Here is a 472,536-nt window from a genome sequence, read left to right on the forward strand (position 1 = left end):
GCGTTTGCATCATAAAGAGCCAGGTACTCAGACGTATTATTGAAGTGAGGGTGAAGTTACCTCAGCTGTCCACATGATGGTGTCATATCAATTATATATGAATTGCCAAGAGAGGAAACATGAGGACGGTCATTTGGTAATGATAAAATAAAGAACAAATAACACATTTGCAGCATTGTTGACAGAAAATAATGTCTCATTATACTTTTAGTTTAGCAAAAGTTAATTAAAAGCTAGTTTTACTTCCCTTTTTAGCGTTCATTTTAAAGTTTTAAATATATTTTCCTGCTTTGGAGCACATTAAGTTTAATGTAATATACGGTGCATATATTGTAGTATCGCGCAGTATGGTGAGCTGCCAGAAATGTGAATAATGAAATAGGACAGCAATTCACAACACTATAATACACTTCATCATATACAGTGTATTTACTTCAGTGTGCTAAATACACGATCCCAACAAACAAACATCACAGAGAAGGTCGAGAGGAAGAATTGCACACGTCACTTGTACACAAGCACTGGCTATATAAAGGTAAATAGGATTTTGACATATTCATTGTGGCAGTGCAAAAATGTGGCCTTTTAAACACTCGCCACGAACCATATCCTACATTATATCGTTAGTGGTTGTGATCTTAAGTGCATTTTCTGCACAGTAAGTTAAAAAACATATACTCAGTGGACCAGTAATGGAATCAATAAGTATTGATTGGATTGACTGCACTGAATATGGATCTTGGTCTTGTCTCAACTGACTCTGCACTATTTTGTAGATAAATATCTAAACTATCTATATTATGCATTTGTGTTATGCTCACATGCAGCCACTTTAGTATGTTTTTTTCTCTGTTCTTTCACATCTCTCAAGCTTCCTCTGTGGATGAGTTTCATCAGAATAGGAGTGTCTTCTTGCGGCGGGTGGACAAAGGACTGGACTGTAAGCTGTAAATAATGAACATAATGACTGTTCTCCCAGCCCCAGACCGACCACAGACAGGCAGAGAGCCATTAAAAGCATGAAATAATCATAACAACACACGTAGTCATCAAGATGATCAACCACCTAAAGGAAAATGACTACTTATGGAAAATGCTTAAGAAAGGCTCTAGGAAAAGCAAACCTTTGGGCAGTATCTATACACTATATCAGTGAACATATTGATTGTACAGTTGATATTCTATAAAATACCAGACAGGTTTGGGAACGCCTTATTTGAATCTGAACCCAATTGTTTTCGCTCCTGTGTTTATGATTTAAGAAATATCAGGAAAGAATGTTTTGCTAGAATTACATTTGAATATTTCTTAAATGTCTTTTCACTTGCCTGTCAGGGCTTCGGTAGATTCCCAAGCCCCATGAATTTGTGTCATCCTGCCCACTTGTTATTAGGGATCCCAAATATTTCAAGGATGTTATTACCTAAGAAAAAGTAAAACAACATTAACAGCTACTCATATCATAATTTTATTTTTATTATTTTTTTCACTAGAAACATCTGGTGGGTCAAATCTAACATTATGGCGGGTCAACTTTGGCCTGAGTGCCCCACTTTGGACAGCTGGCCAAAAACATAAAGATACTTAATACAAAGATGTAAGAAAGAGAGAAAAAAAAACAGAAACAAAATCCTCTTGTTTGAGAAACTGGGACTAGAGAATATTTAGTCTTTTTGCTGGAAAATTGACTCACACTGTAGATTGTCTAAATTGCTGGTGATTCATTCTCTATCTATTGACTCATCACTTAATCGACATATAAACATAACAAAGGCACTCTTTACTTCCCTCTCTTGAAGAGAGATGCTATGTTTGATACTAAAGTATTCAATTAGTTGATGGGCTAATAGACTAGTATTCTAATACTGGCTATAACTAATGCCTTAGGGCTGCATCTGACACATTTTGGGATTATTGATTAATCTATTAGTTTCTTGATTACTTGTTTGGTCTATAAAATGTCAACAAATAATTTTTAAAAAGTCCATGAGAAGTTCACAGGATCTAAACACAGAAGCTCTGAGGGGCAAGTGAGACATTTATTATTTTCTGGTGATCAATTTTTATAAGTTAAAAAAAAATAAAGTTTCATGTGTGGATTCAGAGCAGAGTGAAAAAATGTGTTTTTCGCGAGAAACTTGCCCCTCAGGGCTTCCGTAGCTCAGGTCATGGTCTTCAAATGCTTTATTTTGTCTGACCACCAGTCACAATTACAGATATCCAGTCAAAAGTAAAGTAGTAGAGGAACCAGAGATTTTTAGCTACTTTAGTCACCATTTTTTCTTGATTCCATGATTATTCAATCATCCAAACTGTTGCTGATTGATTTTTTTGTTCAATCATCTAATCGTTGCAGATCTAGCCTGATATAGACTTTAACATGTGTCACACTCTTTATTCTTAAACATAACCCAATACATTTACATTCAGAAAAACTCAAGAGCAAAAACAAATATATTCTGCTCCTAGCACTAGTTGTATCATTGCCATTGTTGTTATTATTGTGGTGTTACTTCGCAGCAGCCCCCTCACGTTATGCTGAAACAAAACGAGTTTTCCCATCTCCCGGCGGAAGTGGTTAGTGGAAGCGCTAGTGGACTGAACAGCTAGCTGGCTAGGGCGTTGCTAGCGGCAGAAAGTGGGATTTTGGGAACCTCTCCGCAAGTTATACTCCCGTACAAATGACGCCTCGCGTTGGGAAAAAATAGCGTTTGATGTTCGCTAAAAGTTTTCAGCGCCTCGGTGTGTTTTCGTCGTTGTTTACAGAGGACTGCTGAGACTTTGTGTCCCGTTAGCTGGCCACATAAGCTAGCCCGCTTCCATCCACGGGAATTCTGCCGAGAAACGACTGAATTCTGGAAACATGGAGTCAAGGAACGTCGCGCTGTGCTAACCGACTTCACTGGATTTTCTTGCCCCAAGGAGACTTTTTGAAGGACACGACACGGAGACATATCGGAAGCCAGACAACATTCATTGCCGTGTTGTGTATATATATTTTTCAGTCGTTGGCCGGCTCATTGTTGTGAACGGGAGTTTGCTTAGTTTGCACTCGAAACAAGAGCATACGAAGCAAAGTTTTCTGCTGAAAGAGCTCGTCTGTTTTTGTTAGCTGGTAGCTGGCGAGACTCAACAGCCAGCCTGCCGTGAGAAAGGACTTCCTAAAAGAAAAAGAAAAAAAAAACACCCCAATGTGCTTTTTTTTAATCGACCATCTGACCGTTTTTCTCGTTTTGACTCTATAACGTCTTACGCCGGTGTAACATTAGCTGCGGTTGTTTTGCTAGTGTGTAACACGGGTCGTTTAAACTCGCTATCGAGCGATTCTCATGGTCACGGGAGAGTCGTCCTCCCCACAGCCACAGACAGGCATTTCTGGGAGCAGGGAATACCAAATGGGACTGGAGGAATTTCCAGCATCTTCAACGATCATTTAGGAACCGAGGCCATTCAGCCGAGCAGGGGTGGTGGCAGACGGACTGCATCGCTGGGCCAAGGTGTCTATTACATTGGAATACAGACTGTTTACACATTTCATATCGGCGGAAAACTGGGATGTGAATGCGAAAGGATTCACACGCGGAGTTCATACATGCACGACAACTTGTGCCAGCTGGCGCAGTTTATTTATTGTTGTTGCCAAAATATTGTTTATTGCCGGGGTGGGATATCATCTGACTGTACAGCTAATACGACAGAGGGCCCGATTCATTTTTAAGGTCTGCACTGTATATTCCTCCCTGCTGCTGCATTTTGACAAGGAGTATTTGCTAAAAGACAGCACACAGGTAGTATTTTTTTTTTGCCCTCTACAGTGTTTGGACGTGCCTCGAAGAAACCCCTCAGTTAATTTATGCTCAACACCATTCTCAAAATCCTTGCCCACTTCAGACGAATGCCAGAGAAGGACGCCCCAGGAAATCGTGTCATCACACTCTGGAAAATGTTAATCGGATATAATTTGCTGCAAATCTAGAACCGGAAGCCCAATGAGTGACACACAGTCCAGCTTCACTGACAGGTACAGTGCACAACCATCTTTCTCTACCATGACAGCACTCCACTTTCATAAATTGAGTTTTCAGAGCAGTAAAATACAACATCTTGTTAAGGTTCCTTGATTGGGTTAGGATGATCTGGATGTGAAACACAAGCCACAGTCAGATGAAAATATGTTTTACATGGTCCAAGTAAAGCACTTCTTTGTGGTGATGTGCTCGGTAATAACTGTGTTATACAATCTAATTACTAAGGGAGGACATCAGAGATCTTGATGGAAACTCTGCTGATCTCAGCATGGGTAATGGAGTTCAGTGCAGACAGTAAAGTACTAGTTGTCCAAGGAGTGAGAGAAGGCCTGCCACTGTTTGTGTGCCAGGGAACAGTCGTCTGTGATCCCTGTACACCTTTCAACATCACTATTACGGCTAAGCCTTTAAAGCTAACCTTCTTCAACACCTATTAAAACAATCTCTGGATTTAGACAAAACCCTAGCTCCGTCGAGTAATCACCTTATCCGAGGCATCTGTCAACTCAAAGATTGGACACTGAGACCAGAGGGCTAAATAATGTGTCATGGCCTTAAGAGCACACTAAATGACAGAGACGGATCATCCGTTGAGATATGAGTTGTCATGAATTCCTCTATGTTTTTGTACCTGGAGGATAAAGAGGTTTCTATTCTCAATTTGATTTGCCCTGGCAGTGAGAAGTGAAGCTGCTGCATTACATCACATCCCACCTGAATCCCACATACCTGCGAGGACAGCAGGCCAATAGACTGGAATGTGCTCGGTAGATACAGAGCAGAGGGAAGCTTTACTGCACAGGTTGGGATCTGAAATATCCTCATGGCTAGGGCACCAGCTAGAGGCTAAAGCCCAACCCCATTTTGCATGACCCCCCTCCCCCACTGCAATGATGGCAACAGTGGCTGGCACCAACTGCTATTATGGTGCTGTTTGTTTTGTGTGTGTGTGTGTGTGTTTTTTTTTTTGAACTAGTATTACCACATCACTGCACATGGCACTATTACTGACTAAACCGGTGCAGATACCATATCTTGTCTGGTTGCTTGGACAAATCGGTACATTTCTATCACCTGCATTGAATTTAAACTGCAACTGATTAGCAAATAAATCACAGAGATACTCCTGATGCCATGAAGCACCAAATCTGAGGTTGCTATTGCTCTCAGACAGTGCAGTGTGTCTTATGTAATATCATACAGTCTATTTGGTCAACACAGATTTGCTGCTGCATGAGAAGTCTTGAGTCGGTGCAACACAAATCTGCTTTCTATTTATCTTTCCTTTAGTCAAAGCGTGTTGATACCTCCAGAGTAAATTTGTTAATCTGTTTGTTTTGGTCCTAAAGGTCACATTTGTAACTCTACCAGTAGAGCATGATGCAGATCAGCCATTATGATAATGCAAAACAAAAAATGCAAAACAGTGTGTGTGACAGGCCATGCAAGCAACCTGCTCTGTCCTTCTGTTGCAGAAAAATTAAAGCGGGCCTGTGATCTGAGTTGTTGTTTATACCTCTGCAGTTCTCGAGGTTGTTTTTCCACAGTGGGTGCTGATAATGGCTTTATTGATTAGTGCTGTTGTCTTTCTCCCTCCCTCCTTAAGTCCATCTGTATATCCCTGTCTTTACGTTCCCTCCCTCTATGCATGTGGTGTTGTGCATTTTGTTTTCGCTCTGTTGGCCACGGTGGGAGCATGCATCCAGCATCTATTGGGGTTGGGCCGCCAGCCGATGGGTCAGTTTAGTGTGCTGTTAGCTCTTTGTCATAGAGTTCTGCTGATCTCCACGTTTTTCCCACCCCCCCTGAGGCCCTCCCGGGAAGTGGTGCTGGTGACATCACTAATAGTAAACAATAGCTTTCAGTGGGAGCAAACTGGCTGTCCGCTGTATGTTCCTCTCCAGGTCTGTCAGTGTAGGTCAGGTACATTCAGGGAGGCTGGTTGGAGTATGTCTTCACTGTTACCCTACTGGAGGCAAAGTGTAAGGTTATGTCTGCGGCTAGTCAATGATGATAGGGTTGCAACTAACAAGTTTGGCATTAATTGATTGATTATTATTGATTCTAACGTAACTATTGAGCATATTTAATGGAAACTGTCATGCCAGAATGGCCATCAAAACAAAACGGAGCCCACTGTGATGTCTTCAGATTGTTTGTTTGGTCCTGCCAATCAGTTTACAATAAAATTAAATGGAGAAAAGCAACAAATGTCAGATTCTGCATCCAGCATATGCTTGGATGAATAACTCAAAGGGTTAATCGATAAATCTGAATTGTTATCAATGAAATTATACCAATTATTGACTAATAAAGTAATTATGTGCACACCAAGTGATAATAACTGGTGATGCTGGCCTTCCTGCAGTCCTCATGATCAATGTTTTCATGAGTACCTCTGACAGCTGCTTGTATGCGTCTCTTGTATTTGGCATCCCTCCCTTATAATGCAGTATGCCCTTTCTCCATCTAGTCAGCACTGATGCTGGGGAAGCTGTGTCAGCTGCTCTGAACTGTGCATTAAAATGAGTATCCAGACGTCATTTGAAACTCTGATCAGAACTGCAGCTCAGCATGCAGTGGAGAATGGTGGTATTCCTGCAACTGAAAGGATGAGATAAAACTTTTGCAGTTGGGAAAAACTTAACATCAGGTCAAAAAGGATTAGCAGCTATAAGATACTGTGTCACATCCAGGTAGGGCGGGTTAGGTAGGGTACACACCTTCATAATTGTATGTATCTTATGGAAAGTGGGCAAAGCCAGTTGCTGACTAACAAAGTACTCCTGGATAATGCCATGGTGTTATTTTGGGGCTATATAATGCACTTTGTTGAGCTGTCACCCGATTAATAGATTAAACATCAGTCAATCCACACAATATTAGCCTATTTAGCAAAAGTGCCAAATATGTCATCGTTCCAGCTTCTCCAATATGAAAATTTGGAAAGAGTTTGATATTCCCTGAAGGTAGGGGCAGACAAAGCATTGACTAATTTCTAACCATTCCTTAACCCTGGTTATGGTAGCCTGAAGGCCTTTCTTTTACCGTAAAATCTCAGTCACAGCATTTTTTAGGTTGTCAGCATGCCACCCAATTTAGATCTTTTTAACAGTATGCCCCTGTTGCAGTACAGTGGTTGTGTATACGAAAATGCCAAAGAAACAGTAGTCAAACAACAGCTCTGCCACAAATCTTATCTTTATAAAGAGTATCATGTTAAGAATTGGTTCAGATTGTGTCAGAGAGGTCTGGATTCAATTTCATTGTGACGTTGGAGGTTGTGGTTTTTGGTGATGCTGTGTCATACGGAAAGGTGTTTCTTTGACTTTGCCCTCCATGGGCAAGTATGAAAGCTTGAAGAAGCCCAGATTGATCCGTTGCAAATGCATAGTTGTTAGTTGTCATAAGGTGACCTTGTTCATTATGGTATTTATAGATTATGAGTGGCTTGATGGCTTTCATACGCACAGCGGAAAAGGAGAAGCAGCTTCTTGGCTAACTGGATTACAGTATTGATTTGTTATCATTTTGTACCACGGCCGGGTCTCTAATCTTGTTATGAATCTGGGTTTTTGTCACATTCAAGATTAAAGTTATAAGTTATTGTAGGTTGCATTGTGTGTCGAAGACTTAGAAGAGAATATTATTTTTACATTTAAAGAAAGATAGAAAAAAATATGGCATTTATAAGTACAGCTACTCTAGATGTTATATCTATCTGCCATCACTACAGCCATCCACAGAAAATCAGGCATAAATCACTGGTTAAAAGGGAAGCTAGTTGATCCATAACACTGGTGCTCTGACTTCTTTCCATAATCAGTCGCTTCCTCCTGCAGCGGCGGAGCTGTGTCCTGTCTTATGTCTCACCTGACACATTTATTCCATCTTCTCACTAATGTGAATTATAGTTTTAAACACCAGTACTAATTAAGTGCTGCGTCGTCCTACTATGTTGTGATCTCACCTTATGCCACTCTGGAGTTATTCTCCTGTTGCAATTACAGTTGTCAGTGATGCATTGAACACGATGCTCTGGAAATAGGTTTTTGTATTGATGACATGGTCACATTGTAGTCAAGGTGGGCAGTTTTATATTCAAGCAATATCAAGTTATCCCTTTGGTTGAAACCTATTGACAGTCTGCCCCAGATGACTGGCCCGGTTTTTAGATTTCTTTATTTATTGGATGTAAATGAGGACCTTATGAAGACTCTGCTCACACCTGGACGTCACTTTGGCAGGCACACACCAACTCTCACCATACTCTGGTCCCATTTCACTCTGTTTCACACTCTCTCTCAGTCACATCCATCTTTTATTCCAGTCTTTACTTCAATCATTCCCTTTCTACCATCATCTCCACATTTTTATTATGCCTCCAAGGTAGGGAGAATTTACAGCTACAACAAATTTGCCTTCATCAATTTCAAATTGGACAGGTGGAAATGGTTTGACCTGGGTCTCTTTTGTGTGTTTTTTTGGGGGTCTTAATAATTCTTCTTTTCTTATCTGAGTTACATCCAGCCTGGCGAAAAGGAAAGAAATGGACCCTAGGATAGAAGAAGAGAAAGAGATGGCAGAGAGGAAAAGAAATAGGCGATGCCCCAGGGGTGGTGATGTTGGAGAGTCGGTGAAGTCTGGGCATTAGCTGGGGCTCTGAGTGCTGGGGGAGTTGGGGGTCTATCACCCAGCCCTGTGATGCTGATGCTTGTGGACACCCTCTACAATCCTGCCCTGTTTAGCCAAGAGAGCTTCAGGGCCTAAACATTACTTTCACTTCACAAAAGACAGGATGACTACAATTGAGAAAAAGGGGACAAAGGCAGAGAGCTGTCCTACCCGAGTGTCACGTCCTCACATGTCCATGTAAGGGGTTTGTAGCACTGAACTGGGCTAGTGCCTTCAAGCTAACTGTGGCACTTGTGAAGCCATGATATTCTGCAGACTGCTCAGTGGCCCAAAACATGGGAGGCTGGAGATATATCTGATATTTCTTGCCGTTAAACTCCTTATTTCACTCCACATTGATTCTCTAAATATACATATTTTATAAGTGCACATGTACAGCATGCTCAGTCTTTGTCTGATATACCAGGCAGTAAATAGTTGATGTTAAAAAGCAGCATCTCTGCTGTAGATGATTGGATGTGATTTATGTGACATGTTGCGACTCCCCTTCCCTGGGTCTCAGAATGGGGATGCTCTAATTGAATGTTGTCTCTGCATGCTCGGAGAGGCTGTATCGTCGAGAGAGAGACGGGCAACCTGCTGCTGCACTGTGATTAATCTTACTGCCTGTTTCTGCTGATTCAGGGGTGACTAGACAGACTAACACACCCCTACACTTTCTCTACAAGAACACACGTCCGATCACTTTCTGTCACCAAACTGCAGTCATGCTAAGTGGAAGACGCAGCTCTCTGAATGACTTCAATCCGCTTTGATAGCATAAAGACGAGGAAGAAAAAGTGAATGTACTATAAATCGTTGCACCTTTCACAATCTCAGAATATTCTTGCGAATGTCCAATGTTTTCCTTCAGTGATGAATCACTCAGTATCATCTTGCAGATTTTTTTTAATGAGAGTAGTGTAGTAGATGGAACATTTTGTAGCTTTGGAGAGAATGAGGCATCAGTAATGTGCTTTTACCACAGGTTGCATCAGCTTGGATATCATCTTAGGTCTGCATTTGACAGACATTAAAACATTTTGAGATCACTGCAGGATACCAAATCATACCCACAAAGTCTGTCATTCCAGGGGTCCATGTGCAGCTGGCAGAGGTACCCTACCCACATATCCTATAGTGTTTCTCTGAAGTTAACAGCTAAATTGATCAACAGGTTTATATTTTGATAATAGATTGTTGTTGTGGTCTAAACATCTTTAAACGTATTTTTACACAGATTTTAATGAGTCATAGTCGTGTCCTTTCAATATTTTAACTCCATAACTGTTCTGCTTTCTGGCAGTCGGCCTTTTGCCAGTTTATGGCTATTTTACATTGGAATGATGTTCTCAGTTCATGTCGTATTCTCTGAAACTGTTAGCACAATGCAGTGATTCAGGGCTTCAGGGAGTTTTTATTCTTCTCGCACTGTTGTGTTTTTAGGTGGACCAGCACATAATTTAGATGCACCCAATAAGACATTTGAATGTAAAAGAAATGCAAAAGAAACAGGAATAAAGTTACAAATGCATGTATTTTTTCATTTAAATCAATGCACAAGAAATGGTGATAACTTCAATTGTATAAAAAATAAACTATTGAATATCAGGCGCACCAGTGCGACCAATGACAACGTTTAGTTGCACTCGACAGATTTTTGGGTGCATGTGTGACCAAAGTGGCTGCACCCTGGAGCCCTGAGTGAGTAAATACATAATTCCTGCCTTTGTCTTTTTAATCTGTTAAGCCAGAGCGGATATTTACTCAGACTCGGTGACGTATATACTTATACTTACACATCTGAACAAATATTTCAAGTGTTCCCTTTATAATGATACCTTGATTATTCAAATACACCTTGTAGTTGCAGAGATATACTCTGTTAATTATGGCCATGTAATTTTCGCGGAGAGACCCAAAATGGAGGCTTCTTAACAGGTTAAGGGTATTTTGTATTCTTCAGTTAGACAGATATGATGATGTATCGTTGGATGAGTTTCTTGCAATGTATCGATTATTGCAGAATCATTGTATCGTGATACTATTATCATGCATCATAGCATTAGTTGCTCTGTTATTCCCACTTCTGTTAAAGTGATGTAATTTTCTGAACTTATCAGACAGTTCTACTTGTTTTATTACTGCCTTTATCGACTTAGCCAACTGATGATTATTTATCAAAATCTCATTGTGTCATATTGTCACAATATTGATATAGAGATTTTTTTTTCAAAAATATTTTGATATTTGATTGTCACCCAGTCTTAGCATTTATGAATAGCTTTTAAGAAGGTTTCAAAATATTGAGATGTATACTGTGAATCGCTATATACCCTAAAGACCTCGCAATAGTATTTTAAAGCCATACCGCCCAGTTCTCAACAGGACAACCCTTTTGAAGATCAACCTGAACTAAAAAGGATTATTAAAGTTCGCAGGTTTAGTTGCAGGGCTCATGACCGGCAGCAGTGTGGACAGTGTAGCATGTTGAACCACCTCTTTTCCTTTCCCAGTGCTGGAGGACAGCAGACAGCATAGCGTGAAGAAATGTCTATCCCCCGGACCTCATGTCAGGAATCCTGATGAGGTTTATTGGGGCAGAAAGGGCACTGTTTTCCCCCTGAGGCTGTAGCTTGAGCTCCAGAGCTATTGCTCTTGTCTCTCAACACGCCACACCTCTCTCTCTCTCTCTGTCTCTGTCTCTGTCTCTCTCTCTCATACACTCACTTAATGCTACCTTTCTTTAAAATCAATATCACAACATAAACAATGGTACATGGATACACTGCTAAGGTCACACGTTGAGAGTGACACAAGTGTTTTGATATTAGAGTGTAATACGGAAGGGTGTTTAAAGGAGTATCACTGTGTGGGTGTAGACTACTTCTTTCTCAGTTGAAGGGAGTGGAAAGCGATGACGTCATGCTGGCTGTGTGTTTGTGTGTGCACCCACATTGTGTGACTCAGGTATATAGATTAGATAACAAGCACAATGTCTGTGTGTGTGCTCTCTCCCATTGGCAGGCTGCGGGCATGAATCAGGCTGCTCAAGAGACTGTATCATTACACCATTGAGATAGACTCAGAGCGGTTTTAAGGAGGTGGCATGAATGGCTGGCTGGCTGAAAAGAAAATATTACTAGTTCCATAGGGTGCTCAGCAGACCAGTGGCATGAATCAGCACAAAACCCAGCTGAAGGATGCCGTCACTACAGAGTTACACTCCAGCTCTATCTCCATTTTCCAGTGTAATCTAACATCTGATGATGTTTTGCAGCGTGATGGGTTATCTTGGAATTGAACACACCTCAGCTCAGTCAGATTTGTGCAGCCTGCAGGCAACTCCCAAAACAGTCCTCTCCCAGTTTCAGACGGGCCCCACCTCTCCCAGTCCCAACAACACCTGTGCTATGAGCTGACACTACTTTAGTATAGTATAACTTGGTTATGTCGGTTGTGTCCAGACAATTTTTATCCTCATGATTAGTTTGAGGTTCTTGTTTTTGTCTGGGCTCTTTTATATATTGAATAGTAGTTCCACATAATTCAACACAGATTTGAACTTTAGTCATTGTTCTATATTTGCTTTTACTGATTCGCAGAGGAACTGAGAATAACTTCAAGTGCTTCCCCTGAATCTTCCATGAGTTGGTCTAGTTCCTTATTGTTCGCTGTTTTCCTTCCTCTTCAGTTTGGGGAGATCCTTTCACAGAAATGGCTGTGTGTCAGAGAGAGTCCCGCTCCCTCAGGGCTGTTCGTCCCTCCCTCCTTCGCTGCTTTTTCTCGCTCTCTCTCTCTCTCTCTCTCTCTCCATGGTCTGGTCTGGTCCCGGGCCTCTCTCCCTGCCACTGTTGCTGCAGTTGGCCCCGCTCTGCCACAGTTTTCCATCAAAACACCAAACCTCAATGGAGCATTCAAGCCCAGGCCCGCTCCAGTACTGCCCCTCCCTCCCATCCCACCCTTTTCTGACTCTGCCTTCTTTCGCCCTTTTCTCACTCGCTGCAAGTTTAATGGCCCCGTCCAGGAAGAGGTCCCAGCTCAGACTTTTATAGCTGGATCTGAAGAATTGAATGAGCTGAGGAAAATTGATTCCTAAACGCTGTCTGTAGGTTTTCAGAACATAGTTTCCACTAGATCAACATATCATCTCTTGTCTAAAAAAGTGTAAACTTAAATTCACGCAAGTAGACCAGCAGCAAGTGTTTGTAATACTCGATGTCCAAGTTTGTTTGTTTTCTTATGCATTACCAAGAAAACATTTTTAAAGTGCTGCCTGCAGCAGAGCAAAGCTTCTACAGGCTGCGTATTGATCTAGCTTGACTTAGTTATTTAAGCCTACAAATACTATTTTACAGTTCACGTTCATGATTTAATCACATGCTTTGCAGGGGTTGCATCCTATTATCAGGATGTAACCCCTTCTTTATAAATCACTTTTTTTATTAAGCCCAAGCTGACCTGTTAAAACTGCTAGTTTGCAGATCAACAGTCAAAATCTTCAGAGTATACTGTCAAAGAAGACTGAGTAGCACTCTCTTCCATTTGAGAATGTAGGATTTTTTTTTCTTCAGCGATTAATAGATAAACAAAATTGCTGCCTGTTAATTTTCTGTCTCTCGCCTACCAATGAATCGACCCACCATTTTGTCAATTATTTAGTTAAGTTGTTTATTGTTCTGTATACGGTAATAGAGTGTTAGTATGTAAGTATTAGCATCAGGGCATAGAACAATAAACTAGTGTTGTCTACTGGACAGGGAATTCACTGCCAATGTGGAGACATTGTGATAGTTCACTAGAGATACACTGTGAAGTTATGTGAGCCATGACTGAGTGTCAGTGATAACTCAAGGAAACATTGCCCTGGTTGACCAGTCAGCTTTGCAGTGACTGTTCTGTTTCCATCCAGATACAAGGCCACTGTAGCAAACTTCTCCTCTACTGTCACAAGTATACTGTTTTGTTTCCCATGGAAACTACAACTGGGTACGTACAGTACAGTTGACTGCTGTGGTGGAACGTATGACTTATCAACCTCAGCTATTAGCCTGAGCTAAGGTAAAGTCCTCCCAATGAACAGTTATGAAAGTTATTCAGCCACCCTCATAGCTCTGACACCTAACCTATTTTGGACAGCAATGCGTGCGGTCATAAACATGCATTGCTCAAGTAATTGAAGATTAAATGTATCAGAATGACAACTGATACATCAGGGTGAAGCCAACAGTGCGTTTGCTTGCTCCTATTATATGTTTACTGGGCTATAACAAAAAAGTTAATAACAAAATATCATGATTTTTAGATGATTTTAAGATAAATCCTGTTTAATCTAAAGAAATGTGTGTCTCACTTCCAGTCTCTGTGGTTGCCAGGAAATTCAAAAGGGCAGGACAGTGCATAGCAGTGTAAACAGAGAAATGCAACGTGATAATTTTACTGTAAGGCATGACTTAACATGTCGACTTTGACAAGACAAGAGAACTGTAAATGTGTATCTATGAACCCTTTCTGTATCTGAAGAGAAAGTGAAACCAAATGTGAATTCATGAGGCTTGTAAGGCTTTCCGTTTATTTGTGTTGCCACTACATAAATCAGGCGTGATGACTTGAGTTGTCATTAGCTACTTGTTACATACAGGCGAAGAGTTGCTGCAGAGTGCTGTAGTAGACACCGAGTTTGTGGTGTTACTGCCTTAAAATACAGTATGGTATTTGTGAATTTCTCATTTTCAACCAAAGAACACTTTTACTTCCTCACTGAAAGTACCTGCCTTTTTCTGATTTCCCTTTGCCATTTCAAAAAAGCTGTTATTATCTCTGTCTAAGTGAACTCTCACAGTAGCTCTGAGGAGGAGTTTGTCCTTGGAGACTTATTGTTAAATAACCACTGTAAGTAGGCTAATATTGTGCAAGTGTTAGTTATGAGGACCCTATTCTCTACTGTGTACAGTAGAGCCCAACCAACACTCGATTTTGTGGGCTGATACTGATAGTAGGGAGTAAAAACATTTTATGTCAGTATATTGGCCAATATACACTTATCTTTGCAATGATCCCCCAGATGTTGTTATCAAACACTTACGACAAAGATAAATGCAACCGATGTATTGGTCAGGCTTTTGTCTATAGGCACAAACAGGAATACATGATAAATGAGTTTAACTAAATTCATTTTTCATTGCTGCAAAGATGGATTATATAAGGTGGCAGCACTTGTCAACTTCCTGGATACTCGTGTTTGTCCATTACTTTTGTTTTGCTTGATTGGTTCCCACCATCTTTGTCAATCCTTTTTGTCCTCGCAGTTTTTAACACAATGTTGCCCTTTAAAAACAATTGTATACTCTGAAGTACAGTTTCTTTTGTCCTGATGACGTTTCTTCATCGTTTTCAGACATGTTTGACTCTCACTATCAGTAAAGCTTTGTTGTGTAGCTGTGATGCCAGTTTTTTTATTTTTCCCCCACACTCAGTTTAGCTGGTTTAGTGTGGAAATCAGTGTGACAGCAGCACTCTCGTCCACCAAGGCGGAAAATTGTTCTTAGTCAGAAGCTATATTTTTTATTTTTTATATTTATTTTAGCCCACCTTTGTCTTTATATTATTAGTGGAGAAGTGGTTGTCAACAAGGGCATCCAGACCTTTTAAAAGCGGTTAAGAGTGATCCAGATCTGGTTGCCAGGGGAAACAAGGGAACTTTTACTGTCAAGCCCTGGAGTGGTGTGTTTGTGTGTTTTCAACAACTTCTACCAGAGGCCTGGCAGTTTCAGGCTTCTCTGCAGCAGGATATTTTTGGTTTGCCATTTAGAAATGCTACCTAGTATGTGAAGAAATGTTACAGTAAATGTATTATTATGGTTTTGATATCCTTGAAATACACCCAACAGAAAGTCCTATCACTTCACAATGCAAAAAGTACATCCTTCAGTATCATTAATGTTGTTTCTAAACATGCTTTTTCTTTCCTATTCTGTGCTCTTGTTTCTGTTCACTGCTGCTATCTTTCTTCATAACCTCTCTTTAGCCCTGACGTGTCTTAGGCAGGTCATTTCATGGTCCCATGGTTATTTGGGATATATGCCGCATGATATAAATGGAATCAAAATGCCTTCTCAGTTCTCTTTGAACTGTTCTGCTCTGTTTTAACAGTGACAAAACACTACTGCATTATTTTTGAGAGCATGATTCATAAGTAGGGTTCGGCATAGACATTATAGACAGCTGATGCATCATCCACGTCTTAAAACTCAGTTTGCCTGTCATGTTTTCAGTTGTTCCTGTATGATCAACCAAGAACAACATCAGCCTACTCAGTTTTGCCATCCCCGGGCTTGTGCGTACACATGTCCCAGTTCAGTGTGTGTGTTTATGTGCTGACTTTTCCATCTCTCCAAGTCAGAGGTTTCTTAGGGAGTGGGCTCCTTAAAGCTAGTCTTTTTTTTCTGCTGTAGGCTCTGGAACTTATTACAGTCTGAGGCACTTTCATAAACGGGCCATTCAGCTGCCCCTGCATGGCTCTGAATGGGACACACTGTCGCCAGGAGAAAGAGAGTTAATGTGGGCTAGTTAGCCGTGAGACCTCCCTATTACGGACGACTGGTGTTTTAAAATGTAGAGTTAATTTACTAGTGTTTTGTAGTATAAAACTATGTGTTTCGATTTTAAAGAAGAGCAGTTCAGAGTTACATCCTGTTCCTTATTGCCTTTGTCTATTATACATTTTCAAGTATTTTCGAGGCTTATTCAGAAAGTTTTATGGTGTCAAACCTTACTTGAAATGAACCGTTGTCCCGACTAGCAAATAAGATGTGGGCTTTACAATAAAGTATGAAAAGGTACTTGTTTTGTAGGGTTTCCTGGCTGAGACGTCAATCTTTTCCATGCTTTCTACTTCATCACAATAAAAAAATAATAAAACTGAATCTAAATTTAGGCTTTATGGTATCTATGCAGCTGTATAACTTTTAGCCCAGTTGAAGTGGTTTTTCATACTACATGAAGAAGAATGGCAAAACATGGCTCACTCTGTCTGTAGCTGAGGGGCCACAGAGATAGTTGGCACTAATTTCATGAGTGCTCAGTAGATTTTCCTTTCAGTGGAAAGTGCATTACTGATAAAATATATGACTAATATTACATTGGAATAGATTTCGCATAGGTTCCCTCAGTTACTTATGGTTAACCTAGAACATAGAGGGGCTTATTACAGATTTTAAAGTGTGGCATAAGTCCCATTTATTGTTCATGGATTACTGGAGTCAAAATTGGTTCTTAAGTAAGAACTGCCCGGTCCAGCAGGGTCAGGTTTTGTGACATGCTCACTCCTACTGATGCTTATTTGCACTCTTTTTTCAGTCCACTGCACTTCTATGTTAGGTCTTAAATGTAGAATTTATAAGAACTTTCTGTGTATAAAAAATTCACTCTGAGCTAACTTGGACTCCATAAGGCTCTAGCCTTAAAGATGAGATCAAACACGTACTGCGAGAATTAAATCTACAGTGCAGTATCTGTCGTCTGCCAAACAGCAAGTCAATATACAATAATACACAAATCTTTAACACTTCCTGGAAAACATCACCTTTTTCTAACCCTTTCTTTCTGCTGACGGTAGCCCAAAGTTATTTCATCACTACCTCTCGCTGCGGCAGTAACCAGTCTTGGGGCACGCTGCCTCGAAGGAAACAGGCCATGGATGTGATTCGGATATGATTATTACAGTCAAGTCCTGATGTCTGTCAGGAACTAAATCGCGGCGCACAACTACACACACACACACTCACACAAATGTGCACACAGCTGAGATCTGAGAGGCGGAGGACATTTGACCTGGAAAAGGCTTTAATCTGCAGCTGAAGAACTCTGATGCTTGATCAGGATTATAATGTTTACCAGTATATGGGCCTCAGGAGAAGCTGTCAGCTTGGCATCTTGTTTTACATAAACAGCTCTGCTTTTCTTGACTTTATTAGTTATAGTTTGTCAGGTCACTTCTGTCAGATATTGATAGTTGTTCTGTTTTATGTTGCAGGTTTCCCAAGAAAGCAAACAGGTAAGAATCTTTATTTCCTTATATTCTGCTTATGTGTAGGTAATCTTGTGGCCACACACACATACACTCCAGTGCTCCAGATGAGGCAGGTTTTACTCGGCCTGGTGTGCTGCAACACAGAAGTCTTCAGAGTTTGGACCAAACATACCCTCTCCACTCCCCCATCTCACTCATGTACACACACACATACACACACAGTGTTAGGGACAAAGGGGTCCCTCTTCTGAGGGCGGCCCATCACTGCCTTTCACTGTGAACAGAACAGTGGCCTTTCACAGTTGGGGCCGGTATATGCAGAGGCAGCCATACATAGCCTCCCGAGGTTCAAGCCGGAGTCTGGCCTCGTAGCACCTCCTCTGAGGAGCGTCCTTTCTCTGGCCTTGCTCCCTGGGTGCTCAGCAGAGCGGCTCCACATCCTCTCTGGCTGTCACATTATACAGTAGACACACTCAGCATGATTCATACACTAGGAGGTCCTCTAGCCACATTATTCTCAATGCTGAAGTGAACAATTGTTGGGTCTGTGTGTTGGTGTAATTCCTCCTGAACCTTCACTCGCCTGCAGCTTGTGCATATGCAGGCAGGCAGAACAGAATGATGCAGTGATACTGCCTTTAAAAAAAAAAAATCCTTCTCATAAAGACGTCAGGTTTATGTAGGGCTGCAGTTAACGATGATTTCCTTAATCGATAAATCTGCTAGTTATTTTTAAGGTTAATCATTAAGTCTATAAAATGTTTAAAAAAAAAAAACGAAGTTGAAGATTCTCATCCCATTTGGGTTGGGATTGCTTCTTTTATTCGACCAACTGTCCAAAACTACCCCAAACGTTAGTTTTATATGACCGCATATCCTGGACACAGGATTGTTTGTGGTGGGTTTACCTGTCTCTCATGGGTGCTTCTCTTCCTCTAGAACCAGCAGCATTCTCAGTAAAGACCACCCCCCGGACAAGAAACCCAAAAGTGACAAAACCTCACTTCCCTCCAATGAGTTTGACCCTACAGGTAACTTCCCACTTTTCCTCTTCAGCCTTTTACTCCTATTCTGTTCTTCTTATTCACTCTTTTTCTTTTATTCTCTGTCACATACTCTTTCCTCTTTTTCATCCTGTCCATGTATCTCTGTATGCATTACTTTATCTTACTGCCTCATACATTTTCTGTCTCTCTCACCCATTCTCTTTGTCTTTCTCTCCCTTTTTCTCTCTCTAACACACACACACAAACAGTCTCATAAAACAATTGTGCTGATGATGGTTTGCTCAATGCACAAGGCATGCTGGGATGGTGAAAGGTGGTGTGTGTATCTCGCTCATGTTTTGTTCTCTCTTTGGCAACTTTACATTCATATTACTTGTGTGGTCTGACTAAGACAATTGTGGAGCCTAACAACTTATTTTGAACAGGAGTTGGAATTGTCTTTCTTTTTGAGTTATTCAACTAAAAGACAGCATAATGTGTCTTTATCGGCTAAGTCCCCATTACACTGCATTATAACGACTGGCAGAAGCTTATGTTGTGTTACGTGCTGCAGATTTTAAGCCGATAAGCCCAGAAAGGTTTGGTTATAGCACCTTAAAATCTGCAGCTGCATGTTTAACGTCCACATGGTTCCTGTAGTTTTGCATAAATCAGCGCACTGTGGGTTTTGTATGCTCAAAGTGGTTGGGTGGTCTCGATGCATACTTGAAGGGCACAAAAGCCACTAAGCCTGTTATGCACTCCAGTTTCCAGTTTATTGCAGTGTGAGATTGTTAGGGTTCAGAAACAGACTGGTTTGATATGGTGACACTCCCTGCGGTGTTTGTCAGCAATCAGGCCAGTGTGATTTGAGATATGACAGAAGCCTCTGTATTCAAAACAAAACAGAAAATCCTCTGCACCGCATGGTGGCTTATCTCTGTATGATGCAACAGAACATAGACACGGTATGTTCTCTCGCTGGTTACACAAGACATACATACTGTTGCGTGTTTGTGTAGCACCAGGCTAAAATCTTTCTCCATGTATTTCTCTGATGCTTTGGTCCATGTTTTGAATGAGGCAGTGATTGAAGTAGTCACAGAGAAGCAATGATGTCCTTAGATTATTATTTCTAGACATGATTCAGATTTGAATTTATGTCCTGAACTTTTGCATGCCTGCATGTTGTTAGTCTGCTTGTTTTTCGTTTATTTTTTTTTGTTTTTAGTTTTCTGCAAGTTGCATGAACTCTTTAACAATCTTTTCTCAGATTTCTTCCTACTTGCACCTTTTCTGTCATGATTTCAAAGTGGTTTGGGTTTATTAGGGATGGGCAGGAGGAGTCAGATACTCACTGGCTCATGAGAGTCACATGTTTTCATAATAATAATATGTGCAGTAATTAGGTTATTAATGATCTCTGAAGGCTAAAATTATATTGGACATTAAAAAGGGTTGTTATTTGTATTTATTGGAACACAACTAGTTCCTCCTGTGTTGCTGGCATTGTCAACTCCTTTGCCACAGCTTGTATAACCACCTTCTGGTGTTGATGGACAGGCTTGAAAATGCATAAAATTTAAACTGCAATTTAACCAGCTGTCTTTTCATTGTGCTATAATGATTGCAATTTCAGTTCACTATTATGAAGGTTCTGTTCTAGTTAGGAAAGCCCATTGAGGTATTATCACAGTATTTCTGGATTGGAAACCCACATATTGTATTGTAAAGTGTTTATTTTATGATAGTTCTGGTGATGATTCAAACCTGAACTGCACTTAAATCACTTATGCGTGTGATTTTATTGCAGAACACAAAGTTCGGAAAAGTGGGGCCCCTGTCAATGAAGGCACCGTGGCTTGGTAGAGTGACCCCTATAGGTGTGGAGTACAAAGCTAGTTTAATTTTAGTCACAACGCTCCTGCCTATCCAAACCATTATGTTTTATTAAACTACCTATTTGTTAATTTAATTTTTCTTCTCCCATGATTGTTTCTCCCTCATGATTTTCTCTTTCCTGTTTTGTGTTTCCTTTCCTTTTGTCGGTTCTTGTTTTGTTTGTTTGTCTGTGTGCGTGCGTTTGTATGTATGTGTGTTTGCGACTGTGCTGTCTGCGCTGTGGTCTGCGTGGTGGGGGCTGTGGGCAGAAGCTCTGGTGGTGCAGAAGAGTGGCAGCAGCAGTGTGCTAGCAGAGGGGAAGCCTGAGTCCTGTGGTAAGATGCTCCTGCTGGAATGGCTGGTGTGACAGCTGCATCTATACATGCTGCAGATCCTGGTGTGAAATTGCCACTAAATGTTTGTTTAAAGCAGAGTGATGAGAGTAGAGTTTTGTTTATTTTCAATCATGAAACTATTTGACTGCATGGTCAGAAGTCTGAGTTTTAAGCCCCTCTGAGAGTCAGTGCCAAGAGATCAACTCAACTGGTGTGTATCAACATAGGATTTACCTGACATGTTCTCCATGTTTACACTCCACTCCAACATGACTGGATGTGCTTTGACTTAAAGCTGCAACTAACGATTATTTCATTACGGATGAATCTTCTAATTAGTTGGCCCATAGATTGTTTGAAAACAATTAATGAGCCCCATATGTAAAGACCAAGGTTTTCTTCACTTGAAAATACCAAAACTGATCATTATTTAATTCACTCTCATTTAAGACAAAGAAAAGCAGAACATGGCTGTTACTCGGGAATGACTGAGAAGTCACCTAATCTCTACTTTGAGATGTCAGTGGTGAATGGGATTGTTGTTCAAATAATAATATCTTTTAGCTTAGCTGCAGAGTTTAAAATCTGAGCAGTACATAGTGCTCAGTGTAGCCATCATAATTTAGATAATCATCTAGATAGGATGACAGAGGCTGAAGCCAGCGCTTCCCCTGATTATCCCATCCCATCAGCCCTTCTGTTTCCCATCAGCAAATCAACTTTTTGGTCTGTGTACTTGTTGATCAGTACAACTGGCTCAGGGATTACTTGACCAGGTTGTGAGATATTTGGCTTTTAATACTTTAAAAATAAACCATACAAATTTTTCAAACCACATATTTTCCATTGTCCATCTTTATGCTCAGTAAGAGTCATATTTTCTGCCAAAATACAGCTAAACACACCGCTTCCATCTCAATCCATGGATGTTTTAGTAACTTTTTCCAGTAGTGAAAAATGATCAGTATTGGAATCTATTGCAGAAGACCTTAGCAGCTGTGCTCAGTACTACTTAAAAGATAGATTTTGGATTAACAGGATGCAGTTGCACAGTTTGCTTGAAACCATAATCCCAAACTTGAGTCAGATTCTAATATTAATGTGAATTTACACTTCATCTAAATGTGATTTTAAAAATTAAGCTTGGACAGAAAATAATGTTTAGACGCATACAAGGACTTCCTTTCGCTGAGAGTAAAGCCAAGTGCCCACTGAACAAAGAATTAAGTGACATGTTATTTAAGATTTCACATGTTAACAGGATCATTATGGAGCCTTTTCAGTGGGAGAGTGTCATCATGACCCTGTTCAGCTGCTCTCATTACATTGTCTGGGACATTTCTTCAGAATTTCTGTTATTGACTGAGACAGAAATTGTCAAGTAATTTGAGAATTCCAATAAAATGACCTCTAGTGGGTGCCTGAACTCACATGCAGTGAATTATCAAAAGGCTGCCGTCAGAAATGTTTCTGCTGGTGTCTAGTTTCTGACTAGGACAGAGTTTATCAAGATAATCTACTATCATATTCAACAGAGCATAGTTGTGTTATTCCTGTTTAAATCAGTTATCTCCTCTTTGTCTCGTCTTGCGCCAGTGTAGAACTAGAGACATTTACTGACGTGTATCTTTTATCACTGAACAGCATCAGAAGCTCTGAGACGTTTAGATTTAAGAAAAGTAGACAGACCTTTTGTTGTCTTGGCTTCCTTGCTTTTGTGATTGTGGGGCTAAAGGTACACTGTCAGTATTAAAGGTCAGTTTGCTGTCTTGAGTACATTCCCTCGTGTTTCAACAAAGGATGCTGATTGCGGATCAGCTAAACATCTGAATAATACATTAGCGTAGATGGATTAACCTGATCAGTGATCATGTCAGCACTCCGTCTCCTGATGGTCTATAAATACCAACCAAAGATCTCTGATACACTGTGAAGCCTAGAACAAGATCAACATCTAGAGGCAAATTCACACCGGCTCTTTAACCCATATGGCCTCATCTGTTTCCTTGACACCCCTGCCCTCTCCCAATTTCCCTTCCCCCTGCTCCCTCAGCTCCACCTCTCTCTCTCTCTACACCCCTCCCCCCTGCCTGGGGCTTTTGCCTCCCATAACCTCTCTCCATGTATTAGCTCCTGTTCCTTCCACTCTCCAACCCCCACCCCACCACTGCCCTTATCGATTGACTCACCTCTTTGGTGGATGCTGCACTGACCGAGAAATCTGGGACACAACAAGAAATCAGTTCAAGGGTCATCTCATTCAGTCTGGGTTACTTACTGTATAAAATCAGCGTTGTAGAGATGTTTCAGGATGTCCTGCAATTGCGGGAAATTAACTTTTTTTCAAAGGTTAAGTTCACCCAGAAATGACAATCCTGTCATTATCTCCTCACCGTCATGCCAATGCAAAATTGAGTGAAGTTTTGTAGTCCACAAGACATTTCTGGAACTTCACAGCAAAACAGCGCTGCAGCATTCTCCTAAACAACTGAAGTAGATCGTGACTTGGAAAAAAAAGGCTGAAAGACCAAAACAGACAATGGCTCCGTACATCGTCCGGTGTAATCCGAGTATCTAGAAGCCCGAGATCCCAAATCGATTCGAAAAGTTAATATTTACACCCTTGACGCAGGCGCTAATGCTTTAAGCTTAGCAGCTACAGAGAAGATTTCGGCTCTAGAAAGCGTTGAAATATTGTCTTTCCAAATTGATTTGGGATCTTCGGACTTCTGCAGACTTGGGTTGCACCAGATGTATTTATATTTTATGTTTGTTTTTCCAGTTGTTGTTTTTTTTTTGCGTTTTTAAAGTCTCAATCTTCTTCAGCTGTTTAGGAGAATGCTGCAACAGTGTTTTGCTGTGAAGCTCCAAAAATGTTTTTTGGACTATGAAACTTCACCCGACTTTCTATCGGCATGACAGTGGTGATTATTACCAAATTTTAATTTTTGGCTGAACTTACCCTTTAATGATAACTTAAGGTGACATATTTTCTTTTTAAGCATTTTTGCATTCTTTGCATTGTTTTCTTGTGTACTGTCCTGTCAGTTTGGCCATTGTCACCCAGACATTAGATAAGCTCTTATCTCCTCTCTCCACACTAATGAAACGCTGCATAAAACAACCTGAAAAGTAACATTCCTCCTTCTGGCCTGTGCAACTATAATCAAAAATGTCTGGGTTGCCAGATCTGTTACAGACATCACCTCAAATCAGAAGTATTTACATTATTAAGAGGATCCTTTGTACTTTTTTGTTGTCTGGTCACCAAAGGAGTATTTGTCAATGTAAAAATGTCTTAATTTAAATATATATATATATTATGCACAAATACATAAACTCTTCCTAAAAAATTTAAGGCTGTTTAAATGTTAAACAGGTCAACCTTAGAACAAGCTCTCTTTACTGTACACATTCAAATTATAAGATCTTATCATGCTATTATGACAACAGAGTCCTAGACTCCTGGGGTGGGATTATGTGTTGTCGATTTGTTAAACGATAGTTCACATTTTTTAAGTTGGGCCCATAATTACATGCCCATACCTACTGTACATGTAATTGTTTTCTCCTTAAAAGTCAGTCAGTTTTATTATATACATACACATGACATGTTAATATTATTTTAAGGGACTTTAAAAACTGCTAACCTGTCCTTTAAATGAAAGGTATTTTCAGTATTTTGAAATCAACAGCACTTCATTAATGCCAGGACTGGGCGACAAAATCAAATATCACTATATTTCTGACCAAAATAACTTGAGAAGACTGCAAAAAAATATCGTTGGGGGTGACTATACTTTCACAATATATTAACATGAGGAGATTTTTGCTAAATAATTGTGAGTAGTGTGGATAAAGGTAAGTATTAGAACAAGCAGAATAGTCTGATAAGTTCAGAAAATTACATCACTTCACTGTAATGCAGCCTTTAAAACAAGAAACAGACAACACTTCACGTTAACAATATGATAATGATATTGCCCAGCCCTAGGTGAAACCCAATTTTTGCACAGCATATGTCAGGCCTCTCTCAAAAAAATTAAGTTTAAAAAGTAATGTTCATAGACTGTATCAACTGCCACGTCCCTTCACAATTTGTTACTTATTTAAAATGTCTCCTTAGCATGAGTGAACTTTAGTTTCATTTTTCAGAAAGTTTGTAGTTAATGCACTGGCTTCAGTGAGTGAAGCACATTTCTTTAAGCGAATTCCTGGTCCTTTTGAAGACACTGTTATGTCTTTCTTTCCTGTCTGTCTCACTTGCAGGTCTGGTCCAGCGATGTGTAATCATCCAGAAAGATGAAAATGGCTTTGGGCTCACTGTCAGCGGTGACAACCCAGTGTTTGTGCAGCTTGTCAAAGAAGGTAAGGAGGCGCTTCAAACTTAAAAGGAAGAAGAAAAAGATGTTAGAACAATGACAACTTCTGGTCGAGGACTGTAATAGAGACGTGGGCTCCTTTTTCATGCTCTGACATCAAAGTGTCATGGTAGTTTGCTCTGAACTCGCAGATATGAAGGGTAATTGGGTCTCAGCACCCACCACTACCACCACCACTCAGGCACTTACTTAGAGAAGTGAAGCCACTGACTATATGTTTCCTCCTCACTAGTTTCACAGTAGCTTCTGCTTCTGCTTTATCTTGTTTTCTCTTAAAGAGGGGACTTTGACAGGATACTTATGTGGTATCCAGCAGTATTTTACTGTCTGTAGAGGATGATGTGAGCTGTTATCAGGTCACAGAGAACATTACACGGTCTGTATGATAGAAGAGGAAGGAACCGATCAAGGACTTTTGTTGCACTGTCATCAGTGCTTGGCAGCCTTCAACTATCCCTGTGTGGCTCCCCATTTGTGCTTTTGTTAATGACTCAACACGGAGAGCAATCTACTTAGTAGATCATTCATGTGAATAATTTATACAACTTATTTGATTTCATTGTGAACTGAGAAGCAATAAAATATCTTTCTAGTGTGTATCTGTAATATAGATTTTAAACCTAAAACAAGCTAAATGAAGTCTGACAAGGCTTTTGTTCGTCGTGGAACAGATCAAATCCAAATATCTATTTACATATTGACATATTACATATTGTTATATTATTTCGTCACAAGTTATCAGTAATGCCTGTCTCTCTACTTGTATGTCAACTGATCACACAAGATTATGTCCTTAAATACCCCATACTGATACAGAAATGAAGACCCAAAATGCACATCATAAGTAGTGTATTAGTAGAACTGTATTTGTTTTACAAAATACTTGAGCTGTGTGCTGCTGACTAAAGAGCCAGACGTGAATCTCATAATAACCTGTCTCATGCCTAAATCCCTTTGTTTGGGGTGGAGCTGTGAAACAGGTCCTTCTCGTAATATAACCACTGTTATGGTCTTTCAAAATAGCACTCAAATAGTCACTTCGCAACATCTGCTCTGTCAAGGCTATACAGTGTATTCATTGTGCTGAAATATCAACAACTGTGCCATGAAACAGACGTGTGTCTTTTGTGTTTTCCCGCCTGGTTCTTCTCCGTCCACACCTCTTCTGTTGCTCTAATGCTCTTTTTCCTCTCTGTTTGCCAGATGGGGCTGCTATGCGGGCAGGTGTTCAGACAGGAGACAGGATCATCAAGGTATTGTATTTATCTGCCTCTATGTCTTTAAACTGCTAACGTCACTGTTTTCCTGTCCAAGGCTGAAACAGAGGCTATATGCTGCCATCTGCTGGTCAGTCAGTGTACCTGCTCTTTTCTTGCTGGACCATACAAATGTGATGTCGAGTTGTGAAAGGATTGTATTTATTATCTGTTTATTCTCATCATAGTATCATTTCTGTTTTCCAGGTTAACGGGACCCTTGTTACACATTCTAATCACATAGAGGTGGTGAAGCTCATCAAATGTACGTTCCTCTGTCTCTGTTCCAGCAATTTTTCTCATTTTTAAAAACAAAACCTTAAAGTGAAACTGACACTTTGCTTTGGTTTGTCCACTTTAGCGGGCTCCTATGTGGCCCTCACAGTGTTGGGGCGGCCTCCAGGGCTCGCCCAGATCCCTTTGTCTGAAGCAGAGTCTGAAATGTTGGGTGTTAGCATTTCCTCTCCAAACTCCCCAGCAGCAGAGCGCCCCTACAGTCCTCAGGACCGCTTCTCCTCCACTCTCCCATCATGGGTACAATAGTTACTTGAATTGCCTTCTTTCAAAGTCTTGCCTTCACAAATTCCTTCTACATTATCTTTTCTCATCACCTGTGGGTTATCTTAAATGTGCTCTGCTCTCATTTTTGTGTTGGCTTCCCTATATCTTATCCTTTCTTACTAATTTTCTGTATGCTTAAATATTAAATGTAACGTATATCTAATGCTTGAATGCATCTCACCGGCAGTCTAATGCACACTTCCCCTATATGATTTTCAACTTCCTTTTTCATTTTTTCCCTACAGGATGAGAATAGCAGTGTCTACAACCAAAAGGTTGACATGTTGCAAAGGATGCTCTCCAGAGAGCAGCAGGAGCTGCAGGTTAGCATAACAATCACTGTCACTTCCTGTCTTCTTTCCACTGTAACATTGTTTTACTTGCCAGGTGTTGGCAGTATTTGGGTGATTTGCACCCTTTATTGCATAGTTGTATATATATAAACCCTGTTAAAGGAACATTCTGTTATCAACCTTGTTGAAAATAAAATAAACCGCTTTCATCAATCTTTAAATAGAACATCACTTAAGGTTGTAGACAGGTAGTGTGTAGGGGAGGAGGCAACAGCTGCCTTTCATTGTGCAATCTTGTAGTGTATAATGACTATACAGCCGAACTTTGAACCCTGATTCTACTGTACAGACAACACAATACAACTTGTACTGATTTTTTGTTTTGATTTTGCTGTACAGGCCATGAAGGAGGAATACAGCAGGAACCCCTCCCCCAAACTACTGAAAGACATCCAGGAAGCTAAGAAACACATTCCTCAGCTGCAGGGTCAGCTCTTCAGGGCCACTGGGGCAACACAGGTGAAGCAAATGACCCCCGCAACTGACAAACTGCCTCCATGTACTGACATACACAATAGGGTATCCAGGGACACTGATGCACCAGCGGCATCCAGGCTGTCTTTGCATTATTTTGTGTAGTGCGTTTAGGGATCGCTCCAGACGAACATTAATCCTAATCTTATCAGAGGATTAGGCTTTCTCTGTGGGAAGCCACTCTATTGTGTCTGTGTGACAGCTTATTTTACATACACCACTCACTGAATCAGTTGTTATGTATGTCAACATAACAGTCTGCTCTCTTAATTTTACAAGTTGTATTTTATGAGATTATGCTCTTAACACACAAATTTTCATGCGTTAATTATTTATCATCTATTTAGCCTGTTAGTTTGCTCTTCGCCTAAAACATGTTCAATTTTGAAGTTGTTGTTCATAATTAGTAACAAGTCTTGCGTTCACTTGAATCAATAGGAGGCTGTTCCAGGCGGTGATGCAGATGATGGTAGCATGTTTGAGACAGACCACACTCCTGCCTTGAAAGGAGACAACAGTACGGACCTGTCCTGGACCAGCCCTCCTGTAAGTTGTCGACTATCAGCACTACTAACCAAGATAATTAAAATGTCCCTCTGATCTTCATATTAACGATGGTTTCAGACCAAATTTAGTGGTGCGTTGAAAATGCAGGTTTTCCCAAGAGTGCAGTCCGTTTGGCTGCGGGCAAAAAGTTGAGACAAACTAAACTGTTGGAGATACGCAGCCCGACGTCAACATCGCAGTGGCCAATCACATACGCTGGTGATCAGAATGGCAGCATGAATGACTGAAACCACACTGGATTGTAATGTAATGTGTCATGCGTATTCACTCAATTTGGCATTGTGCACCAATTTAAAACAAATCTGTGGATGCCGACGATCCCTATAGCACTGGCATGCTTAACCTACCGTGGCAGAGGCTTGACCGGAGATCAGAGGCAGAGTAGAACGGGTCAGTAGCTGGGCTTGTTACATAGCATAGCTAAATGCTACAGAGGGAACACAATGGACATTTTTTTGTGTAGCGGTATGTTATACCTGTGATCACTCGGATTGGTCTTGTGCCTTCGTCTAAAGCACGTAGTGATGATCTGCCTCGCATCCTGGTTGTTTACCAATCATTTTAACCCGTTAATGTGGACAAACGCTAGTAAAGCCAGAATTCTAGTAGCATAACATGATAGCAGCCTCGCCTTTCAGCAAACTGATCAGTGGGTGTTCCCAACATGTCATACACATGGACCATGGTGTCACACTGCCGCAAAATCCTGCGGCATTTCGCCGCACAGATTTGATCTGAATGTACCCTCAGCCTTGATTCAAAGACTAGATAAGCTTTAGGGAAGAACATTCATGGCTAAATCATGCTAAATTAGATTAATCTGAATAAGACTTGCTTAGCTTTGACTAACTTCAGATCTAGACAACACCAGTGCAAGAACAATAAGTGTAGGTATCGATTCTGTATCCCATTTTCTGTTGGTCACGTATGAAAACTAATTGAATGAATTACTTGGCATCTCTAGTTTTGGGGAATTATTTTGTGAAATTGAGCGTGAAAATGTTCTGCTTCATGTCAGCTCCAGGTATCTCGTGGATTTGGGCCTGGATCACCAGAGAGTCTCTGCCAGAGAGAGTCATCCTGCCCCAGCCCAAAGAGCACACCCAGGAACAGCTTCAACTCCTGCCACTCTCCCGAGGCAGAGGACACCACTGACCTGGTAGTTATACCCTTTGGCCATGTGCAAATTTTTATCAAGACATGTACTGATTCGCTCCCTCTCCTGGAGTAAACTTTTGGATATAGAAGTGTGTTTTATAGATAAATATTGCGTGTTTTTAGATATTACATGAATAATCTCTGTCAATGCAAGTATACGTACAGTATGTATTAAAATGTCCAAATGGAGAATTTCTTTATGAGGCACATTTACCACCGTCTTTTCTCCAGGACTCTCTGTCCCCTACCACAATCAGCAGTCCCTCCTCCTCCCGCCTCGTCTCGCAAATCATCGGTGCTGAGGACGACTATTTTGATTCAGACCAGGAGCAGGTATTTAAACACAGGCAATCTTCTTGACCAAAATAATTTAAAAAGGTGTTATCATACTCATCTCACTGTAAGCATGGTCTAAATTTTGTCACATGTGAAGTCAGCAAACACGGCAGTAAAGTTGTTCTGATTTTGTTTCAGACTAACGGCCAGTGTAACAGCTTTAACAGCATCGAGCAGCTCAAGTCTCGCCCCGCCCACCTCGCAGCCTTCCTTCACCATGTCATCTCTCAGTTTGACCCTGCTCCTGTGGTAAGACCCTCATCCTTCGCACCTTGTTCAAATCTTTTGAGCTACAAGTTCCTATTTTCATGCAGCCTGCCAGACACTATCGCTAACTAGTTTTTCATTTTATGTCCCCAGCTGTGCTACCTCTATGCTGACTTCTACAAGCAGACCAACTCCAAAGAGACCAGACGGGTGTTCATGGACCTCCATACCTTTTTCATAGACCGGGGAGCAGTAAGTACAGTTTTTGTTCCCTACAGTGAAATATGGGCAACACTACAGGTCAGGCTGATCTAATGTTCTTCTGTCTTCTGTCACAGAATTCGTACAGCACATCACTAATTAGATTTTGACCAATAATCGGTAAACACTAATTAGACCAAGGAAAGCCCCAACATCTGTTGTTTGTTGTCTTTAAACGTCTATAAATCTGAAACATTTTTGACTTAACATGGAATGATCTACATGACCAAAACATTTTCTCAGTCAACACCAAATTGCCTAAGACAGCCACATTTACAGGTTATAATAAGGTGATGTATGTGTTCCAAGTTGGCTATTGCGTCATCTGGCATGTGATTATGGGTGCCTCGATTTTATAGAATCCAGTTATTCACTAATTATTTTATTTCTCCTCATTTGTTGTCAAAGTATGACACTCATTCTTTTATTTTTAGAATCTGAAAGTTCCTGTTCCTGAATCCATCTCTGCTGATCTCGGTAAGTATTTAATACTGTGCTGTCATTTTGGAAACGTAAACATTTTTTTTTTGTTAGTGTCAACTTTTGTGCTTCTGTTTGCTCCTATTGCCATCCTCATTAAACAGTCCATGTAACATTTACCCAGCCATTCATGCTACCAATTAAGGTATTAAGAAATCAAACGCTCTGGTGGTTTGGAAAGTATTGCTTAACCACAACAGTGCATATTTAGTGTTCACTTGCCATAACGCTTTAGAGTCGTGCCATACAGTATATGTGAGTATTTGCGTGTGTGTGCATGTGTTTGCAGACCGGCGGCGGACAGAACTGATCCCAGAGGAGATAAACAGACAGCATGTTCAAACACTGCAGGACTCTCTGCTCCCTGACATTCAGAAGAATCTCGAGGATTTCAGGTAAACTTGTCAATTCAGATTTTTTATTGGAGATTCTGATTTTTTGCAGATCTTATCATTTTGTATACCCAAAGTATCTCACTTAGTACACTGCCGGTATATGTTTGTACCTTTAGGCAGAAGCGCAGTATGGGCCTGACGGTGGCTGAAGTTGAGTTAGCCAGACTGGACCAAGAGAGAACCAGAGACCGTGTCACTCTGGAGCGAGAGCGCTCATATGCCGAAAACATCATTACCAAGATAGAGGATATCCTGTAAGTAGCACATCCCACACAGACATATGCTGCTTGGATGCACAGATACTCACAATCTTGCGTCTCTAATCATTATTAGCCACTCAGACGGTTTTTCTTCTTTTTATTGTTTATAGGTTAAGTACTCAGACCACAGAGGAAGAGAAATGGTGAGTGAACTAAAATTGTGGATCATTTGGTTAATTGATATGAGTATTTCTCAAATCACACAAGGGGAGATCATTTAGGGCTTCAAGGGCTCTCATGGCCTCTCAAACCATCTGCGTCTTCATAGCATTTACAGTCTGTAATGTGTCTCATAGTAATCTAAAACAATTACTGTGACACAGTGTATTTTATTAGACTTTAAAATAACTATTACAGATATCTTGTGCTAAATTAATAACATCTGCTCGTGGTAGTCATTTTTTAATCTTTAAAGGATAGTTTTTGACGTTTTGACTAAGAACAACATATTGGTGTCATCCAAACCCCATTCTACATCCTCCACAGTTAAGAAATGAAGCGCTCGGGCAGTCTCTTAAAGATAACATCTAATTTATGCAGTATGTTTATATTCAATAATTCAAACGTGTGACTGATTGAAACAGCCTTGTTTGAAATGCCATATGGTCGCAGCGCACTGCAGATGGTTTGTGGAGAAACTGTACGAGAAAGACTGGTGCGACATATGGTACAAGACACAATATGGACACTTGTTCTCTTTAGTTTTTTAGCGTTCTGTTTCTTTGTTGGTGACAAATCAGAAAGGAGCAACCAAAGTCTTACTGTTGTTTTCATTTAGCACTACAATGCAGTATGTCATATATACATACATGAAGCACCTTGGTGTGAGGGTCAAGGAACCTCGCAGTCTGGAGTCCAAACGGGTCAGGATCAACTTTCTCCCCAAGATCAAGGTACATAACGCTACTCTTTGAACCTTGACCCTTCTCTCTCCCTCTCTCTTTATCATAAGCCTCACACTTGTCTTGTTTTTTTTTTAAAAATCAGAAAAGCATCAAGACAGAAAAGGAAGGAGAAGAGAAGGTGAAGAAACCCAGATTTCCCAGCATCCTTGGACCTCAGCGTCGGCCCAGCCGCATCGAAGCAGCATCAGGTGAGACGGGACTTTAGAATAAACCATAATTATGACATTACTGCTAAGTAAGGCTTCAACTAACAATTATTTATATCGTCATCGTCATTGTAATTTTTCGATAAGTCTATTAGTTGTTTTGCCTCCAAAATGTCAGAAAATGGTGAAAAATGTCGATCAGTGTTACCCAAAGCTAATCCTAAAAAGTTGGAATCAAAAAATGTCTACTTTTTTTTTTACTTTCTGAAACCATTGAATTGAGCGACAAAAGTTAACAAGTAATAGTTTAATCATTGCAGCTCTACTGCTGAAGCTTTTTAAAATGTGTACTTTTCTCTCTGTGTATTCAGTGGGTAAAGCCTTGGATGGCCGCCCCCGGCCTCAAAAACAGTTGTCTCAGCCCACGCTGGGAGCAAGCGAGCACATGGAAGCTGGTCGTCTAAGAGGCAGCCAATCGAGCGAGGGCTCTGAACTTGTACACTCCACGTCTGTCAACACCTCGTCTCCAAACAGTGCCACCTTTGGCTCCGACACTAGCCGAGACACTGATATGGGTGAGTTACTGAACAACTGAATCAAACATATCGGTAGAAGAAGACGACGGCCGGCAAGTGTTGGTCTCTAACTTGTTACTTGTCTCTCAGGTGGGACTCCGACCTCAGGCCCCTCCAGGCTGAGCGACGGCCTTCAGTCCGACCCTCTGGATGGGTTGCCGTACCCTGCTACGCACTTTGACCTTTACAGCCTGGACCAACTGCAGGAGGATGACAGAGAAAGCGACAGGTGTGTCAACAGTCACATTTGCAGTTTTGCCTCTTTACACGGAGATGATTAATTTGTATTTAACGTGGCTCATTCTGTCAATACTTCATGTAGAGCCCATGAGGGAACACCAAAGGCCATAAGAAGGTGAGAATACCTGTTTATGTTGACTTCTCTAACATAAATGCACCTAAAAAATAGTAGTAGTTATAGTAGTGTTGATTATTTTATCAGCCAGATGAAAAGCTAACTTTCTGTCTCGCCCCAGGCTTGAGGGACTGTGTCCTGCTGATGTCCAGAGCGAGGACGACCAGGGAACAGACTCTGAGCATGACCCCCCGTACTGGCAGCAGCTGGTGGGGCGAGAGGTCCTAGCAGGTCTCAGGCCTCAGGAAATCAAGAGACAGGAAGTTATCAATGGTGAGGACATGGCTTCCCACTTTACATGATATGTTAAAGCCAGATCTATTTTCAAATAATTCCCTGTCAGCGTGCCTAAAAATATTGTTGTGTTAGATAATGATATGATATGCAGCAGCTGAGCATTTGCTGGGATCCAACCCAAGCTGCTGTCAAATGTAAATCACACTGAGCCGTGAGTTGTCTGCCATCTTGACTTAACATCTTGCGTTTGTGTCTGCAGAGCTGTTTTACACAGAGCGTGCACACGTCCGGATGCTTAGAGTTTTGGACCACGTTTTCTACCAGAAGCTCTCCAAAGAGTCCATCCTGCCTCCTGCTGACATCAAGAACATTTTCACCAATCTGGAGGAGATTCTTCAGCTGCATGGTACACACATACATCCATCAAAACTTGCATGTCTGCTCTTGATCCTTTAAGACGCAGTTAAAAAAACTCAAAAGTAAGGTAGTGAGAATTAAGTTTCAAGTAAAACTAAACTACAACACAATGATAAAACATAGAGAGCACCCTCAGTTTCATGTTGTGTTCTTTTTCTTTTTTATCTTTCACACACACACACACACACACACATGCTGACGGTCCATTGGTGCATCTCCTTTGAATTTCAGCTTCAATACTGGAGCAAATGGCAGCCGTTCGGAAGAGAAATGAGTCTTCAGTAATTGATCAGATAGGAGACGACTTGCTCTCCTGGGTGAGTACAATTCTCAGGCTGAAATTGTATTTCCTCTTTCAAACATTTTCTTATAGTGAATACATTTCAAGATGACTGATGGCAGGGAAAAAAAGCAAAGAAATTGAACTGTTGCCCAAAATTGCTTTAAAGCGGGGGGGGAGGGGAATGTTGCCGTTGGTGTGGGATTGTGTTTTCAGGCCCAATTCTGTTCATTTCGACTTTGCATTTGAATGCGATGATGGTTTTGTATGGAGAGAAGGGTTTCTTTCACACTTAACATTAAATCTTTACATCCGACACCAAAATCCCAAGGTCATAGAAAGTGTTAAAGGTTAGAAAAAAATGCTTAATTTTAACCATTTTTTTTCTTCTATTAGAAATAAGCTCAAATTTGACTAATCCTTGAAAATCATCTTTCATCTACACAATCACTCACGCAAACCAAAAATCTTTAATATTTGAAATTAAACAATCCTGTTGTCTCTTTGTCTTCTGGCGCATAAATTATGTAATAATGATTAAAACATAGAATCAAAGGTAACAAGAACAGCTAGTAAAATATACATTAACTGCTGTGGGTGCAAAGGAAGTCTGAACGTTATTTTTGCAATCACAACAATTTAGATGTGATGATAAATGTTTCAAGAGTTTGGAAATGTTTGGTGAAGTTCTTCAGAAGTGCTTGAATTCGTCTCTTACAAAGCTTAAACATGACAAAGGAACAACTCTGCCCTCCTCAGTAACAAGAATTGTAATCACAGTGGAAGCATGCGAGTGAAACGGAGCATGTTTCTGTAAACGGTAATGTCAGACAGTGCCCCAGATTTGGCTGACATCTCTGCATCTCGATATCATGTGTGATACATTAGATGTGAGGTCACCACATATCAGCTGGCAGCCTTGTCTAAGGGGGATAATTGGGGTAAACGGTCCCCTGAGGGTCGGATTGATCGATCTAGTCAACCAACTTAAGCTCTTTGCTGCTGCGAGGACTTAAGCCTGGCCCCCTTCTGGGAGTTGCTGCTCATTGTAGTGGTTAAATACTAGACATTTCCATGGCAACTACCCCCGACCCAGATCGACTGAGCGACTGATCACCGTCACTGTCCTGTCTTGGGTTGGGTGGTTACAGTTCAGCGGTGGAGAGGAGGAGAAGATCAAGCAGGCGGTGGGGACGTTCTGCAGTAACCAGCCATTTGCTCTGGAGATCATCAAGACCAAGCAGAAGAAAGACTCGCGGTTCACTTCGTTCATCCAGGTACTGACATCATGCTCACATATTGCAGGAAAATTGTTAAACAGAGATAACATTTGAGTGAAAATTATTGAATGAATGCATCAAAGAGAAGAGTTTAACCCAAGTTACATTTAGTCCTGCTTAGTCGACACATACTTCTTGAAATATGTACTTAAGCTGTTTGATGACCATCCAACCTGATCTTTTTATTGCTTTGCAGGAGGCCGAGAGTAACAGACTGTGTCGCCGACTACAGCTTAAAGACATCATTCCTGTAGAGATGCAGCGGCTCACCAAGTACCCCCTGCTACTAGAGAACATCTCCAAGTACACAGGTGCTGTAGTGTTTCCTTACCAATCAGAGTTCCTTCACAACAGTTTGCAGTGATTTGTTCTTGTTGTAATCAGCACAACATTGTTATAGTGCAAAAATTACTCCACACACTAACCATGTGCATGGCCTTATGATTCAAATCAAGATGTTTGAATAAACCAAAAATGTGGCTCGTAATTGATCCATTAATCCTTTGTCCTATTAAAGGTCAGAAAGTACAAACAATTTCCATTACGAGTTCCCAGAGTTTCAAAGCAGTGAATTATGGGGATTTTTGCTTTCAAAAATAACTTAATTTATGATCAATTTTGTTGAAGATACATTTTCTGCCAATGGACTAATTGCAGCCTTGTAAAAGAATATAATAGACACAAGCTCGGCGTCTGCAGGTCCCAAAATAGTCTTTAAATGTCTTAAATTCAGTTGTATAAATATTAGGCCTTAAAAGATATTAAATAGTCTTAGATGCCACAAACATTTTGTCTGATTTCATTTATCCATCACTTAATTTGTTGTGGTATAAATGAGTCGAGCTCAACTGCTTGATGATGTTACAAATCTTTAAACCTACCACTCAACATAATACTGTACTTTTGCTTTATACTTGCACTCACCTGACCTTAATCAATCTATAACCATGTTCTCATAGAAAACCCACCTCTCCATAGGACCACATACTATGTACTACATACCTTTATACTTACCTGTAGTGTTTGAATAATAACAAGATGATTTGTCCAAAAATCAGTCATTAGTCTTAAATTTGGTTAAAAATCATCTTGAAAAGATCTTTAAAAGCATTACATGTACATGTCTGGTACCTGTAGACACCCTGGGCATGACACTTGATGTGAACAAAGCATTAAATTAAGCACCAGCCTCTATGTTCTGGACTTGGAAGCGCACGATTCCCTAAGATTCATCTTTTAGTCCTATAGTCTTCAACTGTAGGACTTGTATGATCTTTTTGTTGTCACCACTCCATAACACAAAATACAAGCTTGTATTGCCCTGTTTACATGCAAAAATGTAAACAATATGGCTTTAAAGTTAATCTAAAACTCATGTTGGCTCCCGTCAACTGCTATTCCTTTTATCAAGAGCTCTTTCTGTTTATGGGCCTGTAAAAAAGTTACATAGTGCACCTTTTAATGCTGTCAACAGGCCTGCAGGAGCAGCCACCGAGCAGTTTTGTGCATTCATAAAAACCACTTCCAGTTAATGCAGGTACATAAACTGATTCCTCTGCGGAAGCCTTATAGAGACATCAAAGTCTGTTCCACTTCGTCACAAATATTAAGTCAATCACGGACTCCATCACAGAGAGCCATTGATCTGCTTTTAAAAATGACAGCTTCAAACGGCTATTATATTCATTCTCTTCACTGACAGTTTTAGACTCTCTTGACGAGTGCTACTTTTTTCTCTGTCTGCAGTCTAGTTTATCACACTGATTGGATAACTGTAGAGCTTTGCTGCACCAGTGAGAGTGTATATCTGGTCAGATGGTTGTCGCTGTCAACTAGAAAAGAAATTAATTCTTGTTCTAAGTTTGGCCCGCTCTGGCGCAACTCCTCCGCGTGCGACCTTCATTAGTAGAATTCAGTTATTGTATTCACTCTGTATTGCCTCTCACTCCTCAGATCCTCAAATCAATAGGATCCTATGAGGCAATTAATTCAGTATGGGCCTTAATTTACTGATGTCGCTGTTAACCATGGAAACACGCATTGCAGGAATAATACCTAGTTTGCATTTTATAATCTGCATGTAAAAAAAACACAATTGATAAAAATGCAAATCAACTGTTGAGGTAAAAGGGAGTGGATAAGAATGAAGCAAATGAAGTCTTTAGCAAGGATCTTCATGGCAACATGCCAACCATTAGTGAATTACAGAGACAAATGGAGAGATTATCATTTTAATGGTCCTCGAGCGGTCGTGCACATTTTGGGAAATGTCTCACCCATTATTTGGTCCATCATTTTAGTCTTGGCTGGGGTTTGGGCCTCACACAGAGACAACGCACTAACGATAAAGTATAACCAGCTATTATGGGCTCATAATGCTCCCCTGATTTATCATAATTTTTGAGAACGATGGTGTGTTAATGGACAGTGGAAATATCAATTTCCCAGACAGCCCCCCTCTGAAGAAATGAGGAGGCCTCACTTTTTATTTGATGTCATAATATCTTTCAGAGAACGCAGCGGAGAAGGACAAAGTGAAGCAGGCGGCTGACTGCTGTAGAAAGATCCTCAATCACGTCAACCAGGCTGTGAAGGAATCTGAGGACAAGCAGGTGCAATGTTTTTTAAAATCTTCTTTCCATTTCATGCCATCCCAGAGACTTTTCTCTCATTCTCATCCTAAGTCCTCCACAATTTATTTTTTCTCTACCTCCTTTGCTCCCCAGGCAGTAGCTTCTTTTAAAAGACCGCTTACTTATACCTTCTCCACTGTTTCTGCTTCTCTCCATCTTTCCTCTAGAGGTTGGAGGACTATCAGAGAAGATTGGACCTCTCCTCACTAAAGCAGACAGACAACCCCATGATCCTGGAGCTAAAGGTGAGATTTCTTCACAACCCTTTTAGCTTCAGTTAAAGCATGCGTACTTGTTGTACACCCACATACGCTGTTTGAAATAACTGCTCGGTAGACAGGTAGTGCTGTGTGGAAAGTACTTGAGAAATGTATTTCCTTGTTCTACCTCCAGAACTTGGATCTAACCAAAAGAACGATGGTGCACGAGGGACCACTGTCATGGAAAGTGAACAAGGACAAAACTATTGGTTTGTATTTAGCATATTATAAAAGAAAATATTGTTATCAAGCGTTGATATTGCTTCCAAAACAGTAGAAATAAATATCCTCCGTCTCCTTTCAGAGCTGTACACACTCCTCCTGGAGGACATCCTCGTTCTGCTACAGAAACAAGATGAGCGTCTGATACTCAAGTGTCACAGTAAAAACCTGGCAGGCACCGCAGATACCAAACATATCTTCAGCCCCATCATCAAACTCAACACTGTGCTGGTGCGCTCCGTGGCCACAGGTCAGTTAACACCTAATTGCCAAATCTGTTTTTCTGTTCTGCCTTTCACAAACAAGGCAGAACAATTAGTTGACAAAGCAGGGTCGGATAAAATCGCCCAAACAAAAGTGTCAGGCTACAGAATTGTCGTTAATCTCACCCTGAACTGTCTCTCCTGCCAGACAACAAGTCGTTCTTCGTCCTATCCATGTCAGACAACGGGGCCCAGATCTACGAGCTGATGGCACCCACAGTCTCAGATCAGAGAACGTGAGTTAACTTCTGATTGATGACTAACATTTTTATTGCTCCAGTTGCTAAATGTGTAAAGGTGATAACTCTTCCTTTTTTTTTCTCGCACAAGGTGGCAGCGTCTAATCACCCAGAGAGCCGATGCCATGAAAGTCAAACCTCACAGCGTCATACCATTACCTCAGACTGAGTATGTTACTCCATCGTCTTTGTAATATAATCAAATCAGTTGTTTCTTCGGGTTTATTAACATAACATGCTGCTTGTGTTTCAGTGGGGAGAGGGATGGTGTGGAGATCATTACCGCAGGTGTTTCAAGGCTGAGTAGAGACCCAGATCGCACATCCACTGGCAGTACCCAGTCCACAGGTACCTGGAGCCACTTATTTCTTCAGTTTTCCTCCTTATTAGTTCAGATATTCTCTTGTATTTAACTGTGTGGATAATCCTCCTCTGATTACACCTCCTTAGATAAAGAGAGCAGTCCAGCCACTAGAAGTGTGATGCAGAGCTCTCTACCAGGTAATAATCCGTTCGAGGGGGTAAAGGCAGAGGAAGAGGAGGAGGAGGAAGGTTTCGTGGACCCAGAGCTTGCTTACCAAGCGGCTGAAGACAGCAAAGAAGGAGACTCGTTTAACATGTTTCCCTCCAGAGCAGACGAAGCACTGAAAACATGTAAGCACACAGAGCTGATGAGTCAAAAATCAAGCGTGACACATGCAGCATATTAATCAGCTGTACACAGATGACTGTTAACCTCTCACCTGTCCCTCAGTGGCAGCATTAAAGCAGGTGTTGGTGACCCAGCTGATGTCCCAGGAGGCTGCAGAGCAAACCAAACGCTCCACAGGGGCCCGCCTCCTCAGGACCACCTCTCTGCGCACCCCCGTAGACAGCCGCGCACGGGTGATGGTCCACAATGGCTCAGAGAAGAACAGCTCCCAGACAGAGGACCCGACTCAGGACCTGGGCTCTGGGGACACGGGCTTCTTTGATTCTCCTGAAGATTATGGTGAGCCGGGTCGGATTTAAACAATTGATTTGTCATTATACATTACATTGTAGGTTTAAAGAGATTGTACTTTGTACTCAGTGATCCTTATCTCCTTCTCTGATCCCCATGTTATGAGAACTAAACGGCTCCTTTTGATTCTTTCAGCAGGATATTTAGTCCTGGAGGGTTACGGTGGCCCAGGGGAGAGCAGCACAGATGACGACATCTTGGCGTCGACCACGGGGAAGCAGCTGCGCGCCTCACAAGGCTGCGCCGCCGACTCTGGCATCAACTTGAGGTTTTCTTCAGCGTCACAGGCCGGCAGCCTCTCCTCTTTTAGCAGACAGGTCTTGTCCCACCTTCGGAACCTTCAGGCCAACCTCAACTATCTGAAGGTGATTAACAGTGAAGAGCTCACCAACACGTACCTATAAAAGTTCCATATTTATACACATTGTGTCATTTTTATTGCCCGATCTGACAGTGAGTCGTTTCTTTCTCTTGCAGGAGGTTGAGGCCAAGTACAATAATCTAATACGCCAAAGGCCAGAGAGGCCACCAGCGGCAGACGCGGATGGAAACAAAGGTATTTCAATTCATGCTCGGCGTCAACATATGAATCACTACATCTTAATATATGAATCACTTCCTGTGTCTGGCTTTTTCTGATCCTTCACCTCCAATTTTTCCCCACAGATAAGAGATAGTGGAAGTCCGTGCCTCAGCTTTTTGGCTCTGGTCCCAAAGAGGAAGTACCGACTTAGTAGTCTGTTCCTACTTCTTGTGTCCTGGACTTTCTGGACATCCTATAAGCTTGTCCTCTCACTGCTGAGCCCCCTCTTCTTATTTTCCATCGCCGTCGCCCGCGGTTGCCACAGAGAATAAAAGACTTGAGTGTGAGCGGAAGCGTTTGAAGGGTGGAGTCATCTTTGTTGATGCCGCGCCCCCCCTCTCCATCAGCACAAGGCAATCAGCGAGGTGGGATTGCCCCCGAAACCTCACCCCTCTACCATCTAACACCCATTCCCCCCGGAGCTCCCTGCAAGAAAGAGAACTTATACCAAAATGTACAAAGATGTGTGTTTAGAATATATATATATGAAACACAAAACAAGAAAAGGAAAATTTTAAGATAATGTATTAAGATTTTTTTTATCCCAAGATGTATTTATTTTCTTTCTTTTCATTTTTTTTTTTTTTTTTTTAAGTGTTTCCCACATTGCTTGCATGCTTAATGGCCATGGTGTTACCTTTTTGGCTGCTTCTCCTGCTTCAGTCACACAGGGTTAGTGTGAGTGTTGAGTGCACGCTAGCATACGAGCACGCTAGCCTAGCGTACCCTGATGAAATGGCAGGAATATATTCAGACTGATAGAGGCCAGAGTTGCACTGGTGATGGATAGATCCCATTGTGTTAAAAACTCATACATTGTGTTAAAGTCTAGAATTTCAGATAAATTCTAGGTGTGGTGTTAACTAGAATGAAGAGTCCGAAGGCTCTGATCTGGTCCTGTTGCATTTCTGTGATGCCGCCTTCCTCCTCCTTCTCCTCACTGTGAGGGGTTCTTTGCCCTTCGTCTGCTCCTCTTCTCCTTGGCGTATGACTCTCCCCCCTTCTTTTCCCTGTGAACACTTATGGGTGTCATCCTTCTCCTTTTCCTCACAGCCCAGTGGCTTTCATGCTTATTTATCCCCTCCCACACTCTATATGTCATGCTTCCTCATCTACCCTGTAGGGTATCTTGCCCCATTCTTCCCCCCTCCCCTACACGGAGCGGTCATGCTCTTTCTGTATCAGCTCCTGACAGAACTTGCTGCTTCTTCCTGCTACTGTTGGCGATGCTGATCTGACTGCCTGATATCCTAATAATGTCATGAAGTTCAACATACTGTACAATGATCAAGTTGGAAGGTTATGCATAACTTTAATAAATAAATGGTGCCATGCCACATTCAAAAAGGAAAAAAAAAAAACTCGCCTGTGTGTTTTCTTTTATGAACTGGTATTTTTATGTGACATTGACCGCATTGTCATGCTGCTACAGTGATGGTCAGTAAAACATTTCACTTGTACAGCACTTATTGAATGACAGTTTCAGTAATGGAGAAATGATGGAAGACCATTTTTTCACTTAAAGCTTGATGAGAAAAATCAAGGACGCCTGAGCATTAGTCATGATGGAGTGTCTTTATTAAAAAAAAAGTAGCTTATCCTTGAATTCTTGCACACCCCGTTGGTAGAAAGACTGACAAGTAAATGTTCAGTTATGCTATTAATCCATAAACTTCATAGAACCAAGACATCATGGTATAACTGTAGGTTACTCACCTCTTTTTTTCTCTTCGCTGAACTATAGTTCCTGCTGAAGGGAATCGATGATCTGTAGATTTAAAGCCATAGGTCCCATGATATATCTGTACCTTATAACCTGACCCCTTTGTATCAGATATAAGCCATTTTTCAGATGTTGGATGGTGATTAGATGTCACCTCCATTCATCATCTTGTAAGACTGTATGTTGCTATGATTCCCCATGTTCCAGGGACTCTAATGGGCTATCTCCTCACATCATCACGTTTCACGACTCATTGATCTTTTAATTATTTGACCCTTTTGACTAAAAATAGCTAAATTACCAAACTTCACTAAATGTTTTATTACCTCTGCCAAGGAGGTTGTTTCTTTCAGGTGTCAGTTTGTTGGTTGGTTTGTCAGGAGGATTACACAGAAATTACTCAATGGATTTCCATGAAACTTGGATGGAGGATGGGTCTTGGCCCAGTAGACCCCAATAACTTTTGGTGCAGAGCCAGGATTTTTTCCCCCCCACTTTCCTTAACCATGCCAGATAGGGTTTTTTTTCTACATTTTTGTTAATTTCTCAGGGAACAATGCATGGATCTTGATTTGTTTCAGGCACATTTAGGTGGCGGGTATCTATGAGTGAGCACCATTTGATGGAAATCTAGATTTGCTGATCTTAAATTATGGTTAAGCAGTTGAGGTGATATTGGATTAGCCTTGATTGAGTTTAAGGGCAGAGGTATGCGCTCTACTGAGTTACATTCTGTTACTCAAACCTGCAATAAGTGATTTGGGAACAGCTGGAAACAAGCTGAGAACTCAACAAAACCAATGTGACATCCATGTTGGCCATCAGTTGCCTATTTCCACATCCAACAGACACGGAACAACATTATCATTCACCTGGAGTTATGTCTCTATAGACACCTGGCCAATATAAGTCCAATAATCACCCTGCTTTAGCTTTGTAATGCTCTCCACCAATGTGATCTAGGAGAGAAACATCTGGCTGTTCAGCTGCTAAGCGCTCCACTTTGTTTACCCACTCACTAGCCAGCCAGCTAGCTTTAAGGTGCTTGCATGCTCTGCTGAAGGCAGCTGGCCACTGCAGTTGAAAACATTTCTGGAGCTTGACAGCAGATCAGCGTTGCAGCACTTTCCCAAACAACTGAAGTAGATGGGGACTTGTTTTATAATAGGAAATAAAGAAACAATTGAAATGGCCCTTGTCTGGGGTAATCCAATTTCGTAGAAGCCCTGAGATCCAAAACTGATTGTAAAAAGGCGTTATCGACACCCTTGTTTCAGCTGAAATCTTCACTGTAGCCACGGAGATAAAAACTTTCTATCTGTATTGGGTGGTTAGATAATGACTGAACTTCCATTTTTGCCTGAACGTGTGCTGTAAAAGTGAAATAATAAAGTTCGATTCGGCCAAAATTGCTATGTGAGCATATATCGAAGGAGGGTGGTCTTTAGAGTGCAGGCCCACTGTGTGAGTGAACAAACTACAGTAGCTATTCAATAATGTGCAGGAGCGTTTTGAGAGAAAGTAATGTAATCCTCCTGTAACACAGCTGGCAGGAGTTCACTATATTGTTCATGAATACAAAAGGGCTTGAACTTTGGACTTTAGAAGGATGACCTCCTGCCTGTGAGGAGGCTAACCAGCGAAGTGAATGGCACATGAAATGTTGAGCGTGTTATCGCCCGAAGCCATTTGAAATTTAAACACGGGGTTGAAAACACGGACCAGTCAGACATTTCGGAGCCTTTTAATTTGATCCCCTTAACCGACGTCAAGAACTTCCTTTTGACCTTAACAGAATGAAATGCTTCATGTGGACATTTGGCAGCACTAAATGTCAGGAGGGCGAGTGTTTTTAAAGGAGCCACGAGAGAGGTTTGATTCATGGGCACCAGAGAATGTGATGGTGATTACCAGCAGGTGGCAAACTTCCACCATTAAACACCAAGTCGAGAAGACCCACCCTGAAACCTGCAGTGACATCAGAGTTTTAAATAACCCAGGGTGCCTATTGATTTTCCAGATACATTTGACTCTAGCGTCTGACGAATAAATGACTAAGACTTGTAATGATCAAGAACTGCATCTGATTTGCCTCTTTAATGAGACAAAGCTGTGGTCAGAAGGAATCCAACAGAGGACCGGGAAGCCTTTGCTGTGACTTTGTGTGGGTTTAATGCTACCAGTAGTAGTGGAGTCACATCGGGGTTATGCCTGGCAGCGATTTTGCTTGGTGTGTGTCTCAGTGGAAAGCAGGAAGATGCCTCACAGTCTGAATGACATGTTCCCTCTTTTCTCTCTCCATCACCCTGACTGTAGGCATGCTGCAGTGAAACAGAGAGAGGAGAGGGATAAGGAGGGAGGGAGAGGATACGTTATGAGGAGACAATGAGATGCCAGACAAGGTATGAATGGGGGAAAGTGGTTAAAAAAAGAAAGGGGAAGGAAAGACGATGAATTAAGAGTGAGAGAGGAAGCAGGCGAGGGACGAGGTGTGATAAAGACACAGGGAGGATGAAGCGAGGACAGAGGGAGAAGAGAGGGGACGGTAATTGATTGTCTCGTTTCTCCACATGCACCTGTCACCGAGCTAATTGGAGTGGCGAAGACAAAGAGGAGAGAGGTGTCAGTCACATCAGAGCCTTTCAGGAGGGCAGTTCATGTCAAGCTCCGATGAGACGAGCCTTTCTCTCCTCCTCCCCCTCAGCTATGCAACGGCGCTGCTGTGAGTCAGACAGGAAAGTAAAGCTTCATCCTTTCGCTGGAATTGCGAAAAATTGGTCCCGTGTACAACCAAAAGGCAAAAAGACTTGCGCTGTTGTTTTTTCTTTGTTTCATCTTCACCCACCAGCCCTTTTCAAGTCGTGTCATCCTTTAAATATAGTGTAAAAACAGAGCAGAAAACATTCACCCACATGTTTTCAGATACTGATTTGCATGAATTTTGGAAACAGTTTCCAGGCTGAAAATCAGGTTGACGATTTGATGTGTTTACCTGATGCCGCGCAGCCATAGAAGAACTGTGGCGGATGATTATGGAGCATCATCTCTGGTTGTTGCCATGGGGCTTAATTCAGAGATAAGGATGCTTGACTAAATAACTCACCTGTGACAGGAAGCAAGCAGATAATCTGCTGGAGAATGTGGCCTTTTTCATTCATTCATCTCCCCAAACAGCGCATATAACTGAGGTTCACACACATTTACACACATATATAAGCATGTTCTCTGTCCATAAAAAAAGAGTTTTCTCATCAATATGCTAATGCCTGTACAAGTGCATCTATTACCATTCTGATGTTTCAGGTCTTATATATTTACGCACCAGCTTGTCTGTCTGCAGCCACCCGCTCATCCTGCATCACTGTATAGAATTGAATCCAACTCCATTGTTGCTGCATGACTGGTGTTGTCACATAGAGAAGTATTCAGCGCCACCACCCATGCTAAAACTCAAATCATGCTCGGAATGGGCCTCATTCTCCATCCTGCGCTCTTCATTTTATGGGCTCGGTGGAGTGCGCTGTTCATCAATATTCATCGGTGTTTGCAGTGGGATGCACCCACGCAGCATCCTGAGCTACTGGGTTTTTTTTTTTTTTTTTGAAACCAGTACACGGTCAATCACCAGTGTGATCAGCAAGACTGCGCGAGGTCAAACTTAAGATCAGTCAACGAAATAATTAGTTGTATCCTTCAGTACCTCTGCGTAGCTCTTCTAGCAGAGGCACGGCAGGGATGTTTTCCTTCGCAATAAATCACTGTCTCGTTGCGTGGTGCTCATCACAGACTATTATATTTCAAACTGTGGAGGAAAAATAAATAAAGAAGAAATAAAGTGGACTGCTCCCCAAAAAAGTTGGATTAAAGTGAATCAGCTGTTCAGATGGTGATTTATGGCTGTGGTTATTTCCTTTTTTGGGGGGAAGGAAGGTGAGTGTGACTGCTTGTCAAACTAGAAAAAATGGTTTGTTTTTCTCTCCCTTCTGTTCGCTTTCAAATATTATTATTTTACTTTGAAATCAACACTATGTAGAAATTGCCCCCCCCCCACAATTTCTAAGCGCTGCACCACTGTGCTAAATACAAATCCCAGGTCTGTAACAGTTTGTCAGACGTAATGTAGGTGCTAACTACAAATAAAACTCATTACATCATAACATTGTTATGTGTTGAAAACTTGTATGTTGAAGTAAAAGTATGTAACAGTGATCCTACCCTCTCACTGAAGTCACATAGTGCAGAAACAAGTGATGGGGAGGCGGGGTGGCTGAGACAGAGACACCATTCACTCTATTACAAGACACTGAACCATCAACATGACTTTGAAGCTGTTAGTTTAAGGCAAAAAAGTTACATAATGTTGCTTTAAAGAAGAATGGGCTGGGCAATAAGGCCATGAAATAATATTCTAATATTTTTAGGCTATATTGCAATACACTATATGTATAAAATGCTTAAAAGCACATTGTGAATGCTAGGACTAAGTCACTCAGAGCAAAACCCGTAGCACATATGCGGATTGAGAGGTGCATAGGAGAAGATGAAGGGTAGCGACAACGTTGAGCGATATTATTATTGATATTGCGACAATATCACAAAGATATATTTGATAAATAATCGTCAGTAATGTGGATATAATGAATCAGTGGGTAAAGGCAAGTATTAGAACAAGTAGAAACAGTCCGGCAAGTTCAGATAAATACATCTCTTCATTGTAATGCAGCCTTTAAAACCAATAGAAAACAACACTCATGTCATATCATGACATATGACGATTTCTAAAATCTAAGACCATGTATATTCTCATTTCATGATAACGATTCATCTATATATTGCACAGCTCTGCCTGTCAAGTATATAAGTCAATACTTTTTTTTTGAAAATCACTCAGTCTGAAGCCTGTTTTCAATCAGGCTGTATGTCAAATGCATGTCATAATCGATGAAGGACATTTGATGGACGCTTGTAATATGGTCACCTCAATTGTAACCTGTTTCCCAAATGGGAACCCCTGACCTTACGGGATTGATTTCGATGCTGCACTTCTCCCCTGCCATCGAGTGGCAGCCAATATCAGATGGATTGGACTGAAGATCAATGCGCTCTCCACACTCTGATTAATCCATAGCCTCTCTGGAGTAATCACTGTCCCAAGCACAACAATGAGCCGCGCGAGACGTGGAGAGGACGTGCTAAGCCGATGCCGAGAGATGAATGAACTGACTCCTTCAAATGGGAGGAATATGCTAAAATATGTGCAGCCGAAAGAGCACAGTCATGTCTGCCAGCCAACAAAAAGGACACCTGAACCCATTCAGAGGCTGCTGCTGTGGGACACTTGATAATCAACCTGTCCAATAGTAAGTAGGCACCTGTGGCGTGGCGTTGCGTGGCTTGGCTTGGCGTTAACCCTGTCTAATTACCACACCTCACTTTGATGGAGTATCTGGGTAAAAAGGCTCCAGGCAGGCCAGCTGGCATTGGGCTCCCTGGTTCAGTCTGCTGTGAAAGAGAAACCGGAGAGAGTGCAGCACAGGCGTGGAGCTGCTGATCTGTGACTTGGGACCGGGCTTAACGTAGCTCAGGGCCGCAGCAGAAATCAATGGCGCTTTTGGCAGGCGAGCTTCTGCTGATTTTGGTGACCACCACTGGCAAGGTACGCAGCCACTGCTCCTGTTCTGCCAGGTTGGTCGGGCAGAGAGTGGGAGTCTGGTTCTGTGTCCAGGGCCATGCGAACAGAGAGGGAAAAGGAAGAGGAAAGTGGAAATAATAAAAATGAAAACACAGTGAGATGTTTAAGGCTTAAGTGGGTTGATAGACATATGGCTGGAGTCAGCTGCTCTGCGTTGTCCTGCGGGCACGCGACGGCGCCTCAGTTACAGTATGTGACAGCGATGAATGGAGGCTGACTGGCTCCTCCTGTTGCTGGATTTGGTTGAGAGGAGAAATCGATTAGTTATTTATCATCCTTAATATATGGCTGCCACGATCCAGACACAAAGGAGTAATTCAAACAGGAACACAACACGGAAGCATATGTCTGTTTTTAATTATTAAAGGAATACCTTTATTCGCTTTCTTGCGAAGATCAGAATATCGATGCCACCTTCGTGTTTGTATGGGAAGCATATATAGTTGGAGCAAGCAGCCGGTTAGCTTAGCTTAGCATAAAGACCGCGAGCATAGGTAACAATATGCTTGCAACAAAATCCACGAGCCAGAACATCTACAGCTCATGAATTCACTTGTTATATTTTGTTAATTTAATTAGTAAAAAAAAAAACGTAAGTGCAAAAGTGTAGAAGTCACTACTCCTGACCAAAAAATAGTCCCCTCTACATTTTTGGGGACTTTTGAGAGAGACAGAAAACATGGGAAGGAATAAGAAATTAAACCAAGTTCCGTCCCACAGCTGCGAGTTTATTTGTGAGCTTTAGAGATGATAGAAGGTGGATTTAACTTTGGGCCGGGCCATGGCAGCTGTCTGCCCTGTTTCCAGCATAGATTTTAAATAGAACTAGATAGTTAAACCAAAGATGGTGCCAATTCAGAGGCCTAATGAGAATTGCTCCAAAAAAGTTTCCCAGCTTCCTGGTTATGGGGCCCACTGGATATGCACAGTTGAGATTCTCCCGCTGGCCCTGCCTGCGAGGTCCCGCTCAGCCCATTGACTTTATATTCTGATGTCACAGATTTTTAATTCTCTTCTCAGTTAAAGGAAGTTTTACAAATAAAACACCTCCATGGATCAAACATTTCATAATAGAAAGAGTCATAATTGACCTTGTTTGCAGTTAAGGAGTCGTGTAAAGATATCTCTTTTATAATGGTGCTTTCTGGAGAAAATTATTTTTTTGTGCAATACTGCGAGTGGCCACCAGGAAAAAATTGGAAGCAAGGCTGAGTGGTGCCCTTGTATCCAGGCCTATTATGGGCTGAATCCCAAATGTCCACCCTATGCACTTGCAGACTGAGCCGTCTTGCACTCAATTCGTACTTTCTTCGATGTCATGTCAAGTCTGCGGGGGCGTAAGTCGGCAAAGTTTTAATAAAATATTTGTTTTGCACATTCTTACTTAAGTTTGACAACGTCCCGTCCTTATTGCAGGGAATTGTTGGTAATAAAATCAGTGAAGCCCCCTTGTGTACCAGGTGAATTGTGGGTTTGAACAGCGCTCAGCGCTCACTGACTGCCCAGACCTTTGGATGCAGCCATACATTCACTGTTTCCAGTCTTTAATGCTAAGCTAAGCTAACGAGCTGCTGACTCCGGCTACATGTTTACTGTACACATGTGAGTGGTGTCAGTCTTCTCATCATTCTCTCCGCACGAAGACTGACCGAAAAAACGTCAAACTATTCCTTTAAAATATGAGTCGGACACTGATTCTGTGACTGGATCTGTGAGAGGAAGAATAACAACATACATGAAGAGCTGTGTGTGATTTGAGAGAGCCTGATCTCACTTAGTTCCTAATGCCACATCCCATACAGTTTTGATTAGCTGCTGGTGTGTAGCAGCTCACATTGTATTAAGAATATACCTGATGGAGACTGAAGGATTACATAATTGTTGCATAAGTCTGACAGTTTAAAACTGTGTGTGGCATGATCCCTTTTTTAATTCCTGATAATACAACCATAGTCCTGAGTCACTACGCATGAGTCATCCTTTCTTGCATGGACTGAACATAGCTCTCTTAATTGTGTGATTATTCTTGGCGAGCATGTACGATTCGAACAGGCTTTGGCGGCGTTCTTTAAAGCCCACGTCCATAATTACAACACGCCGTCCCCTTATGAGTCGCTGATGCCCCACCGCTGGCTCCGCTTTATGTTTTAAGCATGAGCATGAATTTTACATGAGCGTTGAAGCTGAACAGGTTTGTTTTACATTGACAGTGTTTGTAAACAGAGAATTAAAAAACAGACTTCAATCTTGAGACATAAGGGAGCAAAATGCATGTTGTCCAGGTGTGGGAGAAGCTCCCCGAGCAACCAGAATCAAATTTCTGAGGCTAAATTAATTCAGCAAGAGGGTTTTTAAAAATGTTGTGTGTCCAGAGGGCTTTATCTGACCAGGATTTAATTTAGCGTTTTTTTTCTTCTTCTCTCTGCTCACTCTCCCTCTCTCAAAAATAAAACCAGTGTTACAAAAATGTTAGAAACATTCAGGAGTCACGAGAGATTCATTAATCACAGTGCCTTTCAAGACGAGATTCGAGTGCCTGGTGCATCGGAGCTGTTGCAGCAGTGTGTCTTCTGTCCGGCGAGGCGTTGGGAGGGAGGGCTAGCGTCACATCGCTCAGCTTTCACAGCTCCGGCAGCATCTCAATATTAGATAAGGAGCGGTAATGCACGCCTGTCTGAGAGTCCTGAATGGATGCTGAGGGACCAAGCTCGGGTCAGGTGATTTAATCTACCTGGCTTGCCTCTTCAGAGTGCTGATCAATAATGCCCCAATGCTAATGTCAACGTTAGGAAGGAGTGAATCCACTTGAAGGCAAAAAAAAAAAAAAAAAAATCTGAAGCGGGAGTAACAACAAAACCTGACCAGAATTCAAAATGACTATTTTGTTTGGTCGTCTGTTGCCGAGGCCCCACACTAGTCATTTGGAACGAGAGCGTCTCCTGCCGTCCGCCTTAACTCATCTGACAGCATCCTGCTGGCTTTTGAAAAGGGCATGAATTCGGTGGAGGCTAATAATCCCCGGTAAGGCCTGAAGGTGAGCTGTCTCTCAAGACCTACTGGAGCAGAAGTTCACACAGGGGTTCTGCGGTGAGAGTGACTCGAGTCTGGAGCCCCGCTAATCCTGCTAAACTGGTTCACGAGGGCACTAGTTGGCAGAGAGGGGGGAAGAAAGGGGAGGGCAACTATTAAATGGTGGCCCGCAGAGAGGCTTTCACTCTCCTGCATTAACACCTTCACCTTGAAAATTGGATAAATGGTGCTTCTGCCTCTCAAAACAGCTTTTATAGCATATGGGCTTTTGTCAAGTGTTACGCCATTTTGACCTCTGGAAATCATACCCTTCACTTTATTCTTCCCTTTCCGAGCGGGAGCACCTGTTCTTGAGAGACAGCTTATTTAGGTAATAGCTGATCCGCAATGGTATTTTCATTTCCCTCTGTTTGTAGAGGTCAGGCGCTGACAGTCCCAGCGTGCCGGTGGCTATGATGCAGTGGGCTGATTGCAAAAATACACTCAGTCAGTTCTGGAGGAGGGAGAAATTGTGATCTTTGCTATTTAACCCCTAATAAAGCCAGGACTGGTGATTGACACCCGGACCAGATTACTCCTGAGCTGAGAGGAAATGAAGATAAGAGCGAGTGTAGCGTGAGTGTGTGTTAGCCTGCAGGTGAATCTTCTTAAATTCAAACCGACTTTCTTCATTTGGGGTCAAAGATGCACAGGCTTGAGTTTTACTCTGATGGATTTCTTCCTGAAAGGGCAGCTGAGGTAAAGCACGCTGCGACTCAGCGATAGCAGGTGAATGTGGACGTTTCGATGGCTGCCCTGTTGTCTTATAGATCGGTATTCAATCTTGCTTACGCACAAGAACACCGCAGAGAGTTTTCGTGTTTGTGTTCCAACTCGAGTACAGCCTCCCTACTTGTCCGCGAGCAGTGATTTGAGTCCTTCCTCAAACTATTACTGTCACTTAAACGCTCCCACCTGTCCTCATTGCTCATTTCTGCTGCCTTGGAATGAGTAAGAGAAACACTTAACTGCCCATTCTCCTTAGCCGAGTGCAATAAAGCTCTTCTGTGTGCCTGGGTAATGGGTCGCTACGAGTGACGAAATTGTCCAAACAAAGCACGTAAGTCTGGGTATCCCCATCAGGCACTCATCACGCTCAACAGCAGCTCTCCTACAAAAAGCCATATCCACTGTAGCACATGCAATTCCGATCCGGGCGACGTCTAATTGTATGATTGTTTTGGAAACTGTCACATACAGTTAGCGTCTGGGTTGGCCTCGCTGTGACACCAGCGTGGAATAGGACTTCTTGGTTTGCTACTCCACATTCATGTCACTCCATTCTCCTTCACTGCTTCATTCCTGATTACCCCCCCCCCCTCTTTTTCTCTCATCCCTCATGTTATGTCTTCCCATCTCTCTCTGGCCACTGGAAGAAAGCCAGAGCCATTAGCCTGCTGTCGGTCTGAGGGAGGACGGGGATCTATCCTGTTAGCTGATGTGAAATGAACAGCACCACTTGGGCACACAATGCACAATACTGGAGCACCTTTGGGGACGGAAGGTGACACGGTGGAAGCAGAGAAAGAGAGTGTGTTTCAGTGTGCACACACAGGACAGCATGCCACACAAGCTGACACAACGACATACTGTAGCAGCGCTGCACCAGTGCAGCAGTGGTCTGATTCATAGCTAATGAATATTTACCATCAGCCATGCCGTGTCTGCTCACGGGGGAAGCTGAGGTGTTGAACCACTCCGAGCTGAAAGTTGTAAATCAATCTCTAACACAAGCAGCTGTCAAGGTGAAGGGTTTGCTGTCCGTGTACGTGTAGACAGGCATCGACTTTACATATATGTACATATATTTATGTGTGTGTCCGTGTGTGTGTGTGTGGCATCAGATACATGCTCTGGCTTTTATCCCCAGTGGGCTCTGACAAGGCGCATTGTGACTGGAATCTGATCTGCCAGTGATGCCGTATATTGCTGCTTGGATTTAATATATATTATCAGGTCTCAAGCAAGTCCCACATAATTCTTTTCTTGGGCAAGTCGAGTCAAGCCAAGCCACAAGTTGTCAAGTCGAGTCAAGTTGAGTCTTTAGTCGAGGCATGTCAAGTCCCAAGTGAAGTCGGCCCTCCCTCTCAAGATACAAAGAGAAAAGAAAAGGTATTAGTACACGTGTAACAATTAAATTACTGGCCAATTTATTACACTTGTTCGCAAGAATGACAGTGAATAGAACTTGTGTTATAATTATTGATATTAAGTGAAATAAATGTATTCACACAAAAAATCTGTTTTTCTATTAAAATGCTGCCTGCCACAGAGTACGTGATTGTTAGAATAAAAGGTGAACTCATTAAACGAGTAATAGAGGTGAAGTACCCGCCGACAGATTTAGACTCTCGGTTGAATTTTAACAATCGTGTTAAAAGTGCAATATGAAAGAATTTGCGACCCGTGCAATTAATGCAAAAAACAAATAGCAGGCAGCATATCACCACAGAAACCGGTAATTCTAGGAAGAAGGGTTACAGCCTTATAAAACTTCAAAAGTAACAAATTCAGTACATTTAAAGCTGCATAAAACTTTCACTGTGCATTAAAGCCTCTGAAAACCTGCTGTCAGATGTTTCTATGAGAACATTTTTTATATTATTATAGAACATTAAATATCCAACGATAAGTGTAAGAGAGTGTGTGATCATGGAAGAATGTTTGATCCTGTGTCTCATAAGAATGTTTAATTGGTGCGTTGAAAATGGTTACTCAATCAATCAATCAATCAATCAATCAATCAATCAATCAATCAATCAATCAATCAATCTTTATTTGCACAGTGCCAATTCAAAACAAAAGTCATCTCATGACACTTTCCAAACTGAGCAGTTCCAACTCAATGATGGACGTCAGCTCTGGACTCAATGGTTGGCGGCCATCTGCTTCGACCGAGGCTTGTGAGCAGACTTTGCTTTTTAGTTGCTACTTTGTTTTTGGTCCTACTGACTCATTTTTGAGGTTTCGTCTAGATTTAAATAAAGCTCACTTTTGGTTCCCCTATTTCCTGCCTCCTATGCGTTTGGGTCCTCTTCCCATGTGACGCGTAACACAATCATTTGTGCTTTTTTGGTTACTCAGGCAGTGTTTACGTGGTACGCTCAACATGTGTAGTTTTGTAATATTCAACATTACAGTACGTAAACACCTGTCAATAAGGTGGAGGTCACCTCTGAAGATCACTGCTGCAGTCAGGGACGAGCTATATGGAGCCATTTATGGGTTTTTTCTGCTGTGTATGTGCTGTGCCAAGATCTTCTCTGTCAACAGATCTGTATTTATTCAGATAAGAACAACTGAGACTCATCAAGTTTATTCTTTTCTACATCAAAATTAAGATTGACACCGAGTTCAAGTTATCTGCATCAGTTCTCCTCGTCTCGGTATTTCTAAAAATGCTGATCGGTGCAGAGAAATGTGTGATATCACTTTTTTTCCCCCACTCACTTTCCACCAGACGTGAAGAGGGCACAGACAAAATAATGACCTGTTCAAACTTTGTCAGAAAATTGTGTGTTCATGTATGACCTCGCCACTCTATAAAAAACTAACTGGGTGAAAAACGCTTTTCAGGACCTTTTAACTCTCGCAATCAGACGGACAGGGTAATTGGACACCAGATTCATGGGGATGAGTGAGTCTGGTTTGCAGGGTTCAGTGCAGAGTTCACAGCGGTCCACTTATAGAAAAGGAACCTCTCCGTCGGACAAGGGAATAAGGGAGTCGGTGCCAGAACAGCTGTCAATAGAAAAAAGCTTTGAATGCTAATGAGGGAAATCGCTGACAATCCATGTTCTGATTTGTCAGTGAATTTTATTCCCTGTTAGCGCACCTTGCCAGCTTCCTTCAATCAATAATCCAGTAGGGATGCACCCGCTCTCTGACTTCAGCATAAATGTGTCATCCATTGTGAGCTGCACCAAGCACCCTTGTTCGCATCGTAGTGAGGTGACTGTACCCTTGTCCTGCCATTTCAGCATCAGCAGCCTCATTCACATCCATCCCGCCCACGCATCGCTGTAGCTCACTGGGGATTTAAGACTTTGTCAATAATGCCTATTGCAGTGTCAGTGCGCTGCTTAATTACAAATTGGCTCTCGCTCAAGTATGCCGTGTTTCAAGTCAGACGTGGTCATGCAAACATAAATTAAGGCTTATAGAGTTCACGCATACTAATGGCAGATGGCTGGGAGACAGTAGCAGGCTCTTGGATGACACGGCAACATTCAATTTAAGAGCGCTATCTATTTTTGTGTGGCTTTAATTTCCATCTTGTTCCACATTTCTAGATGGCACTCAGTAAAGCATATACTCTGCATCTGCACTGTGACCCAGCGAGCGCTGTGCAGCTGTCAATGTGCCAGTTCCACAAGTCAGATATCCAGCCTCAGTTAAGAAATTCCTCCACGCTCCATTAACAACCTATTTCACATCAGGAGATGCACACGTCTATGACCGTGCCTGAAATGGTACATCAGATATGCCCGTTCATATTTTAGGCACTCTTAAACTGTAAAACTGCACAGCAAATCAGTCCTGTTCAGTGGCTCTTTGGACAGCACATCACCCACTGCACTGAGCCTTGGAAAAACTGACAGTGCAGTTATATCTGCAGTGTCTGACTGTGTCAATAATGTTGAAATTCTTCTCTTATTTCCTGATAGGCTGTGTGTGATGGTGTGATGGTGTGATTATGTTCACAGGGGGGACACACCAAATATAAGAAGTCGAGCAGTAATTCATTGTCCCGTTACCAATATTTGCGAGACAAAAGATCATTCGAGATATCCTTATCAGACAGAGAACAAGAGCAAAATATTTAAATAAAACGTCCTTTCAGCTTTTGAATACAGTGTTCAGGAATATCCTTTTCCCCTCTGAGTCAACGTTTGAGTGCAGAGACATGAAGCTGTCGCAAAAAAATAAGCAAACACACCATATTCAGACAAACTGGTAGAAACTAAACTCTCTGTCATAGAGCCTGTAGAGCTATTATTGTGTAAAATGTACTCTCTTTAGTTTCGAACAGACTTTAAATTTGTACATAGAGGAATAGACCATATTCACATGGCGGCCATTTTCCTCTGACATTACGCTCATGGTAGGAAGCTCAGTGTTGTACCGCTGTGTTTCCAAGTCGCATAAATCTGACAAATTGTTGTCATTTCACTACTTCCTGATTGATCAGCAACTGAAAAGATAATGGAAAGTGAAAATCTGGTAAACATTAGCCCATTAGCTTCCGTTTGACAACAGCTGAAGTTAGCATTCAAACACTTCGTAACTAACTTTACCGTTTGATCGTGGCCTACACGATGTCATAGGAAATTAATTATAAAATATCAACAAACATCTTGGACACATCCTTCATATCCAGGAGGTGAGATGCACTGGATGTAACGAAACGATAATGTTAGCTAGGAAGTGGTTGAATGCTAATGTTAGCGTTATCAAATATGTTGCTTTACCTTGAACTTTGGCCCGATGTCCCTCCAGATTTCCTCTGTTCATCATCTTTTCTGTTGCTGATGAATCAGGAAATAGTAAAATCATTTGTCAGATTCCCTACATTTACATGACTTGTATTCCAGCATTCGAGCTTTCCACCCTGAGAGCGAACTCAGAGGAAAATGGCCGCTTTGTGAATACGGTTTACAGGTGTTGTGATCAAACTCCAGTGTGGTAACTTCTGTACATAAAGTATCTGTGTAGACATTCTGCACTCAAGGGTAGAAAAGTAGCTGAAAAACTCTTTTTTTGTGTATTTGTACTTTTGACATCTTAATAACACATTTTTGAGGTGTTTGTCAGATTGTTAAACAAGTAAAGTTGTACCTAAACTGATCCTGACTTCAGTGTTGGTTACTATTTAGATCTATTTCTGTCTTAGCAACAATTTCAAAGACACTTCACTTGAAGCCAGCCAACCGTTATTAACAAAATACTAATTAATTTGCTTTACTTTTTTTTCCCCAGACTTACTTTGTACTGTAGCTATTATTAGACAGCACGAAAGACAAAAGTAATTCAAAAGTAAAAGGCAAAGATAGAAGCTGCCTCACAGGAAGTCCAAAGGTCTGAAACGTAGCAGGACCAGACCTTATGAGAGATAGGCGAAATAATAAAATCAGTTCTGACAGCGTGGAGTTGTTCTGTTTGACATTTGCTCGAAAGTGTTACGGTTCAAAATATACATCTGCTTATTTTTAGCTGTTTGTTTTTATTTATGTTTTTTATTTCAAAAGCCTTTGATTAAATGGGCAGCGTTGGAGCTGGCCTCCAGTTATTTAAGATCACAGGATCTGAGTGATGTTTTCTCCGGAGGGGTCGACGAGTGAGTGTAAAAAAAAAAAAAAAAAGCAAGTAGTCAGTCATGTTGTGTATTACTGACTGTCAGAATATGAAATCCAACAATGTCAGTGTGTTTCTATGATGCACAACATCGTCATATTAATCCACGCTCTGTGTTTTTGTTATATGATTAGTTTGATCTTAATCTTCTAATCGTATTGTCTTTGCATGGCAACCATCGTGTGAAGCGTTTGTGCTGTAAACCATACTATAACTCTTACAGACTCATAACTTAATTTATTTCTACTTAGGGACTGTATGAAAAATAGTAGGGTGTTGGGGGTCAGTAAAGAGGACGGTCTATGTTTTTTTGTTGTTGTAGTGTTTGTTGACTGGAGGGTAGTTATAGGAGAACAGAGGAGGGTCTTTTAACTGTTTCTCATCCCAGATTTCAGTTATATTTCATTCTTATCTTGTGAGGTTTGTTATAATTCATCAGTTACATCAGAAACTTGATTTCTATGCAGCAGAGGTCATAAAGGTGTGTCTGGCCATATGATGAGGAGATCATTGCTTGTAGGGTTTACCCTCCCTCCTCAACCAAGTAATATTCACACAGTCACTTACGCAACAAGTCAACTTAAATCGGGGCTTCACTGATTTTGCACATCAACAGCTGTTTACAAGTCTTGGGGAGAACCAATACAAATGTGAAAAAGGTGTATCAAGCCTTTTATCGCTTCAGAGGGAGCTGCGCACAGTCTCATATAGTGTAATAAATAAATTGCCTCGACTGATGTAATAGATGCAAGTTTGAAAACAAAACATTTCTGCAGGTGTGGAGTTAGAAAGAAGTGAGCGTACCAGACCTCTGTAGCCAGAATGTTACTAAGTACAGTACAAATTGTACAAAGTACAATTGTACAACCACGCTAGTTGATGTTATCCCATCGCAAGTCTGTCTCTAATTTACTTTTACTTTTCATACTTAATTTAATATCAGATACTTTTACTCAAGTACTGTTCATTTTTACCAAAGTCATATTTTGACACAATCTTAACTTTTCCTCACGCATGACTTCAAAGTAGGCCTACTCTTTTACAACGCTGTCTTCAGCCCGCTCCTGTCCTCTGCTTGAGGCTAGCATCTCAAGGCTACATTAGCCGCTACTAGCACACCACAGCATCATCTGCAACCAAAGAAGATATCTGTTTCTGCTGTATCTTTATATCTCTGAGACACATAGTGACTCTTCCTCCTTGTTATTGACTGACAGCTGTTATGATTGCATTATGTGTCATCAGGGACAAAATCCCGATCTGCGAGGTAATAATAATGATTTAGCCAATAAGTTTGGAACACCGCAAATAACCTAATACATATTCGGAGTAGCTTTGTGTTTGGCCCGGAGGGTTTATGAAAAATTAATATCAGCTCTCGGCCTGCATTACAAGACACAAATATCTCAATACGCTTCCACTCTGGCCATATATAATGGAATGTCGATGATGGTACCGCTCCATTGAGTCCCACTTGAAACATGCTGATTTCATTTTTTACCAATAATGGATCATAAATTACTGAACACATAGCTGACTGCATGCTATGCAAATTGCATTAGTGATAATGCACTTCAGGATATGGCAATTTTGCTGCCGTGTTTGTGCATATTACGGAATAATTCATTCATTCACTGCTGTTCCTGAGGCTATTTCTACACACACCTGTGGACGCTGTGGTGTTGTTTCTTTGAAGAATAAAGCTCCTTGTGTAGTTGTGATCCAAGAGCAGCGCAACAACAAAACAACCCCACTGACTCCGTTATCATGGGAAAAAATGTCCCTCAACTTATTTTTCCAGCCATCCGTTTGTACGTGACGCGATTCTTCGATTCTCAAAGCAATTCTCTTTTGAGCATGTGGATGGGCTGCTCTTCAGTGTCTCTGCAGCCCCTCCACTGTAATGACACATGTATGGTGTGATTGGTGGGTACGTTGAGGGTGGGGTGGTGGGCCGAGGTGAGGATGTCAAGATGTTATTCTCAGATGTCCATCTCCACTGCCACTGAGCTCGTGATCCATCTGTACAGTGGTGGACTGAGGATGTTTGAGGGGCAGGGGTGAAAAAATAAAGGCACCAGTGCACGGAAAGTCGAGATATATTCATACTGAAGAGAGGGCACTTTTGGTAGGGCACCCTAGAGGACACTTTATTGTGTTTTCTCTGCCGGAAGGGCACCCTAGAGGTTACTTTGTCATGTTTTCTCCACTGGAAGGGCACCCTAGAGGTTACTTTATCATGTTTTCTCCACTGGAAGGACACCCTAGACTCTAGGGTGTCCTTCCAGTGGAGAAAACATGATAAAGTACCCTCGCCTAGAGGGTACTTTATCTTGTTTTCTCCACTGGATAGGCACCCTGGAGGTTACTTGATTGCCCCCTGCTAGTGCCCCCACACAGTCCACCAGTGCGTCTGCATGTGTTACAGAATGGACAACCCACCATTCCTCCCACTGCACAATGCACTGGTGTCCGCTCCGGCTTCTTGATGCGTGCAGGAAATGTGTATGGAAAAATAATCTTCACCAACATCCAGTCAAAGGGCAAGACGGAGCAGCAGTATGACCTTATTGTTCACCCATTAAATCCCTGCAGATCTTGACAGATGTAAAAGTGCAAAGCCCGGGCCGTAGGCTGTTAGTTGATTGGCGATAAGGTCAGTAGGGAACTCATCTGTAGGGGGTTGTATCATACTTTTCACCTGTGCCGCTGTAGCTCAGGAGGTAGAGCAGGACGTCCAGTAGTCAGAAGGTCACTGGTTTGGATCCCTGGCTCCCCCATGTCGAAGTATCCTCGAGCAAGATACTGAAAGATATCCCAAATTGCTTCTGATGGGCAGTTGGCACCTTGCATGGCAGCCTCTGCCATCAGTGAACGTGTGTGAATGTGTTGTAAATAGTGGTCAGTAGAAAAAGCGCTATAGAAGTGCAAGTCCATTTACCTGTTCAGGAGGGAGAACACCTTGTTGATGTTCTGTCTGCGCCCTCTAAATGTTGCTGCATTCCCAGTAGACTTGGTTAAAGACATAAAAAGACGTGTTTACACTTCACCTGCCCTGGGGTGCAGTAAACAGGTAGGAATGCATTTATTTATAGCAAGTTGCATCAAAGTGATGCGCTTTGAAGACATCAGTCCTCTGTGCACACATTCTCATATACATGACAAATGTCTCACACAGCCACATTTAAAAGATGGACTTAATCTCGTTCATTTATTTCACGTCAGATGAGCTCTTTCATGTCGCTGATTGCTTTGACATGTTGAAGAAACGCTCATATAAATGCACCAAAAAGTCAGGAGCGTCTTCTTCTTTTTTTTCTTCCTTCCACGCATGGTCAGGCGCGGTGTGAGGAGAGGAAGGCACCAAAAAAAAAAAAGAAAAAAAAAAAAAAAGAAGAGAGAAAAATCCCCTCTGACCGTGAGTGTGTGCGCGCAAGAGAAAGGGACGAGACTCCGGCTGCACCTCAATCTGGTCTGCATCTTTGCACCGGACCGCAGTGGATCCAGCCGACGGACGGACTGACTGAATGCACAGGACTACATCCACTACAACACAAGATGTGAAGGAGGTGTGCGTGTTTATTCACAGGTCTGCTTTTGTTTGAAAGGGGCTCAGCACAACGCGGAATCACTGCCTGGCTCTTTTTTTCTCTCTCTCTCTTCTTTTTTTTTTGCGCTCCTTCCTCACTGGTAAGTGGGATGCAGGATACGCAGCATCACCGGTAGAATAATCCTAACAGATAAGACCTTCCAGCTTCAGTTCAGCGGGCCTATCAGAAGATAAAACTCTCCGCCCGGTGCGGAACAGGACTGCTGCTCTTCGGGGGATAAAGTGAGGAGGGGTATATTTTCTTCCAACTATTTGGGATGTGGATGCTTTTTATTCGCCGGGTGCGCTAATAATGCCCCGTAAAACAGGAACCGATTTGGACATCTGAAGATCAGATCTAACTGGACTGCTGTTGATCTTATCGGTAACGCATTTTTCCTCTCAGCTCAGTGAGTGTCGGTGGTGGAAGGAGAGGAGAGGAGCGGAGAGGAGCGAGATCCAGAGAACTACACAGGAGGGGGAGAATTGAGTTACAGTGCAATTACGCTTTTCCTCGCAAAGCGACGGTTTTTCTGCGAGCAGCGGACGCGTAAAACCAGGAGGCAAACTCACTGAGAATTTATTTCAGACCCGGAGAAGAGGGAGCACACGGATAAAAGGTGAGAAAATTAAGTTTTTAAAGTCCAATTATGCGCTAAAGAGGACGCGTAAAGGGGCTAAACGCCAGTTCGGTGGCGATGCGCGCTGCGTGTCGCTCCACCGGGGTGCTTCATCGTGCAGCAGAAGTTGACATATCGATCATCCATCATGTGGTCTCGGGTTGAAAATGTTGTTTTCTGACTCCCAAATACTCCACCCGCTCTCCGTGCGCATTCCCCTGTGGGTTTTGCGTGCCAGTTGCGTTGCTGTAGCCTAATTGTTGCACGTCGCCGAGCCCGAATGGAAAAGTGCGCCCGGAGAGCACGAACCAGAGTCTGAAAGAAAGCGCGCAGATAGTTAATTGTCAGGAGGGCAGGGGACGTTTTCAGTCGTGATGGATGTGCAGGACGACTCACACTGATAAAGTATTCACTCCAAGTGGAATGATTCCGATCAGGCGTCCATTCATCATGGGGAGGATCGCTCATGTGCGTGGTTTGGTGTTGATTTAACGCTTCGTACAGACTCTGAGCTCTCCCTCGTGAAACTGTGTTTTTTTTAATTCATAGGAAACAAATTATAGACCATAATGTGTTCAGATGTGGTGACAAACATTAGCGCGTTTTTGGCACCACCTTGCGGCCCAGTCCGGCACCTCATGCATCCACAGGTTTTGCTGGGATTATTTATAGCATTGTAGTCGAAACCCCCCCCCTATGTTTTTTGTTGTTGTTGTTGTTGTTTATCGCCTCCCGTGCTGTAAAGTGACGCGGTGATAAATTTAAAACGTGGGGAAACGTTTGACTCCCCCCTCCCCAAGGCAGTAAATGTTCATAACCACAAATAAAACCAGCAGATGTATTTTCACCAAACGCTCTTGAGCATGAAAGAGTTAATCCGCCTGCAAGTCAACGCTTTGATTGTCCTCCTTAAAGTGACTTACAGCTTGCTGTAAATTAACAACATATAATACTCAAATATGTATTTTGCTCCGAGTATAAATGTCATGTGTGTTTATGTGTTTGACTTCCCTCTACACCCCCTGTTCGCACAGTTCAATATCTGATAATCATTTGTCTTTTCTTGTCTCTGCTCTGCTTTATTCCCCATTTTTCAGCAAAAATAGTGGCTCAAAAGTTTATTGGCAGCTGCAGGGTAACCACCTGTTAGTGCTCCACCGGTGCCAGCTGATGCTAGCATTTCTGCAAGCTCAAGTACTTTGTGTTGATCCCAAAATGAATAAATGCTGCATCCATAAACACAAAACTGCTTTGCTGGCTGTCCGGTTATAAGACAGATATACAGAATCAATTTCATGTTCATAAGTTTATCTGCAGCTCGGCAATTCAAGTTCACACAGTGTTTGATGGCTTCAGGAGGAGCCTGAAAGGAACACTCAGAGTTTGACAGCTCCGTAATTGAGAGTGGTGATAATCTCGGATTGCTTGTAATGCAATTAAGAACTGGGTGCATATCAACTGTTTGGTTTAGAAGCAGAGGTTTTGTTTTGAAGGCACCAGAAGGCGGGGATTAGTCATTCAGATGATCGAATTAAGAGTAATTCAGTGTTATTGGACAAACATTTACACGTATTTCAGACTTCTCTTCCCACATACTGTATATTAAACCAGGTTTTGTGAGATCACAACCCTTCAACTCTAAATTACCAAACGCCATCCAGTGGGATGCGGTTGAAAGCTGAATAAAAAGCTTATAAATTCACCTTGTATTAAAATAGTTTTGTCAGAGTACAATTTACAAGGTCAGAAATAAACTTCAGCACTCTGTGCAAGAGTCCATTTTGTCTATGGAGCAAATAAAAGCAGTTCAAAACCAAACTGAAATTGATCAAGACCACTTCAGTGATTCATATTGAATAACTGAGGCTGATAGTGAATATAAAATGTACAATCAAAGGCTCGAGATATATTTCTCTCTACAACTGTCTTCGCTGTTTGAACTGGCGGAGTGAATCGAAGCATGTCAGATTCAGGGCCCTTCGTAATGACGACATCCAGAAGGATAAAGAGATCCTTAGATCCAGAAGGACAAGTAGGCTTTGACAACAACTCAAGCTATGTAAAGGTCGTCAAGGTTAATTCTGTTAGCTTCAATTTAGTTTCATACTGGTGTTGAAGAAAATAAGCTAATTTCATGTAGATTTATTTGGTTGAATAAATTGGATCAAATAAACTTGATTGTAATGGCTTATGATTGATACATTATTCTTATTGCTGTTCTTCATATTCTTATCATTTGAATGCACTGTTTGCACTGTGTTGGAGCTACTGTGTTATTTTGCTAATACCAAATAGTATTTTTTCTTTGGTTATTCTAGATGTTTGCTTTATTTAGAGTTTGTTGGTATTTTCTTTTGCTTGTTATTTTTTTAGTCTAATTATTTCCTTGTTCAGCATGTTCAGTTTTGTCTAGTGAGTATTTTGTTTTGTTTTTGTCTTATTTAGGAATTTGGGTGACACTGTGGGCACTCAAGGTTATATAGGCAGAAGGATAGGTGTAGGACCATGATGCACCTGGGTCAGCCTATGTTTTTTTATTGTTTTACCAGAGCAGGAGAGGCATGCAGATTTCCTTTGCTCTTTGTTTTGCTTTCTTGCTTTTGGAAAATAAATCATGAAAACCAAAGGAACGTTGAATGGACAGTATTGACAAATGGCCTCTACCCGCTGTGTTTCAGTGGTATGCATTACAGTATGAGTTCGCTACAATTTGCTTGGAATCATTTTGAACAACAGAAAATTCAAGAATGATCTTATTATTAATGGCACTATTATGATATAGTGCAACTGAAAGTTATTAAACAATGATGTAGAGTTATTTCTCAGCCCCAAACAAACAACACCATGTATTCACATTGCTTTCTTTGTAAAAGCCCTTTGAGGCCAAATTATGATTTGTTATGTAAGCTGTATAGATACAATTGACTTGACTTGCTGCAGACAGAAAGTGCCTACAATTATCTTCCTAATCGTTCTGTTGATGTTACTCGAAACAAATCACCCACCTATGACAGATGTTTGAAAATGTTTCATTTGCCTTGTTAGAGTATATTAAAAGAATGAGGAAGCATCAGCTCAGCACAGTTTGACACAACCGACTCCGGCATCAGGACAGTACAGACAGGGTTAGTCAAGTCCAGGTCCAAGACCAGCAGCAGACCTGTTCCCGACCATGAGGGGGGTTCAGTTGACAGGTGTTGCTTGCAGGTAAAGTCTTAGTCACAGATGTTCAGGCCATGGGGATCCCAGCTCTGCATTTTCACACAAAATACCAGATTACTGTTTTTAGTGGCACCTGTAACGCTTTATGGATTTGTTGTGCTGCACTTGGCGGAGGTGCAAATGCTGGTAGATTTCCAGATGTCATTTCTCTGTAAATGTCATTTTTTTCTGTCCTCCTGTGCCTGTTTGTGAAAATCATGGCTCTGTTTCATGGCTGTATTTTCCGAGATGGGAGTAGTGGTGCTGCTCACTTCACTCACTGGCTGCTATTTATTTGTTTGCACGCTCCAGAGTTCACTGGTTTGCAATGCGGTGTGTTATGAAACAGTTCCACTGTTTCAACATAGCACAATGTGGCATTGTTGACAGCTGGTGCACCTGGAGCAGTAGTTGGCAATTGGGTTCAACCAAAGGCCAGTTTTTTCAGCACACACAAGACCAAGGCTGGTTTATTGTTGCAGCGGAGACGCAGATCTTTATATATTATTATACTTTATGTATAATCATTTTGTTTGCTTCAATATTATTATTCTTAATTAATGTGTTTGCTCCCACACATTATCCAGCTTAGATGTTTATACCCAGTAATGTTCAAACATTTACAATAGTCAGGGGCCAGATTTGGCCCACAGGCTGCTAAATCTTGCCGACCTCTATAGTACCATAAATAAATAACAGAGATGGCTCAGGTTTAAATACTGTATACTTTGATATATTATAATAAACCAAATACATGTACCAGTTATTAAAAAAATGCTTCGCATAATTTTATATGGATGAATATGTATGATTATGGTAATTCAAATAGCATCTACCACTACCATTTGTTAAAGGTTTCATGATTCTATCTAAACAAATAATGGTGATTAATGTAGTGGCACTTTAAAAGGAGACATGAACACCTCATTTGCAGAAACAGGAGCAGGCTATTTATTCAAGTGTTCATTATTATCTTGCTGATAAGCGCATCCGCATACGCGAGCCGCAGTTCTGTGAGAAATTACAATGATCAGCTGGGGAAAAAAAAAAAATCAGAAAGATTGAGCAGCAAAGCAGGAAAGGATTTGTAATTACCACCGAAATTCAATTAATGGTGTATGATGTCTCACGGTGTACTCTGCACTCTGGTCAGTCAGTGTGGTAATATAATGCTTTACTGTCCCGAAATTCAGTGATCACATCACAGTTACAAATCAGATAATGTTGTTACTTGTGTTACATAAGTTCTCCAATTATCTGCAAAATGGGCGGACAGAAAAAAACATCAAATGTGCCTTTTCATGCTCGCTTACGCAACAGTCGCCTGACCTCTTCTTGATATGAGATTCAACACAGCAGCGCCGTTTAGTGCGTCCGTGGAGAGGCTCTTCAGCCTGGGCAGTCTTGTGCTGTCTGAGGAAGAACAGATTGCCTGACAAACGATTCGAGAGACTCCTCATGAGCTTTAGTAATAAACATGTCAGATAAGCTGGACTAGTCTACTTTATAGAGCCATTGTTTGGTGAGAGAGTGACCTTGAGTGTGTTTGCTTGAGTGTGTCTGGCCTGTTACATTAGGGATGGGACAAAATATTGATAATGTAATGTGTTGTTTATCAGGAGGAAGAAATATATATCATCAAATATCAAGGTTGCAAAGTAGATTTTTTTTTTTTTCGCATTTTACAACACCAGTGTTGCAAAAAGTCCCTTTTCCCTACTATTTTTAAGAATTTATAGAGTGAATAGAGTTATTTATTGTGCTATCATTATAGTTCTCTGGATGTCTGCCCTGGGGGGCTCCAGTGTTGAGCACTAAACAAGAGGAGGTGTGACTGTGACTTCAATTTACACATATTGAAAAGATTTTATTTAGTTAGCATAGTTGTATCACCAGCATTTTCCTGTTAAGTGCGTCTTTGGCTGGTTTTCACCAACTTTTCTGTCAGCTTTGTGCTATTACTAGGCTTGGGCGATATCCCAAATTTTGTCCTGCCCAAATATCGTGATTTACAAAGTTATTGTCTTCAACAAAGAAGACTTGTAGTCTTATTCAAATCCCTTGTCTTGCCATTTTCTCCTTCTTTTGTCCCACAAAATTGGCAAACTTGCAAGCTGGAGTTCTACTTTGCAGACAAAGTCCTCCATGGCTGTATTTTAAAGCACTGCATGCTGCTACATCAGGCAAATTAACCTATTATAACCTCCACCAGCCCTGTGTTTTTCAAATGTTAATGCACCACCACGACAGCTCAGCGTGCATTTTCTTTTCAAAATAAAAGCCCAAACTTACAGTAATAGCTGTTTGATATTTTGAAAAATATTGCATATGATGGCAAAGTATCGTGATGTTCGATGGTATCGAACATCGGCTAAAGCTTAGCTATTACGCTATTAAAGACCATAAAACATAATCTTGTGTCCTTCTTATAAGGTAGGACTGATATATGGGCGTATGGTTTAGGTTGAATGCTATATTCTTAACTGGCAATTACATGACAATACGTCTCAAGTGATGTTTCGAAGTAATGTAAAAGTAATGTAATGGCTGGTTTAACAAATAACTTTCTACAGGAGGTAAGTAAGTAAAGTAATGCTTAACTTAAAACCCCAAACACTGGTCGGAGACAATATGTACTGTACAGTGTTTGGATCCATTCGATTGCTGGACTTAACTGGCCTTGACTGGAGTAAATATACAGTATTTCTCAATTTTTTGTCTTCATTGTAGCTTTGCGCTGTATCCTTGGCATGAATACCAGAGAAATGTTAGGATTACAATTTTTTTTTATTTACAGGTGTGTTATAGAAGTGAACACATGATTCTCAGGGTCTGTGTGACATTGCTTGCCGAGGTCCTAGCTGCTTGTGTTGAAGGTTAATTACGATCAGCTGCTCTCTGCCTCACAGTGAGGGACAGAGTGACAATCACTAGTCCTTAACAAAGTCTCTTCTCCTGTGAGTGGGAAGCGTCGCTGTCGTGCTCTGCATCTGTCCTGCTTCATTTAGCCAGCCGTCACTGCAGCATGCTCACACTCATGACTGAATGCTCTCACACACACACACACACACACACACACACACGCTCAGCATACATTAGATAGGGAATTTTTTCAAATTGAGGCTATTTTGTCAGCCTGCTGAGCTGGCGTTCTGTTTTCATCCTTGCTTCCACAGGTCACGTTTAACATATTCATTGTGTTAATTCGGCTGGTGGAGCCATTTGCTCAAGGTTACGCTAACAATGTCCTTCACATGATAAACACAGCATCCTAATGGCACTCAGGTACACTTCGCCACCTTCCTGATTTCCACTTGTACTACACATTACCGGACAGTCTTCAAGGTTGAGTGTTTAGGGCACATCCTTGGAGGGCTGCAGTTAACTGCTGGCTGGTGTAGATCCACGGATGTTTCCTGAAGTGGGAGAACGGTCACTTGTGCCTCAACATGTACAGTATATGTACCTTATCTTCTACCTATGGGTACTTCTTGCCAGTCTGCTTTGCTGTAGCTTTATCCTAGCCTGAGAATTTGTTTCAATTATTTCCCACTCAATCAGTCTGTTAAAGTTAGACGAGTGTACTACGGATATTAAGACTACACAGGAGAAAGAATTAAATATCCAAAATACAACAGAAGACGAACCGACAAAGCCAGAGAGGCCCTAAAGGAAGGACATAAACTAGCAGAACACAGGTGAGGAGCAAAAAGGGCGGGAAAATGGACAAAGGGAGGAAATGAAAAGCAAAGCATGACACATGAGGGCAGAACTTCTAAATAAAACAGGAAATGACAAAACCAAAAACTCAAACCGTAACACATTCAGTCTGACATCACGTTCATGTGGTATTTTGTTTTGACCTAATGTTTGTTGACAGTAGCTGCATTAACATAGAGCCTACTAATCTGATTATAATCATTTAAAAACCCAAACAGAATAAAAATGCTCCTTATAAACACCTTAATCACAATAAACAGGCCCGAACTGAACCAATTTTCAATCAGTTGCAGCTCGCTAGTTTAAAACGTTTGATAAACTGATCCAAATAGAAACTTGTCCCTCGCGAACGATGTAACCTGATTCACACGAATGTGTCGTTGTCAGGCTTCAGCAGAGCTTGATCATTTGAATGAGGTGTGTCGGAGCAGGGAAACATCTAAAACATGCAGTCGGTTGACTCAAAAAATTCCTGTATAACTTTGTCAATCTCATCCGAGCTTATTGCCATCTTCATAACAAGATGACGGCATTATTAATATCGCCTGCAAAGATCTGATTCACCGGTTTGCAAACCAAACTAATGAGCACAACACTAGAGTTGTTTTGAATGGCTGAAATAGTCAGACATGTGGGCCGAGATTCAGAAGTCTGGAGCTGGCTTTATCCTGCAATAAACTTTACGTCTAAGTTACATATATTTTCGCCTCCAATTACCTTTTGAAATACACTTTAATTTATAGATACTTATTTTGCTCTGCTGCATGATAGTGACTGTTCAATCACACAGTAGACTAGGGGGTCTAGTTATTTCTTGATCTAACTAGCTGAATCCTTTTGAACTTGAGAGGCTACCGTTACTTGTTATCTTGTTATTACTTGTGACACCTAAGTTGTACCTCTTAATACTTGTAATTAATTTAGCGCAGCTGTGGAATGATATCGCCACAAGCAGTGGCATTGCCCGCACAAGCTTTCTCTCTTAACTTTTTTTAACTGAGCTTCAGACCTTGGGATTCACTTCTCACTGTGCAGCGTATTGTTAGAGAGGTTATTTCTCACCACCTCCGGCATTTTGCGCGGAAAGCATTTTGACTGGGATGAATGAAAATATATTACTTTGTTATCCAAGCTCCCATAGGTCAACATTCATTTAGAGTAAAACAAAATCCGGAAAGCCAAATTTGATTCACTTCCAGGCAAACTGATTTACATTCAGTCGAAGAGATTAATGTTTGCAGTCAAAACTGAATCGAGTTCACTGTTGCGATAGCAGTGTGAGCTGTGTTTTTGCAAAAAATAAACCACAGTCGGAGAAAACTCTCGCTGCTAAGAAGCTGTAGGAAGGCCCAATTTGTAGATACCTTTGCAGGGATCAAAGTCGGTTCATACTGGGTCACATTCTGCAACCATGTATTGTAGTATTCCTCTGTATTTCATTTTTAACTTAAGAAGCAGGGAAGAGCGATGACATTTTTAATTATGTGTCTCACGACATGCAGGAATGGTCCTGTAGGGGGATGACCATGACCATGAAGAAACAAGATATGACCGTGATAAATGACAAAAACAAAAAGAGGAAACAGTTTGTGCGTGTGAGTAAGCCAGTGAGTGTAATATCCTGGAGTTTTAGATTTCTCATCCAAGACTGTCAATCCATATTATTCCTCTGTGTTACTCCATACAACTGTTTGGACTTGTGAAGAGTCCCGAGCTTATTTTCTTCTGTGCAGCCAGTAGTTATCTAGTACTCCCCCATATACTTTGAAAATGTATGTAGAGAAACATTTACTAAGAATGTACAATATGCACTCACTGGCCACCTTTTAGGTTCACCTGTAACATTTAATGCTATCCACTATAAGAGCTGAGCCTTAAATTCTACTGTCAGTGAGGTTTAAATTTACCTGTTTATTATTGAGGTTATAGGGAATAGCGGAGTTGAATTGGACTATATTATATTAAGAGTTGTTTCTAATGTTTTGCCCACCCCAACATGAGAGGGAAGAATATTTGGAATACATTTTAACACCTCTCGGAAAGTTTTAACCAAAATTGGCCATTATAAGAGTCGAGCTGAGCTTAAAAATGTATTTTTAACCATTTTAGATCACATCCACGGTCATACTGTGCACGAATTTAATAACACATGCCAAAGAAAATTCGAAAAATCTATGTCTTTTTTTTATCTTTTTAAATCTAAACCCAGTCACGTCTCCTTCCTATAAAAACAAAATGTCACATGTGCTTACATGAGCTGTACCAACTACTTTCAACCAACAAGCGGTCACACTATTGGCTAATATGCAGAAACAAATAACACTCTGCCTTCACGTGGACCTTAAGAGTTAGAATATGCGTCACAACTGTTGTACTGGATTGCATCAGATGAAGTGTAAGTTTTCTGAACCAAGTATAAAGCACACATAGATGCAAAACTTTGAAGTTAATAGTTGAGGCAGTCTCTGTTGCTCTGTTTGTCTGCATCCATCCAATGGAACGATCTCTGGAAAGTCACAGAATTGGAAAGCCAAAGAGAGTTTTCTGCCTCTATTTTGAATAAGTGCCAGGCTGAGCAAACATGATATTACGCCTGCAAGGGCCATTTGCAATGTGCTGACAAGAAAAGTGAAGTAAGATTCATGGTCTCATTGCGCTGTTGATCAATTGATGGATTGGACATGGGAGCCCAACTCCCCAAAGTTGTGAAGGTTAACCAGCTACCGCATATCCATCCTTTAGCCTTTGAAGCATGCACGAGGCAACCCGTGACAGTGCAAGGAAAGACGTGTCATCTACCTGGATGCTGCTGTACTTCAGGGGGCATTTGCACTCGCTGTGACAACCTAAGACTGCACACGAGAGAAATCCTCTTTCAGGTACACTTAAGCTGTTTTCAAAATGTAACAGAAGGAAAGCGAGGGACTACAGGGACTCCATTCGAAAACCATATGAGATCCTTGGAGATAAGAGCAGAACAGCCTGCGCACAGTTGTTGTTTTTGCTTTCACCAAATAACCTCTCTGCTGCCCAGTTCCAAGCACAGCACACACCAGGAGCAGGTCATGGCCTGGTCGCTGACAGCCGCTGACCTACAGCATGTGTGTGATTCCTCTTGGGCTTATTTCTTTCCTCATTATTCTGATGACAGTACGCCTGTGTATGTGTGCATAGTGTGCCGTTGGGAGTGGTTCATCTGACTGTCGAAGATGATTCATATCCACTGCACAACTTGTCAACTGTTTAGACAGTGATAAACGAGAGAGAGAATCTGTGCAAGGCAGACTGCCATAGATAAAGCACCTGCAGGGATTCTGACCTACCTGTGGTCAAGAGAAGAGAGAAAATAGATGGACACACCGCAGATAAATGCAGTGCCACAGACTCAGTCTCTGTTATAAAGACATTTAATGGCACATAGCAGGCTATCTTTCCCTAATTGTAGGGATGATATTGATACTTTTTAATTAAAATGTACGTTTAAAGAGCCAGGATGTTTAATTAGGCTATAACTCTCGATGTCTTAACAAGTTAAATGAGCTGAGAGAACTATTCAGCGACCATTCATTATATAGTCTGTAGTTAACGACAACTGTTGGCAACAAAGTCAGTCAGAAGTAACTATCTCATAAATGTGTCTGTGAGTTTTGCCAAACTACAGAATGAAAACCTGGGCTGTCTGGTTGTAGGTGTCCGCAGCGCTACATTCGGCCAAAGGTCAAGAGAAAAACACCACTGTGTCATTTTGACATTTTAAGGATTGCTCTTTTTTTCTATATTTCCTGGTTACTTGATTGCATGGTGCTATTTTCAGGTTGCTATCAGCTAGGTTGGTAGTTATTAATCTTCAGATCAATAGGTCAAAAGATCAAGATCAAAAGGGTCTGCCACAGTCAACAAAAAATGAAATTTCCTGGTAGCAGATTTAAATATAACTCTATTAAGAAGTGAAATAAGCATCCAATTAATACACATGAAACACATACAGTAAATACTGTAAGTGGACATGAACACAAGTTTAGATTAAAAGAAAAGTTAGTTTTATGCACTCTCCTCTCAGCTTTCTCCTCATGTGCCACCCTGCGCGTGCAGTGTACAAATGAGAAGAAATATTGATCGTTTTCTTCGAAGGTAAACTGAAGCAGGTTCCTTGAGTCAGGCAGTTGGCAGCCATTCATTCACGCAGACTCACAAAGCCCTTTAGGTCAGTGTACATCAGGGTGGATTTCAAAGACGGCCTATATAATGGACTCTGAAATGGCCGGAGTCCCTGGCATAAGGTAGGGAGAGATGTGTAATTTCCATTGGCGCTATGTTGACACAGATAAATGGTCTCCTTGCTGTAGCCTCGCCCTCATTATTATGCTACAAGGGGGGTTACATTTTGAATGCTGCAGACCAATAACACATTAAAGTTGTAAACTAATAAGGGACATCCAATTGGACTGGACAGATCATGCCCACTTTTTTCAAGGTAATCATCCGTGATTATCCCCTCATTTCACAGATGACTTGAACTGCGAGGGATTTGTTTTTGAGATCAATACAGTGTGGTATTATTTGCATGATGGAGCTCTGCCTTTTGATACTCTGTCTCCCAAGAAATCTGTGTTTGGACCACACTTTGTAATGTCTGAGGGGAGGGTAATTTAGTGTGCACAGAGAACTTTCCATAGCTTTTATCTGGCTCTATCCGGGCTGCACAGCACTTGTTGCCATAGCAGCCAGTCCCCACATACCATTTTTCTGTCTTTACAGTGATGAGCCATTAAATGTAAGTTAATGTACGAGAGCATCAATACAGGAACACAGTGCAATTAAGCCCTGTCGTGTTGTCAGACTAGTTTTTTTGGTTAGTTAAATCAGGATGAAATATACTGACATGATGTCCCCAAAACAAATTACAACTTCTGCGACATGATTTTTTTCTCCACTGGAAGAGTTAATTCAAACATTATCTTCCTCTCAGCAGTAATGTACAGCACAGGATTTTCTTTAGCATCCAGAGCCATGACTTTAGTTGGTTGGAGATAGACAGGAGGACTTTTTATAATGACACTCTTTCTCCGCTGGAGGAAGATAATATAAGCTAACTCAGAAGCAGCAGAAGTCAGACAGGCTGTGTATGGTCATACACTGTGAAATTAGTCACAGCGTACAGATGTTTCCTTTAAGGAAATAAGTTAAACATAACTGAAAAGATAACTGAAGCTGTTCTGGTGGCTTGTTGTGGCCCACACCTTACTGATATACTTTATGTTGGCTTTTCCTTTAATTTAAAAACCCATACATTTGTCAGTATATGTTAACCTGGCGCCATGTAGGGTTGCCGGGTGTTACCTGGCACACCAGGCTTTTTATAGAAAATATCTAATAATCTGTCACAGGAAATGCAATAACTTCAGTTAGGTTAGCACTTACCGCTATCGTTTAGCAAAAATGCCTCTACAGAGCAAAACGATGATCATTTTCAGCATTTTCTTCACATCTCCAACTTCTCAGTGAGGTAACCAACTCCTTCAGGTTTTCTAATGGCACTGGGTTTAAATGCATGGAGCAGATGAGTTCTTAACCGCAGTGTCTGTCGTTAGACTAAGTATTGATTACAAAAGCAACAAAGTAATGTAATCGCGTGTTCCTGAATACCATGTAACACCGGTAACACAGACTACCGCAGCAAGCATAGCGCAGTGCCATTGTTTTGACAGGCCATTATTCTGAAACCCCAATAGTCCCAAAAAAATGTCCGGTTGGACCTAGAGCCCATTTGTCAGACAGCCCATCATCCCGAACACAAAACGCCCATTGCTCTGAAAGTACACACTCTCCCTGGAGTTAGTTCAGGGACTGCTGGCCCTATCCATGGTGCTGAGTCGGCATGTCTTTCTGGCCTTACACCAAACGACATACCCTGACCCTAAGCCTAACTGGACACTAAGATATTAAGAGCAAAAATCCAGGGATACTGTATATCAAGCCTTCAGAGCAGTGGGCTTTTGTTTTCGGGATAACAGGCTGTCGGACAGATGGGCTTTGGTCCAGTAGAACATATTTGGGACTGTTGGGGTTTTGGAATGATGCTCAGTTGAAACAAAAGGCAGTCTCTTTGTAACTATCACAGATTATGAAAATACATATATTTCTTACTCTGTCATCCTTGTGATAACTTCATTTGGGCTAATAACAAAGTCACTAAACAGATATGATGTGAGATGCACACGGTTGTTGTCGTCTTTAAAATTCTGTATGACATGAATAATTATTCAGCTAAAATTCCCCGTATCGGCCATGAAGTATATCATTTGAATCTATCTCTGTTTGGCTACTTCAGACAACTGACTTCTATCATTGGTGTGTGCAAACAAATAACATTGTTAGAATTGGTACATGTTGTACATCCTGGTACATCACGCCTAAAGCCCCCCATCTTGTGAACCAGCCCTGTGTGCCTTCCCAATTCCCCCTTGTTGGCCTGTATGCCAGCCAGCTGGGCTGGCAGTCTTGCACTTCACTTTGATTTGTGAATGTGAATTTTATCAAACATCAATATTCTCTTTTGAATCATATCCAAATGGGCATTTTAAAGTGCTTCAGGCAAGGAATAAGCTCCCTGCTCAGTATTGGGCCTTTCCTAGTATTGCCAGACCACCTCTTATTCCCCCTCTGGTTCTTTAAGATGAAAAGAGTTCTGCACGCCCTCACTTGGCCATGACAAGACAATCTGGGAGTATTGGGCTTTATTTTTCTATAAATTGTGGCTCTTAAGTGCAACCTTGATGCCGAAGACCAGAGCCTTGTCTCATTCATGTCTTGCGAGCAGTTCACAATAGAGTAAGATTCTTCATGCTGACTGAAGAATTGTGTTGCACAATTAGTTCGTCAGACCTCAGACTGTAATCCATAGCCGAAAAAATTGCACTCATTTCTCATTTATGTTTTAACAACTGCTGTGATATGTCTTATTGTGACACCAGACATGAGTTAAGTCATGTCCCAAGGTACTGGAGCTAAGTGGTCCTAAGTGCATCATCTTCCTTCGCTTCTTTGAAATCCCCTATTCTTATTCTTGCTCTTTCCATTCCAGTCATCTTCTTCAAGCTCACATTCCCTTTTTTCCATTTTCCTTTCTGCTCTTCTTCATACTCATTTCTTGCCAGGCTCCCACTTTCTGTCTCATTTTGCGTCGTCAATCTGCTTAGCCATGGGAACCAACCAGTACCCATCCATTTTCACTCTGGGGTAGTTTCAGTGTCTGTGGTCCACTTATCTCTGTGTGGAAACACTCAGTGACTATGTTTTCCAGGTCCCAAGACCTAGATTGCTTGCTTAAGAGGGTCCACGGCACCTTTATCTTTCTGTAACCTGCTTCCAGGCCCTTATTCCTTCTAATTATTGGTTTTCTTCTTCGTCTGCCTTCTTTCCACTCTCCTCTGCCTAATCTATCTCGCTTTATGGAAGATTTGGCTTCCAGTGGTTTGCCCCAGAGATCGGTTGCCACTGACTCTTCCTTTCTCGTTGTCATCAGTCTTGTTGAGCTGCAGAGCTGTCTCCCTCCCCTTGTCCTCATCAACATACACTTGTAGCTCTATGAGACCCCACCCTTTCTGCCGGGACCCCTTAATGTACAGCATATGCTATGTGGCTTTCCAGTCATTCTAATTGGCGAGTGGGGGTCGTGAGTCAGTGCACATCTGCACCTCTCAGCTTGATTGACATGCGGCAGAGGGGGCTAGTCATATCCCAGGTGCCTAGGCAGTATGTCCTGGCCACTTTTTAATCATGTTCTGCAGGCTGGGGCTGATAAGAGATGTAAGGGTGATTATGGTTCAAGGAGGACGTCCTTGTGCAGGGGCCTTGGGATTATGGCTCTTTGCTGTGTTCTGACTGGGAGGATGAATACATCAGTATTCAGATGGTAGCTTCCTCAGGGGTTACAGAGTCACGGGAGGGATTTGGAACGGAGAAGGGAGACTCGAACTGGAATCGAACGCCCTAGGATTGTGTGTAATCTGTGAACTCATTCCATTCTGATGAGCACAGCAGATGACGGTAAGGGTGTTAATAGCATTTTAGATATTATGAGCTTGGGTGACCTCAAAAGTCTGTACTCCACTTCATTTTCAATATGTGAATGACACAGATATGATCCCAGGCGAAGCTCCTGTGTGAAAGGTGTGAAGAGAAGTCACTGTACGCCCTTCTCTGATAGTTGCGAGGCCATCAGATTTGCAGAAAAAATTTATTAAATAGAGGGAGATCAAAAAGGCCCAAAAATAGCACAGCCATTTCTGCATGTCGAGCCATGCAAAACTTGCCATGGCTGGAAAGTCAGAGCTTGGGGTTGGAAGAATTAATTCTAGAAGACCTTGCACTCCTAAAATCTCAAATGTCACGTCGTGTATCTGAAAACATACATTTGCACTGGTTATGCCACAGCTTAAAATCATTTCTCCAAAGTAGATAACATTATTGGTTATATGTCAAAAAATGTTAATGTTGCTGATAAACGTCTAAGCATCAAAGTGTTTATTTTTTAGAGCTCTGACAAGCTGGACTGATGCGTCAGTGCAGGTCACCTCATGTCTCCTGCTAACAGTTGTAGATAAACACACACTGTGCAAACACTCCAGCTGGCAGCCCGCTAACCACAGACCTGCACAAATGTTCTGTCCGTTTGTGAAAGGTGCAAAAAAATTGATGATAATCTGTATTAGCACTCATCGTGAAGAGATAAACACAACGAACTAGCCAACCATTCTCGGGCCACTGTGAATCTGATTAAACAGTCTGATCATATGCTTGGAATACAAATGGAAGTAGGCATTGTCTAGAGAGAAAAACTTGCACTGGTACTGCAAAGTTATGCTCTGCTGTGCTCTGCTTTGCAATGGCTTTGTCAGCCTGTGGGTGTTCTGCTTGTGGAAGAAAAATAGAAGGGGCAGGGGTGAAAATTAAGGAGAAAGCGCTAAATGGGTGAAATTTACTAAGCTGAAGAGCCAGTAAATCAAGGGCACACTTGGCTTAATAGTGGCCAATGTCTGACTGACCTATTTATTTATGAGCATAAAGTCCTTTGCATCTATATTTATATAATAATGCTACCAGGGCGGTTATATTGCTACTGTAGATTGCGCTAGATTTGATTACTTTGCATACATTTCTGAGTTGATGTATGTTTTATATAGTGTGTAGTGACATAAAACTATGCATTAATTGTAAATGTATTTGTGTTTTATAGCAGCAGCGAGGTCTGCGATTGTATTTCTTATATACTGTATATGCACTCCAGGATTGGATGCTGCATGCTTGTGACAATGCAACAATGCAACGTTTTCTATTGTTGCTATGGTGGTTGCTATGGACTCATGTTACTTGTGTTATGTATCTGTTTATGATGATATTTTGATAAAAAACAACAACAACAAAAAAAACAGGGATTTTAGAGCTTAAATTGGCTTCAAAGTCCAGCAGACTTCCTGGACTCTCCCAGGGATGACATATTTCCTCTTCTTTGGTTTTCCAACAGGCTGGCGCAACGCTGCCAAGTAAAGGTATTCTTTATATGACATCGTCAACATTTATCGACAAAAAAATCACCAGTGCCGTTGCTAATACAACTAACCGATATGTTAATGTTATGGTTGTCAGTTTTAATTATTTCTGCTTCGATCCTGATGAATACAGAGTTTTTTTTTGTGTTAGTTTTGGATAGCAAAAGGCTAAAGTTACCAGTGAACCTCAGCCACTAACTAACTAAGACTCGTTCCACTCCTGTTTCGGGTTGTCGTCTGTGGGTGGGCTTCATTCCGTTTCAACTATTTGCGCAGTGGACAAACCATTACACATTTTGATGTGAGACTGGGTTGGTCAGTCAGTTCAGAAAACTAAGAAATCAAAGGGAATGGAGGTGGGTGATTATCTCCTGCTGCACACTTGACCCTCTGCACAAGGACAGGAGGGATGTGCCTTCAGGCGATGCAAATCTGCCATAATGTATCAACACATTCAGAGAGAGACACTTGGAAATGCTGCATATCCATACAGCTGAAAGAACCTATGTACATCTATCAATGCACTTCCATTTGAAGGATTTTTCTGAAGTGCTCTGTCTGTCTGGATTGGCACAGCTCTGGCTTTCATGCTCGTCTGTCATAAGAGATGCGTGGAGAGATAAAAAGGTGCAGAACAGATTGCCTATAATTACCTGTACGCTCAAGCTGATCACAGTATGTGACCTAGAAAGGGAGGAGACTGGAAAATTGGAGTCTTGCTGCCTAAAGCTTCTCATTGAGCCCACAGTATGCATGCCCAGACCACACCTCAGAAAACTCACACTCACACATGCACGTTCGCTTTCCTCCTCTGCCGCACAAGATCCTTCATTATTAAAGAACTATCTTTTATGACCTTTTCGAGCGTGATATTCATGAATGCATGGATAATTTTTCTCTCTAGCCGACATTAAGTCGTCACTGTTACAAAACAACAATGGGGAAGTGTTTCGAAAAGGGATTCAACACTGTGTATTTGTCAGCTCAATAGCTAATTGGGCTCTTGTTCATTTCATAAGTCATTTTCAAAATTACCTAAAGGACAGCATTATATGTTATGTGATTTACACAGTTAATGGCCTAATTGTTATGGTTTATTAAGCTCTACAATGACAACTTGATTTGGACACGTAGATGAGGGTTTTATTTTTATGATAGTAGTCTCATTTACAGACAAGACTGCTAAATAAGCTACACTTCAGTCACGTGGTCATGTAAGAATGAATAATTCCTTGTTATGTAGAATAGATGTATATTTACAGTATCTGCAGTGCTTCATTAATGGTGCAATATGTATGAACTGGCCACCTGTCAAATCCATACTCAAAACAAATGGGAGGCAGCAGATCACCAGAGTAACCGCTAATTGCTGCTAATTGTACCTGCCCTTAGCTAGTTGGCTTAGTTAGCCATGCAGCTACCCGTTGGACTGCGAGGAAAGTGTTAGTGTTTACACTGCTTGCACGGCGCTAGCTGGTTAGCATGCTAATTTCAGTAGATATCTCTGCAACACAGTACAAATACAACATATAACGTCAAAACTGCCATTCTGTTGATAGTTTTAGTTGATAACAGTTAGTTAGTTAATGATTTTTTTTTTATTGAGTTTTTAACTAAAATTCTTTCATGTTGTCCTTTTAAAGAACTTTAATTATGTCCAACTAGTCAAAATGTAGAGTAGATAAAGATTTTGTCCTTTTATTTTATGGGTGTAGGTGTTTGCTGTTGGATTGGTAGAGGGGCAAACATAGCGGTGAACAGGCAGAGGTGATTGAATGCATGCAAGAAGCACACACAGAGGACTAAAGTTTTCACCTCTCCCTGTTGGTTACAAGTTTTGTTTTGAGTTTCGTGCATGACTTCGACGGTTGCATGATCAATCACAATTTGAAATTGAACTAGATTCCAATTTTTGTGACAGAATCTGACATCTTTGTATGAGTTCAGAGATTTGTTGCATGGAAACAAATGCGCCTGTTTTCTTTCTGAAAGAAAAAACTTTACAGAAACAACAAGAGTGTATCAGAGTTGCAGAAACCCTGCAATGAACGGAAGAACACACGAATGTTTCCACCCCCAGTTGTGACAAAAACACTTAATTTGCACTGCAAAAAAGTTGCTCAGTTTTCTGTGTGGAACTGGATTCCAAGACGGTGACGGCAATCAAAAGCAGCTACATTACTTTGCAAGCAACAGTTACGCCACCAATTAGTACAACCACCGGAAACATCACAAAAAAAAACAGGAAAAAACTTCAGTTGAAAAGCCCCACCTGCTGACATTATAAAAAGACTGTGGAAGCTATGACTCATAGGCTCGGGCTACCACTGCAAAACAAGTGATTTATTATTTGCTAAACAGATGCTACTGAATGCTACCTGCTCTAATGCTATAAGCTACTGTTAAGTGTTGAGGCAGAAATGTAAAAAGTGCGTCATTGTGAGGCTGAACTATTGAACCATACATGAGCATTACAGTTTGTTTACAGTAATGTCTTTATACCGTTTCATGAACTGCCTGAGTCTGCAGACTGAGGATCCCACAGGACTGAAGCAGGCGTTTAATCATTGATGGAGTCCAGAGGTGGAATGAATGGCTTGTTAACAGCGGTTCAAACATTATTTTTTATTATTTGTATATTTTTTAAAAATACAGGCTGGAGACATTTTTCAAAAAGGATATAAAAGTAGACATCAGAATTTATTGCTTTATGTAGGTGCAAAACAAACACTCCCTCGTTATTTGTGCTGTCTGCTTGAAGACAATATGGAAAACTTTTTTTTCTTAAAAAAATGTTATCCCAAGAATGTGGGAGAAAATTGAGATGATAAAGGAGACCTATTATGCTTTTTCTGCTTTTGCTTTCCCTCCAGTGTGTTTAAGGTTCTTGTGCATGTAAAAGGTCAAGTTATAAAAGTTATAAAAGCCTGAAGTCTGCGCCAATGAGAGCTCCTCTCTCCCACAGAAAACACTGCTCCTGAAGTGCCTGAAACGCCTCGTCAGTAGTCCAGCCATTAATTCCGTGACTTCTTGACATCACACTGTCACAGAGTCAGAAATTTGCATAATATATGTATGCCTGTATTCATGATAGATGTGAAGCTGACTGGTAGATAAAAACAAGACAGAGCTGACGGGAGACACAATGAGTGGTGTAGACTCAGGCGCGTGTGAGCTGACCAATCAGAGCAGACTAGGTATTCAGGAGGTCGAGCCTTTAAGAGACAGGAGCTAAAACAGAGGGTTTTAGGCAGAGGGGGGATTAAAGTGCTTCAGTGGATAGTATGAGAAAACTGATGTGTTCTTTGAGTGTTAAAGCATGTAAATCTATTATAATAGTAACCAAAAAAAAAAGAAATGATGAACCTGACCCTTACCAGAATCACTCAGCCCTAGTGTCTTCTATGTTTAAAGATGAACTGTTGACAGAGGACAGCTAGTCCCGGCCCACGTGAGATGGCAGGCTTGGTTGGCAGCCAGGCGAATGAGAGAGACTCATCATGCTGAGCTAGACTGCTGAGATAACCCAGTTGCCTTTACCAATCCAGCAGCCAATCCCAACAGCTTGTGTCCTTGCATTGATGTCAACTAGTCCTGACAGTTTAGACCAAATTTTATCTTCAGTAAAAACTTGAGGTATCTCCAGTGATAACAACTCTGTGTTTGCTGCTTTACAGTCAGAGGTGTGATCAATTGTCTGGTAGGTTTTTACTGGTTTCTCCTGACTCCTGTCACACTCAGTGACAACAGTGCGTTGGTTCTCTTGTCTTGTACAAATCCCAGCGACACCAGGCAGTAGTTCTCTCATGTCGCTGGAGACCCAGAGGATCCATTCCCTCTTCCAGGTAGGTCTTAATAACTTCTAACTAGCGTAAGCGTTCAGTGATAGTAGGCTTGCACTCCTGGGTGGAAGCAAATTACAGAAGCTAATAATGATTTGGTAAAGAAAAAAAAAATCCTCTCATTATGATGTCCCCCACATCCATGATATCTGCCACACATTGTTGATTAATGAATTTCAATTTAATTTTAATGAAAACATCACTCGACACTAAAGTTTACGACACATCTGGGGTTTGTGTAATATTTTAAGCCAGTTTAATCGAAAATGCGAGATCCCACATGGCCCATAAAATCTGGTCTCAGCTCCCAAACACAATTATTTAGCTGAGCTCATAATATTAAGGGTTCAGCTCATAATATGTAAGTTAAAAAATTACTTTGTTAATATCACCTTGTCATGTTTCTCCTTCAGGGGTTATGTTGTGATAAATTCGTGAAAAACATCACCAGTTTGACAAAAGCTTCACATATGCTCCTGTGCCAAATGCCTCTGGAAATTTCAAAGCTACCAACTTCTGACAAAGCTCCTGATGACTAATTTTTAGGTTAGTCTAAGCTATGTGCATGACTTGAAAGGAAGCGCGGAGGAGAGAAAGAAAGCCTTATGAAAAATTCAGACAAATTATCATACCAAGACACAACATCCTTATCTGAGTACACAGTTGGCAGGAGTTCTAGTAAAAGGTGTCTCTTCTTATTCCCAAGTCGAACAAAATAGAAGATGTGTGGATGGAGAGAGTCGACAGATACAGTTCCAGGCTTAATCATTTTCTCCAACCACTAATTTCACCAAAGAGCTTTCACAACTCTTCTCAGAGGTCTTTGGGCTTCACAGTTGCATTGTGGGTAATGTAGCCACCATGTTTTGAAGAGCAGTCCACTGGTCAGGCATTGCACTCATATTATATTTATTTAAAGACATCCAAGATCCAAGATTTAAAGATCCAGAGATATTGCCTTTTTCATAACACGCATTCTTCTTCCTTTTCAATCCTGGCGCCTACATTACCCACAATGCAACTTAGTGACATCAGTGGAAGAAATGTATCAGATAACATGCAGCTAGTAGTACTCACAAAGTCCTGTAAACACACTTTAATGTGTACAATTGGTGGAGTTACCAAAAGTGAAAGTGGTGTCTTCGGTTTCTGTTCTTTCCCACTGTCAAGTTAGCATCACAGCCACACACGACCACTGGTAATGGTAACTGAATTTGACATTTTCACATTCGATTTCTCTGTTCCTCCCCTTGACATGTTTACGTAATGTTTAATGACACTTTACTACGACGTTGGCAACACATGTTGACTTATCCTGGGAAAACAGAAAGTAAGTAACCTTCTCTCAAAGGTCAGCTATCACCACTGAGGCATTTTTATCGCTTCAGTTTGTCTCGCCAACAATGCAAAAATGCCAGTGATTATGTTATCACACCGTTCAGCTGATACCGATATTTACCTAGATAACACAGCTGACCATCGCGCACTATCTTTAGATAAAGCCTTTCCAAATTTGTTCTAAGCTGCCAAACATGAATCACCTCAGTCTTAGTTCTGCTTTATCTTCTTTTAAAATTAGATTGATCTTTGTATTATCTCCTCCTCCCACCCTTCCACTACCTTTTCCCTCTCTTCATTTTCCATCTTCAGTGAGTCATTTTTAAAAAGTGGGCAGATGCAGGGTGGCAAGAGCAGGATTACATCTCGTTTTAGCTTGATCATACGGGTGCCTGGAGAGATGCAACTCCGTACTCTTGCTGAAATTTTACAACTCCTTCTGATCACAGTTCGGCCATGCTACTTTCTTGTGTGCTTTGTCAGGTTTGATACCTGCCTTGTGCGCAAATTACAAGGCTACGGCTGCTGCTGTGCTGTGTATTGTGTATCTTTATCACCCACAGAAAACACCTGCTTCTCCTCCTCCAGAAATGCAAGTTGCTGCTACTTTTTGTAATTTCATCCTTTCATGAGAGGAGCCGAGCTACTCCACTGAGCACCAGCGTTTGGTTAACCGTCTGCAACACCTGTGGTAAATAAGCAGGGCCTGGAGGAGGACTGGGTAACTGAGGAGAAACCTAGCAAGCTGAGAGGAAAGGACTCCTGTAGGAAAGAGTGGCAGATTGGAGGCTGAAGACAGAGAAAGACACTCGTTAACAAAAGATGTCCAGAGGCGTTTTATCCTTTCTTTCTGCTGCTAGGTCTAGTTTCACTAGACTTAGCAGGTTTTCTCAGATCTTCTCCCTATTAGTTGTACCATCTTAATTAGCCCTAATGAGTTGAGCTCGGAGAAAAAAAAAAAAAAAGCGTTGAAAGCTGACAAGTTTGTTGCAGGCAATTATTGTACTGTCCTTCCTGTACCGGCCTTATCTGCTGAAGGGCGGAGATTGGGATCAGTGGACTGGCAGCCTCTTCGAAAACCTGGTGTGTGCTGTGGACTCTGGTATCGATTAGAGGAGCAGAGGAAGAGGAGGAGGAGGAGGAGGAGGAGGAGGCTGCAGACAGAGATTAGTGAACCTAGATGGTTTTTTTTTCGCTTGTGGGATGCTTGCAGCCACTGCTATTGTGGTTGCTGTACCAGGTGATTGCTTCTATACACACAGTGGACTGGATATATTAAAGGCCACATCAATGTTAGCCTGTCTGATGGAGTAGCAACTCATGCATCCTCCTGTCTTTCTGCTGTTTTCGACAGAACTTTGACTGAATGTTTTTCCTTTGTAAACTCATGCATTACATGGCCTAAGTCTGATAGTATTCATGTCGTTTTATTGTTGTAAATTTCCATGGTTACATCAAAGGCAAAGGCTTTACCACTTTAATGTTAATGCATTTACATCACCAAAGCTTCAGCTTGTTATTCTGGTATTTTTTTTTTTTTATATATTAATTGATGTGTAGCAGATGATTTAATGCCAGCCTTGGCACATGCATCGCGCTTACATTTCTTTCTCACACCCACGACTAACCCCCAGGCTCCTCCAACCTAACTCCGTCGGCAATTTCTTAATTCTAATAGAAATACAATTTATAAATAGACAATCCCATTCACAACAACAGCTCGACGTCAGAGGTAAAAGAAGCAGAAATGTCACCACTGAATGTACACAGCAGCATACTGGCAGATGAGTACATTTTAGCTAATTGAAGCTAACATCACCTATATAAATGTGATCCCACTGCAGCTGCCTGCATATATTTTTCACAGTTCAGCTAATGAGACAGATGAAGTGCTAACACTGTCACACTTGACAGTAGCATGTGCAATCCTGATATCGAAAACTTGAACTTTGTATCCCACTTGTCTGATGTTGGAATATGAAATTAAAAGAAAACTTTTGACACTTTGCTGCCGCTAAAATGAGAGTGCACTTAATGCTCTTTTCCAACGAACTATCCGTGCAAGAAAAAACAGATTTGTTCAGTGGTAAACATGGTAAAGACTGCTGTGAGTTTTGCTGTGTGGCAACCTTGTGTGCTGATGTGAGGTTCTGTGAGGCCTCAGAATTGATCACTAACCAGCATTGCCTTCAGGAGTTACAGCAAGCTGTAAAAAAAACCCAAAAAACTAACATGGATAACAAATGATAAACTAATATGGATGCTGTGTATGCTGCCTGTTTATAATACTTTTCCACTATCCACTATCAGCCATTGCGGACCACATGGCTCAACTTTAAAGTGCCAGAACACAGACCACTGCAGGCAACACAGCGGACGACATTAACGACTACTGTATCACATTTACTCTTTTTATTTGCCATTATTAAAGTTAAAATGCTGCCTTAGGTAAACGTCATAAGATAATGCACATGGCTCCCGGCTCTTTTCACTCTCAGTTGCCTCAGCTCTGCAGAGTGTTGTTCTGCTTCTCGTTAAAGTATAGCGACAGTAGCTGCTCTGTCCATCCTTTTTCTGAGGATCCTGAGGGTGAAATAGGTTTACATACTTTAATTTTCAAAAAACCTTATTTTCCTCATATGGTGCATTGCTGCAGCATCCCTTTTCACACTGTGTCTTGAACGCTCCGTTCTTTGGTGAGAGCTAAAGAGAGGTCATGCTGTGCGGGGTCGAGGTGAAGTCTGAACAAGTGAGTCGTGAGTCTTGAGTCTTTTGTGGAAGATGGTGAGTGACTCTGCTGTCCTGACATTGGTCGGGAGTTCGTTCCATCACTGGCGCGCCAGAGCAGAGAAGAGTCACGACTTCGCTGAGTTGCCTTTGTTTGCTCTTAGTGATGGCGGTACCAGCCGGCCAGCCGATGTAGTAGAGCTAAGTGCTTGTGCTGGGGCGTGTGGTCTGACCAGTGTTTGGAGGTAGATGGGTGCAACCACCAATAACAGCCTCTGATGTGTCTCTTTCTCTTTTTTCCTGTAGTTGTCTTAAAATTGTACCGGGAAATATTACATTGAGTGGCGGACATAATGTAGATTGACATTTGTGATAAACAGTTTTCATTCAACAGTAGCTGGCACATGGATGTATGGAGGAGATGGTAATGTTGTCATTTATACAGTCGAGTGATGAGGAGAAGATGTAACGCCTGAGTGTACTTGAGTACGTTCGCTTAGTAGGCAGTATGCCGTGAATACATAATGAATATGTAGTAGGCAGTATGTTAGTAAGGGATTTCAAACACAGCCTCAGTTTCATTAAGTGTCGCGGTTGGCGATGCCAGTGAGTTTTAAATTTTAATGGAAGGAGGTTGTTTTAAATCTTATCAATTACACCTGTGCTTCTCCTGCTGCGACAAGTCAAAGTGTCTGCCGTGAAATGAATCTATTCATGTACATGCTGTGCATGATGCAAACGTAATTTGGCTAATTTATTGTTTAGTCTAGGTTGAGAGTGCTCTAAATAATTTTTTTTTTTTAATTTCTCAGCACTATTGACCACTGTGTTGTCAAACAAACTGTGAGTTCGCTTTGTGAAACAATATTTGTCTAATTATTGATGAGTCAATAAACTTATCAGCCAGGAGAAGAGAGTTAGAAGACAGTGAAGCAGTTGACCAGAGACAGTAATATTTTATAAGTCTTCAGTTGAGGGTCTTGTGAGCTTTGCAGGCAGGAAAAGAAATAAATGCACAGATTAATAGTTGGGTTTAATAAACACTAAGGCAACACAACCATAATAGCATTAGAGCACGGTGAAGCAGTTAATACATGAGAAAACAAACACTTTTTAAAGGACAGAACAGGTCATATTTAAAGGTCAGAAAACAGTCACTTGTCATGTGGCAAGTAAATCTGACCTAGAACATGTCAGACACGAAGTAAACAATAATACACTTGTCAGCAGTCAGTCTCAGTCCCACTTTCTCTGGAGTTACATGAAACATAATAGAAACAGTGTTGAAGCTATTTAGCTTGTTTAAAAAAAATGTCAAGACCACCTTTGGGTTTTTATCACTGCGCTTTGAGCATTGCCGAGCGAATATGTCCCAGTGTTTTCATCTCTCCTCGCAACAGTTTAACGTTCAAACTAATTTATGATATCGAAGGTATCCATAGCAACAAGCATAATTAGTTTCCTTAGCAAAATTGATAGATTGGGAATGTCGGACCATCGATACAAATCTGGTTCTTTCTCTGTCATTTTCAGGTTTTTTAATCTGTGACTGATGTTTGCTCATCTGTCCCTGAACATGTGACCCAGTGAAGTTTGAATATAATCTATCAAATGTTTTTCTTTCAGCAGATGTCAGAGATATATTGATGATCATCTGTTGCCTGGAGACTCTTAACACTCTGCTACTAATGCTCTTGAAGGAGCAAGGCCACTACATTTCATTGCTGGCTTTTCATCACAGTACAGAGGTTTATTAGTGATGCCATAATGAATCACTTTTGAGTGTGATTGCCTCTGGGCCTTCTGGGAAAGGTAGTGTGTTGTTAAGAGGGCATCAGGCCAAATTGTGCAAGAACAGAAAGCAGACTTAATGAAGCCAGAGTGCATTATGGGTCAGGTGCGTAGGACAATTGCTCTCCAGAGACACTGACCCTTCACCCACAGACATTTAGGATTGCCCTTTGAGTTTGACATATACACGCACAAACACACATACATTCACACAAACACGCATGTGTTTCACACACTTACACAAACACACAGACATGTAACCTTTTCTGCTCACATTTACAGTATTAAAGATTCAGATGTACGCTGAACATCTTGACATAATAATTAAAAGGGGTGATGATGAGGTTGTCTGTGTGAAGTGTGGCTCTTTATCAGGGTAGCACTTCATTTGGTACAGGTATTGAAGGAAGCGTACACCCAACATCTTTCTCTGCCTGCTTCTGCAGACAACTCATTAGAGGCATGTCAAGTCCCTCTGCACAATGTTGCGATGATTATACTGCAGGGATGGTATGGTGTACCATGATTGAAGGAAGAGGGTGAGAAGCTCCTTCGCTGCTTTCTGCTCTCATCATGAGCAGTGATATGACTATGGGGTTAATTGTGGTGCAAGTGCAAGAAGGATCAAAAGGTTTATAGAGCTCGGAAGATAGCAGCTGTCGAATGTAGTTCTCTATCAGGAGAGCCTTTTCAGCTGTAATAAAGAGCCCAATTTTGGTTCAGTTAGAGATGAATACCTGTGCGATGGGACGGCACATTAAAACACTTTGCGAAATTACAATTCTACTTCTACTTCTTCATTTTTCAGCCACAGTGGATCGTCTGTTTCCAGGCCCTGCCCAAACCAGCATGGTAGAAACACAATTTGTCATTTTACACCAGATGCCTTTCCAGATGTAACAGCCCCATCCCGCCCACTGCAGATACAAGAAAGGGTTACAAATATGACAACATAGAGATCTCTACATCAAATGCTCATAACTTCAAACACGATTTATTCTGTCATACTAGTACCAGGCTCAGGGACATCAGGTACAAAGCACCATGTACAGGTGAACTATTAGCAGTCGAGTCACAGTGTAATCTAGTATGGTGTCTTTTGTGCAGTTGGAGAAAAATACATCCCAAGTGTATTAGTGTAGAAAAACAGCATCCATATAAATAAAACAAGTGGTCGTCAAAGCAAGACAAGCGGGGAGAGCTGCTCCACAGATGGCAAATTTGATTTTTTTTGTAGTTTAAGGGACAGCATCATGTCCATGATGACGAACAGGATGCAGAGGACTTCCAGAGAAGTAATGTCTGTCTGCGAGCAAGAAGGGAACTAAAAGCCGCAATAATATTGAGCTTTGATGTGAGATTTTGAATAAAAGACTTTATCGTGGATTGCGATAAAAACACTTGAGGTAAGTGGATTGTAGGGAATTTTCATTATCGGGATAATTGTGAACATCCTCACATCAGTGACTAGAAAAAGCTGTCGGACTGCTTACTGTAAAGTCCTATATTAATTACATGATTTATTTTAAATTGACACAGAGGAGCCCTCTTCATCTTTATGGTCATTCCAAAAAAAAAGTTCAACTGGTTGTACAGAAATACTATGGATACTATCCTTGATTTATGCAGCAGGAGGACCTTATAATTTACTGTTCAAAAAAGATGTTAGTTTCTTAATAAATGTAAGGTGAAGTTATTATTCTCTGGTCCTTCAACATGTGGACAGGAGGAGGTGGCGATTGAACCTCATCGAATGCCAGGTGCCTCCCTTTGCAGCCATGTAGGAGTATGCTCTGTTTATGTAACAATAGCTGAATGCTGACACACCTCCACGGGATCAGTGCTACTTTCAAAGGCCCCCAGTGGTGCTGGCCTTCAACATACCTGTGAGTGTGAAAGCAGCACATTTCACAGCCAGACCTTATCTCGGAAATACTCTGTAAAGGAGATAAAAAGTCCCTTGCATCTCCTGGCCAGTGGACGACCGTGATGAGCGGAGAGCGAGGTTTGATCTACCAGCCCCCTGCAGTGAACTGCCAGCGCCTCAAACAATCCAATTCACTCTGTTTATTGTGAGCTGTTCAGCCGACCGTTACCTGATAGGCATCTGTTTACCATTTGGGGCCACAGTTCCTGTAATGACAAGTCGAGTGCCATGGTCAGCTGGCAGAACACCATTATGTAATCGCTCACCAGCCTCTCAGGCAAGGACATGACCAATTTTGTTCATTGAAATGTCATTATATATATATATTTATAGCCCAATAATAATAAATCAATAATCAATAATAGATAAATAATCGGATAATTATACATCTGCTGATATTAATGTTTTTGCATGTGATTAGGCTGATTTATCAATCAAGCGCTACATATACGTCATACTTGCACTGTATATGATAAAGCTTTGACAAGAGTGTTATGATGCTGTCTCTGTCGCGTTGCTGTACCGTAATACCCCAGACAACACTTCAGATGTAGCAGGCTTAGCTACATTTATCTGCTGATGAATGTGCTGGTTCCAAGAGCTCGGGCTTTAAGTCTTAGTGTTTATGTTTCATAGCTTTCTTCCCACTGGTGTTCCTTAAAGCTGCTCTTTACTCTTTTACACTTCTGGAGGCTCCCAGCCAAACATAACAGGATGCTTTTAATTAGCTAGAGTCTCTGCATACAAAGATAATTGTGAATAATGCAGTTCCATGACCGAAGGGTGAATGAACACAGCGTTCGGCTCATGCCTTGGCTCCCACACGAGGCATTTCAGACCATTTTTTCCCGATGTGAAGGTTAAGTGTTATAAGGACGCCGCACAGAGGTGAGAGAAGGCCGTCCAATCATATTGACCCAATGATTCATCTTCCCTTCCCCCTGATGTCCTGTGAATTGGGTTTGGGTGTGCTGTAGCTTTGTTGTAAGTGGGTGGACAAGGTGACCCGTGCTGTAGATCAAACTGCTGAACAACTGCTTGGGGACAGGGTCCTGCCCGCCTGACCGGACATCATTTTTCTCCATTTAGCCCCATCTCACACCTGTAATAGGGTGGTCGTCCACATGAATGCTCACGGCTCCGCTGGGATAGAGCCATGTTTTCGCTCACATTGCTCTGTCATTAACAACAGGAGTCAACAGATTTACACGACTTCTGCCGGCTTGAAAGGATATCAGCTATCAGGAATTGTTGGTCTTTTGGGTGTTTTTCGTTTGAGCGGAAAAATTTTGCTTGATGTTTGAACACTTTTAGTTGCAAGAAGAGCAACAGTCTTATATCGTCTATCAGATCTTGAATACATGTTCTGTTTTGATGGCAGTGCTCCAGCTGCCATTTTAGAGAGATATTCTCTTGGTATTTTTTGTTTCTCAGACACATTGATATTCTGTGAAGACTAGTACTCACACAGACACACAGACAAGATAACAGACACACCTGTGCTTGCTGCAGGAAGGGGTGAAATGTGTAGATAGTGCTGAGTTATGTTTACAGTGACTTTAAACATTCATGAGTCTATCATCTTTTTTATAGTGTACAACAAAAGGTGCAGAGAGAGTGAGTAGGAAAACCATCAAAGCACAGTGATTGGCTGAATATAAATGTGAAGGTAAAAAATAGGTTTGTTTGTGTTGACAATAGACGTGTACATTTCTTAATACGAGATAAAATGCTCTGACAGTGATAAATCCGAAAATGTGATGCTCCATTTAAAAGGACGCTTCCTTCTCCTTCCTCTGACTTCGAGAAGTTTAGACTAATCACTGTGTTTAAATTTGAAACTGTGAGACTGCAGATAAGAAACGTTTGACAAACTACAGCAATCGCTGCACGGTTTTAAGGTCAGACTATACGAGTGCGGCGTACAAGTGCAGTTTCTCAAAAAAAATATTTGCTGCTCTTAAAAGTTCTAGATAAAACATGATTCACTGGCCTCTACCATTAACAAATATGCAAGAAAAATGTGATGGAAGTGCCCTCAAGGACGCCCATCCAGTGGAGAAAATGTGTTGCACAACACAATCCAACGTCATACAGGCAGCCCTACATGCTAGAAAAGAGTTTGCAACTGCCCTTTGTCGTGCACCAGTCTCAGCACTGTTGCATCTCACAGTAAAGTCATCTCGGGTACACTCGAACAAACATGACTTCTCCCCCATTTTGCAGCTACAAACCTCTAAGTGTGATACAATCCAGAAGGGAGCGTTCTCTCACTTCTAAGGATGTACAGCTTTTGACATTTCAAACTGACTTACAATAGGGGCATGGTGGGACAATTGACACCTCCACAGGATGGAGATGAAGTCTGTTCTACAGTTGAATGAATCAGGCCTCATCTTGAATTGGTATTAACTGTTTGTTTAACGGCTATAGACGCTTAAACTGTATGTTCATGTAAAAGTTGAAAATGTAAGTGTGCTTTAACCTTTTCAGAGACGTGCTAATTAATTAAACATTTCTGTATGTCGCTTACGCTATAAGTAATTCTGGTTCCCACACATTACATGCATTATCCCTTATGTGTCACAGCGTGATTGGTCCTGACTGGTTTCAGTTTTAGTCAATTAGCTGGCCATGGCAGGCAGAAATCAACATAAATACACACACACACATACACAAACACAGAGTTAATGACTACTATGAGGAGTGAATCATACCAGTTAATGTGTGGGTGAGCAACATTAGGTCGTCCAAGTTCAAGAGCTGCAGGGCTCTTTAACATGCCATTGCAAGCATTCTCACAGTCGTCTGAGGAACCACTAATTAAAAAGATAAAAGCGGGGCCCTGACCAGGAACGCCTTAATGACATGTCACTGTGGACCATGTAACCTGTGTTGACTCACATCCAACTTGTATTTTCTTCATGCTAATTGTTAGAGTGATCAGCATCATTAAGTCACAGAAGCACTTCTGATCTATTCTACTGTACTTTGATGTAGAGAAAATGAGCTGACAAATACTGCAGATGGCAAGATTATGTGATTTTTGTTTTTCAAACTTGAGTCATTTTCCTCCACTAGAGGGGAAAATTGACTTGAAGGGGCTTCGGACAAAAGCACAAGTGCATTTCGTCCAGTAGCCTCTTTGACTGTCTTTCTTCTATCATTAATTCTCAGAGTTACAATGAAAAATGACCTCGTTCCCCTCTCGTTTACTTTAACTCACCAGAGTAACAAACAGAATAAATGTCTTTGTTTCAAACTTCATACAAACATGCAGTTTACAGTTTCCAAATAAGAAAATATAGCAGAAATCAAGTGATAACGTGGATTTGGTTAAGGTTTTTGTGCTTTAACTAATATTACTGCCTGACCGTGTCTATAGCCAGGGTAGCAAGCAATTAGCATTGTCGCTAGTTAATTTCTCCTATAAAATCCATTTTCCGTGAGATTGCTAGCTACTTCATTGGTCTTATTTTTAGTACTCACTTGTCTGTTGAAATATTGTGTGCATAAATTCAGCTGTTATTACAGGTAGAGTTACCTTTCAGCTGTGTGAATAACCTTGGTTAGCTTCTTTAATGGTATGGCATTCAATAGACTATTTGGCTAAAGTGGACCACGGTAGAACACATGTATCACATATGTATACTAATCTTTCTTGCAGTTTAGGAAAGAAAAAATAGTGGTTGTGCTTGTTGCTTTGTGACCCTGATGTGAAACCCAATGCTTTTTTCCCCTTATGTCCACACAATAGTACAAGCCACAGTGAACCAGCACATCTACCGTAGGTGTGTGTGTGTGTATCAGACACAAAGGGCCCCGTTGTTAGGCCTTGATGCTCGGCATGTGCCCGGCCTTGTGGGAGTATTGATTGAATTGGGATTGAGAGCCAGAGTTCCACTGAGACACACTGTGCATGCTCTCCTGAAAAAAAAACATATAGAGAAATGACTTACGTGTGCAGCGTCTGTGCGTGTGTTGGAGCGCTCACTGGTTTGTTTGTGTACCATCTGCATCTTAAAAGGACACGCATAACAACAGAGACAGCTAAGTGTGGTGGAAAATGCCACTGTCCTCCACTTGAGTGACGTCTCTGAGTGATTGTGATACGTGCCCTATCAAAGGATCAAAGAGAGCTGGAGTTGTTCTGCCACTCAAGTCAAACAGAGTGACTTTGGTACATACTCGGTGTGATGTGCAAGCTGATGATAATTGAAATTGCTCCTCTTAACTTCAAGCTAGTGCCTTTTCTCTTCCCCCCCCCATCTATTACCCCGTCTGTGCTCCCTGCAGCTACTGTCCCCTCCCTCTGTCACTCCCTCCTCCCTCTCCCCGCCCTTCTCCTCGCCCTCCCCCGCCCTTTCTCCTCGACTGAGTTGCTCTTCATTCACCACTTCCCCTATCATTTCCCCTATCGTTTCCCACCCCCCCCCCCCTTTTTTCCCCCGCTCCCGTCTCGGAGCAGAATGTCAATGGCGCTCGGAAAACTGTTTAGGATTCGCACGGCGCGCCTCGAATAAGCTCATAAGAGTAATTAGATGCTTCTCTCACTGTTGTTCTTCCCTTAAAATGGAGGCTATCGTTTTTGTCTCCTCTCCTCCCCTATCATTTGACATTCTGACGTCTGCATGGGCACAAAGAGAAACAAAAGGAGGGAGAGAGAGAGAGAGAGAGAGAGGATTACAGAAATAGAGAAATGTAGAGAGAGGGCAAGAGACCTCTGAGGGGAGCAGAACAGAGAAGTTGGCTCAAGGAAAGAAAAAAACGTAAGCTTGATAGCTTTTGATATACAGTACACGTAATGATTTATTTAAGGACTTAGATGACAAACAGGCCCAGTGGTGTGTACAAGGACAGCTGAGGAAATAGATATGTAGGAGCAGAGCATGTCAGTTATATACGTGTCTGTGTGTCCCTCGATTTAACTAATATCCTTCTCAGACATAGAGACAGACATATGCATGTACATACAAAAATGACACAATCCTTTAGTCAATGATCAAATATAGTCTGATGTGTGTGTCATGTCCTTGTCAGTGTCTTTTCTCGTCAACAAGACTTTACGCCAACTTCAAGCTTTTCTACACTAGAAGAATTCTAATCCTTAAGTGTTGCTGGATCACGTCTGGCAAACAGACAACCAAAGCACAGCTTATGGCTCGAGGGGCTCAGAGTAAATTTGAAATCTGTCTGCCTTTTTTTGGCTTTGATAATATAAGCCTTGATAGAACAACTGCATTTAACTAAGCAAACTGAAGTGATTGAAATAGCACTTGTTCACCGCTCTAATAGTTCTCAACTAAGTTATAAAATAATCTTTAAAGTTCAAAGGTATACACCAGGGAGGCATGGTATGGATGTTATTGATACAGTAATAATTACCTGCTTCTTATGGCCGATACCAGTAAGATAATCAATATTAAGCAATATTAATATTAATCAAGTTTGCATGAAATTACCTGGATCTACCGCGTGGCACACTGGAGACAGATAACTTCTGGTTTAGTGCCTGACTAACTCGAATAGGGATGCAATTATTTAATTGTGCGTTTTATGGACGCTTCGTTCACGACGTGAAAGCTTGTGGGAAAAGGTGATTTTGGTCCACAGTGCACCACGTGATGTTGTAAGTACACGGTTTGGCCACTAGGAGAATCGGCTTCAAAGCCTGGCGCTCTTCATGAGGGCTTGCTTGCACGTAGCAAGCAAAGATGAATACTTTAATAGTTCATATCCTCCTTCTTCCTCTTCTCTGTGTTATTTGGAGGACCGCAAATCACCTTTCATGTTGGCCACCAACTGTACCAAAGTTTTAAACGCTGCTCTTGTTAAGTCAATGAAAGCAACTTGGCTTCATATTATTGGCTCTATTCATTGGCTATGATTTCACAGATACGCTAAATAGCTGATAATATAAATTGCACATCCCTAAATATAAATATATATTATGTTTATATATGAATATATATTATGCTTTTTTATGTATTTTTTATGTAATTTATGTATTTATTTATTCATTTACTTAGAATTAGCTTTATTTAACTTAACACTTTCCACCACAGGCTCTGGCTTACAATCTCTAACCAGCATACATATATAATAACATAATGTATAATGTGGTTTGCACTATCCAAGAATGGAATCAGCATCACATAATACATTTATACACTCACAATCCCAAGACATAATACACAAGATAAGAGACATTTGCATTCATATCACAACACAAACCACGTATCCTTCTCATCCCACCCCCCACCCTCTACAAACATGAACAATAATCAACATGATGCTCTTATCATATGTACAGAAAAAGCTGTTCTCTTCAGATCTGTCAGTTTTAAATCAATTTCATTTTTTTTAACCAGATGCACACAAATCCTGAAGCAAAATCCAAACAGCAGCCATAATTAATTGTGTTTATTGTAAGGCTTTAATAGTCAAACAACAAAAGGAAGTTTAGAGTTTGCATTCGCAGCATACTAATATTGAAACTAGTATTATTACTTTGTCCCTAAGTGAAGTGAGTCCGATTGGTGCATCGACCCCTTTTTAGTTAACATTCTGTTCTAATGTGAACCCTGAAGAAAGAGAATAAAAGAAAAGGTACTCATTGGTGTTAATCATCATCAAATCTCGGCCTTTACCTTTTTTTTTTTTTCCTTTTTTGACTTCAAAGATGACAGGGAGGGTATGTGCTGTATGTTTGTGTCGACAACTACTGACGCCAAAATCTGGGCTCTGCAAAGTTTATTTTCCTTTTACAACCACATTGCTAGAGGGCCACGCAGAGTTCACCACAGTGGGTTTAGTGAAGTCACACAGACTCTGTGTCCAGTATAAAAGCTACAGGAAGTTGTATTTTATGAATTTGGTCTTGCGACGATGACTACGTGGCCTCTGAAGGGACTCACCTTCACACCTGTCAGTCATTTACTCCTGCTTAGAGGTGCGCCGGACCTGTCGGTGAGCATAACCTTGCAGTCACCACCAGCCCTGTAACAACTGTGGACAGAGGAGCGCACAATTTTATCCAAAAACATAAGCCTTGAACCAGATCTTTCAACAAAGATAAAAATAAAACCTTCCTGTGCTTTATGTAGATGGACTGTTGAATTCTTGGCCCAAACATTCACAATCTGAGGTCTTCTGTTCAAAACACACCGTCACCACAGCACAGCTCGAATCATTTGACATCTCCAGTACACAGTAGGGCAGGATCGCATGGGATATAAAGTTATATATTTAGCATATTAATTAGATTTGACGCACTGCCCTGGATGCAGGAGCTGTTTGTGTGTTATTTCATGTGATTTCTTACCAGAAGAGACAATCTTTTCAGCTACAGTTCACCAGGAAATGTCTTTTTTAATATCATCTTTGAAATACCAGGACGGTGGGTCACAGGGGCCTGGATATTTTTATACCTCAAAAATAAGTTTCTCCCGTTCCATTGTAACGGATACAAGACCACAGATGAAGACTCGCTGTCTCTTGACAAGAGAAGAAAAGAGCACACGCTGGATTGTGCCAAGGAAGGGAGAAAGTATGAAAACAGCAATGCTTTTCTGAACTGGCACAGGACATTGATGTATTCTGTCGTGGGATATTTTACACGTCTGGTTTGGACTTTTCAAGAATTCTGAATACAAGAACGTCTCCAGCGTGATGTGCACAGAATTCATGTCACGCCATACATTTTTAATAACGCTGCTTGCTTTCTGCCAAATTTGGGTACAATGCCTTCACTTTACAGAAGTTTAACAGGAAGTTTGCCCATCTTCAACTAACTTTGTGCCACTACAATGTTGGTGGTATGATGAACAACGTTAAACTTCTCTCTATCATGTCTGCACCCAGAGCTCCCAACTTTTTTACCGGAAAAAATCTGCCAGATTTCGGATGATAGCTACCCCTCTTTCTCTTGGGCATCTCACCGAACTCTGATCTGTCAAAACTAGGCAGTGCTGATAAATTGTAAACCAAGATTCTGTTACTACACTGACTCTTTCTCACCTAAAATATTTTTAGAAACATATCTTAGTACGCCGTTTATCTGTGATACATTATTGTTTGTTTCCAGCTGGCTGCCATTCTGTTTCCTATTTAAAAATGGACGACGACCCAAAAACCAAGCACCGCTCTACATGCAGTATGTCACCCATCAGCAGGATGGTTTACTGGTTTGCTACGGCACAGTGCATTCTGGTTGTTGTAGGTTTTCTACCTGTTGAGCAAAGGGAATACTGCAGCTCCTTTTCTCTGTTTTCTTAGCTCATGAAACACTGATAAAAAAAAAAATTCTACATTGTAAAATCTGACAAAGTGACTTTACTTTAAAAAAATAGAGGAAACCAATTACCTGCTGTTTGACTATTAAAGCCTTACAATGAACACAATTAATTATGGCTGCTGTTGGGATTTTGCTTCAGGATTTGTGTGCATCTGGTTCAAAATTTTTAAACTGATTTAAAACTGACAGATCTGAAGAGAACAGCTTTTTCTGTACATATGATAAGAGCATCATATTGAATATTGTTCATGTTTGTAGAGGGTGGGGGGTGGGATAAGAAGGATACGTGGTTTGTGTTGTGCTATGAATGCAAATGTCTCTTATCTTGTGTATTATGTCTTGGGATTGTCCTATTTGTAAGAAAAGTTGATTTTTGACTCTCATTCTCAACTTGTCAAATACTGACGCGTTGGGTCCCTGACGAGTTGGGAATGACACTCAGAAGCGCCATGACTCACTTTTATTGTGTGTTGACATTTCTATGAGTGCTGCATTAAAAGCACTATTAGAAAGTATTTATTGGAAATAACCGATTGCTGCAAACGTTCTAAACAAAATGTCAAGTTGCTGCTTCACCAAGAATGACTCATATTCTTGAAGGGATAATGGTGAGGTTGACAAAGCAATTTCTTGGTTGGACGCGGTGTTCTACTGAAAAAATGATAGATGAGGAAATATTTGGCTGAACTACTCCTGCTCTGCAGTCCTGCAATCCTGGATAGAAGCCTGCTGGCTCATGTCATGCTGGCCTTACCCCTCTCCTCAGAGAGACTAATATGGGTCCATGATAGAAATGAGTGCAATATGGCACACGTGGACAGAAACAGAAATTTAGACTGGACTATTATGTACAACATAACCTCTGGCTCCGATCCAATCTAGCATAGTTTGTCCACCATAGAGTGCTGACAAGTTGGTTTTTCAACTGTAAAACGTCCTGCTTTGTTTGTATCTTGGTCACACACACACAAAGAAAATAAAAAATAGAAAATAAAATAAAAAACAAACAAACTGAAAACCATACTGGGCTGCTGTGAAATTCTCATTTGGATCTATCCTGAGATCCACTGAAATAACTCGACATGCTCCATATTCACAGTGGTTACTGTGACATAGATCTGCAGTATAACACCCTTTGGTCTGATGTCTGGATTGCAGTATTTCCAACACCTTTGCCTTGCTGTGAATTGTGTGTAGCATGTTGCAACACTTTCTGCATTTGCATCTATTGACGGACTTAATTAAAATTATCAACAGAAAGTGAATAAATATCAGTTCTGACATTATAATGTACAATGTATAATGTATTGTGTTGCAGAGATATCTACTGAAGTTAGCCTGCTAACCAGCTGGCCCTGGGCAACCAACACTTGCCTGGTAGCCCGGCTAGCTGCATCACTATCCGAGCTAACAAGCTAACAGCAGCTACAGTCATGGACGTATGAACAGAATACATTCAACAGCAGCTGACAGTTACTCTGTTGATATGCTGCCTAGTATGAATTCAGCGGGTGACCAACTCTTACATGTTGCACCTTTAAAAGTCTAATTTTTAACAATCCCCAATTCATCAAATAATGGCGCCCTAGGATGGCGGCAGATCCGACCTACAATCTCAAAGCTCCAGCGTTTGATGAGTTGGGAATGAGACGCAAAAAGCAACTTTCTTACAAATTGGACCATTAATATCTTGCAGTTGTTTTTAAAAAGAAGATACAGTCTGTTATACTTTCTTCCCCCCTTTGTTATTCTAAACCCTGTTATAAATGACTTCATGTCTTTTCACTGTGTTTATTTTTGTCTTCACTGTCTTTGTTTGATTTAAATTGTTTTATGCTGGTTCCCGTAAATTGAGTTTCATGGAAAGCTGGATTTGATAAGTGCTACAGAAATCAACTTCATCATAATGTCATTACTCACCCTGTGCAGATGCAATAAATCCATGGCACATCAAAGGACTATGTGATTTTGAGAAAACAATCCATTAGCTGTTTCAGTGGCCTGAGTGCTCTGTGAGCGATTAGTTGGGCCTGTTTCTCTCCACTTCGATCCAGCAGAGCACTTATTCTTCCCCAGCCTTCTCTAACCTGTCGTCCCTCTTCCTATCTCTACTCTCTCTGTCACTGCATCAGTCCGTCCTCACCCCACCATCCCCCTATCCACAGCGACTCAATTACACAGAGCTCTTAAAAATGGCTATCAATATGTTTCCCTTCAAAGTTTGATCATCCACAAATCCCAGATTTTCATTATAGATAAACAGCACATATGAAAAAAATTGTAAATACAGGGTTCTGCCACTTGTTCCCTAACAAAGCCAGAATTATTACGAGGAAGGCATACTGATCACAAAGGGAAAGAACCGAGATTGAGGAGAGAGAGCAGAAATGAGCATTACACGGAGGTTCCAGACTAATCCCCCACAGTCAGCGCTGCCAATCGACGTAGCCCAGCTAGTTGCTGCTGATGGGGCTTGATGTGAATGTGGTAGGAGTGACGGTACACTCCCACGGAGAGTCAGAGGCAGGAGCAGCAGCCACTGATTAATCCTCACGCTGGAGCGGCTAATGATTTATTTATTTGGAAATTACAGAGCCCTGGGAGAGCTGGGCGCGATTGATAACGAAACTGGAGAGGACGGGTGGGGAGGAAAGGGGAGGTAGGCTCGCAGATTTAACATTTCCTCCCACCTCAGTGACTGTCTATGCATGCATGCATGCATGTGTATACATGTGTGTGTGTGTGCCTAAGGATCTAGTATACCCAAGGGGTGCATCAAAGGCTAATGCTCATATTGACATCAGTGAAAAATTTCCAATAGAATATTTTTCTGAAGCGACGTGTTGCATAGGTTTTTCTTAAAAGCCGCAGGCGGGAGTTTAGAAGCCGCACAAGACTCCTACTGTGAAAATATTGATGTTTGATCACAGGGTGTCATGCTCTAAACATGGGGATAGTTTGGTATTTTTTCAATGAAAGCCAATTAATTCCTTTTTTTATGTTTTGCTCACACTGAAATTGAAGTGTGTGCGTTGAAGTGAGGCAGCAGTGTGTTTAAGCGTCTGTCTGAAGCAACAGGGGTGACAGATTCTGATGAGACTCATTATTACACAGATTCTTTACATCCATGAAAGTGCAGACAAAAAAAAAAAAACCATACAGCTGGAATCCATCGCCAAATGAAATTAGTCATGATCAGCATGCCGTGACACGATGCTCTCCGAGGTGATGCTTGTTCTATGGTAAGCCATTATAGCATAGTATGTGTCAATATGAACGGGGCGGGGGAAAGGTTGATGATGAGTTTTCTCGCTCAGTCAGTGTTAATGGCTCCACCACCAGTGACTAACATGATTCATTTTACCTCATTAATGTTAATTGAAGTCGCTCTCTTCTTCTCACTGAACCTTACCACAGTTGGGATCGTGGGGGCTGTGGGAAGAGCATGAAGATCTCACAATAGTCTTGATGATGTTGGACTTGCTAAGTTATGAAGGTGTTTCTCCTTCCAGCAAAGGTATTCCAATACACCTGTTCACCAGTAAAGTTTTCTAACCGGACGTGATTTGACTAGTCCCTTCAGGAGTCCAATTCTTTCTTTTATGGCCTGTCGGCAGAAAGTATCGGGCTGCAGAAGAAGTTGTCCGTTTTTGTTTAATTGGCTACTAGTAATAAAACGTTTTACTTGTCCTTTGGGTCCTTATCCTGCAGGTGAAACTATAATCTTGGAGTGATTTTTATGGACATTTTGTTCTAAAATGCTCCGGTACTACACTGACTTTATGGCAGTGTTAAATTGTGCAAACTTCCAGAAGCAATTTAAGCAACTCTCATCAACCCTACTCGTCTGTAGGTATCGGCTCCTTTTTTGAAGCTTAGTTTAGTTGTTTGTGAAGTGTCACTGCACTTCGCTGAAGAGCTTTAGTTTAGTCGTAACATCCTCTCCAGGTTTGGATTTGTCCAAGTGGATCTTCAAAGATCAGTCAGGCTTTGTTGTGGTTCTCAGTGCAGTCACATCCTGGAAGATTGCTCACAGCTCCAGAGGCAGCAGCCTTTTCATGATTTCGAAACAGTGGGAGAAGGCAGAAGCTTTTGGGGATCTTACACCCTTGTAAAGTTTAACATTTGGTCATAATCTGTCTTCTGATGCCCTAAGACACAACAGTTAGATGGAGCAGAGAAGCAGGATAACCTCTCTTTCTCACTTTTTACATGATAATAACTGCAACAATATTATCTTAAAGTAAGGAAGATGATTTTATTAAGTATTAAATGTGCAAATGATTGTGCGAGTGAAGGTTATAAAAATGTTTTTTATATTGTTGTATTATGTTTTGTAAAGGATTTTCAGTCAAGAGGTGAATGTATGAAAAAATGAAAATAATTACATTTTCAGTTTTCCAGAGATTGTTACCAGTCAACCCAATTGAATAAATGTTGGCTTAGTACGCTGCAAAACCACTGATAAGTTTGAAATGAAAGTTTCTTTATGTTGCAACTACGTTTGTTAAGGTTCATTTTTCTATATACTTTTTGTCATTATGCTGTGCTTAGGCTCTGCTTAGGTTAAGGCACAAATGCACTTGGTTAGGGTTAGGAAAACACCACGGTTTGACTTAAAATACCTGTTGTGGTCGAGACTAAAGCGGCTGGAGATGAACTTCCCGTGAAAACACCCGGTTTTGGTTGCCAATGAAATGGTGGGAAATGTCCCCACAGACTTGAATTGCGGTCGCCTGTTTGGCTGCCTTGTATCTTGTAATACCGCCTTCTGTCTCCTCCAAGGAATTAGCGCGCATGGGCACATAGTGTATATCACAGGCTTAGGAAATAGGTGTTTCTGATGGTGGGCCGATGAATAAACTATAAAATGTAGATTAGGCTATCACCAGTTAATCACCCCCGAAATCAGTGTACAAAATGCACTCAATTGCATGGAAATCATTAATAGCAGAGCAGCAGAGGCTAAGAATTATACTCCCCGTGTCCCATGTTAATGACTATATGCACAGACTGTACGTGCCAAAAAGTGTGTGAGCATGTCTGTTCATATAGGAACCCAGTGTCCATTTTGAGGTGTATCCATCTTACAAGCTGTAACCTTACTTGTGATGGTGTCACAATTTCTGGATCAAAAATTGAATAAACACGGTATTATTGTTGCAATTCCTCTAAACCTTTGTCTTCTGTGAATAATAAATTATACACCTGCTGCAAAAGATAATTATCCCATAGTTCTGCCACGAAGTCTACTGTGGAGCTAATAGAAAGTAATTTGCAGTGAATCAGCATCAAGCCGGCAGAAATGAGTCAATGTCTTTTCACCACAGTGGCCTCACAGGTGCATTCACCAAGTTTTTCCGTCAGTTAATTGAATAAATAAATACAATATTGCAGTATTTCCTTAACTAGGAAGCGTTACACATTAAAGCTTTGAGAGCCAGCAGCAGCTTTGATGACCATCACAAGGAGAGAACACGGTTCAAGGTTTGTGGTATAAATCCATGACAGTGTTACTGGACAGTTTTAGGTATACTTTACTGTCAAAGAGGCGTTCTGTAGCCTGAAGGAGGTCGTTTACTGCGTGATTAAGAACCTGCGAAATAAAAGAGAGAAGGGCACTTAATTAGGCTGCTTGCTTCATAAAAACACCTTTAACTGCACGTAGAAGCTGATTTTTTTTTATTTACATTTATGGCAACATGAATTAAAGCAGACCATAAAACTAAGTGTTTTGTCATTAATTAGAATATGATGAAACTAATGGAAAGTCGCCCTCAGTGCTAACAATCCAAACACCCACTTGTGTATGTACACTCATGTGAGTTATACTAACACCTTGCATGTTTGTGTTAAAGTTTGATGGACTTCTTCAAAGCTGCCAGAAGAAGAAGCTAATTAATTAACACGAGATGACAAATTAGGTGCAAATGAGGGAACTCACATCCAAGTCCTCATGGAGTAATTGGAAGTTGATGCACTTGATTTACTAGTATAGCAACACGGCATTGCACGGTGCTGTCTTTCGAAAAAAAATTGCGTCGATTTTGAAATGAAAAAAGCAGAATGTGCTTTAATGAGGAGCACATTCTGGTGAGGACATTTTGCAGATTGCAATTAGGCTTTGGGTTGAATGTGAGCGGATCTTTTAGCCCGCTGGCGAGTGCAACAGCCTGAACAGGGCTAAACAGAACAGATGCCCCCTGTGGCACCATGACTCAGCCTGATTAATCCAGGGGCTTTGCTCATATTCAAAAACACAGAGAGCAGAACGTCTCTCCCTTCTTCCTCTGCCATCTCTCTTCACTGCCGCACCTCCACTCCCCTCTATTTTTGCACTCTCGCTTCGTCTCTTCCTTTCCTCTCTCTGAGAATCTGCATTCCTCCCCAGCCTTGCTCTCTCATATCCTCTTCCCACTCATCTCTCTCTCCACGTAACTCTTTCTCCCAACCTTGCTCCGTCTCTCCTTTGCTTTCCCAACACTCTGCGCAGGAGATAAGTATATGTGTCTCGGGATTAAGGTGAATCTTCTCATATGTACTGTTTCTTGGTCCTTGGGAGGCTGACTGGAGGGTTGCAATCTGCTCAATGGGTCGTGACAGCTCCTTTAATTAGAAGCAGCATGCCGAGCTGTAGGAGTATATAAGTGTTTGGTTAGGGCTCTCTGTCTGAGCCCTAGTCAGTGTCTCCGTCCTAAGCTGCCGATTTGACGCTTGTGCCCTATTTCGTCTCTAGGGATGGGTATTGAGGACCGGTCTCAATTGGTACCAGTTCCTGATGGGTCAGTACTGAAATATTGATAAGCTCCTGGACAAACTGTGTTGTGACAGTATTTGTGCAACATTAATTAATTTTAACATACTGCTGCTGGCACCTTCAAATTCCCAACTGTCTCCTTATAATGATGCAGGTGCCAGCGTCAGGTGTTTGACGTTGTGTAACTGCATGTTTACCTTTTGCCCTCTGTAGTCAAGGCTGACAGCAAAGCACTCAGAAGTGTAGGTTTAGATGCAAAATATGTAAAATTATAACAGCGATGACCTCACAAATACGACATTCAATAAATCTGAAACAGCGCAGAGTGCATCTGTTTTAAGCATTTCCTAATGTTCCTGATAAGGCCTAGTCCAAAGGGGTTTTCGCACCATTTCAGAAATAACCTCCATCCATACAACACACCTGAAAATACATATCCCATGTCCATTAACATACACATGGCAGGTGTTAACAGGTGTAAACAGGAAGCAGATTGTGTACTCTGGACGGTTGCTTAGTTACAAGAAATCCTATGACCAACACAGGGAAACGTGAGTACTCTTCACAGAATCTTCTTGGGTAATTAATCAGCAAAACATTGTAAGCAGCCGTTGTCATTGTATTATCAATGTTTGTCTTTTTAAATGTAACGTCAAACAACACGACATCTTACTCCGTTACATAAACCGTACTCCGTGTTCACATTCGATGTGCCAATGATGCTATGTATCTGTGTCATTGTTTACAAAAATATAAATATGAATATATGAGTCTGAACATCTTCACTCTGAAAGGAGATTTCCCAAAGCTCAGTTTTCAGTGACCCGAAACACTGTTTATGTGTGTACGAAAGGCCAAAACGCATTAAAAAAAGTAAGTAAGAAAGAAATAAGAAATAACAAATGTTTTTCTTCTACATTTTTTCATGCCATGCCTTTATTTCTAACACCAAATCATAATGGAGAGTAGTATCAGTAAGAGTATTGATAAGCACCATCAATATTGATAATGGTATTGACCCAGTCCGAACGATACCCATCCCTTTTCGTCTCTTATCTTGTGAGTTTCCGTGGCAGACAGCAAATCTGAAACCAACTTCAATAGGTGATTTTAGCAGGTTGCATTGATGAGCATTGGGCCTTTTCCCCAGGTTCCTTTCTGAACGGGTATTATTATTACATGTAAATTGCTCTGTAGCAGTTTACGATGTCAACTGAGCAATAATTTGACATGCCTTCCCCAAGGTGTCTTTGAATATTTTCCTCTATCTCACACAGGAAATCGTCCTAGTATAGTCATTGTGCTTGTGCCCGTTCAACCATTGTAGTAAATGTGATTTGAACTGTGATTGAATCATTTTCCTCAATCGCTTGCCCCGTAATTGTGAATAGCTAGCAAGCAACATTGCAGGCAGAGCTTATTGGCACTGAAGGCTGAAACTGAACCTATGAGACTTAGTTTTTTTCAGAGAGTTGAACAAAGAGAGTTTTGGTGTTGTAATTGTTAAACGATGAAGGATTGAGTCAGGGTCAGTGGTAGAACTAAAGTGAGATCATTAGTCACAACTGTGATCTTTTCATTATCTTCTCTCAGATAAATTCTTGGCCATGATAATTACTGTGGAGTTCGTTATGTGGGTGTGTTGTCATCAGACACACACTTATTAAAAAAGCAGAGTGGAGGTTGATTGGGTTCAAGACTGTCAGTGGCACATTTAATTGAGTACGGAAGGGAATGAACAGCTGGGAAAATAAATTGTCTTCATTTATGGACGCACGCACACCCACACAAACGCATGTGATCGTGCACCCTTGGTCTAAACCATGACCTGCAAAATACAAGATTGCACCAACATTGGCCATCAACTTACAATAAGTAGCTTGTAAGCGTTATATAATAGCATACACTGTATTGTGAATTGACCATGACTCTGATTAATGCTCCTCTCTGTGGTGCAATGATACATTACTGTTCATGTAAAGTCAGGGATTCATTGCAAGAGTAAATGACAGAAAACTGATGAAAGCACATTTCAAATTACACAAGATATTTAGTGGTAAAGGTCCTGAAGGTAGGGCTGGGTATCATGACCACAATTTCAATACTGGTACTTTGATTTTCGATTTGGGTTCCTAAATGCAACTTTTTTCGATGCCAATTTTATAAAAAACGTTTGAACAAAAGGTTGCATTACACATAAATTCTCTGGGCGTAACCTAGTGATTTTCCTGCATGCCTCGAGATGGCAAATTACCAGCACTATTAGACCTTGGCACAACAAGCATGCTGTATGCTTATTGGCTCACTGAGGCTGATGAGATTAATGCCTTAGGTATTGAATTTTTGTATCAAATGACAAGATGTTTTTTGTTACTCATTAGTATCGAGGCAATTCAGTCAGTGCCAAAAAAGTATCGACAGATGATAAACAACATTTGTAGTTTACTGAGGATAGTACGTTTTGAAGGTGGTCAACATTGTGCTTTTTTGAAAGGAGTCTGACACACGTCTTTAATGAATAATGCAAAAATACCAGTCTGAAGAGAACGTTTACTATGATGAGCACAGAAAGAGGCAGGGATAGGCAAGGGCCACTGTGGAGGAGTATTTTGTAATCACACGGACACGTAAATCGTTTCTTTGTGATACTAAATATAATAAATTGCTGCACCATGTGAGCAAATCCAGGAAGACTTCCAAGGTGAAGTTCAGTTTGGATCTCATCGTACTGTCGGCCACTATTTCATCCTAAAAACAGAGTTATCCCTTTTTCATCACTTTGTTGAGTCTGGCAGCAAATTGCATTAGCACTCCTGATCCAGAACACGTTAGAAAGTCACACAGTGTGGACCATCATGGATATTTGGTAGATATGGACTAGTCCCTCCCATCGCATGACCTCAACCTTAACAGGATGAATGCATTCAAGGGTGTGCATCATTCAGAGTGAGTTTTCAAACCTGTCTGATGATCAGATCCATCACCTGTCTGGCCTGTTACCAGACTGCCATGACCAGACACGCTGCTGTGAATCAGACAAGAATCTATACACTGACTTTTAAGTCGTGCAGGAAGAGTTGGGGGACTGAAAGGGTCATTGGGCGCCAGACATGTGATCCTTATCTAATCATGCATTGATGTGAGTAATGATCCTTAAATGTGACTCAAGGTTGGTTTGAAACAGTGTGCACCAGTAAGCAGGTAACATGATTGGCCTGTTTTCTGCAGGCCACTGGTTACCATGCCTTGACTGGCACCATGATATGAAAACCAAAGACAGCCGAAGTCTCCTTTAGCTTTTGTGAGAGATTCCTTCCGGTAATGTCCTTTTTGTCTTGTTTTGTACCTCTACACCTCATGTGTCCTCATCTGTCTGACTCATCTGTGTGATGTTCTCTGCTGTCTCAGTCTATGACATGACCCTCCAACTCTCCCTCACCTTAATTACTCAAGTCCCATATTTCTCACTCACTCCTGTGTCACTTCAACCTCACTACCTCCTTTGGCTTGTATTAACTTGGTCTCTCTGAACGACACCCCGCTACACATGTGTCGCCGCCCTGCAGAGAGACAAATCTCTCCAGCCTCAGCCTATTTGGTGTCTCACCACATCCTCTCCCTCCAACCTCATTATCAAAAGCTGCCTGGGTGTCACAGAGGGGTGCAGAGATCAGCGCAGGGCGCAGGCAATGAAGCAAACTCATTAGGGCAGAATAATCGTTACATTGCAAAAAATAGAAGAGTAGAAGACGGCACTTAATTTGATTACACCATTGTTATTAATTACAAAGTCTGGAGAGGCGTGTTCTTTTCTGTGATGATGCACGTGTGTTTGTGAGAGAGAGAGAGAGAGAAAAACAGGGCGAGAAAGATGGAAACAGAGGCCACACAAAGATTTGTACCATTTGACAAGGAAGGCTGTGAATAAAGATGACTGCCTCATCTATCAGCCTCCAAATAAAGAGCCCTGTTTTACTGTTTAATGGCCACTCCACTGTGCTTCTATCACCCAAATGAGTCCAGCTGACATTTCCTCCTAAATCCCATTTAACGCAGAGGCTCGCCTTATCTCCATATGGGGATAAAAGCCAGTAATTCTTGTTTGCATGTTGTAACTGCTCCGCAGAGAGAGGTGTCTAAGGCAGGTTGATCTCAATGAAACACCTGGGATTTACATGTGGAAATGTAATACAATTCACCAATTTTACACACTGTTAATATTCGTTCTTGGTGACCCCTCTTATTCCTTTTTTATGTCTGTGCTAATGTATCTACATTTTATGCCCAGTGGCATTAAATTTCAAATCAAAAGCTAGTTTTTTTTAAGAGTGACTTTGTAGAATCTCTTTAGTTTTATAGTTTTAAAGCTATTTGTCAAGAACAGGGCTCCTGAGTACTGCAATACATATTTAAGTTTACAAGTCTAGTTGAATGAACAGGATGTCATAATCACGAATAACAAGCCATGTAGGAGTAAACCATTATTTTTAATTCTTCGGCCTTGACTTGTTTTCGATGTACTACATACTACAAATATACTGTATGTAGGAGCCACTAGTACAGATTGTGGTTTGCAGACAAGACTCATTTTTCAAGGACCTTGTTACAATTAATTTTGCATGACTCCAGTTTTATAGCGCCTGCATTTTGGATCTCGGCCCAGGAATAGCAGATAATTTTATGATGCTTAAACCAACTGAGCAACACAGCAATTCTTGTGCATTTTAATGAACGCATCTTCTTGGCTGCTGTCTGACGCCAATCTACATGACCCAAATGTAAACATGGTTTTAATTTCCTCTTTGAATGGATGTATTTCCACCATCAGCTTTTATAAACAATTTCCAAACAGCCCTGTTTTATACATTACTAATTTTATCCCCAGCTCACCTCTTCGAACTTTTCCAACTTTACAAAACAATTCAAAAAGGGGGACAATGAACAAATGGAAAATGTATTATATAAATATAAATGAAGCTTGATATACATTTGATCAATTAAGAATATACCACCTGACAATGTTCGATTTGAACTATTTAGCATTTCTGTTTTTTTCTGTGCTTCAACGCAAGTAACCATGACTACGCATATGATTCTTGACCATGTGTGTTTGCCATACTGTCCTACCCCCAAAAGATTTGAGATTCAAGGACTGTATTTCCTGCATTTATAGAAGGAAAATAACAAAATGATAAATAAAATACAACAGGTGCCACTGCCCTGTGTTTGTCAGCCTCTCGACGGGGACTGACAGCTATTAAGACATAAAGACAACCCATTTTATGTTTCTACCTGATATAGGCAGCTATATATTATGTAACTTGTTTCCAATAAAGCTTTTAAGTTGGGCAGAATTATTAAGTTAAACCTTTTAATGTATTTTTTTGTTGATGACAAGTACAACAAAAACAGTGATAACATGATATTGTTTTACTTGCGTCAATGGATCGTGGCAGTTTCATGTATTTTGTATTTTATAAGCTTCTTGTGTTTGATTGATTAATGATCATTTAATGGTTATGGTCAGATGGAGAAAACAAATAACCAATTAGATGTAATGAAGCTTGAACAACTGTGTTTTTTAAAGGACCAAACCGGTGAGATAAATGATGTGTCTCATTTACCAAACTCCTCAAACAGCTGGACATTTTCCATTACAATGATGGTGATGAAGAGTACATAAAGCTCATAGCAGTATAATGAGACACCGTTAATGTAGCATTCATCTGGAGATGAAGGGACGAGGTAGCACAGGGTTCACACACACAAATGCATTCCTACGACTTGGTCTCATTCTCATCTGCACCAATGGCACTACGCCAGCTCTTTATTATTAATTACTGTTGGAGGGAAGGAACATGCATTTCATTTGTAGTTCAATGAAATCTGGGCCTTTGTGTACAATTAATGTGGGTTTCAGATGCTCAGAGGAGTGTTGACCCAAGAAATGTACTGTAATCAGCTGAATGCTCTCGCTCAAAGGTCAGACAGATTTGCCCTGGATAAACAACAACTCGGCATGTTGCAGATGTTTTGTGACATGTTAATTGAAATGTTGATCTTTTAAAAGTCGAGATTACAGAAATGTCACGCTCATTCCTTGTATTTGTCCTTTAAATGGATGATTGTTTTACTCAAGTACGCAGAACAGAACTTATTCACTCGAGTCTTTTGTCTTCACTGCAGACATGCACAGACATGCACAGACACAAACACACTTATGCACCCAATTATAGTTTTGTGTTAATTGTAGCTGTGGAGCTTGTTGACACTCGCACAGTCACGTTAATCCAATTGAGATGTGACTATTCAACCAGGCGGATGTAGCAGGTAGCTTCAGGATATGAGATGTAGATATGTAAAATCACAGAGTGGGGAAGATTGTGTGTGTGTGTGAGTGTGTGTGACCATGTGTTAAATGGGCACCAGTACATTATCTCTCTCCTTGTTGTTGGCCCGCATTAATGGGCTAATTGCTTTTAGCATGTAATTGCAATGTTAAGTACAGCCGGACAGCGGTTGCACTACATATCGATCGATTAAATGTAATTCAGGTCACCTGTCCTTATTAATGGCTGCAGCGACATATCACTTCACGCATCTCATCCCATGAACACAGGGATAACTGCAGTGGACGTGTGAAGAATGGATTACAGGAGTTGGTATTAGTTGCTCTCACCTTGCAACCCTGTCCTCTGTCTCAAGGGTCTGATTGGATGAAACACTTTCTCATACTCAATCACAGCGGTAAGATCTGTGATTTCACCTGCCATATTGGCTCTGCTGCTGATAAGTACTGTCTATGTGGGTAACACGGACTGCCTCACTTTAAAGGTGCACTATGCAACGGAGCACTTTTGAGTGAATAACCCTAACCCCAAAAGGCAAGCAAAAGAGAATCCTAGAAAAAACTAGGAATACAAAACAAAGAACTGACTAGAAAGTGATGGGGAACAAAAACTCAAGCAGGAACTAACGCAGATGAACCGACATCAGAAAGAAAAACAGGAAACGCAAAGGGCAATACCAGGATGAAAACAGACAAACAGAGAGGAAAAAGGAAAAGGAAAAACTCAGGCTTAAATACACAGGGACTTATTAACAAATGCAGCACAGGTGAACAGGAAGAAAGTTGGGAAAAGGACAAAGAGAGGAAGTCAAGAGCAAAATGTGACACATTTAGAAAACTTACAAGTTAAAACAAGAAAATAACTAAACCAAAAACCCAAACCATGACAAATACATACATACAACAAAACAAACCAATCAAGGATAAAGGTATTGTCATAATAATTTTTAATTCTGCAAATTAATATTACATTAATATTTCATATACCAATAATGATATGATAAACAGATAGAAAAACATTATTCCTATTTTTCCTGATTCATTCTATATGCAGTGTTATTATGAATACTACCATGCAATAACCATCCAAATAAAAGGTATTGAAAGACAGCAGTTAATAATATATGGGTGGTAATAATAAGGGAACAAAGAAAAGTAAATGAAGGAATTAATAAATAAGTTATGCAGTTGAAGTGAGTGCTGTTTTGTGAGCATGTCAGCCAGTCCAGGCAAAGAGAGATGTCTAGAAATGTCACTTATTGGAGTTTAGGGGTCCCGGCCTTTGAAGGATGTGGGGGTGGGTGACTGATGACTAAATCTTGAACTCGGAGGCGTAAACACAAATTTATCCGAACAAATGTAATTTGGGGCGACCAGCTAACCCCTGCCTGTAATCATATGAAACCGCTGTTGACCATTAGCTTGTGGGTTGGAGCAGCTAGTGGAGCAATATTGTGGTTTTGGTGTGTTTTCTACAATCTATCACTTTCTGTTTGATTGTGTTGCGGAACATTAGCTCCATTCATCAATTTGTTCATTATACTGTTATGTGTAATCTTTATTTATCACTTTCCTGTGTTGCAGGAATTCAGATCCCACAGATCATATCGTGGGCATCGACTTGTTTATGACAAAAAATATGATCTCTGTAGTCTTATAGGAGTAGGAGTCTTAAGAGTTATTGGGACTCCAACGGGTGGGTCTTTGTGGATGAAGGGTTGAGTAATGGTGGGATTAACAAGCTCAGAGTGTCAGGAAATGTGAGATGCTAGACATACTCATGGTTAAAGCTTGACATTTGTTCTGACTGGATTTTATTAAGAGCTCACAGACACAGAGAATACAAGTATTTTGTGAGATGATTGTCTTTCTGTCACTGGGCAGACATCTAGATGAATGGTATATTTGATCAAGATTACCCAGCGTTGCTGTCCAATGCATCACAGCAGCAACCAAAAACAGAATTGTTCACGCATTATTTGCAGTAGCAGCATCCCTCCCCCCCCATCACTTACAAGCTGGTAGCAGCAGGTCTGTACATGTCCCAACGGTCTCCAACAGTAGTGTAGCTCATTCATAACTCTTCTGCTGTGGTGACACTCTGATTAATGTGCCCAGACATCAGCAAGCAGCCTATGCAAGGCAGAAGCAAAGATACAGAGTCTATTTAACAAACAGCAAGAACTGTCATATCACTGTCCATGTCTCCCTGTGTCAGCCCTCATCATAGTTCGCCCGGGATGAGTCGTCCAAAAAGAAGTGGGCGATGGTATCCAAACATTTCTGGGTATTTCTGGGATTGTGATATTCTTGACAATTTGACAAAATACTGAAAATATTTTCGGTGTAGAAGTCAGGCTGTTGAGCTCTCCTTGTGGGATTTTTGGCTCCCCTTGTATTTAACTGCATACTTCTGCTTGAGGTGATAAAATAACTTTGTTGTATTCCCCCTTTTTGTTGTCACAGTCTACTTCTTGCACTTCTTAAATATTACCGTAGTTTGTTCTTTTGCTCCTTTGTATCCAAAGCATTCCCACACTACCGAAGTAAGTCGCTCCCTCTTGCTCGTAGCAATGTAGATCATACTCACACGGTGGCCAGTTTCCTCTGACTTCATGCTCAGGGAGGGAAGGTCAAATGCTAGGATAACGTTATTGCTGCTCCAGAAAATATGACAAATCATTGTCATTTCACTGCTTCCAGATTGATCAGCTACTGAAAAGACAATGGATAGTGAAAATCCACATCCATTTTTCACGGTAAAAAAGCATATTTGCATTAGCTTCCGTAAGACAACAGCTAACCTTAGCGTTCAGCCACTTCCTAGCTAACATTGCTGTTTTTTAGTGTTATATGATATGATAACAAAGGCATACATTTAACTCTTAAATATCAACCTATATCTTGAACACATCTCTTTAACCCTGGAAGTAAAAAAACGCTGGATGTAATCAAACGGTGACATTAGAAAGGAAGTGGTTGAATGCTGACAGGAGCTAATGGCTAATATGGCCACATTTCTCTTCAGATTTTCATGGTCCAACAACTTGTCAGTTGCTACTCACCCAGTAAGGGACGAAATAATAACACTTTGTCAGATTTTCTAACTTTACACGACCTGCAACCTGCAACACAGCAGCATTACATTCAAGCTCTCCACCCTGATCTTGACACCAGAGCACTGTGTGAGTAGGGTCAATTATCCTTTCAGTTGTTGGTCGATCAGGAATGATTATATAACTTGTAACCTTGAACACAGCACTACAATGTTTGAGCTTTCCACCCTGAGCAAAAAATATGTTCGTGCTTTTAGCCACGCTTGTTGTTGCTGTGTGTCACAGTATGATGCCATTATGTCAACAAGTTAAAAAGCTGCCATTATGACGAGTTAAACTGGCATTATTGTGGACGATGTGATATGGCACACCCCTACCCAGCAGCATTGTTATTTTTAGGGAAACAGCTCTGTTTGGAGTCATTATGACTAGTTTGTACTCAATCGTAAGAAGAGTACTCCCTCGCACTCGTAAGCCTCCTTCAGGCTCTCATACTTACACAAACTTAATGAGAACACACATCGAAACTGTGGAGCACATTTTCACTCCGCCTTGATCTCGGAGTCTTTTCTGACTGCTAATCATCACCCCAAACTCTCACAAAGCCACATTAAAATTGAGTTTGTAAGGGCCAGTGAAATGTGGTCCCTCTCTAGAATCTCTGAACACCATAAATGTAGAGCTAATGAGAATCTTTAGTCCCTAATGATATAATTGAATCCAGCTCAAAGGTTTGAATGGCGTATTTGCATGCTTTGAATGACTCTGGATGATCACTTTACATTTTAGCTCAGTGAAATGATCACCACTTGTTTTCTTTCTTTCTTTTTTTTTTTTTTTTTTGCAGCACATTGCAGAGCCTCATTGAGCAACTGGCACACATGCACACTGCTCTCTTTACCGCCATTAACCACATACCTGGGGTGCTTGGCCACAGTAATGATGCTTGACTCCAGCACCCACAGACTACCTTGCAGTGTCAACCATCAATCTAGCCAACGAGAGCTCAGCTGCAGCCCTTCTAGACACACCGTTGAGTCGGCTACTCATCACCCTGAATCAGATAGCTATTTTGTTAAATTATACTTTATTTGCAGCCTTTTTTTTTTTTTGGTTTTTCCAGTGTGTGTGTTTGTTGCGTTTCTCTGCGTGTGTGAAATGGTTGTTGATTCGACTGCGGGTTAGCTTACTCACCTCGCTGTTGGTAAACAGAGCGAGAGTGGGTGAGATTTATCACCGAAATGAGTTTGGTAACAAATGCTGATAATGGAAGCCCTTGGCAGTAAATAAGTGGAAAATGAAGAGACCAGTGGGGCTCACAAAGATCATTTATTCATCCCCTTGAATTTCGGCTCTGATTCTGCTTAGTCATGTCCTCACCTCATTTCCTTGGTGTTGATTGGATCACAGCGGTTGCGGGTGGCTGTCAGCAGCAGAAATGATTGAGAAGTAAAGTGATCCTGCCGCTCACACTGAACAAAGTAAATTGTGTTTAATAACTTCATTCCTTTGACTGTCAAACTTCACACGACCTATTTGCACGGCTCTGTTGGTACCATTACGTCGCTTGATTTGTTTTTGGCAGCATTGATCAATTTTATTTAATATTTTGAAAAGAAGGGAGTTCTGTGTAAGGTAAGAGACCCTTTTTTTTACATCCATCAATTGCTTTCTCTCTGCCTTCACCACACATATATATTCTGTAGGTGTGATTGCAGACCCGCTGTGAGATATTGTAAATAATCATAAAGCCAGTGGCAGGTAATACATAAAACTCATAGTGAAAGAATGAAGATCACCTGAATTGATGGTGTTTCTTGTGTGAGATTTCACAGGCCCTGACACTGTCTGTCCCTGTCAGAGGGTGAGAATGTATTCATCTCCCCAGCAATACAGTTCCACCACGAATTCTTTTTATAGTGAAGGAGGCAAATGATGTGAATGTCGAGAGCAATGCCTTAGCATGAGATATTACATGTGGCAGGGCAATTTCCATCCCGAGCGGGAGTAGCCCTTCCAGTCCAGCGTTTAATTTTCACATGTGATTGCAAAAGATTTTTTCTAAGAGGCGGCTGGTGCTCAGACTCTGTCAGATTAGCTTCAGTAGAATTGACACCTTTCCCCATAAGTAATCTGCTAAATATGGACCAGTCACCGCAATCACACTTATGTTACATTTTATGCCTTCCCGCATAATTTGAAACCATCTCCACACCTATCGGGTCTGACATGTCCTATGTGGATGGGAGACGAGTAGGCAGCGGCGTCGTAAGACATAAACCCTATTTGTTGTTGATTGCTTTAAGCGGTCGTGTCATGAGTGCTTGATTTTCAAGTGATGAGTGGCGTTCACGGAGCAGGTGAATGTTGGCGCGTAAATACCCTAACCATCTGTACGCCGACACTGGCAGCAGCAGCAGCACGGCTCTATTGCATCCTTTCTCTCTCCCATCCTTCTTCTCCTTGCTCTGACGGAGGCAGGAAACAAGTCTCTGGGAAGTGAAGCTGCACAAAACCCACGACAGCATCTCATTATCCACTAAATAGCACCAGATTAATTACAATGACAATGACAGATGGCTTGTTACTGGATCATTGAGATGGGACCCAGGGGAGGGGCAGAAACATGCAGGTACAGAACATTGACTCTGCAGCAGCCACACACGTGTGGTATTTGCTGCTATAACCCACCTGACGGACACTTTGTTTTTTACCGCATGATGACACACTGTACACAGTCTCTTACCCTACAAGCAAGATCCAGTTTAAGGGGAGATACGACGTTAATACAGATGATCCTGACAGCTTTTTCAACACAGCATTTGTTATTAAACAGTATCTCAGTCATTTAGTCAATTTAGAGAATAGTTACAGCTCATTATTTTTCATTCTATTCTTTACTTTCTCATTGTTTCTTGTAATTACTTGGATGGACTGATCTGACAGCATAACCAGCAGCTATTTTGTGTTTTTCTACTCTGCTGTTTATTATTTGGAAGCATATTCCTGGCTGTCCTTGCCACAAGAGGATCCTGTGTGCTGTAAACCAGCTGTGTCCTCTTGATGCAGGAAAGCAAAACAACTCTGAGATACAAGGGGACTCAAAATCCTGTCAAGATTTTCAAAATATGTCAGTGATTGCTGGACTGCTGCACTGTTTTATTACAGTGGCACGCAAAGGGCCCATCACTTGCCATGTTATTTTATTTACATTTCATTTGACTTGTCACGCTGTTCATCTGAAAACTCTTCAATTCTCCACTCTTGACATGCCAACTCGGTCCTACTGAGCAGCTCACTTTGGCGGAGTGAATTACACGCTCGTGTTAGTGTGCTCGACCACTTGCCCCGCACTTATTCACCTGCTGCACAGCACTTGGCAGAAACAGGAGTGGCTGATGAACCAGAGAGAGAGAGGAGTTATTTTGTTTCACTTTAAAATGATGAGTGCAGAATGATTCACTGAGAAGCAGCAAATTCAACCAAAAATTTGAAATTTTACATTAAAACACAGCAATATCTTATTCTTGATACGTTGCTTTACTTGTAAACACTTTTCAAAGGACCGATTACATTGTTTGTATACAACAACTTTGAGGTAGAAAATCCCTGAGTCACAAACAGTATAATTTTTATTGTTATGTTGTGTTTTTGCCTGTGTCTGTTTGTTAGTTGGTTTGTCAACAGGATTACACAAAAAGTACTAAACAGATTTCGATGAAACTTGGATGGAGGATGGGTCTTGGTCCAGAATAGACCCCATTAACTTTTGGTGTGGATCCAGATTAAGTTTACCGATATCAACTACCTCCCAGAAACAACTATTTTGAGCTGTTCTATGGTAAAATGTGTTGCTATTGAATTTTTGGACCCAGAATGAAACAATTTTATCACAAATAATAAATAATGCCCTCCAAATGAATCGCCAACAACTGACTTGTGATGAGATTAGAGTCATTGCTAAGCAAAGCATTCACATCATACTTAAAGGAAACTGTTTTGCAGTGTTGACCACGTGATGGGAATTACAAAGGAGTATTGTTCAGGGATCTGTGATGCGTCCAACCACAGAAGTGTAGTTACCAGATCCCAAGAGGTGATGGCACAGAGGTGCTTACAGGCAGTATTGGCGCCGTCGGTGATGAAGTGCCCACTTTGTATACAGCAGTAAAACAGGCAAAGCATCGGAAATGCATGATATTACTGCTCCCCCGTGATCTGTTCTCAATATCCAGTCATAACGCACCAATTTCCAGTTCAAGAACACATAGCAACTATCGTTTGGCACAAAGCAACTCCCTTGCACATGGAGGGAAAATGGACTCTCCACAAAATTATTTGTTGAAATTGTTTGGCATGGATAAAGTAGTGGATTTTTATCACTCATTTTTCAGTGTTGTGTAAACAAACTCAGATACATACAGACAGTAAGGGAGGAGAAAACAATGCATTGTAAGAACCCTGTAGCACAGTTGCAGGCAGCCACTGACCAGGCATTGTGTGAATGTGGCTTTGGACCAAAGATTGTCACAATGCAGACAAACGACACAGAGCAGCAGGCAGCAGTGTGTACAGGCTTAGTGATGAGACCTCGTCTTTGAGCTGCATCATTGTACAGTACCAGCACTTATCCTGCTGCTGGGCATAGTCACATGACAACATTCGTGTGTGGCTGAAATTCAACGAGAAGAGACTTTGCCACACGTGAGCTGGACTTCATTCATTGTGATGTGATTTTACTGCTGACTCAGACTAACGACGATGTGACCGAGGCTTGATTAGATCCCGGCTCAGCACTCAGAGGGCGGCCCCGGCAATGAATCCTGGGATTGGGGCGGGCACCGTCAGGAGCGACACAGTGAATGAGTAAAGGGGCCTTTTTATGAATGAGAGGAAGAACACGTGGTGTTAAAGTAGAAGCTAGGAGGAGAAAGGACCTGGTCTCGACTCACTGATGAACTTCAGTAAACATCCACTGGTTTTGCCACCTGAGCTCAGTCACCTCTTGTGTGTTTAGTTCATTGATGTCAAGATTCAAGATTCAATACTTTATTGCCATTAGAGGTGTGGAAATAATTTTGATTACTAGATGCATCGCGATCCTTTCTTGGAAGATTCTGCTTCGACACACCCAGTTTTCTGAAGGCAGATATCTGGCCACATGTCCGATTTTATGAACTTGCTGGGAAGAATGAAATCGAGGAGACGCACGCTGTTTGTAGATTCTGCATCACAACAATTTAACCATGTGTTACCGTCTGTAGCCATAAAAACACAGCTCAGCCCAGCTGATCAGCCAAGAATTGAGGTCCAACTCAGAGAGGGGTGTGTGCTGCAGAGTCATGTTTGGGATGTGGGTTGATATTTTTGTTGATTACAGCACACGTGTGATTAGTGTTTGTAATGTTTATGGGTTTAGGTAGATCACACAGATACTGGTATAGAAAGGATGCAGTTTTTTCTTTCTAAATAAAAAGAGAATTTTGATGATGAAAAAGTAGCCCTGTGCAGTAATATAGAAAATGGAGGATGCCATACATTGAGAATTGTTGTGCATTCGAATGGTTGACAGGTGCATTGTATTGAATCGAATTGTGAGGCCAGTGAAGATTGGCACCTCTACTTGCCGTATAAACATCGCTGATTGGAATTTGTCTTGGTGAGCTCACTCACACACAGACTAGAAAAACCACACACATGAAATAAATTAAAAGGGTATGATCAAACTCCGATTGCAAATAATCAACACATTAAGTACATTGATGAACACTTGAGTGTCCTCTTTTTGTTTGGTTGTGACAGCAGTTGCATGCACGCAGAAAGCAAAGCTTTGGGAAAGTACACAAAAGGATTATTGGTTTCTCTAGTTTTGTTTTAGTTGAGAAACACGCAGAGCTACAGCAGCCTCATATCACATAATGTGCGTTAATCAAAGCGATGTGGCTAAGGATAATATATATACTGTATGTATGTATATTACTCATGTTAATGTTGCACTCGCAGCTTTGCCTTATTGCCTTTTCTTGCACGAACACAACAAGTACACATAACTGCTTTACTCATTACCAGCCATTATCTGTTCCCTGGGCAGCCACTGTTCTGAGAGCTGTAAACACAAAGATTAACACTTAAAATCAGCCTAACACTCGGTTTGCTGTGAGCAGTTATTGTGCTGTGTCTGTCATAAAGTTTCGTCTGAGTATGAAAACAAATAAAAGAAGTCACCGTCGAGATGAACTTCTCTTTATTTTCTATTCTTCAAGTATCACAATGACAACTTCAATTTTTTTGGTTTGTTTTTCTCGAACTCCGTATTGTGCTGTAAAGCTATAATGCTACGTCAACATGGATAAGAGATTACTTTTTTTGCATTGCGTGAGGGGAACAGTGGGACACGGCACGATTCAGTCCTTCACACTTCATTGGTGCTTGCGTTTGCTAAATGGAAAATAAACACTGCATGGTAAACACACAGTGATCAAGATGATAGCACTTGTTAGATCACACAGGGGGAGTTTATGGCTCTTTATGCTATGTTTTCATCTCCGCAGCCCCCGGCTCGCTTCCCTTTGTCTTTCTCTGTGTTACCTGCTGCTTTAAGGTGAAATGCAGAGTTTAGTAGATGAAAGAGTTTATTGACTCTGACCAGTTCTAGCAGCAGGAGCGTAAGCCTGTCCATTTAAATACTGCCTTCCTCATGGGATCCAGAGTATTTTCCACACCATAGACATTGTAAATCTCCATATCCTGTAGATCTGGGGCTCACACTAAATCCACTTGGATATGGATTCAGATTAGGCTACTGCAGACCCACTTAGCTGTGAAAACAAGTCCTCAACTGACCGACAACATTTAGGAAAGCAGGTAATCGTCTAGTCTGCAGGTAGTATATAGTTCATTATAATATATTCTAAACGGTGTTGAGGCCAGACAGGCTTGTCAGCACAAAGCTGCTGTGCCAAAAGCTCTCCACTTAAGGCTTAAATATGAAACTTTCTGTGTGATATTACCATATTCGTCAAGAAGAGGTGGTTAAAATTATGTTTTGGCCAGAGTAGAGATTGTTTTGAAGGGTTGTATGAAAGCAAATGAACAGCAGCTGTTTGAAAAGGCTACTGTGATCCACTACTGAGCTCCTGCTGTCAATTTAAGTGTCTTAAAATACAGACTTGGAGTGAAACACTGTAACAAAACAAAACAAAACAAAAACAAACTGTAATTTTGCTTACCTTGCCTTTCTACTTTTCTTATATCTTCCTTTATTTAACATATTTTCCTCGTATTTTTGAAATACACAAACATATCAATAACATTAGATTGTAGAATACAATAGAAATCTGTAACTGTGAATAACAGCCGGAAAAAAGTAAAAGTTTTATTTATTTATTTATTTATTGTCACATTAAAAATAACGTTTTTCTTTCATTGAAAATGTTACATTTAAGTTTAATACTGTAATTACATTCATTAAATTGTATACAATTTATGAAAATTAACAGTAAAAGCAAGATTATTTTGTCGTAACAGTGTTCCACCATATTTAGGTAATTTGATTGTTTTTATAACTGTTAATATCCTTAATTAAACATTAAAATAGCCCCCAAATAAACAAGATCTCACTTAAAATCCAAGCTGAAAATTACAATTAACTAAAATTTTAATAACGGAAAAATTACTTTTTTGAATTTAAGCTTTTCTGTTAATTTACAGTTTTTCTGTTTTTTTGTGCTGCTGCTCCCAGAACATAGCTGTGTTTTATTTTGTTTTCCCTCTTTTGTTATTTTACAGTGCAGTGTGCTCACTCTGTCTTGAAGAGTTATTTGGCAGTGTCAAGAAGCACTTCAACCTTTAGGGGGGTTCGCTGGTGCTGGCTTTGTGGTGTACAATAAATCAGATGGATTTATTAAAGACATGACAATTAAATAACATAAATACCAGCTTTTACATAGCTTGAGGACTATTCTGCATTTTCTGTTATTGCCATTTATCATGGGTGAATGAGGCAAACCTTAATTAACACTATCAATGACTCCACTGACTGACAGCATAATGCAATATTATGCACGGTGCAATACTTGGAGATTGCTTTGTAGCTATATATATTAAAGGTTGGTGCATTGCTTTCTAGAATTGGCTGTCTGGTTTGGTCTCTTGCCTCCTGAATATAATAAAATATCTGTCTCATTTCAGCTTTCTAAACACTCAGCTTTATTCCTGAGTGTTTACTTCAGTCATGCCACATTACACTGAGCAGGTAGAATACATTTAGCTTGAATTACTTCTACTGAGTTCATTGATCCTGGTGAAACAACTGAAGCAATCAGCTGGAAGCAGATGAGATAAATTCATTTAAAGCAGATTTGCAAAGATATTACTTTATGCTTCTAAAACATATTTTTCATGTTTGATTGTGCTCAAGTTGCAGCTGAGCTTCAGTTGACATTTATAGATTTTTATGTTGTGTAAGAGCTTCTTTGAAAGATCCGTCTGTATGTGCTGTTTGAAAGAGGGTGTGATTTGTTTATTAACCATCACTGTTGCTCACTGGCAAACATATGCATGCCTTAGAAGTTTCGCAAAAAAAACCCCTTTAATGTTATAGCTCTATGCATTATTATAGAAAAGCCTCTATATGTTGCATGCAGGTACTGTATGTAGACATAAGTATGCCTCTTGAGGCTGGAGAGTATAAATCAGTCTCCAATGTATGATGCAGAATGAATCACTGCAGCTCTGACAGGAGCTTACAAGTAGATATCTCTTCAGCTCAGTGCAAAGCATCTGCATTATAACACTCAATTTGGCTCCAAGGTCGGCTTTTATGTTTTGCGGTGGTGACTTTTGTGATTTCGACTGTACCATCATCCTTAAGACATTTTCTTCTTTTCTGTCGAAGCCTGCATAATAGCACTCTTTTCAAATAGTCGTAGAAAAACATGCAGGATTGGCAAGGACATATGTAACTGGAATGGAGGACTTTGGAGTGGAGAACTTCTCATGGAGCAGAACAATACGAGAGTTGAGAGCTGATAGTTTCAGGTGTATAAGAAGGTCATTCTGGTCTGAAGAGAGATGATGGTTATAATTATAATGTTGTTCATTCGGTTGGATTGCAGTCAATGGTCAAGGTTTGCAGTCAATTATTGTGTTACCATTATAAATGTTGTCATGTCATTATTCATTCATAATGTCTTGTTAAGCGTGTTGTTCGTTGTTCATCATACATTGTCTTTCTCGTTCAAATCTGTGTTTCCTTTTTCAGTATCTTTTGTAGTTACACACACACACACACAGACAAACACACACACACAATTGTATATCCACTTTAACATTTCAGTGTGTAAGAGAATTACTGCTGTTGCTGTTTCACCTGCATTATGAGCTATCTTAGTTTTATTCTCTGACAGGCTTGACAGCTGTTGTTCTCCTCTGTTGTTCCCGCCACGGTGACGTCAGGTAATGGCTCCACAAAGTGCAAGCGGCACTCTGGGTAAACAAAACAGGACCTGAAATATGTCAAGACGAAATCCTGGAGGCATGTGGTGTTTGCTTTAGCTGCAGTCAACGATTGGATGTTTTTTTTGTCGTTGTTGGTGTTGTATTTCATCAGGTGCGCTTTGTGGCGAGGCCATTGTTGTGATGGAGTATTTAGTTTGGAGGTGCATAGGGGTAAAGGGCTTGAGGTTGTGACCATGTGTTTGGGTACTTTTATTTATGTGCTCATATGTATTTACTGCTTTTTCTGCTGTGATGTGCGATCTGCGACTGTCTCTCAGTCAACATTAACTTCCTGCACAATGTCTATTATAGCTGGCATACAGCCTGGAGGCAATTTCATCTACTTTCCTCTTAATCAACTTGTCACTCTGCTTTGTCATTAACCTCCATTTATTCAGGAACAGGTACAGATCTTGTATGTTATCAGAGCTGGTCATCTCCTCATTAACACTGCACAGTGTTTAATGTTTGTCTGGAGATGGATAGACACAGTGAAACTACCACTGCATCCAGCGAAGGATAAAGGAAGGGCTATCTCTCTATGTTCTCTGTAGTTACACAAGTAAAAACAAGACTTCTGCCCCCAAAAATCGAATGGGTTAATTAATTGTGACTAATTGAAAAGTAAGTAAAAAAAGAAGAGAACATTTCTTACTATTTGTATACATGAAATGCAACAGCCCTTTTTAAACAGATGAATGCGTGTTCTCCCCACAGTCCAAAGACATGCAGGTGAGGTTTATCGGTTACTCTAAATTGCCCGTAGGTGTGAATGTGAGCGTGAATGGCTGTTTGTCTCTTTATGTCAGGCTTGTGATGAACTGCAGACTTGCCCGGGGTGCACGCCGCAACTCGCCCCAATATCAGCTGGGACCGGCTGCAGCTCCCTCGCAACCCTGTAAAAAATAAGCAGTTACGCAGTGAATTAATCTCACAATACTGCCAAAAAGAAGACCATCATTACGCCGGTCCTGCTCTTTTACTTTGATCCAGTCAATGCTGGTACAATGCCGCCCTAGCGTGTGATTTTGGACAGCATGCCATCATCAAAAGCGTGTCAGGCAAAACAGTGTAGCGCGCCTTCGGAGCTGAGCTGCAGGCGCAACCGGGCGATCAAATGTAATTAGTTGGAAAAAGTGGTGCGACAATGCTGCTTGTGCTGAAGACTTGACAGGATTTCAGCCTCTGAAAAATACTTGAAAGACACTACCCGTGGCACAAGAGTGACGCGCACGCCAGCAAAACAATGACTTTGCTGGCGATGCGTTTCTAGCATTGTGTCTCGGTGTGATTGGCTGCTAACACAACGGGGTGTGTAGCAGCGTGTGTCCCATCCTGCCATACCCTTTTCGACCAGTTTTGAAGGCAGAACAACTACGTCTCCCCCTTTTCGTGTTTGTATGTTTTCTCCAGAACAGCAAGGCGGCGCAGCTTTCCCACTTTGAACCGGCTGTGTAAAAGGGGCTAGTGTCGTGTGTATTGAAACACAATTTTGTATCGCCCGAACCATCTGTCAGGGATATGGTTTCATACAAGATTATAATCAAGAAATCATTAGTTGGAGTGAATAACACTAAGATCATAGCCAAAATATTGCACCGGCCTTGTTTATGATGCCATAACTTTTAATCTCAAGATGGCAGCCAGCTCCTCTCTACTAATGGAACATATTACTACACGCTCTTTGAATGAGTGCAGTGCTGCTGCAGTGTACAGCTCAATCCTGCTCCAGTGGCAGCACATTGGACAGTGTCCAGTATTATAGATATTAATGGGCACTTTAAGCAGAGAGAGAGTATGAATGACAACGATGAAAGTGAGGACAGTGTAGGAGAGAGCCAAGAGTGTGTGTGAGACAGAAGGTTGTGATGACCGCTTTGAATGCAATATCTGACCTGCCGCTGAACATTAAAGCGCTTAATGTTCAGACGCCATGTAAATAAGGAAGAGGAAGATGTTTAACGGCCGTCTTCTACATGTGATTAGGGGAGCACTCCTTGCCTTGCTACTCAGAGTTCTGTATTTTAAGCTTCACTTATGGATGTTAACCTTCAAACAGGAAGTACAATATTAATCAGAGGTCAGCTAATGCAGGTTTGTGCTGGTGGGGTACAAGGACAAACACAAGGGTTAATTTGGTCGACATGCTGTAAGTACTGCCGCTAAGCAATCTTTTATGCACATCTGAAATGAGAGAAAAAAGACTTAAATTGATGTGTGAACACCATTGAAGCACAGATAATGTAAAACACGTTCAATAATGTTTTTCTCACAGAATTAAAACCATAAAAAGATTGTGAATACAGTAGCGTATCCTATTTAAGATTGTTTTGGCACACAGTGGGTCATCTGTGTAAATTAAGACATAGCTACTAGTCAAACACATTATCCTGACCTTGTGTTGCATGGAGCTTATGGGTAGCAGTTGTGGCCGATCGCAGCAAACTCTGTGAACGTATGCCAAAGTAACCATAAAAAGTTACCATGCAATCTCCTCCTGTGTTTTGATAGCGGACAGCTGTGATGGACCCATTTCAATAATGGCATCCCTGTACTTGAGCTTATGCAAATGCCGGAAAATGAAACATTTCAGGCAAAAGAATTATTTGTTCTGGAGAGCGGGACCATTTATCACGTATAACGTGATGGAGTGGCTGTGAAAGACTTGGAGAGGTGGAGATTCCAATGAATTTCATTTGTGGGGCAGTCAGCAGAACGCCTCCGCATCCGAGGTTGAAATTTTTCAGAGATTCTACAGAGACTGTTGTTAAATTTCAGACGTGATGGGAAAAGGCGGAGCGCCATTATCTCGTTCGGTGCAATTACTGTGGTGGATTTGCTCAGGGAAGATTTGCTTTTATCGTGTTTATTCAAATGTTTATGTTAATACTTTGGGTTAAACGTGCAGGTTTGTTCTGTTTTTTCAGCGTGTGTTTGTTTAGACGTTTTTCTGTGTGGGTGGATGGTTGTAGTCTGCAGACAAGATGAGAGGAAAAATACTTTCATATCTAATGAACACGGCCTTGGAAGTTGTAAATTGTGATTGATCTTGAAGCTTTCACGTGAATTCTCATGCTTTTAATCTTCAAAAAGATAGCACAACATAAAGCATAACATAGTTGACGCTGACAGAGTGAAGTGAAATGTACTGTACGCTTGAAAATGTGATGTTGATTTCAAAAAGTTATGTACCATTAATGTATCAGTGGCTATTGTGGTGCTTTCCTGGAGAGGCTGAAGAGTTAAAATGAGACAGAAGGACTCTCCAGTGCTCCAAGCACTCCACAGTAATGAATATGATGAAGACTGTTGCATTGATTTGCTTGTGTATGCTGGCCGGTATGTTGTGTTTCAGCGCGAGATAACAGTCTGTTAAATGAGAGAGATGATAACGGTTCCAGTCACTCGTTTTGATTTCTTCCTTCATCAGCTCTTTGAAGTTACGATGGACTGGCCTTGGCCTCAGCCTGCTTGGCAGTTTTTTGCTTTCTCTCTCTCTCTCTCTCTCTCTCTCTCTCTCACACACACACACACACACACACACACACACACACACACACACACACCGTGGGCGAGGTTGACCATTACAACAATGTTAGCACTGTCTATCTGGCCTTGCTTTGATAATTAGAAATCGGACCATGCTCCTCGTTCACAAATTCCCCACTCAACCACTGTTGCTTGGGGCCACTTCTCCGTTTGGATGAAGGCTGATTAAATTCAAGTCACTGACTAGTTGCAGCAGCTGTAACAGAGGGAAGGATGGAGGAGCAGAGGAGAGTGGCGAGGGGGGTGTTGCCGGGAGAGCAGGCTCGGAGTGTGATGGCTGCCTCTCTCTCTTGGTGTCACCGCCCTTTAATCACTAAAGTAGGGCTCTGAAGAAGCAAACACTGCTGTTCCAGTGAGCAGAGGAAGGGCCCCGATTCATGTTTTGTGGATTTGATTTTACGCTGTTTACAAAGCGTGCAGGGAAATCATACCTGTTTGAAGACGTGGCAAGTGATGCCCTCAGGCTCTGTGCTGGGCATGTGTCCCAGGCTATGTGCTGGAGTAATAGCAGGTGTTTTCAGATGTCCTGTTGCATAGAGGGCGCGCAGTAGACGTCACAGCCTGTAACAGCTGACATTCAGGTGAGAGGGGAAGATGCCAGTGGCACATGTAGCTCGTGTCTTGTGTTCACAAATACTCACAGGCACGTGAGTTATAAACTGGACATTCAGGAGAAGGACCAAAGTACTGAGAGTAAAATATACATTTCCTGACCCTGCTGATGAACCTCACCATGATTTATGTATGTAAGCAATTAGAAGAATAGTCTGCAAATCTGCCTCAAACTGACACATTTAGAGGGTTGCTTTGTTTTGGTCGAACCTGATAAATGAGCGCCATCATTTTCAAGAGAACTCAGTTAGTGAGGTAAATACCGATGTTGGCAGGGATCTTTAAAGGGAATATTGTAGCATGGCTGAATACAAGCAATATGAGGACCGAAGTCTCTCATTTCTGGATCACCCTTCGCAAGGTTGAGCACATAATAGCCACACTAGTGGGCTTTGCTTTGAGCTAAATGCTAACGTCAGGTTGTTAATATGCTCATAAAAATTGTGCCAATATGCTGGTTGGCAGGTATGGTTGCCATGTTCACCATCTTAGTTGAGCTTGTTAACATGCTAAAAGAATCGACTAATAGATTGCTGCAGGGATGATGTATCTTTGTAGGGTAACAGGTAAGTTAGCATCACCCTTGGTTTCCTCGTCACAAAGCCTAGGGGGTTTTTAAATTGGATTTAGATTGTTGCCAAAAATAAGCTCTGTGGCAAACACAGGTTTATGATACTTACAGTTTTTTTTCAGCAAGATAATCTTCACAGATGAACACCACTTTTGTGAAGCTTAAATTAAATCGCTGCAAGTAAAATGCTAATTTTAGGCTATAAACAGACTACATTGCGGTTGCATGACTTAAATGTCACCACCACTAAGCATTTTACTTCACAATTACTGTAAATGTTTTCGATAAATCAATCAATCTACAAGAGTTTGCAACTAAAGTCCACCTGTTGAGAAGGACAAGTGAGTAGATGAGTTTTAATGAGGTTTGATGTCCGTGACAACTTCTGTAGTCTCATTTAGCAACTTCTGTTTTTAAGACACGTAGGCGCTTTATAATTCAATTGTGTTGCATTTCACAATGCATTTTACGTCGTAGAACAAATGACATAAAATATATAAACATCTTAAGCCGTGGTAACCACAGACCTTATTTCAGGCATTTAACCGAAAACACATTCTGAAAAAAAATTATTGACTTCGAGACGAGGGAACCAGAAGTGCTAAAATTTAAACTGATTTCTGGGTTTTAGGACTCATGACCACAGAACTCTGTATGCAAAACACAGGGAAATTTGATGTGTTGATGGTGCCAGGTGCAAGGTGTATTTATCTTACATGGTACATGAATATGTTTACCAAATTTAATGGTGATTTGCCCAAAAGTTGTGAAGACATTTCCCTCAAAACAACAAAACTCAGGGGAACAAGAGAGATTATGATTGATCCTTTGGGAACTATTACTGTTTGGCCCAATTCAACCAATAGAAGAAGTCAGATTATCAACAGAGTCATTAAGATTCATCTTATTGACACCTGATGGATATCTGTACTAAATTTCATAGCAATCCACCCAATAGTTGTTGAGATATTTCAGTCTGGACCAAAGTGGTGGATCGACCGACTGACCCACGTTCCCATTCATGGAGCCATCTGATTTCATGGCTAAAAAGTGACCTGGTGGTGGAGTTATGGGCCAAGAAAACAGCTGAACCCAAGAATCCAGTGCATACTACTGTAGGAGGGGAAGATGAGCAGGAAGAGAGGAAAGCAGCTCAGGAACCCGTGATGGTGAAATCACTGCTTGGCCCAGCGTGTGGCTGCTCTGATTCAGACCTCAGATCAGCCCTGCCCTGGAGCAGAGCGCAGAGCCAGCGATGTCTGGTTATCTCTGGGAGAAGTTGATGTGCGGAGACAGCCACACATTGTAACGTGGAAAGCAAATGAAAGGCATTTTTCTCTCCCCCTGAATCCTGTTTTTGAAAAATTAAATTAAAATTTAGAGCTGGCACAAGCTGCTATGTGGACATTCTCTAGGCCACAAGCCAAATTTTTTCGGCAGAAATTTTGCAGGTCAGTTTTTATTAATCTCTTCTGTTTGAGTCTACTACCTTTGTAACCAGTTGACTGTAATGAGGTGTAAGACACCAAATCAGTGGAAAATACACAGAATGATATGCCTCCTACACACATTATGAAATTGAACCCTGCTGCAGCTATGAATGTGTGTCTACTTTCTGTTTTTGCCTCTAACTTTATTATTTAAAACTTGTACAAAGCCACCAGCTCTAAAATTCACGGCACATCTGTTATCATTTGTTGATCAGATTTCTCATTCATTCATTCCATGTTATCAATCTTTCTTCCGTCACTAGTCTGTTTGACGTGGATATTAAACACAGCTCCTACATTCTCGATTTAATCAGCCTTTTAAGAGATGTTAAGAAGTGGTTGTAGTGTAAAATGAAGCATTCATTAATTTTGTGTGTTTGTGTTTTATCCGTTACTCCGAGACTAATTTCCTGGTACATGGTTCGCCCATACAAATTTCCTGGCCCAGAGCCCTCATTTGTATTTCTGTTGCATCAGTAGTTAGTCACAAGTTGACAAAACAGGAAATGAGCTCAGAAAAAAGGGTCTTTGCACATTAATTTTTTGTTTGTCCGTGTCATGGGCACCAACATGTATTATGCCAACTTTGAGCGGCAGATCAAAGGCTTCTCTTGCGAATTCAGACTTCATTTTGCAGGACGTAAATCAATTACGGCCAGACAATACACAATTGAGATGATCAAATTAGCGGGCTGGCTAAGGGAGGATGGGAGTCACGAGGGGGTGGGGGAGATAGACAGAGATACATGAGGAGATGAAACGGGAAGCCTGGTTAGAGAAACAGGGGATGCTTGAAAGTAGGAAGGGATCCAGGTAGAGAGGAGGAAAGAGAAGAGCAACAAGATCAGGAGGTCAATCAGTGATCAGTCCTTCTCCCATTGAGCCGCAGTTATTGTCCACAAGACAATGTTGCTGATTATCAGCCTGGACTGCCAGTTCTATTCACCTCATTCACTCAGCCTGGTATTGTGTTCATGTTAGCTGATTTCTTGTTGGGTCATCGGCTAATGATTATCATGAATGTAGCTAGTTAGCAAGCTAGCTGCGTAAGAACATGAACCAGCCAGAATGAGCACAGGTGCAGACTCTTTAAATCACTAAATGACAATGTTAGAGGTCTGGAACGAAGATAAAGTTATAATCACCTTCTTCTGCATGGACTTTATTATTGTAGGCCTACTTTAGGCTCAGTCAGTGCACCTGAGTTGGTCCCCAGGTGCGTACGTGGCACACACACCCTTTGGCCATGTGCCCTTTCATAGCTCATGAACCGATTGCCATGGGCACTTGTGGGAGGCATCATTGGATTAAACAAAGTTCCTTATTCAATGATGCCAGTCTGTCCTTACCCTACATTTCAGTGATTAACAGAAAAGATAAATATTCTGTAGCAGTCAGAAAAGCGCTGTGCAATTTCAGTTGGACTTCTGGACCACCTACATATGCACGTAATTATACAGTGTGTTGAGAGGCAATCAAGATGAAGTCAAAAATAACTGGAAATGATAAGGGAAATTGCACGAAGAGCAAGTGGAGATACCTTACCCCCAATTACCACATTACAAGTTAGAACGGATGCTGTATTTCCGTTGAGCATATGCAGGAATAATTGGTCCACCTCATTTAACAGCAACAGCCCGTCAGTCGGACCTGTCTTTTGAAAGACATGTTTGATGTTTATTTGAAAAGAAAGCCTTGATCATCATAAAAATAGCATGTACTGACCTGATTATGCATGACTGAAGGATTCATTCGCAAAATCATGTATCTTAGTTTTTGATTTGGTTTCCCTAAATCATGTTTTTTGTCGCTCAAGGTAATATCACTTAAACTGTTGCTGGTTTATTCATTGTAAGGATGGTGTTTATCTGTTTTTGCAGATGAACTCTTCACTTTTTATCTGTAGTAATTGATTATTCCACACAGAGAGAGTGACACCACCTGCATGTCAGGGATCAACGAGTTTGTACGTTCCTGTGTGTCTACTTGTTAAGAACATATCTCAAGGTCACATGGAGATCAAAACTGCTAACAGCCTGCAGTGTGAATCTAACAGAGTCTCTGTCTCTCGTGAGTGCACCATAATGGATCAAAGGCATGGATATAGGATCATCAGTGGAACAAAACAACAGATGCATAATTGCACTTAAAAACACATTTTCATTAACACACTTCATCAACGCTATTGATTTTTAGCTAAGATTAGGCCATAAAGTTTAAGCCTGCAGGTTCAAATCATAATTAAGATGATGGTTTTTGGTGGTAAGAAGACAATTTTACCAAAAAGATAAGGTTCATGAAAATTTAATGACATGAAATGAATAGATGAAATATTGCGCCCTAAAGCCTTGATGATATTGCCTTTCTTCATAGGCATCATTGATTTCTCTGCAAAGTTTGAAGAAAATTGAGGAAACATTTGATTTAACACTTTAAATGCCAGCATGTTTTTAACTTTGGTTCAATATACAAATGAAGTAGGCTGTATCTATTTTTGGCACAATTCGAGTGATTGATTAATACAATCAATCCCTGTAAATCACAAGCTAGGTATAAGGTTGAAATGTTTTCAGTATGAAACTTACTGCATCTGGTCTGAGAACATTTGGACACTGGTCCCGTCCTTGAGCTGCCAAGTGACATACGTGCCTTTATGGTTGTGTTGATTTGATTTACAACCGTACGCCCAAGCAAATGCAAGGGCCTTCTGACATTAAAACGTTTTATGCAGTCACATATTAAACTGAAACAAAATTCACTGCAGGCACCGGCCCGCAGTAGGCCCTTCTTCAATGTCAGCTCGTCTTCATGGTCAAGCATCTCGTCAAAGAGCCATTAGTGTGCATTGTTGTCTGTGTGCGTCAAGCTGGCCGCGGTAGAGAATAAACAGACTGCAACACAAAACTGGGAGCACCTGCAGCCTTGAATACGAGACAGACTTGGATCAATAGAGGGGATGGATACTTTATGAAGCGCTGCGTGCACACGGCTCATAATCGTCACAGGGGTGTGTAAATTAGCTTACGGCACACGAAGACTCTAATGAATCACTGCTTATGAGGGGAGAGAGATGAGGCTGGGAGGTAGAGAGGAGGAAGATAATGAAATACATTCACCATAACAATTGAAATGAACTCCAGTCACAATTGAAATAGTTTTTTATCATCGGTGCATAAATAAATAGTCTCTCAATATTAGAAACATAAAATAATGAATTGAATATTTATCACATTTCCAAAGTGTCACTGATAAAGACCATAATTCACTTTTTGCTGGGACCTCTGATATACTGAGTCACACTTATCCTTTTAATCTTTTGTACCACGTATTAAGTCTTAAATGGCAAATAAATCATACCACCAACACCATAGCTTCTCAGAGTGCAGTCGTTGGGCCAATGGCTGCCCTCAGAAGCAGTCTGAGCGACATTTTCTGACATGAAATCCATGCATTGTATTTTAATTATTCTGTTTCAAAACTTTCACAAGTCTATTCTATTTCAAAGGTCTGGCCTTAAAGAGACAGGAGCTAAAACCGAGCATTTCAGACAGAGGGGGAATACAGCACTGCAGAACTGGACAGTATGAGAAAACTGATGCGTTTCTTGAGCATTAGAGCATGTAAACCTATTCTAGTGGTAACCCAAAATACAATTATGAACCTGAAAATGAGCATGATATGTCTCCCATAACTGTTTAATGTGGATGTGAGATGGAAAAGCCACCATGGAAAAAAACTCTGTATGCCTGAGGAAAACAGGTTTCTAGGAAAAATGGATCAATTTTTACTTCATCGAACCTTGGGGGACAGATGAAATGATCTGCCTTATCTGCAAAAAGGAAAATTCGGTGTAAGGGAGTAATGTTAAATGTTATTATGAGACCATCACAAATCCTACGACAGGTCCTTTGGTTTTCCTGTGCAGCCTTTAATTATACAGCTCCCTAAATGGGCACTCAGTCATCAAACACTTTGAGAACCCCTGTAAAACACTGTTGACATTGGGAAAATGTGAAATGAAACATACTTAAATAGAGTTAATGGAGAATACATTATATATAATGGATGTTGAACAGTAGATGTGTGAATGGTAGGCTGAGTTCTCTGAATATAACAACAGCGAGTGTCTGAGGAAGATTTAATCTGATGCAATCGAAGAAGTTGAGGATGTCTCTTACTGGCAGGGTGAAGCTTGTGTTTCTGCAGACGTTTTGGAGGGATGCCAAAAATACAGTCCATACACCTAGGTCAGAGACATTTTGGATATGAAGGACAGTTAAATCTCCGTCAAGCTAAATCCTTAAGCTGACGTGACATATCGATAGGAGAAAGGCTGTCATCCCACTTCTGAAGACGGGACCTTTATGTGTCAGAACAGAATATACAGTAGGTCACTTTAGTTTGTGAAAGCAAGATTGGTTTTGTATGACAGTCATAACTCGGCTGTCTATGTTCTCGTCTCATAAGAAAGAGAATTTGAATCACTCATTTCAGTCAATGAGTGAAATCATTTGTTTGTTTGTTTTTACAAATCACTGAAATGCTTGTTGCAAGCAGAATTGTCACCAGCAGAATTTCCTTACAAAAGACAATCTTCCGGAAGTCGAGCTGTGTGACGTCTGCGCTCACAGAATCTGCGGTAAATTATGCATATGCCTGTGTATCCTCAGGGAAGAATATTGTACTCTATGTCATGCATTATAAATGAACATGAACAACTGTAGGATACACGAACACCTGGCGTCCTCAGGTAAGGTTAAAACCCAACAGGATTCAAAGTCATGTTGCTTTTCCTAAATCTGGCCACCCGGGGAATAGAGGCAAGGACACACCAGCAGTGTGGAAATCTGCCTTCGTTATTCAGAACCGCCCACAGGCTGCCTGGGTTGAACAAGTCTCTGAAATCCTTTCCTTCTGGCAGGACAGTCCACCTCAGGCTTACCTCCTCAGTTTCTTGAAAGTCCATAGCATTGCATCAGTTAGAGCTTTGTAAGAACCTCATCCTCAACGCTGTCATATCTGGATGTCTTTTTCGGGAGCTGCCCATTGGCTGCTACCCCTCCACGCTGCTCCATTACCAAATCTGTTTTTCGTATTTTTTTTTCCTCTTGTGAATGTTGTCAAGTTCAAGGTCAATATTGTCCTCTTAAGTCCTGCCCCAGGGTCACAGTGAGCAAATGGGGCATCTCTGTTGGCCATGAGAAAGAGAGCGAGAGAGAGAGAAACAGTGGGAGAGAGTGTGTGTGTGCAGCTGCTCGTTGGTGTGTCTAGTGCAGAACTGATTTAAGGCCCCAGGCCACAGGAAGAAGGCTACTCTACACTCCAGGCACGTCCCTGAAACCAGCAGCAGAGGAAGCACTATTGCCATTCAGCAGTGGCGACTGCAGACGCCTAAATGAGTCTGTTCTGTCCTGCAATGCCCAACATGGCAGTCCGCCACTTACTCAACTTCTCTAGCTCCTAATGTGCCCTCCCCCCCTCCTGCTGCTATTTCTCTATTCTCTCTTCCAGTTCATTCTTTTCTTTCTCTGCCTCTTTCAGTCCATCAATCTCCCATCTCCACCTTCAACCTTACTGTATTTCTCTCCCTGGCACTCTGCATGAGTGCCGTCTTGTCTGCCCATGCATTTCATGTCCCTGTCACCTTTTCTCTACATTCACGGTCCATCATGTCCAGCTACTACTGTACATTCTGATTGGTTTCCGACCCGTTAATTACCTTTTATGTCCAAGACAACGTTTATTTTGCTACTTTACGTTTAAAAGTTGAGCTGAGCTTATGCTGTGGTTAGGTTTACGCACAAAACACTTGGTTTGTGTTAGGAAAAAATCATGGTTTGGCTTCAGATACCTGTTTTGGTCGCCACTATCACAGATGGAGATGGTGCAACCCCACACGAGGGAAAGCCAGTTTTGGTCTCCTCAAAAACGTCTGGAAATATCCCCAGGTCTCCTTTAAAAAACACCAGTTTTTGTCGCCATAAATTTGGCTGGAAATGTCCCCAGGTGTCCTCATCCAGTGGTGTGACTCAAACTGCGGTTGGCTGTTTAGCAGCATTGGCTTGTAATAATGCCACCGCCAGCCCCTCGACCTCCTGATGTGAAAGGTGGCTAATAGGGTATATAATTGGAACGTGACATTCCATGTTTGCTAAAAATATCAACCTTGGATGTAGCTGTGGTTTGAAGAGACATTAACTGCTAACATTACACCCTGGCGACTGGGCTGGATGTGCAGCTTGTCATCAAAATGTGTAGCTTTCACATATAGCAAAGACAAAATGACAACAAAAGTAGCTCATCAGGTTGATCTATTCGCTCGCCAACCCAGTTCAAAAGACTGGATTGTTTGTGAAAAGGTTTATTCAGAGTTGTGTAGTTAATTCTGCTTGTAGCCCATTAAGAGTCTTAACACCATTGCTTGGCACCGCAGTAAGGTCACACTTTTCAATCAAAATATCTTCCACTGACTTACAGAAAGACATAGCCCATAAAATGAGGCATAACGAAGTGTATCTTGCTGAATGAAACTGTCGTACACACAGTTTATATAGTTGCATGAAAACTACACAAACTAGTCCAACCCAGTTTCTTCAAGACCATCTGAAAATGTTTCCATTTTTTGTTTTACTCGCTGTCTGTCACCCACTTTCCATTTGTACTCTGTTTCTGTCTTCCTTTTTGTGGCTTTCTTCTTTTCTTACCTTGCCGTGATCTGTCTTTGTTTTAGTTTCTGTCAACTTTTTCTCTCCCTGGCAGACAATTTTTAGCTGAAAGAGTTTGCTTTTTTTTCTGTGTTGGTTTTCGAAAAATTCACTCAAACTTAAAGTCTTCCCTACCTCATATTTTATTTCCATTAACCTCTGTGTGGGTTGTTGGAGTAAAAGGTGAAGAAATGTTTGTGGTGTGACTGTACACAACTTTCCACCTGATGTCCCTTTTACCACCTGGGGGATGATGGGAGGAGGAGCGAGGTGGGTTAGTATCAGGGACGGTGTGATGACAGCTCGTGAATCCTAAAAGCTTTATCGGTCCCCTGCAGCCTGCCTGGGCAGCTCACTGCTGCCTCTCATCTCTCCTGTGTGTTGCATTGAATATGGCTCTCCAATTGGGGTCACGGCACAGACTGATAGGAAGCTATATTCCTTCATAACTAGAGGCGCAGAGTTCAGCATTAAAAACAGCAGCGGGGAGATGGCAGGTGTGAACACTAGCTGACTGACAGACCGAGACGCCCTCACATATAAACATTAGAAAACAAGAATAAATGCACTCTCCAAAGTCTCTTCTGTAAATGAAATCTATGATGTGTCAGTTTCAGAGCAATGCCCTCTTGTGGACTGTGGTCACGGCCGAATGATCTGACGCTTTTACTTTGAAAGTTATCAAAAAGGAGATTATTAATCCAGTTTTCTCTTTGAGCATTTACAGCCTCAATTTTAGCTCAACACAGCATTTTGAACCCAATTGTGAGAGACTTTTTGTTTCTACAGTGACTAAACAATCTGACATTGAGCTGTCGATCATATCACATCTTTAACAACTGTCAGCTGACCGCCTCGGTGCTGCTGAGCCAGCAACTCACCTCCTGTTTCTCTTCCCGAGTATGATAAGATTGTTTTGTCAACTTCAGTGCACTAATTTTGAGGATGTCATCACCTCCGACAATAGCCACGCACTGTGGTATTAGCTAGCTAACTAGCTGCTGCATCTTCTTCTTGTTTTTTCTGTGGTGAAAACCGGTGTTAAGGGGCATTACAAGGTTACAAGGTAAATTTATTATATCTTTTTAAAACACAGGGGTTTAAAAAATGTAACCATGAGTCCTTTGTGCTACAACCACAGAAAAAAACAAAACAATGTGGAGTGTTGATGATGAGTTCTCACAGACTGGGGAATGAAGCTGCTCTGTAGTCTGGTGGTACAGCATCAGATATATCTGTATCTTTTGCCAGATGGCAGCAGGGTGAACAGACTTTGGCTGGGCTGGATGTTGTCTTTTAGTATCCTTTGGGCTCTGTGCAGACATCTCACTTCACTGATGTCACTAATGCTCTGTAGATGGTACCAGTGATGGTCTGGGCGGTTTTAATCACCCGCTGTCGAGCCTTCCTGTCCAGGACATGCACGAACCATGCCAGTTTGCGATGTTTCCAGTCAGGATGCTTTTGCATCGACTATAAGAATGCCAGAACGGAAAGAAACAGGAATGATTTAAAAGGCGCTGCGCTATTTACATGATATTATGTGTATCATTAACACTATGGTTAATTTTTAAATATCATGGTCATCGTCAATATCGGAATACCTAGATGCCGCTACTTGATATATACAATTTCAGAAAACAGTTAAACATCTCCATCACAATTTTCTTCAAACTGTGCGAGGCCAAAACCCAAATATTAGACAGAGAAAAGCCGCGACTGAGCTGAAACTAGGTGATGTTTGATATTTCTGCTTGTAAAAATACTTAAAAATCATAATAAGAGCTAAAAAATGTGTTGTTGTTTCTTTGAAATGATAAAAAGTAATTGAATTTCAAATCTTATTAAATCTTGTTCCTGAATCTTTTACTTCCAGAGACTTACCAACTAATCATTTCAGCATTAAAACCAATATACGGTGGTGTCTGAGGGAAAGCCAACATTTATGCCCATAAAAAAAAAACAAGCATAGAAAGAATATGTCATTGTTTATCCTCATAGATTCTCTTCCTCATTAACACTGGATTAGTCTGCATTAATTGTCTGGTCTTGATCGGCTTTAAATCAGTTAAGTGTTGTGTAGTAAAGACGAGACAAACTAGTAAATAGCAACGTGTGTGTGCTCTGTCATTAGCTTATCATTCTAAATCAGCATTTACTGCAACACTGGGCAGTTCAGTGGCTGACATGGGAGACACATGGTGATCTGTAGCTTCAAGGCTTGAATCAGTGGTAATATGTGCCTGTCAGATGCAATTTATTTAGATCCCCTCAGAGGATGAGCGAGTCCTAAAATCACCCTGTTGGATGTTTCACTTGTGGCTGCAAATATATTTCCTTCTGAAAATGTGTTGGAGTGGTGGGTTGCTATACTGCGCTATAAAGGGCAAATAAATCAAAGCCCTCCTAACCCGCCACCTCAGCTGCAGCGGCTCTTAGCATCCGTCTGGCTGCTTCTCCCCGGTTTGTCCCTTTTCCCAGATTACCTATCGGGATTGATGGCCATGCCAAAGTAAAAACAGAAAAATCCATACCGCTCTCCTGCCCTTTCCATATCACATCGATTTCATGGTGAAATATCAATCTGCATATGTCATGTCCTGTTCTAGTGCTCACAATAGTACAACATGTGTTTAGAAGTAAATCAACATAAAGCAGCTTTAGGACAGCGTTTTATCAGGTTGCTGTAGGAGACTGTTGCTCTCACTTTTGCAAATTGAGGAGGAAAGTCAAATGAAAAATCCATCCATTCTGAGAGCTGAAGGATTTTATTTATGGGGTAAAAGCTAAATTTATGAGCACACTTCAATTTGCATGCACATATACGCACATGTGTGTAATCACATTCATGCAGTACAAGCACACATGCATACACACAAAAGCTTATTAATTTAGTCGCTGCTGTGTTGACAGCTATGAAAAACAGCACTCACAATTATAAGTTATCTCTCCATGTTTCTCAGGGATAATTAGGGAATGGTTTCCATTTTCAGTTGAGAAATATTGATAATATACTGCATATAGTATGCCATATAGTGTTTTTTTTCCCCCTCACCAGCTTCCTGAGTGGATAGCAGCCTGAGGTGGTATCAGTAGCCTGTGGACATCATGTCAGATCAGCTAGATCTTGTGTTGACCGAAAGAAGCTGCTATACAACATCACATACTGTATACAGATGAGTTCTTCTTTTTCTTCCAAAGGAGGTTAAAAACTGAGAAGCAAAAAAGAAATAGTACAACTTAAAATGTTCAAAGCACTGAGAGTGTGCACAGCTCGGCCAAGGCTGCTACAGTAAGTCCTCTATTGTGCTAGTCTAAAAGTGAATTATAGTGTTTTTAAACCTTCATGAGCCCTATATTTATCTGTTTTGGTCTGTAAAAGATTCATACTTACCAAAGTGCTGGAATCAGTCCAGTAGATCTCCTCAGCTGGCAGCTGCAATGGAAAGTTTTGGGGCAACTCTGACTGTCAAAGTTACATCCGCTGAGAGTTTTAGTTTTTGCCACTGACGGGCTGAGGTTGTTATTTATGTGTGCCCCAATGCAATTTGTAACATTCAGTGCCTTAGTGAACACTTTTTCATCAAAAATCACTTTTGTAAAGATAAAAGGGGCTACATGCTGATGAATGTTCTCAGTCATCCAGGTCATGGTAATTTGAAGTGCTGTATCGTAAGCAACTGGACGTTTCACCTCTCATCCAAGAGGCTTCTTCAGTTCTCACTAACTGGAGGAGAGGTTGCAGGCTTTTAGACTCTGTGTGGGAGTGTCCTCACAGAGTTGTTAAAAGGGGTTATTTTTATTAAACAACATATGGGGGGAATAATCATGCTTGATTGGTGGCGAGAAGGAATCTGTACTAACAATTCACACCATTCACTCAAGTACTATGTCATTAAATCATGCGCTTGTCCTGATCTCCATTTCAATCTGTGTTTTCAAAATACGCTCCGTGAAGGAAAGCAGTCTGTCAGTCAACTCGAGTGCCATCTGTAAAACTGCAGCGATGAAATTTGTGTGTTCCTCATTACCATGCTTTGCAACAGCAGTAGCGGTGTGACAAAAATAAAGGCTTCATTTTACAGCAGACATTTTGAACTTTATTTCCGGTGGAATGAAATTCAGCAACCACTGATTTTTTAATTACAAACGCTGAGTTTGATTGCTGTATTTATGCCGTCCATAAAGAGTTTGACATTTTTAAAGTTTGTCTGAAGCTGACACCGACTGTGTAGATTGATCACCTGCTGTCTGTGCCACAACTTGCTTATTCTTCCAATGACTAACATCACATATTTAAAAAAAAATTACTGTCTATTTTTATATGAAGCTAGACTGAACCAGAACTGTACTGTCTTTTTTCACCCCTCATCTCGAAAAACAGTGGCATGAGAAGGGCTGCGTTAAATAGGAGAGGCTGCACCACAATCAGTGTGTTTACAGGAGGAATGTAATGTCAGAGAACATCTCCAGCTATCTGTCTTTCTCTGCAGAGCAGGTGTGAATGTCAGTAGCGAGGGCAGATTATCCACTAGTTGATCAATGGCAGATGGCATCATTATATCAAAAGGATAAAAACTAAAAGTAAAGAAAGCAAAAAATGCTGAAAAAGGTCACGAAATATACATTACCTAGGTGACTTGACCAAGTAAAGTTTATGTGTGGGAAACACTGCCTTGTCGTACAAGATTTGTGTTTTTGACGCTTAGTAAAGCGTTAACACTCGCTCATGAAACATACATATTATCTGGGCACAAGGCTTTTTCTCTTCCCAGTGTTTTTACAGTTACTACAAACCAAATTCCTGTTGAGAATGTGAATGTTTGCAGAAAAAAATTGAGGCCTGAGGGAAATAATTTCTCAGTGCAGATGGTCCAAAATACATGAGAATAATTTCACGAGGTCTTTTCATAATGTAGCTTTTTTCAGTGCGGCGGTTGTGTATATTTTAAAACGTGCCTTGTAGCTAGTCAGGACTGTGTTTTCACGACATCACAGGCATGGCAATAGCAGATATATTTCAGCCAAAACATTGCTTTTTTTTTGCTTATGATACATAATTATATGCACATGTTGTGGGGTAACTATGTGCAAACACGTTCTAGGATTTAGTCGGTCGATTAATAGCCAATGGGAATTTGCCAACCATCTAGAATACATTCAATTTAACTTGTTTTAAAAACAGATTCACCGCTCATGTATTCAGTATTCAAAATGTGAATCTTTTATGCATTTCTAAATCTTAAAATCCCAACCAGAGTCTACATGATGTGAAATGGCTTCACATGATGACGGCACTGCTTGAAAGATGTAAAAGGTAGATTTTTTTCTTTACTTTAAAGGCAGGCAGTACAGTAGATATTTTAGTCCTGTGGGCAGTGTTTGATGGGAAATGGAAACTGTATACCTTTGGCTTGTATATATCAGCCTGAAGCTCTACGGCAGGGAGGGATGGAAAGAGAGAGGGGAGGAAGGAGGAAGAGGGAAGAAGGGTAAATGAGTCGGTAGAGTAGAGCAGGCTGCAGGAACGTTCAGCAACAATACCCTTTCTGCTGAAACTTTTCATATGTCAGCACTTCAAAAGTTTCCCCATTATTATTTAGCCCACATCCCCTCCAAGAGCTTCAAATATTCATTTGATCTAACCTTTTATTCTGTGGCTACTGTAAATTGTCTCAAGCTGGAAACATACATTTTTAAAAACGTATTGCAAGCAATTAAAGACAAGTGGGGTTGCCGGCTGAATAAAATGCCACTTTGAATGCAACAAATGATTCATCCCTGTAATAGTACTTGAGGCACTGGAGGACTTTTAAGACAAATTGAAGTTTGGTGGAGTAGCAAGTAGCAGTATTAACCTGTTTACAGTGTGTAGACAGAAGAGTCAGCCAAATATAAAACTGCAAAGACAAACCACCAGAACAAAACTGTTGTTTACTCACAGGGTACTATGTGCATAGTGATGAAACTGTGTTTTATCTGCTGCAATGATGTTTTGCTTATGAATAATTCAAATTATGCAATCAGCTGCATAGAGGACATTAAGCCTCTGTGTGATTATTAAATCATTCAAAACTGATAGCATGTTTTTTTGTTTGTAAAAGAAACAATCGATCCAAGTGAAAAGTGGTGCCAATCTACTTGTTGTTTTTGTTCATTTTTATGCCCCTTTAATACCAGAGAGATGTTTGTTTGTCTGTCACAGGTTAATCAGTGGTTGTCACCATCAGCAAACACTGAAGTCTGTAATCTAGGACAATATACATATAAAAAAGAGTTTCACCTCTTATCCTTGATTTGTCCATACGTGTGACCTCTCCATTATTCCCTCTCCCTCATTTCTCACTCTCTCTCTCTGTTTGTGGGGAGTAAAAAGATGTGTCAACATCAGCATCATTATGTTAATTTCCTTCCCTGATAGAAATGTCATTTCACAAATGCGGTCTACAACCCACACATCACCCTGGTTGACAGTAGAAAGTTTGCTCGAAAAGAGCAAATAGTGTCAGAAGTAGTTGTGTAAAGAATGAAAAAGAGAGCGTGAGAGAGGAGAACGCTGCGCTACACCTGCACAATTACACTGTGTGGTGGGCGTGCATGTCAGAATGTTGCTGTCGGGAAGTTAAAGAAAAAGTTCGATCCCTGTGTCTGAAAGGTGTGGGAGGAGGAGGTTTATGAGGTTGTTCATCTGAGAAGCATTTCTGTTGGAGCGTATCTACGCCGTAAGTGCCCCCAGGTGGGATCATGGGAAGAACGGGGGTAGTGGCATGCATTGCTGTCTATCAGATTGCCTTTTTGATATGAGCATCAGGTGGTGCGAAAGTCAGAGGGTATTAAATTCTACACATTGCGCTTTATTATTTATAAAAGTCCCAACAATGCTACAAGTAAGGTTGCGAAGGTTTGATCCACTACTGCTGTTTGCCCGGGTAATGTTACTGCAGTATGCTGCTAATACAAACTGAACATTTCCTGTATTCATTTCAAATTAAAAGACCTCTAATGTTTCAGTGGAAATAAATTGTACATTTCACATATGTGGGCTACATGAACTGTCACTTCTGCCATCTTTTCTCCAGTTTTCACTCACCTCAAGTCTTTATGTTATTTATCATTTTATGTTCAACTTTAGATCAAGAAAAATTAAGTTGTTGTTGTTAAATTGTTGTTGTGAGAAATAAAAACACCATGTGTCACAGTTAACATGATGGACTGTAGTGCTGCTTTCTGTATTTATTTACACAATGTCCTGTACCTGCTTGTGACTGAAAAAAAAAATCACTTTATCTGTGCATACCTGTGTGTCCATGGAAACAGAATGTATAATATTTAGCACAACATGGCCGTTTATGCATCTGCTGTGACGTAGGAGTGTGACCTCATCCTGGCGCTAAGTGATTAGGTTGATCTCTGGGGAGAAGTTTAATTCTCCTCTGAGTAAGGGTGCCATTAAAATGCAATGACATGAGATTAATGCTCATCCTGTAAGTGACATTTAGTTTCTCATTTACCGTGGAAATTGTCTTGCAATATTGTGCGCAAGGCCTCGTTTTGAATGCAGATGAGTTCAAGAAGCTGTTCAAAGTATTTTGCAGTGACAGTATGAAAAATGTTGGATGTGCTATATAAAGAGGAAGGGTATCTCGCTGAGTAAGGGACAAACAGGAAAACAAGACCATCAGCAAAACGGGACGGTGAACTTTGAAACTGCGGTTTACAGTGCAATCTCAAACTTACTGTATGTCGGATAAATGGCTATCCTCAGCATAAGTAATAGGAGTGCAGAAGCTGATACCTGACCGGAAATATGATTTATTATGCAGCACTATTGTCCTGAAATTGCTTTTGAAAATGTGTAGGTCACAGCAGGATAAACTTGCCTTTATGCGTCTTTTGATTCCCTGTAAGCTCCCATAAGGGGACCTATGTCTTTATATCTCAGGATAACTAAAACCCTGAACAGTTTGAAATTAATTACCATCCCTGATAATATGTCTATGGCTGTGCCTCATAAAATCATGTTCTTCCTGTTTTCTGCTTCATATTTCTTGTATCTTTTTTTTTTTCTTTTACAGACTGTCTGTACACTGCCGAGCCCAATCTGTGCAGAGCCACGTACTATAAGTGTATGTGAGATGAGGAGAAGCTAAGTGGCTACCACAACCAGCCAGATCAGACAGCCTTCTGTGCTGCAAGATGGATTAGAGCCCCACACCTCAGGAGATCAAAGGTAGGGGAAGATGTTTGGTAATCAGCCGCCACTCACCTGCTCTATTCAATGACTGCATGGAGAGAGTGAAGGAGAGGGGAAATAATGAATCACAATAAGTTGAAGCTGAGGTCTCTCTGCCAGCTGTGTGATGTAGGTAGGACACTGAGGCCTATCATGTACATTAACCTCATCACCTAGAGATATAAGGAAGTAATGCACAGATTATGATGCTGTTAATATTCACTAGATTTGTCTGAATCCCCCTTTTAAAAATGGTGGTGATCACCAACGTTACAAACATGTGAAACCGCTTTTCAATAAAATGATTCTGTTTTCGAAAAGATCTAACAGCTTTGAAATATTTAACATGCTTAATCCAGAGTACATTTGTATAAAACAATACACAGGTATGTCAGCCCAGACCTGAGGATAAAATGCTGGCACTTGCTAGAGAGATGACAATGGCTGCAAAGCCAGCAGTTGGAGAAAGCGTTTCAACATTTGTAAGCGTGATATTTGTGGCGACAAATAAACAATATTTTTCTATGGGAAATCAGGACTGCCTCCAAGCAGAGCATGTGGGCGGAGCGTGAGTTAGCAGGAGGATTTTGGGTGGAGCGCCACCTTATCTCCCACTCCATCCTGCTCCATTTTCACTCTAGTACCACTGGAAATTGCAAGATGCAGCAATGTAAAGTGTCAACTTATCTGTGATTTTGCAGAAACACACATGACCAACATTTGTTCTGGCGATTTGGTCGAGTGTGTTTTCATTGATGTGATGCTGCATACATGGCGTATCAGATTTGAATATTTCACTCAGAATGAGGCTCATATACAGTACAGTGGCATCACTGAAACAAGGCAGTGACACAAGCAGACAAAAAAATCATTTTATTTACCATTTACACAGTAGATTTGCCGGGGAAAAAAGTTAAGTAGGGATATCTGGTTCAGGAGGACAGATTGAGTAAATATCACCAATCTAAAACACCACTTGTACACATCAGGATAGTCCTCTGAAAGGCCGCCCACCAATTTGTCAGCTATTCCATTAAGTCTGGTGCTGCTCTCTGTGAGTTAGAGAAACAACCGTGCCAGGGAAAACAGGCACTTCTGCTCTTACTATTGTGATCAGCATGCTGTATTGCTTGCTTCATCTATGAATAAAAAACTGCCAAATGCAACAAGTCCAGGCAAGTGTTGACAGGAATTCAGGAAAATGCAGGAATACGCTAAATGAAAACAGATGAAGCAGGTTTAGGAAACATATGGACGTAACAAGAAGGTGGCAGGAGATAACCTCTCGAACACACTGAACATTACACATACTTAACTGTTACACTAAAACAGCTTCCATGGTCAAGTTTTCTGTTAAGCTGCTTGAGAGGTACTTGCTGCTACAGAAATGATTGTGGTCGCTGTAATTAAGCGGATAAAAAGATCTCCTCTGCAAGGCCAAATTGAATCTCTGTCTCCAAATAAAAGAAACACACATAGCTCACCGCAACCACACAGCGGCACGCTGTCCGTTCTCTTATGAGGGCTATTATGCGTAAAAACAAAATGTGAGACATTCTTCATCACAACAAAATATTTACAACACATACTTCTGACAACAAGAGCTGCTTATTGGACCATTATTCAGCAGTGTTTGCGTGAAAGGGGATTATTTTATTGAGATTTATTCAGCCAAGAGAGTTTTGTCCATCCATGTAAAAAGGGTCCATAAAAAATTAATCTTCTCCATTTTTTTAATAGTTTCAGTCCTGAATGGTCTCAGCAAGCAAATCACATGAACTTTTGCCTTCAGGTACATTCTCTTATTTTCTAACCAATAATTTCATGATGAAACTTTTAGCTGCAATTTTCAATCCTAAGTACCTTTTTTAAAGGGCACTTTTCTTGTATTTAACTTATTTTTTCATTGTCAATCATTTGATATTTTGCTGAACTTTTGTGCCAAAAGTATCCTCCTTGGCCCCTCTTGAGCATTATAGTTCTTCTGAACAGACTCATTTATAGTCATAACTTTTCATACACTTAACATTTTATCATAATGTGATTATAAAAACATACAGTAGGGCTCAAGTTGCAAAGAAAGGACAGCTGTGTCTCAGGAGGTAGAGCCGACCTCCACCGATTGTAAGGGTCAGTGGTTTGCTCCATGGCCCCTGCAGTCTATATGTCGAAGTTTCCTTCGGACACCGAACATTGAAGACACTGAACCCTAAAACTGCTCCAGGTGGCTCTTTCATTGGTGTGTCAGAGTGTGTTATTACTTCTGACAAGCAGTTGGTGACTTACATGGCAGCGACAAAAGTGCCGTATAAATGCAGTCCGTCTAATAATAAACAACTGCAGTAATAAGGCAACACACATTGAGTGCTGTCACTGCATGGATTGGTTAGAAAGTATACAGTACTTCAAAGCTTTTAGTATAAAAATGTCAGTTTTTATATATCTAGCAAAGCTCGCAGCAGCATCCGAGCAGAACTTCTGAACCTGGGGTTAATCTCCTGCTTCAAACAATCAATAGAGGTTTCAGCTATTTCAGTATTTCTTTTAGGATGAGATGATTGTGTGTGTGCTTCTGTGCTGTAGGCGTGTGGTTGTCTGTTTGCGGCTGCAAGTCTAGCTTGTGCTTCTGACCACAAAGCTATTATTTTTAAGGCTATCCTTTCACCTCCCGCTGCCGCAGTGTCTACTTTTGTTTCTTCTTGTGTACTCAGTACTAACTCTGCTGTCAGCTTTCATAAGGCTTTCATCACTGGACCCACACATAGCAATAACCAAAAACCAAATACGCCCACAGATGATAACTTTATAACTTCAACAGTACATGTAAAGTTGTACCTGCAAAAATCTGATGAGTCAATCCAACTTGCAGCCCATCTGGCTAAATAACAACACAAGAAAATAGGAGAAAATACAGACAAGGAAATGGAAAAAGTTCTGAAGTTCTGAAGTTCTGAAATGCCCATTTATCAAAAAATAAAGAAGCCAGGTCTTCCAATATCAGTGCAACAAACTATTGTTACCCTAGAGTCATTTTCAGAACTATACAATCTGTAATTAACCCTCTTCCTAGCCAAGAAATTGAAAAAAATCCCATCATCTGTGAGCAATTTCTATCCTTCTTCACAAGCGCCGTAAATGAAATGAACTCCAGATCAGTCACGTTGCCTTGACCCCTCTGCCTCGTTCAATCATTTTTCATTTTGCACCGTCATGGACACAGTTGCCAAACTACAGCTTTCATTAAGTCCTTTAGATGTTATGTATGGCAGATTGAATGAGGTTTTTAACAGTTTTGTTCCCCCATACAGCAAATAGCTCTGTCCACTGGCCGTGTTCCCTCCCGCCTTTAGCATGCGGTAGTGCCAACACCTTCTCACTCCAAACTCGTCAAACTATGGAGCGTTACCTTTCGCTCTAGTGTCAGTTTGGCACGTGAAAGGCTCTACGGTCAATTTGGCGCTAATATGTTATATGCAAATTTTGGTTAGACTATCAAAATAAATGCTCTTAACAATACGTAATATACAATGTACACTTTCAAAAATAAACAGTTGCAAAACTAGGTAGGGGTTTACAAAGGGTACAAAAATACCTATTTGGTTTGGGTTAGGCAAAACAAAGTGTAATTTAAAAAAAAATTGACCCATTAAGTTTAATTCTTATATGAGTAATCCTAATATCTTTGATACATTTCATACAGGATTCTGTTCATTATTATTATTATTATTATTATTATTATTATTGCAAACAAGCTTTGTGCTGACATGAATGTATCCTTTCACCCTTTATTTTGACAGCATAAAAACATAAAAAGGCACAACATCAACATGCAATGCAATGTCCTCTTTTTCTCTCTTTACTTTCTCTGTGACCTCCATTACATGTATTTGTTTCTGACGAAACCAGCTCACGAAAGATGCAGAAACAGTGTATTTTTAGACAAAGGTGCCAGACTGGAGCCGATAGCAAAGACTGAGTCTGTGAGAGTTCTTTGCCAGTGCCGTTAATTTGGAGGATGGGATATGCTTGTCATCTGGAGGCTTCCCTCCAACTCCTACCTGCTGTGCTCTGCTAAGACAAAAATCAAAAAGCATCGCAGGAGGCTTATAGGTGAATACTGAGAGGATCTGGATTTACCCGAACCACTGACAATCAACTCACCATGTTTTTGTAGAATCAAACAGCGTGTTAGAAGCACACGGCAGCACACCTATCCCAGCTTCTCAAAGCACAGATTTCCAGCGAATTTTGCTCTTTTCTGTGCCACTGCGAAATTCACCTTTAAATCCATATTAAATCGATTGGAAAGCGTACAGCTTGCACGTGTCTGTGCTGGTCTTACACCGGGTTCAGGAAGGAATGATGGGTAAAACGTCTCCACCAGAAACTTTTCAATTACTTCAACAAAAAAGACACACACATGCACACACTCCTCAGAAAGTAATACTACTTATTTAGCCTATGTCATATTACAAACCCTTGAGTGTGCTGGTGACAGAAAAACCCAATTCATATTCATATGCAGGATAACACGCTTTTCATATTTTTTAAGCCACCACATCCCCCCACAGGCAGCTCCAGTATGATGTGAATACAAATGCCAGAACACACAGTTTGCTGTAAAGACACTGAGTTTCTCTGAGGCACCAGTGCCCTGTGAAATCTAATACTGACAGAATGTGACTTTTTACTGACTTTGGCTCAAGGAAAGTGGTTTGTGGAGAATTTCATTGCCCACATGTGCAATCTTGCATGAGATGCAAGTATTGAATATCGCTTTGGTGCAGATGGTGTATTATGGCCTCTCAGCATGTGTCAACCGTGTCAATATTGCCACTGGTTAAATCCGTCTGCTCAGCCTTAGTGGGACTGTTGAGCTGGTTCTGGTATGTCATGTTCATAACAATATCTCTGCTGCACTTTGTGTACCGCTTCGTGGACGCTCTCGCCACTGCCCGGAGCTAATTCGTCTTTACCTGCTCAACAGAGACACAGCGCATGCCTGATGAACTCGGCCCCTCCTTTCCAGAATAAGTTTTATGTGATTTGCTGTGTGGGTAGCTTGAGATTCGTGTGCATGCGTGTGTTTAATGAGCTGTTTGTGTTTGTGTGTTGACTGATTTTATGAGTCTGCCTCAGTCTGCTTCTGTCTGTGCTGCCGCCGGGCCACCTGCCTTTTTCCTGCCTCCTTTCCTGGCTGCTCCTGAGAAGGAGAGATAAGGCCCACTGATGTTTGTCTGCTCACTGGCAGATTACTGAGGCAGACAGGTACAAGGACTCTGGCAGACAGCTACTGTATACAGGAGGCCAAAGAAGAACTTGTTTGGGATGCCTAAGCTGACCACAGCACCAATCCAGCTTGAATGCCATCTGGCTTCTTTATACGTGCTGTAGCGGCTGAGCTAATTACAGTTCAGAAAACACAGTGAGTCAATATGGGAAATATGAGGAAACTTCTTTGAAGTAGGAAAGAGAGTGAATAATCACACATACTGTAATGTCACTGATTCTTCTTTGATTACCAATGATTGAACAGCCTTTCTCAGTTATTCTGTCTTTTCTCCACATATGTAGTTAGAGGAATTTTATGATAACCAGTTAAAATAATCTCAGCAGTTTTTGATAATAGACAAAAAGGAGTAGATAAAGGACAAAATTACTTCTAAAAATGAGCTGCCATTACTTGCAGTGATGTGCTGTGTTGCACTGTCAAATCAGTACAAATAGGGCTAACAGTTGTCATGTATCTGTGTTGTGAAAGACTCGGTCGAAGCTATAATTTTGTTGCTAAAAACCACACTGGGTGCTCATTTTTCTTGAAAAGTTGATAATGGAATATCTACGGGGTTTCTCACAGAGACATATTTCATTGATGGTTATGAGTAGATTTAGATTTAGAAAAGTAAAAGAGGTGTTTTATTCACATGTGGGTGGATGATCAATTAGGACAAGCTTTTATATGTAAGGAAAAACTGAAAGAAGAGAAGTGAAAAGCGAGATTTGTGTGTGTGAATGTGTCTTTGTGTGTGCTTGCGATGGCTGTGTGCATGTGTGTCTCTGGCATGTTTATCCCTCGAACACCAGGCTTGTGATCATTAAAGCACACAGTCACTGTGGAACTGGCTAATTAGGTCTTTTCTGCCTCTGTAAAGAACATTCCACAAAGAATAAATGACTTTACTTCATCCATGAGATCAGGGCGCAGAGGGTAAGGAAGAGAAAAGAGCTGAAATGGTTTAACTGGGAGGTGTCAGGGGTATCATTGGTATCGTGCCTTTGTGCCTCTGCAATGTAGAATTGTAAATTCTTAAGTACAAGTACAGAGCTCTCTTGTGTAAAGGTTAGTTTGGATTTTTTGAAGTGGTGAAGTGTTTGAGGTATTTTGACTCCACAGTCAGTGTGTTACCTACAGTAGATGGCAGATCCCCATGCCCCCCAGTTTGGAGAAGTACCAAAAGTTCTGGTGCAGAAGCTACGCAATGTACTGCTACAGATGGAGGCAGCAGCAGAGCATATTTCAGCTACCTTAAAAAACAATCTGCCTCAGAGTATGCTATATTTAGAAGATTTTCAGTGCTTTACCTTACCGTCAGACAGCCTTTTATTTTTGAACTTCTGTGAGATGCATAGGAATATGAAACCGAACTAATCATTTAAAGGCACTGTACAGAAAAGAGTGGTTAAAGCCCCCTTGAAGTCAAAATTGCAGCTTAAGTGTTTTTATTGCATACGTCTTGCTCCATATCTCCAGTTTCAGACCCAACAGTGGCAATAAAGCCGTTTTGCAGGTATTTTTTAATAGTATTTTCGAATTTGTAGCTTCCTGGAAAATCATAAAAGATGTTGATTGCGCATCCTGCACTTGGGGGCGTATTCATTTTTCATCCAATAATATTTTTTTTATTTACAAAAACACAACTTTGTAACTTTATTCAGTGATTTGGGTGAAACTGGGTCATGTTTTATGGAGAAAAGACTTACTGGTTTTCCCTGTGCTGCCCTTGGGCTGCTCCGCCTGGAGCAGCTCTGGACAGATAGCTTTACTTGTTACTAAAGCAGCTGCCAACAAATATACTGATATCCAGCAGCTTCTCAATGACAAGCCATTACTTTATTTCGTTCCTTTTATCAAACATTATGAGCTCAGGTCATAACAAAGCATCCAACTGCAGTGCCCTGTTTGGGTCATTTAAAAACTCCAGAGTTTTTAGATCACTGCTGTCCTGCCCAGCCATCCCCTTCTCTCTCATGTGGACACATTTTCCCTCTTTGTGTCCATTGTTTCTGTTTGATTGACTCGTGTTTGATCAGAGCTGTTTAAATAGTTGTCTCAATATTTATGCGGCCAATTGTGAAGATGCGGTGTGATTGCGGCGCAATTGGCAGAATATAAATTGTTCAATGCTCTCCACACCATGTGGAAGACAGGTCCATCCACATGCCTGACAGCCCCACTGGAAAATGAAATTAGAGGAAGGGAGAGCTGTACGAGCCGGAGCAGAGGACAAGGGATAATACATGATTCACGCGCAGTAAGCCTTGGCTGTGTAGCACATCGAATATACATGGGGGAGAAAGCGTAGAGGGGATCTAGGGGTTTAGAAAGAGTTAAGAAGCAGAGTTTTACAAGGTGAAGTACAGCTTATGAAGGGAGTTTGACTGAATTAGACAGTGTAACTGCTACTGAGAGTCCCTGACTGGCAGATCAGTTGAATGACATGGTTTTATTTAAGAATGCATCTCAAATAGCAGCACGACTCTATATCTGCATTCAGAAGTTGTAAAACATACTGTACATAAAAAGCATGACCGCATACTGTATTGCATGGTTGAAATATATACCTAACTGGTTTATTGTATGATAAACGTACTGTAATTAACAGTGAACCAGCTTTAAATACAAGTGAACATATGGGTGAAGGCTGCGGTGGCTTGTGGCGCGTTTCAGCTTGCAATCAGTGGCAGCATCTGGCCAGTGAATAGCCAGAAGGAACAATACCATAGTTGCATAGAGCTGCAGAAGTTTCAGTTGACAGCTCTGGTTTTTTTTTCAGGTTTAAGTGGAAATAGACATCTTTTCCACCTGTGGTATTACAATTTGCCCTGCTGTTGCAAAGACAGGTGTAGCAAAATGGCTTCAGCTAGCAGCCTGGCTGCTGTCCAAAGCACTATTTCTAAATTCTAAAGTGCTGTGTTGTAGGCAACTGGACTTGTTTGAGTTTCTTGAAGACGTTTAACCTCTCATCTAAAAGTCTTCTTCAGTTCTAACTAACTGGAAGGGAGTTTCAGGCTTTTAAACCCTGTGTGGGAGTGTCCTTACAGAGTCGTTAAGGTCAGTGTGAACTCTGAGCTTCAGAGTTGCTAGGGCAACATGTGAGTCGTTAACCCTGCCGGCCTTCATGTGGGATGTTCCCACATGAAGGCCAAGTAAGAATCCTGGAAAAGAATCCTGAAACCTGTAATCCTCAATTTCAGTGCTACAGTATGAAAAAGCAGACTAAAGCATCGTGTTAATAAGTCAGCATGTTTTGTTACATAATGATATAGTAGAAAGAATGCTGTTCTTTAACTGTCTCATGTCCCAGTGGAAAGGGCAAACAAATAAACCGAGTAACCTGGTCATTGCTAGTGTCAGGCCAACGCAGTTGTCATTTTCACGCCCACGTTGTACAAATAGCATGTGTTCACATCCACCTGTGCAACCCTGGGCGTGAAAGCAACTGCGCTAGACCAACAAAAAGCTGGTCCAAAGTCAATGGCGCAGTGTTTTTTCTGCTATTTAAAGGGCACATTATTCATATAGTAAGATGTGCCTACATAATCGAGTTCACAACGCTTGCACACTCTGATTTTATGATTAAAGAGGCTGCTTTCAGTCATTTTAAATGTTTCCATGCTCGCAGTAATGTAACTGCAGCAAGTACCGTGGCAGATTTATGCAGCCAAACTAAAGATGGTAGTTATAAACTATACAGGACAGACGAGACTCTCCAGTGGAAGCAGAATTAAACTTTTATCCTCTAAAATAAATATTTTTAGACAGGATCTCAGGACTTATCAGGCAGATGGCTGCCTCACACAACCAGGGAGCACAATGCCTCTTCCTGTTTCGGTTGAGCAATGGCGGTGTCTTCGTTTGCCGTAACTCAACCTTTATTTTTTGGCGAAAATGGGAATGCTGTCATTGTTTTTGGAGCCATTACACTGTGCAATTAGTAATTACTTCAGAATGATAAGTTGAGGCAAAAACGTTGCCCAGTTTAAGAAAGCTTGTGCCAAAAAATGTGAGTCTTGTTTTGTAATTATTTCTATGTCACTGCAAGAGAGAGGGTGGAAAACACCAAACGCAGCAGGTTACTCCGTGCTGATGGAGCGGTTGCATGGCATTCATTTGCACCTACCTTTTGCTAAAAAAGACCAAGCAGCATTTCTTCAACATTTCACCTTTGGCTATTAGTCTGTATATCCTGTTGTGCAACCTGTGAACATGGAGCAATGATTTTTGTCAGCATTATTAACTGCTGGTGGGCTTTATCGGGGCAAAGCAGTGCATAATTGGAAAACCCAAACCCTTGAAACATAACCATAAGGTGTTCTCTGCCACTTGCTTCACTGTTATTTATGAACACACGCTGTAATTTCTGCTATCTAGTCTCTGAAGTACATAAAAGATTTGCAGTTTAACTCCTCGGCACAAATCTACTGTCATAATTCACTGGTTTTGTTGGTTCTCTTGAGTCAGTGGCCATGTTTTGCTTTACTGTGAGCTACCAAGCTGCCTGTTGCGTGGCAATGAATGTCCTCCACAGGTACTCTGTCTGAGATCAGACACAGAGAGAAGGACAGGGAGAGATGGAGGGGTTTAGGGATACGTGAAATAAAAGATAAAGAAGAAAGGAGGGAACAGGTGGGAGAAGAATTAAAACCGTAGGTGTGAGGCGCAGCAATGAAGAGTGAGATAATAAGGAGTGGAGAGAGGGAGGGAAACAAGACAAGACTGTCAGAGGATTTAGCAGGAGGAACTGAGGCAGGCACTGAGACATGATACCTCAGATATTAGAAACAGTATGAGAGGTAGAGACAGAGTTTGATGAGTGGGTGCAGCGAGAAAAGTCACCGCAGCATCTCCAGATACGATCAGCGTGAGAATGGAGGTCGGCGGCGGGTAGAAAGGCTGCACACGACAGCTGGCTCCAGCGGTGTGCGGTGAGGGGTGGTATTGTTTCAGCCTTTGTAGACGCTCTCCAATCCCATTTACGAATTGGAAGGACCACCAGTCACAGTTGCACAGAAACCGGCTGCTGTCACTGTGTAAGCTGGCTGATGGATGGGACCACTTTGCCTGGCGGATCTAATGATAGTGGGGCAGAAGAGGTCAGAGTTGGATTATGACTGTCTGGTGGCACGAAGACAGTGGTGCTGACAGTGCTCCACTGCTCTCCATTTGATTCTGCTGATAACTGACTGGTTATGGCTGGTTAGAAGTATTAATGGGTCCCAAAATTGGATACACACCCTAAATCCAGATCTATTCTGAAATGTCCAAAGGTTGCACTGAGTATACTTTGTGTGAGGCAATAATACCTATTTGACACTGGGTTTAACTTATTCAATTTCTAGCCAGAAAATTGCTGGCTTGGTAGAGAATACCATCTGTACTTGTCAGCAGCAAAACACATTACAACAGAGGTGTGGGATTAGGAAGATAGTTTAATAATCATTTGCCTAAATAACACATTCTGGGAAAAATACTCTTTGAAACAGTCTGTTTTATACAATGAGACAACTGTGAACAGGGGATTTTGGTCGGCAGTGCTCCTCGCCATAGGGGAGTGGAGCACACACACAGAGTAGCCAGGCACAGCTTAGTGCACACAGAGCAGCGAGAGGATTTGTCTTGCGACTTTGGTTCTGTCACAGTCTGTGTATGCCTGAGATGCATGCTGTTAAAACTAGAGCTGATCTAGAGCTACGCAGCTGATTCCTCTGGTACTCCAAAGACCCTTAGTCTGATGTGGTGTTTCACAAGAAGTGTCTGAAATCTGCTTTTTCATGATGCTACAGATGCAGGACAAAAATGTAAGGGTGCACACACTAATAAACAGCTAATAGATATACAGTGACATTATGCAACTATTTTAAAAGGTGCCATATGTAAGAATTGGCCGACTTCATCAAATTCATACTCCAAAAAGGTAGGGGGCAGCATAGAAAGAGTAACTGCTAAATGCTGCTAGGTAGTTAGCTCAGTTAGCCTAGCAGCTAGCTGCTCGGACTGGGAGCCGGGACCAGGGGTGTGTTTTCATTGCTAGCACACCAGCGGCAGCTGGCTTGCTGGTTAGCATGCTAACTTCAGTCGATATTTCTGCAACATAATACAGAGACATCATATTTTCAAAACTGCTATTTGTTCACATTCTGTTGATAAATTTACTTCATTTTTGAGTGTTTTACATCTAAAATGTTTACATATTGCCCCCTTCAAAATCATTTTGATGGTGTACTAACTTGTAATAGGGATAATGGTGCGTCTTTCATTCCCACTCTGCTCCCTGAATGCCTTTTCTTAGACTACAGTATGTAACTTGGGTTGAGTAGAATCATCTCCCACGAGATGTGCGAAAGGCTTTAAGTTACTATGTCACACACCACCATCTATGAGGAGAGGATGTGTCTGTTGATTTTCAAAACCTTGGATCCCGCGAAATATTAAATATGTTACAACTACAGCTGAGCCATGCAGATGATTCTTCTGCTATTTTATGATGCTGAAGATGCTCAAGTGCACAATATCCAGAATCCACAGTTTGGTGCATACTATACCTTGGTACAGGACAAAATGAAAGAAACATCTTCATTTTTTTTTATTTTTTTTAATAATGTGAGCATCTAACAATGGACATGAATCTCACTTTAAAAATGAAACGAAATATGTGCAAAAAAGTAAATTATAAACCCACAATTACAGTCAGCAGTGAAACAGTTTGTAAAGTATTTATTTAATCAAGCAATACTTAACAAGGAAAGCCATGTTTATATCCGAACACTATGTATTCAACAGTTTGGAACAAAAACACGTACCACATTAGACCCATTTTCAGAAAGCTTTATTTCTGCACTTGTGCACTCTGCACATTCTTGCGTTTTCTTTTGCTTCTCTTATGAAGCCATTTTCTCAAAGGCTCTTGTCATTTCAATACCAAATTAAAAGCAATTCTTGCCTTTGGAACTGCAAGCTAATGCTATTACACATTAATTTTGCCCCCAGAAGACTCACGACTCTTAATAATCAAGCTGTGCATTTGTATTCAAGCCTGTCACAGTCCGTGCTGTAGCGAATGGAGAGTTGGGATGAATGAGCACATATTTCCGCTCTCGCTGGGCTTTTAGCTTTCACTGAGCCGTGAACAGCTCTCCCATGACACCGCAGGTAGAGAGCATCTGCGAATGACGGAGAGACAATTTGCTGTTGGATAACCCCGGTGTTTGCATGTGAGTGACAGGTCCTTATCAGAGCTCCCGCTGGCTGATCAAAGTTGAAAGAGGGTCAGGCTGAATTAAAGACTAGCTAATTAAAATGTCCAGGGAACATGCCAGCCCTCATTTCATTTATCTCCTCAAGCTCAGTTGGGGAGAGAAAGAGAGAGGTGAGATGTGGGAAAAGCGAGGAAAAAGAATAAAGGTGAGTAATCCCACAAGTTGAACTCCATCTGATACCTGAGCATAGCTTATTGAACGGTCTCTGTGTGTGTGTGGAAACAATCAGAGATGTATTGTTGTATGATATCCTGGTTCCAAAGTCTCACCTGTGGGTGCGTTGATAGGTAGATCTGGCTGTGAGCAGCAGATTTTGGTAGGAGTTTGTTCACCTGAAAGCAGAGTTCAGTAGATAGATGATCCAGGCTTCAGGCAAAGAAGCAAAGCATGTAATGGGTCATCCATAAACAGCCTATTCTGTTTTTACCGGCTCACACTTTGTCTCTGCGGCACGGCCTTTTTCAAATCTCCCATTTTCACAGCTAGTTTGAGACAGAGACTCTGGGCTTGGTGGTGTGAGTTTGCATGTGTGTGTGAGAGTGTATGTTTCTGTGGGGCATTACGGCAGTTTCCTGGGTGAAAAGGTCAGTCTAAGATCTGCTGTATGGTTACCACCCGGAGGCGGGGGTTTTCTCTCAGGAAGCAGTTGGGGTTCTGGCCTTTTTAGAACCAAATGATGCATTCACACACGAATGAAAAAAAAAGGGTACAACTGACTCTGTTAGGATGAGATATGAAATGTTTGTGTGCTCTGTGGCATGAAACTTAGTTTTTCTTAGAAGAAGTCACAAATTTCACATTTTAAAAGAAGAAGAAAAACTCTGACTGTGATTGTATTTGTGCCACAAAGAGCTGAAGATTAGTTGACTTGTTGGCTGAAATGATTTACTTTTTATTACTATTTCATAGAATTTGTTGAATAATAAAATAATAAAATGATGAAATCAGAGCAAATTGAATCATAAGTTGCAACCGATGTCAAACTTCAATGAAATAAAAAAAATAAAATAACAGTTGATCAATAATGTATTGAAGCTGTTAGAGCCTGTGCTATCAGGTTGTCTAATAATCTAAGTGTGTGTGTGTTCTTTCACACCACAGCTTTTGTTGTGAAGGTGTCTGAGGCTGACTGACACTGAGAGCGAATCAGCCTAATGAGATGCCATGTTGCTCTGTGGAAATGATTACCTCAGGAGGAGAGGCATTAGATTGATGAGGGCAATCTTTGCCTCTGTCCCTGAGATGCACCAGCGCCTCCACCACCACCACCACAGTGTTTAGACAGAGACAAGTCACTCCCTATCAGCCCAAATGACCCGTAGCACTTCCTTGGAGAGTTTAAAAGAAAAGGGGAAAATCTGTGCCCTACCATCTCAGCTTTTAGTAACAAAATCAATTTAAGTATTGTGCTGCTTACCTTGAAGTCCATTTCCTTAATGCTATCAGTCACTGCTTGCCTCTGCGCATGCTGATCACCATGGTAACCAGATGTTTCCCCAGACGACTTGGTAACATCTGTATTGATCTTTAGTCTCGGAGCCCAGTCGTCTAAAATGGATTAAAAGGTCCCTTCTCTCTGAAAATGCAAGCAGGACAAAGTCCAAAACGTGTCACACACCAACGCGCCGTGTTTCTCCTCTAAAATTTTAATGCTGATTAATCGATAACTGAGGTTATTGATGCAATAAAGGATGATTGCTGAGTGTCCCATTTGTTACCGTTTGGCCCAACCGTCTGGGTGTGATTGCCTCTGAGGAGGCTTAGAGACCCATTAATCAGGACGTGGTTGATCGCGTCTCAGGTCAGCAGTGATGTGAGGGGGAAGCTCCTGGAGCTGAATGCAGCAGCAGTTTAATAGCTCACGGTGGACAAGCCACGAAGCCAGCAGATAACAACAGTAGTAATAGTAGGAGCTGTGTGCTACTCTGAAGTGTGAATGCAGCCAGTGCACGCAGACTGTGAGACTTCTGATCTCACTTTTCAGCCCAGTCGCCAGCACATAATGTTAGCAGTTAACATTTCTGCAAACCACAGATACGTCCAAGGTTGACAGGTGTAGCAAATGTGGCATATCACGTTCACATGCTATGCTTATTAGCCACCTCTCCTATCAGGAGGTGGAGGGGATGGGGGTGGCGTTATTTAAAGCCAACACAGCTGCCAGATGGGCACACCATGAGTCACACCTGGGGACATTTCCAGCAATTTTTCACAGGAAGTAGGTACATCTTCATCCTTGATTGCGGAGAACAAAACAGGCATTTTAAGCCAATCTAGGATGTTTTCCTAACTCTAACCAAGTGGTTTATATCCCTAAACTTTACCAGAGCACAAGCACAGGATTGTGGCAGGAGAGAAAAAGAAAATGTCACCTCAACAAATGAAAAGTTGCACCAAAAAGAAACATTCAGTTTTAACTTGTCTGTGGTTTTTTGCAGCACTGATATTTATTCTGTCGATTGGGTTGCACTTTTATATTTGACCATTCATGTTTAAACTGGACACCCCGTTTATATGGATACTAAACAATGATAACAGATTGTACTAAACTTCAGTTTGTTTGTGCAGACGTCAATTAGATCGATTAGGGGGAAGGGTCTAATAATTGTCAGGGACATTACCCCCAAGACTAATCACCGCTCTGATTCTCGATGGAGTCTGACAATGTGGAGTGGGTGGTGGTTAGACACTGGCATCACCTTCAGGAGGTGTAAGCAGGCCACAACAGAGCCTTAACTGTGAGTGATTAAGAGGAGTTGTAGCTTCAGGGTACGGCTATACCAAGCGTGGCGAGAAAGGTGGAGCCACAGCCTCCCTGTCATTTTGAATTTCAAGTTGTGAATCCCTTGCGTGGGGCTCAACAAGATCAAATGAGGCGTAGAAGGTAACGTTCCTCTGTGCAGTGAGTATTTAATTAAATGCCTGTAGATTCAGTCTTAACTGTGATATAAAGCTCAGTTTATATACAATACATCTTCTTTATTTGCGATGTTAATCTGCAACAACCACAGGCGAGGCAGATTGTTGTAGGTGCTTGTGATGCCTTTCGGACCGGCTCCACTGTTACGCTTACTCAGTGGTGTGTGGTGAAGCTGCAAAGAGTTTGGCTATTAGATTTTAACATGATAGGATAATAGAGGGAAGGAGGGACGATTATGAATGGGTAAGAGCCAAGAGGTGTGGCTGAGGGGAAGTAATGGATGAAGGCACAGAGGAGAGTGAATGAAGTCGTCTTCCTGATTGAACTTTTGCCAAGCTCCATTTTCCAACTGCTATACCTCCACCTACCTGGTGGAGCATCAACAAACCGTACACATCTGTTGCTGATGAGCACCATGACCCTTTTACTAGAGATTAGTAAGTGGAATGACTTTTAGGGTAATAAATTACCATCCTGTTGCACAACTTCACAAACAGTTTGTACAATGAATGTATTGATGGAAAAAACAGTAGTCATCAAAGGTCCTATTTAGGACGTGGAGTAGTCTTGCACTCCAGCCTCTTGTGGGCGAAATGGGTGTAACAAAAACAAACACTTACAAAGCCTTACAAAGAAATAAATGTTTTCTTCTCTTGAAATTTTTTTTTTCCCACTTGGTTCCACGCACACTTTGAAAATTGTCATGGAAAAAGAAAATCAAGTCAGTTTCACACAACTTTTTTATTTTTTATTTTACACAGTTTTCACAGATGTAAAAAAAAATAAAAAATAACAATCAAGGAATGTCGAAAGATTGTCCTGGCAAAACCTTTTTTTCCCCACCAGTAAGTTAGAAAACAAATTAGATCCAACTTAGAAAATGGATCACCAGGAAAAAAATTCTTCACTCGCCCCTCAGGGCTTCCACAGGTAGATATTTTCATCAGTAATGGTAGTTGTTTAACAATGAAGACAACAACTCCCATGTTTTTACTCTACTTGAAGACCTCATTAAACTACATCTGTGTTTTCATTGTGTTTTGATTGAGAGCTTCAGCAATTTGTAAGAATCAATAATGTTTGTACACACAGGTGAAATGTTCAGTTAAACGGAATCACTAAATACTGATTTTACATCTAAAGCTCAAACTCCTTAATTATGTATAACAGTATTTGGTCAGAAAATCATTTTAATAATGTATTGCATTCACAAATTGTCTACTGCGTGAGCAATTAGTGGCTGAGTGCTAAGTTAAACCCTGTTGTTATTAAACCCTGTTATTCACAGTGAAGTAGACGCTTAAGCCGCCTGTGTTCTAGTGGTTTCTATTCTGACTGTGCAGGATCTTACTTAGCATGCTGATCCAGCTCTGCAATGGATCCTCGGGGAGACAGGAGGCAGCGCTCTGAGGCCAAGGCTTAACTCTGGGATTTGATGCTTCACCTTCTCTCAAGTGCGCCTGTTCTCTATTGATACTTCATACAGTGGATGTTTTGAAACATTCCGCTTGAGGCGCTTATTAGCATCAACATCTTTATCAAAGGAATGTGCTTATGTATCAGCCACAATCTTTTTTCTTCAAACCCAAATTAGGTCAGTGGTGTCGCGATCCTTTAAAAGTGCCTTATCTTTCCAGTTCCTACTATATCTCATGTCTGATGAAATATTTGATTTTTAATATATTTGATATTTAAGATCTGTGACTTATTAAAAAGTAACTAAACTGCTCAAGCACTGTCAGGTTGCACGGGGATCGGGTGTGAACAGCCCATTTTAAGTCCAGCCACAAATTCTCTCTTGGATTCAGGTCTGGGCTTTGACTCAGCCACTCCAGAACTTTCAGGTTGTTGTGCTGGAAAATAAATCTTCTCCCAAGTCGTAGCTCTCTTGCAGACTGAATCAGGTTGTCCTCCAGGATTTCCCTATATTTTGCTGCATTCATTTTACCCTCCACCTTTACAAGCCTTCCAGGCCCTGCTGCCGAGAAGCATCCCCACAGCGTGACGCTGCCACCACCATGCTTCACGGCGGGGATGGTGTGTTTGTGGTGATGTGCAGTGTTTGGCTCAATTTTGGTCTCATTAGACCAAAGAACCTTAATCATGTTGGCCTTGGAGTCTTGCACATGCCTTTGGGTGAACTCTTCAACAGTGGCTTTCTCTTTGCCACTCTCCCATAAAGCTTTGACTGGTGAAGAACCTGGGCAACAGTTTCTCACATCTCAGCTGCTGAAGCTTTTAACACCTTCAGAGTAGTCATAGGTCAGCCACCATCCAAAAGCGTCAGTATTTGAGAAACAACCACCATCTCTGGCATCGTGTTTCTGTTCATAATGCTTTTAAGCAATTTGTCTCTCCTCTGATAACATCTCTGCTAGGATTACATGTAGCCTAGATGCATGAATGGTGAAGTTACTGAAACAAGGTTTATTTTGTTTCACCATCATCATATTACATTTACAAATCTGCATAGCCGCACAAAAATAATTCATCACCATGCATCCTGCAATCAACAGTTTAAAAAAGAAAAATACGAAAATACTGCTTTTGTCCACAGAGGTCACCAGAATCAACAAAAAAGCTCTCTGTAGCTGCTTTAAAGCAAATGTTCTTGTTTCAGCAGATTAGATTCATGCAATTAATCTGGCAAATCTGTTTGGCAGGAAACATGATGCGGTCAGCACTAACCCACTTTGCTATACAAAGTATGTCATCCGTGTTTCGATCTACCTGTTCTTATCAATTAAGCCTCAGGTCTGATGGTCGGTTGGTCTCTTTGTGTCTGACTGAAACAAGATTTCCATAAAACTTTGCACAGACATTAATGCCCGCCAGAGAAATAATCCCTAAAGACTTTGGTGATCTCCTTACTTTTTCACAAGCATCACCATAAGGTTAATATTTGTGGGTTTTAGGTGAAATATCTCAATAAATATCTGATGGATTACCACAGCATTTCGTACACAGTCACAGCCCCCCCCCCCCCCCCGACTTTTCATCTAGCAGTCATCTGTTAAAAATTTCAACTTGTCAATTTTTTGTTGCTTTTTGTTTCTTTGGTATTTTTAAAGGTCCAGAGAGAGACAACCAATGAGTCATCATTTCCCAAGTTTACGTGGCTTCCATCAGCTGCATATTTCGTGCGCAGCAGATGACAGGAGACTTTTCACTCCAGTTCTAAAATTTAATGAGTCAATCTAAGATGCTGTATGGTGACAGTCAGATTAGTGTTGGGCCCATTTCGTATTATTCTTTTCATATTTGAGTCTTTTCAGAAGCGAGACAAGCTATCTCTTAAAAGTAGTTTTTCATTCCCCTCAGAATGTTTCCTGCCAAACAACACAGACACAATGTCCTTGAGCTCCAAAGTTTCTCAGGTGAACAAAGGCAAGAGAGATCTCTCTGATTGTTTAGCCTTTGTATCCCCTCCTCACTCTCTTTCTGACTCTTGTTGCCTTCCTCTGTGTCTCTCTGACTCTCTTTGTTTCTCCCACACAAACACATACACACAGCATTCTTGTTTTCTAATCCCAGTGCTATTTATAGAGAACATGTGATCCCAAAAAGTTCCTCCAGTATGTTAAGCATTGTTTAAATGATTCACTCTGAGCATAATACAGATCTGGTTTATAATCAGCAGCACATTGAGCTCCCAATAGTTGATTGCTTTATACAACTTCTAGCTGAACAAGAGCTCCCAAGGTTATCTACACTAAATCTATTCATCGGTAAAATAATTGTATAACATTAATTTTGGTTGACAACATTTTATGAAGGGCCTTTTTGCACTGTCTGCAGCATGCTGTGTGTGCAGTATTAAGCTGACAGAATGGATTAAGACCAATACATTTGTCACACCGCTTCTTTCGCATTGAGTATCTAAATATAAGGGAATTGGCAGTCTGACCACCACAGAGTACATTGGCACAAATACCTGCCATCAATTCAGATCACTGAGAGGATTTCTGATCCTTTATTGAGCATCTCTATTCATTTCACCCTTGTCTTTGTTTTCTTAATAAAATAATAAACAAACTAATACAGATCACACACAAAGCTGCCAAGATCATCGGTCTCCCTACCCCCAACCTCTTAGACCTCAATAGCACAGCCACCGCACGCAGAGCACACTCCATAGCACTTAATCCCAGTCATCCCCTTAACACATATTTCACACTCCTTCCATCTGGCCAACGATACAGGTCACTGGCTTGGAAGAAAATAAAATTCAACAAAAGCTTCATACCATATGCCACAACTGAACTAAACAAAAGAATGAAGAGATTGTAACTGTGGTGGAATGTATACAGTATGTGTTTGGTGGTGGGTATACGTCTGTGGTATTGATGTTGTTCTTCAAGTTGTTTGTGTAATTCTTGTGGCTGTAGGGAATGTGAAAATAATTATCCTGGAATGGACAATATCATCTATCTATCTATCTATAAAGATGTCAAAACAGTTGGCAATGCTTTGTTTAAGTGATCATTTTTGTTGACATAGCTTCATGAAAATACATAATATCTTGACATGCATGCATTAAACACTAAACACACTTGATGTATGTTTGTGCTGGCACCTGATGTCATCTGCACTGCAAATTGTTTTTTTTCTCAGTTTTAGAGAGATCAGAGAAGAGAAATCTTTTCTGTCTTAAAATAGTAACTTTTTCATATTTCAAAAGAAAGGAAGGCCATGAGCTTTGCCTATGATGCACCTCTACCTTAAGACGTCAAGAGCAAAATTTGTTTGTACAGTGTTGGTCTGATTTTTAAAGTTTCGTCCATCATTTCTATTGGTTATGATAGCTTGTCACCCATCCAGTATTATTGCAAAAATCTAAGGATGTGCTGACATGGCTAGACACAGCTTTAATTTTGGATTCCCCCATGAGAGCAACATGAGCTGTCAGACAACCAGGCAGGCTTCAAACAAATTCCCTGTTCTATCGCATTTTCACAATCACTTATTTGTAAGTGGAAAAAGTCAACACAATAAACAAAAGTACATACATTCATTACCACAGAAAGGGCATAAACTTTGAGAAAGAAGGTAGGTGTGCTAAATGTAATGCATAATCATTATGGAAAGTTAAAGCCATAACCTCTGACTGATATTATATAACTAAATACAGACTTGTTTAAACCTTTCTGATTGTGTGCAGTTTCTCTGAAAGCTGTGTGTATGTCTACAAATAATCTTGCATACAGAATGTTATCACAACAAAGAGGACTCATAGCCAAACCTATGAAAAGGAGAGCCTATGTTTTTTCAATAATTTAATTATTTTATTTTTTTTATACATGTTCTTCTGCATGTAAAGGATTCATGACAACAGAAGCTCCTCTCTCCTACAGAAAAGACTGCTCCTTAAACGCCTCATCAGTAGTCCCGCCTTTAATTCCATTACTTTGTGACATCTCACTATGTCATGGAGTCACACATTTGCATTATTAACGCCTAGTGGCTAGTTTGGCAAGTAACAATTGATTCAGTGCAGCTGCTCTGTTGTTGCTGGCTCAGGCGTGTGTGAGCTGACTAATCAGAGAAGACTGGGTATTCAGAAGGAGGGCCTTAAAGAGATAGGAGCTAGTGTTTCAGACAGAGGGGGAAAACAGTGCTGCAGCGCAGGACAGTATGAGAAAACTGGTGTGTTTTTTGAGCACTAAAGCATGCAAACCTGTACTGAACCTGAAAATGAGCATAGTATATCTCCTTTATAGTAAAATCTGTGTTGTAAAACCAAGATACAACCATTGCACTCTCCTCTTAAACTCACAACAGACAAGATCTTCGAGAACATGCAATATAGTAAGAGATGCTGCATGATGAATTTTGCAGCGTGGGATAAATCAGAGTACCTAAATGATGGCATCCATGGGAGTTAACATGTTTCATCCGCATTGCCCATGGTCATTACCTTCAGATCAGTTGAAATTGATTCGGCATGTTCAATCTATACCCAATTTAAAAATTGATTGACTTTCTCCCCCTCCGTATGTGAATCTACATTTGTCATCTGTTTCAGCCAGGTTATCTCTCCTCTGAGTGCATGTCAGGTTGCCACTGACCTTCAGATATGAATAACTGTATGAAAGATTGGACCGAAGGGTTGCCATTAATAGGAGGAAAAAGGTGTCCTGAAAGAAATGAGGCCATAACAGCAGAGCGTGGGAGCATGTGGGGTGGCACACCAAAGGGACATGTTGAGAGACAAGGTACAAAAAGGAGAGTGGTCTCTTTTCTCTGTGGTGAATAGATTCCATTCTCACCCTTGCTGAGCAATAGTGTCCATGCTGTTGCAAACAAACTGCCATCTCTTTGTTCCTCCGTGTCTGGGCAATTGCACCCCTGCCTCCTTTCACACAGGCCAGATTTATCCTGGCTCTAAGTCTCACCAATGCAGCACTATCCCTGAATCTCTCCTGACAAGGCTCGTTCCCCCATCATTGTGACAGTGGCAGTCCACTGTGGAGGAACTATCTCAGTTCCTGCACACAGATAGAAATAAATGTTATCACACACTTGTTCGCATACGCACATGTACCAGTACTTCCAATGCTACCTTAAGTGACAGATACATTCATTTTAATAGAAGCTTGATGGCGGCATATTTGGTGCATGTGTGTGTAAGTCAGAGATCTGGGACATCAGCAGGATGGTGCTGGTTGGGTGTTTAGGACTGGATATTACCTTAATGACTTGAGTGGCTCTCCTCTGGAGGGTAATAAGACTGCAGTTTGGACTGCTGATTGACTATATGATGTGGCTCGTTTGCAGAGAGGGGTTGAATCAATGGCTCTGGTTAAAGATGGCCACCCTGGGTATGAGGGGCATGCTGGTGGCTGAGGCTGTAGTGATGATGCTGTTTTCTGGAGTAGTTGTGGGAAATGATGGAGGAGGGCTGTTTGACAGAGCACTGTCATGCCTCACTTAGCTCTCTGGGAACCTTGCAGCCACTGCACTGCAGCAGAACCACTGACGGGTGGTGCACATTTAATTTGAATTCTCTTATTTGAACATTTTGCTTCGACACTGCTTAAATTGACTGAGCCTTAAGTTTTTAGCCAAGCTTGCAACATGGTTATGGAGAGGGTAATGTTGGTCTGTGGGCTGACTCACTACTTTGATCCACACCGAAACATCTCAACAACTATTAGATGGATGCTGTGGGTGAAGTCTCTCTTGTAATTTAAAGCCTAAATTCTGGGCTTGATTCATTGTATAGATCCATACTCCACTTCTACAGGATGATACAGTAGCCTGTCTCTTGGCCTCAGTATGTTATTTGCCAGACCAACGACTGAAGTCTAGCTATGACTTTACAAAATTTATATCATCAGTCAGTATGTCTCTTGAGGTGAAACCGGCCTGCATTATGCCATTACTGTAGTCCGTTCCCACATTTTTTTACCTGTTGGTTCAATGCTTTATCTTTCTTTCTGACAGAACTACTTTACAGCTCCAATGCACCTAATTTATATAGTCAGTGGCACGGCATTCATACATTTTCCATCCCGAGTCAGTACCAATAATCCAAACTGATTTCCATGCTGCCCGGCAGAAACCTGTGCTACAGAGAAAGCAGCTCTAGACCAAGGCGGTTCAAGAAAATGAGTGTTCCATTATTTATGCTCCCCTCACTAACTTTATGATGCCGTTAGGTGGTCATGCTGTTGTCCTCTGTCTCCTTTTATTAGCTTTGGTTCACCGCTGCATTTTAATGGATACGTCAAACAATGAAGTTTCCTTTTGGCAATGTAGCAAAGAGCCCCTTTCTCAGGCTCAGTGAAACAAAAGGATAGATGGTGCACATCATAAGATGAGAGCACAGCTTTAATGGGTTGGTTTGTCTGCCTGCCAGAGTCCAACACTGTGTCGCATTTTACCAGCTAAGCACTTTTTACTAGTACTGGCCTGAAAGCTGTATTGGTCTGAAATTTAGTGGCATTGACTGAGTGTGTATATTTATTTTACCATACTGGCTTCTTTTATTTTATTTCAATATCCAATTTCCTCAAAAACTTATTTTTATGATTATTTATTTTATGAGTTCTCCGTTTACTTTGTGAAGTTTGATAGTTTGCTTCTCCTCCATTCTTGTGCAGCTTTTAAACAAGTACATTTTATAGCTGTAGTCTTAATGAAAACTGTTTACGAACTGGCCAGAGGGTGTAGTGCACAGGTAGTGTGGTTCAAGTGTGATTGCTGTTCTTCTGATGGACCGTCTGCTTAGCTGGCCCTCTGATTTCCCGTCTGCAGGAAAAAAAGACAGCACAATCAGCAACATGAGACACACTCGGGTTGGGTGTGCCCCATTGATATACAGATATGTGAGGCCACAGTAGCATTTGATCCAGTGAAACCTTCTTTCCCTACACACAACCGTGTTGCAGCTTTTCATTGACATTGACTAACAACCTGTGTAACCATAGGAACAAACTGCAGTAAAAAAGCCAAGCATATAAATCTAGACATAGTAAATAAAATGACCACTTGACATTAAGCATCAAGTTTCTACAGAGCTTTTGCTATTATTTTCTAAATGTAATCATCTATGTCAGTGTTTGAGGCCTGGTGTGCTTTATGTCTGGCACACAGATACACAGTAGTTAATACAAAGTGGAAACATGACAAAATGAGAAATTGCATCATATTTCTGTGACCTTTAACAAGTGGATACATATTTTTTTCATTAAAAGTCTCTCTTGAATGCGGTGCACTTTATATATTGATGCATTGATTAAAGATCATGATAAAATTGTGTAACTTTTACCAACTCCTTTAAAGCCGTTCACCCTGCTGTCACATAACTTTTTTGTGTAACTGGAGCTAGAGGAAGCGTGCATGCTATGGACGTACTACTGTACATTACTGAATAGAGTCATCTTACAGTGAAACAGTGACTGCAGGTATTTAAGTTTGTACAACTATCAGTGGTACAATTTTGGCATAGTCTTGCTTTATATACATTAAAATAATAATAAAATAATAATTAAAATATGTCAAATAAATCATGTGTTTTTACAACGTTGTAGTAGCTGAGCTGGGAGTCTTTAGCAGCAGGAGTTACATACCATGGCACGAACCCTGAAATTAGAGGGTTTCATTACCTAATTAGAGACATTAGTTCAGATGCAGGTCGTTGGCAGATGATCCAACAGCTGCATGGGAATTATTTTTTTTATTTATTTATCCCTTGTTTTAGCAGGGAGGACACAATTAAAGGAATAAAATATACACATATGAACACATTTATACACATTTGCAGATACATGTATGTACATACACATATACATGAATGTAAGCCCATACCACTACCCGTACAGTATGTGCACACTTTAAAACAGTTTTTGTCTTGCAGCACAGCCACTGGCTCTTTAAAACCACCATATGATCCCAGAGAGGACAGTAGCAATACTGAAGGCACCCCCCCCCCCCCCCCCCCGTTCAGTCCTACACCTTAGTATTTTTCCAGTCTTGACATATACTTGAGATATAGCTGTTGGTGGGAGTTTAACAATTAGTGCTCTATATGAAATGAAGACTGACATTCATTATTACTGTTCATTGGAACAGCTCGCTCATTCTTCTATTCTTATTTACATATGTCGGACTGAAATAAACTGCGGACAGAAATTCACTCTCATATCCAATCCATCCATGTCGCATGGCAAATGCGAATACGAAACAACTGGAATGAAAAGACAGCAGTCTGCCCTTATACACTGTTTACAAGACAGCTCTTGATATTTAAGTGGGATTATAGTGATATCATGCCCTGAACCCTTCAGCTTATTTTTGCTAATATGTTCCAGTCAAAGTGTGAAAGAGCACCAACCTTTACAGCAGCCATGACGACTTGTCTCGGCTCCAATTCAAACATCAATATTGAATGTGTTCTAATCCGTGCTGTCTCAAGCGTGCCCATGGGTGGATCTCATATTAATGTGTCAGGATTTGAACAGGTACTGAGCATTTAAAATACATCAACTTCCAAAATGTAGAAAAGGAAATACTTCTGCACAATCGATGTAGCTTCACCTCATGCTAGATATTAATGGCGCTGATGATGAGAAGGCCAGTAGTGGGTGAGAATACTCTCTCCATGTCTAAATGCCACGCTTTAGCAGTGTTGACTCGGGCAAAATGCCACGGCTCTCTATTGACACTGCAAATGGAGTCATTCTCTTTTTTTTCCACAATCCTGTTTTTTTATTGTAACGCCACAAAGGCCATGGATAATATAAAGTGTCATAAGACTACACTGGGTAATGTCTTAAGACTACGCTCCAATTCACTTGTGTAATCTTATTGTTTGCTTGCACATTAAGCAAATAATGGAGCAGCTATTGTATTCCCCTAGTGGTTTTTATTCCCAGAGGCAGCTCTAGATTTGGTGGCACCCTAGGCGAGATCTGAAAATATGCACCCCCCACCCCCGCCTGTCACAACCCTGCCAAAAAAGGGGCATATGGTGATGGATTTACAGTTCAGGAGAGACTGAAATGTTCTTAATTACTGCATTTCTTTGTTAAGGTTGCATTAGTCAGATGAGGGTATATATAAGGACTGTTCCGAATACCATTTTTGGGGCTTTGAAGCTTCGGCAAGTGCCTGGTTCTTATGTCTGTGGGTTTTAGGACTAATTGTACACAATGGGGGGGCTCCAGTTTTGTCTCTTTAGTCTTTTTTTATATATCTAAGTGCAGCTGATGGATTCGAGCTATCCAAATACTGATTTGGACATTGATTGCCGTGGTAACGGTTGAAGCTTCGAAGCGTCAAAGCATTCAGGTCAGCAGTATACATTTATACAAGAGTGCCACCACTTAACGTGACCACTTAATGTGAATAGGGCTAAAATGATTTAGTTCTGCAGCTCTTCTAGACTTTCCAAATGTTACTGGACCGAATGGCTCAAGTTAGGATTGTGAAACGCATCATTTCAATGGGATAGTAATGCTCAAAAAAATGTACCCTCCACTTTACAGCCACTTCTTTCGCAATGTAAGCCCAAGGGAAAATGTGGGTAATCAACATTGTTAGGAAATGACTCAAAAGAATATTTAATATTTTAAAAATGCCATAAAAATGCCCCTCTCCAATATATTGGAGAGTTGTTCTTGAGATGCAAAGAGGATCAATTGCACCCAATGCCACTTGCACCCCTCCCAACATTTACACAGCCAATACTGGCTGCATATCCTTAATCTAACATATCACAATCTAAATGCTGTGGCTGTAATTACCATAGACACCATTTGAATATGCAGATGCTGATGTGGTGGGTTAAAAGGTTATTTTCTTTATGCTTGTGACCCTGACTGGAAGATTGCCAGTTCAAATTCCCAGACCGGCAGGATAACTCTGGGTGGGGAAAGGGAAAGGCAGCGCTTGCCCCCCTCATTACCACCACTAAGGTGCCCTTGAGCAAGGCCCTTATCCTTATCGGTTCCAGTGGAGCTGCTCAGTGGCCAGCAGATCAGACTAAAAAAAAAGATGCTTCATAGGAAAATGCATCAGGATGCTAAATTATTACCACATTACTAACACTCGGTTGATTGACAGCTGAGGGACACTGTGTTTTCAAACCATGCCTAAGCAAGTAAATAGTGTACAGAATTGTGGTGACTTCCCAGGCCTAGCAGATACAGCTTAGTGCGCCACATAGTCACTGTTTGCCAGACAAATCGTATAATTCAGCCTTGGTAGCTTATTATTTAAATTACTAGTGTACAAATTTCAGGTGAATATCAGTGTTTTGTTTGTATTTCCTTCTAGGTTTTTCCTAGTGTCTTGTGAACCAGCCTGCACAATGTTCTTGAGGCCACACCACCCCTATCATTCTCTTTTCAGAGGCTTAGAGCTGATTGCAGGCTCTTCTCGTAGATAATGTCAGGTCAAGGATTGTTTACCACTTCGAGCTACCAAATCTCCCTCAACCAAATCCCAACTTTGAAAGCAACCTTTTTTTTTTCTTTTGCCTGCCCTCTTGTATTCCTTCAGCTAAAATGGGCTAGAAAATGTAGCAAACAAATAAATAGCTCTACATACAGAGGAGTACATGTGCAAACACTCCCACATAATGTGGTAACAGGATGTTTGAAGTAGGACTTCAATTGGACACCCCTGAACAGTGTGCAACTCGGTATCCCACACAACACATCCCCGCTCCCTCAGATCAGCATTCAAGTATTCTCCCATGTGGCCAAAGCTTGGAAAAAATGCAGAACATTGATGTATGAATGCAGAGCGGGGCGAAGCTATCTCTTTGGTTGTCACAACAGGATGCTTTGGGAGAGTGAAATACGCTTAATCTGTTGGTATCTTGGATAATTTCTCAGTCCTCTGAAAATTTGTCCAAGCAATAGGATTTTATGATCAACACTCCATTCCTTTCAGTTTTTTCCTGATAATCAACCCTAACTTCAACACCCTTTATACATCACTAATGCTGTTGAGAGAAAGTGAGTAATATCACATATTTTATTATATATTACATAATATTTTTTTTATTTCTTAAAGATATAATATGTAGCAATTCTGCATCAAAATGTCTTAAAATGGCTAGACCTTTGTTATATATTTTGTTGAGTTGTGTACTATCCATCCACAGGTCACAGGGGGAGTTGGGCAGGAGCCAATCCCAGCCAACACTGACTCAACACAACACTCACCAGTTCATCACGGGGCAACCATATAGGGACAAACAGCCATTCACGCTCACATTCACACCTTCAGGCAATTTAGAGTGACCTATTAACCTAACTTGCATGTCTTTGGATAGTGGGAGGAAGCTGGAGTACCCGGAGAGAACCCACACAATCCTTGCTGTGAGGCAGCAGCGCTAACCAATGTGCCGCCGTGCTGCCCGAGTTGTGGACTACATTATCCCAAATGTTTCCATCAATGTTCAAAACCCAGAGAAATCTACAAGTTTCCTCAAGCTAAGGATGTGTTTCATTAGGTTTCCTGTTGCAACTGCTGCAGTCAGGTTGATAAACAGGAGTGAAGATAAATCTACTTTTTAATCCCAGAATGTTAAAAGTAATCCGAAGTGACTCCAGGTGGGCTTGGCTCTAATCCAGACTCTCTAGCTGGCTAGACAAACATCTAAACATCTTGTGTTTTGTTCTGTTTTGATAAAGAGTTACATATAACTGTCTCCATAAGTTGCACACCAAAATAATTTTTACATAACCTACATAGACTCTCTGGTATGTAGTGATATATATGAATATATATTGAAGTAATTGTACTGTACCAATCTGGACTATATGTAAGAGATTTAGATTTAATTAAGGAATATGCAGCAAACAGAAATACTGTCTATAGACTGGCTCATATTTCAATTAGTGTATGTGATGGTTCTACTATTCACATGGAGATTTCTGAGTTATCATTAAAAAAACAACTCACAGCCAAAGCCAGTGTTGCTATTTTCTGAGCTATATTTAATTATTCAAGGTGAAAGGATGGGAACTATAAGTGAATGAATGTTGACAACATCTCACTGAAACTGACTTCAGTTTGATAAGCTGAGAGGATTTATAGGTCTTCATGGGCTCTTTTTCTCTGCTAATGTCAAACATATTTTGAATGGAAAGTGTTTTGGAGGAATGATGGAATGAGGTGAGGTGGTGGGCAACAATTATGTACATGGCTTACATGTTTTGACCAGCTACCATTACTTGTATCACCAAACATTATCAAACCTTGCATGGTGTTTTCTGTCAAAAAGAGAAAGAAAAAGGCATTTTCTCATCCATGTGTGTAGTCAGTAAAGGGTCCTCATAAGGATAGAAGCACAAGAACGTGTGTTTGTGTGACCATATGTAGGCATATGTGTGTTTGTGTGGGTGAGAGAGACAGAGACAGCGATGCAGGGAGTGATGCAGGTCATTGAAATGTAGACAAGCATTCAGCCAGATGCTGCAGAAATCAATCCCAGCGTAACAGATGGTGAGATCACTAGGAGCATGATTCTCTCACCTCTTTGTGCTGCGCTACCCCCATGGGATATCCAAGATGCCTGTCTTCTGTAATGAGTGTAGCCTATAGTACAAACACATGATTTTTGCAGCCACTTTCACACCTTGAAATGAGGTCTTTGTTTTGATACGTGGAGGTTTTGGGGGAATACTCCAGCATTCAGTAAGAAGTTTGGCCTAAAGGGGGTAAACCGCCATAAAAGAGGAATGAAATCAAGGTGCAAAAATCTAACAGCACAGCGGTCTACCACAGCGCATTCATCCCTCTTCAGAGGAATTTTACATTTCCTTGAAAAGATGCTGAAGTTTCCACCTTCACATTTTCAGAATTGAGTTGCACATAGTTTGATTTAATCCAACCTTGGTTGTAGTTATAGTGCTTGAAATGTCAAGTTGTTGACATCCTCTTTGAGAAGAGCACACACTTTATATTCAAGCCTATTTACAAAGTAATTGTTGCTGTTATTAAAAAGTAGCGAATCCTGCAAAATTACCAGTCTCACCGTTGGCTGAAGTGCGTTATGAATGTGCTGAATCCGTGTGAAAAGAAGGCCGGAAATATTCAGAAAATGCTGCGGCTGCATTTTTTTTTTTTTTTTTTTCTCAGTTGGATGGAAAAATATTCAGGGTAGCCTTTTCCCAGCAGCTCACTGATTTTCATATTGACTCAATATGTAATTGAGCCACGATAGGGTCCGGTTTCTGTGCAAAGCTTTGCTTAAATTGGTCATTCCCATTCTGACAAAGACAATTGCACAGATGTATTCTCAGAAACACACAGCTGTTTGTCACTCTATCTCCCTCTCACACACACTTTTACGTCAACCTTTAGTGGTTGTTTTGGGAGATGAGTGACAGTCACGGCCGATGGACTGGCCAGTTGGCCTCGATGTCGAGATCTAATTACCCAAGCTCTCTGTCTTTTACTTGGCACGGCTTTAGATTTTGTCAAAATAACTGATAAATGCAATACACACAGTGGAACACGTTGCCAAAGATATTGTTATGAATGAGCTCGCCCACTCATAATGATGGATTGGATTTTAATTGGTATTAAAGTTGGTATGACAAAACAATATATCACGCAGGGCCTTAGCCCACCCACAAGGATACCAATTTTTAATCCTGAGGATGCCAAAGCAATAGCATTGTACTCTGTTTAAACTCATGTTCTCCTCCCAAACATGTTTTCTTTTTCTGTGTGACATAATATCCAAAGTCCCTGAGACAGTATAATACCATCTATCCACCGATTCTGTAACGCAAATGAAAAAGTGGCTTTGTTCTTCAAACAAAAGAAAGTGTCTTGTAGGGAACTGTTGTGTCAAGTTGCTTCTCATTTTTTTCCTTCAGAGTGATATCTAATAAAGGGGCTGCAGATGCTGTGAATTCCCCTGGTGCCTCCTACGCTACACTGTACAGTTCCTCTGGGGGAAAAGACGCTGGCAGACGAAGCAAGTTCACCCCTGGAGAGTTCGGGAACAGGGGGGAGAAAACAGACAGATATACGTGCGTGCAGACACACTCACATACACACTGACGCACACACACAAATCCTACTTTGGTAAACACTATCTACAAAGAAACAGAGTTATGGTAATGGTGAAGATACAGAAGTTTTACACATGGCTACCTCTTATTGCAGACAGGGGACAGAGATTAAATCAGCAGCTTAACTTGTTCTCAATTAAAATGTAGAGCACAGCGGGCTTCAACCTTCTGTCTCCTTTTCCAGCACTGTCGCGCTTTAGTATGTTCCCTGCCTTTCACCTTACCCGGTCCCCTCTTCTGTGTTATTATAAACAGCTTACTTGGACACACAGAAAGTGGTTACTCAAGAGCACTATAATGGCAAAATTATATCTTGGAAGTATACAAGATGCAATTACTGCAGTAGCGTCCCCATTCAGTATCCTCGGGTTTGAATGCAAGCTGTCCTAAGAAGTGAACAACATGTTTATCTTTACTTTCAATGTCACGTTGCTTTTGACAGTGATGTCTAGGACATTAGGAAGAACCTGTGTATTCCTTAGCTGCTCCATCAGTCGAGGCAAAATTCAGCTTTCGTCAGCAGTACATTTTATAAAGTCGACAAAGAAACATACCTCCCGTTGTAGATTTTAGTCAATGCCCCTGGGCGGCCCGACCAAGTAAATGTGGGAAAACACTGGTTCACCAGAATATTGTGATAATTATTACAGCTATTAACAATTAATTAATATTGTTACTATTGTAGTTGGCTTTTTGTTGCCAGGCAATTCATGAAATAATCCTGAATACCAAAAACATCCTTATCATGTAATCATATTTTTACATTTTTTTAATATATTTAATATTTATAATATTTGTTCTGTAATGATTAAATACAGCTTTTGATTAGTACAGTAATGTTTGTATAATAGATAGTCCTTTATCACAAATGTGACAGATGGTCATTTTTTTCTCTATCCCTCTATGATTCATTCAGGCTATTGTTGTAACCAATGTCTAATACTGTATGTGAAATCTGAATAATGAGGCTCAAAGCCACTGTCCAAAGTCTTTAATCCAACTACCCATGCTGCTGTCACAGCAGACACTGAGTTGCCACAGCAGTAATGGCGGTGACGCTAGATGACGAAACACACATCGTTTGCCGGATTCGTCTATAAGTCATGTTGCAGCAGAGAAATGCTTCTACTTGAAGAATATCCAGTAAAATTACACATTATCTGACTTTTACATTCGCTATCGTAACATGTTAATTCCTGCAGAATGTCAAGCTAAATATCCTGAAACATTGTCAGTTTTCAGTCACAAGAATTGATGTGGTTGAACAGTGTCACAACGACCCACAAATGGACTGATGCAGCTCTTCTCCCACAACTTGTACCAAACTTGTCCAACAGCATGCAGGAGTCATTTCACCAAATGTCTTGACAAACTTCATAAAAGTCCCCTTTTATAACTGTTTCAGTGTGATGAAGTAATTCGATATGATTTATCACGAGATGTAGGATTCTGTATGCATTATGCCGAAGTCCGAAGGTCATCCAGCCCACACTGTGATCGCTCATTACAAAGTGACCGCTCGTGCCTGCCCGCAGCCTCGGAGAAAGAGCACGCGCCCGCATCTGCTTTGTGTCTCGAGGGACTTGCATGCTGACGTGCTTTGGGGAAGACTTTTTTAGCAAGGTCACAACAGAGAAAAATTATCCACTGACTAGTGGTCATTTAAAACAACCCCTTAGTCCAAACCCAGAACAGAATCAGCTCGAGCTGTTGTTTTAAATGGCTGCATAGATATATATGGATATTTAAGAACAGCGGGTGTTCATGCTTCTGCAGCACTGATTCAAATAAAAATAGTCAACGTGAAATCCCTCTTCTTTCCAACACATACACTTAAAATTCAAGCAATGCAAGAAATAGTGACATATCCAGAGATGAGGGTGAGCACTTAGTGTTGGAAGCTGTGAGGAGGTGTGGAAGCGAGGCTGAAAGAAGTAGAGACAGAAAGCTGCAGTGTGTAGGTGGCACCCACATAGCTCAGCTTGGCTTAGCAGGCCTTGCATTAGCTAGAAGGCTAGGGCCTGTTTGTCTGAAATCTCAGAGGAAGGGACAGATCAAAGGCAGGGCAAGGGGCCACAATACAGCTTACACACTTTCTGAGGCAGCAGCGCACATATACATGGAAGCGCGCAAACACAAACAAACACAGAACACAGTCGCTCCCTTGGCTCCTATTGATTGCTTTCCATATCTCTCCTCTTCTCCTCCCGTTTCAGAGTCCCCACAATAAAGGCCTGTCTTCACTGGCAAAGCATTTAGTAGTTGGAAAAGTCAACTCCAGCCCGCAGCCAAATGCTGTGCACAATAAGCAACAGTACAGCAACAAAGACATGTTTGTATGGATTATATTGGTTTTTACTGCAAATTGCAGTTCTTATAGTTTGATGGCCAAACTACAAACTTGTATTCTCGGGGAAAAAAAGATGGCTATTACACAGAGACTATTGTTGTTTTCATGAAAGAAACCTGGATAGAAAACCTTCCACTGGTGGAAGATGTACGACAAAGCAAAGCAAAATAGCTCCACGGTCATTTTTAGCCATTCTAGTGTTGTGGCTCAAGGGATGGCATTGTTGGCCATGGTCTGTCTTTTTGTTGGTGGATGGCAATTATTGGTTGGATTGCCGTGAAATTTTTGCGCAGACATTCATGATCCCAGATGATAATGCCAAACGACTTTCGTGATTTCAGGTCAAAATATGTCCACTACTTTGAGCATTACAGCCTCACAGAGCCTCTGGGAACACCTGTAGCCGCTTAGCCCTGTTTATCAATCAGCCGATTAATTCTCCCAGGGAAGCTGTTGCATGTATCACACATTATCATGTCACAAGTTGACACTTGTTGCACCCTTTAACATGACACCCACTCCTCTGATTGGCGGTTTGATCTTGACACAGATTAAACAAAACAGATGACAACCAGCGAGACATGTGATTTGTATCGTCCTCAGTGAACTCCGCACCGGGACGGTTCTTACTCCTTCATCTGCATGAGCAGCTGTGTCATCCTTTGCTTCCGTGTGTCAGTAAATGTTGATTGCTTCATTTGTTCCTGGTGTTAGGAACATGCACAGTTCTCTGTCAGTGTTTTCATAATTGCTGCATAGTAAATGACATACTTTAATGGCTGGGTTTGAAGGTCAAAGACGATGGGGTATTGATCGTGGACAATGGCTCCAAAGGACTCATTGTGCAATTTGTATAGGCTTCTGTCTGAGGGGGAGTCATTCATACCTCTTGTACGTTATCGTTCTTCCATGTGTGTGTGCACGTCTGCCCGCCTACGCATGTCACATGTAATGAGGCAGCATGCCTCCTCCATGACCCTCCCTGCCTTGTCATCTCCTCCAAACCCTGACAAACATTAGGCTGACAGGTGGTGGCAAAACATGTCAAATCCTGTGATTAATTTTTTTTCCCCTTCTCTTTCTCGCTCCGTCCATCTAGCTTCTTAACAGTCTCTGTCTCGAGTGAGGCCGGCGTGTGTGTGTGTGTGTGTGGGTTTGAGTCCTGTCACTTAACTACACTAGAGGGTTCCTCAATATGTCCATCGGCCTAATGTGATCGGTGGGCCACGGGATGAAAAGTAAATTGACCCAGAGAGGGGACGTCTGTTTTTCCTTTAGTATAAGGGCACATGGACCCATCATTCAAACCAGATTCTGCATCAGGGTCACATTCAGCACAGGAGACACTGACATTTAAATGTGCTTAATGGAAAATGACAGTCAATATTGTATTAAAATTTTCATCATCTGTGTCTCTGCGATTTGTGGAATAGCATTGACAATATTACTCCTGTGGCACTAAAGAACAAAGGTGAATTTAATATGAATGACAGTTTGGTCTGTGTTATGCCTACCCAAGAGTAGATAAAACATGATAGTGCCCCCTAGGGTGCCCCTTTTTGCATGCTGGTGCCCCACTGCACACAGCTGGTGCCCTTTTTTTTGCTCCTGCTTCTCAAACATCCTGACTCTGCCACCGGCTTTATTGTAACATTTTTTCTATTATTTCTCCTATATATTGCCATTTATTTATGACTGACCATCAGTTTTTGTATTTCATCTCCATAAGCAGCTCATGTGTTATGAAAAACAACACTGGTGATATTACCCTCAGCTTTAAAAAAGAAAATTTCACAATTTTTTCCCAGAATATTTCCTTGTAACTTCTTCCTTTGGAAATACTTTACCATCACATTATAGTCTCACAGTATAAGCCAATGAGTTTGGGCATGAGCAGTTGCCTAGCAACTATTTTTGCTTTCCAGTGTTTTGCTTGAGAAAATGGTGTAACCTCCAATTACTTTAATGCTTGAAGACTTTTAGCGCTGTAACAGCATCTTTATCTATATACTGTATGTGGGCTTCTCTGTGATGGAAGATATAGCTAAGATACATGTGCCATTTCACTGTTCCTAAGAAGAAAAATGCAAATCAGGAGGCTTTAAAATGCCACGGCATTATAGGCGCTCTTGCAAATGGAGAAGAGAAATCAATTACTTGTGCTGCAACCCCGCTAAAACCACCCCTGATGCTCAGACGTTTTTTGTATTCTCTCTTTCTTCAGATGAGACATTTCACAGCCTGAAGGCCGGCCTCGAGTCTGAAGGCATGTTAAAGAGCAATGTACAGAGTATCGTCTCTTGGTATGTGTGTGCGCTTTCACTCTCTGATGCAGGTCACTTTCAAATGGCATCAAACGCCCAGGCCAGCAGCCTGGTGTCTTCTAGGCTGAGAAATGTGGGTAGACAGGGAGCTCTGTTTGTTTCTCTCTTGTACATACATAGACTGTAAGCTCAAATACTCACACATACACACACATAATATTCAATGCACATTGTAAATCCACAGTTTGGGCAATACTGTGGTAAGGCCCCAAGTCCTTAGTTAAAATGTATTACGTGTTCTTTTCCCTTTCTCCCTGTTTATTGGTTAATCACTCAAGCTGATAACGAAACTATGCAAACCAAGACCACTGATCAAAAAGGGGGTTTCTGCTTTTATAGTGGCAACGCTTACCCAAGAAATTACATTTATATATGATACATTTACAACAGCAAAACGTTACGCTGACCTGATTAAGTGCTTAACATACTGAGGAAAATATTGTCAATTAAATGTTAAAATGTTCACTGACAACATATTTCATTTGTTTCCTACCAAAATAGCCGGTCTTGGGATACAATACACACTCATAGTGACAACACAATTATTAAAAGGTGCAATGTGTCAGAAAAAGGCACCTGTCAGAGTCATACTCTGCCTAGCAGCTTCTCAGAGTGGATCGTTCAGTAAACGGTAGTATCCTTGAGCAAGATACTGAACCCCAAATTGCTCACGATGAGCAGGTCGGCAACTTGCATGGCAGCCTGTGCCATCAGTGTATGAATTTGTGTGTGTGTGTGAATAGGTGAATGTAAGTGTTGAAAAGGGCTTTGAGTGGTTGGTCGACTGGAAAAGCACTGTAGAATGTCCACTTAAAATTCTTACATATTGCACCTTTAAACTTTTTTATGGTTATATTTGGGCACTCATGGCTCATGCAAAGGTTATTGACTTGGTTTAATACAGAGCGAGTCCTGAATCACCAGACACCAGGCTGTTTATTAACTTTCAGCCAAAACCATGATCTTTCCTCAACCTTAATCAAAGTGCTTTTGATGCCTAAACCTAACCACCGCTGGGAGTCTGTGTGGGAGATGCGAACTCTAGTCTGTGATGTCAAAGCCCTGCGGTGGGAGGGTTAACCTATTGAGGTCAAGTATTCAGTCATTTTTAGTCTTCTTCTCCAGGTCATATCCTTTGACTGAAAGGGAGGTAGAGCACACAAACATTTCTCTGTCGTCTATTATTCACTGCTGTTGAAATCCCCTCGCATGAGGCATTTAACCATGAACTGAAGCACTGGGTAATTGCCCAGTTACGATTGTGTGCTGCTTAAGAAAGCTAGTCATTGCTGAGAAATAAACAGTAGTATTCCTTGGAAAGAAAGAAAACAAGTGCTCGGAAACAGAATGAATGCATTTTGTCGAGGCTTAGACAAGATTGTGAAAAAACTGCAAGAAAAAAACACTGAACCATCAATCCATCTTTTCGACAACTCAGCATGGGTCCATTGTTGCTTTTCCTGTTGTGTGTGTGTGTGTGCGTGTGTGTGTGTGTGTGTGTGTGTGTGTGTATCAGCTTGTGTATGTTCGGCTGCCTCATGTTTACAAGCTGTGGTCAAGATCAGCTTCCAGACTGGCACGTGGCCATTGACCAGTGTTATCCTAACAGCTTGAAAATGTTTTGCGGGCTGTCGATGCGAGCGACTCCACACTGTTTGTAGGTGGGCAACAGCGCTCAGACCAGTCTGTTAATTCTCTTGTACTTGTGGCCACTTAAACAAAGAGGTTGACGACGACACAGATATTTTTTAAATCAAGCAGACACTCTGATTGTAAGGCAACTTCTGACTCATGTGGGTGAAAAGTGAAACCACTGAGTTCAATCAGGAGTTTTATCCGAAAACGAGTCCACTTTTTTATGTTCTGACCACTGGCAGTCATTTATAAGAATCTGAAAAGGAGCTGAATCTATGGCTGAGACTAATGATTCTTTTCATTGTCGTGTCTTGGCACAGATAGTACTGGTAAAACTGATTTGTCGTCAGGTCCTGGGGATTTAAATAAGATTTAATTATTCATGGATATGCCTACTAACAGCTCAGAACACACTCTGAATGTCTGTGGTTGCCAGTAACAAGAAAAGAAAGACATTCCTTACCTAAAACCCGGTTGCATTGATATTTGACAACCTGAGAGTGAAACTTGAAAAACAACTATCAATCTTCAGAAGTTTGCTTTATTTGTCCGACTCAATCCAGGGACCCTGGCTTGCCTCGCCTTTTTGTTCCTTTTTCCTTCCTGTATTTCTCTCACAACAACGTTATATACTTTCCACGCTAACAGTATGTTTTTTAAAGTTTGTCCAAAAAACACACCTTGCATTCAGGATTTTTTCACCTGTGTGGGGAAGCTTATTAATAATGCAGCCGAACAACTCGCACCAACCAGGTGTACTTACTGTACAAGTTTGTACAAAACAACGACACACTGTAAGCAGGCCTACGTAGGTAAATAGGAAAGGTTGCATCACAATCAGTGCTTTTACAGGAGGGATGTAATACCAGAGTGTCTCTCTCTCTCTCTGTCTCTGCAGACCATGTGTGCCTGACAGTAGATGGAAGGGCTAGAGCGAGGGCAGATTGTCACCTAGTTTATCCATCACGATCACAGATATACTTGGCTGGCCATTAATATGCCTGGGCGGCCCGCCCAAGTAAAGCATATGTGTGGGATACACTGATTTTCCACAGCGCCGCTCGCCCTCGCCACGTGGTTGAGTCTAGCCCTCTTTCTGCCAACTGAGTCATGAGTTGGCATCAGGTTAACAGTTAGAGTTGGACAAAGCCAAACCAAAATACTTAAAGTGACTACGAGGAACTTTTTTTTTTTGTTTGTTTATGAAACAGTCTTGTGATTCCTCTAGTAACAGCAAAGGAGACCCTTCAGCAAAAAGACAGCTATTTTTATATAGTTATTTTTAATGTCTGTGCTCAGGTCTGATCACATATAAGATCACATACAAATACATGACCTCCTACATGCGTCCCATCCTGCGTTCTCTCTGTCACTCGCTTACAAAATGAATGAACCCACCGCCGGCACATGCTAGCAAAGATCTTTACAACAGACCGTACCACTTTTGTCCACAGGGGTGCTAGAGTCAACAATAACTAAAAGTTCCTTGTAGTCACTTTAAGGAATGAGGGAATTTGTTTCTCAACAAAAAGTGTAGTCATCTGCAGCATGACAACTTTCTTGCAGTCATGTCTCCTTCCTCCTCCTCTCTCTCTCTCTTCTTGACATCTGACAGGTTTAGATGAGACATGTCCTCTTGAAACCGCGTACCGTGACAATCAATTTATTTATTATTTTATTTGTGAATGGATTAATCAATTAGTCTATGAAACGTCATAAAACTGAAAAATGCATGGTGACATGTGCAGTGTTTGATTTGTCTGACCAAAAGTTCAAAACCCGAGCATAATTAATACACAGTGACAAAACAAAGAGAGAAGCTGAAAACGCGCATATTTCTGAAGCAGAAATCAGAATATTTGACATTTTTGAAACTCTTGATCTGACAAAACAGGCAATATCATGTCACACTGGCCTTAAAGAAAAGTGTGATTTGCATTTTTCACTATTTTCTGGCATTCATAGACCAAATCATTGATTAATTGAGAAGTAGTTGTCACATTAATCTATTATCAAAATAAATTGCAGCTTAAGTCTCTGAGGAATTCAGCTTATTCTCCAGAGAAGTTATGTAATATGCTGCTGCTAAAGAAAGTGTCTATAGAAATAGTGTGAAAATTATACGTGTTGCGGTTCAGTTCTTTGTAGAAACGCACCGAGGCACCATCTGTTACACGCCTTTATATCTCTTACAAAAGTGCTGTTGTTCGGTCACTGTGGTCATTGGGTGCCGAGGGTGTTGGTTTGTCCTCTCAGGGCTGCTGTCGTTCTGCAGGACCAGGCAGTGTGTCTTACATGACACCGCTACGCTGGGTAAGGAATGTGAACAAGAGGAGCAGTGAGGAGAGGAAGAGATTCGGGGGAATAAAAGGTCCGAGTGAAGGGAGAGATGTGGTGAGGTTGCGGGTGAGGACGGAGGTGCGTGAAGGGGACAGGAGGAGAGAGGCAAAAAGTAAGCGATGGAGGGAGAGAAATAAAAGAGGATAGGTGGCATGCTTTGATATTCCCCTGGTGCCTGCTGGAACCAAGCATGCATCAGCGCCTCAGCTCTCCTGCCTGTTATTGGGTGATGAAACCCCAGTTGCAGTAAATGAAATTTAATCAGAAAAAATTTCCACACAGGCGAGCTGTGAAATTTCATAATAAGTCTTGGTGTGTGTGCGCACATGTATGAGCGTGTGTGTTTTTGGGTGTGAACATTTGCATCTGTGTCTGCATGCTCATGAATGCGCACACAGAAAAATGATACCATCTTGGGCTCAAGTCAATAATAATATGCAAAGTAGCTGTGACTCTGCAGCTTCGGGGGTTAAGACATCAGCATTGAAACCACTTATACTCCCTCATTTCCTCTGTGTTTATCCATTTTTCATAACCTTATTGAACAGTTTGAATTCCACTTTATAGCTGCACCTTTGACAGGCTTTAATTTCACACTGAGAAAATTGGCACCTGCAGGATAGGGCATTTTTTTGGCGTGAATAATTTTGGACACTTTACACACAAGCCCTACCTGTTGATGAAATGTTTTCACGCCCTCGTAGTTAAATTGGCATTTGTTATGTTCGGAGAAGGCGTTGATTATGGGATGTAAAAATATCTAATTGGCTGGCCCTTGATATACCTGGGCGGCCCGCCCACGTCAAGCAAGGCAAACACTGATGTTCTACTATATTCAGTGACACAACTTGCTGTTTTGCTCCGATTAGTGTCAAATTATTTGTTGTGTTGAACACAGGACTTCTTTTTATCGATATTAAAGGGGCAATATGTAAGAATTTTTGTTGACACCCTTTAAAAGTAAAGTAAAATTATTAACAGAAAGTGTAGAAATAGCAGTTTTGATGTTTTGGTGACTATGTACTGTGTGGCAGAGATATCTACTCAAATTAGCATGCTAGCCCCACCCTATCCCAGTCCAAAGCTCCTGTGCTAGTGGTGTAAACACCAACAGTCCCCTGGTCCTTGAGCTCTCAGTGTAAACCGCTAGCTGCACGGCTAACTGAGCTAACTAGGTAACAGCAGCTACAGTTAGCAGCAGTAAGTGGTTACTCTGGTGATATGCTGCCCCCTACTTGTTTTGAGTATGCAACTGACAGACAATCAAAACACTGAGTTTGATAACCAGGAAGTAGTGTGGGGCCGTGGTAGTTGTCATGCCTATTGTTAAGCAACCATTGCCGGCGAAAACCTCTGACGTGACTCGGGCAGAAATGTTCACAGACGAGGTAATACATTAAAGTTTTGTTCACGCTATGTGTATTTACGTCTGATAAATTCCTTCCTCACTCTCTCGTGTACCATCTTGTGTTTCCCTGGAAGTTAGAGCAACAGGTGACTAAACGAAGCGCACCATTACCCTAAATGAAATTACATATTTACCTGGGGTTAAACATTGTTGGAAATATTTGGCATGATTAACATTAATGTCACATACTATATTTTTAAGCAGATATCTGTCTATAAGTGATCAAAAGGCCCATTAAGAGAAAGAAATAATGACCTTTTTCCAGAAAACATTAACATAATGGTTATAGACTTGTGTTGAATGTTGGTGGCATATATATGTGGGTTTGATTGATGTTAGGAACAGTTTCAATGGACCAATTTGTACCGCTGCACTTGCCTGGCAGTTGTGCTATTATTTCAGAAATCTCGACTCTCCTTAAACAGGTAAAGCACTGATAAATCTAGGCAGGATTAAAGTCCTTCACCCTGCCTTTCAAGATTAAATTCCCTAATCCTGCCTTGCATTATCAATGCTCCCTAATCAAGATGAAGCGTCTTTAATGAGAGCAAGTTCAAGCTGATTTCTGTGTTTGCCTTACTGGCCAACACCCTGCACTATCTAGTGCAAGACATTGGACATCTACCATGATTTATACATCTAACTACAGCAATATTTTTAAATATATATTATAATTAAATTCAGCCATGAAATGTAGCTGCAGGAACAAACCCAGAAATACTAGAACTACTTTATGGGGCCTATCAACCAAAGTACTTTTTAATCTGCAGAAAGCAAAGATGTAAGCCAGAGGTCACCACGCTGGACGCTCTCCACTCCTCGATTGTTCCGTTCTGTCCGTGAAACTCACAGACATAATTGGCGACAAGGGACGGTTCTGGCAGAGTCAAACACCCACTGAGAACACTCAGTAATGTGGGCGCTGTACTGGACAGTCATGGTGAAGAGGGAGGTAAACATGTATGCGAGGCTCTGGATCGATCAGTGCATTTTCATTTCAACCCACAGCATGATCAGGAGCTTTGTGTGGTGACTCAAAGAATGAGACATCGTGCTTATCCGATGCTTTTCATGGCCGTGTTTCATGTAAACACGAGAGTAACCTGGGCCCATGTCGAGTTCAATGTTATTGTATTTACAAAGGAAGGTTTGGACCTTTATAGAATCTATTCAAAGGATGAAAACACTCGGATTACTTTCTGTTCTCAGAATATTCATGCTCACTTTGTGCTGGCTTGTCAACTTAAGTTAAGTCAAAGAAGTTCCCCCGGGTAGATGCACCTCTCTCCTCTACTGTTTGTCATTTACACTCTCTACCTTCAAGTGGTGCATCTTTCTCAGGGGAGCAATGTTTAAAAGGTGACGTCTACTAATTTCAGGAGCGAATGCTGTTCAACAACTTCAGAATGCTGTTGTCCACAAGGACGCATGCTGTATATCCACTTGGCACACTTGGATTTGATATTCATGGTAAAGAAATCCGGAGCCATACCGCAGAGAGGCACTCAATTATCTTCCTCTCTGAGCGTCACGAGGTTAGACTGGCCTTGATTTACTGCTGCTCTCTGGGCTTGAAGAGGATATGACCTAACATAATAATGAAAAGCAGAGCATGGTTTGCATGAATATGTTGTTACTCTCGAAAAGATAAATGCGCAGGGGGTGAGTTACTGGAGAGCGCAAGTGCCTCATCATCGTTTTTTGACAAAGGGGCCGGGATTAGGTTGTAGAGAGTGATTGTACATTCCATGTTAATGATGCTGTTCGCCTCAAGTGCTTCAGTACTGTAAGATTGTGGTGCGCGCAGATGTTTCTCTTGCATCTATAAACAATTGCTGAAGGCGTAACAGTGCACATTTGTTTGCATCTTTCCATCCCTCCCCCTCTAGCTCTGCAATACAGGATGGACGTGCTGTGTTTGGGGTTTTTTTTATAGAATATCGCTAAAGAGTTTTACAGAACATGGTGTTTTACAAGCACACCCAGGGAACACACAGAGGCTACTCTAACACATACACACCCATAGAGTCACATGAATATCAAGCCCAAAGTCTACATCATGCCAGTTGTGCATATGGACATTTATCATCCAATTTATATTCTAAGATAAACGTCAAGCCTGCTTAAATGGATGACTGATCTCGTACCACACTTTCACATGCCACATTAGCTCCCAGGTGATGTCAGTGTGTCAGCCACACATCTGTCACAGCGACCGTCACAATGAGACACGAGATTACATCAGTATCTTGCATTTAATAGATAACTAGAAAGCAGGTTTTGCTAGATAACATCACAGACTCTGCTAATTGACTCATGCTTGATAATCCAACTCAGAAACTGATGTTGCATCACACTCATTATTGCTCATGAAGAGGTGTTTTAAGATTCAGGGCACTACCTGAAAAATTAGCTCCTCCATTGCTCCCCCATGCGTGGTTCCTGTGGTTGCCATGGCCACACCGAGGGGTTGATTTGCTAAGGATTTGCAGGCAAGGATTAGGTGCTAACAAGTCGGATTAGCATTTGTCCATATTAACTATGGGCCACATTAAAGTAAGTGGCAAGATAACGGACAGGTGGCATTAAAAAGATTGCATATTAATTTAGAATATACTGTGGCATTAGGAACGTAGAGAGAGATGCCAAAAATGAGGGACTAAATAGTTTAAATCAGGTTTTCTAGTCTGAGCAGGCAAAGTGACTCATAGCTCATGCAGGCAAGTCAGGCTCTTTAAAACCATTTGTGTCTGATTGTTGCAAATGCTGTGAAAAACAGCACTCCTTCTCACATCTATGACTCGGTCAAATGCGCACACAGATTGTTACAAGTATTCTTGGAAAGCTCAAGTCGATATATCAAAAATATTCATTGTGAAAAAATGTAAAATCACAGCAAGAAATATGTTCTAACTCCGAAGTGCTCTGTTGCCCATAGGAGGCTGTTGGTCAGATGTATTCTGTCATTGTAGAGCACAGTTGGCCAAACTTTTTTCACTTGGAGGGCCAAAAAATTGAAACATAATGGTGGACCACAGCTCAAAATTAGACGTCTATTGTATTGTATTATATTGTTAAGGTGCAAAATCAAACTATGACCCAAAGTTCCCCTACTTGACTGGCTTCCGTTTATCAGTGCATACTGTTGCTAAACCAAAATCAGTGTGCTGATCTGTATCTGAGGTTATTGTGCGATATATTTCATGGTCATGGCAGTTTGATGTGCATTCTGCCTTTATGAATACGTGTCATGTGTGTAACTGTTTGTCTAACCTGTGTAACTTCTTAGACAGAGCTAAGGATGGAATAAAATGTTGAGTATCGTATCATCTTGTATCGTCTCATTTCATATCGTACCATCTCATATCTTATCGTCTTGTATCGTATCGCATCGTGTCGTATCGTATCGTATCGTATTATATCATTCCTGCACTGTGTCACTCTTACTGCTGTGCTCAAATTTATGAAAATAATTAATAATAAGGCCTCCAACATATTTAAAGAGCATTTTAACCTCACAAAAATAAAACAGCATAAACTGTGATTTATATTACTTCTTTTTCTTGGAAACGTATGGTTATCAGCATTGTTTTAAAGTATTCTTCAGTTTCAAAGTAATCGGGTGATAGTTGTCTGTACATCACAAACAGGAACTGCTAATCTCTGATTCTGCACACTCAAGTTTCTGCCAACCCCACTCTGGTCAGGCAGCTTTCTCTCACTGATGACATCCATGACACTCAACACATTTAATCAGCTGAATAGCTGCTGATAAGGGCCTGGCCTAATAATAGCAGAAAATACATGCTAGGAAAACCCCACGGTGCCTGATGGTACACTGTTCGCTTTTTGTGTAAAGGTCCGTAAATCACCTACTGTAGAGCCAAGTCTTCATCAGGGCAGTGGGATCAAATTAACTAAACTTCAAGGTTTAGAGCAAAATTTTAGGCCTGAAAGCGATTTTCAGGCTGTCCACTCAGGCGGAAGCAGAGGTAGCCATGCCCACAGATGAGACAGGAGCCGCTGTCACTCCCCTTAGTGCTGTGTCACTGCTCACTTTTTGAAAGCACTTTGAGTGATTCAATTATAATGGGTCACCCGTCTGAGCTACACTGTATAGTCAAGCTCACTTAGATGTTGATGGTGATGAAAGAACAGAACAGGAATAGCTGGAAGAGAGCCTAGTAGGTGTCTATCACAGCTTTTGTCTCTTGACAGTATCTGTTCAGGCCTTTTTGTGTATCTGTGAGTGTGTGTAATATGGCAAAAACTTCCTGTGATCACCAAAGCTAGGCAGTCTACACCTCATCTCTCCAGGCTGTGTGAGACTCAGGATAAATCACCTCGCTCCCCTCGTTCTGCCCTTTATCCTCCTCCTCCTCCTCTCCTCCTCCATTTCCCTAAACGCCACATCCGCCTTTATCTTCATGACTCCTCTCCCTCTGTCTTTCCATGATGAATGCCTTCCTCCCTCCTACCTTCCTCTTTTGCCACCCATGCACACAGCTGGACTTCCCCTGATCCCTTTTCCCTTCCTTCCTTTCCACTTCTCAACTTTTCAACTTCCGTGAACCCTGAACAGCCCTGCAGCACTTCCCCACACATATCCCCCGATTCCCTGTTTCATCAAGATACTCTGCCCTGCTGTTACCCACCCGCCAGCAACTACAACATATATATAAGAAACAGACGTGACCTTTCTGTCTTCTTCAAAGAACTGGTATCGTTGTACAGGCATGCAGACATTAACATGAATAAAATCATAAATTCATAATCATGGAGGCAGAAGACATGTTGGGTGCGCTCCCTGTGTAATGCAGAGTAATATTTGTCATCCATTCCAGTGAGCATTTACCCAGTCCAAGTTATAAAAGGGAAATGCAAATTTGGTGGAGTTAAGCCACTTGAGCCGCATAATATCCATTTTCGGGCCAAGTGCAGACAATCAGGCTTTTTTCCATGAAATTTAATCTTCAGAATCACTTTTCAAGGATCCCACCGAAATGACAAATGTGGCTGGAAAGACAATACAATGGTATATGGGGAAATCCAAAGGGGAGTGAATGTTTTTGAATTGATTTGGCTGGATTCAGTTTACATCCAGTACAACAAGTAGCAAACCTACCCACATGTCTGCACTTCTTTATTGAATTTGTGTGTGGGTGTGTATGTATGAGTAAAGCGACCTTTTTTTCCCTTGTAATCAGAGTTCGAGTTTAAATCTGAGCTTTGTGGGTGTCTTAAAATGACGAACATAAGGTGTTGCGATAAATCAATAAATGATAGCTTAATGGGTGCATTTATGTGGGAGAAAGAGTGAGAGAGACCTCACATTCTAGCAGCCCCTGCCACATCCTGTAATGCATTACTTGAGTGAAAGAATGATTGTTGGTGATTATTAGTGACCCCACAAGCACATATGTTTTATACTGCATTCATGGCAGACCAGCTCCCTCTGGCTCCCACATACCTCGAACCGTGCCTGTAATAGGTAGGCCTATTGAAATATAATTGGTGGAGAGGTTGATAAAGGTCACAGTAGTTTCATACAAGTTCCATTAAATGGAAATAATACATTCATGGGGCTGGATCAAGGTTACATGCATTTGCCTTGGCCGTGCGTATAATAAATACTGTGATATGTATATTCGGGAATATTTTTGTTTTTTATTTTTATTTTTTCTTTCAGATACGAGGTAATAAAAAAAAGCAAAAAAACACAGTGGTTATTTTCCAAGGTCAAGGCATAACACATTGAATCGTTGTAAAAGTAGAAATGACGCTAGGTTCTGATTATTGTTATCTGCAGTCCTTCACTACGCCCTCCTTTGTTGGCGACATACTTTCGATGTGTTTTTGTCCCTTGAATAGGACCATATATCTCTTTAAAATGTGGGAAATAGAGGCGACCTTGGATTTCTTCTGTCTGTGCCTTTGGAGCCACACCAACACCACCATTGCCCAGCATCATTGACTACAGCACACACACTCTCACACACAAACACAGCTGTAATTAAGCGGAGTAATCCTGTTTTAGTGACAATAAACTACAGCAACCATAGATCACATATCCTCATGAAATGAATCACTGTGAAAATTATTGTAACATTACCAGAGGAGCAGAACACTGTAGCTACACAAAGATTATCTACACAGCCTCCAGAATCTGTTGCTGCTGTAAACCACATAGACCCTTACAGAGGCATACTTCATTAATCAGAAAATGAATCTTCCTTGTGGTTAAATTGGGTGATAAAAGGGGTAAAACTGAAGTTATATATATATTTGCGTGTGTGTGCATATTTGTGTATGAATGTGCTGGTGTATATTTCTGTGTGTTTCTAAATGTCTGAATGCACAGACTGATGAGGTCAGTTTCCAGAGTAATACGTATGCAGTCTTGACAGCAGGCAGTGGACTCTCTCTGTTCATCAGAGAACCCATTAGTTATCTCTCATCTTCAGGGAAGGTGAAGAAAGAGGGCACTGTTTCTCTGTTCAACTAAGGCCAGTGGAAGATTTGAATTCTTAGGTTGTTTTCACAACATTTTAATTGATGCACAAAGCCACGATGACAGGTGTTTTCAAGTATGTCGCCTACTGAGACCTCTTTTCAGGGCTGTATGTGTACAAGCTGCACTTTGACATTGACATCTCCTTTACTCTTCTTTGAGTTATGTTGCACCTGTCACGACAGGGCAATTTACACCTTATTTACGGTCCATAGAGTTAGGTGACATCATGTCATACTTTTCAGCTCCACTCAACTTCAGCCTGAGCAGAGGTCTGTAAAGGTCCTATTTTGTTGAAAGCATGATTTCCATGTCTTTGTTAATTATAAAGCAGGTTATAGTTGCTGCAGAAACACTGTGTAATTATCAAGTGTTCAATCCAAAGAAATATGCACACAGCCCGTGCCTTTAAATGAGCTGTCAGGACTTTGTGTAAGGTTGCAAAAACACCGGCAGAACTGAGGCAGATAGTAGGTAGATGGTGAATAAAGGTCCTGGTGCAATGGGCAGCATGAGATAATAATGTTTTTTTGAACATAAAAGCATGTGAACATATTCACACCAGAATTATTTTGTGAAACTCAAACATCAAAGTGAAGTAATAAGAAGAAAAACACACTTTTGTGCAGAGAAGGACTTTAATCAGTTCCATATCCAGTTTTTTATAATATCGCAGAAATATCTCACCCAGTGTGTATCCTCAAAACAAAGTGAGAAAGAAAGGTAACTTGGAAGTAAAAGCCCTCCTAAAACCTAAAAGCACTGTTTGCACTGCACTAGAACAATCTCCAGCCTCCCCGACTGCGCTTCTTCAATAAGTATCGAACGCAATTCTGCACACCGTCTGTTTTACTGTGGGATTTGGAATCATATCTAGGTTACACTGGAGATCACAGAAAACAAGAAACCCATGCTGGTGTGCTTTATCTCCGTGCTCTTCTCTCTGTGTAACATACTGCTTAATTAGCTTGTATAGAAGGCAGCTTGAAGACAAGAAGCAAAATACCTCCCAAATTATAATTCATTTCAAAAGCCGTTGATTGTCTTCTGTTTTTCCATCTTGCTGGATGTTTTTATTCTGTCTTTTGTCTGTCAATGTACTCCATACTTCAGATTCTTTTGTCATACCAGCATCGGTTGTTTGTTCAATAACAACCTATATTTACTTTTCCTGACAAATGGCCTCTTGCAGTAGTGCTATTCATCTGATGTTGTTATACTGCCACAAAAACTCTTAACACCCTTGCTTTCTTTTTGTTTGTTTTTTCTTTTTTTTTGCTTGTCAGCAAATTGGAAAACACTGTAAGACACGGAGAGGATATAACCTTGTGATAGAGAGAGTTTTTAATGTTAGTAGTTTGTGGTCTACAGCACTGATGTAAATGGAAAGCAGGGGGCTGATCTAAATCAGTGCTCAGCACTAAAATTGCTCCACCATGGCATTTTGATTAAAGTGAAACAAGTTTAATATCTGACTGTGGACCCTGGAAGTTTGACCATTTTCAGCGTGTAATTCGTCAAAATGCCAACATGTTTCTTTTCTTGTTTTTCTATATTGTAGAGCCCTGTGGACCTTACTACCTGTATTTGGTTAATGAGTTTTGTACCTTCAGGCTACATTTGATTATAACTGTTATTGTACAGAACTATGTTTTAACTGAGCAGCTATTTCCATCCAACATGAGCTGTTTTTATTATTCAGTCATGCCTGACCAACAGCTCAACCGACTTTGGAAGGCAGATAGAGTAAGAGGATTTTCAGATTAATTTAAAGTAGAAACATTCACATCCACCTCTTCTTGTTGATGAAAGCGACTAGCTCACCGTTACTTAGGAACTGCATTCTTCAGGAGAATGTTACTGCTAGTTATAGTATTGCAAGTTGTTAATTTCATGATTGGACATGTATTTAAAAATGCCCCTTTGTTCAGAAATCTTTTTATTTTGTTGTGGCATTTTATCATCATATCATGTTTCATGACAGACCATTTTCCCCAAAAAATGTGCGTGCATATGAAGGTTTTTTAAATGCAGGTAAACCTGATCCTGTGGCAGAATAATCACACATGTACTTGCATGCTCACAAACGTTTAGGACCATGGGTACAGCTTCAGAGATGGACAGAGAGTAGAATACAAAGAGCAAAAAGTGCAGGAAGCCATTTTTATTGCCTACCAGCCACAGTGACTACTGCACTCACAACTCCCTTTCAAACATATCCACTGCCCTACACTCAGAATGTCTGTTTTTTTTCCCAGTGCGTTACATTTGATGTCACAAATGGCCTGAAACAGGGACCAGTAGAAAGCTGCATGTAGGCCAGTGACAATGTTACAGCGGTTACTCTCTATATCTTTTACTTCAATCTCTCTTTCAAACTCAAGACCGACTGAACGATGTGAGAGCACGATTATCACCAGTGACTACTGCAATCATTTGACCCAAGAATGAATGCCAAGTGACCCTGTTGCACTTAGGACGAAAGCTAAATGTTAGTGGGTATTAGTGGGGTTTTTTGTCCAGTGTGAAAGGGGTATTATTGACGTCTTTAGCCATGTATCCATGACTTACCATTCTGCACCTTGCATACAATATTATTTTCCTACTTGTAAAAGCACTGTAGGTGAGCCCTTTTTTGTCATGTGCCACTGGGACTGTCGCATTGTGCCTGGCTGAGAAAGTATTGAATAAGTGTACCATCCAATTAACGCCCACTTCCTCCAAACAGTTATTATATTTTGTGTAAACATAAAAAATAATAAAAATGTGCTTTTAGGACCTCATTGACCTTGTGCTTCCTGCCTGTTGTCACACTACAAAAATAGAGCGTAATGATTTCTGTCTGAATCTATAGAAGCTCCCACAACCACACTAGCCACTTCAGTATCTGAATCAAACACTCAGCTTCCGCATAGGTTTTATTGATCTGTCCAGGCTTCTTGAATAATTTCAGAGTTGGTTGGGTTTAGGACAGATACTGAGCTGCTGCTGCTGCTGAAGCACAGTTTGCTGTCTATGATGCTCACCTCCATTATCCACCACCCTGCAGGTACGAACCATTTCTCTCGCGGGCTGTGCACTGCCACAGAGGCAGGTTAGATCTGTGATTGTTTCCAGCTAGGCTTCCGTGATGGATGACTAGCATGGCTGCTTAATATGATGCCTACACACCATAGATACCTCCAGGAACAGTGCGCAGATACACTGTAGTTAATGCTTGGGCTGGTTTCCATCTTCCATTAAGCTCAGTGATGGGTGGTGTACTGAGTGGGTTCAATTTAATGTTGGGCATAAAATTGACTGATATTGCAGGAGACATAAAACCTATGGTATATAGTCACACAACACGTCTAGATCTGGAATGTGTCAGATAATGGCTGTTCAGGCACGATCAGCAGAACTGGCTGCAGCAGCCTCTGTTGATGTCTCATATTCCTTGTGGGTTCTGCATTACTCTGCCAGCAAACATTGTAGTTAGGGTGCACTTCACTGGCTCCTCAGATCAACTCAGAATTGATTAATTGAGCTAATTAGGGCCCCATCGGAGGCCTCTTAAATAGATGAGTGAGTCATTTTTGCTAACAATCTAAAAACTAAACTTTCACCTTTCCTTCTCCCCCAGCACATTATAAATGGTACCTCTGAAACATGAATTCTCGCTCAGTAGGCATTAAGATGGCAGTATCTTGTAAGACAAATCGGGCATTCTGCCACTGACTCATGTCATTACAGTTGCAGCTACAGAGTAATTAGTTGTGGGTCCAAGTGCCGAGATGAACAGCCTGTAGTTAATTACATAAGATACTTGACCCACATCGACATCATGGTTTAAACCTATTGAATTAATTAACGGACAACAAAATCTACATTCAAAACATTCTCTGATCTCATTTAAGCAAGCTGACTGCAGCAATGACCACCATCCTTCTTTACTTCCATGCAAGAGTTAGCAAATGGATTTCATGCATCTCTGTTCATCGCTTCATAATGAGTCGGCCCTGAGCTCTATTTCAAACATTATAGACCAATATTGAACTAGAGGAACGGTTGCTGACAATTATGTAGCTAGCTAGATTATAGTAGTTTTTTTATTTTATCATCCTGGTGACGTGTTTGGGAAACTGCTTCTCCAGCGCAGCAAAGACAACACACCTGACAGCTTGGACCCTCACCAGTATGCTTTCAGAACCAATAGATCCACAGATAATGTCATATCCACTGCCCTCTACTCAGTCTACACCACTGGAGCTACATCAGGATGATGTTTGTTGATTTCAGCCCAGCATTCAATACAATCTGACCCACGAAGCTGAATGGAAAACTTAATACACTGGGCTGGATTACCACACTGTACAACTGGATATGGGACCTTCTCACAAACAGACCCCAGACAGTATAGACTATTTTGGTCATTTTATAATACATGAGATTTTTTTGTATTATTATTGCAATAGTTAAAGCTGGGGAGAGACAAGAAGGGAAGGGAAGGGGGGAAGAGATGACATCCAGCTAAGGGCCTCGGGCTGGAATCGAACTCAGGTCGCTCTGGCAAGGAGTCAGCCTTGATACATGATACAACCTCTTCTAGGTGAGGTCCTGAGGCAACAATATAAGAATATTTTAAAATCACTCAAGGACAAACAAAGGCACATGCTGAATATGTACTAACAATGAGCAGCGGTTTAGTCGGCCAATGGTAGAGTGTGAGCAAGGTGGCCTGTCAGCTGCCTGACAATAATGGGTGTAATTTTGATGTGTATGTCGCGGGAAAGTGCTGTGGTAAGTGCAGTGTGTGCTTCCTAGCAAAGCAAAGAAAACAACCCAAGCGCCTATAGATATGACTATAATTTTGGCATTAGAAGGAGTTCTGAATCGTAGCTCATTAGGAGAAGAGCACAGAGAGCCTCGAGGCCTCTCATGGTAGGAGGGAAAGATACATGTGACTGATTTTAAATGATTTTCTTATGTTTGTTGATCCTTTTACAGTGGAAATGTAACTAAATTAAGGATAGTATAAAGTCACCATGCTGCAGTTTGCAGTGTTGATGGAAATCGGTCCACAATGCAGTGCACGTAGGAAGCTGGGGACCTACTCACAGAAGATGAGCAAAATTTTTGTCAGTACTAAACAGTCAAGTTTATGACTTTCTTGGGATGTGTTGTATCGACTGCACTGTAGGTTTATAAGGCATTGTTGCGACATCAGTTTCAACAAAAGTAATTTATTTTCAAATGCCATTACCATGTTTAATGGAACTTGGTGTTTGAGGTTCATTAGCACCCCGTATAGTAGCAGAGACCTTATAAGAGCGGAGACAAACCATTTAAAGCATCTTGAAAAGAAAAGTCTGCAACGCCACAGATGGTGGTTGTATAATACATGTCTTGCTCCTTCCCCCCAAAAGTCAAAACATGTTGTGTTAAAACTTTGTAAGCATTTTTGTTGTTGTTGTTGTTGTTTTCATGATTTGACTAAAAATGTATGATTCTATAAAGCAGTTATAAGGTGACCATTCAAGGTGAAGGCTTGTTAGCTCAGAATAACTGCCCAGGGGCTTTGCCAAGTGGCAAGACTTCCCTAAAAGGACTTAGATAGTAAGCTGTAAATCATATCTAAGTGTATGCAAACCTGATTAACACCCTGAAATAGAAAAGTTGGATACGGAACAGTATTATTTTTATCAGTTGAAACGACACAGTTAAGGTGCAATTTATAATGGCTCGTTTAAATTTCATTACATTGAAATATTGGTGAGGAGCCGCAGTATATTTCCTCTTATAATAGATAAGATGCCGTCTTAAAAACAAAAGAGCCTATTAAAAGCTACATTCCGTTACCTTTCATTATACTCCCTCATGGTTGCAGAGACACATTACTCCATTTTCTACTGGGAAAAGGTGAATTCTATTAAAAGAGCTTCATTTTTAAATCTTTGTTTCCCCTGGGGCTGTTAATTAACACCACTTGCCCCTCCCTCATTACCACCACAGGATGTGTCCTTGGGCAAGGCATTTAACTTCCAGCTGTGAGTTTGGAGCAGAGCTTTGTTAACAAAAAATGATCCATCTTCAGCAATAGATATGGTAAATAAAAGCTGTTTTTTATCAAAGCTCCCAAGACATACCTGCAGTGTTCAGCTAAGTTTGTTCTTGTATGAAGCCTGCAGGTACACGATGTAATTCCCTTTAAAAGCTAAAGGCTAAGGTTTCCACTGAAGCACGACTTGTTGAAGAGTAGCGGAGACTTTGCAACATCTCGAAGGCTGCAGGTTCACTTTCCACGGAGGACGATGTTTTCATCAGCAGCCTTGTGTGTGATTTAAATCTCCTCGAGCAATCCAGGACCACCTGCCTGAAAAAGTCCTGTACAACACCATCAATTAAATGCTTGGAAATGTAAAAACAGTTATCGCCAATATTAGAAGGATTGCAAGGAGAAACAGAATAAACAACTCATTATTTCACTCACATTGCCTCTCCACATGTTCCCTCTTCAGCAACAATGAATTCATAAATTATAGGTTTCAGGATGAAAAAGCGTTTGTTCCTGTACGCCCCATTAGTTTTTGTGTACTAAAACTAAGCACACACATTAAACACCTGCAACAAACGTACCTTGAAGTTTGACCCTTACAGCTGTTTAACCAGAGTAACAAGCTGTTACGTTTTGGAGGGACATTGATTTTGAAATCAAGTTTGTTTCCCTCCAATGCGTTTTGCCAACTGGGAGCCGTAGCTACCGGAGACTGCCAACGAACTGACTCTCAGGCTACACTGCCGGTCTACTTATGACTTGTGTTTTCTCCCTCTCTCTGCCTCACTTTCTGCTGCCCTTGGTGTTGCAGTGTTGTACAGTATGATTGAGAGTGTGTATCCCCATGGACCGTTCTGTGGGTCGGAGTCATTTAGTATAGAATGTGTAGGGCATTGTACACACTAACACACAATACACACACACAATACACACACACAGGTTAGGGTCAAACACACACCAGTTTGACCTGTGCACACACACACATACAAACTCAAATGTACGGGAAAGACAGAAGTTGTGGTGTCGCAGTGGAGCACAGTGTTAGTGGGAGACACTTGAGGAGACCAGATGAGCATTTGTTCCACATCCATTCATCTTGGATTCAGTCCTGCCCTTTCCCTCTCATTTTCTTTTCCTTTCATTTTTTCTTCTTACACTTCATGAAGTAACACTGATTTGTAACACTTCGGGGGGGTTACCCCGCCTGCGTAGTAGTTTCACGGGGCTCCAGGGATTCAAAACACTGCACCAATCAGGCACAATTGTAGGTGTGACCGCAGGAATTCATTTCAACTTTCTGTATATTGTGCTCTCTTGGTTTATTGATGTAGTGCCGTAAGTAAGCAAGTCTACTTTACAGCAGTGATCCAATGCAAACACCTTAATTACCAAGTACTTTGTGAGAAATGAATAACTGCACAATTTAATATAACTGCAGTATGGATAGAGTGCTAACCTCTACAACCCAGCTGTATTATGACGTATAATTATACTAGCTAGGTTCCTTACATGCTTACTAATAACTTTGAAGCGTTGGGTTTCAATGATTGGCAGCATTGTGTTTAAGGTGCTATATGTAAGAACTGGCCACTCCACAGGTGGTGCAAATTGGTAGCTATTACGAGACAGGATGGGCTGAGGTTAGCTGGTTAGCATGCTAAGTACATTAGATACAGTATCTCTGCAATACAATACATCGACATCTTTGACATAATGTCAAAACTGTTATTCCTTCACAGTCTGCTGATAATTCTAGTTAATTGTTGAACATTGAACATTCTTACATATAGCATAGGTAGACTAACTTCAGTCAGTTTTGGACAAATTTGTGCAGAGGTGTTCATGATCCTAAACATTCGTTCACTGATTCCATTCAGCAATTTGGCCAGCGACCTTCGCTGCAAGTCAAAGCCAAAAACGGTCCTTATATCCAGTCTGCGTATGATCATTCAGGTTTGACTCAGAGTGTGCACTGAGAGAGGCGGCTATTCACAGACAGGTGTATTGAGTTTGTGAAAGAGGTAGAGAGAGCGTGAGCAGGGCAAGGAGCTGAGAGAAGCTCTACAATCATTTAAGATTTTATCCATTTTAGATATAGATAAAATAGAAATCTGGTATATGTAGATGTTTTTCATTGGATGTGTGTCACCTTGGCATGTGTGATGTGTGCTGTGCCTGACGTCAGTACCTCAAGTGTTTTGTTTTTTGGGTGTTTTACAGAAGCTTAGCAAACCAACTTCATTTAAATACACTTCAGTGTTTCATGAGCGTTGTATAAACATGCCTTCGAACAGGCTCTTCATAGCTTGAGTGTTAGCAAAGAGCATTTGGTGTTGATTGCTAGTGTTTTGAGAAACATGTTCAGTGTTTAAAAATAACCGTACCTCTTTCGGAAGTGTTTTGACGAAGGATATAGATAATCCCTGAAAAGCTTTCTGATTCAATCCACCTCACGCTTCATTAAGGAAAAAGGCTTGACAACTACAGCATACAAACAGACAGAAGGACTTAATATGCTGTATTTCATAAGAAACAAAGGACAATAAGTTCTGTATGATTTTTAAGGCATTACGAACCCAGTGAATAAAATATAGGTGAGCAGTATAGCTTTAAGATAATAAATTATAGATGTTGTTAAAAAGTGATGAATGGTTACATAAAATCTGAATGAAGCTGGTGGTAGATTTAATGGAGATAAAGGTGTTATTTGTCAGAGTGACAACACAATCCATTACAAGCTGTGATGTGGGGAACTTTGGACAGCACAGCTTCTCAGGTCAGGTCAACATCAAAATATTCTGATTTGCATTGTCAATAAAATATTCAATATTTTCTTGTACACCCTTTTATATAGCATACATAGCCATGTAATGCAGAAGTCCAACATCTGTACTATCGATGTTTAACAGAATAATCTGAATTCAGCTGATAGAAGTGGAGTGGGATGAGCAGGGTTACATCTGTACGTTTCCCTCCATTGAGATAGTAATCGATTAGCAATTTGTTACCGGCCCAAGTCACTCCCAACCGCCTGTGGTCTGACTAGCAATAAGCGAGCGAGGGAAAATGGGAGGATGCTCTTGATAGCCTTCTCCTGATGTCCTTGTCTTCTCTCGTCTCGTCTCCTCTTCTCTTGTGAAGCAGAGCTGGAATCATGCGATCACATGGTGCACATGCAGTAATGACAACATGACATATGCTCATTACTTGCTCGATCAGTATGATAATGTTGAGTTTGAAGACAATATTGGCAGGACAGAGGCTGCAGTAATTTGCCTGGTGAGAGTAGCACTGACAGTGTTTAAGTAGCTTGAGGGCAGTGCTCCCTTTGACACTTTATTTATGTGAGGAGATAATTGAAGCTGGGACTTTTCAACTTGCAATTAACAAAAGTATCTGAGATCTTCATTTAATTAGAACTTTAAATGACTGGCCTCTAGGGGTCATTCCACTTTTACGCTCTTGTCATCGTAATGTGGAGCCATTTATCGCTAAATACCCTCCTCCCCTCAGAAACCAAACTTTTCACACCTGCTATCAAAATGTTGTTAAATATTGATGCCGCAGGCTCACCTGAGATTCATCCTCGACTAGGACTTTTCTGACCCACTATCTTTGAGCACGGTTGCGCCCGTTTTGCTCCTCTTTCCAGTTCATCAATTTTTCATTGGGACTTCACTCCTCATCTTACACTATCACTGTCTTCATGCTGCTTTAAGTCTTCCCATTTGCAGGCGGATGTTATGGATACACAATTCTTTTCCATTGCCTTCTTGAGCTGCACACCTGAATGTAACGATGTCTTTGTGTCAATATCTTGTAATAGACATTGTAGTGCAACAGTCCTAATGTGTAAATGGGAGCGTAATGCAATGCAATGCTGCCAATGGGACAGGAGGACAAGGTTCCTCCCACAATTAAAAGCATGCAAATCGGGTGGGCTTGATGCTGTAATGAGTAAATATAAGTGTGTTAGTTAGTTTCCATGCTCTCCACCAGATCCATGCTGAGTAAGACCCCACTTCGCTCATAATCTTCATAAGTTGCTGTGAAACACGAATTCATAATATTTTCGAATTAGTCAATCGATGGCTTTGCTGCAGTATTATCCTCTTTCTGTCTCTTGGTAAGTTGCTGATGTGAATGCAGGACACTCCTGAGCTGCAGGATGGCAGGCAGGGCTGATTCAGCTCCTGTAACAAAGATAGCAAGTGCAGTGACAGGCAGAACAATAGATGCCTGCGCTTCAGATGAAGACACCGCTGACACTTGTACACCCTTCGCTATACAACATGTACAGGCGCAGTAAAGAAACGGAAGGGCAAACCATACAGCAACACTAGTTATTATGTTTTCCCTTCCAGTGTTTCAAATCTGAGTTACATCACTTGCCTGTGTGCTTCTCTTTTTCTAGACCTCCAAACTCTCCTGTCTTTATAAATACTCTACCCAGGATGTATTTCAGTCACTCTCACCCTGTAGCCAGAAATGTTGGAGAAAAGTTCAGGAGAAATAATTTGCATCACTTGATATACGTAATAGAATTAGACAGGAATTGTATGAAAGATTGAAATACATAAAGTAAATGTTTTAGGGAAATTATTTTTTAGTGTATCTTAAAACCCCACAAAGCAAATTTGTAGTCTCAGCTATACAAACATTTTCACTGAAATGCAGCGTAATGGACGACTGCAGAGTCTGCAAATACTCTGGGCTCCCCACCAGTCAGCACATTGACGAAGCCTCTCCGATTAGTTTTACAGTAAACCAGGTTTTCTTAGACGTGCTCCTCCTCCACTTCATGAGCTGCTGCTGCATCAGACCAGTTTCCATCAGCCTTGTATTGCCCCTGACAAGGAGACCGCTGAGAATCGTTGTTAATAAAATGTGTGTTTACTGCTGGGAGATGTTGCCAAGCGTCATGCTGGCTCTTACAGTTCATTCGAGGTCATTTCAGAAAACAGAACAACGAGCTTTAGCAGCTATTTTCCGTATATTAATGCATATTACGTTCTCCTTTGTTGCGTCCATTGTTTCTTCTCATGTCTAGACTTTTCAAACAGACGGACGTTCTCTTTGAACTCGCTGCCGAGGAGTATACATACCACATGCATATTCATTTTCTGCAGCTTGTGACAGTCTCTCAAACCTCCTTGAACATTGGTCACACATCACTTATTTCCATCTACAAGTTGCTTTTGTGCCAGTTCTGAGACTCCCAAAGCAACAGTACATGAATATATGCAAATGTGTGAGTCTCATTATGCATCTGACTTGCCTTTGGTTCAAACTGTCAGTTTTAATGGGCCATTTGCAAATGAATTACACAACGTTTGATGTGTGATTGACAGTTTTGATATTTGGATTGTGTAAACTGTTGCTCTGACGGGCGAGTCAAACTGCTGTCAGACCATCCTGGTCTGTCAATCGCCGATCTTCATCGTCTTGCACTGTTGACACAGCGCCGACAACTTATGATCTCGATTGTCAAACCAAGCTGAGACCTCTCATTTGAGTGTGTGACAGGAGTTGTAATCTGATGCAGAGGCTGATTTTGGGCTAAATAAGAGCATTAATATTGGACTGGTGTCACGGGATGCAGAGCGAATTGTTGCCAGACATTCAAGATGATTAATATCTAAGGTCAGCCTTGATGCCAGTCAGTACGCCATTATCCCCCCATCAGTATGTGTAAGGTGAGGGTCAGAGTATTTATAGCCTTGTGCACCTCTCTGAAGCCAGAGCTGCCCTCCTTTTATATTCCTTTGCTCCTGTGCTGATCTGGATGCCCCACCTGTGATAAAACACGGTCACTGTATTTGTAGGGTATCACAACTCGCTGCCAAAACCATGCGGTTCGTAATAATGTGACTGTAGGGTTTTAATCTTGAGGAGTGTGTGTTTGTTTGTGCAGGCGCATCATTTAACACAGTAGTTAGGATCCTATAAACCTCTCCGCAAATGATTTTCTTCTGAAAGAGAGATATACTGTACACACATTCATATTCTCACACAATATGGGGAGCAGTGGGTTGAGATTTGAGGATGAGATTGAGGAAAAATGGTTATATTGCTTCAGAGTGTCTATTTTCCTCCACACGCTGTATAAATACAAAGGCCTATTTGTCAACTATGACAGTGATACTTAACAGCGTTCTGTGCTGCAAGACTGTCGGTGTCACCCCGTGGCTTTTATAAAAATGGGATTTTACCAAAAATGGATTGGGTGTCTTTGTGTGTGTGTGTGTGCGTGAGTATGCCTCTGCAAATGGCTGTTTTTTTATTGAGCAAGCATGGACCAGCCAGTGGAGAGAGCATGGTAATAATTTGTCACAAGGAAGAATTGCCATGCCATTCTCGAAAATGGTGTAAATGTGTTGTTTTCTTCCAAACCAAACACCTCCTTTATCAGTCTTTCTGGTATTTTCCATTCTCTCAGCTGAAAGAAATCGTGTAAATTCAACCAATTCCTGTATTATTCCCCCATAATTATCACCATCTCTAACACATTTATCCCAGTCTTCTGCATATTGTTCCAGTTGTTTATTTCTGGCACTAGCACGGCTAAAACAATAACAGCAAAGATATATTGCGCATCTTGCTGCAGCTGATTACATGTTTTGAGTATTGTGAGTTCTTTAAAGCTGTATTAATTGAGTTTTGGCTACAGGGGGGAAGAAAAAGTACACAACAACAACATATGCTGTAGCTAATGTGTCAGCATACAGTAGCTTATTTACACATCTAATAACAGAGAGCAACATTTTTATCGCATTTTCCCGTAAACGCTGTCTTCGTAACGCAGCAGATATGAACAACACAGCTTCAAATTCAATCTTTTAATCCCTTTAGTCCACCATACTTTCTCAAAGGGAAATAAAACCTTTAAAGGGAGCAACTTGCTCTGCTTTTGAATAAAGAAATTACAGTACACAGTCTTTATTAGACTGTATTCTATATCTGAAACCTCACCGTTTTTAAAACCTTGTTCGGAGCAGCTCTGATTACATCGCAGTCCCCTTTTCTCTGATTTCATCTCGCCATCTCAGCCTGCGATGGCTTTCCTGTGAGCAAAGAAACAAAAGGAGCGTTACAATACCCGGCATTTTATTTCACGATCCTCAGCCTATTCAGTATTCAAGGGAGGCTTATGCAGAAAACGCAATGGGTATAACTCTATACAGTGTGATTGCCTGTCTGTCTTCTTATTCATGCCAACTCACAGTAAAAGTAATCTGTGCTATTGTTCTCATCATTCCTCCACAATCCAGTCTCTGCAATGGGACTTTCAAGTTGTGACGCTCAGTAAGAATCATCACAGTGTTATATTGCCGTGAGGTTTCTGTCCAATGTGTTAGTGTCATGGCGACCAAAAAAAATCTATAAATACCGCAGCTGTGGCCAGTACAAATCTGGCATTTAATATTTATTCAGATTTGGTGCCATGTGGGAAATGTGTGAAGAACTGCGCCTGCCTCCAAGGGTACATTGGTTAAACAAAATGGTCAAGTGAATCAGTGGCGGCGATGTTTGGGCTTCAGGTGTGAGCAGAGTTTGAAAAGGGGGTCGGCTTAGGATTGAAAATCTGAAGTCTGTGTTTGTTTAAGATTCCTTAACGGTTGTATTGATACTTTCTTTTTTTTTGACAGCATTAAAGTATCTCTTTCCCTAAAAACATTATTGTGATTGTGAATTAATCATTTTAAAAATGTGCAGGGTACAAAATGATTGTTTTGTTTATGTCTGTGTAAGAATGGGGGGCGATGGTATGCCACATTTTCTTGCCTGAATGTTATCAATAACACCTTTAATGTCTCATCTTTAATGTATATCCCCCTGTAAAGCACTTTGAATTGCCTTTAGTCTGATGATGCTGTATAAATAAACTTGGCTTGTCTTGCCTAAAGAGCGAGAGACAAGAGGAGATCTGGAGCCTCGGGTTAAGTTTGTGCCCAAATATCTGAACATATTTTTAACAAGGTTCTGTAAAACCGAAGTTCGAAGAGGAAAGAATTAATAAATAAACCCTCTCCTTTAGTTGGCACTCTGTTTGTTTACAGCCCACATAGTTGGTGCATTAAACCTCAATGCCAGCACGGATTAGAAATGTATATATGTAATATATTCGTCTGAGGATACCAAGGCTATATACTGTACTTCACACTGTTCCTGAAATCCTTGACTTCTCACTCTTTGCATCACTTGTTTACCTGTTTTTTTCCCTTCTTGGAATCACAGATTCTACTGGTTTCTCTCCTAAGCATTAAGTTTTCAAGGGGCAAAACACATCAATCTGCTTTTGCACTTCTCAGATCAGAAGCTAAACTCAAACTGATATCATAGATTCAGGAGATCAGAAAAGGAGGGCAACCATTTCACTCAATTTTCATTTTACCCGTGTTGAGTGTGTTGGAATTCGTGTCGAACTCCAACATCAACGACTGGATCTCACTCAACAGCCATTAGTGCAACAGATTGCATCGACTGCCAGTCTAAAATCTGTCAAGGCTTTTGTCACTGCTCAATGGTGCTTTCGTCTGCGAAGGCTGCTGCAACATATTTGAGCTGCCATTGACATCGATTTGCCATAGTTACTTTCAAGGGTATCGAATCAGCTTTGTATGTGTGTTTGTGTGCGTGTGTGCGTGTGACGGCACCAAAACTTGTACTCTAGGTGATCAGTTGTTAGAAAGCATTTTACATTGTTTAAACCATGCTGCTCTAGAGTCAGACTAATTGAACAATAAAGCGCAGTAATCCCCCTGTGTGCATAACGATATAAGCTGCAAGGAATTTTCAGTACTCAATTAATTTCGGAGCAGGCCTCTCATTTGATGCTGTTTTTCTGTTTTTCTCCTCTTCTTCGAACCTCGGGGGAAGACTTTTGACAGCTGTTATTTGCATAGTTTTCCGAGGAAAGGTCTGTGAAATCACCCTGATGTGTTGACAGTCCGTTCCCGTGGGCTCTCCTGAGCAATAACTCAGTAAGGTAGTCTTAGAACTCACAGGATATGTCTTATTGCCCATCACAGGCAGCGAGCTGCCGACGTTACCAAAATACCAACAAAATAAGCATTAGGCAGATGAGATTGAAGTAAACCTGCTCTAAATTCTTATCACATTGCAGGTTGCAGGTCGGGGATTTGATTTCCTCCTGCCATTAATGCTGAAATAATTTCCAAAGCCAGACGAAAATGTCAAATATTTATCCGTGATAGTATTCAGTTCCTAAAAAGTCATCTGTTTTTTGTTTATTTATTACTTTTAGTTAAAGAAGCAATTTAAAACCAATTGCAGCTTCAGCCTCGGTAGGTCTGTTTTCATGTACTTGTCAATGGAATTCACAGCGAACCTGTGAAATGTCGCAACAAAAGAAGCGAAAAGAAAATCTGAATTAGGTGTGTTTAAACCAGCTGGTCTGGAGTGAATGAACTCGGCTATACAAAGTGTAGTTTCATCAGAAGCTAGCGGCATAGGCAATGTTATGGCTCGATGCTTTGGCTATCTATGAGAGAAAAATGGAGAGAGGTCCAGAGACAAGACTTCAGACACAGCTGATCAGCAAGTTATAATCAACAAACAAACAAGCTAACAAACTAACATGTATGATGTTTTGCCAACTCACCAACAAAGTGTCTGGATGTTTGAGTAGTGCATCGAACTCCAACAGTCCACTAGATCCATTTCAGTAACATATTTAGTCCAAAACAAAGGATTAGATGGATACATGGTGACAAGAGAGCCTTTATCTGTGAAAAGGCTACTCTCGTTTCACCATTTAAGTGACAACTCATTTGAGTAGTTAGGAGTCTCTATGCCCGTCATAGAGCCTACAACAGCCAATGTGTGATAGTGTAGACAAGGGACTTGCTCTCTCATCTTTCCTAACCTGTCTCCTTAGCCACTTACAGCCACAGGATGATTGCTGCAGTATGTAGCCAATGAGATTTTAAATCCAGTGATATATAGTTTATTCAAGTTTTTAAAGCCCTAAACTTTTTATGTAGCAAGTTTATGTAGTTTTATATAGTTTGGTCTTTGAATAGGCTGATTTTCCACCTAAGCACTTGTCATAAACTAACAACTGGCTTCTGGCTGAGCCCCTTTAAGTGATGGCTATGTCAGTACTATTTGGAAAATAGTCTTTTTTTTTTTTTTTTTTTTTAAAAAAGAGAGAGAAATGTTCCTCAAGTGAGCACAGATTGTGAATGTTTTAAGGGTGTAAGGAGTGTTACAGGCATAAACACACACCCACTGAGTAGTATGGCATGAATCATAGACTTGTACTGTTGTCATTAGATGGTTTCACACTTTCCTGGGAGTTACTAAGATGAAGGCGAGTGCACTTGTTCACCTCATCTAGAACTAACGATTTAAATTGGCAGCCGTAACCAAAAGGATGAGTCTTATGTTAACAAAATATACCATCCAAAGAAACTACTCTTATGTACAGCTACAGTACATGGCAGACACTGTCTGGAGCTATCCATCACGTGCTCCTGTAGCTGTAGATCAATTCTCTGGTAAAGCATTGGGTCCATGTATTACATGGATTCTGCCTTAAATAGACTTGACTCACACCGAACATATTTTCCCTTGACAGGCAAGTGATTCAAGACACAGAGAGAGATGCATGGTCATGTTGGTTATACTGCAGTAACTTCAGAACAGAGACTCATTTCAGGTAGAAAGAGACAGATAGTGACCAAAAGCTATTAAAAAAGTGAGTAGAAGTGCACACTAAAACACGTGAGGACATAAAAAACCACAGAGTTACTTACAAAAACTCCTCCACAGCCCAAACGAGGCTGAACTCTTCTGTTCTGCCCACCGTCTTGTGAACAACATTGAGGCAAGCTCTTAACAGTCCCTGCAAGACCTCCACTGGTGTTCAGAATTGATTTTTGTCCTTTTGTAAAGTCCAGGTGGCCAGCTTAGAGGCTCCAAGTAAGTAAAAATCCTGAACCCGCCTTGCACCTCAAGGGACAAGCGTGCCAAAATAAGCCAACAGGTGCAAAAACAAAACAGTGGACTTCCTCCTGATGAAAATGACATTGTGGCTACAGTTGCACCTCTTCTGGCTTAGTGCCTGTACCAAAATAGAAGCCCCAGTTTATTCAGTCTGGCTGCACTAATCTAGCAGTATGCCATCTTCACAGGTGTACCGTCTGACATTTGGATGCTTGTCCTCGGTGCGTCTAACGGATCAAAGTGGCTCGCTATTTTTGGAAGAACGAGTCTAAAGGGACTTGTTGTTTGTCCTGTCCAAAGTAAAGTCCTTTTTTACAGTTCCAGTTTTCTGTCACTGTGTTTGCACTGACCTACAGTCGCTGACCTCTCTCGACTTCTTTAAAAAACTGTCAGTTCCTTTCAACATTAACCCTGTCAAAGATAAAGAAAAGTGTCTTACCAGAACCACCCCGGTTAGATAACAAAGTAGAACCTTGATGAAAATAGAACCAGACTTCTATTTATCGAGCAATAAAGAATCCTTTCAAGGATTCATGATGAGTTTAAATAGGACTAAAAATACCATGAATCCTGTTTGAAATTGATGACGGTGTCTTGTGGTTTTTCACAGTATTTCTAACGTGCATTCACATAATTTCATGCAGTAAAAAAGAAAGAAAATACAGAAAGGTGTTACATCTATGACATTGTGATGTAATTGCACACTGCTAATGACTGATTTTTTGACTGCTTACGCTCGTCAGGCACTCGGTTATTTTGCAAACAGACACACGTCTGCTAATGGCTTCCCTAGAGCAGTGCGAGGTAAAAAGTAAAGCGCGCTAAAAGAAGCTCAATGAGATGATTCCCTCCAGAAAGTCAGCAAAGTCAAATGTAGGTTGAAATGTGATGCTGCTCATTTATTTAGTAGTGCTGCTCGCATTACGCTGTGCCACAGTAAGAGCAAGCGAGAAGAAACGCTGAAGGCGAGGGATTCAAAGAGTCGGTTTGCTAAAGTTACGTCAAGCCCAGTATGTTTTGACATCGAGTGCTACTGTGACCGAACACATGGAAAAGCACTTTGAGAAGAGGAAGGATGAGCTGAAAATCAGGCTAGCCACGGCAGACAGGCTAACGATGGCTCCGACAAGCGACTGCTCGACAGCTCTCACAAACGAAAGTTAACTTCACAACTACCTGTAACGTCATCAGTGCTGATTGGGAGATGCAGCCCAGTGTGCTCCTTTCTCCAGCGCTGGATAAAACAATAAAAACAAAGCGTGGAATTAAGTCCAGTTATACGAAACTAGTGCTCCTCACTTGGAGACGCGACATGTTGTGTTTTCTTTTTTCTTTTCTAATTAACCGGTTAGTTACTGGTAAATTGGTGTAGGCTTATCAAAGTAAAATGCACCAAAACTGACATCCCTGCATCCAGCATACAAGGAGCAACATTATCCTTTGTTTGAATTTTACCTCTTTTTTTTGGTGACTAGCAGCTCCTGTGGTGAATATCTGTCTCTTTAGCTGCTACAGTCAATGCACCACAATGTTCACCAACTAGTGGCTTGCTGTGTCTGTCTGCTGTTTGGTGCTGAGCAGGTAGTGTACACAGTGAAAACATTTTTATTAAAGCTTTTTTCCCTGAAAACAGCTGCCTGCTGGGGCCGAAAAACAATGCTTAAGAGCACCAGAGTTGTAGCAAACTACAACCGTAAATTGCAGGCCAGACAGCTCAATAATGAGCTGAAACTCACTGTAAGGCGTCATAAAGCCAAGTGGAGCTACAGATTCAGGTTCTGCAGATTCATCACTACAAGTGACCCGTTTACATTTTCACATTATCATTTGATAAATTGTCATCATAAAAATAATGTTTATAGCCGCTATACACCAATTGAATGATTTTTGTCTGTAAAACTGTGAATGTGTATTAGCTAAGGTAATAATTTAGATAGGACATTGGCACTGCTAGCAGTCTGCTTTAATGGAGGGATACATATAATACAGTGCAGTATCTCAGGCTATCTTGGACTTTAGCCACAGTATTAATGATAACGTATGCATATATTTCATTTTTTTTTTTTTTTTTTTTTTCATTTTGTGTAATTTGATTTAGTTCATATAATCTACTTTATTTTAGTGGTGGGAAAAAAATAATAATTATGAGCTTTGCAGTGCTATGAGAGCAGCACTTTTGAAATCTATGCCCATGTTTTCAATTAAGAATGAGATGAAATAACTCTGTTGTGTGGGGCCTGGTATATAGATGGAGCAATTATCCAGAACATGGACAAAATCCTTCAAAATAAGTTCCAATGCAAATCTTTGTGTTGGAAGGAGCTTGTTCTTCTAAATTAAATGTCTGTTATATTTCCACAACTGGAATACATGTACATGTTTGTCTTATTTCTGTCAACCCGCTGGGAAGTCCTAATAGCTCTTCAGGCTTTATAAATCCTGGAGGAGAGAGCGTAATTTCTAAGGTTTAGAGCGATGATAAAATGCTTTTACTCCTAAGCCTAAAAGTAGGACCAAATACATGTATCCATCACGGGGTGAATTGTAGGTCAATTAGGATGGATTTGCCCTTCTGAAATCTCCTTCACTTAAACTATTCCCATGACTAAGAACATAATGTACCCCCCTTCGAATGCCCCACTGTGCATCTCATTATCCTCACTGCTGTGGGTCTCCTGAAGGAGAACTACAGCCACCTTCTTCCTGATTTATCATCTCTGCTACTTCAGCTCTTTACTATTTTCCACTCCCACCTTAAATGTTTAAACACGGTTCTTAAAGTCAGCATAGTGTCACTGAAAATAGAAAGTAATGAATTGAAACAAAGCAGGACATTTTAAAGGAGACCTATTACTATATGTTTTTTTTGTTTTTCTTCAATTCAGTGTTTTACATAGGTTGTTGTGCATGTAAAAGTTCTTGGAAGGTAAAAAAAAGTCAAAGTCCACACCAACGGGATCTCCTCTCTCCCACAGAAAACACTGCTCCTCAAATGCCACGTCTGTAGTCCCGCCTTTAATTCTGTGACTTTGTGACATCACTACATCACAGAGTCAGGACTTAGCACAGCTGCTCTGTTGTTGTTAGCGGTGCTGGCTCAGGTGTGTGTGAGCTGACCAATCAGAAGAGACTGTGTATTTGGTATGGGGGGCCTTAAAAAGACAGGAGTTAAAACAGAGCGTTTCAGACAGAGGGGGAATACAGAGCTCAGCACTGGACAGAATGAGAAAACAGGTGTGTTTTTTTAGCTCTAAAGAATGTAAACCCATTCTAGCAGTAACCCAAAATTAAATTATGAATCTGGTAATGAACATCATATGTCTCCTTCAAGCCTCGGATGCCTTTTTGAAAGAAGGGACATGTTTTTGATGCCAACCTGCTGTCTTTGGCAAGCAAATCTGGACAGCTATCAAGCATTTATGCAGTCTGTTTCCCCTCTGTTGGTCAACCACTTTTACTACAAAAAAACCCCCATGAGAATCAATGGAGCAGGTGATCTAAAACAAAAGCTAAACAATGACCTTTCAATATCACAGAATAACCTACAAAAGAAGCACAGATAAACTGAGACAGCCTCTGGAGGAACAGGGGGCACAGAGGACGCCACGCTTCAGAGTACGAACGCAGCAAACAACAGCTTTATTCACACATGACAGACACATATGACAGGTTGTCACAGCTAGCCTGCGCCCTGGCAGTAAGGAAGAAATTACAGCTTAGTGGCTTGTGAGAAGTGCATGCAAGGATTTTGGTTTTTGAGAAAATGGCTCTCGACACTTGAGTTCAATGCAAGGATTTTAAAATAAAGGTTACAAACATCGAAACTTGAGAAGGTAACCCATATTTAAAAAAAAGAAAAAAAACAGCAATGAGGGAAGAAAAGTCTTCAAAACTGCTGTGGGTCTCAGATTCACTTAGCAGCAGTTTCACACTCTCACTAACAGTTTCCCAGCATGCAACAAGAAAGAGTGAGAGAGAGGAAGTACTGTTATCTGCAGGTTCAACAGTTTGCCGCACAGCTTTGTCTTGTTTGCGCACGTCTCGGTGTCGGTTGATGTATAACGCTGTAGTCTCTGTGCTTTTATTTTTCAGGTGGCTGTGACAGGGGCACCCCCGGGGCAGGACCCATGAGGAGTCATAGAAGATGCTCACAGCCTGGGCGCTTCTGCTCTTCTTAGCCATGTGGGTGAGAAGCACCTCTGGTGGCCCGCTCTCCTTCAGAATAGGTAAATTGTTCCACACAATTGCACTATGTACAGTTTAGTAAAAAATACAAACTGCTTCCCACACATGTTGACCTGGAAGTTTCCTTTTTGGAGACTTGGATCAGAGACAACTCACCCTTGCAATATATTCATACACTTCCTACATAAAAGGATTTTTTTATTTCTTAGACTTGAAAAATCTGTGAATACATAAATGATTCAACGTTTTTAATTATCAGGCTTTAAAATCAAACTGCTGTTTAAATGTTGGCTTGAATTGATTGCAGTCTAACATTACAGTCTCTAATGAGAAAATCAGGTGAAGAAATTCAATTGAAAGTTTTAAAAAATACATTTGTTCCCCAGTCACACAGCGCTTCAGTTATCAGCAGAAATTACAAGTTTTGATTAGAAGACTGCTTGACTCCCCGTGTAATGTAATAATTCAGCTAATATGACGATTTCTGTGCAACTTAACACCACAAGCACTTTATTTTCTTTAAGATGCAATATGTAAGGATTTTAGTGGAAAACATTCAAAATAGAAATTATCAACAGGATGTTACAGTATGTGTTCTGTGTTGCAAATACAGCTTACCAGGTAGCCCTGACCCGCCACGGCCTAAAGCTCTTGTGCTAGCTGGGTAAAAGCCAACATTCCCCCCCGGTTCTCTGAGCTCCCAGTCCAGACTGCTAGCTGCAAGGCCAACTGAGCTAACTAGTGAACGGCAGCCACAGTACGCGGTTACTCTGGTGATACGCTTCCTGCTCACCAAAACCTGATCCCTTTTAAACCCTTACACTGTATCTACCATAAAGGCAGCTTTACCTGAAATGTTAAAAATCTATAGACTGCCTTTCACACCATTGGGAATGTAACATGAGACACTGATACATTACAGCATGTAATAGGATTGTAATTCAAGCATCGTCATTGTCTGCACTGTTTTAAATACAGTACAGTTAAGTATAATTTCTTGCTAATTCAGTGGCATTGTTCCGCCGCAGCTTCGACAGTTCAAGACAAAAGCAGGAGGTGAAGCAGAATCTATGATATTATGCTCCTGGCAATAGTGGCAGATCGATGGACCAAGGTTGACACTGACTAGACTTGGAATCTGGCACCGGGGCATGGTTCAAAAGTCTAATAACCTGCCAGAGCCTTTTGGTAACCGATGGGAGTTGTTCCTTCTTGTTATTATTCTCCTACAGTCAGCAGGCCTCTGACACCCTGTCACAAGCCCACTGTCCACCAAGAGTTTGACTGACTGTCTCTTTATTTATGTATAGGCCCCTTGTCTTAGCTGAGTGTGAGTTTGTGTGTGTATACTGTATATAAGAACAGAAGTGAAGTGTAGGTAATGATAAAGATTGAGAATGAGATTGATTCCACAGCTCACATACAGCGCTCCCATCGTGGTCTCTCAGTGGCTGGCGTTAAATTTATAACACGGTTGTCAACTTTCGGGAGCCGCTCAGAGTGAGATTTGTTGTCAGGGGCGATGGGTGGAAGTTAATAACACAAATTCAGTGTAAGAAATCCCCATGAGGTTATTGTAAGGCTTTATGAAACATGAAGTAAAACCAAATGGTGACGTTTAAATGTGAGCGGACGTGCAGGTTAAGAAATAGAAAAGAAACTTGTCTTTGTGAAAACTCCTTCAGGTGTCAGGGATTTTCTTGAAAACTGAGTTTCAGTCATGACAAAAGCATTGTCAAGTTTAATACAAAGAAATCTCAGACCTGCTGTCTCATAAATGCCTATTGGAACTGTAATACTTTCTTTCTTTTTACTCCTTTTACTGCTACTTTGCTCTTGTTTGAGAGAAATAACTCTTGTTAGCTTTCCAGTATTTCTGAACCTTGACAAAATGGACTCGGCTCAACTGTCATCTTTGAACAACATCTCTTATTTTTGAACAAGACGCTCTTTTGTATCACTCAGACGTTTTTCTCTCCTGTCTCAAAGCTCTGCCACGGCTCGGCTAAGGTTTGCAGAATTCCTGTGCTGGTTTGGCATATGATGCCCAAGACAAACAACAACACAGCTTCAAAGTTTACAATTTCAACAGCAGCAAGAACAAATCATTCCTCGTTCGAGAATACTGTCGGACAAATGACTAGCACTCCTCTGCTTTTTCTCTGCACGCATTCTCCTCCACCCTCAACCTGTTTGCAGAGGCGCATCTCTGCAGCGATGTCAGTTTATCTCAGTCATGTTGCATTGGTGATGGATAATTAGGCAGTTGTTTTCCCTTTTCCTCTAATGTCATCTGTGCACAGTTCTGGTCTCGTTGCCTGTATACTGTCAGTTTGTGTTGCACTGACTGTGTGTGTGTAGATATGCACAAGCGCAGACACACACATCCACACACACACACACACACATTTCAAAGCACACCGAGGCACACAAACAAACACATACACCCCAAACACCACCACAAACTCCCTGCCATTTGCGCTCCAGGAGATGGTATTTAACATGGCTGTCCCTCGAGTCCTGCCTGGCTGGCATAATGTCACTGTCTGGCCTTCTGTGAATGTATCAGGGCCAAAAACAACCTCCCGCCCCTGCCACATTCCCCGCCAGGACCAGCCAGCAGCCAGCGGCAAGCTAAGTGTAGATGAACTGAGGAACTTATCTCAGTCTCTGCTGTGTAGTTGGCAAAAAAAATATGATGGACTTTTTCTTTTGCAAATTAGTTATGTCTGGCAGACTTTCTAACAGTGGCGGACTCAGGATGTTTGAGAGGCAGGGGCGGAAAAAAATAAAAAGGGCACCAGCGCACAGAAAGTGGTGATATATATTTATAGTGAAACAGTTACAAACCCTAGATGCCACTTTATCGTGTTTTCTCCACTGAAATGGCATCCTAGATGCCAATTTATCACATTTTCTCCACTAGTAGGGCACCCTAGAGGGCACCTTATCATGTTCTCTCCACTGGAAGGGCACCAGAGAGGGCACACTATCATGTTTTCTCCCCCAAGTCCACCAGTGCCTTCAAATTTGGAAGATAATCACAAATGAAAAGTGTCTTAGGGCATTTCTTCCCACTGTGTTGCAGCAGTGGAACAATGCATATCTGGCAGTGTAATGAAAGATTAATTACAGCGATATTGACCTGAGAAAGTTTAAATAATTGAATTTGCTTCAGGACTGTGTCTAATAAGAAAACACCACACGGACAAGTGAAGCTTAAACAAACCATGAACAGGATCCTTTAATAGACTGTATATTCTGAAAAAAATCAATTCACAAAACATTATCATGTTAAGAGAGTAACTCTTATTAATTCAGACTGGGACTACATTAGTTAAAGACAGGAAAAGATACTGTATAAAAATTACATGAAAACTGAAAAAACCCTGTTCTACCATATGGCACAGCTTGTTTTTTCCGGGTGGTATTCCCCCATTAGTTGCATGAAAGGGCGTCTGCCGTTTAATGTCATCCAGCCAATAAGCCGCTGCTTGTGCTAACACACACACACATAATCACTATAGTTAGCTGATGTCTGTGTTTTTTTGTTAAAGTAAAAATCTAGCAAAATCATCGGGAGAAGCACATGATCATTCATTAGAGCTCTATTCATCAACACTGCAGAGCCCTCGCTCTCCATACACACACACACACACACGCACACACACACACACACACACACACACACACACACACACACACACACGCACACACACACACACACACACTGCCTCCGTCCAGTTCAATATCAGAATATAAAAGCCAATTATCTGCTATTCGTAAATCAAAGGCAGTTGGAGGTTTCACAGGAGATGGATTGCTTTTCCGTCTCACAGCCCCTATTGGAATTAGCTTAACAAGAGAAGCAGAGGCAGCTGCATGAGCAAAATGTTGTAAAGTGATCACTAAGGTTTTAAAAAAAGTTTTTTTATTTCACTGTTGTTACATTTCAGCGCCTCCTTAGCATAATCGAGAGATTCCAAACAAGTCTCAACACACTGTATTAATCAGTGTCTGCTTTTGGCAGACAGGTAGCAGATTTTTCTTTACTGTTTATTTTAACATCCAGACGGGCACTCGAGTCTTATCTCACTGAAGCCCCCAGAATGGTTCCTAGCGTTGGGCTTCACCACAGGGAAGGCCTCCCCCAATGAGACTAACACTAAATTTAGCTGCTGGCGCCAACCGTTTGTCGGCTCACTCAAGTGCTGTGAAATTCCCTCGGCAGATATCCTTTACTCACCTTAAGTGTGCTGTCTGTGTGCAGAAGGACTGGCTTCAGATTTGATTTTCGGAGCGTGTGTAGTCCGTCTTTAACCAGAGAGTGAGGATTAATATTGATTGTTATGGAGAAATCTCTTGTAAGCTCCAATACCAGCATTTTTCATTGTTCATAATGAATTCAGGGAGCCGAAATCCTCCGTCGTCTTGTTCCGTATTGCATTTGAATATTATGAATATGCTCAAAAGCACAACTCCAGGGCATGAATGGGTCTGACACATGGATATTAAAGATAGATATTTTAAAGCTTGTTTATATACCGATCAATCAGTTTTAACGCTGTGCGTGTTGGTCTACTATTAAATCCAAATGTTTGTAGTTTGTTTCATTGATTATCATTGGATCTAATTTCAAGACATGAATACTTTGTCAACTGTTTACTTGGAATGAGCTCTGCAGAGGGCAGCAGGGGAACGTATTAAGAAACAGATATTTTACTGCCAATGACATTTCATGAATAATCACTTTTCCTATTATTAGTCCCTCAGGGAGAACTCCAGAGCCAGGCTGTCAATATCTGTTGCTCTTATTTTCCCATGTATTCATAATTTCTGTTAGCTTCTCACTCTAGTCAGGGTCACAGTGGCAACTGCATGGGCAGAGGAACCAATGCATAATTTTTCTCAGGCAACTTCCTACAGCTGCTCTCTGTCTGATCCCCGAGTGCTCGCAGGCTAGCCGGGAGATGTAATCCCTCCGGCATGTCCTGCGTCTGCCCCACGGTCTACCCCAGTCGTACAGATCCACAGGGAGAGGCCCAGGGGTGTCCTCAGCAGACGCTTGAAAGTCATCTACATGCTTCGGTCAGTGCGGAGATGCAACAGTTTTAGACTGCGGCCATTCCAAATTGCAAAATCCTTCCTACAGTCACTCCACAAGCTTCTCACCATAGATACAGTGGAGTAGATCCAGCTTTACAACGGATGGTCCCATCCCTCACGTGTATGCCCCACCAGTTTTAGTTCAGAAATGTCCTCTTTTATTTTGTGGGTTCTCCCCTCATATGTTATGTTTTGCTTTACACTTCCTGTCTTTGTGTTTTTACGGTTCCTTTTCTGTGTATACCTGTGTTTTGTTAATTAATGATTAATGCGAGGGCATGTGAAACTTGACCAAAACAGGCTTCACCCCCGACAACCATGCAAAAACTTACTGGCTGCACCTGATTGGACAAATGCTATTCATGGGCTGTCTGCTGTGGACTTCAGCAGTCCAACATCGTGGCTCGTTTAAAAACGTTTACCAGAATGAGTTTCTGTGAATAAGTAATCCATGCTGTTGCTGAACCAGTCTTTATTTTAACCAGACAATGCTTAGTTTTCATAATTTTTCTTGAGGTTGCGGCAGCGTTGAGCTGCACTGGACACCCCTTATTTGCATAAAGTAGGTAGATTTCAACTTTATGCAAATGAAGAGCAGGCGATTTTCCGAAACTCGATGCTACACTACCAGAATGCATTGCACAACTGCTTGCAGAGACAATGGGAAGCGTATAAACAACGGATTCTGTGGACACGATCCGTCAGTGTTTTCCCTTCCTCTCTCTTGGTTCATCTGTGTTTCCATGTCCGTTCCCTGGTCCTGTTTTCCCCTCATGTTTTACCTGCGTTGCTGCCTGTGTTCCTTTTGTCATCCTGGTTATTACTTTGTTGAGTTCTGCTCTTGCTTGTTGTTGTCAGTCCTTTTGTTGAGTTACCTCAAAGATCATTTTCATCAGCAGTGCCTTGGCAGGTCACAACTACAGTACAACATACACCCAGTGACAGAACAGACCTAGACAAACAAGACATGTCACAGTAACACAGCAGTAGATCACACACAAATAATCTAGTGGCCTTGTGATTTTGTCTGCATGAAATAGCACATTTCTGCCATTTAGACTTTCATAAAGTTCCCCATACCTTTACTTGAAAATGTCAGATAAATAAATAAATAATTGAGATCAGAATTAGAAAATGGATCACCAGAAAAAAATATTCTCACTCACCCCTCAGGGGTGTAGTACATGGCTCAGCTCATGTTTGCCATATCCAGAAAACAGAAAGCAGAATTAATTATTTAGCAGGTAAGTCAACAAATAGCTGTTGCTAAATAATTAATAAGGTACACGCATGACACATAAGTGATGTCAGCAGCTGCCAATCAAGTAATTTATGTAAATAATCTCCAACTGAGCTTGATATCCTATTAAGAGGACTCATTATGACGTTCTACCTCAAAATAAAACTTTAGGCTTGTATTATAACTTAATCCTGGGTGTGCAAACTGTAATAAACCTGCTGCTGTACTTACAAATACACACACACCACAAGAGATCCAGCCTGAGGCTTGCTGAACACAAGATTTTCGTATTTCTTATCATTACTCTAAAACCACTTGCAGAGCATCACCGAGTACTGAGGGAGCAGCAACCAGACAAGGTCCACAGGAAAAAGTCAGACAAATCTTTGTTTGCCTTTTTGCTCTCTTTTCCACACTCAGTGGCAGAACACGACAGAGGATTCTCAGTGGGCTCAATTCAATTGGCTCTGCTCTCTCAGCAGCAGCTGAGCCTGCACCATCTTTACCCAGCCTCCCAAGACTGGGACTGTTAGTCAGCGTGGGATGCAGTTTGTCGTGAGATAGATGTAAGGAAAGCAAAACGTTCAGAGTATGATGTACTGATTCTCACCGGAGACATCCATTGTTGAGTAAATACAATGCAACTGCATAAACTAGCTCTCCTTCCTTAAGTCGTAGCCACAGGGGAAGTCCTGATAAATATGCGTTTGTGTGGGCTACCTGGAAACACAAGTACCTGTCGCTGCACATCACACACACAAATACCAAATCAGGCCCTGTGGTTATGTGAATTGTGATTTTGTGTTTTTTTACCAAGACTTGACACTCGAATTTTGCAAAACACGGATCACATTCAGTGGGGTTTTTTTTTTTAAAGGATTTATTCCAACAATATATTTGTGCACAACAACTACAGCATGGTTACTGTATAGAAACGCTTAGGTAACTAAGTACTTAAAGTAATCACACAGTTTGTAATTTCTTCCACTCAGGGTCTCTCAAGCAAAACATAAAACACGTAGTTTGATGACGTTGTGAAGTAGCGCGGGATCATGGGAGTTAACCACAACTGCTTATTGAAATCCATCTGGTTTGACTCAGGCAGAAATGTTCACAGATGAGGTGATGTTCTCAAGTTTTAGTATTACCTGATGTTTCCCCCGGAAGTTATAGCGACAGGCGACCAAATGAAATGCACGGTTACCCTGAATAATATTACAGATTTCTCTGGGTTTGAGCATTGTTGGAAACATTTGGTAAAACCAAACCGCACAATGGGGTTGGGCCAATAGCCAGTGGCATCATCCATCTGTGATGGCTGACAGTCATCGACTTACTTTTCACTTCCACTGAGCCCTGTACCATCGTAACATTGTGATTTAAAAGGCCAACCCTGTTAGTCTTTGTGATAACTGTTCCTTTTTTGTGTATGTTTACATTATATGTATCTGGAATATGTAGTTTTTTGTGTCTCATGCTACTTTTTCCAGTCTTACTTATTTTATGATAGTTTGTGTTGCGATCACACCTCATTCAGACTTTTGGGCGGGTACTCACAGATGGATTTCATCATCTCTGACTGTTGGCTACTCATCTATTTAGCATCACGCTGATGAAGGCTTTGCGCTGAAACGCATTTGTTTTTTGCCCACAATAAAAGATCAGATATGTTCTCTCACAATGCCAGAGTTTTTATAAAAGGCCAACCCACCAGAGAGCGCAAAAGAGTAGTGTGTGTAAAGAAGTTTGTTGCTAACGTCTCATCTCATTTATTCCATTACATCTCCATTTTTTCCACTTATTTTCTTATTATGCCATACACCTGCCCAGTTTGGCGAAGCCAAGTCACTCAGTCACATTGGTGGCAGTGGTGTTTCTTTTCTGCGGGACTCTATCCGTTTCTCTCAATCGTGCCAAAAAGCATTCATTGTTTCAGACTCATGCCACTGGTTCATATACTACACCTTATTCTTTTTTAAAACACCTCACTGATACTGAATGTTGGAATTGAACATACGTCATATATATGGTCAAAATGTCTACTCGTTTATGTTTGTGCTCACAGACACACAGACACACACGTACAGGGCATGTAGGGACCAGTGAAATTGAAGCCCACAGGTGGAATCTAATAGCGTAATTAACCCCGCTGAGCTAATAGCCACAAGTCAGCAGCTCCACACTGTCAATTCCTTCAGTTCAGCCCCCATGCACACTCACAGTGACTTATTAAGGCTGGCTGCCGGAACCACCAAGACTGAGTCATTGTGCCCTTGCCTGCAGTCAGGTTCATTTTGCCCTCATACACTCTTGACTTCAGTTGGCATCCATGAACTCATTTAACTCACTGTTACTGGAGGAGCAGGGAAGATAGCATGTAGGGAAGGAAGGAGGGTAAATAGCTTTGAGGGAAGTATCCTGCGTTGCTTTGAAACATCCTTTCAATTGTAGCCTTAGTTCCTCTGAAGTGAAACTTTCACACGTTTCTTTCTAAGCAGGGACTAGCGTTCCCCTCTGATAAGCCGTGTGAGCAGACTTCATGATTAATCTCCCTGCCTTTTAATTACTCAGCCGTGTGACGGCGAGTCGTTAGGTTAATGATACTCGGACATGTGTACTCACAGACCTGAAGCTGCAGGGCACATCTGAACTGAACCCCTTTTCAGGTGACCACCTGTTACAAGAGCCGACTACGCTCAGATGCCAGCAAAGGTAATGAGGACATATCAGAAAGAAAAGGCAGCTTAATTATAGAACAGTGTGTGTGTGTGTGGGTGCCTGGAGGTGACATGATCAACGGGACATGTTTCCACAAAAGTCAGGCACCTCCTTCTTTGAGAGGAATAAATGTGTTTTGAGCAGAATGGAGCTCAATTACATGCAGAGAAAAAAGATTTCACCTCACTGAAGGGGGGCGACTTCATGATTAATCTCCAAGGTTTTAATTACCAGATCAGGTGCTGGGACCAATCGTTAAGTTAATGGCACAAATGGCAGATAGGAGCGACGTCATGCAATTATGCACACTACTCTGGCTCCTGAGCCTACCACATAAATTATTCAGTATATCCGATAAAGTCGCATTGCACAAGCATGTAGTGTGTGTGTGTCACACAGCCCAGAACACACACAAAACACACCATACCAAACGATTGTATCCTCACTGCGTTTGATAAAGACAAATTCAAATGAGTGTTTGCTTATTTGCCTATGCACATATGCTCATACTCCATACGATATAAACTCGCCAGAAAACGCTTTCCCTTTCCTCAGCCACACACAAACATGAAAACATCGGTACTTAAATTATTAACAAACTAATTACAAGCTGCAGGGTTGTGCATGTTTGTGTAATGAAGCCTGCCATTTGCTGAGATGGAAGGCACACACACACACACACACACACACACACACACACACACGCATGAAAATTAGAGTGAGAGCATCAACAGTATTTCTGTGTGCTTCATATTACCATTATGGTGGTGGAGACTGAAGGTCATAACCATGACATTGTACAGCAATGTAAATGGGATGAGTCAGTGCTTGAGATGAAACATTATTTATGTTATTGATTATTCATGAAATATTATTTAATATTTGGCTGTAGATGAATTCATTGCCATTGCACATTTAAATTGCTTCACTGAATGTTACCATAATCAAAGATTGCCAACTATTTTGATCATCAATTAATTGTTTTTTGAAGCAAAAACATCAAACATTTGCTTCTCCTTGGTTCCAGTTTCTTAAATGTAAGAATGTGTGTTTTTTATGACAGTAAATGAAAAGTCTTTCAGTTTCAGGTTCTTGGTTGGACAAAAGAAGCAATCTGAAGACTTGACTTTGGGCTCAGGGAAATTGTGATGAGCATTTTTCAAAATGTTTTGACATTTTATAGACTAAATGATTAATCAATTCATGTGAAAATAACCAGCAGATCAGTTAGTAATGAAAACTAGAATTGCACTCATAAGAGCGCATACCTACGCAAAGACCCAACAGTCCACTTAACTTGCATCGAATTGTACCCACTCGTACATACCAGCCACGAGACCATCAGGGAAAAGAGCGCTAATTTTGTATGGGTATTATTAATGCCTGTGCTCGGGTCCGATCACGTATATCACATATAAAATCACATATAAATACTTGACCTCATCACGATCCATCCTGGGTCTCTCTGTCACTTGCTTCCAAAACAAATGCAAAGCTCTTTACAACAGCAGCTGCGGGTGACCCAACTTTACATAGTGTAACGTCAAAACAAAACTTATCGTGCATCCAAATCTGACATGACAGTCCTCTCACCTGGATTTATCTGGGGCAAAAGTTTGTTGCCAGTCTACACTGTAAATTTTAAAAGTTGACTTTACTTTTTTTTTAAAAAGACAGGAAATAGATTATCTGGTAAAGTAAACTATTAAATATAAGTTGTAAAAGCAATATATTTTCAGCAACTTAAAATGATTAGTCTTCTTTACTTGGCAATATTGAGATAATTGGTTTCCTCAATTTTTTAAGTACTTTTAAGTCACTTTGTCAGATTTGACAGTGTGCCAGCGTCTGCAACACTTTAGACAATGGTAAAAGCTTTCCTCTTATGATCTTCAAGTAGTATTTACTGCTTTTCAGATGAGATCAACTTGGCAGTCACTAAAACCTGTTAATGTTCAACCTGTGCCTCGCTAACGTTTCTCGCTAACGGCTTGAAAAATTGTGAATTAATTCTTTATATGGCAAAAAATGACAATTTTACACAAGTGTATAAAACTCATAATGTGTCAGGAATCCGAATTCAGAGATTTCTTCCACCTCAACATTGATTAAATTGAACTTGTTGTTTTTGCCCCAGTCAGCCATCATCCTATCTCTAAGATGAAGGAGACCATTGACTCTCTGTCATCATCTGTCATCATCTGTCATCATCTTGCCTCAGAAATGTTTGACCAGCAGGTCAGAATGTTTGATTTATTCCTGTTTTTGCTAGAAGAAGAAAACTGAGACGACATTTTATCCCAACTTGAGACGGACATCCTCGATCACGCATTTATTGCATATCACTTAGATCATTCTAATTATTGTTCAGTGTGAGATCCTCATGAGGCCTTCATGAATAGGCACCCACCTACATCAGGGAGCTGTTTTTATGTTTCTGCTGCACACAGCAGGGTGTGTAATCTACAGTAACTACCACTTAATACTTTGCCCTGGATACCTCTACAGGAAGAAGCAGGGGAGCTTCTCTGCTGTTTATTTTTATTCATCCCACATTTGCACTTTAAACCACTGCATCTTCCAGACAAGGACATTAATTTTCTCTTAGCGGTGGCTGTTTTTGTGCGGCGGATGTTGACTCTCCTCATCCATTACAGTCAGTGCATTGTGGAGAGAGCACTGCTTTTAAATGGAATTAGCAGAGATGATTTGATTAGTGATGATTGATGCCAACAAAACACTCTGTATTGTAATTTATTCCCTCTCTTCTAAAACGTTTTACACCTGCGGCACGTGTGCACCACTGCTCTGCTCACACCTCTGGTCTCAAAATGACCAAGTACGTGATGCCAACAGAGCAAGCTCCTTGAACTTGTGCCAGCCTATGCACTTATGCCTCGAAAAAAAATATAGCTATAAATGCTGAAAATGCTCTGCTATTCCTCCTGTGGAGAGCTATTATCTCCTGGCAGTCAGCAGGGGAAAAACATCTTTTGTTTGCTTGGTTTTGATTAGGGCAGAACAACACAACATGAATGCAGGTACATACAGTACTGGCTCATGCATATACAATACTAAAGCATCAACAAGCACAGTCTCTCTGTTTCTCTCTCTCTGATTTTTTTTTTAACTGCACTGCCAGTAAACTTTCCTGATGTCCCCTTATTCAGCTGCATGTTACTGTGATGCAGTGATGAAGTCTTTATGCTCACATGGCTACAGCAGAGGAGGCTGTAACAATATGTTCTGTACATGCGACTCTCGACCATTGCATTGCAGAGCTTCTCCATAAGCAAGAGCAAGCAAGCAGAGCTCTCTGTATGAAACTGAATAACCTTGGTTTCAAAGGGTTGCTTCATAGGTCCTTGAAAGTTTGTGAATTTGAGGGGGAAAATCAGGGCTATGAAAATTTTTGAAAATAGATAGAAACGGACATGCTTTTTGTTACTCAAGGTTTTTTAACATTTAAGTGGCAGTCATTGTAACACAGCACAATTGAGACGTGTTCACACTTTCAAGCCTGTTGAAGCCTGCTCTGGTTGTCTCTCTGTTGTCTGTGAGCCTGCTGGTTCTCATTATAAAAAAAATCTCAGTGTTGTAACAGTAATTAACCTTGATTTGTGTCTCAAAGAATGCTGTGTTGGGTCCTTCAATTTGAGGGAACTGGAAAGTCCTTGAAAAGAAAGTGTGGGAACGCTGTTTTCGGCACAACATTCACATCGCAGGAGCTGCAATTTTTTTAAAGGTATAATGTGTCATGGCATACCTTTCTAAATAAAGCATTGTGGTCATACAAAGAAGCCCTGGCCTACAAGAGAAGCACGTAAGAGAAAAAACGACCCACCAAGCTTCCATCATAGGGACGCATTAGGCTGCTTGCAGACGGCTGTTTTTCCGGCTGTTTATCAGCCGAGGATGCCCTGCAAAATTCTGATAGTTCTCTTGCTTATACTGCTGGTAAAGTAATGTCCAGGGATGATTGTGATGATCACTTTGGCTCATAAAGAAATGCAGGCACGTACACAAACACTCACCCAGCCACACACACAGCCATATCTTTCCCTTTGTCCTTCTTCCAGCACTGTTAGGAGGGGGTAAAGAAGATCACAAACGGCTGCCATTACAGGGAACTGTCCCTGTCCAATTCATTTCAGATAAGAAGCTTCACTCACACGCACAGCACATGTACGCATCGTCCTTGTAGTACAAGAGAGAAGCCAAGTCCATCTCACAGGCTGAGGTCCATGTTATAGCTCAAATTGATGGCAGCTATGCTGAAGCTAATGGCCTAGGGCTTGGATCATACAGTTTGTATGGGATTTACTCTATAGCTTCAGAAAAACAGCAGTAATGGCTGAGATTACACCACTGATGAGATATAGCCTGGTGCTGGGGCCAGGCAGTTTCATTGACCTATCATAGCAATTGTTTTTTCTCTCCTTTTTTCTGTCTCACCTCGGTCTCTGAGGGCTGTGAGATGGTGCAGCAGGGAATTTGTATTTTTCTTTCTCTGTGAAGTGTAAATCCTTTTTTGCCCCCTTTTTTTAAACTGTATTTTTTCTCAATTTTCCCTCTTTTCCAATTCAGATTTACCAATTCCTCTTCAGCTGTGGAGCTTGTCACTGTTGACCTGCAGAGAGTAAAGACAGTCAAGTGTCTCCTCCAGTACACCAGTACTTTTAACCTGACAGCACGCAGCTCGGCAAAGGTTCCCTCTATTTCTCTGAGCCCAAGCCCCTTCTGTACCCCGCACCGTGACCAAGTAGTAGAATTTGCCAGTGCAACAACAGGGACATAATCCCTCTCTGGGTCTTGTGAAGGTGGTGCTTTAATCCCTGGGACACCTGGGTGTCTTGGGTAGTGTAAAAACATTTTGGACCAATGTCCTGCACAAAACCAGAAGCAAAACTTGTAAAGAGTCGATGTAGTCGGCAATAGTTGTTCCTAGCAATGCTGGAAAATTGGGGACGTATGGAGTGACTGAGCGATGTGACTCTACAGTGGCTCATACGCCTGTGGAAAAGCAAGTTGGTTCATTAGGGTGCATTCAATTATTTAAATGGCAAGGACATTTTTTAAATGTTTTACAGTAGCTACAGGCTGGCCTAGAGCTCCAGAGATGGTGTTGGCCCAACATCACGACACACAATAGCAAAACAGACTACTGGGACATCCCTTTGAATGCATTAGTATCATGATGAAAGAGGAAGCATGAGTAACCTCTCATGTCAGCCTGTCTGTTTGTTGGTTAACTAAACACGCTTTAATGAAAAGTGTCGTAGTTGAGTTGTGGGACCATTTCTACCTTTTATTATTTAGAAACTGATTGTATTTTTATAACACTACCTACTGGCTAAACATTTACCATAATTAAACTAAAATTAAAATGGAATAGCATGGATATACACCTTACGCTTTACAATGCAGCAACCTCCAACCAGGTGGTGAATTTGCACACTGATTTGGTTCCTGTGCCCCAGTGTCAAATCCCCCTCTTATCTCATCCATCCATTTTACACCTGCATGAGCAAATTACCCACACACTCTCACACATGCACATATGGAGACCCCTCTCCCAGGGCAGATACACACACTCCTCCCTCGACGCCCCATTCTGCCAGTCCCACACCATTATGCCACGTCTTTGATCATGGCTCACAGTGAAGAGTTTGGCGACTCCTCACAGCCCCCTCCCCAGCTGTTGCCAGGCCCTCTGCCATTACAATTGGTTGGCACAGCCATCGGCAGCTGCCACCCTTGCCTTAAGCACCACCTCTGGCAACACAGATGCCCGGCGTGTGTATGCCTGCTCCTACCTGTGACTGCGTGCACTCACCTGCACACATGCCTTCATCCATCTCCGTACCTCCTTGTGCATCTGTGGCATTGCCTGCTGTTTCATCTGAAATTCATTGCAGTGTGTTAATGGTTAATTTACCAGGCCCTTCTCCAGGAGGCAAGGGATGGCTGCTTGCTTAATGGCCAACTAACCCCGGGAGGGACTTGTAGTTGGCGTGTGCTCAGCTCCAGGTAGGCTGGTTGTGAAGGCAACAACAGAGCTCACCAGGGTTGATGCTGTCACAGAAAACTTGTGGTGAATGTAGAGATCTCCTCCAGACATGTCTGAAGATGTATATAAGATGCTCTAGTTTGAATAATATTTGTTGTCTGATATGGTTTATCGACAAAAAAGTTAAATTACCTTGTTAAGATCCTTCAAATGCTTCCTGTTCCTTCACTCTCATTAAAAATCCAGAATCTTTCAATAACTTCGAAACTTTACTGCTGGACAAAAGATGTCTCCTTCTTCACTGTAAACTCTATTCTCAGTGTAGGTGCACTAGAGGCTTTAAGTTTCTACATACCATCCGTGTATGCTGGATATTGGAGCAAGATTGGCTTCCAAACTATTTGTGATGTCACAAATCATGCTTGTAGATCCTATTAAAAGGTCCCATGTTATACTGTTTTTCATCAATTTCACACAGCTGTCAGAGGTCCAACAACACTGTATTCGAAATGTATTGCCCCAAACCCATCCGTGGTCCTGAATTTCAGCTGTCTAAAAGTCGCTCAAGTGAGCTCTACTGAGCTCTACTGAGAGCAGGCTGTTTCTGTGCCTGCACCTTTAATGCTAATGAGCTCCGTCCTGCTACACGCCCCTCTCAGGGAGATGATGCCGCTTACGCTAGCGGTAGCATGCGCCGATGTTTACGGTTGATGTATCGCTATGGCTCGCCGAGATGCTGTCGTTCAACCACACCAGTTTGACCCAGAATTGGACCCAGAAGGAGAGGCTCAGAAAAATACACTCTGCGGCTGCAGCAGGACTCCCCAACACAACCACCCGGCTCCCATCCCCCACTGACCTGCAACAGGTAACATCTAAAAACAGCTAGCGAAAGCTGTGTTTGTCTCCAACACAGTCTCCAAACTCTTGGACACTGTTCGCATAGTCTCTGTCTCCAGTCTGCACACGTTTCCAGACTTTTCACTGTGACAACCAAGCTCCCTCGTAATATTATTAACATTAAACTCGCTTCAAACGCCGTTGCATAGCGGACCGAAGCGGAGCTAACTAGTTAGCCCATATCAAGCTGACTTCACCATACTCGTAGGCAACTGTAAATACTATCAACACGTGGCGACACTCACCTGTAGCTCGGGTGCAGCTGCTGGGTCCCGTATGGTTGGGACTGATCCTTTTACGAGGGTCAGTGTCGAGGCAAAGCCAGCTTTGTACTGAGCCTCGTTACTGAAGCAGTCCGATGTGAAGTGGTTAGCACACACAAACAGGAACCGTAGCCGGCACGTTGTCGTTAAAAATGAAACGCACCCACTGTCTCTTCTGTTCTTCTGTAGCTGGGACAGAATATCGGCACTTATGTTGATTTTTACAACCAACAACAGAGCAATTTGCGTGTCTAGCTCTAAGTGACGAAATTGTGAAACACTGCTATCTCACCGCTGGACACACTAAACTTCACCTCAAGGGAGGAACGCCCCCCTCTCAGATATCTCCGGGGAGAGGGGGGAGTGTTTTCGGCCTATGCAAATCACTCCTGTCATTACGTAACGAAAGGAGCTGAATCTGAACAGCCTGTAGGAGCCCCATTTACCAGTGGGTGGGCTGCAGAGACCATGCAGTGACTCCTTTGCTTTCCTCATTCTGGGAGTTGGTAGGCTCAGGGAGGACCAGTTTATATATGTAGAGACCAGAGAAAACGTGTTTTTCATAATATGGGACCTTTAAAGGAGACATTTTATGCTCATTTTCAGGTTCATAATTTTATTTTGGGTAATTATTAGAATAGGTTTACATGCTTAAGACCCAACCCCCTCCCAAATACCCTGCTCTGATTGGTCAGCTCACACACCCCTGACCCAGCACTACCAACGACAACAGCGCAGCTGTGCTAAATCTATTTCCGACATGCAAAACTAGGCACTAGGCATAAATTATGCCAATGTGGTACTGTGATGTCACGAGGTCACCGAAATAATGGTGAGACTACTGACGAGGCGTTTCAGGTGCCGTGTTGTCTGTGGGAGAGATGAGCTACTGTTGGTGCCGACTTTGACCTTTTTAACTTTCAAGATCTTTTAAAGCACAAGAACCTATAAAACACTGAAGGAAAGGGTGAAAAAACCAAAAACAGATAATGTCTCCTTTAAAATCAAATCAATTCATTTTCAGTGTACACAGAGAACATTTACACTTTCAGCAATGAACATGAAAACAGCCTTTTTGTGCCATACTGCATATTTATCATTCTGCACAGTGAAGTTCAAACAATCAGTTGGAGCAATGAGAAGAAAAAAACATTTTTGACTGAAGGTGGTCTTTAACATTGTGGTATATGTCAGTCATTCGAATCAATGAGATTGTCATGAGTTCACAAAAAGGACCCAAATGCAAGACACAGAAGGCAGGCGATTAAAAACAAAAAGCGAGTTTTATTTAAAAAGAAAAAAAGCTGAAAACCAAACTCCAAAATCCAAGGCAAATACAAAAGGCAACAAAGACAGAAGAAGCAGACTGGGGGAAATGCAGAAATTATTATGTACAAAAATTAAAAAACTAAATAAAAAAGGAAATAACTGAACAAAAAACAAAATCACGACAGAGATGGAGGAACAGAATTCATTGTAGTTGCTGTACAGCATCATGTTTTTTTTTTCATCTTAAGCTACTATTTTCTTGTGTAAATTGTCCTCAGTTAATCATGCTTCTCTGAATGTTGCCCCGATGTTGAGCCGGTGTAGTTTTGATTAAATTGTATATTAAAATGAAAAGGTCACATTTTTAAACAGACTAACAAAAGAAATCCAACCGAAAACTGATGAAAGAAGTCACATTTAACGCACCTTGAAGTTGAAATACAAGGTGAAGGTTGGAGCAGAGTAAAAATGGATACATGGATGACACAAAAGGAACTAACAAAAAGGAGTGATGGTTGTTTGACGTAAAACACTCTGAACATTGAAAGATATCAAGAGCAAAGAAAACATGAATGAAGGCATAGATGGTTTGATAACTGCCAGAAAAAAAAAGATGTTTTAGAACTGGAAAGTAAGGACATATGAGGCAAAATTCAGGATGTGGACTATAATTTTTTTTATCGGTACGACGGATGGATAGATTAAAACGAAATGAGGCGATGTTGAGCACAGAGTGCAGTGTTCATCTGTTTTTCCAATTTCAATACTTCACGTATATTCCTTGGTACTTCAGACGATGCACAGGAGTGCTTTCATGGGCTTTTCCACATCTGATTATTTGAACAACGGCAGAAGCTGAGTACTTAAACTTTGTGTAACACCAAGGCACACATTACAACCACACAATATACCATGGCAGTAAATCAAAGTAAATCAAGTTAAAGGGAAGCTCCACTCATTTTAAACATAACACTGTATTTACAGGTCTTGGGGAGTACTCCTGTATCTTTAAAAAAAGATAAAAAATCAATCACATGTGGAGTTGTGCTCCCAAAGACCTTTAAACACACTATAATGTGTAAAATTGATGGAGTTACCCTTTAATATGACAATATATACTATTTACATTAAAACAGGATAACATCAGTTCTAATATAAGACTCTTTGCATCTTACTCTTGTATTTTACAATAAAACCATATGGACACTGAAAATGGGACAGAAGCATAGAAGCAATGGCATATGGTCTAACAGAGGAAAACATCCATTCATGTTATTTTAGTTTTTTTGATAAATCTGCAGATTTTAAATGGGCCATTGCATAGCACCTTGAGTCATAACATAATCCAGTTCCATCAAGGAAAAAAGTGCAAGAGTAGAAGTCGAAGTACGGAGCTCGGACCAGTAAACAGCAGAGGATCAAATGGATTTACGATGTACAGGAAGTAGAGAACTGACAGGTTCCCTGGAAGGACATCATGGACACCGTTGAGAAGATAAGCACAAGCACAATTAAACACACACATACTCTTACAACTGGGACTCTGGGGCAGTGTGGCAGTCTATTAACTGTGTACAGACAGGTAGGCTATTTTCACTGTGCAGCCAACTGTGTTATTAACTCGCTCCGCACTGAATCAATTGACAGGTCTCCAGGTGTCAGTGTGTGTTAGCGTGTGTGTTTGCGTAGCTTTTTTTCTTTTGCCTCACCAGTCTCCATCACCGGTTCCCTGACTGTTCAGGGTCAACGGATGATTGTCCCTCTTGTATTTCTCCTATCTCCTCACCTCAGAGTCCAGAGCAGTCCTGTAGGGAAGCGCCGTGGATTACCGTCCACTCACGTTCACCTGTGTACCGTCCCTGTCCTGTCCCTCGATCCCTCACCTTATCAGCTGCGCACACACTCCAGTAGGGACTCCCATGTGGATACTCCATCTACTGGTCCCATTACAACACCAATGACAAGAGCATATTACCCTTTTTGTTTTGCATAAACTGAAGCAGAGGTACACGAGGAGACACACACACCCACTCACAAACAGATGGTGTTTTCAGCGCACACTGTTTACCCTGGCAGATCCCTCAGGGTCTACCATTTACATTGTTAACCCTCCTATTCTGGTCACTAGAGGGAACCTTTATAGTCGGTGCCTGCATGATAACATCCCACACCTATTCAACATTCAGCCCTCATTTATGGTGGCGCATGGTGTATGAGTGTATGTGAACAATCGAGAGGTGGTGTTAGGTGGCCTCCTGGGCCCCAACTAGCCATCTGGGTCCCATGTAGTCAAAGCACCAGATAGTAGAAACAGCAAAAGGGAGAAAGAGAAACATTGCCTTGAGGGTACTGTGGCTGTTGAGGCAGAGGGCATGAACTCCCTGGTGGTGCAGCAGTGGCTGTGAGAGGATGATGACGTCACACATGTACGCAGGCACAGCCCGACACACTGCACTTGTCACTGAGTCCGTGTTTGCTGTCCCTGGAGTTTTATTAGCCGATGCCAAGAGAACTTTGGATGCCCTTAGATACATCCTGCCCCTGCTCAACAACCCCAAACTCACAAATGGCTTGTCTTGCTCTTCCTCCCTCTGGATATCTCTCCATACGTTTTCTCTATACGTCTCCGTGTTCACTTCTGCCTTCTTATCTTTGTTTCAAAAGTGCTTCATGTCTCATGGGGAGAGCCTGTAGTTTCCCTGAAGCCCAGTCTCACACCATTACTGTGGAGATAAACGCAGCCTCACCAGTATCTGTCTCTTAATCCAAACTAACTCATACTTTTTATGCTGAATATACATAGATTTATAGTCATACCGTCTCTCTACTTCTGTATGATGGTCCTAAAATGTTGTGAACAACATATGTCCTCCTTTTCATCCAATAACTTTCACTTAATCACCTACTGCTTGTTGGCTGGATCAGATTCAGAAGGACAAGTGTGTGAAGCATACCATTTATTTCCCCTTGATCGTGAAAAAGGCAAAGGACGGCCAAAGGGAGGGCAAGGGGAAGAGAAATATGACTGAGCTTGTATCAGAGGGTATCCAGTACATATCAGTGCTGATACTGTTGAAGGGCCTAAGGAGCTTTGGGTTTGTCTCTGTGGGTGATGGATACTAGCAGAGTCCATGACTTTAGCTTTGTCCCTGCCTGCCCTGTTGGAATAGTGATAAAAAGTCGATACTTCGTGTGCAGAGGCCATCACTCAGGGTGCTGGCACATGACTACATGCCAGTGTGTAAAAGCGTCAGAAAGAAATAAAGAGGACCAAAATGGGGGAGGGAGACATGAGTGATTGAAAGCAAGGTTACTAATGTCCATTTCATGTGCTGGATTATACTGTGGAATTGCCCTAAAGCGATAGGATGAGCATTGGTGCCCTACCGGGAGCTCCCAACCCATTTGAGTGGCTGAATGTCTGTCCATTTCCCCAGACAGTTACATCAAAGCTGTCATAGATACAGAAAATGGCTGTATGGCCATTCAGATAATAGAAAACAGTCCAGTCTATTCTTTCCCTCTGAGGCCTTCGATTCACCAGATGTTCATCATATCAGTACACTTTATAGAGAAACATCTTTAACCTCTATAAACCCATTCTCGGCGTGTTATATATGTCTGTCTCCTTTTTTACCACCACTTTCTTCTGAACCCGTCTGTGTTTTCAAAACATCTTCGGTTCCATCCCTATCGTCAGATTAAATGTTGGCGTCCTAATTTTCTGCAAACCACGGATATGTTGAAACTGTTCTTTGAAATGTTTCTTTTAAATGTTATTTGAGACAGTGTGTTAGGTGGCTGGAAAATGTCCTGACTTATTAAAAATACCTGATTGCGAAGCCACAAACATGGCTGGAAAAGTTCGGGGGTTAGGGTTAACATTAGTTTGCTGATCCGGCCAATCTGTAGGGCAGGGAGATGCAATAAAATGCAAAGATGCTTCATCCATCCATGATGCCTAAAAGTCATCAAGTACAAAAAAGATGGACAGAGGATGGACAAAGCAGAAACTGTAAAGTATTACATCATAAATGAAGGTCTTTATTCACTTTCATTCAAGAGTGAATAGTCTACTACCAAATTGTCTAATTTGAACAGCTGTTTACTGCCAGGAATAGGGTAAACAGCTGTTTACATAGTGATAGCTAAATGTAAACCTTTCTCCCACCTGTTTCATGATCAGCCATTTAGCGTCCTCAAACTCACTAACACATGCGTCAACATCGCACAGGACTGGCATCCGCCATGAGGCATTTTCTCGAATAATAAAGCTTTATTGCAGGTTAAACTTCGAGTTTAAAATGCCAGAGGCTCTTCTCAGCCTGCACGTGGCTTTTTTTTGGCCCGCAGTCTGTTTGTTTTAGTGTGTCTCTGAGGTTACATCAGGTATTAAATGCTATTACAGTCCATGTACTGTAGGATACCATGTTACTTTAGTCTCTATCAGTCGTGTCCCAGGAGTTGACAGGAATTTTCTCACTCTCCTTCCCGTCTTGATGTCTTTTAGAAAAGCTTTCTTCTTCCCTTCTGTCATCAAAGTCGCTCTGTCCTCTTTTTTCATCCTCTTAACCTTTCCTCTCATCAAACCGTCCACTGGTCTCTCTTGACCTTCCAGACAATTAAGTGCCAGTGGATCTATCTGGAGGCCAGGCCTGTTGAGGGAGATATGCTGACTGACAGGTAATGACACCTACTGAGAGCCTGAATTCCCCCGGGACTCGCTGTTTGCTTTCCTGCCCGCCCGCCCGCATGTCTTCCATCCCTTGGGTCCAGGAGTGGAACTACAACCGGCACATATCCGCTGTTCTCATCATAATAACCATCATTCTCCTCCTCATCATCGTCATCGGCGTCACTGAGACCATCCTTTGCCACAGACATCACTCATGACAACAGTGTGTCAGTCGTCTCACTGTCTTTCTCTGTCACAATCTGTCAGTTTGTTGCTCGTTGCAACAGGTCTGCCCAGGATTTTCCCTCTGTTACCATCTCTCCCTGTCACTTTCCCTCTCTTTTTCTCTTTCTTTGAATCTGTAACTATCCCTTTAAATCTGTCTCCTCCTCCCAGCGCCTGTCACTCTGAGGCTCTCTGGCTCAGTCCAAACTATCATTTGTTTTCACTCATTTAGACTGAAGGAGTGAAAATTAACTTTTGGCGTTTGTTTCCAGCTCACTTCCTCCCATCCCTTTTTATTTTAGTCGGAAGGGTCTATTACTTCGACTTTAATTCCCCCTGCGGCACCAAGACTGAGGAGGTGGCGGTGGCGGTTTAAAGCAATAGAAGCTCTGTGTGGATTTACAAGTATGTGCGAATAAGAGACGGGAAGAGAGACAGTGTCATGATTTATTGAAGTTGTCCTGAGAAATGATGGGAAGTTGAACTACAGGCTGTGCACCAGGTGCTGCCATTTTCCCTCCAGTGATGGAGTTTTTCTCAGCCCTCATCAGAAAATAACACACAGACACAAAGCTGCTCTGAGGTAGGATAAGAGCCAGTGCAAATAAGGGACTGACAGCAACCGCTGTCAAATTTCATGTTAACATTTTTTCACATTTAGTCACATTTTCTCTGACTAAAACTGCTTCTGCCTAAACAACAAATGTAGAAAACAACAAAAAATATATAATAATTTCTATTTATTGTCTTAGTGTGACGGCTTCCTGCTCTAGCAGGGCCTGCTGTGTGTGTTTCCTCTCGTTTGTTTGTGTCTTTGTTGCTTTGTGATTCACAGAGACTTCAGATAGTTCCAGGAAGTTCCGAGCAGGCGATTTAAATGTATAAATGCAGAGAGACAGAAGGAACATGTTTGGCAATTGGAAGTTTAAATTGCTCCATTGTGGTAAACAGAGAGAACGCAATTCTCACTACTCAAGGGCTCTAGTAGCCAGGTGTTGCAAGGTACCCTGTGGGCAGAGTTAGTTAATGGAACTGGCCAATCTCCGAGGAGCATTTAAGATCTGGCGGTCACAGCGCACTCTCTCATCATCCCTTCGGCGCCATCGTTTTGTTTGGTTGGCTTCGGCCTGGTTTTTATTTAAGTTTTACACTCTGCAACACTCTCCATCCTTCAGATTCACTCACCAATCGGCTGGCAAACCTATAACGCTAATGAAGACACCTCATGACTTTATCATGTCTTTTGAGATCTTGTCTATTAATTAATACATTTGTAAAACTTTCCATTTGAAACCGTTTGACCATGGCTCATGAGCGGGGTCATGACAACAGTTATTACATTCATTTATGTACCCAAACAGTGCAAGAAGTGTTGGAGCTGGGATCCCTCTGTGCTGTCTGTCTGTGTTACCGACTCTTCTCAAGGCCCTCCAGAGACTTTACAGCCTTTAAAGAATGATCTCCTCCGCTGTGCCCGGCTTTGACAGGAGCAGGCAACACACCACGCCATGCATATTTCTGTTTCTGTCGTCATGTTTGACCCAGGGGGATTCATCCTTCCATGAAGGAATGAATGTTCTTTTTCCTTTTCTCACATCACTTTCTTTCACTGCTACCACTTCCATTTTCCCTAAATCCTAATTCCTGGATGAAATGGGAGCGTCACACTCCTTGCAGTGACAGAGCTGTCAACCGGCTCTGTCAAGGGGAGTCAGGTGTTATGCACAGGCTGGAGGCAAAGGCTAACTGCTGTATGTTTGTGTTGTGTCAGTGTTTTCAGGACTGACCCAATCAAGATGGCAGGCTCTTAAATTTACTATCCCAATGTGACTTTCTGCCGGCCCTTGGCCATCAGGCAGCTGTTACTGTTAATGTTCACAATCCACTCACGTCATCCCCAGTGAGTAATTGGCCATCATCTTTTCAATTAAATCTCTTCTGTGAATGTCACACCTACAGTTATCAGGACGGACACTAATTGTCATGAAGTGTGGGGGCAAAAGGGATTTTAGCGCACTTTTAGGGTAACCAACAGTACAAACTGAGCTGTATACACCATGTTCGGACTGACATAAGCACTGTTAAAGCAGAGGACGTTCATACATTTCAATGACACCACTGCATCGGATTGTCTGGCAAAAGAAGCCCTGGCATTTGATGTAACCAAGCATAAACCCGCCCTGACATTACTCATTGGTTTGTGGACTATCGCTTTGAAGCCTCGAGTTTGGCATTGCGGCCCAGACCATCTTTTTGGCCATATTTGGACCAGAGAGTGAAGTTAGGAAGTATAGGATGATTCATGATTTTGGAATATGGCAATGGTCGTTAAATTAGAAAAAAAAAAAATAAAAGCCCTAAGGCATTACCTACTTTGTCGTCTATTTTCCTGTAAATGGGACCATAATTTAGAAAATGAACATCACGCTGTATTGAAGAAGCCTTCAAACTAACGATTGAGACCATAAAGTCATCAGGAAACTATATACTGAGGTAATGAATGAAGTGAAAAGGAGGATCATTCTCTCATAAGCTTACATACAGACTTATTTTTGCAACCAGTGAAAGAATGCAGGTTTAAGGTACTTCCGCCCTTGCTTCACTTTTCAGACCTTGAGATCCGTCCACGATTTATACAGTCTATGGTCGTAACACAATACTATGTCATTCAATAAGGTGCGCCGTTAAAATCAAGTACAGTATGCAAGTGAACATTCTTGCGAGGTTACTTTGTAAAAGGAAACAGTGTAACTTTTCGAAGTACCTGGTAGTAGTCACAAAACATCCTCTGAAACAACCTGCTATTTGAGAACTTTTTCATCCATAGTATTATGAACTGCATGTGTTTTCTACTTAATTCAGCCTCATATTTAACTGTCTAACTGGTATCACCAACTCAGCCCCTTACATACTGTATTTTTAACGCTGCTGTTTTCAGTCTGAAAGTGCACAGTCGTGCGGCATTCAGTAAACATGTAAAGTGCTGTGTGGCCCCAGCAGAGTCTGTCTAATTAAATAAAGCCTGAATATAATTTGTGCTGAATGACTTGAAAGATGTAGAGTGCTGGCCTTCGTTTTCAATTAACACAAAAGGATGTGCTTAAGTTGCAAATTCCCTCGATTCTGCCAGTCTTTAAACACTCCTTGTGAAAGCCACAGTGTGGCTGTGAGGCAGCAGCCACCCCTCGCTGCAAAGCAAGTCTCATCTCATGAACTCAAGATTCTTGGTGAATAGACACCCAGTGTGCCTGTGCCTGCCACTGGAGACGAGCCCACGCCAGTGTGGCCTTGGCAAAATGAATCATACTCCCTGCTGTCTTTCCATGACAACCATTGCTCATTCTCCATCACCACGTTGTCAGAAATAACCCATTCTTTCTAAAGTTGAAATGTTTGCCAACAGCTACCGAGGATGGATGGCCATTAGTCGGCATGAAGACATCAGGATTTGGAGTGTTGGCTCAGCTGATTCAAGAGAGATGGAAGTAGGCGGGCTTTTTTGCACTGATGAATTGCTTTCAGACTTTTCCAACCCAGTGGGAGTGCTATTGAACAAATAGCAGCATCAGTCAGCCAGTGGATGAGATAAAAGATGAGCGTGCACTGTCGACACAGGGGAGGATGAACTTATGGCCCAACATGTTAATGGCAAGCCCGTCATCCTCACTGCTAGTTCTTATGGTCGTCCACCATCATTTTTCTCATCTGGCGTCCGCTACTCCCCAACGCACCTAACCATGTCTGTTTTCATCAATCTGAGTGCTCCTGTGACAGCTTCTCCACTGACTCTATTTTATGCTTTGTGGGTGTCCTGTAATCAAGCTGACATTGGCAGGGCCCCGTAGGTGGACTCCTTCTGTAAACAACTCCTGTGTTTTCAATTTATCTGATGTCATTGTGCAGCGACTGGCAACGCTCTGTTGGTGTTAATGTATTAACTACAGCAGGCAGGAAATGCTGCGGTGCATCCACTGGATCTTTGCTTCACGTCAACATCTGCAGCATTTCAACCATCTGCAGTTGTTAATGTTTTTGTGCCAAATATAACGGTTGCCAAATATTCTTCCTGCTCAGTCTCGTCTGACATGGCATCTTTTCATCTTTTTGCTTGCTAAATGAAGTGTCAACGCTCTTCAAAGCACTCATTGTTTAGAAGCTGTTTTCATCGCAAACAAGAAAAATAAGAGACCGCAGAGAGGGGACCTCTTCAAGTGTAAAACTTTTTATTCATTATTTAGCATTTTGACTTATTATGTTTTGGGCTTGATTGGATTTTGGGTTGGATATTTTGTGAGTGTGAAGAGGCTGTTAAAAGTTACAGCTGCTCCATAAACCTCAGCAGAGTCTGCAGCTCCTAAAGCCTCTGTGGTACTGCATCAGCTAGTTGTATATTCGCACTTGGCTAGCTGTTGTTTTAAAGCTGCCTGGCTCTGCAGCGGTGCCAGGTAATAAGCTGAAGTGGAGCAGAAATTAAATAGAGAGTGGGATTATATAAACAATTATTCCCCAGACACAAATGCATACAATGCACACACACACAAACAGTAACACAGTAACACCCACCTTCCCAAGAGTCCCGTCTCGCAGACATGCTCAGTAAGACCCTCTCCTCATTATTCCCCTGTGTGAAATCAGCCGACAGTCATAACTCAGACTGTAAATGTGTACTGTTGTCTTCAATATACAAACACACAATGCGTACAAGACGACATGTAAAGTGCACACAAGAGAGTACATCATACGGTAACACTTGCATATCACACATTCAACCAGGGACTATTATCTGAGACAGCTGTCATCACCCTGCCTCATCATCTGCAGCCCAAGAGCAGAGTATTCTGGGACACAGACTTACAGTGCTGTATGTGCTCTCTCTTCCCCTCCCTCCTTTATTTTCACCAACCTAACCTTGTGTTTTGACAAATTGTAAATACAGTTGACGCACCGAAGGTCTTGTTTGTTCCACGGCGGAGTATTTGCTTATTTTGCAGTTTGCATTTTTACGGCTCTATTGATCAGTTTCACGTTTGGCAAAAACAGAACCAAAACACAGAGCACCGAGGCAGGCAGGTTAGAATCTTAAAGCAAGCTTTAATGAAAGCTGATCGTCCAGAGTACAAAAATCCCAAACTCTAAAATACAAGCAACAAGCGGCAGGCAAAAGGCTGGCAACAAAACAAGAGTAATCCAAGAGCAAGAAACTGAACTCGAACCAAAAAGAACACAACGTACAAGCCAGTATAAAACGAGGTCACAAGCCACAAACAAAGGTGAAACACAATGGATGAAAAACACAGGGAGAAATAAAAACAGGCAAACCAACAAGGAGTGAGGGGAAAAACACAGGCTTAATGGTGTGTTCCATTGCACTCGCAACTTGGAAAAAAACAACCTCCAACACGGACCAGTGCAACACAATGGTCATCCAAGTCGGATCCCCTTAACTCAAGTAAACACAGATGCCATCACAACAGTATGGCAGTGCACATAGTTGACAATTACTTTTTACCTCTTCATCACTTTGTACTATATGTAGTGCTGGTTTTGTGAAACCATAAATACAACTCTGTCGTTGTCATTTTCACTTTCAAAGGTGATTTGTGCTCAATAGAAGTCTTTGCATTAGTAGAGCCCACTCCTCCTGTCTTTATTGAAGTGCCCTTAACAGTTAAATCAGCTGCTGTAGCTGTTTGTGAAGTTCACAGCCTGCCATTCAAACACCCACATGCAATGGGACACTTTTAGATTGGAAGTCCGAAATACTGACTTGGAAATACAGACTTCCGACTTGTAATGAAACGCAGAATAAATACACAGGGAGTGATTTACTGATGACACGCAGGTGTACACAGAAATGGGCCGGGAAAACAGACAAAGACAGGAAGTGGAAAGTCAAACAACATGAGGATACACTTTGAACATAAAACAGGACATTACTCCATTACTTCATCTAGTGTAATGTTTTATCCAGCGTCATTGCCACATCCCTCATGTTGCTGTAATTGTGTGGGTATATGATAATTGCTTGACCTGGCTACTTTGGGAGCAACATCAGAAGCTGTATTCTCCTATGGCTGCCTTGTCTCAGCCAATATGGTGAAGGCTTGTCCGTGGAGAAATGCTGTCAGAAACCATCAAGACGAGCTGTAAGATAACAGCTTTCTAATTACCATCGCTTTATCTCAATGATGCCATTCACTCTCTGTCATCGGCCCTCCCAGGTTCTTTGTACGAGGAAGTTAGAAGACAAAGACATCGCTCCCTCGTGAGCTTCTCCATTGATGGCTTTTGCGTTCACGGGCCCAGAGGGACCTTATTGAAAGCTCCCTTTTAATCACAAAAATGGCGATTTCAGCACCAATTATCATAATTATTGACTACGTCCTATTGCTGTCTACGTTTATGGTTCTGTTTCCCCCGCTGACCACCAGTGGCAACAGAAGACATACAGTTTAAACTGCAGGCTAAATGTGCATTAGCTGAAATGACTGGGAGAAGTTTTACAGGCCAGTGGAGTCACTTTTAGCATTCAGCCTCAGACTGGAGACTTAACACATCAGTTCACTCGCACACATTATGACAGGTGTGTGTGGGCCATAATTACATTATATGACACCAGGAAATCAGTTTCTTGTCGCCAGGTCTTCCGCGAGCGAGGTTCTCTAATTATGTAAGATAGCACCTCCGCTTCCTTCGGTGGTGCACACCACAGGGCCCGCGGATGAGATTGATTAAAGTGTGGAACCAGCAATTCCATTCGCCATGCAGTCAGACAAGCAGACAGATTGGCTGTGGTATAGTTTGCAGTCATGCTGCTCCAAGTGAATAAAACAGCTATTAGACAAGCATGACGCGCGGCTTTTTTCATCTGCTGACACGCACAAGCGTATAAGTGTTCGGGCACACACAGGTACATGCGCACACATACACACACTCACTAGAATAAACAGGGAATATATGATGCTGAAAAGGCAACGATAGCTCTCTAGTGTGTTTGCTAATTAATGTGAAGGCAAGCATCAAACAGATGAGAAATGTTGTTTATAGAATGTTGAAAACACCAAATTAGTTGAGTTTTTAATTTACAGCTGTTGTTACATGGATAAGATAAGAAAACTGCAATTAGAATCAAGCCTCTCTCTAATCTTTGAAATGAGAGGGAGAAGCTGTTTGCATCTGGATGACTAGATTTCAAATGATGTGTTTTTCTCTTTGATGAAAGTCAAAACTGACCTTTCAGCTAAGAATAAAACAGTATGCAGTACAATTTACTGACATAACCTTGACACGACTTGCATGTCACCGCTGAAAGGAAATAAACAAAAAAACTATTATTTTAATCACCCTCCTCGGTCTCTTTGGTCACGCTCATTGAAAAGACAGCAAAGCATACAAACCCATTAAACTAAAAGGTGGTTGAATGGAGGTGCTGAGAGACAACAGCGCCTTGCATTTCCCGCGACCTTCATATTTACTGTTTTCTGTGTCAGGTCTTTATTTTGAAAAGCAGCCTCCGAGTGAGTGGTTTCAAATCAGACACAAGTTTTCCAAGTTGTATCTGTATACCAGCTATTGATACATGAACATGTGAATAAAAACGGGTATGTGGAGAGGATGGCACTGGCAGTGTCGAGGTGAGAGCTAAAGTTGCGACTCAAAGTCCCACAGGAGAGTTTGATCAGCTAATGAGCTGCTTTGTTATTTTGTGTTTTTAAAGGGCATCCAAGTGCACGGCCCGGTCCGTAGCGGCTTCTTGGTTGATGCCGTCAGTAAGCCCTGTGCAAACCTGCATTAGTACACAGCTCCGGTTCTGTGTGTTGGCATTTTTTCAGGAAAAACAAATCTGATCCCTCCTGAACACGATAGGGTGGACTAATCAGCCAGCTAAAACAAAACAAGCAGACCTCTAATGAGGATGCTGAAGTAGAAGTCGATGCCAGAATATGGGTAAAGGAACATAGTCAATTAATAATCTAAAGGCCCTATATTCGGCTCGCCAAAAAAGAGCACATGAGGTGATCAACTTGTGCCTTCACGTCACTGTTTGCGCACTCAGATTCATTTGTCTGCCCCTCGTCCAGTGTTCCCTGCATCCAGACCTGGAACGACTCCACATGAATTAAACAGCGTCACTAAAAATAAAATTAGTAAACAGTGTAATTATTTAGATCTGTCATGGGACTCTGGAAAGATGCTTTTAAACAGACAGTCTAGACTGCTCATCATATTCTTTTTCACATTTGTGCATCACACAAGTTGCTTTTATTTATTCTTAAAGGGACAGTTCACCCCAAAATCAAGAATACATGTTTTCTTCTCTTACCTGTAGTTCTATTCATCTGTTCATCTATCTATGTGGGGTGGGGGGTAATTGGCAACCTCAGAATGAGACTCAAAAATCTTTTGCTTTAAGAGTTTGCCTTCATTACACAGCGCTGCTTTAACTGTCCACCTTAATGCACACACGCTGCCGTGCCTCGCCTTTCTTTTTTCTCTTTCCCGGCAATGTTGTCTGGTTTTCTTCCCCAGCAGAAGGTTCAATAACATTGACCAAAGTGTGTTCAAAACAAGGACATAAGCATCTCTCTCTCTGTCTGTCTGCAGTGCATGTGTGATTGACAGAGGGGAATGGTAGTTTTGGAGATATCGGCCGTAGAGATGTCTGCCTTCTACCAAATATAATTAAATTGATGGCACTCGACTTGTGGTGCTTTTAGCAGGAAAATGCATTTGAAAAACTCAACAGAAATGTCTCTTTTCAGAAATTATGACCCGACTACTCACTTTTTTTTGTACAAGCTGAGTGCCATCTAGTTTAAAACAACAACAACACCTCCTCACAGGTAAGAGGATTATATGTATTCTTGATTTTGCGGTGAACTGTCCCTTTGAGGAATTATCATTATTATCATTATCTCTTAGTGCATCCTGGGTGTACAGTAGTTTATATTGGGCATTGGTAACAGAGTTGTCCCATCCTTGAACTGTGATGTAGAGGGCCACATATTTCCCTGAGTAACTCAAGGGTAAGGCACTTGATGTAATTCGCAGTACAAAGATTCCTCATGATGTTAAAAATAATGCCAGTGCCAGTCGTCTTCTGCAATTTTGTTTGCGAGACATTTCAGGAGCAGTATCTGAGCAAAAAGACAAGACAAAATGAGAAGTGGGAGTCTTGATTTTTCCACCATATAAAACAGAAGAACAAAGAGGCTAATGTCTTGAATAAAACATATGCTGAGTCTCAGGCATGGCAAGAAATCCTCAATGTGCACTTTAAGTGGATAGATGGATGAGTTAGTTCACCAGAGGATGCCTGAAACAAGTCTGAGGAGAAACATATCAAACAGGCAGATGTCTGTGCCTGGACCCCCTCTGCGTTGTTTCAATTGGGCCATAAATTAGCACAAGTTTAGCTACCACAGTTTCTTGACATGCTGGAGGAATTACGCTATGTCAGTACTTAAACATTTCATCACATTTGGCTCCATGAGAAGTGATATGAGAAGTGATATGTTTTGCATTAGTTCATTCGCTCCTCGCTCTGAATTGATTCTTGCTGCTCATTTACCTACGGGAAGAGGAGCAGTAACTCAAGGTAGTAATATCCACTGAGAGTGCATGTATGTGCAGTTGTAGCCTGGGAAATTGTAAGATCTTGAATAGAAACCTTTGATATCCAATTTAAATGACAACCATGTTAAATCACTTTACAGTATCCATATTCTTTAAAAGCATTTATTTGATCAAAGGCCAAGTCCCTCTGAACTCTTCCCCCCCTCCCTATCAGGTAATGGCTTTTCCCCCAAGCAAAGCCCACGAGTTGGAGAGCACATTACCGTTAATTACCTCGTACAGTTGGTCAAGAGCTAGTTCATTTGATCTGCATTTAGCACTTGGTCTGATGGAAAGAGAGATGCAGCCATTGAGTTAATAGAGAAGCCAGCAGATCCTTCAAAAGGATAATGAGTTTTTTACCCTTGACTGCCACTTTCCAGAGACACTTCAAGCTGCTGCGTTCGTATATCACAAAACTCATTGCTCCTTAGGCCTGTGTTTGAACGTTCCTTTTATGTACTACAATAGGGCCAAATGCCTTGATTCTGACTTATTTAGCAGCAGTTCTCAGTTCTCAATGAAAACACACACTTCACAGACCCAGTAATCTCGTGAGATTTGCCTATTCAGGAGGAATACACAGGAGAAAGGATAGGAATCTGCAGGAAGTGAAGTTTTAAACTTTTCATGTTGCTGCTTTGTTATATATACGTTAAGGATGGACACACTATGCAGAAATGACTGAAAGTTACAGAAACTTTAGTGGCAGTTTGTATACATGTGCACAGTCTAAGTGTGTATGTGCACCTACAGGAATAGGGGAATAACTGTGTTTCCAAAAAAGGCGAGTTTAATGCATTGCTTCAAGCAGGGCTCCAGACTAACTTTTTTACAATTTTGTAAGTAAACAGGAATACAGGTGCAGATAAATGATTTCCTTCATTCTAATCAAATTATCTCAATTGTTTGAAAAGTTAGGTTATGGTACACTTTGCAACTTTTTACAGGTCTATGAGCGAACAGAGACAGAGCTGTTGATACGTGGAATAGCAGTTTGCAAGAGCTTACATCAGCTTTAGATGTAAAGCCATCTGTTTACATTTGTATTTGACAGTGGAGAACAAACAGGCTTGTATCTGAGTCACGGTGGGGTGAGAAGAAAAACAGCATTGCCCATCTAGAAGTCCCACAGTGCAAAAATAAAGAACTATATACCAACTTCGCACTGAAAAAAGTTCAACACACACCAAATGTCAACAGGGGTCACCATAAGCTCATTTTACTGTTGACCTCTATTGTAGTTTCTTCTTTTGAGGATGGGTTGAAAAAGTTACATAGTGCACCTTTACAAATGCTCTGATGTTTAAAGCGCTTGAGAAACTCAAGTAAGTATCAACCTCAAATATCATAGGGGTATAAAACCAAAGTGTGCAAAATAGTCGACAGAAAATATGTTTATAGGCTAGTATTTGTTCAACTGTCTACACACACTGTCGTATACATTTTTTAAATCAAACTTGCTGAATATCAGGCGCTCCGGTGCAACCAATGAAAATGTTTAGTCGCACTTGACTGATTTTTGGGAACATGTGCAACCAGATCAGTTGCACCGTGGAGCCCTGAATAATGGCTCTACATCTATTCAACAGGACTATTGATGTGAATGACTAACTGCGTGTATACAGACTTGGGTGCTGTTTGTCTTTCATGTTTCAGTATTGTTAAAAAATACAAAATACAATACATTTTTTTATTAAAATAAGTCCAACTCCATAAATAGGCGGACCTGTCTGCTTGAGGACATGCAGAGAGCAGGATCCTCCTGCTTGCTGCTGTGTCTGGCGATTCCCGCCGCCTGTTCATGGGGTGGCATAGAGCGGAGGGAGGGGATTGTTAACTGCAAAATTGACAGGAAGCTAGCTAAAACGACAACCACGCTTCCAGCAGCTTTGACATTTTTGCAAAAGGACTACATCTGTGAGAGATGCTGAAAGACCTCATTAGAACATTTTCCTGAGCTATGCGCCTTTATCTCAGAGGAACTCTCATTTCATACTTTCACTGAGCCTCTCTTCCACGGTCCACAGCACCCAACGCCTCAGTTCACCTCCTGGGTACTCATTTATTGGTTTCAATGGATCATGGGCCAGCTCATGTTTTCCCTGCATGAAACAGCCTGTCTTGTTTGCCTGCTGCCATGTATTGACCACTCCCAAATGCCATCTCCCGTGAGACCAAGATATGTCAGCTTCATTCAGTAGGCATACACCGACTCCTGTCGATAGATACATTGCGCATGAAGGCGTTTGAATTACGATTCACTATATTTTATTGATATTTTTGATGCAAACTTGTGAAAGGCGATGATCTCACACAATGTATGTCTTGTAGAGGAAAAGTGCCTCGAATGAAATGAGAGAGGGAAACAGAAGTTAAAATAAAGTGCCTGACAGACGAGTCATGACATATCAACACAAAAGTAATGAAAGACATTTAAATGAAAAGGGTAAAGTGAGGCAGAAAGTTGTATAGAAAGACAGTGAAGTGTCTTCAGAGAGACAGATGTCATTGGAAACACATTTTATGACAGCAGACACAAAGGTTTTTGATAGTAGACTTCTTTTGCTCATGAATGAATTATAATGCCAACTCACCTGAATGACATCCCTATCTCTGTGTTGTAGTAAAGTCATTTTCATTGAATATGAAGTGTTTTTGGCAAACGTTTTGAGCCTCAGTGTTTTGCCTTCCACACACTCCAACCTCAGACTGGAATATTTTTTTGCAGCCAGTGGAAAGAAGCTGCAAACACAGCATTTTATAATTTGACATATTACATTTTAACATATTATCACCTTGAGGTTGACATCCAGGAAATACGCAGTAATATTAGCATTTATTTGGAGTTGCTGCATCTAACCACCAGACAAATATAAGCCAAGTATTCACTCTTTTTGCTTTCTAACTTTGTCTGTCTGCTGCTTGGTGTTGGAAAGGTAGCATATACTGGTGCTTTCAGACCATTTTGCTAAAATACGGCTGTCTGCTGCATCTGAAAACATTGCTGATAAGAGCGGTGAGCGTGAACCAAAACAGTAAAGCTGTCGGCCATTAAACCAAAACAGTGAGCTAAGGCACTCCATAGAGCTGAGGGGGATGGCAGCGTCTGCTCTATGGATTTGTCACTACTACTAGCGACAGATATAGTACATGTAGTCATTTGATCCTTTGTAAAGGTGTGAAGTTATTGATTATAGCAGTCCAAGGATGTAAGATCAAGATGTAATATGTTGGATATAAGACATGGCAATGCTAAAATTACACATCAGAAAAGGCCTGATTTATTTTTATTGATGACCTTGACAAGAAATAATTCCATAAGCAGTCATTTCAAACCTGCTGCTGTGTCGACATTAATCTCCATCACAGGGTTTTCCTCCGGATTTGAAGTGTTGATCCTCGGACAGAGAAATCCATAGAGCTGAAAAATGAATACTTGCTGAAGCTGGCGCTATGCTGGAGCTGTACAAAATCTAAAACTTATAAAGTCTTATATTTCCAAACATAAGACTGCACCAGCTGTGAATGTAATTCTGTGGGAACCGTGCTTAATGATGACTGTACTGAATGCTGAAGCCATTTATGGTAGAAGTTTGGTCAGATAGGATGACTAAAGCATGATAATGTCCGACTAAATGAAGCCACAAAGAACAGCCTTCTGTAATCTAAAAATGTCAGACTGTAATGAATACTTATCCAGGGATGACTAATTTCTCTGATGTTTAAATGGAAATTTAAACTTTTAGACTTTTTGTCCAGTCTAAAAGTAAGAAAACACTCAGAAAACGGTCTCAGTTGAGCACAATCTAATCTATAAGGTTAAACAAATGTGCACATATGTGCCATGCATTATACGAACATTGCACATTATCCTACAAAACAAAACAACAACAAACAACTCACTAAGTTACAGTTAAAGGGGCAATATGTAAGAATTTCAGTTGAAAACTACTATAAAAATCAACAGAATGTGAAGGAAGAGCAGTTTTGACATTGTGGTGTTTTTGTATTGTGTTGCAGAGACATCTACTGAAGTTAGCATGCTAACCAGCTCGCACCGGAGCGTCCCGGTCCAAAGCTTTTTGTGCTAGTGGTGTAAACACCGAAACTTCCCTGGTCCCAGTGCTCCCAGTCTGAAGTGCTAGCTGCATGGCTAACATAGCTAGCTAAGTGCAGCTACATTCAGCAGCAGTTAGCGGTTAATCTGGTGATATGTGGTAGGAATCGGACAGGTGGCCAATTCTTACATATTGCACCTTTACCTTTACAACAGTCAATGGCATATTTCAGTGCAAATGATGTTGATATGCAAACTAAATGTGTACATGATAAAATAATTATGCATTTACCTGACTTTTATTCCTGGTAGCAATGTTAACCGACTAGTCAACTTATCACACACACCCCTACCTTGTCTTCAAAAGATCGTTTTACACTCTTGACAAATTACACTCTTTGCACATCGCATTAACTACAACTCAAATTCATTGCTCAGTGCAGAGAAATCTCCCTTGCCTCCCTACACATAAAATTTTAATTGAATGTGTGCCTTTGATTTTATTAAACTATACCAGTGATCATATTAAGCTGTTGTTAGCTGTACTTGTTCAAGAGGGAGTCCGTTAAGTGCATATAGAAATGAATACGTCTGTTGTCCGCAGCTTTACAATCTGTCAGCGGGGAGCACAACCTCGGATGACCTTACACTGCCTGCTTCTTAGCAAAGCTTTTTAATGTGGTTGTAGGCATTGGCTCGCTATGGCTGTGACCAGTGATCATATCAGATTAGTGGATTTGTCTCATCTTTGCAAGCTCAAGTTGTTTATTCAACTGTGTGATCAGCGGGGAAAAGGTCACTTCAAACATGCTCCACTTCTGCTCCGCACGTCTAGTTCTGACATGATTAGGCTTGAAGTTACAACACTCCACCTGCAGTTTTTTCTACAGTACGTTTCCCTTTCAGCCAAGTTGTGCCTAATTGTATTTCTTTGTGCCTTATTAATTTCACACTTTTGCGGATAGGTTACTTTTATCTCCTTTCTCGGCTTTAGCTGTAAATGCAATCTATTTAATTGGAGACCCTTTATGCTAACACAGTATAATTGCATTAATTAGAAAGCCTGCTTTCAGACATCTGCTCCTCATTTTATTGTGTTGTCCTTGCTACCCTGTGCATCGACCTGTAGAGGTATTTCACAGTTTGTGTAATTGTTGCAAACTGCTGATGTAGTCAGGCAAATCGTTTTGAAGTTTTTTCGCCTAGATAATTGTTGATGCATCATAGATTTCTTGGTATCAGGCATCACATCTTGGAAAAAATTAATTAATGGTCAGACAGATCATTAAAAGAGTAAGAGTTTATTCAGTACATATTGAAGCATATGTGTCATTCAGTGCCTTTCCTGTTTGATAACTCAGTGAACAGATTAAGTTTACTGTGCTGATAAGTTGTCCGTGATGCCAATCTGTGTGTTGTCCATCGCCTGCATAAAATATGGAGGGAGCTTTCTGGGTTGGAAGTGCCTTAAACCTTCATTCTAATGGCCAGAAGTGGGCATTACCACTGGTTTCATAAAGAAGTCCGATTGCATGTAAGCTTATGAGATTGATTAGCTCGGTAAAGAGTTTCCTATTGGGTTTATGGTCTCAATCGCTAGTTTCAAGTCTTCATGATCATTTTGTAAATTTTGCTCCCATCTGAATGATGAAAGAGATGATAAAGCAGGGTATGATTTAGAGCATGGCTACCTTGTGATTGGCTAATCGCATGCATAGACTTAATTATATAATTAGATACCAAAGGCAAAGATGGTGCCTATTCAGCCCAATGAGAACTACTCCACAAGCACATACACCACAAACATTTTCTAGCCTCCGGGTCTACTTCCTGGTTATGCAGCCCATTTCCTCCCCTGGAGGACCACACAGTTTCCATATGGTATAGAATGATTAAAATCCTTTTTAATATTTATAACTCGTCTCTTCAGTCCTATTGTGGTGGAATTACATTATTTTTTCTTGCATTAGAATGAGAAGAGTGTGTTATCTGCATCCAGTGTCTTTGTAATTGGCTGAGCTAAGCCATTTGTAAGACAGGCATCAGTTTGTCTGATAACTACCGTATACTACAATACAACAAATACATTATTGCACACAGAATAAATCTTTTCTGATTATAACATGTTGTCTTATCATTTTTTTTTTATGCCTCTGTGATTTAATTTTGGAGTAGACTTGCACAGTGTAGCATCTCTGAAAAAGCTTCAGCAGTGACTGGAGTTTTAAGTCTCTACACAGCCTCTATAAAACCCACACAACCAAGAGATGTTTTGATGTGTTTTTGCTGCGGTAAACATCAGTTATGACTTTATATTTTTCCAGCAATCTTGGAAACAGGTGAGAGATTTTAAAGCTTTTAAAGTTTCAAGCTTTTACCATACAGATAAGATATCTACATTAAATAGCACTCACCCTTCCCTTTTAGAGGAAAAGTAACTGTCACAGACTAAAAGCTGCTCCCAAAGTGTATGGATTTATTAAGAACAATACTGGAGCACTCTAGATTAATGGAGAGCAGTGTGCACAAAATGTCACCTTAGTATTGGTGCTAATAAATCCATGCAACTTGGGAGCAGCTTTCAGGGGATTGGACTTTTATTGTTTAGCAAAAAAGAAAAACAGGCTTTAAATACATTTCCTGTCTTCACAGGCTTTCAGATTGAATGGTCTTTGGCCAAATTGGGCCGCCCCGGTTCTCGTTCATTTTCAATAAACAGCACTTACCGGTGGGGATAATTATTTGATATCCTTTTTTTCACAACCCATCCCTCTCCTCTCTCCTTCAGCTGCCATCCTTGATGACCCTATGGAGTGCAGCAGAGGGGAGCGACTGGCCATCACTCTGGCCAAAGACAGCATCAACAGGAACAGTAACCGCTCGACCACTGGCAAGCTGGAGGTGGACATCTTTGAACTGCTGAGAGACAGTGAATACGAAATGGGGGAAACGAGTAAGTAACACAGGGAAGAAATGCAAGTTAATTGGTGAGGAGACGAAAGCGTTGATGTGGGCTCGAGTCTGTCGGCCAGTAAATGTGCACATCTCGAGTCAGAGAAAGTAATGAGGGTCCAGTCAGCAATCAATCCTGCAAAAAAAAAGGGGGGGGGTGGGATCTCTCATTTTGAAATCAGCAAGCCTGTCATTTAAACTCAGACGTTCTGTCTTCTTTTCAGCCCGTCTCTCTCGCTCTTCCCCCAAGTACACAGAGATAAGTCCGTCTGGTTTATCAATATTTCGGTCAAACAGAAGCAAACAAATTATTGAAAATAGATGACAGACTGGTGTGGAGCAGGAACGCAAAATGAGCTGTCATATTTTTGATAGCTGCAGGAGTCAAACGGCGTGTTTATATCTGTTTTTGTTCTCTTATATATCGGCAGCCTTTCACTCTGCTGTGGCAGGGCAGAGCGAAACAACATTTTCTGTACAAAGGAAAAAGGCCATGTCATGTTAAAATTACTTAGTCTATGTCAAAACAGAGGTGACCTTCAACATACGGGCTTATGGATCGTTTTAAACGGGCCATCATGAGGTTTGCAGGTATTTGTCATACACACATTATGCCATCACTGAGGTTGACTCCATTAACACAAGCAGGATCATCTATTTGTTATCAGTTGAGTCGATGCCTCTCTCCGTGTGGCGACTTGTTGCTTCATCGGTTATGTTTTTTAATTTTTAATGAAAACCATCTAGAATCAATACAGCACAGCATGTGTTTGCAGAAAACAAACCAATACACAGCCATGACAAGAAGTGCAGGGATTGATTTTCAATGCGAAACATTTCCACTTTCACAAACCCGAGAGCTTCAGTGGCGCCGCTTAAGCCACGGAAACAGCGCTTCACTTACCCCGACAACACAAAACTGCATTACTTTCTCTGCCTGGTTTACTACAAACCCTTCCTAAATGTGGCTCCTCCTGTGTGTTTCTGTGCGTGTATCTGCATGACTCTCTGTGTGTGTGCTGGACTGCGTGTGCAAATGTGTTGTGTGTGGAAAGTGTGTGTGTGTGTGTGTAATTAGAGGCAGGAATTGGATTAGGGACGGATCAGTGGCCGCAGTTAGATGGAAATATCACAGAGGGAGCGCTACCTGCCCAGAATAGTAGCGCACACTCCTGCATGTGTGGAGTATACAGCTCCTAAATGGATGCCTCCTTGGACTGGCTGCTGCTTGACAAGACTCCAGTTCACCAACAGCCATTCTTTACAGTTATATATTGCGTATAACGCCACATAACAGAAGGGGTGTAACGAATCTGAAACCAAGACCAAAGCTTCGATTCAAACATCCGTAGTCTCGAGTTGCAACCTCATCTTCCAGTGCGACAACCTCTAGAGAAGTTTATCAGTTTTAATCGTAACCTCCGCCAAGGACGCTATCCATTGTTTGTTTATGTGTTTGTTTGATTGTTGTTTTTTTGTTTGTCAGCAGGATTACACAAACACTGCTGAACAGATGTTGATGAAGGTTGCCAGTCATCCAGGTCATGGTAATTCTAAGTGCTATATTGAAGGCAACTGGACTTGTTTCAGTTTCTTGGCTAAGCCTGCAACTCCCCTCCGGTTAGTTAAAACTGAAGACGTCTCTTGGATGAGAGGTGAGACGTGAAAAGTCCAGTTGCCTTCGATACGGCCCTTAGAACTACTCAACAGATTTCCATGAAACTTGGATGGCGGATGAATAGAATAGACCTCATTAACTTTTGGTGTGAATCCGAATGAAGGGATTTAACATTTGACATTTAGAGATAAGAATTCAACAAATTCTTTCTGTGTGTTGAGTTTGCATGCTCTGGTTTCCCCCAGCATCAGAACGTGTACATTAGGTTAATTCTCCAGTCAGCGCCGTTAACAAAGGTGCTGGCTTCAACCTGGAGTTGGTCCCCAGGCGCTGTGTGTCAACTGCCCACTGCTCCCTGAGGATGGGTTGAACCAGTGCCAGTTTGCTGTGAATTGAGATCTTTTGAGTTTATATTTTGAGAAAGCTAATCTACCTTCATCGTGTTTGTTCCCAATCCGACCCCTGACAACTAAACAAAACAAAAAAGAAAACCGAGTTACGAACCAAACCATCGATCTGGAGAATCGTTACCGCCCCACATAACACATGCATATTTTGCTTCAATGTGTGCATACAGAGCCCTCTGATCATTCCAAGGTTCCAATAGCTTGCATTGATCAGAAATAATCAATGTTAAGCGGCAAAAATGGCCACCAGCCGACCTGGTGACCCTCTGACCATAATTTGACCGCGGTGAGCTGCACAGTAATATTCTCACAACTGACAGCACTAATGGAAACCTTGACACCGACATCAATGTCCAGGGGGTTATGAATAACCTGTGGTGTTGAAGTCGAGTTTTGACACGGACCTTTTTTAATGCACATTCTCAAACACACACACACACACACACACACACACACACACACACACACACAATGTTAGCTGTGCAGAGACGGAGCAAATGAAAGCATCGTGGCGGCCAGGAGCATGTGTGCTGGCAGTCAAATCACTCAGCTTTATAATTTGGTGAAGCCATGCAGACAGGTGCAAATGTGTGTGTGCATGTACTGTAAATGTGTGCAGGCATGTGCACGTGGGTGTTTGTGTAAGGTGTCAGTGTGTTCATGTCTTACAGGCCCCATGGGTGACCAAGGGATTACTTATTAATCATTCGATTCACTGCCTCTGGATTCAAAGCACAGACCTGAAAACGTTTACCCCCCCCTGCCTCTTTCACACAGGCAGCCGCTTAATGCTCTGCAATTGCCCCAATAACCGACACCAAATTGCCATCACACACACTTACTTTGTGCGCACATGAACAGTACATAGTGTCTGCGCTTGTGTCTGCCTCACATCATTGACTTGCGGTGGTTTAATTAGGAGCCAGGGATTATAAACTCACAAGGAATGGCGTTCTGTTTTCTAGTATGGGAGATTAGAGCGTATGGCCTGTGTACATCAGAGAGGAGTACAAATCACACTGGCTAAAATGTTTCCGTTGAAAGATGCTTTTCCATCCCCAAAGTTAAAGCCTTTAAATCAGTCCTTGTAAATGTACAGTGTGGACCAAACAAGATGAGATGTGTGTGTGTCACTTTTGGGGATATCATGGCATTCATGTGCAAATGTTCAAATGCCAGATTTTATGTTTGAAGCCTCCAGATATGTCTGCCTGTCTCTATTTCTTTTTCACTGTCTGTCACTCTGTTTATCTGTCTGTGTCTCTTCTGGTTTCGCTATCTTTCAGTCTCCATATGTGAAAGTCTGTTATATTAATATCACTTTCTCCCTCAAGCTATTAAGCTCTCATGGGCAGCGTCTATAGGATTTTTTTTCTCTATGTGCATCACGCCAGGCATATTAAATGTGAACAAATGAAATGCATTTGGACTTCTGCACGTTTCAGTAACACATGTAGGCTGAGAATCCCTTGAGACGGGAGAAGCGCTGGCTCAGGCTAATATCTGTTCAGAGGTTGAGATGGTCAGCATGTGCATCCATTAACATCTGGCTGAAGAAGGCCTTTTTTTAAATACCTGTACTTTACTTTCCTGGTTAACACTGCCTGACTCACTATCTCTCTCGCTGTCTCTATCTCCGTTTTCTCTCAGTGTGCCAAATCATGTCTAAAGGGGTGGTGGCAGTCCTCGGTCCCTCAGCCAGCCCAGCCTCCAACTCCATCATCAGCAATATCTGTGGAGAGAAGGAGGTGAGTCCGTGCACCCAGCTGGCGTGCAGCCTCTGGCCCGTGTTATAGGCAGCGTGCTCTCACTACAACCAGAAACACAGAGTTTGGAACAATGATGCTCGTTAGCCTCTGTGCGGTTTTTGCAGGAGATTGAGGGGGAATGAAATCCTTGTTAGTGAAAATGATGAAATACCTCAACAGTGTCATAACTTTCCATTCCAGTCTCACTCGAATCAAAGCACCGCTGGGCATTTTATTTCCTCCATTCCCCTCATTAGCTTGGAGCAGTTTGGCCCGCTGAGGCTTGCCAGTCACTGTTTTGAGATTTTTATAGAAACAAACACAAACAGACGGTGAAAAAAAAAAAAAGTGCGCAAGTTTTGTTGTTTTGATCAGATTATGTGGTTTGACATCAACCAGCTCCTGCTGCCTTACATCTGTTGTTTGAAATTAGGATATTTACTCAGTAGATGATTTAACAGATGGTAGTATCATTGGTATTATTTTGACAAAACCAGTCGACAGACACATTCTCTTGTCTGAACAGCGCAGAAAAACATGTTTTCCACGATTTGAACATGACTGAGTGGATTTGGCTTCAGAGCCTGACTGCATGCAAACAGATCCCAGTAGGATGCTAATTGGCTTGTCTGAACTCTGACATGGTTTGTTTTGCTGCCTGATGTCAAGAGACAGAGGCGCCTTTGAATTAAACAAAACCAGATCAAAATCAATTATAAATAAGAAAAGATATCTATGTTTGATATCTGTGAGGCTTTTACTGCTTTGGTATTCTAAATGTGATACAGTTTGTTTAGCACTGTTTGTAGAAAAATGTTTAGATTCATAAAAGAAAAATATTGATAGTATTTATATAACTAGAGATTTGAAAAAACAACAACAACATATGTCATCTTTCTTGCAGTTCATCAATCATTCAGTTTTCACTCGTGTGTTTCTGGTGTGCTCCCCACTATAACTGGATGTGGTCCAAAGAGAAGCCGCCTTTTTAAACTCCCTGAATTTGATTAGCATGACTATTAAAAGGCATCCCATTACCACCGTCTCTATAACTTCCTCTGGTACAGTACAGCCAGTCTTTCTAATGAGACATCAGTCTGTTTCATTGCTAGACGGACCAGGACTCCCTGCTGTTTGAAATCTCTGGTGGCACTGACTTGCGGGGCTGACTGCTTTGAAACACTGACTGTGATAATACCACTGTATGAATATTAAAGATCCCATAAAGTGAAAAATGACATTTATGAGTTGTTAAGTGATACATACAGTGCAGTCGTGAAATGCTCGAAGGAGTCGATCAAGGGCCCGAAGATTCACAGTTTCCCCGCACTGGCTCAAATTTCATCTCTATTTATCTCTTCTTATTGCACATGTGAATGAGGAGGGCAGTAATTTGGATGGCCTGAATACTTTGAAGCTCAGCCAGTCGTCCATGTTTGTCACAGAAAGTAGGACTGTAAGATTTGCTGTCGTCATATTGAATTAGTCTCTGCCCTTGTTGGCAGTTCTTTAAGCGATAATTTCCATCGGGCTTCAGTCAGTACCGTCACAAATAGTCTGACTTGTATTTAATGTTTTGGTCAACTCCTTATAAATGTACATGTAAATGAAATACTACATCCATATATAATTCTTGGCAACTTCTCCCAGCTGTTGTAGGTGGACTACTAATTTTCTTTCACACTTGAGTTTTGTGCTGAGCCTCTCTCCATTGTCAAGTGCAGCTGCTATTCTAATCCATGTTTTTGTTAAACGTTGAATTCAGTGGTATCAAAGTAGTATTTTTGACTTTAGCAATAACAATGTTATTGTGATAGCAGTGTTTACCACGCCTCCAGATCATGTTTTCTTAAAATTTCCTTTCATCAGAGCCACATAAAGTGTCCAGACATTAAGCTTTGGATTAATGGCAACACATGAAACAAAGTTATGCTCAAGATGGTGCCAAGTGTGCAGTAAGTAGTGCAGAGAATTTGTTTTATTTGTTCTACAAGCTGTGGAGTAATTATATTGTTTACTTAGACTGGTAATAGACAACTTTTTTTGGCTCTCATTATCATTCTGAAGTAAATACTGATTCCACAGTGTAAAAAATGACACTGTCATCATGTAGCTTGGTTACCAGTAAACCTTGCTTTCACTATGCTATTCGGCCTGCAACCGGACTTGAGTTTTTCCTGTAAAAACGAAAGCTGAACTACGACACAAAAGAAGCGCGTATGCCACTGCGCAACCAAAACAGGAAGAGGCATCGTTTTCCCAGGTCACTATCCCCAGGTTATAGTGGAACAGCTGGAATATCTCTAGCCGTAGCCATGTTGCTAACGCTGTCTTTGCCACAGTGGCAGCAGCAGTGGTACCACAGACAAATACTAGGAGTGGGGAATTTAAAAAAATGTTGTCTATTCTATCTGTTTGAAGCATAAAAGCAATACTGCAATTTATAAATTGAGCACTAAAAATGTGAATTAGTTACTCAATTATTATTAGCAAAATGACTCTAAAGAACCCAGAAGTATCCATTAAGCAAAAAAAAAATCCCTGTGAGACATAATATATGGCTCATGTATAATTTGTAGGCAGCATTTACTTTTGTAGGTGGTCAAGATGAAGCTTTGGTCACGATTTGAAATTATGTAATTGTAGTGGAGTAGTTGTATGAAGTAGTAAAATGCAAATACTCAAGTACAACTGCTTTAGATTTGTACGAAAGTACAGCATTTGAGTAAATGTCACTACATTACATTCCTGCATGGTTTTTTTGAGGGTTCAATTCAAGTCCTTGAAGTTGAAGTCCATCAGATGTTGATACAGTAGTCAATCTCGAACTTTACACACAATTGTATTTTGAGCAAAATGATTCAGGCACTGACGTCCATGAGTCTGTCACCATCCTCAGCTCAGACATGTTGTTGCTCTGTCGTATACTTTGTATTGTGCAAGTGTTGTACTTCACAGACAGGACAGAACTGCAGCTGCTACACAACCCTGAGCAGGTATTTTTGCCCATATGTAGGTTGCTTTTTGTTTTTTTTCATCTTTGCAGAGTCTGTGAAATGTGAGATAGTAAAACGGTTTGAGGTGTTTCTTCTCTATCACGAATTTGTGGGCAGTGCGCAGTTTGATGTGCTGTGGCATGTTTCTCACCTTACAGTAACATCAAGAAGAAGTTTTCTGGTTCAAAAGGTAGCCACAGAGGATCACTTTCACCACCATGGAAGGGGGAGATCATACTGACTGACTCTGAGCGCCTTTGGAAGAACATATAGTGATGTGTGCGATGCTGCTTCAACTCTGACAACTAAATCCACTCCACCACTGTTAAATGCTCCCAGTGTTAGTCTATTAGATCTGCAGCTTATTTTTTTTTATAAACACAGAGTTGTTGCTGATGCCCCATAATTTATAGTCACATGCTATTGGAGATAATTTTGTGTCCACCCCCAGTGTTGGATGAGTCATGATAAATATTCAGCGGGTTGACGTTTTGATGTAATAAAATCACACAAATGCATTTTGGACACATGTTGTCATGACAATAACTACAGATTATTAGACCCTGGGGAAAACCTGTTTCATTGGCAGTACTCTGATCTAATTCTGTTATATAAAATCCATTAATAACTATTTTTAGGTTGTCAGGCAATTAATGGTAAAATGACGCCCCATTGTCTCTCAGTTGTGGTCATCTCTACCCTGCTGCTGGTTTTCATTGTAGCCTTCAGATCAAAGGGGACTGCATACCTTCAATGCACAGCTGGAAAAGCGGCAGTCGGAGCAGTTTGGTTCCTTAAGGATCAGGATTAACCCAGCGGTCTTCATCGCACGCTGTGAAGATCCACGAGTGTGCCGATTTTTATTCCAACCAAACACTACAGCATCTGATTTCACTGATTAGGTCCCCCATCTCAGACCCGAGGTGTGCAAATCAGCGAAGTCAGCCGTTTCAATGTGTGTGTGTTGAGTGCGAGTGAGTGTCTTTGTCTAGCAGATAAGGTCACACTGCTCTTGTCGTGATCACACTGAAGAGGATGTCTGGCTAATGGCCTTCATCAGCATGGTCTTACAGTATATCAATGACAGGGTGTCGTAACTAACAGAACAGCACTGTCACCACACAGGATACACAATAACAGAATGTAAACCTAATTAAGATGAAATACAGCCCATAAAAACGAGCCCTAAAACAGGCTTAGTAGATATTAAAACACTATGTGGTTTTGGAGAAGACATAATATTTAATATTAACAACATTAATGAGGTAATTATACAAACTCGGAAATATTCATTTTCTTCCACAACTGAATAAATAAGCTGGTCTCAGAGGAAAATAAGGTCCCCAGAACACTGTTTGAAGCTAAAAAGGTGGCAGGGTCCGCCACATATAGTAAATATAGAGTAAAACAGTATGAAATTGTATTGTCCTTTAATGTCAGTGTGTTTATTCAGTCAGAAAACGAAGAGTTTGTTTATTTAGTTTGTTTAAAGGCATAACAAACAGTCAATGAAGATCTTTCTCTTCTGAGTAAAATGTCTGCCCTAAAACTACACAGTACACCTTTAATCACACAGTCTATTCATGTATTGCATTATGAAGTACATTTCGTTTAAAAATGGTTGACGTTTGGCACAGTATGGTCGGTTACTTTCAGTGGAATTCTTAAGAGACCATCTCAGTTTCCCACAAGACGAAGAGCAAAAAAAACCCAGCTAATTGTACCCATGAGCAGGACCCCAGGTAATAACACTCTTGCATGAATAGGGCTAAAGTAAATCACATCTTTTCAGTTCTGAGCGCAGTAAAAGGTCCATCTCGGTGGGAAATTTCACAGCAAGAAATACCCCCCTACTGAGCGACGAGAGGGTTGAGCGGAAGCCGTCAGAGTCGTATTATAGCCTGCCAAAGTTGTCCTTGATGAGATGGGCAGCACAAGTCTCACTCAACCAGTATATACACAGCAGAGAAACCAGCAATCCTTTGAGAAATAATCTCAAACTTACTTCTATACTTGGCTAGCCAAATAGTCTGCAGCTTACCTCCGAGGACCGCTCAGCAGAAGATGAGTAGATTGGCTGGTGGATTGAAGCATGTTGCCTGTACCTAATGTTACCTTTCGTCTCACCGCATGCCCTCTTAAAAGCCCTCAAAGCAGCAGAATATACTCAAAGTCCTGACGTCGTCTGACATTATGAGCCAAACAAAAATGCATTTTTGCACTCAAAGCGACTTCATAAAGCAACTGTAGATGTTTTTTTCATTAGCTTTGACCTTTATTAGATGAGTCGAAATCATAATTTGCCAACCTTGAGACCCCAAAACCAAAGCTGGGTTCAAGAGCTTAGGTGGAAAAACAACTGCCTATTCAAAGAGCAAAACACATAAAACGACACAAACTTGCATACTTTCTAAGTATAGGGCTTTAAACTATGTATTGCTGGATTTGAAATCTCTTTGGATATACTGTATGATGCATCAGTCATCCAGAGGCTGATGTGTAGTGGCTCAGGAGAGAGGAGAAAGAAGAGAGAGTGGGTCACTTGTCTGTATGATCACTCAGTGGCTGTTGTAGGCTGTAGGGCAGGCTTAGAAGCTCCTATCTTCTCAAATGAGCTGTCAATCAAGGATCTCGGGTGTAGAGGGATAATCTGGTGTGAAACAGAGGAGTCTATTTACTGATAAAAGCATCGAGAGGAATGCAGGAGAATTGTGACCCAGGGATGAAACCAAGAGAGGGCAATGAAAAAAATGGGGAAAATCAGGAAGCTGGCAAGTACGGCTGCTGCAATCATTTGTGCTAGATTAATTACAGGACTGATAGGGAATGTATTGTATTATACAGAATATCACATCAACATGTGGTCTTATTTTCTGTGTGTGTTTGCGATACATCTGTGTGCACAAGGTGAAAACTGTCACCCTGCACTGTAAGAGCTGAGAGAGAAGGATGTATGTGTGTCGTCGGCTGCCACCATCCACACATTACTCTGTCCACCAAATCCCTCACAGCGAGTGTAAGGCCACAGATGCTGGCTCTCCGGCGGCTCGTTGCCCGGGACTCTGGCAGCAATATTGCAGCTGACAGACCCCACTAGGTGATCAGCACGTCATCTACCAGTCCCTATCCATCACTCCCCGGGTTCCACTGCCACTTCCACCGGGGCTACAGAGGAGTGGGACTGAGCCCATCTGGGTTTCACATTAATAGTGACTAATAGAAAAACAGCCACTGCAGAGAGCTGTTGACTATGTGCATCATGTTTGTAGTTTGTTTCCATCTTATGCGGTGTGGCAGGCAAACCTCAGGGTCAGGATTTGGAGGACGGGCAGATTAATATCGACTAATGAGAAACATTAGCTGGGGCTTTGGATGAGAGGCTCCTGCTGCTTTACAGGTGCTTATCTGCCGGCTGCTGCAGCCAACCAGATGAGCTTGAGTGTGCAGTGCAGCTTTTTGTTGTTGCTTTGTTTCCTGTGAATCTCAGGGATAAGAAATATGATCTTATTTTTAAGCGGTGACTTTTATATTGTGGACTAGACCAAGGACTTTACGTCCCCCTATTTAGATTTGCACAAAGCTTAATTTACAATCTCCATCTTTTTATTTTCTTACAAAGCCAATGACTAAGGTCATCATGCCGTTAGCCACAGGAAGCTTTTAAACTAAATTGAATTAATGTCAGTGATTAAATTTTCATGTGCCAAATATTTCCTCTGAATTCACTTCATATTTATTGCTCTCAACCACCTTCAGCTCAGTTTAAATGTTCTTACTCCCTGTTTTGTACCCCTGACTTCTTCTCCTCTGCCATAAAGGATGAAATTCGCAATACGCCCTGCGTCTGCAAAACATATTCCTCCATGATTCACAAACATGTGCCAGAAGTAGTCATGAATATTAATGTTCAGTCTGACGTCCAGGGGTTGCTTTGGGCTTGCAAAGCCATCTGGTTTTAGGAGTACAGAGAGATTACATTTAAGCATTTTGCGGTGCTCAGGTTGGATTCAGAGGTGAACCTGAGGTCCGCTGGGCAAACAGAGAGCATGTGGATTGAGGTTGGGGGTCAGTTTATATCTCAACCCCTGGAGATAAGCAATAATGAGAGATTTGTGCTTTCATATACAGATAGAAACCCACAAACACGATTCTGACTCACCCTTACACAACCAGAAAATCCTTTAAATAATCTGAAAATGTCTTGTCAGTGTCATTATTTTGGCTTTTAAGCTTCTCTGTGCCCTTCTCTCATCAGCACTTTGCTTATTTTCTGCCTCTTTTCTTTCCCGTCTTCTGTGTGTTGTGCTGCATTGTGAACATCAGTGTCGAGGTAAAGCTGAAAAACTAATTCAGTGGCAGTAAAACTGAATCCTTGCCTTTCTGAGTTAATTCCACGACAGTTTGAAGTCAAACGTATTCCTCCAGATTACTTTATTAGTAGGCAAATGAACTCTGTAGGATTCCTCCGTATGGCCGGACGAGAGCAATTGTTGAGCAGGGCCATCAGACAAAGCCGAGGCACAGTTGATTGCTCTTGAATGGATATTGAACAAATTTGAAAACCTTTCTCCACGCTCTCTCTCAGCGAAAACTATTTTGCAGGTCCACTGCTTCATTTGTGCCATTATTGTGAGGCATACATAAGAAACTCACTCTATGAATATTTGTCACAGATCTGAGCGTGTGTGCGTGTTCATTAACTTGTCCGTTCACATGACCAGGGACTCATCCTGCCGTGTTTGCATTCAGTGTGTGTAGAGCTGTCCAAAGTGATTTAAATGGGCGAGTTGTCCAGCAGCTCAGTGCTACACACGGTGTGGAATTGCTTTTTGTGACTTGAAAAGCCGGCTAGCCAACCCTGTAAATCCTCTCTGGCCAGAGACCATTTACACGGTAGCTGTGCTAACTTTAGACCGCCTCCCTGCCAGACTTTAAACCGCTGGCTGGTCATAGCAGAGCCAACACACCACATCTTCTGTTGGTGGACTGCCAACGTCCGCTCAGCTTTGCTCTCACACATGTGGACACCAGTATCATCCAAGTATCGTACCTGCTCTGCAATACCTTGTAAAGGGTGAGTGCACAGAGTACGGCTCTATTTTTACCTTACTGATGCTTTGTTTTTGTGTGGTGAAAATTGACTATGCATCCATGTGTGTTTTTAATGGGAATGTAAACTGCCATAGTAAATGGCATCATGATTAACATAATTAAATAATAAATAGCTGTGATTGGTTAAATCCTTTGACTTTAGAGCAGTTGATAATGTCATTAGCTATTTTATATGGCAAATTTCATGCACTGTTACACATCATTGCATGATATGGTTTTCTTTTGCTTTTAATCACAGCAATGATTGTGTTTAATTTTTTATCAGCTTCGGAGTTTCAGAGTAGCTTTATTTTGCTGGAGGCACTGCAATCCCCAACAATTAGAGATAAAGTAACTGCGTTTAACTTAATCAGAATTATCCTTTCACTGCGCCTACTGCTGCGTCTCCACGTCAACAGATTGCTCGTCAGATTAGCAGGTTGGCATCTTTTCTGCAATGCTTATTATTGACGTCGGGCAAAAAAATAAATACACTCAAGGTCTACTTATTTGCTTTTTCTACACCTTTTAACCTCATTATCAGCAGATATAGTTTGTTTCACTTGTCATGGAGAAAGCTGAGGTGTCATCACGTGGCATGTACGGATCTTAGGTCACATACGAACAGGTGACGATGTAGAGTTTAATGACAACCAGTAGATTTGGCTTGAAAGTTCAAGAAAGCATTGATAAGTGGACTGTGTAGTTAGCCTATCAGTTGTAATAAAGAACAAATGAAGAACACATATTAAAAATTAAATAACCATTAGCTAGCTTACTTGTAGCATCAGATCCTGTAATGTATTGATCTTGCATTGACTAGCTTTGGCTAGTCGGGTCTTGGTGGGGAAGCTGAGAAGTCTTCCTGCAAGTTAACAAGACCTCTGTGGCACCAGCAAGATGTTTTTTATTTTCCATGCTGAAAATGCTGCCAGCCCATTTTCATTTCACAAACCAATGGAGGACAATGTTGACACAGATTCAATGAACAACCTTCATCTCCTGTCTATTACGAACACTCCTGCCCTTAGCTGCTCTCATTTACACTGTTCTCCTCTCCCTCATTTCTTTTTCTTCTTTCCTTTCACCCTATCATAGTTTCACCCAATTTTCATTTCTCTACTTTGTCCCGTCTCTAATATCGACTATTACTGCCCCTTCACAGGCCTCAGTTCTCATCACTCTCCCGTCCTTAGTCTCACCTTTTTCTTTCTTTTTCTGTCCTGTCTCCTCTTGTTCCTTATTTTTCTCATTTCGTCTGGCACACCCGTCTCGTTCTTGACATTTCCCTTCCGCCTAACTCCGTCTCAGACACCAGCTATGGATGACAAGCAGGTCAAGATCCGCCATTCTTAAGAAAACTAATAGAAAGAGTGTGGAAATGGTATTCAAAGCCCCCCTCCGTCTCTCTCTCTCTCTCTCTCTCTCTGCCTCTCCCTAATCACCCTCCATCAGTCTCACGCTGAATCTCTATGTCTGAGTGCGTAGTGGTATTAGTTCTGCTGTGTCAGTCTTGTTCTGCTCGGGGGGTCAGCTTATGGTTCAGCTCTCCACTGTAATTGGGCCTTAAAACCACTATATGTAAAATGAAACGCTCTCCGGCGAAGAGCAACATTGTTTTGGTAGCATGTGACACATTATTGGTCACAACCAGTCTTCAGATCTGATTAAGCAGAGCTGATCTGCATCTTTCTCAGTGCTGGAGGAGCCCACATCGCTGTGATGTACGGAGTGAGAGCTAGAAGATTTAAGCTGCAGCTTGCTTATTCATAGCAGTGCAGGAGCAGTAAGGTGCCTGCTGAATCTCAATAGGACTTCTGCATTTCTTAAACCCTCACAGCTTAGTATTCTTTTAGATCCGCACTTTAAAAAAAAAAGACAAAATGCATTGAAATGCAATGCAAATTAGTTTTCATTGCTACTTTCAATACAATATGGCGTTAGCCTACAGCGACTCCCGTTCCGACTCTTAAGTTTCCTTCCATTTATTCGACTTCTTTCTAGCCTCTCCACTTGACATTCGTTAACATCATTAGGATTCATTTTGGACGCGAAGAAAGAAACTATCAAAGTTGCTCTCCGGTGTTTTTCTTAAAGGTGCGTCAAGAAGTGACTCCCTCTGTTTGGATTCGACTGTGATTTAACTTCTATGTATTCGTGTCGTCTGTCAGCGTCTGCGTGTCGGGAAGTCTTCGGAATTTAAATTTTAGTCTCAAGAGCGACAGTGAAAAAGGTTTAATGGCAGGTGCTCAGCTGAAGAAGTCTCAGAAGTGGAGCTGCAACATCCCTCACACATTTATTTCCCTTTTAGGACTTTGAAAGAGCTTTACCGTTTGCCTCAAACTAGAGCTGATGAATTTCAAGTGTTGCTTCCTAATAACAGGTCAGTGATGGTATATGGCTGTTTCCTAGAGCACCATCTAAGAATGAAAAATATTGATTGCACTGTGAAAATGTGGAGGATGCTTTGGATGGTAAATTGATACAGGTTCATAGCATTGAGTGCTTACTGAGGAAAGGATCAGATGAAGAGTGGACGGGGGTCATTTTATTCTTATATACCTGCATATTCGTACTCGGCGGTCACAACCTCTTCTTATCATCCCAAACAACAGATGCTTTTGGATACATTGCCCACAAGTTTTGCACAAGACGTATCAGATTGTGTTGGTCATTCATTTGCTTATGTAAAACTTGTGAGCAGGAATTCAGTCAGAGGATGAACGTAGCGTTGCCATTACTGTGCATGTCTGAGATGGTTTATATATTGCATCCCACTGGTCACAATTTGCTTCACTGTAGTATTTTTGCATAGAAGTATAACATGTCTTTTGCATTCTTTCTGTTGGCAGTGTGTAAACCGTGTTTTTTATTAATTTTTTACAGTCCAGCTAACACAAGATTTTTTTAGGCAGACTGCAATAGTCGTTCTATATTTGATTCAAAGGAGCCCTATTGTGCTTTTTAGTTTTTTATCCATGCCTTCAATGTTTTCTATATGTTCTTGTGCATGTGAAAGATCTTGAAAGTTTAAAAGGTCAAAGCCCACACCAGCAGAAGCTCCTCTCTCCCAGCCTTGAATTGTGTGACTTTGTGACGTCACCCTATGTCACCATGTCACACATTTATGCCTAGCAGCTAGTTTGGCATATAAGAGTTAACTTGGCGAAGTTGCTCTGTTGTTGGTAGAGGTGCTCGCTCAGGTGTGTGTGAGCTGACCAATCAGAGCAGACTGGATATTCAAGAGGGGAGGTCTTAAAGAGACAGGAGCTAAAACAGCATTTTAACAGCATAAATGTATAATGTATAACATAATTATTGCTGTCAGAGTTTTTAAGAACACATACATGTTTAAAGTTAACCGTGAATATCTCATACAGACTACTGGGTATCACGTACATTAAATAGCAACATTTATATGAAGATATACTTTAAATATGTAGTACATGATCTTCTATAGTAACTAATATGAAAGTATGCACTGTATGTTGTGCATTAATTCAATGCAGTGCATAGAAGCAGGATGTTTTTGCCTATAGTGCTTTGTTTGTATGCTTGTAGCTGCTCATGCTTCAGAAAGCACAGCATCAGGGTAAAAACGGCACAAAATGATTAATAAAGAGTTTGTATTGCATGTATTTTAAATGATGAAAATAGATAATGACACCGTAATTAATGTGTCTAAGGTTTGTATGCGCCTGTGGATACAAGTACGTTTGATTAAAAGAATGAGGATGTTGAGCGGGGTGTCTCTCTGTACCGGATTCCTCTGTTCGGTCTGCTTGCAAACAAAGCGCAGGTGCTTCTTCTGTCGCCGCCTGATCATAATTAGAGGAGCACAGCTGTCGTCTGCACCTCTGCTGACCCTTTTCTCACAACACTATTGATCTGTCTTGTCAAGGCCGCACCGGCACAACCGCCATGTGCATATCCAAATCCACTATCTTGTCATCAGGAAGCAGTCTCTTGATATGATCCCTGAGATGAAAGTGAGGGAAAACAGAGTGACTCCCCGGTGAGCGGCAAACAAAATGGTTTTCGGTTTAGCTGATTGTCGTCGTCAAGGGTTTGAAAAGGGACTCCGTGTTACAGTGTTGCTTTTGTTTGGTCTCAGTCAGCTGTGTCAAGAAGCAGAGTTTTGTCTTGTCTGAAAGGAGACAATACTCAGCAGATATTGCTCAGCCTTCCACCAGCTGCTCACTGAATTAATGCTTCCTGTTTTCGCTCTGTGAACCGAAACTCATCAAGAACATTGAGTCATTTGTCTTCCCATTAACATGTTTGTGTTCTGCTCAAAAGCCCAGGTTCTCGAAGATTTGTTGGCCAACTGTTTGCCAATTTTCTTGTGTAAAGTTGAGCTGTGCTTTGTTGGGGTGGTGCAAGTCAAACATTTGGCTAGATTCCCGGAAATGGATTAAGCCCACTTTTTCCAATCAGGGCTCCATATAGAACAGTTTTGATGCAACAATACAAACATGTTTTCTCTATGCTTGATAGAGCAGCGGGCATTTAAAACCATATTAATCAGGTACGCTGCTTGTGACAGCTCCCCAGATTGAATTAGACGTTTCTCTTTTATCCCCACTGCTTAATATAATACCACCACAGCCGGTTAAAAAACCAGAGGAGTTTTAAAGCATTTCTTTCTTTTTTCATTTGCTCTGAAATAGAGCAGTGGAGTGGGGAACAAGCCTCTCTGGAGGACAGGAACTTTTTTTCTCTCTGAACTGGCTGATCAATGAGATAGAGATCTCGTGGTCAATGTTCCACTCGCCTAAAAGGCACCATGGGATCCGCAGCCCACTTCATCTTTATCACTGGTCTGCTTCTGCTCTGACCGCGGGGACCTGATGCAGGATCATTACTGCCACAAATAGAGATCTAGCCACATGGGCTGGAGCTGGGGATGGAGATTTGTTGGTAGGGCGGAGTTGACACTCTCCTATCGCCAGTGTCTCATCTCATCCCTTTCTCTCCCGCGGGATTTTTTTTTCTGCCTTTTCGAATGCCAACAGCTGGTGTCCCAAATCCCCCATAAACCTTTTGGTTCGAAAGGGGATCAGGTAGACATAATAGACTACCACCTGCCCTCCTCCATCTCCTGCCACCCTGCAACACCACCATTGCCAACTCCACTCTGCCATTCCAGCCTTGGCATCACACGTGCTGACTGATGGACAATGTCTCCAACAGCATCTGTTCTCTAATGCTCAGTGGCCAACATAATTCTCTGGCTTGCAGCGGGCTACATCCGGCCAGGCGTCATACTTGGTGATCTGCTATTGGTTGGTTTTCTACACGTGGTGATCTCCAAACTGATTAGCTACGTCCACATTTTGATGGTAAATGAACTGCTCTCCCTCTGGCTTCAGCTAACCTTGTATTCAGCTCACTGATGCTGAATGGCTGCCGCCCACTTGGCCACAGCGCTAAGTGTTTTCAAGGGCAGTTCAGTTTTTCTGCCAAGCATGTGTTGTATGCTAATTGATAGCCAGGTCAACGCGCTGAAATGTAAATGAGTCACTTCAAACACTGATGAACCGTGCTAAAGCTAACTTTCCCACAGCCGTGCCTGATGTGTTCCAAGACCCATAAAAGTGCGGCGGTACTTTATTAAACAGTTTTGTTCTGCTGTCCCTCTGAGTCCAAGCCAACAGATGTAGTTGCTCATTATACCCCTGCTCTCCATATGGCACTACTGCACATCCACCTCCTCTTCACCTCCCCTCAGTCGGAACCCCTCCCGACAGGCTGCCGTTAGGTTCAGAACGGACAGGTAGCAGAGTGACTTGGGCTCTTGTCAGCTCAACAACCGAGGCGACCCGGAGCTTGTTGAACTGGACGGAAGGGAAATTAGCTTTCACCTTCACTCCAGCTCGGAGCAACGGTCTCCTCACTAATGCCCGGTCAGATTTGAAAACTACTCTTCTCGAATGTAATTTAGCATTTTCCATTGAAGAGGGGTTATCGGAGGTTACTGGTAAGCTTGTACAAAGCAATGGTTGTTTCCAACAAGCAGCGCATCACTGACTTGGCTGTTTGGAAATGTGCTGCTTCATTTTATTCCCCGTTTTAACAGCTAATCTGAGTGCAATCTCAGTGTAATTAACGCAAGTATATTGTAAGCACATTGTAATTGGGTTGAGGTATTTTCGCTGCCAAACAAAGGTACCTCCTTTTCCCCACTGCACATTGTGTGTGCAAGAGTGTATGATTGTGTGTGTGTGTTACTTGTGCAAAGCCTGTGTCCTGTGAGAGCTTCCTCATTAAACGCCTGTCAAACCCCTGTCTGTGGACCTGCCAGCCTTTCTGTCACACTGCAGGGAACACACACACATATACACATATACAGACAAGAACTCACACCAAGCCAGGCTGAGCAGGACTCAGTTTATGTGACACACACTCTCAAACAAAGGACAGAGTTGAACATTTTGTGGCCGGCTGTACGAAGATGTACAACTCTGGGCCTTGTGATGATATTTCTTGGCTCGTCAATAATAGGCTCTGGGTATGACTTGAAATTTTTCAAGGACCAATATGCTTCCTGGGCCTCAGTACCAAAACAAAAACCATGCTTTTTTTTTTGATACCTAATCGGGAATTTTTGGCAGAAACTTTAGGAAATGTCTAACCATAATGACTATCAAATCAGAGAAAAGGTTAACAAGACTTTAAGTATGTCTGGGTCATGTTCCCAAACAATGGGAAACTGGAGCGTGAGATGGACAGGCAGTTTGGTGCTGTATTAGCAGCACAGTGGGCAATTTAGCTGTGATGAAGAGGAAGCAGAGCTGGAAGGCAAAGCGTTCATTTTACCAGTCAATCTATGTTCCAACGCTCATGAGCTCGGGGCAGTGACCGAAAAAATGAGGTCGTGGATGCAAATGGCCAAAATGAGTTTCCACCATGGACTGGACTCAGCCTTAGAGATAGGGTTAGGAGCTCAGACATCTGGAGGGTGCCCGCAGTAGAGCTGCGGTTCCTACGCCTCAAAAGAAGTCACCTGAGGTGGTTCAGGCATCTGATTAAGATGCCTCCTAGGCAACCTCCCTTGGGAGGTTTTCCAGGCACATCCAACTGGGAGGAGACCCCCAGGTAGACCCAGAACTCACTGGATGGATTACAAATCTCATCTGGCCTTCAAAGGCCTTGGGATCCCCCAGGAGGAGCAGGAAAAATGTTGCTGAGAAGAGGGACGTCTATAATACCCTGCTTACTCTGCTGCCATCTCGACCCCTGGATAAGCAGAAGAAAGCGGATGGATGGATGGATGGATGGATTTTCAGAAAGTGCTGCTTTGGTCAGTCAAATACAGAGAACACGTACGCATTCCAGATCTCCTAAAACTGCCCCCAACAATAGTGCCACTTTTTTAATGCAGAGTCTGACGTGATATTTAATGGAAACTTTGACGGTACTTCACAATTCTTGATCCTCTAGAGACATATTTCAGTTAACCAAAAGTATTGAAATCCAATACTCGGCTGTGATCATTACATAATGAATGCAGCATAAACAACATTTTTATGACTTCCTGGTTTAATAGCAAATAAGTGCTGTGCCTCCTAAATAATAAATGAGAGCCACACTACTTTAACTTTAAATGTATCTGTAGCCCACAGAGACCAAACAATAACAGAGCTAAATGCTTATGTTGTTATTGGATCCCCCGAAACTGCATGTCTTGAGAAATGAACCAATAGAGGGGAGAACATGAGACAGATTGCGTTTGACAACAGAATCTAATTTTACACTTCTAAATTCAATCAGACCACTTAATGAGTGCTGATTGCCCCCCTTTGCCATCCCTCACTCTCTGTTTATGACTATTATGTGATTTTGTTTTACTCTTTTCCTGTCCTGTATCATTTCCTAGCATCTCAGCCTCTGTGTGGCTCACTTCGTTGCTCTCTTCTTGTGTCAGTCAGACTGTCAGTGTCTCCCTATCGTCCTCCTCGCTCTCTTCCCTTTTCTGTCTTTCACTTGCACTCTGGCTTCTTCTCCTCACCCACCTGTCATTCCCCCGGCACTCACCTGTGTTGCTCCGCCGCAGTCACCATGGTATTTAGTTCTATTTACAGTGGAGCGACCAGATTATTAAAAGCGGAGCGGTTACCTTGGGCTTTATTGTTTGCCTGAGATTTCCTTCCCCTCACAATTTTCAAACGCAATTAGTTTCACTCCCACACCAATAGTGCCGCGGCCCTGAGCACATGCTTTTAAAAGACACTTTCTTCTAATTTTGAGTTACAGCTTGTTTACTAGTAGCTACGTGTTGTTTACATTGCCTCTAATAATTTCTTGTGCCTTAGCTAAAAAGATTAACATTGGCAACACTAAACTGCTGCCTGTACTTAACATATTGCAATAAACTAACTCATTTGTGACAAGAATATGTGTTAACAGAGGGAAAATTTTCAGATTTTTGGTATAATCATCTTTTCAGTTGCTGATCGATCAAGAAAGAATGAAATGTAACCTGAAATACAGCAGCATAACATTCTCCAAGCATATAAGCTTCCCACCACGAGCATGACATCAGAGGAAAATGGCCGCCGATTGAATATGGTCTGATGTAAATGGAGTATTTCAGTCCTCCCTTCCACTGTCTGCGTGTTGGCATTCTCAAAACCTCCTGCAACCTACACACTTAAAATGACAAGTTGCCCTTACCCTTACCTGGCTGCTTACCTTTTCTTTAATGGGCAACTAGGCATGGATGCCTTACCATGTGCAAAACCATTGCTGCATCCGGGGCTTTGTGCCACCAAAGATGATTTTGATTGGTTTAAAGAAATACCAACACGCCAGAGTGTTTTTTGAATGATCATGGGTGTAGCCAGACCTTTCCCCACAAATAATTATTGACAGACAGAACCTTAAATGTACAGTATGTGAGGCTTTTGATTGAGCATTCAAACATTAACTCAAATTATCAGCAGAATTTGAAGAAATAACAGTTTTGACGTTCATGTATTGTGTGCAGACGTGTCTGCTGACATTAGCATGCTAACCAGCTAGCAATAACCCGTTCCTGTCAAGCATTCATGTGCTAGTGTTGTTAACAACAACACTCCCCTGATGGCCCAAGCTCCCAGTTTGGATCACTAGATGAACGGCTTACAGAGCTAACTCGCTACAGCAGCTACAGTTAGCAGCAGTCATCAGTTATTCTGGTGATATGCTGCCCCCTGTTTGTTTTGAGTATAAAGCTCTTACGTATTGTGCCTCTAAAACAGCATTAACGGTTTTGGACCCTTGCTGGCTGTTGAAATTAGTCAGGAACACAACACTGACCTATTATCACCTGTAAGCAAACCTCTCTTGACATCAAGCGGACATAGAGTCATGTTTTTCAATTGATGGAAGTTGGTAAGTCCAATATTCACTCTCCTGTTAGCTCTATTTTTGGTTTCTAACTCCTGAGAAAGAATATCTGGCTTGTTATCAGCTACATTTGTTGTTATTTTTTTCAGGAAGTTGATAACATTATACTTAACATTAGCTTTGACAATTACCACAAACCCAAACAAAGGATGTCATTACAGTAAATCTGCAAATCATAACTTGTGACGAAATGTGCCAGTTTGGCATTTAATTGACTCCAAGTACATTAGTGCTCAGGATTGCTGGCATGGCAAACTTGTGAGTTTCCTGCACAGAGGCACACTGAACGCGCTACAGCTGTTTGGTTCAGTGTCTTTGAAGCTGTGCCCTGCAAAGACACATGTAGGAAAGATTTCCTGTTTTTATTTTTGGGATTAATCGACCTGAGAGTGACTGATACTAGCTGTTGGTTGCAGATAAGAAGTCTGGCAAGCGACTTTGATGCGGCTGACAACTTGCTGTTAGTAATGTGGAGATTGATTTTCTTTGCTTGGAGTACCCCTGTTTTAACTCGAGTCTTGATTCAAAACACTTTGTCACTCCGGCACACGAGGAGGATAGTGACTCCTGCTGTTTAACATCCAATTAATCATATTGCTCTAACCACGGGGGGTGATGTGTTTAGGCATGATGTATTGATAAGATCCTCTCTTGCTAGGCCTTGATGTAAGCTACTTTTAGCGTACAGATACAACATCTAAAATAAAATGAGAGAAATTGCAGATTAAGTTAATTTCCACTTGAACAAAAAATGCATGTTGATGAAATGTTTCCATAAACAATTTACTGGGAAAATCATCAGGATGCCTGGTTACATATTTGCCGTATGAATGGAGGCTGCATGCTGTGGAATTTGATGATGAATCAAGAATCAGAGCCAAGTAATTCCCCAGAGATGCCAGCGTTTCTAGCAATAGTGTCCAACGGGCCAGTAAGCTGGAAAGGACACAGTGTACGTATCTGTGTGTGCGTGCATGTGAATATGCGTGTGTTTGTGTAAGCTTCTTTCCAAGCACCCCCTGCTGCCGCATCTGATATAGCCTATCGAAGCGTGTTATGTTTCTAAGTGAAAAGGGGTCGAGTACACCACCAGTCCGCAGTGCTGTAAAGGAAGGAGAAAACATATGGGAAGAAGGGTCAAGTGGAAAAAAAGAGTAAACAATCTCGGAGAGGACGGGGACAAAAATGAGAAAAGGGGAGTGAGAAATTGTACAAATGCGACAGGGAAGATGAAGGACACACCTGGAGAGGGTCACATTTCCCCAGTGTGGTGTACAGCGATTACCCAAGTTTCAGGACTCCTTCAGAGGATAGAATGGCGTTCCAGCAGGGGCTGTCAGCAGCGGCCGCACCTCCATCCATCCAGACACCCAGGGACTCCATTACACCCTGATGGGCAGGGATGGAAAACCAATCGAGGGGATATGGGAAGCAATGTATAGGCACTGGGAACCACACAGACAGGCAATCTGCCATGATGAAGAGGCTCCCTTCCCTGTTCCTCCTCTCGGACCCAGCGTGTCCTCCCGCGTCCCCTTCAAGCCCCACTGCGCTCTGCCGCAATGCCCGGCCAGCTGACCGACCCCGACACCTGCAACGCTCTCTCGCACCTTCCTTCTCCCTGCTGTTAAGCCCTGGCAGCATGCATCTGTTCACATCGTCGCATGGAGAACTGAAGCAGAGATGGATTTTCGTTGGAGGGAAACAGATGGATTTTGAATTGAGGTGGAATGTAATTTATGAAGTTCCTGAAGTTCAGCAGATTTGTAGGTAGCTCCAGTCCGGATTTGACGCCGTGCTCAGGGAACGTTGAAGGCTGCAGGGTTAGCTGCAGCGTAACCTCCATTCAGACAGCGGAGATGAGACTGTGTCAGACATACCTGTTAGTGCAGTGGGGGTGGTGTGATGACTGCATTAGAGGCATCAGTGGAAAAAAGATATTTATGTAGCTACAGCAAATCAACGCTGTGAATCAATCTCACTGAAGATTGTACGCCTAACAATGGGGCTGGGATGGAGGAGTCGTGTATTTATTGATTCTTCCCGAAGGCTTGGCTGGCTGTCTTTTACTTACTCCTTGTGTCTGATCTTTGCTCTGTCTACTGGCAAAACTCATGCAGCCTGATTTCATGCTCTTTAATGTGTTTATTTTCCCAGTTTGATAGTTGGTGTCTGATTCAGTCTAATTTTAAGTGTATTGTTTATTATCGAGCGTGTAAGGATATGGATTTAAAGTTCCAGTGTGTAGGATTTACTGGCATTTAGCAGCGTTGATTGCAACCAACTGATCCCCCCTCGTCTCGCCCTCCCCGACGGTAGCCGCTGAAAACACAAAGGCCCTCTCTGGAGTGAGTTTCGGTCTCCGTCCATGGCTACTGTAGAAACATGAAGGTGCAACATGGCAGACTCTGTGGAAGAGGACCCACAGGTCAGGTGATTATACACTAATGACAACATAATTATAAACATTATATCCCATTTCTGTCCCGAAATCTTGCACACTGGACCTTTAAGATATACAGGGCAAGATTTTTTACTGTGTAACATTTCCTTTTTTCTTTTCAGTTTTTTTCTTTTAGCTTTTTGGAGGCCTGATAAAGACCCATCAGTCAAAACATGTTGGCTTTGTTAATGATTGGCCTTTTAACGATTTAGCCACTATAATTAAGGCTTTTAAAGGAGACATATTATGCTCATTTTCAGGCTGTTCATTTATTTGGGGTGACTACTAGAGTAGGTTTACATGGGTTTACATCAGTTTTCTCATACTGTTCAGCGCTGCAGCACTTTTTTCTCCTTCTGTCTGAAACACTCCGTTTTAGCTCCTGTCTCTTTAAGCAGCTGTGTGAAATCAATTCTAATGTGCCCAACTGGCCATTAGGCATAAATTATACGAATGTGTGACATGGTGATGCAGTGTGATGTCACAAAGTAACGGAAATAAAGGCAGGACTACTGATGAGGCATGTCACGTGTATTATAGGACATTGCAGCAGGACAATAATCTGTTATATACATACATTCTTATGGCCAAAAAGTCAAATATCCAACACCGTGCAGGTTGTCACATAACCTCAGTCCAACTGAATACTTGTTTCAGTTGATGAACGTACCTTTATGTTCTTATTTAAGTATGTTTGAGAGTCCAATTAGTTTTGTCCCCCTTTGGGCAACTTTGTCTACAAAGGACTAAAACTCCTTCACTCTTCATCTGGTGTGGATGTAACCACACTCAAATTAAAGCTGAGAGTTGGCACTTAAATCTCATTTTCAGCATTTAATTTCTTCTGCTGGAGTACAAAGGCACTTCGCCCAATTAGAGTGTAAGTAACAGTGCTGGAAAAGTATAACTAATAGTTTTAGATTGTTTTGACTTTTCTAGCTGAGTGGAATAAACAACAGATATTAAGAACAGTAATAATGACTTCTCGGTTTTTTTCTTGTGTGATAATCCTTTAGCAGCATCGATAATCGTCCTCAAAACATAATCACATTACTCCGCTTGTTTGGTGAAACAGAAATATGTGATATTTTGTGTGTGTGTGTGTGTGTGTGTGTGTGTGTGCGTTTGCAAATGTGTGATATAAAAGTGTCACCTGAGACACACAGTTGAGCTGCTCCATAGCGAGCCGGGTAAACAATTGTTTTGTAACAGTGGGTGAGGGGGTGTTATACTGAAGATTGCTTTAACAAGGGCTTGTTCGTGTGGGTGGAACAAAAATAAGTTTTTCGAACCATACTTGTACTTTACATGAGCCTTAGTGCCTCAGTCACTATAAATTATGATGTGTATTCTGAATATGCACATTACCACAGACCCCTGGGTTATCCTCGCGATTTATCAAATCCGATCTCTACAGAGCTATTTTTTCTTCTGGCTGTCTGCTGGCATCATACTATTTCTATTCTGCAGCTCACACCCACATTCTCTCTTGTTTTTATCTCTTTTTTTTAGGTTGTCCTGTCTGCAGACATATGCTGAATTTTTAAACATGAAAAATGAATGTGAAATGTCTCTGTGCAGGTGCCCTATGTCAAGGTGGCTCCAGAGGACATCCTGAAGGTTCAGTTCCCCCGCTTCACCACTCTGGACCTGAGGCCGACCAACACCGACATCAGCCTGGCTGTGGCCGGCCTCCTCACCTTCTTTAACAGCACCACCGCCTGCCTCATCTGTGCACAGGCTGACTGTGAGTACAGCGTTCACACCCCCCACGACAAAGCACACAAAGATCCACACCTGGGGAGAATGCTCGCACGACTTTCCGACAAAGTGCAAACATTTTTGTTTAATGTCTGGCATCCTTTAACACGTGTTAGCTCACATAAGCTTCTCGCACGCACGCCGACTGCGTTCTGACAACAGATGCAGCGCTTATCAACATCTCACCCTGTGACACGCTCCCTTCTGAAGCAGCTGCTGCTCTCCACAGCTACAGCTCTCTCACAGTAGCACGCGTGACAACTGCATCCCAAAATAAATGACATCCGTGTGGAATCCTTTCTCTTTTTCAAAGTTATGATCATCCTTAATTTAAAAGGGGCACTTTGTAGTTCTGGAAAAGAAATTCAAACTCAAAATTTTTATATTTATGATATTAATGAGGTATGAACACAAACTCACACATATTTTTTTTTTCCATAACTGAAAAAACAAGCAAAGAAGAAAATAAGAATCACTGTTTGAAGCTAGAAAGGTGGCAGGGTCCGCCAAATATAAACAAATCAAAGCAGTATGAAATTGTGTTGTCCTTTAAGGTCAGTTTGTTTATTCAGTCAGGAAAAAGCAGAAAGTTCAAAATCAGTCAATAGCACGCTCAAGTGTTTAATGTAAAACACGGCCTGCCGATGATCAAGACGCACCTCAAAAACAGACGGAAGAGAATGAGGACGGAGTTCAAAGCTTCATCCACCAGTGTTCTGACCGCCTCCTTGTCAAAGGCGCTCGTTAGATTCTAAAGATACTAAAGCGTATGACCTTAAAAAAGCTTGAAAATCTCCCTGAGGGAAGTTATTTTCGTAAATAGAGAGGAAGATTAAATCATGGCCTGTTCCCACCCTCCTGTAGTCCGACGAGCAGTAATTACAACTCCCCAGACAAAGGCACTGTGACCCTGAGTGGCACCCGCTAACCTTTTCCTAATCAGCACCGGGCTTTGAAGGAAGGAAATAAGCTTGAGACATCAACCAAGTGTCAGACAGCCAGAGATGGCAATGAGCCACTGTGAACCGCCCACCCTGCCTATCTCAATTCTCAGTTCTTCTGCCTTTTAACTTTCTCTTTGACCGTCTCTTGGACTTTACTTTGGAGTCTCCTTTCATTCATAACCTTTAAGACAATATTTGTCCCTCGAATGCTTTGTCTATTAAGCCAAAACCTGTGTGTCTGCATATCCACAATATGGGGATTGCTGCCCAAAAATGCCATTTGATTTAGCAGAAATTGGAAAATGTTGCTTGGAAGAATTAGTTAAAGGTGTATTTAATCATAGTTTAACCAAACCTCGCTACAATGTCCATTGCTGCAAGGGTCAGAAATATATAATTAGTTGTTTTTACCTTTAAGGTGTTCCTGTACCTGTCAGTCATTCTTCTATTCCAGGGCTCAGATCCTGTTTCTGTGACATTTATTCCACAGACAGTTGATTAATACAGCTCTGGCAAGAACAGTGATAACAGGTCAGCCCTTTTAGGCACCCTCTGACTTTAATATTGGCGAGTTTGGAGAAAAGAAACTCATTTAACATTACTTTTCTTCCTCCCTCTGGTTGTGTGTGGGTGTGCGGAGGTATTTTATTCTGTGTCAGTGGGCTAAGAGAGGACTGGAAAGGAAATTAAATGAAATGAAAAGAAATGAAATGAGGAGAGGGGGAGATAGGAGATACCAAGGTGAGTCTGAAATGAGAGGAGAGGAGGAATGTAGCGATTGGGTTGGGATTATACATTTGCTACGAGAGGGAGACGGTCCAGGAAATGACGTGGCTGTATTGATTGCACCCTCTCATGTGACCCCCATTCATTCAATAGAAAATGCAGCAGATGGCAGAGTGCCCGGTTTTGTGTGTGTTTGTATCCGTGTATGTGTGTGTAAAGGTCTGGGTTCAGCAATCGCATCAGCTGAAACCCATTCGACTTTGGCTCCGGCTCGCCCAGGGCCGCCCCTCCCCTCCCCTCCCCTTCTCTGTCGGCTCACGCAGTCAGTCGGTCGGTTGGCAGCCTGCTGTCGGTGGCTCGTCCACATGTGCCGGCCTCATTAATCACCCGAGCCAGTGACAGCCTAATAGAGCGTGGCCAATTCATGAATATTTTCCAGCCATGGCTGAGGAGGCAGGATGGAGGTGGAGCTGTGCCCAAAGGCATGGTGCACACCAGGACGGACATTAATCTAGCTAACCTCCAATATCGATGGCAGTATCAGCCGCAGTACTGTAACATTTGCCCAGAATACTGTCCACGCGGTCGAATTTTTGGCCCTGCTGGGTGGCCCCCACATGTTGTGTGGCTGTGGCCTTTGGTAAATGAAAAGAGACACACACACACTAAAATGCATGGTCAGAATTTCCCTGTGGTGCAAACCACACACATACCCATGCATGCTGTCCCAACACTCCCTGGCACTGTGCTACAGCAGTGCACTTTCATTAGTGAGGAGATTGGTGCAGCTGTCACTAAGCTGAAAGAGAACATCCAATAAGCTCTGAAATTTAACTGGAGCTGCAGTGCAGGTACAGGATTTCTAAGTTCAACAGAACAGTGGGTCTCAAATGCTTGCAGAGCATTTTTTTCCCGCACCTTTGATAGGCACAGTGTGAGCAGGGTTTGCCATTTCAGCTCACTGCATTGTTCCACTGCAGCGATAAGAGGGAAAAACACTTCTAGTTCTTGTTGAGTGAAGTTTCCACTATGATCTTTTCCATTTATAGAGTGCCCCATGCTACGTAATTGTCGCTTTTGTCTGGTTCTGATGGCTTTCCTATGTAATGTATTCAAATCTCTCCATTACTGACCTATTGCCTTGCCATGTTTCACACTTACAGTAACTTTGTGTGAATGCCATCGATAATCTGTCATTACCATTACTCAAGTGTTCAATGGGTTGTGTACGGGAACGTATACAAAGGTGTAAGAATGACGGGAACATAGTAATTGCAGGGGCTAGTTTTTCTGACTTTGATTATAGTAATTACACCGTAGCTACTAATGACCCTGACGTAGGAGGAAGCCATGTCAGTAGACAAGGTGATGTTGGTAGGGCAGGTAGAAGCAGCACTTGCATGGAATGCAGTTTTCTTTGAATGCTCTGAAAAGAGAGTGGGTGTGTTTGGCTTTTTGGTTTGTTGATTTTTGTTGATCTTGTTTCTTGTTGTCACTTTTCTACCTCTCGCTCCCCTGTGTTCCCAGTGTTCTGCTTCCCTCGTGTGTTCCTGTGCTCCTTCCCCACACCTGTCTCACATCAGCCTCGTTAGCATTGCCCAGTTCCCAGTGTCTCTCTACCTGCACCTCATGCCCTCTTTAGTTTAGTTTTGTATTTAAGCCTGTGTCGTTCCCACAGTCTTTGTTGGTTTGTCTGTTTTCGTCCATGGACCTGTGCTCCTGTGCCTGTTGCCCGTTCCTCGTGTGTTCCTAATTTGTTGCTTGTGTTTTTCTGGTTTGTCTTCATTTTTTGTATTACGCTGGTATTTTCCTTTGCTTTCCTTTCTGTTGCCAGTTTTTTCAATCGTTTCGCCCTTTGAGATTTAAGACATCGGCTTAATGCTTGCTTTTTGTTCTTTTTTCCTTCCTGCCTGTGTGTGTCTTGCGTTTGGTTCCCTTTATGCAAAACGTGACAGGGTGGAGTTTGCATAGAAGTTAAGGATTTAGGCTGATTTCATACCTGTGTCTAACATAACCAGTAAAAAAATACATCAAAAGAGGATCTTCTGATGGCCATGTGGTCGAGAGGCGTTTGCCATGTGACTGTGACATACTGGGTTCTTTCAGCCTGTTGTTGTTTTCACTATGGTCTGAAAAAACGTGGAGATTAGGCAAATTAGTCCACTTACGTATGAAAAAGCGAAAATTTGTTAATATATGCTAGCCCTGGTCGCAACATTGGTCAATCTTCTGTTTGCCGTCTTTCCATGTTGATTTATCGAAGCACAATGGTTTGTTTGGTGGCTCAAATAAAATGCAGCGTGTAACCGACCAATCAGAAATATTCAGTGCTGCAAGCCCCAGCCCCAAGGTTCCTGTAGTTGTAGAAAGTAAAATCCCCCAAGCAGAAGGGCTAAATGTCCCCAGAACTTAATTTAGACCCTGGTCCCTGGGGTCTAAATGCACATGCAATGAGTTCCTCTGTAGGTTCCTAGTCCCTGGGGAAAGTTCCTACGGGTAAAAGCTGCTTATCTTCACCTCTTTGCCTTTTTCTCCAGGCGTCTATCTTGTTCCCTTTTTTTTTTTTTTTTTAGCTCTTGCACTCCTCATGCAGTAATATCGCACTCAAGCTGAGAAACCGACAAATGAAGCTCTCTGCAGGATAAGTCATTTGCGGCTTCCAGCATGCCACATGAAGAATGAATATGAATGCTGTTTGCGGAGAGAACAGGAATGATCAGCAGGAGCAAATCAGATCAGCACCACCACCGAGTGACAGGTGGATTATAGTCAGTATTGATGGCTCTACTTTTATGGTTATTTGCCGTAATGGGAAGAGGAATATGCTCAGGCATACTTTGAATGTTTTGACACATGATCTTGTCTACAGCATCTTAAAGTGATAGCCCCAACAGAGGCAAAGTCATAAAATGCGGCCTTACACACTGCTCAAGGCTAAATGATGAGTCATCGTAATGTGAGGCTGTCATCGGGGCTTTTGGGTCTGTGTTAAAAGCTTCTCCTGTGACCAAAGGTTTCATTATGTATTATTCACCTCCACCTGTCAAGCAATTCATATTCAGCTGCTGTGTTTCATTAACAGGTTAACGTTTTTTGCACTGGCAGGGCCTCTGTGTGGTGGCAGTGTTTGCTTCGGGGTACTTTGTGTGTTTGCAAACGGTGTGTGTGTGTGCGTGTGTGTGACCATGCGCAGCATCCTGTGGTGACAGTATGTGAAAGGTAAATGAGTGGTTGCCTGGCTTGAATGTCAGATAAAGGCACCCACCTTTATCTGTGTGCCTGAGAGAGAGCTGGAGCCATGTGTCGCCCATGCCAATGAGGTAGTATGGTCTTACTAACACGCATTTGTAATTCAATACTTTTGAGGACCCTCTTTGATATTAAGCATTCCTCAGATCTTTAATCGTCACAACTACATGCCTGAAGTGTGTTATGTTGCACCTGTAACCGCACCCAACAGCGATGTGACAAGGCACAGGAGTGCATGTGTACATTACTGCAGCAAAGTGAGGACACTCAGATCCCCCCCACCCAAAAAAAACGTTGGGATGCTGTGTAAAACATTAACAAAAACAGAGTGCAATCATTTGCAAATGGTGTGTGAAGTGTTGAACTTCGCCCCATCCTTGCTTGTGAACGACGAGCCTTTCGAGGATGCCCCTTTCACACCTAATCATGATACTATCACCTGTTACCAATGATCCTGTTTACCTGTGGAATGTTCCAAACAGGTGTTTTTGCCCCTGTCCAAACGTGACACTGGCCTCAAATTCAGAATAAGCAAATATTTACATCAATCGATGAAGTAAAACATTAAATATATTACCTTTGTACTGTGTTTAACTGACTGCATGTCAGAAAGGATTAGCAAATGATCATGTTCAGTACCAACTCTGCTGGGAGCAGGGTTGTAGTAGCACCATGGAGTTGTTTTTTTCCCTACGAGTCTATCCCTCTTTTGTTCGTCTCTGCACGGATTCACACTATTCAGCTAATCTTCAGGTGGCAGTTACAGTACGTGCCAAGAAAAGGAAGAAAGGAAGGAAAGACTGCAGGGTGGTAAACATGAATGTTAACCATGTAGGATTTTAAAGACGTAAAAAAAATGACTTTGCGAATGAGTTATGAGGAAGGAAATGCATTCAACATGTTTGTTACTAGACCTCAAGGATGCGCACAATGCTTTTTAGTAACACTGAATGTGAACAGAACTCAGCACATCTGAGATACAGCTATAAAGGAGCAATCAGTTTACTGTGAGGCTGTTGTGAATTAAACACAATTACAAACAGTAATAATACAGCACATACGTCCCTTGTTCCCTGTCAGTCTCTTGTATGTGTGTATGTGTGTGTGTATGTGTGTGTGCAGCAAATTCAAGCCTGCACAGAGATGGTGGACTCTGTAACAATGAAATATATTATATAAAGACTTAAATTACAAGGGTATTGCTGAAAAATGGCGACCTACAGTAAATGGAAAATGGAAATTTTTAGAATTATAACTTGAAAAAGTGGCAACCAGCCAAAACAGTACACAGGACACACAGATGTGCTTGCTCTCAATGTCCTCATAAAGACCGAGGTATAAGCGCGCACACACACACACACACACACACACACACACACAAATACAATCCCACAGAACTTGTTTTCTCAGTACAGGGACCTATACAAGTCTAACTGAAGAAGAGAACATTTTTCGTCCAGCTGCATGTTTTTCATTTGATTGAAACTGGTTCACCAGAGCAAACAGTGAGGGAACAACATGGCTGCTGTAAAGCGCCCTCGTGGAAAAAAAAAGCCTCTGACTGCCCTTTGAATCCTGTGCAGCCAGAACACTAAAGAGAATATGAGCTTTTCTTCTGCATGTCACTCTGTCTGAATGCTCTTTAGCCAGCCACATCTAGTACAGTCTGTGCACCGTCTAATGTCATGAACTTGATGTGAAATTGTATTTGATGCCTTGCGCGGAGCTTCAGAGGCTGGATGCAAGCGGCAGACAAGGAGGGCGGTTTAGCAGAAGCTATTTCAAGCTCATCAAATTTATTCTGCGTTATACTACAGAGGAAGCTGATCTGACAGGTTCGAGACACAGGCAGGCGAGCAAGAAGCAGCAGCAGCCAGGAGCGATGTCTCATGAGCGCACAGACACAGGTAGCCAGGTAGAGGAAGACAAACACACACAGTGATATACTGCCGCACAGACAAGCTGAAAGACGGGCAGACACCGAGACATAATTGCACAAGCTATTAGACATGATGCTGGTGACTGGGACACTGCTGCAGCTCACGTTAATGTGCTGTGGAGAAGCTAAAGGAGTCGGCCTGATAACTTAAAATTGCCGCACTGAAATTGGTCTCAGTGTGACAGATGAACCACTCTGCTGTCGCCATGGCAAAAATCACATAAAGTATCTGTTGATACCAAAGTCGAGAGTGCTGTTTTATTATTACTTTGTAATGGAAAAAGCAGGTGGAGGCTCAGCTAATGCAAGTCCTTCACCACAATGTCCTTCTCAGATGACTCTCCTTGCCAATATCAGGAAATGTTACACGAGTGTGATGAGATCTGCCAAGGTGAGTGCCAGTGTAACTGTCTCACCAACATGCTGTGGTTCACTACTCTCAGATTCATTCAGGTTGTATTTTTTCTCACTGTAACACGCCTCGCAAATTAATTTAAATTCCTATATGGAAAATTAGCCCAATAACCTCTCCTGGCCTGCTAATATATGGATGCAAAGTGACTGGTAAAATGCTGCCGGGAGCATTTTGATTAAGTCGGCTGTGCTTTAATTAGGGCAAATCCCCCGTCCCTCACTGGAGTCAAACGGCCTATTACCATGGGATAGAGTTGCTGAAACATCCGTTTGTGTTCGACGGCTTTACAGTAATTGTAATTAAAGGTGATCAGTCCACTTTTTCTGCATGGAAGAGTTTTTTATGGATTCACTGTTGTCAAATGCAGCAGTCATACAAACATTTGTTTTATTGATGCACGATATTGATTTTTTTTTTGTTCAGCCAATTCAGATACCCGATAATTGCCTGCTTCTCGTGGCTGATACTGATAAGATAAACAATAATTTGACACTTTAAAGGGAAGTTTGTAACATGTATTTTATGAACACCAAAGAGCAAGGAAGGCCAATATGTAGTGAGCAAAGATGGATGGTTTAAGGGAGACATATTATGCTTATTTTCAGGCTCATCATTTTATTTTGGGTTAGTACTAAATAAAGTTTACATACATTAATACTCAAAAATACATTTGTTTTCTCATTCTGTCCAGTGCTGCAGCTCTGTGTGTACTGTGTGTTTTAGCTCCTGTCTCTTTCAGACCCATTTTGCTTTTTCGTTTTTAATCCTTTCCTTAAGTGTTTTAGGTTCTTGCGCATTATCAACCCGATATCAATGGAGCATCCCTAATTTGTTTGTGTTTGAGGACTGTGTAACGTATGAAGTTCATACTGTGTTACGACATTAATCACGCTCTTGACTTTCCTTAACTTTTCAGTTCAGTATTTTCCTAACTTTAAAAAAAAAAAAAATTTTACTGTAAAGCTCCATTTCCTGAGGAGAGTCTTCCCTTCATTACAAGCAACCCTCTCATGTGGTTCGTGTATGTGTGTGTGTCTAACCGGCAGGCTTATTGAACCTGGAGCAGCTCCTCAGGCAGTTCCTCATCTCCAAGGAGACTCTGTCAGTGCGCATGCTTGATGACAGCCAGGACCCGACCCCTCTCCTGAAAGAGATCCGAGATGACAAGACTGCCACGATTATAGTGGATGCAAACGCCACCATGTCACATATCATTTTGGAACGGGTGAGTATGACTACATGGTAGCTGTGCCATTCACGTACTGTTAACTTTTTTTTCTTAAACTTTAATCCATGTCTACCATCTTAGCTTTATAGTGGGGGGGAAAAATTCCCAAGATCCACATTTATATAATTCTTATACATCTAAAAAAGAAAAAGTAACTCAAAAATGCTGATGGCAAGAAGTGTTCGGGGGCTAAAAGTAATTGTATATGTGGAGAAGAAGAAGAAGAAGAAGAAGGTGTTGCTTCATCTAACCTGTAGAGATAGAGGTTTTATTTCCCACATGGCTCAACGTATATAGTGCAGCACATACAAAAAGGGAAATATCTTTCTCACCGCCATCAAACGTGTGCATTCTTGAATGACAAGACAGATTACGTGAATTTATGCACTTTTGGCAGAGGGCACAGCTTTTAAAAGACAGGGTGACGACAGAGCCTGGAGTCAAATGCACAGTTCCCAAAAATAAAAGGCAAAATGAATCGAGGCAATCTTATTAAACAAACCTGTTACGTCAAATTATATGGATGAGAGCATTAAATCAAGATGTATGCCAATGATTCATCCTCCATAAGTGAGAATTCTGCACAGTTAAGTGGATTAGTGTGAGTAAGACGGCCTCGTAAAACGAAGGAGCCCTTTTGTCTGTTTCCTAATACAGTGCATGTCATGGACTGAAAAGAGTGGACTGATGCTGTAATGTCCTCATCTGTTGGTTTTATCTCTAAAACACCCTTTATATAAAACTACAACATGCAAAGTTCAACATGTGACAAAAACAGGAGTGAGCGCTATTTCAGTCAGTAGCGTGACTTGAATGTGTTTTCCTCCGCTAATGGCACACGGCAATAATTAACTCAGAGCGTTATTGAGACGTGGGACACTTTGACTCCGAAGCTTCTCCTGATTGGAGCCTCGTGTTTGTAAAGAACCTTGATGGCATAAATAAAGGTGATCGTGTGAGCCGAGGAAGCGAGGGTGTTTGGCAGCAGCATATGGCCTCTTAGTAATTAATACACACCTCATTATTTCTAGAAGACGACGGATGGATGGCGAGAGTGGAGATGACAATAACTGGAGACAGAGAGGGGGGTGGTTGTGAGGGGGAGGACCAGAAGAGATGCTTCTCTCGTTTCCCACTTCTTCTACCTCCCTCATTCTCTCTATTAAAGTCTCTCTCGCAGCAGTCTCAATCTCTCACCTCAATGGAGTGTTCGAGCAGCCGTCAGTGGTCATTCAGTCACCATGGCAATCCTGGTCCTCAGAGCAGTGGGAGCCCTCAGTGGGATGTCTCTCTTTCTCTCTCTTTGTCTCTTCCCCGTCTGTCCCTTCAGTTGCTCCCTTTTTTTTCCTCGCTTTCTGTTCTCTGCCCAAAATGCGGAGAATACAATTTCACTTTGTTTCTTCACACCTCCCTCCCTGTGCGGTCTTGTATACCCGTCCCTCTATCTCGCACTCTTTTGTCTCCTTTATGTGCCACGCTGTCCGTCAAGAGACTTTCCTGCAGCAGGGTAATGGAAAGTTGGCCGTCCCGCCTCTCATGTGGAGTGCCTAGTTGCCAAACATATCAAGGCCATGCGCCGGCGTATTTTTACCAGTCTGAGATGATAATACGAGTGCCCTGCCTGTCTAAAGGGACAGAATCGCCTTTTGTCATGCAAGACATCCCGCCTTATTGGTCTGTTTGCATCTTGCATCAAACCCTGGTCAGACAAAGGTCTCACTCTCTGAGGTTTTAGCATTCAGAGGGGTTTAGGTCAGCAGTGTTAGCATTCTGAATGTAATCTTGTTCAGTCAGGCTTCCACTGTTGTGAGCAGCTGTATAGAACCAAAGTGGGACGGATAGTGAGCCCAGTATATAGGGGCGGTGCAACTGTGCACACTCTGACCAGAAGCTGTGGCTGAACAACAAGGAGATCAGGAAAATCTTATTCCGAATGCAGCGACAGGAAACCAAAGATATTTTTCATCAGCTGCTTGTTTCGCTTGTATTGTGTGTTCTGAATGTGATGTGGGCAACGAAATAGGATTTGGGTTATAATGTCAGTTTCTGTTTGAGGGGGTATTCAAGGGACAGATCAGCTAAAGAAAAGATGCAGTGGTATGCTTTTTCATTGTTCTCCCTGTCCTTCAGTGTGTTCTTGTGCATGTAAAAGATCTTGAATGTCAAAAAGTCCACACCAACAGAAGCTCCTCTCTCCTACAGAAAACACTGCTCTCGAAACACCTCGTCAGTAGTCCCACCTTGTGACTTTGTGACATCACAGGGGGCTCCTTAAAGAGACAGGAGCACAAACAGAGTGTTTCACACACAGGGGAACAGAGTGCTGCAGAAGTATGGAAAAACGATGTGTTTTTTGAGCACCAAAGCATATAAACCTATTCTAGTAGTAACCCCAAAAAAATTGTGAACTTGAAAATGAGCATAACATGTATCCTTTAAACAACTGGACAGCTGCACAAAATAAAGTCCCAGGGCTTATACTACTGTGATCGGCTCCAAAAAAAAAAGGCAAAATGAAATGATGATAAATAAATGTGAGTTACTGGTTTCCAAATTCTTACAAATCTATCAGAGGAGCCACTTATTGTGCAGTGTGAGATGCTGCATCACCTCCTTGAGTCCAGCTCAATGGAGAAGGGTCAGTTGCTAATAAAGTGGCACATTTTGATATTTTGAGTTCCTGAAAATGTTCTTGAGCTGTTACCTGCTGTAACCTGCTGCACAAAGCTTCTGTAAAAGACAAAACATCTCCACCACCTTGTGCCATTAGCTAGCTTTACTCCTCGGCAGGTGCGAACAGACAGCTTCCTTGAATCATAATAATAGTAACCTTACATCGTCATCGTGCATTTAGTAGTTTCAGAGTAATAGCGCACTAAATATCCTCAAAGGAGATAGCTTTATAAAAACATCTTGAGAAGTCATTCGGAGTCGAATAATGAAAGTTGTATGTTTTTGCCGTAATAATTGGGGCCTTTCTACTTCATACTCTTTTATTATTTATGCTGCTGCAGAACACTTAAGTTGAATATTCAACAACTGAATGACATACACATACACCCACTTATTGCACAAAAACACCCACACATATTTAACATATTTTGCAGAAATGACAGCTAAATGTCTGTTATTAAACTCTCTTTGATGATAAACAACCTTAGATGTTAGTTTGGAAGCTACTTGTTATGGAAATATGTAAATTTCAGTTCATCCAGGTGTGGAAAAGAGACTCTCTGAACAGCGTCTCTGAAGGGGCATGAGGGTTAATTCATGCTCAGGAAGAATTTCAGTTAATTAAGGATTTTAATAGAAAGAAAGTTTGTGTAAAAACAGCACGTTCTTTGAAAGCGTTCGGTTTGATATATATGTCTATTTGATATTTATTGATTTTAATCATAACGTGCACTGCAGTGTGATTAAACAGCAGCCTATAGCTCGATGATCTTCTTCTTTGCTAATGACTTTAATGAAATGGAACTATGAAAAGTTTGCCCTGTCCTTCACAACTGCTCCTCACTGTGACTTTGATTTAATCAAATTGTAAGACGAAGTGACGAGAGGCATACTAATGCACCTCAGAAATTAATTGCTCCATTGAGAGCCACCGTCAGATAAGAATGTGTCTCGTCTTATCAAGATCTGATCGGATTTGATCTGCCTGCTGCAGACTGGAGCTCGAGTTACACTGAATCACTGACCTCTCAACTTCTCTCCCCCCGAAACCCTTTCTTCTCCACTCTCTCCGCTCTCTGCTCTGTTCGCTCTCTTCCTGCTCTGTTTCTCTGACCTCCATCTTAACATCTTTTTGTTTGGATTTCTGTGCTGTACCCTGCCGTCTCTTACGTTTCTCTTTATCTTTCCCCTCCCGTCCCTCTTGTCTTCTGTTCTGCAGGCTTCAGAGCTGGGAATGCTGTCAATCTACTACACTTACATCTTCACCTCTCTGGTAAGCAAATGAAAGCTGGTGTGAGCATTTAGAGGCCGTGTCGATTTCACGCCTACAGGAGCACATCAGTACTCTAATGCTGCTGCAGTGTATTAAAATAGCACACTTTAATTGCTACTCTTCGTGTAAATGAGTGATTGAATGCATAGAGTTAGGCAGGCAGGAGCTAAGACAGACGAATAATAGGATAGCTGCATTATGGCATAGTCGATTTTCTCCCTCACTGCATGTGACTGCAGATTAGAGACACACTGGGTCTATAGTGGCTCCAGTCGCTGCTTGTTTGCCCTCCTTGGTTGAAATGCACCTCTGGACCAAACAAATAAATAATGGTGATTAGTATAATTGCCACTGGTTCTATTGATGTTGTTGCTGCTGGAGTTTTTCTTATAATAATGATTGTTGAAAGGCTGCCAAGCTCACATTGAATGAGTGATGAAGTCATCGTCTACGGAGTCAACATTCATTTCTGTCAATGAATGAGTCAAGGGGGAGCTCCACGGATCCTTCCTCTACACCTGTCTTTCTTTCTTTCTTTCTTTCTTTCTTTCTTTCTTTCTTTCTTTCTTTCTGCCTTGGAATGAAGTCAAATTATAGTTAGTTTGCTTATATTTTATAATGTTTTATGCTTAACTGGTCTTATTGCTCAGTTAATTAGCATAGGGCACACCGCATGCTGTTTGATTTTGCGTTGGTCCTTGAAACCTTTGAAAGTGTGTGAATGTGAGGTAAAGAGCCAATGCTTGAAAAGGTGTGATATGTAAGAATTTCCATTTAAAAACATTGAAAAATGAAGTACAATTATCAACTGAATGTGACGAAATATCAGACGTTGTGTAAAAGATGTCTATGCACTGTGTTGAAGAGATATACTGACTTTAGTATGCCGGCTAACTGCGCTTTTTGTTGGGATGTGTCACCTGCAGATTTCTGCCATCGCTGTAACGCAGCAGCACAATTAAGAAGTGTTCAAGTCCCCCGCTCTTTTTAATTGTTGTCTGTGAGCTTCTGTAAAGCCTGCTAGTTCTCATTATAAAAAGTTATCAATGCTGTAAAAGTAATTAACCTTCATCCATGTCTCAAGCTATGACATTTTGGTTTGTTGAATTTGAGGGAATCGTGCCTGAACACCCTTGGAAGTTCTTTGAATTTGATGTTTTTATCTGCTCTGTAATGTCCTTTCAACTTTAAACTGACTTCATCACATTGCATTACACATTGTGGAGTTCACCATATTTAAAGCTACATTTTATACCTATAGTGACTTCAATTTAAGGTAGCTTTGTAAATGATGCTGCATATTGTTTACAATGACATTGTCCTCAGAGGGGGTGAAAGAGGCAGATAGAGAAAGAGCTGAGAGAGGCAGCTAAAGAAAGTGCTTCTTTGCAAAGTTGCTTTGAAAGCAGTAGCAGGTCAGCAGCTGTATCATTATGACTGATGATTCTCCTTAAGTGCTTTATCTCAGGCAGGTATACACAAAGCACCTCTGCAACTTTTGTCAAAGTATAAGGTCTTATTATGGACTGTACGGTAGTACCAGTACGGTTGGGCCAATGAATGATGCCATCGTCCATCCCCGATGGCTGACAGCCATTGACTACTAATCCCTCAGCATCGTAACACCGTGATTCAAAAGGCTCCCCACCAGAAAGCACAATTAAGAGGCGTGTCCCCTCAGAGTTGCTGTAGGGCAAGAATTGTTGTTGTTTGTGATGTATGGGGAGACGAAATCAAAAGAAGTATGTTGCTGCTCGGTGCACTAACACTTGGTTAAATTTGTGGCAGCAGTGTTTCTTTTCCCGCGGGCGGCTTTTTCTCTCAGTCATTCTTAGCTTAGCTTCCTTGGCTGGTCGACCAACATGGTTTTATGCATATGATGCTGCACAAAGCTAAGTTGCGGACATTTGGTGCGGAGACGAGGTCGCTTTTAAACCTGGCACAGGGGTGTATGTCGGTGGTAACAGGAGATAGTTTCCTCTGTGGGGTGGGGCAGTTGGAGATTCATGTCAGAGCAACGGTGGGAAACAGCTGCGGCTACGGTGGTGAGCTAATACGCAACTGCTGCCTTAAGACAACACTGAGGGGACACGCTGCCTTACATTCATAAACAACAGTGTCATCACAATGTTTCACTGTAGACATTGTCATATGCCAATTCAGCAGACGTCGCCCAACCCTAATTAGACGTACTACGTTTTGTTTTATGTGTTCGACTGTGGCGTCATTTTCAGGATTAGGGACGGAACAGTTGGGGAGGGGCTGTGCCCCTTATTGGAAATGAGTCACTGCTCCTCAAAACATCTGTGCATGTCCCTGCTGGAAATTACATGTCAAGGGATTGGCCCCAAATTTGAGAATAATAATGGGCTCAGAGAGGCTAAGGGATCTGTGAGAGTTATTGTAAGATCATAAAGATAGCGGCTTGTAGAAAATGTGATGCTATAGTAAACTGACTCGATAGCTTCTCCCTAATGGAAATTAATGAGGTTCGAGACACTTTGCTCTAATAGCGCTGTAGAGATGATTCATATCAAGCTGATTTATGACTCATTAAGAGTGGGCTGCTGCCATCTTCATGTTTTGCTCCACAGCCCTTGACATAGTCACTTCTGCTTTTGTAGGTCTCTTCTTCCTTTAATTTTACCTGCTTGTCGTTGCCATCCTTTGTGCCTACACCTAAATAAAACCCTCATCATCACTCTACTGCTGGGGGGCACAGCATAGCATAGAGATTCATATTAGATACTAGATGATGAACCCACATCCTCCCCTCCCGCCACCATTTTCTTAAAGTCCAGCCATTGCTCAGTGACGGCATCGCTAATAGCTTCTTCTAACATCATTAAAATGGTCAGCGTTGTGCCCCTGGCAGCCTGGAACATAATACATAAGCTGTGAGTGGAAATATAGATGCGCCGTTGTCTCCTTACTTATCGTAATCAGTGATTCATCCTGTTTATTGTGTTTTTAAATGGCTCCGCTGCTGAGCATCATTCTCACCACGCACACACATGCATAAATATACTCCGACACAATGGACACAAGTTTCATTATATTCTCTCACTGTTCAGTTCAGCGTTCGCCCATTTTCCAAACTCACTGTGATATTACATCTCTGAAAATGGCAATAATACATTAAGTGCTCGGGTCACTCTTTGATCCTCTTTTTAAAGTACACTATGTGACTGTCCTGTCCAGAGAAGTGACACCATCGCTCATTTGTTCAAAGAGCTTAAAACTACTTGGAACATCCAGTGCCAAACTAAGATATATTGATGTTCTCTTGCCAGGAGTAAAGGTATGTAGGTCAGGGTGGTGAGTGGGCGTTCAAAGGGGATGATTTTGGCAGAGTTTACTTGAGACTGGAGTTCACATCCCAGTCAACGTGTGTTTCCTTTAAGTATGACAGCAAACTTCAGACAAACTTTACCAGGGTGCCTCCTCAACCATTTCTTAACCAAAACTGACAGTCTGCTAAGCCCTGCCAACATGGTAGCTGTTGCTACACCTGTCAACCTTTCGTTTTCGTCTGGCACATACGGAGTTTACAGCGATAATGAGGGCAGATCTACCACCTGGAATTTTTTGACATTTTTGAATCAATGGGTACCTGAATTCAGAAAGAGGTTGACAAAAGCAGGCTTCTCATTTGAATCTGGTGATCGTCAACTTAGCTGTCTGAAGTTGTTGCTCGCACACTTCGTCAGATTTAGCTAATTTGGTAATTTAGCCAAACATGAGGTCGTGGTAAAATATTATAGGCAGAAACTCTTGAGTTCCACGTTTAAGACATAGAAAAAGAGAACTTGCATGATTCTTGTAAAACTTGGTATTGTACAATTGAGTATGTCATAGTATGAAAAGGAAAAATATGAAATCAGACCGTTATTGTGTTGTAATGTAACCCTGTATCCCCATCCGGGACTGTCTTCCAGACAGCGTGGAATTACTACACTGTTGATATCCTACAAAATAATGTAGCATAGTATGCAGTGCTCCATTGGCCTTGAAAGTAACATTCGGTTACATTTGTAGGTAGTAAGCTGCTTAACTGGGCACGCTAGGGCTACCCACTATTGCTAGAGTAAACAAACAAACATTTTGATCAATTCCTTACTCTTTTGCTCTTGTGTTTCTGGCTTTAGGGAGGATTGAACTACCCTCCAAACTTGTTATAAACAAGTCTTTCTCAAGTCCCATACAAGCTGCTACAGCGTTTGGAAAAAATCCAAGCTTGAAAGGAATTCTTTGCCTGGTTACGCTGGCTAAATTATGAATTCACTGTTGCTGTTCAGAGGAGGGGTTTAGCAAATTGTCAAGGGAGAGCCAAAGTTAAAAACATTGCTAATAACTAAAAATCCAGCCTTGGAGCAGAGCAGTTTTCACAGTATGTTGTGTGGCTCAACTGGTGTTAAGATTAAGTAACAGAGTGTTTTGAATAATCGTCTGTGTTGTTGTTTATTTAATATTAATGTCGACTAGAACACTACTTAAGGCTGCGATACACTTTCGGAAGTATGAGCGCCGGCGTGCACAGGAAATGAGGATAATAAAGGTTGATGAGCAAGGATGGTTTAACTTGTATGTGTGTGGGTTTCTGTCAACAAACAAATAAATTACAGCATTGAGTACAATACTGTTCCAGGTAATATTTAACTTACTGCACATCATGCAGCGCTGCTATCATCAGCTGAACAGAAACATTTAAGTTTAAGTTAGTGCTCCTCTTATCAGCCTAGCATGCATTCAGTTAGTTATTTGTTGTAAGCCTGACATAAATCTCAAGGATAATATGAACAGCAGCTACTCCTACACATTGACATACAGCCAAGCATATACAGCATGAAGTGCGCCTGATAACTCAGGATAAAAGGTTTGTTGGCTGGCTTTCATACAAAAAAACTTAACTCATAGCACCCGGGTTACGTACAGTAACTAACAGTTACGATCTTCAACCCACACTAGCAGTAAACTCTTCTGTACTGGCACTTAACTGCCCATAAAAACACAAGTAGCACACAAATCAAACATCAGAAAAGGAACACAAAGTGCAAGACAAACTGAACTTGTGACAGACTTGTGTCAACACTCGTATTTAACAAAGTCAAAGTAGGTTCAGGGCCCTTTGTACAATATTTTTTATTTCTCGAAAGACAGATGAAAGAAATGCTTCTGCATTGAGTCACAGGAGCTTGTGGAAGAGAGGCTACCCTGGGTGTGACGTCGTGTCTTTGGCTCTATAATTGCGATCTATATTTAGCTGCCTAAATATAGCCTGAGGGGCAGCAGATCAGAAAAATGGTCCTCTTCTGTTTTTGGAAAGCATTTTACGATTTCACTATAGTTTGTTCAAGTTTGGGACCTAATTTGTTCAAATTATTCTTTAGAAATCTCAACACATTTCCTTTTCCTCCAGGCTGAGTCAAGGACACACAGTACAGGAAGCATGATGGATGATGAAGATGATTGTACAGTCACTAACCTTTCATTGTGTCGGTTCATAGGTCTGTGAATGCATGTGTGCGCTCTCAATGATAACGGCTGTTCCAGTACAGATATTTCCATTATCTCAGCGGGCAAATAACATTTTCTGAAGTCTAATTAAAGGTGACACTTACCACATACTCACTCACCTTTGGCCCTGAAAAAGCTTTTACATTAGGCGACCTGTGACCAGATACAATCACTTCTTCCTAACAGCGTTTCTAATGAATTCAATTAGTTAAAAACACTGTGGGGCAAAACAAATCTGCAGCCCTTTAAAAAATAAATAATAATAATTTAAATATTTCTGTGATGTTCAGAAGAATGCAGATAAATGTGAAATGAGTAACTTGTGTTTATCTTGCTCCAAACACAAAAGCTTATATTAGAGAAAGGCAGCAGTAGTTTGATGTAATTGCCTTATGTGTTTTCTCAGTGTGATGCCTGTCAGAGCCAGCGCTAAGTGTCTTCTATAAAATCATTGTTCGTGCTTTGACATCAGCTCGACTTTATTAATCTTCACAGAGTTTCTGTATGAAGGCAGCTTTCCAATGCTGTGGAGAATTAAAGTGATTTTCAGGTAGCGGCTTGTTATCCAGGATAGTAGTCACTAGGTTTCCTCCGACAGCACTTACGTAAATTATTAAATCTTTTTTCTACAGCCGTGTAGTGTTTAACTAGATTTCATTTTCCTGTTTTTTTTAAGAACAGTAGGCAGGATTCATAATTATTGTGTTGTTATTCTAAATCTATAGACTTTCTGAAAATGGAGAGGGAGCACACAAAGCTCAGAGGTGCAAGTCTTCACTCTTCACACTGCCGTCTCTGGGAACATTCATTATTTGTTTATTTATTTATTTTCCACAAAGTTCGTGGCTTATGATGTGTTTTCTTGTTAGCGCACATAAATCTAAATTCTGCTGTGTGTGATTTAAAGTTTGCCTACCGCAGCCCCTCATTAACCGGAATAGATACAGAATTGGCACCAACATGAAGATAATTCACTTGTTCACGGTTATCGTAAAAAAAAAGTTATTTTAACAATTATAAAATGTCTGTGTGGGAAGGAGGATTGACCTTCTGATGGCACCCTAATTAAACTTATACAGATAATAAAAACTACGTTTGGAGGTTCAGATTAGAGTCGCTGACCATCTAAAATTGTGCGTTAGGTGGGAACATTCGCAGTTTATTCTGATCAAAAGGGAATCTAATCTATCTAAATTGCTGCCAAGAGATTTCAGTGTGGCTATATTTATAATTACGTGATGGAACAGCTGAGTTAACTGGAGGCTTTGCAGTTGTGTGTTGATTTAGGGAGAAGTTGATTCTGTGGTTAATGCTGATTTGGGATCAGCTTCTGGTAGCAAGCATGATGGGGTGGCTAAACTGACCTTACAACACAACCTGATCACCAAACAAGTGATCAAGATAAGTTCAAGCTGTACATTTCTTTATGTTACAACTTTTTGTTTAGTTTTCTATTTCTCTCATGTCACTGTACTGTGTTTAAGCTCTGTTTAGGTTTAGGCACAAAAACCACTTGAATATTGTCAGGAAAAACATCATGGTTTGGTGCTAAATACCTGTTTTGGTCGCCCCATCACGGATGGAGATGGTCTTTCTTTCCATGGAAAATAGCTGGTAATGGCTGCCATAAAGACGGGTGAAAATGTTCCCATGACTCTAAAATGGCTGAAAAATGTCTGTGTGTCCCCCCACCCCAAACATTTTCTTATCCAGACTCATTTCTTTTGCTTCAGCTTTTTCCCACTGCAAGTATTAACGTCACCACAGCGTGTTGTTGCACCGGCCTCCATATTGTTTACGTCTACTTCCCCATGAGATCACGTGAGCTGCTACACTGCTCCCTTTTGCACGATAATCGTAATGACATCCTGTGTGATGCGCCATTATTTTCAAATCTTGTAGCCTGTGTATGTTTAAAATTTGAGACAAGAACATCTGTAAAGATTCTCCTAATGTGTGTGATGCAACCTAATTTCACAGTCGGTTAGCTTTTTAAAAGTCCCGTAGTGTGAGCCTAATTCAATCAGGCTGATCAATGAGTTGGAACTTTTGTCAATAGTTTGACCTCTCTCTACGCTCATGTTGTCACTTTGTTGTTGAATTTTTCTTTTGTTGAATTGCAGGCTGTCTCTCTCTTTCCATTGTTGTGTGTGACATTACTGAATTATGTGAATAGAGCACATTATCATTCCTGTTCCTCACCTCCTTCATCCTGATTGAAACAACTAAAGCACTATCTTCCAAGAAGGACCTTTTTTTAAATTAAGGTAGATACAGTATGAATACATCGGCAAGTCATCCCTCCCATCTAAGACAAATAGGATAATTATAGTCTGAAAATAATTAAAGCACTTTCACAGAAGATTAGAAACACTTCAGGGGGAAAACATGTCAGACTCCTGCAGTATGTGCTTCACAGATGAATATACATCACACAGTTGTAGTTAGGACGCAGGCCTTAGAAACAGTTTAGAGGATCAAACAAATATTCTATCATATTTATAGCGTATTATAATTACATACAGTGTCCCTTTTTAAATATTTTTTGAATAACGGCAGCTCTAACTGGTATTAATCAATCATGCAGCCTCATTACAAGTGATGATAAATATACAGTTTCCTAAGAGGGGCATGTAGGATTAATTATGCTTGTATTAACATAAGATAACATACCCATGATTCACTTATGACTCAAAAAGAAACTAATGTAATAACTTTTGTTGTACAACTCCATTGAAATGTGTAATAAATCCCACATTGACCTTATATTTTCTGGGCTTACAAACAATAATTTATTTTATGTACTCCTTCCTTTCTGCCCTCTCCTCCCTCGCTTCTTCTCTCCCTTTGTCTCCCCCTGTTTTCTCCCACCGTTCCCTCCTTCTGTCTGCGTCCTCTGCTGACACTTCATTTATCTCTGGTCCTGACATCCCTGACTAACGATCTGCCAGACTGCTCCCCTGCCTAATCTGTTTCCCCTGAATCATCTCAAGACGCTCGTCAACGTCCTCACACAGCTACCCCGTCTCCAGTCAGGGTTTTTTGTCATGCCCACTTATGGATTTGAGTGCTTTCAGTCTTCATTTTGTTTCTGTTTGTTTATTCTGCTCCGTGTTGATGTCATTAATCTGGTGTGAGAAATTATGGGAGGAAGAAGAGGTGGAGGTGCTTCTTTATCTCCTATCATAACCAGGCAGAATCATTGCACTGCATTCAGGAGAATATGTTCTGATGTTTCAAACTATGTTGTATACGACAAATATGAGCATGGGCGTCGCAGCCATTATACGAAGTGGGACAAGTCCCAACCAAATGAGCCGCAAACGTTAACTAGTGATTGAAGTGACAGTGCCAGGCAGCTGAGTGAAGGTGGGTCAGACGCTGCCGCTACAAAAGGCCTCGAATAAGAGAGTAAACGAGGTAGGAAGAAGGAAATTTACTTTTTCTTCTATTTTACATACAACATATGTTTAGCTTTTTAATATCTTCAGATATCTGTTCAGGGGCACTTCCTCTGGATGACATTGCTAATATCAGCCTATTGATAATTTTTCTCATGCTACCGTAGGCAGATAAAGTCAAATCACCTGTTGAAATGCACCAGAATACATAAAATGACATCTACGCTAATAAAAAACCTTTCCAGGGGAGAACCCTCAAACCTCTATTTGAATTGTCCCACCCACATCTTAGATGCTTCCTATGCCCATGAATATGAGTATTTTCTCTCATGCTCCCATGTTATGTGTGTGTTTGTTACTTATATATAGCAATTTATTATTAAGGTGATGTCAAAGATCAACCATTCATTGGTTGTCATTAGAGCTAATGATCTTCAGTAGATGCTGCCTGGGGTTAAGAGAGATGTTGTTTTATTTTTTTCCCCATCACTTCATTAAAAGCCGTATGATTCAGGTAGCTGAATGCAGCAACAGTTCTCCTCGCTACATTAATTCAGCTCTGTGCTTTCCGAGGGTAATGTAATGCTTATTCTGGAAAACAAGTATTCCCTTTTGTTGATGGTGTTGATCACAATTAGACACGCAGGTGATACAGAGGAGGCATCATCAGATTCTATCACACATTGTTTCTTTTATTCCACACAATAAAGCTCTCAGCGCCGGTTTATTTTCCTGTCTTCCCATGAAGTCCACTTAATACTAGCCGCTAATATCCTGAGCTTTAACTGTAAGACCTAATAGAAATCTCGGCCCTTGGGTCGCAGCGAACAGAGAGATTAAAAAAAAGAACATGCTTCATGGAAGAGCGGGTAAACCGAACAGCTCCGCAGGGCTTCTCCAGCTCGTCTCTGTTAACTTTGTTTTTCGGGGAATGTGAGCAGCTGACATCCTGCAGCTTCCTCGGCTTTAACTTAATGTAGCGCTTGCACGAGAGATGATGCACACACACACACACACATATGCTCGTCTGACGGATGCATACACGCACACAGTCAAAACAAACACACACGCACACACGCACACACGCGTTCGCAGACACACTCCCTGCTCCGTGGCTCCCATCTAAGTGATTTGTATCCCACGATCCGAGCTACTCGGCAGGATTGAATAAATCACATCAGGTTGGCAGTGACTCATCATATGTTGACGGGATGCCTAATGTCATTTGAAGGTTAGGTGAGCACGGGATTGGGCCTAGCAGCGCCTCGCTTTGTGATGTCATTTTGAGTCTTGATGAAAGCACGCGGCACACACAAACACACATTCGCATCCAGTCAAAAACACGCTTTGACATGCGGTGCCAGCTGACATATTATCGCCTCTCTGCAAAGCTGGGGCCATTAGTTCAGCCACACACACACACACACACACACACACACAGACAGACACACACCCACACACACCCCTCCGTCTGTTTGTTTTGTTCTTCATGTTCCATTTCCCCTCCACACACCCGTGATCCCTCTTGTCACTGCAGTCATTGTCATGCATCCGTGCGTGAGGAGCTGCCGGCGCCTCCTGACTGTCACACACACATATATGCACACACATGAACGATAAAACTCAAATAAATAAACTCATGTACATGCTCACCCGCACGACATCCCGTCCCTCCCAGCCGCGCATACATACAGTCATAACATCCCGGCGTTCTTATCTATCTACCTGCCTGTCTGTCTGCTTCCCGGAAATAAGTTGTGTATTTCTTTTTCTTGTCTCCCGGTGTCATAAACAAGGAGAAAATTGCGATACAGACGCACGCATACAAAGCCCGTTTTTCTTTTTCTCCGTTCATATTCGTCAGAGCTGATTGTCGGGTTTGTATGAAAGGCTGACGAGGAGAGTTAGGTCTTACTTTTGAAGCATGGCTGATGCTGTTATTCACAATTTAATCCCTATTCTTTCCCAGACACTGCTGCGCTCCCCGCTATTTGTTCTTGGCCAGTTGGGGTTCTGGGCTCGACATGCTCCATGCTTCTAATTATTCCTCCCAACACTGTCAAATGATGAAATGCTTTATAATTGAATGTGGCACCGAGGAACAAGATGAAATGTATTCCTGCCTCTCCAACCTGCACAAATATCATTTTCAAATTTTTCTCTCTGTGGCGGCTTCCAACTTTTTTTTTTCTATCACAATTTTTGAGTAGGTTGCTTTGCCCTCTGTCGCTATGCGCCAGTAAAGACTGGATAATAGTGGCTGGCTGCCCTTGTCCTTGTCATTTCACCTCTTCTTTACTGCTGCTGCTCTCTTTATACTGCCAATACCTGCATCCTGCATCTCTCACTCTCTGTATGTCTCCCTCGCTCTGTTTTTCTGTCTGGCATTGATAGCAATATTCTCCAGGTGATACAGAATTCAATTTCACAAGTTTATTGTTCTGGTAAAAATTTTGTGCCCCATATCTGTGAATGTGAATGAATGGAGGGAGGGAGCGTCCCTTTTTTAAAGAAAATAAAGAAAAAAAAAACACTTCACATCAACTTCGCCCTCCATCTCTCCGCTGTGCACTGTGGTACGCATGATTTATAAATCCAACAAAAAAAAAAAGTGTTGTCAGTCAAACTGCTTTAGAGGGCAGCCACTGTGACTGTGAAAATGATTGGGATTTAATTAATTCCCCTCCACGGCTTATGTAAAGTTCATATTTCCCTGTTTAGACACAGAGTTTGAGAATCAATCAACTGAGTAATAGAAAAGGTAATAGGCTACGTGGACGGTGACAACAGAGAGCTGCATCCATCCAGAATATAAACTATGTCATTATTATGTCACAACAAGTGTGTTTTCCCAAATAATGTGTGCTTGCTACTCGCTGTATTGGAAAGATGCCAACTTACCTCGCTGAGAATTACATTTATTGTGTTGGCGCTTTAGAGAGCGGTATAAATACTTGCTGCCACAAACGCAGCTTGTCCTCAAATGGAAGGACAAATTCTATTGAGGCTTTAAATTAATTCTGCATTCTCACTTTACACCGAATATTAGTTTCTGCTTTAGCCGTTCAGCTAAAGCAGGTTGAAGGAAACCTTTACCACAGTTGTTATCTCAGTTGTCTCACATTGGGATTTATACCTGAGACAAAAGCCAGACTAATCGATGGCTAGGACTTGATTGATCAGGCCGTATTGTGCTTTGATTGCATTACATTCCTGAATTTGCTATATGCAACTTCTATTGCGCCTTGTCTCATCATTAAATAGGAGGCTACTGCCGTGTAGCGGCTCAACCTAATCGGCAGAATAAATGTTAGCTGTGCATCTCTGCGAAACCACAGATAAATAAAAAATGTATGTTTCTTTATGTTGCAACTATTTGTCGGTTTCATTTGAATTTGCTATTTCTCTCTTGGCACATCGCTGTGCATATACTCTTCTTAGGTTTAGGCATAAAAACAACTTGGTTAGGGTTAGGAAAAAAACATGTTTTGGCTTAAAATGATGGTCACGATCATGGATGGAGATGGCCCATCTTCTCGTGAAAAAAAGTCAGTTGAATGTGTAGGATTTAGTGTCCAGTGTTTCGTTTATCCATTCTGGGCTACTGTAGAAAATGCAGCGGTGCAACATGGCGGACTCTGTGGAGGAGGATCCACCCCCACTGTAGATATAAAAGACTCATTCCAAGGTAACAAAAACACAGTGATTGTAGTTTCACGTAATTATACACTGATGAAATCATAATTATATTCCATTTTTGCAAATACGTCCCCCTAAATCCTACACACTGGACCTTTTAAATTGCATAAATTGCTGTTTTTCCGCAATGGCATCTTGAGTCGGGGTTGATTACACAGTAATGTTGCAGTTGCCGTGTGTGAAAAGAGCTTGAACACAGTTGTGATGGGGAATATGCTTACGTCTTTGATGTGGAGGCTGAGTAAAATGCTCCATTGACACTTCCAATCAGTTCATTATGCTCCATATCAGATTGCACGGACGATTAATAAATCGAGTCGCATTCATGTCTTAATCAGTTATAAATTGCAAATAAGCAACTATGGAATGTGAGGAGCTTATGTAGGGGCTTGCAATTATGATGCATTATTGCTGATTTTATAGGGGGCAGCCACAGAGACATCTGCTTCAGACACTCTTTCATCACTGATTGAGCATATTGTCTGATATTACAGCCTCTCGTTTCTAAGCCTGCTATTGCCTGCATGTGTTTCCACTCAAAGCAAATGATTGCGAAATCTTTAAGTGATTGCCATTATTCTTCATGCAGAATACTATGGTCAAATATCTGGTCGACCACCTCACAAAGAGGGAAATGTCTTGTCAGAGTATTCGCTCTGACTCTGCCACAGAAAGAGAGAAGAGTGACAAGCGCATTGGCATGCATATCAGCATTCGGGAAGGGCGTTCATTAATCATTTATGGTTAATTTGGAGGGTTAACAGGTTGGTGCGTGAGGTCTGCTCATGTTCAGAAAGTTATATATTGATCGGGATTCATGCAGAGAACCTGTGTGATTGTGAAGCATTCTGGTTTTTAATGAGCTCGTAATGGAAACCAAAGTCAGCCCACAAGGAAGGCAAATGCATTTTTAAAAATGGTATGCAAGACAAATGTTTTTGACTTGCGATAGTGGAGTCTGTGTGAGAGACTGCCGACGACCTGGCATGTTTAATATGAGAGTCAGGCCTCCTTGCCTTATCACTCTAAACATAACTTTTCCGACGAAATGAAAACACACTCTGAGAGGGCTTGTTTACCATAAAATTATAAGACTTGAAGTTCCCCAGTCTCTTTTTATCTTTACAGATTAGCCAGACGGCAGCTGGATGTTTGTGTAAATGAGGGTAAACCATTTAGTGTAGTGTTCCACCTCTCAGACTCACACCTTTGTATGTGTGAGGAGTTCTGGCGTATTGATTACTCTGTGTCAGCCCTATTACCACCGGCTCTCTCTCTGAGCCCCGCGTCTGGATGACTCAGTGTTGACAATTGTATTACAGCCTATTATCTTCCAAATCCCAGGGCTTGAGTCACAGCTTACTGTAGGGTCTTCTTTGGAAAGTTGAAATTGCTTGCTGACTTCATACCCGACTTCCTTTCTATGCTGTATAACTTTCTTCCCGCCACTATCCCACAAACCTATGTCTTCCTATCTTTCCTTTACTTCCTCTCTACTATTTCCTCCTTCAGACCTTGACAAACCAAACTGACATCAAAGAACTAGCTTCGATTGTTGCCTCAAACAAGCTCATACGCTCTGCGCCTGCGTGAAAGGAAATATCAGAGTGGTCAGCGTGCTGTGTCAAGGCCTTTTTCCCTGTCCTCTCCTCGTCTCTGGACTACTTTCTTTCTTCTACCTCTTTTCCATTCCTGAACCTTTTTTCTCCTTATCCTCATTCACCAATCCCAAACCTGCCATTCTCCGTATAACTGACTGCTAACCTGCACAAACAAAGTCAATATAGTACAATAATTATTTTCTTTTCACGCCACTTCGTGTGAAATTTATCAAAGATCTTACATGCACGCTTTGTTAAGAGAGCTTCTGCAATTTCCCACTATTACGCTTCTCAAATAGCACCGTCTCTGTGGCTTGCAAGGGTGCATATGCTCCAGTGTAATGAACTTGTTAATTGCTAATTAACTTGAAAAAAAGTTTAACAAAAAAAAAAGAACTGTCAGTATTTTTCTCTGCTTCAAATGCTCTCAGCTGTGAAAAGACACCAGAAAGGTCATCGGTCGGTGACCCCAACTACCCCGATGTCAAGCCTCTTTAACTAACCATCAAACTCTGGTTGATTCATGTGTCCTTGTGTTTTCAAAATCGCATGTCACCTTGGTCGTGTCAGCGTGTTATTTTGTATTCTATCACATTTAGCAACTGGCAGAAAGTCATTAGCGATATTTGGAGCAAATATCATGTCCAGCTCTTCGCTGTCTTAATCAGCCTGATGGAGCTTTCGTTGTGATGAAGCATATAACAGTTATTGTATTCTGATTATCACCCGGCCAGACAAAGGAATCCAGACAGGAAGTTCAATACACAATCAAGCTGAGCTGATTGCTGAGCTGATCGTGTCCAATCAGGATTAGTGAGGGGCTACGAAACAAGTTATTTGCCTCGATGCAATTTCAATTTGACGTTCTGTCAAACAGGCAGGTGAGGGCTCTTAGTGAGTCGTAATGGTTTAATAAGGGCATTCAGAGACTGCAGTTAACTTTAATTAAGATGCATCTGTAAGCAATACTTCTGAGGTGAAGTTCTTCTTCTCAAGGTCTCTGTGTTGCCAATGGTTTGGGAGTTTAAATGAGACCTACTTTGTTTTTTTTTCTTTCCTTCAGTGTGTTAAAAAGGTACTTGTGCATGGGAAAGATCAGTCAGCGCCAACAGCTCCTCTCTCCCACAGAAACAACTACTCCTTAAAAGCCTCATCAAGTAGCTCCACCTCTAATTCTGTGACTTTGTGACATCACACTACATCACCATGTCACATATTTGCATTATTTATGTCTATATTCACAGTAGAAGTGTAAAACGGGAAGCTGAAAACACCACAGAGCTGACTGGAGACACTGGCTCAGGCATGTGCGAGCTGACCAAGCCGTGAGCTGAGATCACAGTACAGAACACCCTGCTGATCCAATTCAGTTAGTTGCAGAATCGGCCACATCTTTTGACCGGGTGGAGAGTAGCACAAAGTATTTATAGGACAACACTTTAACAGGCATTCTCTGGGCAAAAGAAGACATAGAGGAAAACTCACCGACACAATACGCAATGTAACATTTGATTTAAAGCCTGGGAATACTATGTTATAATGACGATGCAGAAAACAGAAATAAAATGCGAAACAAAATCTGAATGAGGCAGCAAATTCTCCCTCTTTCTGGTACAAAAGACCTCAGTGTGCCCGTCACTGTCAATCCAGCAACTACAGAGCTGAGCCAGCAGGGCTCAAGTCACATCGACTTGTCAGCACAGATTAAAAAATGGTTCGAGTTTGTTTTGATCAGGGAACAAGAAACCCTTAGAGCTGCTCTCCCTTTGCATCTCTCTCAGTGTGAGATGTGGGAACATGTGAGATACAATATTATAGCAAATACAGCAAAACATGACTTGAAGAAGACATTACCAGTTATAGTGTATTCTTTTCCCCTGCTCCTACAGAGAGATGGTCGACTCTCAGATCTGAGGGGTTACTGGGTCTTGATGAGAAACACTCGGGTGATCGATGTGAACACTCAGCTTCACTGAGACGAGCAGAGTTTAGATGGAGTCTCATCTCCATTATCTGCTGCTTCTCCCTCTGTGTTTTTTTTTTGTCCGCGACTGTGTTTCAACCACCCACTCCTCCACCCCACCGCCGACTCCGCAGCCTTAGAGGTCCAGGAACCGTTTTCTGTTTCCAAACAAAATAATCTGCTCGGCGGATGCAAAGCTTTTCAATTAAGAGAAGCATTCATAAGTAATTTGAAGACATTTCTTTTTCTTTTTTTTTTTTACTTTGAAGGCTTTTCTTCTTGAAATTTTCATTTGCTTTATGTGCTTTCAGCTGCGATGTTCCTCCATAAAATTCTGCTGGGATTTGAATGAATAGCTTACTGGAAAAAGATAGACTGTTTCAGATTCCAAACATATGCTAGTGTCTGCAATATTCATGGTGTTTTTGGCCTCCGTCAGACTAAGAATTACTCTGGGCATAAGGTCTCCGCCTCACAAATAGGCTGTTACTGTTGCAGGTCAGACGTAATTCTATGAATAATGGAATGAAATTGGTCATTTGTTTCCAACACTCTGCAGGAATGCTGCCAGATTGTTGTGATGTATGCGGCTATTAAATGCTTTCAAACAAAGCTAATGCATCAGCCCCAGCGTGCTGCACAAAGATAGATGGCATGTTAATTTCATGGTCAACTCGCAGAGTGAAACTAGCTGGTCACTGGGGATGATGTAGGTGACACGTTAGTGACTAACGCAAGAGGGATGACTTTTGGCACAGTCCGTGTACGTACAGTGCGGCGAAGTATCCCGAGAGCAACATGGCCAGCGAGTAATTGGTGGAGCTGCGATTACAGTCTGCATGTCCTGCTGCAGTAAACTATTGTGTTGAATTTCATGTGCAGAAAACTCTGCAAATCATTATCCAATTTTGCTGTTACATCCCAGGTTCATAACAAGTCTGTAGGCAAGGCATTTGGTAATTCTCCCTCTCTCCTCCTCCTCTCCTCCCATCCCACGCTCGCAGTGTAATTAAGAGGCTGCAGGAGGCTTTAGAGCTCAGCCTGAATTTACGCAATTGATACAAGCATGAAATGACTTATTGCCAAAAACACTGCGTGAACATTCCAGCTATTAGGGAATAATCAGTGTGCCGCTCGAAGTGGATTTCAGTGCAGAGTGAAGACCGGACTGAGACCTGAAGGTTTCAGCCTATTTTACCCTTCCCCCGGTATAACAGGAGGGTTGTTAATAATTAGTGCTTTATCATTGGGAAAAACAATATGCAGTTTACAGAAATGTTACTCAATCATAGGCTACTGGAGTCAGTCTGCTCTTTCTCAGGGCTGCCATGCTGGATAAGCAGTGGAGATGATTTTTCTTTCGTTTTCAAATTGTCGATTGTGATTATCATGACTGACGGCGCCGTCTTTATCTGGGCCAGATTTTACACAACAGAGAAAAATGTTCTAAGCTGGTGATTTGAATGCATGAATACAGAGAAACACAGGAATACGAAGTTGGCAGTTCATATTTAATACATGATTTATTGATTGATTGATTTACTGTACTGGGCTGCTTGTATTTGCAGCTAACTTTTTGACTATTGAGAGACTCCAAAATCAGCCATTGCTTTGAAAAAAAAAAGGTCCATTGGTATAAACGGAGATAACGTGACTCTCTCCACTCACGGTTCCTGACCCATCCCTGACATGACCAGATTTTTAGCCTGCTTTTGGGCGTCTCCTAGGGATTGGTGATTGGCAATTGAGCACCGAAATGCGAGCGTCAAGCCAACACCAATTTGCCTCTCATCTGGAGTATTTGTCTGCGATCTCTAAAAAACTGTTGGCGAGTGGAGAATCAGGGCTACACTCCTATTGTGCGAACTTGATAAAAAGAGCAGGAGGAGATATTTCCTCAGGACGGAGCTGGAAGAAGAATGTTGTATCAGGAAATCATCTTTTGTTCTTCATCCATTTGTGAAAGGCAATTGTACACAGCTTCACAGCTTCCAAATGGCCATAAAACAGTTATTACTCCTGAAACTGAAGAACAGAAGAACACAAAACATTTTATTTATTTGTATGACGATCCCTATTAGCTTTTTAATTCGTTTAAAAATGATGCCCATGAGTCATTGAGTGCAATTTCAATTCATTATTCTGACTCATTTGACATTATTGCAACCCCCATTGACCAGCAGTCCTCTCAATTTCAGGGAGCCCCATTAATTTTAATGCCACATTAACAAAGTTCTCAAACAGAAAAAAATGCTCAGATGACTCAAACTCGTTCAAACACTGAGCCTCTTCATATTCACAATACGAAGCAGCAGCCTAGTATTTCCCGCACAGCATGTAGTGTACACACATTACAGAGCCCTCTGTAAATAATGTCTTATCTGTCAACAGAACGTTTCTGGAAGCGATCTCAGCGGTTCGGTTACAGGAAGTTGAAACATGCAGGCAACGGAGATGCAGCGTGATTCGGCGGATGTCCTTGGAGCCCGGAGAATCACGATAATTTCAGCGTTTCTATCCTATTAAGAGAGATGAGATCAGTGGAGGAGAAGAGCTGAAAGAGGCTGGTGGATCTAAAGAGGTTTTGGCTTCATTTTGGATATCCTGTTTAGGATGCTGGGTTTATGAAAGCTTACACGACTGCAAAGAACTATGTCTTGTGCATTTGTGTGGACGGGGTTGGGGTCATGGCAGGGTATCCCACTATCAGCAGCATCTGTCCTCCTGGGATCTCATTATTCACTGCTGATGCTGCCTACATCACAACAAACACCTAGTGGTCACACATCCATTAGGCCGTTCCTGAGTGCACATGTGTGCATGCGTGAAAGGTTATGTGAAGAGTATGAGATATCACTGACGGGATAAAAATCCATCTAAAAAGATAAAAGAGACGTTGAGGGAATAAAGGAGAAGGAGACAGAAATAAAGAATAGATGAGACGGAGGCTTCCACATTTGGAGGTTTTCAGAGGAGGTGAAGCAACAGGTTTTGGTTGGTTGGCTCGAGTTCTGGCTGCTGATTGATCTCCAGGTGACAGCCGGTGTCGGGGGGGCCGTTGGCCAGGCTGTCATTCCCTCGCTCTCTCCCCCGCTCATCTTCGCTCCGCCGCTCTCTCCCCGTCTTCCCCCGCCGCTTTTTAAACTCTCGGCTGTGCCAACTAATCTCTCACCTTCTTCCCTCTCCGTTGATTCAACTTCTACCTCTCTCACTCTCTCTGTCTCTCTCTCTCTCTCTCTGTCCTTCTCATCATCATGCTGCTCCTCCACCCTTTCCACCCCTTCAGTGGTGACAGTTGGTTCCTCCACCGCTCTCTCTTCTGCCCTCCAACTCCGCCTCTCCGGTCCCCCTCTGCTGGGAACCAACTGTCCTCTGCTACGACGGCACTGTCCGTTTCACACCACCTACTTAGCATGCAAGAGAGCGTAATTGCGCATGTGGAGGGATTTAGTCTCTGTTTGTGTCCGACTGCGTGTGTGTGTGTTTGAATGTGAATGTGTGCGTCTGTGGCCTGAGAGCCTACAAACGCAGCACATTAGTTTTCTTCAGACATAGCCTAGGGATATTTTGGTGACCTTGGTCTTCACTGAGTATGTGCATGTGTTGCTCAATTATAGGCATTTCACTTCCCTGCGTGCACTCTCCAGTTTGCGGTTGCGTGCGCGCTCGAGTGCCTACGCACACGCATACATACAGGCACCCTTGAGGGGCATGTGTAATGATAGGCTCGTTTGCACAGCTCTGCCTCTAATGATCTATTAAAGTACACTTAGCCAGTAATTATATGGCCAGTCCCAAAAGGCTTAGAGGCCCCATGAGGGATAGCTGAAGATACAAGAGGACTCTAGGAAAGCCACTGTGTTTTATGTACTGTTGGAACAAGTGATATTATGGGCTTAAACTTTGCTTTAGTTTTCTGATAGATAAACACATAAATAAGTAAAGGATATCATTAAATTCGGATTTTGCAGGCTCAAATTAAGTTAGAGATGAAGTTCTTCAAGCTCTGATGGGGAACACGTAATCCCTGTTTGAGCTCTCATCCCCCTCTGGACCTCGTCTTCGTCTTTAATTTGTCTGTATTCAAAAGCAAAACACACAGAAATAAAGAGAGCCGGGCTATCAGTTTCACCGACTTATGCTTCTAAGATTCAGGAATAGTTATAACAGAACAGACGGCCACTTCTCTAACAACACCATTAGACCATTATCCCGGTCATTAACAAGAATTGTCTCCTTGAGTTCAAGAGCAGCAAGCAGCCCCTCAGTTCTTTTTCCGTCTCGAATCATAATAAGAGTTATGTTAAAAAATATTCTCTCCGCGCTCCATTTCCCTTTGCAAAACTCGCATTCGTAGATATCTTTGTCTGTCGTATTTTTGTTTCAATTTTTCCCGTGTGTTGAAAGTCTTTGGGTTGTATTTTTGAGAAACTGGGTGCGGGAGCAAACACAGCTCTGTTGCAGTGGAATCCAATCTGAAAGCAGGATGAACAACAGCCAAGTCACACCTGATTTCTACAGGAAAAAATGTATGCGTGTTGTAAGGTGGGAATTAGCGTGGGTCGGATTGTAAACACAAATCATCAGTTATTAATGACGCTTGACTGTCATCAACTCCCGGCACACCACAGCCAAGCAGCGTCCCTCTGCCCTCTTTGCCGCTTGTAATCTGTCGCCATGCAGTTACATAACCAGAGATATGAACATCAGTTTTTCTTTAATGAGAGGCCAGAGGTAGCTTCTCTCTGTGTGATTTTGCATGTCAAAGTTCAGTCAGCTTGAACTTGGCTTGAAGTGACGAGATGGGGTCAATTTGCGACTGCGAGCAAATGCGTCTCACCTTTTCCTGCAAGTAATGAAAGGTTGTGAGGGCGTCTTTAGTTGGAGGAAAACACTCATCAGCAGGTGGAGGGCAGCAGTACTGACTAATGAGATGTTTACACCCTCAGATGTTCACCTCCCCTCATCCTCTTTAAAGGCACTGGAGGTGAATCAAGGACAGTTTCTTATAGAAGACTGTATGCACTTAGCACAAATATACACCTTTTGTTTTGTTGCTTTATTGGGTTTGTACTTTAGTTTTTGAATGTTCTGCGTTTTCTTGGTTTTTCCCTCTGCCTGTTTTTTGACCAGCTTTTCATTATAGCTTAACATTAAGTTTCTAGATGTTCAACTTTCAGTTTCATGTTGTGACAACACCATGGTTACTAGGCCTACCTGGTTCTGTCACGCAAATTGTCCTGAAGATTTTCAAAAATATCAAGTTTTGTTTCACTGACGCGCTGGATAATGTCCTGACATCTTGTTAAAATGATCCAGGGGTTCACAAATGTTAGTAGCTCTCAAGCATTGGTCTGTTTTTAACAGACTCACCCAACTGTCACACCACCACCACCCCCTCCACCTTCTGACATGTCAGTTCATACACATATAATCTTAAAGGTGCAATAATAAGAATTGGCCACCTATTCAATTCATACTTAAAAACAAAAAGGGTGCGGTATATCACCAAAGTAGCTAACCAACTACAATACTGTAGCTGCAGTTAGCTAGTTAGCTCAGTTAGATGTGCAGCTAGCAATTGGGACTGGGAGCTCGGAGCACCGCAGAGTGTTGGTTTGGACCAGGACGGGCCAGGGCTAACGGGTCAGGATGGTTACGTCATTAGAGATCTCTACGATGAGATCTAATCTAGAGCTCTATGATACGTATGAAGCGTATCTGTGGTTTGCAGAAGCATAAGATGCAAACATTTTATTCTGACAGCTGGTTTGCGACTATAAGCGGCCAACTACTTGCAGATAGTCCACACACATCATTCCTGTTGACGAGTGTGTGCTGCTGCCCTGGACCGGTATCATGCATAAATCTTAAATCTTTCCACTCCCCTCGCAGCTCTCTAACCCTCCCTATCACCTCACTCGAGATGTCCTATTACCTCATCTTGAGCCCTGTGAAGGCCTTCTCCACTCTGAAATATATTTGGTGCCAGAGCTTGTTTTAATATGCAGCAGAGGTTACCCGCTGCACGCTGGCATAGCTAAACATTTGGGATTTCCTGGTTTCTGGGAGGTTGGCACCGGGGATAATAGGCCTCCCACTCAAAGTCAATATCCACTGCTTCCTGCTGCCCTGCTCTGCTCCGAGTCTGTATCAGTGCAGTCACCCACTGGTGTCTTCACAGTGGAGTGACTCATACTCGGTCTCCTCTTGGTCTGAGAGCTTTTTCCACCTACCTGCTTATCAGTTATTTATTTCACTGACCTATTCACTCTCTTTGTCTGAGTGTCCATTATCTGATTTGCCTAATCCTCTCTCACAGATGAAAAAGGCCATTTTTCTCTTTCATTTTTCTGTAGCGACACAGCCATGACTTAGACTTTGTAAGCTTTGATATCTGCAGGAGCTAGTCAAGGTTTCCCTTTGGCTGACCAAAAAAATTTGTTTTTGCTTGTTTTTTTGAAAATAAGATTTTGATCCTTAAAGCCTGCACCACACGTGATGTGGATTTGTACATGGCAGGAGGTCTGAAGGAAGTGTTAAAATTCGCAGTTGTAGTCGAAAGATTGTTATCCCGCCAATTTTGGCATCTAAACTGGGACTGCAACTAATTATTATTTTCATTATCACTTAATTGGATGATTATTTTCACAATTAAAGGGGCTCTGTGTAACAATTTGTAGTTATTAGCATGTATTAATAACTTTTTTATTGGCCTTATGTGAGCAGATTGTAACATGATGTGAAAAAGGGTTAGGGTTAGGGTTCTCGTGTGCCTCGTCTCAGCACCCTCTCCTCTCCGCTAGCAGAGAGCAACAGCAGCTAACGTCCAGTGGCGGACTCAGGATGTTTGAGGGGCACCAGCGTCGTTATTTATTTATAGTGAAGAGAGTGCAGGTTATGTTCACATCTCCCCCTCGCTCCCCTTCGCCCCAGTGCAATTGTTAGTTCAGAGATGGAGTTTTCTAACATAAACTAACAACTGGCCAGAAATTCCAGAGCTACTTTATTTTGTCTATAAAATATCAAAAAAAATGGGAAAAATGCTCAAAACCAAGCGACTTACCTACGTAAACGACAAAGAACAGTGGTCAATCTTTACATTTAAGAAGATAGAACCAGCAAATGTTTGACATTTCTGCTTGAAAAATCACTGAAACGAATAATTGATTATCAACACTCTCCGACTTGTTGACCGTTGTAACCCATCTACAAGCACATATCCATAGTTTCTATTTGTTCTCTCGGCCCCGCCTGCTGGCCTTACAACATCCCAGTGTCGCCACTCCCCTCCAACCCCCTGTTATCTCCAGCTTCCCCGGCCTTGGTGACAGACAGACAGTCAGACGGGTAGACTGAGGCTCGGTCAGGCTGTCGTAAGCTAGATGGCACAACGAGCTGCCAGGCGCAGGCTGCCATCAGAGGGGGGGACAAGGTTCTGACACCTCTATTAACCTTCAGGAGATGTCCGTCCCCCGTCACACCCCCGCCTCCTCTCCCTCCTGCTGTTCCTGATCTGTGTCTCCGCCTGTCCCCTGTCTGCTGCTCCCCAGGCGGAGAAAAACCTACTTGTCCCCAGAGAAAAAGGAGCCAAATAACAAATACCTGTATTTTCCTCGTCTTCCAACCTAGAGCATTTCAATATGCCGTGGATTTCTATCTCTCTTTCTCAATTATCCATCTGCCCCCCTTCCCCATTTCCTGTTTCCAGTCGGCCTCGGGCTCTCTCCGTCTCTCTCTCTCTGTCATTCTAGCTCCTTAGCATTGCAGTCCAGTATTCATGCAATGACATGTATGTCAGTATGCCTCCAGCCAGGGACGAAATGCATGGTTCTGTGCGGTGATGCATAACTAAATGGTGGGAATGAACAAATTGCTGCAGCTTTTCTCGTGTCAATCAGCTGGAATAATGGGAGCTGATGAGAACTAAACGAGACAGATTAAATCGGATGTAAACATGTTTGATTAACACATGCCCTTTTTACCTTGACGATAATTCAATACATCATTTGGTGTTATTTAAAGAAGATAATGGTCGAGCATGACAGAATATGACATATACATTAAAGAAAAAATCTATTTCTGTCTGTCTCTCTCTCGTTTTCCCTCCTGCAGGAATTCTCTTTACTCCGACTGGACGACGTGGTGGACCAGCGGGTGAACATCATCGGGTTTTCAGTCTTCAACAAAACTCATCCCTTCTTCCAGGATTTCGTGCTGAGCCTCAACCGATCCTGGCAAGAGAACTGTGACCATGCGCCCTTCGCTGGCACACCGGTTAGTACACACATGATCTCACACACACACACACACACTCACAAACAGTGGAGACCAAGGTTACCCGTCCAAGAATAATGGATGAACCCTTTTTATTTTATTTCCTTAGCAAGGAAATGGGGCCTTCATTACTCCATTACATCCGAGGCATTACTCTTCCAGTGATACTGGCTGTATCTGGAGTTCACCAGCGGAAGACACTGAAGTCACTTAGACACAAAAATGCCTCTGAAATATACAGGGATGACATTTATCCAGTTAGCGGTTGTAATTGCAGGTGTTGCTGTAGGCGGTTGTTGTTTCCCAGACAGCTCATTAGCAGCGTTCGGCACCCTCCTTATTACATTTATAATGGCGTCTTCCTTGTTGAATTTGCTTGAGAGGAAATGCCAAGCAAAATAGCAGCTTATGCTCACAGCATCCCACCTTAAAGCACCCACTGTTCTCATCTAAACATCGTCTGGAGCTCAACTTTTGACATACTGTGCTCTGCATATTTCAGTGGCTGATTTTAAAAACCAAGCTGCTGTTTACATATGAATGACTGGAGACTGTTGCAGGTTTGTATCATAAGAAACTTGAATAAGGAGATGAATCATTCGCCCTCATGCTCGAACATTTTGTATTCTCAGGATAACACTCTCACTTATATTATGAGACGGGCTTATCGGTGTTTCTGAGTCAGATTCAGCAAACAGAATGTCGTAAATGACCTGCGTAAACATGACGAGTGCTACCTGTTCGGTAATTGACCGCTTGTGTACGAGACCAAAATTTATGAGATTATTATCCCACTCCCCAATAATCCATCTCAAGGCAAAGCTCTATCACCCATTTGTCCGGAGTGTCACTCATAAAAAACGACATTTGAGAGTAACAAGAAGAACTTAATCCGCTGTTAGATTGAGTTCCTGCTCCCAGAGAGCAGTAAAGACAAGTTCACTGTATTATCTTACATGTCAATAGTGGAATTAAATTTCTCTTCACACATATTAAAGATGCTACAAATAACTTTTACTGGTTATGAAACTGTATAAATGTATGACTGATGCCTCTGCATGACCTCCATGAGCAAACAAGACCATCGGCAAGAACATTAACTATTAGTTATTCTTACTGCCTGTCCCCAGGTCAGATTCCTACTTATCCGGGTTGGAAAACTCATAAAACATTTTTTTATGGCGGAGGGCTGAGGATGAATTGATGAGTCTCGCAGCCTAAGGAGAGAAGCCGCTCTGTAGTCTTGCATTATGGCACAATAACAAAGTTTACTTTACTGGTTTATTATTGTCATATTAATAAGTTATTGATCTTACATAGCCACAAACAGACATTACCTCATTACAAAGCATCCATATAGTCAAGACTGCTATTTTATCACATTCTTTTGATAATCTAAGTTCATTTTTGACAGTTTTCAACTAAAAACCTTACATTTTGCCCCTTTAAAAATGAATTAGTATTAAAAGTACCAAAGATCAATATTCCAGCTCACACCAGGAAATGATCAGCACTATTTTATTAACAATTATATTAAAAATAGCAAACTACATGTTTCACAAGGTGTTTCATCAGATCTGCTCTGAGAAGCAACATGCAAAATGCGTAACAATTCTCGTGTGCGCCGGAATATTGATTTGGTCCACAGTGGTTTGCGCCCTGCCTACCAGCTGCACCCAGGATAGAAGCACTGCTGTGCACATGGTATCTTCCGTTTCTAAGTATTAAAAATATGTAGCGTCTTTCTGTCACTCAAGATCTTTATGTTCAAGGTAGTGGTTGTCATACCACTTTTGTCCACAGGGGCCGCCAGAAAAACCAAAAACTGACAGTTGCTTGCAGCTGCTTTAAAATGTTGTTTTCCATCATTTATTAGTTTTTTGACAGCGTGATTATTTTCACCACAAATATACACATAGATATGTTGAATATATTATACATTTCTATAATTATTGTGCTCAACCTAAAGGGACATTATGCAGAAATTACCATTTTGTGCAATTTGGCGCCCCCCACCATTCCTGAGTGCAACACCACTGTCGTAAATACAAATCCCAGGTTTGTAACAATTTGTCAGAGGTAATGTAGGTCCTACCCTCTCACTGAAGCTACATAGAGTATTACAAGACACTCTACCATAAAAAATATGTTGAAGCTGTTTATTTTAAGGTAAAAAAGTTCCACAATGTTGCTTCAAAATACCTTGAAACAATAAAAAATAAAAAAACATGCTTAGAATAAGTAGAAATAGCTGCTTACAAATACAACAAGTAGAAAACATCTCAGTGCAAAAAAGAAAACAGTGTTTGCAAACTTTTCTTCAGGGCTTCATTAGGAACCAGAAATTCAGCAAAGTCAATTAATGAATGAATCATTCTCTCTCTCTGTTTGAAGTTAAGAGAAAGTAAAAGAAAAAATGAAACAGCACACTCATACATGCACCCATCACGCCCGCCTGCATTACACAAGCTGGGTGGTGAAGCAGGTTAGGACTAGTTTGAACGCAGCGTGAAAAAAATGTTGTGTTTTGCGCACAGCAGGTCACTCGATACTTATGAGCCTGCGGCAATTAGGACTTGTGACTAATTAGCTAATAACTAGAGAGAATAAAGGCTGATGAAGGCAGAGCAAGAAAGTGATTAACTCATTTAGACATGCACATAGATAATTTGCTGTCTTTTCATTAACAGTAATTAGGTCTGGAGGAAACGTAACTGTGGGGCTCATGCATACAAAAAAAATGCATACAAGTGACCTCTTTACATGTGTAGAGCTGAGATGTTTAATGCATTAAAGACTTGCCAGCAGATCAAAGTTCATGTGAGAAAATAGAAGGGTTTTACAGGAGACTAGTTATATTGTAGAACAAATCATGCTGTCTTCAAATGTCTTGCAAAAATTTGCATCAGGCACACAGATTGTTCTCATCTTTATCAGAGACTCAAATGTCAGCAGGTAGGTACACATCACGGGACTAACACTATTTGTGTTAGAGAACATCAAACAAAACCAAAGGCTGAGAGGTTATTGATATAATTGTATTTTGAAATTGTGAGCGCTGCTCATGTTTGCACACAAAGTGTGGTACACAGGTGGAGTACAGCTTTGAAAGAAGAGGAGCTGCTGTGAGACTTGTGTAGGTCACTAACAGCTGGGTAGACTAGAACTGCTCCTGAATATTTACACATTCAAATTGTGAAACCCAATGTGCGTCCATTTTCGTCTGGAGTTACCATCCCAATTATGTGTTTTTGCTATCAGACTTTATTCAATGCAATTTTGCATGACACTGTATCTCTACAACCCTGATTCCTAAAAAGTTGGTAGCCTGTGAAAATAAAACCGAATGTTTACGACTATAGTTTTACCAAGTGTTCCTGAGCCCATGTAGTGATATCCCGTATACAATCATGTGATTCATAAAGTGTTGAACCTCGCCCCATCCTTGGTTGTGAACGACTCAGCCTTTCGAGGATGCCCCTTTCATACCCAATCATGATACTATCACCTGTTACCAATCAACCTGTTTACCCATGGAATGTTCCAAACAGGTGTTTTTAGAGTATCACACAACTTTCAGTCTTTTGTAGCTCCTGTCCAAAATTGTTTGAAATATTTTGCATCAAATTCAGTATAAGCATATATTTATTTCCAAAAATCAATGAAGTTGATGAGATAAAACATCAAATATATTGTCCTTGCACTGTTTTAAATTGAGTATATGTGTTTTGTTTTAGCCAAAAGGTACCAAATGTGCCAAAACAGACGGCATCAAAGGTCCAATTTGCAAAAATGTCCAACTCGTCAAATACTAATGCTTTGGGATGGCAGCAGACCTGACTTACCGTCCCAAAGTATCAGTATTTGACAAGTTCAGAAACACTTTGACAGTTGGGAATAGGTTCGAAAATCAACTTTCTTACAAATTGGACCTTTAATAACATAGAGCTAATATCCAAGAACCAAAGTACCGACAATATACAGCAAAGGCAGGCAACAAAAGCAAGAATCCCTGACCAAAAACCAAACCAGTACAAACGAGAAAGACACAAAGAACTCAAAAAGCAATTGAAGGTGAAGCACGAGGAGCAGAAAAAGTACTTGGGAACAAATAAGACGAACGCAGATGAGCCGACGAAGAGTCAGGGGAAAGACAAACTTAAATAACCATGGACTAATTAACAAATGTGACACAGGTGAACACAGAATACAGGCGGGAAAAAGACAAAGACAGGAAGTGTCAAGTAAAACATGACACACAAGGAGAGGCTTTCAACATAAAACAGGAAATAACAAAACTCAGGACAGGACTCGTGTCAAAAATGATTAACACATTATCACATTCTGCTTCAGCTAAGATAAACAGTCCCAATAAAATGCAATGCAATAAAACTGATTTCAAAACCCTCCAATCCAGAATGTATTCTAAGACACAAACATTATTTGCCAAACGTTGGAAGTCATGTAATATTAACTCTCTGATCCCTGCTGCAGAGAAAGATAGTGAGCAAAGAGATAACATGAGAGACAGACTTCCAGAATGAAACCAAGATGAGTAAATGCCACACCGTTATTGGCTTCACGTCGCAGATATTATTAGATACGAGTGGAATATAATCAGAATCACTGCTGCAACATTTTGCCATTCACTTTTTTATTGCTGCTCGAACGATTTGACTTTATCCGTTCTTCCCACCGAGACATTACTCCCATATGTCAAACCTAAAATGCATCGACTCGCGGCAATAATGTCTCCACAGGCTGTTTGTGTACACCATGTTGGTCTTAATGTGCAATCAGCCAATTGTGTTAGCCAAGTCAAGATTGTAATACATCACAGTTTTGCAGTTTAATGGCCTATTGTAGTTCTCTTTGGTCTCCAAAATTTACTATGCGTCACAATCCCTCTCAGCCCTCTATCAATATCCACCAAACATCAGGACCATGTCATCTCTAGTTCCATTACACAGACGCACAGCTCAGACTCTCCCCTGGCTTCTCATGCAAGGCATCGTGCATTTTAATCAGATGTACATAGCGGGATGCATCGGTAGTGACGATGGGGCTTGTTTGTACAGGGGAGATGAGAGGATAGGCTGCCTCTCCCACTGTTTTCTGGCCCTCGCTGAGAGAGGCAGGCGGTAATTGGAATGGTCAGGGTGTGCCAGCTTCATTGGGGATAAGAGAAGGAAGGACAGAGTTTCTCCGGGAGACAGAGAGAGAGAGATGGTTTCAACGCTGTCAGCAGATCAGAGTCTCTCTAATGATCTAATGGAATAATCTCTCTGCCACTCCTGGGATGGGTTAACCCCTCACTGACCGCTAACCACTGACATGTTACACTTGCAGTTTGTGGGCTTCGAGTTTTTTGCAGCTTTGTGTGTGAGTGTGTGTGTGTGTGAGAGAGTGTGTGTGTGAGTGAGGGTGTGAATGCATAATGTATTCACCTTCTTCCTCTCCCTCTCCCCTCTGCAGCTCTCCTCAGCTCTGCTCTTTGATGCGGTATACGCGGTGGTGGCAGCGGTCCAGGAGTTGAACCGGAGCCAGAACGTTGGCGCCACTCAGCTCTCCTGCAAGTCCTCCAAGATCTGGGAGCACGGCACCAGCCTCATGAATTATCTGAGGATGGTAAGATTGCCCCTGCTTGACTTGATGAAAACAGACGACAGGACCGACCAGCGCTTACCTTTAAGGAATAATTTGACTTTTTGGGGAGATATGGTTATTTTCTTACTTGAGCTAGGTGATAACATCGTATAAAGCTGCAGCCAGAGGTTGTTTAGCTTAGCATAAATGGTCCAAATCCATTTACCCGCTCCTCTACAGCTCACTAATTAGTATGTTATATCTCGTTATATTTCACATTATTATCTGCTCTCAGTAAATATAACTAGGGTCTAAAATATCTATATAACACATAGACAGTAAAGCAGTAATGAACATCTCCATAAGCTTGACTATCATCTAATTAATGCTGCTTGATACCGTTCTTGTTCTTGCAAGTTTGAGAGTGAGAAACGGTCAGTTGGTCTTGTTACCGTGAGGTTACCAGGAAGTCACTGCACCCCGCCAAAAGATAGCCTGGCACATACCCCCGGTAAACTCACAATTGTCTTCCTCACACTTTCGGTACAGATTAAAGAAATATATAGCTGCTTTCGAGGGGGCTGGTAAGCAGATTTTGTCACCTTCAGTCAGAGCCAATCGAGCTGTTTTCCCATTTCCAGCCTTTATGCAAAGCTACGCTAAACAGTTGTTTCATATTTACCAGACGTCTAACTCAGCAAGAAATCAAATGAGCATATTTCTCATAATGTTTCCCAAAAAGTTATCTTTTTTAACATTTTTCTCACTCTCACTTGCGACAACAAGAACGTCAATAATGCTAATTAGATAATGTCAAATAGCCAGACTCAAGATTTTCATCGTTGCTTCACGTTCTACATGTTAATTGGTTATTTCAGAGCCTAGCTATCTTCACTGACAGCGAATAATAATGTGTCTTCTTTAAAGATAATATTCCCTATCCGCTCAGTCAGTTTATCTTGTCTCTACATCATAGTGAAAGACAATAGAGAAGGAGAGATAAAGATGAGCTGTCAGTGAATAAAATGTGTGTTCCTATTAGGGAGAAATGGATGTAAGGGATTGGGCTATCGAAATACTTAAATGTGACGTGTGTTCGATATCAGACTGTTTGTCTTTCTCTCTCCGGGAAGACGTGACTAATGGCTCTTCTATTTGGCTGTAAATTGAAGATATTACAGCCTCGTCTTCTTATTATTATTCTAAATTTGACATGTTTCAAAAGGTTGATACTGAGCCAGTGGCGTTAATGTAGCCTCCAGTCATATATCCAAAATCGAAGACGCTGAGAGGGAAGCAAGCCGGATTTTTAACAGTGTTGCTGTCTCTGTGTTGGATAGGTAGAATTGGATGGTCTAACAGGCCACATCGAATTCAACAGCAAAGGCCAGCGGTCTAACTACGCTCTGAGGATCATGCAGAACAGCAAGGATGGCCTAAGGCAGGTAAAGTAACTCCCAGTCTTACGAACCTGATGTTGGTATTCACTTGCCAGAGATTCAGAGAGCATCAGCACAGCCTTGTAGCGTCGCTCGTAGCGTTGACTTCATGTGAGTCGTGTAGTATTTCTGACGTTACTCGCGCCCCCATTTTCCGCTGCCTGTTATTGCCAAACACAAAGCTCTTCAGCTCTGTCCTGATCTCTGCAGGGCACTGCTCCTGGCAAATGTTAAAGTTGTGTTTATGGCAGTGATGTAACCGGAGCTGGATCGTACAGCAGGGAGCCGTGAAAACACCCAACAGACATATTTTGGTGCAGACAATCCCCATTATCTCGCTAACAGGGGTGTCAAAGGTGCCAGGGGACAAAATTAAATATATGGCCTCTTTGAAGGTGAAAATAAAGCACATTTCTACAGAAAATTAATTTAGTATTTAGGATACACATAAGTTGCTTATTTGAGGTTGTGATTCATTATGGAATAAAATAACAGGTATTATATTGTTAGCTTTACTGTCTTGGCCCACAAAAGACTATAATACATCAGCGGGGATCTGTGGGTGGTGTTGATCAATACCAGTCACTCCAGCACTGCCTCGGTGGATGCTGGGATTTCAAGCTTCCTGCAAAAGCAGCCTTGTTGTGCTCTTTCGTTTAGTGAAAATAGTCGACATGCTCCACAAGGCATTTGAGTCTCTGCCCTGAACCACCCCGCACAATCTCTGAAACTGGTCTCCCCTGACTTCTCTGCGCCTCAGTCTCACACCAGGGAGCACTGTTTCAAATGCTTTACAATTTCTTCTAGATTGAAAACATTTACCAGGATTACAAAGACGGAAAGTAGTCAGTAATGAAATCTGACTGACGAGAGGCTTTGAGCAGCTTCCAGTATTGTCTGTTAATGAATGGGTGGCAGAAAAACTGGTCCTCTTGTTTCATCTGTATCAGTTACTCAGAGGGCGGTGATATTATAGCAAGAGTTTACGATGTTTTATATCAAGGATTCGCTGATCAAAAAGCATCAGATCTTTAATACCTGACTGGAAACTGGTTTGTTTGGTATTAATATAATATAAATGATATAAAACCGAGGCTTGTGCTGATTGGCAATCGGATCGTATATTGACAACTGAAGGGCAACTGGTTTTCCCTACGCCGATGTTAAGGTGATTTTATATAACTTACTATCACAACTGAGATATTATAAAAACATTTGCACCCTACTGTGCATTTAGAGATGTTTCTGAGCCACGTTAATCAGCACAAGTGACAAGAACATTTCAAATTTCCTTGATTACAAACTAGTAGGAAGTCTCTTTTCCATTTGACACCCTTTACCTCAGTTCTCTTGTTCACCAAAACTTTGCTCTGCCCTCTTTAAGAGTAGTTATACTGTACATATGGTTTGGTTTGTAATATTAAAGTTAAGCCAATAATGTTAAACGGACCAATAATGTTAAACTGATCATGATGCTGTCACGTTGTCGCGCCAATCACTTGTGTTCACTAGTACACAAACTTGCCTTTTGGAACCGCCTACAACCAGCAGCGCTGCAGCCAAAGCAGACAACCCTCGTTAAAATGAATAGGATGACTTGCGTTTTTGCTGCACCACTGGATTTGATCTGAATGTAGCCAAAGTCGTCCGTGTCCGAATTTCACAGCGGTGTAACTGCAATCACAACCAAACGATCACTCAACCAAAATAAAACCCATCATCACAAAAATCATCCTCATTTTAATAATGTCTAAACATTGAAATAGAGAATTGAGGACCCTCCGATGGAGAGCTGACATTTTTCAGGAGCCCACTTTGGGAACCTGTGCCCAGTAGGCAGGCAGAGACAAGAACACTGCACCACATCCAAGAGTGGCTGGGGAAAACCTGTTTGGTGGAGTGATTGCCTAATACTCTCCCATCCATCAACAGCATCTTCAAATGCTCCAGTGGAGCTGAGCCGTCACCAGCAGTAAAACTCTGTGGTTGATTTCTCAGGTAGAAAATATAGGTTGTTTGTGTGTAATGGGATCAAAGGTAAAACACCAGCACAAAAGAAGCAGAAGTCTTTAACGGGTGAGTGTCAGAGGAGTGAATCAAGATGAAGCATCTGGCTGTGATTATGTTTGCTTTTATGAATAAAAAGCCAGGTAGCTTTAGGTTTAGGAATATTTATAAAGGTAACCTCTTTATATGAGTCACAAAGTTTCCATGTTATACATTGATGTGCTCTGACAGATAGGGCAGGGTGTGTGACAAATCTGTACTGTGGAATGAACTGCGGATAAATAAGAATATACCGAGATGTGAAAATAAACCATATGTAGTAAGAAAGGAGGGGGTATATGAGTTATATAAAGAAAGATATATTTTCAATTTCTCCTGCCCGCCCTGTTTGAAGAAGCAGCCAGGCTTTCTATGCTAACAAAGTATGATGTGACCTGATATTGTCTGTGACATTTCAAAACCCTGCATTTATGTAACAGTGGCAGTTGTGGCTCAGAACATGTTCTTTAAAAGAAAATGGGTCGTGTGCGTCAGAAGACAACTGTTGAGATTGTCACGCGGAGGAGCATTAATTAAGCTTTAGTGTGGCCTCAAGTCAAGAAACAACCAGAACCAGGAGCGCGAAGTGCTTTGGAAACACGCAACCAGTTAAGTTTGCCCGCTTTAATTACAGCTTTCATTTTGCAAAAGGCGAGTAATGATCAAAATGTTGCAGTGCTTATTCAAAATAAACTGCAGGAACAGGATAACTGAAGAGCAGGACCAGGCAAACACAACAGGTGACTGGACTAAAGACTGGACTGGTATACAAACTAAACAAACGAGGGGATGAGGTGCAGGTGGAGAGAGGTGGAGAAACACAAGTGAGGGCAACGAGGGCTGGGCTGAGGAAGGTGAAGCATTTGCAGGTGTGGAGGGAGAGCAGACCAAGGCGATACCAAAAATAATTACAAGGTATCAGGTACAATAAAAGAAAAAAGTCGAGCCGTACCATGCAGTGAGAAATACCCCTAACAAACATCTCCTTCTTTGCTTTTGTCCCACTAAACTAAACAGCAGTTATTCCTCCTTTTCTCTGTCTCTCATCATTTCTGCCTCTTCCATTCAGTCCATACAACGACAGGATTACACCCGACTGTCTGTTCGCATCTTTACTTGTTACGTGTGTCCTATTATGAGTAAATACCACATAGTACTCTGTATATGACCGGGTTTATATACAGTACTTGATGACGTGTGCTAGTTTTATACAGCCTGCTCTTGAAATCGGTTTTCTATAAATGCCAGGACTCAATATTTCACATTTCATCTTGAGGCATGCTGCTTGATGTAAAGCAGTAACTGTAATCCCTTTAACGTATGCTTTTTCACGGTGCTGTACCGACCTATGCATAGTATTTCCCTGTGCCTGTCCCTCACCCTGACAGCCATAGCATGTTTTTCCCTGCTGTAAAACAGTATCACATTGTGGTTTTGCTTTCAGTGCTGCGTTACGTATGATGCTTATTAACTTATCGATAATCCAACAAACCATCACCACTCCGCTGCTGCAGATAGCTGTATCTGTGCTTTCTTATCTACAGCGTTTTAAGTAGCTGATGTGATACCATTATGACACAGACAGTACAAAGAGGGAAATCTCTGAGCGACACATTGCTTTTTTAAAACATTTGACCCTTCCAGTCGGGATGATCTCCGCGAAAGAGGGGATCGAGTTCCTGCCTGGATGTTCGAAAAATCTTACCTAAGCAAACCTTAAAAGAGTCAGACAGCGGCCCATCTGCCTTTATTAACCTTGTCTGTGGCTCCTCGTGTCCCCTCTTTATACTGGCACTGGGCCAGTCAGGCAGAAGGATAATGCTATCAGGCCTAATGTGATGATTTCAAGCAGAAATATTATAAAGCAGCCCTGCCAGTTATGTTAATGAGGAGAGGCAAGGTGTGAGACGGGGGGCAGGATGGGGGCGTTGTTTGTTTTGTTGACTATCACCTCCCACATGCTGTTGGGTTGGGGCTGCTTCAGCCAGGCAGACACTGGAGGTGCCAGGGCCTTGGCAGCGATGAGGGAAGTGGCAGACTGCCCGCACACACACACAAACACACACACACACATGCACACACACACCTACACAGAGTTTAAGCAGAATGTTTGCAAGTCAGCACATGACAAGTTGATATTTTGGGTCTTTTGTTAAGTTAAAATAGAGCAGTAGCATCGTAGTCTACAACGCCCACACTGTCTCGCCAGTAAATGCACATTAAAGCGAGAGTGCTTCCCTTCATAATGCATCCTGAAAGGAGAAAAGAAAACCTGCCATCAACTTCCATCCAACACTTTGTGGAGATAGAGAGCAATGAGGCGTGTCGTACACAGCCGCCGACCTCCATTTCTCTCCTCCACTTCCTTTCTCCTTCCTCAGCTGGTAGCACCCACCGTCCCCTTCATCCCGAGCCCTCTGGCTGCGCTATAGATCGCCTCACATGTGTGACCATCAGCTCCTCGGGGGGTTCAACACCCTATAGCCAATCACCGTCACAAATTGAATTTCTCTGGCAGGCATTTTCACACATTAAAGCTGTTTCCTGCTGCTCTGCCTGCCCCACCTTTCTCTGTTCATTCTATCTATCTCTCTATCTATCTGTAGTTTTTATCCTCATGTCATTTCTCTCTTTCCTTTTGTCTGTTTTCTCGCCCTTTCTCTGGGTACACCTGAGTCTCATTAGTCAATCACTCCGTGTGTATTCAAGCCTGTGTTGTTACTTTTCCCTTTCACACAAGGCCAAGCTAAATGTGTTTCTGAAGACATTTTAGGCGAGAAAACAAGCCATGCAGTTGCATCGCGTGTTGCCGGATGCCAGTGATTTGCTTAAAGTAGCCAGAATTCACGCCCCCGTCTCTCTCTCCACTACCAGAATGCATTGCACTGCTTTCTACGTAGACAACGAATGAATGGGATTAGTCTTTGCCAGTTCATCTGTCTCTCCACGTCAGTCCTGTGTCTCCTGTGTTCCTCGTGTTCCCAGTGCTTCTTTGGTCTGTACTTTATTTAGTTTTGAGTCTTTGGATTTTTCCCCCGTCCAGTTTTGTTTTGTTGCCTGCCCTTTTCGTTGCCTCGATTATGCATTTTGGATCGTGAATGTTGGACTGTGGGTTCAAGCTTTATTTTAACAAAGTTCACTGTGAGTCTGCAATTGGGTCCTCGCCATTTTGTCAATTGTGACAGAGCACTGCTTCAGTAGGGACGGGTGGAGAATTGTTAACGCTCCAACGTCCAGAAACCACAGAATCGCAGCGGAAATGGGGTGAAAATTAACATTTCCACCCCCATGTAAATACTCTTGATTACTGCAAAGTCATTTGACCCAAAAATGAATGCCAGTTGTACACTTTCCAACTGCAGGCAAAAGCCAGATGTTAGTGGGTTTTTTGTCCATGTGAAAGGGGTTTAATACTGAGTGACAGTAACTCTGCTCTGGTTCTGTTCCTGCTGGTTCAAGGCTCTTCAGCAAGGTTTCAGATCAACTTTAGGGTTGATTTAGTGTAAAATTTTACTTTTGGCACAGGAGGCATTAACCTGGTCAAGCCCCAAAGTGAGACTGTAATCAAATTCATTTATTCATGCTTTCCGGTCAGAACTTTAAAACCTAGGTAATGTTCTTTTAATTTCATTTGTTTGAATTATTCATCACCGAATTCTTGAAGTGCATTTTGGTCCGATGCAAGATTCATCACAGTGAGAGATACGCTTTAATATCATCTGAAGAATGACCCATCCAGAGCACCGTAACTACAGTGTGGAAGCAAAAGTGTTTGAAAACGAGCATTTCAGATGACAGTTCAGTTAGCATGCCTTATTACCAGAATATAGTGGCAGCATTACGCAATATTCTTTTATATGTTCAGTTTTGGCAGGCGGAGAAAGTTTCCCAGCTGCTCCTGTGTTGGCAGCCAGATAGGCCAATGATGACGGTGTTAGAAGTTGGAATTGCATTGTCCGAGATCTGGCCGAAGCATCGCTGGCACCTGTAACCAACAGAAATCCACAGACGAGGCAGGTGTGGAGCGAGGGAGAGAGAGAGAGACAGAAAAGAAAGATGAGGAAAGAGGACGAGAAGCTGACAGGCGGAAAGTAAATGAGACAGAATGGGCGTGTGAGAGAAAAATAGGACAGAAAGAAAAGAGGGGCTATAAAACCCGAAACAGTCGAAACCATATTTCTGCACGTCAGATAACAGCTGGGGCTATTTTTTTTAAGTGCACATACACTACTGTAGCTGTCACCACACCTTATAGTAAAGGCAGCAACGTTGACCTTCACTCCTATTTCGCGTCGGAGTGACTAATCGTATTATATTAAAGGAATAGGCTGTAATCCTCTACATCCTTTTGCTACGTCTATTCACAAACCAGTGTAATGAGCGAGATAAAGGAGCCTAATGCGACGAACCATCTTGGCGTGAGTGTGTGTGTGTGTGCGTTTCCTGAGTCTATATACTCCAGATGGTGTGAACACCAGGGGTACGCTGTAAAACAGTATCATTCTGGATATATACAAATGGCTAATATAACTCAACCTGTTCCTGTGAACGCACAGACTGCTCTCTCCTCTCCAGGAACATCAAAAGACGGAGCCGTTTCCTAACTCACACCCTCGTTGCCAGGATGGATCACACCGCTTTCTCTTCTGAGGGACAAGAGAGCTGTTGTCACTTTATTGTGAAACTGGGCTGACTGATCTATCTCACATCGGTGCAGAGTGTGTTCGTCTGCACGCACGCTTTTTATGTGTGCACTACGAGGGTGTCAGGGCTGATGGGTTTGGTGCCAGCCCTCCGCTGCCTGCTTCTTGGCTGTGCACACACTCATCGAGCCCACCGCCCATCTCTGCGTGTTTAGCAGAGAGTCTTTCTCCAAAACAAACACACTGCAGGCTGCCAGCCAGTCGCACCGCAGCACACACACCATTCTGACGGAGCGCTCCAGCCTCTCTGCAGCCCCCCTGGCCTCGGTAGACCGGCCCTCATTTTCTGCACCGAGTTCATTGACAGCAGCACGCCTGTTAATTGGAGGAAGCTGTAAAATGAGTAATTATTGTAGTTTGGGAAAGGCAAGCTGTTGCCTGTTACAGCGCGAGGCTCTGTTGTGTGAGGGTGCAGAAGAGAGGGTGCTATGTAAGCTGCAACAGTGTATTTCTGTGTTTGTCTGTATTTGTGCGTGCGTCGCAGGGGGCGGGCTGCAAACACTCTTGGCCGATTCATGGAGAGAAGAGAATCGCTAATTACATTTTATAATGGAGGCACTTAATCACAGCTTTGGTACAGAAGCCACCTGAGAGAGAGAGAAGGGAAAGAAACAACAGAGGAAGAGGAAGAGGTTTTAAGTTAAAGTGTCAATCGAAGAGACTGGAAGAGGCTACAGAGCAGGGAGGAGGTTACAGCAGGATGTGCTGGCCAGAAGTGGAAAAGGCCAAAGGCCGACTCGGGCATGACTCAAAGCAAATTGTTCTCATTATCAAGTCCACAGGTTCGATGATCGAGAATAGACTTGGCTCCGATGTTCTAGGACACTCATAATATGCTATTAAAGCTTTCAAGGTTGGTGGCTACCAGGCTTCAAACTGAGCTGAACGGCCAAAGGAGGCATTCCTTTAGCGCGCAACCTGCGGCTCTTTTGTCACTCTGGAGTGTTTTTTGGCATTTTTATGGCAAATAATTGTAATTTTACTTTGAATTCACAGAAAACAACACAGCATAATTCACAGTCCATCGTAAACTTGGTATAAAGTAATATTTACCACTATTCATTCATTCATTCTTTTTTTTGATAGCCTCTCGATGGGGATGGAGATGGTCCGACCAGTCCACAAACACAGCTGGAAATGTCCACAGCTCTGCTTTAAAAACAACCGTTGTTTATACGACAAAACACGGATGGTAATGTCTTCTACGCCCCTGAAAAAAACTTTTTTTTTTTGTCAACCTTGGACGTATCCGTGGTTTGCAGAAACGTTAACTGCATACATAATATCCTGGGCTGAGGAGCTGGGTCAGAGTGGCTCTTTTGATAGTAAAGGTTGCTGACCGCCGCTTTAGTGGTGACTAACCCCAGCTGAGCTCTAAAGGTGCACATTTTTATCTCACTTTGTTTTTCCACCATCTTCAAATTTTGCTGCGCTGAACTGAACATTGTAATCCAATCAACCTAACTTGGAAACTTGTATTATTTTTTTTTCACTGAGGTAATAGAAATCTCTCCCTGAGTGAATGTGCAAGCTGTCCAAACAACCCCTGACAGATTTGCTGAAATAGGAAGAAAAGTGTCCCAGCTCATTCCTTTTTATCAGGGTAGATTACATTTGCCGCAGCATTAAGAGTGAATTACCTGAATACAAAGAAGTGATTAGATTTCTAGCTCAGCTAGAGAATACGGTGGCCATGTTTGACACTGCAATCAAATTCATTTGGATTATTTTGCCTCCTGAATAGATTTCACACCTGTTCAGCAGCAGTAGCCGCACTGCAAACCATTTGTCCACCTGATGTAAATAAACAGGACCTCTTTTGGGAGAACACTCTCTTTAACCTTGGGTATTGATTTTACGATGGCGTCTTCCTCCCACACATTCTGTCCCGTGTTCTCATTTTTGTGCAATTGTGAATCTTTGCGGGTTAGAGCTCATCAATAAACTGTTAAATCATTCAAACCCGCCCTAGTACATCCTTTCCATTTTCCTGAATTATCATTTCAGCATTTACAGCTAGATTGCTTTTTTTAATAAACTTCGCTCCCCAGGTGTCCTTGTGTCAAGGTCTTTAGAGGTGGAGCCAACAAACGGAGGTGGTGAAGACTCTCTTTATCGGCATCTGCCGCTTCCCTGTATCTGAGGGAACGCTGACTGCCTGCAATATGCTCGCAAACTCACACACACACACACACACACACACACGCATGCTGCATGGGCACCACTTCAATTTGCAAGCAATGATTTGAGCTGTGTTATTTACACAAGACTTCCTCCAGTTAAAGGTTGAATGTGCTCGTTCAATTTCTTTCTCTTTTCTATTGGATTTATTTATTTCCTGTCAGCTCTGCTCCTATGTTTATTACGGCAATCTGCTTTTTTCTTCCCCTCCCTTCCCCCGTTTTTCTATGCTCTGAGTACACTATTACTCTGGCTGCCCCCGCTGCTGCAGATGCAGATGCACTCAATTCAATTTCTCTCTGCTGCTGCAATGTGAGGGAAGGAGGGGAGGGGAGGGGAGAGAGGGACAGGTACGGCGAGGTAGATGGGGGAGAAAGGGGAAGATGTAAGAGGATGAGAGGTGTGGTTGGCGCTCAGCAGGTGGACGGATTCAAGTCTGCCTCCGCCCTTTTTTTCTTCCCTTGAAGGACGTTATCATAGCAGCCCGATGTAGCTCAGCTCACCATGACATGGCTTGGATCTCTCTCTCTGCCTCAGGCTCCAGCAGAGATGAGTACATCTTAACCAGGTCTGGTAGATGTACGGGGTCTTAAACGCGAGAGCTGGAGCTTGAGCGACTGCCACCGAGGTTAGAGTAAGTCTAGCCCTCTGATCTCCCCCAGCTGTGCAGTTTAAACATATTTCAATGTATCGACTCGCCGTGTGTTCGCTCATGTGAGGGAGAGAGCCAGACAGAGAGAGACTCCGTATGTGTGTGTTGCAGCTGTTGTGCGATCACAGACAATAATTACAGCAAGTTTTACAACGAGGATGTGGCAGCTGTAATCAGACGTAAAGGTGCTCCAGATGGCCTCCTAAAACAAGGTGGTCTGCTGTTACACATAAATTGAGTTTTGCCATAACTCATTTTATGTTTGTCTTTATCATGGTCAGGATTTAATAGAGGCTCGTGGTTACAAACGTCCTGGAAAACTCGTAAAATGCGAGAGCGAGAGTGAAAACCTGTGAGTGAAACGCTCCTGGAAGTCAACAAAGGACGTGAACAATATTGACTATTCAGGGACAGAGAAGGGAATGGAAAAGTGCCTTTTGCCAGCAGGGGAATAGAAATAGTGCTGGTATAAATTCAGTGTTTATTTACCAGTATGCAGTGCAGCTGTATTGCTTCACTGTTAAATAAAAATGTCTCTGAAAAGTTGCAGTTGAGGATCATATCCAGGGACTATAAAACGTTCTGGGAAAAGACTTCTTCTCTCTTCTAGGTCTTACTTTAGTGTTTTATTATATCACATTTTTAACTATTGCTATTAATTTCCTGATAATATTTAAAGTCTGCGTGATAAAGTCTGCATATTTACATGTTTCCTGTAAAAACGGCCAGGCAGGGAGGGTTCTGTCGAGGATAATGAGCCAAAAGTGTTAAAGCTTAGAATTTGGTTCTTGGCAACTAATAGGATTGCTAACATTAGCTGCATGGCTAAACGAGCGAGCAGTAGGTGTCTTAAAGCAGCTAAACTCTCTAAACAGCCTCGATACTGGATTCCCTGTCATCAAACTGGCTGCAGTTGTTCTTGGATTGTGTTCGGTCCCGACACCCTCCATGTTCACTTGGAGCCCAGTACAGTAAGCTGCTGTTAGCGGTTACCTTAGCAACAAGTAATGCCATTTGTTTGTCAGTAAACTTTGTAAATGAGGGGTTCCCAACCACCGGGCCGTGGACCAATACTGGGACTTGGGTCATTCTGCACCAGTCCACAAAAAACCCAATAAGACATAATGGGGCTGATGTAATTACCATATATGTAATGCATTGTGTTTTATTATTTATTTTCCTGGAATTGCCAACCTTTTCTAATCACGTATCACAAGGCAAATTATTTCCATTGAATAATAAAATGTTCAAGAAACTGATTTTACTTACGGAAAAGTTAAAACATGTAAATGAAAACACTCTACTGGTTGTTACGTGTTGGTCAAAAGCCAGTTTTTGGCTTTTTTTCAGGGACTGTTGATAAAAGGCCCACAGGCAGTGAGGGAAATGGAGACAGGAAAAAGCTGAATTCAACCAAACCTATGAAGACAAGTACATAAATTTCAGTATCATGGCGAAAGGGTGTGGAGGTTGGGAACCCCCACCGTCAGTCACAGAGGGTTCAGGCAGAGCAGTCAGAGGACATGAGAGGAAAAAACAGAAAACCTGGTCTCCATGAATATGATCCAGTTTCCAAAAAATCAGTGAATAGAGTTAAAATCAGTGAGTCCCGGCCCCTGAAACACTGACATGTTTCTGACATGACACGTGTGACATCTTGTTTTACAGGAAGGACATGGCTGGATTTCAGGACTGTGGTGTGGTTTTGCTGTCAGTTTTCAGTTGCTCCTGTAGATGGCCCCTGTCTGTGTGTTTATTCGGCATGTTGCTGCAGCATGTCAGATCACCTACTGAGGATCATCCATTAAACACGCTTTCTCTTTCTCCTTGTTTACGTGCCATCTTTTTCACCATCTGAAGGTGCTCTGTGCTTTTCCAGCGGGGGGTTCAGACTTTGCAGTCATCTGCCTGGAAGCTCAAATTAAAAGTGTGAATTCAGTATCGTCTCTTCTATCACATCCACAAACAACCTTTTGCATGCTTTGCTTCTTTTTTTCTGTTCAGCGCTCCCTGCGGTAGCTCCTTTTTTAATGCTGTTTTAATCTCTGCGGTGTTAGTGATGCTCTCTGTTCGCCGTGCACTGATTCGCCTTTTCTTTTCTTTTTTTAATAACATCTGAACCTTTTTTAGAAAAAAGCGCCGCGACACAGGAAACCATTATATAAAGTTTAGTTACAGCGTAGAAGCCACATGCCCTCTCGCTGATGCCAGTAATGCTCCGTCGGAAAGCCGTGGATCAGTTTATGAGCGGCTTTGTCTCCTCCAGTTTATTGCACACAGAGCTGCCTCTGTTATGAATTAAATGTCCTGAGTGCTGCAGACAGTCCTGGAGGTCAGAGCAGCTATGAATTTTGAGGAGGAAACAACTTGTCTGCGAGCAAAAGACTCAAGTCATTGTTATTAGATTTCCTCTCGTTTCATTTACTCAAATGCGGATGAATCCTAATCACAAGTCATAAATGTAATTTAATGTATTGCTTTTGAAGTCTAATTAGAATGTCTGGCTTAACGTGAATGGGTTTGATTCTTGTACATTCAGATGCCTTATAGGCTAATACAGTCTGACTCTGTTGTTGTTTTTTCAGCAGGCATGATACAGTAAAGACTGTGTCAGCTGCACGACGCAGCTGTTGATTTAAATGTAAGGGACCGGGGGACAGCCAGGCAGTATTGTTTACAAGTCATATTAGTCGTCTTGTGACACGTTCTCCCTCAAGACCCCTCTGCCTTTCACTTTTTTTTCCTGCATCTCGAGTCAGTCAAAACCTTGGAGGAAGTCTTAAGTTGGCCGAGGTTTGATGCAGCTGCCTTCCCTCGAGTGCATACAAAACACAGTGACGAGGCAGCGGAGGTATGTCTGACACATTCTGTGACACCCACGAACTAATAACATTGTACGGGATCAAATAAGGGAATTAATGCAATCAAACTGAATCTTCAACCCGCTCAAAGTTATCCGTGACTACATTCCGAGGCTCATGTTGAATTTGTCGAAGCGGAGCCTCACATCGCCAGTCAGCACACACCGGCATCCTCTGTGCGTCTCCAGCTCTCTCCTTTGTTTGGTCTCTCGGAGACGTACAGCAGTCCCCTTTCCTCTTTTGTTTTTCTCAGTTTGCACTTTGCAGGCTGGAGATGGGGAATAGATCAAAAGCAGAATGGATGAGCTGTTTTGCAAGATCCCCCAGTCTTAACGGATTTCAAGCCTGGGTGAGACTGTGCATGTGTTGCTTGGCTGCGTGTGTGTGTTAGTGCGAGTGGTTTGAGTGTGTGTATGTGTGTAATATGCATGTACATGCAAATTTATGTGTGTGTTCCTGAGTTCCTCTGTGCCTGCAAGTTTGCCTCTGTGTCTCAGTTTTTTATCAGCCTGAGAAATGAATTCCTACTAAGACTTCTCCACATAACGTAGCTACAGAACGGGCTCGGCTGCAGTGTGAGCTTGTAGTTATTGCTCCATGTGTTTCTCTTCTCTCTCTTCAGGTTCATGCTCGAACTCTGTTCTCCCAGCAGTCTTGTTAGGGTCTTTTAGGGATTCCAGTTCATCATGATCATCGTGTTTTTGTATTATTTTAGGGTCAAGAAAACCCTTGTATTGTATAGACTGTGCAGTAAACACATTAGGTTGCCTTAAAGGTGCATTGTGTAGTTTTGGTAAGACATTTTAGATCAGGAGAGAAAGATCTTCATTGACTGATTTTGTTACGCCTAAACAAACTAAATATACAAACTCTACAAACTGACCTTAAAGAGCAACACAATCTCATACTGTTTTGCTTTGTTTAAGTTTGGCGGACCCTGCCACCTTTAGTGTTGTGGGGACCTTATTTTCCTCTGAGAACAGCTCGTTTATTCAGGGGTTTTTTTCTGCCGTAAAGCTTCATAGTGCCCCTTTAACAGTTTGTATAGACAAACATAATAGAGCAAAGTGTTGCTCTCCTTGAGAAAAAAGTAAAACCCCACTTAGCCCCAGGAAGGATGCAAGACGGTGATTACACACATGAGCTAATCTTTAATAATGCAGCCTCCCTGGACTCTGTGTAGGCGGTTACAGCACTATATATTCTTCCTCTGGAGCTTTCCAGATATACCATTTGTATACATAAAAGCAGGCAATCATGCTTGGACAATCTAGTGTCACAATGCACGGTCCTTTTTTAGCTCGTCAGACAAGCATGACCTCGAATGTTTATTGCACTTATAGAAGAGTGGAAAGCTGGAGTGGAGGAGGCTGGATGAAGATAGTGAGGACTGTAAGATGCCTCTAAAAACTTGGCTGTCCCAAGTGTTTAAGGCCAAATGCGCTGAAAGCATCTGATGCACACATTTTGAAGTAGCCTCCATCCATTGTTTGAATGGACGAATGTGCATCGAAACGATTTTGAAGCTGCCTTTCGCTTTGGGTTTGTATTTATGCATGTGTTCGTATTGTGGGATACTTGCGCACACTGAGGTCACCATAGAGGAATATGAGGATTACGTATCAATAGTGACTTTTCCCCAAAACACTGCTGATTCTGTAGTGTTGGCATTTCGAATCTGATGCCTGCAGGGTGTCATAGGAGCATTAAATGACGCGCTTGAGGCGCATCAATTATCACTTTCAGTGCATGTGGGCCTTTAGAGTACATCTCCTCCAACATGGTCGCTAGAGATGAAGACATTTCGAACAGCCAGTCATGTCTGGGTGCACAGCCTGAGCAGGGACTGTGGCTGGGAGGGCATCCATTGTTTGCTGTGCGCCCTGCAGGGGGATGCAGCACTCTGAGAACTTTGAAAATCTGCTCCAACGGCCGAAAGACCTCCTCTTCAACCCAGAGCTCGTGTCTCATTACGGCCAAATAATGAGTGCGCTGACTCGCTTCGGGATGAATTACCACATCTAGAATAACACAGTGGATGAAACAGTCGGAGTTTAGACTGTGAGGAAACAACAGATTTTAAAAGTGTAGCCAGGTCAACTTTTCCCACGCTTGCTTCTCTCCTGACCAGCACGAAATAATGGCAAGAATACTGCAAGAAGTTTTCTTCAATCAGCTCTGGAGACACGACTGTGTGCTCTGCCCAGGCCTTTCTCTACTGTATGGCAGTGCCAACCACCTACATCCCCACCTGTGTCTGTCTGGCCCCTGAAGTTTGCCTCCGGCGTCACCCTGATTAGGGTCATTCCTGTTGCTGATGAGTCATACCAGAGAGAGCTTCACTGAAAAGATAGCCCATTTTCTCCACTCACTGTTCCATAGAGGAAACATGCATAGCAGTTACGCACAGACGCACTAATACAATGCCTTTCCTTGTCATTCAAACAGTGTGATCATTGTGAGGCGGAGTGGGTGCACTCTAAATATAACCGTCCTCTGTTTTGTTTTAGCGGGGACGAGAGCTGCTGATTCAACCGGTGGTAATGTCCGCCGATGGGTAGGAACTGCATCTACTTCAGCATATTTTCATCAAGCTGAGATGGCATAATGTTGCTATAATAGCAATAAAAGTCCATCGTCAGAGGCCCATGAGGATATTAGGCTTCTATAATACAGGCATGCACACAAAAACACACTCGCACACATCTCCGTCCTCGACTCAGACTCATTTGCACCGCCGTGACACCTGAATGCTTTAGCCTCGGTGTAAGTGGGCTGTATGACATTATGCTTGATAATGGTAGCTATTGCTTCTCTCATATATGATGGATGCGTCTGTCACCGCGCGGTCTCGCCACACCCTATTGGATACGGCATTTTTCTGACAGCAAATATCAGCCAATCCTGACGCTTCAGTGAGCAGCCCCCCTAATCTTTTCCTCGTGCTGTAATTCCAGGTTGCAGAGCGAACCCTGGGTAATCCGTCGCAGGGGTGCGTCGTTCCACTTGTTGTCACTTTCTTCATCTCTCTCTCTCTCTTTCTGTTTCCTCTTTCGCTCTTTCTCTTTATTTTGCACTTACATAAACCTTCTCCATGTTCGTGTGTGTGTGTCTTTCCCGTCTCTCGCTTGCTGTCTCCTTCTGTTCTCTCCACCTTATGTTCTGGCTCCCTAGCTGGCTGCTCCTCATACTTTCTCATTGATTTTCTTTCCATTTGCCAGCCTCGCCGCACCTATTCAGTAAGTGATTGACATTCCCCTGCATCTTTCTATTCCTCTCCCAGACTTTTCCTTTTGCTCCTCTCCTATTCCCCTCTCTCTTATTAGACCCCATTCTTCCTCTCGTCTCAGTAAAATAAATAGTGCACAGCGCTCGTCAACACTCTGAACTTTTGTCTGGCTTCTCCTCCTAGGTTCACGGGTTGTACTGCACAGTACTTATTTATTGTAATTGCGCTGTAAATACCAAATTAATGACACTGCAAATGAGAAACATCAAGCAACAGCTATTTATATTGTTGTACACAAACCCAGTCTGCTGTACGGCAATATGCAGCGTCCTCTGTATGATAAAAGCTTATGAGTCTAATAGATTCTCGGGTTGTGCTGCCTGTATAATGAGGTTTTGTGCAATGGTTCAACGCTGTTGCCTCAGGATTAATGCGATGGTTCACTTTAGAGTTTGCACAACCTGTAGAATTATTACAAATTGCGCTCCAAGGGGAATGGCATGTAAAAAATTACGGATGTTCTTCCCTGGCCGTCAGATTAATGGCCAGTGCGTTGCGCTCCGATTAATATTTCATGAATTTAATTAGTTGTGTATTGGTGTCTCTCCAACTTTTAGACACTTTGTTGTCATCTTTTTGTGCTGTGCAACGAGTAGCCTCCCATTTTTATTGCGCAAATCAATAACACCTGTAATTTATTATGAAGAATAATAACATTAAAGGTTTTCAGTCTGTTTGATAAATGTCACGGTGCGCTCCTGAGCGTTTGTTCCTGCTTACATTAGCTGATGTATACATCTTCCTTCCAGCTAGTCGGAGGGTGACTCACACACAGAACAGCTCTATTTTCTCCTCCTCCCGGCTCATAGCGAGTTGACGACAGGGCCACCAAAGGGCCGGTTCCTCCCCCGCCAGCATATGCTTCTTCTCCCTTCCTGCTCACAGCTCCCTCGTCTCTCCACCTCCGCTTCCTGGGCAGGAGTCACCTCATCCCATTACCCTCGCAGTCACCCCCCCATGCTCAGACCTTCGGTGACACCTGCTGAGCCCAGCCGAGCCACAGACGGCCACCTCCCACCTCCTCCACAGGCTCTGACAACTGATTGTGTACGCTGATTGCCTAGCACCATATTTCGCGAGGTCCCTTCTTCAGGCGTGTGTTCACATTTCCTCCCTCCCCTGTTTCTCGAGGCCATCAGCAGCAGCAGAGTGCGGAGCGGGTTGTTCAGGGCGCTCGGGTAATCTATTTGTGTGAGCAAGGTGCTGTTTCTCCCAACAAGTGCACCAGAGGAAATGGAAGGAAAGATCTTTTTGATCATATACTCTCAAAGGAAATCTTTGATACCAGGAGCTCTCTCTCTCTCTCTCTCTCTCGCTTCCCTTTCCTTTTATTTTTTTTAGATCTCACATCAGAATTCATCACCCAGTGTCAGGAGACCGGTTAAACGGCTTCCAAATGTAGGCACTGATCAACATGAATGGGTGGAAATCTCTCGAGAATTTTGGCAATTTAGCCTTGAAAAAAACTATGACCAATCTTGCCGAGCTTCCTTTTTTTTTTTTTCCCAAGTCGGACTTCAATCGCTGATCTTCTCCTGTCTGACGTGAATATTCCCAAATGGTTTAGCGTGTAATCGGCAAGCTCGTTCCTGTGACACGGATTGGATCGCCCCAACGGTGCATCGAGGCTAAATTAGATGGCGTGTTTTTTCATTTACATCTCCTATATAATATTCATAATGGTGGGAAGTTGATTATTATGATAAGGGATATTATTTCTCTGCAGTCTGGCAATGTTTACATGATGAGGTAGATTACAGAGTTTGAATGTAAATGACCGAAAAACAGTGTTTTGAATCGTTGGCATCGTGTTTCTCAAGGAGCCTCACAGGTTGTTTTTAGGAATATTTAATGAAATGCTGATTTTTTTTTTATTTATTTTTTTTTTCAAGCTGATTTCCATAACAATAAGACATACTGTAATCTTGGCAGGAACACGGTGGGCAGGACGACCTTAAAATACCCCTCATGTATTAAAGTTACATCGTTGAAGGTTGCACAAACTAATAAAAAGACGTGTTTTGCATGTTATCTTGATTTATTTTGAGGTTATCTTCGGTGCCAACACGTGCACCGGCTGCTCCTTTTTATTATTGACATTGAAATTGTGTGTTACCGCGTCAGCCACATAAGTGAAATGATAGCTTGTGAAGCTACGAGATAAGGGAAGGAAAATTGTTTTGCTTCTGGCCGTGCTGTGTCACCAGTGTCACATAACTCTCACCATGTAATGACCAACAAATGACCTCACGCAGCACACTGGGGCTCTGGTAGAGAGTCGGTTGTTATGTCAAAACTAAGAAAAACACTTAGGTTTACTGGACGACCTACATTTTTTACTTTATCCTGTACTTGGACAGATTTTAATAAGCTCCAGGGTTGCAGAATTTTCCCGAGCATTAGAGGAGCTATGTAAATCCTTCAAGGTCAGAGCATATAAATCACCCCAGGTCCTTTCCTGTCAATACCATTATGGTAAAATTGTTGACGAATGTGAAGCAAGAGGCGATTCACAAAATGCTCTGCAGAGACGGTCATCGCAAAGTTTGGGGATTAACAAACTTGGGTCGAATGACTAAACGAGCGAAACAGGAGATGGCCGAGACAGATTGAAAGTGGATGGGAGAAGAGGCACCATGTGAGGTGGAGGTGTGAATCCCCACTTGAGCTGTAATGAAAATGAGAATGTGGCTCTGCGCCACAGGATTTGCCGGTAATTGGCTTAATGAATGCATTCTGTTGCCTCTGATTGAACACATGCCCCGTGTTCGCTCCTCGAGGAGCTGCACACGTGTTGTCTTTGTTTCCTCCCGCAGCCCCACTAACTTTGCACCTCCTCTCACAAGCGCAGTGATCTGTCCACCGCTCTCTATTTGTCTTTTGTGAAGGTCATACTGATTCTCCTTTAGAGAAGAGGGAGGCAATTAAGCACAGATTGTTTCTATTGGCCTTTTCCAGCTGATGGACTTAGTGACTGATCTGTTTGTGTGTGTGTGTGTGTGTGTGTGTGTGTGTGTGTGTGTGTGTGTGTGTGTGTGTGTGTGTGTGTGTGTGTGTGCGTGCGCTCTCTTTGCAGATTGGCCTGTGGCACTCGGAGGACGGACTGTCCATGGAGAGAAAGCTTCCATCAATCAACGTGACGGACACCCTCTTCAACACTACTCTTACCATCACGACGATATTAGTAAGAACCACTGTATGCATACCGTGATAACGCACACATCAGCAGCAGTCCGTGTCATTTTATTAGCTCAACTCCCGGGCTGATCTGCATGTGGCTGACATTCTGCGGTTGACAGACAATTACCATATCAAAAGCCCATTTTGTATTTTCAGATCCAAACTCGGTCCTCTTGGGATCAGAGGAACTGATGCTGCGCGATTGTTTTGCCCTGAGTGCTTCAGTTGAGGCTACATCACAGTGCATCAGCAGGAGCTAATAATTCACCATGTCAGCCATTCTCAGCCTCTGTTGTAAATATAGATCCTGCGAGTTCTCACCATCTGCCATTTTAATTATCAATAACCCATGAATCCTTATTATTATAAGATACCAAATGCTTTTCCTCAACCGAGGCTTTTTTAAAGGAGACATGCTATGTTGATTTTTGGGTTAATAATTTTATTTTGTGTTACTACTAGAATAGGTTTACATGCTTTAACGCTCAAAAAACACATTATCTAACCAGCATCTTCCCATCTGAAATGTTTTGTTTTAGCTCCTGTCTCTTTAAGTCCCCCCCTCCTGAATACCTTTGATCATCTCTGATTGGTCCGATCACACACGCCTGAGCCGGCACCACTAACAACAGAGCAGCTGTGCTAAACCAATTCTTACGTACCAAACTTGATGCTAAGCATACAGTGAATTATGCAAATGTAAGACATGGTGACATAATGTGATGTCATGAAGTCACGAATTTAAAGGCGGGACTACTGACGAGGCGTTTTGGAGAGAGGAGCTTCTGCTGGCGCCAACTTTGACCTTTTTACCTTTCAGGATCTTTTATATGCACAATAATCCACATAAAACACTGAAGGAAAGGAAAAAAACAAAAAAGCATATTAGGGCTCCTTTAAAATGGTTGACATTGTCCATTTTTTCAGCACCACCCAAATGAATTGGATATCGGAATCATGAATTAAATAAACACAGGTAAATTAGTGAAATAAGATTAAAAGGGGAAACAGTACTGTCACTCAGGGTTGTTGCTCCGGCTCTGCCTGCAGTTATGTAACAAGTGGCCAAACCAAAGTCAAGTGGGAATGCAGAAGAACTCGATGTAATTTATAGGCTTTATTGGAGGACAAATTGGAAGACAATAAACATGCAGGGAGCCTAAAACATCTCAATCTTGTGTTAATGAAAAGGGATCGAGAGGGTCAGTATGAGTGAATCAAACTACGATGTTTTGTTCGACCAAGTCTTACAGCAGAAGTGCTCATAGCCACAGCTTCCACATACACGATCTCTCTCAAAATGTTCTGTTCCCTTCTCGTTTTTTTTTTTTTGTCGTCTGAGTGCAGTGAATTGTATATGCAGAGTGGGGATGTCAGTGAACACATTCAGTTTTTCCTCAAAGGCATTTATGGTGTCGAACTCAAAAAGATGGAAGTGTTTGTGCAAAGAATCAAAGAGAGCTTTGAGAGAGAGAGTTCAAATATTGCATATATTCTCACCTGCAGCCTTTTTTCGACATTGGAAAGGTGTGTGTGGAGGTGGACAGCCTGACAAGTACTTCGACCCTCACAACCTACAAGTGCCTCCAGATATATAAACTAGAACACCTGGAAGTGATTTATTAGCATATCAACATGGTCAGTGGTGAGTCAGTCTGTTCGCTCTGACTCCTTAATAAAAAACTGTATAGAAATTCAGCTGCTGAAACACAGACTGAACTAATGTCAAAGCAGAGCAACAAAGAAACACCCACATGTAATTATGTACATATATGGAATAATAATTCTCATATTTGAAATATATTTAAATTTATGTACAAACAATATAAGAAACCTATTATAAATTGGAAAGATTTGATATATTGACATGAATGTCCAGCTCATACAAATATGTATGTACATGACACATTTCGGCATATATGTCACATATATAATTATCTTTACATATATGACATTACATTTATTCTATTATATTCACATATGTTATAAACTACTATATATGAATTACATATATATTGTTAAAAAGTGTGATATGTACGAATTTTTGTTGAAAACATTAAAAACGGACTAATTACTAACAAAAATTAGAAACAGAAGGTGAAGAGTTGACAATTTTAAGGTTATGGCGTCTGTATATTGTGTTGCAGAGATATCAACTTGCTGTAGCATGTTAGTATTAGTTAGTTAGCATGCTATCCATCCCAGTCCAAAGCTCCTGTGCTAGTGGTGTAAACACCAACATTACCCTGGTGCTGCAAGCTCCCAGTCCCAGACCACTACATGCACTGCTAACTGAGCTAACTAGCAGCTGAAATGAGCAGCAGTTAGCGGTTATTGTAGCGGTTGCCCCCTGTTTATTATGAGTATGAATTTGACAGGTGACTAATTTTTACGTATTGCACCTTCTCCATGTATGGCCGAAGAATACAATGCCATATATAAAATTCAACATACAGACTTTTTTTATACTAGTACATATACAAATTTCACCATGGCTGTTCTATATATTATATAAATCTATTTCTCCATATACCCAGAGGATGTATGTATGTAATAATCATATATTGCCTTACAGGTAAATGACATTGCAGCATCAATCCTGATACAGGCACATATATGTAGGTAATATATTAACATTCGGTACAGGAAACGTCGCGCTAACTTTGCACGGTTAATATATTCCTGACTGGTCCAATCCCTAACAGTGATTAATTGCACGTCAATTAATTACCTACCTGCTTTAATTAGTAGAGCAGATGTGTTAGGGATTTCCAAGCCTTGAGAAGAATATACTGCAGCCTTCTGTGTTTTACAGTAGCTCTGGTATGGCTCCTGCGCATCGGCGTGCTACTGTAAAACATCAAAGGTGATGAATGGATTCATGTTGGAACGACATAAAAACATTCAGCTTTCCCATCAGCTGCATGTGTTTCACGTCTTCCTTCATCCCTCGATACACACACACACACTTACACAAACGCACAGACAGTCGCACGCACAAACCTGTCACTCGCCCAGCTCCGCCTCCTCGCCGATGAATCAGACGATAAGACACAAAGTAGCTTGTAAGCAGAAGCAATTGGCCCAATGTGTTATTCTGAGTGGCTGCCTTATCAGGCGCAGAGCCGTGGGAATGAGGGAAGGCCATATTGCCATATTTCGCCACTGAGCAACTCACTGGTCTCATTGAGACTGATTGGGATTTAGATGGAATGGTTCATTTCACACCGGAGGGGAAGGGCGCAGGGGGAGGATGGAGACGTGTGAGTGTGTGTGTGTGTTGTGGTTTGAGGGGGAGTACAAATGAGACAATGTTTTCACAACAGAAAGAGGGTGTGAGAGAAAGAATTGGCCGAGCACAGAGCTTTGATTTCACTTTGGAGATATAGAGTCCCTGGACCAAACTTCGGAAGCCACCAAGGAGCAATTTTCAGTGCCTATCACAGCTCATTCATCATGGTGGGATTGCTGTGTCGCTGTTATCTCGCTTGTGGGCGGCGGACGAGCCGCAGCTGAAAGCCTCCATAAGAATTCCTTACCTGTAGCGCCGGCCCGGGAGGCTGTGTGCACTTGTGTGTGCTTGTGCGAGCGCTTACAGTATTTATGGATGCTCTTTCACCAGCATTTGTTCGCCAGTGCGCTGTGTTTTTTGTGCACTCTTGACATGTTCACCTGACCTTTGCAGGGCAAGTTTCATTACACCCACGCATGGCCGTCACCTCCCCACTTCAATTTCACAAACAGCTTTAGCAAAGAAGAAAAAAAACACAGTCGCAGAATCGATTATCACTTTACTGCCGGGCCACACAAGCCATGTGTTTGTAATCATTGATTGAGTTTGTTAAGGTCTTAGTGGAATAACGTCTTTATATCCTCAGAAGCCACACTGTAGTGATAGAAAAAGCCCATTTTATCCTCGAGAGAAAATTCTCTTGGTGGTGTTGTTGTAAATCGTGTGCGTTTCCTCTCTGTGTTGTCAAGCAGAAGAAAATGTAATCTGTTTTTTATTTTACATTTTCAGTTCTTGTTCTTATCCCACGATTTGCATCGTGTAACTTCTGCATTTGAAGAACCAAAAGTTATCGTCTTTTCAAGCAGAGCTCGCAGGGTTTTTCCTCAATAAAAGTCATCCTGTTACTTTATGTGGAAACCTCGCACCACATGTATGTTTCAAAGGTTAAACTGGAATCAAAGAGCATCAATGATAACAACTAGACTTGCACGCATATACAGCATCTGATGCAACCCAGAACCGAAGGCTGTGAAGCCAAGAGCATCCCTGAATGAGGCTCAAACAGGCAGTGTGTGTTTGTGTTTGTCTCTGCCCTCCTACAGGGCGCACAAATGAATCGACTTTCTTCTAATTTTGTGGCCTCCCTGCGAAAACTAATCATCAACCAACACCACTTTCCATAAAAAAGACACACCCATACTGTCATGGTTTTGGGTTTTGGGTTCTGTTGTTTCCTGTTTTATTTTGTAGGTGTTATCCTCACGTGTCCGTGTTTTCTTTTAAGCTTCCTATCTTTGTCTTTTTCCCACCTTTGTTCCTGTTTGCCTGTCTTTCATTTGTTAGTTAGTTATGCCATGTTTCAGCGCCATATGACGTTAACTCGGCCATTTGTGTACCAAGATTTTCTCCAACTTTCTGAATTGTTCCATCTTGAGGGCATTCAAATGAATTTTCCCCTTTTGAAATTATTGGAAAAAACTATTTCCATAGCTCATTTTTTAGAGCTTGCTTTTTTGTTACTTCAACCTGCCTGCTTGGACTTTACCATGGGCCCTTTTTGTAAGCCATCTCACACACATTCATATACACTAGATGCACACATGGGGCCACCAACCTCCTCCCGCCATCCACACAAACAAACAGTCATTTATTTTTTATGAAGCTACAACAGCACAGAGGGCAGATAGTGTTCTCATCTGAGCATAAAGCCACCGAACCCGTCCATTCCCCCAATTAATCCAAACACATGTCACACAATCGAGTGAGAACAAATCAGCCTTGGATGTTATTATATAAGTCGTTTAATTAATTAGGCTCTTAAATGCTGATCATGCTCCTTGATTTCCCTCCGTTCTTGAAAGTGGGGCTTTTACCTGTAGGGATATCTACGGCAGCTTTAAACCATTGTTAGCCAATCATACCATCTCAATATTTAAATACCGAACCCTTTTTTCTCGTTAAAGCCTGAAACCTGCTTTAAGTCCCTACTATAAGAGCCACTTCTGTCTTTGTGAACTGCAGCACTCTCGGTCATTCCCTCCTGCAGACTGCCCCTCGTGTCATTGAGTGCTCTCATATCCACTCGCGTACATACTGGAGAGAATTCAGCAGTGCACATAGTGCCGACTGATAAAAGCAGACGCTGAGGCAGATTTGCCGGCACCCGGGCTCAGTGCCACTGAGGCGTGTGCACATGAGTTTGCGCACCACACACACAAGCTCTGTCCCCGTTTCTCGAACTTCGCCGCGTGTACTTGCTCTCTCTCTCTTCATTTGTATTTGTATTTTCTGCCATTTGCTTTCCCGCCAAGCGCCGAAACATTTTGTTGAAATTTGCTTTATGAAAAATTAACATGACCTAGCCCTTTTCCCAGTGACCTAGTATTGTCAGAGCTTCTGTGGCTCCCCTTCAAACAGCACTGGGGAGCCCTGTGAGAGAATTATATCTCCGCTGCCAGTTTGCCGAGCTCTGGAGGGCAAGTTTTTAAGGATAAGAAAACTGTTGAGGAAAGCGAGTAGGGCTGTGTGAAGACATCTCGAACACCCCGAGGTTTTAAAAGGGGAAATTCCACCGTGCTGTGTGAAGCTGAATGTGAACAACACCCACCGGTGCACCTGGAGCTCTATGTGTGTGTGTGTGTGTATTTGCTTGGGCTGCTTCTTCCTGAGTTATCAGTCCGCAACCAGACTCCTCCTGGCCTGGGAATAAGAGGCTGCTTTAAAAGTTTGCATTTCTTTATAGTTTCAAACTCATAGCTTTACGGCTGTTTTGCTGTGGTGTGCAAAAGAAGGTAGATTGTGATTTTGCCGTCACAGAGGAGTGCTCTTTTCATTCCCCTGCATAGAGTTTTCACACCTTTTATGTAGTTATTTTTATATGATTTTGTTCTCAATCTCAGAAGCTTCTAGTGGAAGTGATTCTTTTAGTGATTCCTTTCTTGTCAGGGTTTGGGGGAAGTTTCTGGATGAGTATGAACTGCAGCAGGTATATGAACTTTTAATAGCACTTCGTGTTTCCATTTCTACAGCCCAGCACATATCTGTTCAGTAGGCGGTTTTGGTCGGACATTTTTATAGAACAGCTGGAGCTCAGAGAAAGAGAGACAAATTGAAAAAGGGGAAAACACATATTGGCTTGATAACAGTCGGACAGTCCCTGTGTTATTGATTGCTGTTGGGTTTTTACTGGTGAGATTGATGGATGTTTGCCAGGTCTGATTTTATTAGTCTGCACTTAACCAGGTCAACACAGAAGGATGGCGGGGAGATACGAAGGCAATATTTTCTAGCCTCACTCCAAGAGATCGAGCTTCCTAATGACGCCGGCTATTTGTAATAAATATAAAATGCTCTTACCCCTCGTCACAAAAATAAATCAACAAGAAGCTGGAGAGTAAATAACCTTTTTTCGTACTTAATTAAGTGCTATCGCTGGAGAAAAACATGCATTAAACCAGGCACATATGGTCATCTGTTCTGTCGGTGTGAAGTGGCTGCAGCAGGTTTGTGTGTGTGTTTCTTCATCTCTTCCCCCGTCCCCCCGGCCTGGCTCGCCTTATGTACAAAATGTGTATGAAAGCCGACCTCTGTAATAATGTTGCGGAAATTGGAAGGAGAGTGAAAACGTCTGAGTCGGTCTGGCTTGACTGCAAGTCGGTGCTCGAAAAAGCTTCAGCCTTCTGTGAACTGTGAAATTAGCATTTATATTGTAGTGCGTGCTGAATGACGAGCATGCACAGGTGTCACGTTAGGCGTGTAAGGTGACATGTGTGACTGCTTTAAGGAGTTCATGCAGAGGTTTACTTTTAAACGTTGGTGCAGACAGACACTAACTGGCTGAAAACTTCACCGACTCTGAGCTGAAGAAGCCTTTTGTTTCGTCAAGGCTGATTGCATGATTGCATGCCGTTGTTTTGTTATTATCAAAAGATCCCATGAAAAGGCTGAAACTAAAATTCTTTCAGTGAATCGGTTAGAGACTATTTCCAGCCAAAAAACTCTTATCTTAGAATTTATTCACAATTATTCTGCAAAAGCAAATATGTTCTGAAGGAAACATAATGCTGCCTGGATTACGTCATTACGGTCAAAAAATTTGTATTAAGATGTCCACTCGTAGCAACTACAACATAATTATCTTTTTACTGATTGTGTACATCAACTTGTTAAACTCCTTTTTTATTCACATTTACATAGTTTATGCCTATATTCACAGTTGAAGTGAAGCTAACTGGAAGCTGAAGACATTACAGGCGTGTCTGAGCCGACCAATTAGAGGAGACTGAGCACTCAGGTGCATAAAGAGACAGGAGCTAAAAGTGTTTCAGACAGAAGGGGGTTACAGTGCTGGAGCACTGGACAGTATGAGAAATCTGATGTGTTTTTTGAGCACTTAAGGTAAACCTATTCTAGTAGTAACCCACATTAATAAATAATTATTAACCTGAAAATGAGCGTAATATGTCTCCTTTAAAGTTGCTGTTGCCTTACCACAGACCGGACTCAGGACATGAGCCCGGGTGTCACAGTCTTTGTACGGTCACTTTCCAACCCGACTGCCTCCCATTGACTTGCGTGTGGTCCAAAAATATAACACTTCCTTCACTTGAAAAATGTTGTTTGTGAACAAAATCCAGGCACCAATTACTTTTCCTAGCACAGCGTAATTAGGTAAATAAATGAGTATTGTACAAATGTAATTTCTTGGAGACAGGTCTGTGGGAATTAACAACAACAGGATGCGGTGTGGGTGTGTATGTGTGTGTGTCAGCTTAAAATCAACTACACTGCCCATGTTCATTGTGAACAGTGTTTGCCATTAATATTGTATACTTATATTAATATAATATAGAGGAGATGATTGGTTTTAAACTTTTCATACGATCTGTTGGCAATAAGAAAATAGAGAATATCACCAAATGTGCCCTTTAACAGACACACGTGCAGCTCACTCACATTACTGTATCTTGTGATACAGTCTTTGTCATCTGCTTTTCTGTACGTCACTGCAGGTTATTGTTGCTTCACAGCATGAACTATGAGCCTGGCTAGATAAATTGAACCCATATGCAGATTATAGGTGCAGACGGAGCGAGTCGATCAGTCGCCATTTTACGTTCATTCTTATCACAGCAGAGCAGGAGGCTGCGGGTCCTACCGTCCAGCGATGCGACGAGAAAGAGGCAAAGCGGCCCAATCCGCCCCCGACTCCCCCAGTCGCAGTAACAGCTGCGCCACCCGATGTGCACCAAGTTCTCAAGTACTCCCAATTTCAGTGTAACTACTATTTTTGTGGCTTTCGCTGCGAGGAAAATCATTCACCAGTCAGCCAGCTACCACACAAATAAATATTTCCAGCTGTGGCGATGACAAAACAATTTCAATTCTATCCCTGCTCTCAAAATACATCACCACAAACATGACTGCTTATGCTTTACCTCCTGAGAGCTGTCACACTGGCTTTGAATGGCTTATCTGCGGTGAATTACACACACCCCGCTGGAGGCATTTATGTTAACACTGGTAGTTGACGATCTCTTTCACAAGATCATGGTTAAACTGATTTTTTTTGTGCTAGCATACTGTATAAAGAATATCTGCAAAACTTCTATCTGCAGCAATAAAGAAAACAGCTTTGTTTTCCTTTGGTTTGTTTTAAAAATTGGCGAGTGTCAGCAGGAGAAGACTTGTTAATCATTGTTATCTGTTGTTGTTGCCAAAGTAAGTTAGTTTTAGCTGGATCCGCTGGCTGAGTGCAGGCATAGAGCAACAGCAAAGTGGTACATAACGCTGTCTCTTTTATGATGTAGTGCAGCATGAACACACCGGTTTGACAGTTGCATTATTTGAAAAATAGCACAATAAGGGCGGCTCCAAAATACTTCACTGCGGGGCTCCTTAAATCTTCCTACAGCATCAACTAAATGACAAAACAAGACATAAATAAACAGACAGCAAAGCAGAGTTGGTTCTCTAAACGACAGGCTGTAAATACCTGTGTGTCTGGGTGTGTGTCTGGGTGTGTGAGAGTGTGTGTGTGTGTGTGGTGGAGCTTTTGTTTCTTATCCACTTTTTACTGGATGTAACACATTAGCACGCGCCTGTCTGTTCCTGATTTTAGTGCCTGGCTCTGCTTCAAATCCACAAATCTCACTTTTCATTAAAGGCAGCACACCTGATGTGAACTATGACCTCCAACCTCCAAAGGGATGCTTCCAACATTTGTCCTGACCGTAAAATCTTCAGTCAGGTTCTGTAAAGCAATCATATTAAACATTAAAGAGGCAGTCCAGCTATTTAGTAGTATGCTTACAAAATGTTGTGGGGGCTCTCAAGACAACAGAGTCGAAGATATCCTGACTTCTTTTTGTCTCAGGTGTAGGTCAAGCCCCCCCAAAACACTGAATACTACATTTCCCATAATCCAACTCGGCAGAGTATTTTGTTAGACCCTTCCTCTCTTTCTTCCCATGTCTTCCCAAGTTCCCATGAAGTCAAAGTCGCTGTTATCACATATGTTTTGCAGAATGGTACTTTCGAGTTTGTGACTTCCTGGAAAATCATTAAAAAGGTTGGTGACTCATCCTGCACTCAGGAGCGTAAATTCATTTTTCCTCCAATAAACACTTTCTTTATTTTATGATGCAGCCCATAGACGTATTAAAAGCAGAACGCTGCCAGAGGAGTGTTTTGCTAAGGACTGGACTTCATCGATTACTGTACAAAAACACAAAGACTCAGCCGCGGGTTGCCAGGAGTCAAACCCGGCGAGAGAACCACCTCGGTACTGTATTCCGTTCAGCCGCAAACTTCTATCATTGTATTTATACACATACAAATAAATAACAAAAAAACTAAAGCAACAAAAAGTATATTGACCCAAAAAGTCTAGGGCTGAAGATATCACTCAGTCAGTATCCATAAACAAAAAATCCATTTCCACTATGTCAGAAGGAATTAAATGTTAAATCAGGCTATGAATGATATATGAACAAAGCTCTCTGTAAAAACCTTCAAAATAGGAATAAAACATGAAAGTGTGGTGTTTCTTTCTGGCTCAGGGCATGAGGAAAAACATAAAAACACATAAATGTGTATTTGGATGTTTTCTTTCCACAAGTCAGAAAGAAAGTCAAAAGAAAAAACTTTATCACCTCTAGCGTCCCCTTCAAATGCAATAAAAAAGTATAGTATTTATTTTTTGTCGCTGTAAAACGTCTGTCAGTATTTTATCAATGCCCGTGCTTCGTCGTGCTTCCATGCATAGACAGTCAGTAAGAGATGCACCGTCTACAATTCAAACCGTGTGTGTGTGTGTGTGTGTGTGTGTGTGTGTGTCTTGCAGGAGAATCCATATGTGATGCTGCGGCCGAACCATCAGGACCTGGAGGGAAATGACCGCTACGAGGGTTTCTGTGTGGACATGCTGAAGGAGCTGGCAGATATTCTCAAGTTCAAGTACCGCATCCGTCTGGTCGGCGACAGGCTGTACGGGGTTCCTGGAGCCAATGGAACGTGGACTGGCATGGTCGGAGAGCTCATCTCAAGGGTATGTGATTACCTACACATACACAGTCCGGATATATTGATGTTTTCTTCAATAATGGCTTACAATAGATATAAACAGAATAATTCACACACCACATTACATTACATTTGAAATAGTTTGGGCCCTAAAAGAAGAATAATTAAATGATTAAGACCTCCACATAATGTTGCACAACAGGGGAGAATACTGTTGTAACATTTCCCCCAAATACCCTCTGGTCTTGACTTTGTTTTCCGGTCCAGAAAAGTGTAACCGACCCTAGATCATTATTGAAACCACCAACGGTGCTTGTAATTGAGCTCTAAATATTTTGGGAACCCATTTTCCTTTGGGCCCTCTGCAGTCTACTCCACTGGTTAGATTGAATAGGTTTAAACTGTGATTTGTCTGTCCAAAGCATGTTCAGCTGGTACGCAGCCTCTGGCCTCCAGTTGATGTGAATGTTTTCATTAAGATAGCAGATAGCAGCAGTTGTGTACAGCGCTCTCATATATAATTACATTGTCCTGATTATGGGGAAAAAAAAAATTATTATTGCTTTTCTTTGCAGGTTGTCATACTGATGAAATACAATTACAGATCCATTGCAAATTAAAATTTTGATGTAGTGTCATAATTAAACTTACTGTTAACCTTAAGACTGAAATGGCACACTGATTAACAAGAAGATTTTAAAATAGCTATTAGTTTGAAGTTTCAAAAGGGACGTATTATGCTCATTTTCAGGTTCTTAATTTTATTTTGGGATATCACTAGACCAGGTTAACATTTTGTACTGTATTCCCCCTCTGTCTGAAACACTCTGTTTTAGCTCCTGTCTCTTTAAGGCCCCTCCTCCTGAATATCCAGTTGGCTCTGATTGGCCAGCTCACACACGCCTGAGCCTGCAGTGCTAACAACAACGGAGCTGCTGTGCTAAATCAATTCTTACGTGCCAAACTAGCCACTCGGTTTAAATTATGCAAACGTGTGACGTAGTGATGTAGCGTGATGTCACAAAGTCACCAAATTTAAGGCGGGACTACTGACGAGGCGTTTCAGGAGCAGTGTTTTCTGTGGGAGAGAGGCAGACTTTGAGCTTCTTAACTTTCAAGAACGCTTACATGCATATGAACCTATAAAACACACTGAAGGGAAAGAAACAAATGAAAAAGAATAGCTTGTTATTATTCTAGCATATTATATTGCACAGTTGACACTAAAACAAGAAGTTTCTTTTTAACTCTGTACAGATTTTGATGCCAAGCTTCCAATTTCATTTCACCCACGACCGGTGATTTCTTAAATTCTTATCTAACTGTTGCTCACAGGTATCTTCATCTCTCTCTGCCCTTTAAATTACCAGTGTGGTTGAACCATTGTATGTACTGTACTGTTTTCCAAACCCTTCATACAAAATAGCATCTATCTGTAAAGAGGACTTTCTATAACCTAAAAGCATGAAAGACCATTCAGAAATGTAGAGTATGCCTGTCAGCCATCTGACTGCAGCGAATCAAGCTTTTGTGGCAGGCGATTCCAAGCTTTTGAACGGTGTCGACATGTAAGCACACCAATGTCCAAAGCATGTCCTAAAGGCACTCACACATACAAAAGTCTATCGCCCAGCTCTCCTATAGTTCACAGCTAGCAGCTTTACTTCATGTCATACACTCTATTTTTCATTCAGCAGTTGGCCTTTTCAGCTTAAGCACTGTGTTTTCCGAAACAGTCACGGCTTGTTGGTGGCATGTTCCCTGTCAGCTCCTTTCCTGAAGCCGTCCGAACTGACCTTAACAGCCTTTCCTCCTGAATCAGTCTATGTTGTTGCAGTTAAATCTCTAAGTGAGGTCCTACACTCTTCCAGCTTCACTGTATGTGGCTGTTAACAGGCAGATAAGGGAGGAAAAGAAGTGAAATGAGCAAAAGGAAAAGAGGAATGAAGTAGGCAGGGACTGAGGCGATCCGAAGAGGTGATCTGTCTTAATTCTGTGGGCTAATGGAGGGCAAAGCCATTAAGTATGTAAAGCAAATGAGTGCCTGCTCGTGTTACTGTCACAGCCTGCCACCACCCTCGTCCCACGCAAGTAGCCTGTGGAAGGCTGACCTTCAGGAGGGTCAACATGTGTTTCAAGCAGCAGCTGGAGTGGCAAGGCAAGGGGCGAAGGGAAAGTCTCGAGGGGTGCTCGAGATGGATTTGCCATGGGGTAGAGGGACATCTGGAGGGATGTTCCACAGTGGACAGAAAGGCTCAAGCTTGTTTGGATAAAAGCTTAGAAGCGGATGGAGGGTATGGCGTAGGAATACAAAGACAGGTTGCTGGTTTAATGGATGAAAGTTGAAAAGTTTCCAGACAGCTAATATCTGCGTCCCTGCCAGTGCTGTTCAGACTGAACAATATTTCACTGTATGAGGCTGATTAGTTTGACGGGTGTCAGACAGCCTGGGCTCACAACGAGACATGCCAGGAGAGATCCAGACCAGTCTAAGTACAGTATGTCCTGGTTCCTTAATGCATAGTGCTGCAGTTAAAGAAGAGAGGCATCACCAATGACTAAACTCTTCAAGACAAACACTTCGTCCTGGAGGGTTATGTTTAATTCATCGCTTACATTCACATTCAAGTGTTATTTAACTTTTACCAGTTTAGCATGATACGACTGAAGCGAAAACAGGTATGATGCAATATTGAACAGTCGACATTGCATTGTGGTTTTTTTTTTCCAGTTATACTAGAAGGCACAACAGCAGGCAGGCAGAGGAATCCAGTAATCAACATTAATATTCTATCGTCGCATAAATATTTCAGCGGCTGTTAGGACGCTTGTGTGTCTTCATTTTTCAAAGGATCAGTGACTTTCTTTGTTGAAATTGCCTGCGTGTGGCTTCCTCCTTCCGGCGCTGGGAGCGGGCGATCACATTTCCAAAGACAGAGAAAGAGAAATGAAAGTTGGAGGCCTGGCACAGCTGATGATGCAGGGTAGGGCAGTGGATAGGGCAACAGGGGCGAGGTTACAGTGGCGAAAATTTTAAGCGTAATGCGATAATTGGAGCACAGAAACAGCGGGATCGGGGCTTTTAGGTGAAGCTCTAAATGTCATTCTTTGGTGTTTTGAATAATCACAGGAAAAAAAAAAAAATTCCACATAACATCAAAATGAAAGTTGTAGTCAAAAACGCTCTCTCTGATGTCCCTCTCTTTTCCCGGAGATGCGAACACTGTGTTGTGGATTTTGAGTGACGTCTGCAGTGCTGCCTCCGCCGCTGCAGCAGAGCTCCTTTCTCCTCCCTCTCATCCTCCCATTCCTCTCCATCTCCCCAATCCTCTTAGTTCTCCTGCAGCAGACAAAGAGCAATGCATTGCTGCTTTCACTCTTTGCTCCTCAGGGAGATGAAAAATCCCTTGCAGTTGCACTTTGCTGGCCTGTATTATTAGCAGGGAGCCATACGGCATTCACCGTACATTGACCGTTTCTATGTGTGTGAGTGTGTGTCTGTGTGCCTCTAAGTGTATGTTTTACCAGCCGTTGCTTTGTCAAGTGATTTGTCTTGACAGCGTTCCCTGGGCCGGCCACAATGGTTACCCTGATCTCTCTTGTGCCCTGCACGCACACACACACACACACACACACACACACACACACACACATACTCACACACTGCCAGTGCTGGATTATCTTCACCAAAGATAGCGCTATTGGCAGACAAAGAGGCTATGGGATACAAAAGGGAATTATTAGAGAATTAGCATCTAGTAGCCCACTACTTATGTCATCCTCGTCTTCTTTTCAGGCACTTAAATTATTGGTTATGTCATAAACTCTTACGGCTCACGGCTGTGTTCGAGTCTTTGGCTGTGTGTTCACATGTATTTACTCACCTTCTCTGTTTCAGAAAGCTGACCTGGCAGTCGCGGGCCTGACCATCACAGCGGAGCGGGAAAAGGTCATAGACTTCTCCAAGCCCTTCATGACCCTCGGCATCAGCATCATGTACCGCGTCCACCTGGTGAGTTAGCGCCCACATACACACTCCTCCAGTAAATCCTAAAGCTCTTTGGACATACCACAGCAGGCTTTCGAGCCTTGTCTAATGGCTGGAAAAGAACCACTCTACCTTTTGGCCTGTCTCTCTTAGTTTGTCCAAATCCCTCCACAAACTCTCCTCCTGTGCAACTTATTGCCTCCTTTACCTCTCAGCTGCTCCCTTTCCCCTGTAGCTGTGTGTTTTCAAGGCCATACCCTCCTCTTCCTTCGTTCCTCCTCTCCCCCAACCCTTCCTCTCGCCGTCTCCCTTCCTGACATCCTCGCCTTTCTTTTCCCCGCAACTTTTTCGTAGTGTCCAGTTCCTTTCACTTCTCCCGTGTTTGCCCGTTTCCTCCTTCTGTTGCTGCGGCCCCCCATCCTGCCAGCACCAGATGGCCCGTTTTACTGTGTGAACTTCCTGACGAATGTAGCAGTTTCGCAGTTGTTTTCTGCTTGCCCTCGGAATGGGTTTGGTAATCTTATTCACACAAGCAGCGCCCTCCATGCTCCGCAGAGAGCAGGCCCAAGCAAGAAACAGCGAAACAACCAGCAGTGCAGGTGGAAATGAGCCAGTGTTTGCAGAGTCAGTGGCCCATTAATCATCAGTCCTCCCCAAAACCCAAGGTGACACAGCAGAGGCCAGTATGGCAACGGATACAGTCCGAGCTGAGGTGTTCTGCCATGTGCCCTCGCTAACATTAGTGGAGTATCCCAGAGGGGCATTTACACACATTCCCTCATGCTCCTGTACGCCTCCCTCCTCCTCACCTTCCCATAGTCGGCGCACAGCGCTAATAGGTGTAGCAGTGAGGGACTCAATTGGCTGCTGGGTCGCGTATCACCTCTGAAGTAGGAGGCAGGCAGGCGGGTGGCAGCTTGAGGGGGTGATATGGAGCCGATGTCCCTCAGGGCTAGCACACACAGAGGCACAGAGCTGAGGAAGCACAGACTTGACCCAGTTGACGAAAAAAAACCCTGGGTATAAGGTCAATAAGACATGCAGAATGTTGAGATATAGCACTCGTTAAAGGAGTTTTTGAAAAGTGAGAAATTAGTAAAGTACCTGATGAGAGATGTCCCTTGTCTTTACTCCCCAATCGCCCCTCGGCATCCTTTCAGATCTGACTCAGGGCAGTCCCCCTGCATGGCTCTGAAATTCGATGTTTGAATTTCTGTGACTGCACTTGTTTAGTTCTAATCCACTGACTATTGATCTGAGGCATTTCTACAAGGGGCTCTGCTTCTTATTTCAAACTTTAAATGAAAATTTCAGTCTGATCAATAAGAATGGCAAATGCAATAAAATAAAGGCGCCTGTTGGGTTTTAATTACCCTCAGACTACATGGGCCATTCAATCCCCATCCCTCCTCTTTGTCAGTGTGTGCGTGTCGTACATCTGTACAACACACACACACACTGTTTATCTCTTTTGTTGTTTATCTTGTCATTCATTTCTGCGTATCAAGCTGTGACACATTCTGAGCCAATCGATGTGGGCAATATTTTCCTCAACAACAGAATAGTAAAAGGCATAATCTTGTTTGGTAAAATAACACACATATAACATATTATGCTCATTTTCAGGTTCATCATTTTATTTTGGGTTGCTACTAGAATATGTGTACATACTTTAATGCTCAAAAAGCCTGATTATTCAGTCTGCTCTGACTGGTCAGCTCTCACATGCCTGACCCAGCATCGCAAACAATAACAGAGCAGCTGTGCTAAACTCATTTTTATGTGCCAAAGTAGCTGCTAGGCAAAAATTTGCAAATATGTGACATGGTGACGTAGTGTGATGTCACAGTCGCGGAGGTGAAGGGGGGGCTACTGACGAGGCTTTTCAGGGGCAGTGTTTTCTGTGGGAGAGAGGAGCTTTTGGCGTTTTTTAACTTTCAAGACCGTTTCCATGCAGAAGAAGCTATATAAAACACTGAAGGAAAGGAAAAACGCTAAAAAGCATAATAGCTCTCCTTTAATTTCCTGTATGAAACAGCCAAAAGAAATAACAAGAAAGAAACTCCAGTTCCTCCACTATTAAAACCGTCACAGTCAGGTTTTCCTTGGAGCATTTAGAGCAGCGGCAAATTAAAACACTTAATTACCTGTCACATGATTTTGTGCCAGTGTGTTATGTTACACGAAAAGACAGTGGATCTGATTCTCTGAAGGGGGGTCACTGTTGCCTCGATCACTCATTCTGACACTGAAATGAAATCTCAGACAACTTGTCTGCAGAAGATGAGCTCTACCTGTCAGGATTCTCCAGCTTTTGTGCCTTGTAGTACTATATGCACTCATGTAATACTGTATATCATACGGTGTTTGTCCTTGGAGTCATGCATGTGGTTTGAGGCCATTTAATAAATTTGATTTGCTTTTCCACACAAATCAAAGAGCACACCCTCACCTCAGCAGCCTGTAAAATATGTGAATTGGACGTCAGAGTTATGAACTCAGACGTAACCCGGAGCTACTGTCAACCTCATCTCATAAAAGCCATCGCTCCCATTACATTCATCATCTGTGCGACACAAAGCCGCATGCTATAACCCCAAGATCCCAGCACTACATCTGTGCCAGTTCCACATTTTAAACATTTCCTTCATTTTGGGAACTGTGAGACAGTGCAAGCGAGTGTGTGTGTGTGTGTATAAGAGAAAGAGAGAGTGGCGTTTAATTAGACATAGGAGTTAATTAGGGGTGTGTGGAGGCCGTGTCAAATTCAGCAGCTGCCCTGAGGGGAAGAGTGCGGCATACGGAGCTTTATTGACTCTCTGGCCACACACGACCTCAGACAAAATTACACAAACACACACGTAACAGTACAAAGACAGTCTCACATGTTCAAAACACACAGACATAAAGCCAGACAACCTGGCGAGCCCGAGAGGCAGCAGGATGTTGTTGTGAATATAACCCTGTGACCTCTGCCAAATCAACCGCTCTCCGTAGATTGCCCCTGCGGCTATCTCAACAGCCGTAACAGCTGACAGCTTCTGCTCTGACACAATTAGAAATGCACACACTATCAAAGAGGGAAAAAAAAGGACAGAAGGTTGGTTGGAGACACAGGGAGGGAGAGGAAGAAAGACAACATGAAAGAGAATGAGCGAGAAATAGGTAGAAAGAGGAGCAGAAGGGGTGGAGAGACGATGGAGAAATGAGAGCAGAGGAGAGAGCGAGAGTTGAAATGACAATGGGAAGTCTCCTTCAGTGAGTCAGTATGCAGGCAGGCAGCCTCGGGGGGCAACGGTGTGGTATGAATACCAAGAGGCAGGATGACTAGGTGAAATCCTTGACTGGATAACCTCACCAGCTCCTTCAGCCACCCTCCTGGCATGCCGGCGATCCCTCGAGAGAGACGGAGGGCTGGGGAGGGAGGGGCGGGTTGAAGGAGGGACAGTTGAGAGAAGTTGAGGGAAGAGCAAGGGCAGCGCAAGGTAAAATGAACGAGCCCTTCATCTGCGTGTTAAGAGGGAGAAGGCACCGGCGCATACTGTAATGGGGAGCAATTCCTCGCTATTCTATTTGTTGAGATGCACTCGTAAAAACAGGTCATAAAGGGTGTTTCGCCCTCTGTAGCACGTCTCCGTTCTCGTCCGCCCTTTGATTTGCCTTTCGCCCTCTTATCATCTTAACGTGACGATAAACCTCTATAAAATCATTCCTGCCTCTAATAAAAATAATTTAAACGCGGCAGCAAATGTTTATGTGTGAAGAGCCGGAGTAACCTGTGGCCATAATGTGCGCTCATATACTCACATTTGCTGCTTGTTTATTGCAGCCGGCTTAATATCTAACTCATGCGCCGAGGCAACTAAAACTAATCTGTGAGGTCATTATACATCATATTTTCAGAATCTTCCGTCTCTTCCGAGTGTATATCTCCCATTAAACAGTAACTACCAGATTAGCCATGCTTGCTGTGTTTCCCCCAGCCGGAAATCAACTACCTGCTGCCACTGCGTTCAGCCCCGGTGCTCTCTGTGCACCCGGTCGCCCAAGCACGTACTGTATCTGCCCTGCTGGGGTTGACTGACAGCATTGACAGCTGCTGACAAGCTTTGAAACACAAGCACACACACACACAAACACACAGCTCCTGTCAGTCTGTCTTGCACGCACAGACTCACCTTCGGAAATGAAGAGAGAGCAGACCACCTATATGAGCTGAGTGTTTAAACAATGAGACGGACTGGGAGGTGCCTCTCTCTCTCAAATCAGTTCATCACTAATAAGTTATGAATCGCTAAATATGCTCAATATTTGCAGGAATAAGTTATTTATAGCTGTGCTAACATCAGTGAGTGTGAGATGAATCAGAGGAAGGCCACTTGTGAAGGACAGATGCACTGTTTCATAATTTCTGTACATCAAAGGAAGCAGGAGTCAGTCAGCCTGTCCTGTGGGCCACCGCCACTCGAACAAGGTTTCAGCAGTGCACTGTGAACTTAGAAAATATTGGCAAAGCAACTTTCAACCTGCATGAACAGATTTTGGGCTGTAAACACGACACCGGCACATTATTAAAGCTGCCTAGATGAATGGATTAGTTCTGAGCACAGAGTGAACGAAAGCACTCAAGTTGCTGCATTAAAATCAAAACAATGAGCTGAAAGGCACTAAAACATTGTAGAACTGAGAGGACCTGCAGCCGGGTGTAATTTGATCCATTCTTTTGTATCGAAATATTAAATAGTGCAGCTTTAAAAACATCACATAATGGCAGACATCATAGGAACAACAACATGGTCATCACAGTGGTCATATGATCATTAAACTGAGAATGATTAAGCCTGTTCTTTCTAGGACTCACTGTAACAAGACCTAAAATGTTTATAAAGATGGAAAACAATGTTCCAGAGAAAACATCCAGACGCATTTTGAAACATGAGTCTCTGTGTGCTAATTAGTGTGTCTCTTGAAGCCTCACTAAGGATAATTCCTCCTCCAACTCCTGAAACCTTTGTCTCAGAGTCTTAAAGCCGACATATTACAGCACCAGAGTCAAGACTTCTCAGCAGCTCCTGCTGTTTTCCTGTTGTCTTTGTGATCTCTGTCTCTCCTTACATTCCTCTCTGTCTCTATTTCTGATCCGCTCTCCTGCACCTTCATTTCTTCACCATCTGTTGGCTCGGGAGTCTCCGCAGCTCTCTTCATCTTAATAATAGCACCTTGGTGGGAGCTTAAGTTGTGGACAAGCGGGGCAAGCAGTTAACAAAACGCTGATTCAGCATGCACCAAACTGGACCAGCAAACAGGAGGACTCATGTCAGCACATCGTGCTGTTACCCTTATAATCCCAGTGCCAGTGAGAGGCAGCTTGGCAGTGATACTACAACAGAAGTATCTCAGGACCTCTCAGATGGCCATTGGGTGTTTCACCATTCCACTGTTCTATTTTCAGGCAGCTATCATCATCATCTCGAGCATCACACTCTATAGATAGACGGACACGCATTAGGAACTGGCAGGCAGATTTTAATCTCTCAAAAAATTATGCTGAATCTCACTCTCCTCTCCTGCTTTCTGCACCGCTAATATGCAAGTGATTACAGGCGCATTAATGAATTTTTCGTCTCTGCGCCAGTCTAAATGGGGGTTCGTTTATCATAACAAATGCCCACCAAAATAATTTCACCCTCTTGGTGCAAATTAAATTTTGGAGGGCCTCAGAAATGTAATGTTGCAGTGTTTTGGAGAACCTTGTTGGGATTTCTTTTGTTAAAGGAGACATATTGTGTTTATTTGCAGGTTCCTAATTTTATTTTGGGTTACTACTAGAACAGGTGTACAAGCTGAGATGCTCAAAAAACAGTTCCAGTTTCCTCATACTGTCAGGTGCTGCAGCGCTGTAACCCCTCTGTCTGAAACGCTCTGTTTTAGCCCGTCTCTTTAAGCCCCTCCTCCTGAATACCCAGTATGCTCTGATTGGTCAGCTCACACATGCCTGAGCCAGCACCTCTAACAACAGCAGAGCAACTATGCTTAATCAATTCTTACATACCAAACTAACCGCCAGGCATACATTATGCAAACGTGTGACATGGCGAAGTCACAGGATTAAAGGCGGGACTACTGACGAGGCGTTCGAGGAGCAGTGTTTCTGCGGGAGAGAGGAGCTTCTGTTGGTGCGGCCATTGACCTTTTGCAAGAACCTAGAAAACTCACTGAAGAAGAAGACAACATTGAGAAATGATTGGTTGCTGCCTGTTGAAGCAGACGATAAGGAAGTTCTCTGTGATCGAGCGTGTCCTTCTCTTAACAACTCTTGGACATTTGGTTGTTTGATCACCTCGGCTGTTTAACTGCCTCGCCGGCCCTGAGAGCCACCTCCATTTCAGAGTCATTAACAGATGGTGGACGTGCATCCGTTTGTAAATGGCTAATATTCCCTCGCTGCGCTATATGCCGCACATGCACATAAGAAATATGAGCACCACACACACATAAATAAGCACAGACAATCACTCTCATACTTGGCAGTGGTTCACCAGTAATTGGTTTTCATTTAGAGGACAATAGCTGTTGGTGATAATTAAACATTAGGAGTTAGCTGCTATATTCCCATTGGTCTACTAGCTGGGAACCCACTTTATCTCCTCTACCACTGGTTACCAGTCCAAACCCATACATAGCTGCTTTGGCACAGCTAGCCAGAGTTATTATCCTCTTTCCCTTTTTTTCTTCTCTCCGAGCTCCCAGCCATACAGGACGTCAACTATAGGTCACAGAAATGAATTTGTTTTTAATGTAGCTGTAATGGCTTACTTGCTTTTATGACCTTTCTCTCTGTACTGCGTGCAACCTTGTGAAGACTGCTGTTGTTAATAATTATGACCTCTAATTGGCCCCATCAAACGTAATTTCATGTGAAAGCATGCTATATACCGATTAACAGGAAGTTGTTAGGACAATTAATTCAGTGATTTTTTTTTTTTTTTTCAGCACCAGAATCCCTGAAATAAAACCTCTTATCTGCGATGTTGTATCAATACCCAGCCCTGCGCCACTGTGTTGACAATTCATGGGAGACTGAGTTTGTGCTTTCATACAATGTTGATCTGAATGTTTACATGCAAATGAGATTCATATAATTATAGTGCTATCAGTTTAGGACAGGGAAAGCTATGCTTATCACATCAAAATCCCTTTATTTACTGTCCCAGTCACCTTTTTCATCTTTTCCAAATTACACAGGCGGCTCTAAATTGTTAAATTGTTAAACACAGACCAAATTGGGCCTGGGGCAAAAGAATCGACACTGAAATTCAGCAACATTTCACGTCAGTTAATCCCGGTACTCACTGTACAGAGGTGACGCAAGAGATTTAGAGGTTCTTTCACATGCTAATTACTTCATCTGCACCTCTACAAGTAAGCATTTAACCTCCCACCACCCAGTTCAACCACAGGCCATGTTGCGTCGGCTTGTTTGATTTGAACACAGGATCAAAGTGTTGCAGTCTGCGCAGGCTTTAATGATTTTAACCCCTTCGCTGTGTGTGTGTGTGTGTGTGTGTCTGTGTGTGTCTGTGTGTTTCAGGGACGTAGGCCTGGTTACTTCTCCTTCCTGGATCCCTTCTCCCCTGGAGTCTGGCTCTTCATGCTCCTGGCCTACTTGGCTGTCAGCTGCGTCCTCTTTCTGGTGGCCAGGTAAAGAGCTCACCAGTAAAACACACTCAGAGATCAAGTGAGACACAAATAAAGGGGGGGGGGGGAACAGAGAGTGAGAACACAAAAACGTTTGTTTGCGGGAGGAAACAGGTGTCTGTTCCCTCGCCTCTCTTGAGTCTCTAGTTCCTCCACACGACGGAGAAAGAGCTGCTCTCCTCCCCACGGTGGGTCTCCAGCATCATACTGACACCTGCTGGTCAGGGAGGGAACTGGCACAGAATATCACTGCTTATACAATGGAAATATTATTAAATTATCATATGAAGACACCTTATGTATTTATGTAACACCAACTGAAACCAAGTTATCATTCCCCAGACAGGTAGATGTATTACCTCTCTGAACAGAGTTTATAGGTGCTCTACTGTAATTGTCGCATGAACAACAACAGTAATTGTTTCTGGTCAAAAGTGATCCTTTCCTAATGCAATTCCAGTTGAAGAGACAGGAACTAAATCCCCTTTCTGTGCGGATATTGCAAAAAAGCAATACTAGGCTTCAGCAGTCTGTATTGGACGAATCAAGTGTGTGTCGCTACTGATGTTACAGTCAGTTTGTGGGATGATATTCCTTCATTGTGATATTATTTCTCTTCCACAGCTCAGGAAACACAAAGACCGAACTTCCCACTGAATTTATGAACAGGAGGAATGATTACATACACTAATATTAAAAGTTGCACAAGCTTAACCAGTTTTACTTGGTGATCTTGAGGTAATCGGTTTCCTCGCTTCTTTTAAGTAAAGTCACGTCACAGGTTTTACAGTGTACTTACTTTATTCCAACGTTGAAATCTGCAATTTTGTTCAAGGTGCCTTTCATTTGGTCGCGTGTCACTGTAACTTCCAGAAAGAAAGAGTCAGAGAATGAGGAAGGAAGTAGGCAAAGGTGCCTGAACCTATCATGAATAACACTTTAATACATAAGCTTGTCTGAGGACATTTCCGCACGAGTCACAAAGGTAGATTTTCAACAGTAGTGGTTGTTGCTTAAAAGGTGCACTATGTAGTTTCAGGGAAAGAATCGAACTCAGAAAGGTCGTATTTACGGTATTAATATGGCAACAATGCAATAGCTACAGTAATGACTCACTGTGTGCTTAAAAAGTGTGACGTTATCCTTTAAACGTACTTTCCTTATAAACCCTAAATACTTTTTCAGCAGATCCGAAGAAAATTCTACAATTTTTTTTAGCACGCAACAGAGTTGTCACATAACTTCAGCTTCATGCAGCACCACTCGAACATACCAATTACATTTCCCTCACCCCCGCTGTTTAAGTAGGCAGCACATGGGGAAAGAAAAGCGGGTTGATTCTCTCTCGGGAGAGCCAAGGTGACTTTGTGCTGCAGTTGATTGTTAGAGCTGTTTTGCACCTCTTCCATCTCTGCCTTTCTTTTTCCACTCCGCTCCTCTCGCTCTCTGTCTCCTGAGTTTTGCTCTCATCAGAATGCTTAATCCAACGCTCATTCCCGCTCTTGCTGGCTGTGTTCCTCCTCTGATTCTCCCTCCATTGTCTCCCCAGATTGACACCTTATGAGTGGTACAACCCTCACCCCTGTCTGAAAGGTCGCTGTAACCTGCTGATCAACCAGTACTCGCTCGGCAACAGTTTCTGGTTCCCTGTCGGAGGCTTCATGCAGCAAGGATCCACCATTGCTCCCAGAGCTCTCTCCACGCGTTGTGTCAGCGGCGTCTGGTCAGTACAGACATGAGTGCATGTTTCTGCAGCTTTCAAATCCACACATTCAATTTAATTTTGTGCATCTTGCTCCATCATGGAATGCATTTCATCTTTGATGTGAAGCTTCATTTCAGATTTCCAGGACATCAGGGTTCGAGATGAGATAGTGATGGCAGTGTGCATGTGCATACATGAGACAGTAGCTGCGTTTGTACGGAGAATGTTTCTTTAATCTGATTGAAATCATTCTGATTAGAGATTCTAACTTAACTGTTTACGAGAAAAAAAGTGATGTAATAAAGATGTGTGTCTCCCATCAGCTCATCCATACAGTAAGTCTGTCTGGGTTAGTAGGCTGCCCTCAAACTTCTCCAGCAGTTCTTGATTTGGTCAGTGGTTCAGTGGATTCCCGGCTTCGGTCCCTTCTTCAAACACTTGTTTGAACAACTTCTGTTTGGAGCCTTTCAACCAACTCTCGATCTGATCGAAAACTACATTCAGATCAGGCTGGATTGGATCAGTCTCTTCCGACTGAGTTTGCATTTATTCTGATTATAAGTGGTATATTAGGGTCCATGTAAACGCAGCTGTTGTATGTGTATGTCTGCCTTTGCAGCTAAAACTTCACTTCCCTTCATCCAAACCGAGCATTGTCACCTTTACCCATACACACCCACCCATTCATCCATCCACTGAAAATCCTGCCGTGTCTCCTCCTCTCAGGTGCGCAGTTATTTTAATCCTCCAACACTTTTCACCCAGACAATCTATCTTCATACAGCAACCTGCCCATTTACATACTTTTATAGGTGAATACATATGTTCTTGTCCCCTGCTTTCCCTCCACAGGTGGGCCTTCACATTAATCATCATCTCATCCTACACCGCCAACCTGGCTGCCTTCCTTACAGTCCAGAGGATGGAGGTGCCGATAGAGTCAGTGGACGACCTGGCAGATCAGACGGCAATCGAGTACGGCACCATGCACGGAGGATCCACAATGACCTTCTTCCAGGTCAGAGGTTAAACACATCATTACCTGTGATAGATTGTTTGTACTCTTAAATCAAAGCCGCCCAGAGACACACCGACTCACCTAAGAGCCTGCAGTGATCAATGGGCCATCAGCGATGTTATCGTCCTCATCACCTTCCTGTCCTTCCTGTCTTCCTCCTTTAACCACAGGTTTTATCTGTTTCCTGTCTGTTCCTTGCCACAACCATTCAATATCATTCTCCTTGGGGAGATGGGGCACTGTCCGGGGCCCTGAGAGAGGCACACACTGTCCTCTTTCATCCTCTCAGAGTTGACCTACGAGAGAGAGCGAGAGTGTGAGAAACAGAGTGTGTTACAGGGAGAGAGACAGTGAGGGATGATATGGGAAGAAAAGAGAGACGTTATCCTCGTCTTTCTTTGCACTCTCACATCCAATGGACCTTGAATGAGTCAGAGAAGGCAGGCCGAGTGAAAGAAGAGGACAGGGCGCGATGTTAAGTGAAGATTCTGTTTTAAACTCAGGTGGAAAAAGATGTGCCAAAGAAAAACATTCACATTGAACTGCAGGAGAAATCAGAGCGTTTGAATAAACCCATCGGTCGAGGAAATGAAAAATAAATGAAAACCAACCTTCACTGCTCCGAAACATGAAAAAAAAGATATGTATCTGAGACTGATAGACTTTCTTTTCTCCCACATCTGACTCTTCCGCAGAACTCTCGCTACCAGACCTACCAGCGCATGTGGAACTTCATGCACTCGAAGCAGCCCAGCGTGTTCGTGAAGAGCACGGAGGAGGGCATCGCCCGTGTCCTCAACTCCAACTATGCCTACTTGCTGGAGAGCACCATGAACGAGTACTACCGCCAGAGGAACTGCAACCTCACTCAGATCGGAGGACTGCTGGACACCAAGGGCTACGGCATCGGCATGCCACTGGGTGAGTTTGGTGGAGATGATGGGGAAAGAAGGATTAAAAGTAAGAAGAGTGGGAGACCTGATGGATATCAGCAGCTCAGACAGCAGAAGTTTATTAGAGAAGTAGAGGGGAGAGGAAGTTCAGCGTACAATGAAGAAAAGCTTGTGTTTTTTCTGGAATATACTGTATGATTCACATCGAAGCTATGAAGAAGGGAACAGAGAGAGCAGGGGCATTAGTTGGAGGATACACCGTAAACGTCACAATGGAGAGCGTAATTGAAAGAAAAGCCCCGGAAAAGCCGAACCATTAGCTGCTATCATGGGGGAAAATGATGCAAACAGTGAGAAACTAAAAGAGACTTCGTGCCAGACTTTAATAGAGCGGCTGTTTCCACGCTGTGATGGGAGAAGTGAGAGAAAGACGAGAGAAAGGGAATTTGAAATATTGTTCCCGTTGAACATGGAACTGTTTCTGCTCGACTCCGCGGCTGCTCCGAACGTAATAAACACAGGCTTCACACACACTTTGATCTCAGGCTGGAGTCAAACTGCAGGCGTTTACCTTAAAGTAAACAAGATTAATTTCTCTGCCTTTGATCTATAAAGGGGAGATAAACTCAGTCTTTACTGGATGATGTTTCATACTGTGTCATGACCTACAGAACACTGACAGCCCTTTAATCTTATATTTGAAATCTTGATTTTTTTTGGTTGAAACAAAAGTTTCCTAAGGGAGTGACATCATTTCAAATCTACCACAGCGAATCAGAGGGGGACGTCGTGATGATGTCATTTGTTGGCACTGGAGAGAGGCAGATGTTGAAGGAAATTGTTAATTAAACATAATCTACTTTAAATCCTGGATACATTTATTTTATTCAATGCAACCGTATAATTTACATAATCAGGAAGACTGCATGCTAATCAAAGGAAGCGCTGTTGTATTAGACTACTTTTGCCCTAGTTAAGTAGAGCCGTTTCATGCAGTGGACATTAGCGAGGAGATTTTGCGTGCAGTTGTGAGCTTTTTACCTCCCTTCCCCCGCAGGCTCGGTGTACCGTGATGAGTTTGACCTGGCCATCCTCAAAATGCAGGAGGACAATCGCTTAGAGATCCTTAAGAGGAAATGGTGGGATGGTGGCAAGTGTCCAAAGGAGGAGGACCACCGTGCCAAAGGTTTGTCTCCGCTTTATCCTCGTCAGCTTCTCCTTTGCCTTCTTTTACCTGTCGCTCTTCCTGTCACCTCCCTCACCTCTCCCGACACGCCCTGCTGTCTGCAGGTCTTGGCATGGAGAACATCGGCGGGATATTCGTGGTGCTGGTGTGTGGCCTGCTGGTGGCTATCTTCATGGCGGTGCTGGAGTTTGTCTGGATGTTAAGGCAGGCGCCAGGAAATGAGGTGAGAGAGGGCTATCTAACCTGCATCTGCTTTGTCTCCCTCTCCCCTCCCTGGTACCCTCCCCCTCGCGGAGCTGCTAGGCTTTGACAGGAAGTGTAGCAGGAATCTTCTTCCTCCTCTTCCTCCTCTGGTCTCCCTCCCTCTGTCCGGCTTATGAGACATAACCAGCACAAAACCAAAGATATACCTCACTTATACCTCACTCAGAGTACATGCATATATGGATTATTTTCTATTTATAGCTGTAGTAGATTCATTCATATATATATTACATAGATTTTTAGATATAATATAGCATATTGAATGTAGCTGGATCGTATTGATGGAGATATGTGCTAACAGGGTGCTGCCGATGAGATTTTACTCGTGATTGTTTTATCTTAGCCTTAATCCAATTATCTTTTTACTCGAAAGATGTCTGGCATTGTGTGCACATCTAGAGACCAGAAGCCATTCATCCCTGCAGTGGTGAATGATGGGCGGTGACGGACTAGTTTTGGCCGTCAACCAGAACTTTAAAGGTGCACTATGTAGGTTTGAGGGAGAAGTTTGAGGAAAAGAAAAGAAAAGAAAAGAACAAATTTCACTTACTGATTTTCGCAACTGAATAAACTGAATAAACAAACTACTTACTTTGTTTGTGTTAGCAGGTCCCTTCTAAGCAGCTACCTTTCTAGCGTCAAACAGTGTTCTGGGACCTTATTCCTAACGATGTAACTGCTGCATTATTTGCATCATTACCTAAATTAATATTGTAAATATTATTTTCCTGAATTTTTTTCCCTAAAGCTACATAGTGCGCCTTTAATAACGGACCATCGATACAATAAATTTCTTCTCTACACAGAGAAAAAGGCAACTCCAAGCATTTTTTATTGTTAGAAGTTTAAAGTGGTTTACACAGTGTGTGTGATTATTATAATCCTAAAAACTGTATAAATGATTATTCAGAATAATATATATAATCCAATACATTTCGATGTAGCTTCATCTGGACTAGACTAGACACAACATGTGTCCGTTTTCATTAGGACAAATTTATCAGAAAATGATCATTCTTTTAGTGAGAGGACGACATTAAAAAAAAGAAACAGTCCAGCAAAACATCAGAGAAAGACGTGCATGCAGTGTTATAATTATCTCCGATGTGATCCCTTTAGAGAAAAATTATCTGATAATTGTCTTTTCGAATGGACTCCACACTGTGATTTTAATTCAATAAACGTTCAGAATGTGAAAGTCAAAAACCAACTCATGTGATTTCTTCTGTTTGAGCAGCACAGATCGATGTCTCACTCTAACTTGTGAACCCTCTGTGTTTGTTTGTGTGCGTATGCGTGCGTGTGTGTGTGTGTGTTTGGGTTTATGCCTGTATGTGTCTGTATAGTTGTCACCGTGCTCGTGTGCAGCATGTGTGGATTGACGATTAGATTCTCCTGCTTTGCTCTTGAGCTGCAGTTTCATGTCTGTCATTGTTTGAGTTTACATCCTGTAGATATCCAATGCAGCACTCGATCATCAGTCCAGGAGATAAAATGTGTGCGTTCTGTGTCTGTATGTGTCTGACAAGCAAAACATCTACTATATGTGTTGTTATTTTTACTGTTGTTCCCACTTTATAAAGATAACCATGAGATGTATGTGTTATGTGTCTGTGACATGACATCCTTCAGTCTGTCCTGATCAAGTCAGTCAGTCAGTGAGTTGTCTGGCCTCTCTCCCTCTCTCTCCCTCTCTTATCCCCCTCTCCCTCTATCTTTCTCTCCCTGTGTGTGTGCTTGCAGCAGTCAGTGTGTGAGGAGATGCTGCGGGAGCTCCAGGGGATCGTCCTGTGTCGCGACAGCCTGCAGGTGAGGCGCCGGCGGGCGGCTTCATTGATGCGTCCGCGGCCCTTACCCCTGGAGGAGCGTCGGGCGCGAGCTGCCGCCGTCAGCCTCAGCAATGGCAAGCTGTGCGGGGGCACCGGACTGCCTGAACCCCTCTCCCACAGACTGGCACAGGAGGCTGCCCTGGTTGCTAGGGGGTGCAGCCACATCCGCATTTGCCCTGAGTGCCGGCGCTTCCAGGGACTGAGGATGCGTCCGGCGGGGGCCACCGGGGCCCTCCCTTCTCCCACGCACAGTGAGGAGAGCATAGAGTGGGACAAGACCACAAATAGTAGTGAACCTGAATAACGCCCGGCGATTCTCTCCCAAAAGCCACCTCTCTACTTTCCAGGGAACAAAGATCATGTGGTGTTTTGATTCAGCCATTCGGAGCTTGATCTTAAAGGGCAGGACAAGGCTGCAAACTTTGTTTTGCCCTCGAGGCAACAGCCGGTAGTCAGTTTTGGATTCTCCTTGGGTGAATTTTTTCCTTCGTCATAGGAGAAACTGATGAGTCTGTCTCGTTGCAGTCTGTCCCTGTTGGCCCTTTGTACCGTGTAAAACAGGACAGACAAAAACAGCTACGGGGCATTTGTACTATGCAGTATTTTCAGTCATTTATCATTGTGCTGTTTCTTTTTTTCTCCTTTTTAAATTATTTCTGTCCTCTGTTTGATTATCAGTACTGAATATTGTTATTCTATCGTTCTTTAAAAAAGAGAAACTTTCAACAAGTTCCGTTTTTTATCTGACAATTTACTGTATGAACGTATATTGCCTCTGAAGAGCTGCAAAGATGAACAGACTAATGCAAGGTCATCCTTCAGATCCTTTTATTTTGAAAGTGCCAAAAACCATAAGTATTATCTTGTGGCTGAAGAAAGCACCACAGCCTTGAGAAGACAACAAACTCAACTGATCCTAGAGAACAAACAAACAGAGACGTACACACACACGGACTTCTTTTATAGTAGTGATATTCTATTAAAAAATGTTTTAACTGTTGGTATCTCTGAAAGACAGCGATGCATGTCCAGAGGTGTTTGCAGGTGCTCATCGGATGATCATCTGCTGAAGTGGTGGCTGAAAGAATGATTTCCTGTTTTGAATACCTGCTTAAAAACACAAACACAAAGACATCCATCGACGTCCTTCTTCCTCTGTGTTACTTTCTCCTCCATCTGTCTACATCTTTGACGCCATGACGCATTCACTGTCCCATCACCTGTCCTCTTTATGATCTCTCGCTTAAAAATGTACACACAGTCTCCTTTTTCTCTCCTTCTCACGTGTTTTTAATGATGTTTCATGAGGACAAGCCAGTGAAACCGAACGAAACCCAGCATTTATCAGAGCCAACCAAAAGCAAAGTAAAAAAAGTTTTTGTATCAGCAGTTGTGCTTGAATTCTTGTAAATGTCAAGGCAGTTAAACTTTTATTGAATGTGAAGTTTTACACACTGCTGGCGAGGAGTATTTCAGTTCAGATCAGCCCATATTCACGCTGGCATTTTCATACTTTTGTTTAGCAAGAAGCTAAACCAAACTTAGAATATATTAATGAGGTCTATAAAGGGACACATTTAGTTTTGGAGAAGAAATCCCAACCCAGGATTTTAATATGAGGTAATAATGCAAACTCAAAAATATTTATTTTTTCCATAACTGAACAAACAAGCTGTTATCAGAGGAAAATAAGGTCCACGGCACACTGTTTGAAGCTAAAAAAAGGTGGCACATATAAACAAAGCAAAACAGTATGAAAATGTGTTGTCCTTTAAGGTCAGTTTGTTTGTTCTGGGATTAAAAAAAACAGTCAATGAAGATCTGGATGTGTGAAGAGATGGATTTTTAATGCAAACCGTTAAAGAACGAAACAGAAAGATGATTCGGTCAACTGTTTCTGCATTATAGCAACCGTACCTCCAGAAGTGAAACAACAACAACAAACCACCAGCAACAGGATTCTTGGCTTACTTTCTGCCAAGAGTGTGACATGTAACTTAATATTTCCCCAGTGAACCGACGGGTTTGAAGGTGTTACTGTATGATAGCCTGACTGTTGCACAGTGGGAATCAGCGGTCATCCACCTGTCTACACTGCTCTGTGCTTATCTCTGATGTGTCCATCATTTTGAATCTGCCCATCAGGGTCTGTCAATCACCGTCCCTCAAAACTAGGCCACCAACTCGACACAGCTTGAAGGTACCGCTGCAGTATCTCTCTTGTACTGTTATTAAACCGAGCTCACTTTCTGTCTTACCTGCAGGTTGTCATGGTGAGAAACTGTCTGTATATGGCAGCAGGCAGGGAAAGGAGTGAATGTTAAACTTGGTGTCCGATCTCTTGATTATTCATTATGTTTTGGGGTTTTTTTTGTTCATTCGTTTGTTTTTCAGTCAATAGGGCACATTTCACTCTCTCAATGTATCTCACACACAAATCAAAACACATAAAGAAGCCAATGAAAATCTCGCAAAGTTCACGAAATGAACAAGAAACTAGTCGGTGTTAGACAAAAATAACACACAGAATTGAGATGGCCTTTCACAAAGAGTACAACTCTCCTTGAGAGAAAGAACATTAAAATCTGGCAGACAATTCAGCATCCTCTCCCATCAAGAAGTGAATAGTTTCCAAATCTGAGAGTGAAAGGGCCTTTCAGCCTTCAAAAATTAAAGGGACAGCTCATGTATTTCATCTTCCCTGTCGTGCTATTCATCCATCTAGATTTATTTGGTGTGTGTTACCGAGGTTTGGAGTATCGGCTGGAGAGACGTCTGCCTTCTTTCGAATATAATACAAACTAGATGGCCCTCGGCTTGTAGTGCCAATCTGAAAGACTCAACAGCAATTCTCAGAAAATCATGACCCGGTTACTCAAGATAATCCACAGACCTTATTGTGAACAGTTTTATGTAGGAACTATTCATCTTTCTACCCTGCAGAAGGAATCATGCTCCCGCTTATGGATGAGAGGCTCATGTTTGTGACAGCACTGTGTTACACACTGTGTTTGTGTGCCTGATGCGAGTTCTCGTCGGCTCGCACTGGGTGTCTCGTCACTTGTAACTTCAGAGACAGAGATTATTTTTTATTTAGGTGATCTAACCAAGTAGTTTTATTGCCTAAACCGAACCAAACTGTCACTGAAAGCTGAAAATATTCTTTTAAATTAAATAAAAATCCGTAAAATAAAACTCTGGTTACACATGGGATGCAAACTCGAGTCATGTGCAAGATCCCTTCATCTTGGACGACTTACAATGAGAAATGTAGTAGTGTATTTTTATACTGTATAACCTAAAGGCCTAACTTTCCAAAAGGCTTTCTGGCAGAAAACTTCACAACCACCCAAACAGGGTTGAGACGGTCACAGAGCTCATGCACTGCCACATCCTGCAAAAACACGCCCATCTGAGTGAAAGACCAAGTTTTTAATGAGACCCTGTTTATGACAGCGCACAGCGTAAACAGTAATGGCGTCGTCCTCGGCTGAACTGTAATGGTAGCTAGCTTAGTTAATGTAGCTTAGTATGCTAGCCTCTCAACCATGGGTAGATCCACGCTTCCTTGTGCGGTGCAGGAAAATAGATCCTACTCGAAACTGCTCACAACAAGGTCTGTGATTCATGATTTCTGGAGGGGGTGTTTTTCCATTGTGTTCAAGAGAAGGCGGACATCTCTACAGCCAATATCTCCAAGACACTGTGACTCAGACTGAAATTATCTAGACAGATAAATAGCACTACAGGTAAGACGAAAAATATATTTTTCATTTTGGGTGAACTGTCCCTTTAACCCTCAGTTTTGCCTCTAGACTAACCATTTCTCTAACGGTAAGAACTGTGATAACTGATGGAGGAATAACTCAAATACTGGAAGGAGCAGTTTTCTCTCCGAGACAGTAAAACACATTAGAGATCATTCACTGTGTTTATGTTACTGTCATCTCATCTCACACACACGTCACACTGTTATTGTTGAACCCTCCCTGTCATTTGTTTTATAATTTCATCTCCACAGTTACATCTCCCACATATGAGTTCACCCAGACTGCCTCTATACTTTTTGAAGCACCTGTTATTGCATGACTGCCCATGATTGGTTTGCTGTTTCAGAGGCTGATGAACATGTGATGCTGTGGTGGATTGAGCACTGACAGACCTGCAGTGGACTGCAGTATTAGCACAACTGTACTAATACATCGAGTTTTCAGTGAACGGACGGCTCTTAACATTTGGCTGACTCGAATCACAAATGAGTAGAGTTTCTATTTGAGGGGTTATTTAATGTCAGTTCAGTCGGTCGCTGCAAACGTGTGTTTGAGGACTTCAGATGGCATTTCGACTCAGGTCTGCGGTGAGTCTGAACTCCCACAAGAGCAAGCTGGTGTTTGAAACAGCATGCAATCTGTTTGATTCTGCACCCCGCAGAAATGTATGGGAGTCACAAAAGGCTTTATGTTATCATGTGCCGAGGCGTCAGTAGTGCCACTGCTCCTAATCCTCAAGTAATGAAGTATTGTTGTGCTACAGATGGTGTGTAAATACAGTATGATCAACAGGGTTCCCCAGTAATGGTCCAAAGTGTTGCAACAGTAACTTGAAGTTGATTGTGTTTATAGATCAGAGAGAAACAGACCTGTATAATGTTTGTATATGGACACGTTATGCCATTTAGAAACACATATGGACACAGATTGTGAGCATCATGGTGAAAAAAAACAACTCCAGTCAGTTTCTACATTTCTTTATATAATACCTTGTTAAAGGCAACATTGCCGAGCAAAAAAACTAAGAAAAAAAACACCCACATTTCATTACCAGTTTTATAAAAGAAGTTTCTATCCATTTGCTGAATGTCACTAAGAAACCCACAAGAGCAAGAAGGCTCTCGCTGCACCCGATGCAAACTTCTTAAACACTAAAAACATTTACAGGGGTGCTAAATCAAGCGTAGTTGGAATGAGATTGCCAATTACCTTGGAGGCACGAGGAGCAGTAGAGTAAGAATTAAAACAAATCCCACTGAAACACTGGGCGACCTTCGCTGGGAGACCACTGAGAGAGATGGCAGGGTTTGGCTGCTATATTTTATATGCTTTATTTTCCTATGTTGACATTTTTATTCCATTATAAATACATTTCTTAAAACAAACCTCCGGTCCCGCGGGGTTCTGCTTTTGTCTCTTCTTTATTCTGATGTATTTGACCTTCTGAGCAGCTCAGATCTGTCAGGCTGAATAGCGTCTGAGTGCACTTTGTTTTCCGAGTTTTTATTGTTCAACTAGGGGGAAATTTTCAGGCAGTGTGCACCTGTTTTGTTGTGACATATGTGCACGCAGAGAGGAGGATGTATGGGTTTCAAGCTCAGTAAACATTAGGATTGTTGAGTGAACCAGAAGGAGCTGATGCATCTACCTCCCGCCTCTCTCCCGTAACTGAATTAACGTCTGCACACTTGTGAATCAGTCGAACAGCTGAGAATTGGCGCGGGTGGGAAGTCTTAACGGAGGCTAATGAGTTTAACAACTCACTCATGTGCTACACTCGCATCCACTCACCCATAGTCCATCTATCACTGTGATTTTCAGTAGATATTTCTTCTCTCCTCAGGATAGCAAGTGAACGCCACACAAACAACACCCTGCATCTGATTTACGGTTTAATTCAGACTGCCTCTCTCTCCTCTCCGAGTGCCTGTCTCGCCATCGCTCCACTGCAGCGTCAGAGATGACATGTTTTGTCACCAACCTGCATGTCACAGTGCACATCCGCAGCGCACACACCCTCATAACTCTCACGGGATTGGCACACGCGCTCATACACTCAGTGCCACCTGTATGTCACTGCTGTGTCCAACTTATTTCATAGTGCTCATGCCTCTCCTTCTGCCTCTGGTGCTCCAGGTCCATAAATTCAGTGCACCCTCTACCCACCACTGCCTAGCTGCTGTTGGATTTATGGAGCCCATGATGAGCAATGAGTGCCTGCAGAGGTGTGTGAATATACGCTTCACTCCTCATGCTTACCTAGTTGTAGGACACAGCAATACCGATTTCCCTGCTCACATCCCATACTTGAACAAACACTTCCACTTCTGTGTAAACAAATGTTTTTTTTCCATTTTGCTCACATGAAATCCTCTTTTTTGCCTCACAAGCTATGTGTCCGAATCTAGGACGCCAAACCATTAAAGGAGACATATCATGCTCATTTTCAGGTTCATGATTTTATTTTGGGTCACTGCTAGAATAGGTTTACATGCTTTTATTCTCACATCAGTTTTCTCACACTGTCCAGAGCTGCAGCAATGTATTCCCCCTCTGTCTGAAACACTGTTTTAGCTCCTGTCTCTTTAAGGCCCACCCCCTCCTGAGTCAACGCTGCTAACAACAGCAGAGCAGCTGTGCTAAATTAAGTTTTTAATGCCAAACTAACTGCTGAATCATGCAAATTCTTTGACATTGTGATGCAGTGTGATGTCATAAAGTCACGGAAATAAAGGTGAGACTACTGACGAGGCGTTTCAGGAGCAGTGTTTTTTGTGGGAGAGAGGAGCTTCTGCTGGTGCGGACCTTTTTAACCTTCAAGAACTTCTAAATGCACAAGAACCCACAAAACATTGAAGGAAATGGGAAAAACCCTCCTGTGTCTTTAGTCATAGATTATGCAAATGTGTGACACGGTGTGATGTCAGTAAGTCACATAATTGAAGGTGGGACTACTGATGAGGCTTTTCAGGCACTTCAGGAGCAGTGTTTTCTGTGGAAGAGAGAAACTGTCGAGACACTGAAGGAAAGGGGGAAAAAATGAAAAAGCATTACAGGTCTCCTTTAAGTTCCTATTTTTGTGTCGGGTTTTAGGAAGCCAAACTATTTAAACTGGGATGTCTAGACATGATGTTCAGAATATTTTGGGTATATAACTGCTCTTCTAACAGCAATTGTTAAATCGATTAATTCCAGTTCGACTGCCATCATTGCACCACTTTCCCAAACAATTGCTTTCTCTTCCCTGACAGCAGCTTTCCCAAGGTTAAGAGTGTGCGACGTATACCTCCACCCCCTAACAGCCACTAATGAGCACTGGATCTGAGAATACCAATTAAAACACGTACCAGACTATCAGTGAAAACTACCTGATTCAAAGTGAGACTGTTGCACATTTTTAAGTGAGAGCTTTTCCCATTGATTTGCTGGCAATTAATTGCATAAAAAGGCTTGTTGTTGTGGTTGTTGTTGTGTGCTCAGAGAAAAGGTATTCAGAGTGCAAAGAATTCTCTCCAAGGTGAGACGCTGTCAAGGCAGCCTTTTGTTCGCTGACAGCTGTTGTTGAACATATTGACCAAAACATCTTGGCATTGTTTGTCTTTCAGAGAAATAAAATGGAGCTTCATTTACTTTGTGTTTCGTTCCCTCACTATTCATTCCTGCCTTGATCGATGGCCCACAGATGGGGAAACATTGATTAGCTAGTTGAGTGTGCGCGTGGGCGGGTGGGTGGGCTTAAACTGACTGTGTGTGCATGTGTGGCTGCATTTGTGAGCTCTGTCTCATGCTTCCATGGGAAATCACAGTGTGGGCATCTTGATTCATCAGCTGTGGGCTGTCTCGTTGCATCATTACCAGTAAGTTGAGCAACAGACAGCTGAGTCAAATTCCAGTGGAAGCGCAGCGGCCAGCACGTTTATCAGAAAAAATGATGCTTTTATTTTGGAAATATAAATCAGTCACTGGGTAATGCGTAACAGACCCACATGTTCTTCAGATGAAGATAAACCAGTAACAAAACTCAGTTGTCTTGAATGTCGGTAAAAGCTGTTGTTGACCTTAGATTGAGGGTACACATCAGTCACTTTCCATAATGACTGCACTTTTTCAGAGAGCGTCATTTATCTTTGAGCGGATGCATCAATGACAGCAGCCAAACATTAGCAAGGTTCAAATTAGATACACTTCATTAATCATGTGCACCTTGAACAAAATAATGTTTTATTTATTTTACTGCCTGCCAGTTGTGCAATTATGGTAAACCTGTAGAAGAAAGGCATATATACGCTCTGGGTATATAGAAATTAGTACATTTACTCATTTGTGTCAAGAACCATTTCATGCTACTTTATACTTCGACTGTCAGAGAGAAACCTTGTGATTTTAACTCCATTAAATATATTTGAAAACTGTAATTATTAGTCACTTTCAGACTCATATTTTGCATAAACACATATGACAAGCGTATAAATTGTAGAGTAAAAGCTTAAAGGGACAATTCACCTAAAAATGTTAAACCTTTATGTAAACAGCTCTCTTTTGCAATGACCTGCCCTGGTAACAACACATATTAAAAACAATAAATATAAATATTATGGTACATTTGAAACAATAAAAGCGAATTTAGCAATTTATATAAAGCAATGGAGGTGACATCATTTTAATTAAAAAACACCTACCCTTGTGAAGTGATTAAAATGGATTTAAAACATATACATTCACATGACTCAATATCTTATATGAGATTTAATTGATTAAAAGGGATACGCTTGTCTAGTTTAAAATCAGAAATGCAATATTTTCCTCTTACCTGTAGCACTATTTATTCATCTAGATTGTTTTTACTCGTGGACGAGAGGCTCATGCCCTTTACTGGACAGTATATAAACATTAATGGCATCCTCCTCAGCTGAGCTGTGACGTTAAATAGCTTGGTTAGCTTACTTAGCCTCTGGTCCTTAGGTAGATGCACGCTTTCCTCTGTGCAGTGATATGTAAAGAAAATAGATCCTACATGAAACTTTCTGTGACCAGAAATATTCCAATATAAGTTTTTCCTGTCTTTCCTCTCTTGCAGACCCCTAAATTAGAAACCACAGAACTACAATACCTGCACATACTGTATATTAGCAGTTAAAAGTAGCTTCACCTCAACCAGCTGCAACAGTACGATGCTACATAGACACTGAAGCATCCATATTAACAGTCTAATAGTGTATTACATGATAATATATCACTTGCAGGGGCCATTTTCCTGCCACTTTTAGAAGAAATATAAAATATATTTGGCTGATAATACTTCTGTACTTTTACTTCTCACGGAGTGTTCTGACATTGCTATATAAGCAGTATACACTGGCTGCTATAGAGCATTGTACAACTACATTTCCGTAAGGTGAGTATTACGATAAGGCATAAGGCCAATAAAACATTAGTTTTTCCCCACTAACGGGTGCACTGTGCTCATCTCATTTTGAGCCCTGGGATGATGGCAGTCGACCCCATTAAAACCAAAACAAACAGAAACACATACTCTCTGAAGGCAGCAGCTCCTTGTGGTTTGAGGAGAAAATATTGGTTTTCAGATAAAGGCCTCTTGAGTTCCTGTGTTAATTGGTCGTTAGAGCACAGAATTATCTTAATCCCCGAGTAAATGATTCATTACCCTACAGATGAGAGGCTAAAAAAATTGCACTGGGCCATGAAAAAGGCACACAAATGACAGCCTTGGAAGTAAAATCTGTTTATCTGGCTCCCCGCAGGGGGACTTCGGGTTTTATCGATGCCGGGCAGCTAAATCATATTTCCTGCGTCATTAACTGTTATTTTGCCGTTTTCCTGTTATTCTCTATTGTTAGTCTACCTCATATTGAACATTTCTTTTTGTTTACTTTTTAGACTTTCATTTCTCATGATTTCTGTCTAGTCAGAGTCGTGGGCTGAATGAAAACACTGCAGTCTAGAAGTATTACAGCTCAGCAGTGAAGTCTCTTCCTTCTCTGTGGTTCATGTGGCCAGTTTCATCTCACGCTTTCTTGCCTGTAACCATATTTGGCCTCTGGTCCACTGACGCAGCATAAAGCACAGCCTGAAAATTGCATCTACATTTCCATTTTTGCGTACACGCATACCAGTTGTAAGATCATTACAGACTTTATGTACTCTCAGCCACACCCAAGAGACTATTTTGCTTAAAAAAGTGGCTTTTAGTATTTTAATTAAATGAAAATTTCCCTTCTAATTTAATTATAAGAAATGAAAAGTTAATAAAGAAATTAATGAAAAGTGTCACATTTAATGCAACATTTTTCTGTCATGGTTTTTAATGCAATATTACCATTTCATACCATGTAAGTGTTTTCCTCATATACTTTTATTTGACTTGGGAAATATCTTGTCACAAAAATAACAAAGTATACCATGTATTTTCACATGTAAAATACAGAATACACACTATATATTCAGACATCCCCTCCCTGACCATGAGCAGTCATTTGCTACATCTAGTGGGCATTACACAACATTACAGACACTGCATGGTGCTGCTGAACACATGCATGTACGTACAGTATAACTTCGTACTCTAATGGTAAAATATTATCTAATAATAACATCCATCCACATGTTAGTCATACTGAATCATGCGATAGTCTGATCCAATAGAAGGGAGTTGTAGATGCAACCTTAAACAAATGTGTCTCACTGAGAAGAGCAGCTGCTTTGTAAGGATCCCCTCTTTTAGATGTCCAGGGCATTCAGGCCGAATTCAGAGAGCACTTCCTTGTAATTCTGGTGAAGGGTTGTGCTCTTGTCCTCCCAGCCCCGTCGAGCCAAAGACAGCTGGACAGTCAGGCTGTCTAGAGTCTCCTGCGGAAGTGAAAATGAGATGCAAGCAGGATTTTTTTTCCCCCCTTTAAATCACCCAGTTGTCTAACCTGATATCGCTCTCTTCCCCTTAACCACCTTTAACTGTGATGAGGTTCAAGATCAAGCTGATGAGAAGAGGCATGATTAGATTCTTTGTCATACTGGGAAAGAGGAAAATAATGATAATTACATATTAAAGTCTTAGCTCTGTAATCACAGGCTAAGCCCTCTGACAGGGCTCCAGGCTTGACCACTTATCTTTGAAGATCTGTGAACCGGTCTGTGCTCATCCAATAAGACACTGACCCCATTAAAAACTATGCTATTTTACAACCTTCAAAGCAAAATACTGCACCTATATATTAGCATTACATTGTTTATCATTATTGTGGATATTGTAAACATGAAACAGCTCTACAACAAGGTCCAGTATGACCAAGGACATATGATTCTTAAAGCTCCAGTGTGTAGGATTTAGGGCAGAAATGCTTGTATAAGAGTCATAATTATGTTTTCATTCTTGTGTTTCCAACACCTTAGAATGAGCCTTTTATACCAGCAGGTTCACATCCGCAGAGTGCATCATGTTGCACCGCAATGTCTCTGCAGTGGCCCAGAACAGACAAACCGAACATTTGCACCAGAGAGGGCCTTTTTTATGTTTTTAAAGGCCACCTTGAGGACAGTGAGACAAGGAGTGTTCAGTTGGTTGCAACTTGGAAACACACCACTAGATGCCACTTAATCTCTCACGCAGACCCTTTAAATCCAATAACAGAGCTGTATGACTTCTCATTTCTCAGCTGTGCTGGTTAGATAACGTCTCACATCTCACTGTAAATATAACAGTGGTAGCGGTGTGCATCCATGTTGACCTGCAGATTGATGTTCTGTAGCCCTGTAAAAGCAAAAGTCCTTATAAATCAAAGTAATAAAAAAGTAACAAAAAAAAGAAGAAAAGTAATAACTTTTAATGGTCACCATGTTTCAACTTTTAAATACCTGCTTCTGACAGTCGGGTGGAGGCTGAATCTTTTGTAGTGCTATCTGTTACGGTGCTGAGTACAATGAATGTTCACTAAGACTCATCTTGTGTAAAAAAAAAAAGATTCTCTTTCATGTGAGAAGCGGAGCAGAAGTAGGAAAGCTGATTACAGCGCTGCATCAGTTGCAATACATAGTAATCTTTGTGTTTAACACAGGCTTTGTCTTCTAAAGGAGCTTAAGAGCAAAAACCTGATGACCCCCTGTTGTGCCTTTAAAGCCCCTGCATGTAAATTGGTATTTAAAAAAAAGACACTGACAGAACTGGCACATTATCTCAGCAGCAAAAAGTCTTGCCATTACAATAATTTGAGTTGTTACGGTTATAAAACGAAATTACACATGCCCCTCAATCACCAACATGGAACCAGTTCACCAGTTCATTCCAGTTCGTGCATCTTATATTTGGAGCATTTCCGGCAAGAATAAATTGGTTCACAACCTGAAAAGATGGCTCTCTTGAAGTGGGCATGCCCTATTCTGCAGTCCATTTTGCTTTGTGCATTGCCCTCCGTTGATTGCACGACAATGGTTCCACTTATTATCATATCCCTAGGTGGCACCAAGCTTCCAAGAAACTTGAATGCAACCAGATCAAGAACCAGAGTTTATATGGTAGAAAAAGGGGCTACACAGTGGCGTTTACAGGTCCAGTGTGTAGGACTTTGTGGCATCTAGCAATGAGGGATTGCAACCAAATGAACAACCCTTGTCTTACCCTCCTCTACAGCGGCCGCTAAAAACACAAAAAAGGCCCTCTCTAGAGCCACAACATGGCGGTGCAACATGGAAGATAACCCGCTGTAAATATAAAAGGCTCATTCTTAACAGTTCCTAGTTTCAGGTAATTATACACAAATGAAAACACAAGTATTATATTCCATTTCTGCCCCTAAATCCTACATGCTGGACCTTTTCCATCATGTAACTGGTCTCAGACTGGTCTGCCATTTTGGACCAACTCATCTTCTCAGTGTACTGCAATCGAGGGTGCTCAAGTCACGAGCCGGCCTGTTGGGATAGAGTCAAACATGCATGAAATTACAGAAGCATGTGAGCAAATTTGCATCTCTCGCTTTGAGTGGAGTTCAACCTTGATGAACTTTAATGGGAGTTTCGCTTCAGCAGGCGATGGTCATATGCCTAAATTTGCGCATGTGTGACTGAACCCTTATACAGTGCGCTGCCTCTTCCAGTGGCTCAGTGCACTTCTCTTTTAGACCTGACCTGACCATCATAGAGAAGTGCCACTCCCTGCTCATCATTTCTGCTGAGAAAACCAGAGATCACGTACACGCAAGGCTGATCTCGGAGCACATACAGGAGGAAATACCAAACCACATGAAGTCAGCGTAGAAAAGTGGAAGAGAAGTGGAGCCAATGCTGACGTTTAACGGGTACAAGAAGTCCATCCTAATTGGCTAATTGGTTTACAGTGCATGGGGCCTCAAAGATGTCTGGTCAAGCCTAAAGAGGCCTGTTAGTGGCTGCTTCATCAGTAGCATTGGATCATGGGAGTTGCACTCTTCATTGTTAAACAACCACCATTAATTAAAAATCTGTCTGCAGGAATCAGGTAGAAATGTTAAGGGACGAGGTAGTGACTAAATGATCATTACCTTGAGTAAACTTATAGATTCCTCTGGGTTACAATATTGTTGGAAACATTCTGGATAATATAAGTACACAGCTCAACAAAATATACAACAAAGGTCAGTTCCATTTAGATATTTTAATGCAGAAATGTTACGCATTATGCCTTTAAATCAGTTTGTATTAGCTTTAATTTGGTTTCATGTGTTGCGACTCACGTGCAGGACCTTCTCGCAGTCTGTCTCCATGTTGTCCAGCTTGTGTTGGAGGTCAGATATGGTGGCGTCCTTCTCCCGTTCCACCTGCTCACGCTCTCTTTTCTCTCTCCTCAGTTCCTCCTGACACAGGCCTAGACAGATAAATGCTTACTGGCAGGCCATCATTTTCACTCTGGGAGCTAACTGCCTCTGTATTTATTCATTTAAGTTTAGAAAATTATATGTATTCATACCAAGCTCCTCCTTCAGCTGGCTGGCCTCCGTCTCCAGCCTCTTCACCTTGCTGGTCAGCTCTGTCTGCATGGTTTTGTACTGGCGACTGAGGTCTAGAATGACATTTGTGTCAGACTTAGGCTTCATTGCTGATTCAGTTTGTAAGGTTAATGCAGCAATCAGCTTAGGCACCCAGCTAATTAGACTTTTTGTTCCTCAAAAATTACCCTAACCTTGGCAAACACGCCCCTTGTCCTCACTCCCAGAGGGCTCCACCATTTATCTCAGGTTATTAACAGAGAGACTAATTGTTGATTCATGCCCCGTCTGCACCGTACCAGAGTTGACGTCCCTGTGGTCTTGTCTCGTGTGCTGCAGCTTCTGCTCCATGTCTCTCACGCGTCTCCTCAGGTCAACTCTATCAGACTGGACCTTTACGACGGACTCACACTGTAAGGCTGTGGTGAACACACAAACACATGCATGGGTGCATGCAATAACCCTTTGTAAAAGTACTAATGTAACAGTTCTGTTAACATTTTTTCATTTAAGCAAGCTAAAGCCTGATGAGTAAAACATGCTCAAGTATCCAATTACACTTTAACATGTAGGCTGTAATTACTGCTGTAGGTGGCACAGCTGGTGCTAGTCTCACTTCCAGTGAAAGTGAATCCACAACCATGTAAAAAAACATTCAAAGCACTCAAAATATCACCCAAATAAAAGTATACAAGATTAAGTCAAGGACTAATGATGCAGAAACATGGTTGCTTTGACCAGACTCCATTACTGTATTATTACCACTGTCTCAAGGTATGTGTAAGAAGCTTTTTATTGTTGTAGTCGATCATATAGTCATACTGTATGTTTGCATATAAAGCCTTAACCTGCAAAGTAACTAGTAACTATAGCAAAAGATACTATATATTATCTGTAAAATGTAGTGGATTACAAGTAGATAAAATAGTACAAGTAAAGTGGTTATTCTTAGGTAATCCGTTTCCTGACTTATTTTAAAGTAAAGTCAACTAAAAGTGTACAATTGTATCTATGTTCTACCTGTAATCCACTACATTTTCATGGGGGAAATATTACCAGTAGTACATGTTAGACTACTGCTGAAGACTAAACTGAGAAAATGTACTCACATATATACATTTTTGTTGGTAAGATTGTTGTGAGGGCATGTTGATAGCAACCTGAGCATGCTAGTGTTATAATAAAATCACAACCATTTTTTTCCCCTTTGTTTTATACATTGACATTTAATAGACTTACTGATCCATCCATTAATTATAAAAAATAATCAGTTAAAGTTAATTAATAATGACCCCAGAACATGGCAGATCAGATATTACTGTAGCAGAGCACAGTGTATGATAATAGAGTGTGGATTTAAACCTTTATATAGAGTGTTATTTATCGGTTTGCCCCTGGGTGCAATATCCACCACATACAATGAAATGGTATGTGACTAATACATTGATAGTTGTGTCTAAACATAGCCCACATTACACTCACCTATGCGATCCTGTAGGACGGCTATATCCAGAACACTGCGCCTATACTTTGCTTCCAATTCATTTTCGCCTGCAAGGAGACAATAACACACAAATAAGACAAATATAACATCAGAGGAGCACACACACAAAAAAAATGAATCTCATAAGTAAAAGTTACTTTTCTCTGCATTCTTCTTTGTGGTCTTTCTTGTTTTATTTCTCTTTGGAGGCATGTTTGGTGTCTTTAGGCTGGAGGACTTCACACTCACTGGGCACACACTCACTACACACAGGAGATGAGCCCTTTGTTGCTGAGTGAGTTGCCATGGCACTGAACTGTCCGGCTTGATTGATAGCTGATTGACTTTAAGGACAGCCAATCACAGCCTCACTGCGGGGCAACCTTGCCTTTTTAAGCTCTCGCACACAGGCCGTGTAATTGGATCCTTACTTTTTTTTAGTGGGACATGTCAAAGCGTCCTTTGTTGTCAGGGGTGACCGAGGCCAGCGCTGCATTCAGCATCCCTTGAACGTTTTATGAATGCTGTACAGAGAGAGAGGGGCGCGCGCACGACTACATTCATGACTCGTGAACGCGCACGGGGAAGGCGTGGAGTTTGGTTTTTTGAGGAGGAGGAGGAGGGGGTGAACGGAAGGGGACGTACAGGAAAGGAAAGGAAAGGGCCGCACATACACGTCACGGGGGGAAACAGAAAAATACTGGGCAATGTTTTATTCCCACATTTATTTATTCACCCCTGTCCTCGTGCGTGTGTACGTGAGGCTTTCGCAGTTTTGAAGCGCTACTTCCTCTCCCCAGTCATCGGCGAGTGCGCTGTGTCGTCAGCCTCGCAGCCCCGCAGAGGAGGGCTGACTCTGTCACACAGCCACTGAACTTCCCGTCAAGACACAGCACAGGCGAGAAAGAGCTGCCGCCGCTGCTGCCGCTGCTGACTGAGAAAAGGGGAACGACATCGGGGGTTTGTTAAAGAGGAGAGGACACACTCCAGTCCACAAGGCTTCTGGGCAGAGAAACGGTGCCATTGTCCTCCAGCTGAGGGCGAGCAGAGACAGGTCTGGTGCTCTGCTAATTAGCCTGCGTGGGTCCCTGCAGAGAGAGACAAGAGAGCAGCGCAGCTAGCTGCAGCACACAGCGGCTTGCACGGAGTGTGAGTGACCGAGGGGCTTGTTTTAGTCGTAATCTGGACATTTATCGGACAAACTGATGTTAGTTTTACGGATGGGAGCCTTTATCCGATAGTCATCCCTCCCTCCCTCTACCCCCTGTCGGACCCTGGCTCGGATTCGCCACTCGGGCGCTGTCCTCGCCGGGGGGTGCCGGATCACCATCGCCCGGACCAGCTTACTCCAGGCGGCGGTTCGGTCCCCCTGACCCCTGCCCTGCCTCGCCTGTCTGCCGCTCTGGCCGACCCTAGCCGAGCCCGAACATGGCAGGGAACCTGAAGAAAGGCGGGGGGCTCATCGGAATGATGAAGGATGCCTTCCAGCCACACCATCACCACCTCCACTCCCATCACCAGCCCGGGGCCGTGGACAAAAAGACGGTGGAGAAATGCTGGAAACTGATGGACAAGGTTCGTAAGCTAGCTAATGATCAACGCTAACGAGCCGTTAACGTAACAAGGAGCGCCTTGGATGCCTAGGGCAGCTGCTAGCTAACCGCAGCTAACTAGCGATAAGCTAGCTAATCTTCGGCTGCTGCAGGTCTGGCGTCGCTATACGCTAAGTTAGCTAGTCAGCTGGGGGGAGAGCCGTGGTTAGCCAACGATAGCTAATTTGCTTACCTAAACGGTATTGTCTCGTACCATATGTGGCAGGCTGGCTCACACCAGTTTAAAAGACGGACTTTTAACATTAATGTTAGCCCACGAACAGAGCAGTGTTTCCTTTAACACATCTGTTTGTTAGTACTGTGCCTCTCTCTGCTAACTAGTAGGAGCATCTAGCTTGTTTGGCCACGTTTAACTACAGTGGTGTGTTGTAAACATTAGCATTAACAAAGAGGGTAGATGGAGCGATAAAAGATACCACTCAGGAGTTTAATTTAGCGAATGTATGGCATTGTGCTAAAAGTAAACGGGCTGCTAGCACAGTGAGAGTCTCTCCTGTACATTGTTGCTCAAATATCTGCAGTCAACTGTCTGTCAGCCCCCGGAAACTGTAACAAAGCATTCAGAAAAAAAGACCAGAATTATGTATTTAACTAGGCCAATTATGCTCTTTCACAGGGGAGACTCATTTCACAGCTTCACTTCTCGGAAAAGTCTGTAACAGTTTGACCCCCAGTTTCCTGTGAGATTCACACAGCAATATTAGAGTGAATAGGAAGACAAGACACTCTTTTGTGTCTCCTCTTCCTCTTTGAGGCCTTAGTTCAGAGCCCTGATGTTTAGAGACCAAGTCCTTTTTTACAAAGCTATTATTAAGAAACCACATTCCAGTTTGTTTAGCTCCATTAGCAATCTGTGGTAGATTGTCTGGCCGGATTTTTCTCCACATTTGAGGAGGCACTGTATCTAACACAAATAAACAAAGAAAACAAAAGTAACGCTGCAAAGTCCGTCTCCTTTTCCTTCTCAGTAAATGTTCAACACAGTTTTTGTCCGTACAATACACGATGACGGGACAGCTGACCTGAAACCGCTCAAACCACCTGCACAGTCAGGTTAGCTTTTTCAGCTTACAGTAGGATAATAATTTACCATATTCATCTGGCCCAGTGAAACAGTTGAGGGGACAGCACCAGTGAGGTGAAAAACAAAAGAGCATCTTACCTTTTGATATGGCTGTAAGACCAAAAGTATTTTTACTCCACCAGATTGTTTAAAATAGCTGCGGAAACATTGTTCAGCGCTGCCTAAAGGGAAACCACAGCCCAACATATACTGTAGACCAACACCGTGTCTCTGAAAACACCCCCCGCAGTGGACTAAGTTAAATTTTTATCAGAAGCATGATGCTAATCTCCCTCCTCAGAGTTGCCTACATTAGCCGTTCTTAAAGTGTTGAGCGTAACAAACCTTTTATCATTGAATCCTTGAGTTTGGGATGCCCTGCGCAAAGGTGTGTTCTCAGCTGAGCTACGTGCATCACATTTAAACTTTTAAAAGGATTAAAAGTTCAGTCGTTAGGGTTTGCAGCGCTGTTAGCTATTCATTAATCAAAACGTTTTCTGTGGAAACCACCAGTCACACTTGGAATCATTGGCAATGCTCAGTTTGCTTATTCACCTCGACACTGAGGGTGAGGTGTATTGAAATCAACACACCTCGATGTATTTTATTTTGTTTTGTAGTTAAAACAATGAAAGTTACAGTTTAATGATGTGCCATACCGGTTCCAGCATCTGGTGGACAAGATTAATTTTCTGCCCTTTTATGTAACACTGATTTTCATTGATACCTTTTTAATATGCTTAAACAAGTGTAGGAAGACAGTGATGACTGCTGTGTCTGTCCGGCTTTAATCGATTGAGTGAGGCTGTTTCGAGCGTAGACACCAAACGCAACTCGGCTGTCTAATGCAGTTACAGAGTTTCTGGAAGATAAATAGATAATTCAGTTGCACACCATAGTTTGTCATCAGACTCACTTGCATAACATCATCCATATTGTTGATTTGCAAACTGCGAGGGAATTGACAATTAGTCCTTTTGCTTGAATTTGATATACTGAGGACAAAATATGTTTTCCAGGAATGATCGCTGAGCTGTGTGTTAACGGGGAGAGCAAAATTGACCTGTTTTACAGCTAAAGTTGAACAAAAATAAACCACAGCCAACTTTCCTTCCGTCTGGTTAAAGTTTAAATGACTTGAACATGTCAGGTGTAGACCGAGACCGAGACAAGAGAGACAAAGATGAGTGGAATGCAGTTTAGCTCGGAGGCAGTCGACATTTTACTTCAGGCCAGTAGCCTTGATTGACATTGACGTATGAGAGCACTGGGTTGTTGTGGCCTTGTACATGTGCATGCATGCATGCATGTGTATTTGGCTGAGTTATGTGTACAAGTGTTAGCATGGTGAATGATAACGTTAGTGGTGTAACATTGACAACAGACTTACAATGTCTGGTCTCAAACATATCCAGTGTGCAGAGACCTTCGTTTGGCAGCCTGGAGAAGGTTTAAGGGAATAGGAGCACGGTTTTGGTAATGATACCGAAGGCATGTTAACTGTCAGTTCAGCAGCCCAGCACAGATAAAGAATTGGCTTACGCCCAGGTATTACCACGAGCAAATTATCCAAAATACACAGAGGATACAAATATGTAGAAGTACTACCCTTCTAGTGTGCTACAGTGGAAGTTGTTCCTAGGTGTTTAATATCTCTTTTTCTCTCCTTCAGTTGCACCTCTGTTTGATTTGAATACATGAAATTATTGGGGCATTGTCAGTATCATCTGCTCAGTTTAATGCTGAGTGTAACATGAATAATCTTAATAAAGACTTCTATATTAGTTTGATTTCCTGGTAACATTGTGAAATCTTGTAGTATCCAACCCAACAATGCTTTATGTACCCTGGTGGTCTTTGATTAAAACACAAAGCAGTCTTAACTTTTAAATGACAAGTTAAAAGTAAAAAATATGGACAAGATGTCGCAGCACCTAAATATTTCACCTGTGGTCCACTTACACTCGGTATCAGCAGGAAGCTGACCTTTTAATGTTCAGACACCAATGATGGCCCACATGCTAAAAACATTTTGCATGTTGCTGTGGAATCAGTACCGCTTAAAATATCCCACTGGTCAAGTGTGACCTCATTCTTTTTGAGAGGCATTTGATACAGTGACGATGAAGTGGCCCATTTACAAAGTGAGATCAAATATTCCTAATATGCGACACTCTCAGGAAATGAAGCACGGCTCATTTGGGCCGTGGATACATGAGAGGTCCCTTTTTGAAGTTACATATGGAAGGGAAGGGATTATGATATATACTTGTGATAATAATTTACTACTAATCAGTTGCTGGTTGACGACAAATTTAGAGGAACTGGAAAAGTAAATGTCAGTATAAATGAAGCTTGACTTTTTTAAAGTTGTAGTATCTGTATTTAGTAGATCAAAATGTAGATATGTGTACATTCAAACCTTTTTGATGGTCAGTATGTGATTGTTGTTGTTTTACTATTGATGAGAATTGATGAGTCTTTGTGGTTCCAGACCTGCTTCAATTATAAACTGATTGATTATAAGTCTTTTGAGGTCTCATTTTCCCATCACGACAACCTGATGGCTTCCAAAAAGAAGCAGCAAGGAAACCCAAACCGACATTCTTGTAATGCTATTCCTGCCGTATTTCTTTCTAACACTTACTCATGATTAGTAGACAATAATTTGGCCCGGTCTACAAAAAGAACGAGCCATGTCCTGTTGTTGACGTGCAATTGTTCGGTCACCATTGAAGCCGACAGCACAGCCTCTACATCAGCACAGGTTCAAATCAGGACATGAGAACCTGAATTTTTTTGAATGCAAGTGTAGTTTTTATGCCTCTCTGATCACACAAGTCAGTTAGAGCCTGAATGCAGTGGTAAATATGACAGCAGCAACCATGTCTATACAGAGTGTTCTAGGCTGTCCGCCAGTGTCTTTGTAATGGTCAACGAGGTGACTCAGACACAGAGCAGCAGTACAGTGAGATGGGTGAGGAAAGGTTGAACATTACTGAGGACGTTGCCTGCATTCACACAGTCTGGTGAGCATGTAGTTGATTCCCTAAATTTCCATCTTTGATAAAGCCATTTAATAGGTTATCTCCCTGTTCACCCATTACAAAACTCGCCCTCTCTTGTCGTTCAACTTGAAATCTGGGTTCTTTCTTTTGGTAAAGGTTTGTGTCGTAACGTTTCACTGCAGTCAAAGTACCACAGTCAGTGCATCAGCTGTTCAAATTTGCAAGGCAATGATGCTAAAATGTTAAATCAAGAGAATTTGAACGTATAAGGCAGAAGTGTTCAAGGATGTGCAGATTGAAATGAGGAAGTGTAAACATCAGCAGCTTCTCTAAACATACTGAAGAAGTGGAGACAGCGGTGACCCATGATTATTGACAATGGCAGTCACATAAGGATGTTATAAGCTGTGCATGTGTACAAAAATGCCTCTGTGGGGCAAATTAATAAGAAATGGAGATAATGAAGTTCACAATGAGACAGAAACTGATGGGTGATACAACGATATGAATGGAGGTTTGCCTTCGTCCTGTTCAACCTTTGTCTTTTTTTGTGTGGATCAAAGTTGTGTGAAAGTGGTGAAATAACCTAAAGGCTTAAATCAGTCTGTATCTTATTATATAATGTGTAGACGTGCCATACTCGTAAGCCCCAAGATTGACTCTGTCAGGGCTTTTTAGGGCCTTTCTCATAGTCTTAGACTTTGTTGGCATTTTCCATTCTGTATGTGTTCAGTCTGGGCTCACTGACAATTTTCTGCACTAAAGATAAGTGCTCTAATACAGAATCGAGCTATATTATGCAAGACTCTGTCTATATGTTATAAATAATGTCTCACTGATGCACAGAATGAAAATGCGTAGTGGCAGATTTTCTTTCTCGCTCACTCTCCTTTAACCTCTTTCTGCCTTGCCTTTCTCATCTACCTTCTGTCTTGCACCCACTTCTTCTCTTTAACTGTATCTTATCTTCCCCCTCACATCCTCCCTGTCTGCAGGTGGTGCGCCTGTGCCAAAACCCCAAATTGGCTCTGAAGAACAGCCCCCCTTACATCCTGGACCTGCTGCCAGACACCTACCAGCACCTGCGCACCATCTTGTCTCGCTACGAGGGCAAAATGGAGACTCTGGGGGACAATGAGTACTTCCGGGTCTTCATGGAGAACCTAACCAAGAAGACCAAGCAGACCATCAGCTTGTTCAAGGAGGGCAAGGAACGTATGTACGAGGAGAACTCGCAACCCAGGTAAGTTAAGGGGAGAAATCTGATTCTAGAGGTAAATCATGTGAAAATGGCTCCGTTCCTGAGCCACTGTGTTGATTTTCTTTAATAAACCTGTCTGAAACAGGGTACGTTTGAGGTGTGAAGTCCACGTGATAACTGCTGTATCACAACCTCAGATTCATTCATTCCTTCTGAATAATTGCGACTGTTCAAGCACAGAGCGAACAATTGCTCCCATACCCAACCCCCAGGGTTGGTTGTAGCTCAAGATATATCAAAACAAGAGCAGAGAGGTGTTGTGGTTTGAGCATGTGAGCATCTGTGGTCAGAATGGCGCTTAATCTACAGCTGCCTGCCTGCCTGTCACTTTGTTTTTGTGCTTCTCTATCTCTACTATCTTCTTGAACATTTTGTCTTCACGTAGCTGTCTCACTGCAGTGCTTTCTTTTTTGAAATCATACAGTGCCTCCGTCTCTTATCTATTCTTTTCTCTTACGTTCGGTAATCTCCCTCTGTTCCTCTGAAAACAGATGCACAAGTGTACAGTTTTTATCAGATATCAGCAGCTGTCCTGTTTTTATGTGTAGAGGGAGTTGTAGAAGTGATATTAATGGGATATTCCTCTTGTTGCTCTTGTTTTGAAAAATGCCAAATGCAAAAAGGAGGTTTTTTTTGAAGACACAAGATCCACTGAAGACCTAAAGACAAAATTGATCTGCTCATAAGCACAAAGTTATCGTCGTGTTAATGAGCAGGCTCTGAGGTGCAAACGAGCTGCTGACGGAGCTGATCTTTGTATCAGATGTCTTTTGGTTCATGCATGCTTTGGGCAAATGCTGTCAAACCTAGTTGTAATAGGCTTCATGGACAGTAAATGGTGCAATGGTAGGAAAGTCTTTGCCAGGTTTCCCTTTAATCCAAGATCTAAGCCAGTATCAAATATTACCCCAGTAAGGGTTTTCTTCAGATCTGCCCCTAGGAAGGGTTCTTCTCTTGCTGGCAGTGGAAAAAGATGACTTATAAAAGATTTTTCAAAAGCCTTTATGTTGTCCATGTGTTGTTATATGTCTGGCTGTCGTTGGTCTGTCAGACAATGGCACCATGTGGATGCGGAAAAGGTTGGATAGAAAACATCGCCTCAGAGGACGCGTTACAAGTCAAATAAGACCTGAAATTGGGTCCATATGTCTGCCAAGTATACTTGTTTTTTAATCTAAAGAGGGTGTTCAAAACCACCCCAACAAACCTGATCAAAAGCAGTTTAGACAGCTCTATGTATCACTGGCTTGTTCTTGCTATCGATGTTTTCTGTGCTGCTGCAGAACTATGAGCCTGCTGCATTGATTTAGCTGCAGAAAAATGCAGTTTTCTTTCAGTTTCAAATCATACTGAACAAGAGGTCAAGTATCCAACTCTCAGTACCTTGAGAGTGTGTTGTTTGAGCGGCCATGTGGTCTTTGAAAGGGACGGCGCACATCCTTGATGGATAAATTAATGTTTGTTATTATTTAACAAAAATGTCAGAGGTTTGCTGGTCCCAGCGTCTTAAATGTAAAGATTTGCTGCTTTTCTTTGTCGTTCTAGAGACTGAATGATTATTTGATTAGCCGCAATAAATATTTGACGGGTTAATCGATAATGAATATAATGGTTATTTGCAGCTCTTCTCAAGACAAAAATAAAGCAAGCAAGAGTTTTTCAGGTTTGACCTGAACAGTGAGGGAAATAGTGACCCTGAAGAGAGGAGTTTATAAGTAGATTATGACAGTGATTCCTTTAAATCATTTCATGCGCCTTATCTTTCATAGTTTTCATGAATTTAAACATGACGTTACCATTTTTTGCTCTAAAATGCTACAAACACGTTGCTTTTACTAAATAACTCCGAGATGCCGACTAACTCACAGGCTTGAATCAGAAATATTTGGTTCAAAGCTGGTCTCTTCACACGTTAACACGTTAACCTGCTGCTTCTTGTTCTGAGAATATTAGGTAATCGTTATATCGAGCCAGTCCGAAGCGATACATCCTCATCTTGTTGCACAGTTCCTCAGTGAGATTCTTCTTTCTCTCTTACTATGACGGTAATCTTGCAGACAGGAAAAATCCTCACTAAGGCAACCAGAAAGAAGAGGAAGCTTCTGTCTCAACCACCCCTGGGTTTACCGTGTCATGCCAATACCAGGTCATTTTTTTTCTATGTGAAATTCATTTACATCATCACTTTGTTGCACCAAGTAGCTGCGCAGAAAGAAATTCCTGGTTAAAGCAGGGGAAACACACACACAGTAGCCAGGCATGACACACAAAGACTTCTATTGTTTGAGTGCAGAAGGCAGTGGCGGTGACACTAACCAATGAGTATCAGCCCACTTAAGAATGCTATAGAATCGACCAATGACGTTGAGCTGTTAGAGAGACTAGTATGTGGTTAGGCTGCAGCTGAGCTCAGCACATGGCTCAGATTGAAAAGTCGACTGTGAGGATAAAGATAATCTCACTGCCTGAGCGCAGAAAGGATAGTTTGATAATAGACGACTGCTTTCGCCGTGTTCTTCAGTTCAGCCTTAATTAGAAAATATGAGAACTCTGGCACTTATTATTTCCATCTCTGTGGTTTCAATCAGCATCAGCACTTGATAGCTGTTGACTTAAATGACGATGAACGGGACTCCGCTACTGCTTAATAGCTTTTTTTTCAGGGCAGAATGAAGGATCCGAGCGTTTCATGAGAGCCCTGAATGCAGCGTGGGTGGACATGCTATTTTGTGATGCCGTACAGACTTCTCCACAATGTCTACCCCAGAGATTCAGACCCTCTACTTATCCAGCCCCCCAGTCATATATATCCTACGCAGATTGTTTAGCTTAAAGTGGAAGTGGTGCAGTAAAAGCCTGGGGTTTGTTTTTTTGTCGAGGAACAGTCTGCTAAATTTGATCTTGACTTAACAAGAAGCTGAGTTGTGTGAGTAAGAGGTGCCGTGTATTTATGTCTTATGTAATTATGGTAGAGAGAAAAGAGTTTGATGTTGGTCACAGTAGAAGAGAGTGAGGATGAAAGGGACTCTGCTGTGAGTGAGACTTAATTATTAACACTGACAGCCCATATTCAGTCAAAATCAACAGAACACAATCAGCACTTCCTCCTTGTTTGCCTCGCTTACTTCCTCTTCTGGCTTTACACAGCACAGCTGAGAAATTTTCTGGCTTCAGACAGAGTTGACAAAAACCCGCACAGTATTTCTTTGGTTTCATTTGACAGTTTGTTTGAGTGGATAAAGTGTGAAAATGTTTTTCCTTTGCCTAGTCTGAAAAGATAGTGACTATAAGAAGAGAGTGCTATAATACCAACCAGATTGCATTGTAAAATGGTTCATTTTTGTGAGTGAAAAACTAGAAATGAAACAGTGAGTTGATGACATGAATTTGTCTAACCATTAACCACCAACTATTTTGATGATTGTTAATTTCAGTCTTTGCTGGCTCCAGTTTCTCAAACCTAAATGTGTTTTCTGAGTTTCTCTGTTTCATATCATTGTAAACTGAACATTTGTCGGTTGGACAAAACAATTTGAAGACCTCACCTTGGACTCTGGGAAATTATGATGTTTTCACAGACACAGACATAACAATTAGTCGAGAGGATAATTTGCAGATTAATAATGAACATTTTCTCAGGATATGACATTTGTAGGGCTGCAGCTAACAGTTTAAATCATCTTCTAATTATTTTTCTCGATTACTATCAACCGCCTGTCGAGAGTCCAGGGTGACTTCCTCGTAGATGTATGAAGAAAAACTCAAAAACCTCATAGTTGAGGAGCAGAAATCGGTAGATATTTGACTTTTTTTGCTTCAATTTATCAAAATGGTTGTAGATTAATATTCAGTAGACTAATTTCCATCGACATGTAATTTTAGCTATTAAAATTTGCACAAGACAAAAACAAAAAGCTGGCAGACTGCCTGAAGCATCTAGTGAGGACTTTGGTCTAAAGAAAAGGTTTGCTAATTAGGTTTGGTAAATTGTTCTGTGAGAAATGAGTTTTTCTTCTTGTTTTTAACAGAGCTGCTTTGTCTATAGCCAGTATATTCATCTGTTTATGGTCAGATAGGAAACTTATATGTTGAACATAGTCCCTGAGAAGAGTGCTACACTAGAAGGGCTGATCAATGTGTCCTCAGACCCCCCCCCCTCCTCTGTGGGTCTAACCGGATACTGTTTTGACCTCTGTGTGAGAGTCTGTTTGATCGCCTTCCTGGGCTAAACTGTCATTGCATCCTGACCACCGTCGATAGGTCCAGCTGGTCACAGGAAGTGGTGGGCTTATAGGCTGCAGGGTGATGCAACTGCACTGTGGGACACTGCAAAAAATGGTATATGTTGTTCATACTATTTGTAGTATGGGTGTATATCTCTTACAGCCTAACTGGACTCGTATCTTATCTGTGGATATAATAGGGCCTACCTGATCTATTGCTGGTGAAAGGCATTATGGCTGTTGGCTTTGTGTTAAGCACTCTTGACAAAAGACAACTTCATTAACAAGTAGGTCTGATTTTAAAAATCCCAAGCTAGAATTGTTAGTTCCTCAACATTTGATATCGATCATGATGTCAAACACATGTAAAAGAATTTAAACAATTAGTCGATTAATCACTTGGTTGGTTGTCAGAAAAATAGCTATCGATCCAAACACTAATTAAATGTTTAGTCATTTTTCTATTTCTTCTTGTCTTTATTTCATATCGTTGTATCGTCTTACGGATGTTGGTCAGACAAAGCAAGAAATTAAAATGGAAATTTTTACTTTTTTTCGGACATTTAAAAGACTTAACAATCTTCAAATTAATCAATAACGACGAGTATCATTATTTGCATCCCTAACAGTTTAATTCTCACATCGTTTAGCCCTACACTTCACTGCTAGCCCTCTTTCTTAGCTTGCCTCCTTCATCATTACCTTCCTTTACTGACAGTGTATTACTGCAATCCTTTGCACAATAGAAAAATGCATCCAGACATGATATTTTTACAATAGTCGGTTGGAACGACTTCCTCTACCTTCTACTCATTCAGCCTTCCCTGCAGCTACTGCCATTCAAGCTTTAGCGGCAGGTGCCTCTCATTCAACAGTGATTTGGCTCCTTTTCTCTTGACTCATTGTGACAATGTTCAGTTGTTTTATAAATGTTTCCATAGTTGCCACTGTGTAAAATGTGCATACTTGTAAAGTTGTTAAGAGATTTGGTTGCACTACAAAAATGCTAACTGCTAAAATTAACATTGGAGCAAACATTCATCATAATTTTTAAGTTTCTAAATATCACATGCACTTTTTAATTTTATTCCTGTTTTAGAAATTGCCAAAGAGCTGTGTTATGTCTCTGTCAGAAACTTGGTGAAAGGTCCCCACTTTGCATGAGGCCTTTCTCTCTGTGGGTCGGGACAGGTGCTTGGTGCTGTTGTGTCTAATGCCACTACACAGATACTGGCTGCTGTTGCTACTTGTCACAGCACCTGTCTGTCTCTACTTGTGTTTTGGGTATAATTCTCCGTAAAAGTTTATTTTTTGTTGTTGCTCGGGTCACATTTTGCTAACGCTATCAATCCTTGACGAAAGGATCAGAGCATGAAATTTATTCTGCTACTGTTTACAGTAAAGTGCATCTGTGCCATCAATGATTGATGCAGTCAAGCCTTTGTAGGCAGAGAAAAACATGTCATTGTATGGTACAGTACCTCTGGTATTTGCAAATGTCATTTGCACCCATTCCTATTTTGGTTCACTCAGAGAGCCCCGTCCTAAAATATGACTTCCTATTTTCTGTAAACGTACTTGACATCCATGTGAAACAAAGGTTTGTCTCTGCTCTGCTCTTGACTTTGACTATCTGAAAACCCATCTTATCATTGCAGCTGTACAACTGCCGTATGTGTTTGCAGTATTGGATGGAGCCATGAGGAAATGCAACGGTGCATTACAATGTTGTGGGATCAAATTGATTGCGGGAGCAAGTTTGCATGAATATCAGTCATTCTTCTTTTATCAGTAGCTGCTGGGCTAAGCTTAGTTTAATGATTTAGTTACTCCCACTCGAATTTAAAAAACAGAACTGCGGTCATGGTTGTGTGATGTTTTTTACATACAGTATATATATATATATATATATATATATATATATATATATATATATATGATTAAGAATTTTTAGATTAAGAAGATAAGTTTAAACTTGATAAATTTTGACAGTTTAATCTCACAGTATAGTTCAGTTAGAAAAACACTACAATGAACTGAAAGAGATAAGATTGTGCCCAGAGAGTGGTCTGCTGCATGCATTTCCCCGCTGGTCGATGATTTGGTTTTACCAGAACTCATATGACTGAGTGTCTGCTATCACACCGTCTAAATAAATGTTGGAGGTGTTATAGTTAATGCATTGTTTCCCACGGAAGTGAAACACTCAGTTTTGCTCAATAAGTCTTTGTTAGTAAGTCACTTATCTGTTGCACTTTACCTGTAAGGAAATGAGTAAGAATTGAACCCTTTCATCTCAAATTGAGCTTTACCAAAAAATAACCCAGAAATCTTTGTCTTTGTTACGCACAGGTTGAATAAACACTGTTATAACTATGTGCAAAAACCAATGTTTTTACAAAACTTTATATCGACATCCATGGCAAATTTCTTCTATAATTTTTAATGACTCATTTTGAATAAAGACCAGGAGAGAAAAGGCTTAATATAACCACTAGGTGTGTCAAGGCAGACAATGTTGAAATGTAAATGTTAAAAGCTTTCCAACTCTCTGAAATCAGACTTTTCAAACATGCTAAGTGGTAGCACATCCTTGCTATGTCCTTGTACCGTTTGGCTGTTTTGTAATAGGGTCATACGGTATTGTTGCTGAGTACCTTACCATTGTAAACTGGCTGTGGGCTGTTTGCTCAGATGTATCCGATGTAGGTTGTGACTGACAATGAGGCTGTTCAGACCCTGTGATCTGATTACTGGCGAACAGCTCCAAGTCTGTCAGTTCACACCTGGCATTCACATGCATCTCGAGTGAGTACTTGTGATCAGATCTTTCTTCCCATACTCATATGCAGATGAACAAGTACATAGCAGATGCATACAGACAGCCAAATGAACACGAAGTTCCAAATAATTAACAATTTGTCATTTTTTAACATTTTACAAAGTTTCTCCAAATGGCATGGCCATTCTGCAAATGGCTCATAGATTTAGTGGTCAAATTCAAACATTCACTAGCCTTTTGGCTGGTGGACAAAAAGTTAATTTTGCAACCTGCTTATTGTTATTAATGAAGTATCTATAGCCGGCACACATTGCTATCTTTCATCACCCAGGCTAAAGCCACAGAGCTGTTTCACACTACTGATGTTCTCTGTATGTACTCTTAGATATGAATCAAACTGAATGTGCTGCTTTTTGTGGCTCACATCTCTGTACAAACTGAGATGGATTAAGAAAAAGAAAGCGTTGTCTCTCTCTCTGTGCTGCCGCAGCAGGGAGTCTTAGTTGGTTGTGATGGACTTGGGAGTAGAGTAAAGGAGGCTTTTAGTGGTTAGCCTAGCAGCCAAACGGCTATCAGCCCTGCGAATGGAAAACACAGTTCACACTCTTGAGGGTGCGGGTGTTTCAGCTTCAATTACATTTGCCTACACTTGTAGCTTGGGGCTCTACACACACACACACACACACACACACAAATAGCAGAGCATCATGGTTATTTATGTCACTGCGGTATCAGTGAGTAGCCGACTCACGTTGTCCTCACACTATTAGATTATGGTGATTAGCATGACGCAGCCCACTAGCTTCTCTGCCCTGCAGGGAACACCAAGCACTTGCTGTTTATGCACATAGAGATAAATGAGCTCAGATATGCACTAAGATATGGCTATTTAGCTGTGTAGAGAGGATTAAGCTAAACAGTGCTTTTTTACAATCTTTATTTTCTCCCTCACAATAATCTGAGTTTAAGCCTGGCTAATTGACCACAGTGATAACAGCTGTGAAAGGGAGATTAAATTACAATAAAATTATAGAAGTTTATCTGGATTTTGCACAGGAACACAGCTGTTTTTTTGTAGGATTTTATTATTCAGTAGCTTGTGTAAGGAAGCAGTTAAGTGTGTTTGGATCATTGCTTAAGTGCAGTGGTGTGTGTCTGTGCGCGCGCGTGTGTGTTGTGCGCTGTCATGGCTGTTTCCTGATGGAGATCTGGAGTGAAGCCAGTTCCGGAGAGTTAAATTTATAAAGTGATGACTAGAGCAAAATGGAAACCCAGACTTTCAAACACTTAATCCACTGTGTTTCCTCATCCAACAACTACATTTATTTTTAATGCCTTCGTAGATATTTTGTGCAAGTATTCACCACATTATTAAAGTCAGTGTGCACAATGGTAATAACGCTGGCCCTACAAAGCGTGTGCTCCCCTCTCCCTTTACATATTTGTAAAGATATAAACAGATGCATCCAATTGCAACTACATTTCTTCCTATTAGCTTCCTAGTTAACGGATTAAGAATGTGCCTAAATGTGATCTGACAGACACTGAAAAGGGCATGATCCTGGGAGCCAGGAGGATGGGATCACCAAGTAGGGATTTTACTGAATTCTTCTCTTTTCTTGAGAATGTAGTGATGGGACAGTTCTTGAGCTAGAGTGCGTTGGGAATTAATCTGCTTTGGAGTGAAATACTGGTAGTTTCTGATTTATCTTCGTAATGTGTGTCCATCATATGCCTTTTTCCATCCAGATGGAGTCTGATTGTTCACTAAAACTTATTTTTTAGCCTCTGGAGATAGAAACTTGAAAGACAATCCTTTTAAGAGCATTAGACTTTGTCTTTAATTGGAAATCAGTGCCTTTGCTCTAATGTTCATGAACAAATCACAATTCATTTCTTCAGCGACAACTTCATCCAAAACACACTCAAGTCATATCAGGCAAAGGAGAAACACACAAACCGCAATTTCCCAGAGCCGAAAGTGGTGTATTCAAATTTTATTCAGACCAACAGTCCAAAAACCAAAGACTTTCTGCTCACCTGACAAAATGTGATGAAAAATTTCCATGTATTTTGGAGGACATCATAAGGATCAACTTGGTGTGGGGTGCTATGACAGATGACTACACTGGTGTCCATGTTTCCTGTAATGTAATTTATTGCAATCAATTCAGTGACTTAAAATACTTAGTCCTGATCCACCATTGAAATAGCTTTTGGTAACATAGCCGTAGGGCTCAGTTTGTGTTTGATGTGCATTTCCTTTTTTGCTTTGTGCAGAAAAGATAATGCAGCTGCATGATGATATTACAGCTACTTGTGACTCTTGCCAATCCAGACAGGCTCTCATTCTTGTAAGGCTGACCCTCGCTGGCTGTGCTGCGGTGTATTAGCGCAGTGCGGTGCTGGCTAGCTGCGCTACTTTATCACAGCCAGCAGGAAACAGGAAGGGAGCAGCCAGCTGCAAGGTCAGAGGTCAATCTATAGCATGAGGGGGATGGTGGACAACAAACCTAGTGTTCAAAAAATAAGGTTTGGCTTGTTTCTGCGTCATGGTTAAGAATGAGTGAGAGGTGGAGAAAGGAAACACTTTAGACATATGACAATCCAGAGTAGGTTAGCCAACCATTCTCACATCTGTAGCCCACTGACTCTGCATTGTCCTGGTTGGCACCACAGCTTAAGTAGCAGGAACAGTTGTAGGAGCGCTGGCTAAATGCCTAGTGTGTGTACACACACACACACATTCACGCACACACGCACACACACACACACAGTATAGAGATGCTAAAACAAATATCAGCTCATCCTGCTATGTTAAAGATCAGATTTGAACCAGAATCTTTGAGTTTCAGCCAATATTCAGCAAGCCTGTGGTAAAGCTCTCTCCATCACGCAGACACAACAAAGTCTCATTCACTGTGCAAATCTCGTGCCAGAGACAGCTGTGCCACCCTGTGAGCTTGATGCCAGTCAGACCAGCGTTCACTCACATTCGTTCTTTCTCTCCATCTCTGAGTCACACATACAACGTGGATGTTGGCTGCTACAGCGTACACTCACTGTGTGGGTACGTTATGTGTAGAAAAGCCTAGAAGTGCACAGTCACGTGTAAGGGGATTTTTTTTGACTAAGCATTTGCCACTTCATATGAAACTTCCTGTGCTTGTGCAGGTATGCTACCTGACTGTCTTTTACTTAAAATGCTCCTCCTGCATGTGTCAAACACAGGAGCGAACTAAAGGTTTATCACTGTGGTTTGCATTTGTTGTTTCTTGCTTTCAAAGCCTGAAAACTTATCGTACTCGGCAAACACACAATTTCCTGTTAAAGTTGGAACCATCCCAATTATTTCTCATGAGAGATTTCTGTATTTTTGCTTTTTGTTCGCTCTCTTCTTACTGATTTGAAGCAGACAGTTCAGTTTGAAAAAGGCGATGTCAAATATTGCTGCTTTATGGAGCTGTTTTGCCTCATTCAGCTCATTATTCATATGAGCTAAAAGTGAATGTAGTTTAAACTGAAACAATTAGTCGATTAGTTGATGGACGGAAAATTAATCAGCAACTGTTTTTATACTCATTAATACTTTCAATTTTTAACCTGTCAATCACTAGTTCTTGCTTTTTCCATTGTGATGATTTGCTGCTTTTTCTGTTTTACATCGTTGTGAACCGAATATCTTCGAGTTTTAGAGTGTTGGTCAGACAAAACAAGAAATTTGAACATACAAGCTTTTGCTGTGAGAAATTCTGATGCTTTTTATCAACATTTTCCTACATTTTGTAGCTTTTAGTGAGTAAATGAGAATATAATCGCAGTAATAATTGATAATGAAAATAATCGTTATTTACAGCCCTAATTGCAGTTTTGTTTTATGTTCAAACACAGCCAGGGTTGATGCTGGGAGAATTTCTGGTCGAATATTGTTGTTTATTGTTTTTATTGAGCTTAATAACAGTTCACGGGTACTGCTAATGCCATGCATCACCAACCCAAAACACCAGTATTTAATGACTGACAGACTCAACAATCAACTAGCTTTCTTCAGAAAGCTACATACTGTTGCTTTAAATATACGTGACTTGGAGAAAAAAAATCTGTAATTACCACATAGCGTAAACCCTGAAAATAGCCACCACTCTATGTTGTTAGTGGCTGACTAGCTAGCTAAAGAGGAGCTCACAGATTTATGTTTTTCTCTGTTAATCAGGGTGGCCCCGCTATTCATACATTCTGCTCTGTACATTTAGGCACTCTTACAACTGGTGGAGTGCAAATTTGAACTCAACTTTGCCCCACTTCTAGTAATAAGTCCTGCCTGTTTGCCTTTTTTTGCACAATTTCCCTTTGCCTTTATTCTGAACTCATCTTTAGATCACGGTTGGATTGGCTGAACTGAATAAACTTGGTTGCTTCTAGATGCTACGCGCAGAGCTGCAGCTTGGACAGACCTGATTGCCCTTTGGTCTGTTGAATACATGTAAAATCCAGCGAAGCTTTAGCCTCTTCAGATCAAAAAAATCCAGCATATATTGTGCCTGTTGGAAACTGTGACCCCAAGTGAGAATCTTGAAACGTATCGGTAGCATTGCTGGTGAATTAGAAATGAATTTTAATGGAGCGTTTGAAGAGAGAAATTTCTAATCTTGAATTCTTAAGTAGCCTCCATTAATGTTTTAAGTTGAGAGATGAGAGGAGTGGATTAGTGGATTCATAAGACTGTAAACTAGCCTAGATGTGGAAATGAAAGCTTTGAGTGAGGAGTGGATTAACTCCACGCATAAACTAGAGAGGGAGGATAACTGTCTTCATACGATTACGTTGTAGATGAAAGCAGAGCAGGAGGGGGGTGGTTGTAACTTGGATAAAAGCACAGGGTAGAGAGAGGTTGACAGGAGAATGGATGAAACCGCAGCTCGAAGGCTCAGTAGGCCAGTAGGGCCAGGAAGCAGAAGAAACAGAAGAGGACCGCCCGCTGCGATGATAGCTGCTGAAGAAAACACACAGAGATGCGATGTCACAAACGCCTGCCTTCCCTCTGATGACATTGGAAAGGGAAGACGTGCACGGTGGTGCTGAGCTCCTCAGGGAGATGCCGTAGTCGAAGGTCTCATTTTCCACATTGCATCACTGATGAGGGCTAGCCCTGACTTCAAAGACATCCAGTCCCAGGCATCTGGCTTCAAGTCTGCTGTAGATTTTAAGTGGGCAGAGCAGCTCAACAGATTAGACATCCAGCTACAAGAGTGTTCACTGTTTGAGGATCATTTACTGCTGAGAGGCTATAAATATGACGCTTTATTGCAGTTTGCGGGCGTTGCATTTTCTCTTTCAGATTCTAGTCTGCTCCCTCTGAGGTAAACGATCATCCTAACAAGCGCTGGTCTATTTTGGCAGGTTCTCAACGTACACTAATCTTATTCATCCATCTTCAGTGACTGTCCTCCTTCCTCATTCACTCTTTCCACTCCCCCTCCTCTCTCTCCACTCATAGGGTTTGTAGTGTAGTGTGTGGCAGCTGCAGTGTAGCCACGCTTTCATTGCTGTCTCTCTTGTGCATGTCAATTCACCCTGCCCGACAGCCAAGCACAATCTCCCTCTGTGCCACCTCGTAAATCATGGCTTTCTCAGCACAACACTCCCAAAGCTGTGATGGGGTGACATTGTGCTGCTTCGTTCTCCTTTTTTCTTTTCTTTTTTTTGACCCTCCCCTCTCACTTTTGCCTTCCTCAATTATACTCGTCCCCTGATCTTCCTTATTCTGTCATCTTTCTTTTTTCTTCTCCTCTGTGCTTGTCGACCAGCATTTTGCAACTAGAATCGGAGCGGTACATTAGGATGTCCATTTCTGTGTTGTCTCCACGAACCTGCGACTATTTCTGTACTGTGGAAGCAGCTAAGGACAATCCTCAGTGGGAGAAAACGCCAAGCAGAAACCCGACCTTGACTGACATGTATTTTATTTCCTTCTCCAATACTTCCACCCTTGAGCCTCCATCCGTCTAACAGCATGTTTTAGAAACTTCAGCCTGTTATTCATAAGGAAGTGAACAGACTACATTTGAAGCTCATGTTTTTTTAAGAGGCAAGGCTAAGCATTCACGTTGCCTCCCCACGTGGGTGTCAGAACTAAATTTAAGAGTCACTGAGTTTGCCTTGTGGAAAAACCAGGAAAAACACTAATTTAGTGTTACCTACACGCTTATCACACTTTATCTGGGAAGCTGACCAGTATATCAAGTACAAAACCCAGTAACATGTATAAAAAAAAAAAGGAAAGCTCTCGCCAAGGCGAGGCTAATACCATCCAGAAGATCAGTAACATCTTGTGTGGACTCAGATGGTGCTTGACGTCCAGTGGGAAATTAACTTTCAGAATCATCTGAACTTATGTGTATTGCTTCTAAAATGATTTTAATATTAGACATGTATAATATATGAGAAAGGTTGGCACTGTAGTCCTCACAGTTCCTCCAGCGGTCAGGTTGGATGGTGGAAAGACGCTGCAGGCTGTGATGATCTCATAGTCTGCTGTGCTTAATACAAAACGCCCGCTTTCTTAACAATCAAAAATGTAGCATAAGCTGGAGGAGTGAGCGGCAGATGTGCCACTGTTACCATAGACGCACCTTCTGATCACATCTTCTGATATACAGTATCAATTTCTAACTCCTATATCCATTATGTTAGTAAGAATTTTGTGGACAGCAGATATTTTGTTTTATTAATATGACTATGACGAAAAATGTCACAAGGAAATCTGCAGTATCTTGATGTGGCATGTTTATGGCTGTGACTGCATACAGTTAGTAGACATTTAAATTCAACTTTGTCATGTTGATTAGCTCAGTACTGGTAGCATAATCTTGTGTCCAGTACTTGGTGGATAGATGGCAGTCTGAACACACAGTTCCTACTAGCAGACACACCTTGAACGTCTTCCCAAAGCTCCATGTTACTCATGGTGATGTATCTCAGAGAACATCAACCCTGACAGTTGGATGGAACTAGTGTCAAGACTAATTCCCGCTGGAGGAGGTAAAAAAAACGAGCTGACAAACAAATGAGACAAGGCATGTAGTCGGATAGCATAAAGAGAGAGATGTAAGGAGTCTATCTTTTACCTGGAATCATCTTTCTATTTGTCTATTTGTTCCTTCTGCACATTTAGCCTCAGTCTTTATCACCCCAGCATTGATACGAAGGGGAAATGTAGTTGTATTTATTAGCAAATACAACCATCTCACCGTCACCTCTGCTTATCTTTGATGTTTTAGAAAGCAAGTGTAAAAGTTGAATCCAAACGCGTATAACACGTTTGTTTGCGAGCATTTTAAGGAAGTTGTCAGCCGCATCGCATCAGTGCATTTTTTTGCATCGTCACATGGCTTAGGCGAAAAAGAGTGATAAGTTGCTATTTATAGTTTACTGATGAAACTGCATGTTTGATATTTGAATATTTCAATTTATGTTAACAGAATTTATTATGATCTCACTTTCCCCTGAGTTTATGAGATTAGGCCTAATTGTTTATTGTGCAAACTGCCAATTTGGAGCAATATCATTAATTTTCAACAGTTCATTAATCAGTATTCTCGGCACACATTTTAATTTTAAATTTAAAACTACAGTCTTCTTTCTATTCTCTTAATGCTTATGTACTTGGGGACACGTGCGCATGTCTGATTGCAAAGAAATTGTCTTTTTGTGGGTGGAATGTGGACTTAATCCAAAATGTAAAACGCAATCCTCCCTCAAAACCAATCAAAGGCAGACTGTAGGGTTTGTGTGAAATTAAAATGTCTTTGTTTTACATGGCCATATGTATTATAATAGCCTACAGTGTGCCTTGGGGCGTTTTTGAAGGAGGCATTTTGCGTTTCAGATTGAGACTGTATTCCACCAATGGAAAATCTTTCTTTAACACCATGATACCCCTCATCAGTAATACACACAGTATATTCTGTGCCATCTGATTAAAACAATAAATAGACCTTGTGTAGCATAAAGGGGACTGCACCTACTTTGTTTGAAAACACTGCTGTTGTAAAATGACAATAAAATGAAACTTTGAACCTTTTTAATCAACACATGAAATGACAACACTTTTCTCTCTTGAAGCTATTATTTCGGCTGATGAAAGTGATGAAGACCTGAAGTCTCACCCCCTCCTCTCCTTTCGTGTCTTCCACAGGCGGAACCTCACCAAGCTGTCGTTGATCTTCAGCCACATGCTGGCTGAGCTGAAGGCCATCTTCCCCAACGGTCAGTTTCAGGGTGACAACTTCCGCATCACCAAGGCAGATGCTGCAGAGTTCTGGAGGCGTGCCTTCGGGGACAAGTGAGCACAATGCTATATTACTTTTTATGCATCAAATGTAGAATTACCTCAGTGTTTCCGAATTGACATCCGTCTGCTTTACAGGGTGTTGCCAAGTAAGTGAGCTGAATGAGAAGTTCCTGCAGTGAGAGAATATAAATAAATGATATCTTCTCTTTTCTTTCACAGTAGTCAGAGACGGTACATTTCTTCTGTGGGACAAATGTTTAGTTATTCAATGCAGATGTCTGCTGATCAAAACAGGCCTTTTGCGTGATCACACACATTTAAGTTTATCAATCCCAAAGGGCACACAGCTAAGTCAAAATTCTAGTAATCGTCATTATGCAACACAAGATTGTATATTGAGCTACGCACACAAAAAAACAATCCACAAACGTGGAACTACAAGAAGACTGAATCAGCTGGGTTTTCCCAGTCAATCAATTTATTTCCCCCTTTTATTAGATAACCGTGTGATACATCTTCAGCAGGGAAATGACCAACAATATGACCAACATTTGGGAAAGTACTGTATTTTTTGCGTAAGTGCATTAAAGTTCATCTATGTGCACACTGGTAGCTGTCTCAATAAAAGGTTGCATCAGGTTAGCGCTCATGACCGGTGACCTTCAAAGATCTCTTAGAGAGCACCAAAATAGCATTTCCTTTTATCATGTATGAATCACAAGAATTTTTGTTCTTCACAGGAAATTTACTTCATATCTGTATTTAGATGTTTTAGTGGTGTATTACATGCACTGAAGAAGTATGTATTAAAACTGTCCCAGCACCTCTACTGCGCTTATTTGTGGGTATGTCACTAGGCATCATGCAGTTAATCTACATTCAGCATCCATTATTTATGATCTTTTGCTGTTTGATTTCAGCTTTTACAAGGGGATGTCGTCATCTGCTTTGTTTGTGCTCTGTGTGTTGCAGGACCATTGTGCCTTGGAAGGTGTTCCGTCAGTCTCTCCACGAGTTTCATCCCATCAGCTCCGGTCTGGAGGCCATGGCCCTCAAGTCCACCATAGACCTCACCTGCAACGATTACATCTCCGTCTTTGAGTTCGACATCTTCACCAGGCTATTCCAGGTACAGAACACACGCATTGCGCAACTTTCAACTTGTCTTATCATTAAGTTGTGAGTCAGTAGCTGGGTTTACACAGAGCCTCATAATTAAAAGCCCGAACAGAATAAAATATTTCTATAGAAACCCCTCAATCAGAATTAACGGGCCCAATCTGAGCGAAATTTAAAAAGGGGGGACTTCTCATAAATAAATCACTAAACTAAAATCTGTCCCATGTAAACGATGTTATCCAAGATGGCAGCTTCTAAGGTGAACTGGTCTACCGCGGAGGCTTTGTTTTTAATACGAACTCTTGGAAAACTTAACAAAGACCACAATAGATATCCATCTTCAGGACAGGGAGCTGATCAAGCACGCTCATAAAAAGATGAAATATCTGACGAGGAAGAGGAATGCATAACATCACATCACTTTTGGCCATCTCACACAGCTGTTCTTATTAAATTCATTGTTGAATGTAAATACCAGACCCTATTAATCCCATCCAATATCTTCAATCAGAATGAAGAAATATTACCCGTGTAAATAAAGCTAATGAGAGGAGAAATGTACAAAAGAAGAGAGTGATAGTTAGGCCAGAGATGGAGGGTTATTCATAGTAGTCTGTTAGAGGTTGGTGTAGGAACCAAATCTCATTTGAGCCGCACATAAGGAACTTAAACTAATCTAACACATCTTTTTTCGGCTAACTTAATCAACCTGTTAGCAGGATACCTGCTGACTTGTTCACACTGTCAGACGGGACTGAAGTTGAAACTTTCCTCTGCTGATTTTGTCCTCTTTAGGGGGTGCGTGTTGTTGCTTCACCAGGCCTAGATAGAGAGGCACACTGAGATCCTTCTCAAGGACAGTCATCATTATATCTGCTCCCCTAAGGTTCTACTTTCTTACTGCTAGATGAATAATAAGCAGCAGTGATGAACATTTGTGGAGTAATTCCCTGCACAGGAATCTAACTAAGTACTCACTGTGGGGCTGTTGAGCGTTGGTGCGTTGTCAGTTTATGAGCCGTTTTACTTTGCCAAACCCTGACTCAACTTTGTAATTGATAGACCACAGTACTGACATACTGCTCATGCGCAGGGCGTTGTGGTGAGGTAAAGAGCTAAATGCAGCCAACCGTTTCTATTTTGCAATTACACACGGTACACAAGGCAGCAGGAAACAACCCATTTTTTGGAGTATCTTATTGTATGTTTATAGAGGTGCAGGTGGTGCACAGCTCTTCAGAAGCTCATGAATGAGGCAGCAGGAAAAAGGGGGGCTGTGGAAAAGAAGTAAAGTATAGTGGTAGGATGGATTATCAGGCATCATCTTCAATGCTCATGTATTGCTGTATTAACATTGTTATTAACACAGTACCATTGACCATTTTATACCTAACTCCCTACATTAACTAAAACCTCTTGCGTCATATCTTGCATACAGTAGTGTATGTTGTTTATTCCCTCAGTGACATTATCCTCTGCAGGGCACAGACCGGCTTAATGAAGCCTAACCAGATTACAGACATTTCCTATGACACTCCCTCATACAAAAAAAGCCCTCCTCTAAATGTCCTCAAACTCAAAAGAGGAAGTGAGCCTGTGGCCATTTTGAGCTCTGTCCTTGATATGCAGTAGAGTAAGGGTGATATGCCCTTTTTTTTTTTTACTACCAAAAGCCCTTCAAATGTGTCATGTGGTATATTTTTGCTGAATAATGAGGTGGTGATCAAGATCACCAGAGACTACATTAGCCACTAACAATGCACGTGAATATAGTAAACCACACCTGGCACACTTTTGTTTAAACCCAGCCAGTCTGCAAAAATTACACTAAAGGTTACAAGAGAAATTAGTCCAGCCGAGGAGACTTCCTGTGTGCAAAACAAGTAGAAATAACCAACGGCAGATTCTAAAAAAATACGATACAGCTACAGGGAGACGGGACAGTCCCTCTCTGTGATTTAATCGGTTTTAAACAGGTACGTTTTTACATGACAACTGTTGTGCATATTGGACCATTGCTGTGACTTTTACAGCTCATTCTCAGTGTTGTGTGTGTTAATTCAACTTCCTTTCACACTCCAGACTGACTGGTGAGAGCAATTGCGGAACCACCTACTCACTACCATACTCAGTCAGCGATGGAGTAATATGAATTATTTTCAGAGGTGGCAAAAGTACACACATTCTTTACTCAAATAGAAGTACAAATACTTGTGGAAACACAGACTGGTAAAAGAAGAAGTACTGGTTCGATGTTTTTATTCGAGTAAAAGTAAGAAAGTACACGCTCTGAAATGCATAAAATTATCCCTCTGAAGGGCCATTTCTGTGCAAAGCTAACTGAACATCACGTCATATTAATAATTGTGGTGCGTTTAACTGTAAACGCACCACAAAGATAGCTGATTGTTATTAATAATTAATAACTCCACTGAAATGCATTAAAACTAATAGTAATTTAAAGTAAATGAGCCTGTTTCGAAAATGGAAGAAGTAGAAAGTACAGATGTTTGTATTAAAATGTAGTACAAAGTTGAAAAGTAAAGACTAAGTGCAAATGCCTCAATAATCCACAGTAACAAAGTATTTATACTTTGTTACTTCCCACGTCTGATTAAGTGTTCACCCTTTATTATTAGGGTGGCTTGACTTGATTTGGTTCATGTAGTCTTTAAATAAAAACATATAAGCACCTGTAAAGTCATCAGTTCCTGATTTAAATACAATATGTGAAGCAGTCTGCTCAAGTCCCTTTAACCGTCCTCGTTCTGCTCTACCAGATGGTACCAAATGAGTCGCATGCTGTTTTAAGTGTTGCAAATTCTCCTTAAAGGACCTCTTTACATTGCTTGACCCAGCTTGAAACGGCTATTCTAAATCACTCTAAGGTTCAGTAAACAGCTGTTTTAGCGTCATCCAAGATGCTGTATATTTCTCCATTACTCTGCTCCCACTGTTATTGCTGTGTCCATTCACTCACACATGAGATGAGTCACTCTCTCTTTCTTTCTCATGCGTGCGCGTGTGTGTGTGTGTGTGTGTAGCCTTGGTCGTCCCTACTGCGGAACTGGAACAGCTTGGCAGTTACTCACCCAGGGTACATGGCCTTCCTCACCTACGATGAGGTCAAAGCACGGCTGCAGAAGTTCATCCACAAGCCTGGCAGGTGAGACAGAAACGCATGCACACAGACACACACACACAACTTGTAATGCAATCTAAATCAGTCAGTCAGTCGCTATTTCAGAGCGTGGATGTGTGTGTACATAGTCAAATAAAATCATCCTGGTTAAATGCAAATTATGAACGACAGACGGGCACAAGTTCAGTCGTGATGCCAATGTCACATTCCAGTTATTGGGTGTGTGGCTGTGTGTGTGGGTGTGTGAAGGACCCAGGGCAGCATGGCACTGGTACCTAGCATCAATGGCTTGATTGTACACTGAGAGCTGATGTCACTGTTGAGGCCTGGCTTGTGCAGAGCCACATTGACATCCGAGCAGTTATTGGTCAATGTGAAACTATAAATTACAGCTCACTGTCCGGAGCGTTCAGTTTGTGTTCTGGCTACAGCAGCAGTTGTTCCACTTCTAAGCCAAACATCGAGGCCAAGACCACTTTTTTTTTTTCACTTGTGCAGTATCTCCACATTCAATCCTCAGATGTTAGTGACTTATGAGGAAATCCTATTACATGCATCCTAGGATGGATTAATGTAATGTCCTTTTTCTGGCTCACCTCAGTTACATACCAGCGGTCTCCAGCTTTCCCTGAATGCTGCGGCTAAAGTGCTAACAAAGACGTGCTTCTTTGCACAGCTATTCAATACCCCTGATTTTTTAATTCGGTCATTTCCTGATTCAGACTTCTCAACTTGTACATAGAAACAAGCAGACAGGAAATGAAATACTGGGAGGAGTGGCTGCTTGTCTTTCCAGACTCGTCGCCAGTGTTTCCACTCTAGAATAGGTTAAAGCACAGCTGCTCGTGCCCATGAGACAAACCAGTTTACCTGACTGTGAACAGTTGAGGCAACAAAACCCCTGGTAAGGATAAAGGCAAGCCCACCCATACCACAGCGTCACTTTACTTAAACATGCTGTATGTAAATTCTGCGGATACGGGTCTCTCAGCCAAACCAAGAGGGGGCTTCCCGGTAGCCCAGTCGGTAGAGCATCTGCGTCATGTGCAGAGGCTGCGTCCTCGCTGCAGCAGCCCAGAGCTTAAATCCGACTTGAGGCTTTTTGCTGCATGCCATCCGCCCTCTCTCACCCTGTCAAATAAAGCCCCCACAAAAGTTAGATACTGAGATCATGAGATCATGGGAATTGTTCTCGTCATTGTTAAACAACCACCTTTGCCTATGAAACGTTTTAAAAGTTGTTTTTTTTATTCATATCATGTTTAGTCACGTCACACATCACACACACATCAAATTAGATAAAACAAGGTGATGAAAAGCTAACAGATTTGTCAGGAGAGGTCAAGAAGACACACACACACACACACACACACACACACACACACACAAAACCCCAATAAAAATGTATATAACATAAGTTGGGAAAATACATCCATGTTGTATAGCTTGCAGTCTTCTTCTTCTCTTGTCTTTGTTGGCGTATTGCTGCATATCTTGGTGTTTTACTGCCACCTATAGATCAGATGAATAGTGTGAAACCATTGAGAGGACATTGAATGGCTTTGCCCAACATGTGTCTTGTCTGTTGATGACTTTCCTCCCCCTGATTCTGTCACCTCATTAAATTCAGGCTACATATAGAACTTTATTATCAAGTCTTATTGAGCAGTGTTCAGTGATAGCTGTAAGGGTGTCAAAAATGCAACTGCTTTCCGTTTTTTACACAGGAAATCTACACCATTCATGCCTGTAATGTACATGTGAAATGTATAAATAATTTATATGCATTATGTAGTTAATGTTATATATTTTTAATGCACATACCATGTATTTAATATTTTTTTAATGTAATTTACTGTGTATTTAATATGTTTGCTTATGTTTGGATGGAATATCATCATGTGAAGCTTGTTCAGATCTTTTCCTGTGATCATGGACATTATAACAAATTTGACTTCATCTTGACATGTTCTATTGCTAAGAGGATATTTCCAAGCATAGTTCACCCTCCATATTTTCTTTAGGACTGTTTAATAAACAGGTACATGCACAGTTATTTAGTGTGCACAATTTGTGAAGACTGTTTGCACCCTCCTCTACGTGACTCTAGCATATCTTATTATTAACATTTCTCTCCTCAGTTACATCTTCCGACTGAGCTGCACACGGCTAGGCCAGTGGGCGATCGGCTACGTGACAGCAGATGGAAACATACTCCAGACCATTCCCCACAACAAACCCCTCTTTCAGGCCCTCATCGATGGCTTCAGGGAAGGGTTGTAAGTCCACTGGCATTTTGTTTGGCACACTTATATCTGTCATTTTCTCTCACTTTCTCTGTGTCTCTGTGACTGGGTGTTCAACTAAAGCAGCTTTAATAAATGATCTGTTAAGTTAAGGTTCCTGTTATATCTTTCCCACAAAGCCCTCATCTCTATGTAAACTATGCAGCTCTGATTTGCATCCGACGTTTGAATTTGCCTTTTAGCTCTTAAGCAATCCAGCCATATCATATTGCCTGTTGCCTCATTTCAGTGTTATCATAACCAGAATAGAACGGTTGGTTTCTAATGTGCAGCTCCCTCAGTGGTTTAGCTGTCTGGCGTGAATCTCATCTTTTTATGCCAACGTTGATCTCTTTATTTAATGAAAGCTATGGTTGGCCTGTTCCAACCTGTAATCAGATCCTGATTTTAAACTGGAAAACACAGTATATCGCCGGCATGCAAATCATCTGTCAAATGCTTATCACAGCATCTGACCCCATTTGTAAAATACTCTTGTGCTGTACATGCATCAACTAGGCAATGATGTTAAAACACATTTCCAGATTGAGTTAATGGAATGAGCAGATGTTTTCATTACAGGTATACATGCAGCATAATCTTACTAACCAATGATGATTATAAGCAATTAAATGAAAATACCTGTTGAAACACCCAATGATACTTTAAGGGGAGTTCTAATTTTATGTGCCTCTGCCTCTCCAGCTATTTATTCCCCGACGGTCGGACCCAAAACCCAGACCTGACGGGACTGTGTGAGCCTTCGCCTCAAGACCACATCAAAGTCACACAGGTCAGAGCACCGTGCTTCACTGTGCACTCTGTCTTTAATATCTTATACATTCTTGAGGGCCTCTTGCTTTTATTGTAAAGATCAAAATGCTTTTTTTTTTTTTTTTTTAGGGTGGACACAGATAAGTTAAGATCTTAAAAACCTAATGTGAAAGAGCAGTGCATGAAAAGAAAGCAGAAGTAGAAGACGTGATAAAACGACACTCAGGAAATGAGTTAGTCAAGGTTAAGCAGCTGACTATCTGAAAGATTTTTTCTGTCTGGCATTTGTATTTTGTAAATACTGTAAGGTCAACTGAAAGTAAAATAAACAATGTCAACATTATGTAACCTTTTACTGTAGAATAACAGCTTGAAAATCATGTTGATGGTTCAGTGTCTTGTAATACAGTGAATGGTATCTCTGTCTCAGCCACGCCGCTTCCCGATCACTTGTTTCTGCACTATGTAACTTAGCACCTACATTACGTCTGACAAACTGTCAGTATATAATAAATAATTATTTTGATAATCAATTCATCGTTTCAGTCACCTTTTCCAGCTAAAATGTTAAACATTTGCTGGTTCTTGCTTCTCAAATGTACAACTTGTCTGCTTTTCTTTATTTTTCTGTCATTTATGACAGTATATGAAGAGTCTTTGGGTTTTGTAATGAGCATTTTTCACACATTTTGGACAATAGATGCATGCTATCCAGTCTCTGTCTTGTCAGGCTTAGATATCCCCTCAGAGTTTTGTAAAGGCGTTTTTTGAACAGACTCTTGTTGCTCAAGCACAGGACTGAAACTCAAAGTCCACCCACACATTTTAACTCCGCTCCAGATGCTTCCAGGCATCAAATTCATTCTCATCAAATGATCTCAGGTGATGTTAGTACCGTATGATGTTACTCCGTGTTTAAGCACTGAAAGCTAATAGTTGTCTCTCATTTTTTCCTCCCCTCAGGAGCAATATGAGCTGTACTGTGAGATGGGCTCCACTTTCCAGCTGTGTAAGATCTGTGCCGAAAATGACAAGGATGTGAAGATTGAGCCCTGCGGTCATCTCATGTGCACCTCCTGTCTCACTGCCTGGCAGGTAGGACATGTGGGCGGATAGAGGGGTTTTTGTGTGGGTTTGCTGCTCCAAGTTAAGTGTCATTACTCATACCTGTTGAGAGGAGAACTCACTGTTGGAGTGCTCTTCTCTGCAGACAAAACAGGCATAAAAAGACATAACCTCTTTTCATCTGTGTGTGCTGTTACATTTCAGGAGTCAGAGGGTCAGGGGACGGGATGCCCCTTCTGTCGCTGTGAGATTAAGGGTACAGAGCCCATCGTCGTGGATCCTTTTGACCCAAAAGATCCCAAGGATACCAGCGGGGGCTCCTGCAGGAGCACATATGGAGCTGAGGGGGCTCCATCACCCAGCTATGATGACGATGATGATGACAGACTTGAAGACCCCCACCTCATGATGAGCAAACTTGCCTGTTCAAAGGTGAGACTGTGGAAAGTCAAAAGTTATCTCAGTTTGCCCAGAGTTTCAAGTCATGACACTAGGCACGTTATCGTGGTATTTTCTATTGATAAAACATTAAGGCACTTGGCTTAGTTGCTTGGACGCCCCGGGTCCACCTCATGGCCTCCCACTGTCCTCCTCTCTTCTCTGTTTTTTTGGAGAGACCCGTCTCTGCACAGATGAAACACTCCCCGTCTTGCTCTTTTCAATTTTTGTGAGCTTCAAGCTCACGGCTCATATCAAAAGTCTTTCATCTCCATCTTTCATGGTGCCAAGGTAGCAGCTTTTTTTTGTGCCTCTCGGTATTTGATATGTGGAGCATTCTCTTATCCTCCATCTTTTATGTGCCTCTGAGAAACTGCATGTGCATTAGTCTGCTTATAGAGTAGCTGAGTACCTGAGATCACACACACTTTGATGTGGTCCCTGGAATTTCTTTGGCTTTGATTGCTGACCTGGTCTCTTTCTCAGCTTTGACCATTTCTTTAAATGGACTTGTACACTGTGAAGTACTTGGCTGTACTTCATAAATATTTTGTGTTGCTTTGTGTTTGCTTCATCTGTTCTGTGTTGAACCAAAACAGGTCTTTTTCTTTTCTTTTTTTTTTTCTTGAGTTACTGCACAGAATACAGCTCTGTCATTGAACGCTGTTCAAGTAGAGCCCGACCGATATATTGATAGGTATTATCGGCCAATATTGGCTTATAATAAAAATATTGATATCGGAGTATGTGTTGCCTGATGTTGGCCGATAATACATTTCTTTTTGTTATTGGAGATTGTAATGCAGAGAGAGTTGTTTGGGAATAATTTGTAATTATTTTATCTCCAGTAAGTTAATAGTTTCAGTGCTCTGGTGGCATTTTGGACAATAAAGTATATGGTAAACTGTAACATATCTTGCCTCCATTACATTTCTGCATTACAAGTGTCTGATGACCACATTTGAGGGGTCATTTCAAAACTTGTGTATAACTGCTGATATATCGATATCAGAATTTTCACTTCCTACTATCGGCATCAGTATCAAGTTTCGGTAGGGCTCAAGTCCAGTCCATCTTAAATATTTCTGTTTAAAACAATATATTGTACCCTTTTTTTTTGCATTTGTAATTAGTTTTAGACGGTTAACAAACTGTGGCAGTTGTTTGTCAAACTTCTTCTTTTTAAAGTTCTCCTTTGAAGTTCTTCTTTTTAAATTTAACATCTTGAAAATGACTTGCATACTTATTTTTCCTTTTGCTTTTTGACTTGCGCTTCTTTAATGAGTGCAGTTCCCTGGAGCTCCATCAGTAAAGTTTTTATCTTATTTATGCATTTATTTTGAAAAATCGCAAATACTATGACAGATAATTGTTATTCCGTTAAAATAAATGACATATAAATATTTTTTTTAAAAAACAAACATTTTAGCCATATTCCAAAGTGATAGTGATTTGTTTATACATGAGAGTTTGAAGAGAAATGATGAAAGAATTGTAATTTATTCCTCTAAATCCATTGAAAGCAGTGATTTTAAAAACAAGGCGTTTGGATAGTTCTAGCTGGAGTTTGAAAGATTAACAGCAGCAGTTGTGGATCAGTTGCATTCAGAAAAGTTGTCATTCGACCAAGCCTGATTGTGTTCAAATGTAGCTGATCATATGTGATTTGGTGTGTTGTTTGTGTGTGTCATCCAGGTGGAGCGCCCTCCATCACCCATGTCCATGCCTCCTCAGTCCTCTCTCCCCCCTGTGCCACCCAGACTTGACCTGCTACCACACAGACCTCCCAACCCCCCAGGGGCGTCCAGTCCCGGGGTCACCACGAAGGTAACTGAACCTATAACCGAGTTAACAACTTAAGTTTGGTCACGGTCATACAGCCTCATCTATATGTGGTTTGATTAACTAGTTTGTGTGTAGGCAATTGCGTCATTGCCTAAAGGTTAACAGGAAACTGTGTTGTTGTAGCAAAAATGAGGGCACATTGTTGTTTTGATGGAAATTACACATCTGTATCACTTGTTTGTTTATCATAAAAGTTCAGCATTGTCTCAAAGTTCAGTGGGGGTGGTTGGGGGGTTTGTACTTTCGTCCAAATTACTTAATAATTTGACTTTTATGCAGAGAGCAAAACCAGATATTCACATTTAAGAATAATTTTGCTCATAACCCAGCTTTTATTGAAATTATGTTCACACCTATTACCCCACTGATACAAAAAGGTGTCAAAATGACAGCCACAATAATCACTATGTTTTATATTCTGCCTTTAACTCATTTTAGAGTGCAGTTCCACTCACTCACACGTTGATATTACCGCATGTTTCTGCGTAAATGTAGATAAATGGAAAGTGTAGATAGGAAGCAGATGATGAACAGCATTTTTCCTCCTTGGTGTTATTCATCTCAGTTATGTATATTGTTGATTATGATGATGGATGTATACACAGTGGTCTTGTTGCTAAATTGATTATTTCCTCTGCAGAAGATAACAGCACTGAGTTTTCTTTGATTTCACATCAATATTGTATGAAATCTAAATGAGCTTTCTCTATGTCTGTTTTCCCCATTTCCAGGCAGCATCTCAGCACAAAGACAAGCCTCTCCCCCTCCCCCCAGCACTGAGGGATCTCCCCCCTCCTCCTCCTCCAGACCGCCCCCACACAGGTGGGGGGTCAGCCCCTGATGGACGGCTGCAGAGGCGGCCGTTACCCTGCACTCCCGGGGAGCCCTCTCGAGATAAGCTCCCTCCCGCACCCCCAAACCGGCCCCTGGCTGACTGGAACTCCCGGCCCGTCCCAAAGGCCCCCACCTCCTCCTCCTCGTCCTCCTCCTCATCTTCCTCGTCCACCCAAGTCTCCAGTCTGGGAGTGGACCTCCGAGCAGGTGTCAGGGAACTCTCCAACCGGCACTCCCTACCCTTGGCGCTGCCCTCAGCTCTGGACACACGCTCGGACTCACAGAAGAACAACAGCTCCCTCAGTCTGGACCACCAGCTGGTCAGAGTAACCACAAAACACCACACGCTTAACTGCCATTTGGCTTGATGTGTATTCAGCTGATAAAATTACAAGCTCACAATATTTTAGTAATAGACGACAAGAGAAGAGAGCTGAACACGTGGCTCCGGCTTCTAATAATCCAGTATACTGTTCTTTATATGAGTTTTTAGCTCAGTTACACGGTCACTAATTTATCACTTACAGCAGGGAAATTAGATTAAATCATCGTGTTTCCGTATATGCCAAACCATCCCTGAAATGTAATTTGTATTTAGTTTATAGATTTAGGTTGTGAAAATATTCTTCACTTTCAATGTTTTTAAGATTTCTGCTTCTGCTTCCTTTCCAGAATTTTACAGCAGTAGTTGGTCCAGATTATGACAACCCCAAAGTCAAGCCCTCATCCTCAGCTAACGCCATCTACTCGCTGGCAGTTAGGTACGTTGTGCTGTTGTGACATTAGAGGAGTGGAAGATCTGGTCTTTTAATGCCTGACATGATTTTTGCTCACTTGCAGATCATAAAGCCTCCTCTCAAAACCTTTTAAGTGTTTATATTTCATACATCCATATTTACTGTTCAAGTGTAAATATCTTCGAGTTGTTTGTTCCCAGACCTTCTCCAGGTCCGAGGCAGATGACAGGAGAGGAGTCACGTGACAGCGAGGAGGAGTCGGAGTACATGATCCCCTCCTCTCGCCCTGTCCTGCCCCCCATCACGGCACCACCTGTAGTGGAGACCCAACCAGTCCTGAGGCATCCTCAGCCTCAGCCTCATTCGGCACTCCAGACGCAGACCCAAGCCTCGGCACACAACTCACGGTATTCAAAACACTCAGTGAATCCACTGAAATGACTTTGGCGATTGAAATAATGTGTCTTTAATCACTTTTATTATTGTTGTTTGTCGTGATAGGCTCCCACTAGAACTAGAGGATGGGCCGCAAATGTATGAAGCCATGTACAACATCCAGTCCAGGTCACAACAAGCCAGAGATTCAGGTACTTTGTTCAGTATTTTAAACCTCTCTGCTACCTTCATGCAGACCTGCAAAGATTTTAGTCTTTAAAATGAAGCACTGGTGGAACAGCACTCACTCTAACCCGTCAGTCTGTGAATATTAGTTTTCACTCCAACATCCGTAGTTACAGCAGTGCTCATACCCTGTTTTCATTCTCTCCCAGACTACTCAGAGTTGCCCCCTCTGGCGATGACTAATGGTCCCAGAGACCACGCAGCTGAGGACAGGGAAGAGGAGGAAAATGGCTATGACTTCCCCAAACCCCGGCTGCCAATGCCCCCCGCCCGACGGACCCTTTCAGAACTGGGAGGGTCGTCTTCCTCCTCATCATCTTCCTCATCATGCTCATCCGCCACAGCTGCTTTCAGCCGTCTTTCTCTAGATGCAGATGCTGGAGCTGCAGCGGGTAATTACACATTCCCCCGTTTATAACTTAAAACATAAAAGAATTGATCAGTGATTTTGATGAATACACAACATGTTTTCTTAGATTTACAGGAGGAGCAGTCTGTAATGAAATAGTGAAAGAACTGTAAAAATACAGCGAAAAAGATGTTTTGTACTGTAGCTTAAGACCTTACTTCATTTAAGGTTACAGGTCACCACCTCTGGTTGTCAGAAAAAAATAAATACTGTAAACTGTTGATCGGGGCGTCCTCCAAGGCAAAGACTACATTAGTCCATGAAAAAACAGAAAGACAAAAACAAAGTTTATAAAAGTAGGAAATACTTTCTGTGATTTGACCCTTTAAAAACATGGGCTTTTGTTAAAGAGACTCAACACTTAAAAGTTGAAATCAAACATCAGTGGTGACATAAATATAACTTGAAAATCATGTGTCTGTTTGAAGAAATCATTTGGATGTAAAATTGTATAAGAGCAGCCTCTTTGTTCTGTTCCTTCATGGCCAAAAAGCGTTTAAAGTTCTGATGAATCAATATCTTCCTTTGAGCCTGAGAGCAGCCTGAGAGTTCAACTTAAGCATTTCGCTGCTACCTGCTGTGAGGCCAGACGTCATACTTATTTTCCAGAAGCTCTCTTAAGTTGATGGTGGTCTTAGATTTGATAATTACCATGAATTGATTGCTGTGTGTGCAATCACAGTGTGCAAAGACCAGTAATTAAACTAAGCTGTTGACTTACATCAGTGACCTTTTAATAGTAGTGACGCCTCCATGATGTTGGATATATGATGGTAGAAGGTCTGTTTTAGGGGTCTGCCAATATGGCTTTTACAGGGTTGATACCAATTATTTAAAATCAAGGAGACTAAAAAACGATATCTGGGATTGATATTCATTTGCAGTAAAAATGAAACTTCTTTACTTGAGTATTTCCGTTTTCTGCTACTTTTTACTTCCTCTCCACAGATTTTATTGGCTATTCATTGTGACATGTTACCAATCAGATGTGTGCTGTGGATTGGACGTTGTGTGAGAGGACGCTGCATCAGAGCCAGAGTAGCATATTTGAAATTTGTTTATTTTATCAACAATCTGACAGAAATATCACAGATTTCGATAATTGGAAAAATGCAGAATTTCAGCACGCTAATTGGCGAGTTTTGACTTCGACTAATGCAGCATTAGTGGCAAGTTTTCTGCCATCACTGTGACACAGCAGCACAAAGTGTTCACACTTATCTCTCTCTCTTTAAGTTGTTGTCTGCAAGCTTCTGTAAAGCCTGCAAGTTCTCATTATAAAAAAATGTTGAAGTCAAGTAATTAACCTTGATCGGTGTCTCAAGCCATACATATCCTTTAATTCGAGGGAATTGGCCCTGAAAAGTTCTTGACTCTGTTGTTTAAGAAGGTGTGGGGACCCTGCCTACCTGTAGAGGAAGGTGCAGGACGAGTGGACCATGGGGAGCTTGTGCAGAGCATCCTTTGGAGGTTTTTGCTGGAGACACTGACGAGCTTCATGAAGGAGTGACAACATCACATTTTATTTCTCAGCATAATGTCTTTGTCTCTGCAGTGAGCTGACATTTACTACCTAGGACGATTGCAGGGTGTCTAAGTGTTGCACTAAAGACTTACATCTTTGTATCTTAGGACCAGTTAAGTGGTTCTCAGACAAGCTGACAGGCTCTCAGATCATAATTATACTCTTTATGAGCGCTTTATTAAAAGCGGCAGTGGTGGAAAGTTCAGCCAGTTCACCATCGTCCACATTCACCTGTTGACCTTTTAGGGTGTTTAAAAGTAATTTATGTTATTTCAGATTAAACAAAAACTTCTGCCTTCAAAGGCAAATACACATTCACTCTCTGTGTTTCTTCAGCCTTCTCAGAGCCGGTGGAAGCACCAGAGAGACCTCCAAAGCCCCTGCCCAGAAGAATCAACTCGGAGCGTCGCCCCAGCCCCGTCCCGCCCGTCCCTGTTCCGCCCAGCAGCACGGCGACAGGAGGAGAAGCCAACCCTCAAATCAGTAGCGAGATCGAGCACCTCATGAGTCAGGGATACTCTTACCAGGACATCCAGAAAGCACTGATGATTGCACAGAACAATATCGAGATGGCCAAGAATATCCTCCGCGAGTTCGTCTCCATTCCCAACACCGCGCATGTTCTTACATAGCACACTCCTTGTGCCTCTCTCTCATGTTTGCTCTCTCGCCCTAGCTTGGCCAAGCCTGGTTGGGTTTAGGTTGGCACAGCCCAGCTCAAAGCCCAAAGCCCATTGCCTGCAGCACTGCCTCCGGTGCTGGCTGACGCCCTACGCCCCCTGTGGATTTTTAACTGGCTGTTACTCCAGTGAGCTCACAGCAGCATCTCTGGGACTGCGCGCCCTGCACTCCATGCGCTTTCAACAGTGTCTGGCCTTCTTTAAACTGCTCCAGCAGGCCTCTTCGTTTTCAAGGACATCTGAGCGCGTGTGGAAACAATGACGGGACGTCACGTGACGCGAGACTTTTCGTAAGAATCCTGAAGAAGACAGATTCTTACCTTTTCATGTCGAAGCCTCTTGCTGAAAATGTAACCAACACCTCACAAATAAAACTAAAAATGTATGTCTATATGAAAATTTAATATATGAGTAAATATATATTAAATGTGTGTAATATATACAGTACGTGCATATACAGTAAGTAAAAGATTTCAGCTTTGAGGGTCGCTGTTGGTACAAGCGATACGAGTAGACAGGGACCAGATCATGGGGGGGTTTGGCCCTTTCTGGCGGACTGAGGGATGTGAGAGTGCGGAGAAACACATGCGAGGAGGAAGAGTCATCCTCAGCAGGATGTGCCGGTCAGCAGCAGCTTAGTGAGCTTTTTCATGATGATTCAGTCTGTTATGGCCTTTGATTAACAACGTTGCTTTGGTACTTTTTTTTTTTTTTTTTTTTTTTTTTTTAAGAAACATGCTTGTTTTGTCGTGTTGTATTTCTCAAAGTAGCATGACGATGGTTTCAGGTCTGGACTGTTGTCTGGCAGTGTGTGTCCATATGTGTGTGTGAGCATGCGTGCGTGTCTGCCAGACCCTTTCTCCTCATGACCTGCTCTTAAACGACCCCCTGCTCCTGTACAACATGAATGTGGAATTCCAGTCAGTATACTCTGTAAACGTACTACTGCTCTAACTCATATGGCAGGGCCTAGTGTAGCTGTAGAGCCTGGCGGTGAGATTATTAGAGGACGTACTAATGTTGACGACCCTGCAGTACCAGACAGGCTAGTGTTGTGTGAAACGTGGTTGGCTGATTTTGTTCTGTCTTCGTCTAACTTCATTGGCTGGCTGGTTCGGATTCCTCTCTCCAGTTCAGTCCAGTGTTGTGAAACAAAAAAAAATGTCATTGATTTACTTTGGTAATATATTATTGTAATATGATCATAAATATTGTTATTATAATTAATTCAGAAGTGCTTCACTGCTGCTACTATTGTTAGTGCTAAACAATTTACGCCTTAAATGTACATTTGTGAATACTGTGTTTAACCTGTTTCTTTAAAGTGACAGTATCGCCCGTGTTTCTCCAGTCCGTGATGTAGCATACTTGAAAGTACAAGCGGCTTGTGAGCCTGCAGTCGACTCTTCAGTGTTTTAAATGTTTTATTAAAGGGGCACTATGTAGTTTTGGAGAAGAAATTCAAACTCAGACTTAAATTATTTACTATATTAATGAGGTTATAATACAAACTCATACATAACTGAATGAACAAGCTGCTCTCAGAAGAAAATCAGGTCCCCAGAACGCTGTTTTAAGCTAGAAAGGTGGCAGGGTCCGCCAAATATAAACAAAGTAAAACAGTGTGAAACTGTCGTCGTTTGTTTATTCTGTTTAAGTAATCGTGAAAACAAAGAGACTTTGTTTAGTTTGTTTCGGCATTAAAGAAAACATCCGTCAATGGAGATCTTTCTCTTCTGATGAAAATGTATTCCCCAAAACGACATAGTGCTCCTTTAAATATATTCTCTCTCTGTGATTCTCTACAGGTAGACTCAAAACAAAATGCTTTCGGTATGGAGACTAATAGATTAAAGCTTCTCTTTCACATCCGTTACCTTTCTCCGCAGGAGTTCAAGGAGTGATTGCTGAGGCTCTTTTAAAAAAAAGAAAAAGTAGGCTCATGGGTTTGCTGGCCCACCCCCAAGTCTACATTAAAATCAGTATTTGGGCCGACGGTAAGAACTAACTCAGGAATTCTGTTTATCTAAACGAGTGGCGTTCACCCCGAGGAGACGCAGACAGCAGCTCACCTGCCGTCTGTTCATCCAGGTGACATGTAGCCAAAAGTATCCGCTTAATGAAGTCACACAAGTAGCCTATTACCTTTTTTTTTTTTTTTGTCACATAATAACTTGCACATTTTTCGTATTATTTCCGATGTTGGCAGGACTAGAGACAGCAGCTTCATCTCCAGGTACTATGAATGATTAAGATAAATAAATGCAAGGAGCTTTGAGGTACATTGACATGAACTCTTCCCAGCATATGAAGAAGAAGAATGTTTTTTTTTGGGAGGGTGTAACTCACGTCAATAGCTAATCGGCCCTTGCTTATTCTGGGTAATGCTGTCTGTTGACTGGAAGCTATCTCCGCTAGTTCTTCTTCTGTTCCTAGTTGCCTTGAGAAACTTCTTGAATGATGGGTAATGGCCGGGGGGAGGGAGGGGAGCGGGGCCCCCCAATCCTCAATACTGTACCAATGTTTTGTTGATGTTTCGAGGACAGCGTGTCATTGTATGATTTACCGTTTTTGTTTTCGCACAGTATACCAATTTGTGCTTTGATACTGTCACTCTAAAGAAAAAAGCAAACTGTATAAAGTTAGTGATATGAAAAGAAAAAAAAATGGCTGTTTTATTTCATTTTTGCATTCCTGTACATGTATTTTTGTTCCAAAGGTTTTGTTTACTCGTGTGAATAATTCTGTGAGCAGTGCCATACGTTTGGAGAATCCTCACCATGTTTAAAACAAGGCCTTGTTTTTGAAGAGGGCTTGTAGGTATTGATCTGTACCCGTTGATCTCTAAAGGCAAGATTGTGCAGTATCGCTCATATTAATCTGTCCTCTCTGCCTTGTCGGCCGCGTCAGGCCTCATCTGTGAGTACAAGTAAGGTGCCGGATGTGTACCAGCCCCCCCACGTTACCCTCGGCCCCTGTGTCGGGGTACTTCAACTTTCTGCCAGAAGAGGGAGCCGTTGTTCCATGTAGCCGTGTCGCTTCTCGTCAGTAAAAAGGCATTCATTAACTTTTTGATGGTTTTTAAAGCTCATATCACTTTGGAAGTATGCACAGTGCTGTTAATAAAATGATAAGCAAAAGCCATCATGTGTTTTCCTTCTCTTCACAAACATTCAAAGGTGTTTAGCTTACAGGTGCCATTACTCTGAGAAAAAAAGTTTTGATTGCAGAGTTCATTGGCGCATTAGTTCATTGTGGAATAGACAATGATGCCATGTAACTAAGTACATTTACTCAAGTATTGTGCTTAAGTACAATTTTGATGTACTTGTACTTAAGAATTTCCATTTTCTGCTACTTAACACTTCTGCTCCACCACATTTCAAGGCAAATATTGTACTTTTTACTCCAGTTTGTTTAACTTCAGTTACTGATTTGTAGATTGAATGTTGTGTCAGTGCCAGTGCACATTTTTAAATTTATTTTATCAGCAGATGATGAGCACATAGATACTGTATATTTGAATATAATTATATTTTGTTTTTACTTGTACTTTAGGCACATAAGTACTTTTGTTTTTCAGATACTGTACTGTAAGACATGAGGGAAATTGTCATGAAGTCCAGGAAAGCTGTAAAGGAAATTTTATTAGGTATTAGACAACACAGCACCGCAGTGCTGAGAGAATAAGACTGCACTCACACCAGGGCTGCAAGGAATTGTGGGACGGCATTATCTTCTTTCCTTTGGTAAAGGATGTTAAGAAAGGAAGTATTGAAGCACGCTTCCTCAGCATTAAGAGAAATCCACCAGTTATTTTTACTCGGACACCTTCCTGAGAAAAAAATCAAGGCTATTCTCCTTTTAGACTCGTCAACATTGGAAAAGCAGATGTACTGATGGCTGCATTCCATTTAGCTGAGCCAGTTCTGGGCTCTGGTCACTCACTGATATGGCTTACTGGGACACTTGATGGAACGGAGCCATTACTTTTTACATCGGTGCCTTTTCTGCTTTGACAAATCAAATCGTCTGACATGAGGAGGGTCTGTTGAAGTCGAGCGGGAGAGGAACTGAAGCAGGTTATAAAAGACTCAGCAGCATGAAGGTGCAGATCTGATGACCCTGCTGGTTTTGAAGGGTCAGAAAAAGACTTCTACATTAGAAGTGATAACAAACTGCAGGTTCAATACTTCAGTGTTATTTCTGTTTATATTTTCTAGCTGACACTCTCAAAAGTGCACTAATGCAGTTATAACTGCATTAAAAACCAAAATCTGATTTGACTTTCCGGCTAATTGATCGAATCTGTTTCATACCTGAGTCATTTATAAAACTCTTGTGTAGCTGTATAAAGCCCTCTGTGTACCAACACACTGCTAACGGTATTACATTTAATTTGTCTGCAGGAGAGAGACAATAAGACTCTGTTAGTTGTCTGCCATAACAGAAAAGGTTACGCTTTCCTAGAAAGAACGATGTAATTTTGTTCAAATTACAGAATTTTTAAAAAATATTTCTTTCAAAGAATTGCTTCATTTCAACTCATGTTAATGCTCATGCATTACTTGTTTAACAACAAGCTTTTACATGCAGCTTCCTCTGGAGACACAAAACGCTTTATGCTGCTTTTTTCACATGTGCAGTCGTACTCCCCAAAACCTGTAAACACACTTTAATGTGAAAATTGGTGGGCTTACCCTTTAAAATGTCTTCGTTTTGTTAAACACACATCAGTCCATTGCGTCTTTTCATTTAACAGCCAGTCTTTATTTGGTATAATTTTCAAAAAACTACAAACAATGACTTTGTTGGTAAATTGGTTTGAACGTCATCAATGACATTAATCTTACATTTGAAACTCCAAGGCATTAAAAGGCATTTTGTACAGATTTTCAAACATCCCAAACCATCTAACAGTGGTAGTTCTTACAAAAACGGCAGAAAACAACAGAGGGCGGGGAGGGTTAGGTGTGGACGATAACCTGAACATAAGTGAGCACAGAGCGTTTGATTGTCTACAAACTTAATTTGCATATGTGGAGTCACAGTCATTCCCCCCTCCTCAGTAGTCATATACTGTAGTTATCATGTCACTAGTCGTCATGTGCGAGGGGGCTTCTGTGTCTCTCTGGGATCAAGTTTCAGTCAACACATGAATTAATTAACGCATTAAACAGATAAAGGAGGGCAACTTCATGCTGTGAATCAGATGGACCAATAATCTGTTCAACTCTCATCCTTCGTCTTGAAGAAGAAATAAAAACAGCTACAGAACTACATTTCATTCACAAACAAAAACAACTGTTTCACATTAGAGTAACGCAACTGCATGAAGAAAAAAGAAATCAGTGCACTGAACATTAAATATAAACAACAGACGATACAAAAACTTTGGGTTTGCTGATAGTTTTATAGGATTTGATTGAATTTCTAAGGCGTCCCGGGCCTTTTTCTTTGACTGTCGGCTTCAACTCAAGCACATAAAATATCAAAGTCAAGAAAACTACAACTAACCCCTCTATGTCAAATGCTGAACAGATTATTCACCCGTCTCGCAACAAAATCTTCAAACTGGGGAGCGTGAAGACGAGTGTGTTGGCGGAAGAGAAGAAAAAAACTACAAATGTGGATGACGTGTGATTAAAAGGAGTTTGTTTTCAGAGCTAAAAGGCAACACTTTTGGTGAGGCTGTAACTGGCTGTAGAGGGAAGATCCTTAAAAAAAATTCAGTGTACAGACTGAAGCTAAACAGGAAACAGACAAAAAAAAATTAAAAAATCAAAACAAGACATCTACCTAGCTCTCAATAAAGAATAAAACACTATCTGGTCATTTTATTTTTGGTTGTTTTTTTTTTTCTATGGTGTTATTTTAAATAAAGAAATATATACATAGATTATAATATGTACACTTGATAAAGAGCTGTTTCAGGCTGCTCTTCAGTGATTGCTTGGCCTGAGGTGATGCGTAGTCGGGTATAAAAAACAGTCCCTGGTCGAAGTTGTGCTCTGATTATTTGTTCTATGGACAATCAGCAGTATACAAGGCTCATGGTAACGAGAACTAGTCCTTGGCGTGAAAGGTTTGTTGTCAGAGTTACGTCACAGAGCGCTCAAATCGTTTCTCATTAAAGCTTAAGTTCCAACAGAAATGTGCCAGGATGTAAAGGACAGTAAGCAGAAGCTGCAGCTCAGAATAATTTGAGTCTCGGTCGTCTGTTGTGATGTCAACTGACAGGCGGCTGAGCTTTTTTCCGTGACGTAACTCTGAGATAAGGAGCCGCGGTGAAAGCTTGAAGGCATCGGCCGGTCTGAGCCTGAGAGGGAAGAACGGGAGCAGCTGCGGTCACCTCCTCACTTCTGCACGTCCAGGTACTCACCACGCTTTACTCCAGAGGCAGAGGCAAGACAAGAGAGAGGGAGAGGGGTGGAGGATATGTGAAAATGTTAATGGTGTAATCAGATCAGCAGAAAAACAGCATCATCTTTCAGGCAATCAGGTATTTACCTGGTTATTGGGTGGCTGCTTTTCTCCGTTGACCCCGAGGAGCACGGCTTCCTCTGTGTTGTCGCTCTTCATCTCTACCACGATGTTATCTTTGTTGGACTTCTCTTTGGTGCTGTAAGAATAAAAAACACTCCTTAAAGCCTACAGAGGGAGCGTGTTGCACCATCATGTTTCTACAGTAGCCCAGAACAGACAAACCAAACACTGACGCTAGAAGGCCTTTTTTCGCCTTTGTAATGGCCACTGCAGCTTCTCCTACATGCTCGTAAGGGGCGGGTGAGGAAAGGGGTGTTCAGTCAGTTGCAATCTGCAACCTCGCCACTAGATGACACTCAATCATACACACTGGACTTTTAAGTTAACATGGTGAACAGTTGTGTAGTTTTGCATCCGACAGTTGGGGACTAACGTTACCATTCATTTGGAGTTGTTTCTAGTCTAATACTCACACTCTTTTTAGCTCTGTGTTTGGTCTCCACCAACTCACCAGCTTGCCGCGCACTTCAATATGCTATGTTAAAATATGCTGAGGCTACATAGAGCTGAGGGGACCTGCAGAGTTGGTGATGATTATCTGTTGGCTCATCACTATGAGCAGAGTCAGTATGCCTACAAAACTGCCTGTATTTATGTTAGGTGAGGTGCAATATGTAAGTGGTGTTGTTTACTATGGGACTATCACCTTTCTCGGCTGGTTAGCATGCTAACTTCAGTCCCTGCAACACATAGACGTATTCCACAAAACATCAAAACTGTTAGTGCTTCACATTTGGTTGATAATTTCAGTTAATCTTTGAATGATCTAAACTAAAATTCTTACATATTGCACCTTTAAATTATGCAATCTTATTAGAATCCTTATTAGAGGTTTTGTTCCTGTATTTGAATTTTATTTAATCACTGATTTATGGTCAATTTGGGTTCTGATATCTTCTAAGCAGACTTTCTTGAGACTGTAAGGACATAAACGTTGTCCATCATCAGGTCAAACATCTCTGTTGACACCTGACATAACATTCACATGTGTTCAGAGGTGGATCTGGAGACATCTAATCTTTATTTCTTACTTGATTTATATCGTCTGTATCTCTTTATAACTCTGTATACTCATGTGCATTGATCCACCTGTTCTGTCTACATGCAAAAACAGTTGAAATAAAAGGGAAAGAAAAGAAATAAGTTCTTTTCTCACTGAATTGACTGTATTTACTTTATAAACCATAACCATCATCCCCAGGTCTAATTTGAATTGCATTGCATTCATTTTGTTTTCCACATCGGAAAAACTATAGAAAATTAAATTTTTATATAGAGTTTAGGAAATTTGTTTCATTTCTCTTCCATGCTCGCCTTTTTTCATTTCTCATTCTGTCACCAGAAGCTAGTTAGAGTATTTTAGTTACAAGGACAAAGTGCTTCTTTAAATATAAATGTCTACTATGATTAACGCTGGGGCTAAATTAAGACACGTCAAATCTATACCCTCGATGCACTTACAGGTCCTGCTTGCCGGATCGGCCACAGATCTTGCCCTTTTTGTAGAGGAAGTACAGCACACTCCCTAAGATGGCCAGCAGCAGGATGCAGATGATGATGACTACAATGACAACGCCGCTGCTCTCTGGTGGAGAAGAAGCACAAGAACAACCACAGGGTTACTCACTGTAACTGGATTATTGAATGAGATGGCGGTATATGAGGCGTGAGGGTCGGATACAGGATCCGGCAGGCAGGCTGTGCAGCAGTCCACAGTGTGTAGCTACAGTATAGAGCTTTTTACAGTGCAAGTCTAAAGAGGGTGCAACTCTAGCATCATTCAGGTGACCTAAACTTGGCAACCTAAAGAAAGGAAGGTGCAAAGTCATTCAGGAGTGGAGGAGAGGAGGTGTGCTCATACAACAGCATGCACAGGAAGAGGTGAAGATGATGGTCTGATGTTTTTGTCCATCAGGAAAGAGGAAGGTCTGATGAATGTTGGGAGGTGAGAGAGGGGGGTGCTGTGGAGGAGAGGTGGATGGAGGCTTTTTGTCTTTGAGGTGGAGCAGTGAGGGAGAGTCTGCAGCAGCAGCAGCAGCAGCAGCGTCACATACAAACCTTTCTTGATTTTCTTTGGTGGGTTCACTGTTGCGGCTTTGACTGAGAAAAACCACATGAGCACAATTATCAGTGGGTGTATTAAATAAGTCATATCAGCAGGCCTCACACACACACACACAGGCAGCAGAGGCCCGAACAGAATACAACAAATGTTTAACTTCAGTGATCTTATCTGTGATTAGAAGCTAAACATCTAGCCTGATTGGTCGACTGTGGTCAGTAGCACAGCAGTCATCTCCCAGAGCAGTCCTGTTTAATCTCATTTAATCAGCGCTTTGCCAGAAACGACAGCCCAGAGCAGTTTTTCTCGGAGGGGCTGGAAGTTTCCGGCCATGACGTACAAGAGAGAGGGGAGGCAGAAAGAGAGAAAACGCAAAACACAAGGCAGCGCCCGTAATGGGAGTCAGGAGACTCGCTCTGAGTGCATTTAAAGCATCAGCTGCTTTCTAGAGTCACACTGATGCGCATGTGTGTGTGTTTGTGGTTGCACAACGTGTATGTATCTGCACACCATAATGCTTACAGGAATGCGCTCCGCAAAGCACCGCTGTGTGCAGAAGCGAAGGAGTGAAACCTCCTCTCGTGCTGCAATCATTTCACACAATTTGTAGCACTCTTATTAAAAGACCACATATGAGCAAATAAAGTTTAATTACATAATGACTTAACAAGGAGAAAAATAAGAGATGTGCCAACAATAAGACACCTTGCAGCGGTAACAGACCGCAGTAATATCAGCCACTTGAAGCCATAAATACCTCGTAGAAACCACAGTTTTTAATCACTAACCGGCACTTCTCTAATTACCTGTCAGTCATGCCAGTGTGCTAATTGCTGCGACCTTCAGGGGCTTTCTGTTTTCCTTTCTTATTCTCGCTCTTTCTGTCTGACTCACAGAAAAAACAGGTCGGGAATGAAAGAAAGTCTCTCAACCATCTAACAATGAACATGCAGATAATGACCTTTACTGACAACTGAAGTATCACTCTCAGTCAAGTCCTTTTAAGGGGATTTCCTTTGTTGTAGCCTTTTTTTTTTACTTTTTGCAGTTGACTTGACTCGAGTGGTGCTTGGCACGATCTGATATCGCCGTGTTGGTGTCGTTTCTGAAACATCGTAATTAATGTTGCTCCAGGACCATCAGTGAAACCGACCGATCATGTTTTTATCAGAGCCAGTAGGTGATTTAAGGGGGACGACTGAGCAGCAGAGGAGGTGCAGAGACAGAGGGGTTGTTGACTTGAATATGTAAGTCTAGTCGGCTTGACTCATTGATCCTGTTGCTTAATCCCATTTACAGTTTTTATCCCTACGCCCCGTTTTCGAGTGCCCCCTTGCCCCTCAGAACAACGTCACGATGGATACTGGTTGAAATCTTCCCCTATCAAATAGGACAACCCCTCAAGACCCTCATACGTCATCAGTAGTCATCAATAATGTTTATGTAAACAGACACCACCTGACATATACAGGAAAAAGAACACTGCTTCATTACCTGTCCATCAGCAGTACTTTATCAGCTAACGTTCATGCTCATACCCTGCCAGTCTTCACTGATATTAGAGGAGCGGTACCAACATTTTGGGTGTCATATGCTATCAGAGGAGGGGAATGCAACATTGAGATAGGTCAGGATGCAGGACTGTTATGCACAAATGAACAATGTAACGTTAGCGAGCTAGCTAGTTAGCCACCAAGACATCAGCGAACTAGCAGCGATTGTTTTATGCTTGATATTAAGTAAAGGACCAGATTACATGAAACAACAGAGAGCTGTCAGGACACTCAGTGTGACTCTGAAAACTCTCTGTTTGTAGGGCCATGTTGGCCAAACACTCTCTGCCCTACTCCACTATGTCCAGCAAGAATCGTGATGTCCTACACCTCAGCAAAAGGGACAGGTAGAGCTAAGTGGCAGGGGCAAGAGGTGTATTTGGATTGGGCCTTTATCTGACTGAGGTTTGCAAAAGTTACAATCTCCTGCCCCGACCACGGCTGTGTGGGTCTGTGGGTCCTACTGATTATAGTTTTGTGACTTGCAGAGAAAGACCGGAAAAATACCCACATGGGAGAAGTTACCCTTTCTAACAAGTGATAAGTTGATATTGATGATATTTTCCTCAACCTAAGCAACTATTTTTGTTGCCTAAACCTAACCAAACTGACAGTTTGGCAATGCTATGACATCACAACTGTGATTGGTCAGTTGAAGAGATGGTCCTAACACCAACACGGTGATTTCAGATAAACCTGGTACTTGGTAGGCAGTGCAGACTGACTGTGGTCTTACCTGTGGTAGAGGAAAAGGTAGTGGTAGTAGTAGTAGTAGTAGTAGTAGTACTAGTGGTGGTGGTGGTGGCTGCTGTGGTGGCTGCTGTGGTGTGTGTAGCTGAAAACATTTAAGAGGCACAGAAAGGGAGGACACTCCCTGTTACACATTGGGGGAGGAGGGGGGCACATTTAACAGCCAAACAGCTTCACAGCTTCTCGTCCCGGACAACAACAACAACACAACACTTGAAATATCCAGAATCACAGGCAACACATCACAGCACGTGGCAGAGCTCGAGGCCTTCAGACAAAGTTAAAAATAAACAGCGGAGTGACACAGACGACAAGGGCAGGAACAGAAGGGAAGAGTGGGGTGGCGAGGGGGACAACAGATAGAGACGTACACACACATAAACACAAAGAGCACAGACAGGAAACACAAGCAGCAGGAGGAACTCACTGGCTTTGATGTTGAAGGTCACCGCATCAGTGCCGAAGTCGTTGGTGGCGTTGCAGAAAACAATGATGTCAGAGGTGACCTTGAGACTGACCGTGCTCTGAATGCCCTCCTCAGTCGACTTCTGGGATGCTGTTTCGAGGACCTGGCACACAAACACACGGTTAAAGACAAAGAGGGACAGGTCATAGGTCGTAGGTCAGATTTAAAGAGTGGAATGTAGCTCTGACTAGGCCCGTCATGATAACTAGTTTTGTCTGACGATATATTGTCCCAGAAATGACTGCGATTAAGCCATATTTTTGTCATTTTAAGACCATTTTTAATTCTTAAAAATATTCAGACAGCTGTAGCCGATCCAAGAATGTCACGTACCTTTCCATCAGAGGTGGTCCAGTCGACCCTGGGAGCAGGGAAACCTCTGACATTGCAGTGTAGGTTGACTGTCGTCTCGACTTGCTGCTCCATCTCTGTGTTGTCTGGATCAGTGATCTCTGGTGGGCCTGCAGACGGAGCAGCAAGAAAGAGGAACCTTGAAAACTTACAGCTACAGTACTATAACTGATAACTGTACCTCATCCTAACACACAAATACAATATGCTTTCCTTTAAACCAAAAATAAAAACACACATGAGATACTGATGTTAAATCATAACTTCCGTAATGGTATAATAGCTAGACAGAAAGCAGAAAGCAGTGTGATATCCAGGATCTGTGGTCAGGTTTACCTTGCACAGAAACGTCAAGTGTCCCGCGCGTTTCCATTCCCTCAATCTCGGGAACAGTCACCACACACACATACGTTCCTGCTGTGTCGAACGTAACGTCCTCCACGATCAAAGTGTTGCCCTTTGAAATCTCCTCTCCGTTCTACACACACACACCACGAGACAAAAAGCACATTTAATATACAACTGAAACACAGAGTACTCGTTTTTAGTAGAATTTCAAATAAGCCATTAAAAATTTGGATTCCTATTTTAACTGAAAAGCTAAAGAAGCTAAACTACTGCTAAAATAACAATGGAATGTTTTTTATTCATGTCTGTTCTTGGGCTGTTTTAGACAATCTGCTGCTAACAGAAACAAATCCTTAATTCAGATAATTATCTTTGGCATTTTCCGCCTTTATTGGATACAGTGAGAGGCAGAAATGTCAGAGAGAGAGAGAAGGGTACGTCATGCAACACAGTTTGCCAGCTGGAATCAAACTGCATGCACTGTAACCACTCAGCTCCAACAAAAACAAATCTTATCAATTAAACAGCCACTTCTGCGGACTTCCTGACTGGCTTGCTTTCACACCGAGATGTGATGGTGATGGGTTTTTTAAATGCATGCTAATCACTTGTTTTGGTACATTATTGAGACAAAACGTTGTTGCTGTACTGTATGTGTGTATATGACCTTAAACCAGGCTGTGTGTGTGGCCACAGAAGAAAGAGCGTTGCAGGTGGCCTTCAGCTCCTCTCCTAGGGGAACAACAATAGTGTCTTCAGGCCTCACCACAGCAGGATCGAGATCTACACACACAGCAGGGAGAGAGAATTCAAACCGGGCACGGCAGTCATACTGCTGTAAACGTTTCTGTCCTCATGGTCACAAATCAAATCAGTGCAGATTCCTTACAGTTGACAAACACAGTGGTGTTTCCTAAGATCTCCTCATAGGTGTCCGTGTCAAAAGAGGCGCAATGGTAAACTCCACTGTCAAGACGGGTCACGTTATGCAGCACCGACCTATCGCCATCCGAAATTATATCAGCCTGCAAAAAGCCAAAGCAATCTGATCAACACAGCAAACAAAAAATCTTTTGATTCAGCAGGTCTAAACTATGCTATGCTTTTCTTACCTCTTCATGCCTGAATGAATAAACTGAGGATGGAGCATTCCCATTGCCACGGCACTGAAGCTCGATCGAGTCCCCTTCCTTGATTTTGCCCTTCGGTGACTCCACCCAAACACTTACAGCGGTGGACGAGTCTGAAACAGGGAGAGGAGTTCAAAGTCAAAACACAACCCTGAACTTTAAGTTGCAGAAGGTTTTATGGGGCAACTAGACTAAATCTCCTCCTCATCTGAACCTTCTTCAGTCTACAGAGAAGTTGATGCAGTTGCAGAAATACGTTGACTTAAGGGTTAAGTCCACTTAAAAACAACCAGCACTGGTGGGCGTTTTTCTGTCTCTGGCATAGAAAGATGACGTCGACATTCTTAATCCCGCCTACAAACCTCTGGTTGGTTGATAACATGGAAACAGCTGTCAATGAGCACCTTTTTTAACCTGCTGAATAATTACAAGATCCTCACTCTGCTGAACCTTTCTGAATACTCAGATATATACAACTTGTAGTTTAAAGGGAAATTCCAGTATTTTTTTATCTTTTCGAATCTTTACATTATTTTTGTGTGTGTGTGTGTAAGTAAGTAATAAGTACAAAAAGTGTTGGAACCCATCCAACTTTGTTCCTGCCTGTGTTTTATGTGTCATTTTTCAATGTAATATGTTGTATTTCTTTTAATATCCCTGTTTTTGCACAAAAATGTACTTATTCTAAGTTATAGAAGAAGTCTGAGGCACTCAAGAGGGTGATGAGTTAAAAGCCTTTAATTTTTCACAGCTATTGAATCATAACAACAGTGGTCGAAATGGTCCCCTTTGGGCCTTTTCATTTGTAGGTTACATGTCTAACAATCAAGGTACCACTTACCTGTTCATACTGATCATATGACTTTTTGCTAACCGATAAATGAAAGAGCCCAAAGGCGACCATTTTCTATTTGCCCTGATGAAGGCCTCAATGGCTGAAATGTGTGTTTTTATTGTCTTTATGATTCAATATCCAGAATGAATAAATGAGCAATTAACAGCTTTTTAACTCATCACCCTGTTCAGCACCTCGGACTTCTTCAACAGCTCTGAACTAATAGAATCCCCGAACTGAAAAGCACCAGAGGGACAACATGCTCCTTGCTCACTGTTTGTTGACTGACCTAATTCTGTTTGTCTGACAACATTAGGGAGAGCATCCCTACACAGACAGACCTCTCTATTAAACAGTAAATTCCTTTTTGTTTAACCAGAAACAGTCGCCCTTTTTTGCTCTCACCAGACAGAAACAGTAATTTCATCATCGCAAAACACAATTCACAATTTTCAAAGGTCAAACAATCACCAGCTCTGGTCTCGTTGAAATAAACTCTTCATATACTGCGCTAGATGTGAAAATAATCTGGCTCTACCTGCTCTCTCTTGCTCCTCTCCCGATATATTTTCACATCGTTGATTGGTAATCACGATCACATATGGGCGTAATATTCCATACTGGTGTGTTTACAGTGTATCGTCCCAGTAAAATGGTAAATGGTCTGCATTTATAGAGCGCTTTTCCAGTCCTCTCGGACAGTTCAAAGCGCTTTACAACACATGCCACATTCACCCATTTACACACACATTCATACACTGATGCCGGAGGCTGCCATGCAAGGCGCCAGCTGCTCATCAGGAGCAATTTGGGGTTCAGTATCTTGCTCAAGGATACTTCGACATGTAACTAGGGGGAGCCGGGATTCGAACCAGTGACCTTCCGATTACTAGACGACCCGCTCTACCTCCTGAGCTACAGCCGCCCAAGTGGTCAATATGGAGAAGTTGGTGTCACGCCTTAAAACTTTATCTCGTCTTGAAAAGAAACGTGTTGTGTGTTCTCACTGTGCACCATAATACTAATGCTAGACTCTGTGTGAGACTCACAGTGTACAGTGATGTTAATACGGTTGGTCTCAGTCATCCTGGTTCCTCCAGGAACAAAGTAAGTGATCTCGCAGTAGAACTGATCATCTTTGTCCTCCTTCACCACCTTCATGCTCAGCTCACTCCTAACGGAGAACAGACCGCTGGATTCAGTCGTGATGCTGGACATTATGTCCACCACTAAAAGATAAAGACATTCGCAAACACACAAGACGGGATAAGGAAAGGGAGGGAGACGGAGAAAAAGGCATTAAATAAGCACAAACTAGAACAATGTAGAAGTGCATTGCTGATGTTGACGCGTCTCACCATCTTGAACGCCGCGTAGTGGCGTGTTGTTTCTGTACCAAGTGATGTTTGGCTTGGGGAAGCCATTTTTTACCTCACATGTGCCGATCTTTAGCAGAGGAGAGAGGATGAGAGAAGATCAAATCAAAGAATGAAACTGATGGTAATTAAATCATTTTTATAGTCTGACGCTCGTGAGTCAAAGCTCCTTTCACCTTGGATGGGCTTTCTGCATTGACTGAGATCCCTGTTTCCACGCCCTTGATGGAAGGAAGGGCCGGTGCAGCTGCAGAGGAATTAAGAACTGAGTCAAGAACTAGAAAAAGTTCAGAGTTCTGGCAGCTGATAGTTTACAGTTGGTAATTGTTTGTCTCAGCATGGAGAACAAGGGAGCAAGATGAGAGACTGCTGAAGAGTCTGGGAAATCCACTGGTTGCAAACAGAAGTACTGTTGTATTTAAGCTTATGAGAAAATAAGCCTACTTCTCACTTGATTCATTGCCTCAGTAAACAGTCTCTTGATGAGTTTATGGTCTCAATCGCTAGTTTCAAGTCTGAGTGTGAGATGAGTGTAACCAAGCTGTACCATGCAGTGGAAATGAGGCAATTGTGATGAGTAAATTACAAATGCAGCGTGGACATAACAAGAATATAAACAGTTTTTCAAATTGAATCTTACCAAACACTTTCAGCTTTGTCCGTCCCTCCCCAGCTCCCTCTGTCAGACTTTTGATGACACAGATAAACTCCAGTTCGTCCTCGAGCAGCACATCACTTATAGTCAACACCACCCCTCCGGTGGCCATGGTGCCATTCACACGGATCCGGTCTGTGAACGGTGTGCCTCGGTCTGGGTAACTCATGGTGGAGTCCAGGAAGTAGATCGGATGCTTTTCACCTGACCGAGCCACCTAAAGGTCCAATCACATGAAACATCACATGTAAACACACAGCATACCTCTCTTTGTGTTTCAGGCTTGATGAAACTCACATAGAACCACTGTATGATCAACCCGCCGACGCCTTCAGACGTTTGGAAGATGCAGGCGATCTGAGCCGTTTCCCCCGCGTACACCTCCACTCTGTCCTCCATGTTCACCTCCACATCAGCCCACACTGGGAAAGAGAAAGAGAATATGGTCGTTGGTATATTTTACTGTCCAGCATGCAACTTTCTTCCTTTCATTTACACGCTTCGCACTTGACTTTCAACAGCAATCAGAGTTCCTCTTTCCTTCAAAAATCATGTCCATCATGTCAGCTTCACGTGGCCCCTGCGAAAACTATGTGCAAAGTCATCTACATCCATGTTTTACACAGTCTAAGGCTGGTGTAAGTGTTTCATTGACAGCTGAGTTGCATCCAGGGACAGTCGTGTTTTTGTACTGGCCAAGATATTATATCTAAAAGTGCTTAACAACAATTTACAACAATGTGAGAACATGTTGCACTACAGCAGAGGGTAAACTGTATCACCGACATGTTATAGGTCAAAGCAGCCACAGCAACTACAGTCAACAAGATGACAAGGGAGAGAAATTCCCCAGACTCCTTTATAAAAATCGCTCAATTTTGTGAGATGTCGAGTCAGGAGGAACTGTATAAAGTTTGTGAAACACTTCCTATGACAAAGTATTAATTATTTGGGCCTTCTTGTTAATTCGGCATATGTTATACCTGAACTTCTTCCTTCCTTTGTGTTAAAAACATTGTGGCTGTTTGTGCCAGCGGTGTACATGTCATTATAGAGCGGGGAGGTGTAACATCTACAATATAATCACACTATTTAATCAATTGGTGGTTTTAATAATGGCTCATTTTAGGGGGTTCTGCACCAAGTTCCTGCGTCCTTTCAATCGTCATGTTTCCATCCAAATATCCAAATGCCGAGACAGGTAGGGATGTCGTAATATGTGTGTATAATGTGTTAGAGCACCACCATTACTGACTTTTTAAAGCTAATACACTGATGTGGATATTTGGGAGTTCATAAAAAGGCTTATAACAATATGTGACCTGATATTAATTAGTTAACGATGACAAATAACATAATACTTTTGATAAGGATTCCATAAAATACCTCAAACCTTTCTGTGCTGAAATGTCTTCTTATTTATCAACTGAAACACCAACACCGATTTATCTCCCACAAATTAATCTTGGTCTATAATGCCAATTAAGCGTCAATGTACAGAACCACGAAACGGGTTGCTGAGACTAATTAACACCCTCCTTACAAGAACCTGAAATATGCTTTAGAAACAAACCGCTTCTGCGTCCACACCCTGTTGACACAAACCCAAAGAAGGCATGGAGGCAAAAGAAGAGAGGAGAAAGTTATGGTGGGTCAAAGCGAAGAGAGAGATGCTATGACAGGAATGAGAAGCCCACCCATGTCCACATTAATGTGCTGCATTCCACCATGTCACCCTCTCACAGGAAGAAAGGCTCAATTTACAGGCAGCATAGTAGCCCCACTGTTCCTTCATGATCTGTCTCTGAGGAACGACTGGTTTTCCCCTTCCAGGGTCCCTCGCTGTGGCTCATCCCGCTAATCTATAGGAAGGGCCCCCCCTTTACACTTCACATGGCAGGGTTTCAGTAGATGTACGAGATGCCTACGAGAGCTGTAGCCTGGAGGTGACGAGGCTGCCAGGTTTGATTTAGCTTTTCCTGAGTGTCTCTTCATTGTGTTGGTGAATGTAGCTTTTATGGTGGAAGAGAAGGAGGCGATGGCGGGAAAATATCTGCATTTATGTCAAGTGCTGCTCAGAAAAATGGAAATGTGGTTCATCTGTGTCCTGCGATGACCTTTTTTCTACTCAAGAAGCACAGCAGACACAAGACAGCGACATTTCTTATTTTGTAAGTTTATGTTTGAGCTTATCAAACAAGTTATCTGCAGATTTATTAATTATTTCATAAAATGTAAAAATATTGTACTTAAATGCTCAGAACAGTTTTAAAGAACCCAAAGTGACTCATAGATACCAGCCACCTAGATACTTTTTATCGTTTTAATCATTATTCCCTAAAAAATTAACAAAACCTCTTTAACAGAGGTCATAAATTATTTAATTTTTCTTAAATTTGTTTTTACATTTTTTAAAAATACACTGTGGCACTGTCTCTGGTATCCAAAGACGATTCCTTCACGGAAGATCAGATGCGTCGTCTTGTAGCTAAGTGAATAACACCAGGCTGCTTGTTAACGAGCTGATTACCAACACACCTCCCTGCGTCTCTCCTGGCATTTCATTCTGCCACTATCTGCACAGATGACAAACATTTCCTGCTTCTTTTTCAAACTAAGCCTCTGACTGTTCCTTGACCTGAATCAACAATAAACCTCCCCCCTCCTTCTCTCCCTCACCTCACCTCTTCGATATTCTCCCCCCTTGTCTCTCCCACCTGCCTCTCCCTGTGCTGTGTGTTGCTGTTTACCGCTGGCTAATGGAGCTGGACGGATGCTTTCCTGTTAAAGAAATCCAATTAGACTCTCCAACATAGACATTTCCTGGCCATTAGCGATGGAAAGACAATGCTGACTCACTCCCAGCATCCCATCCCCCACCTGAGGACCTGCCCACAGTAAGAGACGGGATTCACGGAGGAATGAAAATTCAGATTCTAGCTGGCATCAGACAGAATGTTTGCCCGTCCCGTCTGACAGCTGGAGTCTGTTTGCTCACGGGGATCTCAATCAAATCTCATTAGTAATTTGACCAGTTTTCATCGCCGCAGTCCATCAATCAGTGAGGCTGGCGCTCCGAGGCCTCGCATCGATCCTCTCCGATGATGAGAGAGCAGATGTTGGAGTCTATTGGATAATAGTCCTAAATCAGTATGACAGAATAAAGCTGATCATCCCCCTCTGACAGCAGCATGCTGGGAAACCTGGGCCTCTCCTTTTATGAGCTCCATCAGCAAACAATATACTTTCCCCTGAAGTGTGTGTGTTTGACCCAGAGACAAAAATTTCACATGCCGAGAGTGTGATTTCCACAAGAGAGGGGAATGTGCCTGTCCATTGTAGTGAATATCTGTTTCTGACCCCGACCCCGAGGAGAAGATTCAGAACATGTGGAAACTCCAGCGATGAGGATGTGGAGGCACTCCACGTGGAGGTGAAACAAAAAACACATACCAACACAAGATGACTTGTTTTGGACGTGTCGTCTCGTGGAAAATGAATAAACGTATAGTTCCAACTGGTCCTTTAAAGACGTCTTTGGGAGTTCAAAGGTTTCAATCAGTAGAAGCGTCTTCAGTAAAGTTGTGAGAGCGTGTGTACAGTGTGTGTGATTATCATACGATGTCAAAAATGTTTTCTTCAAAGACAGAAAACCTTCAGGCAAAGTTCAAACTTAACAAGACTGCATTCAGTTAATCAGCGGATTCGAGGAAAGCCCTTACGAGAACGGCACCGTTTATATTCCTGGAGATAGACACATCAAGACTTATCGGAGAAACACTGCAGTTAAAAGGGATATTCTGCTTTGATTTATGCAGCTAACTGAGTCTAGGTCACACGCATACACACAGATGCACAAAAACATCTCAATTAATGTGTCAGCGCTGATAATAGAGCTTCAAATAGCGCCCAGCGGAGGCTGCAGGTGATCTCTCGACGGGAATAAACGTCTCGGTTCAGCTGTTCAAAACACGGCTCATCCCACAAAGAGCGTGGATTGTTTTCAAAGGCACTGCAAAATTAGGTGCACTTAAAGATAAGACAAAATAACCCCCCAAACACCTCTTATAAAGCAGAGCAGAGGCAGAAAGGATAAGATAATCCCCGGGGGGGAAGTCATATCAAAGACATTGTTATGTCTACAATGAAAGCAAAGCCTTTTGTCTGGATGCACAATCAGTTTCTGTCTGCGGAGATAGCACCACTTCCTGCCAGGCTCTGAGCTGCTGTAGCTGCTTATCCACACCAGTAAAATCTCTTCACTAGGCCTCTTACTATGAGAACATGTAGAGAAAGCCACCTAGGCAGAAAAGGTGTCGGGATAATTTATTTTTGAACATGTTTGAGCGTATAATTTAAACTGAAGTACACTGATTAGATGTGGCATGTGGTTGTTCAAAGGCTCAAATCTGGTCTGACTTTCTGTCCATGAAGGTGACAGGCTGCAGTCGGCCTGGCCTCCCTCTGGCAACCGGCCCAGACCACAGATTGTCACAGGCGAGGGAGACGAGGGGACGTCCACCTTTGGCACGTTAACTGCCATTCAAAGCAGATTACCGGCCTGCACTCTTTGTGACATTAATCTGACAGGGAGGCAGAATGGTGACCCAACGTGGTCCCACAGTGATTCCCTTTTGTCCTCGCTTTCGTTCTCTTTCTATGTATGTTTTGATTACAATGAACCAGAACCCAGTGAATACAACATTCAACTGATAATGTGACTTCTAAAACCCAACTGGCTGCACCAGTGATGATTCAGATCAGTGGATGAGTGGATCAAACTTTTTCCATGATTGATAGCTTTTCTATCTACCACTGATAAAGTGCCATGTTTTATTGCTATATGGTATTATTTTTAACGTAATGACTGTGCCAAAATTATGTAAACGATGATGATGTTTAGCTGAGTGAAGGTTTTGAGAATATATCGTGTATTCAGGTCTTTTACTATAATCCTATACTGTGAGTTTTATATCTTAAAGTTATAATATACAATTTGAAAATATTATTTTATTCAGTTTTCTACACAGAAATGAATAAATGTTGAGATATAGGCCTACTGTATATCTTTTAAAAAACCTTTTTGGGTTGGGAACCAGTGATTTAGATGTGTCCAATTAAATATAGGAGATGAAAAAAATGCTGATGTTTTTTTGTATTTTATATTTGAAATAAATTAAGATCACTTTGTAGGATCTGCTACACCGTGAACATCCAGAGCAAATCTCAGGTGAAGAGGCCCACAAACTGCTGTGATATCTTTCATATGGATGGACAGACCGACACTGATTTCTTCAGACCGTGCTGCCCGTGGATATAAAAAACTCTGAAGAAAGCTCTTCCTCCTCAAGTCTGGAAAAAGAAAAAGAGTCAGATCAAAGCAGCAGCGGCAGCAGCGTCTGACAGGATGATCGCTGAGGTCAGGGGAAAGCAGACACACGCACACACTCTGAGATCTTTCAGCCTGTCCGTCTGGATGTTATGAAGTGGGATGAGCCCTTCAGATGTGCAACAGGATCTGCCACACACACACACACACACGCACGCACACACACACACACACACACACACTTGCAGATGACCTGAACTTGAGACTCGTCTCCAGCACTAAACACATCATTACATGGTTTGCAAATGTCTGGGAGCACAACCAGCACATGACACACATCCTACTCTATGTTTCATTCACTAGTTTCCAACCTCTTATTTCAGCGATTCAACAACTCCCTCTTTGCTCTCTCTAAAAGGAACGATGAAGTCAAGAATCCATTTATCTACTAGTTTTGTTTGCATTACAGAGTGCTTATATAACCTGTTTCTTCTATCACGGGGTCAGATTTTAAGGTGCTGTATTAATATTTACATACCGAGGATTCCCCCTGCTTAGACTCTAATTCATGTTTAATTTACTTCTGGCATGTCCTCCAAAGAAGAGGCTCCTATATTGAACTAAGACATAAAAGGATGAGTATGAATATTGCATTAAAAGGAAGCAACACGTAATTTCCCGTGTGTGTTTGTGTGTTTTAATTGCTTGCTGAGCTTAGACAAAACGTGGGAGCATAATTATAAAAAAGGGCTGTGTTACATTAAATTATAATTATATGATACATTTACTTTCTGGCTGGTGTGTACTAAAACACAGCAAACACACCACAGTGTGTATTACTTGAAACCAAATATTTCTATTGCAAGTAAAGGATTATTTTCTTTCTTTTTCTTTCTTTCTTTCTTGTATTAGATTTTCTTCTATTTTCTCTCCGAAGCCCAAGATGATGTCCTTAAAGGAGACATATTATGTTCATTTTCAGGTTCATTACTTTATTTTGGTTACTACTAGAACAGGTTTACATGCTTATGTGCTCCAAATTCACGTTAGTTTCTCATACTGTCCAGTGCTGCAGCTGAAACGCTCTGTTTTAGCTCCTGTCTCTTTAAGGCCCCTCCTCCTGCATACCAAGTTTCCTCTGATTGGTCAGCTCACGCACGCACAGAAATTATGCAAATGTGTGACATGGTGACGCAGTGTGATGTCACAAAGTCACAGAATTAAAGGCGGCACTACTGATGAGGCATTTCAGGAGCAGTGATTCCTGTGGGAGAGAGGAGCTTCTGTTGGTGCGGACTTCGACCTTTTTAACTTTCAAGATCTTTTACATGCACAAGACCCGATATAAAAACACTGAACACTTGGCCACAAATATTTCCCCTCCATCACTCTGCTGAAATGAAGCGACAGCTCAGGGACGCTATCACATCTAAGAATAACAATGGCCTATCAAAAGCTTGTTTGCTTACATGAGACAGCAGAATTACAGTGCACTGACCCGACTGGCACCAGAAATAGCAGCAGTCCTACTTCATGACACGGTGAGACAGAGAGAGGGAGCATGGGAAAACAGTGCCTCAGTCAGGCAGCTCTTTGTAAGGATGTAAATAGGTCTGAGACGAGTGAATAGAGTGAACATGAGAAAACAGATAAAAGACGAACGGGAGACGAGAGAAAATGAAAAGACAGAGGCAGGGCGGGGGGGAGAAATCAAGGTGGCAGACTGAGACGTGTGAAGAAGAAGTGGGTGTTTGGTTCACTGCGAGCTGCTGCAGCCTCTGACATTTCTCACACTAATCCCTCAATGGCACACTTGCAGTATCTTGCAGAGAGGAGGAAATGTTATCAAGCTGAAGATAACGACTCTCACTCAGTGTGTTGAGAGGAGACCTTCCACTTGCATTTCTCCCGACTGGCTGCAGGATACGAAGTTTAGTTAAGTCATTTCACACAAAGGCATCTTTTACTTTCAGGGTGGATTCACTCCTCTCTACAGCTCTCAGATTATCTTTTAGATAGTCCCTATGAAGTTAGTTAGTGTTTATATTTCCTGTAAAAAGGAATCATCCCTTCATGTTTCATAAAACTGAAACCATTAGCGTCTACATTATTACGTTTGGGTTCAAATATTTAACCTTTGATTATAAAAAAGAAAAAAAGGAAAAAAGCTGTGCAGCCAAGATATAATGCATGAAAGAGATGAAAGATAAAGAGTGAACTTGGTGGCATCAATTAATGAAAATATAGTCTTGAAGAGTAAATACAGCAAATCTTCCTCCTGGAAGACTAAAAGTCCTCATGGACATATTTTAGGGATGGGCAGTTGCAGCCAAATTCTTGTTTGCCTTCGCAGATCCTCTACCAGAACAGTAGCCCCACTTAGTTTGGGTCAACTTTGCTAAATGGTGCAAAGGAATGTAATGAGAAACTCTTGAAAACGATCACACTAAAGGCCTTGTCACACGTTCATCAATCACGTCCGTCCTGTGACGCACTAAAGGGCATTTCAGCACACATCACACAGGGCTTTAATCAGGCATTCACGACGAAAAAGGACTGTCAGTGACTCACACGGCTCCTGGCACAGCAGACATATTTCTCCATAAACTCAACATGCAGGAGGGTTTACAATGCCATGAAAAAGCCACTCAAATAAAAGAATGACACATAAATATACATGATTTGTGTGCAGCCATTATTCTTGCACTGCTACAGATCCAGCTAACAAGCCTGCGAGCTGTAATTCTGCAGAGAATTCAAAGCTTCTTTGATCCACAGAGAACGACGGAGCTCATTAGGGAACTTTCCATAAAACCCCCCCGACACCGGGCACTTTGACCCAGTGTGTTTTACTCCTTCTTTATAAATATGCATGCTTCCTTTTATCTTGTTTGTTTGCATTAGTAGTAGCCAGTTAGCAAGGCTTTCATTTATTAATGAAGACCCAAGTGATCTAATTGAGGTTACATCAATGGAAGACATGTCTACAACCAGTCTTGTTGCAGGCTCTACTCCCGCTGCGTTGGCTGCACACAGTAACTTTCTTGACATAGAGAGGACCGGCCAGCAACACCAAACAGAAATAGCAACCAGAAATTACACTCTGAAGGAATTTCAGGAATTAACCTCTGGAGTGTTTGGAGCGAATGGATCAAGATAGGAAAAGAGTGCAGATATGTAAACTAGATGCACCATATTGTGTTAAAACTCCAGCTACTTCACCAGACAATACAAACACAGCTAAGAAAACAGGCAAACACCTCAATTTAAGTGTTTATCAGCCATGCATCATTAGAAATCTTACTGTAGATTCTCCTGATTCTATTCTTGCAAATCATTTCAAGATAAAACCACATCAGTAAGGTACAATCAACAAACAAACCAATAAAAAAGGTAACAAACCAGCATGTGTGAAGTTTTGCCAGCTCACCAATTAAGTGCCTGGTTGTTTCAGTAGGGCGTCAAACTCCAACAGAATATGACTTCTCTCATTCCCAAATGTCTACTCGATCCATCTCATCCATGTTATACCTCTACACTTGAGATCCTGAGATGGCAGCCATATATTGACAGCTGGTTAGAGCAGATATGAGCTTCTATGCCCACCCTGGAGCCTACAACAACCAATGAGTGGTCGTGTAGACCAGTGACCCACTCTCTCTTCTTTCTCCTCTCTCCTGAGCTACTGACACGCCAGCCTCCAGATGATTCATGCATCATAATGCCAATGAGATTTAAAATTCAGTAATATATAGTTTATTACAGTTTTTGAACAGTACAGTTTTTAGGAAATTTTGAAATTACGCAAGTTTTTCGCTCTTTGTACAGGCTCTTTTTTCACTTAAGCACTTATTTTTAACTATTCAATATGCACAAAGTTAGTGTAAATAAGGAAATAAAGAACTATAATGATTTTTTGTCCCTGTTACTCTCAATCTTGGGTATTTTGAGGTCATAAAATGGCATTTTTTTTGAGTATTTCCTTAAAAATGTACAAGGAAACCCTACAGAGTAGTAAGATTGATTTTCTGCCTTTCATAGTTTTATTTCATTTTAATTGAAAACATTTTGGGTTCATCCCTCCAGGAGGCTGTGTTGGTGTTGTTCAGGTAGTGGTGAGACAGTGTCAGGATCTGGGAAGAACTGTTGGAGTTTAGAAGTTTATTGTATCATATGACATAGTGATCGCAAGGCAATGGTTAACTGCAAATTGGGCAAGATTTTTTAAGATCATTTTTTGGCATTTTTGCTTTTGCTCGACAGCAGATGGGAAACATAGAGAGGTATATGACATGCAGCAAGGGCCCTCAATCTGAAATGGATCAGCAACATCGCAGTGTACACCTGAACCACTTGGGAGACCGGATGCTCACTTGTAGCACTTTACGAATCTTTGTAGACTGAAAACGAATCAATAGATCAGAAGAAAAAACTGTTAACACGGATAATCTAACAGAGTGCTCCTCTGTATGGAGCCTGTGTGGCGCTCAGGTGATGATCTAGCTGCTGTGTGCAGACACAATGCGATGGACAGTGACAGCTGCAGCAACCAAACTGCACATTCCCACGATGCCTGAGAGAAAACAAGGTCAACTTGTCACACACTGACCTGCCAGACACTTTCCTTAACACACACACGCAGACACGCACTCATCTCCAGGGTGCTGGAGCCAAGTGCCTGCAGTCAACATGCCATCAGAATTAACGATTTCCAAAAGGCAGAGGAGGCGAAGGATAGGAAGAATGTAAATACAGTGGATCAGAGTGGACCACACAGCAGGGGAGAGAGGGAGGGAGTCACATTGCTCTCTGATTTCTCCTGATGATCCGACGCTAGATTCCATTTCAGCAGACCACCTGTCGCAGAGATCAGCTCAGGCCAGACCTGGATCGTTTCACAGCACACCCATCTCCAGTCCATCTTTCAGGGGGGCTCTGCTGTCTCACAACTGTTACAACAAGTCAGAAAACTCTGGGCGGGTCTCTAATAAGGTCATTTCAATGGTACAACACTAACAGTAGCAAGAAATGCACCGGCTTCTCTAAACAGCTAGAGCCTTTGAGCAAGCCAATGAATGCCAAGTGGGTCCAGCAGAGCAGCTCGGTGACTTAAGCTCGGAGAATTTAAGATTGTGAATGTGTTTAAAAGGTCAGTTCACCAAAATATCAGATATCCACCTCCGAGATCTCCCCAGTTAGTCGGCTTAGTTGGCCATGTAGCTAGTGGTCCTGTTAGCTGACTTTAGTACGCCTGAACTGGGAGCTCAGAGCACTGGGGAGAGTTGGTGTTAATACTGCTAGCACAGGAGCCTTGGACAGCAACTCCAGAGCTCACTTATTACCACATGGCTCGTCTGTTTAATCTGTGCAAAAATCTGTGTTTAGTGTCGGACTATTTCTTGGCCATGCGCAGTGACTTCCTGGAGTACAGTCAGAATGCCAACTTACAGCTATAACTCGCACTTAACGCCACTGGTTCCCAAACTTTTCCTATCACGACCCCTGATCAAAACCTAAAAGAAAAAACAATGTACAGAACCCACCTGTGAATTGATTGCATTTTTAACAACTGGTAATTGGTAACAATGCAGGGAAACCACTAATGAAGCCTTTCCTGCAACACTGACATTGAACTCAACACAAACCTCTGTCCATCTTGTTTTTTTGCTTTCAGGGTAAATAATGCTAACACGAACCTTGATAACTAGCTGGCTTCAGAGCACGCTTGTTCCCTTATTGTTCCCAAGTGACTCACATTCATAAGCTTTTTTTTTTCAGCATTTTGAAGGAAAAGGAGAAGAATAGGTCGAACTAAAAACCATAACGACAACTACTTACACCTGCGATTCACTAGGCGAAATATCTTTTCGTTTCACTCCACATGTTGGACATTTTGTGCCCTAACTGCACACTTGAGGATAGCGAAGACTCGTGGACTGCTGAAAGAGTGGTGGACAGGGCATCAAAATCATTTGTGAGCAGTCTCAGACCACAGCTGTGAAGATCAGACTGCAGGCCTTCAGCTTAGAGGAGCAGCGCAGGCTCACTGACCTGAGGCTAATCCCTCTTCAGTAAGCAGCTCTTTGGTCTTCCCTCAGCAGCTACACCCCAAAGAGAGTTCACTCTGTTCCCCTGCCTTTGATAACTACTTGGCAACAAGACAAGACCTTCTTCCCTTTACTCAGAGTTTCCACACTCAGCTATTTTGATATGCCCACACACACACTCATATAAGATATAATGTATGTTGAATAACTTCTGACTTCATGTGGGATGCGGTCATCTTCCCATGTCCAAACCACTTTAATATTAAAAAAAAAAAACAATCTCACAACTCAATGCCTACTTGGATTTCTATGTGTGTATTTCTGTGGGCCATATCCTCATGGCTGCTCCCATGGTGGTACAAACGCCCCCTCCATCCTCTTTCCCACGTCCCAGACGACAAAATGGTCTCCATATCAGCCACTATGTGAGCAGGCAGGAGTAAAATAACACAAGCTGTTCGGAAGTATGGGAAAGGCCAACAGGGACGGTATTTATTTAGGATGCTGATTGTAACGACAGAGAGAGAGAAAGAGGGAGAGAGGGGTCCCATGACATGGCTTCACAAGTATGAGATGTGCGTTGCTCGCTGCTGGCATATTATGGCTAAAGATAGACTGCAGGCACACACACACACACAAACACACTCAAAGCTTTTTACCCATTGACTCTCAGGGTATGGTACTCAGCAGCAGCTGTGTCCTTTTTAGGTGGAGGCTGCGAGTGGCAATAATGAATCGCAAAATCATTTACCGCTCTTTCATGATAAGATGTTTGCGTACATGAACAGGTGTGAGTCTGACAGTGATACGGATATACCTGCACCGAATTCTTGAATGTTCTCTAAATTCACCCTCATTAAAGTGCCAGTGTTACCAAGACAAATGGTCTGATGGCTTATGGGCAACACGTGTCGGCTGCATCGCTTAGTCTCATGTTACATAAAGTGCTAAGTGATACACAATAGGTGTGAGTGTATCTACACATGTCACACACCGCCAGTATGTGTTTCTCCTACACTTTATGTAAATCTAAAGCATTTTTAAAATAACAACCCTGACGAAAATCAAATGCATTCCTATGTGCATATGTCATTCGCTGGAAGGGTTAGGGATCCCACGAAACTTTAACGTCATGGAAAACTGTTACATCCTGGGAAACTTTCAAGCCATATGGGACGATGGTAGAGATTGGGAAGACCATAATTGTAGAGTTGGTTGAGTTAAGGTTAAAAATAATCTGCATTGACAATACGACCCATATCTACTGAATTTGGGTTTAATCAGCTTGAACTTTGACTTTGGTATCCTTGCTTGATTTCCTTCTTATTAAGCAGCAAGGCTCAATCCCATTTCCAATTTTCACCCCTCCTTGCCTCTCAGAACAGAGTCACAAGAGGAAGTGGTTCAAATCTCTCCCTGAGACATTGGACAGCCCTTCAAGACCCTCATACGTCACCATTTTTCACCGATGGTGTTGCTGTAAACTTGTAAACGAGATTCTGGATCTAAATGGGAATATTCCTGGTAAAAAAATAAGGTTGAGTAATAACTAGTAGCTATTGTTTTACACTTGTTATATAAAAAAGGACCATTAATACGTTGAAAAGCCAAAGACAATAACCCTCAGTTTGTTAATCTATTAAATTTTGGTTCAATCACCTTGAAAAACTGATTTTGCCGTCATTTACTTGATTTCAGGCACTTGCTTATCATTGAGCACCGAGTCGGATACAATATTTATCCGTTAATCCGTTAATATTTAACTTTGTTATACACACAAATCTCTCATTTCTGCCATTCCTATTGAGGAAACCTGCCTTTCTCTTCGTGTAATAACCCACCGGTTTGGACGTAAGACTTTCTGTTTGTGTCAAAGAAAATATGCTTCATTAAGAAAGTATTCATACCCTATAACACAACTTGTAAAGGCCTAATGGAACTGGCTCCACAACTTCATGGAGAGCATTAGCATTATTTATATTTATAGGCCAACTCAAGCTCCACTAATCGTTACAAAATCCCCTCAAATCATCACACATTTTTGTGTACCACCATATGCTCCGAAGTTGATACCCCATCGATTTATACTTGAATGAATGAGTAAAGCAATGATCCATCACTGCGTTATGTCGAGCCACAACATCCTGTTTGAATGGCTAATACATCACATACATAATGGAGGTAAAGATACTATTTAAGGCTGCCTTAGACACTGACACTGGAGTGTGCAAACTCAAGAAACGCATTCTTAATCACACAGACGTCATCTCAAGTTCTTGCAAAAACCAGTTGTGAACTCATCGCTTGCTCACATGCTTAACTTGCCAAAAGCTTTGCCTTTTTATCACAGGACAAATACAAAGATCAATTTAACATATCTCACATGTTTTGATCCGCGTGCAGCGTGAGCCATGAACACAATGACCCCTTTTGACTGCATCAGCTGTTTCCACTTGGAAATGGCCGATTAAAATGAAAATTAATGAAACTGAATCAAATCGTGACGGGCCGCTTTCTACTGAATGTCTGGTGTGACCGAGATAGAAAAAAAAAAAATCTCAGTAATCATCAGAAGAGGGAAAGAACTCAAAAGCACAGAAATAGTGAAGTGGAAAATAAAAATGATGCATAACTAAAGCTGAAAGATATTCTTGGATATGACATAAGAGACTATAAATTTAGACCTTAAGAATCCCATAGACAAACAGTAAAGCCAGAGATAGGAGCAAACCATAAAAGTTAAACACAACCAGCGATCTACTGTAAGTAAACTCTGTGAAGTCACAGCAAACACGTCGGTCTGCTCTGTAGAGTCAGAGGCACAGTGTCATGGCTGAGAGCTGACAGGTTGCATTAGGTTAAAAGGATCCTAATGTGCATTAGACCAGCACAGAGCATTATTTCAGGAAAGCAACATCCATTATTAAGCAGGGTGTTGAACTATCAGAGAATAGACAGAGATCCTGACAGGCCTCTTGTCTCCACTTGTGCCAGTGCAGCTCCCAGAGGACAACTTCACATCACAGAGATCAGCCCGTCAAAAGTCGCAGCAGCTCAAACTCTGCAGAGCTCAAATCTCTACCAGTTCTCTCTCTAGTCTTTCGATGACACTGAGACACACGCAACACAAACAAACATCTTGGCCAGTTTCACAACGCATTAGGAAAGAAATAAAATGCAGGCAACATGAGAAACTCATTCAATTTGATGACACGTGCAGCATAATGAACACGACCAAATACAGAAATGTGCTTCAGTTGGCTCCTCACTTTAAGCATTGCCATGCTTCATAACCCTAACCCGAATATGGTCCTACCAAAGTTAAAACAGTTCGGATTATATGACGAGAGATTTCTGTATTTGGGGTTTTGTCTGTGCTCTTATGACTGTTTCAAATGGACGAGACCCAGATGAGCTGGACCAAAGATGAGTAACGTACCACTGAGCACTAATCAGGGTTTAGCAACATTTGAATCAAAATCTGATCAGAGTTTCCTGGTTGTTTGCTTTTTTTTGCCAACCTGTCAGTCAAACCACACCCACACAGGTGTGATGAAGCAGAGTCGTCAAGCGTCGCGCTGCACGGAGCATATCAAGCCAGACAGGAAGTCAGTCAGCAGAGCGGCATCGAGCATTCGGTCAGTTTTCAAAATAAAACGACCTGCGCAGACTGTGGATCTGCGGCACGACAAAGTCGGAAATATTAACAATAAACACACAGACAAACAACGAAACGATTTACTTCCTCACCCATTGCAGAAGCACAAATATAACAGAATGAAACATCATATCATATCATGCTTACTTAGCTAACTCCATGACTTAGTATTGTATGAGCTATGTAAGGCTGCATCATGCAAAGTAAGCCGGCTAACTCTGTGACGGCATGTACCCCTGTCTGGGCATGTTCATTTGTTATAAGTGTCGCCTGTAAACTTTGTTTTGAAACTCACATTCTGTATTTGGCTATGTTTTTCTGTGTTTTGTTGTGTTATCAGATTTTGCTGAACATGTTTAACAGATCGTGTTGTTGTTTCTTAAAGCTGAAGTCCAGACTCAAGACTTAGACTGTCGACCCACCACAGATTCAGTCATCCTACTTTAACTGGACCCTCCAACCATATTTCTTTGTTGGTGACCTCCCACAAAAGGAAGCACGGGATGGCATGTGATGGGTTTAATAGTAACATAACTTTCACTTGACAATAGCCCAGTAGCTGGCCCTTTGCAGTAATTAGTCACGGTTCCTGGTAAACAAGCAGCAGTGGAGCCTCATCTCTATCACATCTCATCTTTAAGAGACCAGAGGGCAGGAGGAGAGGCCCCTCGGACGGGCTGTGAGTGATTTTCTCACATTGGCAATACTTAGCGGCAGGACAGAGGAGGCTCTGTGTGCGTTTGACCCCAGAGCAGAGACGAGAGGTGGAGAAGCACATAAGTCACAGCGTCAGAATGAAAAAGAGACATATTCTCCACCAGGAATCAAAGTGCAGCTGCCAGTGAAGGATGAGACCATTCTGCATTCCTCTGCTGCCACTGCTGCTAATCAATGGCATTTCACGCCAAAGAAATAGCATTTCATGTGATTCCTAATTATATAATAATTCTTCAACATTCTCCAACATCAGTTTAAAAGTCTTCGTTGTGATTTGAACACCGAACTTAAAAATAAATAAAAAAACGTCAATGAAAGCTGAGAAGGTCTGAAGTTGCCCTCTCTGCTCTGGTTTCAAACCAACCTCCAGTTTCACATCACAAATCTGAAGCACATGCCTGGTTTTTCTCCGCAACGCTATAAACTGTCCTCATGAATGCACTGGACTGTATATCACACTGGATAAAATCAATCACACAGCGAGGGTTTCCACAATCCCACGTGTACTCCAGCAGCTCTGCAGGTGTGCCTCATGCCAAAGTCTGGACAGCACATCTCCAACATCTGCAGGTTTGGTAAATTCAGGCCTGTCTTTGAAGCCTCATCTTGTTACCATCTTATCAGTGTCAGATACCATTTCCTCCGGTGCTGTTTTTGTTTTAACATCTTGGATTCAGCTGCATTAATGTCTTTTTCGACACTCTCTAGGATCACAGATTTGCCGGCTGGATGTCCTGCAGCTCTGTGGGTGAATCACGTTAAAAGCTTCGCTCCTTTGATATCATTTTAAAGATACAAAGATACCTCTTAGGTTCTTTAAGGCCATATTATTGGCCTGAGACCTTGTCATATAAGTTCCCTCTAACTTTAAAAAAAAACCAGATATTTGATCCATGTTGATAAGGATGACTTAAGCAGAAAACCATGTACGTATATTATTTATAAAACCATACTCTGGCATGGAAATCAAATTATCTTCAAAGCAAAGTTTGTGATTTTCCTGCTGGTTATGTATTGCAGTTCGGAGCGCATGTGCATCCGAGCCTGTGGTGAACTTTGTACGAGTTTTATGAACAATGTGCAGCGGAACAGAAACAATCTAAAGACTAAGTTCAAGTACAAATCTAAGAACATTTCTAAATGAGGCCCATGGTTTGAGATGGTGTTATTTGTGACAGCGTAACACCCCTATAATCTCACCATATTACATTCCTTAAAGAGTCAGAGACAAACCTCAGCTCTCGTCCTCCTCATCTATGAGAACAAGAGAAAAAGAGTGGAGACACTGTACGTAAAACTAAGATTTGTATTTAAGGTTTAAACAAGCTGTTTTTCAGGATGCAGCATCCACAACTTTAAACCGTTTTCTTCTCAGGTTATTCACAATGGACTCATAACTTAGGACTGAAATATGAGTCACAAACTCGCCAGTGGTCAAACTTGTTAAAACTGTATTCTGTCACATAGTGCGGACACTGCTCAGACATCTAAAAACAACAACAGTCTTAAGTGTTCCTCATGTGAGAGCTGTTCGTGGTTTTCATGAACATAAATCTCACAATTTTCTTACAAATAACTAAAGTGGAAGTTTTGCAATGTCAGTGAAGTTAATGAATTTTGGCCCGGATGCATTCTGTAACACACATATGGCCCATATATCACACACCCCCATATCCCATCTGACAGTGCGAATGGTGTCGATTTCGACATTTCGGTAAAACTCCACACCCCTGCGACGCCTAAGAATGATCACTATTCCTTAAAGCCAAGAGCACCATGTAGAAAACCATCGTTTTGACATCGGAGTCGGTGTGACTGACAAGAAGGAACAGCTGGTCCAACTCGGGGCCACTAAACAACCTTTGAACCACAGTGAGGAAAAAAAAGGTAACTGGAGTATTTCCAGGATTCGAACATTTCTCCCTCAAAGAGAGAAACTGGCAAAGAACTGCTCATACAATCAACACATTCACTGTCTTTTAATATCAAAACTAATTCATGCACTGTAGAAAGTACTTGTGGCATTGATTTGACATGCAGACAGAAAAAAGGCCATTTGCTGTATATGGTTTGTACTGTTGGTTGCTGTGGTGAACAAACAGCCGGCATCATTTTCCCATAAATGCAGCTTTTATCGCCCATTAGATCCACTTATTTAGTCTCAGGATGGCTTTAAGGTTGCTTGTTTAACTGTGTATCTCTGTTGAAGTAAAGGTTTATTTAAATGCTGTATGAACCATGACCTTTCTCTAAACTTCTCTAAACCACATTTCTGGAGCTTCACAGCAAAACAAATAAATGATGTCTTTTAAAATCAATTTTTTAAAGGTTTAAAACAAGTCCTCATCTACTTTAGCTGTCCGAATCCTCATTTAGGGCTGAGCTGTTCCTTTAACCCCACTGTAATGAAAGCCTGAAAACATTGGCATTGGGTGGGGGGGGAAAAGCTGATGTTACTAAACGTAATGTGTGATTTTGCAGAAACGTCCCATATTGATGATTCATGTCTAATGACAGGGTGGAATTCAGACACATTAAGCAACAAAAAGACGTGTTTAGGGTGGAGTGAATAAAACTTTGGATGAAACTTAATTGAGACATAAGACTCACGGCCCTTCCTGTGTGTCCAAACTGCTACTTGCTCTTCCCCATTCTTGGACAAACAGCTGATCTGTCCAGTTTCAGAGGTTATATAAAGTCATACAAACGTCTGCGGCTAAACACAAACCGCAATTATTACTTTTGTGTATCTAAGTCAGCCAGACAGACACACAAAAAGTCCAGACTGCATGCTTGCGGGGAAGAAAAGCACAAAGTTGCAAGTGTGTTTTTCTACTGCTTGTACTGCTGTACTCAATAAGAAATTAAATAAAAGGCATAAATCAAACTATTCAGCCCTCGAGTAGCTGCCTGCACCTCTTCACCACGTCTTACTTGGCTTCAGAGTTTCAGGCCTGATACAAGAATGTGCAGTTTGGCTCGGTTTGTTGGTTCAACCATGACCCAAGTTTAACTGAGTAAGTCACCCCACAGAGTAGAGTAACATTTATTACAACCTCTCTGCACTCAAGTGTGCTGAAGTGTAACACATAATCTGGAAGGATAAAACAAGTAATCTAATTAAATATAAAACCGGGCAAGAAGTGATGATAAAGCAAAGTACTAGACAAGTCTGATGATCAATACTGCACCATCACACGGGGGCTTTAGTGCGTTGCTCCTGCAGGACCTCACAGTTTGATAAGGACGGCGGATCAGCTTTCTTCCACTTGCCGGCTTCATAAAACCAGCTCTCCATGACTCTTAAATATCTTCCAAATGAAGGGATCACATAAAAAGTCAAGTGAATTGTGCTCTGAATACAATAGAGAGTGCAAAGTTCAAACCTGCAAAAGGCTCAACTGAGAATGCGACAAAACCCTTCATCCTGTTTGTGTCTTCATTTATTTCGACTCAAGCACCACACTGACCTCTGAACCCCTCTCACTGCAATAAAAAAAAGGCCTGAGGTCACTCATTTAACAGGATAGGGCATTTTGGCAGAATTTTACAATTTTCCAGCTTTCCAAGTGTCAGACAAATGAGAGGCTCTTAATATGATTTATGTCCCCACATTGTTTGCACATTGGTTTAATGGGGGGCTCGTCCTCTCCGGGCTCAATTATCTAAGTTATCATAGGGATCAGGTAGCAGCTCCTGTCAAAGCCTAATAACCTTCCCCAGTGCTGAGGCTTTTACACTTTGTGTTCATTAGCCTTGCCTTGATGTTTTATCAACTGTGTTCACAGCCACAAAAACCTATGTGAGGAAAGTGGATATTTGCAGATGTATAAATCAGCCGTGACTGTGGCTGCGAATGTGTGTTAACAGGTCGTAGATAGGGCGTTTGATAAGATCTAATTTAGTGCAGCACAACATATTGCTGTTATTTGATATTTATGATTAGTAGGAATGAACATTTTTTTAATCACAAATTTAAAACAGTATTCCATGATTAAATGGTGATAAAATGTCTGATCTTGAGAAGGCAGCTGTTTGATTAACAGCTCATTTGAACAGATGAGCTTCTATGCCCGCCCTAGAGCCTACAATAGCCAATGAGTGATCATGTAGACCAGCGACCCACTCTCTTTTCTTTCTCCTCTCTCCTGAGCTACTTACACACCAGCCTCTGGACGGCTGATGCATCATGTAGCAATCAGATTTCAAATCCAGAAAGTTTTTATCAGGTTTTTAAAGCTCTAAACTTGGAAATTATGCATGCTTATGTAGTTTTATGCGTTTTTAGGCTGTTTTTCCACCTAAGCATTTGTTTTTTTTACTATTTCAAATAGAGAAAAAGTTAGTGTAAATAAAGAAATAAAGAACAACAATTAGTTTTTGCCCCTGTTACTCTCAAGCAGGGGTATTTCTTTTCTTTTGCCAGACACCTGGATATTTACTCAAAAAAAACAACATTTCTTGAGTGTCCATTTTCAGTGGTATCGTTATCTAATTTAAACTTGGGCCATGTAAGATGTGGACCCATTGTGTTTTCCAGCTAATAGTTGCAATTAAAGGTCATCCGCAGGCTTATTTTTGCATCAAAAAATGCAGTCAAGAAAAACAGATTCAACCTCCGAGGCGATAGGCATTTCAGGATTTTACATAAACTTCCAGGAATAGTGATGAAAAACATCATGTGTGTAATTCATTACACAATTCAAACGGGATAAAAATTGTGTAAAGGACGGTCAGGAGCAAGACTTACAAAACCCTGAGGACAACTGTTTGATCATGTAACCGCTCCAATATAACAAAAAACAGCCTTTTCTAGCAGCTTAGTCACAACCTGTTTATGGGCAGCAGCATTTTTTTGAGATTCTTGTCAGCAGCTGGGAAGTTTATAATCTCAACAATGAAATATTTCCAAATTGCACACATGTAGAACATGAGTGAATTCAGATGCTCTGGCTCACCAGTTTGTCAGCGTCACCAGCAGTGAAACAGTAACCCTGCTTTAACCAAAATAACACATGATGACAACAGGTCATTAAGTAGTGACAGTGAACTGACCTGAGTGGGCACATGTGTTGTGTGTATGTGTGTGTTTATCCGTGTCTGTCTGAGTGCGTTGTCAGGACCGTGAGGGCACCAGGTGTACGCAGCTGTCCCTCTGATCCAGGAGCTTCAAAGGCTGTTAGAGCAGCAGTCAGTGTTAACACTCAGACGCTGCGTTAGCTAAAGGTGAGCTCCAAACGGCCTGATGTGAATGGATTTGCCCTGCGGCGACATATGGAGCAGTACATCAGAGTACTGTAAAGCTGTCCAGTATGTGTTGATCCCTCTTACAGATGAAATGCATCATTGCACATCTGCAGACAAGGCGGATCTTGTGCTCGGGCTCTCTGTTGGACATCAGTGATGGTGTGTTTCTTGTAAAACCAAACTATGATGAATAACGTTGCAAGAAACTGGACAAATAAGGAAAATCTGTTTTCTGAAAGCAATTATTTGATTTGCCCCATTTCAAGCCAACATGCACACAACAAAAATGGTTTTCCTTTGGGGGAGAAATGTGGAGAAAAGTGTTTTTCTCACTGTTCTGGTAAGCGGAGACAAAGAACAAAGCAGAATATTAACTTCCTTCCTTCCCACTTCGGCAACAAAGAGTGTTGATTATAAGATATCATTCAACGCGGCTCAGCTGCAGATTGTTTCTTCGCTCGAGCTACATTACACAAACAACGATTTGCTGCTACTCAGTGAACGCACACAAAATGGCCTTGATGACAGCAGCACAAAGTCCTGGCAGCTTTCTCCACCAGTAACAGCCCCTCTCTCCATCACTGGTTCGCTTTATTGACCCAGGTAATGGTGATAATGGATGTTATTCACATCAAGAGGAAGATCAAACAGTAAAAGGAAACCCTTTGCTTCTACAATTCATGCTCCCAAGTGCAAAGCTTCAACCCCATTATAAGGCTCGGCAGGGAAACACCGCATCAAAACACTGTGTACATAAAAAACAAAAACGCCTGAAAACAAATGCAGCCTCTCTTCTGCTTTCATGGTCTAACACTCACAAATACATTGACTAATTGGAAAAGTGTGTTTTCTTGTTTTCTTCACATTTAATCAACTTAAAACCTTACAGTGCAAACAACAACACAAAGGTATTGGTGGAGTGTCACTTAAAACGGGGGCAGTACGAAGCCGTTGATGGCAATTTCAGCTCATAAAAAACACCTTTAAACAACTTACAAAATCACTATTATACTGCTGTACATACAATTTTAGTAAAGTTAAATTTTAATTGTTAACTCAAGATCATGGGTATGTCATTATCTTGGAGTAACAAATGTTGTTTTCCCGACCAACACGATCATTTTCTTGAGATCTTGAGAAAACAAGCTTTATTATCCCGAGATAACGAGATAAATTAATCTGGTCACGCTTTATTCCTTATAGCCTAATGTTTATTAGGTCATACAAGTGTAGCAACTGAATGTCAGATTAAGGAGTACCCATTATTTATGGCAAAAATTCATTAAAAGTTCGTATAGTTTGCTTTTGCTTTGAAAGCCACCCACACAGAGCAGTGTGTGTGTAAAGATCCACTGAATCTTTTTAAGTCGTTTTCTCATGAAAATGTATTTTTAAAACAACATTTATCTTGTGATAATGAACTAAATAACTTGTGATCTCGAGAAAACATTCTGCTTCAGATTCTGATACTGAGGGCAGGACGTTACTGGAGCTTTTTAAAATAAGGTCAGGGCATTACTACAGAGTGACAGTGATAGTCTCACAGTAATTGTCTGAGGGCAGCCTTTGTAAGTTTTGCTGAGCAGCAACAGCTGAGGCCACAAGTGGTAATCACTGTACAGATTACTGGATAATGGGTCACTACATTTCCCTAGATTCTGTTAAGACAGTCACTTGATGTCATCATTGGACAACCTGACTGAGAGCAGGTCAAACCAGACCATAGGCGAGGCATAAAACCACTGAAATGTTTTATGTGACATGCTAAAACATTAAACTGCATCTATTTATTTGTTTTAGTCATTTTTAGGGGGGGAAAAAACTCCTAATTCTCAGATTTTATCTGTAAATGTGAATGTTTTCGGGTTTCGTCACTCCTCTGTGATGATTAACTGAATATCTTTGGGTTGTGGACAAAACAAGACATTTAAGGACGTCATCTTGGGCTTTGGGAAACACAGATTTTTCACCATTTTCAGACATTTTATAGAGGAAACAATGAATCAATTGATGGAGAAAATAATCAACAGATTCATCAACAAAATAGAGCAACAGTGGCACAAAAGGAAAGATCTTATCAGCCTTTTAATGCTGAAACTTTAAGTCCTTTCAAAGTAAGAGACAGACACCCATAAACTCCACCTCTCTTCTGTGTTTAACAACAGTTGTACAGATCTCTGCACAGGGTTTCCTGTTGTTTTCAGCTCTGTTGTCCTTTGCTTTTCTGTTAAACTCAGCTGTACTTTACATTTGTGTGGCACAAGACTGATATTGTCTTGCCTTCATACTGTTTCCTTTCTAAATTCCACTGGGGCTCTGGATTATGTTTCACTAATCCTAACAGCTGTAAATTCACCAAAACAATTTTAGACGTCTCCAGATTGATGCTGCACTGTCACGGCCCAGATCAAAAACAGTGGTGGACTGCTCCTTTTCTGCGTGGTCTCCTGAGGAGTCTGTTGCATGGGAACACAAACAGAGTGCCTGAACAGCTCAGGGCTTTATTTCAGGACACAGATAAGACACCATGTGCCCATGACGAACTTTCTCCACAAAGGGACATCAGTTGGCTACTAAGACGCATAAGACAAAGAATTTGTGATATTTATACAAGAAATACACTGATGTATCTGCAGAGACATGCTTGCAATGTAGAAGGGTGAAAGTGAGAGCGAAATCCAAAGATCCAAGTCCTCCAAGCTCATTTTCAAACAATTATGTCCAACCTGCTACATGCAAAGCTGCTCATATACATAGAAATGACACAGTGCCAGTCCTGAGCTGTGGATACGTTCCGGAAAAGAGGTCTGAATTAAGGAATTTCCATTTCAAACTAGCTCCGCTCTGCTGATCCTCTGCCAGATTACTCGGCCTCAATTTTCTCGAGACACAAGGCCATTTATTGTCCGCGACCAGCTCGCTTCTTCTGAGGAGCAGCAGTTGTTTTGAGGCACATGAAACCGAAGCAGCAGCAGAAAGTAGCGACCTTTAAATGAGCGAGGTCTAATGTGGCCACTCTTTGGCCCGGCTTGATTAGCAGATGTCACAGGAAGTGAATGGCATCCTTATCGGGGGTCACCACTGCAGTCCAGCAGTATGTCCTCTGATGTCATCAGGGGCTAGACGGAGATCTGGGACAGACAGTCACACCAATTTGTGTGTGTGAGGGGAGATAAACTGACCACAGACTGACTACCACAACTTTTTCCCCTCCAACTGTGATCAAATAATCTGGTGTGAAGTTTGTCACAATACTTTCCCGCCCAAATATCGGGATATATGATATCACTAGAGATGGGCCCGATCCAATCCTATATCGGTATTGGGTCCGATATAGACGTCATTCACTCATCGGATATCGAACTGGGAGGGTCAATCCACTTACCAATCCAGATTCCAGTCCGCAGCTTGCGCTGGACCATGAACACGCTGTAAAGTAGCATGAGACACGTCACAGATCCAGATTCCTTTCCACATCTTACCATGAACCCGCAACAACTTTCTTCAACTGCAGTCTGCTGCTGAGTGAGCCATTAACGTTAGCTGTTGGTTAACCAAAATGTCCTAGTTTGGAGATATTTTAGTCTATAAACGCCTAAAAACAAGACAGCAACATGTAATGTATGTAAAGCCAGCATGCCGAAGGTCGGAGGTACAGTTGCGTCGTACAACACCTCCAGTTTAATTGTGCACCTACAGAAGTTTCACGTGAAATAGTACCAGAAGTTCATGCAAGCCAACAGCCAAATAGACACCACCAGGCAGAAAACTCTCGCTGATGCTTTCCGCGAAAAACTTCCAGCCGGCAACCCAAACCCGGTGTGTATGTGAAGCCCCAACATAAATATAATACATTTAAAGTCATTGCCTTTATTTATATATAATGTATTTATTCTAGGATCATGATGTAACCTTAAACACAATACCAACAATAATAATGATAATATTAAAATGAAAAGAGCCCTCGTATCGGAATCTGTATTGGTATTGGCCGTTGTGTATCGGGATCAGACCAGAACTGAAAGACTTTAGATCGGCTCATCTCTAGATATTATCATCGCTCGTTCACTCAGTGAGTCCAGCCAAGCCAAGTCGACTGAGTGATGGACTCAGTGAATTTGTGGTGTTGCCCACAACTGCTTAAAGTAAACACGACACAGAGCCTCATTCAAATCCCTTGGCTCGTCATTTTCTCCCGCTTTAAACTCAACATATTTCCAAACTGGCAAGCTTGCATTTTTTTTCCCAGAAACTAGGTCTGTATGTTGAAGCCTTGAAGTCACCTCCAAAATATCAACGCACATTGCCTCCGCTGCCACGACAGCACTGGATGCATTTTCTTTTCAAAATAAAAGCCAAAAATGCCGTAACAGCCGTTAAATATTGCGAAAAATCTTGCACATGACGGCAAATATCGTGATTTTATTTTCCATAATATATAATATTATTATTAGCTGAAACGTCAATTTTTCGATTAGTCAATCGACAAATCTTTGCAAGATTTGCTGGTTTTCTGCTGTTCTTCGTCATCTTTGATCTTTGGTTTTTGGCCTGTTGATCAGGCAAAAGCAAAAATTTGAAATTTGAAACTGCGATGGATATTTTTCATTATTTTTTTACATTACAGCAACACTATGTAGAAATTGGCATCTTGTGCGATTTGGCGCCCCCAACACTGAAGTTACAGAGTGCAGAAACAAGTGATAGGGGGGCGGAGTGGCTGAGACAGAGACACCATTCACCCCATTACAAGACACTGTACCATAAAAGCTGTTATTTTAGGGGGGAAAAGTTACATAATGTGGCTTTAAATAAACTAAACTGCTCTTAAATGAATAGGAATCCAACACAGTGGAAACAGCTCTCGTGCCAAATTTCTAACTGTCATGTTGACACCGTTGTCCAGACAAACAACTTTACTTGAGAGATAAACAAATGTAATACAATGAATGGCGGGGCAGATTATGGATTGGAGGTGAAGAACAACAGCAGCACAGGCTTGAAGAAAGCCAGAAAAGCAGCAAAGGAAGTGGACTTGATAAGAGCAGGGAGGGCTGGAGGCGATCACGGACAATGGTCAGGCTGAAGTCAAACAGGAGATTGACTCACGTGGTCGAGGAGTAACAAGCATAAGGAAAGGTGAAGGTGTGTGGAGGGCAGGAGAGGCGGGAAGTGGAGCTCACAAAGAGGAAGGGGTGGAGGGAGGAAAGCTTAGTTGACCTGTCTTGTTTCAACAAACAAGTGAAAGCACACCAACAAAAAAATAAAAAGTTCTTTCAAAATGCGGACAGCTGAGAGACACATAACACCACGTATAAATCTACACTCACACGACCTTTTCTAAAAATAAACATTCATCTGCACCTCGTCAGATGACATCCAACTTGTTTTTCTTATAGTCCCACGTGGTCTGATGATAAACTGCACAGGTGGACGGCTTTCTCTCACTCTTAACCTGCGCAGCGAGAGCTGAACTCACTCCTGGAATGTTCTGTGAGTTTCTGTGTGCTGAGACAAGAGCTGACAGAAAGCAGACGGAGAGCTCCCCGGCCACAACCGGACCGGACCTCTCTGTGTCACAGGCTAAAAATACATGCAGCAAACTATTGAAACTAACTTTATACGCCATGGAAATTAGCAAAGATAAACGTCTCATTCAGGTCATTTCAATTCAAATATTTTACAACTAAGCAGCAATCGGTTTGTCACAAATCTTCCGTTCTTTTAAAGGTGCACTGCGTAGTTTTGGGGAAGAATTTTTAATCAGAACTAAACTAAATCAACAAAGTAAACAAACTCTTTATTTTCATAAATACATTCATGTTTGAATAAACAAACTGACCTTAAAGGACAACACATTTTCACACTGTTTTACTTGTTGATATGTGGCGGACCCTGTCACCTTTCTGGCTTCAAACGGTGTTCAGGGGACCTTATTTTCCTCTGAGAACAGCTTGTTCATTCAGTTATGGGAAAAAAAGACACATTTCTGAGTTTCTGAGAATTTCTTCTCCATAACTACATAGCGCCCCTTTAAGTTTAAATTCCTGCATTTATTTATTTTGCTTCACAACACCTGCAAACAACACACCCAGCCACAGTCTTCTTTCTAAAATCTACTTCCTGTGAGGACTTTTAAAAGTCAGGGCGCTTGAGAAATCAGTTTACAGCGGCTGGATAGTTTACTACCCTGGGAGGATTTTTTTTTTTTTTTTTACTGAAATCTCATGTAAGCAAAAGAGGACTGTGCAGCTCCACATCTATGCAGTGTAACTCCCTCTGGAGCTGACAGCATGCTGACAGGAGGTAAAGTTTCTGTGCAGGCAACAGTTGAACCTCTAGACTGGTACCTTCACCTCACATACATGATGAGAAGTTGGACAAAACCCAGTCTGAGCTGTTGAAACATCACACACAATGCAGTCCATTCATTCCTACTCTCTTCCTAAGTGTTTCTGTGTTGCATCCTGACACTCAAACAGTGCGGATCAGCTTTATCCCACCGACAACAGCGCAAGCCCCTGGTGCTGCACGGATCCAGTCATGTTTTTTTCGGGCACTCACCTCCCCAGGTGTGAAAGAGGACCAGAAGTCCGACGAGCAGAGAGGCAGCGTCCCGTACAGCCATGGTTGTTTGGTGGGTAGGTAGTGCAGCTGTCCGTGCTGGGGTGTGTGTGGAGGGAGTCTGACAGGGACTGGTCCTCCTGGAAACTGTATGAACACACACACACAGAGAGAGAGAGAGAGAGAGAGAGAGGCGCGGGGAGGCAGATGATGCAGGAGGGGCAGAGACTGGAGGTCTGCGCTGTAAAAAATGTCCGTCTGCTCGAAGGATTCAGGCGCAAAACTAACCCAAAAGGCGACCTACTCTCCAAACTTTAAACATCTCTGTCTCCGCTCTTTTAAATGGCTTGTTTATTTATATTAATAATACAAACATGAGTCCAGTGCCTGAGTTCAAGTGGTGTCTGTAGCTGGGTATTTTTTGCAGTGTGCAATAGGAGGAACTTGAGTGAGAGCAGCAGGAGGGAGGAGGTCTGTGAGAGAAATAGTGTGAAGTTATAATTTACAGCTTTTTGCAGTTTCCCAGACTCCAACGTGATACATTTCACCACCAAGAGGATCATTGCTCATGTTCTCTCAACGGGAAACCATGTCTGGTGAAAACAAGCTCACCCTGACTTGATTCGGTGAAGCCTGGTGTGAAAAGGTGTGGCCCCTCTTTAGCAGGATTTGGTTTGTTTTTGATTTATTTAGTTTTTGTGTGTTGGAGAGCAGATATATGGTGGTGGTGAGCCCGAATGATGACGAGTAACGTGTAAGAATTGGCCACCTGTCAAATTCACACTCAGAACAATAAGGCCTACTTCGGCTGCCCTTAGCTAGTTAGCTCAGTTAGCCGTGCAGTTAGCGGTTGGACTGGGAACTGTTAGCATGCTAACTTCAGTAGATACCACTGCAGCACAGTATATTGACATCATAATGTCAAAACGTTCATTTATTCACATTCTGTGTATAATTTTAGTCGTTTTTTTGAATTTTTTCAATCAAAACTCTCACAATTGATGGTCTAAGGACAGAGGATGTCGTTTCACTGTACAGATTGTAAAGCCCACTGAGGCAATGTGATTGTGATTTTGGGCTATATAAATAAAATGTATTTTATTTTATTTTGACGTTCTGCCTGTTTAACTCCATCCTGGACAAAACGTCCTCCTGCTCCATGGTGAACTGATGCAGCTGCAGAGGATCTTTAACCTACAAATCATAACCTGTCACAAAGGTGAAACACCTAAACCCTCTCTCTGTCTGATATGTATATGTTAACTGTGTGCCGAGGATTATTCGCTCCAGGATTTAAGAATATAAAATAGTTCATTCATATTTTGGATTTTTTTATGCAGTAGCATGTCAAGATGCAGTAGGTCGATGTTTTTTGTTGTAAAGGCCCTTAAAACAATCTCAGTCTGCTTCTGAGCTGCAAGAACACACTTTAATATGCAACTTCTACTGCTGGGGGTCTGAGTCAAAACAACGAAAACAAAGACAAAGCTTGACTCACTGACTTACTTCCTCATTCTCTGATGCAACGACTAATGTTTTGCTGGAAGTTTTAATGACAGGCGGTCAAATGAACGCACTTGGGAACATTTGGGATGATGTAAAAACAAAAATATATCACAAATGTCTTGTGTCGTGTTTGTTTGTTTTTTTAGTTGCCTCCGGTTGTTAATTAATATTTTAACTTAAATAATTGCTTATTAGGGCTACGCAATAATGGGATTGTTTGATTACTTCATTGCATGTCGCACGCAAGCAACCAAACCAACTGTTGTGTAATTTGTGTAATTTTAGAAGTGCTTCTCTGAAAGATTTGTCATGAAAAAGTGAGAACTGTGCTGATGTTGATATATTGTGCAGCCCTATTGCGTATTTAGTCATGTCTGTAATCTCAATGGCACTTACAGCACAACACATGGCTCTATTCAGCTGAATTCTGTTCTCCATCAATAACCGTCTCAGTGATAATCTTTATGTCCATCCAGCCCCTCATAAAAAACTATGAATATGACTCCGTCTCTGTGTTGGATGCCAAGCTTAATATGGACATCATAAGGGGGTTGAGTAAGACTCCCTACAAAAACCATGTATAAACATGGTGCCTGCCAGAGGACGTGAATAATTTACATGCTGCTGACCTCCTGCACTTTAGCTGCAGAACTCCAGTCTCTGACATGTAAAGCAGTTTGACGGTACACATGATTTTGACTGCTATCTACAATGTTTGACAAACTGTAAAAAAAAGCACCCACGTATTCCTGGGATGTGCGCACTGAAAACAAATTCTCAGAGTGTCAGAGGGCTGCAGGAAAATGACACAAAATACTGCGCTGTTGACACTCTGGTCAGATACCAGGCCGCTGTGGCTCGCTTGATCCAAGTCAACATAATTCAAATATTTAGTCAGCCCAGACTGGAGAGTAGCACAGTACATAAACACAGGAAGGTTTATCCTTTCAATATTAGGTTAGATTTTAGATGAGTCAAACTCTCTCAACCACTGACTAACAGGTTAACGATGCCTAAAGCCTAACTTATAGACTTTTAAAGCTAATACAATATCAGTATTAGAGGGATATCAACCAATAACATTAACACATTTGTTAAAGGAGACATATTTTGCTCAATTTCAGGTTCATAATTTTATTTTGGGTGACTACTAGAATAGGTTTACATGCTTTAATGCTCAAAAAAACACATCTGTTACATCATACTGGCCAGTCAACAGCACTGTTTTCCCCCTCTGTCTGAAACTTTCAAGATGTTTTATATTGTACAAGAACCGATATAACACACTGAAGGAAAGGAATGAATGAAAAAGCATAATAGGTCTTTAAATTTTAACATATGTGGCTTCATTGTCTGTATGTTCTCTAACATCCATCTTCTTTAAGTCTAATAACTCTTTTCCGTAACACATACAAAGGTTTAGTATTAGTCATATAGGTGTTGCCCCACACCTGTCATGGCTTTTTGTTAGTCATTTCCTGTTTTATTTTGTAAATTCATCCTCACGTGTCTTGTTGTGAATTTCAACTTCCTGCCTTTGTCTCTTTCCCGTCATTTCCTGTGTTCACCTGTGTGTCATTTGTTGATTAGTCCCTGTGTATTTATGCCTTTGTTTTTCCCTTAGTCTTCTTAGGCCAGTGTCTTCTGTGTCTCATGCTTCTACTGCGTTCCTCTGTTGGTCCTATCTCCTTGCATTTTTCCTGGTTTGTGCTTAGTTTACGTGTTTGCTCTCGGATTATTCCTCTTTTGTCGTAAGCCTTTGTCACTTGCCTTTTTGTTGCTTGTATTTGGACTTTGGATTTTGTGGACATCAGCTTTATTCTATTAAAGCTCTTTTTCTGTTCTTTTACCTGCCTGACGAACAACTCCTATGTACAATAAACAAAATATGGAAGAATAAGCGATGGTACAAAATATGAAGAGAGGCAAAATCTAAACTGTCCTTTGCAACACATTTAAACACTTTTCTCTGTATTTATTCTATACGAGGTTTACCAAGTAACTTTGTCGTCCATTATGACTTCCAAAACATTCTTTTAATCGGAAACAAAAAATTGCAAAGTGTCCATTAGTCTCATAACTAGTCTTTGTGGTGTTGAACTGTGCTTAAAGAATATTTCTTTGGGCGTTGCTCAGCTGCAGTACTAAAAATGCTCCTCAGTCGAGGTTGGCACAGCCATGATCACCTGATCAGAAGACCTGAGGGACCAAGTGTGTTACAAATGATACAACACCTCCCCAAACGTTGTCCAGACAGTGATAAAAAAAAACCCCAACAACCTCAAACTGCCTGTACAGCTGCAACAGTCGTTTAATCTTAGTATTATTTAATCCCATGTGAACTCTCACAGTCTGTCCGGTTTGACACAGATCAAAGAGTGGTGGGACGCACATTGTACACTGATCTCTATAACCTTTGCTGCTGGAAAACACTGCTGTGTCTGCCATCTGCGCCTGCCAAATGGATTGCCTGTGAGCGCAGGTCACAGCCACATAGGAAGGAGCCGGCAATGATATCAAACTCATCCAGCGAAAGAGTCCACAGAGGAGAGAGGAGGTCTGCTTCTGGCAGCAGCGCACAAACAGCTGGACAGTGAAAATCCTCACACGAGACAGATTTCCAGAAGGATGGAGCAGTTATGGTTGGTTTTGTTTGAGCCTTTTCCACATTATTGTGTAAAAGAGGAAGTGAAGACACTGGCCAGCACAGAATGGTTCATTTACTTCATGTGCTTTTATGTTTCTGGGTGGATGAGGATATTTGGTGAAGGTTATTATCATGTTTGAAGAGTTGCTCACTGCTCTATTCTAAGCTGTGTTTTTTTGGATATGGTTTTTATTTGTTTTCATTTGGTGGCAACCAAATAAAGAGGCCGTGAGAGAGCTTCAGGGAGGCTTTTTTGATGTGTATTTCTCTGCCAAACTCTTATACGGTGAATGTAACTTACCCATTATTTTAAGATAACAATGTCGAGTGTTTATTTGTCACTTTTAAGTAGCTGTGTCCACGTCTCTGTGTTTTCATGCACTCTCAACACATAGTGCCCTTACAACTCAATTTGTAGATGTATTTTTTATTTATATTGTAAATATCCTACACTCTGTCCAGGTAGCCTACTCCCAAACAACTGCAGACATTCCCACCTTAGGTTCAAATGCCCCTGGTTTCAAATCACAGCCTTAAACAAACAATTGTTTTTCTTATAATGATATAATGGCAAAAAAAAATCAAAAGTCCCTGTACAGTTCTTTAAATTCAAAACAGGTGAACAGCAGATATAAAACAGAAAGGCAGAACAAAGCATGAGTGCTTTGAGTTGAAACACTGTTCACCAGACACGGCTGGTGTTCTGTTTTTCCTTCCCTCCTAAAGTTATCAGAGGGGATCTGTTGGCGCAGATACTGTACCCGTACTGTTGCTCTGTTTTGATGGAAATGCGAGGCCAATACTGATAACACATCCTAACATCAGTCTCACTCTGCTGTTAATTGGGTTTTTTGTTGAAGGAAAATCAACACAACATCCTCTCTGGATCGCCGTATCACTGCCACAGAGAGAGTAACAATCGCAACTGTTTGACCCCTTACAATCAGCTTTGCACATGAGAAGTTCATGTTGTCAAATAAAGTTCCTGTTGAATATACATCATTAGTTTCTATCCAGATAACAGTATTTATCAAAACAAAGTAAGATGTAACCTACAGAAAACAGAGATTTTGTGTTTTTATTTTTAAAAAAAAGAGAGA

The 472,536-nt window shown here is 41.7% G+C and overlaps 5 protein-coding genes across 21 annotated transcripts; 3 read left to right on the plus strand and 2 right to left on the minus strand.

Moving 5' to 3' along the window:
- Positions 1–2,577: 2,577 nt before the first annotated feature.
- Positions 2,578–42,372, plus strand: arhgef12a (Rho guanine nucleotide exchange factor (GEF) 12a). 8 transcript variants are annotated; one of them, XM_084350167.1, is made up of 42 exons: positions 2,578–3,788; positions 3,892–4,021; positions 17,737–17,757; positions 18,673–18,764; positions 20,870–20,935; positions 25,205–25,303; positions 26,521–26,570; positions 26,781–26,838; positions 26,935–27,107; positions 27,380–27,457; positions 27,827–27,946; positions 28,400–28,507; positions 29,547–29,687; positions 29,918–30,019; positions 30,161–30,271; positions 30,383–30,481; positions 30,925–30,967; positions 31,260–31,365; positions 31,482–31,619; positions 31,736–31,768; positions 32,404–32,518; positions 32,613–32,718; positions 33,048–33,251; positions 33,342–33,480; positions 33,574–33,606; positions 33,728–33,879; positions 34,103–34,249; positions 34,492–34,577; positions 35,692–35,817; positions 36,017–36,131; positions 38,332–38,432; positions 38,621–38,698; positions 38,847–38,922; positions 39,018–39,185; positions 39,347–39,434; positions 39,529–39,606; positions 39,691–39,785; positions 39,888–40,091; positions 40,192–40,428; positions 40,576–40,805; positions 40,918–40,996; positions 41,107–42,372. In XM_084350167.1, the coding sequence occupies exons 2-42, from the start codon at positions 3,990–3,992 to the stop codon at positions 41,115–41,117; spliced, it is 4,338 nt and encodes a 1,445-aa protein (XP_084206293.1). In that variant the 5' UTR covers positions 2,578–3,788; positions 3,892–3,989; the 3' UTR covers positions 41,118–42,372. The 8 variants fall into 8 exon arrangements, with proteins under 8 accessions (XP_084206293.1, XP_084206294.1, XP_084206295.1 ...); XM_084350168.1 differs by having other exon boundaries at positions 2,578–3,719; positions 3,816–4,021; XM_084350169.1 differs by having other exon boundaries at positions 2,578–3,497; positions 3,816–4,021.
- Positions 42,373–61,344: 18,972 nt separating this feature from the next.
- grik4 (glutamate receptor, ionotropic, kainate 4) lies at positions 61,345–377,853 on the plus strand. 4 transcript variants are annotated; one of them, XM_084350733.1, is made up of 21 exons: positions 61,345–62,070; positions 145,125–145,279; positions 213,947–214,080; positions 252,909–253,073; positions 256,748–256,845; positions 278,347–278,512; positions 286,846–287,024; positions 290,920–290,973; positions 315,270–315,431; positions 320,907–321,059; positions 322,358–322,462; positions 341,265–341,372; positions 351,946–352,149; positions 356,023–356,136; positions 363,704–363,813; positions 365,360–365,533; positions 366,368–366,533; positions 367,229–367,454; positions 368,484–368,612; positions 368,717–368,835; positions 370,620–377,853. In XM_084350733.1, the coding sequence occupies exons 3-21, from the start codon at positions 213,999–214,001 to the stop codon at positions 371,007–371,009; spliced, it is 2,904 nt and encodes a 967-aa protein (XP_084206859.1). In that variant the 5' UTR covers positions 61,345–62,070; positions 145,125–145,279; positions 213,947–213,998; the 3' UTR covers positions 371,010–377,853. The 4 variants fall into 4 exon arrangements, with proteins under 4 accessions (XP_084206859.1, XP_084206862.1, XP_084206860.1 ...); XM_084350736.1 differs by lacking the exon at positions 370,620–377,853 and adding an exon at positions 370,223–370,298; XM_084350734.1 differs by having other exon boundaries at positions 61,396–61,432.
- A 2,975-nt stretch (positions 377,854–380,828) lies between these two features.
- On the minus strand, positions 380,829–386,469 carry drc12 (dynein regulatory complex subunit 12 homolog). 4 transcript variants are annotated; one of them, XM_084350083.1, is made up of 7 exons: positions 386,091–386,451; positions 385,932–386,000; positions 384,749–384,868; positions 384,431–384,523; positions 384,198–384,328; positions 381,411–381,503; positions 381,308–381,342 (listed from the first exon to the last, which is right to left on the minus strand). In XM_084350083.1, exons 1-6 carry the CDS (start codon positions 386,143–386,145, stop codon positions 381,441–381,443), a joined length of 531 nt encoding a protein of 176 aa, XP_084206209.1. In that variant the 5' UTR covers positions 386,146–386,451; the 3' UTR covers positions 381,308–381,342; positions 381,411–381,440. The 4 variants fall into 4 exon arrangements, with proteins under 4 accessions (XP_084206208.1, XP_084206209.1, XP_084206210.1 ...); XM_084350084.1 differs by having other exon boundaries at positions 381,310–381,342; positions 381,411–381,467; positions 386,091–386,448; XM_084350082.1 differs by lacking the exon at positions 381,411–381,503 and having other exon boundaries at positions 380,829–381,342; positions 386,091–386,469.
- A 138-nt stretch (positions 386,470–386,607) lies between these two features.
- On the plus strand, positions 386,608–426,793 carry cbl (Cbl proto-oncogene, E3 ubiquitin protein ligase). The gene is made up of 16 exons (XM_084350081.1): positions 386,608–387,507; positions 392,612–392,859; positions 408,080–408,226; positions 409,148–409,304; positions 412,339–412,460; positions 414,578–414,715; positions 415,427–415,514; positions 416,459–416,590; positions 416,765–416,992; positions 418,694–418,825; positions 419,575–419,997; positions 420,350–420,438; positions 420,615–420,821; positions 420,916–421,001; positions 421,185–421,427; positions 423,306–426,793. Exons 1-16 carry the CDS (start codon positions 387,361–387,363, stop codon positions 423,599–423,601), a joined length of 2,883 nt encoding a protein of 960 aa, XP_084206207.1. The 5' UTR covers positions 386,608–387,360; the 3' UTR covers positions 423,602–426,793.
- Positions 426,794–428,397: 1,604 nt separating this feature from the next.
- On the minus strand, positions 428,398–467,425 carry mcamb (melanoma cell adhesion molecule b). 4 transcript variants are annotated; one of them, XM_084351480.1, is made up of 17 exons: positions 467,284–467,425; positions 440,019–440,143; positions 439,707–439,938; positions 439,243–439,313; positions 439,049–439,136; positions 438,740–438,919; positions 436,838–436,968; positions 436,615–436,750; positions 436,393–436,508; positions 435,714–435,855; positions 435,360–435,487; positions 434,988–435,129; positions 434,547–434,645; positions 432,254–432,295; positions 431,657–431,780; positions 430,160–430,271; positions 428,398–430,035 (listed from the first exon to the last, which is right to left on the minus strand). In XM_084351480.1, the coding sequence occupies exons 1-17, from the start codon at positions 467,345–467,347 to the stop codon at positions 430,006–430,008; spliced, it is 1,962 nt and encodes a 653-aa protein (XP_084207606.1). In that variant the 5' UTR covers positions 467,348–467,425; the 3' UTR covers positions 428,398–430,005. The 4 variants fall into 4 exon arrangements, with proteins under 4 accessions (XP_084207606.1, XP_084207607.1, XP_084207608.1 ...); XM_084351481.1 differs by having other exon boundaries at positions 428,398–430,040; XM_084351482.1 differs by lacking the exon at positions 434,547–434,645.
- Positions 467,426–472,536: the final 5,111 nt, after the last annotated feature.

This window comes from Pagrus pagrus (assembly GCF_965226575.1).
Source record: "Pagrus pagrus genome assembly, chromosome: 4".
NCBI classification, from domain to species: Eukaryota; Metazoa; Chordata; class Actinopteri; order Spariformes; family Sparidae; genus Pagrus; species Pagrus pagrus.

What these genes read in the sequence shown, in the direction of transcription:
- mcamb (XM_084351480.1), bottom strand. Translation starts at nt 467,347, where the DNA reads ATGGCTGTACGGGACGCTGCCTCTCTGCTCGTCGGACTTCTGGTCCTC. An exon ending in GACAAAGCTGAAAGTGTTTG is followed by an intron (nt 439,314 to 439,706) that starts GTAAGATTCAAT and finishes ATTCCTCTGCAG; the next exon opens with CTGCACCGGCCCTTCCTTCC. An exon ending in ACTTGACGTTTCTGTGCAAG is followed by an intron (nt 435,488 to 435,713) that starts GTAAACCTGACC and finishes CTCCGTCTGCAG; the next exon opens with GCCCACCAGAGATCACTGAT.
- cbl (XM_084350081.1), top strand. Translation starts at nt 387,361, where the DNA reads ATGGCAGGGAACCTGAAGAAAGGCGGGGGGCTCATCGGAATGATGAAG. An exon ending in GCAAACTTGCCTGTTCAAAG is followed by an intron (nt 416,993 to 418,693) that starts GTGAGACTGTGG and finishes TGTGTCATCCAG; the next exon opens with GTGGAGCGCCCTCCATCACC. An exon ending in AGATGCTGGAGCTGCAGCGG is followed by an intron (nt 421,428 to 423,305) that starts GTAATTACACAT and finishes GTGTTTCTTCAG; the next exon opens with CCTTCTCAGAGCCGGTGGAA.
- grik4 (XM_084350733.1), top strand. Translation starts at nt 213,999, where the DNA reads ATGCTCACAGCCTGGGCGCTTCTGCTCTTCTTAGCCATGTGGGTGAGA. An exon ending in ATATCTGTGGAGAGAAGGAG is followed by an intron (nt 256,846 to 278,346) that starts GTGAGTCCGTGC and finishes GTCTCTGTGCAG; the next exon opens with GTGCCCTATGTCAAGGTGGC. An exon ending in GTCCTCTTTCTGGTGGCCAG is followed by an intron (nt 363,814 to 365,359) that starts GTAAAGAGCTCA and finishes TTGTCTCCCCAG; the next exon opens with ATTGACACCTTATGAGTGGT.
- arhgef12a (XM_084350167.1), top strand. Translation starts at nt 3,990, where the DNA reads ATGAGTGACACACAGTCCAGCTTCACTGACAG. An exon ending in AGGAATCTGAGGACAAGCAG is followed by an intron (nt 38,433 to 38,620) that starts GTGCAATGTTTT and finishes TCTTTCCTCTAG; the next exon opens with AGGTTGGAGGACTATCAGAG. An exon ending in GAACAAGGACAAAACTATTG is followed by an intron (nt 38,923 to 39,017) that starts GTTTGTATTTAG and finishes GTCTCCTTTCAG; the next exon opens with AGCTGTACACACTCCTCCTG.
- drc12 (XM_084350082.1), bottom strand. Translation starts at nt 386,145, where the DNA reads ATGCCTCCAAAGAGAAATAAAACAAGAAAGACCACAAAGAAGAATGCA. An exon ending in AAAGAAGAATGCAGAGAAAA is followed by an intron (nt 386,001 to 386,090) that starts GTAACTTTTACT and finishes GTCTCCTTGCAG; the next exon opens with GCGAAAATGAATTGGAAGCA. An exon ending in CCACAGGGACGTCAACTCTG is followed by an intron (nt 384,524 to 384,748) that starts GTACGGTGCAGA and finishes ATGTCATTCTAG; the next exon opens with ACCTCAGTCGCCAGTACAAA.